Below are 576,716 nucleotides of genomic sequence, written 5' to 3'. Positions count from 1 at the left end.
ACACCCTAGCCGCTACACCACACTGCCTCAATGCCCCTGGAAAAGACGGTGGAATCTCCACTGAAATGTCCAGCCTTAATGGCTGTGAGGGAAGACGTCATTCTTTCTGCAATCCTGGAGACATTCATGGCATCAGTGGGGAAGTTATAACCTTGCCTGAGTGTTCAGAGCGCAAGTAGTGGATTCTGTGCAAGGAAATACTTCATAAAACTATATGCAATATAAAAGAAAACTTTGGAAGTGGTTTAAGTTGGTTCAGAATGCCAATCAAGTAAATATCCCTGCCCTCTTTTAGACATAAGTAATAATGATTTATAAACTGATAAAATAGGAGGTGGCGGCTTTTATTAAGGAAGGCTGGATGGAGTCAGCAGGAGCATTGCTCATGATCTCACAACCCTCTGGAAGGCGGTGACTGATAGGGAGGGTCATTCCTCACAAGAACTGGACTGCCGTGTTACACGAACAACGTGGGAGGACTTTGGGGGGCAACAGTCCAAGGATTTTGAACGGACTGACTTGCTCCCTCCGTTGCTGGCCAATGGCCGTTTGTGATAGCGGATGAAATTAAGTCACTCATTGTGCCAGTGAAAAGCAACGCAGCCCAGCATATCCCCCCACCCCATTAATTAAAGGTCATTGTTGAATGCTGGGCACCAGTATTGGTATCACACTCTATTTACACTGAAGTGTCCGTGAAAAGTCCCAACAGAGCGGAGGGGGCAATATTGGTCCCCATATATAAAATAGGGGGGAAAGAGAAAATCCAGCAGGCTATAGACCTAGTCTCCTGGATTGGTTGGAAACAGCTGATTCTGACAAGACTAATCCATCTGTCTTAAGACAGTGTAAGAGGTCTTATGATGAAATGCAAATGACAGGTGTTTAATGATAAATATGCAAAAAAGTAAAAAGTAGTAAAATTGTATGAAAAGGAAGATACAGGTTGACATTCAACCAGATTCCTGTTGCAAAGGTCTTGAGCCTCCTGAAAGAGTAACAAGTGTTGTATAGCATAAGAAACGTGGGCTTCTGGATGCACTTCATCAGCTGAATGAAGTGTCACCCTCAGATAGCAGTTCCTGGACTCGCTCATCAGGCAGCTGAATTCCATTCATTCAGGTCTGCATAGGGACTCCTGCAGATATTAACACCATCACCTTAGCAGTGCTGAATAAATGATCACCGATCACTGCTGTCGCAAACGGTTGCTGTGCTTGTGATGTTGGGGACTGCGTTGAATAATCAATGCAGCACCACTGCACAGGCACCAAGGGGCAAAGAAGACGTATAGACAGACCCCTAGTTTCCTTCTAGGGCACATATTGATTTAGACTTTTTTCCCTCTCCCTTATATTCATCTTGCTGCAATCTTGCCCCCACAATCTTGCTGCCATCTATCGCACGAAGATCAATTCTTTTGGTTATATTTCCTTCAACGTATAGTTCCCTGAAATTCTTAGAGAAGGATGAAAATTGCAGTATTAAGCCATTAGGCCAAACATTCCAATTAATCATGTCTGATATATCTTATAATAGAGACGAGGAATAATCAAAACAATACATTTAGGCAGAAAACCCATTGATCTCTAACAACAAGTGCTTTAAACCTTCCTTTCTATTGCAACTCAAAGGAATCCATGGCTAGGATTATGGCTCATGGGTCAGTGGGGGGTGAGGGTGGGGGTGAGGTGGGGTAGAAGGCCCCCTTCACCCCCCTGTGGTGGCCCATGGTGGTCACTGCCTACATCAAAATCCCATCCAGTCCAGAGCCGGATTCTCCACAATGCCAGAGTTCTAGCAGCCGTGGTGACGCAGGATTCCAACCCCGAGAGACCGTTGGAGACTTGAGAGCAGTGTGGCAGTGTGATTAGTGGCGGAGTGTGGTAGATTGGTGTGGGAGTGTGGCTGTTTATCATATTTAGTGCTACCAGCATTTATTGTTCATTTTTCTTTGTCATTCTAAAGTTAAATATTTTAATAGGTTATTAGTTACGAACTTAATAGTTTAATAGTTTAGCCTTCCCTTCCCTCCCCCCCTCCCCCCCATCCCAGAGAGCCGACCCCCTTCCCCCTCCCCACAACGTCTTCAACCCACAGCTGTTCACAATGAGCATCATCAACCCAACGTGGCGCAAGGTAAGAAGGGTCTCATCTTGGTGGTTTAAATTTTTTATTTTTTCCCAACAACATCTAAGCAAACATCACACATGGTACATACAAACAAGGGTATACATATAACAACTACACTAAAAACATTTAACGGTGAGGTTAAAGTATATTTTTCTTTTGCCCTCTTCATGCCCAAAATGCTGATTAATTTCTTCATCACCCTTTATATATCCAATTCAAATTTTTTTATGATCATATAATTTATCAAAATCTCCTACATTGGATTCACAGAGTTATGCTTCTTTCCTCCCTTTCCCCACCTTAATACTAAAATCCACAAACAAATACATCATTTCTCTCAGTCTCTTTCAAAGATTCTATCAAAGGTTTCCATTCCAACATAAACATAGCTGTTGACCTTTCTCTCATTATCGCTGTAAGTTTTTTCATCTCTGCAAGTTCCAACATCTTCAACATCCATTCAATCATTGTTGGTGTTATTTCATTTTTCCAGGTCTGTGCGAATAGCAATCTTGCTGCCGTCACCCTATACAAAAACAACATTTCCCCCTTCTCTTTTATTTGTTTGTCCATTACTGCAAGTAAGAAAGCTTCTGGTGTCATTTCTTTAATGTTTTTTGGATTAAGGAGGTATTTGAGTCCAAAAAGGTCTTGGCTTTTTTACAAGTCCATCAAAGACGATAAAAGGTTCCTTCTTCTTTTTTACATTTCCAACATTTACTTGAAGCCCCTTTAAACATTTTAGCTAATTTTACAGGTGACATATACTATCTGTACATCATCTTATAAAAATTCTCTTTAAGATTTGCACATTGTTTAAATTTTAAACCCCTTCCCCACATATTTTCCCATTCTTCCATTAAGATATTATGCCCAATAATTTGTGCCCGTTTTGTCATACAGTCTTTTACTTGTTCATCTTCTATCTCATATCGTAACAACAGTTTAGGGTCCCATCTTGGGAAGTGTCAGCTGGTGGCTCTGGAGAGAGAGGGCCAGTGGGGAATCGGGGGCTTTGCTTCTCCCACAGGCACTGGAGGAGATTTCATGGGTTAGGGGGTTCTGCCACAAGCGAAGACCTGGGGCAGGAGGGAAGAGCCCTGTTTCGATGACACCTCTTTCATGCCAGAAGTTAATCCCATGCACCTGGCCGCAGCTCTTTTGCCATCGCTCATATAAAATAACCAAACTCATCTTCGTTCTCTGCAGGAGAGAACGAAGAAATGTACTAAAAGGTGGGCTGTCAACTTATTAAAGATGACACCATTGAGTTGGGATATTTCCTTTCCCCCACAGCTGTACTAGGGACTCAACCACCTTTATTTCAGAGGTGTTTCACTAGACAGGAGTTATGGGATGCCCACTAATGAAATTAATCTGGGCTACAGAATATTATTATTATTATTATTATTATTATTATTATTATTATTATTATTTATTTATATAGCACCATCAATGTACATGGTGCTGTACAGAGTAAAACAGTAAATAGCAAGACCCTGCCGCATAGGCTTACATTCTAATAAAACCATGATAAAACAATAAGGAGGGGAAGAGAAAGCAAACAGGCACAGGGTAGGGTAAACAGGCACTGGGTAGGGTAAAACTAACAGTATAAAGTCAGAACAAAATCAAGTTTTAAAAGCTTTAGGAAAAAGAAAAGTTTTTAGCTGAGCTTTAAAAGCTTTAAAAGCTGCGGTTGAAATTGTAGTTCTCAAATGTTCTGGAAGAGCGTTCCAGGCATAAGGGGCAGCAGAAGAAGACTCAACACATGTAGCTAGGTCATAATGAACGATTCTTCAATTAAAAAGAGTAAATACAAGGCCTGCCTTATCTTTCATTCTGGCACCTGCGGCTGGAGATGTCCCAAACAGGGGTGGCCTCAATTCATTACTGTTTGGCCCCCTTTTGTGGTCGACTGACGTCTTGTCAAGTTAGAAATCCAGTGTGCATAATTCTGGACTTCCTTTTTCAAACCACGTGGATTCCATGGACTTTTTTTCTTTTTGTGGGGATTTGCACCAAATCACACTTGCACAAATAGGCATCACTAATGCACATTATTAGATCTATGCTAATGGGCATTAGTGCAAATGGGATGAAATTCTTGTACTTCCCTAAAAAAAAATATTGATTTTTTCAATGAGTGGATGATGGAACGAAAGACACCTGACAACACGCAAAACACAGGCAGAAAGACTGAACGAAATGCGTACACCCTGGGCCCAGCAAGTGCAGCCTGAATTACAGGAGTCAGAAGCGCTGCCAAGCTCTCTGTGGTCCACTGGGAACAGGCCAGTCTCCCCCAGGTAGACCACGCTCTGCCTCCCCCCCTGCCTTTTCTCAATGCCACAAGTGGGCTGACTTGCGTGATCCACGCTCTTTTCTTTTTAAAAAATAGAATTCCAGTTTCACAGAAGTGTGTTTTACACAGATAAAGCTGAAGGCATCTGCCTGATCTCTGAAGCGCTACCCTAATCTGTTAGGCGATGCTGAGTGTGTTGTCTCCCTTCTGCCCACCCTGGATCTCCCCTAAAACGTCGACACGTTCTCAGTCCTCCTGGACTGGATCCGCCAGTTGTTGACTTTTCTTACTGACCTTTCTCTTGCAGGGCCTGGGTGTGACCAGCTACGCGGCAAGGAGGCTGCTGTGGGACTACATGGAAGCCCAAGAACATCAGTTGGGTGTAAGTCTCCCAAAGCTCTGAACTTTCCTGTAGAGGTGGGAGGAAAAGTCAGGTAGGAAGTCCCAATTCCCAGACCTAGGAAGATGCCCTTCCCTTACATGCAACACGCCATAAAAACAACTAGTCGGTAGGTACATATTCAACATGAATCTCAGCGGCCCCCCTCAGGAATGGGACCCTCGATGCCTGGAGGAGCCAGGGGAGCAGCTCCAGCCCATTAACTGAACCCATGTCCATAGGTGAGATTCCCTTTTCAGTGCATTTACAAACTTATCCCACGACTGAAAATTCCAAATGTGGACAGATATAATCTAATGTTTCTGTATCTTCAATAGGTGCATCCCATAGTTGTGGGATAAGTTTGTAAATGCACCGAAAAGGGAATTTCACCAATGTATGGTAGCAAACATGTATTACCCCCAGCGCAACAGACAAAGGATAAATGAGGGTTGAGGGGAAAAGCATAACACAACATTTAGGAAAGGCCTACATTCCCCCACCCCCAACATCTGCAAAGAGCAACTGAGCATTCATTGACACAAAACAACAGTTTCAAAGTTCAACAACTTGGGAGACAGAGTGTGCGCCTCCTTAAGCACTATACACACACGCACACACACACACACACACACACACACACTTTTGAGAAAACACAGGCAAAAGCTGCAGCAAGAGAATTGTAGTTGTATTTAGTTACAAAATATCTTTGGGGGGGGGGGGGTTGATCCAGGCATGGTGAACACAGCTAGGGTGACCATATGAAAAGGAGGACAGGGCTCCTGCATCTCTAATAGTTGTATTGAAAAGGAAATTTCAGCACATGTCATTTGTATGCATGCAGCCACTGGTGGAATTCCCTCTTCATCACAACAGTTAAAGCTGCAGGAGCACTGTCCTCCTTTGTGTCTGGTCACTCTAGTATAGCTCCTGCAGCTTTAACTGTTGTGATGAAGAGGGAATTTCACCAGGTGCTGCATGCATACAAATGATGCCTGCTGAAACTCCCTTTTCTAGGCAACTGTTAAAGATACAGGAGCCCTGTCCTCCTTTCCATATGGTCACCCTAACATAGCGTTCAGAGTGGGAATTTGACTTGCCTTCTGGCGTGATTGCAAATGGTACGTCTATCGGCATTTTGTCCACTCACACCCCCTTTTTTGTTTGTCTTTGTGTTTCAGTGTTTGCAAATTGTAAGTGCTAATTGTTTTAGCATCTTAGTTCTCCAAAATCATGTTTCCAGTTTCCTTTTTCTTCCATTTAGAGGTATACTTTGCCTAGCCGTGGTGAAGAAATACTATTTGGTTATCTTTAAGATGACACCTTTGTTTGTTGCTTTTTATTAGATTGTATAAAGAAACAGTTTTCTAAGTGTCCACCCCCCACCCCTGCTTCTCGGGCGTGAAAAACGTGAGTAAGAAACTGTTAAAGGTACAGGAGCCCTGTCCTCCTTTTATATAGTCACCCTAGCCATATGGAAAGGAGGACAGCGCTCCTGTATCTTTAACAGTTGCATAGAAAAGGGAATTTCAGCAGGTGTCATTTGTTTATATGGAGAACCTGGTGAAATTCCCTCTTCATCACAACAGTTAAAGCTGCAGGAGCTATACTACAGTGACCACATTTAAAAGAGGGCAGGGCTCTGGTCATCCTTTACAAAAAGTCATGAAATTCAAAAAACAAAAACCTACAGTTTATAAAACAACGTTAAGTACGTACACTTTTCCATCAAAGCACCAAAAAGCGGGGAAATTGGGAGTTAAGGCTCACCAACCTTAACGCCACATCCTCCATAAGGAGGCAGAAAGTACCAGTGAAATTCTCATTCTGCCAAAGCAGATAAACCATGAGGACAGGATGGAGATTAGGATATGCAGAGGTGACTGTGGCGTTGTGGAAAACTGATGACGAACAGCTTAGAGCCACCTACTTCTTTATTTGTTTAGAGCAGCCCTTCCCCAACCTGGAACCTTCCAAAGGTGTAAGGTAAGAACCCCCCTCCCGCCTGGGCCCTCACCTGGACCCGCTGCCGCTGCTGTGCGAACTGCAGCGCTAGCTCCAGGCAAGCCCCCACCCCAGCCCACCCCACTTACCTGCTCCGTCGTCGCTGGGCCCGGGCTTGAATCGAGCGCCCTGGTCCGCCCGGAAGCAAGTCCGCACCTGCAGCCTTGCTTCTGCGTGGACTCGGGGGCTCGATTCAAGCACAGGCCAGGCCTTGACGGAGAAGGTAAGTGGTGGGGTGCGGGGGGGGGTTGCCTGGAGCTGCCACCTCAACAGTTCGTGCAGTGGCGGCTCCAGGTAAGGGGCCAGGCAGGAGGGGGGTTGCCTGGAGCTGCCACACTTTGTGCAGCGGTGGTGGCAGGTCCAGGTAAGGGGCCAGGTGGGGGAGGGGGGTTCTTACCTGCTCCGTCGTAGCCTGGCCCAGGCTTGAATAGAGCCCCTGGGTCCACCCAGAAGCAAAGCTGCAGGTGTGGCCTTGCTTCCGGGTGCACCAGGGAGCTCAGTTCAACCCCGGGCCCAGCGACGACAGAGCAGGTAAGTGGGGTGGGGTAGGGTGGGGGCTTGCCTGGAGTCACCTCCCTACGTTCCCCATCCTGCTGTCCCAGCATTCCTGACCATGGGACATACTGACTTGCAATGATGGATCGTTGTAGTCCAACACCTTTGGAGGGCACCAGATTGGGGAAGGGCTGCTCTAAACAAAAAAAGAAGTAGGTGGCTCTAAGTTGTTCGTCATCATAGAATCATAGAATCATAGAATAGCAGAGTTGGAAGGGGCCTACAAGGCCATCGAGTCCAACCCCCTGCTCAATGCAGGAATCCACCCTAAAGCATCCCTGACAGATGGTTGTGCAGCTGCCTCTTGAATGCCTCTAGTGTGGGAGAGCCCACAACCTCCCTAGGTAACTGATTCCACTGTCGCACTGCTCTAACAGTTAGGAAGTTTTTCCTGATGTCCAGCCGGAATCTGGCTTCCTTTAACTAGAGCCCGTTATTCCGTGTCCTGCACTCTGGGAGGATCGAGAAGAGATCCTGGCCCTCCTCTGTGTGACAATCTTTTAAGTATTTGAAGAGTGCTATCATGTCTCCCCTCAATCTTCTCTTCTACAGGCTAAATATGCCCAGTTCTTTCAGTCTCTCTTCATAGGGCTTTGTTTCTAGACCTCTGATCATCCTGGTTGCCCTCTTCTGAACACGCTCCAGCTTGTCTGCGTCTTTCTTGAATTGTGGAGCCCAGAACTGGACACAATACTCTAGATGAGGCCTAACCAGGGCTGAATGGGAACCAGTACCTCACGTGATTTGGAAGCTATACTTCTGTTAATGCAGCCCAAAATAGCATTTGCCTTTCTTGCAGCCATATCGCACTGTTGGCTCCTATTCAGCTTGCGATCAACAACAATTCCAAGATCTTTCTCGTTTGTAGTATTGCTGAGCCAAGTGTCCCCCATCTTGTAACTGTGCATTTGGTTTCTATTCCCTAAATGTAGAACTTGGCATTTATCCCTGTTAAATTTCATCCTGTTGTTTTCAGGCCAGCACTCCAGCCTATCAAGATCACTTTGAAGTTTGTTTCTGTCTTCCAGGGTATTAGCTATCCCCCCCCCAATTTGGTGTCATCTGCAAATTTGATCAGCGTTCCCTGCACCTCCTCATCCAAATCTTTAATAAAAATGTTGAAGAGCACTGGGCCCAGGACTGAGCCCTGCGACACCCCACTCGTTGCCTCTCCCCAGTTTGAGAAGGTTCCATTGATAAGTACTCTTTGAGTCCGATTCTGTAGCCAAGTGTGAATCCACCTAATAGTTGTTCCATCTAGCCCACTTTTAGCTAGTTTGTTAATCAGAATATCATGGGGCACTTTGTCAAAAGCTTTGCTGAAATCAAGATATATGACGTCCACAGCATTCCCACAGTCCACAAGGGAGGTTACCCGATCAAAAAATGAGATCAAATTAGTCTGACAGGATTTGTTCCTGACAAATCCATGTTGGCTTCTAGTAATCACTGCATTGATTTCAAGGTATTTACAGATTGACTTCTTTATAATCTGCTCCAGAATTTTCCCAGGGATGGACGTCAGACTGACTGGTCTATAGTTCCCAGGTTCCTCCTTTTTGCCCTTTTTGAGGATAGGGACAACGTTAGCCCTCCTCCAGTCGTCCGGCACCTCACCCGTCTTCCATGATTTTGCAAAGATAATAGACAAAGGTTCTGAGAGTTTTTCCACTAGCTCCTTCATTACTCTAGGATGCAGTTCATCGGGCCCTGGAGATTTAAACTCATTCAAGGAAATTAGGTGTTCTTTGACCATTTGTTTATCAATCTCAAACTGCAATCCTGCCCCCTCAACTTCTGCTTCACTTTTTCCAGGGGGGTCATAGACCCGCTTTTGGGAGAAGACCGAGGCAAAGTAGGAATTGCGCACTTCAGCCTTTTCTTTGTCGTCTGTTATCAATTTGCCATCCTCATTAAGCAGTTGAACCACCATTCCTTTCCTCTGTCTTTTACTACTCACGTATCTGAAGAAAGCCTTTTTATTGCTTTTAGCATCCCTCGCTAATCTCAGCTCATTCACAGCTTTAGCCTTCCTGACGCCATTTCAGCACTTCTGCGCTACTTGTCTGTACTCTTCTTTTGCAGCCTGGCCTTCCTTCCACTTCCTATATGTATCCCTTTTTGTTTTCAGGTCATCTCTAAGCTTTTTGTGGAGCCACTTTAGTTTCCTCTGTTGTCTTCTATCTTTTCTCCTTGTTGGAATTGTTTGTAACTGTGCCTTTAAAATTTCCTTTTTTAAATACTCCCACCCATCCTGCACTCCTTTTCTCATTAGGCTCCCTTGCCATGGGACCTTACTTATTATAGTTCTGAATTTATTAAAATCAGCTTTCCTAAAATCCAGAGTACGTGTATGGCTACGCTCGACTTTCGTCTCCTTCATAATCAAGAATTCAAGTATGACGTGGTCACTTTCCCCCAGAGTTCCCGTAACTGCCACGTTATCCACTAAGTCATCCCTATTGGTCAATATCAAGTCAAGGATTGCCAATCCTCTAGTTCCTTCCTCCACTTTCTGTAGGAGAAAGTTATCACCCATACATGTCAGGAATTTCTTGGAAGGGCTGCTTTTGGCAGTAATGGTCTCCCAACAGATATCAGGGTAATTGAAGTTCCCCATCACTACTACATCACACTTCCTTGAAACACTGGTAATTTGTTTCTCAAAAGTTTCATCCTCGTCTTCTCCTTGATTGGGTGGTCGGTAGTAGACTCCGGTTATCATATTCTTTTTATTCCTAGCCCCATTCATTTTAATCCAGACGCTCTCGACAGGGCTCCCAGTCTCATCCGCCTGTATTTCTGTGCAGGGATAGGTATTTTTTAACATATAGTGCAACTCCACCTCCCTTTCTATTTCTTCTGTTCTTTTTGAACAAGTTATATCCTTCAATTGCTATATTCCAGTCATGGGAGTCATCCCACCAAGTTTCAGTTATACCTATCAAGTCGTATTTGCCTTCATGTAATAAGAGTTCAAGTTCATTCTGTTTGTTTCCCATGCTCTGAGCATTAGTATATAGACATCGAAGACCATGTGTTTTATAGTCTGGCTTTGTTCCAACATTGTTGCAGACACTATTTTGGGACACTGTCGGAGCTGTTCTCTGTACTGTGGTGCATTGGCCTTCATCCATTGTTGCCTCAAAATTTACGTCTCCCACCCCCGTAAGATTCAATTTAAAGCCCTCCTGATGAAGTTCTTCATGCTGTGGCCGAACTCATTCTTTCCAGCCCTTGTGAGGTGCAACCCATCCCTTGCCAGCAGTCCATGTTCCAAGTAGCGTAGCCCGTGGTCCCAGAATCCAAAACTCTCACAACGGCACCACCTTCGAAGCCAGTCGTTCATCCGGAGTATTTTTCTTTCCCTTTCTAATCCTCTTCCAAGAACCGGGAGGAGGGATGAGAAAACTACCTGGGCCCCAAAGTTCTTCAGTTTCCTTCCCAGAACTTCAAAGTCTGAAATGATTTCTTCGTAGCTCTGCTTGGCGACATCATTTGTTCCCACATGGATGAGAAGAAAGGGGTATGTGTCCGTGGGCTTTATGAGCTTCAGTAACCCTTCAGTCACATCTCTAATCTGTGCTCCAGGGAGACAGCACACCTGGTGTGTGCTGTCACCTGGCGTGTGGATCAGTTTTCCACAACCCCACAGTCACAACCCCACTAACCTGTCACTTTTTGTTTGATTGGAGGTACCCCTCCTATTACTACTTGTGTGCTATCTATTGATGTGTTTCTATGTAAATGATTTTCTTTATATTATATTACTATGTGTATAACATTGTATTTTAAGGGTTTTTGATCTTTGTAAACCACCCAGAGAGCCTAGGCTATTGGGGCAGTACAGAAATGTAATGAGAGAATGGGTGAATCAATGGATATCAAGGGAGGGCCAAGTTAATCTCCTCACTCAGGGGAGAACCGAACTGGGCGACCACAGGCCAGGCTAAGCTCACTGACTTGGTTAGGCTCTCTCAGCATGACCTACATCACACAGTTGTAAGATATTCACACTTTTAATGATAAATTGTGGTGGGGAACAGAACCATGGAAGCCCTATTGATCCTCTTCAAGATAATGTGGGGTATCGGTAAATAAATGTCTGTGGTTTTGTCATCATTCTGAAGCAGTAGGCAGGTTAAATTCATTGTGGCTTTCTTTGCCAGGTACTCTTCTCCCTTTCCCTCAGACCCTGACATTGTTTGTGTGTTTTTGCTTCACAGAATCCCCATCAGGCCAAACATCGGCTACCCACTGCAGCAGGCAAGGTTAGTGCCTCTTCCGTCTTCCGTATTTTGCTGCCCGTGGCTGTTAATGGGAGGACGGCATGGGTTGAGTTTAAACTTCCTTGGGGACCAGTAAGAATGGAAAGAGAGAACTCCAGTGCTCTTCCTCCAAAGCCTTTTGTGTGGGTGATCAGGTTTCTTTGTGGGATTGAGAGCATTGCAACATGAGGCTTTTATTGTGCGCTCTCGATTGGTTACTCAGTTTCTTTGCACAACAGCTTCCTCCCACATGCCCGTTTCCCTTGAATTATCCCCACAGCGTAAAGCTGTCATTGTTGTTAGCTAAATCACACCCTGGGTGGCGCTCATAAGATCCTTTACATACCAGGAAAAGGTTTGTAAAAATCAGAAAAAATCAATGGATGACCCAATCCGATTCAAATTATTAAGCCCTCCTTAATATCTATTCCTCTGCCAATTTTGATGTCTTTGTTGCAGAGGTGAAAAGGGTTCGGAGAGTTTAGCCATTCATGAGAGAAATGTGGAAGACCAATAACTCTATTTTGAATAAATATTTGCAACACAGTCTATCCTGCATGTTGATCTAGGAGTCTTGCAAGGTACAAGGCTTCTGGGGCCCATATCTGTCACAATCCCCTCCCACTGTTGGGACCCGGGGGGTGGGGTGAGAAACCAGGAAGGTGGACATGGATAGCAAGGGGGGATCATGGCCCAAACTAAACTACCTCACATGGCCTAAACTAGCTGTCTCCCCTATTTAACCTACCTCACAGGGTTGTTACTTACTCACATGTTTTTAGGAGACAGAACCATGTAAGCTCTACTGAGCTTCTTCAAGAAACGGTGGGATATAAACAAATCTCATCTGAAAGAGATTTTATTTTATTTTTATTTATTATTTATTATTTATTTATTACATTTTTATACTGCCCAATAGCCGAAGCTCTCTGGGCGGTTCACAAAAATTAAAACCACAAAAAACATCCAACAGGTTAAAAACACAATTGAGGGTCTGGTTTCCACACTCCTGAGGGTGGCATTCAAAGTAAGTGTGGCGTCTCCCTGTTCCGTGTCTTGCTGTCCGTGGGCTTAGTGGGAAGACAGCATGGGGCTGTGGGTTTAGACTTTTGGGGGCACCAGTGAGGATGCGAAGAGATCACTCTGGGGCTCGTCCTCCAAAGCCAATTTGTGCCATGGCATCATCCAGGGGGATTTAGTGTCATCCCATCCTTCATTCAGAGAAATATGGCTACCCTGTTTGGCTTAGCTACATATGTGCCAGAAACCTTTCATAAGGAGCCATGGGTCACACACAGAAGTCTATTTGATGTGCACGTTTCCCCTAAATTTACCTCTTCCAAGACATTTTAAGTTAGGGATTTGTCATGGTTCTCATCAGGCCTTGCCCTTTTTTGTTTGTTTTTGCTTCACAGAAGGAATTTCTGGCAAAACATCGGCCAGCCCCTGTGGCAGTCAAAGTAAGTGTGGCGCCTCCCTGCTCTGTGTGTTGCTGCCCTGTGGGGATAGTGGGAAGACAGCGTGATGCACCCACTTTATACATTTACATAGTTATAGCTTTAAAAATTCTACATTTAACAGAAGAGGATGGTCCAATAAGCTTTGTCTCACCCTCCCCATTGATATCAGGTTTCAGTGGAACAATAAACATTGCCTCCTTCATCTTTCTCATTTGGGGGCTCCGTTCCACTGCTGATCTCTTTGGAAGATCTGGGTCAGTCACTACCTCTCAGCCTAACCTTCCTCACAGGATTGATGTGAGGGTAATGGGGAGGAAAGGCAGACGATCAATGTCATTGTGTGTGTGTGTGTGTGTGTATACACACACACACACACACATACACCAGAAAAGCAGAACGACATCAAGAATGTGTGATAGGTGCAACTGGCGCTCAATCAGTAAGTTCACCCTGAGGTTTGGCAGCACCGGTGGCCCTCAGGGCTGATGTTCCCTACCCTTGACATACAAACAAAGGGTGGGTTGAGAAGAAGACACTACCGGAAGAAATACGAGCAAAGCAGAGCCTCCCACTGACTGAACCTTTTTGTCGCCTGCTCAGGAACCAACGATGCCATCCAGAGCGTTGTCCCACCAAAGAGCAGCAGCTCTGGAAGCGTTAGAAGTAAGTCTTCTTCAGGTCTAACCTTCCTGATGGAGGGTGGAGCGAGGAGCCAGGGAGGGAACAAGGAACGAGGCCATGAATGTGGCCTCTGTTGTGCCAAGAGCATCCAAGAGATGCTTCATTTTCCTCAGGGGCATTTCCCAACGTGTGCAGCTGAATGCAAAGTGAATTCAGCGTAGATTTCATAAAAGTTTGATCTTCTGTCTCCCCTTCAGACACCCTTTTATGGCTCTTTTTGTTTCACAGAAACATTTGGTTTCGAGGTGGCAACGTCTGCTCGTGGCTGTGGGAAGTGAGGTCAGTGGCTGTTCTGTGTTGTCTGTTTTGCTGCCCGGTGGTGTTATTGGGAGGAGATGGTGAGCTGGGATTTAGACGTCACTGGGCCCCTGAACGGATACTGTTGGAAATTCGCAGCATGTTAGGCCTGGCGCTCTTCTTTCATTTTTGTGGCATATTTGTGAGATTAATCGGGGTCTTCGTTTAGTTTAGGAAAAAGATGAGTAAGGAGACACAAGATAGAGGTGTACAAAATCATGCACGGTGTGGAAAAAGAGGACATGGAGACATTTTTCTCCCTCTCTCATAATACTAGAACCCGGGGTCGTTTCATGAAGCTGATTGGTGAGAGATTCAGTAAACAAAAGGAACCCAAAAGGCGACCACCGTAGAAACAAAATAAACCCAATGAATTAAATCGTCATTCAAAAATTATACACACTTATTTATACCAGAATCACTATTTTCAGTCCATTGCTAATACAAGTCTACAACAATCAACTATCACATCAGTGTAGCATTTCATTACATATCAGGATAGCATTCAATTGTAGTTATCAATCATTTCAAACCAGATTTAAACAGTCATTGCATGGAAATCCAACCCATAGACATCAAACACTATCATATAATCCCATAAACAGTATATTAAGACCACATTTAGTCAACAAGGTTCATGTTATTCCTTGTTTCGAAGTATCTTCTTCAAAAATGTCGGTCTTAGTACTCTGTTAAAAATAACAATTCCAAAGTAAACACATTTGATTAGAGTTACTCCACAGTAACAACTCTCATTTACTTCTTATTTACTTCTTATTTTTTGGCTGGTTCACAAGATAAGAACACCGTGAATTGCTTTATTCAGACAACTTACCACCAACAGGCAGTCTGAATTAGTAACTCTAGTCAAATGTGTTTGCTTTGGAATTGTTATTTTTTACAGAGTACTAAGACGGACGTTTTTTGAAGACAGTACTTCGAAACAAGGAATAACATGAACCTTGTTGACTAAATTTGGTCTTAATATACTGTTTATGGGATTATATGATAGTGTTTGATGTCTATGGGTTGGATTTCCATGCAATGACTGTTTAAATCTGGTTTGAAATGATTGATAACTACAATTGAAGGCTATCCTGATATGTAATGAAATGCTACACTGATGTGATAGTTGATTGTGGTAGACTTGTGTTAGTATTGGATTGAAAATAGTGATTCTAGTATAAATAAGTGTGTATCGTTTTTGAATGACGATTTAATTCATTGGGTTTGTTTTGTTTCTACGGTGGTCGCCTTTTGGGTTCCTTTAGTTTACATTTTCACCGCCACTGCCTCCCTTACTAGAGTTACTCATTTTTCAGGTGGGAGATTCAGGGCAGATCAAAGGAAGTAGTTCTTCACACCGTGCATAGTTGAACGATGGGATTTACTACCACGAAATGGGATGATGGCCACCAATAGGCATGGCTTTCAAAGGAGGTTGGATATCTTCCTGGAGGAGAAGGCTGTCAGGGGCTGCTAGTCCTGAGGGCTTTAGGCTGCCTCCAGTATCAGAGGCAGTGAGCCTATGTACACCAGTCGCTGGGGGATTTGGGAGGGAGGGAGGGCGTTGCTGCATTCTTGTCCTGCTTGTGGGCTTCCCACGGGCCGCTGATTGGCTACTGTGTGAACAGAATGCCGGACTAGATGGACCCTGAGTCTCATCCAGCAGGGCTCTTCTTAGGCAAATACGTTTTCTTTCACTTTCACAAATAATACGCCATTTCCCCGGCTCTAACCGCCCCACCCCCAGGAAAGTGCTCTTAAAAATAAGAAGCGGCAGTGGAGGTTGATGACCACATCGTGAGTAAGAGGGATGGGTGAGCAGTCAGTGCCCTGTGTAGAAATGCTTCCCGCGTACACTTTGAGACCCTTTTGAACACACAGAATGAACACACAGGAAGGAGAAACACTGTGTATCGGCAGCTATTGCAGTCCCAAACTTCTTCAGGTCCACTGTTACTTCCGGAGGGGAGTGGGACTCTCCCCAAGGGCCAAAGGCCTGGGAGGGTTCTCAGCTCCCTCTGTCGTCACAGGAAAGGGCTCAGAACAACTCCAGGTCTCTGTTCTTGGAACTAGGAGGTCCAGCTCAGCAGAGGGGGAGGCTCAGGACTGTCCCCCCCTCCCTGCCCCCCCTCCGAGAAACCACCAAATCCCGACTAGAGTCTTTCAGTGCTTCTCCTCACGTGCGATGCAGCTTCCTCCAGGCGCCTGGGTCTTGCTGGGGGTTGTAATCCAGGACATCTGGAGGGCATCAGGTTGGGGAAGGTGAGTCAGAGGAGGGTTCCCTGCAGGTGACCGTACTCCATATTCTTCTCTTTCCTTCAGACACAACCATCAGTCTCCCCCGCTCCGCAGGAGCCGGGCTTGCTCAGCAGAAAGGCAACCTCCCAGGGAAACAGGGTAAGTGGCCATGCTAGGCTGGGTTTGCTGCAGGGTGGTGTTAAAGGGAGGAGGGGATGCATTTCTTTATGGATATTTATTACTCAGGTTTGTATACTGCTTTCCAGTAGAATTATCACAGCACTTAACAGAATAATAGTATTGCACTGGAATGCAATTTAAAAAATCACTGTTGATCACTAAAAGTATAACTGGCAAGTTTGCATGATGAATCAGGCTCTTTGGTCAGGAAATTTCATGCAGGATTGATCTGTTGACTGAATTGTTCCAGGAAACATCTGCACCCAGCAGGGCCTGGACAGAGGCCATTGGAGCGGCATTGAAAGCCCTGGAGGTAAGTCTTCTACAGGACTAACACTGCTGGTGGATGGTGGAGGGAGGGAGTCAGCGAAGGAGCAAGGCCGTGGTTGGGGACATTCTAGTGTAGGTTGTAACGGGTGTCCAACTGGGTCCGGGAGTCCAGAGGACTCTCCACTGACCCTCCCCCCACCGGGCCCAGCATCTTTGGGTGCAACCAGGTTACTAAGAAGCTCACGCAGAGGCACGACCAGGGGCGGGATTGGTGGTGGCAGGCAGCCGACTAAGGCAGAGGCGGGCAAGTCTCTCCTACTGTATTCTAGCGCCAGCAGCATCCAAGAGATCCTCCCCCCCCCCCAAGGGACTTTTCCTGAAGATCTACATCAAAATGGGTGGTGAATTCGTGGTGGTGAATCCAAAGGGATTTAGGATTTGTCCTAAATCCCTTTGGATTTAATTATTTCTCTTTTTTGCTTCACAGACTCGATGGACTTTGTTAGAAGACGCCTGGGCCACGGAGGGGAATAGTGAGGTCAGTGGCTCTTCTCTTCTGTCTTTTTTGCTAAAGACAGGAGACATTATATTAATGGGAGGAGGCGTTCCTTCAGACAGCTTGGACCCTAGCTGTTTAGGGCTATGAATGTTAATACCAGCACTTTGAATCGGGCCTGGACCTAGCAGCTGGGAAAGGACTGGCATGATGTGATCTTGTTGACCAGTGCCTGTTAGCAAACCTGCTGCTCTGTTTTGAACCAGCTGAAGTTTCTGGACACTTTTCAAAGGCAGCCCCTTGTATAGCACATCAGGCTATCTCTGTCAAGATGAGGACACAGTTGGTATATCAGCCTAAGCTGATAAAAGATGCTCCTTGCCACTGAGTTCACCTGTGCCTCAAGTGATATTTTTGGATCCAAGAGCACCCCCAAACTACGAACCCAATCCATTAGGGGGGAGTGCAACCCCCTCCACAACAGAGTGAACATCGCCTAGCCGAACAGGCGAACCACCCGCTAACAGTACCTCTGTCTTGTCTGGATTGAGTCTCAGTTTCTTGGCCCTCCTCCTGTCCATTACTGTTCTCAGGCACTGATTCAGAACAGCCACTTCCACCACCTTCTGGAATTGGCCCTCCAAGTAGGAGCAGGACCACTGCAACACAGTGCCTCCAACTCCCAACCCAGGCAACCAATCCAGAAGGATACCAAGGTCGATGGCATCAAAGGCCACTGAAAGGTCCAAGAGAATCAACAGGGTCGCACTCCCCCTGTCCCTCTCCCGGCAAAGGTCATCCCACAGGGCGATCAAGGCAGTTTCCGTTCCAAAATCATAACTGATTTTGCTAAGAAGCAGCGTGATCCTAACAGCCCATTGAATGGGTCTTGTGCATGTTGTTTACTTTCTCTTTTGGAAGAGGAAGTAATGGGGAACGAACATGTGGACGGAGAAGCGAGGGTAAGGAAACGCAACTTTCCCCCATGAGATGATGCCCTGTAACTGTTGCCATTTAGTGTTTAGCAGGAAGCAGCACTTTGCGAGGTGTTGTCTGCTTGGTTCCCTTCATTTTTGTGGCAAGTTTGCATGATAAATTAGGCTCTTTGGTCGGGATATTTAATGTGGGATTGAATTGTTCGCTGAATTGTTCCAGGAAACATCTGTTCCTTGGAATGCCTGGGCCCAGGCAGTCACAGGAGCCCTGATAACTTTGGAAGTAAGTCTTCTTCAGAGCTAACATTGCTGGTGGATGGTGGAGGGCGGGAGTCAGCGAAGGAGCAAGGCCATGAATGGGGCATTGTAGTGTAGGATGTTCTACTTCTTTGGATGCAACCAGGATCACTTCCTGACAATGTGGGATGAGGAAAAATGTACTCCTGCGTAAGCTACATGATATGTGGGTGTTTCCTTCCCTCTCCCTGGTCAAAATGGTTCAGAAAGAAGCTGAGGTAATCCAGGGGTAAATAATAGATTAATAAAAATAGCTTGAAGAATGTGTTGGCCAATCAGAATTCCCTGACTTTCCCAAGGGCAGCCCCTCAGGGCAGCCCTCAAGCCAAATGAACGTAAACGTAGTGGAGCTTGAGTGGTGAAAGTGGGAAGTTGTCAATTTCACTATAGCCCCAAATAGAGTTTATGTACTGGTATCTTCACAGGAGGCAGAACCACCATCCTCTCCGTCTCCATCACCATCTCCATCACCATCTCCTCCACCTCCTCCAGCAAGAACATCTGCTGCACCTCTTCCAACAACATCAGAACCTTCAATCCAAGGAATGGGGCAACCGTCTTCACAGGTAAGATCATTTCCCCTGCCATTTCTTTTTCCACCTCCCTCATCCACAGAGTCTTCAAATGAGAGGCAACCCTGGTTCTGCAGTCAACCCAGCCCATTTCCTCCATTTTTACTGGGAGGAGGGTAGGCCAAAAAGGCAAGTTTAGGAGACTTTACGTGAAGTAAAGGAGGTTGCATGGATCTGCAGACTGGTTATACCTGCATGTCCCCAGTGCTCATGAGTCCCTCTAACACCTACACTACAAGAGGGAAAGTAGTTCCCTGGACAGTAGAAAGGGAGGTACAAAGATGGGAAATAGCATGTAGGGATAGTCCAAGGGAATGCGGACCACCCGCCTGATGGCATTCTTTCCTTCTATTTAGGCCAAAGGGAACCTCCCCCCAATCAGGAAGCGGGCGTGGAGGAAAAGGAGTGGAGATCCTCTGAACGAGCCAGAGGAAGAGGTAAGGCAATCGATTACACGGCACTCTCTGCTCACAGAGCTATTTGGCTCTTCAAAAAGTCACCACATGAATGGGTGGAAGCCCCTGAGGACGACCCTGGGACCCCAGTGGAACTGGCTGCCATTTCAGGGGAGGGGGGAGGGAAACTCACAGTGTGGCGTCCTTCTGCGAGAGCTTGTGTTGGTCACTGCCTGGAGGACCACTGTGACAAAGTGCATCAAGGGGTATTGAAGGGACAAGATGCAATGCTGCTGCCCTTTTCAGCAGCCACCCAACTTCTCCCACAAAAGGGTTGGGGGATACATGGGGGCTGAAATTGTGTTGTCCCCTGGGAAGGGCAATCATTGGCCCCTCGGGCTCTCCTCCCACGGGGGTCCCTAAGAGTCAGAAAACTATGGAGGCCCCTCATCAGCCATTACAAACGTCTCTCTCTCTCTCTCACTTTCAGATTAGGAAGCCAAAAAATGAGGGGCCCGAAAGGAAAAGGTTTGGAATTTTCTTTTGCTTCGATGTTTCAGAAATGCTGGTGGGAAATGTAACATTGGGGATGGGGTTCTGTGGTGTGGCACCATGCCCTGGTCATGTATAGAGATGAGTAGGAACTAGGGCTGTGCTCCGTTCCAATTCAGATCGTGAATCCAGGGCGTAGCGACCCAATCCGTCTTCACCAAAGGCGGATTCGAATCGGGTCAGGGGGAGCTGTGGATTGAGGTGAAATGGTTCACCTCCATCTGGAGCTCCAAACGCAGGTAAGTAAGGGGGAGGGGGGCTCACCTGGCAGCGGCACCGCTGCCACACCCCATAGAAACCACTTGGACTCATTCCTCTAATGTCTCTGTTTTTGCAGGATGAGAATAAAAAGACCCTCATTCCAGTAGCGCTCCTGCCCCCTTTTCCTTCCTTCCTTCCTTTTCCTCTCTCTCTCTCTCTCTCTCTCTCTCTCTCTTTCATTTTTTCTTTCCTTCTTTTTCATCTCTCTCTTTCTCATTACTTTTTTCCTTTTTTTTCTTTTTTAGTGAAAAACATTTACAACCTATACAGCATGCATCGCCTGGGAGGGCTGAACCTACCAGAGCCCAGGGTCAGTGGGCACTCGTGTCCCCCCTGCTGCTGCTGTGATCGCCCACTCGCAAGCATGATCGTCCACTCCCTGACGTGGTCCAGGATACTCCGGTCCTTGGAGGGGTCCTCATGTGTTCCACGGGCACCACGCAGATGCCTGCTTCGGCTTTTGGGAGAAGCAGTGGGCTGTGGGGCGCCTGCAGAACACACGAGAACTCCTCCAGGAACTGGAGTGTCCTGGACCACGTCAGGGAGTGGGTGATCACGCTTGAGAGTGGGCGATTGCAGCGGCAGCAGGGAGGACGTGAGTGCCCACTGACCCTGGGCTCTGATAGGTTCAGCTCTCCCAGGCAATGCATGCTGGGAGTTTTATTTATTTATTTTATTTATTTATTTAATTTATTACATTTATATTATTATTATTATTTATTTATTTATTTATTTATTTATATAGCACCATCAATGTACATGGTGCTTTACAGAGTAAAACAGTAAATAGCAAGACTCTGCCGCATAGGCTTACAATCTAATAAAATCATAGTAAAACAATAAGGAGGGGAAGAGAATGCAAACAGGCATATATCCTGCCCCATAGCCGAAGCTCTCTGGGCGATATACAGTTGTAGGCTGTTTCTCCTTTACAGCCTAGGGCTGTGCATTAAAAAGGTGGTTCCAACATAAAATGGCAGGTCTCTTACGAAATGACCATCGTAATTTGGATTTCAAATTCTGAGGCCCGAGGCTCGCACAGACCTAGTTGTATCTAGGAGAGTGTCTCTTTTAAAATTTTGAGGTTTTGCCTCAAGACCGGCTCACATTTGTCAAGGCAGAAATTAAACTGAACCAAAGTACGCTCCTCTCCCTTTAGTTTCTACTGTCAGCATATAGACAAACAGAAAATGAAGATACAGAAAATCAATTGATATCTTGAGTATACTGAACTAGTTTCCAGATACATTGGTCTTAACCCACAAGGTCCTTTGTATTGACAAGTTCAGCCTCTCCCTGGCCTTGGGATGTCACTTTCAATGGCGCAGGGTAACTGCCCGTGCTCCCGGCTCACCCATGGGTGTCACTGGATGTTCTATCTCTGAAGTTACTTCATCAGGAGAGACGCCGAAAGCAGTGGCATGATCTGAAGCAGGGATTGTGGTCCTTTCAGTCTCTCCAGAATAACTGGCATTATTCATGTTTGCTCAGTTGAGGTTCAGCAGCCTTATCCAGTCCCGGCCCATTAGACTAGGTCCTTTCCTTTTCCCTACAACTAAGGGCAATTGTAAGGTCTCATTTGCATATATCACCTCTATTTACTTATTTATTACATTTGTATACTGCCCCACACCTGAAGCTGTCTGGGCGGTTCACAAAAGTTATAAACAGTAAGCACTAAAAAAGGATACAAAATTTAAAAATCATCAGAAACATAAAAACAGCAGTATAAAAACAACAGTATCCATTTAACATGGATACTGCCTCTCACTGGGGCATATTCAACAGTGTATGTGTGTATCGACATTTTCTCTAGCCGTGTCTCTAGCCGGAGTACACCACATCTCTGCTCTCAACATTCTCTCCTGCACCTGTAATATGGTGTATCTGCTTGCTGTTGTGAGCCTTCCTGGTCCTTTTTCTGTGTCCTTCTTGTACGAAACATTTTAGCTAAACGGCCTCGATTTAGGCACAACCAGCACTCACTATCCCTGTGGGGGCATGGGTGACCATCAGGTTTCCTTCCACATCGAAAACAGGGACTTAGGCTATCTTCGTGGATTCTGTCTTCCCCGGAGAGCCATTTTCAGCCAACTTCTGCACAGTAGCAGAGACTATCTGAGCATCTCTGGGGTTGTAGAGACCCTCTGCAAATCGAAAGCATTCTGAGTTGCCACCTCCACGGCTTGCACGATTTCCAGGGCTTTCTTGAAGTCTAAATTGGATTCTGCCAATAAACGCCTCTGCATCCTGTCCTCATTGATGCCACAGACTACCCGCTCCCTCCGCAGGGCATTCAAGGTATCTCCAAACTCACAAGGCTCTGACAGGCGACACAGGTCTGCCACATAGTCTGCCACAGACATCCCAGGGGAGCGTGAGGGACTGTTAAACTGAAATCGCTGCACAAGCTCTCTTTTTTTAATCATTTGTTATTATTATTTCATAAACACATGTAGCCTAAAAGTATTACATAAAGATATAAAAAAGGGAGAAGAAAAGGAGGGGAGAGAAAGAAAAAGAAAACACACATCAAGGATAAGGTATGTTTTCGGCTCTCTACACATCAAAAATGTGAATTATATTCTCTCCTTGTTCAATACATTTAACGTAATAATCAAATTCTTTTCTTTCTTCTAAGTTATCTAAATCTCATACATTGAATCCATAGACAAATCCATCGTTTTTCTATGTCTCTTGCAGAAATCCTATCAGTGCTTTCCATTCCATTCCATTTGTGAACCGCCCAGAGAGCTTCGGCTATTGGGCGGTATAAAAATAAATAAATAAATTCCGATCTAAATGTGGCTGTTGATTTATCCCTCATTATCGCTGTTAGTTTTGCCATTTCTGCCAACTCGAACGTCTTCAATGTGCGTTCTTGCATTGTTGGCGTTGTTTCGTCTTTCCACTTTTGTGCATATAATAATCTCCCTGCCGTTGTCCTATACAAAAGCAAAGTCCCCCCCTTCCCTTTCAGATGATTGTCCATTAGCCCCAGTAGAAAGGCTTCTGGTTTCATTTGTATATTAGTCTTTAATATTTTCTGAATTAAAAGGTGTATCTGCATCCAGAATGCCTTAGCTTTTTTGCAGGTCCACCAAAGGTGATGGAAGGTTCCTTCTTCCTCACATTTCCAACATTCACCCTTATACATTTTGGCCAACTTCTTAGGTAACGTACTGTATGCCATCAATACATCTTCTTATAAAGATTCTCTTTAACTCTTGAACATAATGTACATTTCAAACCCTTTCCCCACATATTCTCCCACTGTTCCACTCAAATGTTATATCCAAAATTTGAAGCCCATTTTATCATACAATCTTTTACCTGCTCATCCTCTGTTTCATACCTTAATAAAAGATTATCTACATCTTTGAAATCACATGCTCATCTTTTGTACACAGTGCCATTTCAAACTCTGATTTCGATTGCTCAAACCCACAATTCTTTTTATCTATTTTAAACCTTTCCCTAATTTGTACATACAAATCCATTGACATATATGACCTTGGTTTTTTGCTTGCCATCTAAATTTAGATACATATCTCTGCCACTGCTTAAATGGTACGTCCGAGGTTACAATGGGTATTGTTTGAAACAAAAATAACATTCTCGGCAAATTCATTTTAATTGTTGCAATTCTCCCCAGAAAAGACAGTTGGAGCTTTTCTCATCTTTTAAACTTCATTCCACACCTTAACATAGTTATTATGAAATAACATACAATTCATATTTGTTAGTACAATTCCGAAATAGTTTTCCTTCTTTTCAATTTGGAAGCCTGTCTTTTCTATCAATTCTGATTGTTCTTGGGAGCTCATATTCTTTGTTAACAACTTTGTCTTTTGTTTGTTAACTTTGAAACCTGCTACTGCCCCAAACTCTTTCAATTTTCTCACCAAGATTTCAATGCCCTTTAAAGGACCTTCCAAGGTAAAAACGAAATCATCCGCAAATGCCCTCAGCTTGTACGACTCTTTTTTCATCTTTATTCCTCTGATTCGCTCATCTTGTCTGAGATCTTGGTTCAGCAGTTCTAACACCAAAATAAAATAAATAAATAAATAAATAAAAATAAACCATAACGGTGATAGGGGACAACTTTGTCCTGTCCCCCTTTGCATTTCACAGGATTTGGTCACATTTCCATTGATAATTCCTTGCGCTTTCTGAGAGGTATAAATAGTTTACCCCCAAATCCAGTTCCTCTGGAGTTCTAAATAAAAAGGGGCAATTAAGATTATTAAACGCTTTCTCTGCATCGAGAAAAATCAAAGCAGCCTGTTTCTCTGGGTGTTTTTCCAAATATTCCACAGCATCTATGACCGTTCTTACATTGTCTCTCAACTTAGGTAAGAAGCCACTTTGATCCTCATGTATGAATTCTTGTAGGACTTCCTTAACTCTTTCTGCCAAAATTGCCATAAATAACTTAGTAATACTTAGTAATGATATCGGCCTATAATTCTTGGTCAAAGTCAAGTCCTGTCCTTCTTTCTGTATAAGTGTTCTATAAGCCATCTTCCAAGTATCAGGTATCTCCCCACTATTCAAAACAGAGTTCATTGTAGACTGTAGTGGTTGTAGGAGATCATCCTCAAGTATCTTGTAGTATCAACCTGACAGTCCATCCGGTCCTAGGGATTTCCCCAACTTAATCGTTCTTTTCACTGCCACCATCTCAGCTGTTGTTATAATGTTCATCATCAATAGTTCTTCCTTTGAAATTTGTGGTAATTTTTGTTTTTCAATGTATTTATCCATTAAATCTGTTGATATATCCTGTCCCTTATATAAATTCGAATAATATTGGTGAAAGACTCTTTGTATGGCCGTATCATCTCCTAATTCCGCTCCATTTTCTTTATTTTTAATATTGTTTTCTGTTCTCTTTCTTTCTTCAATTTATAAGCCAGGCATTTTCCTGGCTTGTTTGCTGATTCGAAACTTCCTTGTTTCATATAACTTAACTTTTTTTCCATATCCCATATTGTTAACATTGATAATTGTTGTGGAAGCATTTTAATTTGTTGAAGTGCACTTGTCTTTCCAGATGTTTTCTTTAATTCTTCTTCTCTTTTTTTGATCTCATTCAGAATATTTTGTCTTTTCTCTTCCCTTTTTTCCTTAAGTTGACTATTTTGTTGGTCAAAATGTCCTCTCCTATAGGCCTTACTTGCGTCCCAGACCATTTGGAGATCTGTTCCTTTGTTCAGATTCATTTCAAAATACTCTTTCAATTTTCTTTTACTGATGTCCATCATATCTTTATCTTGCAGCAAAGTTTCATTTAATCTCCATCTAAATGTTTTACCTTTTCTCCTATAGACCATAGATATAAGATTGTGATCTGAGAAAGATTTAGGTAAGATTTCTATTTTTGCCCACTTTTGTGAAAAATTCCTTAGTTTTCAAGGTCATATCTATTCTTGAGAAGGACTTGTGCCTTTCTGAAAAATAGGTATACTCCTTTGAGTTGCCATTTCTGTGTCTCCACAATCTCTGATGGCCTGGGGTTGCGATGATTTGAGACAATCCTAATCAATTCCTCAAATGATTTGTCACTGGGCTGATCAGGAGCTACTAAACCTCTTTTGAGTCCATATGTCTTTGCTCCACAAACAGTCAGTAAAAAGGCATGCTTCTGGCTATCATCATCAAGGCCATGAGCAATGAAATACTGGGAATGTCTCTCTGCATAGTGTACCCCCAGGCCTCCTGGTCAGGATCAAACTCCTTCATAAATCCATAAACAGCCATCTTCAGCCACACTGCTCCTCACAATGTGTGAAGAATCAAAGGAGTGATGTATCCTGTTTATCCTTGTCACCAGTGTAATAGAGGTAGATTACACCGGTAAAAAGAAAGAATAACTGGCTTACTTCTTCGTACATTGCCATTTGGAGTCCATCTCGAAATCAGGCCTGGAGGAAGCTCAGTTCCAACTACTCTAAGACAAACACTTTTGCTACGTTGCCCCTAGGTGCCAACACATAACATATATTACAGTTTCCTTTAAGGTGCAAAGACCAATCAAAGATAGAATTCAGGAACTGAGATGGCTCAGCTACTCCCTCCTTTCCCACCTCCTCCCTTGCTGTAAAGAAAACAGTGTGATTTTGGTTTGATTTGCCCATCCATTGCGGGGATAGTCTCTGGAGAAGGTGTAATTCCCAGGGTCCTATATCCCCTTCTGGAGAGCACCATTTCGTAAAGTCACTTCCAACGCCAGCGATTACAGATGAACGACACTTCTAGTCAGTACTCATGTCCTTGCAAGTTTATTCCCAACTCCCCATAGATTAATTAGGGTTGTACCTTCTTAGTTGTGACTTCTAGGCTACAAACAGCAACCACATTTTCTTTTCTTTTCCTCTCCCAGTCTCTTCTGTTGCTTTATTGATGACACTGTTTAATTTAAGAGTGTCATTTCCAAAGGACAGCGGAGTGTTGATCAGAATCCCACCAAGTCCCTTTCCAAGGGCCAGTAGAAGGAGAGCGCAGGTTAATGTGAGGTCCAGAAGGGAAGTTGCAGCTTCTCCTTCATCCGCTCCACATCTCAGGCAGCAGCGTCATTCACAGCAGCTGAGGCCTTAGCCTCGTTCTTCCTCTCCCTGTCTCTCTGCCTGTCCTGTCCTTTCCATTTACTACTTTTCCGAACAGCACAATAGCTGAAGCTGTTGAGCCATCAATAACAACAAAGTCCTCTATGGTGGGATTTCAGCAATCAAAGGGATGAACCGAGAATACAAACGGAGCCAACCAAATGCTCCCAACCTTTCTTGCATGGTAAACATCGGTCTCACGCCTCTGACAGAGCAAAAACTGAGGCTGCTGCTATGGTGAAAAGAGGTGCAAAGCATGTATATTCTACTGAATTGACTAACAGCCCATTGCACTGAACAAGCTGCAGAGCAACTTGAACCAAGGAGGACTCTTGCAAACTATTTTGAATCCGTGCACTGATCCTTTGGGCAGAAACCTTGGGATGGTGGAAGACCATGTGACATCCTCCCCTGCTTTGACTGTTACCAATTTAAAGAGAACGTTTTCCAGGTGCTGAGAAACTTTCGAGGGCTGTGCTATCATGACACCGAGGTGCAAGTCTCTCAGAGATCAGAGGGAGAATAACCCGGAGTCATCCCAGACGTTGCACAAGCTAAGAACTAAAGAAAGTAAATCATTAATAGAAGAGGTACACTTTGCATCCTTCTGGAAACCTGGAAGTGATTTCCCGAAATGAGAAAGGATTAGGCTCATTGAACTAAGCAAGCCAGAATAGGATCACTGCTGCCTTGAGAAAACCCCAAACCTTTCTATTCCTCCCAAGAAACACACGAGAGGCCCCCAGTGTGTCACATAATAAGCAGACAATGGATGTGCCCCCCCCCTCTACCGTGTAGCAGCATCTGGCTCCAAGAAAACAAGAGGGGTTTCTCTCATTCTGGCCAAGAGGTGCCCCTTCCCCCCTCTCCAAAGCCCACAGGCCCTCAAAAGGCAAATTTCTCTGCTCACTGGGGCACGTGGGAAGGATATAGTTCTTCTTTGCTCTCTCTACAGCCCAGACAAGGGCCAGTAGGACTTCCTGAGCAACGCCCTGAACAAGCGGGATAAACCTAGGCAGGGTGCAGGGCTCCTTGGAGGGGATTTAAACAGAGTTCTGGTCGAGAAGGAAGGCAGAGGGTCAGAGACTCTTCATTCTTCTCACCAAGTTAGAAGCTTCTCCATATATGGTGGAACTGCACCCAGAACAGGTTCCAGAATAGCAACATTCCTCTTCTTCTGGGCAACAGAGTCTAGCATCACCATCAGGTTTTTCTCCATCTCCCTCCTAAGCCCTTTCGTTGCATCTCATGGCTTGTTAGAGTGTATGCCTGAGGGCAGGGCCTGCCTTAATTTTAAGATCAGGAAGAGAGGTCCTTCTCATTTGCCCACCTGTGAGAGCAATGAGGTGGGTGTCTGGACTTCCACTCGAAAGACTAAGTCCCCAGCTGGCTTGGTTGAGGAGATGAACTGGATGGTCCTGCACTAGGAAGAGCACATATATGTGGGTGTGTGGCTGGGTGAGGCCATTATGCGTTTGATTCGGAGTTTCACTGTTGATGTTTTGAAGTATTTTAGTGTTATCAGCTAGCCTAGGATGAATGCCCTTAAAGTTGTATTCAGCTCCTTAATTAGGAGTGTTCTAATTGTTTTAAGAATTTAATGAGAGCCTTAAGCAGTTATAAGCTGTGCCAGGAGCTGGAAAGTTACTGTTCGGGCAGCATCCTGAGTTATTTTACTATTATTTGACATTTGTATGTGAGTGTGTCGTTTCATATATCTACATTCTTAGCATATTTTACTTTTTACAATTGGTATATTACCTGTTTTATCTATAGATCTGTTTATTTATTCACTTCTGGGACTACTGCAGTCCTTTGCCAAACGGAAAACAATCCTCCTTGGTGGAGCCGTTTATATACGTTTTATAAAATGTATAGTTCTGTAGGCTCCATGTATTACAGGAAGGATTGGCAAGAGCCTTGAATTGGGAAGTTGAAATTTAATTTATTTTAGAAAAACCTATTTTTGGATACCTTTTACTTGGATTTTAAGTAGGAATTTTTAATAAATAATATTTTTAAATAGAATACTGCCTTTGTATTTACAGGTCTTAACGCTGCAGTAGGGCCTAGTATTGCTACTTGTGTTGTCTGTATTGTTGATATATGTTTGTATAATTGTGAATGTTCATTTTACCACTGAAGAAGACCATAGGTCAAAACGCATTTGGTATTAGTAAAGGGTTTGTAGGTAAAGCGAGGTTTTAAATACTACAATATTGTGTTTTTATTGGCCTGATATATACCATGTATTTGTTTCCATGGACTTGCGACTGGATCAGCTCTGTTAACTTGGAACCCCCCAACCTAGAATCTTTTCCAAACCGGTGCCAAAGTTTTGTGCTAGTTTTGTGCCGTTTTGTGCCGCAAACCCTGAGTTTTGTGCCACCACCAACAGCTGTGTATTGATACATCAAGCGGAGGCTCGTAGTTAACACATCAAAAAATGAACTTTCTCATAGAACCTATTTATTTATTTCATTTCTACACAGCTCACTAGTCAAAGTTCTCTGGGTGGTTCACAAAAATTGCAAGCCACAAGTAAAGCATAAATAAAAATATACTATACAATCATTAATGGCTCTAAGAGAGCTAGAAAACAGTTACAATAAGATACCAGACCCAATAAAACAACTGACAAATGCTCCATCATATGTTATCAGTTGCCTGTGGAGTTTTTTTCTAATTCGATTAAGCTTCCATTCCCTAGTAATTATATCAATCAACCTTTTTTTTCCTTTTTCCTTTTTTTCTTTTTCTTTTGTATATTATACATATCCATATAATTGTTGGTTTGATATTTAGTGTTAGGGGATTGTTTGTATTCATTTTCTTTTCTGTAACACTTTAAATAAAATAAAAACCTTTTTTAAAAAAATCTGGTGTCTGGAGGCTATCTCGAAAGAAAGGGGGGCAGGGTTCCCATGCCTTTCCTTGCTGTGTAGAATTTTACACTCCAAATAGCCCTTCAGCATCACTGGGATAGAGACATCCAAGAGACTGAAACTGACTCGTGTGCTCAGCACATTGGCAATGTTATGCTCCTCTGCATGGAATCCTATCACAAGGAAACTTCTTTTTGTGGGGTGGGGGGAGACCTCCCCTTCTGGGCACTAATGTACAAAACATCCCTTTACTGTTGTCTAGTATAATCTAATTAGTACAACACTTCCCTAGATGTGCTCCGGAACTCACTAAGCCCTTCACTACCGCTTTTGGGGTGGTTTTTTTAATTATTATTTTATTTTACAAAGTATTTTGTTAAGGGCTGCGGTTTTTTGACTTTGGGACAGAAAATCTAAAGTACCTTCCTTGTTACTTTTCCAAAGGTCAGAGCTGAAGGAAGGGGCCCTTGGCAACAGGGCTCAGAAGCTCCCCTAGCAGCTGGACAGACTATGGTGTGTCAGGAGGTTCATCCTGACTGGTGGCAGTCTATCAGAAATTCTTTTCTGCTGGGGAACTTATGTAAAGAAGGGGTCCACTGGGGTGGGGGGAATCATCCCTCTCCCATCCAAACATACGAAGACCATCAGAGCTCAAGTAGACTGAGTAAAGCTCCACCAAGACCAAAGCCCTCTTATACTCCTTCCTGCCAAGGAGGAACCAATAGCAAACCTAAGAAGGCTTGGTCAATCCAGAGCCAGAAGGTTCTTCACCAGGATGCTGCAGTTATGTCGTTCACCACAAGCAAAAAATGGTCAGTACAGTTCCTGGAAACCCTCTGAGCATATTTTATGTTTTGGCATCTGCAAAAGAACCTCTCTGTGGCCATCACAGAATCCCTGAATGTTGTAGAGATTTCAGGGACATATTCTGGGTTACATTGTCCACATAGGTCAGCACCCTCTCTGAACTGAGAGATGTCAAAGAGCAATACATAAATTCTCTGTAGCTGTGCATTGTCAAGGACTTTTACTAGAGTCATCAAGCCACCTTTGAGGGTTCCAGAGTAAATAGTTCGGCTTTGGCAAGTCTCCAGAGTCGTCTCAAGTTTCACTGTTGTGCAACATCTACGACTGTGGGGCATGCATCTGTTTGGGTTTAGGAAACCGTAGAGGCAAGATTGTGGCAAGAAACCAGAATGATGCATGTATGAATTTCTCAATCCAGGCTAGAAAACCAGAGGGGGTGGGGAGATCTTGCTCTTCACAGTTGTAGCCTTCCTAAACCCTACTTGTACCTTCAGCTGAACTACAGATAATTCAGGAACGTAGCACCAGATAAGGCCAAAATATTCAGCATTGGGTTAAATTATGAATATCTCAAGCTGTATGATCTTTCTCCATAAACATGCAAACCTGTGCAAGTTTAGTTGTCAGTTGGTTCCATTGACTTCAGTAGGACTTAGCTATTCCGTCCATGTTCTGTAGGACCATATCTCTTGGGTGCTCTGAAAACATTTGTGAACATAACCTCCAGCTGTGCAATATGGAGGTGGTAGCCTGAAGTTAAATATTTTACACAAAGCTCCTGATGGGATAGAACACATCTGAGTCATGGCTCAGCTTCCAGGCCCATGCAATGGAGCATGTGAAGAATTCCTTTAAGCCTCTGCATTTCCACAACCATCATGGAACTCTAAACATCTGGAAAGAGTCATTAGGGCTTGCAGAAGAAATAATAATGACTTTCAGATAACCTTGAGCCTTGGCACCTCTCTGTTTGGAGTTTAGGCTTGCTTTATTGATTGATTGATTTCATTTTTATGCTATTGAGTTATGGTGGCAGAGGATTTAGTTATTGCCAGACTGGGCTTCTGGCCAGTAACTTTATAGCAGAGTATTTGCAACGGTTTCCAGCAAAGTCAGCAAAGACACAGATTTAAGACTGAGATTTTCAATAGGTTTAAACAAACCTTTACTGGCATATAAAAATATAATTTAGTTATGGCAATCACAAATAGAAATACTTACATACGGTCAGTCAATACAGCTCTGATACATCTCTTAGTGGTTCATTTTGAGTGAAAGATGGAGTGATACATGTACATGGGAATACATTTGCTTTTATAGGCTAACTGTACAGTGATGCAACTGTTTGCAATCCCTTAATTGAAACAATCAATTTACCAATTATTCAATTATGACATCAATGTCCAGGTGCAACGCTGACCTTTAAGTTTTCTGCTGAGTCTTCTGATTCCTCCAGTGTAGTGAATAACTGGCAAGGAGTCCAACTGCATGAAGGGGAGGCATCCCAAACAGGCGGCCCCGTCTTGGTTTTTATTAAGAACTAAGTGGTTACATTTCTTGTATACAAGCTATGATTGGTTGTTAAGTACAGCATGTTAAATGCATGATTACCTCGTGCACAGGGGGTGCACAAGAGGTGTTGGTTAGTGTGTGTTCAGCATGAATATACCATATAAGGGTTAAGGAAATACGTGATCACAGCATAGTGTCTTCAATACTGTATTGTATTCTGTGGCTCTTGAGTCAGTGCGTCAGCACATTCCAAGGCATTGGCCAGCAAGTACCAAGATGTTACTTAGCAAGGCTTTATCTTAAAAGTGTTATCCTGTGTTCTAGCACATCTCAGCATGGTATGCCAATACTGAAAGTGTGCCAAAGAGAGGGATAACAATTTCCCCTACATCTCCCCTTTTATTCTTTTAATTGTAAAGCCTTGTAAGCATAATAAATTTGGCGTTTGCTTGGTTTTGAAGCCTTGGGACGGCAAGAGGGAACACACCATGACAGTAATCCTGGGATACATTGTATGAAACAGCAGAAGGTGATTAATAAAAATACAATCAATACAGCATATTGAAATATAGTTTTGAACAATCCTGTTGGAAACCAGGACCACAAAAACTTCCACCATTCAGGTGCAATATCTTGTTTAACTGCATGTGCATATTTTTTAAGTAAGTCCAGTTGGTGTTGAATTTGGTTACTATTGTCTGTGAGATTGAAACAGCACATATTTTCCACAGCTTCGCAGCCAAGATGTCTTTGTAACAACAAAAAGTCTATTGCAGCTCGATTGTCCAGTATAGCATGGCGTAAATCTTGTTGTTCTTGAATCAAAAGTCCAATAGCAATAGAAGTACTATTAATTGTCTTTGCTAGTAAACATGCCAGATGCCCAAGTTGTTTGGCATTTCCCACAGCCAATCCAGGAACCCCGACAAGGCTCATAGCCAGGGAGATATATTCTGCTGGACTTAAAACAGTAACATTTCCATCACAAACTGCATTCATAGTCTCAGTCTCTCTTTTCTGTCGAGTGCTTTTAGTAGGCCGAGGTGGTAGAAACACTGTCAAGCGACTAAGACAACATTGTGTTAATGTTATATTAGCTGGTACATAATTATAAGTACGAGACCCACATGTGAAAAACCATCCAATTGGCAATATAATGTGTCCATAGTTACTTGTTACATTTTCTATCTTTGAACAATTCCACAAAGAAGGCCCTGGGGACAAACAACCTTTTAGTGGACGGTGAATAGAGCAATTTACCATTCTAGCACATGTGTTATTCTTGTGGTTTACTACATATGGGGTGTATAACTGTATAGCATCTTGGGGCAACTGGTATGTAGCAATTCCCCATTGGGCCATAGTATGATAATGAATTTCACTAAAGTTCAGAAATTTACTCAACCCAGTAACATTACCAAGAGAACCAGGAGCTTTGCATATGGGAATGAGACATGTACTAAGTAATCCATGCATATCTGGAGCATCAGTAAGACAGAAATCAGTGGTGTTTACTATTTTTGCTAACTTTATCCATACATTGTACTGCATTCTATCATGTAGTGGAGTGCTTATAACTGGACAAGTTATACAGCTAAATAACAGAATTATTGTCAGCAAAGAATTAGCATTTAAACAAGCAAATGTAGCAACTAGAAAATTCTCTGGAGTTGGATCAACGTGCTGTTGCTCCAATAATTTTTGAGCTTGGAAAGATAACGCCTTTATCTCTCCCCATGTTGGTTTATGTTTTTGGACGGGCACCCTGCCACGTGCTTTCAGGGGGTCCTCCTGAAGTTGTAGGGAGAATTCTGGAATCGGGTTGGTCAATCCTTGATGCCACGACATGCTCTTTCCAGGGTTTCACACACCGTGCTGGAACCCACACTGGTCCTGTTGGAGTAAGCACAGCAGCATAACCTCGACCCCAAGCGATCAAGGGGACAGGGCCGTGCCAGACAGGATTAGGTAGCTGCCGGTACGTGACCAGCGGCTGCGGCAGAGGGGTATGCATTTGGAAATGTTGTTGTAATCGGGTAGTATTAGTTGGTAGGAGAACATTCAAATGGTTAATAGTGAACAACACTTTTGCCAGCCATTCCTGGCGGGAGCCCAAACCAATGGGGATCCCTGCTTTTTGTTTTTGTTTGTGTAAATGCTCTTTCAAGGTGTGGTTGGTGCGTTCCACAATAGCTTGACCAGTGGAATTATATGGAATGCCAAAAGTATGTGTAACCTGCCAGGTTTCACAAAACTGTGCAAAAGAAGTACTGCAATAAGCAGGTCCATTATCTGTTTTTAAGGCAGAAGGTATTCCCATTACTGAAAAACTTCTAATGCAATGATTAATAACATGTTTTGTTTTTTCTCCTTTTTGACATGTGACCCAAATATATCCTGAGTAAGTGTCAACTGACACATGAAGGTATTTCCATGGAGTGAAAGGACTAAAATGCGTAACATCCATTTGCCATAGCTCATTGGCAACTGTGCCACGAGGATTGACACCTATATCAGGGGCTGAATGTACCCTTGTGCACTGTGGGCATGATTGGATAATGGCGCGTGCCTGATCTAATGGCAGCTGAAACTGTTTTGCTAAAGCTTTAGCATTTTGATGATGAAACGCATGGCTTTCCCATGGAGTTAGTTTTTGCACAGCTAGAGCTCGAAGGGATTGATCAGCCACTTGATTACCAATGGAGATCTCCCCAGGGAAGGGTTGATGACTACGGATGTGAGCAATAAAATATTCATTGGTGCGATGAGCCAACAGAGTCTGCAAGGTTATAAAGAGACCCAAAAGGTGCTTATCTATGACTGGGGTTACATAACTTCCTGGAAGTCCACGTACTACATTGTTAACATATAAACTGTCTGTTATTAGGTTTAGTGCTTGAGGAAATGTGCGGAAGGCCAAAATAACTGCAGCTAGTTCAGCTCTTTGAGGTGATTTCTGGGGCAGTGTGAACATGGTTCTCCACTGATCTTCCTGTTTCCAGGCTACTACTCCTCTCTTTGGGCTTCCATCAGTGTAAACAGTAAGGGCTTCCTTAATAGGGAAGTCATTTTGTAAAGGCTTGATTTTAACAGACAATTGACTTAAACATTGCAGTCGAGGATCAGAAGGAATATGATATGTAACTTGTCCTACAAAGCCTGCTAGGGCAGCTTGCAATTCTTCAGAAAATGACACTGATCGTTCCCACATCTGAAGAGGCATGGGAACTATCAGAGTTTCTGGATCTTGGGCTAAAAGTGCTCTTGTGCGCTCTCGAGCTTTAATAATCAGATTGGCATACATAATTGGTTTTGTAGAGATGGTACAGCTAGGGCTATGACTGAGATACAGCCATTCAAGTATGTGTGTGTGACGATTGCAGGTCTTAGTGTTGCAAGATCTACTCCTGAACTGAGTGTCACAGGTTTCAATGCGTGTCTGTGTAATAACTGCATATGGTTGACTTAACCCTGTAAGTATAAGAACTTGACAAGGTTGATCTAACACTTGGCGATCTACCCAAATTTCTTTTAAACGTTCATTTACTAAGGACAAAACTTGCAATTGATTTGTGGTTAAAGAAATTTTATCAGCTGGGTGTTTGCCTTGTTTTAGGGCGGCAAACAAAGGTGAAAGTTCATCAGTTGTGAGCTTGCAGTAAGGCCTGAGCCAATTAATAGCTCTTCATTGTCAATTTGTCTCTGTAAGGCTTCCTTTGATGGTAAGGCTCACTAGGTCCTTGGCGTGTGATAGTAAAGGATTTTGAGGGTTTTCCAGACACTGGCACCCTTTGAAATGCTTTTAGGATGCAGCGGTTAATGGCCTGAAAGGTAGGCATAGGTAGTTGCGCCTGCGCCTCTATCCCTGCAAACTGTCCACTGCCATACAACTGCTCTGCTGTTATCACTCCATTAGAGCTTAGGGCTATATGGAGCGACTCTTTTCTGTATTCACTGTCCCAAACTACATATTGGGCTGGACTTAGGATCATGCGAAATAAATCTTTCCAATCCTGAGGAAGCATAGTGTATCCATTGCCAATACTCTCCACCATGCCTTGGGCATAAGTAGAGCGTATGCCTGTCTCTTGAATAGCTTTATTCAATTCTCTAAGTACTGAATAAGGCAATGATGTCCAATTGACAACTACCTGTCCTTGGTCATTTTGATGTGAGGTTATAGGATAAGCTGAAGGAAAGTTGTTAAGACCTTCAAACAGCTCATCTGAGGTTAGCGTTCCTTTCCTCTTTTCCTCTTCAAAAGCCTCACGGACTTTGCTAAGTTTTGGCAACACTTCACTATTTGCTTCTTCTCCTCTCAGCTGTGAAGCTGATGCAGGAGGCACTAACTGGGGATATGGGAGTGATGTTTGAGAAATGGGAGCGATAAAAGATAATGAGCTGGAGGATGCCTCGGTTCCTACCTTCTCCAGCGCATCTTTGCATCGCTGCCACAGCAACAAGTGCTGTATGGGAGCTCGTGGTTCAGTGTATAGGTGTGTACCTATTTTCACCCAATCTGTGAGCTGAAGTGTCCCTGCCTCGGGATACCAAGGGCATTGCAACCCTATTTCATTTACTAGGTCACTTACATGACTGAGGGATACAGTTGTACAACCTTGCTCTTTTAAAATTTTATGTAGCTCTTGTGCATGAAGCTTCTGCGGAGCTGACAATTCCCCCCCCCCATACTCACGATAAGGGAGCGTTGTAACGCTGAGGTGCACCAAGGCTATTCCAGCCGATGAGCAGGGGGTTTCCTGGATCCGATCACGTCGGGGTCACCAGATGTAGTGAATAACTGGCAAGGAGTCCAACTGCATGAAGGGGAGGCATCCCAAACAGGCGGCCCCGTCTTGGTTTTTATTAAGAACTAAGTGGTTACATTTCTTGTATACAAGCTATGATTGGTTGTTAAGTACAGCATGTTAAATGCATGATTACCTCGTGCACAGGGGGTGCACAAGAGGTGTTGGTTAGTGTGTGTTCAGCATGAATATACCATATAAGGGTTAAGGAAATACGTGATCACAGCATAGTGTCTTCAATACTGTATTGTATTCTGTGGCTCTTGAGTCAGTGCGTCAGCACATTCCAAGGCATTGGCCAGCAAGTACCAAGATGTTACTTAGCAAGGCTTTATCTTAAAAGTGTTATCCTGTGTTCTAGCACATCTCAGCATGGTATGCCAATACTGAAAGTGTGCCAAAGAGAGGGATAACAATTTCCCCTACACTCCAGCTCCTCAGCAATTAGTAAATCCGTGGAAACATAACCTGAATCCTAATCCAGGATTCCAACATATACCGCCCAAAAGCCTAAGCTCTCTGGGAGGTTCACAAAAATTAAAACCATGAAGAGCATAAAAACAATCAACAAATTTAAAACACAAATACAAAATACAATATAAAAAGCACCACCAGAATAAAACCACACAGCAAAATTAATATAGGTTAAAATATGAGATTAAAACAGCAACGTTTAAATTTAAGTTAAATTAGGTGTAAAATACTGAGAAAATAAAAAGGTCTTCAGCTGGCGACGGAAGGAAAACAATGTAGGTGCCAAGCGAACCTCTCTGGGGAGCTCATTCCACAACCGGGGTGCCACAGCAGAGAAAGCCCTCTTCCTAGTAGCCACCTGCCTGGAATTTATACATATTTATACATAGAGAATATATACATATGCAAATATTTCTTGATGTGAAACCTCCGTAAAGACATATTTAGCAATATTAGTTTTTCAGCTTACAGTTTTAAAAGATATGAACCATGAAGGCTTACAGACTGGTAGCAATCCAGTATACAGTGATGCCTCTTTCAGCCTCCCCAAATCTGAAATTGCCATGATTCAACATTTGCATTTTAAAAACAGGCCAGAGTTGCCAACCTTCTAATCCAGCTGGACCAGAACATTGGTGTTTAAAAGAATAAACATGTGTTGGTTGATATAATGTAACAAACAGTAACTGAGAAGTAGTAATAAGTAATGGCTCTAAAACCCTAGATCTACACTACTGCTTTATAGGAGCATTGAAGTGGACTAATAACTGTTGGGGCAAAATCCACATTCCATAGACCGCTTTCTTAGTGTTATTTCCTGCTTTTCATTCCACATTCAAAAAGATTTGACACACGGTGTCAATCCAGCCACAGGAGTGCAGAACCCCTGGCCCATTGAGCCCCCTGGAGGGTCCCCCCTGTTATCTCCAGTCTGAGATCAGAGATAACAGCCAGGATTCCCTGGAATGCTGCTGGATGGATGGATAGACAGGCCATCAGAGTATGTGAAAAGTGCTTCTCCTTCAAGTAACCAGAGGGGTACAGCAACAAGAGGGCAAATAGGGGTGAGCCACTGATCGGAAGGCTTCCCTTCCCTCATCTTGTCTGCAGAGCCTCCCCCTGTTTTTCATAAGAACATAAGAACTTGCCTTATACTGAATCAGACCATTTGACCATCTAGCCCAGCATGGTTGACACTGGCTGGCAGCATCTCTCCAGGGTTTAAGGCATGAATTTCTCCTGCCCTTCCTAGAAATGACAGGAATTCAACCTGGATCCTTCTGCACGGGAAGCAGGTGCTCTACCCCTGAGCCACAGCCCCTCTTTAATGCCACTCCTCTGCTCTTCTTGCTGCTCTCACTCCCTCTTTATTAGTCCCGCTCTCAACCCACACACTATGGCTCCCTCCTCTCTCAAATTGATCTCAGTGCCCTCTGCCCATTGAAATGATATGACCTGTCAGACCAGTGCATCCCTGGGCACATAGGGGGCATATCTGGTCCCAAGGAGGAAGTTGAGGTGTGAACTGGGACTGACGTGTTGGGAGCCGTGCAGCTCGGCCTGGAACTTGGGGCCAAAGCCCTCCAGGCAGCAGACACAACCTTCATTCCATTCCTTTAGTCATGATGGTGCTTCGATTTAAGTGAGTTTATAATTATTAGCCAAGCTGCAGATAAAACCCTGTGAGGACAGCCCCAATAAGGAGCTTGAGGGCAAAGCCTGAGGTTAAGAAGAGGCCCTTTCAGCCCCAATGGGCGAGAGAGGAAGGAGAGGCGTGGGAAAATGCAGTTCCCCTGCTTCCTGAGATGGCACAGATTCCCCCGGCTATGCTAATGTTTATTAAATAGGGGTGTGTGTGTCTGAAATTATCCTTATATTATTGGAAAGAAAACTTAAATCATTTTACTATACGCTTTAAGCAGGCCTGGTCTAGGCAGGCAGCTGCTGCTGACTGTCCAGAGGCTCAGAAGGGCCAGTCCTTGACCCCAAGCCTGCTGTTGCAGCTGCTGCCATCTTCCTTCTCCTCCTCCACACCCACCTGGGCAGCCCTAGGGAGTCCCATGTGGCTCAACCTGCAGGCCCCATGGTACCACATTTTAAATGATTGTAAGACATTTTGAATAGCACTGATCTGAACCAATCAGACACTGCCTTTAGGGCAGACTTGTCCAATGAGGGTTCAGAGTGTTTGTTATATCATCCCTGTGCCCTAATTGGCTGAGTCATACCCAAAGGTGCATCTGATTGGTTCAGACCCTCACGATTACACAGAAAGCAACCTCTAAAATTCAAGAACCTATGAAAAATAAAATTACACCACTAATCGACGCATTACAAATCCGTTCTTTGACTGAGGCTATCCAAACCTTTACAATGGTTATGAATGAGGAATTTTCCAATGGGATTATAAATTTTGGCAGAATCTTTTCTATTTTTTTATTATTATTATTATTTTGCAAAAATGCTGACCGAGAGTCTACATATTCCACTGACAAGAGAGGACATGGAACATTTTTCTACATGTGTCGCTGGCTTTATCATATCTAGGAGGGGCCTGGATAATTGGTTAACTGAAAATGTTTGCTGAGTGAGTATTTTAAGATGCAGCGATGGTTATTTTAATATTGTATTGGTTTTATATTCTCTTTTAAGCAGTTGTTATGTATTATATTGCAGGAAAAAGGATTTGAAGACAGAAAACCTTGGTTATCCCTCTACACTTTGAAGACAAAGATAATAAATTCCTGCAATTATTATTTTTTGGTAAAATGGTTGCTGGTGCCTGTTTGAAAATAAATATTTTAAAATATTTCTGTTCCCTCTTCTCTTTTTACTATACTTAAGTCTCTTTTCCCAAAGTTAATGTAACCTAAAGGAAGTTACTAAAACTAAGAAAAACCCAGTTATATACCGCTGTATTAGATATGGTCAAGGTCTTGATTTAAAGGAGAAATTATAACCATAGAAAATTAGTAAAGGAAAAAAAACCCACCTTTACATTATGGAGGGAAAAGATGCCCTTTTGGGGGGGGGGTGTTACTGGATCCATCACTAGGACATTGAAAATGGTCCAATTACAGAATGTGGCTTTGCTCAACAATTAAACATTCTAAGGAACTGCAAAGGCAACAGCCCCCCCCCCCCGAAATCAAGTACAGTGTATTTTAAATCATATGAATTACACCCTAGTATAACCTTAGTTTTCTAACAAAGCCTCATCTTTTTCATCCTATTTTTGCCATTAAATAACCAGTGTTTGTGCCTATTTAAACATTTCAAAATAAAATAAATTAAGATGAAGAAATATAAAGAGCATTTCTCCCCAGTTGTAAATAGCTTTTAATTTACAGCACAAACCTAGCCATCTCTACTCAGAAGTAATACCCACTGAGTTTAACAGGTCTAATTTTCAGGGGGAAATGGGCATAGAACCGCAAACCGATCAGTTTTAGGACAGGAAAGAGAGAAAGAACAAAAGATCTGTTTTATATTACCCACACTTAAAGCATTTAACATTAAATAAAATACCTGCCCAATAAGACTCTATTGCCTGGGTTGTATCAATCCAAATTGGAAATATCAATCTAGGGGGGATTTCTGCACCCCTGAAAGGGTTAGGGCTCTAAAATCCCTTCCTATTGGTCGAGGGTGGGCTGACGCATCCGTAGAGAGGTCACATGACCCCGCTGGGTCATGTGATCCCTGTCAGGTGACCATACTTTCCAGAGGCGGGACTTCCGGAGGCGGGACTTCTGCCTAGGGTGGGACTTCTGGTCCAAAGGGGGAGGGGCACCTTTCAGTAGGCGTGGTTTAAGAGTTTGGTGGATGGTCATACTTATCCTACTGCCAGAGGCCTATTAATATACATTATAGTTTTGTTACTTTGTATGGAGCCTTAAACAGTTGTGGTTGCCTTGGTTATGGTGGCTTATGAATGGGAGCTTTAGGCTGTTTAAAAGGTTGAGGGTGAGATGTTACCTTTGTTTTGATTGGTCAGGTGGGTCAACAAAGATCATTGGCAGTTGGGAGTTCTGTGAGGTCAAGGAGAGTCAGTTAAGAAACCGTGGTGAGCGGGACAACAGAGTGGGTTGAGGTTGCAGGTGAAGGGACCAGTGCTTGGAGCTGGGAGAGAGGAAAGCCAGGCTGAGGGAGCTGCTCTGGAGGAAGACGTGGAATAGGAGCTGGTGGCTGTGAAGTGGCGATCTTTCAGGCAGGCAGCAGAGCCCAGCATCAGGCGTCAAAGGCCTGCCCAGAAGGAGTTTCAGTCAGGGATCCCAGTCAGGGATCATCATCCCAAAAGCCAGAGAGAACAGGAAGGACTGAAGGCAGAGGAGGGCTGCAGTGCTGTATCCATTCCTAGTTATGAGGCATTGGCTAGGATGGAATTTAGGGGAAACTGGATTGTTAAGGGGGGAGAGAGAGCTTATGAGCAGGGAAGACTCTCTTATTTAGTATTGTAGCCAATGATATTTAGTTTAAGTAAGTTTAAGAATTCCCATCCTATAATTTGAATAACACGCTATTCCCTTATTTACAAAATATGCCTTAGTAGTAAGTGTAAACTGACCTTAGTGTTGGTTCTCATCTCATGGCAAGGCCTCTTTTACCAAGTTGCCAGGAGGTTTTAAAGGATTCTAAGCGAATTGGTGGCAGCAGAAAAGGGTCAACTTGTGGACCTCTTAAGTTATAGTGGCAGGGAGTTCCTTAGGCCCTGAAATATAAGCATTAGAAGAAGCAGAAGCAGAAGCAGAAGCAGAAGCAGAAGAAGAAGAAGAAGAAGAAGAAGAAGAAGAAGAAGAAGAAGATCCATAGGTGGGATTGTTTCCTTACAGGGATACCCAAGTTAAGTGAAGGGTGAGCCTCCTCCCACAGATGGTGGTAGAGTGGGGATTAAATTCTCCATACAAGGTGGTAGAGTTGGGAGCAAATTCCCACAGCGATGAATAATTAAAAACAAAGATCCTATAGATTTGTAAAGAAACATAAAACTTGAGCAACATGCAAGAAGTCCTTGTGTGTTCTTGTGTAACTAAGCATTCAGATATGGCTAAATCCAATCCAAGAAGAAAAGAAAGCTACAGCCTTCAATAACTATTTCAAGACTCAAACATTCTAAGTCTCCTGTAGATGCAAAAAAGAAAAAAAAATGCTCCAAGAAAGTCCCAATAGGAGGCCTGTCTGGTAATTTGTTTCAGATGCCCCTATTAATGGGGGAAACTAATTTCTATCCCCAATAGCTGAAAATGAAAACCTAACACCAAGGTGACAAGACATATCCTCATTTACCACTAAGAAGACACAATAAAAAGGGATCCACAGTTCAGAATATTAGTGGTGATTTGAAAGAGCACATAAGAAATTTGTACCATATCATGAAAGATGGCTTGCAAAGGTACAGAATAGCAAGTTGGAAAACTGGATTTTAAAAAGGCATGAATATTTACTGTGGTCTCTGTACTATGCAAAATTAAATCTTTACAACCCCTCTAAATCACAACAGAATAAATACTTAAAAAGTACTAACAGCCTCAAGGATGATGAATATATCATCAAATATAGGAGTGTGTGTGTGTGTGTGAGAGAGAGAGAGAGAGAGAGAGAGAGAGATTCAATTTTGAATTAGTTAACTGAATGCTGTAGCCTTTTTCCTTCCTGGACTGGATTCTGTCATAACTGAATATATTTATACATCAATAAAAATTAAGGTAAAGATCTTTGCAGCCCTGTAGTATGAGAAGATACATATCCCATCCATTAACTTGAGTTTCTTATCCTGCAAACTATTTGTCTTTTACATTTAACAACAACAAAAAACCTTCCCCAAAGACTCAATGTATTTTGTTGAAATAATGTGATACATTAAATCCACCTGTCATTTAAGTAGGAAAAGTAACTAGTTAACATGTTTCTTCCAGTTGCTCTAGGGCAAGCTTCTCCAACCTGGTGCCCTCGAGATGCTTTAGACTGCAACTTCCATCAGCCCAACTTCCATCACCAAAGGTAAGGAATTATGGGAGTCCAAAAACATATTTATTTATTTATTTATTTATTGCATTTCTATACCGCCCAATAGCCGAAGCTCTCTGGGCGGTATACAAAATTAAGACAATCAGATGGCCTTCTTAGACGAGGGTTTAGCCCGGTACGAGGCCTGGGCTCCCTGCTGTGCATGCAGATGATGCAAGGGGATCCCAGGGTCGGCGGCTTTTCCCGGCTGCTCGCTTACTCCCAAGTAGCCGGGAGAAGTCGCGCACTGGGCACAGCCCTCTGTAGGAGTGCTGTGCCCATCGGGCCGGGGGCGAGGGAATTGTGGGTGGGGAGAGATGGGGGCCAGGGGGGAAAGAGCGGACCAGGCAGGAGAGATGGGGGGGAAGAGCGGAGCCAGGGTGGGGAGATTGTGGCTGTGCTGGTGGTGGAGGGGGCATCAAACATGGCAAGCGGGGGCGGTGAGCGGACGGGCGAGCAGGGGGGGCGAGCGAGTGGACAGATGGGAGGCGAGTAAGCGGGCAAGCGGGAGGGCAAGCGGGGGGCATCGGACATTGGGGGGAATCGGAGGCAGAGGGAAGCGGGGAATCCTTTTTTTAAAAAAAAGACCCATCTTTCCGTTGGTGCGCTCCTGCCCACATGGCCCCTTTAACTTTTTCAAAAAAAATGGAGGCTGCGACGGGGCTTTCCTTTCCCCATTGCGTCTGACGTCTGGATAGGCAGATTCAAAGGTAGGTCTAGCATGGCCCCAAGTATGAAACAACAGTATGAAACCATAATATAAAATACTTACATTTGAAACATTCTGTTGTTGCAACGTATGCTACTGGCAAACTCATGTTTTGTCCGAAATCGAGCATCCGCTTTACTAAGCCTAGAGGGCTGAAATGACCTGTGCTGTCTTAACAGGAACCTGGAAATATCTAAGGGTGCAAGCTTAGGAAATGAAGGCCCTACTGGCTTCATACCGGCATGTAAGCAACGTGGGCTGATTTGAGTTGTATGGGTCACATTTGAAAGCATGTAGAATTATGAGGTTTAGGTGATGAATATGGCGAATTATTTGCTTTGCTTAATTACAAGCACAATTCAACCCATATCTAGTACTTGCAATATTATTGGCAAACATATGTGGCTCAGAACAATGCTAAAAAAAAGCCCCCAATTATGCTGATTTTGGTAAATGTGGTTATGTGAACGGTGTTTTAATCCTATCCTCATATGTAACTCCTTCTGTGAAGCCTACTTTAGCAGGATTTGATCATGATTTAGCATGTTTTTATTGTATTGTATTTTGTATCATTATGAGCCACCGTATATGGATTATATCCAAAAAGGTGACCCCAAAATACTCTTATCTATAATAGTAAAAGAGGACATCTGTCAGTGCCAAAGCTCCAAGACCATAAACTTTGGCATCTGAAACCCAGCATATGCATGTATACTAAGGGGACCATAATGGCATACACCTCAAGGTTATTGGGTTGTTAAAATGAACCAATGAATTTGTGTCTCTGTGTTGACTAAACTGGGTTCAGTGAGAAGGCTGACATTCCTGGGATTACCCCCCAAGGCTTGACCTCAGCCATTCCTACAGTGATCTCCACCTGCATCAGACTAGCTGGAGGTCTGCAGACCAGTTCCAGCAATTACATCATAAACCACACCCACTCTGAGTCCAACATTCCATACTTACCAGACACACTAACAAGACAGATACAAGACCATCAATTGTGGGGTAATGCCCCATTATCCCCTAGTGTATGACACCAGCTGGATGTGTCTGACCAGTTGCTCCATTTTTCTCCAGCTACAGAGGGCCAGGATGCCACAGGCAGAGAGTCGGAGTGAGGTTTCAGTGGGGAGTGGTGCTGCCGAGGCCAGCTTTCCTGTGGCTACCCCCACCTGTTTGACTTTAGCCGGACGTCTGGTGAGCTGCCACTCCTTCTTGTCCCAGGTAAGAAAGGGCAGGGCCGGGAGCAGCAGAGCTTGGAGCTAGCATGAGGTGGAGGATACAGCTGTGGACACTGCCCTTCTTGATGTTATCCCTTTGTGTAAGACCCCACTGGGCATTTGCTGACCAGTTGCTCCATTTTTCTCCGCCTACAGAGGGCCAGGATGCCACAGGCAGAGAGTCGGAGTGAGGTTCCAGTGGGGAGGGGTGCTGCCGAGGCCAGCTTTCCTGTGGCTACCCCCTCCTGTTTGACATTAGTTGGACGTCTGGTGAACTGCCACGCCTCCTTCGTGGTCTCTGTGCGTCACACATTATTGGCTCTGTGCGTGCGTGGACCTTCTCTCGGAATTTTCCAAAACTAAGGATTGTTTTGGGTGGCAATCCTTCCCCCACCGTCTATTGCGCATGCATCGCTGGGTTCCTGCCTTTCCCTCAGTGCTCCTTTGACTGAGTAGTGGTTAGCTTCTCTGGATATTCCTTCCATCCTAGATAAGGAATTAGGAAGGATTGTTGAGATTTTTTCCCTTCATAACCGTTTGTTTACTGTTTATTGTTAAAAAAACATTTTTAAAAAAGTTACATAGAGTTAAGATTAGTTTGGTCCTTTGCCTCCATGGAGGCGCATGGCGCTCTGCGCTCCTTTCCCCAAGTGCCAACTAGGGATGTGCTCCGCTTCTAATCGGACCGGCGAATTAGAAGTGGAGTGGGGGGCTTCGCCTGCCCTTAAGGCGGAGGCGAAGAGGATTGGGGGGCCGGCGGAGCGTGGCGAAGAGGATCGAGGTGAAGGCGGATCCTTCGCCTTGATCCGGAGCTCCGCCGGAAAGGTAAGTGGAGTTTACCGGGACCTGCTGCTGTCGCTGTCACCCATGGAGCGACAGCGGCAGGGCCCGGTAACCCCCCACCCCGCCCTCCTCTCCCTTACCTGCGTCTGTCCGTGGTCCGTCAGGTTCTTCAGTTGAGCCCGGGGTTCAACCAGAACTTCCTGGTTGAACCGTGGGCTCAATTGAAAAAGCGGACAGACCACGGACGGACGCAGGTAAAGCCCCCTCCCCCTTGGTCCCTTACCGGGCTCTGCCGCCGTCCTCCTCTCCCTTACCTGCGTCCGTCCACGGTCCGTCAGGTTCTTCAATTGAGCCCGGGGTTCAACCAGGAAATTTGAGCCCTGCCACTCAGAGCCCCACTTTTCCTTACCTGGGGCAAGTAGGAGTGGGAGCTCACCAGACGTCTGGCTACAGTCAAACAGGTGGGGGCAGCCTCAGGAAACCTGTCCTCGGCATCAGCATTCCCCACTGGAATGTCACTGCAGAAAAGTGGCAGAACTGGTCAGCAGACCTCCAGGTTTGCGTCAAAGAGCGAAGAATTGAAGAAATTGAAGCATCTCAGCTTTCTGACTCACCTCATGCTAGCTCCAAGCCCTGCCACGAAGATGCCCACCTTCTCTTAACTGGGGCAAGTTGGAGTGGGAGCTCACCAGACGTCCAGCTAAAGTCAAACAGCCTCAGGAAACCTGTCCTCGGCATCACCACTCCCCACTGGAATCTCACTCCAACTCTCTGGCTGTGGCATTGTGGCCCTGTGTAGCTGCAGAAAAGTGGAGCAACTGGTCAGCAGACGTCCAGGTTTGTGTTACACGAGGAGAGAACTTTAGAAATGGAGGCATCACAGCTTTCTCCTCCATCTCATGCTAGCCCCAAGCCCTGCCACTCAGAGCCCCACTTTTCCTTACCTGGGGCAAGTAGGAGTAGCAGATCACCAGATGTCTGCCTACAGTCAAACAGGTGGGGGCAGCCTCAGGAAACCTGTCCTCGGCATCAGCACTCCCCACTGAAATGTCGCGCCAACTCTCTGGCTGTGGCATCGTGGCCCTCTGTAGCTGCAGAAAAGTGGAGCAACTGGTCAGCAGACGCCGAGGATTGTGTTACAGGAGGAGAGAACTTCAGAAATAGGGTCATCTGAGCTTTCTGCCCCACTTCGTGCTAGCTCCAAGCCCTGCCACTCAGAGCCCCAATTTTCGCTTACCTGGGTCAAGTAGGAGTGAGAGCATACCAGAAGTGCGGCTAACATCAAACTGGTGGGGGCTGTCCTCGGCATCAGCACTCCCCATTGAAATATCGCTCCAACTCTCTGGCTGTGGCATCGTGGCCCTCTGTAGCTACAGAAAAGAGGAGCAACTGGTCAGCAGATGTCCAGGATTGTGTTACAGGAGGAGAGAACTTCAGAAATGGGGTCATCTGAGCTTTCTGCCCCACGTCATGCTAGCTCCAAGCCCTGCCATTAAGAGCCCCACTTTCCTTCCTGAGGCTGTTTGACTTTAGCCGGACATCTGGTCAGCTCCCACTCCTACTTGCCCCAGATAAGAAAAGTGAGGTTCTGAGTGGCAAGGCTTGGAGCTAACATGAGGTGGGGCACTAACCTGAGAGGACCCCATTTCTGAAGTTCTCGCCTCGTGTAACACAAACCTGGACGGCTGCTGACCAGTTGGTCCACTTTTCTGCAGCTACAGAGGGCCATGATGCAACAGCCAGAGAGTTGGAGTGAGATTCCAGTGGGGAGTGGTGATGCTGAGGACAGGTTTCCTGAGGCTGCCTCCACCTGTTTGACTGCAGCCAGACGTCTGGTGAGCTCCCACTCCTACTTGCCCCAGGTAAGGAAAGTGGGGCTCTGAGTGGCAGGGCTTTGGGTTAGCATGAGGTAGAGCAGAAAGCTGTGATGCCTCCATCTCTCATGTAACACGAACCTGGATGTCTGCTGACCGGATGCTCCATTTTTCTGCAGCTAAAGAGGGCCACGATGCCACAGCCAGAGAGTTGGAGTGACATTTCAGTGGGGAGTGGTGATGCTGAGGACAGGTTTCCTGAGGTTGCCCCCTCCTGTTTGACTTTAGCCGCACGTCTGGTGAGCTCCCACTCCTACTTGCCCGAGGTAAGGAAAGTGGGGTTCTGAATGGCAGGGCTTGGAGCTATCATGAGGTGGAGAAGAAAGCTGAGATGACCCCATTTATGAAGTTCTCTCCTCGTATAACACAAACCTGGACGTCTGCTGACCACTTGCTCCACTTTTCTGCAGCTATAGAGGGCCACCATGCCACAGCCAGAGAGTTGGAGTGACATTTCAGTGGAGAGTGGTGATGCCGAGGACTGGTTTCCTGAGGCTGTTTCACTTTAGCCGGACGTCTGGTGAGCTCCCACTCCTACTTGGCCCAGGTAAAAGAAAGTGGGGCTCTGAGTGGCGGGGCTTGGGGCTAGCATGAGATGGAGAAGAAAGCTGAGATGACCCCATTTCTGAAGTTCTCTCCTCGTGTAACACAAACCTGGACGTATGCTGACCAATTGCTCCACTTTTCTGCAGCTACTGAGGACCACGATGCCACAGCCAGAGAGTTGGAGTGAGATTCCAGTGGGGAGTGGTGATGTTGAGGACAGGTTTCCTGAGGCTGCCTCCACCTGTTTGACTGCAGCCAGACGTCTGGTGAGCTCCCACTCCTACTTGCCCCAGGTAAGGAAAGTGGGGCACTGAGTGGCAGCGCTTTGGGTTAGCATGAGGTAGAGCAGAAAGCTGTGATGCCTCCATATCTTATATACTCCCCTCATGTAACACGAACCTGGATGTCTGTTGACCAGTTGCTCCATTTTTCTGCAGCTACAGAGGGCCACGATGCCACAGCCAGAGAGTTGGAGTGACATTTCAGTGGGGAGTGGTGATGCCGAGGACTGGTTTCCTGAGGCTGCACCCACCTATTTGACGTTAGCCGGACGTCTGGTGAGCTCCCACTCCTACTTGCCCGAGGTAAGGAAAGTGGGGTTCTGAGTGGCAGGGCTTCGAGCTAGCTTGAGGTGGGGCAGAAAGCTGAGAGGACCCATTTCTGAAGTTCTCTCCTCGTGTAACAAAAACATGGACTGCTGCTGACCGGATGCTCCACTTTTCTGCAGCTACTGAGGGCCACGATGCCACAGCCAGAGAGTTGGAGTGACATTTCAGTGGGGAGTGGTGATGCCGAGGACAGGTTTCCTGAGGCTGTTTGACTTTAGCCGGACGTCTGGTGAGCTCCGACTCCTACTTGGCCCAGGTAAGGAAAGTGGGGCACTGAGTGGCAGGGCTTTGGGTTAGCATGAGGAAGAGCAGAAAGCTGTGATGCCTCCATATCTTACATACTCCCCTCATGTAACACGAACCTGGATGTCTGTTGACCAGTTGCTCCACTTTTCTGCAGCTACAGAGGGCCACGATGCCACAGCCAGTGAGTTGGAGTGACATTTCAGTGGAGAGTGGTGATGCCGAGGACTGGTTTCCTGAGGCTGTTTGACTTTAGCCGGACGTCTGGTGAGCTCCCACTCCTACTTGCCCCAGGTAAGGAAAGTGAGGTTCTGAGTGGCAGGGCTTGGAGCTAGCAAGAGGTGGGGCAGAAAGCTGAGAGGACCCCTTTCTGAAGTTCTCTCCTCGCGTAACAAAAATCTGGACGGCTGTTGACCAGTTGCTCCATTTTTCTGCAGCTACAGAGGGCCACGATGCCACAGCCAGAGAGTTGGAGTGACATTTCAGTGGGGAGTGGTGATGCCGAGGACTGGTTTCCTGAGGCTGCCCCCACCTGTTTGACTTTAGCCGGACGTCTGGTGAGCTCCCACTCCTACTTGGCCCAGGTAAAAGAAAGTGGGGCTCTGAGTGGCATTGCTTGGGGCTAGCATGAGATGGAGAAGAAAGCTGAGATGACCCAACAAACTCAAACCTGGACGTTTGCTGACCAGTTGCTCAACTTTTCTGCATCTACACAGGGCCACGATGCCACCGGCAGACAGTTGGAGTGAGATTTCACTGGGGAGTGGTGATGCTGAGGATAGATTTCCTGAGGGTGCCCCCTCCAGTTTGACATTAGCCGGACGTCTGGTGAGCTCCCACTCCTACTTGGCCCAGGTAAAAGAAAGTGGGGCTCTAAGTGGTAGGGCTTGGGGCCAGCATGAGATGGAGAAGAAAGCTAAGATGACACCATTTATGAAGTTCTCTCCACGTGTAACAGAAACCTGGACGTCTGCTGACCGGTTGCTCCACTTTTCTGCAGCTACAGAGGGCCACGATGCCACAGCCAGAGAGTTGGAGTGACATTTCGGTGGGGAGTGGTGATGCCGAGGACTGGTTTCCTGAGGCTGTTTGACTTTAGCCGGACGTCTGGTGAGCTCCCACTCTTACTTGGCCCAGGTAAAAGAAAGTGGGGCTCTGAGCGGCAGGGCATGGGGCTAGCATGAGATGGAGAAGAAAGCTGAGATGACCCCATTTCTGAAGTTCTTTCCTTGTTTAACACAAACCTGGACGTATGCTGACCAATTGCTCCACTTTTCTGCAGCTACTGAGGGCCACGATGCCACAGCCAGAGAGTTGGAGTGAGATTCCAGTGGGGAGTGGTGATGCTGAGGTCAGGTTTCCTGAGGCTGCCTCCACCTGTTTGACTGCAGCCAGTCGTCTGGTGAGCTCCCACTCCTACTTGCCCCAGGTAAGGAAAGTGGGGCACTGAGTGGCAGGGCTTTGGGTTAGCATGAGGTAGAGCAGAAAGCTGGGATGCCTCCATATCTTATATACTCCCCTCATGTAACACGAACCTGGATGTCTGCTGACCGGATGCTCCACTTTTCTGCAGCTACAGAGGGCCACGATGCCACAGCCAGAGAGTTGGAGTGACATTTCAGTGGGGAGTGGTGATGTCGAGGACTGGTTTCCTGAGGCTGCACCCACATGCTTGACTTTAGCCGGACGTCTGGTGAGCTCCCACTCCTACTTGGCCCAGGTAAGGAAAGTGGGGTTCTGAGTGGCAGGGCTTGGAGCTAGCTTGAGGTGGGGCAGAAAGCACTGATGACCCTATTTCTGAAGTTCTCTCCTCCTGTAACACAAACCTGGACCTCTGCTGAACGGTTGACCACTTTTCTGCAGCTACAGAGGGCCACGATGCCACAGCCAGAGAGTTGGAGTGACATTTCATTGGAGCGTGGTGATGCCGAGGATTGGTTTCCTGAGGCTGTTTCACTTTAGCCGGACGTCTGGTGAGCTCCCACTCCTACTTGCCCCAGGTAAGGAAAGTGGGGCACTGAGTGGCAGGGCTTTGGGTTAGCATGAGGTAGAGCAGAACGCTGTGGTGCCTCCATATCTTATATACTCCCTTCATGTAACACGAACCTGGATGTCTGCTGACCGGATGCTCCACTTTTCTGCAGCTACAGAGGGCCACGATGCCACAGCCAGAGAGTTGGAGTGATATTTCAGTGGGGAGTGGTGATGTCGAGGACTGGTTTCCTGAGGCTGCACCCACCTGTATGACTTTAACCGGACGTCTGGTGAGCTCCCACTCCTACTTGCCCCAGGTAAGGAAAGTGGGGTTCTGAGTGGCACGGCTTGGAGCTAGCATGAGGTGGGGCAGAAAGCTCTGATGACCCCATTTCTGAAGTTCTCTCCTCGTATAACACAAATCTGGACGTATGCTGACCAATTGCTCCATTTTTCTGCAGCTACAGAGGGCCACGATGCCACAGCCAGAGAGTTGGAGTGACATTTCAGTGGGGAGTGGTGATGTCGAGGACTGGTTTCCTGAGGCTGCCCCCACATGCTTGACTTTAGCCGGACGTCTGGTGAGCTCCCACTCCTACTTGGCCCAGGTAAGGAAAGTGGGGTTCTGAGTGGCAGGGCTTGGAGCTAGCTTGAGGTGGGGCAGAAAGCACTGATGACCCTATTTCTGAAGTTCTCTCCTCCTGTAACACAAACCTGGACCTCTGCTGAACGGTTGCTCCACTTTTCTGCAGCTACAGAGGGCCACGATGCCACAGCCAGAGAGTTGGAGTGACATTTCAGTGGAGAGTGGTGATGCCGAGGACAGGTTTCCTGAGGCTGTTTGACTTTAGCCGGACGTCTGGTGAGGACCCACTCCTACTTGGCCCAGGTAAAAGGAAGTGGGGCTCTGAGTGGCATTGCTTGGGGCTAGCATGAGATGGAGAAGAAAGCTGAGATGACCCCACAAACTCAAACCTGGACGTTTGCTGACCAGTTGCTCAACTTTTCTGCATCTACACAGTGCCACAATGCCACCGGCAGACAGTTGGAGTGAGATTTCACTGGGGAGTGGTGATGCTGAGGATAGATTTCCTGAGGGTGCCCCCTCCAGTTTGACGTTAGCTGGACGTCTGGTGAGCTCCCACTCCTACTTGGCCCAGGTAAAAGAAAGTGGGGCTCTGAGTTGCAGGGCTTGGGGCCAGCATGAGATGGAGAAGAAAGCTGAGATGACCCCATTTCTGAAGTTCTCTCCTCGTGTAACACAAACCTGGACGTATGCTGACCAATTGCTCCACTTTTCTGCAGCTACTGAGGACCACGATGCCACAGCCAGAGAGTTGGAGTGAGATTCCAGTGGGGAGTGGTGATGTTGAGGACAGGTTTCCTGAGGCTGCCTCCACCTGTTTGACTGCAGCCAGACGTCTGGTGAGCTCCCACTCCTACTTGCCCCAGGTAAGGAAAGTGGGGCACTGAGTGGCAGCGCTTTGGGTTAGCATGAGGTAGAGCAGAAAGCTGTGATGCCTCCATATCTTATATACTCCCCTCATGTAACACGAACCTGGATGTCTGTTGACCAGTTGCTCCATTTTTCTGCAGCTACAGAGGGCCACGATGCCACAGCCAGAGAGTTGGAGTGACATTTCAGTGGGGAGTGGTGATGCCGAGGACTGGTTTCCTGAGGCTGCACCCACCTGTTTGACGTTAGCCGGACGTCTGGTGAGCTCCCACTCCTACTTGCCCGAGGTAAGGAAAGTGGGGTTCTGAGTGGCAGGGCTTCGAGCTAGCTTGAGGTGGGGCAGAAAGCTGAGAGGACCCATTTCTGAAGTTCTCTCCTCGTGTAACAAAAACATGGACTGCTGCTGACCGGATGCTCCACTTTTCTGCAGCTACTGAGGGCCACGATGCCACAGCCAGAGAGTTGGAGTGACATTTCAGTGGGGAGTGGTGATGCCGAGGACAGGTTTCCTGAGGCTGTTTGACTTTAGCCGGACGTCTGGTGAGCTCCGACTCCTACTTGGCCCAGGTAAGGAAAGTGGGGCACTGAGTGGCAGGGCTTTGGGTTAGCATGAGGAAGAGCAGAAAGCTGTGATGCCTCCATATCTTACATACTCCCCTCATGTAACACGAACCTGGATGTCTGTTGACCAGTTGCTCCACTTTTCTGCAGCTACAGAGGGCCACGATGCCACAGCCAGTGAGTTGGAGTGACATTTCAGTGGAGAGTGGTGATGCCGAGGACTGGTTTCCTGAGGCTGTTTGACTTTAGCCGGACGTCTGGTGAGCTCCCACTCCTACTTGCCCCAGGTAAGGAAAGTGAGGTTCTGAGTGGCAGGGCTTGGAGCTAGCAAGAGGTGGGGCAGAAAGCTGAGAGGACCCCTTTCTGAAGTTCTCTCCTCGCGTAACAAAAATCTGGACGGCTGTTGACCAGTTGCTCCATTTTTCTGCAGCTACAGAGGGCCACGATGCCACAGCCAGAGAGTTGGAGTGACATTTCAGTGGGGAGTGGTGATGCCGAGGACTGGTTTCCTGAGGCTGCCCCCACCTGTTTGACTTTAGCCGGACGTCTGGTGAGCTCCCACTCCTACTTGGCCCAGGTAAAAGAAAGTGGGGCTCTGAGTGGCATTGCTTGGGGCTAGCATGAGATGGAGAAGAAAGCTGAGATGACCCAACAAACTCAAACCTGGACGTTTGCTGACCAGTTGCTCAACTTTTCTGCATCTACACAGGGCCACGATGCCACCGGCAGACAGTTGGAGTGAGATTTCACTGGGGAGTGGTGATGCTGAGGATAGATTTCCTGAGGGTGCCCCCTCCTGTTTGACATTAGCCGGACGTCTGGTGAGCTCCCACTCCTACTTGGCCCAGGTAAAAGAAAGTGGGGCTCTAAGTGGTAGGGCTTGGGGCCAGCATGAGATGTAGAAGAAAGCTAAGATGACACCATTTATCAAGTTCTCTCCACGTGTAACAGAAACCTGGACGTCTGCTGACCGGTTGCTCCACTTTTCTGCAGCTACAGAGGGCCACGATGCCACAGCCAGAGAGTTGGAGTGACATTTCAGTGGGGAGTGGTGATGCCGAGGACTGGTTTCCTGAGGCTGTTTGACTTTAGCCGGACGTCTGGTGAGCTCCCACTCCTACTTGGCCCAGGTAAAAGAAAGTGGGGCTCTGAGCGGCAGGGCATGGGGCTAGCATGAGATGGAGAAGAAAGCTGAGATGACCCCATTTCTGAAGTTCTCTCCTTGTTTAACACAAACCTGGACGTATGCTGACCAATTGCTCCACTTTTCTGCAGCTACTGAGGGCCACGATGCCACAGCCAGAGAGTTGGAGTGAGATTCCAGTGGGGAGTGGTGATGCTGAGGTCAGGTTTCCTGAGGCTGCCTCCACCTGTTTGACTGCAGCCAGTCGTCTGGTGAGCTCCCACTCCTACTTGCCCCAGGTAAGGAAAGTGGGGCACTGAGTGGCAGGGCTTTGGGTTAGCATGAGGTAGAGCAGAAAGCTGTGGTGCCTCCATATCTTATATACTCCCCTCATGTAACACGAACCTGGATGTCTGCTGACCGGATGCTCCACTTTTCTGCAGCTACAGAGGGCCACGATGCCACAGCCAGAGAGTTGGAGTGACATTTCAGTGGGGAGTGGTGATGTCGAGGACTGGTTTCCTGAGGCTGCACCCACCTGTATGACTTTAACCGGACGTCTGGTGAGCTCCCACTCCTACTTGCCCCAGGTAAGGAAAGTGGGGTTCTGAGTGGCACGGCTTGGAGCTAGCATGAGGTGGGGCAGAAAGCTCTGATGACCCCATTTCTGAAGTTCTCTCCTCGTATAACACAAATCTGGACGTATGCTGACCAATTGCTCCATTTTTCTGCAGCTACAGAGGGCCACGATGCCACAGCCAGAGAGTTGGAGTGACATTTCAGTGGGGAGTGGTGATGTCGAGGACTGGTTTCCTGAGGCTGCCCCCACATGCTTGACTTTAGCCGGACGTCTGGTGAGCTCCCACTCCTACTTGGCCCAGGTAAGGAAAGTGGGGTTCTGAGTGGCAGGGCTTGGAGCTAGCTTGAGGTGGGGCAGAAAGCACTGATGACCCTATTTCTGAAGTTCTCTCCTCCTGTAACACAAACCTGGACCTCTGCTGAACGGTTGCTCCACTTTTCTGCAGCTACAGAGGGCCACGATGCCACAGCCAGAGAGTTGGAGTGACATTTCAGTGGAGAGTGGTGATGCCGAGGACAGGTTTCCTGAGGCTGTTTGACTTTTGCCGGACGTCTGGTGAGGACCCACTCCTACTTGGCCCAGGTAAAAGGAAGTGGGGCTCTGAGTGGCATTGCTTGGGGCTAGCATGAGATGGAGAAGAAAGCTGAGATGACCCCACAAACTCAACCCTGGACGTTTGCTGACCAGTTGCTCAACTTTTCTGCATCTACACAGTGCCACAATGCCACCGGCAGACAGTTGGAGTGAGATTTCACTGGGGAGTGGTGATGCTGAGGATAGATTTCCTGAGGGTGCCCCCTCCAGTTTGACGTTAGCTGGACGTCTGGTGAGCTCCCACTCCTACTTGGCCCAGGTAAAAGAAAGTGGGGCTCTGAGTTGCAGGGCTTGGGGCCAGCATGAGATGGAGAAGAAAGCTGAGATGACCCCATTTCTGAAGTTCTCTCCTCGTGTAACACAAACCTGGACGTATGCTGACCAATTGCTCCACTTTTCTGCAGCTACTGAGGACCACGATGCCACAGCCAGAGAGTTGGAGTGAGATTCCAGTGGGGAGTGGTGATGTTGAGGACAGGTTTCCTGAGGCTGCCTCCACCTGTTTGACTGCAGCCAGACGTCTGGTGAGCTCCCACTCCTACTTGCCCCAGGTAAGGAAAGTGGGGCACTGAGTGGCAGCGCTTTGGGTTAGCATGAGGTAGAGCAGAAAGCTGTGATGCCTCCATATCTTATATACTCCCCTCATGTAACACGAACCTGGATGTCTGTTGACCAGTTGCTCCATTTTTCTGCAGTTACAGAGGGCCACGATGCCACAGCCAGAGAGTTGGAGTGACATTTCAGTGGGGAGTGGTGATGCCGAGGACTGGTTTCCTGAGGCTGCACCCACCTGTTTGACGTTAGCCGGACGTCTGGTGAGCTCCCACTCCTACTTGCCCGAGGTAAGGAAAGTGGGGTTCTGAGTGGCAGGGCTTCGAGCTAGCTTGAGGTGGGGCAGAAAGCTGAGAGGACCCATTTCTGAAGTTCTCTCCTCGTGTAACAAAAACATGGACTGCTGCTGACCGGATGCTCCACTTTTCTGCAGCTACTGAGGGCCACGATGCCACAGCCAGAGAGTTGGAGTGACATTTCAGTGGGGAGTGGTGATGCCGAGGACAGGTTTCCTGAGGCTGTTTGACTTTAGCCGGACGTCTGGTGAGCTCCGACTCCTACTTGGCCCAGGTAAGGAAAGTGGGGCACTGAGTGGCAGGGCTTTGGGTTAGCATGAGGAAGAGCAGAAAGCTGTGATGCCTCCATATCTTACATACTCCCCTCATGTAACACGAACCTGGATGTCTGTTGACCAGTTGCTCCACTTTTCTGCAGCTACAGAGGGCCACGATGCCACAGCCAGTGAGTTGGAGTGACATTTCAGTGGAGAGTGGTGATGCCGAGGACTGGTTTCCTGAGGCTGTTTGACTTTAGCCGGACGTCTGGTGAGCTCCCACTCCTACTTGCCCCAGGTAAGGAAAGTGAGGTTCTGAGTGGCAGGGCTTGGAGCTAGCAAGAGGTGGGGCAGAAAGCTGAGAGGACCCCTTTCTGAAGTTCTCTCCTCGCGTAACAAAAATCTGGACGGCTGTTGACCAGTTGCTCCATTTTTCTGCAGCTACAGAGGGCCACGATGCCACAGCCAGAGAGTTGGAGTGACATTTCAGTGGGGAGTGGTGATGCCGAGGACTGGTTTCCTGAGGCTGCCCCCACCTGTTTGACTTTAGCCGGACGTCTGGTGAGCTCCCACTCCTACTTGGCCCAGGTAAAAGAAAGTGGGGCTCTGAGTGGCATTGCTTGGGGCTAGCATGAGATGGAGAAGAAAGCTGAGATGACCCAACAAACTCAAACCTGGACGTTTGCTGACCAGTTGCTCAACTTTTCTGCATCTACACAGGGCCACGATGCCACCGGCAGACAGTTGGAGTGAGATTTCACTGGGGAGTGGTGATGCTGAGGATAGATTTCCTGAGGGTGCCCCCTCCAGTTTGACATTAGCCGGACGTCTGGTGAGCTCCCACTCCTACTTGGCCCAGGTAAAAGAAAGTGGGGCTCTAAGTGGTAGGGCTTGGGGCCAGCATGAGATGGAGAAGAAAGCTAAGATGACACCATTTATGAAGTTCTCTCCACGTGTAACAGAAACCTGGACGTCTGCTGACCGGTTGCTCCACTTTTCTGCAGCTACAGAGGGCCACGATGCCACAGCCAGAGAGTTGGAGTGACATTTCAGTGGGGAGTGGTGATGCCGAGGACTGGTTTCCTGAGGCTGTTTGACTTTAGCCGGACGTCTGGTGAGCTCCCACTCCTACTTGGCCCAGGTAAAAGAAAGTGGGGCTCTGAGCGGCAGGGCATGGGGCTAGCATGAGATGGAGAAGAAAGCTGAGATGACCCCATTTCTGAAGTTCTCTCCTTGTTTAACACAAACCTGGACGTATGCTGACCAATTGCTCCACTTTTCTGCAGCTACTGAGGGCCACGATGCCACAGCCAGAGAGTTGGAGTGAGATTCCAGTGGGGAGTGGTGATGCTGAGGTCAGGTTTCCTGAGGCTGCCTCCACCTGTTTGACTGCAGCCAGTCGTCTGGTGAGCTCCCACTCCTACTTGCCCCAGGTAAGGAAAGTGGGGCACTGAGTGGCAGGGCTTTGGGTTAGCATGAGGTAGAGCAGAAAGCTGGGATGCCTCCATATCTTATATACTCCCCTCATGTAACACGAACCTGGATGTCTGCTGACCGGATGCTCCACTTTTCTGCAGCTACAGAGGGCCACGATGCCACAGCCAGAGAGTTGGAGTGACATTTCAGTGGGGAGTGGTGATGTCGAGGACTGGTTTCCTGAGGCTGCACCCACCTGTATGACTTTAACCGGACGTCTGGTGAGCTCCCACTCCTACTTGCCCCAGGTAAGGAAAGTGGGGTTCTGAGTGGCACGGCTTGGAGGTAGCATGAGGTGGGGCAGAAAGCTCTGATGACCCCATTTCTGAAGTTCTCTCCTCGTATAACACAAATCTGGACGTTTGCTGACCAATTGCTCCATTTTTCTGCAGCTACAGAGGGCCACGATGCCACAGCCAGAGAGTTGGAGTGACATTTCAGTGGGGAGTGGTGATGTCGAGGACTGGTTTCCTGAGGCTGCCCCCACATGCTTGACTTTAGCCGGACGTCTGGTGAGCTCCCACTCCTACTTGGCCCAGGTAAGGAAAGTGGGGTTCTGAGTGGCAGGGCTTGGAGCTAGCTTGAGGTGGGGCAGAAAGCACTGATGACCCTATTTCTGAAGTTCTCTCCTCCTGTAACACAAACCTGGACCTCTGCTGAACGGTTGACCACTTTTCTGCAGCTACAGAGGGCCACGATGCCACAGCCAGAGAGTTGGAGTGACATTTCATTGGAGCGTGGTGATGCCGAGGATTGGTTTCCTGAGGCTGTTTCACTTTAGCCGGACGTCTGGTGAGCTCCCACTCCTACTTGCCCCAGGTAAGGAAAGTGGGGCACTGAGTGGCAGGGCTTTGGGTTAGCATGAGGTAGAGCAGAAAGCTGTGGTGCCTCCATATCTTATATACTCCCCTCATGTAACACGAACCTGGATGTCTGCTGACCGGATGCTCCACTTTTCTGCAGCTACAGAGGGCCACGATGCCACAGCCAGAGAGTTGGAGTGACATTTCAGTGGGGAGTGGTGATGTCGAGGACTGGTTTCCTGAGGCTGCACCCACCTGTATGACTTTAACCGGACGTCTGGTGAGCTCCCACTCCTACTTGCCCCAGGTAAGGAAAGTGGGGTTCTGAGTGGCACGGCTTGGAGCTAGCATGAGGTGGGGCAGAAAGCTGTGATGCCTCCATATCTTATATACTCCCCTCATGTAACACGAACTTGGATGTCTGCTGACCGGATGCTCCACTTTTCTGCAGCTACAGAGGGCCACGATGCCACAGCCAGAGAGTTGGAGTGACATTTCAGTGGGGAGTGGTGATGTCGAGGACTGGTTTCCTGAGGCTGCACCCACCTGTATGATTTTAACCGGACGTCTGGTGAGCTCCCACTCCTACTTGCCCCAGGTAAGGAAAGTGGGGTTCTGAGTGGCACGGCTTGGAGCTAGCATGAGGTGGGGCAGAAAGCTCTGATGACCCCATTTCTGAAGTTCTCTCCTCGTATAACACAAACCTGGACGTATGCTGACCAATTGCTCCATTTTTCTGCAGCTACAGAGGGCCACGATGCCACAGCCAGGGAGTTGGAGTGAGATTCCAGTGGGGAGTGGTGATGCCGAGGACTGGTTTCCTGAGGCTGCCTCCACCTGTTTGACTTTAGCCGGACGTCTGGTGACCTCCCACTCCTACTTGCCCCAGGTAAGGAAAGTGGGGCACTGAGTGGCAGGGCTTTGGGTTAGCATGAGGTAGAGCAGAAAGCTGTGATGCCTCCATATCTTATATACTCCCCTCATGTAACACGAACCTGGATGTCTGTTGACCAGTTGCTCCATTTTTCTGCAGCTACAGAGGGCCACGATGCCACAGCCAGAGAGTTGGAGTGACATTTCAGTGGGGAGTGGTGATGCCGAGGACTGGTTTCCTGAGGCTGTTTGACTTTAGCCGGACGTCTGGTGAGCTCCCACTCCTACTTGCCCCAGGTAAGGAAAGTGGGGTCCTGAGTGGCAGGGCTTGGAGCTAGCTTGAGGTGGGGCAGAAAGCTCTGATGACCCCATTTCTGAAGTTCTCTCCTCGTTTAACACAAACCTGGACCTCTGCTGAACGGTTGCTCCACTTTTCAGCAGCTACAGAGGGCCACGATGCCACAGCCAGAGAGTTGGAGTGACATTTCAGTGGGGAGTGGTGATGCCGAGGACTGGTTTCCTGAGGCTGTTTGACGTTAGCCGCACGTCTGGTGAGCTCCCACTCCTACTTGCCCCAGGTAAGGAAAGTGGGATTCTTAGTGGCAGGGCTTGGAGCTAGCATGAGGTGGGGCAGAAAGCTCAAATAACCCCATTTCTGAAGTTCTCTCCTCGTATAACACAAACCTGGACGTCTGCTGACCGGTTGCTCCACTTTTCTTCAGCTACAGAGGGCCACGATGCCACAGCCAGAGAGTTGGAGTGACATTTCAGTGGGGAGTGGTGATGCCGAGGACTGGTTTCCTGAGGCTGCCCCCACATGCTTGACTTTAGCCGGACGTCTGGTGAGCTCCCACTCCTACCTGCCCCAGGTAAGGAAAGTGGGGCACTGAGTGGCAGGGCTTTGGGTTAGCATGAGGTAGAGCAGAAAGCTGTGATGCCTCCATATCTTATATACTCCCCTCATGTAACATGAACCTGGATGTCTGTTGACCAGTTGCTCCATTTTTCTGCAGCTACAGAGGGCCACGATGCCACAGCCAGAGAGTTGGAGTGACATTTCAGTGGGGAGTGGTGATGCCGAGGACTGGTTTCCTGAGGCTGCACCCACCTGCTTGACTTTAGCCGGACGTCTGGTGAGCTCCCACTCCTACCTGCCCCTGGTAAGGAAAGTGGGGTTCTGAGTGGAAGCTCTTGGAGCTAGCTTGAGGTGGGGCAGAAAGCACTGATGACCCCATTTCTGAAGTTCTCTCCTCCTGTAACACAAACCTGGACCTCTGCTGACCGATTGCTCCACTTTTCTGCAGCTACAGAGGGCCACGATGCCACAGCCAGAGAGTTGGAGTGACATTTCAGTGGAGAGTGGTGCTGCTGAGGACAGGTTTCCTGAGGCTGTTTGACTTTAGCCGGACGTCTGGTGAGCACCCACTCCTACTTGGCCCAGGTAAAAGGAAGTGGGGCTCTGAGTGGCATTGCTTGGGGCTAGCATGAGATGGAAAAGAAAGCTGAGAGGACCCCACAAACTCAAACCTGGACGTTTGCTGACCAGTTGCTCAACATTTCTGCATCTACACAGGGCCACGATGCCACCGGCAGACAGTTGGAGTGAGATTTCACTGGGGAGTGGTGATGCTGAGGATAGATTTCCTGAGGGTGCCCCCTCCAGTTTGACGTTAGCCGGACGTCTGGTGAGCTCCCACTCCTACTTGGCCCAGGTAAAAGAAAGTGGGGCTCTGAGTGGCAGGGCTTGGGGCCAGCATGAGATGGAGAAGAAAGCTGAGATGACCCCATTTCTGAAGTTCTCTCCATGTGTAACACAAACCTGGACGTCTGCTGACCGGTTGCTCCACTTTTCTGCAGCTACAGAGGGCCACGATGCCACAGCCAGAGAGTTGGAGTGACATTTCAGTGGGAGTGGTGATGTCGAGGACTGGTTTCCTGAGGCTGTTTGACTTTAGCCGGACGTCTGGTGAACTCCCACTCCTACTTGCCCCAGGTAAGGAAAGTGGGGTCCTGAGTGGCAGGGCTTGGAGCTAGCTTGAGGTGGGGCAGAAAGCTCTGATGACCCCATTTCTGAAGTTCTCTCCTTGTTTAACACAAACCTGGACGTCTGCTGACCAGTTGCTCCACTTTTCTGCAGCTACAGAGGGCCACGATGCCACAGCCAGAGAGTTGGAGTGCGATTCCAGTGGGGAGTGGTGATGCCGAGGACAGGTTTTCTGAGGCTGCCCCCAGCTGTTTGACTTTAGCCGGACGTCTGGTGAATTGCCCCTCCTTCTTTTCCCAGGTAAGAATGGGCGTGGTGAGAGTTCCAAATCTTCACTCTGTTTTTATTCCCACTTGACATCTGCTGATCATGTGCATGTCCTTTGCCAAGGTTCAGGAGTGGGCTCCCAGATGCAGAGGGGTGGAGTGTATTTTGGGCTGAGATTCAAACTGTGGAGGCGTGTTTTCGGCGACTACTCCAACGTCTTTGACATGAGCGATGCCTGTGCCAACTCATCTCTCCGTCTTTCCCCAGGTTGAAATGGGCCCGTTTCCCAGTGTCCTGGGTTTATTGGAGTCCCAGAGAGGAGCACATGCCAGCCCTGCCCTATGGCCTTTTGGGATATGTAGGATCAGCTCTACACAGCTACCTGCAGCTTTTTGCAGCAGCTGAGGGGAAAAGCTTCCTGTAGAAAAAGAACCGTTGCCTCTCTTCATCTCCTTTGAACTGCTGCTCTCTTCTGTGTTATTGTATGTTATTTGATTGTTTGGTATTTATAATATGTGCCCGGAGAACTACACGGGACAAGGGGGTGCCCTTGTGACTGTTGTCACATGGAGGGGTTGGTGTGGTGTTGGGGTATTTTCAGGTCAGCTGAGGGGAAGAGGGGCTGGATTCATGACAGCCATTCTCTTGTCTTGTCCTTTCCCCCAACCAGATGGATCCTGGGGGCCTTTCTAGTTTGCTGGTCCTGATTGCAAGGTCGGTCCAAACCAAAATCTCTCTCCTCCATGATTTTATTGTGGATGAGTGGGCCGACCTGGGGTGTGTCACTGAGACCTGGGTGGGTGAACTGGGAGGGGTTACTCTCTCCCAGTTGGGCCCTCCTGGGTGCTAGGTGCACACCAGCTCATACTCAGGGGTTGGGGAGGGGTTTGCCATGGTTTATAGGGATACGTTTCTCCTCTCTAGCCTCCCGGTTTGTTTGAGTGTGGGTCTTGCGTGCCTCTATCTAGCGCTGGGTACCCTGGGCAGATGAGGGATCCTGCTGGTGTAGCCCCCACCCCACCTTCTTCTCAGGCTCCCTGCCTGAGCTGACGGAAGTTGTCTCAGATTTCGTGTTGAGAACTCCCAGGATTATTGTTTCGGGGGGCTCTCAACTTCCATGCTGAGGCTGCTTTATTTGGGGGGGCTCAGATCTTCCTGGCTGCCATGATAACCATGGATCTGTCTCAAATGTCATCGGCCCAAACCATGCAAAAAGACACACGCCTGATCTGGTTTTCTTGACTGGGCAGGAGGAGAGTGATCTGTGTGTGGGGGAATTCACATCTATCAGTTACTCTCTAGTGAGGTTTAGACTTTCTGAAGGCTTTCCTCTTTTTATGGCGTGGGGACTACTCCTTTCACTTCCAATGGCACCAGAAGCCGCCAGAAGAAAGATGGCAACGGAGGCAGCAGGTAAGCACCCTTCCCCTTCCCCACTTATCTGTGTTCACCACTGCCGCCACTGGACTCAAGGCGACAGTGACGGATCCAGATAAGCCCCCATCCCCCTTATCTGGGTCCACCGCCGGCTTGCGTCCAGCAGCTTCCACTCAAGGACGCTGAAGCCAGAAAGTAGGCCACGGCCTACTTCCTGGCTTCAGCATCCTCAAAGTGGAACCCGCCAGACGTAAGCCAGCGGTGCCGGTGGACCCAGGTAAGCCCCCTCCCCCCTTTCCCACTTACCTGGGTCTGCCACCACTGCCGGCTTGTGTTCGGCGGCTTCCATTCTGATGACACTGAAGCCCAGAAGTGGAAGCTGCCAGACACAAGCCACCGGCAGCGGACAGCAGACGCAGGTAAGTGGGGAAGGCAACTTGCCTCCAGTGTCCGCAGCGGTGGATGGCAGAGGCACCAGGTAAGTGGGGAGAGTTTTCTGGGTAGCGGCTATAAACCTAGAGAGGTTCGCCTGACATCTACATTGTACTCCTTTCGGCGCCAGGTGAAGACCTTTTCTTATTTTCCCAGTATTTTAACATTTTAGCATTCTAGGCTTTTAGCTCTGCTGTTTTAAATCTGTATTTTAAATCTGTATTTTAAATCCACTGCTGCTCTGTTGTATTTTTATATTGTTGTTCTAAGCTTCCGTATTTTATATTGTATCTTATGGTTTAAATTTTTGTAAGAGCTTTGGCTATTGGGAGGTATAGAAATGAAATGAAACCATTGAAATATCTCAACAGCTCCACACCTACCATAGTCTTCCCATAGCTTGTAGAGACCACAGAACAGGCCCAATCTATTGTTTCAGCAGACCCCCCCTGACTCCTGCTCTGGAGAACTTCATTTGTTCCCATGGGCATCCACAGGAAAGGGGAAGGGGGTGCAGTTGCCCTCCCACACAATGAACCACAATCTCCAGATTCCCAGCTTTCACCTCAAAAAAGAGGCAAATCTCTGGCCAGTTTGGAACCTGAGTTACGAGGCAAAGTGTGCAGCCACTTTTCTGCCCATTTATTTCATGAGAAACCAGCCTGCTTCCACCTTTCTTTCTTCTCAGCCAATGAATGAAGTCACAGCAATAGTGAACACACCCATTGTCTTGGTGTATTATTAGCCCTTCTAAAAGCCTTTTTGGTCTCTCTCCTTTTAGGAAGTAATTGCAACCCATCGAAAAACTATTTAGAAATCCAGGGGTTTAGTGTAGCTGAGTTTGGACAGGAGTGTGTCTACCAAAATACAAAAAGTAGCAGCACAGACAGGAGTTCACGATCTTTCCAACTCAGGTCTTGTTAATAATTGTTAATCATTTATTTCCCTCAGTTTAGAAACATTTAAAGAATTACCTGGACAAAGTCTGCAGATAAAGTTCTTCATTATTATACATATATTGCTGGAGGCAGGGATGTAGCTGACAGTTGCCTGTGGGGTTTTTTTCTAATTCGATTAAGCTTCCTTTCCCTAGTAGTTTTATCAATCAACCTTTTTTCCCTTTTCCTTTTCTTTGTATATTATACATATCCATATAATTGTTGTTTTGATGTTAAGTGTTAGGGGATCGTTTGTATTCATTTTCTTTTCTGTAACACTTTAAATAAAATAAAAATGTTTTAATAAAAATCCAGTGTCTGGAGGCTATCTAGAAAGAAAGGGGGGCAGGGTTCCCATGCCTTTCATGCTGTGTAGAATTTTACACTCCAAATTGCCCTTCAGCATCACTGGGATAGAGACATCCAAGAGACCGAAACTGACTCGTGCGCTAAGCACATTGGCAATGTTATGCTCCTCTGCATGGAATCCTATCAGGAGGAAACTTTTTTGGGTGGCGAGAGACCTCCCCTTCTGGGCGCTAATGTACAAAACATCCCTTTCCTGTTGGCTCGTATAATCTAGTTCGTACAACACTTCCCTGGATGTCTTAATGTCTGGCTGTTTTCCTCTCCGCTCTGCTAAGCAAGAGCCTTCTAGCCAACAGCACTTCCCGGGGATCAAGCACTTGGCCGCTGTTATGGCAGAGCCACCTGCGTCTGCCAGACCTGGACTGATTTAGGTCATAACCGCAACATATGTCATCTTTTATCTCTGCTGATGCAGATATTCATAGCATTCGGGATTCCACTGTGGCGTTCACTTAATACCACACACCAGTTTTCAAATAATAATAAACCATCTCGTCAGCAGAAACAGCATGTATTGTGTGATAAAACACTTTCCTAGGGCACTTAGCTCTGGCATAACTTGAGTATTTAGAGCTTGAACTAAGTTGGTCTAGGAAGGGAAGGAAAGGAACCCCTCGTGCAAGCACTGAGTCATTACTGACTCTTGGAGGGATGCCAGCTTTCGCTGACGTTTACTTGGCAGGCCTTATAGCGGGGTGGTTTGCCGTTGCCTTCCCCGGCCCTTATTACCTTTCGTCCAGCTAACTGGGTACTCATTTTACCGACCTCGGGAGGATGGAAGGCTGAGTCGACCTGAGCCGGCTGCCTGCAACCAGCTTCCGCTGGGATCGAACTCGGGCCGTGGGGAGAGTTTCAGCTGCAGAAACTCCTGCTTTACCGCTCTGCGCCACACGAGGCTTAAGTTGGTCTAGACCAAGCAGGAAATTCCACCACGAAAGCAGTATATAAAAGGCAGGAGCCACACGACTGCTTTATAGCGGTACTGAAGTGCACGGACACAGACCATATACACTACTTTCATAGTGTTATATCCTGCTTGGTGTAGATGTGTCAATGCAGTTGTCAGTGAACTTCAGTACCCCTATAAAGCAGTCGTGTGGCTCCTGCCTTTTATATACCGCTTTCATCGTGGAATATCCTGCTTGGTGTAGATGAGCCCAGTGTCCAATCCAGTTTGAAACTCCACCAGTTAGTGTGAAATTATCATTATAAATGAATGATGCAAGTAATGAAACATTAGATGGTTTTATGTGCCAAATCAAGCTCTTGAATCTTTGTAATTAAAGCTTCATTGTATTTTGATCTGTGTTTGTTAATATAAAAAGGGGCAGAGATAAGGGCTGTGGCTAGACCAGGCCTACATCCTGGGATTGTCCCGGGATCATCCCTGTGCGTCCAAATGACACACAGGAGGTCCCAGGAGAAGGCAGGGATGATCCCTCCCTTTGCCTGGGAGAATCCTTAGGTCTAGCTAAGGTCTAAGATAGCTCTTATAGAAGCTTTAGCAGTATCCTGCATTGTTCTCCATGCCACCCCTTCAGTGCAGTTAACTGCAAAGTATTCTTGTGTCTTTGACCTGACACTACAGACAGCAGGATTATCCTTTAGTAAAACTGTATTGAGTCTCCAATTCTTTGATTTATACCTAGATTCATAGCGACCAAGAGTTAGATAAACTGGGGCATGAACTGAGACAGACTGAAAGCCAATACCGGTTTCTAATGTTTTTGATACTAGTGCTGGAGAAACAAAAAACATAAAAAACTAGTGCTGGAGAAACAAAAACCGGAAAATCTTAGTAATTACAGGCCGGTAGCAAATGTTCCATTCCTGGGCAAGGTCCTTGAGCGGGTGGTGGCGGGACAGCTCCAGACACTTTTGGATGAGACTGATGATCTGGATCCATTTCAATCGGGTTTCAGGCCTGGTTTGGCACGGAAACAGCCTTGGTCGCCCTGTATGATGACCAATGTCGGGAGAAAGACAGGGGGAGTGTGACTCTGTTGATTCTCCTTGATCTCTCAGCGGCTTTCGATACCATCGACCATGGTATCCTTCTGGAACGTCTGGCTGAGCTGGGAGTGGGGGGCACTGCATTGCAGTGGTTCCGCTCCTACTTAGCAGGACGGCTCCAGAAGGTGGTGCTTGGGGGACATTGCTCGGCCCCGTGGACTCTTCAGTATGGGGTTCCACAGGGGTTGGTCTTGTCCCCCATGCTGTTTAACATGTACATGAAACCGTTGGGTGCGGTCATCCGGAGTTTTGGAGTGCGCTGTCATCAGTACGCTGACGACACGCAGCTCTACTGCGCCTTTTCAACTTCATCAGGTGTGGCTGTGGATGTGCTGAACCAGTGCTTGGCTGCGACAATGGACTGGATGAGGGCTAATAAACTGAAGCTCAATCCAGACAAGACTGAGATGCTGCTGGTGGGTGGTTCCTCTGATCGGATGGGGGGTGTTCAACCGGTTCTGGATGGGGTTGCACTCCCCCTGAAGGAGCAGGTTCGTAGCTTGGGGGTTCTCCTAGAACCATCTTTGTCACTTGAGGCACAGGTGGCCTCAGTGGCACGGAGTGCCTTCTACCAACTTCGGTTGGTAGCCCAGCTACACCCCTATCTGGACAGGGATAACCTAGCTTCAGTTGTCCATACTCTGGTAACTTCCAAATTAGATTACTGCAATGCCCTCTACATGGGGCAGCCTTTGAAGACGGTCCGGAAACTGCAGCTTGTGCAAAATGCGGCGGCCAGATTGATAGCTGGAACAGGAAGATTTGAACATATAACACCGATTCTGGTCCGCTTGCATTGGCTGCCTATATGTTTCCGAGCCCAATTCAAGGTGCTGGTTTTAACCTATAAAGCCCTACATGGCTTGGGACCGCAATACCTGATGGAACGCCTCTCCCGACATGAACCTACCCGTACACTGCGCTCAACATCTAAGGTCCTCCTCCGAGTGCCTACTCCGAGGGAAGCTCAGAGGATGGCAACAAGGGAGAGGGCCTTCTCAGTGGTGGCCCCCCGACTGTGGAATGATCTTCCTGGTAAGGCTCGCCTGGCGCCAACGTTGTTATCTTTTCAGCGCCAGGTCAAGACCTTTCTCTTCTCCCAGGCATTTTAACAGCATTTAATAACATTAAGTTTGTTTTTAATGGACCCCAGAATTGTTGTTTTAAATGGATACTGTTGTTGTTTTTTATACTGTTTTTATGTTTTTTAAAATTTTTGTATACTTTTAATGTTTCCTATTTTTAATTGTTGTAAACCGCCCAGAGAGCTTCGGCTGGGGGGGGGCGGTATATAAATGTAATAAATAAATAAATAAATAAATAAATTCTAGAATAACTTTGAGTTGGAACTAGGGCTGTGCTCTGCTCCGTTTCGGATCAGAGAAGAGGTAGCGGATCGGGTGCTTCGCCTCCGTTTAAGGCAGAGGCGGAGCGGATCGGGGGCAGCGGAGCATCACGAGCGGATCAACTGTTACGCGGAGCTTTTTGTCTTTTGGGAGCTCCGTCCGCCATCTTGGATTTCCCCCCATAGGATTGCAATGGGTAAAAACACGCCTATAACTTCTTTGTTTTTTAAGCTACTTAAGAACAACTTACTGTGCTTAGAGAGCGATGATCGGGGGGTCATTTGTGTCAATTTTCAGAATGTTTCGTTGGGAGAAGGGAAGCTCTAACGTCTCTTTCTTTCTCTCACTGTGTGTGTGTGTGTGTGTGTGTGTGTGTGTGTGTGTGTGTGTTGGGGCTGTGGCTGGGTTCGCTGTGCACTGCTTGTTAAGTGCAAAAAGCAAATAAAGTTTGAGCATTCAAATAAAGTATGGGCAAAGCACAATACACACTTTCCCCATTTCCCCAAATAATAAATACATCTGTATGTAGAAAAATGACGGAGATATTGTCCTATAGATTGCAATGGGCAAGCGCTTTGCAATGGATCCCTATGGGCAAGTTTGTGTTCCCTACGGGCAAGTACTGTCCTTTGCTTTCTAATGCATTTCTGAAAATGGGGTGGGGTTTTTCAAAATTTCCCCCAAAATCACTGGAGGCTCAGATTTGCTTCAAACTGGACAAGAACATGGATACATGAATTAGCTCTCAGGTTGGTGATTTTGAGGTTTTTAACGTGAAAACTGATGCAGTCCTCGAAAGGGGAGTGAATGGGGGTTAGGGGGTGATGCTTAAAATGATTTTAAAAAATCACCAAAAATCAGAGCATGCTCAGATTTGCTTGAAACTTTCCACGAATGTGGATCTAGGTGGCATCTGTGAGGGTGCCCATTTGTAAGTTTGTGTCTGTAACAATGTTGGAGTAAATCCCGTTTCTGAAAATGGGGTGTAAGATTTTCAGAAATTCCCCAAAATCAGTGGAGGCTCAGATTTCCTTCAAACTGGGCATGAAGGTGGATACATGGATAAGGTCTCATGGTGCCAATTTTGAGGTTTCTAACATTAACAGAAAAAAAGTTATAGGCTTTTGAATTTCAATGTAAGGCTATGGGGGGAAAACACGGAGCAACGATCCGGATCCGGAGCTCTGCAGCAGAGCGGAGCGGACCATAGGCAGATTGACTCAGAGAGGAGCAGACCCTATCCAGAAGTTGCGGATCGGGATCCGGAGCAAATCGGGGGGTCCGTGCACAGCCCTAGTTGGAACGGAATAGGAAAAAGAAAAGAAAAAGAGTGTGGTTTTAAAATTAGAGTGACCAGATACAAAAGAGGGCAGGGCTCCTGCAGCTTTAACCGTTGTGATGAAGAGGGAATAAACAGCAGGTGCTGCATGCATACAAATGACGCCTGCTGAAATCTCCTTTTCTGTGCAACTGTTACAGATACAGGAGCCTTGTCCTCCTTTCCATATGGTCACCCTATTTAAAACTCGAGATGTCTATCAAATGTAAGGAGTGTATTCCTTTAAAAAAAATCTAGATGGAAGGATATTGGTAGATTCCTCTGACTTTCCCCCCACCCCCCTGTCTTGAGCCGCATTTACGACTGCATTGAAATCACCTCCAAAAATCACTTCACCTTCCACAAACTCTAAGATGATCTCCAAACCCTCATGATAGAATAAACCTTGCTTCTGATTCGGTGCATAGAAGTTCTTCAGTGTTGCCTTCTTATATACCTGCCTTCAACCGCTTTCTTTTGGTCGGTTGCTTCAAAAGAAATGTTAGATGTGATACGAATTGCCACTCCTTTCGTTTTCGTGGATGCACAGGCAGCATAAATGTTCCCAACACCTCATCGACCTAATATGACCAAAATGTTCTCGGCACCTCATTTTTAAGACAGTAGAAGAAACTCATATTAAGGCACAGCATGAAAAATATCTAGGTCAACTAGGCGGCGATACGATCTTTGCGGTCCCCGGCCAGCCCTTCCTTTTATTCGCCCATACGGCTCAAGTGTGGCTCTGTGGGTAAGCCTGCTCTGTTGCTTCAAATGCCTTTAAACTGTTCCTTACGGGGGGTTTTATTTACAGGTTTCGTGTGTGCGTGCGTGCGTGCGTTTGCATGTGCGCGTTTGGTGTAAATTGAGATTTTTAAAATCTATGTTGAGTCGAGTCCATTGTTCCCTCCCCATGATGCATCTGTAAGGATGAAAGACAGCCAAACAAGAGTTAATATTTAATAAATAATAATGATAATAATGATGATAACAATTGAGTTAATAGAAAGCCAGCAAATGAAAAGGCCTAAACTCAGTCTATGTCCTGCTTTAGGCCAGCAAGTGCCCCAGACTGGACTCAGGTAGTCCCAGGAGTCACACACACACAGAGAAACCAGGCCAGACCAGGGTCATACATGGGATCCCAAAGAGAGTTTGCAGGACAATGCAGAGGCGAGGTCAAAGCAGTCCTGAATTCAGTCCACAGGAGTCAGTCCTACTGAGCGTAACGGCCAGTCAGAGAGTGTCCAAGGGAGGAGTCCAGATGGGGAGCCAATGGTCTAAGAATCTGCAAAGGCCCAGAAGATCAAGGCAACGGGTGAGGGTCAATGTGCCTTTGTCTGCATCAGAAACCTCCCTTCGGCTGTGCTGATTTATAGCTGGTCGTTCATTGCTTGGAAGGGAGGCCCCACACTGTGGCTTTCTTCTGTTCTTTTGCCACTCGTGCCTGAGCCTACACCGCTCAGAGGGGTGAATGACGTCAGGCTCTGATTCTTGCATTTGGGGGAGTTCAGGATTGGCGATTGGAGGGGCCCGGTTGCTCTTCTGGTGTTTCCGGGGAGGGCTGCCAGCCGAAGCCTCTAGTTCCTCATTATGCTGGCTCTCCCAATCCTCTTCTTCATCAGAGGACTCTTCCTTCAGGTAGGGCATGACACCACTCATGCGTGGTGGGCCTGAATGGAGCAACCTTCCATCAGTGGTCTCCACAGGATGTGGTACATCCAGCAGGCATGTGAGGATTTGATGATGGCAGGCAAACCCGGCATCCATGGAGTTGCTGGAGGCCCCTGGGCCTGTAATGGCCCCTACCTGCAAAGTCCAGGATGACAGTCTAGGCAGACAGTCTATGCAAGCAGATCAGGAGGGCCCGGCAAGACCTATTTCTCCTCTTCTCCTCATGTTAGAGGCTGTGAAAGCTGAAGAGGATTTTTCATTGCAAGAGGAAAGCCAAGGTGAACCCGGGAGGAGGAGGAGGAAGCAGCGAGCAAGGGGGACCTGGTGCGGCTGATCCAAGGGGTGTTCGCAGGCGCTGGCGTTTCGGGCCGTGCTGGAGAGGAAGCAGCGTACGGCCCAGGCTGGAGGAGGAGGTTCAGGATGCACCATCACAGCTTCCCAAAAAGAAATGGTTCTTCCTCTGCAGAGGGGAAAAGTCTGTCGCGGTGGAAAATGAGCCAAAGACGAAACTCCAAGGAGAAAAAAAGAGAGAGTGGAAAAAGATAGAATGGAAAAGAAAGGATGAAAGAGAAAAAGGCAAAGAGAGAGAGAGAGAGAAAGAAAGAGAGAAGGAAGGAAGGAAGGAAGGAAGGAAGGAAGGAAGGAAGGAAGAAAAGATGTGCCAAGATGTTTCAGATCCTGTAAGAGTCAAGGACCCTGGAGCTGGCACTGGCTAGAGTGTCCCTTGCAGTGGCCAGCCCCCCTGGTGACAATCCCCCATGGCCTATCCATCCCCCCAAGGACCTAGGCATCTCCTCACCTCTGACGGCACATCCCAGAGAGGGTTTCTCCTTGGGCCCTTCTTCCACCGCAACAGTTTTTCTCCCTCTGCAGAGGAAAACCACCTTCTCTTGGGAAGCGGTGCTGGTGCCTCCCATCCCTCCTCCTCCGCCATGGGCCGTACTTAGGGTGGCCATATTTTGGAAACCAAAAAGGAGGACAACACAGTTCGCCCCGAAGGGGGCGTGTCCAGCACCAAGGGGGCGGGCCCACCCAAACATAGCCTTGGTCACATGTCTGATTTTACAGCACACATTTAAGACAAATCTGTTCTACATAACATCTTAATGTTAAAATCACTGAATTAAAGAACAAGTGAGACATTCAATGTATCTGAAATTAACTTCACTCACTCCTACTTTTGTAGCTTTTGCTGTACTTTGAAGCTTTTGCTATACAGTGTTACATTCTCCCCTTCCCTCAAATATCTTTTGTGACTGTATCTTCACTCATTGCAAGCTGCTGTTGTTGTTAACAGGGTTTGCTACTGGCCGATCGGATGGCTGCCTTTTTTAAATTTCATTTAAGCTTCTGTATAATTGTCACAAGTTTCTCTACTCTAACATTAGGGTGGGTGTTGTGGCAGTGAACACTGCTTTGCCCATTCACACGTCTCACTTATATACATTAGCTTCTCAAGGCTTGTGTGTTGGCAACACTTCGCACATCCAGACTTTGAACTCCTGTCTACTTCGTGCACAACCATGCGACTCTGAGACCCTCTTCCTAATACCCTACGTTTCATGCCAGCACCATGGGGCTAAGTTACAATAGATGTCTTTGGGTTGCCTGAACTTATCAGACTTGGGATAGCTAAAGTCCTTGTTAAGAGCAATCATGGTGCCAAGTTTCATCACTTTATCTTTAAAAATAACATTTTTAAAAAAAAAAATAATTTTAAATCCTCAAATTTTAAAAAATTCCTAAAAATCAATGGATGAACAAATCTGTTTAAAATTTGGTATGGCTAAAGCTCTACTTAAAACCTATCATGGTGCCAAGTTTCATATCTTTATCTTTATAAATGACAGAGTTATAAGCATTTTTGTTAATTCCCATTAGAGCTGCTCTTTGGCTGGGGAAGATGGGAAAAATCCAGATTTCCCCTTCCCCTCCCGGATTTGCCCGGAAAAATCCAGGCAAATCCAGTCATATGGTCACCCTTCTCTGATCCTCTTGCAGCAGGGCCCGAAGCGCCAGCACCTGCGATCAGCCTTGGCCACCTCCACCACCGCTCCAGTTGCTTCACTGCTTCCTTCCTCTCCCAGGTGCCCCTTGGCTCTCCTCTTGCAATGGAATAACCTCTTCAACTTGGACAGCCTAGAAGGGAGCGAGCAGAAGGCGAGGAACGGGGCTTGCCGGCTCCTCCTGGTCTGTGTGGGTTTAGGCCCGTTTCTTATTCTTTGTGAAGATGTCTCCCCTTCCACCGTCTCTGAAGGAGAGGAAGGAAGCCCAAGAAAGGCGCTGGATAATGGGCCAGCCAGAAACCAGAGCTGCGAAGGAATTCTACTTACACTCTCGTTTTCTCTCTCCCTCTAGCACAACAACGGAAACCACTCACTAGTCAGGTGACAGGATTTCTGCCCATCTGGCCCCTGAACCAGCTGTGCCATGGGTCACAGGTGTGTGTGTGTGTGTGTGTGTGTGTGTCACAATGACCTTAGCAACTGAGCAGCCAGGGGCATTGTTACTCTGAAGTGGCCTTATTCTGGGTTTGGCCTTTCATCCATCTCCAGCCCTTGGCTATTACATGCGTGTTTCTTTTTATTCGAGCTAGAGCAACACGTGTGCTTTCTAGGAATAGCCTGGTGTCTGTTTCTCTTACCATATTCATGGTTCCCCCAACACACTGCACATATGGGACACAGGTCCTGTCCCTCCTGCAATGCACACAGAGGTCCAGTGCATGCCAGAGAGCCCCCCTCCCCAAGGGCATGAAATGCACCTCTCACTGCTGCGACCTGGGCAGGTTCAGGGCACGCCATCACATCATTGTGTCCTGAATTCTGCCAAGTAGGGTCCCAAGTAAGGGCGTATCTCTCCACGTTGATGCCCTTCTCTCCACAACCCGTCTTTCCGGGGTCCCCGGCAGGGCTCTTTCCTCGGTGAGACCGGCAAGGATTCCGCCGTGGATGGTGTCCTCACAAGCGTCCCCTGGAGTTCCTCCTCTGGGGCATCAGCTTCACTTCCATCGATACGTCTCCTGTAGCAACATCCGGGCAGATCCAGAGACTGTGTAGCTCTGTCCCACTAACATTAAGCATTAACGCATTAAAGTATCCTTCTCCCTTGCAATATTCGTATATTAATAGGTTAGCCAGAATGACCAAGAGAGTCCGTTTTCCTTGACAGAGCTGCCTGCTGCTTCCCAGCAGAAAAGCGTCATTTTGCATAGAACCATCTTGTGCCAGTGCAAGAGAAGAGGGGCTTGTAGGCGAAGGATAATCTTCTCTTCCATGCAAGAAATCAACATCTCACCTGTGTTTTGAAATGTATTTCCCATCCGTGCCTCCTCCATGGCCTTGCACTTTTTCTACCGGAAGAGGAAGAAACGAGATGGATAATGACTGTCTGTCCCCCCTTGGCATTACATTTTAATTACCACCCAAAGAACACCATGCCAGCTAGTCAGATGGCTGCCAGGTAGCTAGTCCTGATTCACGGATAAACCTTTTACAATAGCCATTGGAGACAGGTAACAGCTGAAGCACAAAGTCGCTCTCCATGGCCAAATGTGAGTGTGCAATCGTCTGGCAACAGTTCAGCACTTCATCAAGATGGGAAGGAGGGATAGAAGTGGGTATCTTTTGCTGAACCCCAAATCTCTGACTTACTGGCCACAATGAGTCCATGTCGATGTTAAATAACGTTGGCCCTGGCAGGGAAGAGGAATCCCCATGTTATCTCTAATCTCCAATTGGAGATAACAAGGGGATTCCCCAACACACCATGTGCACTCCCAGCTTCAGAGGCCTTGCAGGACTAGGTCTGGCTGCCTTTTCCGGCTAACGCAGCTCTTCAAAGAGTGGCACTGGGGAAGGAGATGCAACCGCAAATGGGTGAATGGACGGGACTGAGTTGGGCGAGGAGGGGAAGGGGGGATGAGAGCCGTGGCAGGTGAGGGGTAGGAGGGAGGGAAGGAAGCAGGTGGTTGTGGGAGGGATGGGGGAGGGAAGGGGACAGAGGCCGTGGCATTGTCAACGGGTGATAGCGGTGGCGCATGTGTTCTCCTGCCTCAGGCGGGAAAGACGTTAAAACGGAGGGAAGTCTTTTGGTCTGATATGCTTAAAACGATGATGCCATTGGGTCTCAATGAGGGCAGCAATGGGCAGTGTGTATGCTAGAACGTGTTGATCTATCTCTAGGTGTGTTTCTGCAGGCTTAAATGGCTACTTTCCCTATTTTATGTTCATCGTGGTTTTATTTATGTCTTGTGCCTCTGAGGTCACAGGAAGGAACGTTTTCCCTTTGAAACGTTAGCCTTAAGGGGCCATAGCACAGGTGAATCGCCTCACCCTTTATCTCTTTATAAATAGCCCCACTCCAAACTGGCTTTCAAACGCTTGTTACGAACCTACGGGAGTTGGGGCAGTCAATGATTTAAGTAAGTAGATATCAGCAGTTAGAGTTTCAGTTTTAAGTTTGGCATTGTGCTTAACGATGAGACGCCTTCTGGGCTTTCTTGTTTTTTAAAATAAAAAATATTCCCTACAAACTTATTTCATTCCAGGAGGCACCACTCGCCGTGTTGTAGGGAGTGACAGACATCTTTATATATTCCCTGAATTGGGGATCAGCTGAGTCAGCCCGCATGTATTTTCTTTTTGGGGGGAAATTACCTGAACTGAAGTGTTTAACAAGCTAGGGTACGTTCCCTTGATTGTATGTATTTTCAAAACTGCTGAAATTATCAATCCCGTGGCTATCTCCGAGACACATGATTATTATTGTCTTGTGCATGTTTGCTTTATTTTCCAGTAGATGGCAGAAGAGCATTGCGGATATTTACTTAGATTTGCCCTGATCCAGTAAGGGGGAGAGGCAGGAAGAAGCAGGCTTTCCACATGTGGGCTGGCCCATGGTCATTGCAAAGTTGGAGCGAGGGGCTTTTCCCATCCCTGTGGTGTCGATGGGGGAAACATTCATGCTCAAGGAAAACAAAAAGCTATATGAACCCCGAGGGCTGCAACACGTGTCCACAGGGCTATGCCATCTGCCCCTCCTTCCTTCCTTCCTCCACAGATTATCTGACTTGGCTTTTTACACAAGTGGAACCTGAATTTTTCAGGCCACAACAGTTGAGTCACGTTGAGGCAGTTTGTGATGGCATCTAGAACTGCGGCTTTGCCTTGTGGGAAAGTCAGATATCTCGTCATTTTGCAACCAGCATGCTGCTACAACAACCATGAAACAGGGGCGGTGGGTGTGCAATTCCCCTGAGTTACGCCCATCGTGGTTCAGCGCAAGGCCAACCATTTCGACAAGGACAGCACAGCTCTAAAGAACCAAGCAGTGTCAAGGATGCTCCCCATGACGCATAATCAGCCCCACTAGCCCTACTTGGGAAGGGTTTTGCCTTTAGCCTGCGGAGTTGTGGGTTGCCTGGTCTTGGGGTCTGACCTGAACATTCGGGGCTTTAGCATTCTGCTCAAGATCTCCACACAACCCCGTCACCCCTAGTTCCACAGCTCCGTTCCCTCGGGATTAAGCTGCAACTTGAGAGAGATGGGGAGGAATGTAGGCCTGATTCTGGGATGCCATCACTGGGCTTCGGGCCTCTCCTGAACTTGTGCAGGCTCCTACCGCCTGTGCTATTTGTGGCAGCTGTACTGCCTGCTGGCCATTAATGACTCTGAATACTCTTTAGAACCCTGGACTGCATTGCAGGGTTGTTGTAAATCACCATTTCAGCCTCAGGCCAGATCTACACCGAGCAGGAAATGACACTTTGAAAGCGGTTTGAAAATGGTATATGGAGCGTGTCCTGGGCCCCATCAGTTGTCAATACCGTTTTAAACGGTTGCAAAGCAGTAGTGTAAGGGAACAATTCTATGCTCCCTAGACAGCATCTGGGGGGCCACAGGAGATTTAGGATTCCAGGATCATGGAAGGCAGCGCTCTGACCTCAGATCTGGGAATCAGTCCTCTTCCCCCCCCCCACCTCCCTCCTCCTTGCGGCCAACACAGAAACCATGACTGATGCCTCTCCGAGGTCAGGAACTCCACTGGGGGGGTGGTGGAGGGGAGGGGATTGGGGAGGTCAGGATGGGGGCTATCCTGAGGCTTTTCCAGCCTCCTTCCCACCCCTTCCAAAGCGTCCCAGCTAGACAGGCAAACAAGCCGATTTCATCAAAGGGCAGAGCGGGAGGAGAGGGAGGCGGAGATTGCTCCCACCGTGTCTCTGGCTCTCCATGGGATACTTGTGAGCTTCCACATTCAGAGGCTTCCGAACATCGAGGGTGGAACGGATAGGATGGTGTCTTAGCATGACTTTGGACTGCTGAACAAAGGCGTATAATTGAATCTGTTCAAACCAGGCAAAATTATTATTATTATTATTATTATTATTAATTTCACCTTTCTTCCTCTTGCAAAGAACCCAAAGCAGCTCACATAGTCCTCCTCCTCCTCTCCATTTTATCCTCACAACAACCCTGTGAGCATAGGCATGCGCAGCACATTTCATTAGGTGGTTCGGCCAGGGATATTGTTTTTAAGGTAAGCATTGATTGAATATACAGTAATAAAGGACTTTTTTTCATTCATCAAACAAAAGAAACAAATGAAAACTGAAGTAAACTGTATTTTTTAATTAAGAAGTCATCTGTACTTTAAAAATACACATTTTAAAACAGAGACTCTGAACACTTTTTTTTGTTTTTTGTTTTTTGTTTTTGCTGTAGTGATAACCAGGCATATATAAAGATACAGTCAATTTTCACCATCTTCAAATTTAATCAGATAATGACCTAATCCAAACTTACTAAAACAGATTCAGGTTTCTTGATCTTCCTGTCCTTAAGAAGGAGGCGTCGCTCACCAGGTGTCATGGACTTAAATTCTTCAATAACACCATTATAATTAACTGACAAAACCAATTCTTGTTCAGTGTACAAAATCATGAGTGAGTCGAGTCGCTGTTGGGACATTGTACGTCTTAGTTTGGTTTTTACATGTGTTACTTTCGAAAATGCTCTTTCGCATGAGCAGCTTGTAACAGGTAAGATTGCAAAACACTGAATACATTTGTAAAAGGCCTGGAACATGGAAGACCGATCCGATTCCTTTAGCCAATCAAGCCATTCTCTGGTGGTGTTTGTAGTGCTACCTTTAGGAACAGATCCTTCATAACCCCGAAGCAGTCCGACTTCAGCTTCCAACTCATCCAAGGACACTTTAAATTTTTTGGAAATTATTCTTATATCATCCCTGCCAATATCTAAGCTCAGCAGCTTTCCCACTGCAGTTGCAATTTCACAAGTCTCCTGTTCGAATCACTGGTCAATACAAGTAATCATTGAGTCTAGGAGTGGGTAAAATGAAGTTATTCTCTCCTGCTCCTCTTTTGTATCAAAGTGATGCTGGGGCTCAAACGGGTCATCAATCTGAGTGGATATTCTTCTCTTCTTAACTGGGGGAATAGATATACCATGCTCTTCACACATTTTCACACCGTCATTGAAAATAGATTTAAAATGTTTTGAGCAGGGGGTTGGAATCGGTGGTCCTATAGGCCCTTTCCAATTCTACGATTCTATGAGAACCATTCTGGGACAAGAGACTACATTACAATCAACCAGACATAACAGTCATAAACAAAAAAGAAACAAACATACTTACCTCATTGACATAGCAATAGCTAGTGACAAAAGAGTTGCACAAAAGGAAGAGAACAGAGAAGAAAATATACACCACTGGCTATGGAAGTTAAAGAACTATGGCAACAGGGGGAAATTACAATTATTCCATTAGTCAGTCCATTAGTCAGTTCCATTACAATTATTCCATTAGATCAGTCACCAGCATCACATCATTTTTAAATTTTATTTTCACAGAAAGCCTTCAGAAACGAGGCCTACCAAAATACATCCACACCAACATCCAGAAAACAGCCATAATTAAAACATGCTCAATTGTCAGGAAATTCCTGAATCTGTAGAAGACAGCATGACTTGGCAAAGCCTGTCATGTTCATCTAGAAAAACCACCATGAGCGAGAAAGAGATAAGCAAAGCTGTTGATTTTTTAAAAAGGTTTTTTTAAGAAGAATGAACGATTGTCACCAATTATTACAAAATATATGTCAGGCCAATTATATCAAACTAACTGGAGAGGAAGGTCTATGGGTCAAAAAGCATTATTAAAAAAACAAATTACTATCTTCCAGCACCAGCTAAAGACCCATTTCTTCCTTTGCACTGCAGAGCAAGTAGGCACAAATAACTCAAGCAAGCGAGCCAGACCACATACCACAGAGGATGGCTAAAAACAGCTGTTTATGTTGGGAAAGAATTTCCTTGAAGAGTCAAAATTCCTGATCCCAAAAAAGTATGATGACCCAGCAAAGATTTTAGGAAATCTCATTCCTATTGGCATAGGTTGAGATATTGTGCTGGTCAGAAGTTTTATCAGTAGGACTCCAATGGAAATACCTTAATGGGAGACATGCCAGTGAGATACTGTGGCAATCCCATACATGTCTACTCAGAAGCAACTGCATGGAGCTCAATTGGGCATACTTCAATTGGCTAGGGAACTTAGGACACAATCCTATGCATGCATGTTCAGACAGAAAAAAGTCATACGGCTTCCAGAATGTCATGCATATGTTGTGCTATTCTGAAGTCCTGTCTAAATGCTAAGGTTTTATTTTAAAAATCAGCTGCTTGCTTAAGTTGCTCAGTTTCACAGGCATTACACTGCACCAGCTGTGAACTTATACTTACCAAACCTTGGCTGAAGTTTTAGATATTTTAAAACATTTTCGATCTATTAAACAACTAAACATTGCATCCCTACTCATTCAAAAGAAATCAACCCATATTTCTTCATAGATTTCATGACAATAACAACAGCAGTTTGATGAAAACCCTTGGTAATATAAAAAATACACCCACTCCAGAACTTGGTGTATGCTCAGATGCTTACATGAAGCAACTATGCACATGGGGTCACTTCTCATTTCCATGAAGGGATCCAATTGTGGTCTTCAAAGGAATGCATATGTGGATCTAGTCCCTCCTTTGAAATGCATCAGTATGTTCTTGTAGTGAGGACCATTCTATGCCTATACTGGAGCACTTGGATCCATAAGCAAGCTGGAGTCTCAGGCCTCCTTACGTTCCTTCTCAGGAATGTAACTTTAAGAAAAACAGCTGTGCCTTTCCCCCTCATTGCCTCTACTCTGAATACAAGAGGACGGAGCTGGTCACTCGAAAGAGGGCAGGGCTCCTGCAGTAGAACACACTGGTAATGCAATCTTCAGATTCTTACATCCTCTGTGACTATAACGCATAAAAAAGAGCTTAAAGTGGAATAACAACTACATTTCATACAAATTATTTACTTCAAACTCTATATAAGTGAGAAAGGGGGGGGGATGTTGTGCCTTAGAAACAGCCTGCAAGGCCCAATGCTCCCTGCCTGGAAGGCTGCACTTGTGAGCACTTGAGGCCTTGCTGCTGCCACCAGCACAAATGCCTGCTTGCGGGGTGCAGGAGGGGCAGTCCATGGAGGGGTCATCTTCCCACCCCACATTTCCCGAGGACCCCACAGCTGCCTGCTTCTCCAGAGAGCTCTCCTAGGCCTCAGTAAATGCAGCCCTCCAAAGCAGTGCATGCTGGGAGTTGTAGGCTGTCCATTGCCTGCTTCCCTTGAAAGCTCTGTATGAACAGCCTACAACTCCCTGCATGCATGTCGTTGGAGCAGGGGAGAGAGGGCAGGACTGGGGAGGGGGGGGAGCTCTATTAGACATATAGTAATAATGATTTATAAATTGATAAAATATAAGGAGGAGGCTTTTATTAAGGAAGGCTGGTAGGGAGGTCATTCCTCACAAGAACTGGACTGCCGTGTTACACGAACAACGTGGGAGGATCTTGGGGGGAAGCAGTCCAGTGATTTTGAACGGACTGACTTGCTCCCTCCATTGCTGGCCAATGGCCGTCTGTGATGGCCGATGGAATTAAGTCACTCATTGTGCCAGTGAAAAGCAACGCAGCCCAGCGTATCCCCCCCCCCATTAATTAAAGGTCATTGTTTAATGGTGGGCACCAGTATTGGCATTACACTCTATTTACACTGAAGTGTCTGTGAAAAGTCCCAACAGAGCGGAGGGGGCAATATTGGTCCCCATATATAAAAAAGGGGGGAAAGAGAAAATCCAGCAGGCTATAGACCTAGTCTTCTGGATTGGTTGGAAACAGCTGATTCTGACAAGACTAATCCATCTGTCTTAAGACAGTGTAAGAGGTCTTATGATGAAATGCAAATGACAAGTGTTTAATGATAAATAACTCAGAATTTGAAAATGTAAATAAGTTAAAATTAGTAAAATTGTATGAAAGGGAAGGCACAGGTTGACGTTCAACCAGATTCCTGTCGCGAGGATTCTTGGGCCCCCTGAAAGAGTAACAAGTGTTGTATAGCATAAGAAACTTGGGCTTCCGGATGCACTTCATCCGCTGAATACAGTGTCACCTTCAGACAGCAATTCCTGGACTCACTCATCAGGCAGCTGAATTCCATTCATTCAGGTCTGCATAGGGACTCCTGCAGATATCAACACCATCACCTTAGCAGTATAGACAGCTAGGATTATGGCTCATGGGGGAGTGGGGTTGGGGTAGAGGGCCCCCTTCACCCCCATGTGGGTGCCCATGGTGGTCACTGCCTATATCAAAATCCCATCCAGTCCAGAGCCGGCTTCTCCACAATGCCGGAGTTCTAGCAGCCATGGTGACGCAGGATTCCAAACCAAGCCCCAAGAGTCCGTTGGTCTCTTGAGAGCAGCGTGTCGTGGTTGAGTGTGGTGGCTGAGTGTGCGAGTGTGGTGCGTTAGTGGTTGGGTGCTAGGAGTTTACAGGATTTGTGTTCATTTCATATTAATACTAAGTTTAATATTTTAATCTTTAAAAAGTTTTATAACTTCATAGTTTGGTTTTAGCCTTCCCTTCCCTCCCCTCCCCTCCCCTCCCCTCCCCCCCTCATCCCAGAGAGCCGACCCCCTCCCCCCTCTTCCACCCACCGGTGTCCATGATGAGCGACAACAACAACGACCCAACGCAGCGCAAGGTAAGAAGGGTCCCATCTTGGTGGTTTAAATTTTGTATTTTTCCCCAACAACATCTAAGCAAACATCACACATGGTACATACAAACAAGGGTATACACATAACAACTACAATTACACTAAAAACACTTAAGGGTGAGGTTAAAGTATATTTTTCTTTTGCTCTCTTCATGCCCAAAATTCTGATTAATTTCTTCACTACCTTTTATATATCCAATTCAATTTTTCTTATAGTCTTATAATTTATCTAAATCTCCTACATTGGATTCACTTTCCTCCCTTTCCCCACCTTAATACTAAAATCTACAAACAAATACATCATTTTTCTCAGTCTCTTTCAAATATTCTATCAAAGGATTCCATTCCAACATAAACATAGCTGTTGACCTCTCTCTCATGATCGCTGTAAGTTTTTCCATCTCTGCAAGTTCCAACATCTTCAACATCCATTCATTCATTGTTGGTGTTATTTCATTTTTTCCAGTTCTGTGCGAATAGCAATCTTTCTGCCGTCACCATATACAAAAACAACATTCCCCCCTTCTCTTGTATTTGTTAGAAAGCTTCTGGTTTCGTTTCTATGTATTATTATTATTATTTATTTATTTATTTATATAGCACCATCAATGTACATGGTGCTGTAAATAGCAAGACCCTGCCGCATAGGCTTACATTATGTTTGTCTTTGATATTTTTTGGATTAAGGAGTGTATTTGAGTCTCGGCTTTTTTACAAGTCCACCAAAGATGATAAAAGGTTCCTTCTTCTTTTTTACCTTTCCAACATTTACTTGAAGCCCCTTTAAACATTTTAGCTAATTTTACAGGTGACATATACCATCTGTACATCATCTTATAAACATTCTTTTTAAGTTTTGCACATTGTGTAAATTTTAAACCCTTTCCCCACATATTTTCCCATTCTTCCATTAAGTTATTATGCCCAATATTTTGTGCCCATTTTGTCATACAGTCTTTTCCTTGTTCATCTTCTGTCTCATATTGTAACAACAGTTTAGGGTCCCATCTTGGGAAGTGTCAGCTGGTGGCTCTGGAGAGAGAGGGCCAGCGGGGAATCGGGGGCTTTGCTTCCCCCACAGGCATTGGATTTTTATGTATTTTCCCAGTATATATATATAAACAAATGTTCATAAATAAATGAATGTGCATTATACAGTAACCTTTTTACCACCCAAAGTTATAAGTATAATTACTTTCCATTTCAGGTTTCATCTTTTAGCCCTTTTAGCACGTTCCCTCCCCCCAGCCTGGTACATTTCTCATAAATTGTTCCATTTCTTTTTCTGGGATGTTATATCACTTCTGTTTATCTCTTCCTTTATTGTATTGATAGTTATTTCCTAACATTACTTCTTTTCAGGAGTCACAGAGCGTCCTATAGGCCTCTGCCAGAGTTGTTCTGTTCATTTCTTTCTTCATATATTCTATATATTTCTGCCAATCTCTCTTAAAGTTATCTTTTTGTTTTATTCCTCTTTGTAAGGGTAATTTCTGTGTCAATTTTTCACTAACGCTATTTCCCAAATTTCCCTTTTCCATATATCTACTGTTAGTATCTTTGCTGTTTTCCAGTTACTTGCTCTTAATTGCCTTGCAGCTGTCAGCATACATCCAATAAATGGTTGTTCTTTTATCTCTTTATTTTCTTTGAAACAAAAAATCAATAATGCCAGTTCTGGATGTACACACACACACACACACACACACACACACACATATATATATATATATATATATATATATGCAGTATTTTTTTTCAATTTCTCTAAAGAACCTGTCCCAAAATTTCTTTATATTTATGTATTTATTTTTATTTATTACATTTTTATACCGCCCAATAGCCGAAGCTATTGGCAGAAACACAAACCGGCCCTGTGAGGCGGGAACAGCACAGAGAGATGCCTTTTCATCCCATAAATAATAGGAGGCTAGCAGGACAACAGTAAAGCCTTGTGCTCCTTGCTTCAGAGTTGATTGACTACACAGCCATTATCAAATAATAATAATAATAATAATAATAATAATAATAATAATAATAACAACAACAACAACAACAACAACTACTACTACTATTACAGTACAACAAAAAGGCTGTCTGACTTCATTGCCCAGTATGGGAGCGGACGTGCCCAGTGTCCTGGAGGAAACAGGGGCTGGTCCTGTCTAGGTGCCTGCCTTTGAGGAACCACATCACACATGAACTCGTGCAACTCATTGGTTTCCACTGCTTCCCCTTGGGAGGGTTCTGATGTTGCTCAAGGGCAGTGGGCACTGGGCACGTCCACGTGCTGTACAGGCCATCATCCATTTGCACCACTGCTATTCAGTTGTCCACCAAGGTTATTGTGGGTACCTTGCAGTGCTGTGTTGCCTATCTTTTGTTTTGCTTTGTATATTATTTAAAACACAGGTGTAGTTTCCTTTACTGGAGCAACGTAAGGTTGTGTGAGTTTGCTCAGGCTACTGCTTCACCAAGGCACTCAAAAAGTGACAAAAGTCCTACAAAAAACAAACAAAGAAAAGTTACTCAGTATCCCTTTTCGCTTATTTCCCCCCCCCCCCCAACATTGGGATTGGAGGATGCTACACATGGGCTGATAACTTATCACGATTGCAAGATGAACCTGTCTATTACTGCTGGAGGCAAATGGTTCCCCCCCCCCCCAGCTTTTACCCATTCAACAAAAAAAAATTGCAAGCAAAGCGCAAAATGAAAAATTCTGGAAATTGACACAAATGACCCCCCAATGATCAATTTCTAAGCTCAGTAAGTTTCGGAGATCTAGCTTTAAAAACAAAGAAGTTATAGGTGTTTCTTCAGCCAATGTAATCTTATGGGAAAATATGGCCAAAACAGCCTTCTCTTCAGGAAAGAATGAAGAAATGTATCAATGCAGGATTCCTGCATTGAGCAGGGGGTTGGACTCGATGGCCTTGTAGGCCCCTTCCAACTCGGCTATGCTATGATTCTATGAAAGGTGGGATGTCAACATATTAACAGTGCCATAATTGAGTTGGGATAGTCTCGCTATTTCATTTCCCCCACAGCTGTACTAGGGACACAGTCACCTTTATTTCATGGGTTGGTGAGGTCTGACTGGAAGGGAGTTATGGCATGCCCACTAAGGAACTTGCTCTTAGCCACAGAATCAATAGAGGAAGACCCCACACATGTAGCTGGGTTATAATTCACTATTGTTCGTTTCAAAAAGTAGAGCAGGACCTGGGTCACGTTTGATTCTGGTACCTGCAGATGGAGAAGTCCCAAGCAGGCGTGGCTTCCGTTCAATACTGTGTGGCTCCCTTTTGTGTTTTATTAGAAGCCCCGTGGTTGACTGACGTCTCGCCAATTTAGAAATCAAGTGTGCATAATTCAGGACCTTTTTAAAATTCAGCTGAAACTCACTGATGTGAACTGAGCCAAACTGTCCCCCTGGGCCACAGGAAGGCCCAGCTAGGAATGAAGGAGAACCAAATGAGTTGGGATTTCTATGAACCTGACCTGCGAATTCCACAGAGGACTAACTTTTTAAAACCACGTGGATTCCATGGACTTTTTTCTTTTTCACTTTTCAGGGGGATTGGCGCCAAACCACACTTCCACGAACGGGCCTCACTGATGCCCATTATTAGATCTATGCTAATGTGCATTAGTGCAAATGGGATGAAATTCTTGTCGTTCTTTCAGTGAGTGGATAACGGAACAAAAGACACCTGACCATCCACGAAACGCAGGTGGAAAGATTGGACAAAATCTGTTCATCCCTGGGCCCTGTGAATCCAGCCGGAATTGCAGGACTCAGAAGCACAGCCAGGCCCTAGGTGGTCCACTGGAAATGGGCCAGTCTCCCCCAGGTAGACCGTGATCTACCTCCCCCTCTCCCATTTCCCGGGGACACAAGTGGGCTGACTTGAGTAGTCCATTCTTGTTTTCAGCTGGAATTCCAGTTTTACAAACATGTAGCTGAAGAGTTGGCCATTTGATTAATAAGAGAAAGATGGCCAATGAATCCTCCAAATAGGGTTAAAAATGTCTGCATCTTATTTTCCACATTTATTTACTACATTCACACTCAGGCCTTAGCTAAACCTAAGGTTTATCCCAGGATCATCCCGGGGTCATCCCTGCCTGCTCCCGGGATCCCCTGTGCTTCATTGACATGAATAGGGATGACCCTGGGACGATCCCGGAATAAACCTTAGGTCTAGCTAAGGCCTTAGTCTTTCTTCCAAATACCTTGTAGGGGCATAGATGGTTCTCTCCATCCCCTCCCACTTCCTAATTGAGCCTCAGACCAGCCCCTGAAGTAGGTTAGGTGGACAGGGTGGATGACTGGCACCAGGTCAGGAGTGAAGACCAAAAAAGGCATTTTTTAAAAAAATTACATGAACTAAATAAGGTTGCATGGATCTTCAGACCGGTGTGTGTGTGTGGAGGGGGTTATAGAGATGGAGGAATGAAGACAGGAAATAGCATGAAGGGACAGTCGAGGGGAATGCAGATTGCCTGCCTGATATTATTATTTCCTTCTCTTTAGATTGAAGGGAACCTCCCTAAAATAAATACTAGGAGCTCACGAAAACGGACATTGAGCCCATTATGCCTTACAGATGAAGAGGTAAAGTGACCAATTATTTTATTTATTTATTTATTTATTCATTTAAGCATTTTTATGATGCCTTTCAGCCAAAAAAGGCTCTCATGGTGGCTTACAAAAGTATTTAAGAGAAATTGGCCAGTGCTCCCTCACTGGCCTCCCTTCTGCCCACCCGAATCTCCCCAAAAATGTTGACACGTTCTCAGTCATCCTGGATTTGATCTGCCAGTTGTTGACCTGTTGTTGAATCTTTCTATTGCAGGCCCTGGATTTCCCCATCTATCCAGCAAAACGAAGGCGTTTGGAGGAGAAAGACCCGCCAGAATATCATTTGCCTGTAAGTCTCCCCAAATTCTGGACTTTCCTGTAGAGGTGGGAGGAAAAATCAGGTAGGAAGTCCCAAATCCCAGAAGCCTGAAGCTGATTTTTAATCGGCCCTAAGAAGATGTCCTTACCTTACATGCAACATGCAATAAAAACAAGAAGTCAGTAGGTCCATATTCAGAATGATTCAAAGCGGCCACAGACTCCGATGCATGGCACTTGCAAGCATGGAGGTACCTGTGCTCTTTTGAGACAAGGGGCAAGAGGAACCCCCTCAGAGACAGAGGGCGCTTACAGGAGAGGCGTTTATTGTGCCATTGCACTGCCTTATTGTATGCCCATAGGAGTTTTAACATGGAACTACGTGCACTGCTTTCAGGAACAGCGTGAGCTCTTCCCATTTGCTTTTTCAGCTTCTTTCCCAATGCTCTGCATTTGTTATCAAACCATCATGACTTTAATAATAATAACAATAATAATAATAATAATAATAATAATTTATTACACGCTTCTCCCTCCGAATCGAGGCAGAGAACAACACCAGACACAAAATAATACATAAAATTAGTTAAAAGAGAATATAAAACCAATACAATATTTACTATTATTGTTGTTGTTGTTGTTGTTGTTGTTGTTACTACTATTTCTTACCCACCTCTCCTTTTGGATCGAGGCAGGGAACAACAACAGTACAGGAATCAACACATCTTAAAAAACTCTTGATTTTACATTTTCTGGTTAGGCCTGTTGGAAAAGGCTGCCTTAAAATCACAGATAAAATAAAAGGCTGCCTTAAAATCACAGAGAAAGTTAATTTTATGAATCTCGTCCGGCAGGCCGTTCCACAATCCAGGGGCCACAGTAGAAAAGGTCCTCTGGAAAACTGACGTCAGCCTAGTTTTGACTGACTGATGTAAGTTCTCCCCAGAGGACCTACGTGTGTGGGGCGCACTGTATGGGAGAAGGCGATCCCGTAGGTAACCTGGATCTGCAGACTGGTGGGTGGGGTACAGAGATGGAGGAATGAAGATAGGAAATAGCATGAAGGGACACTCCAAGGGAATGAGGACTGCCTGCCTGATCTCATTCTTTTCTTCTATTTAGACTGAAGGGAAGCTCCCTAAAATAAATACCAGGAGCTCAAGAAAACGAACATTAAGCCCATTATGCCTTACAGATGAAGAGGTAAAGTGACCAATTATTTTATTTATTTATTTATTCATTTAAGCATTTTTATGATGCCTTTCAGCCAAAAAAGGCTCTCATGGTGGCTTACAAAAGTATTTAAGAGAAATTGGCCAGTGCTCCCGCAGTGGCCTCCCTTCTGCCCACCCGAATCTCCCCAAAAACGTTGACACGTTCTCAGTCATCCTGGATTTGATCTGCCAGTTGTTGACCTGTTGTTGAATCTTTCTATTGCAGGCCCTGGATTTCCCCATCTATCCAGCAAAACGAAGGCGTTTGGAGGAGAAAGACCGGCCAGAACATCATTTGCCTGTAAGCCCTTGACAGCAAGCACCGCTGTTTTGTCTGGATTCAGCTTCAGTTTGTTTTTCCTCATCCAGCCCATGACTGCCTCCAAGCATTCATTCAGAGGAGACACACGATCCTTAGCCGATGCTCTTATTGAAGGCCTACAGAAATCTATTTGGGTGTCATCAGCATACTGATAGCACCCCACCCCATGCCTCCAGATGATCTCAGCCAGCAGTTTCACGTAGATGTTAAACAGCACTGAGGTTAGGATGGCACCTTGTGGTACGCCAGACAACAGCTCCTTTTTTTTAAAAAAAATAATTTTTTTATTGCTTTTCCACATAATTAAACATACACCATTACAATAAAGAAACAACAACAACAACATACTACATACATGTTGAGTAAATGTTGAATAGATATATATTGATTAGATATTGACTATAACATAACATAACAAAATCTCATACTGTCTTCTGCTGGTGGTTTTCCACTTCCCTTAGAAAACACAAATATTAGGAACTGTTTCCAAATTCCTTCAAACTCGTTTATTTTAGTTATACCTTTCCTCCACTTAATATTACAAGTATATTTATCATTCATAGCTATATCCCATACTTCTTTGTACCATTCTTCAATAGAATATTCCCCTTGAATCTTCCAGTTCCCTAAACCCCTCAGGCGTTCCATAGGGATAGCATGGTCAATGGTATTGAAAGCCACTGGAAGGTCCAAAAGTACCGGCAGGGTACTTGACTCCCCCTGTCAATACTCATGCGGAGATCATCCACTAAGGCGACCACAGCCGTCTCAACTCTGTATCCCACCCTAAAGCCGGTTTGAAATGGGTCTAGAAAATCTGTACCATCCAAAACTGCTTGGATTTGGAAGGCAAGTGCCCTCTCCATCACCTTGCCCAGAATTGAAGGTTTAATACCAGTCTGTAATTATTAAGGTCCAGTGGGTCCAGGGAGTGTGGGGTTTTTGGGAAGCGGCCGCACCACTGCCTCTTTTAAACATGGTGGAAAACTCCCCTCCCTGAGAGGTGCATTAATAACATGTTGCAGTTATAATCTAACTGCACCTCCTCCCTGGGCGACCAGCCCAAAAGGACAGGGATCGAGAGGACAAGTTGTCTTCCTTACTCGTCCAAGCAGCTTGTCCACATCCTCAGCACTCACCAACTGAAACTGATCCAGTGTAATCCTACTCACAGAGTTGCTGGACACTTCAGCTTCAGCTTCTGCTATAACGACGGCATCTAAATTGGCTCTTATCCGAGAGATTTTATCTGTGAAATGATATTAAAATAACACTCACAGTACTGCCTTTCTATTATTGAAACTTACACCAGTCGTTAAAATAAAAAGTCTAGTGTGGAACATATATCCTGATAGGCTTGCAATACAAAGTTCACGCCGGTGTCAGGGGTTAGGATAAATACCACCCAGGCATCTAGCTGTGGCAGAGTGATGGAATGCTGCATTCTGACCCCAGCACTGAATTTAGATTTAGGGGGTTGATGATTCAACGTCTTCCCCAGAATTCACATTTGTGCCTGAGTAGTGGAGCCGGGTGGCTAATTTGAGTGGTGAGGTTAGGACAGGTCAGCAGAGGCGGAGCCAAGGGGTCCTGGAGGCGGAACAATCTTTGAATCCCCAACAGCAAGCAATGCAGACCACAGAAAGGGAGAACTGAGGCACAGGAAGATTAAGCTTGCACGGGCAAAGGACGGTGTGGGGACATTGTAGCCTCACAAACGCCCTTCTCTGCACCCACATTCTCTTGTCCCAGGAACAACTTCCATTCCACAGAGAATCATGAGTGAACAGTGGGATGGGGTGTGCGTGTGCGCCACACACCACAAAATCATGATGCTTCCCCTGCTAATGAGGATATCCTCACAGCCACTCCGCAAAGCCAGCTGAAGGCCAGGCTAAGCCCCAAAGTAACGGTCGGTAGTGAGCCTCCTGCTCGGCCCCCAATACTGAACACGCACACATTACACACACACACACACACACAGAGAGAGAGAGAGAGAGAGAGTCAATGATATACGATAATAAGGCAAAAACATATTTCACCACATATTTGAGTGGAAATCGTCTTCTTTGCTTTCCTGCAATCAAAAGACCGAAATCTCTTCCATGGTAGAAAACTCAAGTACAAACACAACCTTCTCCTTTTGCAACATGCACTGCACAGACACAGAAAACATAAACACATATTCACACACACACACGAAAGAGACATAAACTGACTCTGTGCCTCTTTCAGAAGCAACAGCCCAACAGCAGACACTGGATGGGGTTGCACTCCCTCTGAGAGATCAGGCTCCGAGTTTGGGGGTTCTCTTATGCCCATCTCTGTCGCTGGAGGCTCAGAGTGCTTTTTACCAGCTTCAGCTGGATCGCCAGCTACAGCCTCTCCTGGACAGGGGTAGCTTGGCCATGGTGGTACAGGCACAGGTAGCCTCCAGACTGGATTACTGCAATGTGCTCTGTGTGGAGCTGCCCTTAGAGTTTCTCCGGAACTCAGCTCTTGTCCAGAGCTGATGCTTTCCAGCATGTAACTCCATGCTGAGGGAACTGCACTGGCTCCCTATTCAGGCCAGGTATAAGGTTTGTGTACTAGTGTACAAAGCCCTAAATAACTTGGGACCAAGATGCCTGAGAGAGCGCCTTCTCCCCATCAACCTGCCTGGTCACGGAGGTCATCCAAGGTCATGCGAGCCAGGCAAGGACAAGGCCACACAGTAAGGAGAAGCCCTGCGTATCAGCAGATGCCCCTAATGATGGAAGCTCTGCACGCAACTCTTCTTCAGGTCCAATGTAACTTCCGGAGGGGAGCGGGACTCTCCCCAAGGACCAAACGCCTGGGGGTGTTCTCAGCTCCCCCTGTCATCAGAGCAGAGCGCTCGGAACAACTCCAGGTCTCTGTTCTGGGAACCAGGAGGCCCAGCTCAGCAGAGGGGGAGGCTCAGGACTGTCCCTCCCTCTGAGAAACCACCAAATCCCGACTAGAGTCTTTCGGTGCTTCGCCTCATGTGCGATGCAGCTTTCTCCAGGCACCTGGGTCTTGCTGGGAGTTGTAATCCAGGACATTGGGAGGGCATCAGGTTGGGGAAGGTAAACCAGAGGAGGATTCACTGTAGCTTACTGTACTCCCTATTCTTCCCTTTCCTTCAGGCACAACCATCGGTCTCGTCTCCTCCACAGCAAGGAACCTGCGAGGGAAACAAGGTCAGTGGCCAGCGCAGGTTGTGTTTGCTGCAGGGTGGTGTTAAAGGGAGGGGGGATTCATTTCCTTATGGATATTTAGTGTGCAGATTTGTATTCCACTTTCCAATAGAATTATCAGGTCAGTCAACAGAGTAATAGTATTACTCTGGAATGCAATTTTAAAAATCACTGCTGATCACTAAAAGTATAATTTCATGCAGGGTTGATCTGTTTACTGACTTGTTCCAGGAAACATCTGTCCCTAGCAGTGGCCATACAGAGGCAATTGCAGCAGCCCTGAGTGCCTTGCAAGTAAGTCTTCTTCAGCTCTAACATTGCTGGTGGAGGGTGGAGGAGGGAGTCAGCGAAGGGCCAAGGAGCAAGGCCTTGAATGGGGGCGTTCTAGTGCAGGATGTGCCGGGTTCCGGACTGAGTCCGGGAGTCCAGAGGACTCTCCCCTGACATCCCTCCGCCACTGGGCCCAGCTCCTTTGGGTGCAACCAGGTCACGAAGAAGCTCGCGCAGTGCCACGAGCAGGGGTGGGGAGGGGAGGGGTGGCAGGCAGGCGACGAAGGCAGAGGCTGCAGAAGTGCCTCCTTCCATTTCTTAGTGCCAGCAGCAGCCAAGAGACCCCTTTTTCCCCAGGAGGGGCGGGGGGGCTTTTCCTGAAGATGCAAATCAAAAGGGGTGGTGAATTCACGGTGGATGTGAATGTAAACCCTTTGGATTTAATGGTTGCTCTTCTTTGCTTCACAGAACAAATGGACGTCATCCCAAGAAACGTGGGAGGTAGAAACTGAGGTCAGTGGCTCTTCTCTACTGGCTGTATGGCTAAAGAGAGGAGACAATATATAAATTTCTTAGTTATTATGCAGATCATAGAATCATAGAATAGTAGAGTTGGAAGGGGCCTATACGGCCATTGAGTCCAACCCCCTGCTCAAAGCAGGAATCCACCCTAAAGCATCCCTGACAGGTGGATCAATTATACTATAGACCAAAATAACGTTTCTGCACTGGTATGTTCACAGGACTCGGACTCATCGTCACCACCTCCTTCTCCAGGGCCGTCTCCTCCACCAGCTCCGGGAACGTCAGGAGGGACTCCTGGAGCACAATCATCGCAGGTAAGATCACCTTCCCTGCCACCTCCTTTCCCACCTCCCTCATCCCCAGAGTCATGAAATGAGAGGGAACACAGGATGTCCAGAGGGAGAGGAGACTCGGGGAAGCAGGGCCATTCCCCTCAGAGACAGAGGGTGCTTACAGGGGAGGCCTTTCTTGGGCCATCGCACTGCCTTATTCATCAAGAGAGGGCCAAGTTCATCTCCTCACTCAGGGGAGAACCGAACTGGGCGACCACAGGCCAGGCTAACTTGTCATGTCACACGAGCATGAATGCAGGAATGAAAGAGGATGTCCTTCTTTAGTGGGACACACTTACTTAGGTGTAAGCACCATTTTGTTATAGGAAAGGATAATATATTTTTAATTAAAATGTAAAAATAATTATCTGCCACCTGGTACAGTTTTCCTATGGAAAACCTGGCTGGTTCACTGCTGTAATTATTTGATTGGGACTGAAGTAGAGGGGCACTAATTTTACTGTACTTATTGTCTTTAAATATGGTTAAATATCCCACAGTTGCCTTGCTATTCTATTTCTACAATTCCTTTCCTCCCGTCTTTTCTTCACCCTCTCTTTGTTTTCAGGCTGAATCCGAACTAACCTCAGAGTTAGTTCTATTGATCTCAGTGGGGCTTACTTCTGAGTAGACATACGTGGGATTGTGCTGCAGCTCTGTTTTTATGGTGACACAAGATACACACAGACCATGTTTACCGAAAGAACGCTTGGAAAAAGGGGGTTGGACACCCTCAATAAGCAAGGGCAGATAGGAATTGTTTCCGCAAGCATTCAGAAAAAAGGTGCTGCTGAATCCACTTTAGCCAGGAAGGATCTGGGGAATTGCAATTCTCCCTCCCTCCTCCTTTTCTTTTCTCTCTCAATCCTGCTGTAGTCCAGATATTTCTGGGGGTGGGGTGGGGTGGGAGCACACACAGAGACACACAGCATCTCTCTCTCTCTCTCTCTCTCTCTCTCTTTCTCTCCAAACACCCCCCCCCCACGCCTCACAGTAGCTGCCAGGCTGATTAGAACAGGAGGGCAGCAGCTCGGAGGGGAGATGGCCCCAGTCCGCAACTCCTGATGGGGAAAGGGAGCCTGGTGATACCTTGCAGCAGCACAAGCAGTCCTGCTCCCTGCCCAGCTGGCCGCGTCCGGCCTCTGTCCTGGGCAGCCGTTCTGTAGCCTGCCCCCCTCCACGTGCTCCTTCCTCTCTGCTCGCGCCTTGTGCAGCAAGGATCGCGAGAGGTCTTCCGGGGCAGCTTGTAGGAGGGAGCAGCTCTGGCCGACGGAGGGACTGAGTGGGTGGCAGTGGCTCCAGCAGGGAAGGAGCCCTGGGCCCTCCTAGGCAGGAGAAGAGAGGGAGCAGAGCAGCTGAATTCGCCGCTCATTCCTGCTCTGCTGCCTCCTGTGGGCGCTTCCCCCACCCACCCCTACTTCTGGTGGGGCCGCTGTGGGCCTGAGAGAGGAGGAGGGAGCGGCTGCGTGAGTGGGAACCTCCTTCCTGAGCAGGAGCGGGGTGGGGGGAGCAGCTGAATGTGCCGCTCCAGTGCCCCCCTGCCGCCCCCTTGCCCCTTAACGCCCCCCTATGCAATCCCACCGCCCCCAAGGGGGCAATATCGCCCACTTTGGGAACCACTGAACGAGATGGTCCTTTGTGGTCCCTTCCAACCCCACAGTTCTGTGATTCTGGGACATTTGCATTCCAAGTTATAAGCCTAGGCTGCTTTGCTTAGCTACATATGTGCGTAAGACCTTTCGTAAGATGCAGAGAGAGGCACATGGAGGTGCAAACACACAACTCTGGTGCTCTTCCTCCAAAGCCTATTCCTTTGAGAGACAGGTATATCTAGCAAGGGGGACGCAGTGGCTTGGTTTGCATGACACGGCACAGTTCATGGTGGGTTAGTTCATTCACAGTTTGGCTCTTCCCAAACTCCCCCCATGAAGCGGTGGAAGCCTTTGAGGACGACCCTGGGCCCCCCTGGGCTGCCATTTACGGGGAGGGGGAGGGAAATCCACAGTGTGGCCCCCTTCTGCGAGAGCCTGTTTTCGTCACTGTCTGCAGCAGGATGGTGACAAAGTGTGTCCAGGGCTATTGAAGGAGCAAGATGCCATGCTGCTGCTATTTTCCACACACCCCAACTCCCTCCCACAACAGGGAGGCTGAAGCTGTGTCGGCCCCTGGGAAGGGGAATCGCTGGCCCCTTGGGCTCCCCTCCCAGGGGGGGTTCGAATAGACAGGAAACCACGGAGGCCCCTCAGCAGTCATTACTAACTTTCCTCTCTCACACTTTTACTTTCAGAAGAGGAAGCCAAAAAATAAGGAACCTGCAAAGAAAAGGTTTGGAATTTTCTTTTGCTTCTGCATTTCAGATGTGTTGAGGGAAAATGTCAGAGTGGGGATGGGGTTCTGTGGTGTGGCCCCCTGGCCTGGCCATGTCTAGAGAGAGGTAAGTGGCAGCTTGAAAGCCCGAACAAGACTCCTGTGGACTCTGATCCACCTCACGGGGCTGCTGTGAGAATCCTCGGAGAAGGGTGAATGAATACGGGCTCAGGGCATGGCCTGAAGGCACTTCATGAAGGCCGCCAGCTGAAGCTAAGCAGCCCTGGGTCAGGTCAGTGCCGGGACAGGAGACCCCCGTGGAAATCCAGAGCACACCTCCCCCAGCTCCAGGGCCTCGTTGTCAGTGGGGTGGCCCAAGACTGTGGCTGGGCCAAAGGACTTCCGGCTGCAGGTGAAGAGTCCTATGGCTGAATCCCCTGCATAGGGAGGACAAGCAGAGTGGGGAGAAATGGTTGGAATGGGGAGGAGCTCCAATGGAGCAAACCCCGTAGAAACCTCGTGGACTCACTCCTCCAATGTCTCTGTTTTTGCAGGAAGAGAAAGAAAAGATGCTAGTTCCTGCCCTCTTTTCCTCCCTTCCTTCTATTTCCTTTTCCACTCTCTCTCTCTTTTTCATTTCTTCTTTCCTTCTTTTTCATCTCTCTCTCTCTCTCTTTACTTTTTTCCCTTTTTTATTTTTTTCATGAAAAATAGATACAACACATACAGCATGCATTGCCTGGGAAAGTGGACACTCGTGTCCTTCCTGCTGCCACTGCCGTGATCGCCTGCTCACGGGCATAACGGCTCCCTCATTGCTGCAATCTGCCGCCCGCCACCATGGTCGCCCACTGCCAGAAGTGATCCAGCATACTCTGGTCCCTGGGGGAGTCCTCGTGTGTCCTGCAGGCGCCCCACAGCCGACTGCTTCTCCCAAAAGCCGAAGCAGGCGTCTGCGTGGTGCCTGCGGAACGCATGAGGACTCCTCCAGGGACCAGAGTACGCTGGATCACTTCGGGCAGTGGGCGACCATGGTGGCGGGTGGCAGATTGCAGCAACGAGTGAGCCACCACGCCCGTGAGCAGGCGATCACAGTAGTGGCAGTGGGAAGGATACGAGTGCCAACTGTCTCTGGCCTCTGGCAGGTTCAGCCCCCAGGCAATGCATGCTGGGAGTTGTATTTATTTATTTTATTTATTTATTTATTTATTTATTTATTTATTTAATTTATATACCGCCCCATAGCCGAAGCTCTCTGGGCGCTTTGTAGGCTGTTTCTCCTTTATTTATTTATTTATTACATTTTTATACCACCCAATAGCCGAAGCCCTCTGGGCGGTTCACTTTACGGAGGCCTAGGGCTGTGCATTAAAACGGTGGTTCCGCCTTAAAATGGCAGATCTGTCATGGAATGACCATCGTAATTTGGATTTCAAAATCTGTGGCCCGAGGCTTGCATAGGCCTAGTTGGAACTAGGAGAGTGTCTCTTACTAAAATCTTGAGCTTTTGGGCTTTTGCCTCAAGACCGGCTCACGCTTGTCAAAGCAGAAATTACACTGAACCCAAGTGCACACCTCCCCCCTTAGTTTCTGCTATCAGCATATGGAGAAACAGCAACTCTAAAGATGGTTCTTTCCAAAGGACAGCGGAGCGTTGATCAGACTCCCACCAAGTCCCTTTCCAAGGGCCAGTAGAAGGAGAGGGCCGCTTACTGTGGGGTCCAGAAGGGAAGTTGCAGCTTCTGCTTCATCCGCTCCACATCTCAGGCAGCAGCGTCATTCACAGCAGCTGAGGCCTCAGCCTCGTTCTTGCTCTCCCTGTCTCTCTGCCTGTCCTGTCCTGTCCTTTCCATTTACTACTTTTCCGAACAGCACAAGAGCCGAAGCTGTCGAGCCATCAATAACAACAAAGTCCTCTAGGGTGAGGATAGAGGATTTCAGCCATCAAAGGGATGAACCAAGAATGCAAACGGAGCCAACCAAATGCTCCCAACCTTGCTTGCGTGGTAAACATCGGTCTCACGCCTCTGACAGCGCAAACATTGAGACTGCTGCTATGGCGGAAGGAGGTGCAAAGCATGTCAACGCTACAGAATGGACTAATGACCCTTTGCTCTGAACAAGCTGCCAGAGCAAGTTGACCCAAGGAGGACTCTTGCAAATCTGTGCACCGATCCTTTGGGCAGAAACCTTGGGATGGTGGAAGACCATGTGACATCCTCCCCTGCTTTGACTGTTACCAATTTAAAGGGAAAGTTCTCCACGTGCTGAGAAACTCTCGAGGGCTGTGCTATCGTGACACCGAGGTGCAAATCTCTCAGAGATCAGAGGCAGGAAACTCAAAGGGAAAAACCTTTCCACGGGGAAGGGAGAATAACCCAGAGTCATCCCAGCCGTTGCACAAGCTCTCAGACTGAATTCTGTGCTGTAAAAGAGGCTCTCTGCTCATGGACCCCCGCGGCCATATTCTCTGCAATCTTGCAAGTATTAGTACCTGCTTATCTGGAAATAATGTTTCAACCTTGTCTTAAGCCAAAAGGGGAAGGGAGGGAGAGAGGGGCTAATGCATGATCTATTGATTCTCCATGTTCCTGGCCTCCGGGTGTGTCCCCCCCCTCGATGGCCATAAAAGAAGGGAAGATGTCCCCCTCTGCAGCTCCCATACAGGACAGCCACTGCCTGGGGCGGAGTCAACTCCCACCTTTACTTCCCAGTGATCCAAGTTGTTCATCCCTTACCACAGGGTATGAGTGTGCTAGCATCAGTGGTCTTGCAGTCCTTGAGGGAAGAACTAAAGAAAGTAAATCATTAATAAAAAGCAATGCATCCCACTGAACAAGTGGAAGTGATTTCCCGAAATAAGAAAGGATTAGGCACAGTGAACTAAGCAAGCCGGAATAGGATCACCGCTACCCTGGGAAAATCCCAACCTTTCTATTCCCCCCAAGAAACACACCAGAGGCCTCCAGTGTGTCACATAATAAACACGATGGCTGTGCCCCCCTCTCCCCCCCCCCCGGTGTAGCAGCGTTTGGCTCCATGAAAACAAGAGGGGTTTCTCTCATTCTGGCCAAGAGGTGCCCCTTCCCCCTCTTTCTCTGCTCACTGGGGCACGTGGGAAAAATATAAATACTCTTTGCTCTATCTACAGCCCGGACAAGGGCCAGTAGGACTTCCTGAGTAATACGCTGAGCAAGCAGGATAAACCTAGGCAGAGTGCAGGGCTCCTTGGAGGGGATTTAAACGGAGTTCTGGACAAGAAGGAAGACAGTCAGAGACTCTCCGTTCTTCCCACCAAGATAGAAGCGTCTTCATATGTGGTGGAACTGCATCCAGAACACATCCCAGAATAGTGACATTCCCCTCCTTCTGGGCAAGGGAGTCTAGCACCACCATCATGCTTTTCTCCTTCTCCTTCCCAAGCCCTTTTGTTGTGTCTCGTCTCTTTGTACAATGTATGCCCATGGGCAGGGCCTGCCCTAATTTTAGGATCCTTAAGATCAGGAAGAGAGGCCCTTCTCATTTGCCCACCTGTGAGAGCAATGGGGTGGGTCTCCACACGGCAGAGGGCCTTCTCTGGGGTGGCCCCAAACCTCTGGAACAAACTTCCATGAGAGGTCCACCATGCACCATCCTTGCAGGCCTTCAAGGAGGCCTGAAAAACATTTTAGTTTGCCATGGCCTTCCCATGATGAATACTGTTATTGCTGCTATTGTTGTTCCTGCTGGTTTTATTGTTGGTTTTATGGTTTTTCTTTTGCTATTTTATTATGATCATGTTTTTATTGCTTTTAATAGTTTATTGCTTTTAATATTGTATGTATTTTGTTGTTGTAAGCCTCCTTGTGAAGGCCTCTGCCCTGAAAGGCAGCCAAGAAATGTTTTAAATAAAGAAAATAAAGTATTGATTCTTTGAGAGCCTTTCTACTGAAGAGTGGTATAAAAATGCTGTGAATGAAAAAATGATGCATATTTCAAAGTTCTCAATATGGAGCTGACTTTTTCTAAAAAAGAAAATGGGAGATTGAAATTCCCTCTATAAGCAAAAATGCTTAGAACCAGAATCAAACTCCTTTTAAGTTCATAAGATGAACACGGTCAGAAGCTGTGCTTCTATGGTACAAGGTTGAAAGTACTGAAAAGTAGGACGTGTCTCAGCTGATCTCCAGAGGCAGGCAGGTCCACCTGGGAGGAAACAGCGTTTCAAGTACCTTCAGCCATTGAATTGCCTCCTTGCCACTGCAGTTGGTATAAAAACCTGGTCACATGATGTGAACCGCATCAAAATGTTCTGCACCAGCTGACGTTTCCAAGTGCTTTCCAAGGGCAGGCCCACATCAAACATGTTACAGTAGTCCAGTCATGATGTTCACCATGCACAAAGCACCATGGTGAGGTCCTACTGTTAAAATACCATTTTAATTATTTTATTGCAGGAAAAAGGATTTGTGGCTATATTTGAAGACAGAAAACCCTGGCTATTCTTCTACAATGTGACAAACACAATCATAGTTGCCTGCAAACATTATCCCCCCCCCCTCCAAAAATGTTGCTATTCCCTATATAGAGCTACCAGCAACAACTCTGTAGGAAAATACATATTTTAGGGTGACCATATGAAAAGGAGGACAGGGCTCCTGTATCTTTAAGAGTTGCATAGAAAAGGGAATTTCAGCAGGGGTCATTTTTATATATGGAGAACCTGGTGAAATTCCCTCTTCATCACACCAGTTAAAGCTGCAGGAGCTATACTAGAGTGACTAGATTTAAAAGACAGCAGAGCACCTGCAGCTTTAAATGTTGTGATGAAGAGGAAATTTCACCAGGTTCTCCATATATACAAATGACACCTGCTGAAATTCCCTTTTCTATGCAAGTGTTAAAGATACAGGAGCCCTGTCCTCCTTTTCATAGGGTCACCCTAGTTATGTAGTTAGCCTGATATCAGGGAATACAGAATCTGAATGTCAAAGAACCTTGGCTGGCCACCTGGAGGCAAAGTTAAGTCAGAAGGGTGATCCTATTTGGCATTGATATGAACCAAGTCTGCATGACAAAGGGTGTCTAAGATAAAGTTCAACAACAGTTTTTTAAAATGAACCATTTTTGTAAAGTAAAACAGATTGCAGCAGGGGTTATGTAGTTAGCCGCCAACATTCTGCCCCCACCCCAGGTTTTCAAAAGGAAACATTTTAGAATTTCTGCTTTAACACTATTGTATAGGTTCTTGAACAGTGATAGGATTAACCAAAATATCTCATAACATTTTTTTCAGGGTTATATTCATTGTATAGCCAGCCAGGTAGCAGGAGCTATACTAGAGTGACCAGATTTAAAAGAAGGCAGCTTTAACTGGTGTGATGAAGAGGGAATTTCACCAGGTTCCCCATATATACAAATGACACCTGCTGAAATTCCCTTTTCAATACCACTGTTAAAGGAACAGGAGCCCCTGGTCCTCCTTCCCATAGGGTCGCCCTAACACTATGCCACCATCTGATGGGAATGGTAAAAATATTCCCACAGGTCAGATCAACAGAACGAAAATACTTTGGGCACAAAACAGCCACAGTCTAGCACTTCTAGGCTCCACTGATTAAATCATGAGCTTAACTTGAAATCAATGGGATATAAAAGTACTTAAGGTTCGAGTTCTTATGCATGAACTATAAATTATGGGTTTTTTAGTTCTTATGGATTTTTATTTTTCCATCTACTAGAATGCAGTTTGGACTGTATATGAAGATGCAACTAAAGGATCTTGTCCGGGGATATGGCAGACACGCCGCCCCTTTTGCACATTCAGGGCCGGTGCTACCATAGAGGCCACTCAGGCGTCCGCCTAGAGCGCCAAGCTAAGAGGGGCGCCGGGCACAGCGCAGCACTCATGCGCGTTGGCTGTGAACCGGCCCGGCCCGAGGATTCAGCTTTGCCTGGGTGGGCGAGATGGTGCCCTGTGCCCGCCCAGCCGAAGCGAAGCCAAGGACGCTGGGGTGGGGGTGGCTCCACATTTGGACTTCCAGAACGCACCCAGAAAAGAGAGAGAGAGCGAGAGAGAGAGAGAGAATGTATGGGTGCAGGGGGTGCAGGGGGTCTTCGAGTGAATGTGTGTGTGTGTTTGGAGTGAGGGATGCTGAGTGTGTGTGTGTGTGTTGGGGGGTATGATTTGGAGGTGATATTCCTGTTAAATAATGCATTTTAGACCCATAGACGTTCCTTTCCAATTTGCTATAATTGGCATGACGTTTTCCTTGCACTTTAAAATAAATTTAGCAGTTTCAAGTTTTGTGCTTATTTTTTCCAGGAAACATCTGTTCTTAAAAATCAGAGTTGGCATTTTTGGGGGTGGGGGTGGTGCAAGTAGCTCCCCCTGCCTAGGGCACAAAATAGTCTGTCACCGGCCCTGTGCACATGGCTTTTCTGAGCCTGCCTCATTGCAGAAGGAACCCCTCTTTTGCCCAACGCTGCGCGTGGTGCGCTGCTCGCCCTTTGCCCACGAGAGGGCTCTAGCGAGCTGCTTTACGCGGCTCTCGGGCTGCGAGTCAGCAGTTGGGAGCCGGGCGCTGCAGAGGCAAGATGGCCACGTCGAGGCTGCTGGCGGGCCGAGCCCTGCGGCTGCTTTCCTCTTTCCTCCCGGGAGGGAGGGCGCCGGGCAGGTGAGTGCTGCCTTCTGGGTGCTCAGGTGGGGAAGGCGTGAGGGCGGACGGGGGGGTAGGCAGGCGGGAGCAGCCGGCAGCCCTCCTGGGCACTGCAGCGCTAACTCCGCGGCGTGGGAAAGGCGCGGTGCCTTCCTGTCCAGGCGAGGGGTGGGCGTGGGGTGGGTTCCCCCCAAAACAGCCAGCCCCCGAAGGCGCCCTCCGCCCCTCCAGTGGGTGCCGGCCAGGTCTGACACAACGTCCCTTCTAAGCTCTGGTACTGTGGGAGGGTCTCCTGCGCGGTTTCCCTCTGGATCCGCCTGGCGAAGTTCCACTTTAAACTTTCGAAAGCGCTTTGCAAAGGTTGAAAAATGCGCCAGGCTCGCTGGCAGGTGGGCAAAGCAAGTAGCTCCTCTGCATTGGACCTGGTGGTAGTGGTGAGGTGGTGGACAAAGAAAGGGCCCCGAGTCCCTGGACTCGGGGGTGCCCCTGGGGCCTGTTTCCGTCCTCCTCAGAAGTAGGGGCTTCGGGATGCTCCCATTCCCAGAGAGGGTGGCCGCGTTTAGTCCGTCGGAGCAGAACCCACTAAGATTCTTGACTGAGGTTTTCATCCTGCGCATGTGTATACCAAAAAAAGAAGACTTCTTCCTGCCTACGCATGCATGGGATTGCACCCTAACACATTTATTCTGGCATAAGCCTTTGTAGGTTCTAGTGCCCACTTAACTAGAAGGCTGGAGTATTACGGAACGCCCCATGCATGCGAAGGCATGGCCTGTAGCCCCCAAAAGTTTATGCCAGAATAAACGTGTTAGTCTTTACGGTGCCATGAGAGTCTTGGTGGCTTTTATATATATATGCTGCCACTGTCTGTAATAGAATTAGGGGATAGCCAGCCATTCCCATCATGTATTACCAGGAGGGGAGGGTTACTTCTTTCATTCTTTGTGGCACAGGTGCCCTGTGAAATGGTTGTTGGGCAAGACAGAAATGCAGCTAGGGTAGTTTGCCTGGAATTGAAGGTGTATTCAATTGTTAATTAATGTATTTAACTGTTTAATCCCTGTCTGCCTGTGGCAATGAGAGAGACACAAACCCAGCCCGAAAGTGGTGACCCTGATTACAGGAGGGGACAAATGGGTGCAAATGGAGTCTAATTGTAGTGTGCTTACAAATGGCCGTAAGTACTGGCTCTAAGAACTTGGGAAGAAGTTGCAGTGGGAAAACAAAGGCAGGCCCATCATGTGTCCTGATCTTCTGCCTGTGGTTAGAGATATCAAGCTCCTCACTTCATACAAGACTGGAAGAGCCAGTTGGGAACTCTGGTCTAGTTCCTGCCTGTCTGCTGCTTTTTAGAGGATGACTGTGACGTGACAGGGCTGCTATTGGAGCTAACCTTTGCTCTCTTTATCATCCAGCTACGATTAGGAGGTGACTAACCAAAGATGTTGCAAGGAACAACTACCTCCCAGCAGATTAAAGATATTAATAAACACAGCCACACATTCCAGGGAAACAAGTAGTCTTCTGTTTTTAAAAACTTTAGTTATAATAGTGGAGAGAAGCATTGCTGCTGTTCTACAACCCAGCAACTATGGCTTTCAGCAAGAGAATGCTAACTGCTGTAGAAACCATAACAGTGACATGGTGCATGGCCTAAGAATATTTAATAGTAGAAAATAGCTAGGAAGATAGTGGTGGTAGCAGCTGAGGGGAAAATAACCCAACCGTCCAGAGCAGATCTTGAGGGCATTACAGGAATCAAGTGGTTCCATCTGTAGGAGGGGCAAATTGGATACACACGATGGCCCTGTTCAGAAGGCACCTCAAAACCACAGCTTTAACAACGGTGAATAAGGCTTAAACCACGGTTAAAGCTGTGGTTTAAGGTGACTTTTGAACAGGGTCAGTATAAGAACATCAGAAGCGCCCTGATGCTGGATCAGACTCAGGGTCCATCTAGTCCAGCATTCTGTTCACACAGTGGCCAACCAGCCATCGGCCAGGGACCAAGAAAGCTGAACATGGTGCAACAGCACCTTCCCACCCATGTTCCCCAGTGACTGTTGCTCACAGGCCTACTGCCTCGAATATTGGAGATAGCACACAACCATCACGGCTAGTAGCTATTGATAGCCTTCACCTCCAGGAATTGATTCAACCCCCTTTTAAAGCCATCCAAATTGATGGCCATCGCTTTGCTATCATTGCTATCTATGCTTTGCTTTCAAAGGCTACCTGTTTTTGTCCATTGTAATGAGGTTGCATAATTCAAAGATGGGTAAGGATTAATTGCAGTTGAGATGCAGCTGATTGAAATATGTAAAAAAAAATGCCCTTACATCTATCAGTGTTCAGCTGTGATGAAAGTAGTTTACATGTTTTGCAAGAACTGTCATGACATGCTCTAATTACATCATTTGTCTTAGTGGATAATATATTGATATAGGGTTGCAAGATCATGGCCCAAAGATATGGCTTACATCTTTAATAAATCCTGCTCATTCCATCCCAGAACCTTCTGCCAGTCCTCCTCTACCACATGGACCAAGCAGGACCACAGTTTTGTCCTGCAGGATGGAGGGAGGCTGTGGAAAAAACAAGTCTGGGGATACAACGGCTGCACCATCTCTCACTTTTAAGATATTTGAAGCAGCTCTAGATTGCAGTCTGCTATCTTTTCAGCTGATCATTGATGAATAAGAATGAGAATAATGTGGCAAGATTCTAAAATATTTTGCTGGTACTTTATAAGGCTTATTCCTGCCTGCACAGTTGCTGTTACTACTCCCTTCTAAGATGGAGAGAATAGTAAAGATACCCACCATAGGAGGGAGAAGGAGAGAGAGGTCATATTACATTTACGTGCTCATGGATAACCACACTGCATTGAAACAAGGGTCTTGGTTAGCTGAATTTCTGCTCAGAAGCATGCAATAATAGGTCATCCAGTCTTGTCAACAGGAATTTGGATAGACTTTGACTTCTTCTATGCAGGCTTTCCAGATGCATTTTAAACTTGGTCATATGTATATTTTCCTGGGAATCATCCCAAATGGAAGGTTCCCCCTCTCCCTCCAAACTGGAACAGAAACACTAATAACATAAAATAAAATAAGGATACTTGCTCAAAATTAGGGTCAGATAGAAACAAAGACAAAAACATGGTGACATATCACAATGATCAAGATTGTTTAGGAAGAATTTTACACACTTTGGGTTTGTCTGTGCTTCTTGTACTTCAAGGTCTGGGAAGCAACAGGTTGTAAAGACGTTTGCTGCTTTAAGGGTTAGCTGAACAATTTCAAATACAGCTAGTCCCAAATGTAAAAATGCAATGGTTACACCCTAACTGTACAGTTCAGTTTTTATACGTATTGGTTGACACTAGAATTTAGTTCAGGTGGCATCACTAAGATTTCTATATTGGCCCACGGAGCAGAAATAGATGTCATAAACAGTGGTGTAGTGGTACATTTTGATGTGCAGGGAAGTAAAAAAATTCAGGCAGCTATGTTGACCCATAGCTACGAACCAGTTCTAGGGATTTTCATCTGCTGGGAGCAGATCTTTTGTAAATTTATTGGGTCTTAATTGCCTTTCAAGACCAAGCCACCCCCAAAATACCTTACATTACAACAGGGAACACTATATTGTTTCTGGGAAAATAATTTCCTGCCAGCTACTCTGAGGATTGCAGCTGAACTCAGAGGGAACAGGTAATCCTGCAGGTGGGATGGGATGAGGGTGGTAGATGACATCAGCATTCCTGCCAATAATTTAAGCAGTGTTGGCACTGTGTGAGCCCAGGTTCCACTACCCCACTGAAAATGCCAACTGTGTAGGCATCCTGGTATCCTCCAGATGATTTGAACTACAACTCCTGTCAGCCCCAGCCAGCATGGCTAATGGTAAGGAATTATGGGAGTTGCGGTCTGGAAAGCACTAGGCTGGCAATCCCTGAATGGATTAAGGCCATCGAGTCCAACTCCCCGTCTTCCCATCTCCACCCTCCCCGTAACTATTAGTAGAATGCTGAGTATTTCCCAGCCCCCACTGGCTAATGAAATTACAGCAGGAGATGAGCAAATGTAAATGTTGTGGAGGAGAAACTGGCAGTAGGAGTTTTACACATGGCTGCCATTTTCAGTGGCAGCTGTGTTCATATAACGTTGACTCTGCCAGCAAGTAGCTTGATTGTGACAGGTGGTTTTTGTTTTGTTTTTAGGCAGTGTAATGTGATATTTTTACTACAGGTATTCCATCTAATTGCATTTTTTAAGATGTTTTCAGACTGAAAATCATGACTTGGCCCGCCTTGAAACCTCCTCTGCTAAAACTTTAATGGACATCGGAACTCGGAGGATCTTCTCTTCAGATCATGATATCTTCCGGGAAAGTGTGAGAAAATTCTTCCAGGATGCCGTAGTTCCACATCATGGAGAGTAAGTTAAATACTGTAATTTCCCCTCCTCTTGTGAGAAGTGATGTTAAATGACATGCCTCTTCCTCCAACTGGTGCCAATGGAAGTTTTCTTCCTAGGGCTAAGAGCAGCTTTGCAAGAGCTGTTTTCTGGTTGTCTTTTGCCGGGACTACAGTGGGGTGTGTTGAGGGGGGGATTACTTCCCCCAACATGCACTGCATCCCCGATCGGGTTCCCTTTTAGCTGTTATTTTTGAATGTGAAAAAAGTTACATGCATTGCACATCATGTTTGGCCCTTAGCTTGATCATATAATGCAGGTTAACTAAGGCTGCCACCCTGTACCCACTTAGCTAAGAATAAGCCCTCCTGAACTCAGTAGGACTGAACACATTAGAACTTGCTCTTGAGTAAATGTTTATAGCAGCTGCTTGACTCCTCTGTGCGCAGTACTGGAAAAACACACAAATAGAATGGCTGATGAAGGTTTTGGAGTTGGCTAAACTTACGGCGCTAGTAAGAGAGAAATCAACAACCTTGTTTGTATTGGACTGGAAACCGCTGATAGAATATTTGCAAGAGTTGGGAAAAAATATTTTATATGTTTGTGGATTTCACATATAATCTGTGGTCTTAATACACAACACTGCGCTGGCCAGAGGGAAGTAATAGATAACCCTTCTGTCTGCCATGAAGAATGCCTTAAATGGAATATGGCCTTATATGTATGCTTTTATAAGTTGTGTTGTATTGTTTAAGTTTTGTTTCATCTTTTTTTGTAGAAAATAATAAGAAAAATAAGGACTTTCTTCTGAGTAGACATGTATAGGATTGCTCTGTTAATTTTTAAGTAATTTGCCCTACAGTTCAGTATATTTACTAAGGGTGAATCTACACAATTGCTTACAACTTCCCCCCACTCCCACTATTTCTAACGTTTCAGTTTGGGACGCTTTAAAACGTCACAGGTCACAATCAGCGAATGCAGCGTTACTTACCTTTCACTTTCCCAGTTATTCTGCGTTAAACCAGGACACACTTTTCGTTGCTCGGTACTGTGATCCACCCTCTTCCTGATCTCCTGCCTTCTCCCTCCCCCCCACAAGGTGAGCTGAGGAACACGAGGAGAAGAGGTTTTGCAATCCCCGAAGGAGCCTAGCTGCAGCGCCTGGGGCGGGTGGGTGTTTTTGCAACCCGGGAGTTCTTGCTCCTGCAAAAGGGAAGACCCTAGCAACGTTTCCAATTCATAAAATCATGAGAATTGGGGGTGGATCGGGGTGGGGAGGGAAGATTACAGTAACCGGCTGCAGACGAAAGGGCTGTATTTGAAATCTCAGAGAGACGAAGGAATAACGACGGAAGGGGACACAGGCCACCTCCTGCAATGCTTTTAAAACGTAAGAAAAGAAAATTTATACCGATAGAAAGAAGGAAAAAACAGCGATGAAAAACGTTAAAAATGAGCATCATGTGTCCCAATCAAGTTATCATAGCCGTTCCTTAAAGTTTTTTTCCATAAGTGTAGCTCCCACCCTTGACGCATACTTACTAGAATGTTTATAAATCCTGCGCTTCCTTACCTAGGAGCAAGGCCCACTGAACACATAAGAACTTGCTTTTGAGTAAATGTTTATAGCGTTGGCTGCGTGTCTGCTTTCCATCTAGTTTTCATGGCTGTGATGGAAAATTGTCTGTGTGCGCCTTATAGAAATGTCCGTTCCCAGGTAGAAGGTTGTGCTTCTAAATCGCCTTAAGTGCTCCCCTCCCCTCCCCTCCCTGTTCATCTCTCCTGAGCCACTGCTCATCTCTGCTGACAGTGCAGTCTGAATTATAAAAGAAAATTGACAAGACCAGATTGCATATAGGCTAGCTTGTGCACCATTTGACAGTGAGAAGTCAGGAAAATGGGTAAGATTGACCACTCACCAAGGGGATCCTTAGGGCTTTAAGTGTTGAACTGACAGTTGTGGGTGTCCTGCTTCCACTCCACGCACTTCCCCGAGTCTCCAGCAAGTCTTTTTAAGAGAGACCTAGGCGCGCTCTCTCTCTCTCTCTCTCCCCCCCCCCCCCCGTTTTTCATGCCTGCTCTGGAAGAATTGGGCAAGTGTGGAATGGAAGCAGGGCACCTGCCCTTGTGCAAAATTGACAAATAAATCAATGGATAAAATTATTAACCAACTTCCTGGGACTGAAAAAAACAAAATCACAACCCCATTTGTGCAATTGTTGGGGACTGATAAATTTTTTTTTTTTAAAGGGTTGGTGAACAAGTGACAGCCCTTCCACACTGCCATTTGGGCATTGATGGAGGGACTGTCACTGGTGAGGGAAGCTTGAGTGGGCCCGACTGGGAAGAGCAGCAGGGTTTCCCCCCACTCTTGCTAAGCCTCTCTGTACCTGATTGCCACAACCCACAGTGGTTTGGCGCTGCTGGGTTCAGATGTCATGCCAACTCATCGTGGGTAGAACAACCCCTAGAATAAGCCATGGGTTGTCAGGGTGTCTTGTTGGACAAAAATAAGCCACCCTGTGGGGAGCAATCCAATTCGGACAACATGACAATCCATTGTAGCTTTTTACCCATGATGGTTTGCTGTGTCATGTGAGCCCAGTTTTTCAGTGTGCATGCCTAAAACTCCATGTAATTGATTATTTAAACATTTGTTATATTGTCCCTTCTCCAGCACACAAATCAATAAATGAGTTCTGTTCCCCCCCTGCCCCCATATTCTCATTCAGTTGGTGTTTCTTACTTTTCATAAGTGTTTCATTTCTCCCCCTTTTGCCTAAGCTTTCTCCAATTGGTTGCATTTACAAATAACATTAAAAATGCTCATTTCTACTAGTTTAATATTCCATGCCGTAAAGGAGCTTAGCTTTAGGATATATTTTTCAGTTCAAGGCTGATGCTTCTTGGAAAGCCTTACATAGCACCAGCATTGCCATATCAGGCAGCTGCAGAGAGCTGCTTCTTTTGTACTACCGGCTGCTTAAATCATGCATCACAACCCTGAAATTATTTTTGTCTGACATCTGTAAATTGATACTCTTGAACTGGCGGTGTATTGACCTGATTCACACGTAATGAGGAGCCACTATTTGAATATTTGGGACACAGTAGGGGTGCACCATAGCTTCTCGTTCAAGTGAGGGTTGGTTTGGGGGGCGGTTCACAAGCCACCCACAACCCTAAAACAGCCCATGTGTTCTGGGTGCCTTTTCAACCACCCCAACAGCCCAGCTTCACTGGATTCACATGTAACGAGAAGCCACAGTGTGCCCCTGCCATAACCCAAATACTCAAAATGGTGGCCACTGGGACAAGAAGCCCCACAAGGAAATTCACCCATGGTGGCTTCTTGTTACATGCAAACTGGGCCTGTGTGTCCACATGTGCATATTTTCTTCCCACCCTCCCTTTCACATAAATAAAACCATATATCCTTGAGGTTACACAAGTCTTTGTTGCTAAAGTCTTTGTTGCTAAAAGTCTTTGTTTTCAAGCAATTAAGCTTGCATTTTTTCTGAGCAAATTATCAATTTTCCACCCAGTGCAAATGGAGTAAAAGGAATTCCACTGACTTCACTCAGTCTTGTTTTATTTGCAGATGGGAGAAAGCTGGACAGGTAAGCCGAGAACTCTGGGAAAAAGCTGGACAACAGGGATTGCTGGGTGTGAATATATCGGAAGAACATGGTGGCATTGGAGGGGATCTCTTTTCTACAGCAATCGTTTGGGAAGAGCAGTAAGTACCGCATGCACTGTGAAAGAGGTCTTCTGTAGACAAGGGCTTTTCTGCTCTTCAGTTCTGAGTTCAAATGATCTAGGGGGGAAACTGTGTTGGCTTCCCACCCACCCCAGTCCTATGCCCCGAGATACACCGATGGGAAGAATGTCAAAGTGGGAAAAATTAACATCGGCTACCAAACTCCAAAGCACATGATAGGGTAAACAACTTGGGACCAGGATACTTGAGAGAGTGCTTTCTTCTTATTCCACCTGCCTAGTCACTGAGGTAATCAGAAGCCATGCTCCTGGTGGTTCCACATGGCCCGATTGGAGTCTACCCGGAGCAGAGTTTCAGTGTGGTGGTCTCTTTTCTATGGAACTCTTTGCCTCTGGAAGTCAGGCAGGTGCCAACACTGAGTTTATGGTGCGTTCTGAAAGCATATTGTCTGTTTTTTATCAGAATTCTGGTTTTTCTAAAATAATAATTTTTAACATGGAGTTTCATTCTTTTCCCTTACTCTTAGATTTTTTTTTTTATTGTTCACCCCTCTGGAATCTGTCTAGTTGTGGAGTGATATATAAATGTTGTAAATAAACAGAGTTTTCAACAATGGATACATAGAGCTCAGTGGCTGGACCCAGGATGGGTTAAAGCCAAAGAAACAGTAGTTTGATTCTCATCACTGAATAGAAGGTGCACTGAATAGAAGGTCCTTACCTCCTGATTAGTTTTCTGTCGAGCGAGCTTGCTATACAGAGTAGACTAGGCCAATATTCAAAACAAAAGGGTGTTGTTAAGGGTACTCAGGTAGTGCTTGAGCTGACTGGGAAGGGGGATGCTTCAGGATTGGAACATTCTTTGTGCCAGGGCTTTTGATAGACCAATTTAAATGTACTCTTATGGCTGGATAGTACCGTAATTTGTTCGATTCTAAGACGCCATCGATTCTAAGACGCACCCCATTTTTAGAGATGTTTATTTGGGAAAAAGGGCATCTTAGAATCAAAGAAATACTACTTCCCTCACCGCTCAGCCAACCTCCCCCCCCCCCTCCGCGCTTTCTTCTAATGGTTGTGTCCTTTTCTTTTTTCCCTCTGTGCGAGAAGAAACCGCCGTTTGCGCGGGAAGAGGGGGGGGGCGTAGAAACAAAGAGTAAACAATATTTTCGGGCGGGGAGAGAGAGAAGAGGCGATTAAGGAGCTAAAACGCTTCTTTCTCCAGTCCCACGTCGGTTCGATTGGTTCCATTTAAGGCGCTCCAAATTCTCCATAGGATCCGGCTCTTTACTTGTCGGTGCACCAGGGGACAACGACACGCGAGTAAGTCCTGTGGAAATCGATGGGACTTCTGAATAAATTTAGGATTTCCAAAGCACCTTCAGGACTAACAAAAAACCAGGCGCTTACCCTCCCAGCTCCTCCTCGCTCGCATGGCTCGCGGCTGCTGCAGGAGCTTCCTCTTTTCCTCTTACCGTATTTCTTCGATTCTAAGATGCCATCGATTCTAAGACACACTCCATTTTTAGAGATGTTTATTTGGGGGGGAAAGTGCGTCTTAGAATCGAAGAAATACGGTATCATGGCAGTCAGGCATGTCCATGTTTTCTCCAGACTTAGGGAACCATCTTCTTCAATTTAACTGAAGGCGTCTGTGGCTCCTTTGCTTCTGTGGCTGTTCCAGAGCCTTAATGTTGTTCCTTGACATTCCCAGGCTACACCTTCTAGGACCACATGGATTATAGAGCCAATGTGCTAGGGTAACGTCAAGTCCGCAGCATAGGCGACACACGCTGGAGAGGCAGTGCAACTGCAACTCCTCTGTAACGTGGAATGGCGTGGGAAGGAGGCGTTGACCGTTCCTCTTTCCCAGTGCTGTTTCTCCAATCAAATTCGCAGCCCCTTGCAGCTGCATTGGAGTAAAGAACAGCTGTCAGAAGATCCAGTCTTGGGTCTCCTATATCATGTGCCCTGGCTATTACGTACTGCAGTGCTAGACCTATGTTTGGGCTGTACCACTTCAGACTGCGTTACTGCTCTGCTATATCCTTTCCTCGTAGTGATAGGCTAGTATCCATGTCCCTGACATGCTAGTTTTCTGTGTGGAGGGAATTCTTTTTTTGCATAGAGGAGCATTTGATCATGACCCCCCACCCCCCAGCGTGCAGTCTGAAGTGGTACCGCCTAAACACACGTTTACCCTCTCGGGGATAGTTACGCCCCACAACATCTTCTGCTCCTCTGTATCAGAGCCAAAGTATCCTGCCTTCCATGTGCTGACTGGCTGTGGCATGGCCGTATTTTAGTTTAACTGTCAGCAGTTGAAACTATTGTATGATTATTTTTTTAGCTTTTCCTTAAGCAATACTTTTGAACAAGTAACTCCAGCTGCTTGCTTCATTATCCCATTATTCATTATTCCATTTCAAGAATGTATGCAAAATTCAGCCTCAAAACACTGAAGTGCTCTTTAAACATTTCTTTTTCTTTTCTCTTTTTCTTTTCTTTTTCAGAATGTATGTTAACTGTACAGGGCCAGGCTTCAGCCTTCACTCAGATATTGTTATGCCCTACATAGCAAACTACGGTTCGAAGGAGCAGATTAAAAAGTTTATTCCAGAAATGGCAGCAGGCAGGTGTATCGGTGCTATAGCGATGACAGAGCCTGGGGCTGGAAGGTAAGCCAGAATGCTATTGCACAGCCCAAGGGTTGCAGCCCTACGCACAGCTACTTGGAATTCAAATCCCACAAAAGTATTTAAAGTGTGTGTGTACTCTTAACATACCAAATACTTTGGTCTTCCAATAGGTTAAACTAGCAGGCAAGTTGTCATGAATAAATCCTCTAACCTTGATTAATTAGCTCAGCGAACTAGCACACTGGTCAAAATATGAAGCTGCGGACTGGGAAGGAGCTGGTTTGAATCTCACCTCTGCCATGAATTTGCTAACTAGCCATTGGCAAATAATTGGCAAAGTAGCCACTGGCAAATAATCTATCGACCTTGGTCCATCATATGGGGATAATGTTGACCTGCCTTACAAGGCTGCTCTTACATATGCCTGAGAAGGTGGGTAGGAAGAGCTTTGAACCCTTTTAAAAGTGTTCTGTACATTCAGGGGTGAGCAAACATTTTGCCCCCAAGATCTGCATGTGACAAATGTGTGGTGGGCTATGGGGTGCATGCCGGTGCTGGAAGTGGCCAAAGGTAGCAGCCATCCCAGCCGCTACCCCCCTATCTCCCCCCCCCGCCCCAAGAGAGAGAGAGAGAGAGAGAACACACATTACCTCCCCCTTATCTCAGTGTCTGGCGATCAGAATGGTTTAAACCTCCAGTCTTCCATTCCCAGAAGTTTCCTCTTGTCTGGGAACTCTGCTGAGGGCACGTAACCCTGTGTCCTGTTGGTACAGAGCCAGACAAGCACAAGGTGAGCCTGATGTGAAGGTGGAGGGGGGGCAAGCTGGAGAATGAGGGGCGCACTCTCTTCACTGCTCCAGGGTGCGTGTGTGGATTCACAAAGCCAAAGCCAGTGCAGAGCATTTGGAGCTACTCCGGCCAAATACTTTAGAGCAGACTCAAGCTCTCTCCCTTTCTTTGCGTGTGCACTGCTGTTTTAGGTCTGGCGCTCAGGATCTGGATGCTCCGTCCATTTAAAGCATGATCCCCCTACCTACCCAAGAGCTGTTTAGGGGGCCAGAGGAGTGTGGTTGTGATGGTGAGAGGAACACGCAGGAAGGGTCACTCCCACATGCCTCCTGCCCCTCAGAATTCTGCTCTCCCCAGCTTGCTGAACATCCGAGCGTTGGGGTTGCAAGGGGAATTCATGCACTTTGGCAGCCGCAGCAGACCGTGCTGAAGGCCTCTGAGGGCTGCCTGCGACCCCACACATGTGCTATAAATGCTATTGCAAGAAATTATAGGGCAGTGATTCCAAGTGCCCAATGTAGTAAGCAGAAGGGAAAGGGTGAGTGTTAACTGGAAGCTATTATACCCAGGAGTAAATACAGTTAATGGAGAAAATAGAAGCAAAGCTATGGTCACTGAGAGAGAATTGGATGTAAATTCTCTGGAATGTTAACATACCCTTGAGTGTCTCCTTAATACTCCTTTGTAAACTGCTGTTGCTAGCTAAAAGCATAATCACAGTGTACATTGTGTACATGATCATAGCTCAGCAGTACATCCCACTACATTCAGTGAAGCCAATTCCTGAATTCCTATGCAGGCTTTACGTAACTGCCTGCTATATGATAAGAGCCAGTGTGGTGTAGTGGCTAAGGTGTTGGACTGGGAGTTGGGAGATCCGGGTTCTAGTCCCCACTCAGCCATGGAAACCCACTGGGTGACTTTGGGCCAGCCACAGACTCTTAGCCCAGCCTACCTCACAGGGTTGTTCTTGTGAGGATAAAATGGAGAGGAGGAGGATTATGTACACCACCACAGTGGGATATAAATGAAATAAATATTTATTTATTTTTTATTACATTTCTATACCGCCCAATAGCCAGAGCTCTCTAGGCGGTTCACAAAAATTAAAACCATTCAAAGTGTAAAACAGTATAAAACCATACTATAAAATACAATATAAAAGCTCAACCAGATAAAAACAGCAGCAATGCAAAATTACAAATTTAAAACACCAAGTTAAAATTTATTTATAGACTGTTAAAATGCTGGGAGAATAAAAAGGCCTTCACCTGGTGTCTAAAGACATATAATGTAGGTGCCAAGCGAACCTCCTTAGGGAGCTCATTCCACAGCCAGGGTGCCACAGCAGAGAAGGCCCTCCTCCTGGTAGCCACCTGCCTCACTTCCTTTGGCAGGGGTTCGCGGAGAAGGACCCCTGAGGATGACCTTAGAGTCCGGGCAGGTACATATGGTTGGAGCAGGGCCGGTGCCAGACTATATTGCGCCCTAGGCAGGCGCGTTCTGAAGCGCCCCCCCCCCCCCGGCTCGCTCGCCTGCCTGCCCGCTCCCGGCTTTGAAGCCAGGACATTGGGGTTGGGGGGCGGGGCAGAGGCTTTGAAGCGGGGCACCTGGGTCGCGGAGCCGGAGTACATCGCTGGCAAGAGCCGGGGCGAGGCGGCGACGACGACGCAGGGTGGGGCCGCCGCTGCCACGGACCGGCCCACCGGCCCCCTCACAGCCGCCTCCGGGACATGAGGAGCCGCTGCCACCGCTGCTGAGGGGCCGCCGAGGCCGCCCCTTGCCCGGCTGCCCCTGCTGCTCCCCCCCCCCGTGGGCCGGTCAGCTGGTTAAAAAAAGAAAAAAAAATGAAGCGGCGCGCCTGGAAGTACTGAAGCCTCCGCCTCCAACCCCAGCATCCTGGCTTCGAAGGAGCCAGGACGCTGGGGTTGGGCGGAGGCTGGGGCGGCAGCTTTGGAACAGCACACCTTGAAGCCGCTCTAGGAGAGCAGCTTCCGGGTACGCTGTTCGGCGCCCTCGGTTTGCTTGGCGCTCTAGGTGGCCGCCTGAGTTGCCTCTATGGCAGCACCGGGCCTGGGTTGGAGGTGTTCCTTCAGATAGCCTTTAAATAAGTAAATAGAAGTAGCACGTTTCTGAAGGGAGCACTTGCTTATTGCAAGGATCCATGTGGGGCCACCTACACACCCTTGCAGGATCCCTGCCATTGAGGGCTGCTCCAACCAACGTCAGGGGTGGAGGTCCGGTTTCGCCTTCAATGCAATACCGTCCCCAAATCTTTTTTACTTTTTCTTCCTGTAGGAGTGAACGGCAATGGGATACCATTAGTTGGGAATCAACTTCACGCCTATTTATACTTCGCTCCCACCTGGGTTCTGTTTGGGGGCTGTACTGCAGTCTGTCCATTTGGGGAACCTGCTCTTACATATAATTAATCCTCCATTGTCTGATCTCTCTGTTTGTGCTGAGGTTATTACAAAACACGGAATGCTCTTTAAGGTCAATTTTCCTCTTAGTGATTTGCAGGGCGTTCGAACGTTTGCAAAAAAAGATGGGAGCGACTGGATTCTAAATGGCAGTAAGGTACGTACAGGGAGGATGCAGTCTTGTGGATTCAGGACTGAACTCGCCCTGCAGCCCTTTGAGATCCTGGCGTCTCGGCTGGCAAGAAGGGCTTTGGCATTGCACAGCTTTTTAACTGAGCCAGTGCCAAGCCATCTCCGTCCGCCTTTTGTAGGATGACTCCTGCTGCTGCTGCTGCCAAAGTAACAGGGCTGCTGCTGTTGACAACTTTAAAAGTCATTTAACGAGGCAGGTGCTTCTCTGGGCTCCTTTTGTTTGGGAAAGCTATAAAGACCATCTAAAGAATTTGGCCTTTTTTTGCTCTAGCATAGTTGACCGGCACAGGGTAACCAATGCTCAAATATTTCACAGTTCAAAAGGGTTGGCAAGAGAATGGCCTCTCTGGTATGAAACTGGCTGGAGGGATCAAGGAGGCAAATAAAAACTTGACTCCGTCAATGTCAAAAAGGCTTTCCTTTCCTTATAAGTGCATTGTTTGGGATTCAGTGGAAATATCACGTTAGATGCATCCACATGCAGCCAGGTGGCTGTTGCTTTGTAGGGTTTCTAGTGGCTGTTTTAGTGGGAATGGCTTCTCTTCTTCCTTGATGTGATTATTATGGAGAGGACAGAGGAAAATACTGTTCTTAACCTATCTTACAGGCCTGTTGTGAGCATAAAATGGAGAACTCCCAAGTACGCTGCCCTGGGCTCCTTCGAGGAAGGGCAGAACACAAATCTAATAAATAAAAGTTTCATCAGGCAACACCGTGTTGGGTGGAGCTGCAAATGCTTTGGGGGCATCTAACAGTATATGGAGTGTTGCCATTGTGTTCTTCGTTATTCTGACTTGCTGAAAACCACCAGAGCAGGAAGGGGGAAACTCTGACCCATGGACCTAATCTGGCTCGCAGAGGTTCCCCCATCTGCTCTATGGAATCTCCTTGGCTTCCTCCAGGGGGGCAGGATGTGACCTCCAAACTTTGCCCCCCTGGAGGAATCTGGGCAGTTATCTTCATCTGTGATCAGAGAACAGCAATTGGGAGGGTGCTCGGGTGTGCAAGCAATGGGGGTCTCATCCAGTGTTGGGGGAGGAGGAGCTCCTCCCAATGCTGGCTGAGCCTGTTCACACACCGTTTGCACCCTTCCCCCCCAAAGCTGTGAACTCTGCTGGTGCTGGGAGAAGTTGCTGCTACCCACACTGGCCATGACCCTGTCTCCATGCTCCCTCAGCATGGAGAAAGGCAGAATGGGTGGGGCGAAGACACCAAGGGATGTGGTGGACACGCTCCCAGGTGCCCTCCAGCCTGTGGAGGGCCCAGTGGGGTCCATTTGGCCCTGCACCAAAAACATTTCTCCACCCTCGCTTCAGAGCAATCTGCTCGGTTAGCTTCTTTTGGTATGGCTGACATTCGGCACAATATCCCAGCACATAGTACAAGTCCCAGCAGCCTCCATGGGTCTTAACTCCCTCCTATGTATGTTTACTAGATGGCAACACTACTTTTGCTTCTGCTGTAGCTTATACCAGCATCCGGTTGAGTGACGCATTATTTTAAAAAGAGAGCTCAGAATTACTTTGGAGCGCTGTGAGCCTCTTTGGTGTGCATCTCTCTTGGTCTTTATGGTGTGGGTTAGTTGACAATGGGATAATCTAAAGGATCTTGCCTTAAGGCACAGGGTACGGTTTGATTCCCTTTGGGGGTGTTCTGGATCCTATTCTCCTATGAATAAGAATTCAAAGTGATCTCGATTAATCAGAACTAGCCTGAAAACAAGATAGCGTCCAGGAACAAAAGTTTGCACGGAGAGAATTCAAGCGTTACAAAATAGGGGATAGCTAGCTACGTGGTAGCGTGATTGTGATGGGTTCCACAGTTCACGGCTGTTTTGAAGCTCCTTAATGAAGCCGCTGCATCCAAGATAAAGCAATAGCAGTTGCCCACACACCTTTCATGCCCTCTGCTTCATTCCAGGTGTTCATTACTAATGGCTGGATGAGTGATGTAGTGATTGTTGTTGCTGTTACCGACCGCGAGGCCCGCTCTCCTGCTCATGGCATTAGCCTCTTCCTAGTAGAAAATGGAATGAAAGGATTCATCAAAGGGCGTAAGCTTGAGAAAATAGGACTTAAAGCACAGGTGAGTCCCAGGAGTGCCTAGCAGTCCAGGGCTGCCCAGCGTGGTGCCTGCAGGCACCATGGGGTCCGTGGGCACCTCCAGTGGCATCCGCAAAGCTCTTCATTCCCTGCCCTCTTCAAAAACACATTTTAATAACAAATTGAACAACAGTAAGGTGCCTTGTTCGTCTTCCTGTTTCTGAACCTGCCTGTTCAGTGGGCAGGAAGAGGAAGCAAGGCAAAAGGGGAGAGAAAGAGTGAGGCTAGAAGTGGGGAGAAACAGCAAAATAAAGGAATGTGAGGGATAGAAATATCAGGCTAGAGGCTGGGAGTGGAGAGAGGGGGAGAGAGAGCAAAGGGGCAAGGTCTCTGGATGGAAGAATATGAGGTGGGCCTGGAAGCCACTCTTTCCATTTCCCCTTCCTTCCTAGCCTCTAACTTTGCTATTTCTCTTGACTAGCCAGGCCTCCATGGCAGCCATGATGTGACTAGCCTCATCCTCTGTTGGAGCCATTTTGTGGTGGTGCCCACATCAGTTTCTCAAATTTCCAAATGTGCCCACAGGTCCGAAAAAGTTGGGGACCCCTGTAGTAGTCACTGGGGCTTGTTCAGACAACATGCTAAGCCATGGGTAGGCCACTACCCCTATTGTAGCAAATTGTTAGTGAGCATATGTAAACCATTGGTAATGTAGATGCCAAGGTTAGGAATGGTTCACACAATTATTTATTTATTTATTTATTACATTTTTATACCGCCCAATAGCCGAAGCTCTCTGGGCGGTTCACAAAATGCTAAGTCAGGGTTCACATGACACACTAAGCCATAATGTTTAAGTCAACATGCTTAAGCACCATGGCTTAGTGTGTCGTCTGAACAGGTTCACCGTAATGAATTTCGAGAGGGGTAGCCGTGTTAGTCTGTTGCAGAAAAAACAACAGCCTTGTGGCATCTTAAAGGACAAGTGTGATCTCTGAAAAGAGCCAACACAACTTGAGGAATATTTATTTCAGATCTTAATTTAATTTATGACTAAAATACCCAGCAAGCCGGGTTTACTTGGAAGATGCCTGCAAGTGCATGCATCACACAAACGAGCAGTTTGCCTTGTACAGTTTCCAAAGCTGTTTTTTTTCCTCACTCCTGGAAACTTTCCCTTGATGATGTTTCAGCGCACGGGTTGATATAGTGTGATCCCCCGTGCGTCTCTTTGATGTTAAAAGTCACACCCACCCCACTGCTCACCACATGTCAAGACAACATACAAACATGGTTCCTGCTGTTATGGCTCAATTTACTCCCTTAGAATTACTCCCCACCAGCAAAACCCCAGCACAGTGCATTGATCAGGCGTGTAAAAAGGGAAGGTCCATGGAACGAACAGAAATGGGGATGGGAAATGGTGGTGGCAAATACCTGACTTAGTTTTCTGCATGTTGTTTAAAATTAGGACACAGCAGAGCTGTTTTTTGAAGATGTCCGTCTGCCTGCCAGTGCCTTGCTTGGACAGGAGAACAAAGGCTTCTATTATCTAATGTCAGAGCTTCCTCAGGTAAGAGAGAGACAAAGCCACGCTGAGACATAAAGCCACACTGAAGGATTACACAAAGGCATTATTTGTTCGTTGCAGCAAACTGCCAGCTACAGATTATGCCGTGTGACATTTGATCTCTAACACAGGATGTTGACAGCCACCACCTGCTGATCTCAGTGTGGTGTTGTGCTTCTTAGCGCTAGGAATCTTACACTCAAAATTAGGTTGCAGTCTTGCTGTGTTACAGACCTGAGCTTTAAATGTAAGAAACTGCAGCTTATCGGGTAAAGGATGGCTCATGTTAGTACTGGTGTTACCGGTACCACTTATTATTAAAATAATTTTTTATTGATCATTTTTATCCTTTGGTTTGAAATTTGGATAGGATGTTGAGCAGCAGTGCTGTAGTATAGATCACAATGGCGCAACACAGTTTTTGCTTGGGGTGGGGGTGGTTTTTCAGCTGGAGGTGGGGAAGACTTTCTTTTCTCCCTATGCAGGGGCACGTCTATACGGCTTCTTTACCCCGACTTAAATGCACAGATTCGCGTTTCAGGACACATGACGCAGCCGCCCATTTGCCACAGTGCCGGGTTTTTAACCGGATAATGCGCAGATTCGTAGTTGCAATTTACCACAGATTTTGATCATTCTTTGACTTTGCACTGCATTATACGTATGTGTCGTTGGGGGAGTGAAATCGAATTTTGAGACGTGGGCATAGCTTTGAGGGCAGCACAAAGTGATTGGCTGATTTCCTGCCTGCCCACCCATCGCGTCACCCTCTGGCTGCCTTGTTCCTTCCCGCCAGTTTCATTTTTAATGATATGAATCTGTGGAGCTCTGTTTATAAAATTAAAACAAAAGAGGGGGGAACGGGAAGCCAGAGGGAGGAGACGTGTTTAGTCCCCCTTTTGCACCCTCCTCTGCTGCCTTGTTCCTTCCCACCCCTCCCATTTTTCTCTTATAAGAATCTGCGGAGCTCCGCAGATAAAACATTAGTGTTCCATAGCTGCGTACGTGCGCATTAATAACTACCCTCCCCACCCAAAAAAAGGTTCACGCCCAGCGGAGCAACTTTGCTCTGCAAGGGCTCTCCTATGACTGCATACTCTGAGCCAGTAAATTCAGGAGATAAATCGCTTTTGCTTCTGCAGTGTGACGCTCTTTGCCTAGATTTGAATCTACGAAAATTTGGGTTTATATTCAATGAGGAGCAATCTCGTTGTAGTATAGATGGGGGCCAGGTCAATGGAGACAGCACTATCTCCATTGACTTCCATAGGGGGGAAATAAAGACTAATGTGGTGGGAAAAACCTACCTCCCAAAGAGACAACCAAAGAGACAACATTCCCCTTGCTGAAGTAAGTTCCCGTGCATTTTTTTTATTTCTGCACGCACCTATAACGAACATAGCAGCAGAATGTTTCAGCAAGCAACAACCCTGCCTACCTCAACCGAATAGCTAGAAAGAAACCCCACCAATCACAGAGTCCTTAAAATTCACTTGAAATCAAACGTTCTTAACCAACTGTCAGAAAGCCAGGAAGGAAGAAGCAGCGGAATTTTTGCCTGGGATGATGTTTCAGTGTCTCGGCGTCTCCTTTGCTCTCACCCGCTGCATTTCGTACTGTGGGAGCACACAAAGAAAAGCCTCCAAGGAAGATCTTAAATTATATAGGCTCATATGGGAAAAGAGGCCCTTCATTATTATTATTTGTAACATTTATATACTGCTGAACATGATAGAATCTCTCAGTGATTCACAAGTTTAGATATCCTAGACCCAGATTGTTTAGGACTTTAAAAGTTAAAAGTTACTTTGAGTTGGATCTGGAAACCAACGATATCTCTGATATGGTAACTTTTTCTTTTCTGACATGGTGACATTTTCTCATATGTAAAAAGGCCTGATAAAGTTGCTATTCTTAAGAACTCAGTGTTAATATTAAGGTGGTGTTCCTTTGTCACAGGACCCATATTATAGAATCCCCTGCCTCAGAAGTTTTCCCTTCACTTCTGGTCTTTTACAATCAGGTGAAGACTTTTCTGCTTAGGCAAACATTTGTCTGGCCTTCCGCTTGTCCCTTCCTGCTTCGGAATATTTTTGGGTGTTTTTTGCTTTGTTGCTTGGTTCATTTTATTAGATTCTCATTGTTTTCCTCGTATTTTCTTGTATTTCTTGTTTGGAGTGAAAAATGGAATGAGCCCTGTAAAAAGGCTAACTGCTCGGAACGACTTATGCTGCTGAACAAATATTTAACACGGGTGGGCAAGGGGTGACCCCCGCTTCAGCCCCTGCCACCATTCAACATTATAAAAAAAATTGTCTGGAGGACAAAAATGGCCACTGGACCTCCCGAAGTTTTCCACCCCTGATTCAATGCGTAGGACACCAACCACTTCAACAGTTCGATATATAATGACACAATAGCATTGTGCAGGCAGTCTAATCCTATAGCCTGTACATGTGATTGTGTATGTGGGGGGGGGGGGATGACAGTCATGTTTATTGATCCCTCTCTACTGCTAAATCTCATAGCATTCTGCGTTTGGACTTACCTACACACTTAAACCCCATATGCATAAACTATCCCTTAATTTGTCTAGGGTATATATCACATATTTGGAGCCTGCATGCATGGTGATATATGTACATAGACCCTGGTGCAGACAAGACTTCAGACCTGAGGATTCAGAAGGGCAAGGCCACTGGGTGCCATCTGCACCTCCACTGCCATGTTTATAAACTCCATGATTTGACCATCTGCATAGAGATTAGGATGGTGTTGCAAGCCGTTACAATAGATATAATGATTTGCATCTGGGTGTAAAACTTATGTAGCTAAGTTGAACGATTTGGGGGCTCTTCTCCACCCCACCCCAGTCTAACATTGTAGACTCAAAGCTCAGCTGCAAAGCAAAAAGTAAAATAATTGCTGAAAAGATTAGCAGCTAATTCAGATTGATGCCCATTTTTAAAGACCGGACCAGTGAATGCCAGTGGTGCTGGGTCAGGGCAATACCTGATGAAGGAATGTGTACATGTAAAGAAATAATGAACGTATTTTTATTTGGTAATGAGTATATCTGAGAATGCTTTCCCCCATATCTCTCAAGGAACGGCTATTGATTGCTGATATGGCTATCGCCAGTTGTGAATTCATGTTTGAAGAAACTAGAAACTATGTTAAGCAAAGGAAAGCGTTTCGAAAAACAATTGCACATTTACAGGTGAGTATTAGGCCCTTTCTACCACCTAAGGATTATCCCAGGAAAACGGAGGGATCATCCCTTTGTGCTTCCGGGATCCCTTGCGTGTCATTTGGATGCACAGGGATGATCCCAGGATTTGGCATGGTGTACATATGCCATTCGGGATATTTGCTTGTCCTGCAAAGTATTTTAAGTTATAATCTATGGATCCTTTCCAGTCTGGGTTTCAGTTTATGGATGGAAACAGTCTCTTGGTAGAAAACCTGTACTGAGAACCAAACATGGGGAGGGTGTCCCTGTTGGTTCTGCTGGAACTCTGAAGCATTTGATACCATTGGCCATGGTACCCTTCTCAGGTGTTTGGTTAGCATGTGACTAGAGGGCACGGTCTTGTTCCTAGAAAGTGGTGCTGCTGTGGGGCTATTGCTCAGCCCCATGGTTGGTGATGTAGGGCAGCTTTCCCCAACCTGGGGCCCTCCAAATGTGTTGGACTACAACTGTCATCCAGACCCTATTACAGAATTGCAGCTCCCAGAATTCCCAGGGGGTGAGGGAGCAACTTTTAAAACTAGTTTGTCTGTAGTGCACAGTTCTGTGTGTGGAATTGAATTTTTCTCCAGTCTGCTGGCTCACAAAAGCGCAAGAAACCCATTTGCTGGAATTATGACTGATTTCCAGTGATCCCAAAGATATTCCTTGGAAAATGAACATAGCAGATGCCTGGAGCTTCACTGGCATGCCACTTTGAAATGTGTCCAGCGGCCTGGTAAAAAAGGTTTTGGAAAAAAATGGGAAAATGTTTTTTAAAACAAAATGGGGTGGGGATGTGGGGTGGGGGGGATGTGGGGTGGGGCTGCCTGATAAGCTTATTGGAGGGTGGAGAGTGATTGTGAGGGCAGATGGGCAGGGGGAGAAAGGTTTACATGGAATTCTGCTCCCCTCAAAACCACCATCAAATCACAGATTACAACTCTTGGCATGGACCGAACCATAAAAGCCATTCAGCACTTTCCATTGCTACCATGGTCCAAAAATACGGCTCAAAGGCACAAATTTTCATGACCATAGAAGATTCCCACAAAGCACCATCAAATCATAATTACAGCTCTGTGTCAACAGCTGTGTTCTGTGATTTAGTGGTGGTCTTGTGGGCATCTCATGTAAAAATCATGACGAAGCACAAGGATCTCAGTCAATGTTTTTGTGCCTTGTCAGCACTAGCAGGCACTTGTTCTTCGTCGTGGTCTCTGTGCATCAAAGATACGGGCTCTGTGCCTGCACGGAGCCTCGCTTCAGGCTAATGAAGCTTCTAGTCTATAGCTAATGGAAAGAAAGATAGTCAGGAACCCCTCCCCAGCCCAGGGACATGCTTGCTAGCACATGGGGGAGGGGTTCCTGCCTAATTTCTTTCCATTAGCTACGGACAGTTCCTGAAGTGAGGCTCTGTGCAGGCCCAGAGCCCGTATCTGTGAATGCACAGATGACAGTTCGAAGAACCACAGTTACAGGTAAGCAACTGGGTCCATCTCTGGTTTTCACTGTGTAGTTTATAGACAAGAGTGTAAGCTTTAATTTGATGGTGTTTGTTTTGGGGAATCCCATGTAAAAATGTAACTTCATGATTATCCATCTTTCATTTACTAGATCCTACTGGCTATGCCCTCCAACAGTCAGTTTAGGGTTGCGCCCACAACATTTGTCAGAGTTTCAAATGGGCCCCGAAAGGTTGGGGACCCCAACTACACTGAAGCCATGAAAACGACATAGCTTTGAGCCTAGAAACTTTATTGCGATTTAAAAAACAATTCTTGCTGACTTCAAACTGACAATAGATAGATCTTGGAAATTAAAGAGTGTGAGGCCTCTATGAAGATTGCTGTATTGTTCAGTCTGAGACAATGTTTGTCTATACAGTGCACCCTCCCCAACTTTCCAGTTTATTTATTTATTTCAACTTTGAGAACTACATATTTTAAAACTTCCATGAATGTAAATTTTGGCCCAGTTCTGATCTTCGATGGCAGTAGCACACATCTTAGTGCCCTAAAACAAATGCTTAACATCAAATAGGGCACAGTTTTGAGTGTTTCCTCAGCTATGCCTCCTATCTCTACTGGTTTAATTCTTTCGACCGCCTGGCATTTTTTCTTTGTCAACTCATTTCCTTTTGGTTTAGGGACCTTCCATTTGACACACGTGTCTGTACCTTTGGCACATGCCCATGTGTCTTGCTGCACTGGCTTTAGCAAATATTTTTCTAGAGTGCACATTGTAATCATATGTTTAAGGCCTGCATGGAAGTATGGGTCAGTTTGGCTGAACTCTGAGGGCGATGCTTTTTATGCACAGTGGGAGAACAGGACTGCACTTGTCTGCCCCGGTCCATCGCCACATCCTGCCTTATTGGATGTCTACATATCATTAACCCACATTAAGTCTAGGAAATAACCATTGGATCATTTCTGATCTAGGCTTGACTTTATTTTCATGCGTGTACAGCACAATCCTATGCATGTCTACTCAAGTCAGTCCCATTCAGTTGAATGGGACTTTCTCCTGGGCAAATGTGTATAGTATTGCAGTCTTGTATACTGACCTGGGATTAAGCCTCATGGAAGTCACATCTTTTAGTTGAAAGGAAATGGCTCTCTTCCGTTATCTTGCACTGACCACATTCACTCATGCGTTCACATAACATGAGGGAATGAGAGAAGCTCAGAGGTACTTCTAGTGTCCTGGGCAGGAATGTTTGGAAGGGAAAGGTGACTGGAATTCAAGCATGCATTGACACTCAATGTACTCCTGGAATTTTGGTTTCGGCTGGAGTATCTTTCGTGACATCAGAGAAGTAAAGCAGAAACCACCAAACATAAGCCTGTATATCTGAGTAATATAGTTAGGATGTAACAAAGTGCACACCCAGGACTAGGTCTGGAAAGAGGAGTGGGCGAGGTCCCTCTGCCCCCTCCGCACACCCCAATACAGGCAAGGAGCACTTTCTGTTTTTAAAACAGATTTTACTAGGACAGTAGGTGCACTGTGAAGTGAAGCACTGGCTGGCTGCAGCTGTCCACCGACTTCTGGGGAAATGAAGATGCCTGTTGGTTGCAGCCTCACCCTGCAGTTCGCTTTGCCGTGTGACTGCAGCCCTAGCAAAAGTGTTTAAAAATAAATAAAAGACTGGTAATCGGCTCTCTGGTACCTACGGGCCCCAACGTTTGCTCCACTGCAGTGCTGATGCTGAGTCTGTACATGTGTTATATATTGTGCATGTAATATTTATTATTTATTGTGCCAATAAACTGAGACTGAATCCTGGCAAGACGGAAGACCTGTGGGTGAGTGGTTCCCGAGTCCGGGAGACAGGCTCATTGCCTGTTCTGGATGGGGTTGCACTGCCTCTGAAAGAGCAGGTTCGTAGTTTGGGGGTACTCTTAGACCCATTTCTGTTGTTGGAGGTTCAAGTAGTCACCACGGCTCAGAGTGCCTTTTGCCAGCGTCGGTTGGTTCGCCAACTACGGCTTCTCCTGGACAGGGATAGCTTGGCCGTGGTGGTACAGGCATTGGTAACCTCAAAATTGGATTACTGCAACGCGCTCTATGTGGGGCTGCCCTTGAAGCTGCTCCGGAAGCTGGAGCTAGTGTAGACTGCTGCAGCTCGGCTGTTGTCTGGAGCTGCCCCTTTCCAGCATGTAACTCCTCAGCTGAGGGAACTGCACTGGCTGCCTATTTGCTACCGGGCCAGGTTGAAGGTTCTTGTACTTGTGTCCAAAGCCCTAAACAACTTGGGACCAGGATACCTGAGAGGATACCAAGATACCAACCTGCCCGGTCACTGAGGTCATCCGAGGGCCTGCTCCTGGTGGTTCCACATAGATCCATCCTCCGATTGGAGTCCACCAGGGGAAGAGCCTTCAGTGTGGTGGCTCCCCTCCTATGGAATTCGCTGCCTCTGGAAGTCAGGCAGGCTCCAACCTTGCACTCCTTTCGATGCCTCCTAAAAACATCTTTATTCCAGGAAGCTTTTCCTTAATATGCAGCCTTGAGTCTCTGTATTTGCTTCTTTTAAAATTAGTTTTAAGTGTTTTTATTCTGTTTTTATTTTCATTTTATCTTGTACACCGCTCCGAAATTTTTCAATGGGGAGCGGTATATAAATATTCTAAATAAATAAATAAATGATTAGATAAGCCTATGTTGCTGATGCATCACAGATACCTCTTTTGTGATAAGAGTTGGACTGTGTTTAACATACCTTGTGGCACATACTGTTTCTTCCCGCCCCATTAAGATGGGAAGATAATTTCTTATAAAAATGTTTTTCCTCTTTTTAAAAATGTGGTTTTTCTTTCCAAATTGAAAGACCGTGCAGCACAAGCTGGCAGAACTGAAAACGGAAATTTGTATAGGTCGGACATTTTTGGATAGCTGTCTCTATCTTCACTCAGGGAAACGCCTGGACTCAGCCACTGCTTCGATGGCCAAGTACTGGTATGTGTATTAAACACACCTTTATCTTTCTGTATATTAAGTCTAGATTGAACAGTCCTGTTGAACATAATCTGATGTGGTTGTCAAGAGTGAGGGAAGCCCGCCTTATGGGGTACAAGGAGTTACCTGGGGAAACTCAAAGGCCTCTTATCCTTTCTCCAGTTCACTCCTGTTCAGGTGTGCGTGTGTGTAAATGGGACTAGATGCAGACCAGAGCAGACTTTTAATAGGATTTTTAAAAATAGAAAAGTAAAGATTCGTAAAATTATTAGGAAAATGCAAGGGATAATAGTAGGCCTGCTTGTTAAACTACTTTTAAAAAAAAACCTAGCTCTGGGTAGAGATGACAGGGGAATTTGGGTGGGGGATCAAGCTTGATGAGCTTTCATCAGTTTAGTCCTGGACTCCGTTCAGTTTTCTTCCAGCTGGCCCGAGTCTGTGTGCAACGAATTTGGCCAGCTGGTAGAATTTGTGTAAATTATTGCTTGTTGCTTTAAAAAAGCATTTGCACAAATTATGGCTGCAGATTTGCACATTTTGCACATATTACAGTTGTGATTTGCGCAACTTGTGTGAATTTGCACAATTTACAACCAAATTTTGCATACATTAAGCAAATTATGACTGCAGTTTGCGCATATGGTGCCCGCAGGCACTTCGTTGGGGATCCTAGGGAAATGGTGATTTTAGAATAAACAACAGGTTAAGTGCCCAGATTTGGGGGGAAAGTTCATGGCGTGGAATGCAAATGCAAACTGAGCTGGGGGCTCCGGGGAAATCCAATGAGCCCCCAAAGGGCCGATGTTCCCATGACAGCTATCCCTAGCTCTGAGTGCTTTAGTGGTACAGTAGCAGTTAGGCCTTTCCCAACACCAGCCTTTCCCAACTTAGCACTCTCCAAATGCTTTGTACTACAACTCATCGCAGCCCCAGCCAGCATGACCAGTGGTCAGGGATGGTGAGAGTCATAGTCTGAATCATCTGGAGGGGTACCAGCTTGGAGAAGGCTGCAGCAGACACTCTTGATATCTGCACTGTCACATCCCATGTAGTAATACCCAAAGATGCTGCATTGGGGGAAGAATCCTGATATTATAGTGTGATTACTGAGAGAATGCGTCATCTCCAAAATAATACGGTATCATGTAAGGGAGTTGATACCAAATGAATAGTAATACTATAAACTAGTCTGGATGCTAGATAAATGGATGGATAGTTGGCAGTCCTCGAGCTGCTTCCTAAAGGTGATTTTACTATTCACTTTTTGAGGTGGGGAAGACAGTCACGTTGATCTGAATGTCTGCATGAGCCTTTCCAAAAAAAAAAAAGGGTGGTGGGAAGACTACAGTATTAAAATTTCAAGTTCCACAGTAATACTTAATTACAGAGCTGAAAGGCTTTAGAGAACCATAACATGATTTTACAAAAAAAAAAACCTGTTGAAGATTTATCAGACAAGTAGTTCTGTATAACTTACTGTTTAAATATAGGCTTCATATGTAACCCCAAACACTTTTTTCTGAAACTGAGTTTGGGATGGAAATGTTGCCCACTGCCATATTATACGAAACCCTGACCTGTGCTGCCTCTTATAGCTCTATTTTTCATTAGCCAGAAAAAGCCCCTGGGTTGTTATTGCTGTTACATATTAACTTATGTTTCACTGGACAAAGTTAGACAAGTAAAAACATCTAAGGTAATACTTTGTACTGATGCCAGATTAAATTAACTACATGGGTGAAGGAAATCAGATGTGAGATTAGAAAAAGAGCAGAATTACTATTTTTTTGAGTGGAGGAGACTATATACCAGCTTCTGACTTGTGAATACTATTGAAAGAGAAATGCAGACACAGATAACAGAATCCAGATTTGATTTCCAGTAAGGCACAAGAATTTTGGGTTGAATATCTGATAAGGAAACAACTGCATTTTGCCTTTAAGTAAAGGAAACTACCATTTGTCTGCTGAAGTACTGTGCACTTATTCAGTAGCCTTTCCTGGAATTTGCAGAATGTTAACTATTGATGTGGCCACATATTTTTGGTACTGCAACCCAAGAAGCCCATTTTATCCAATATAATTTTAAAAATGACTTTAAACAGGGTTGATTCTCTGTATGGTTCTGTTGAGCTTGGTATTGTCTATATTCATGTAGAGCTGTTCTGCTTTTACTGCTGAATGGAAAATGCTCCTAGTTCCAGAGAATTTGTGAATATTCTTAAACTGGTGTTGAAAACATTTTGATTTAAATGCTGATAAATACCAACCAAGCTGTGTTGCCTAGACAGTGCTTTGAGCACTAAGGGAAACCATTACATAAAATTGAGCTGATGTTGAATACTAAATGCTGTAGCAACCTGCATTTGAAACCAGTATGATTTTGAACATTACATGAGTTATTCAAAAATTGTGGAACACTTGGGCATTTTTGTTTTGTTTTGTATTACAACTTGACATATTAAAAAAATATAGCTTTTAGTGCATTGTTTTTTAAAATAATTTAGTGGAGAATACCATGTTTCCTTAAACAAAGCTGGTTCATTATAAAATCTAAATCAGATTGCCTTCTGGGCATAAAAGCTCAACTGCTTTGGAAACAAACTTTCCCCCTTCCATTTAAGGGCTTCTGATCTCCAAAACAACGTGGCTACTCAGTGCGTCCAGCTCCATGGAGGTTGGGGATATATGTGGGAGTATCCAATTGCAAAGTAAGTGACTGCTTTTTATCCTCACAATCATGCTATTTTTTTTAGAAAACGGATTGTCAGTACAGATGCTGCAACTGTCTTTTGCTTACAGCTTATTCTACAAGAGTGTTGAATATTCTTTAACTACAAAATGTTGATACAGAAGTTACAAACAGTGAAATGAAAGGACTATAACTTTGAGAGACTAAATTTCCTTTATGAGTAGTTTGGGAATGTTTCCTTGTTTATTTATTTATCTATTATATTTTTATGCTGCTTCTCATATTAATAAACAAGACAGTCCCTGCCTTCAGACTTACAATCTAAAAAAACACAACACCCAAGGAAAAAAGAAGAGGGAGGAAGAGGAAAATTGAAACAACTGAAAATTAAATACCACCCATTCAGAATAATTGAGAACTGAAACTTAAATACTCATGAGAGTTTTCAAACAGTTTTGGAGTGGTTTTTTTTGGTTTTGTTGTTGTAGTTGTACACATCTCGCATGTATCTACTTCTGCTCTCAGCTTTTGCTTTTTTCAATAAGCAAAGATGTTTATACTTATTAGTGTGAAAATAAACCAACGCGAGGCAGGAGTGATAAAAAGTCTTGTTGAGAAGTTAGCATTTCAGTGCCCTACACTGTAGGCCTACAGCGTAGAACTGCCTATTCATGACTGCCAGTCATGTTCCTACTAGACCGGTGCAACACTACTGCAGAAATTGGGCTTCTGTAGCAACCACATCAAACCCAGATTCTGCAACAAGAATAAATTATGCACTTTAGACAATTACAATTTGGACAAATGTAAGGTTTCTTTGAAAAAGCATCTAATGCAAGCAAACTGCTTAAACATGTTGCATGCTGGATCCTTCCCCATGGCTATCTAAACTTTGTGTTTTGTTATCATATACAGACTTCAGAATTTAGCACATTAGAAAATGCTGGAGCAATTTTTGTTTCTTGTGAGATGTTAAAAGCTGGCAGCAGATGCATACAACTGGTTGCTAAGCCACTGGCAAGGAACCAGTAGTGGCAGAATTTTAATGTGCTTTTCCCGATTCAGTTCTGACATCACAGCAAAGTTACAAACAGGCAAAACCTTGGCTGCTTCAGTTTTTCAATCACTGCCCCATTCTTAGGTGCAGTGGCCTTCAGAGGTTAAAAAAATAGATCATATGTGACAAGACAAAAATGCTGCCACACAGATTTTAGACCTCATGGTTAGTACAAGTAAAGGAAGACAGTGGGCTGGTTTAAATGCCACAATATGGTATGCTATGGTTTATCATGGCAGGAATAAACTGTAGTAAGGAAGAGCGCCTAGGATCCAAATAACAGGTAGTTTCAGGTCATTTTTTGGCATCCTTATTTACTTGACTTTGGGGTGCCCTTAGACATAATTGTTGGTGTTTATACAAAATACTGCATGGATCTGATATCTTTTGGAACGTTTGGATTCATGAGAGCTGGGGTGGGGAACCTGTGGCCCTTCAGTTATTGTTGGATTTGAATCCCCATAAGTCCTGCTAGCAAGGCAAATGGTCAGGCATGATGGGAGGTGGAGTCCAACAACGATTAGAAGGGTGCAGTTTCCCCATTCTTTCCTGAAAGTCTGTTTTTTTGTTTTGTTTTTTTAAGAATTATGAATATTGCCAATTTTTAGCATAGTGTAAACAGCTCTTATGAAACCATTATTCTGCAAAAACTAACTTGCTTTTTCAGAGTTGAGAACAAAATCTTTGTTTTCAGTCTAGGAAGCATGCTTTAAGCAGCAGATATATATTACATTTAAGAGCAGTTCTGTCAATAGGATCCCAAAATAAGCATATATCTCAGTGTTACATATGTTTGTACAGGTATGTTTTTACACTCTACTAACTGACATTTTTCTCTAGATCTTTTGTAGACTCTCGTGTTCAGCCAATCTATGGTGGTACCAATGAAATAATGAAAGAGCTCATTGCTAGAGATATTGTGAGTGACAAGTAGGCATAGAGTCATGCTGAAGGATATTTCCTGAATCCCATTACTGAGCTAACATGGAATTAATTGGTGCCCTGCCCCACAAAAATGGGGAAGACAGCATGAAGAAGAGCAAACACCATTTAAATGCTGTTAAAATATTAGTAATAAGGATTATATGTTTCTCTTATTGACCCCTAATGTTTAACCCAGAGTAACTGCTAATGTTGTCTTCATGTACTACGTAATACATATTTGGATAATGAATTCCAAATTCTTTGTCATCTAAAATTGATTCCTTTGACGCCTGATGTAATTTATTCTAGTGCTAAACAGTCAGAATTAAACACATCGCATACGTTTGTGTGTGTGGCTACAGTGGAATGTGAGCCTATTTCTGACACATTTCCCTTTTTCTTTAGTATAGCTGTTATAGCAATCCTCAGGGCTATATTTGTGTATAATTCCAGAAAGCATTAATCAAACATGACAGAAGTGGGCAGATATCTTCTAATGTTAAGCAATTGCACAAGGGTATTTTTAAAAGTTCACTTGAAACAAATGTTGGCTTATTTCAACTTGCACCTATTATGTATAGAACAATAAATGAAAATAAATAAATACCACAACAGTAACATGTAGTAGTATCTTTGATATCTCCTTGGCCTTAAATAATGACTTGAAACTGTGAAGATACTACTAGTATCTGAAATGCATTGTAAGATCTGGCACATTAGATGTGCAAAATGACACCTCCTGAATGTGGTAATCATGTTTGAATGACTTATTGATGGCTGGGTACCAGAACTGAGAATAAACACTATTTCAGTGAAGCATGAAGTAAGTTAGCCATATTTGTCTTTTGCAGCAAAAAAAAAGTTGTGGCATCTAAGTATTCTGGTATAAGCTTCTGCATCTGACCAAATCCACAAAGGCTGCCGTGATGCATGTTTTAAGTCTGTGAGGTGCCACAAGACTCTTTGTTGGGTTTTGTGGATCTATTTGCCAACTGCTTTGTTCTGAAAGGGTTTACATGGGAATCAGAACACTTTTAGTCGATCGCCTCTTAACCACGTCCAAAGCATTGCAAACATAGAGGCTGAGTTCGGACGACAGCCAATCAAGGCTTGTGTTTCCCATTACCGCCCCAGTTGATTAAGCGGGTCGTCCTGTCTCAGCCAGAGCGTGGGGCAGTTGTGTTTCTCAGCAAGCGACCGATGCAAAATAACGCCCTGCTGTGTTTTGTGACAGAGCTTGGATGCGGTTTTAGAAAGGGAGTTTAAAATCTGCCATTTCTATAACAAGGACAGGGTGGATGAAGTAGCATAAGCCGCTGATCCTTGCGTGCGGCAGGAGCCTGCCTGCCTGCCTCTTCAGCGTATCCAGATAATCCACGCGTGTGTTGCGTTCCTGTGGGGTGGGGGTGGGGAGCAAGCGGTTGGTGTCTGGGTTGTGTGGGGGGGGAGGCGTGAGTTCAGGAGACGCCGGGGCTCGAGTTCAAGAACTGCCACAAGTCTGGAATTCCGAAGCAGGGAAAGACGGCGCCGCCCCCGCCCCCGCGTGATTTGCATAGAACGGCTCCCTTCGCCTTCCGATTGGGCGGCCCCCCTCCCCGCGGAGGCCCCGCCCTCCCACCCGCTCCGCCTCAACTCCTGGCTTGTTTAGCTGCTGAGGGAGCCTCCTCGGCACGGAGCGGCTGTTGGGGGAGCAGCCGAGGGCGGCAGGGAGGAGAGGAGCCCGCGGAGGCGCCTCCGCTCTTGCTGCTCAGAAGTTAGCGGGGGGACGTGAGGTAGGGGGAGAAGGAGAGCGGGCAGCCGGAGGACGGACGGAGTTGGCAGGCAAGTCGGAGGCGAGGCGAGGCGAGGCGGGGGGTGGGTGGGCTGCTCCCCGGGAGGGCGCCCCTCAGGGGAGGAGAGAGGGGAGGCGGTTGGGTCCCCCTCAAGCAACGCCTTCCTTTCCCCTCCCCCCCGCCGGCCGCCTTTCTCCCTGGCGCGCGCGGGGAAGTGCAAACGACCGCCCTGGGAGAACCTTAAGCGTTCTTAACAGCGACTCAACGGCAGAGAAGCGCGAAAGGACGAGGGGAGGGAGGGGGGCGGGATTTGGGAAGAGGCCAGTGGAGGGGCGTGGCGGAGCCCTTGGAATGTGAGGGAGGGGCGGGGCCTGAGGTGGGGAGGGGGAGTTACGGCCGGGCGCGCAGGGCTCCGAGAGGGGCGGGGCGTGACGTAGACGGGGCGGGGGCGGGGGCTGAATCCCAGGGGCGCTTTTGCTGGGGAAAGGAGGGAGCAAGTTCCTAAAACAAGCTCCTAAAGAATAAGAGAGATGTTTTATATCGAGCATGATGCAGGAGGCCCCAAATGGTCAGCAGTGGGAACTTCTATACCATGTTTTCCTCCTTTTTTTAATTTAGAAGAATCTTTCTCTTTTTTTATTTTCTCACAAAATGCACTTCGTAAGTTTAAGGATTTGGGGGCGGACCCGACGGCTGCAGTCTGGGCGGTGGCAGATATCCAGTTGCTGGCTGGTTTAAAGTGCACAGGGGCAGGTGGGCTGCATGCACCCTTCCCCTGCCTGAGTTCCAGCTGTATTCACATCAAGTTTTAGCCTGAGATGGCAGTGTGGACAGTATTTATTTATTATTTGTTTAGAATATTTATATACCGCTCCCCATTGAAAAATTTCGGAGCGGTGTACAAGGTAAAATGAAAATGAAAACATAATAAAACAGTTAAAACAAAATTTAAAAGAAGCAAAAACAGAGATCCAAGGCTGCACATTAAGGAAAGCTTCTTGGAATAAAGATGTAGATACTTGACTGCCACTTGAGAATATAGGTGCCAATGCATCCACAAAGTGGAGCTTCTTTTCACAAAGTTGGGAATGAAGGGTTTTTTTTTAATGTATTTTATTTATTTAATACATTTTATACTACCCAACAGCCCAGGTTTGTGGCTCCAGATTTCAATATCCTGGTTCTTTTTGTCTGATTCACTCCATATTACCTTCAGAGTCTGCTCTTGTGTGAAGACAGAGGGTTGGAATGTGTATTTGTTAATATGTCTGAAATTGCGTATAGAATAAGGTCTCTCCAGAATTGATTCTGCTTCATACTTTTCAAATTTATTATTATTAATAATAATTTATTTATATAGCGCCATCAGCGTTCATGGTGCTGTACAGAACAAAATAAAACAATGTAATTCAGTATGTAATTTTGCCCTACTCTTGTATGTGTAAAGTCTGGTCGGTGACCGTAATAAAGTTGATGATGATGAATTTGCATAGGACAAAATGAAATTGTCAATACAAAATTGCTATGAAATTACAGATTTTCTAGGACATTGAAGGAAGGAAATAGAATTCTATATTGATATTTGCATCATACTTTAAAGTAAAAGTGTTGAGATGGCTTGATGGATGAGTCTCTATTGAAAGCTGTAATCTAATGATAGAAAAGATCATACAGGTTGATGTCTCCTAAGGCTTGTTCACTGTGACGTTTGTGGTAGCATTGATTTGGTTATTTTTTCCAAGAACAACCCATAGTTTCCTCAAGCATTGGTGTGATCTGTGTTTTGTAGTTCAAATCCTTTTGAGAATTGTGATGCAGATAGCTGGTATGCTAAAGGTTCTGTTGTTATTGTTATATTTGAATGGGTTTTGAGCAATATTTGTGCCATCTTTCTAATATTTGTGTCATCTGCTTTTTTAATAAATTGCTTGTGCCTATTCTTTCAAAGCCTAAACTTCTTCTAAATTGTTTAGGCTTCGCAGCCCAATCCAATGCAACCCATTTAAAATAATTCAGTAGTTTTGCACTTAGCTTCTTTCAAGTTACTGAAACAAAATGTACATTTATGTCAGCAAGGCATTGTGGTTCTTGGTTTTGATGATGAGAAGTGTTAAGTGTTTTTTACAATTCTGATTAGCAAATAGTGTTTGCACTGGGCCATGTCGGATGAAACAATGCAAGTCCAACCAGCACTCCTCGATACAATATGTTTCATTGGGGTACGTGTTTGGAAATAATATGGGCTGAGAGTATGCTAATGAGAGGAGAATGTTTTCTTTTGATCATTTACTCTAGTCTCTCTCTGCTCTCAACTAGCTTCTCTAGAATGAATAAGAAGGCAGTAGATAGGGGCAGTAGATAGGGAATGAATAAGAAGGCAGGAATAGGGACAACAGATTGCACCAGGAAGAGGATCGTTCCTCTTATTCCTCAGATTTCTCTGAACTGTTTCAGTCCATAAGGAAGGGAGGGACAAAGATGGCTTTGACACTTGGGGCAGGATGGGAGCAGAATCAGTGCACAGATCCCAGTTGCTGACCCTTAATTTATAACTTGTAGGGGCAGTGCAAATCTCACCTACCCCTCCCAGCACATTTTCCCTTGACTCCACCAACCTGTTCTATTCTTGTTCATAATGGGTCAATGGAAGGTTCTCCTATGCTCCCGATGGCTACATTTAAGTTACACTGTCACTGAATACCCAATGCTGGGGAAAAACAACGGCTGCCCCCGTGCCTTGCTTGTAAGCTTCCCAGAGGCAATCTGCTGGCTGGTGCTGGAAACAGTAGGCCACAAACTGATTCCTCGGTATGATGTTGTCCGAGCCCCAAAGATAAAACTTTCCAAATTGCTTCCTCTTCAAATAATTTCCCCTTCTGCTTCCTCAAAACCAAAGAAAAATATGTATAGTTTACATCAACTTATAACTGGAGCTGTTTGTCAGTGCAGCCCAATCATCTGTTCTCTACATTCAGCTTAATGAGTTGGACACAATAAAGAAGGCATGAAATTTAATGTAGGGAGGTTGCTAATTGGACAACAGCTGCCCATGTGCCGTTCAGTCCAGTCTGTCTCTACTACGTGCTTGTTTGTCTAACAACCATGTAGCTGTAGCAGAAGACAAGGCACTGATCCACCAGTTGGAGGACATTTTTTTTAATTTGTCCATTATAAAAAATGGAGGAAAACTCCCACAAAGGCTAAAGGTGAAACCCATTTCACACAAAGGCAAATGGGCAAGTTTCTTGATGGAGAGCATTATTGTAAGGGAGAGTTTGGCTCAGTTTAGACAACACGTTCGTCAACAATGGTTTTAGAACTCCATTGTGGAGTTGTTACACCACCATTTAGAAACGTGTTGTCTGGCGGGAAAACTCCTTTCAACAGTGAAGTGGGTTTTTTTTTTTTTTGGAAAACACTCCACACAGAATAGCCACACTGTGCAGAGGAGAGTTCCTGCACAACCATTATATTACGTGTTGTGTGGCAGGCTCTATGGAGTTTTTCATTGTGTTGAGTTGATTTTTCCCACTGGCTACAAAGTTCCCTTGTAAGAGCGGCAAAAGGAGCAAGTGCCCCTCTAGGAGAGCTGCTGGGATATATATATATATATATATATATATATATATATATATATATTTGGCAGCAATGGCTGATGGGATGACATCGGCAGGACCACGGGAGGAGAGAAGGCAGAGGAACTGTCAGGTAGATGTCGTGATGGATTTCACATAATTCCACGGTAGCCCACCGTCACACAACGGTGGAGTTAGAACATGTTGTGTGGGGAGTACCCCCTAAAAACTCAACCACTGAGTGGAGTTTTCACATTGTGTTGACTAACGTGTTGTCCAAACTGAGTCTTTGTGTCTGATCCTCTTAACACCCTTAAGTGCTCCTTTGAACTCGCATAGGGCAGCAAACCATTGCACATAAAAGGCAAAAGGAGCTTTGGAGGTGGAGTCTGACTCATAAAAAATACACAAAAGCAGTCCTTTGAATTCAACTTTGTCTGCTACATCAATAGCTGATTGCACAGAAAAGCCAAATTGAGGTGATAACATGAAGATCGTGTCTCCAAAGCAGAGGTTGGCAGGGGAACCACACATTGGTGTACAAAGAGCCAGTTCTCGTATAACGAGAAGCCATTGAGGGTGAATTTCCCTGCAGGATTTCTTGTTACAGCACTGGCCGCCATTTTGAAAATTTAAGCTGCTTGCCGTTATGTGTAAACCTGGCGGGGATGGGTTGTTGAAGTGGTTAATAAGCTACCTGCAACCCTAAAACATGTCATGGTTTCTGGGTTGCTTGTTAACCACCTCAATAACCCACCCTTACCAGGTTTGCATGGAACAATAAGCTGTGGCGCACCCCTGCAGCAGCTTGAATTTCCAAAAGCAAGCTCCGTGGGGAAATTCCCCCTTAGTGGCTTGCTGTTACATGCCAACCAGGTCACTGCCTTTTGAATCCATAGCTGCAACCCATGACTCTGAAAGGATAATCTGAGGCATGCAGGTTAACTGCTACATGCGTCCACCTCCCCTCTCTTATTAGTGTACAGTAAACTAAGGAGGCTGAGGTTCACTGCTCAGTGTGTGTCCAAATACTAAGTCAGTGATCAGTTGTTGCCTTCATCCATGATGTTCAGCAATTGGTACTGAGGCCTGATTGGCTTGTTGGAGGTGACACAACCATATTTGTGGTATACTAGTACTGTGTTGGTGCCGAGGAAGAGGAGATAGAGGAGCACATGCAGTGTGTGGCAGTAACAAAGAAGACTGTCAATCATGCTTTGAGCTATTCATATACACAAAGGAACGAAGTCCAACAGAAGAGGAGGTAGTGTGGTAGCGACAGCCTTAGTGGACTTGGTTGAGACTTGGTGGGTGATATAGAAAGTAGCACAGAGTCCATCTGGAAGATAGGGGGGCAAGGGGAAACTGGCATGAATGGCAGGGTGTGTGTGTCCTGCGTCCACACAAACTGATGGGTTGCCTCTGCCTGTTTTAAATGGAAGAAAAATAGAATATGAAAACTGAAGATAGTTTTTTGGGGGGATAAAATTGAGAATTGTGACAGGCTTACAGAGCATGTCACAAATATTTATCTGGCTGATACAGTGAGAATAATTCTCTGCATACAGCAGTGATCTTTTAAATTAAAACATAGTGATGAATTCAACATAGTACTGTTGACAGTGTTTCACTTTTTGAAAATTCTTATAACCAATTTTTATTTTATTTTTTTGCTTTTAATAGCATTTTCGTTGCATATTTTTCTGAAACATTTTGTAGTAAGTCATGGAAAAACTATTTTACAGCTCAATCCATGTTTCTTCAGAAGCAAATCTCACTTATTTACTAGGTCTTACTCAGAATACTAACCAAGGATCTCTGTTTTTGAATGATGGAAAGCAACACTTAATTTCTCGTTACACATCTGTGGCCTGCTAACAATACTCTATAAGGTACCAGAAGGAAATTGACCAAGCAAAGCAAACTTCAGGGTACAGCATGGAAAGGAAAGCGTATGAGAGAGAGTCAGTGTGATGTAATGATTAGAGTGTTGGACTGTGGCTTGGGAGATCTGGGTGCTAGAACTTGGCCATGAAGTTCACTGGGTGTCTTTGGTTCTGTTACTGACTCTCAGCCTAACTTCACGGGATTGTTGTGAGGATAAAATGGAGAGTAGGAGGATCTTGTAAGCCGCCTTGGGTTCCTTGCAAGAGGGAAAAAGGTGGGATTTAAATGTAATGAACAAAATATAATAAATACGGATTTGCTGCAGGAAAGGATCTATCTAATGGTTGATTGTTTTTCTGTTCACAATGAGAAGACAGTAGGGGGAGTCAGTGGAAAAGTATAGTTTTTGTTATGCTTTCATATAAACCCAGTTGAAATTAATGATGAATCTTGCATCATCCTTTTTGTGCGTATTAGCCTACTTGGCTGCTTTGGACAGAAATCACAAGTTTAGTTGTAGAGCTCTTAAGATGTATAAGGGCAGGTCACCTCTCTTACAGGTGAGAATAAGGCCACAGCTAGACCTAAAGTTTATCCTGGGATCATCCAGGGTTCAGCCCTGCCTGAGCACTGGATCCCCTGTGTGTCACCTAGATGAACAGGTTTGACCCCTGGATGATCCAGGGATAAACCTTAGGTCTAGCTATGGCCTAAGTCTCTAGTTAGGAATAGTGCTTGCTTAAGAGAAGTTGAGAAGTGAATATATAATGTATATATTCACATACGGATAAGGAAAAGGGGATTGTCTGAACCTAGCAATGCCTCCCTTCCTCTAATTGTGAGTCAAAACCATTCTTTGTAATCGATACCACTTACTTCTCAGTAGGTTTGCAATTCCATATATATATATATATATTTATAGATAGATAGATATAGATATATCCAGTAAGTCTTTGTTCTTAAGGGTACAGTGGCTTTCAGCAATGGGTGCCAAGATACTAGGAATGGGAAAACATTTACCCTGGCAAAAGTTCATTTCCAGATGTTCTGGGTGTCCTATACATCATGGAACTATTGATTGGGTGATTTTATGCTCTTAAGACAAATGGAAATACTATCTAGAATTATTTTCCGATTCCAATTTCATAGCAACAGAACTAAGAATTTTGCAACTAAGAATCTAGTGCCTGAATTTGCTTTTCTTCCCCTCCTCCACCCTCCCAATCCCCATTCCTTTTGTGTCATGTTTTTTAGATTGTAAGCCTGTGGGCAGGGACTGTCTTAAGAAATATTTTTGTAAGCTGCCTTGAGAGCCTTTTTGGTTAAAGGGTGGGATAAAAGTGCTTAAATAAATAAACAGAGACCAAAATATGAGAATTTTATTCAGCATTTGTTTCTCTTACAGGTTTGTTGTAAACTGCTTAAAACAGCTATGACACCTGCTCTCCAAGAGAAAACAATGAAAGGTCATGGTATCTACTTATCACCTTCCTTGTCTTCAAGAGCTATGGAGTCCAATGAAACACTAGGCATGGGAAATACCAGACCAGTAAAAGAGAAGATAGCAGATGATTCTGTAACAAAAATTACTTGCTCTGTGCTGGGGTTTCCCACACCTCAGACCAACCATAGCACTGATTGCTTTAATTTAAAGTATTTTGATTCTCAGTCCTCTAAGCATTATCCTTTATTAATGAGCAACAATTCAACTTTCAGTGTAAACAACAAAAATTGTATGCAGAGGAACTCAGAAGAGCATAATTGCTCCAAGATGAGAAATCCATTATGTAACAGCACTAATACACACTTCAGTCAAATGATTAATTCCGACTCTGGGGAGCAGATCAGAGGGGAAACTTTATCAGGGGCAACAAAGAGCTTTCCAGAAATGGGGAGACTACTGGATTCATGTTCAACTGAATCCAGTAATGCAGAAGAAAGACAGCTTCCTAACTGTAAACGGTATCGGAAGAATGGTTTATTTGGCAAGGCCTTATTTGTAAATCCTGGGACCAAAAAAGGAGAATTATTCCATCAAGAACACCGTGATGCCCCGGAAGCAACAATGAACTGCAGCCCCAAATGTAAAGAACAAGAATTGAATTTTCGTTTACTTCAATGTGTAAACAAGCAACAGGTTTTGCTCAGCCGAGCCAAAAGAACTCAGAAACATTTGCAAATTCTCTTGGCAAAGCATGTTGTCAAACACTGTGACCAACAGATGAAATGCTTTGTGAGACATCAGTTACAGAAAATGAAAGCTTTCCATGATCCAACCAGTGTTTTTGGTGGCAGTTATCATAGATGCACCTCAATTAAAACTGAAAACAACTATCTAGAGACGAATACGTATAAAGAATTGCTGCATGATTTTGGTATTGCACCTGGTGAAATCAAGGCATTTGCTCATTCAGCATCAGGAGTCTTGTCTCATGTGGAAGAGAGTTTGGATTCTGAGGCCACTTGTAGCAGCTCAAGTGAAGATGATGATGAGCAGATTTCTAGAAAAGTTGTGCCAGTGTAAGTATTAAAGCATTTCTGAACTTCTGTGCTACAGTCCTGCAGACTATTTTGTATACTTGAGTCTGGACTTACATACCTGGGAGACTGAAACACTGATATGTTAATGAAATAGGGCTAGAATTTGCAGACCTTCTAAGTCAATTTTACTAAATTGCTAAATTTACTAGTTGTACCCAGTGATTGTGCAAGTGGAAGGCAGTTTGCACAACCAGTCTTTCCCTTTTTCTTCCTCTCACTGCAACCCCCTGTATCCCCCAAAACTCTTTGCAGATGGCCATGGAAGAGGTGCTCCTGAACAGTGGGGACTATGTTGTACCAGGTTGCAGTGAGAGAGGGAATCATCTGAAATTGGGCAGTGGAATCTTGCACCTCTGTCTTACCTGGATTGAGCTTTGGCTTAGCAGACTTCATACAGTTCATTTCTGATCTTAGGCACCTATTGTGCATGCTTATGGTTGTCATGAAAACAAATTGGAGGATGCATACAAAGTACCAATAATTTACTGTTGTTCATCCCTTCCAAGAATGAAAGAAACAAACACTGTAGCGCTAACCAATTTCGTCTCCTACTTCCAGGTGATAGAAGAGTAGAAAAATTAGTGTCAGGTTTATTATACTGCCTTACTATGCTGTGACAGGGATGGGGACTCAGATACCTCTCAGGAAATAACTTGTAGTTTGGTAGGGAGAAAAGTGTGGTAACAAAGCAAAACTATTTTACTAATTCTCGCCATAGAGAATCGTTCACATAGTAGAAAACTAGCCTGTTCAGGGACTACTAGACAAACAAGTTTGTTTTACCTTCACGTTGTGTAAGGATGGATGGGACACTCAAACATTGCTATTTGAGGAATGATACGAAGGATGGCATCCAACTGAGATATAAACTTTGGCCATCTCTTAATTTTACCTGTGACCTTCATTGTTCTTGGCACCTGGAGAATATGTATTGTGTATTAAATCATGACTTAAAATTTGAGTAACACAATAAGTAGATGCTGATTCTCTAATTAATATTTTACGTAGCTACTGAAATGTTTTAATCTAAGAAAACATGCTTGGCATGTTGTTCTCTAGTTTTAAGATCTCTCTTCTCGATGGCTAAATTTGATATTCTCCAAAATATGCAAAAATCAGAAGTAACCATGTTGGTCCATTAGAAAAAAAAATCCAGGATACAGAGAGATTTAATATCGTGCTTTAAGGTTAAGTGAACCCTTTTTAAAGATAAATGCATAAATTAGATGTTAAAATAAGCATTGGTAGACTTGTAGTACGAACTATGGAAAACGTAGCAGCGCTGCCAGCCATTCCCTCAGCACCCATGGCAACTGCTTCAGCATGCACCAGTCACAGGGTAGCATGTCAAATATTCACCATGCATGATGGAGCTAATCCACACATTGTGGCAGGAAAACATTCCCATGATGTCACCGCACATAGGGATACTGCACTGCAGTGTCCTCCCCTTCATGGACCATTAACGCAGACAGCAAGAGTCCAGCAATTCAGGGCCTACAAGTTTCTTCTCATCTCCCTAGTGGTCCTTCAACTCATATGTCAAGGAGGCCTGTGCCTTTGTTTTTAAGGCCTTCCCCAAGAGAGTGATTGGAGTGGTTCTTCTACGTTGCCTATAATTCCTATGGACAATTTTGGCAGAATTGCCCCAAAGGAGGCTTGCATGCGGTACATGTAAAAGGCCCATCGGGATGCAAGAAGGAACCTTTTGCTACATCTAGAATGGGAGGAAACTGGGCAAACTACAGGGAAGCCAGATCTGTGTTACCCCAGGGAACCACCTCTTTTAGCTCACAGCAGATTGCTCTGATATGAGGAAACAGGTAAGGCAGCTTCAAGCCCCAGTGATCTAGAACTCTGTTGAACTATCTTGTAGGACCATATTCTGCAAATAAAAAACCTAGATCTGGCTGTTGGAGTACATTATGCGGCTCCCAAATATCATAGCCTAAATACCATAATCTGGTTGTACAAGGTTTTCTGAATGGGTTTTGTTTGGCTTTGTGTTTTTGGTCATGGACTGGAACTGATTAAACTTTGGAAGGCAATTGTGGGCAGGCAGAAACTTGGAGTTGCAGGGGAGGCATTGCGATTTGCAGCCTGTGATATGTTTGTTCGACTGGAAGCCGCATCCTGTCTTTTTGGCTATCTACATGTTTTTCAGGCTATCATCTAAGAAAGGATAATGTCATAGACTTTCTTTGCTTGCTTGTGTTAATGCAGATGCAAGCTTTCAGGAATGTGTGAGAGGCAGCAAATTCTCGGCTGGAGACCACATACATATTCTGCATTTTATGAGGTGCTTGTTTCTAGGCAGAGTTTTGGACTCCTTTGCCGGAGGCTAGTTTATTTTCCATATTTGTCAGATTATTTGTCTGCTAACTGCTCTATTAAATTCTCAGTTGTTGAATTTTGCTTGTAAGTTGTTTTTTGTGTCGCAGGATAAGTTCTCATTTGGGCATCGATCTTTTTCATTACAAAGATTTGCTAAATATGGGCTCCAAGTATTTTTAAAGTGATACTATCACGTCTTCTATCAAAGAATGGTTCACAATTTACCAGACATTTATCCATTGCATTTTCATTGCATCCAGTTATGGATACCTCTACTGATAATTCTATTCATAGGGCAAGTTTGAACAACACAAAAGTGAACCATGTGTTTATAGTCAACTCCACGGTTGACTATTTAGGGGGTACTCCACATGACATCGTAATAATCAACTATGAGTTGACTATTAACATATGGTTGCCTATTGTAGCTGATCCCTGCGCACCCCCACCCCTCTCTGCCATCCCACTGCATAGCACCATGTACACTGATGGTGCTATATAAATAATAATAATAATAATAATAATAATAATAATAATAATAATAGCAGCACTGATTTCTGAGATTCCCCCTTCATGCGGGATCCCCCTACTGTCAGCACCTGGCAGCGTGCCTGAGTCTGCATGGGGCTTTCCTGGTGAACTGGAGCTGCTCTCTGCTCCTACTGTTCCGTTGTGCGGCTGTGCTTCCCAGGACATGCATGTCCCGTCCCTGGGTGGGGCGCCGCAATTGGCAGCTCCCCACATACTTCACAAGATGTGCATGTGCTGTCCCTGGGTGGAACAGCAGCCCATTTATGGATGTTGGGGCGGGTGGAGGGCGCAGAAGGATTGCTCCCATGTCTTGACTTTTAAACATCCAGCCACAGGTGCAGTCCTTCTAGCCCCCTGCCCTGATATCCACTAATGGGCTGCCTTCCAAAGCCCACTTATGGGTATCAGGGGTTAGGGTTGCTCCCGCAGCTTCATGTTAAATGTTAAGCCACAGGAGAAATCCTATCCCACCCCGCACGTGTTCCCAGGGACGGCATGTGCACATCCCTGGGAACACATGGGCAGCCACCGATTGCGCCGCCCCACCCCAGGATGGGATGTGCACATCACCGGAGGCACAGCAGCACAACAGAGCAGGAGGAGCAGAGCGCGGCTTCAGCTCGTTGGGGGAGGCATGCCACCAGGTAATGACCCCCTTGTGCTGTCACATGCCTATGGAGCCTCGCTGGGCAAGAGCGGCAGGAGTTTCTGCTGCTCTTGCTTTGCGACTCTGCAGATATGTGAAATAGTCAACGGTTGACTATTTAAGCAACCATTGACTATCACGTCATTTGAACCCAGTCTTGATGAGATGGGCTAATTCTCTTTTCTTTTTCTTTGTGTTTTCTTTATGTTTCATTTAATTTTGTCTAATGGGTTTTCTTCTACCTTTCCTCAGACTATGTAATAGGAATTCTGTCTCTTAAACATCCAATAGCCATCTCTCATGTTGTACAAGAGGGCAATCTTTTTAAAGAGGCATTTAGAATTGTTCAATGTTACCGGTTGTTTTTCACACACACAAATAGAAGTGCTAGTGAGGAATATGAGTGTGCTAGAAATTGAAGAGTAACTGTTAATAAGACTGTTTAAGCATGTCTGTTTGTGCTGTTATAAACAAATTAACCTTCTGCAGCTATGAACTAATCTAATGATTGCCTTTTTGAAGACAAAAAGTGGAGGTCATTACAAATAGATGATGAATATGTGATTTTGGGGGGAAATGTATGGGCTTCATATTGCTGAGGTATTGACAAATTAGCAGAATGCCATCTTAAAATAACTAGGTACCCTTGGCTGCAATTGAGATGCTTTTTCAGTACAAGACAACTAGGATATTTAAATTCCAGGGCGGTAGCTATGTTAGTCTGTTGCAAGAAATGCACATGCACAAAAGAGTCTTGTAGCACCTTAAAGACCAATAGATTTATTGTGTCAGACGTTTTTGAGGACAAAAGCTTCTAGCACCATAAATTTGTTAGAGGATTGTAGCACCTTTTAAAGACTGTTTTGTGCAGGATATTTAAATTACCTTTCTACAATGGTGATTATCTTTTTTGTTGGCTAACTAATGTTCTGTGTTCTTCCCAGTAACTATAGATCTGACTGGAAATGGCTGGTAGACAGAGCCAAAATTGGCTGCCGCTGGACGTGGCTTCAAGCCCAGATTTCGGAGCTAGAATACAAAATCCAGCAACTCACTGACCTTCACAGGCAGATCCGTGCCACCAAGGTATTGTCAGTGAGGAGGAAAAAATTATTATTAAAATAATCAGTTTAAAGATTGATAAGTTCCATGAGTTCTGGTATGTAAACAAAAGTATTGTGTATAATCTGTAAAGGTAAATGAAAGACTAGTATGAAAACTAGAGGATTGGATTTGAATGTAGGAAACCTTGGTTCAAAATCCCTAAAGCGTACTAACAGCCTTGGGAGTCAGTCTCTCAGCTAAATTTACCATACTCTTCTGAGAAAGGGTGGAATCTCTATTTTTCTTTTGGTCATGAAGCTTCACCATGAAGAGCATGTGGATCATGGACTGGGAACAGTGACACTAGAGAGAGGTAGAGACAGGCACATGGAAGAGGAAGAAGGGGTGAAAGGAGGGAGATGATATTCTCTTACAGTCTGCTAATTGGGTAGCTTGAAAGCAGGAAGGTTGGGTGCATTGGAATGTACCAGCCAAAACATTAGGTACACGTTTATAAAGTGCAATGAGCAAGCAAATAAATAATTGAGCAGGGCTTCTCAACCTTGGTCATAATCAGCTTCCTAAAGTCAACTGAAAAGCTTTTTGTGTATCCTCAAATATAACTAAAACAGAAGAAACATGGGTAGTTTGGTTGATGGCAAGCACTGGGAATTGTGCAAAATGGTTGGGACTTGTGTTGTGGCTTAATTTTCCGAAGGGTAGACAACATAGACGAAAAATAACAATTTGAAAATAAAGAGTTGTCTGCTGATTTATTTATTTATTTATTTATTTAATTACATTTATATACCGCCCCACAGCCGAAGCTCTCTGGGTGGTTTACAACATTTAAAAATAGTAAACATTAAAAGTATACAATTTAAAAACACACACACACACACACACACACACACACATAAAAACAGTATAAAAACAACAGTTAACCTGAGTCAAGGGAACATTCATTTCTCCTTTTGCACTCAGCTAGAAGAGAGAAGGAACTTGCACTTATTATACATTGAGAATCATAAGCCTATGTTCAAGGGTGTTGACCTTGAGACGAGTTGAAACAATTATAACCTATTGCCCTGTGTCTTGTTCAAGAATAGTTCCCAGCCATAATGACCTGTTTTTTGCTACACAAAGTGTTAAATGCTTTGACCAAAACAATTCTCCCAAGGAACAGCTTGTTCTCCTTCATATAAATGAGAATAAAGTTTTATATCAGTGGTATTTATTTATTTAGTTATAAATAAATAAATATCAGTGGTACATGGATCCTCAAGCTGTAAATATGGAAACAGTTGTTGGAGATGTAGGCAAACAATAACAGAATGAAGTGAATTGCCTGGTGATTGCTCAATTTGGTTTCAAAATAGTTAATCTGAATGATGATTCAATTCTCTATACCATGTGATCCAATAATGATCCTGCTTGGACATCTAGAGGGACAAATGAAATCTATTTTAAAAACCCCACCTTGTTTGGAATTGCCTGGCTGCTGCAAAAATACTTGTAGCTAAGAAATAGTTACACTTTTCTACTTCTGCTTTAAAAGAATGGTTGTCTAAAATACAGAAGGTGGCCACAATGGCAAAATTGACAGATGACATTAAAAGATGGCCATTTGAAGATAGTAGATTGGACCCTAGATTGCTTTCCGTGAGTGGAAAGGCTTTTTCCATCCATGGAAAGCTTTTGCTCCACCAAAAGGATCCAGCTGGATGGGGGAAGATGACTTTTTCTGATTTGCCTCTCCCCCTGCAGCCATGAGGAACACCTCCCACACTGTTGCAAAGGGCCCTCGAACCCTTTGGAACAGATTTCCAGAGTGCAAGAGATTGCAGGGGAAAGAAAGGTAGAGCTCAGCCTGGCAGAGTGTATGCTCCATGTGTGTCACTGAACTTTAGCAAGATCCCAGGTACCTCTGGCATCAGAGGAGAAGGTGTATTCTACAGTATTGGGCTCTCAAGGATCCCTGGTTGATCTCTGAGAACTATGACACCGCTGTGATGGCATATGAGAAAACTAAGTGCCTGCTCAGCCCTCAAGCCTGTCGCTCCAGAAGGTGGAGGCAAAAGCTACCACATCGAGATGTCTCAAGAATCATGGTAGCCAGACTGCTCATAAGCTAAGGTCTGCTCAGAAGTAAAGGTACGCATGAGTAAGACTCCTACCAAAGTGTAGAGGGCTTGCAACTGAGCTTTTGGTGGGACTCTGGAAGCTCTGGCTGTTTGAGCTCTCAGTTGGATCTTAAGAGCTGCTGGAAACAATGTCTTAATACCATCTCCAGTGCCTCAATGATTGAACCTCTGTACTACTGACCTTTGGATATCCACTTTACTTTTCTTCTTAGAACTGTCTCTTGCCTGGCGATTGTGTGGCTTTGATCATTGCATGTTTACTGAATACTTCTGCTTTGAACTGACCTCTCACTGGACTACTACCTCTGCCCCTTAATTTTCTCTAATGCTGAGTCTGCTCCAGCCAATGCGGGACAGAAAGGGGAATTGCCAAAAATTACCTCTTCTCCCACCCCCCACCCCCCTTGCAGGAGTAATATCTGGATCCAGACAATAAGAAATTGTCCGGTTTATTAATTTTTCTGGAAGATACATACAACTAACACACATTTCTCCTCCTCCTTCAGTAGCTAGGTTTGCGTACTTGTAATGACTTTCCCTTGTTTAGCTTTCTTCTTTTCTTGTTATTTATAATTACCCATATTTGCTGTATGTTAGGTTCTGTTTGCATATTCTGTGTTTTTCTCTATGTTACATGTTTCTCTCTTCCTAGTTTTCCTGTTGTTTTAAGCAGGAAATGCAATGATTGGTGTTCTGTGCACCTGTTGTTCCACAATGCAAGCACGGAATCTGCCTTGGCATCCTGAGAAATTTGGCTTTTATTTCTGCAGAGTTTTGTGACTAAGCAGAAAAGATTGGAAATGTATTGGCTGTACCCGAGAGAGTCAGAGTTTAATTTGGCATATTGATTGGAGTGTTGGTGATTCACATAGGAACCAAAGTATTCTGTGAATTGTTGTAAAAAGGAAAGCAGTCATAGGGGATCCTCTAAACCAAGAGTGGAGAACCTTTCATCTGTGGAAGGCTGCACTTCCTCGGGAGTAATCTTTTGGGGGCGTCATATCAGTGATGATTGGGGCTGTCTCTTTTTCTTTCTTTCTGGCACCCCCTTCTCACGTTCTTTCTCCTTGCCCAGCAGGCTTCAATGGGAGGAAAAGATAATTCTTGCCTGAAGTCTGAACTGTTTGCTTACAAAGGACTTTTGAAATTAAGCCAAGAAATTTGGCTAAAGGCTACATGTAGAACTAGGGCTGCCCACCCCTACTCTATAAGACAAAGCAACTTGTTTCATCCATTTTAATGATTATGTAAGTTATTCATAAAGTTAAAGGTGAAATCAATTTGCTTTTATGCTTCAGCCTCTGTGTATATGATTTTGAAAAGGTTACAGGTGAATAATAGAGAGAGGGGCAGTATGAGTTTGTTTTACTTTCTCCCATGGTAATTATTTTATCACTGTATGGCCACACTGCAGCAATGATAATCTCTACAGTTGGACTATAAGCAGAAAAATATACGGTGGGGGGGGGGGGGGAAACCCTCTCCTCTTTTCCCCAAAGTCTAACATGGGAAATTGTAAAAATCTGTGACATACTTTCTCTCAAAATGAGTGAAATGTTTTTAAAGCATATTTTAACGTAATTTATTAGAGTCAGCGTTTCAATCTATATACCATTTCTGAACCAAGATAATAAACACTTACTTTTGGTTTACTACATTATAAACAACCTATTTTCCCTAACTGGCAAAACCTTAAGAATTACTCTTAAGTACCTTTTAGAATGGAATCCCATGCAAAATTACTTGGGAGTAAATCTCATTGAGCTCAGTGAGGTCTACATCTGAGTAATACGTATTGGAATAGGATTAATTGGTGCAGCAACTTGCAGATCTGTTTCTAAGACTAGGTACATTTATTGTCAGAATTAAACTAAAATATTTTATATTTTTAAATTGTTTACACATTTAATGAGCAATATAATCCTGTGGACTAAGCTATACGTGATCCATATTCTTAAAGTAGTAAATGTAAATGTAGGTTTGATAAGTAGGTAATTAGTTTTTCTCTCTCCAAATGTCCCAGGTTTTGTTTTGTTTCTTTGAAAAAAAAAGTGATTTTCCATCACTTCAACATTTCTGTCAACTTTGTATCTCTGTTCATGCAGTTGATCTTAAATGAAATAAGAGAATAGTGCATATTTGAGGCTGTCATTGCTAAATAAATACCAGGGAGAAGTTATTATTGAAATTAGCTGTACTGTACCTTAAATGAGTGGTTTCCCTTCTGTCTCTTACAGATATGAGAAAAAAAATTGAATTTTGTATATGTTGTAGTGTGGATGATAGATTATTGGAATGATCTGATGTAATAATTTTAAGGAAAGTGAAAATCTGATCTTTTACTCCTTTTAAAGAGAAAATAACATGTAAAAAAAACATGCAGGTGAAGGTGTCACAATACCTAAATGCTGACAACAATTGGGAGTGGGAGGCAAAATTGTGCAATTCCCTTCCATGCGCCAAACCTGGTTTCCAAAAAAGGGTTTAGGAACATCTTTAAACCTTCTTAGTAAGGGCAGACATCATTCTGAACCATAATTACAGGCTGCAAGGGAAATTTGAGTACAAGAAATGAGGGGTGACTATGGCTGGAGTGTGCAGTCCTAGGCCTGCTTCTGTTCGTTGACCCATAGTCCTCAGTATGTTCCTCTTATTTGGATGAAATTAGAAAATGATACAACACAGAGAGGACAGTCACTATAACGTTACCTTCTTGCAGAAATGAAAGTTGCAGCTGTACTGTAATGTGAGATTATTTACCCGCTGTCTGTATACAGCTCACAGACATGGAGCTCTAAATCACTTTCGGGGAGCTTAAACAGTATGTTTCGGGGATTACAGTCACCATACAATGATTTGGGCAAGTTAATTTGTTGTTGGCCAACTGTGTTCAATTACTGTTGTCTAGGGAATGGTGATCTTAGAAGAATTTTCAATTCCAAAGGATGTCTTGAAGAAGCGAACACAATTGACAGACCAAGAAGCTTTATTAAACACCACAGGGAATTCTCAAGCCCCACTTGAAAGGCAGGATGCTTGGCCGGAACATGATTTTGAAATGTCACCCAGCAGTCCAACTCTGCTTCTTCGTAACATAGAAAAACAGGTATTAAAGAGAGAATGAAATAGAATTAAGCTATTAGTAATTCATTAATATTCATAAAATTTCTTTGTATAACTGTATGCATGATACACATAGGCTGTGGGATTGGGAAAAGTTATGGTTCCATACCCTATGAAGGCAATAAAGTGTACTGTGTCTTTCCATCCTTCTTGGAGCTTGTGTGATCAGTAGATCAGCCTCTGTACCAGAGGACTGGAAGATGGCCAATGTAACATCCATTTTTAAAAAGGGGTCCAGGAGCGATCTGGGAAATGCTTGGTTGAAAGCATTATTAAAAATAAAATTAGTAAGCATATAGAAGGACTAACCCTGCTGGAAAAGAATCAACAAAGCTTCCACAAAGGTAAGTCCTCTCTCACTAGCTTTTTTTGAAAGGGTTAATAAACATGTAGACAGGGTGATCTGGTAGACATTGTTTACTTGAACTTCCAAAAGGCTTTGGAAGACTAAGCAAACTTAGCAGTCATGGAACAAGAGGAGAGGTCCTCTTATGGATCAGTAACTGGCTAAAGAACAGAAAGCAGGGAGTAGGAATAAATGGTCAATTCTCCTGATGGAGGGTAGTAAATAGTGGGTTCCCACAGGGATCGGTATTGGGACCAATTCTTTTCAGCCTGTTCATAAATGATCTGGACACAGGAGTGAGCAGTAAAGTGGCCAAGTTTGCCGATGGCACTAAATTATTTAGGGTGGATAAAAGGGATTGTGAGGAGCTCCAAAAGGATCTCTCCAAACTGAGAATGGGCATCTCAGTGGCAAATGCAGTTCAGTGTTAGCAAGTGTAAAGTGAAGCACATTGGGGCAAAACATCCCAGCTTCAAGTATAACCTGATGGGATCTGAGCTAGTAGTGACCAACTTACTGGAATGATTTCTGTACACCTGTGCAGCTCCAAAGTTGAGGGGCTGGCTGGCCGCCAGAGGCAGTGCCACGTTTGCCATGGTGAAGCTGGTGCTGTACTATGATTGGAATTAGTTTGGATCCTATGCGCCATTTAGGCAAGGTCAGAGATGTTCAGGGGGAGTGGGTTTTTTGCTCTCTATTTCATCTTTGTAAACTGCCCAGAGAGCTTCAGTTATGAGGCGGTATATAAATGTAAATAATAATAATTAATTAATAATAAATAAAAAAATATTGAGCTCAGAGGATAACTTTTGTGAAGGCAATATAATGTTACCCTGGCATTGGTGGCAGGATCAGGGTCTGAGGGAACATATATCTGTTCCTCTAGTGCCACATCTATATCTCTGCCGCAATTTGGCCCATCCACCAGTGTAGTTATTTGTATTTTTAGTAAAGAGAGCAAAATTGAGTTCTTTAGACTGATATAAACTGTGCATTAAATTGAAGGCTTTCTTTTTCTTTATCGTTCCTTGCAGAGTGCTCAGCTGAGTGAAATCATCAGCAGCCTGATTGCTCCCCTTAATCTGTCTCCCACATCCTCTCCTCTCTCCTCAAAGCCCTATAAGCAGAAAGAGCTGGTCAATGGAATCTCTTTAAGGTAGGCAGCACTCTCAGCTGACCCATGATCATTTTTCAGCTTTATCATTGGGGTGTATGTAACATAAAATGATAGCACTAATTTGATATTTGATATTTTTAAAACTTGTTTGCGGTAACTTAGTATTTTAAGCCTGGACCCCTATACCCACTTAATTGTAGGAAGTCCCATTGAACTCAGTGGTGTGGTTTTCACAGTCAAACAAGGCATGGTTGTTGTTTAAATTGGTGGTGCATGCAGGCCGCCATTGGCATAATTACTCACCCGGGAGCAGCTTGTTTTGTCGTGTGAACCCGGGCGGCATGGCTTAGTGCTGGGTTATTTGAGGCTTGTTTCCCCTTCAAACAAACAAAACAAAAAAAGGAAGAGATAGTCTCTAGTGTTAAAAAGTAGAAACGTTTTAATCTCTTTATACTGATATCTCAAACGTTTAAAAATGTATTGTTGTAACAAGACTTTTTGAATAAAAGCTCGACATTTCGGATCTGCCGATCTTTCTTCAGGAGCTGATATAACAGAATAACATGAACTACCAAAATGTCCAAATGAAGCAGTCAAAAGACTTCCTTGAATTCTTTTTGCCTGTTGTATCTGCAGCAAACTTCCTTTTTTTTTTTTTTACGTAGTGTTTTTCCCTCATCATTTTGACATGTCCCCCCTTCAAACAAGCCATATTGCCCCAGTTCAGATGACACACCAAGCTGCAGCCAGCTGATTAATTAGGCTAATGGCGCCTCCACATGCCAACATGTGCTTAAATAAGCTATGGTGGGTTGTTTTGAGTGTGTTGCTGGGTCAATGGGTCTTACTTCTGAGTAGACATATCGGATTTCAAAGAAAGGGTTTTTAAAAGTCCATGTTTGATAATAAATGCAGTTACAAAGAATTTGATCTTTGCCATACAATCAGTGAATAGCACAGAGCTTTTTTTAAAAAAAATTGGTTATTATTTAAATAGATTAGTTTCTACAGCAGACTTGTAATCACCGTGACATACAATGATATAAAAACACATTAGTATAATTAGGAAAAGAAAACACAAGCCTCCCACACCTCCAGCATTGGAAGCAGTGTGCCTCTCGTTACCATTTGCTGGGGATCGTGAGTGGGCGATGTTGTTGCTTCTGAAGGGACCTGCAACCAGTCTGAGAGAACTATATTGCCAAGTTTGTTTGGGTGTGATAGTGGTTTTGGTAAGATTTCTTTGCTTGTTTCAGTATTTAAAAATCGTAAATTACCTTAGGTCCTTGGTAGAAAGTTGTTCTAGGAATGTATTCGATCAATAGAAAATAAAATAAAGCAATTTCCTGCTTGCGGGCTTTGCATAGGCATCTGGTTTGCCACTGTAGAAACCGAACTCTGGACTAGATAGGCTTTGGTCTCAGGCATAGGTTTTCTGATGTTCTCATGAATTAAAACTAACCATGGAAATTAGAGATTAAGGGCTTTGCTCAGTATTATAAAATCAAAATGTCATTAATAATAATCAAAGAAGGGAATTAAATTTGTGGGGAAGGAATTCGATAAAGGTACCTTAACCCCTCCCACTTTCTTTCTTTTAAATGCAGCACAATTTCTTACAGGTTCAAAGGGATTATTTAGTGTGTTGGGCCTCAGACCCAACCTTTGCTTTGTACTCAGTGTTTTGGGCAGGTTACTTCCCATGCCTGTTATGGCCTTTATTTTGTGATGGTGTCTGGAGGATTTTCTCAACTTGCCGATGTGCACATGGCCCAGTAAGGTTGCCAATCCCTGCATGAGACAATGTGTATATTTAAACGTTTGTTGATCTTTAGAAACAACTATGGATCTGTTCACACTACTTTGCTACTGGGACTTCATGCTTTTCTGCTTGAGGTTATATATGTTAACTGATTGCTAAGAGAAAGTACCTCTATGAAAACTCTGAGAAAGATTATGAAACAATTTTTGAAAGGTTTAGAATTAGAGCTGAAAGGTTTATATGATCTAATTAAATTGATTGATTAATTAAAAGGGAGAATGTATGATCAAAAATTAAAATAAGTACATCTATACTGGTAAAATGTCCAGGTTCATGAAAATCCATCACAGTTGCTGATCTTGAGCTTGGTGTATGAAGTAGAGCTCATGTAAATATACAACATGGAGAGATTGCTGAGCATTTTTCACATACTCAGGTATTGTTTTGTGCATTTCAGAGATTCCGAGAACAATGAGGAAATTTCATCTTCCAACAGTTGGTTGGTTGACCAGCAACACCTGAAGAGAAGAAAGAAAGACAAGATGAAGCTGAGAACCTCACCTGTTGCCACAATGAGCACATCTGCTCGGACTAGACCACTTCAGAGTTTCCGGAGGAGAAAACTGTACAAAATGAGCACCGCTTTCAGTTCAAACCAACAGGTGCAAATGTTTGTCTATTTCTTTAAGAAATTATGTTAAGATTCCAATCACCATGTGTGTCAATTTGTATGGCAGTGGTTGGGTGTATGAGTATGAGTATGTATATACTACGTGTTCTCCAAGGTGTTCCTTGAATAAGCAGGTCAAACGTGAATGTGGTGCCACACAAGGCTTAAGGTGGATTATTTGCATTTCGCCTAGCTGGCCTTTGCTATCTCAATTTTTCTAACTTGGTGTTGGAAAAATGTTCTACATATTCTCTTCTTAAATATTAAAACAAAAAAGCAAGCCAAGATTAGGGGATTATAAATTATCTTATCTTTGTTATTAAAGTCCTCAGACTTAGAAAGAAATCTTTTAATAAGAAAGGAAGGAGTAGAAAAGAGAAGCAAATAAAGATACAATCCTATACATGTATAGACAGAAAAAAAGTTCTGCAGCTCCCAACATTCCCTAGCCAATGTGTCTGGCTGGGCAATATACTAGGAGCTGTAGGACTCTTTTCTTTTTAATCATGCATAGGATTGTGTCTTAAAAAAAAGAATGGGTTATAACGGAGTTTCATTAATGTGACTGGTTATTATTAATGTAATGTCACAACTGAAAGCATTTTTGCTATGGTTGGGTCATTGTTCAAACTATTTTCTGGATGACTGTCTTCTATGTATAGCGATGAGGACAGCTTTACTTGACCAAAAGGCTGGGCTAATGCAGGGGAGGGCAAAGTTACTCATCTATGGTATAAGACTTGAGTCTGCTTCATATGAGTTCATATAAGTTTTAACAAATTAGAAGTGTTACTGTTTAACACTTGAGTATTTAAATGTGGAAATATACCAGGAAAGCAACCTTGCTGTGCCATGTTGTGTGCTCCATTCAAATAACTGGTGCAGGATACATGAACTCAGAGCCAGGTTGAAGATACTAATGATGTAAAAAGCTTTTGCTGGTAGAGATGACACACCTCTTCAGATAAAAAAAATGTACTTTTACTCTGCATTCCATTGTGGTGATAGGATAGTGGCTTCATCTACCAGGTCTCTGTGGAAGCTAAAAGATGTTACTATGCATGTACATATAGAACATTGAAGTGTTTAGTATTATTTATTTATTTATTTATTATTTATTTATTACATTTTTATACCGCCCAATAGCCGAAGCTCTCTGGGCGGTTCACAAAAATTAAAATCATCATAAAACAACCAACAAGTTAAAAATACAAATACAAAATACAATATAAAAAGCACAACCAGGATAAAACCACGCAGCAAAATTGATATAAGGTTAAAATACAGAGTTAAAACAGTATAATTTAAATTTAAGTTAAAATTAAGTGTTAAAATACTGAGTGAATAAAAAGGTCTTCAGCTGGCGACGAAAGGAGTACAGTGTAGTACTAAATAATATATTGAAAAATGCTTCCATATGACCTTTGACATCAAACTTGGGACAAGAAATTGCATTTGAAGCAGCATTGGAGTTCACAGTTCCAAGTTAATGCATCCAACTGGACAAAATATGCAATAGAGAGCTAGTGTACTTTGCTAACTCACTATTCACCAACCTTCTGTTTAAAGGAATAGAAAATTTATCACCTCAAGCTTTTGAAGCACCTGCTTGACCTAGTTCTTCTTCATGGTCTCTGTGCATCACACATATGGGCTCTGCACCTGCATGGAGCCTAACTCCAGAACTTCTACAAGCTGAGAACAGTTTTGGTGGGAAAACCTCCCCCACTGTCCACAGCGCATGCTACTCGGTTCCCGCTCAGATCCTCAGTTCTCTTTCAACCGCCTGTTGGTTAACAACTCTTAAGAACTTCTCCGTTTCTAACGTTTGTTTGTTTGCTGAGGACTCTTTCTTATCTTTCTTCTCCTTTCCAGTTCTTAACGTTTGTTTCTTCTTCATTATCTTTCTTAAATAATATATAATTGTTCCTCTTTCCCTTTGTGATCTCGGATCACAAGTTTGTGGAAGCGGCCTTTGGCACAGAAGGCATTATTCAAGAAGTGTTCTAAGCGCGGCCACAAGATATCGTTGACAGACACTCTTTGCGACTCTTGTGTCTAGGAGAGGCACACATATTGGAAGCGTGCTCCTTTTACCTGAGCTTCTCTAAGCAGGCCTGGAGAAATCGGTCAGATTGCCTGAAGGCGATATTGTGGAAGAGAGCACTAGCGGCAATAGATCCACCAAAATCTTCCAAATCTCCTCTGACCTTGAGGGATATGGAGATGGCGCACCTGTCATCTCCGCAACCATTGGTGCAGACCACTCACCCTACTGACTCCTCAACTTCCAGCCGATCCATAGTCCCTTTTCACATCTAAATGGACAAGAGAGCAAAAAACAGGTGGAAAAAACCATAAAAAGAAAAAGAAATCGAAGGACTCTGGCAAACATGCCGAGATGAGTCAGATCCCATCACCGAGACTGGTGCTATCGTCTCCACTGCCTATACTGAAATCACTGATACCAACATTGGTTCAGTTACGGTACCGTTTAACGATCCAATACCAATAGCCTCCAGTTCGGAAGGAGAAATCAGGGACTCCCCATTGGAGGCACAGCTGGCAGCGTTTCACCCGCCTTCTCAAACAACTCGGGCCCGAGAATCAAGTCCGTGCCCATGACTCCGTGATGTCTCGCTGAGATCTATGGCATCGAGGGAATCTCGAGATAGATGCCCATCAGGGCACTGTAGAGATAGATCTCGCTCTCCCTCCAGAGAATGCGACTGATATTCAGAGTGGTCCTTCGCACCACATTGTCCATGCTTGTGAGATGCATGGTGATACCGTAGGGAACAAGATTATTTCTATGATAAATCAGTATACCTGGATTACCCACAGTATCGATAAGCACCAGCAGAAACAATTTCTCACCCACCACAGGAGGAAACACTTCCTCTCTTGCCGCCACCTTTACCACGAGCGGCTCCTCAACAAACCGCAGTCGCACCTTCGACATCAACAGAGGTGCAACCTCAAGCTACAATTCAGCCCTCTACCATTTCTTGGGATCGAGAGAGAGGCAGGGAAAGGAGATCCTCCCCCCTAGGAGGATCCTCCCCCCAGGACTATCAATCAGATTCTACTTCGGTATCATCTGCCCCCCCCCCATCCATCCCATCACCAAACGACTTGGTTTGCACACCAGATAGGGCATCGCCGCATGAGGACATGGCTCACTTTGCAGAGCAGGTTCAACAGATGGCACAATCTCTCAATATTGAGATGCTACAGCCTATGGAGAAACTAAATGACCCTGTTTTTGATGTGGCTTATTTGAAGGCATTGACACAAGTCGCAATACCATTCCTTCCCACCTTACTACAGACAGCCCAGCAGTCCTGGAAGTCACCCTCATCGATGCCACCAACTTCAAAAAGACTAGAATCGCTTTATCGGATTCAGGAAAAGGGTGCCTCTTTTTTGTTCACCTATCCCAAACCTAACTGCATAATTGTGGAAGTGTCACAAGATCGCTTGCAGAATAAACGTTCTGCACCAGTAGGCAAGGAGGGACATAGGTTTGATGGACTGGGCCGTAAGATCTGTTCATCAACTGCTCTTGCTCTTAAGGTGTCCAAGTATCAGGCTACTATGTCCCAATACCAATGATTTCTTTGGGAAAAAATGTCCTCCCTGACGAGCAGAGAGAGTTAGCCAACGTTTTCTACACAGAAGCGATAAAACTCGACAACAGATTAATACTGCACACCATGAAACCGATTGCGCATCGGAGGCCATGGTTGGAACGGTGGCCCTGAGAAGGCACGCCTGGTTGTGCTGAGCAGGCTTACCAGGAGGCACAGGCCAGAATAGAAGACCTCCCATTTGGCGGAGAGGGCTTTTTCAACTCATCTACGGATGATGCCATGGACAATATCCAAAAGGCAAAAAACCCAGCAAAAAATATGGGGATAGGTCAGCAACAACAACCTCCCTATCACGCTCGACAATGGTATTGAAATCAGTCTCAGTACTTCCCTAGGCAGCAACAACAGCAACAGGATCGATCCTTTAGATACCAACCCCCAGCTCAATATAAGAAGCAACAGTTCGCTAACCGCTTCAGGCAACCCAGACACAAACTGAACAACAATACCAAGTGTCAGCTTTGACTCCATAAATTCCTTGATGGTCCATCCAAGATTTGGAAACAGCCTCACCCCTTTTTTAAAGGCATGGACCTCCATCACTACCAATGTATGGGTGCTAAACATGATCTTCCATGGTTACAGGATAGACTTCGAAGCCCTCCCTCCCATCGGGACCGTGAAGATTACTCCATTTCCCCCTGTGCTTCAACAGGAGACAACCACGTTATTGAAGAAAGGGGCTATACAATGTGTCACTTCCTACAACATCAAAAAGGGTTTTTTCTCTCATTACTTCACGGTCCCGAAGTGGGACGAAGGCCTTCGACCTATCCTGGACTTCAGAGACCTCAATATGTATGTCAAGACCATAATATTTAGGATGACCACGATGACCACTATCCTTCCTCTTCTCGTCGAAGATGCTTAGTTCTCTGTGGTGGGCTTAAGAGATGCATACTTTCACATTAGCATCCATGCAGATCAGCAGCACTTCCTTTGTTTTGCGATAGGAGACTAGGTGTTCCAGTTCTGGGTACTCCCATTCATCTTGACTATGGCTCCCAGGGTTTTTACGAAGTGCATGGCAACAATATGTGCATACCTGAGAATTCTGGGGGTAGAAGTTTATCTGTACCTGGACAACTGGTTCCTTGTAGCCAAGATGAAGGGAGAAGCAATTCTAAACACCAATCTCACCGTCAGTCTCCCAAAATCATTAGGACTCTGCATCAACGAACAAAAAACCACTTTCAGACCCACACAAAGAATCAAATTCATATGGGCAATTCTGGATTCAACAATAAGCAGAGCTTTCCTACCAAAGGACAGGGCAGACACACTGTCCACTCTGGCTCATAATCTATGTCAACACAGAACAGTGTCTGTGTTCAAGGTACAGAAACTACTTGGATTCACAGCAGCAACGGTCAATGTTGTACCTTGGGCACGGCTCCACATGAGGCCCCTTCAGGTCTGGCTCCTGCAAAATTACGACAACAGCTCAGACGCTCATTGCCTAGTATTAACAGTCCCAACGACAGTAGCGAACTCACTTCGCTGGTGGACAGAAAAACCCAACATTCTTCAAGGTTTGGACTTTGTCCCCACAACACTATAAAAGACCCTAGTGACAGATGCCTCACAAGTGGGTTGGGAGGCTCATTGCAACCGATTAACAATTCAGGGTCACTGGAACAACGTAGACAGGTTCAAACACATAAATATGCTGGAATTGTTAGCAGTAAAGAAAGCTACTCTCACTTTCCAGAAAGCCCTGTCAGGCTACAACCTTCAAATACTTACAAACAATATGTCTGTGGTCTGGCATGTCTACAAACAGGGTGGCTCTACAGACCTTATTGCTTTGACTCTAGAACTTTTCTACTGGGCCATTGCTCACAATATTACCCTGTCGGCCCTGCATATTGCAGGACAAGAAAATTGCTTAGCAGATACCCTCAGTCGCCACTTCTAAGGCACGCATGATTGGTAGCTGTGGAAGTCAGCTCGCACCACAATATTCAGAACATGGGGTCAGCCAACAGTGGACCTTTTTGCATCACCACAGCACGCCATATGCTCTCGTTTCTGTACAAGAGCAGGGATAGGGACATCATCCATGGGGGATGCCTTCCAATGTGTGTGGGCAGGCTCCCTAGTCTACCTATTTCCACCAATTCCACTCTTAGCAAGAGTCATAGTCAAACTACGAAGAGACTGAACAGACGCAATTGCTCCATGGTGGCCGAGACAGGCATGGTTCACACCTCTACTCAAACTATCCTTGGTGGAATTCATCAGACTACCCATGAGGCATGACCTAATCTCCAGAGAACATGGTCGCATTCCACATCCCAACTTGCCCACTCTGAGATGGACAGGGTGGAGAATAAGGAACCCCAACTGAATGAGCAATAGCCACAGTCAATTTTAGATGTAATGCAAGCAGCCAGAAGACCAGCCACTGGAAAGTCTTATTCTAGGAAAAGGGAAGTTTTTGGCAAGTTTGCAATCAGTGAAGGCTTCAACCCAGTTATGGTGCCTATCAGAGTAATTCTCTTATGTCTTTACTCTCTATTTGAGAAAGGACTCAAATACTCCTCACTTAGAGTGTACCTGGCAGCTGTTTCAGCCTCACACCATATGATTCAAGGCTCAACAGTCTTCACACACCCACATGTTAAGTGCTTCATGAAAGGCATGAAGAACCTGGTTCCTCCATTGCGGTCTTTCTTGCCTCAGTGGAGCTTTTCTGTTGTTCAAAAAACATTGTCGGTCAAGCCCTTTGAGCCTCTAGCCACCACTGATGTTCGCTTGTTAACTTTTAAAGTTGTGTTTTTAGTTACAATCACTTCAGCCCAAAGAGCATCAGAGCTATGTGCATTACGTGTTGATCCTCCCTATCTCACTTTTCACAACGATAGGGTAGTTCTACGACCTGACCCTTTGTTTCTTCCCAAAGTAATCTCTTCCTTCCATCTGAACCAGGACATTGTGTTACAGTTTTCCTCCCGTCGCTGTTGTCTCCTTTGGAAACCACCCTACATACACTAGATGTCAGACAGGCTTTAGCTTTCTATACATCTAGAACAGCTGTTTTCCGTTGTCTGCTACGGTGGCCAGCAGAAAGGACTGCAGGTCTCAATACAGAGACTCTCATCTTGGATCGTGCAAACGATCAGGCTGGCATGACATTGCGGGCATCCCGTTAACAGGCTAACTCGACCAGAGGAATGGCTACCTCTTCAGCCTTCGAGAGAGGAGTTTTGATTCCAGCTCTGTGTAAAGCAGCGACAAGGTTGACTCCCCAGACATTCGCCAAGCATTATCATTTGGAACTCCGAGCCCAATGGGACTGCAGATTTTAACGAATGGTCCTCTTATCCATTTTATAAAAGCCTAGCTTGTTATTCACTCATATCTGTGATACACAGAGACCACGAAGAAGAAAGACAGGTTGCTTACCTGTAACTGTAGTTCTTCGAGTGGTCATCTGTGCATTCAAACAACCCACCCACCGTTGTCCCCACTACGGTGTCAAATTTAGAGTGCATAGTGGATCTTTCCTCAGAAGGGACTGCTCGGGCGGTCTCAAGGAACTGAGGATCAGAGTGGGAACCTGGTGACATGCTCTGTGGATGGTGGGGGAGGGGTTCCCGCCAAAGCTGTTCTCAGCTTGTAGAAGTTCCAGAATTAGGCTCCACACAGGAGCAGAGCCCATATGTGTGAATGTACAGATGACCACTCGAAGAACTACAGTTACAGGTAAGTGATATTTCTTTATTTTCTTAAAACTCTGATACTCTGTTACCTTTTTTTTCTTTTTTTTTTAAAGGACATTTGTAGACCTCATAGCAGAGAGGATGTGCCAGTAGTTGCTCCCAGATAGACTGTGTACTATTTTTAATCTTACAATTTCAAATATTATACAATGACTGAAGGTGGACTTTCACAGATCAGCTTTGAAAATGAGTTATTTATTTAATTCATATTTTCCATCCACTGTCCCTTTTATCTGGAAGTTCTTGGAAGTTCTAAAGGTGGAAGTGTTGAGCCACTCTAATTATGCACCCCTTTCTCATGCCTTATGCCAGGAGAGCACAGGTTATGCTTTAAAAAAGGCTGTAGATAGCACATGTTTTGAAAAATAGAACTTAATATGGAAGTAAACCCCTGTATTGAACTGACCCAGTTCGCCCATGATGGCAACATATCATGGGTTGGTTAACCTACAATTTGCTGGGTTGCATGCCACATGAGAACAACTTCTGCTTTGCATAATCAGTCCCCGATTGGCTGGATCGTCGGTTGCTGTGTGAACCAGACACTATGGATTGTTTGTTGGTTAAATAACCCAAAATTAACCTATGATTTGTTCTTAACCCATGGTTTTCTGCTGTTGTGAACAGGGCCACTGAATTTTTGGCTAAAACAGCAAGGGAAAGATCTATCTGGAAGTCACTAAGAACTGTTGTGAGCCTCTCAGAAACAGTTCTTCCGCTACTATTAGTCGCTTTTGTATTACAGAACTGAGAGGAAAGAGAGTGTGACCTAAGTCACTGATGACGATGAACAATTAAAGGGAGGACTCGGAGCCATAGTCAAGGGCACTAGTAATTAGGGAGATAATTTATTGATTATTTATGGAGTACTCTTTTTTGTTACTTTTTTTTAAAATGTAAAATTGTAACTGTTTAAGTAAGACATCCAAGCTCTTACATATGGTAAGATTTTAAAACCTTGACAACAAGTACACTCAAAACTTACACAAATGTTTTTGGAGACTTGGTACTACCCCAAGATGCATTTCAGTATACCTCAGAAAATTGTTGTGTGCGATTTCAGAAGAAGGGCAATTAAGTCTGCTTTGCTGGATCTGTTTTTGTTTGAAATGGGGCACTTTTACCCTGCACTTTCCATTGAGGACATGGTTTGCTACTGTGCAGGTGACATATGTTATGGTCTTCCTTTGTGTAAATTATGCCAGGAAGAGTGCACCCGGAGTAGGATTTGTTCTCACAATGATTTATATAAAATAACTTGACAATGTTTTCATTGGATCTAGAGTATTTCTTCATGTATGAGTTTATTGGGATTCAAAGGCCTAAAGCTAATAATACTTCAAGAACTCCTTTATCAAATTAATGCATTTGTTGCAGTGTTCTATTTACTTTCATTTAACAATCTGGGAAAGGAGATGGGAACATAAAGGTTTTTAATAGAACACTAGCCTTTGAGGAAACACGTTACCATATAAATCTACTGTCTGTTTGTTTTTGGAATATGTCTTTAACTGAAAAGCTTACACAGCTGGCCGTGCTCAGTTTAAAGGAAATTGAAAGGCTATTTTTTTAAAAAAAACACAAATGAACACAACACCCTCATTTTTGTGGTTCCAAGCTAGCTTCATAGTCTTAATATAGTGCCTTAAAGGTCGATCTGTGTTAAATTAAGATTCTTCTCAACATAAAACAGCTATAAAGTACCTAATCGAATTAAATATTTAAACATGGAAAAATGTTTTCTCCCCTGGTGTGGGTGCAAATAACATTAAATAAAAGCTTTTTAAAAAGCTTAGAATCTAATGCACATAGCCAAATGAATCAAAATCTTTACAAAATTATGGATGATACCTGTCCTTGATATAGATAAGAAGCAACTATAAGGGATTGGCTATTCTGGATAGATTCTAGGAGGGATCTGCAACTAATTAAGAACTCTAAATTCTCCTGGTGGTTCCCTCTTTTGAAAACAGAACGCTTCAGAGCCAGCTATTTGTCCAAACTGAGGCTTCTTTCCCTAAGAAATGCTATTATTGAACTGAGATTCCAAGTTATGCCAACTGCAGTTCTGGATGGACGCTACCACAAGGTGCCATTTGAATGCAGACTCTGCATCTGTGGCCAACATCAAGTGAAAGACATTGTTCACTACATATTAATTTTCCCTCTGTATAGGGACCCAAGAGAGATATTCCTGAAACCCTTGTTTAACACATGGATAAAGGAATGTCCTTGCAGAAACGGTTCTTTTTCTTCTGAATGATACCAACAGTCATGTGACACATAAAGTGGATTTGTTTGCTCTGGCAGCAAAAAAGATTAGGAAGAGAGAGCTAGACAAAATTGCCATAAACTGCCATAGAGATTCAGACTGCTGAGGGAAAGCTGAGTTTTAGTTATGGCAAATTCTAAGTTATCTGTATAATTTTCTACTGTTCGAAATGTTTATATTATTGTATATATGTATAAATATTTTATTTTGGTGTATTTGTCATGGCCTTTGGCTAGTACAACCACCCCAAAAAACATACTCAACACACTAAAAGTATATTCCCAATTTCAATAATGTGTCATTGGTCCAGTTTCCATTTGCCAAAATGATCATAATATATATAAAAAGAGCTTTCTTAGTAACAAAATACCCTAGGCCAGAGCTAAGCTTAGCCAGTTATTGAAGCTAAAAAATGTTATGTCCCTTCAAAGACATAACATTTGTCTTCATCTAAGGAAAGCAAAGTAATTTTCATCTGTTTAAAATGAACATTCTTGTATTGACTTCTTTGGTCCTATGGTAAGCAGAGGCAATCTATCCAGTGTTTACTTTATTTAACTGTATGTTACAGCTTGATTTAGTCATTACTTTTAAAGAGAATTTCCCCATTTATTTTAAAAGCAACGATATGCCAGTAAATTTTCCTCTTAACAAAAATTGAGTAAGATTGTATTTGGGGATTACTTTGCACTGCCATGACAAGTTTTTAAAATTGTTTTATTACAATGGACATGTATTTTGTTTAAATTATCTCAGAGTGTTTCTAATTTTACTTCTAGGTAGCATCTCCTAAAATACTCCTGAATGTATATTTTTTATACAAAATGCATATTCTTCTGAAGCTTAAAATATAATGTGTCTTGAAGTAGGGAGGAAATAGTGGAACAGAGTACTTGATAACATTTGAATGGGATTGTATCTGTTTTTGTTGGCACTTCAACAGTATGGATGTCTGCTGGATGTCTGGCTGTTGCACAGGATATACCGTATTTCTTCGATTGTCAGACGCCATCGATTGTAAGATGCACACTAATTTCAGTACCACCAACAGGAAAAAAAACCCTAAGACACACCCGCGATTCTAAGACGCACCCCATTTTTAGAGATGTTTATATGGGGAAAAAAGTGTGTCTTAGAAGAAATAGGGTAATAATTAGATACTTTGACCTGGTTTGCATGAGGATTGTTTAACTCTTGCATAGCACATGGTCTCCAGGTTTGTACAACATCACAAGCTGCAGCTGGGTGTTGAATATTCAAAATGGGCACTGGCGTGCACTGCAGTCCACCATGGCTTAAATTACTACAAGCAACCCTTGTTTTTTCATAATGTTTTTCTACTTTGTCCTCAGTTCAAACTCTTGTTCATTGGCAGAAGATTCGCCCTATATATCCAGAAAATGTTTCTTGTTCTTTTAAGATCTTATTTATTTTTTAAATGAATCTCAGGCATATTAGAAGCCATATTTTCTATAAAACACTCCCCCCCCCAAAAAAAACCCCCACACACAATCCAACTAGGAGCAAACCTTGTTTTCCAATAAGGTTCTTCTACTTTGCCCTCAATTCTCGGGAAGGAAAAAAAAAACGTAGCAAAGAAGACTTTCCAGATACACAAGCACATCCTTAGCTTGTACTAGTGAAAGTAATTATAGTAGCCTTACACACTGAGAAGCCAAATTTCATTTGTAATTAAGACAAATAAATAAAACACTGTGGGTTATGGCACGTGGCGGCTACAGTGGGCTGTTTGATCATGCAAACTAAGTCAAAATACCTGCTAAGATGCAACAAGCTGTGGCTGAGCATTGAATATGTAAATCCTGCCCACCGTGTGCTGCATCCCACCGTGGCTTTTTATTGTACAAACCAGGTCATAGATCTCCAGAGGGGTAGTAGCCATGTTAGTCTTTACCACGAAATCGACATAGAATCTTGTGGCATCTTAAAGACTAACATATTTATTTGTCATAAGCTTATAGGGAGGGAGAGACAATTTCCAGTTTCCCTTGCTAAAGCTCTCAAAACTAGCTCCGTGCAGGTATAGATTCCCATTAATGTAACTAAGCAGGTGACCACTTGAAAAACTTCAGTTATAAGTAAGCCACCAGTTCTTCATTAGCTGAAAATTCTCATCTCAAGAGTACAAAAGTATAAAATTCTTTGTGAAACATAGTGCAAAGTGAGATTATTTAAATCTTAAATTTTTCCCCAAAAGATGCTTGCTTAGCATATGGGACAAGTGGTTGCGTGAGACTTCTCTGTGCCACAAATTGGAAACCAAATGGTATACACTAGAACCATCAGTTCTGTAACAAATGGCAGCAGCTTATTTGTTCTGCTACCTACTGCTATAGTCTATGCATATCTATTTAGCCATTAGTTTTCTTACGGAGAGCTGTATTAATTTTCTCTATGTTCTGAAGTAAATTCTTTAAATCAACAATCTTGACTAATCCCTCCATAAAACCTGCCTTTTACATGAAGCCTTTGGCCCATTCCACTAGATCGCATGCAGGATTGCAGCTCAGTCAAGATATATCTAAACACACGTAATTGAAATAATTGCATTTTTTCTTTTCTGCCTCCACTAGTTTGCCCTATATCAATTTTTTCTCCACACCATACATCATTTTGTACATGGCTTTCAAATCTCATCTTACTTGCCCTTTTTCTAAGTCAAACAGTCCCAGATAGTGTAACCTTTCCTCAGAGGGGAGATGCTGCACCCCCTTGATCATTTCAGTCATCTTTTTCTGCACCTTTGCAGCCCTACAATATCCTTATTCAGATGCAATGACTGGAACTGTACCCACTATTCCAAGTGTGGTTGCACCAGACGTTCGTGTAGGGGCAGTATGATACTAGCAGTTTTATTTTCAGTTTCTTTTCCAACATGGAATTTGCCATTTTCACAGCAGCCACACACTGTATTGATTTTTTTATTGAGCTGTTCACCCCAACCCCAAGATAACTTTCTTGGTCAGTCACTGCTAGCTTGGATTTCATCATCATATATGTGAAGTTGGGGTTTTTTGACCCATTGCGCATCACTTTACAGTTGTTTACATTGAACCATATTTACCATTTTAATGCTCATTCTCCCAGTTTGGAAAGATCCTTTTGCAGAACTTTCCTGCATTTGGGGAAATCACAGGCATCAGCACACCTGGAGTACAATGGATGAACCTCAACCTGGGAAAACCACTTTCATGATCATGGTGTCTCCCCTGCCAGCTCTTATAATACCTTTTTATTTTAACCACCTTAAATAATTTAGTGTCATCAGCAAACTTGGCTACCTCATTGCTCACCTCTAATTCCAGATCGTTTATGAACACATTAAAAACCACTGATCCCAATTGGGCCTGGAAACTGATTGGGAGCCACTGTAATTGGTATAACCATGGAGTTATGTGGTCTAGAAATCAGATTATGGTCAGACTTCTCATTGCTGCATTCTGCAATAGCTGAAACTTCCAAACATTTTTCAAAGGCAGTCCAAATTGATGTAACTTGTGCATGTGTAACTGACACCAGATCTGCCATTTCCAGAAATGGGCATAGTTGGAACATCAAGCTAAGCCATGCAAACACACTGACCCTGTTCAGACGACATGCCAAGGCATGGTTAGGCCATTAACCCTTTTGCAGCAAATGATTAGTGACCGTGTTTAAACTATGGTTATATAGCCACTATGATTAGGAATGGTTCACACGATATGCTAAGTCATGTTTTACATGACACGCTAACCCATAATGTTTAGCTCAAAATGCTTAACCACCATAGCTTAGTGTGTCATCTGAAAAGGGACACTCCTAATCCTCAATCATTACTTGGCTATCCAGGAGTAAAGTTTGGTTTGGATGCACATCTAAACTGAGAAACAGATTTTTTCAAAAGGAACGCAAACCCATCTGAAACAGGCTGAATTTGTTGGCCTGATTTTGTTTAGAATTGAACCCGCTATAACACTTTAAATCTGTGTGTCATCTTACAGGCTATGCAACTGAAAGATCCCTTGTTTAACACCGAAGAGGTAGTTCCAGGTTCCACATGGAGTAGTTATGAGTTTAACACCCAATTCAGGTCACAAAGGCAATTCATGTTAGAACTGGACACTTCATTCCATCCTGTCTTATCATTTCCTTCAGGTAAGTGGCTTCTTGCTATCATATGTACAGCAGAGCAGGGTTGGTTTTTTCCTTGACTGTATGCTGTAGCATTGATAAATTTGAATCAATATTTTGAGAATCAGTGTTTTGAGAAATATTTTGACTGTATAGTGTAAAAATCCATTGCCAAAGAGCTGCAGAAGGGTTGCATTTTCCTAGACTCCACATATATTATCATAATCTCTTCAAACACCTGCGTCCATGTGCTGGGAAGTCCCAGCACAATCAGAATTCCCTAGTATCTCTACATGGTTGTGTAAACAAGTGAATGTGGCAATCTTACTTTATTTCTTTGCCAGTGGAAATGCAAGGGTAATGCAAGCAATCACATTTGCTAAGTAAGATGGTGAACCACTGTAGGAAGAGTTAGGAAGGAGCTCGTGCCGCCTCTGCCACACTGCTCAGACCTTTGGAAGAAGGGCAGTGTGGCCCTTCCACCCTGGAGTCTGAACATAGATCATTAATTAAATCTCCCATTAAAGTAGAAGATGTGATGGTCATACCTCCTCATAACTCTTTTTTCGTTCTTGCTGTTTCAAGGGATTTTAGAGGTTTGGCATGAGAGGGAGATTGTGAATTTTCCAGCCTTGTTAGTAAGCTTCACATGTGTGCGTGTGTGTGTGTGTGTATATACAAACACTACATTTATACCCTGCCTTTCCATAAAATATTCCCAAGGTGATTAACAATAATAAAATCTACAATTTAAAAAATAAATAATATTAAGCTATCTAAACATCAAATAGAAGTACATAAAATATTTTAAAACTAACCAGTTAAAACATCCATGAAATTAAAAATTGGATTAAGACATAAAGCAGCAGAGAAGACAAACCACTTCTGGAGGCCAAATGCTTGTTTCAGTAAGCAGGTTTTTCCATGCTGGTGGAAGACTATCAACAAGGAGGTTAGTTATAATAACAGGCACGTTCATACAGGAGAAGGTGACCCTTAATGTAACCTGGTCCTAAGCTGTTTAAGGCTTTATAGGACATAAACTAGCATTTTGAATTGTGCCCGGAAATGGAGCAGTAGCCAGTGTAACGTAACCCAGGAGTTACATGATCCCAATAACTGGTGTTGGTCAACAGCCCCACATAAAGGGCATTGCAGTACCCAAATGAAATGTAATTAAGGTGTGTGTCACCATCAAACGCATCCATGAATGAGTGATACTGGCACACAAGCCTCAGTTGAACAAACGAACTCCTGGCCACTGCCAAAACATGCACGTCTAAAAGAGAATCCATGGAATACCTCCAAACTACAATCCTGTCCCCGTCCCCCCACAACACCATTCCAAACAGGCTGAACCCTGATTCTTATCTGCCTTTCTGTGACCAGGCCACCTCTATCTGGCCTTGATTAAGTTTCAGTTTGTTTGCTTTCTTCCAGTACATTACTGATATAGAGACATTGATTGTGAATTTCCTTGGCTTGTGATGGTGTTATCCGTATATTGGTGGCACTGAACTCCAAAATCCAGATAACCTCTCCCAGTGGTTTCATGTAGTTGTTAAACAGCATGCAGGACAGAATAAAATCCTGTGGGACACCACAGGTCAATGGCCAACTCCACCAGCACCACCTACTGGAATTGTCCCTCCAAGAAGGGCTGAAACCATCGCAAAGCAGTGTCACCAGTCCCACCCCAATCAGAAGAATACCATGAGTGATGGTATTGAAAGCTGCTGAGAGGTCCAGATGAACCAACAGGGAAGCATTCCTCCTGTCCAGTTCCCAGCAAAAGTCACCTACCAAGATGATCAAAACAGTTTGTGACCAGATTAAAATTAATCTACTTAATGTGTATTATCTCCCCACCAACACCCCCCCTTGGTACTTCATATACCTGTTTTTTGTTCTTGGATGTAGTTATTTCTTTACCTATATCTATTTTTCAGATATTCCACTTCATATACATTTTAAAACATTGCTCAAGAAGTATGAGATCAAAGGCAATCCTTTTGAAACTTCTGCTATTGGTTTAGAGTTTAAAATGTCTCCATCAAATGGTATGCAATGCATTTTTTTAGCCTTCTACGTGGTTTTGTTGATTTCCCTCCATTATACATAACAGTTAATGGTGTCACCATAATTCAAAGTGTTAATGGTCAGCATACAGCTCTTATTTTGAAAAGGGAGGATTTTAGCTCTTGTAGACCTGTGCATAGACAGTGAGGGCAACAATTTGGGCTAAGTCAGTGGGAGAGACCCTTAAGTGTTTTGTTGTTGTTGATGTTGTTTCCCCAAACAATCATTATTCTTCATCAGGAAATCAACATTTTCAAGAGCTGTATGTTAAAGATTATTTTATTGTAAAATGTGTTGAAAAATATTAATTTATGCATCTAAATAAGCAAATTAACTTTTCAGGCTCATAATGTATTTCCAATGTGGACTCTATAATGGACCACTTGTTCTGCTCTGCCTAAAGACAAATTGTAGCCCTCTAGATATTTTGGCCTACAACTCCCATCATGCCTCATTATGCTGGCTAGGGCTGATGGAAGTTGTAGATCAAAACATCTGGAGGATCACAAGTTGTCCAAAGTAACTGTTGACTAAAGTAACTGTTGGGAATGTAAATATACTGTGTAACAGTGTGCCTGTGTATGTCTACTCAGAAGTAAGCCCCATGTATAGGTTTGCAGCCTCAGTCATAGAAAAATAGATGAAATTCATACACTTACCATTTGGTGTTTGGTATTGCTTATTTTAGATAGTTTGTAGTTCCATAAATGTGTATTACTAGAACTTATAAGGTTTCATTTTAAACAAGGAACAATAGTAAAATAATGCTTATTCTGTTGTAGAATATTGTCAGTATAAAGCTCCTTCTCGAGAGTGGAGCTGTGGATATACATCTAGTTCCAAACATCAAGCTATGGCAGAAATGCCTGAACAATTACCAGAAGGAAGAAAGAAAAGACATTTAGGTGAGACAGTGACTGGTAAGTTAGGTTAAAAATAAATTACTAGAAAAACATTCATGTCAATAAAAGTTGGTTGCACTTACTGGTAGGTTAAGACTCAAACTGTAACATTTATGGTGAAACAGTATTTCCTTTTCCAGTTAGGAAGCCCTACCTGCTCTTACATCAGGAATGGGCAACTGTGGCTTTCCAGATATTTTGGCCACAACTCCCATAATCAACTCCCAATGCTGGCAATGTTATAAACAGTTAACAATAAAACTGCCAGGACTTGGTAAAAAAAAGTAAAACAAAAAACACCTCATCATATGCCTGGGAGAAGAGGAAAGTCTTACCTTGGTGCTGAAAAGATGACAATGTTGGCGCCAGATGAACCTCAGTGGGGAGATCATTCTATAATCAGGGAACCATCATCAAGAAAGCCCTCTTCCTTGTTGCTATTCTCCAAATCTTCCTTGGAGGAGGACGAAGGGCCTCAGATGCTGATTGTAGTGTATGGGCAGGGTTATACCAGGAGAGGCACTCCATCAGACATTGCCGCCCCAATGCATGTAAAGCTTTATAGGTCAAAAGCAGCAGCCTGGATTGAGCTTGGAAACATGCAGGCAGCCAGTGCAGTTGAGGCAGAATCCGTGTTATATGTTCAAACCTGGTCTTCACTTTCAATCGGAATGCCACATTTTGCAGAAGTTGCAGCTCCCAAACTGTCTTCAAGGGCAGCCCCACATAGGCACATTCATAGTGTTGAAATTGGCCACTTAGGACAATGAGTCCCACCCCGTACTCAGTGCAGGAATCCTGTTTAAAGCACCCCTGACAGATGGTTGTCCAGCCTGTGCTTGAATACCTCCCGTGATAGAGAATCTCCTACCCAGGGTCTTGGTTCCATTGTCAGGTTTCCTCATATGCAACCAAAATCTGCCTTCCTGCAACTTAAGCCTATTATTTCATGTCTCACAGTCTTGGATGATAGAGAACAAATTGTGACTCTTCTGTGTAAATACCTTTTAGGTATTTGAAAAGTCCAATCATGTGCTCCCTCAGTCTTCTCTTCTCAAGGCTAAACATACTTAGTTTCTCCTATTTGTGCATTTTATTTGTTTTTCCTAAATGAAGAACTTTGCACTTGTCTCTGTTAAATTTTATACTGTTCTTTTCTGCTCATTTTTCAATGAGCAATCAAGATAATTTTGCATTTCCTTTCTATCTTCCAAGCTACCAGCTTTCCCACCCAATTTTGTGTCATGTGCAAATTTGAAATTAATAAATGTTTTGCATCAGGATATGCAATGATCCAGTATCTATAGCAAATGTCTTTGTAATTTCATCACAATTTAGTGTAGCATTTGTCTTCACTCCATTTTATTTCATTTTATTTGCCCTCAGAAAGATCACTGACCATCATCGTCATTGTCTTCTGCTGGGCTCACTGGTCACAGTTGGCTGAGCTTCTAGTTTTCTCCAAAGGCAATGATTTTTCTTTCTAAACTGAACTGCTATCCCAATCTCATATTCTCCATCCAAATCTACTTCATCCCTACAACTTTGTGCCTAGCGCCTACTCTTTCCTCCCCCAATCATTAGATGATAGTTTTCTGAAGATCCTGGTTGACATAAGCATACTACTTGAAAGTCTTATGCTGCCAAATGGAGATTTTATTCTTCTGGATTTTGAGCAAGATTCATGGCTTTGAACTGGCTCTGTTAAGTTTAGTTTTAAACTGTCTTGTCTCCCCTTGAGGATAGAAGTTCCCCCACTTTAATTTAATTCCCCCACTTTTAGATCACCATCCTCCTGTCTAGTTGGAAAAAAAACAAATCAAATGTGTGTCCTCCTATATGTGTTGGGCCAACATGTTGGGACATCCCCATAGGTATCATGGTGGCCTGAAGTCCTGAGCCGCCCTAGATCCGATAGTATTATCATGGAAGTTGAGATCCCCCAGAACCATCATTCTAGGGGTCCTCAACACCAAGTCAAAGACAACCTCCAGCAGCTCAGGCATGGAGACTGATGGGTAGTGATGTGGGCCAGCAGACTGCCTAATATGACCCAGGTCCTCAATGTAAGGTACAAACACTCAAGATTGGCGCTCAGACAGGAAGCCTAGCAAGGGAAAGAGAATTCCTGTAGACCACAGCAATCCCCCACTCCCTACCCTCAAGTCAGTGTTGATTTTGTACCTGATACCCAGGAGGGCACATCTGGGAGAGACTAATCCCTCCCAATCCCCCCACCCAAGTTGGCCCTTCCATCCACAATTAAATCATGGATGAGAGATATTTTATTTTGGACCGACCTGGCATTCAGCAACAGTACCACCAGACCTGATCAGACAACCAAAGACCATCTGATTGGGGAAACTTCCAGAAGAGGGGATAGGTGTAAGTTGTCTATTATGTTCACAGCCTAAGGTTTTCTGGTGGAGCTTTCTTTCGGTCCTTTCCTACTCAATGGTCCTTTTTCTTGCAAGGAGGAAGATCCACTTTCATTGTCTGTGATGCTAATGTCTCTGGGCTTGGTGAGACCTGTTAGTGAACTGACGACTCTTGAATGGATCTTCCTTGTCTTCAATTCTTTGTGGAAAAGGTGATTGTTGACTGAACTTCATTTTAGGGCCAAGATTCATTGCCTGCATCACATTTCATGAAATATTGAGCTTCTTGTCATCTTTCCCTTCTTGAAGTCTCCAGGGGTCTTTAGGTTTTTACTATGGCCTAGGTAAATCTAACTTGATCTGTTGTCTGTTGGTGCGGGGTTGACAAAGTTCACCTCATTTTAGTTCAGTGAATTCCTTATTCGATAGTAAGAGTCATCATCATCTTGTACCACTAACGCATTCAGAGGAAAGGCTGACCATGAACATTCTTTGCTTGCTCTACAAGAGCCACAGCTACCTCCACAGCCTACTGCTCTTTTGGTACTTCTATTGGCTACATTGCACATCAGCAATTTATACCATTGATGTTCCTGAAATGCAAACTTTGGGAAAGCTATCCTCAATGGTCTTTTGTGATAAATCTATCACTCCTGCCTTCTGGTAACTAACTGTACTTGCTAAACTCCCATTTGTGGGACTACATAGAGCCCATGAAGAAGAAAACAGTTGCCTACCTGTAACTGATATTCTTGAAGTGGATATTTTGTATAGTCACCTACCCTGCCCTCTACCCCAGTAGGAAACTGTGTGGAGTTCATGATCTCACCTTCTAAAGAGATTCTTCATAATGTTGCGCCCCCGTCTGCTGCTTCACCCCATTGGCCAAAAGGTGGGGTGGGGTGAGGGGACATCATTCCTAATCTTCCAATCTCCCCATTCTAGAATTGCATGGGTATATTTTGGGTTGAATTCCTATATGTGTGTAGCTGCACAGAAAACCTACTCAAAGAGCAGCAGTTACACTTAAGCAACTCTCTTATTAATTATTACATTTCTATATCTCCCTTTAGCCAAAGCTCTCTGGGCGGTTATTATTTTATTCTTTCCAATTTAAATGCAGCATATTCTACCATCCAGTGTCTGTTTTTTTACTTCATGTGTGGTAAATGCACAATGAATAAGTGTTTGGGTGTGTGTGTTTGGGTGTGCTTTAATAAGATAAGGATAAAATTTGGTTGGATGAAATCCTAGCAATTAAGATAGACCCATCCAGCTCTGCCCCCTGGTGGAACAACCTGTCCTTGATGAAAGTTACAAGTGTAGTTCATATGTAGATGTGTTCTTAGTTTATTATTATTATTATTTATTTATTTATTTATTTATTTATTTATATAGCACCATCAATGTACATGGTGCTGTACAGAGTAAAACAGTAAATAGCAAGGCCCTGCCGCATAGGCTTACATTCTAATAACTACAAGTTATTAAGAACTAACTACAAGTGAAGCAAATTTCAAACAAGGTGTACTAGGGAAGAAATTAAATAAGTGAAGCTCTAAAAAAATGCAGTACTATGGAAATAAATTTCTATCAGTATTTTTTTTTAATATAGAGATGATTGGAATGGTTTATGGATTTATATAAGTCAAATCTAGGTATAATGGCATATAGAGCATCAGAGTAATTAAACTAGGTGTTCAAATGTATGTGTTGAGTTCATTACATAGAAATGAATTTACTAATAGGTAAAAGAATCTTGTTTTTCTTTTCTGGCAGGAGAAAGTAACAATAGATGTGAAGCCTTTTCTTTTCAGCATGAAGAACAGGAATCCCATAGTCATTTTGCAGGAGCAGCCAATGGCGACACGATATCTAGATCAAGTCACAGTACCACATCACAGGTATACTAAAATGTATGCACTGAAAGATGATCAGCCTAGATCTACTGATATGCTTACGGTGATACGGCATCTAGAGCAGATTGCAACAGATAATGCTAGTCTTGACAGCAGAGAAGAACCAACCAGCTCTGCCCCACTGACAACTGAATCTCCAGTGTAGTTCCAGTGGTGTAGTTTACATGAAGTTCCTGAGTCACTAGCAGCACCGTCCTTTCCCTTGTAGTTGCAACGCCCCTCAAAGTAGTGCCAGTGAGGGCTGTACCAGAATTTGAGACATTTTTGTACTCCATTATATGGGATAAAAGCAGTGGTTTTGACAGAGTTAGGATCTTTGATCCAAATTGTAAGAGCTTAGGGTCTATTTGCTAAATTCAGTGGTAACAACAAAACTAGTCAAAAACAATCTGGTTTTACTAATAGTATATACGTTTATGTTTTCATAAATTAAAGACTGCATATTTAAGCTTTTAGTTTTTTTAAAAAAACAACAACACTAGAGCTTGTTTATGGAATTGGCATTTCTTTGTAAGGCTGATGCGTCAAAACATTTTCTAATCAGCGTTTTAAAATTCAAAACAGGAACTGAATTTTTGGATTTTATTTTATTGAAGTGTACACCATGCCATTGCTTCACTTCAGCCTATTTCTCAATTGTCCTTCCCTGTGAAAGACATCTTTGTATTTTACAACATTCCACTTGGGGTGACGTCAACCAGTTGATGGTCAAATATTATCAAAGACGCCATAAAATCAAGACTACCTTTGCTTAGGTGGCAAAGCTACCTTTTTATTACATCATGCTAGCAAGACAAGAGGGCTCTTTGCTCCCAAGCCCTTCATCATAGCTCATGGTATACAAGCACACTGAGCAGAAACCCTTGCTCTGCACAATAACCATAACCCCATTTTAAAACTGAACCTTTTTTTCATATTTTCAAGTTTTATTTAACAACTTTTTAAACAAATTGTGAAATGGTTTAAGCCGCCCTTCCCCAATCTGGTGCCCTCCAGATGACCATTGCCCATGCTGGCTGGGGCTGATGGGAGTTGAACTAAATATATGGAGGGTATCAGATTGAGAAAGTGTGATTTAGACTTCCCCCCCCCAGTGCTCTTCTTTGCAGTACAAATAATTATTGCTTCACACATATGACTGTGTGAAATGTTTAACTGGACAAATGACCAAACCCCATGTCCATTTTCCATTGTAGCATTTTGATGCCCTTATAGTTAGTTTATGTTACAAAGCCAGTAAAAAAGATTATCAGCTTGAAAAGGATAAGGAAATAGCATTTCAGTGATGTTCACCTTTAGTATTACAGCTGGTGCTCTTACTAGGTCTTTGCATTGAAGATTACTTTTGATTTTGTGTGGCAATTTAATGTCAACAAATATATAATATATTTTTTAATAGATCAATTTAAGACGGCGGCTGAGAAGTGAGAGCTCCTATGATATAGATAATATTGTTATCCCTATGTCGCTGGTTGCACCATCTAAGTTGGAAAAGCTACAGTATAAAGAAATTCTCACTCCAAGGTACATTTAATGTGTTCACTGTCCATTCATAAGATGGCATAACATTATATTTTAAAAGGGCATAATTAAAATAAAAGTAGAGGTGAGTCAAAGTCAAAAGAAATGGCTATTTTGCAAACATTTCTCATCTCTAGAAAAATGCTTGATATTTTTTATGGTGAAGAGCAGGTACAGAAAAAGGCAAGAAGGTATTTAAGAGAACCGTGTTCTCGTTGCTCAGCAACCAGCCCAGTGCTACCTATTTTGTCACATTATTCCACAACAATGGAACTGCCCCAAACCAGCGTGGCAAAACAGAACGCCAGCCAAGATGCATATTGAAATGCATATCTGAATTTATACGGTTTACAGCCTTAGTAAATTGAAGTCCAACCTGAAGATACTTGCATTACATGAAAGTTCTTTAATTTGCTACACTATTAGACAGCAAAGATAACTGAAACAGGATTGCTATACTGAATGTCCAGAATGTGATGCGCATTGTCATAATTCATATGTAAATGTCAATCCTAGATTGAGTTTGTCAATGCCTGAATATTTCCCCAATTCTCTGGCATATATCAGAGAATTTTGACTGTCCCATTTAGAACCATCCACGGTATCTGTTTTCAGACTTTCAAAACATTTGTTTGGGATTATTGACATTCACTGCAATTAAGTACGAACACATCTAGACTATCAAGGCTTTTGATAATCCTGCATTTTGAGACAGACAAAAACACCACCAACAACAAAATGAACATGGATGGGACCTTGCTGATTGATATAAGAACCCGGATGGGAGAACACTAGTGAAGGAAAACCTAATCTGTTAGCAAAACTAAAAACAACAGGAGAACAGAAAAAGGGGGGGGGCATGTTCTGGTCTCCCCTTGCACGGGCAACTAACGGTAGCTCAAATAGCCCATAACCAGGCAGCCTTGTAGCACATGGAGGAGGCAGACCAGCATTTTGCTTCTTTGCCCAATCACAGCATGGCTATGCTTGCACATAAGCAAATTACTGACTAGATAAATGTCCAATGAGAAGCTTGTCAACTTGCAGCTAATGTCTTTGAACTAGACATGCTTTACCTATGCAAAATATTTATTTAATTTACTTAATGAGTGCTTTTACAAGATTTATTGCACAGAATGATTTTTCATAGTGCAATAGAGATGAGTTTCTGATAACCTTGCACTGAGGAATTTTTTCTCATCAACAGCTGGAGAATTGTTAGCCTTGAGCCTTTGGGAAGTCTACATAAGGATGAAGAAAAGGTAGGCTGTATTCCCATTCATCTGATGACTCAAAACATTGCTTTTGAATCGTTTTGTTGTTTTAAAAGACTTGGGGCTCCTCAAAACGAGCTATATTGCATACTCGTGATTGACCACTCATAGAAGTATTTGGGTTGATTTCATGACATTGCCAACAACCAGGAGAACTCCTGCAGAATCCTGTAGAAATCCCAGGATAAAAAGAACCACTTTTAAAGTGGGAATAGCTGGGAAACAGCAGGCTCTTCCATCATAGAACTGAACAGTGGGGAAGTATTCAATTCATACCCCTGGTCGCCCCTCTTCTCCTGTGTAATGCAGCCCATAACAATCACACCCATCCATACTGCAGTGTTCTGGAGAAACAGGAAAGGGTTGTACTTATGTCTAATTATGAATGGATTGCATTGCCATCAAGTATATTGCATTTTAGGGTGTTGAAAATCAATGACATGATTTATTTTTAAACCACTCTTACACTTACTTACAATCTGGGCACTTCATTGTTTAGGCAGAAGACCTGTCCGATGATGTCTATGCTGCACGTCATGCAAATTATGAAGACAAAGAGCGAGCGCGATGGTCACTGTGGGAGCAATGCCGATGGCCCAGAAGGAACAGGCAGGTTGAAATTGAAGCTTGTATATGGGTTCATCTACACCAAGCAGCATATTCCGCTATGAAAATGGTATATAAAAGGCAAGAGGCACACCAAGAAGGATATAGTGGTATGAAAGTGGTATATAGTAGGTGTCAATGAGGCCCCAACAGTTGTCAGTGCACTTCAATACCACTATAAAGCAGTAGTGTGGCTCCTGACTGTTAGAGCAGTACGACAATGGAATCAGTTACCTAGGGAGGTTGTGGGCTCTCCCACACTAGAGGCATTCAAGAGGCAGCTGGACAACCATCTGTCAGGGATGCTTCAGGGTGGATTCCTGCATTGAGCGGTGGGTTGGACTCGATGGCCTTGTTGGAATACCAACTCTGCTATTCTGTGATTCTACGATCCTGCCCTTTATATACTGCTTTCATAGTGGACTATTGTGCTTGGTGTAGATGAGCCCTAAGAATCATTATTCGCTACCAGTGGTCTCTGGGTGTGTCACTTTTCTCAAGTTCTTGAAGTTACATGGAGCTTGTTCTCCCATTTTTCAGATATAAACTCAATTTGAAAGGTTCCTGTATATTTCAGTATTTGCACAGCATTCCTGCATGAGCAAGCTTTCCCATTGAATTCAAGAATCTTTTGCTCTTGCAAGTGTTTTTTATGTGTATTAGAGCTCCCTGTGTGTGTAATTTCTAATACAGGTTGTTTAAAGTTCAGTTAAAAACTTCCCTAATATTTGTGACTTACGTTTACTTCTATAAATGTCTTGGGGTGCAGGGTCCCCTAGTTCTTTATTTATTGCATTTCTATATCGCCCAATAGCCGAGGGCCATACCCCTCCCTCTCACTGGCCCCGCTCTGCACCCTCTACAATTATCTGTTGGATGTGTACTCAGATACTGTAGAAAATTCCCACCTGCTCTCTGAAGCAGATTTTGAGAGCACGCAGAGAGGGATGCAGCAGGAGAGGGAACCAGCCCTCCTCCATTCCACTGAGAGAAGGACTTTCCATCACTGAGAAGACTGAATCGGATAGCACTCTTCGATTCTTTTAATGGAAATGTTTTTGTAAACAGCATTATATTCCACATCCCATCATATCATATCTATATTTGGAGAGGGTGACTCATGTTTTCTCATTATAGTATAGAAAATTAAACCTAGTAGAATATTCCCCCCCCCCCCTCTAATATTTAGAATCCTGGTCAGAATCCAAAAGTACTGTAGAACTAGTTCTCAACCAATTTTCTCCAACAGGAACTTTTTTTCTTCAAGAGCAACTCCCCATTCCACATGGTTGGATGTTTGTTTTTTAACTGCAGGGTGGGGTTCAAAGGCATTTCGTGAGATGATGAGAGTCAGCTATTCAAAGGCAACAATATAATTGTCACTGGGCTAATGCGAACCTTTTGTGAGGCTAAACAACGTTTTGGATTCTGGCCTTTGAAAATAAATGTAGATGATCAAATGCGATCATTTGGTATTTCAAAATAAAAATAATAAACACTACCCTGTCAGACCCATTCTATTAATCAACACTTATGAATAAATACTCTAAAGAAAGAGACGTAATAATAATAATAATTAGAACATGGTTCTGCCCTTAGAATGAAAAGAGTACTTATCCGTTTAAGAGGACTGGAATGCCAGCCCCTGCTGTACTGAGTAGCACTGCAACTCCTCGCCGAGTGACTACATTTTCATGGCCAGTGCTGCTTGGCTCTTTTTCTTTTTTCACTGTTCTTTAACAGCTTCTTTCTATATTTGGGCTCCTTTTTAAGGGTGTGACTTCTCTGGGCCAAATTGCTTGCCTGCACAAATCTGAAGCTCCTCTAACATCAGGCTGTGTTCAAAATTTCAGGTGAATAGTCAGTTCACTTCCATTTATATTCAGTAAGTTGAAATGGGAACATGAAGATTGTCTCCTTGTTGACCCTTCATGGATGTGTGCTTATTCCTAAAATGCTTGTGGAGTGGCTGTTAACACAGATCAACTCTATAAATGAAGACATTTTCAGTTTCCTTTGGGAAGGGGGGTTGTTTCGTATCATTATCCACTATTCTTCCTCCCCTGCTGATGAAAGGAGGGCAACTAGGTTGGGGGGGGGGTCTGTCTTCCAGGGTCAGGAAGTCAGTATCTGGTGGAAGAGGGCCACAGCCTCAATCCCCAGACCACTTCTTGACTTCATCATATGCAGGCAGCATCTGATTGCAAGAGGGCATTTAGCTGTTGTTCTTCCACTTGGCAGTAACTACTGGACAGCAACAGAAGAGCACCAAGTCTACTGCTGCACTGGCACCTCTCTGGTGTTGAAGAGATTTAAATTGTATTAAATATATGCTGTATGTTTCACGCATAGATTTGAATAACTAAAGAGCCAGCTTTTTAAAAGCTTAAATGCCTTGTTTTTGGTTTGGCAATAAATTTGAAAAATGATGTGGTAGGGAAGATAGCATCACAGGAGGGCCTACACTTCATTACAAATGGTATTCCATGCTCTGACCAAGAATGGAGATGTTTTTATACACAATGGGATGGTTCATCTTGGTTTTTTAAAGACCCCCTTCAATACTTGAGTTTTCTTTTCAGAATTCTAAGAAATCTAATTCATCCATCTTAGAATATGGAAGCATTTTCCTCAGATGATTTTTATTTGGAAGTAACTGAAGGTTTATTCTATTTCATTATAGATCATATAGCAGAACTTCTGAAGGACAAGATCAAGCACTGAAAGAAAAGCTAGTCAACTCTGATTTAATAGCTCCCCATTTGTCTGAAAACACTGCTGACGTTACTTCAGAAATCTACAGTTCTCCGTACTTGGAACCATTGCAGTCTTTGGAAAGAATCCAAGAAGCAACGGTAAAAACATATTTAGTAACAGCTGGGACTTTTGATTTGTGGGCAGCTGAGGAATCCCTTTCACACTGGCAGAAAAAGGGAGCAAAGGCTGCTGATAAACATTTTTCAGAAATCTTGCTGAGATCTTTTGTATTGTATTTTACTTTGTAAAAGTAGTTTTGAGCTCCACACTGTGGTGGTTCTTAAAAAATAACCCCGAACTAAACCTTGCCTTAGACAAACTCACTAAGGGTGCAAACTTATACACATGTACCTGGGAGTTAGTTTCATTGAGCTCAGTGGGGCTTACTTCTGAATAGATATGATCATAGTGGAACATATTTCTGAATCAGCCTGGTCATCAGGGCGACCAAGACTGAATCGAGAGGGACAAGGGGAGTGCAACCCTGTTAATTCTGCTGGTCTTTCATCGGCTTTTGATATCCTCCTGGATCAACTCCGTGAAATGGGTATCAGAGGCACTGTGTTACACTGGTTCCGGACCTACCTACGGGGGCAATTTCAGAGTAAAATTGGGTGACTATTCTTCAGCAGTTGAGATATGGGGCTCCACAAGGTACCATCTTGTCCCCAATGTTGTTTAACACCTGCATGAAACCGTTGGGAGTAGTCATTAGGGAATTTGGAGCCAAATGCCATCAGTATGCTGATAACATGCAGCTCTATCTCCCTGTCACATCTGAATCAGGTGAGGCTGTGCAAGTCCTGGACCGGTGCCTGGACTCAGTAATGGGCTGGATGAGGACCAATAAACAAACTGAATCCTGGCAAGATAGAAGCCCTGTGGGTGAGAGATTCCAGAGTCTGGGAAATAGGCTTATTGCCTCTTCTGGATGGGGTTGCACTCCCTTTGAAAGATCAGGTTCGTAGTTTGGGGGGTACTCTTAGATCCATCTCTGTCGCTGGAGGCTCAAGTGGCCATGGCAGCTTGGAGTGTTTTTAACCAGCTTCAGCTGGATCGCCACCTACAGCCTCTCCTGAACAGGGATAGCTTGGTAACCTCAAGATTGGATTACTGCAAAGCTGGAGCTAGTGCAGAATGCAGCAGCTCAGCAGTAGACGGGAGCTGCCCCTTTACAGCATGTAACTCCTTTGCTGAGGGCACTGCACTGGCTGCTTAATCGCGACTGGACCAGGTTTAAAGTTCTAGTACTAGTGTACAAAGCCCTAAACAACTTGGGACCAGGATACCTGAGAGGGCACCTTCTCTCTCACCAACCTGCCCAGCTACTGACGTCATGTTCCTGGTGGGTCCACATAGACCTACCCTCTGATTGGAGTCTACCAGAAGAGCCTTCAGTGTAGTGGCCCCCTTCTTATGGAACTCCCTGCCATTGGAGGTCAGGCAGGCTGTATTGCTTTTGGCACCTCCTGAAAACATCATTGTTCCATGAAGCTTTCCCAGAATGACTGGCCATGGTTTAATCTGCACTTGTTCTTTTAAAGTGTAATTTTTAATGTTTTTATTCTTTTACCTCACTTGTTGAGTGCTCTGAAGTCCTTGGATAGAGAGCAATATAGAAATATTGTAAATAAATAAATTTCTGAGATGTGTTTTAGATTGCATTGTAAAAGTCCTTAGGCAAGCCACTTCACATTAGTTTCATCCATCCATCTGCCTGGACCAGAAATAATAGTGGTCTATTTTCTGGTGATTTAATAATTTCTGAAATGATATGTGAAGCACTCCAGAGCTTTAAGTATCAGCATTATTAATTGTTTCAAAGGTTTTGTACAAGGTATAAGATGCTGACAGTGTCTTCTCTGCCAAATTATTGCAGTAATGTAGGGATGGGCAATATTTTTTCTGCTGAGGGTTGAATTCCCTTGCGGGGGGTGGGGGCACATGGTGGTGAGCACAGCCAAAGCCAAGAGGAGGAGGCTCACCTCTTGCCTCGGATTTCCTCTTTCTTCCCACTCCGTGGGCTGCCGGAAGGATAGATCACTCTTGCCAGAGGTCTGAACTGATTGGATGCCATGGACTTTTGAAATTAGGCTAAGGGCTGCAGGCTGCCTGCTCTGTAAGGAGTGGCGCATGTTTATTGACAGGTATTTTCCAGTTGAACGTGCTGCTTATTCATTCTTTTATTCCTTTCAGTCTATTTTGTGGGAACTTCGGACTTTTCCACTGAAGGATAAAGAAGCAGAGGCTTTAATATGCCAGCATTCAATAACAGCTCAGCAAGAAAGTTCAAATGTGACCATTCTCAGTGACTCTGAATGTACCTCATATGCTGCCTTCAATTTTCCAAATAGTAATCAGCCACAAAAGAAAAGTTCTGCTGATGAGCTGGAAGAGTGCAATCAAGTTTACTTGGGAATTGGCAGCATGAGAAAACAGACGTGACGGAAAATAAGGGGGTTCACTAAGAAAGCTAACCAGGGTGAAGGAATGTATAAGGTAAAATATTGCCATGCTCATACAGTCAATAATAGCTTGACTCATATTTATATTTACAACACATATTCCCCCCCCCCCTTTATTTTATTTTTACAGGCAGGATAAGAATCCAAGAGCAGTTTCTTTTTATCCCAACTACAAGAAGAATGTTTTCAATCTAGATGCATACCAGAAGGGGATATTCTTAAACTGCAACCGCCATTTGGTGCCACATCTTGAAAAACTGGAAGGATAAATATTTTTAAGTGTATGTATGGTTGCAGTGCAGCAGAGTATGCTTTCCCCCCCTGCTGAGCAATGCAACAACCTCAGCTCAACACAGAAAAAGCAATCCAACCAGCCAGTTTGTGTGAGTGGTATAAGTATACAAGTATACTGTCCCCCTTTAAGGAAAACGTTTTGTCCAGTAAAGAATCAGCCATTTGTAAATTTGATGATGTGAATATATGGTTATTCAGTTCTCTCACTAGAGAGACACCAAAAACTGTACATGAGGTAAAGTCAATTTTAAATAATTGATTTTCTGTATTTCACAGTGGATCCCCGTTTCATTCTTGATCAGAAGGAATGGAAAGGATTGAGAAATCTGAATACTTCACTAGGGAAACTATTTACTATTTTTACCACAACATATTTAAAACCCTTTCTAGCCCTACAAAAACTGTGTACTCTTGTTATATTTGAGCAGGTTGTGAGGATCCATTCCATGCCTTGAGGCATTTTAAAAATATCCCCCCTAAAGTGCTTGTATAAATGTCAACATTACAAACAAGGCAGTAGTCATATTCTTGATACAGAGAGAAAACCAAGTTATTTTCATCTTCAAATTTTAAAATGCTGTGTTTGGAATGTTATCTGTATCGTCCCAGCGACGCCTGGTGTACAAAAGTAGTGTAGGATTGTCACCTGCTTTCAGTGATGCCAATAGTGTGTACTCTGTGAAGAAGATGGCTCTTCTTTGAGAAACTGTTGATCATTGTTAAGCAAAGTTTTATTCATTGTCATGTCCAAAGCTAAGCTATGATGGGTAGATGGCCCCATTTTTAGTATCCCTTCCCTTCCAAATGGACTGGAAGTACACTGGATATTGTAAAAATGTTCAGTTGCATTTCAACACTACAGCCTATGTTAGATTGTAGTTTATTGTAAATTTTGGTTTTAACTTTAAAAATATGTTTTATCCAGAGAATTAAATTTGAATCTTGCCTCTGATATAGCAATTTTCATTGCAAGGTTTTAAAATTAAAAGTTATTTCTGTATACCACAGTGTGATGTTGATGGATTGAGATTCCTAATGAAGAGATGAACCATGTAAAATGGCACCCCTTTAAAAGCTCAGATTTCGCATTTGAATAGCACAAATCATGATTATGGTACGATATTGTGTAAAATCCAACTTAAGTCCCATTCATTTCAATGGATCTACTCTAAGTAAGACTTATGTTGGATTTTATCCATTGTTGGTTTTGCAACGAATGTTTACATAATCAATAATGGGTTGTGAAATGGCCAATCATTTCCTCCAGTATATCGTCTGATATTCTTCCAGGGCCTGGATACTTTTAGTAGTGTGAGAAACTGTAACTCCATGATTAAAGAATGGCAGCTCCTTCCTGTGTGGTCCTTCAAAATATTTAAGCAATTTGATTTATGCAAGAGAACAGAAAATCCTTTGAGGGAAACCTGAGAATAAATCACCCAGTTTTGCTTTGTTCTTCCCAGCCCCAGACTTTTGGAGCATCTTTAGGTCCTATATACTTTGCATTCACAAACTTAAATCTGTTGTTCTGCTAGCCAACAACAGACTTGGCTTTTGCTGGCTTTCTCTAAGGCCTCCAGTTCGCTCATTACAACAATCCAGAGTAATGGCTGAGTATATGCTAAGGTTGAATCGTGGGTTGTTGTTACATGTGAACCCTGTACTATGGTTTAACTACAGGTTGTTAATTAAGAACTTAAGAGTTCACAACACAACAAACCATAGGTTCTCTTCCTGGGTTGTTTGTATTTAACAACACATATTTATTTATATTATATTTCTATCCCACCTTTTTTCCTGCTAGGAACCCAAGGCGGCTTACATAATCCTTCTCCATTTTATCCTCACAACACCCTGTGAGGTAGGTTAGGCTGAGTCAGTAACTGGCTCAAAGTTACCCAGTGAGCAGGTCTTCAGAGTATGACAGTCCATGATTCAATAACAACCTCATACTCTGGGTTATCACTATGTGCAAACCAGACATTGCAGAGCCATTTGCTCATGTTCCTCTTCTCAAGAAGGAGGGTGTAAGGCAGTGGATCGAGCCAATGTTATTCAGTTGAAAAACCAGTCTGATGAGGCTCTTATCCTAATGAAACAAGTTAGCTATCCTAATGAACGAACCTAGCATTAAGAGAGAAGACCTGCAATTCGTATGGCAAAATGTTTATTTTCATAATTATGTTTTCAGATCTCTTAATTGAGGTAGCATGTACTATTAAGATAGGACAAATTTTCTCCTGAGGGAAGAAGAGGATTGTTTTCCATTCAAAAGGCACTCTGCGTCTATCACCAACAGATTATAAAATAATATTTCTCAAGTTACTTGTATTATAAGAACCACATTTCTGAAACGGAACGTTGGTGAAAGTTAGTGATGCAATTCGTAATGTTTTTATACAAAGCACCTTCAACTTAACAGCAAGTAGTATTAAGCTTAAAGAGCAATAAACATTGCTCTAAAAAGTCTTGCTTATTTTTTTAAAAATCCCAGTATTTCCAAGATTTTCTATTTTCATATGGAGATTTTCAAACATTTCATCTCCCTCCCCATTCCATTCTTCATTTTGTATCATTGTTTGGACCTTAACAAGGTTTGGATCCAGTCCATTTTATCAAGTCCAGTCACTCTTAAAGACTTTCCATCTCAAGTTTTATTTTCAGGTGTTTAAAATGTTAAGGAATGGACACATTTGTGTTTAATGTAGAACAAAATTAATTTGTCTTCCATGGCAAACGGCTACAATAAGAATTCTCAAGCAAGCAGTGTCCGTATGTTGTAATGCGTATTAGAAAAGTTAAAGGATAGTAGTGGGCCAGTCCAGCTCCAAGCTGGCAAGGCAATTTTACTGTGTTGCTGCTTGTTTCTCTGCAAAGAAGGAATGAATCTTCAGTGTTGCAGTCTTGCTAGTTATCCCACCCACACATAGACAGGAAAGTAGCATTGAAAGCCTTTTGGTAGTAACCTGATTTCACCGGTCAAGAGAGCGTTTTTGAGCAGCTTCACAACACACGTTCCTCAGCAGGTTGATCACAGCTCTGGGGTCATCACTCTTCATTATAGCACTTCCAGACACAATCATATTTGCCCCTGCCTGGAAGCAGGATAAAGCCTGTTATATTGTATAAGGACTTTAGTGAACGTATTAAAGCAACTGTCAGTACGTCCCAATGAGAAACGCAACAAATGAGCGACTTGCCAAATGGCTTCTTCTTACTTCCCTTGCTGCTCATTAGCAGAGAAAGGTACATTGGGGCTTATCAAAAACACAAGTCTACTCAAATTCTCTTTCTGAAAGCAGTTAGTCAAAACAAAAAAAGAAAAGATTTATCAAGGTTCACATTACTATAGACATCCTTTGTATAGCATGAATAGTTAAAACTTGAGACTAGCCAGAGACAAGATGATCTCTGGAAGTGTTCTGAGTTAGTAAGCTTAGGTTCATATAGACTGCTTACCTCTGCACATTTATGAATGGTATCCGGCCCTACGCCACCATCCACTTCAATATCCAAGGAAGGAAACTGCGTTCTCAGCCAATGAACCTAGTTAGCAGCACAGAAAGAACAAAATTATCAAGACGTACCTAGGTTCTGTTTGTGAAAATATTCAGTATGACAATATTCCACAGTGAAAAGATTTAAAACAGTCCCCATTACCCTAACGCATAAATTTGGTGTATCTGGAAAAACAAATGTCAATTCTACCTTTGGCATCATATCTTCCATGAACTTCTGTCCACCAAATCCAGGTTCTACTGTCATAACTAAGGCCATATCTATTTGATTGGCCCATGGCGCTAAATATTCTACTGTAGTTCCAGGCTTGATAGCCAAACCAACCTGTCGAAAAGAAACACAATAAATGATTCCAACCTTCAACTTGGGCTTGCAGAGAACAAAATGACCTTCGTAGTGAATCTCATAATGGTCAACAGGAAGGACCACCAAGTGAACCTTTCCCCCTTAATAAGAGAGGGGATCGGTATCCAGTTCGACCACCACCAAACTGCTTATGAATTAGACTCTTCAAAAGCGTATGTAGCCACTGATTTTACATTTCCAATGATTAATCAATATTCAATGAGCTCTTACTAAAGTGTTCAGATTTCCGTCTCCAATTATATAATCCCAATAATACATAAAACATAATGCTTCTGCTGAAATTACACACCAAGATGATGAAGGTGATGATAAAAATATTTGTGAATTTTGCATTCTTCCGCATTATAATCTCAGATGAACCATGTGGACATTTTAGGATGAATACACCTGTTTTCCAGTCGTATTCCACCTATTCCTTTGTTTTTGATTATACACAAGGTCACTCTGTAGGAACATAAACTACAATCTTTTGTTTACTCCTTATGGTAGCAATTCATAAACTGCTTCAAGAACTCCTACTGTACTACAAGAAAAATAATTAAAGGTTCTTGTCAGCCCAAAGCATTCAGCCACAGAAGAGGCTGCATCCTGCAGTGTTCTGCCAAGCCTCCCCTCAAACACAGGCTTCACTGATAGGTAATTCTGCCCAATGTCCACATCAGGTTCGAATGGAGCACTCAAATCACTCCCAATACAGAAATGCTGGAGGCTGCCTGTCGTGTCTCTAAAAAAGTTACTGCTCTGACTTTGCCTCCTTCCAATTAGGAGAAATGCCCAGAACAGGAGTCACATAAACACAAGGGATGTGCTTTATTGAGTACAGGCGACTCTTGCTCCTTAAGAGCACAGTCTGATGGGATGTGCCCTGGATGTACTCAGAGGCTTATAAGTAACCTGTGCAGAGTGGGAGATGCCTCCCGTTCTGCATTTAAGCCTCTAGCAGAGACTTCAGGGAGAGAGGAGGTGGGCATAGGATTTGTCCTATGGCTGCTGCCTCAGTCCACACCCCAGGAACACACCCTTTCCCCCATCTCTGTGCTCTATTTTGTGAGCACAGAGAGGTAACCTGCATTGGGGGGGGGAGTGCAGTTTCCTGGCTCCCAGCTTGGAGCCCTGTCTACAAGCTCAGAGCCAGGAAACGGAACAATCCTATTCCCACACACACACACACACACACACACACACACACACACACACACCAGACATTGTCTAGGGGACATAGGATTGCTCCCTCCAATGCTACACACACAAAAAAGCCTTTCTGACGTAAGAGTGAAATGTGCATCCAGTTTTAATTCAGAAAAAAGTCCCTCAGCCTCCCACAGGTTTAGGAAACCATGTCCATGAAATAGCCCTATTAAATGGCACAAAAACTAGCGATTTACCTTACTGCAATTATGCCATTTCCCAACATTGCAGATTTTTGTAACAAACATTTGCCCTTAAGAAGCTGAAGCCTATGAACCCTCAGATAAGGGAATCACTGTGTACCCCACACAGGACCTACTAAATTCTTACGACATCAAACTTCTCACCTTCATCCCATTTTCTCTTATATCTTTAATGAGTGCCCCTGGATTTTCTGTAGCTTCTATGTGAAAGGTGTACTGGTTTCCACCTGCTACAGCCATGGGTTTCACCCACTGTTCTGGTTTAGCAACCATCATGTGCATATCTAGAAAGAACCAAATAGATCAGAAACATAAATCAATGACAGCACGTTTACCTTAAACCAGAATTCAAAATTCATACAACAAAACAGTTTGCAGATACTGTCTCCAAAACTTTTATGAAGATAGGACCGTTGTCTGGATGGGTTGTATGTTACTTCCTCTTTACAGATTATAACATGTGCTTTTAACATGTTGGTTGTTTTATTATGGTTTTAACTTTTGTGAACCGCCCAGAGAGCTTCGGCTATTGGGCGGTATAAAAATGTAATAAATAAATAAATAAATAAATAAACAAACAAACATTTCAATTAAACATTTAGAGCTTACCAAAGAAGGGCTGCTGACCCAGCTGCTTCCGAAGGCTCTCTACAACAGGATGGCCAAAAGTGATGTTTGGGACAAAATGCCTACCCAATGGGGAAGAAATTACATAAATATATTAAACTCCCTACTAAATGAATATTTGGAAGATTTTGGCACTATATGATTACACGTACTCAGCAACTTTGGTTGTGCTTTTGTGGTGCTATAGAGAAATCTTTTATGTCTCACAGTTCAGTATTAAAGATGAGCAAAATGCCTCTCATAATGAGTTTACCCTTACAATGAGGTATTGGCTGCATTCAGACATCATGATGGGTTAATAAGCTACAGTAGCTTACTTTTTTAAATAGCCCATGATCCCCTGCCACACGAGTGGGCTAATAAACTACTCTGAGTAGCTTATTAAGGTACTGTGTGTAATTTGATTGATCCCCGCCTGTCCTGCTGCAGGCCTCCGACCTGAGCAATGGCACTGTTTCACCTCTGAAGCATTGGAACTTCATACACAGCCTCCCCCAAATGAAGAGGCACCTGATCCACCATCAAACCACTGCAAAGATTATTTTTTTGGCCAAATACTTCATCATGGGTAAAAAAAAAAAGCTCCCACCAGATGACACAATAACCCACGATGGGTTAATTAAGCCATCGCAGCTTAATTAGCCCATCATGGATTATCATGACACCTGAACCTTAATCTAAGGAACCTCAAAGACGGAAAGTTTCCCATCTTCTCATCTACCCAGCATCTACTCCTGAATCTTATCACATAATATTTAAGAAGATCCAAGTGTTTAGCTACAATTCTACGCACCACTAGGCTGCTGCACGTATGATTGACCCATGCCTGTATGTTTATTAACTAGCTCAACTTAAATTCGGGCCCATACATTTATTAACTAATGCTTATTTGAGAATGATGGATATTTGTAGCCCTGTTCCCACCTTTTGTTCCATGCATTCAGTTAACATAAGACTGAGAAACAGGATCGTAGCTGTACCCTCTGCATATCTTCCGGCCCTGCCACCCTGACCTTGATGCATTCAGCAGAAAATGAGAATAGCAGGCACACACAGCTTTATGCATGTACTTTTCCACGTTGTGCAACCCAGTTATGTGCTTAGCCCCTTCCTCATTCTCCACTGAATGCACAGAGGTCAAATAAATGGAAGGGAACATTAAATTCACAACTCTTGTGTTGCATTTTCAGACAAAAAGTATATTTTGGAATATACAGGAAGAAAATGTCTTATTTTACTCTAGATATATGCATCAAGAAGTGCATCCAAAAAAGTGTATGCAGCATTTTCTTGTTGCTGCAAATTACTTTAATAACTAACACAAGTACTTTATAATAGTACTTACTACAAAAATAATAGGTTTTCTTAAAAGTAACGCCAAGAAGAAGGAACATGTCTACAAGTTTCTTACCAAGCTGTAACAGGCAAAATATATTCAGCCCATAATTCAGTCCAATATAGTTGCATGGGGCGGGATCCAGATATAGTCATTCTTAGAATAGACCCATTGCAAGTTACTCAAGTCCCATTGATTTCAATAGGTCTACCCTAGTTATGACTAAATCTGGATCCTACCCCAAACAGCAATACTGGTATTGCTGAAGTACAATTGAAAACTCATGTTGTGATGTATATGCCAAGTAGTAACATCAACTAAGGTGGGAGATAATATTTCTAGGCACCAACTAAAAGCTCCCTTCCTACAGAAAGAACCCAGGGGCCACTCCACCTGAGTTTTCCACAACTACACAGTTGGGAGTTGAATCCAGCACATATGACTGGAGGGACAAGTATAAGAAAATTAAATATGCTCACGTACTGTATTCTGCTTTGGTAATATAGATGGTATATAATTACTTGCTAAAAACACTAACACATTAAAACATATTCTGTATCCTATTTAATTAAGATAAGCTATGCAAGCCAGTACTTTCTTTACTCTGAATAATAATGAAGGATGTACTCAAGTCCTGTAAGAAATAGGGAAAGGGGCACGTGTGTTTGGGGAGGTGTTACTACCAAGACAAACATGTTTTCTGGAAATAGTCATTGCGACAACTTCCCTCTCAGTAGGAGGTGTGATGGGAAAGTGTTGGGCTGGATCCAAATCTACACTGGATCAACTGCACTGATGGATGTGGACTTCCTGGCCGCTTCCTGTGACAGTCCCGTCAGCCCCCTGAAAATGCTTCACAGAGTCAGGAGCCCCTGCAGAATGGTCATCCTGTGATGTGGAAGGGGCAAGGGATTCCCAAAAATCTGGTGGAGGGACCTTCCATGAGCAGAGCCTTTCTTCTGTGACCTCTCCACAGTGAACTTCACCCTTGCTGCAAAACTCAACAAAGAGTCTTGCAACATCTTAAAGACTACAAATGTATTGTGGCATAATCACGGACAGAGTTCCGTCACCAAGGGGCAGAATCCCAAAGCAGGCTGTGTTTGTTACTTCCATTCCAAACAGGAATGGACTTTTCATTTTAAGAAGGTAAGTATAGATCCAATATGGGGCTTCACCATTTCTCTTCTATGCCAAGGAGTGCAGAGGAGCAGCGAATAGCCCACACACAGGGGCTTTCACTTCCAGTTCAAAGTGTAGGCTGCCTGCCAGGGCCACTGCCGACTGTCTCCTCAAGTCACATGTGGAAGACCACAGGCTGCCTTGCTGCAAAGTCTGCCTCGCCTTGGTGCCCTCCAGGTGTGTCGAACTACAACTCCCATCAACCCCAGTCAGCGTGGCCAATGGGTCATGAACGTCAGGAACAATAGGGTGACCCTGTGCAAAGGAGGACAGGGCTCCTGTGCCTTTAACGACGGAGTAGAAAAGGGGATTTCGGCAGGGGTCCTTTGCCTGCCTGCCTGCCTGCAGCACCTGGTAAAATCCCCTCTTCATCATCACCAGTGAAAGCTGCAGGAGCTCTACTAGAGTGACCAGATACAAAGGAGGGCAGGGCTCCTGCAGCTTTCACTGTGGTGATGATGCAGAGGGGATTTCACCAGGTGCTGCCTGCTGAAATGTCCTTTTCCACTCAGTGGTCAAAGGCACAGGAGCCCTGTAATCCTTTGGACAGGGTCACCCTAGTACACAGCCTCTGGCGGGCGCCGGCGTGGGCGAAGAAGGCCTGCGGAGGGGCCTTGCGCTGGCCCCGCGGCAGAGACAAATCAAGCCCCCACCCCACCCCACCCCACCCCGGGCCTCCCCTTCCCCCCCTCCCGGGGCCCCAGCGCGCTCTGGTGAGTTACCCGTCCATTACATCCAGGTGCAGGTAGTCCGCTCCGCAATCCATCATGCGGCTGCATTCGGCGCCCAGCGCCGCCAAGTCGCTGTTAAGGATGGACGGACCTATCCGGCACCCGGCAGCCATGGCGCGCTCCAGCCGGCGGGCGGGCGGGCGAGCGAACGAGCGGACCCCCGTCAGTAAGCGGCCTCCCGCCTCCCTCCGCCGTCCCGGAGTCCACCGCGGCGTCTCTGACCGGGAAGGGACGAGGCGGCGTCCGCTGAGGGGAGGATCATGGGAAATGTAGTTCCCAAGCCCGCCCTCGGGCTTGTCGTAAAGCAGGCGGCCGCAGGCTTGTCAAAGAGCCGAGCCGAGGAGCGGGGCTGGCTCCCGCCTTCCTCTCCTTCTTCTCCGCCGTCGCCCCCTCGAGGGCCGCTCACAGAACGCCATGCAGGGCTTCAGACGGCGACGAGAGCGTTTCCCGCCCTTTCTAGCGGTGGGGGGGAGGGGCAAAAGGCGCAACGCGGCCGTGAGCGGAGCCAGCGGCTTCTCGGGCCCCCTGGGGGCCGTCGGCTTGGGCTGGGCGGGGCTCTGGAGCGCGCCCGGCCTTCGCTACGGCCTGAGGGGGATTTGGGGAGGGCGCGAGCTCCAAAGCCGCCTCGGCCTCGTCTCCGGCTTACGGAGCAAGCGCGGGCCCGAACTACGTGTGCCGCCGCCGCCCAATTTGCGCTTGCGGGGTGCGTTGGCTCAGGCAGGGCAAAGATACGTTTTAAAATACTCCCCCCCCCAAAAAAAAATTAAAAGCCCAGCCGAGCCCAGCTAAGACTTGGTTGTTTCTAACGTGTGGTGGAGAACCCAGAAGTGGGCTGTGCCTCTTGGCTTAGCTACACGCCCCACAAGGCGAGGCGGTGGGGCAGAGAGGGGGGGAGGGCCGAGCTTTGGTAACTGGCGTTACTGGCCCCAAGGTTTTTTCCCACTTAGCGGAGGCTGTTGATGGGACGGGACGAGTCCGTCAGCGCCGCCCTTCAGTCGCCTCATACGAGAGACGCTCAGCCAATAACGTCCAATACTAATTGTTCCCTCCCTCAACAAGCGAATAATTCCCCTCAGGGTCGCCTCCCCTTTGGAAGAGAGAAGCAGTGGCGCAACTCTCTGAGGTCATAAACCTGCGCCTCAGCTGTATCACTTCAGATGCTTCAGCCTATAAGTCCCATGAGCCCTAACTACCGCAGCCAAGGGTGAGGGATCATGGGAGTCGTAGGCCAAGTCTGGAGGGTCAGAGGCTGCCTACTCCTGCCCCCCTCCCCGCCCTTATACGTTAGCTTTCTAGGTGAACGTTTTTTTTGTTTTCGTATAGAGAAATGCTCTGCCAATGTGAGGTGGCCCCTGCATTCTGAAACGGTACAGCCGAGACTCAGGTTTACTGTCCCAGAGTTGGGATTCAGTAAACCATTACGCTGAACCTGCATTGCCTGCGGGTATTTGTGTTTTCAAAAGAATGGTGGTTTCTGGCACATGCAGGTGTTTAATATAGGGTGACCCTATGAAAAGGAGGACAGGGCTCCTGTATCTTTAACAGTTGTATTGAAAAGGGAATTTCAGCAGGTGTCATTTGTATATATGGAGAACCTGGTGAAATTCCCTCTTCATCACAGCAGTTAAAGCTGCAGGAGCCCTGCCCTCTTTTAAATCTGGTCACTCTAGTATAGCTCCTGCACCTTTAACTGTGGTGATGAAGAGGGAATTTCACCAGGTTCTCCATATATACAAATGACACCTGCTGAAATCCCCTTTTCTATGCAGCTGTTAAAGATACAGGAGCCCAGTCCTCTTTTTCATATGGTCACCCTATTTAATATTCAAAACTAAAAGATTAATGTGACATTTGCCTTCTAACATTAATTCTAGATCTATGGGCAGCGTGTCAAGGTTAGACTCAGAAGTGAGAGCAAGGCACTCCGTGCATGCGCAGCAGTACTTCTGAGAAAGCAGGGCTGAGGGGATTATAACGGGCATCTTGCCAGTAGGACACCAGCCTTGATTTACCAAGGGGCTCAGCCTATGCCATGTTGGCTCCACAGGTTTACTCAAGTTATTATTACCTTCTTGCCCTATTGTCATGGTGAGCACCAACACCACCCATTTTTATGTAAACTATTTGAGGCAAGCTCTACACAGAAGGAAGAAAGGGTAATTTGTTACGATTGTTATTGTGTTTTGCCATGTCTATGCCGGTCGGAAAAGCACTACTAATTGTAATGTTTCAAGAAGCCTAAACTGGGGGAAATGGACCTTTTAATCTAATATTTTACATTGTGTGAAGATTACATGACTGCAGCTAATGGGCTCAGTTTAGTTCCAATGTGCCCGTTCCCAGCATCTGAGGACTCAAATAAGAACTTAACTTAAGAAGTGCCCTGATGCTGGATCAGACTGAGGGTCCATCTAGTCCAGCACTCTGTTCACACAGTGGCCAACCAGCCATTGGCCAGGGATGAACAAGCAGGACATGGTGCAACAGCACCCTCCCACCCATGTTCCCCAGCAACTGCTGCACACAGGCTTACTGCCTCAAATACTGGAGGTAGCATATAACCATCAGGGCTAGTAGCCATTAACAGCCTTCTCCTCCAGGAATTTATCCAACCCCCTTTTAAAGCCATCCAAATGAGTGGTCATCAATACATCTTTTGGTAGTGAATTCCGTAATTTAACTAAGCACTGTGTGAAGTACTTCCTTTTATTTGTCCTGAATCTCCCACCAATCAGCTTTATGGGATGACCCCAGGTTCCAGGATTTTGAGAGTGGAAGAAAAATGTCTCCACATCATAAATGAGCTATTGGCTACAGATAACGTACTGCTGGTCGCCCAGGGAGGAGATGCAGTTAGACTACAATTACAACATATTATTAATGCATCTGTCAGGGAGGGGAGTTTTCCACCATGTTTAAAAGAAGTGGCGGTACAGCCGCTTGTAAAAAAAGCCCTTCCTGAACCCCCTGGACCTTAATGATTACAGACCAGTATCAAATCTTCCATTTTTGGGCAAGGTGATTGAGAGGGCAGTTGCCTTCCAACTCCAAGCAGTCTTGGATGATACAGATTTTCTAGACCCATTTCAAACCATCTTTAGGGCAGGATACGGAGTTGGCTGTGGTCGCCTTAGTGGATGATCTCCGCATGAGTATTGACAGGGGGATTATGTCCCTGATGGTACTTTTGGACCTTTCAGCGGCTTTCAATGCCATCGACCATGGTATCCTGGAACGCCTGGGTGGTTTGGGAATCAGGGGCACTGTGCTCCAGTGGTTCCACTCCTACCTGTCAGATAGTGATTCTTGAGGATAGTTGCTCCTCAAAAAAGGTGCTGTTGTATGGCGTACCACAATGCTCCATCCTATCCCCAATGCTGTTTAACATCTACTTGAAACCGCTGGGAGAGATCATCTGGAGGAATGGGGCGGGGTGCTATCAGTATGCTGATGACACCCAAATAGATTTCTGTATGCCTTCAATAACAGCATCAGCTAAGGATAGTGTGTCTCCTCTGAATGAATGCTTGGAGGCGGTCATGGGCTGGATGAGGAAAAACAAACTGAAGCTGAATCCAGACAAGGCAGAGGTGCTTGCTGTCAAGGGCTCTGACCTAGGTTTGGAGGTGTGTCAACCAGTTCTGGATGGGGATACACTCCCCCTGAAAGATTGTGTTTGCAGTTTGGGGGTGCTCCTGGATCCGTCACTCCAAATGACAGCCCAAATAGATGCGATGGCCAGGCGTGCCTACTATCAGCTTTGGCTGTTACGCCAGTTGCGCCCCTTCCTAGAGTCAGAAGACCTAAAGACGGTTGTGCACGTGCTGGTAACCTCAAGGCTTGACTTCTGCAATGCACTGTACAAAGGGCCATCATTGTACCTTCTTTGGAAACTTCAACTAGTTCAAAATATGGCAGCTAGGTTGGTCACCAGTACATCTAGAGGTGAGCATATTACCCCAACATTAAAATCACTCCAGTGGCTGCCAATTAGTTTCCGGGCAAAGTACAAAGTTTTGGTCATTACCTTTAAAGCCCTACATGGTTTGGGTCCAGGTTACCTGCAGGATCGCCTTCTCCCATACTGTCCGCCACGCACACTCAGGTCCTCTGGGGAGAACTTACGTCAGTCAGCCTAAACTAGGCTGACATCTGTTACCCAGAGGACCCTTTCTTCTGTCGTCCCCAAATTGTGGAACAGCCTGCCGGAGGAGATTTGTAAAATTAACTCTCTCTGTGATTTTAAGACAGCTTTGAAAACTAGCCTTTTCCAGCAGGCCTACCCAGTCCCAGATGAATGTGAAATCAAGTATTTTTAAGATGTGTTGATTCTTGTACTAATGTTGTTCCACGCCTCAATCCAAAGGGAGAGGCGGGTAATAAATATATATATAAATAAATAAATAATCACCTGTGTTAGTGTTCCAAGCATATTCTGTCAATGTTCTGTATAGATTCACTTATCACAAAAGTTAGTATGTTCACCCATAGAGTTAATCCAGCTAGCTTGTTAAATCTACACAGAAAGTGGCAAACTCACGTAGTAAGTGGCTTGTGTTCATCAGGATGATTCCCCATTTGTTAATGTCTATTTCCGAAGATCAGGACAAGTAGACTTGTGACCCCACCAAGACAAATGGAGCCCACCAGGGCTTAATGAACTTGAGACTGCACAAATGGGGGAGGGAAGGAGAGGGGGGATGATATCAAACCTCTAGCAGACACAATGCATGGGTGGTGGGTTATGTTTGGCTTGATGTAAAGGCCTGCATAGACATTAACACTGGAAAAGAATACAGTGAAATGACGCGAGTCCACATAAATGCTTACATAAGCATGGGTTCATTCCGCTTGTTGAATCACAATTGTACAGGCCTACCATAGCTTTTAATGGAATAAGTACTAAGTGATGTGCATATTGCAAATGCTCATTCTCTGGAAAAAAAATCTTAGTGACAGAACTTCCTCCAAACATAACAAAATATTTATAGACAAGTTTTATTATTTATGCATATTCAAACAGTAAATATTGTAATCTCTTTCATGAACGTAATTCATACATTTCTATAGTTTATTTTATCCTTCATCTTTGGTCATTTGGCACACATTTTTGTTCTATATCCTTTGAAACCATAGTTTTAAACGCTTATGTCTTCTTAGTGGGGTTTCATTTTTCAGTTAACTTAAAACATCAATCTTAATGGGTACAAATAGATAATTTGATATGTTTCATTTAATGGTTCATATAAACAAGTATTTTCATTAAAGCCCCTTGGTTTCAAATATTTAACATGGAACAAAAGTCCTTCCTTTACTTCCTATATGTAGCATATATTAGTGATAAGGTAACATTTTCCTGACTACCCTGAGATTATTTACCAATGTATAATTGCTGTTACTAATTGCTGAAGAGATTTGTACAGAAGTATTTTATTTTCCAATGATTTTTTTTTTACATAACTCTTTGGCAATGGAAGTGTCAAAATACACTGAAATCTTGACAGGGAATACCCTAGATTTAGAGAGAAATAGTTTACTTATATAGATAACTCTAGTTGAGTTGGACTTTTGATGCCAATTCTTCTTTTCTAAAATATATATTTCAAAAATTAAAACCAATTCAAGTCTTGACAACATTTCTTCAAAAGCTTGCAGCAACATTCTTGAAAAATACATCCCTTGACACTCCTATACACATACATGTACATACAAACACACATACAGATATTTCAACGTTCTGCACAACTACAGTCACATTAAAATAAGACACAAATGCACACATGATGATAATACCAGGGATTTCCAATACAATAATTCTCCCTTTCTATAGAACTGGACTGGGATTGGGCACTGCTTGAAAAGCTATCAGGAGGCACATGTTGAAGAGGAAATTTAACAATAAACTTTGTGAGCATGGCTGTGATCTCATAACTTGGTAGCACAGTCTTAGAAAGGGACACCATGTGTTTTTTAATAATAGCAACAGCAAGTTAATGTAAAAAAACTGAAAGAACAAAATTTACTGAACACTGACAGACTTTTTTTTTTTACAACACAGACATTTGTTGAACATTACGTGCACGTAAGGCCTCTAACACTAAGTAAGTAGCATCAGTTTTCTTCACAGCAGAAATATACTTGTCACATATCAATATACTGGAAGAAAGCACAAATTCCATTAGAGTACACTTATATGCACCGTTAATTAGTACAGTGCAGCCAAAATGAAATAAAAATACACAAGAAGAACAGACGTGCTCAGTATCTCAGTAGATTGCTTAAGCATCAACAGTCCTCTTTTGGCTGTCAGACTGAATTTATCTTTCTAAGATAACTTTTGTAAGTCACTAATATATGTTTTTAAATTGCAACTTTTAAAAGAAAACAAAAATATCACAACAGGCATATTTTTGAGTTCTCATTATGGCTTACTAAAATGGATCCAATACTTTACAATGGGTAATGATAAAGATACAAAATTTCATAAGAATTGACTTTGATATAGTGAATCACAGTATTTTCTGTTCTTAATGTGTGATTGGGTGAAGTATTTAGTGCACACAAAGATAAATGCTCTCTATCTAAACTAGACTGTCATTATTGAAAACATTTTTGTAAAAATCTGTAAATACAGGTATAGATATTCACCAGCATTTCCTTATCATACTCTCTCAGTATGCACCAATAAATCTGACCAAATCCCTAAACATTAACAAAGAAAATCTCAGCCTGAGACCAGATAAATTATAAGTTGTGCCCTTTAAAAAAATAAATGCTTTTTAATGAAAATAATTCATTTATAATTTGGATAATTACTTAAAGGAGAAGCGAATCCAACACATTTCTACTGCCAGGCACAATATACTGCTGCTTTGATTATGAGATAACAAAAAAAGTAGTAAAACCTATTTCAGTCTGCTATAAAGTCCGCACATTAAATCTTTTATTTTTATATCATAGTTTGTCTAATGCATTTAAGCATGTAGAGTATAAAAGAACTATATTGTTCGCCACCATGCCTTTATATGACTGTTCCCTGAGTAGAACGGTTATGAACTTGGAAACAGAATTATACTTTCTGAGCGATATCATTCCACTTTCTAACTGAATCCAATGAGAAAGCCACCCTAGGAATAAGCCAATTATCAGCTTAATTAAGAACATTTAAGAAGTAACATACAGTTACATTTTGTTTTTGTTTTGTTTTCAAAAAAACACCTCAGTGTGGTACAGAGGCTTGATTGGTTTAAAGTGACGGGAGTGATGCAAATTAGTTTCTTCTTTATGAAAACGGTAAAAATACACTTTGTGCCATACATTTTTGCTGCATAGCTTCAGAAATCATTCCGAGCTATTTATGATTCTGTAATTTAAATATAGCCTCGTAGAACAGGCTATTCTGGTAACCATACATATGACTGGCACAATAATCCGTTTTAGAATCCTTTAGACATGAACTAAACTAATATCAAGATAGTGATGTTAAACTAAAAAGGTTATTAGCTACTTGAAAATTAATGGTTACATTCATATTTCATTTAGCCTGGATTGCAAATCATCCATGATTTCAAAGAATTAAGCAGCACACAATAGAGGTATAATTCATAAATACTAAGCTTTTTCACAGAGTTTCACAAATACCTTCATTTTTTCATAAGTGAACATGGAAATAAACGTGTTCATATTACAGGCTCTCAGTGTATAGAAATAGTTATTCCCTACAAATCAACTCCTGGTTTAGTTGTAGGTAGATAATAGTAATAGAAAGTTATGGATAAATATATAATTGCAGATATGCACAAAACAGATATTGAAAGACCCCACATTAATCCTGCTGTTTTTAGGTTAAGGTTACTCAGTGTTTCAAAGCAGAATATTTAGCTGCATTTGCATCAATTGCAGAAGACTTGCCCAAACTCTGCATAGCATGATCAATTCAGTATAGTCTGCATTAATTTTTAGAGAAATGAAAACAATTTATAGGTTAAATCTCAGAGTGTGCAAGTGCAAACAAGGGCCAGAAATTACCCAAAATATTCCTCTGATCTTTGTCTGGCATTTGACATTCTGATGCTAATCGGAACACATACAGTCATAAAACATTCTGTAGCTCTATAGCTACAGTAATTATGTTTGTGATGAATATACTATGTACGTATATCTCCCTTCTGACATTACAAAAATAAACTTCAGGATACTATAGTAAGGTGGCCAACCTCTAGAAAGATTGTCCTCTTTTTCTGCCTAGCATTTATTAATGTAATTTATTTTATTGTAGAAGCTGAAGAGTGTAAAATACCATGATGTTGTGACTTAGTTCTGTGCCTAAGAATGTTCCAAGTTATTCCTCTATCTCATGGTGTGCCCTGAGTCCAACTAGATCTGTTGAAAGGTGTGGCTTTTTTAAAATATATTGGCCCACCTGTACCAAATAAGATACAGCATTTATAAAGTGCTCTCTTTCAATTACGTCCAGAGGGATGTGATGACTAGAGGGAGGTCTCTTCTTCATTTAATGAATTACAGTTTCCTTCCCAAGTCAAACATGAGACTCATCTAGGTCAACATCAGTTTGCCCCACCTCAACTTGTGTGAAGTTGAACTGGCTGGAAAGAAGGGGATTCTCCATCCCATTATCCTCACTTATGTGAAGGACAGTGTCTTCATGTTGCAATAAGCTGGTGGTCTCTAGTCCTGTAAAATCCTCAGTGTCGGAAAGCTGCGTGGGTGGAGGGGTACTGTGTGCTTGCACTGGCTTTTGCTCAGGGTCCTCCTCTTTTTTATCTTTTTCAGCAGGAAGTGTCTCAATCTGGAATGAAAAAAGGTTATTGCAGATCAACAGTAGATTGCAATTTCCTTTAAACCATCAGATATTAAGAGGCTAGAACATCTACACACATGTAAAAAAAAACCCCACAGGGATTCATTTCTCAATTTCAAACGCTACCCATCTCTCTCTCCCCACCACCCCCTCACCCCACAACCTCCTTTTCATCCTTCCTCTAATCAGCCACACCAGGGTAGAAGGTTTGCTCCAGTAAACCAACTCTATCAATGATCAGCCTAAGCAATTAATTCATAAAGGAAAAGAATGTTACGATCCAGTTTTTAATAAAATGGTAACTGCATTTTATTTGCACCTGAAAAACATTTAATAATTATGAGGAATGATGAAAAATACTGCATGCAATTAATACATCCTGGAATATAACATTATAGTATGCCATATTCAAAGATGTATTCCCCCTGTGGGAGCAAGTAAAAGAGGGTAGCATTTCACAAAAGGAATCCTAATTCATTAATGTAAGTTGCAGCTCTGCTGGCAAGACCGAGAGAAGTACTTCATTTGGTCTTTCAAAGGTCTCCCACGGTCGATGTTCTTCATGTAATCAAGAGGCAACTTGAATTAAGTAATAAAATATTAACTTTGGGGAATATTTTAGTTGATTAATTAGGAACATAGGAAGCTGCCTTGTATTAGGTCAGACTATCAAGCCCAGTATGGTCTACTCTTGACTGGTAATGGTGCACCAGGGCCTCACTCAAGCAGAGTTCTTCCCACCCAATCCAATCATCTGCCTTTGTTTTAATGTCTTTTCTGAAATGGATTTATATGTCCTTCCACACTGTCCTTTTTATATGGCACTGACATCGTTCATTCATTCATTCATTACTAAGAATCCAGATGACATTTCTCACAATCTGTTGCCCATTTCTCCAATGTCACCTCTATTTTTAAAATTGCTGGCCTGTAGAGATTTTTGAAGGGTTAATGAGTGAAATATATAGAATATTGTTGGAGAAAGGGTCGATGGATAGTTCAGGTAAAATGGTTTGGGAGACAGATTTAAATGTACAAATAGGACAACAGAGCTGGGAGGGACAATGGAAACAAAGAGCGTTGAGAAATATGTCAGTAAGAATAAAAGAGAATTATTTTAAAATTATATGGAGGTGGTACCTAACCCCGGTTAGATTAAATAAGATAAATAATCAGCACTCAGCAAATTGTTGGAGAGGATGTGGGGGAAAAGGAATGTATTTACATATGTGGTGGGAATGCAAATATGTTCAAAAATTGTGGAAGATGGTGTTTTTGGAGATTGAAGAAATTGTGGGAATGAAGATAGAACGAACACCAAAAGTTGCATTACTGTCACTATTTGAAGATTTAAAATGTAAAAAAGAAATTAAGGAATTGATAACGAATTTGCTGACTGCAGCAAGATTGATTGTAGTTAGGAACTGGAAGATTCAAGGGGATTATTGTATTGAAGAATGGTATAAAGAAGTATGGGACATAGCTATTTATGATAAATTGACTTGTAATATTAAATTCAGAAGAGGTATAGCTAAAACAAATGATTTTGAAGGAATCTGGAAACAGTTCCTAATATTTGTGTTTTCTAAAGGAAGTGGGAAACCACCAGCAGAAGAAAGTATGAGATTTTGGAATCAGGAATGAGATCCCGAGGTGGGGGGTGCACTTATATGTTAAGTTTGATCATGTTATATAGATATGATATTGATGTTATTCAACAACAACAACAACAACAACAAGATTTTTGAAGTTTCTATTACAACTATGTTTGAGGTGTGTGTGGCGTTATCCCACAATTGAGTATCTTGTATATGTCTAGATCAGTATGTCTGGTAAGTATGGAGTGTTAAGTATGGGTGTGTTTTATGATGTAATAGGTTGGGGGGAAGGAGTATATAAGGAGAGTGTTGAGAGTTTGGAGTTTGAGTTGTGTGTGAGTTTGAGTGCGTGTGAGGAGAGTAAGAAGAGTTTGGATTCTAGAGACTTAGGATTGGTGTGAAGAGAGTGAGGTAGCTGGTGTGTGGAGAGTTTAGGTCAGGCAGGATTGAAAGTATTATATTTTGATTTAAAGCTTTTAAACAACAATAAACTTATTACTTTGTTAGCTACCAAATACCACATGTCAGCTTGGCATTATTAACCTACCTTACAGTTATTAAACACCCACACCAGAGTATTCCCACAGTTTATTTTGAGAGATCCTATATTAAAGCTGTTTCCCTCATAGCTAGGGGAAAGGTTTTATTTAACCCTTCCTCAGGTTTTCAGGTGATGGTGCTTGTCCTGAGAAGGGTTTATGCGATGGGGCGTAGTGTAAGGGTCTGTTACGTCGCAGTGTGAACTGACACTGCACTATGTCTCACCCGATTTGGAGGAGTAAGTTTTTTGTGACAAAGTTATCCAACATCTAACCCCATTTCTCTCTATTGCTAGCATACAGCCCATTTCACCATGGGTGCTGGTAGTTCTGAGGGCGAAACACACTACAAATAGCAATTTTTGGGGTAGTGCTGGGTGAGAAGACAACGTCACCCTCTGGGAAGCCAGAGAGGAGTTGGATTTTTTAAGTCACTAAACCAGCAGGTGATGCGCTCCCAAACTCCACGGAAGAAGCGTTTCGGCTTAGTCTGGCCTGTTCTGCACCTGCTCTAGTCATCTTCCAAGTCAAGGCTGTGCACTTGCCTTCAGCAAGTAATAATTAAAATTAAGAAGAAGAATTATTATTATTATTATTATTATTTAAAAATTCTTTTAAACTGGCTGAATAGAAAACAGCATTGGAAATAGACACTTGGGGAAGGTAATTGTGAAAGCAGCAACAACGGGGTGCTGATGTGGGACCCAAGACCTGAACCCTAAAAAAGAAGGAGCAAAGGGGCAGAAAAAGACAGTTGGTTCTAGGTGCTGAGGGAAGAGGAGGCCCGTTCTTGAGGGGGGTCATTTAAAGATAGGACGATGAGATCAGGGACATTTGGGGATGGGGATGGTTATACATTCTGATGGGCATTGCCATTTACTTCTTTTTTCTCCTGATGGTGGGGTGATTTTGTTGTATTTATTAGTGAACCATATTCCCCCACCTTCACATTAATTTGGGGGGGGGGGGCAGAGGAGGGATTGCAGGGTTTCCATGGCAATTTGCAGGGCTTCTTCCCTCACCTCCGGGAGGCCGTATTTGCCATTATGGAAGTAAGGCAAAAGCTCTGCCACATAATTTGCCGACATTCTCTTGCCTTCTCCTTCCTGATTTTATTTTTAAATCAATAATGTTTTCCCTGATTAACTTACAGTTATGGAAAGACTTTTATGCGCACATGCAGCATCTAGAGTGCTTGAGGGGAGGATGGATAAATGCAGCAGTGGGTGCCATCTTTTCTGGCAGAGGCGCTGGTTTTCTTGAAGGTTCAATGACAGGTCATGCCATGTTTACTTCTTGCTGGGATGGGTTTTTGTTTTTAATTGAGGCAGGGATGGGAGAGAGAAACTGATCAGTGGGAGCCGCCACCTTTGTTTCTGGCATAGAGGCTTTACTTGATAACATGGCAACAGCAAGAAACACCATTTTTGCTTCTGGCAGAGAGACTGATTATTGTTAACATACTTTATGGCTATTAAAGCCTGAGCTTTGAACTTTGAAGTTTCAAAATTTCCTGCATGTCTACACTGCTCAAGCTTCAGTTTAAAACAAAAGTGAATAAAATCAGTCCGTTAGATCTCTAGTAATAACCCTTACACAACCGTATTCTTGTATAAGCTTTTTATTAAGATGGTGTGTCATTATCTTATCATTATCAGTCTATCAAATACTACCTGTTCTAGAATTAACCACCAAATGACCTACATATCCACCTTATTCAGTTCTGCCCAGTTTGTTTGTTTTTCTTTTCTGGTTTCAGGCAGCCGGCTCAGGTCAGCCTTCCATCCTCCCGAAGTTGGTAAAATGAGTACCCAGTTAGCTGGGGGAAAGGTAATAACGGCCGGGGAAGGCAACGGCAAACCACCCCGCTATAAGGCCTGCCAAGAAAACGTCAGTGAAAGCTGGCGTCCCTCCAAGAGTCAGTAATGACTCAGTGCTTGCACGAGAGGTTCCTTTCCTTTCCTTCTTTGGTGGGAAAAGGGGTCTAGTGTCCTCAGCAGTAGATTTCTAGTTAATGGGGGGAGGATCTCTCTCTCTCTCTCTCTCTCTATATATATATATATATGTGTGTGTGTGTGTGTGTGTGTGTGTGTGTGTGTGTGTTGCATACACACACATAGTGCACACCAGCACTGGTGCTTACATATGCATGACCTTTTGAAAGGGAAAAGCCCCCCCAAATATTCATTTCCCCAGAACAGTAGTAATGGCTGCAGTAGGAAAGAAATGGACAGTTGAAGCTACTTCTGCAATGATGGGGAAAAGTCCCTCTCTAACATTCAGCTGCTACATTCACTACGTATTGCAGTCAGAGTTGGCCCTGTGATTAGACAGCTGATTTTCAATGCCATGAAAGGGCAGAAAATTGATAGCGATTACATTTATTATTGTTGTTGTATTTTTACTGCCAGGGAGCAGGAGAGGTACTTTGGGGGGTTTCTTCCTCGGAACAAAATCACTTGACTGGCCTTGGATACTGTGCAACCTGACTGGCGGCAGGCAGGGGTACAAGGAATGGGACATTTGCTGCTTTGCTTCAGGCCAAAAATGTCTTGGGCTGCCCCTGATTGCAGCATAATAATATGTTGAGTTCTCCATGTCATTGCCCAGCAGACATAAGGAAATGTGCACTGTGATAATGCCGTGTTGTGAGGTGAATGATATACCTAAATGCTGAATAGGGTGCAGTGAGAAGATTTGCTGGATGTAACATCTTTCATTCTAAGTAAGCTTAAAATAGCTTCATTCAAAAGGACATTTAGTACTTTTGGTGTTTACAAAGTCTGATATATTTTAAAGAGAGAAATCTCAACATCAAGTTCATTAAGTGCTTCCTATAGTTTTCAGTAGGGGTGTGCATGGACCCCCCGCTCCGCTTCACTTAGAGATCCGCCATTTTCGGAGCGGCCCACTTCCGCTCCGCTCCGCTCGGAGCTCCGGATCCGGAGCTCCGTTTTTCCCCCCCATAGGGTTGCATTGAAAGCTAAAAAAGTATACAACTTTTTTTCTGTTCAAGTTAGAAACCTCACGTTTGGCACCATGACACCTCATGGACATATACACACGCACGCCAAGTTTCAAGCAAATCCCATCATCCCCTGATTTTTGGGGAATTTTTGAAAATCGGGCACCCCATTCACACCCCTTGGGATAGCTCTGTCAATTTGCATGTTAGAAACCTCAAACTCGGCACCATGAAAGCTTATCCAGGGATACACATGCACGCCAAGACTCAAGGCAATCCCATCATCCCCTGATTTTTGGCGTGGCTCTAACCTCTAACGCACCACCCATCACACCCCTTTCGATAGCTCCGTCAATTTGCACGTTAGAAACCTCAAACTCGGCACCATGATAGCTTATCCATGTGTCCACATGGACGCCAAGTTTCAAGGCAATCCCATCATCCCCTGATTTTTGGCGAATTTTTGAAAATCGGGCACCCCATTCACACCCCTTGGGATAGCTCCGTCAATTTGCATATTAGAAACCTCAAACTCGGCACCAGGACAGCTTATCCATGTGTCCACATGGACGCCCAGACTCAAGGCAGTCCCATCATCCCCTGATTTTTGGCGCGGCTCTAACCTCTAACGCACCAGCCATCACACCCCTTTCGATAGCTCCGTCAATTTGCACGTTAGAAACCTCAAACTCGGCACCATGATAGCTTATCCACGTGTCCACATGGACGCCAAGTTTCAAGCAAATCCCATCATCCCCTGATTTTTGGCGAATTTTTGAAAATCGGGCACCCCATTCACACCCCTTGGGATAGCTCCGTCAATTTGCATGTTAGAAACCTCAAACTCGGCACCAGGACAGCTTATCTATGTGTCCACATGGACACCCAGACTCAAGGCAATCCCATCATCCCCTGATTTTTGGCACCCCAAATCAAGTCCCATTCTACAACTACGTCAATTTGCACGTTAGAAACCTCAAACTCGGCACCAGGACAGCTTACCCATGTGTCCACATGGATGCCAAGTTTCAAGGCAATCCCATCATCCCCTGATGTTAGGGGAAGTTTTGAAAATCGGGCACTCCAGTATGTCAGGCAATGCAGACAGCTCAATGGGGCCAGTTCAAAGGAAATCCCAACATGCCATGAGATAACCCTAAATCTTCTTCCACACTTGAAAAATGGATTTTTGAACTTGATAAAGTCTAAGTGAGCGCAGGAAGGACTTCTCTCCTGAGTCAAAGCAAGACACATACACCATCCCTGCAAGGCGGGAAGGGGAGAAGGGAGGGAAGGCAGGCAGGCAGGCAGGCAGGCAGGCAGGCAGGCAGGCAGGCAGGCAGGCAGGCAGGCAGCATGCATTGTAGTGCTGCAAGGATGGCTTGAGCACTAACGCATAGCAAACCAACCCGTAAGCGGGTGCAAGGAGCAAGTGAGGCAAAGATGGCTGGTTGTTTCTTTCTAAGCCAGCAGTTACGCATTGAGGGGCACAGAGGAGGACGACTGGGAGCAAGCGTGCCGGAGGATGCTGGGCACGAACTGCAAAGCCCATCTCCCAGGCACCAGGCGGGCAGAGAGGCAGGCAGAGCAGGCGAGGAGTCAGTCCTGGCAGATGCCCCACCACAGCAGCACCCCGGGGGAGGCGGGCAGACAGGCAGGCAGGCAGGCAGGCAGCGGGCATTTCTGGGGGCACAAGGAAGTGAGGCCAGGATGGCTGGTTTCTAAGCCAGCACTGCAGTTAGTCACGCATTGCAAACGCAAACCATCCCAGCGAGTCGGTCACCGAGGAGGACAGGCTAGCAGAGGGGCAGGCAGAGTGACATGTCATCGATCTAGTATTGGGGAGGAGTCAGTCCTGGCAGATGCCCCACCACAATAGCACCCTGGGTGGGCGTTGGAAAACGCCATCTTGTGGGTCCATACTTCCCCCACCCCATGTCCTGCAGGGTTGCCTGCCTAACCCTTGTGGGGATGGGAGATGGAGAGCTTAGAGTGGCAGTGCCAGCAGCAGCCTTCGGCTTTCCCCTGGAACCAGTCGCCTTGCCCGCCTCTTTCCCCAGCAAGACCGACTGGTGCTTCCTCTGAAGATGCATCTTCATGCTGCTGGTTCCATAATGCCCTGTAGATGAACCCCTGCTTAGGCTGAGTTTGCAGTGGCGACAGACAGCAAAGCGGGGATCCGCTCCCAACTCAAAGTGGTCCCACACTATGCTTGTCTTTCGCTTCCGTGGTGACATCACCAATTGCCCGCCTGAGCTCTCTGGTGTTGCCACAGAAACAGGGGTGGCAGCGGAAGAGGGGTGGGATGAGACTGGGGAGAGAGCCTCGGCCTGCTACTGCTCCTCCTCAGCCCCCACATCCTGGAGGACCACCGCCTCCTCCTCCTCCCCCTCCACTGTGCTGAGGACCTCGTCTAGGTCCATCAGCGGGCTCATGGGCTCAAAGGATAATGAAGGAGATACTCCTCCTCCTCCTCTAATGGCACTGCTGCCACCTGCCTCTTGCAACCTGCCTCTTGCTGCCACCTGCCTCTTGCCACCTGCCTGCTTACTGGTGCCAGCCTGAGCCTTGCTGCTTTCAGCACGCCTGCTCCCTCTTCTCATGATGACTAATAAAATATTAATACTACTAATAATATGTATAAGGTACTACTAAGAATATGTATAAGAAGAATATAATATGTTTAAATGTAGGGAAATGGGACAAGAAGTGTGTATGCTGTATAAGAAGAATAAAATATCAATACTACTTATAATGTGTATGAGAATATACTAATATATATACTACTAAGAATATGTAAAAGAATATAATAATATGTTTAAGAATATTACTAATAAATGTAGGGAAATGGGACAAGAAGTGTGTGTATGCTTTCAAAAGAAAGCTTTCACAAAAGCAGAACAGTCAGGCTTTAATAGAGGGAAGGGGGGGGGCAACCAACCCAACCAACCAAACACACACTCCAAAATTTAAAAATAAAGTTTATATTAAATCAAAGTAAGGGAAAAACACAGGGCAAACTAAGCTATAAGTCAGAAAGAAGCAAACAAACACACACACACACACGCCAAACTAAATCTATCCTAATCTATCTCCAAAGTCCAAAGCAGGAGCACTAACTAACTAGGTGTTCCCTCCACGAACGCCAACCCACAAAGAGACACAAAGCAGAAAGCTCTCAGGGTGGGTCTGCCTTAGTCCCCCCTCCAACGCTGGGATTGGAGGATGATGGTTTATGAGGTGATCAATTCTCATCAGGATTGGGAGTTGAATGTGCCTGTCATCGCTTCAAAAAAAATTAAAAAAACCAAACCCCGATTTTTAAAAAAACATTGCACGTGAACCACAGGACGCAGAAAGTTGAGAGTAGTCTCAAAATGACCCCCATCCACGACTCTCTGAGCACAAGAATTTTCAGAACGATAGCTTAAAAACCAACCCAGTTATGCCCGAGTCTTTCCCGCAATGCAATCCTATGGGCGAAAAGCCGAAAAACGCCGTTTGAGCCGCGCGGTTGACCCGATTTTCAAAAAAATATAGCACGCGACCCGCACGACGCAGAGAGGTGAGAGTGGTCTCAAAATGACCCCCATCCACGACTCTCTGTGCACAAGAATTTCCAGAATGATAGCTTCAAAAAGAATGTAGTTATCCGCGATTATTTGCTGCAATGCAATCCTATGGCGAAATGTTTTCAAGATGGCGACCGGAGCGCTCCACCTGAACTAGGAACTCCGAAAAATGGTCGCTTGTCTTCGCCTTGCTTCTAGGGGTCTGCGGTCCGCTCCTACTCCGCCTCTGGGTAAGGCGGAGCAGGCCAATCCGCTACTGCTTCTACGCTCCTAATCGGAGCGGAGCACATGCCTAGTTTTCAGCAACATTTGCAGCTTAATCTTATTTAATTCCTGTGCTGCTTTTATTAATATCCTTTTTAACCTAAGCAACACAGTAATGTATCCTACTAGAGTTGCAAAGATCAGGGAACAAATATTTAATATGTTTCGATGCCCAACTGCAGCATTCCCCAACCTGGTGCCCTGCAGATGTTTTGGACTTCAACTCCCATCAGCCCCAGTTAGCATGGTCAATGGTCAGGAATGCTGAGAGTTATTATCCAAAACTTCTGGAGGGCACCAGGTTGGGGAGGCTGTCCCAGAGCGTTTTCAGACGGAGCAGAAATCCATTTTCCTACTGTCACTTTGCCTCCTGCTTCTGTCCCACAATAGGGACGAGCAGCTGCCTCTTTCTTCACACGGGGAAGGAAGAGGAGGCAAGTAGCGACCACGTGGCCCATTCAATGGGCATTTTTGTAGTGCAGCTTCACACAGCAGGAAATGGCGCCAATTATTGTTAGAGCCAAGAAAATATGGATTTTCTGGGTTGTATTTTGTAGCAGAAAAAACAACAGAAGAAGGAGGAAGTGCACAGGAGGATCACTGTGTCATCAAAATGACCCGCAGAGAACCGCAAGTGGCCATTCAAGAGCATGCAATAAAACACTCGTCTAAAGACACTCCCATTGCAACTGAGCCTGAACATGAAGTTGAAACAACTGCCTATTTGCTTCCTTGTTTGCCCCCGTCCCCATTTCCCACACCGTCTTCTGCTGTTCCCTTTGTTAGATTTCAGATTGTGGGGTCATTCAGAAGAGCAATTTTTTTGCGTGATCACCATGGTTTGGTCACCGTTTCCCCCGCCCACTTTACATGACGCTGCTGCCATGCAGTTGTTGTCCCAACTCCCCCCGCCCCCTTCACATGTTATTTTGCTACGAGCAAAATGCAGTACTTTTTGGCGGTCATGTGATGAAATTGCCACCGTCTCCCCATGTAATCTCCCCATCACACTATGCCCTGCTTGAGCAGGCAGGTGTTGGGCGGTGCAGTGGAGGAGGACATGAGCAACCCATTTCCATTTCCATTTCCCAGTGTACACTCAAATGAGAAAAGTTACTGATTGCTTTTACAGGGAGTTGCACGGGTGTTGGGAGGGGGGGAGAGGCAGGCTTCTGAAGACACAGACTTCTGAACTTGTGAAAAATCAGTGCTTAATGGTGGGACAGGATTTACTCTGCTCTACATGTGGAAGACTTTTAGCCCTTTCTATTCACTCTCCATTGGAGAGAAGATGCGTTCCATTTCACGCTGAGTGAGGGGAGGGACTATGCCAGAGTGGTGGATGTCCAATAACATCCTGCCAGACTCCTCCCGTGAAAATGGCATACAGTGTTATGCATAAAAAGAAAAATTGGCTGTATAACTTATTATTATATTTATTTGTATCCCGCCTTTTGCCCAATACTGGGCCTCATAAAGACCCCATTAAATCCTGAAAAGAATCCAGAACAGTAAGAAGCGGTAAATCACAGGAGAAAAGTTCTGTCTAAAGACACCCTGTAAGCTTCTCAGGCAGGGATCTTTCCGTTTGTACTCGGTAAAGCATCACACATTCTGATGATGCTATATAAATGGCACAACAACAGTAATAATAAAGTATCTCTGTTCATAGAAACATATTGGAATGTGCAAGAGAGAGAGAGAGAGAGAGAGAGAAGAGGGAGATAAAAAAAACATACTTTTTACCTTATCCACTAAGTTACCTGGCTGGAGGAGACTTGACTGTGGAGATCTGCCACAGTAACAGCAGGTGAGGAAGTCACCACAGCCTTATTTGTAACTTCTTGCTTGCCACCTTCTGCAGGGGTGTTCCTTTTGCTGCTTTGTTGCTGGGCTGCTGTAGGTGGTGGATCAGATTTTGAGGCTGATGCCTCGGACTGAGCCTCAGTGAAGGTTACAGATCGCTTTTGATCCACTGCAGGATTAGATCATAAGCAACAGTTGATGTACAAAGCACACCCATCCAAAACATGAATCTGAACATGTCTTACCAGTGTATATGCAAAATCAGTTTTCAGTCATGGGGCTACCAAGAGCTTTGTACATTTATTCTGGAATTATTTAATGGCCTAAAAGTTTGGCTATCTTCTACCACAGCCCAGCAAAAAAATTTACACACACTAATAGTGTGTGTGTGTGTGTGTGTATTGGCATCATACTTTGTTCTTTTCCCTATTGAAAATCCCCTTTATAGATTTAAAAGATGGATGAAAGGAAAAACAGCAAACACCTGTTCCTAAACATATGTACTTGAAGTAACTTACGTTACACCATTAACGTTAATAGTAGTAACCTTGAAAGCAGAGGAACCTATGCTGCAAGTGACTCCAGGTGAGTTGCAGAGAAGTATAACTGGTTCGCCTCCTATCTAGAGGGTCGCTCTTTCAGCGTGTCGGCTAACAGCAGCTCATCCTCCTCTTTTCCCCTTTCAGTAGGGGTTCCGCAAGGCTCGGTGCTTGGCCCGTTGTTGTTTTCTTTATACATGCTGCCCTTGGGTAATCTTATTCAATCTCATGGCCTCCAATATCACCTGTATGCCGATGATACACAATTATATCTCTCATCTCCGGAACTTTCTCCTGATGTTCACGATCGTATCTCGGCATGTCTTTCAGATATCTCAGCCTGGCTGCTTCATCGTCGTTTGAAATTTAATATGGCAAAAACTGAACTGCTTGTTTTTCCTCCTAAACCTTCTCCTCACCTCTCATTCTCTCTTACTGTCAACGATGTCACGCTTACTCCGGTCAAGGAAGCTCGTAGTCTTGGCTTTATATTTGATTCCTCGCTCTCCTTTATTCCTCATATTGAGGCAGTAGCTAAATCCTGTCGTTTCTTCCTGTATAATATTGCCAGGATTCGACCATTTTTGTCTGTCTCTTCTGCCAAGACTCTTGTTCACGCACTGGTTATCTCTCGGTTGGACTACTGCAACCTTCTTCTCTCTGGCCTTCCTTCGTCTCACATCAGTCCGCTGGTCTCTGTCCACCACTCTGCCGCCAAGATCATCTTCTTGGCCCGCCGCTCTGACCATGTTACTCCACTTCTAAAATCTCTTCATTGGTTTCCAATTCACTCCAGAATCCAATATAAACTTCTCCTGTGGACCTTCAAAGCTTTTCACGGTCTAGCTGCTGCCTATCTCTCCTCTCTCATCTCACACTATTGCCCCGCTCGTGCTCTTCGCTCCTCTGATACCATGCTTCTCGCCTGCCCAAGGGCCTCTACTTCCCTTACTCGGCTTCATCCTTTTTCTTCTGCTGCCCCTTACGCCTGGAACGCTCTTCCAGAACACTTGAGAACTACAAACTCAATCACAGCTTTTAAAACTCAGCTAAAAACTTTTCTTTTCCCTATAGCTTTTAAATATTGAGTTTGTTCTGACCCTATACTGTCAGCTTCACCCTACCCGGTGCCTGTTTACACTTCCCTGTGCCTGTTTGCATTCTCTTTCCCTCCTTATTGTTTACTACAACTTTATTAGATTGTAAGCCTATGCGGCAGGGTCTTGCTATTTACTGTGTAATCTGTACAGCACCATGTACATTGATGGTGCTATATAAATAAATAAATAATAATAATAATAAGTAATTTCCCTGTCTTTCCTTCAAAGTACTCTTGACAACGTACTTTATGTAACTTGATAGCTCTGTATTATACAGTGTGCTCAAATCATCCTTTTAAGGGGGAAAATAGCCAATCACCACACTTTTACCATTTAAATGGCAGTTTGGGTTTCTAAACCCATACCAGCTATGTCAGCCCATCTCAACAATGGACACAGCAAGAATCATTCCACTTCAGAGCACACTGTATGTTTCGTAGGACATGGTCCTGTGCTGTGTCCTATTCTGAAGCCACACATTTACTCTGGCAGCACTCTCACACATAGAAGAGGCAGGTTGCTTCTCTCTTATTCACAATACACTGAATTGCCACAGTAGAGAAGGGCCATCTTCATGTCACCACCAAACAAATCCGTAGGCTGTGGCATGGACAACAGGGCTTTTCTCTTGATGCTTGTAATGTCCTGGGAGGTTGTTACAGGACAAGGGCAGTAAAAGAGCTACATTAACCCTTCAAAGCAAGGTGCACGAAGAGCCCACACATTGTATTAAAGCAGAATTGCACTTAACAAGCCTGAGGGAAGCATAATTTTGCTTTAAAGGAAAGCACACACTCCCTGCATGCCTTGTTTTAAAACGAAAAACTAAGCTGCAACCTCAGTTTCAGCATCGGTGGGCTGTGGTGCCCCTGGTCGTACACCTACCCCTTCTGCCCCGCTGCTGAATTTTCTGGTGAAATTTGGTGGAGCAGCAACAGGGACAGAAAAGCCCTACTGAGGAAGCAGGAAGTGAGCAGACTGGGAGATGAAGGAGCAGTGGACTTCCTGCTCCTTCGTTAGGGCTTCAGCACTGCTGAGATGAGTGCAGAGGTAGGCAGTAGGGTTGTGTGTGTGTGTGTGGGATCCTGAGTAGGGATGGTGGGGAAAGTACACAGGGACTGAGGAAGGTGGATGGGGGGGAAGGCATACAGGGATGAGTGAGAGGGAGCACATGAGGTCTGGTGGGCAGCTTGGAGGTCTTAGTGCATGTTAGTAACCTCACAAGCACTACACCTCCAAGTCCTCTTGTAAATTATTTTGAGAGCTGAAAGGAGGTCTATCAATATAATTTATTTAAAACATAAATACAATAATAAAATAAAATGGCCATATGAATAGGCAACCACTGAACAGGATTTAAAGGAAGAGTAGAAGAAGGCAGCTGAGGCAAGGGTGCAGCGGGGGCATTAGATAGAGGCAAGGGTCCGAAAGTGAGAAGAAGCAGAAGTTGACGCAAGTTGCAGGGGGCGGGGCGGGACTGTTAGAGAAAGCCATCTGGGAAGGGAAGTTTGATCTTTTAAGACCACATTTCTATACACGTTTTAACCCTCTGGTAGACATCTCGCTTGTAGTTATATAACACAGAGAAATTTTGAGTTTTATTATCTCTTAAACAATTCAGTGCTTCACAAAATCTTATATGCTAATGACATAAATGCATGTTAATTGGAAGATGTGTAGTGACCACTGGGTACGCAACAATTGGTTAGTTGATTGATAAATTAAAGAAAACAGAAACCCAATGAAACACTAGCCTTGGATAAATGTTTCCTTACCAATTGGTTTTGCTTTTGGCTGTATGCTTCTACGTGTGGTAGAAAGTCGTGCTCCATGCCGGCTGCGAGGTTCAGTTTGTGTTTTCTGGCGTGATAAAAGAGGCCTCCTTAGCTAGAAAACATGTAATGAGCTGTTTTAGTTATTCGGATTCTGAAATATCTCTTGTTTACATATATCTGTATGTACTATAGCCCTCAGTCTTTTCAGTGGATAAACTTACTTATTTTAATTAATGGGACCATCTGTTTAATGTAATAAGACACTGGGACAAAATGGTGCTTTCTATTTGGAATCAACCACTGCAAAATAGAGTTGACATTATGCTAAATCTGCTTCTTTTTGGTTCAGCTGATTGGAAGAGTTCTACATGCCCCAGTTTGAAGCTTTATTACTGATGATGTATCAGCTATGTGACTAAATCATTTGTCTAATTGTAGAACTGGATGTTTCCTGATCTTGATACAGAATATAGCTGCTATAAGAAGCTATACACGATGATCCAGCCAGAAAATGATGATCCTTTCTCAGTTTTACTGTCTTCCAAGGAACTTGTTCAGACTACTTGGGAATTTTATAGTACGGTCTCCTAAATGTAACTATTTTGAGCAACTGTTGAGTTTACTGAGATGAGATCAATGGAAATGTGGATAGAATTTCTTTGCAACACTTTGCAACGAATTCAGATTTTGTTGGGACAACTTATCTCTTCTTGGATCTGATGGAATGAAGCATCAGGTTGTTGACCAGAATGCCCCACTGCTCCGCAGACAACCTGTTGATGTTACGACAATGTGGCTTTTTGTAACTATCAGAATTCTTTAGATAAGAAGAGGGTAACCTCTGTTCTTCTACATAAATTTAGAGTGAAGACAGGCATAATAATTTATATGTGGCAAAACATACATTCACTGCCCTGAATTTTTTTTAAAAAAAATTGTGACCAAATTACTTTAGTCTTACTTCACCATTAGTGTAGCTACTTAGCTCTCCTAAAAGCAGACCTATGTGGCAGCAATTAAGAGTTCTCACCAGCCTAGAGACCTGGTTACAAAGATGTAAGGGCTACCCTTATTTGTCCCTACTGGTAGCTAGTTTCTTGTGACTAATTTGTTGCACATGGGTGATTTTCATTATATTATTTATTGTTTTTGTTGCTTTTTATTTATATTTTCAGGTAGATATAGCAGATGTTGGTGTGGGTGTGTGCTGCTGCACAATGAATTTATCTAAGATAGTCTTACTCCTTGTTTTCATAGCCTGATTGCCAACTGCGATCCTATCAAATAAATGTGTTTCTGCTGATGTGTGATCAGCTTGTATTTCCCAACTATAATTCAGTAAAGTTATGTTGCTAAAAACTAACACCAGTACACCTTAACTTTAGTTCATATACTAATCCATTGATCTAGACCATACTGATGCCAAAATAAGTTGTATTCCTGTGCTTATTGTGTCTGGATAGCTTAGTAACTAGACTAGAATAGTCTTTAAGCAAGGTTTTGATTTGAGAATCCATTTGAAAACCATGAAAGCATTGTCTTCAGGGTAGCTAAGTAATATAGTCTTGTTATTGTTAGGATGGACCAGGTAATCTACCATAACGTCCTGAATCCACAATCACCATCCCTTTCTACAAAGGGAAGTGTCTGAGATTTTTACAGCACGTAATAAAAAGGAAAAAACAGTGATCAAACTGGGTACAAAAACATGTACTCTACAGACGGTGCCCTGCTTGCTCATGCCAGGCTGGAAGAAGTATCCTCTGCAGGAGGGCTGCAGAGCCTTAGGCCTAGGGGCCAACTCTGGCTCTGCTGGGCTTCCAAGCCAGGCCTCCAGGGTTCCCCAGATGACCACCCCTTCCCCTAGCCCCACCCCTTTCCCCTAGCCCCACCCCCTTCCCCTGAGCATGGTTTGATGGTTTCCTAGATGTTGTGCATTTTCCCGCATTCTAAAAGGCTGAAATGCTTCTCCTAAGGCTTAATTACTGGCAGTAAGAGCTCGAAGCTAAAACATGCTAATGTAGTTGGCCCTGACCCTTTTTGCCTTTTGTTCCACCTGCCACTAGAATAGGGTCCCTGAGAGCTTCTCCAAATTGAATTCAGCCTTCGGGCTGAAAGAGGTTCAACGCCCCTGGCTCTACCCAATCCCAGTGTGCAGACACAGAAGAAAATACACATAAAGACATATACGCATATCATAATCAGTTGCTAAATTCTACGCTGAAGAAAATATGATAGATCAAAGATTTCTTGTGCTCTGACTAACAAGTTACTCCTGTCCCTATATTGCATTACAATTACGGTCTACTTTTCATATCTAAGCAAATGCCAATAATCAAAATGTAATTATTATTTTTCATCAAATAAGTGCAAATACATTGTGAACTTACCTGCCTCAATCCTCGTTTTCTCCCTAATGGTTGCTGAAGAAGGAGATTGTGATGTCCAGGTTCACTCTGCACACTTGCTACCCTGTTAAGTGTCAAGAGCATTATCACTACTATAGAAGAAGGGTAGACTGGAGCGTTAGTTTCTTTGAAAACATTGCTAAACATTAATGGCACAGTCACTTCAAAGATCATACCATCTTTGAAGGCTAAGGGAGAATATCTGTTAGGTTTGAAACTGGGATAGAAGGAATAATGGCATTCAGGACTTAAGCCACATCCTGGTAGTATCAGACTGTCAAAACTGAGATTTCAGTTTTCATCCATGCAATGATGCATCCCATTCCACACTGGGCACTTTTCTCCCTTCTATGTCATAAAGGAGCAAGGCAGGACAATAATAAGGTTACTATTTAATAACCTTAGCATCAAACAGGCTTTTAAAAATTTTTTTGATAGACATTACAAAAGAGAAACATACATTTCCCTTGCAGCTAGATTTCAGAGATAACCATAGGTTTGCAAAATGTTAGTTCGTTTTAGTACAAGGTGAATAATGAACACAGTTGACAAAGGTTTAATTCACAACATGGGCACGAGACTTATGGAAAAGGTTACCACATTGAACACATGCTTGCAGCCTCAAGTATCTTTGTGGATAGCTATGAAAATAAGCACATCCTAGAAAAAGCATGACTGATTCTCAAAAAATGAATTAACGGACACTCAAAGGGGGGGGGGGAAATCTGAAGTAGGTACAAGCATACTTCCACAATTAAACAGGCACTAAGTCTCTACTACAGCACTCATTTCCAAATTTGAGGAAATTTAAAATCATTTCTCTCAACTGGTTTACATTATTTTATAGTATAAAGTTTTTACTATCCGATAAGAACTGTTCATATAACAGGGAACACCTGCCAGCATTCTAGTGGAAAGAACTGAGATGGGAAGATAATTACTTTAAGTTGTAATTGCTACCTCATTTATCAGCTTTTCAATTAGATAATGGCTAGGTTATGGTAAGTTTTAATCCCGTTTTTAGTATGCGTTGTTCAGTACTAGGCTTTACAATATATTCTGATATAGGCATGTGTTAACTCAGAAGGTACATCATCTTCTGGTAGACCTCTGAGAGATTTGCAATAGATCAGAAAGGATATCTGACTCCCAATGGTTTAGCAATAGTGAAACAAAAAGGTATTCCCATCTGCCAAATTAGACTCCTAAAATCAAGAAAGTTTGGGTGGGAGAAACAGGAATAGATTTACGTATGAAAGGATTTGTGTAGGAGCTCCAGTTCTAGTACTGAAAACAAATTTGTGAGCTGAGCAAGTACTCAGAGGCAGCTGGTTCTTCAGTTCTGTGTCTTACCTGAGCTATGTATTTTGTACTTAGCTCCAGTAAGTGGATCTCAGGATTCTAGAGAAAAACAAAGTAGATTCCACAAACCTAACACTGCCCACCCTGAAAAACGTTTTTTCTCTTCCCTAATTTTGATAGGTGCACTTGGATTCTTCTTGTTTATTGCAGCGTGAGAAAACTCAGCAAGTAACTTATAGACGTTACTTTATCAAAAACTAAAACATCTTGAAACACTTCAGAACATCAGTGCTAGCAAACAATAATGCTAGTAAGCTTATACCATAAGGAAAATCAATGTTTTGTATTAAACTGATTTGTTATTCTTTCCTTTGGTCTCTGTCTGACCATCCTAAAAGTGTTCAAAGCCCAGAGTTACTGTTTTCAGGATCTATCATGGCAATAAATTACAAAGGGATAATTCTTCTAGGTAGCACGGATGCTTTATATTTTTCTCAGGATACATAATCTGCTCACTTTAACTGCAGAGGCACAAAACATATTTAATTTAATCTGTCCATTTATAATACAGTGGTGTAAAAAAGATTGCTGAGACTGGTAATCATTCCCTACTTTACTCACCTTTGCCTTGCCCCCTCCTGCTTTTGGGACTACAAGTTAAACAAAAACCATTTCATGCTATTGACAGATGGTCGTTTATTCCGTACTTCCATGAAAATTAGGAAGAACAGAAAACATTATCATTTAGGGAGACTGCATCAATACGTGCTCCAGCAGCATTCTTTTGACACTCACTAGGTACCTAGGACAGGTGAGGTATTCTAAATCCTACTCTAAGGCAGATGACCTCTCCAAATTGACAGTGCTCATAGTAAACGTTAATCTCAGCTAAGTGTGAAGACCCTTTTATGCAGCAAATCCTATAACAAAATTCACTGATGACCATTCAGTGCAGAAAGTGGCAAACAGATTAATGTGGAAGGGAAACATGCACCAGAAGATGCAAGTAGATATTTTTTAAGCAACACTTCAGAGGTTTTGAAAACCATCTAGTAGCAGCCAGCTAAAAATATCTCCTGTACTACTGCAAATGTGACTAAAATGCATATTAGTAATACTGCAGATGCTGTTGGAAAAAATGGATTAACGTACAAGTATTAACATTATAGCAACGTTCTCTGGACTCGTCTGCTATAAATAAAATCTAAAGTCATGGAATTCATTGTGTAACGAACCGTTGCCTAATACTAAAATGTTCCTGACAGATATTTATCTATTTATCATATAAAAACCTCCAAGACAGGAAGTTCATTAGCTTCTGTTGTCACATTGCACAGTTGTTCTTAAAGGAGTTACATTTCCTGGCATTTTACCTAATTTTTTCGTACAGATTAAATTGATTGTGTTTGTCTTATCTGGTAAATAAGCAAGGTAAAAGAATAGTTGTTTCCATTTACTTAATGGCAGCCTTTACTTACTTAATGGCAGCCCTGGAAAATGTTAGGGTAGTCTTCATTCTCTCCCTTTCTAGCCTCTAATATTGGTCTTTCTCTCCCCTCTACCACAACGGGCCTGTCTTGACGAGGGGTTTGCCCAGGGTGGATCCGCAATGGCGGCAGGTCATCTATATGACACAGCTGCCATTGCAAAGCCATCCAGGGGCAAACTCCTGAGGCTCTGGTTTAAAAAAGTTGGGGACTTACCATGACTTTTTTATGCCATGGAAGCGCAGACCCGCATCTCCCATCTGTCACCACCCTCCGGCTTTGTGCCGGAGGTGTGTCCCCCACCAATGGTGAATCCTGATTGGTCGCCAGGCCAGGCAGGGGGAGGGGGTGGTACTGTGAGCTGAATGGCTGCTGGACCACCTCCGCACCTCCACGGACCTTGCGGAAATGACTGCAGGGCACCTCGGCACAGTGGGGAGGTGGCGGTCCATCTCCACGCCACCCTATAACTGCAACACTGCGCAGTTAGACGGAAAGAAAAAAATGAGTATGCTGTTCCTCCTGCAGAGCAGTCATATAGGGGACAGGAGGGGTGGCCGTCCACCTCCATGCTTCCCTGTGACACAGTTAAAGATGAAGGGGATGGTGGGGGTGTAAATTGAGCAACAGGTCCTCCTCCCCTGTAAACCCTGCATTAGCTCCTTCGCATGGGGTCAAAGCTTAGGAGCACAAACGTGGGGGTTTCAGGGCTCAAGGCACTGTCAAGACACCCCCTTTGTCTCACCGTTCCCCCTCCATCTTTAGTTTTGCTATTTCTCCATCCCCTCCCAGCCTCTAGCCTTGTTCTTGCTCTCCCTTCTACCCCTTTGTCTTGCTATTTCCTCCTCTTTCCCAGCCTCTAGCTTTACTATTTCTCTCCCCACTTCTTTAGCTCACTTTTGACTAACCAGGCCTTCATGGGAGCCATTACACGACTAGCCACATCCTCTGTGGGAGCCGTTTTCTGGTGGTGCCCACAGCAGTTTCTCAGGTTGGGTCTCCCTGCTTTAAAGCACTGACGATTGATATCGTAATCTCCTCTATTGGGCTTTTCTTTAGTTCCATTTAGTTAAAATGACAGTTACGAACATTCTATCAGTATTCATGTCTCTCTCTTGAATTTACAGTCCTTTGTCTCGTGGTCCAGTCCTAAGAATCACTGTACCAGTAATAAATATTTAGAAAGTGATCCAATAATTAACACTGTGCCATCACAGACTGTGTTACAGACTGTGTTACAAACTGTGTAAGGAGCTGACTCAAAATGAAATGGCAGCATGAATGGTCAATGCTAATCTAGGAAGGGACACCATTACGGAAGTAGTGTAATGGTATGACACAAAGCCCAGCACCTAACTGGAAAGGGATGAACTGTGAAGGGGACTGGATGAGGATTGAGATGCACCTAAACTGCCATGCAGCCAGATACATGGGTCAATCATATGCCAGATTTATGGCTCATGAGATGCTGCCATGTCAACATCAATGGTGGGTGCTATTGGATGAATATATGTTAACAGCTGGATTTAATAGTCCAGCGGTACATAGCAATTTTGCATGTGTTCATTCATACGTCTGTTCTATCCTTAAATTCACATAAAAAATAGTATTTATATACATATTTTTTTCTCACAAAATATGCATTTGTAAATATATTTTATCCAAAAATACACATTTTTACATTCATTTTGGTATTTTATTTTGAGCTGAGAACTGCATCACAACATTCAGAAAAGTGTGAAATCTGAAGGACATCCAAGTATCCAATATGCAACATTAGTCCAAGCAAGCACGGATCAGGTCAGTTCACATCAGAATTCTCAACACCTTTAGTATAAATGAGCCTCGTGTGGTGCCGTGTGGTAAGCGGCAGTTATTGCAGCCAAAACTCTCCCCACGGCCTGAGTTCGATCCCAGCGGAAGCTGGTTCTCAGGCAGCCGGCTCAGGTCGACTCAGCCTTCCATCCTTCCAAGGTCCGTAAAATGAGTACCCAGCTAGCTGGGGGAAAGGTAGCTGCGACTGGAGAAGGCAATGGCAAACCATCCCGCTACGAAGTCTGCCAAGAAAACGTCAGCGAAAGCAGGCGTCCCTCTAGGAGTCAGCAACGACTCAAGTGCTTGCACAAGAGGTTCCTTTCCTTTCCTTAGTAGAAATAATAAGTTTTTGTTCATTTCTGTTGCTAGTATTTTTTTTTTTATGAAATTCAAATATAAATGCCGAAAAGCAGTTGTTATTCTTTAAAGAAGGTTTTGAATTACATTAAACTGCCCCATTACTTTTGCTCGCAATTTTGGACTATGTTCTGTTTTTCTGTTCATTTCAAGTACAACACAAACCTAGCTACAAAAGGCAAGAATTTTGATCTTTTTACATGACATGGTTGTTTCTTTCCCAGGAGTTTTCTACAGATGTCGTGGCAACCATCTGCTTTCCTTTATTAGAAGTGACTGGGTTTTATACTGTTTTCATGTGTCCAGTTTCATTAATGTTAAAGGAAATTGGTTTATCAGCTCATTTGCTGAAGTGAATCAAAGATATGGTGAGCAAAAGCTCTGTAATGTTACTGTCTATAAACAAGTTTTATCCTCTGCTGTAGTAATCTGTTGTTTTTTTAGATTGCTACAGCATATTTTCTATTATTCTTCTCTTTGCAATAACAACTGAATTAACATAGCCCTAAAAAAGAATGCCTAACAGTGCATATTCCCCTTCTTTGACTTTCTATTTTCTTTTATTTTCTACTAGTGGTATATAACAGCAGGGGTGTTGAACCTCAGGCCTGGGAACCAAACCTGGCCAGCCTGGCGTCCCAATCTGGCTCTCTGGGGTTCTGCAGATGGCCACGCCCCCTTCCCCTGGCACAACCCCTTTCCCCTGACCAATCATTGGGTGTTTTCCTAGCTTTTGCATCCTCCCCCTCCGCCCATTCTAAAGTTTCTGGCAGTAAAATGCTGGAATGTTTGGCCCTGCCCCTTTTGCCTTTAACCCCACCTCTTTTGCCTTCAGACCCACCCACCACTGGAAAGCAGTCCTCAAGAGCTTCTCTGAAACTGAATTCAGCTCTCAGGCTGAAAGAGCAGGCCTATGTATAGCAAATGGTATGTTCTTTTGAATGCAAGAGGCAGGCCAAGGAGCAGAAAATCGTTGTGGCACTTCGACAGAAGAGCAGGAGGGTCCATAGGCGTTTCTATGACATGCATCCAGGCCTGAGAACCGGTTTGCCTCTTCTGCCTTGTCCTGCTGCCTGCTCCTGTTTCAATAGATTAGGAGCAAAACCACATCAAAGTACATGGTTGCATATTACTCTAGTGCACACTACCGCAGCACTTTTTCCATACTTTGACTTGACATATAACACACTTTCCAAAAAGGTTTGCCATCCCTACTTTAGAGCAAGCTACAAATAGCAATGTAAGACTGTGCAGTGCATAGATATCCAAATGCATACAAGGGGAAAGGGCAATGTCTGCCCTCCCTCCCTAATTCCTGGGCTGCCTGGGAGGGCGTGTATTCATATCCTCCTGGGTCATGACTTGTGGCCAATGAAATGTAAAGAAGGAAATGCATGGATCTGCTGAAGAGCACAGTTCTTTCCCCACACCAACAATGAACTTCCATGGAAGCTTGCTGACACTAGCAGAGGGGACAAAATTGCAGAAAAGCAGTTCTCACACTGCCCTAGTAAAGGGCTGAGGCTCCCCTGATATTTATCATTAGGTGGTCATCACCAGACAACTTTCACTGATTATTTTCCCTAGCTTCGAAGACTGCAGAAATACATCTAATTATATAACCTGTTGTCATTCATTAGAGAGCAACCACAAGGCTCAGTACCCCATTTCGGGAAATGCCACTCAATAGCAACTCCCATTGAGAGATGAGAGACACTGGTTAATAAATAGAGGTCCCCAGTTCAACTCTAATCCCCTCTTTATCACAACAGTTAAAGCTGCAGGAGGTATACTAGAGAGACCAGATACAAAAGAGGGCAGGGCTCCTGCAGCTTTAACTGTTGTGATGAATTTCACCAGGTGCTGCATGCATACATACAAATGATACCTGCTGAAATTCCCTTTTCTATACAACTTAAAGATGCAGGGGCCCTGTCATCCTTTTCATATGAACGCATGGCCTTTAGCAAGCAGCCACAGTTTCTTTGCTCTCTATTGGTGGTTTTTCAGCAGGTATCCTTTGTATGCATGCAGCACCTTCTTCATCAGAATGGTTAAAGCTGCTGGAGCCCTGTCCTCTTTTGTATCTGGTCACTCTAGTATAGTTCCTGCAGCTTTAACTGTTGTGATGAAGAGGAGATTTTACCAGGTGCTGAGTGCCTACAAAGGACACCTGCTTATATTTCCTTTTCTCTATGACTGTTAAAGATACAGGAGCCCTGTCCTCCTTTCCATATGGTCACCCTACCCTTGGCCATTTTATTTTTTTAAAGCCAAGGTAGGATACCAACATTTCAATAAACAAGCCAACAAACCATGGGACTTTTCCTGTATCAAGTGGACAATAATACTGGTGGGAAAGATTGACTAAGGCAATATAACGAAGTGTTTTCTCTCACTTATTTGTAAGTACTAAGCATCATAATATTTGGTCATCTATACAGTGTTTAATCATGTCTACATTTAGCAAGGTTTTCATCAAACTAATTAATTCTGTGGATGTAACCTTTCTTACAGTGCAATCCTATATATGTCTGCTCAGAAGTGAGTCCCATTAAGTTCAATGGGGCTTACTCCAGGTAAATGCATACGATTGCAGTCTTAATCTCATGTTTGCGCAAACACATCAGTAAGTTTTGTTTCCCGTTTTAAAGCTACGCTCTCCCCAAAAGAAAGTGCCTTTTCTATCCCACCAACCCTTTCACACCACTACCAATCAGAGACTGATCCATCTGCCAAGGCACAGAATGCAAACACAAAGGACTTTGTGAATCATGGGAATGATCAATATAGCACATCCACTGATACAAAATTTCCTGTTCTTAAAATCTAAAACAAAACAAAATGAAGACGTAATTCACAATAATTCCTCTCAACGTTTCCTCATCTTTATATAACAGCGCTAAAAGAAGCAGTAGTCTTACCATAGCTGAGATGTGAGGGCTATGTTTTCCTGAAATAAAGTAAGGACGTGGGGGATAATATGAGCCTTCCCAACTACTGAGGGGTCAGTTGAGAGGTATCGACACAACAGAACAGTAAGAATGATTAAAATGACTGAGCTGAGTGTTAAAGGTGCAGTCCTCCCTTTTATATTTTAAAATTAATATATTTTAATAACATAGCAATGTTACTGCTTATGTACAAGTTCTCCTGTTTTCTAAGCAAATAGTGTGAGATACCAAAGTTTAATACCAATTAATTTTGGTATCTGACACCCTGGAGATTGTTTTAGTTTCTTGAAAAGAAACAGGTTTTTTAAAAAAGAATTAGTGCTACAACTCGGCCACTTTACTTAGAAAAGAGGCTGGGATTATTCTAACTAGCAGAAGCAGCACTGTTAACTTTGACAATCTTCATGATTAATATATAGTAGCAGAACTAAAAAGTATTTTAAAAAATAATATCTCCCAATTATGCTACTGTAATATTAACAAACAAAAATAGAGGTTTCAGATTTAAAAGCCTTCAATCTGTACCTAAAATATTAATTTAATAATGTGTGATAATTCCTTATTCACATTCCTTGAATAAAAAAACTATGAAGGGAGAGGGGAGAACTCCCACAACCTGTAATCTAAGGGTTTGGTTTGCCAAGTTTTGTTCCACACTGAACATTTTGTTGCCAATACAGGTTGCTGACAACCAGAACTCACAACTGAACTATAGGGTTGCTACACCTTTGACTTGCAGGACTGATCATCAATGAAGTACAAGAAACAGGAATGGAGGGAAAGATAATCAAGGATGACGAGGGGGGAGAGAGAGAGAGAAAGAGAGAGACAGTGAATATAGGGAGCAGCTTGTTCCCAGCACAGACACTGACATACAGGTAGGGTAAACACTGTACCTAGAGAGGCTGCCCTCAGCGGCCAGGCCTTGGGAGTCATCGAGGACATTAGGTTCACTTCAGGTGGGGCAGGGAGGTGAAGCATTTAGGGAAGAAAATATGTTTTAAAGCATGCAATCGTCTCTGTGTTCAAAGAAAAGAAGTATCAGAAAAGGAAAAAAAGAGGACAAAACTAGCTCACTGAAGAGCAAGTACTGAAGCCTCCATGGAAGACTTCCTCTTTGATCTAAAGTGCTTCCTATAGATAGAAGTTGTGATGCATCGAAATCTCCAGATGTATTCAATACATCTCAATTAGGTAGTATTCTAGTGACAGGAAAGTAAGAAGTAGTGATCTTCAAACCCTCTTGCTCCTCTCTTTTTTTCTATTTACTGTCTGTTTCTTTTACAACACCTTTTTTACCCATATCCAGTCCCTTTATTGAACTCCTCATTGAAGAACATACTTCACAACGGCATTCCCTTGGATAGGCATGAGCAGAGAGGCCGCAGTGCTACTCACATGTTTTGAACTCAGCCCACTCTCCATTCTAAGCTTACTCTTACCTACCAGGTCCTCTCAGTCCAAGAATTATTATTTTTCCCACAAGTAAGTAACCAAAGAGCTTCACACGTAGCTGCATAGGTGCAATTTGCCCCTGCAGGCTAGGATCGATGGAATGGGGGCCCTATCCTAATATTGGGACTTGAAGAGGATTGCCTACAGCCCCTCTCCCTGTCCAGCCATGCACAGGGAAACATAATTAATGCAGCAGCAGCAGGAGGAACCGATGTGCCTCTGAGCTCCTTTTTTCCTCAGCTCAGGGCATAATGATGGGGCAATCAGCCATATAAATCCAGTGCGGATCAGTAACAGTCCTCTGCCAGGAGAACTCCAACTCATCTCGTTCTCCAAACAAGGCTTCACTGCTGCCTGCTTCTCCTTCCAGAGCCCAAGTTTCTCAGGGCTGTCTTATCTCTTTTAAGTGGAGGGAGTGCGGCCTGCAATTCCAAACCCTTGGCTTGAGGGGAAAGGAAGGTTCTGCTTGACTCTCAACCTTCTCCATCCTTGAAACTCTGTCCACACCAAGGGGGTGGGTGGGGGGTGATCTCCTTTTTCAGTCCACATGACAGTAACATGTCAGAACCAGCATAGCCTCAGAAATGAATCAGGGTGCCTTAACTCTTTCACCAATTAAACATTCAAAAAAAAAATTATTGATTAATCCACCAATTAAACTAATTGCAAACTTGCGATTCTACTAAAAATAAATGTCAAACATTACCCAGCAAATGTCATACCCTACAAGTACAATTTAAGGCAAAACAAGTGTTAAAAATTAGCATAATAATTGAACCTAATTTAGGCAAGTTCTTAGGAAAGGAAACATATCCCTGTTGATTAACCACAGCTGTTCTCTTTCATGATTAAAAGCATCAGTCAGGCATTGTTTCCAATGGCTGAACCAGGTGAGATGCAGGAGATCTGTGATTTTCTAACCCGTGTCATTTTCACAATGAAATTCATTTCCCCCCACAAATCTGCTATTTGCCCCATGAGAAAAAACATAGAGGTATCCATGTATATCAATCAGTCCCAAGAGTGAACTCAACCCAGTATGTATTTCCTGTGATGATCCCAGCATGGTTGTACAAAGTTTCCATCTCATTTTGTCTCATCCTGCCTTGCTTTTTCATCAGGTGTAAGTAGTTAAGGAAAGTCTGCCTAAGTACTGTTGCCATTAAGGCTGCTCCAGAAGCTGTTGTCTGGAGCTGCCCCTTTCCAGCATGTAACTCCTTTGCTGGGGGAACTGCACTGGCTGCCTATTTGCTACTGGGCCAGGTTTAAGGTTCTACTACTAGTGTACAAAGCCCTAAACAAGTTGGGACCAAGCTACCTGAGAGAGTGCCTTTTCCCTTACTAACCTGCCCAGTTACTGAGATCTTCAAAGGGGACCTATGGCCCAATTGGACTCCACCAGGGGAAGAGCCTTCAGTGTGGTTGCCCCCTTCCTATGGAATTCCCTGCGTTTGGAGATCAGGCAGGCATCAACATTGTGTTGCTTCTGGCACTTCCTGAAAACATTGTTATTTCAGGAAGCCTTCCTTAAGTGACCAGCCGTGGTTTTACCAGAACTCTACTTCTTTTAAATAATATTTAAATAGTAATAATACTAACAACAACAACAACAACAACAACAATGTAATCATCATCTTACTGCTCTGAAATCTTGAGTGTGGAGCAGTATACAAATATTGTAAATAAATAAACAAGCATGTACCATGAGCACAGCCAGGTTTTCTTACTACAGGACAGCTACAGAGCAGTTTGTGCTCACACATTCCTGCTATCCAAAGCTGTCAAGTAGTTCTCAGAGATAAATCTCACTTCACATTTTAAAGGCATCCCTATTTTCTCAAATGCCACAGTGGCTAAAGATCTGTGCAAATGCAGTTCAAGAAAAAACAGCTCAAAAAGCAGAGGCACTCAACTGTGAAATGTAGCTCGGCCATTCACAGGTCCCTTATCCAAGCTAGTTGTGCATACACTTTTATTTTAATGTTGCATTTACAAATATCTTCAGTCACAGAAGTGATTCAGCAGAATGTATTTGTATATTAACAAGAACAACTACCTTGATCCAAATCGCCTCTTACTCACTAATGTGAAGTACCAAAGAAAATGTAAAGAAACAAAGCTTCTGATATGCGAGATTACTACATTACTACTGCAGAGATTGTGCATTATACCTTTGTAATCTCTGTTCTTGTGAGAAATGTCAGGAAATGTGAAATAGCTCATTTTGTTACCTTTGGCTGGGTAACATGCCCACCTCAGGCTGCGGTGCAGACATGCTGGAGAGATGGCTGGAGAATCGCCTCCTCCCAATGGCACCCATAAGGTATGCTTCCTGTTCACTTACCACACTGGGCATGCTCACCGAGTCATCTAGAAGGAATTCAGAGGAGAGGACAAATAGTCTCACACATACATTTAAGCATTTCAAGTGAAGATAAATTACTTTGTGCATGCTCTTTTGGCTAAAACCCTTTTGGCTTATAGTTTCATGGTTGCCCAAAATGTGGACAAACCTGCTTGGTTTCAAAAGGTAAACCCTGTGACCTTCAATCTCTGCTCGACTCATTTGCTCCCGAGAGTTATCAACTAAAAGTTAAAACAATTAAAGCTTGCAGACCTAACTCTTACACCGGTAGTGGGGGTTACAGCAGCTCTAATGACATGAGGCTGTCCTTCCCAATATAATTGTAAAAATGCTAGCACCCCAGTAAAGTTATACAAATTCACCAAAAATGTAAAACCGATTAAAAAAATTACTAAAATGTTGTTTTAAAACTATCCCAAATATAAAAAGCACACACACACACACACACACATATATATATATATATATATATATATATATATATATATTGCATGCAAAGACAAACAATGATAGTACAGAAAGACTACCAACAATACTAAAAGCACAAATGGAATTTTGCTGAAGAATCTATGAAAGTTTCATTGCTTTTCTAGTCTGTATAATTTAAGTGAATAAAGCGATTCTACGTTTGACAGTCAATGGGGCCAAACTAAGCATTTAAATCTGTAACTTCCACAGTTATATACAAAACAGAGGGTTGAGGTCCAATTTAACGAACAAAAGGGATATGTGAGTGAGAAAGACTGCAGAACCCTCCCCAGTTCAGTGTCTTATTACCCTCCTTCCCAATTATGTTCTCCTAGCAAGACTCATTTCCAGTATCAGAGCCCTGCTGCGGAAAAAGTAACACCAGAAGACAGACTGCAGAGAAGGACAGAAAGGTAGATTGCAGGGATGGCTGCAGCAGAGGGGCCATGAGAGGCAGGGCCATGTGGCGTTACCCCACAATTGATCATCTGGATTAGTACGTCTGGTAAGTAGGGAATGTTAGAACTGAGTGGGTGTGGTTTGTGATGTAATAGGTAGGGGGAGGAGAGGAGTATATAAGGAGGGTGTTTTAGGTTTTGTTTTTTCTTGTGTTTTTTATTTGTAGAGAAAGAAGAGTTTAGATTCTAGGGATTTAGGATTGGTGTAAAGAGAGAGAGGTGGTTGGTGTGTGGAGAGTTTAGATTAGGCAGGATTGAAAGTATTATATTTTTATTTAAAGTTTTTAAATAACAATAAACTTTTTATTATTCTGTTAGCTACCAAATACCACGTGTCAGCTTGGCATTATTTACCTGCCTTACAGTTATCAAACACCCACCCCATATTATACCCACAGTATATTTAGAGCAGATCCTGTATAAAACCTGTTGCCCTCATAGCCAGGGGAAAGGTTTTAATTCACCCTCCCTCAGGTTTTCAAGTGTTGGCGTTTGGCCTGAGAAGGGTTTATGTGACGGGCCTAGTGTAAGGGTTTGTTACGTCGCAGGCCACTCCATCAGCAGTGCTGAAAAACCAGCTCCATCGGGCTCCTGTCACCTGCAACTATCACTTGACAGTAGCCATTCCATCAAGCTTTAACAGAGAGAGAGAGAGGGAGGTGGGAAGCAGGCTACTAAGTTGACTCTGCTGAGACAACATTTCCAGTTAGCGTCGCCTCTTCTTAAATCATTCCCATTATAGCTAGTCATGATAAAAACTACTATTTAAGTTTAAGAAGTGACGCATGATTTTGTTAGTTTTTTCTTCCTTCATCATCCCTTTTCTCTTTTGTGGGCAAGGACTGTCTGTCTTTATTGACCTTATCTAAGCTGTCCTGGGAGCCTTTACAGCGTAAGAGTAGGGTAAAAATGCAATAAATAAATAAATAAATAAATAAACAAATACTAAATCAATAAATAAGCAAGGGGGCAGGTTCTGCACCCCTCAACAATGCATGCCTTTTGCTTTTAAAATTGTATCCCCCTCCTCTTGCTCCACTCACTGCTTTTTGCATGACTGTGGTGTATCCAGATTTAAACAGGTGGATCTGCCAACCGTCAGGCCTATGGTGATGAGCACTTACTTTCTTCATCTTCTTCATCTGTCCGGCTTAAAGTATCCTGGGAAGCTTGTTGGGAAGGCTCGCTGTCCTGTTCCCAGACAGTTCCTGTGCCAGTGTTGGAGCGGGACATAGTGGCAAGGCTTAGCCGGTACGCAGAGGTGGATGTGCCCACAGTGCTGATAGAAGTCTTCCCTTGGTAGGCTGAAGAAATGGGGAGGAGCAGAAGGACATTTACAATAATGCAAGCAAATGAGATGGTGATCAAGAAACTATTGCTCTCTTTCAGACCAGGACTTTCAGAAAGAGCAAAGACAGGCGTGTGTGTGTGTGTGCTGTGGAGGATCAAACGCTTTGCATACAGAAGGCCCTAGGTCGAATCCCTGACAGTATCTCCAGTTAGGGCTGGAAAAATGCCTGCCTGAAATCCTGGAGAGCTTTTGCCAGTCAGTGTCAACAATATTGGACTAGATGGACTCAGTGTAAGGCCGCTTCCTATGTTCCTATGACCATGTGATTCTGAGCCATTAAGCAGTGTAGGTAAAGATTTCCTTTCGGGTGTACTAATTTTAACTCCATGATACAATGAAGTTACAAGAGTCATTTCACCATCCTGGGACTGTCAGGGTGTCTATGCCTACCAGTTTTTATAGGAGGATTAATTTAGTTCAATTGGAGAAAATCATAATTATGTTTTAGAGTACATAACCTGTGAATTGTCACACCACTACTCAAGTTGCAACTATTTTCTCACATGAGGATCAAGGGATGTCAATTTAGCATTTCACAAAAGCTCTAAAAGTAAAATCAGTTTTATCAATCAGTTTTAGTTTTATAATTTATATATAGTTAAAAATAGTCTTGTGTTGTCCATTAGATGCTGCCTTGTGACATATTCTTGGCTGACGAAGGCCATCCCGCTGCACGTGTGTGCGCGCACACACTTCTCAGCCTGCCTTCCTGGTGTGCTCACCTGACCCACTATGCACGGCCTCCTTGAGGATCTTTAGCTCATTGTTGAATTCTGCAATGAGGGAGCTCTTGCAGAGAGGGCGTGGGATGAAGCGCCGCTCTAGCTGGTCGGCGATGTGCTGTCGGGCAGTCAGCTCCTCGTGGTTCTCAGCTGGCTGGGCTAGCAACTGAACGGGAGGGTGGTGGAGAAGAGCCATGAAGAACAAAGGAACACCATAAAAGGAGGAGGACCAACAACTCAATGCCTTGAATACCTGCTTGACCTGTATGTGGTCTCAGGTCCAATCCCTGGCACCTGAATGGAAAAGACCTTAGGAAGCAGGATGGGGAAGCCCTCTGCATTAGATCTTGGAGACTCAGGACTTAGCTAGACCTAATGGAGGGGTCGTCCCTGCCGGCTCCCGGGATCCCCTGTGTGTCATTTGGATGCACAGGGATGATCCAGGGACATAAGCCTGGTCTAGCCATGGCCTCAGTGCCAATCAGAGCAGACAATGCTGGGTTAGATGGACCTATAGTCAGGCTCAGAAGAAGGCAACTTCATAACTCATTTGTTATGATTCTAATTGAATTGCTGCAGTGTCCCTGGCAGGCCTCTTACAGCTAGGATTGCCAAGGATTTTGTACAGTGCCAGCTCCAGCTTTTCGAAGGCCTTTGGGCAAGGCCCCCTCAGGGGCCCCCCTCCCTCAGTGAATCTACCTTCGCACCACCATTGTCACCAGCTGCCATTGCTCCTCATCCTCTCTCATATCATTGCTAGCCCTTGCTTGCTTGACAGGCAGCATGTAGGCATCTACTGTTCCTCCTTGTCACCATCGCTGTTGTTTGGGCCAGAGTGGGAGGCAGGTAAGAAAGCAAGGTGCAATGGCAAAGAGGAGGAGCAACACCAGGAGGCTGTTGTCAGTGGGGCCCTGCTGGGGTGTGAGCCCCCAGCAAGTACCTAATAATGCCTATGGTCGATAGCATAACGCGTTCCTTCCGAGGTGTCGTTTTCCACACACACAAGTAACTCCCATCTCTCTTTGAATCCCTCCTCCCTCTTCCGCTAGACACACGTCCGCTCAGGTTCCTGGCCTCCATTTCTAAGTTTGTGTCACTGATGCTTGTCCACACAATACAGTGCATGTTTAGGTTACTCTACATCTACCCCACCAACCCCTGACCACTTCCGTGAGTCCCATCCTTCCCATACCCCTGCCAAATCACATAACCGAATTTGGGAAACTATTCTAAGGAAACAGCACCTTTGAAATGTTTCCTGCTCTTCCTTTAAGACAAAGGATAGGTACTCAAGGCTATTTAGTATTCAAGAAATATGCTCTCACAGTGAAGACAGCTGTTGCTACAAAGCAATGTCACATTCTTCTTTTCCACCACAGGGTTTAATAATGTTGTTTCAAGAGGAAAAGGTAATTAACAGAAGTGGCTTTACCTTGCACTGAATGAAGGGTCGAAGAAGAACAAATATAGGAATTCGAGTGCGGACAATGAAATCCAGGAAATCCCACAGGGCCAGCCCTCCTACTTTTCGCAAAGCCATCTCTTTGACCTGCAGACTCAACCAATACCATTGGCTGCCAAGCTGTCGCTCAAAACAGACAAGGATCACCTTCAGAGCTAGAAGTGAGACAAAATGTCGGAAGAATTAAAGTCCTGCGTAGCGACGACAACCCATGCATGCTTGCATGCATTAGCCTTAGTACACTCTCAGTCTTTCTACACCAGCTTCTAGCTCTTTTCCAAGAAACAGACTGTCTTGTATTTAAGCAAAAGTGTATGTTCTGCTGTTCCTGATCCACAGATCAGTAAATAACTAGTGCCCTATGAACATTCTCTTCTATACCCTGCCTCTTGATCTTTAAGACGAACCAGCGACAATGCCTTCTCCGTATGATTCATAACACAAGATCTCACATGAAGGTATTTTCATCAGCTAGTCCACTGTTATGGAATTCCAATCTCTCCTTAACTCTTGGGGGCCTGGAGTAAGCTTGTTTGGGAGGGAGACAGGACAAAATAGCCTAATGCTGCAATCCTATGCACACTTACTTGGGAGTAAATCCCATGGCCAGGTGGAAACTCTCACTCACCCAAGTAGGCTGCCTGACTAGTGGATTCAGCTAGCCCTTCCTTACGCAGGTCCTTCCCTGCATCCCCTGGAGTGGAGCAGTGGGCGGGGGAGCTCTCCAGCATGAAATTCTTACTGCGGGAAGTGCTGATAATGCGAGGTGGCAGCAAAATATTAATGACAGTCTGGAGCAGCAGGAGGACTTCAGGCTGCTCCAGCCAAGGGCTGTCTGCATGATATCAAAGGGAAAAGACAACAGATCAGGCCCCAACTTACAGAAAAGATTCAGCACCATACCGAAATGTGAAATATGAACATTCTGCACACCCAATCTGTTCCCCTACTTTCTCCTCCTGTAAGCAAAAGGCAAAGTTATTCTAGCACAAACACAAAACACACAGTTCCTGATTTTAACCTGATGGCAATATGATCTCGCTTGCTATTTTTTCCCCCAGCCCCACATTGCTCTTTGCTTCTGACTCTTAAGGACTGGTCCACGCTGGGCTTGACCATGATCAGTAAAAAACCCATTCACTATATCCTGGCTAGGCTTGCTAGCCCCCAAGGCAAGCACATTGACACTTGATTAGCTAAGGTTGCCTTGCAGTTGCTCCCAAACCAAGAACATGCGGCAGAACCATTTGCTCAGGGTCAAGCCGCAAGTGTGAATGAGCCCTTCAGAAAAGAATCAGTCCTACTGCAGAAACTTTAGTGTCAATAGCAGACTTTGAACCACCCAGGCAGCATGGAACTGGTTGAAGAATAGCCTAGGTGGAAGCTGTGTGGTTTCCTTGATTGTTCCCATTTCTTTCTTACACACAGGTGAAGTTTTGCTTTGTCCGGCATGCTCGGTCATTCATTGTTTTGATTTCAAAAAGAGGAGCTCCTCTGTGAAAGAGTGAATTCAGAAAACACAGCTGAAATGAAAGAAGGACACCACAACACCTATTTCTTTGTGCATATCATCCCCAACCAGTCCTACTGACAACACACACCACTGAAAGGACGCTCATAGCAAAAGAAACACAGAGGTGGAAGGAAGCACAAACATTTGCTGTTTCGGAGAGGCAGCGGGGAGGGGGAAACAGAAGAATCTTTCTGTTAATCAGACCTTTGCTTCCTGATCCTACTGTGAGCACAAATGGAATCAGTAGGTTTAAAAGCATTCCTTCCCTTCTCTCCTGATTGGTGAATGGGGAGATCACGTGGCTTAAGGGGAAATCTTCTTTCAAAGCCTGTGCAGTGATAATAAAAAAGAATTAAATCATTTTACTAGCAGATTATAAGGGGTAAAGCGGCTGTAAAGAAAAGGGGATCCACAAACACTTTGTCTACACATCACCCAATAAGAACATCTTGTTTCCACATCTTGATGACTCGACGAGCTTGGATGACACCTAGGCAAAGGCACAAATTCTGGTTTCACCTCAATCAAGTGGCCAAAAATGGAAGATTTTGATCTCATTTACATCTTTTTAGATCCTAAATAACTTCTCAGCAGAGAGTACAGTGATAGCAATGTGAGTATGGCAATGTAAGTGAGGTCAAAGTCTGAAACTAAAAAAATCTGGGGGAAATAATAGAAAGAAAACTGCTTGAGGTTTTAAAATGCACTGCATTTCTCCTAACTTCAAAATCTGGAGGTTGCCCCTATTCTGCTAAATGCCAAAGATTCAGAGCAGGACTTGAAATCTGAAATATGTCCTGACACCTTGAATAGAAGTTTAGAACCAAGACAGAAAATAGATCAAGCTCCAAGGGAGCAATCATATGTGGCCCTTAGACAGCGCCTGGGGGCCCATAGGATGCTGTGGATGTCCTCCTCTGTACCTGTAGAGGATCTCTGAAGCCCACGTAGTTCCTTTTTGCATTTTAAATAAAGGAACAGAGGTGAACTTGCCACCATCGTCTTTGCATCCTGCCTGGTTCTTCCTGTCAGGGCATAAGACAGGTGAAGGGCTCCAAATTCAGAGCCCTTTGTCTATCAGCAGCACAACCCATAGGATGGCACCCTTAAGGACTGAAAATTGAACATGGAAGCTCGTCTTCAATACTTAGTCGTGAATTGTACTTATTCAGTATTTACATGTGAAATGAAATGAATCTTCAAACAGCCCTTAATCTGAAAATGTAGGATTTCAAACATTGCTGCAACTTAATGTTACAAGAAAAAAGGTACTAAACTGGGGTTGCTTTTAAAATGTAATGACTACATTATCTTAGAACTACAAAATTATTTGCTATGAGTATGCTGGTAAAAACAGGAACGAGGTGCAAAGGAGGTACAGATTTTTGTTGTTTGAGACTAACATGGTTACTTCTATTAAAGTGAAAGATATGGTGTTGACTTCTGTTTTCAAGCCCATTAAAGTAAGTGTGCGCATATGTATTTAGAACATTTTATGTCACTTTTCCAAAGCTCAATTCACTCTCAGTTGAAATATGCTGACAACTTTCTTGAATCACTCGGCTCTTGCCAACGTCGTTCAATCACACATACAAATTCCTCTAAAACTGTTCTTTGATTCTTTATTCCTTCCTGCCCCGTGTCACCGTAGCCTCTCTCACAGACCCGGAAAAGGCCCACACTGCGTCCTCACAGCTGGCCAATGCATCTTTCCACTTGCTAGACTACAGAAGGTCTGAGTCATTCCAGAGGTGCACTAATACACATGCACCATATTGTAACAATGCTGTTACAGTTAGGAGATTGGGTGGATTTGAAATTGGGGCAGAAAATATGCACCTGCATCTAGTAATTGCATACCTTTTGCTTCACCAACAAAGAAGTGCAAGTGATACAGAAGCCCAAAAGACCAAACTGCACAGCTTGCATTTTCCAAGACAGTAACAATATGATTTAGACCACAAACCATTCCACAGAATTACTATATTTCCACTATTCAGAATCATAAAGGACGGTATTTAACAATTAGTAGAAAAAACAACTAATCTGTGCATTTACACTTTATGTGGTCTCTTCACCCTATTATCTTTACCAGGGTTCAGCTGATGCTGATCCAAGTCCTACAGGAACAACAAAAATAGTTTTATATAGTGGGACAGTTAGAATTAACCTCGGGGGGGGGGGGAGGGGGGAAAGAATTTTAAAAAGAAAGGGATGCCTTCTGCTTGCTACTAAAAATCCTGAGTTATTAAATTGATAAGCTGTTTCTCACATAACTGTTTGTAAGGTGTCATGCAAAGTTTGACATTACGCAGAACTTGCCATCAGGCAGAATGAAAAAAATAGCTGTTCCTCAGATACACGGAAAGCAGCACAATGTAAATGGATTTAGTCTTTCCAGATACTGCAATAGTTTTGTGAAATTCTAACGCTTGCATACTCATGAGTTATGGGAGTCCTATTGCTTCACCTCTTTAGTTTCTCTTTTTCTAAAGTGTAGCAGCAACCATTAGCTATCTACCTACCTAGATTGTCTGAGAAGTACACCTGTCTTTTGTGTCAGCTCTTCGGTTGGTTTAAACCTGCATAGTCCCAATGTGACTTCAGGGGGGACTATGCTAAATTGACACCCACTGAAGATCTGGACAATTGCTAAATGCCGAGATTCCAGACTTGAGCATATTTGTGGGAAAGTTCACAGTTCACAGTTTTTGCCCAGCTTTCGCAGAAAACATAAGAGCACCAATGAGTTGGCGTCTCAACCACATGATAAGCAAAGCCTGTTTAACAGGCAAGGCAGTCACACCTGAATCTGCAATGCTACAAGCCGGACAACAGCTGTGCTGAAGGGTAGAGGTGGCGAGAGATAAGGGCTGAGATGAAGAAGGGGTAATCCATCGGCCACACTGGAAGGTCCTACTACTCCCATCACCTGCAATACAAACACAGCACATCACCTTGACCAACTATTGCAATTCCATCCATGCCATACCCTCCAAGGTTGATGAGGTACACACTTCAGGTAGCGCAAGACTGGAGTGCTCTGCAGTTCTGAGCCCTCCACAGTGCCTTGCGGTAGCTGGGGCCAGTAAGGGAAAGGAGTGGTTCTAGCAGGAAGTGGGTAGGGAGGAAAAGGGGCTGCTACAGGGTTAGCCAGAGGGGTTGGACAGAAGGGCACAGGGGGAAACCAGCACATTTAAGAATGTATCCAGTACTAGCCCTGAATAACCAGCACTGTACTGGCAGAATAGGTGGGGTTGGAGGGTATGCCATGTAGTTACTGTATTCAATGGAAAAATGTACTGAAAACACAGTGCTTCTAGTTGGCTTCAGTTGTTCCCTTCTTATGTCATGGTAATGTCCTGAGTCTGACCCAAACTGGGTAAGATAAAATGTTCAGACTCTCCTGTATGATTATTTTGAAGGTTAAATTTGGAGGCAGGTTGAAAGCATTCAGAGTGTTTTAATTCAGAATTAATAACGCTGTTAGCATGCTTTCGGGTTATTTAGATCTTGTTAGAAGTTTCCCAAGAAGTTTCTGACTAGTACAAGCAGCTTGCTATTGTGATGCTGGATTAATGCTGGTTGAAGGACTAGAAGTGGCTTTGCTCGTGTCTGCGTCCCAACATGCATATTGTAAGCAAACAGAAAATGCGAAAGGTAAAAAAAAAAAAAAGTCCCCAGTGCTTGTTTTCCACAAGGAAGCAACCGTAAAAGGATAGTTTAAGACTTCCTACCACTGGGGAGCCCCCTGGCTAATTAAATAAGCTCTGATAACTTTTAAGCAACTTAGAGCACAATGGAGGCCTTGCTGAATCAGACCAAGGGTCTACCTAGTCCAGCATCATTTTCAATAGCTGACCAGCCCGATGCCTCTGGAAACCTCACCAGCAGGGTGCTTCCCAGCAACTGACATTCAGAAGCACATTATGCCATTTATGACTAATATCCATTGATAAACTTGTCCTCCATGAATTTATCTAATTCTCTTTCAAACCTTCTGTCATTACATCTTGCACCTGTGACTTTTGTATGTCTGTCTTGTATTGTTTGTAAAAGGCAACTTAAATGCTAAATTCTTTGTAGTACCGGTTAAATGTTACTCTCCTAGAACCTTTTCTGTATATAAGTAACATGTTTCTAAGCTGTGGTACATGTCACTGACAGATGCCAGCAAATTCAGTACAGCATTGTGTGTAAATCTTTGTAAATGTCTAGTCCAAGGGTGGGGAACTTGTAGCCCTCCAGATGTTGTTGGACTCCAATTCCCAGCATCCCTGATCACTGACAGTGCCAGCTTGGGCTCATGGAAGTTGAAGGCCAACACAGTCTGGAGGGCTACAGATCCACCACTCCTGATTTGGAGGAATGATCTCAATTTATCAGTTTTTAAATTAAGCTTGCAAAAAATCTAATGATTTGCACAAATTTCTTCACTGAAATGAAATTGTATTAGATTAGACTGGATGCTATTAGGTTGTCTGATATTTTAAAACAGAACTATCACACCTCTATAGGAATGCTCTAAAACTGAAATCAAATTGACTTTCAAGGCGCACTCCACCATGTGGCTCTAGCACAGGGGTTCTTAACCGGTGGGGTACGCCTCCCCAGGGGAGGTTTGGACCGACTCCAGGGGAAGTATGAGTAGCCTCTCAACTATAAATTGTTTATTTTACAAGTACATAGCAGCGCAACTTGGTCCATCCTTATTTCTTTCTACTAATCTTGGGAGCTACGACGTAACTCATTTGTACACCACGTGCGTTATAGTAGTTATCGTTACCTGCAACACGTGCGTTAGCGTTTGTGAAGAACAATCAATCTTTCAAGGTACGTGACTGCTTTGTTCTAAGTCACTTTTTTCCAGTTTATTGCAAAAAGTAAAAAAAAAATTTTTTTGCAATTCTATACCACCCAATAGCTGAAGCTATTGTGGGTTCGAAATCCTTTCACATTTAATTTGGACTCTATAGATGATGCTGATATGCAAAAAGATGACCTTATTGAGTTGCAGAGCAAAGCCTTGGTCAAGCAAAATTCCTTCAATCAAAATCTTGATGAATTTTGGTGCTCTCGAATGGCTGCATATCCTGTTCTGGCAAAGAAAGCTATTTCATCATTAATTTCATTTCCAACCACCTATCTGTGTGAATCTGGATTTTCAACTCTTGCCAGCATAAAAAAACCAAAGCTAGAAATCGGTTGGATGCCAGAGACGATATGCGCCTAGCATTGTCTAACATTGTCTCTCGAATAACTACTCTTGCTGAGCACAAACAGCAACAGCGATCACATTGAAGTTATTTTGAAATTATCCTTTTATGTGTGTAGTTACTAGAAATACTTTCTTTAAATACAGGTTTTATTTCCGCAAAACTGTTCATTGCTTGTGTTCTTTTCATTGAATATGCATTTTTTTTAGTCCAGAGACAGAACTAAAAAATGCAAACTCGTCCTGCCTAGGCCTAAATTTTGGGCCGTTAACACATGGGAGGCGTGGGTCACAAGATTTTCCACAAGGGAGGTGTGACACCAAAAAGGTAAAGAACCACTGCTCTAGCACGTTTGTGTACGCCAACCGCATCACCAGGTGAAACTTTCTATTTAGAATATTCCTTAATGGAAATTAAACATACAATCCAAATAGGAATACCGTGCTCTTAGGGGACAGAAGGATCTGAACATTGTACAAAAGAACCCCTAAACTTTCTGTAGACTATGGACATTACAAATGGCAAAACAAATTTATGCCAGCAGTTCCCCAAGTTAGTCAATTGTTGATGCCCTTTTGCAGGGCAATAAAAATGGTTTTCTTTCCATAATTTGAGACTGAATTTGTCTCCAGCTTTCCCCACCTCCCTTCCAACTCCTCTACCAGGTGTGTGCAGTATCCACCACCCCACTCTCCAACTTGCAGCCCTCAACTCTCGGCAAAACATGCAGGAATGGATTTTCAAAGTGGTGTGTGGAAAGTAGCAAAAAACAGTCACTGGACTATGGGCTCCTTTCCCGTTCTCTCCCCATGCACCACTTTGAAAATGTAGTCCAATACTTCTAGTGTCACTTCAGGAGCTTATTTTTATGAACAGGACAAGGGACAGGAAACAGGAATTGGCTAAATATTCATTCCAAGGGAGTCTCTACTGCAGAAGGAAGCTTAGCAGATATGCAGGAGATTGCAATGTTGGCTACTCACCAGATTGACACAGACATTGATCAGTGACCTAAGATGAGGCAGGAAGGATATGATTGGCTGCCTCTGAAGTGTCAAACAAACCCCTTCAATCAAATTGCTGGCAGGCTCCCACTCAACCTGTCGCCTGGAACACAACAGTAGGTGGCATTAGGTGTTTGGCCCCACCAGGAACCCTGCAACAAGGTGACTGAGACAAAGGGACGCCGAGGAACATTTATGGAAACAATCCACATTTCAATATAGGCATTTTACGCATGCTATAAAGAAAGCAGAGAGACCCCAAAGGCACGAAGATTATAGATGAAACTGGAGCTACAGCAACGAGGTATTGCCATGATGCTCAACTAATAATACAAAAAGTACTCCGACCAAGCACAAAAAGAGAAATCGTGAGAAAGGTCAGCATGGTGTACATGAAGATATATGTTTCGGTTCATTAAAGTGGTTTTTGGAAAGAAGAGACCCACCCACTAAGGCACATTTCTACTCAAGCCTTTTCAGTGTAGTCTTTGGGAGTACTCTGCTATTTTCTAGAGCTGAACGTTCTGAGAAATGCACTCCCAGGTGGGCATGGCTCACCTGTATTTCTCTACCCCTCTCAGCAACCTCTCGGTTTAGGTTAATCTGCTGAACGTCAGAGACTCCCCTACTAAAAAGATCTGAGTCTGTGCAAAACTCAGGACAACCTTTTGCATTTGGCTATGGTAGGACAAAATTCTTCATATTTTGCTGAGCTACGTGCATTTGGATAGAATTTGTTATTGGGCAAAGCCATTATAAAGTCACTGATTCACAGTGGTTGGATGGTTGCACACACTAACGCAGTTGTCGGATCACTTCCATCACTGTAGCTCACCCAACAGTGCTCGGTGAAGTTCTTCAGTGTTTCCAGTCACCTCATCAAGTGCTGACAAGCAAGCTGGCTGAGTGATCCATGTTTGATTACTGTGTTGTTGCTTTTAACTTTCCTTATGAGACATTGTGACAAGTTTGCGGTGAAGCAGTTTGCCACACAAAGAAACAAATGAACGACGCAGTGTCCTTGAATTGGTCATAAGAGGCATGGTATATAGATAGTAATTATATGCTTCTCCTCCACTGATATCAAAGGATATTTTTCGTAAAACATAGATCTAAAACTGTAGGCCTATCGCAGCTTCAAATCTCTTTGGAAAAATTCACAGTGAATTTTGCCTATTCAGAGTAAGACATCAGATTTTCTCTGGAATTCTGGCATCCACACTGGCATCCAACAGAACCATTACTGAACAGACACATAACATTACATACAAATATTCCACATATTAGACAGCAGAATGGAATTTCCACTACTTAATGAATGCAAAAACACTAATTGCTATGAATATGTCTTTAATGATGTTCACAATGTTCCTATTCACAAAGGTCACAACGGGTGGGTTCACATGATCACAGATGCTTATTTTCCCTCTCCACATGTGAGCTGCCTAATTACCCTATCCAAACCCAGTGAGGATGGGTATCGGAGTGGGTTGTAAACCCTGAAACCCTAGAATAAGCCATGGGCTTCTGGGCGGTTTGTAAACCCACCCTTGCCAAGTTCGGACATCACAAGTGACATGAATAGAATGCTTTATCACCCTTTCAAAGTAGTTATATATTGAAGTCCTAGTCCTCATTCACCAGGAATCAGGTTCCTTCCCATGTGCATGCCTGGAAAAGAATGTCAGGAGATTTGGAGGACCAAGAAGTCTCCATATTTCTGTCAGAATTCAATCAAGTCAATGCCATTCCCACATCAAGATAGATACAGGAAATGAAGAACCCAAAGATTTGCCCGTGGACTTATCTGGAAAGGTAGAAAAATCTAAAATTCTCCAGAGATGAATATTTGGGTGCATCATGGAAACATTCATTTGGAATGAGACCATGGAGAACAACAGTGACGAGAAACTGTGATCAAACTCTGATCCCAGCCTTTTATCCCAGTTAGTTAACCAAGATGAAACCAGGGTTCTACAGTTTAGATATATCAGGGAACTCTGGCTTCATACAAGAAAGGAATGAAGAACTAAAGTTGGCATGAGAAGGAAGGGAGGAGCACTGGGCTCCGATGTTCACTTATGGTTTATGAAGCCAGGAAAGATAGTCCAAATTCAGTTTATGTCTCTGGGTCCTGACTCCTTTCCTAGGACAAGGAATTATAATCATTAGTGGACTTTCTAAAGTTGCAATTAGACACTTAACAGGTAGAAAGAGCTTGTCCTATTGACATATCATTCAGAAAAGGGAATGAGCCATTAAAGACCCTACAGTGCTTTTTAGAGTTTAGGAGATGAAGGTTGGAAACATGGGCAAGATTTGGAAAATAAAAGAATAGATCAGACAAAGCAGGCAGAAAGTTCCTATCGACAGCATCCTTTTGATGTTCAAAGAAGTTACAGGAAATAAGATGAGGGGAAAAGAGGATATTTACTTAATGTTATCTAATCAGGAAAGACAGAAGAGGGCAGTCTTGATATGGATATTTGCGCACACGCAATAACTTATTAAGAAACAATTACATGAAATGTATAGAGCATTATCCTCAACTCACAAGAATTGCTATGTTGTGATATAAAGTTTCGTGGGACAGACCTCACTTCATCAAATGCAACTTTTTTTTAAAGTCCCTAAGATTTTCCATGTCTCTTCTATACCATTTCTCAAAATATCCTTTATATATCCAAATATTCAGATAACTTGCATCAAGCTCCAGTGTGCTCACACAATTCAGTGATGAATCTGAGGCTGAAATGAGCTGTTGTGACAAAACCATGCTAGAAAACCATGCCTTTGTAATCACAGGTTAATGATGCAGAAAAACAGAACTGACTCAAGAACCATGAAATGACCACAGTTTTCTTTGGTTCTGTAAAACTAGACCAATGATATGGTTTTTCTAGTCTTCAGCAGGGTTAGGCTCCTGCATCTCTTATGCCTTCTTCTATGTTTAGGTGTCTATTAATACTTCTGTGGATGCAGACAGGCTTACAACAAAACATGCACATAACTCTACAGTTGTTTAATTCTTAAAAACTCTAATATGAACTGATTTTAAAAATTACAAAACCAACAAAAATCTGAGTCCTTGGTTTGAAGAGAATGCTACATTTGTATAATATGTGTTGCGGTTCTTCATGAAAAATGCATTTCCTCTATTGTTGTCTCAAAATACATTCATGTGAACATACACCAATAGAAGAAATCCATTTTTAATTTTTTGCTGTGAGAGTTCAGTGCAGCAAAACACTGTCAATAAAATGACATACCCTTCCTTCAAGGCTTGCAACATCAGAAACGGACCCCCATAGGTTTCCGTCCTACCTGCTCACCTCAAAGTAGGCATCTTGTGAATTTTATTGAACATACGATCCAATCTTTTTAAGATGAGGATAAGGGCAGGCCTCACTGCCTCGGCCGTCCAGTCAGTGATGGGCAGCATCTCCATGATGTATCGCCGGAGCCCACGGCTCTCCATCGTCTGGGTGTCGTAAGGCGCCAGCTTCAGAAGGGAATGTGCAATTTCTGCCAATCTAAAATTATTGCTCGTTAAGAGGGAAATCTGAGATTCTACAAAGTGAGCTCAAATTCTACAAAAGGAGCCCATCTGCAAAGAGCCACTGCCTAGTGGAAAAACACACCATTTAATAGAATGCTATGAACATAACCTCCAAGAACATAACTTCCAACGTATTCTCAGCATTGCTAACTCCTTCAGGGACATCTACTTAAAAATTGCCCTACAAACTATGAATGGCATACAATAATGATTCATATGCTTATTCAAAGACCTAAAGAAGAATCGAAGACAGGGCTGCTGCTATTTTTTTTTATATCCATGCTGTGTTGATAATAATATTGCAGCTGACGTAATTCACATATGAACCTGATTTATTTTTATTTTATATTTATTTATATTATGCCTACATTACATTTATATATTACATGCAATATACATCTAAAGTTTAAAGCCCGAGTATTGTTAATTTGTTCTTGTACTCCCCCGCCCATTCTTCCCATATTGCATCAAATCCCAGTTGCTTGTTCCCACGTGGTAAGAATGTAGGATCAGGCCACGGTGGGTGTATCCAGCCCAGCTACAACTCCCATACATACCCACACAGCAGACAACCAGGTGTTTCCGGGATGCGCACAAACAGGGCCCATAGCCCACTGCTGCTATTGCCCTCCAACAACCGGTACTACTTTAGGAATAACTAAGGGAGCAATCTTATGGCCCCTAGACTTTGTCTGAGGGTCCAGAGGATAGTGGAGATTCCTCCTCTGAGACAGCACTCTGGCCCTCCTCTCTCCAATCCCTTGCAGCTGGCGGGGAAATCCCGTGCCAGCTCTGAGATTGGAAAATCAACCTTTGAGAAGGGGGAAAGGGGGCGTTTCAGTGGGCGTGGAGGGGAGACTGGCGAGGCCAGGATATGAGCTATTCTGAACTTCTGCCACCCTTGTGCCCTCCCAATCCGAAGCACCGTCACTAGATGGACAGCAAAGCCCATTCAATGAAAACCCATTGTTCAGAGAATAAATTGCTATCCAGCACATCTACAATTAAAATTGAAGGAAGTGCAAGGTTATACTCTAGAAAACTGTAAGAAGCATTTAGTTTATCACAGCTAAAGAATCTGCCCAGCAACCTTTAACTGTGTAGAAAAAAAGGCAGTCTAAGTAGAACAGAAGGCAACCCACTGTGAAACATGCTGGAGTGACTATTTTTACATCACTAAGTTCCTTCTTCAACTATTTAGGCTCTGCTAGCTTTAAAGTTTAAAATCATAAAGTATTTCAGATTTTTGTAATTCTTCAAGAAAGTTATTCTGATAGAAATGAAAACTGAAACTGATCTATTAATTTTTTCAGTAACTCCAATTTGACAGTTAGCTTGTGTTCAGACCATATTGTATTTTTACACAAAGCAGCCACTATGAACTACTTGTTTATATTTTATACTACTTACAGAAATACTGTTCTCAGACTTCATATTTGTAAAATCCCAGATTTAATGTCTACACCAATTCTTCCCTGATTTAAGTTCCTAATCTAAAGAAAAACTCAAAGGAAAGAACATTAAAAGATATTTTCTGATCTTAAACCTATGCTCTTCAGCCTGATTCATGAGTTACACTGCCTGTATAGCCGCTTCTTTATAATGGAAATGTGAGTATCACTCTACATCGGAAATTATTTGTGTGAAATGGCTTCCCACCATAGTCCAATTGATTTCAGGCATGCCAACACAAACCCTTCTTTCCAGCTGCACCATCCCAAGGAACAGAACTACTAACATCACAATATAATTAATTCCACAAAAGTCATTCAAAGCCTCCAACTTGTATACTTTCTAGATTTTTCTTTTGTGCACCTACTTAGAAAGTGAAAAAGTTACTTATTTTTCATTATAGACATTTTTAGAGAGATACAATATGCACTTACTAAATGCATTCCGAGTTAATGGGATGCCACCCTGAATTTCACTTTGACACATTTGCCATGTCCTTGGCCGTGGCATGGCCACTGCAGCAATATCGTACATCCATAAGGATATCATTTCTACATTTCAAGATGCATTAACCACAGGGAGTTGCTCTAGAATATCCTTTATATTTCATACATGAATATATAAAGGGTATTCTAGAGCTCATAAGCAATGGTAACTGCTGGGTGTCTTTCTGGATCTATGAGCCCTAATCAGAAGATGTTAAATATATCAGACTGCCCTAGTTTACGTACTTAGCTTATTGTAAATCTAAAGGAAGAGGGACATAAGAGTGAATGGGGGTTTCCCTACCACATGCAAACTGAAGCTGTGGGGTCCCCAATCCAGATCAGGACCATAGCAAGGCAAAAGGTTAATGCCTCTTTCTGATCTAAAGTCAGGACTCACATGATAGCAATTTGTGGAAGAAAAACCTTCCACTCAAGGGCAAACAATGTGATTAATGTTATGTGTAGTTTGGTCTGTGTGCTTCACCAGCTTTGCCTTCTGCCAGACACTGTCTGGGGGGATCAGCAAGAAAATGATGTATGCCTCTATTCAGATTATTTAGCAACACAACATTTGAAACTGCCTCAAATCAGTGTTTGTTTTTGATAACTAGGTTGGCAAATGTTACCCAGAGGACCTTTTCTTCTGCTGCCCCCAGACTGTGGAACAGCGTGCCAGAGAAGATTCGTCTGAGTTTAAGACAGCCGTAAAGAGCAGGCCTACCCAGATTAATTTTAAACCTAAGAATTTTAAGATGCTGTGATTGCTATTTTAATATTGTCTTGGTTTTATATGATCCTTTAACACATGTTATGTATTATATTTTATTTAGTGTTGTTCCCCGCCTCGATCCAGAGGGAGAGACGGGTAATAAATATTAGATGATGATGATGATGATGATGATGATGATGATAGTATATGCCTGTACTAAAAACAATGTAGCTTTTAAAATGCATGGACCAAAATTGAGTATGTATTAGGCATTTTGTGAAATTAAATCCATGGAGAGAATCAGCTTTTTTGAATTCAACATGATTTATATGGGGAACTTTAACTACAACAGAACATAAGAAGTACCATGCTAGATCAGACCAAGGGTCCATCTAGTCCAGCACTCTGTTCACACAGTGGCCAAACAGTCATCAGCCAGGGACCAAGAAGCAGGACATGGTGCAACAGCACCCATGTTCCCTAGCAACTGGTGCACACAGGCTTACTGCCTCGAATTCTGGAGATAGCACACAACCATAGAATCATAGAATAGCAGAGTTGGAACGGGCCTACAAGGCCATCGAGTCCAACCCCCTGCTCAATGCAGGAATCCACCCTAAAGCATTCCTGACAGATGCTTGTCCAGCTGCCTCTTGAAGGCCTCTAGTGTGGGAGAAGAGCCCACAACCTCCCTAGGTAACTGATTCCATTGTCATACTGCTCTAACAATCAGGAAGTTTTTCCTGATGTCCAGCTGGAATCTGGCTTCCTTTAACTTGAACCCATTATTCCGTGTCCTACACTCTGGGAGGATCGAGAAGAGATCCTGGCCCTCCTCTGTGTGACAACCTTTTAAGTATTTGAAGAGTGCTCTCATGTTTTCCCTCAATCTTCTCTTCTCCAGGCTAAACATGCCCAGTTCTTTCAGTCTCTCTTCATAGGGCTTTGTTTCCAGACCCCTGATCATCCTGGTTGCCCTCCTCTAAACACGCTCCAGCTGGTCTGCGTCCTTCTTGAATTGTGGAGCCCAGAACTGGACGCAATACTCTAGATGAGGCCTAACCAGGGCTGAATAGAGAGGAACCAGTACCTCACGTGATTTGGAAGCTATACTTCTGATAGCCTTTGCCTCCAGGAATTTATCCAACCCCCTTTTAAAGCCATCCAAATTGGTGGTCATCACTACATCCTGTGGTAGTGAGTTCCATAATTTAACTATGCACTGTATGAAGAAGTACTTCCTTTTATTTGTCCTGGATCTCCCACCAATCAGCTTCATGGGATGACCCTGGGTTCTAGTATTTTGAGAGAGGGAGAAAAATGTCTCCCTATCCACGTTCTCCATACTATGCATAATTTTGTACACCTCTATCATGTCTCCCCTTAGCCTCCTTTTTCCAAGCAAAACAATCCCAGTTGACATAACCTTCCCTCATAGGGGAGATGCTCCAGCCCCTTAATCATTTTAGTTGCCCTTTTCTGCACTTTTTCCAGCTCCATAATATCCTTTTTTAGGTGTGATGAACAGAACTGTACACACTATTCTAAGTGTGGTCGCAATACATAAATTTGTATAAGGGCAGTATGATACTGGCCGTTTTATTCTCAATTTCTTTTCTTATAATGCCTAACATGGAGTTTGTCTTCTTTACAGCAGCTACACACTAGGTGGACATTTTCATCGTGCTGTCCACCACAATCCCAAGATCTCTTTCTTGTTACCGCCAGCCTAGATCCCATTAGGTTATATTTGAAGTTGGTTTCCCCCCCCCCAACGTGCATCACCTTACACAGAAGCAGCACTCTTTTCCATAGCCAAAGCAAGAGTTACGCTAAATCTACTGGAGACACATTTGCTGAACACAAATCAAATTAATTAATAAATGAAGGATAGCACATCCTGAGTAACAACATATCAGCAAATCATGAGGAAAGCGATAAATCTCTCTAAGAACTAAATTCACATGCTGCAATCATCTACTGTGGATTTTATTTATAATTTTTAACAGAAACATTAGTTCCAGCAGCAGTGAGAAGTAAACTGCTACACAAACTAGTAATTTACATGACTACACTCTACGCCGTTCTCTAGATGTAAAACCAGATCTCAAGCAACCACATGTAGGATTCAACAGTACTCAGAACAACTACCTAAGAGATCAGTCAAAGGCTATCTTTCTCCTGGAGATTACAAATAAATCCCCAAACAAAACAGGGATGGTAGATTTATGTAGATATATATAGACTTAACAATGAAAGTTGGTATGAACTAGGGTTGTGCACTGCCTCATCCCGAAACTGAGGAGAGGCGGGCTGATTCAGCCCACCTCGCCTCAGTTCCAAGTCGGTTCTGGAGTGGCCCAAGGCCGAAGTGGATTGTTACCGAAGCTTCGGGATGCCTCAGGCCACTTCGGACAGTGCTGGACTCAGTTCCCTCTCCCCGCTCACTTGCCACTACTGCTGCATCACTGCCGCCACCGCATCACTGCTGCAACCAGTAAAACGCAGCATCCTCCTGAGAGCCAGGCCACGATTTCAAGATATCATGGGGTCTCTGGGCCACAAACTACAGTGCTGTAAAGGAAAAATGGCCCTTTGTGGCCACTGTAGTTTGCAGGCTCAGATGTACTAAAACAGGAGGATGCTGCATTTCCTGGTCATGGCGTCGATGGGGGCGGTAGGTGAGCGGGTAAGTCTCAGTGGCAGCGGCTCTGTGTTGGGAGGGCAAGAGGGGGCAATGGAGGGAGCACGGAGTCGGGAGTCCAATGGACTCCTCCCCAGACTTGCTCCCAGCTTTCCTGGGTGCCAGCTGTGCGGCTGGCACCCAGGGACTTGCAAAGCCAAGTTGCCTCGGGGGTCCCAAATCTCACCTTGGCTTCGGTGCCAAGGCAAGGTAGGCAGCCCCCCAAGGTGAATTGGGGCCATTTCGGGGGCTCCGAAACAGCCTCCAAGGCGAATCAGGGGGACCATGCACAGCCCCACTATGAATTTTTCCATTGGTATCTTTATTTTGCTATTTCTTGATAAACACATCTTATTAATGCCACATGTTTATGTGGATGTATGTTTTATTTTCTGTAATAACTGGCAACCCTAGCTGAGTTGGTAACTTGAACAAAGTTCTTACTAAGTGTGTTATGGAAGACGTACCCACTAAGGGCTTGTGCCTATCGTAATGGGAATAAGTTTCCCCTTATAGCGCTCTGGTAGCATTAGTCCAGATTTTGCAACAGTAATGCATCAACTGTGCCAGTGAAATGGGTGTGGAGACTTGCTGCACTGGAGGAAAAGCCTTGCTATTGGTGGAAATCTCATTTATCCTTTAAAAAAATGAGCAAGACATACAGGCAAAGGCAAAACACTTATTTTTCCAAGACAAAAAAATGGCAAGGCACTGCTGAAATAAGGGAAACTATATTTTACTCTATTATTTTCTGATTTCTGAAATTAAACACAATACAAATATCTGTATATCTTCATTTAAAACAAAAACTACAAAAACTTTGTTGAGGGGCAGTTTATGTCTTTTGGTGCCAGAGATTCCACGGACACAGTCCAATAGATTATGATTCTCAAAAATCAGAATTTGCAGTTTAAAGACTAAAAAAGGCAATTTCCCCCAAATTGAGCTGCAATCTGAAAGTCTGACATGTATAATTCTTTCACTGTGAAGGTTAAAAGTATGATTTCCTGAAAATATAATTGGCTGTCCAAGTTTCAGCCAAAGTGATAGAGAGAGCTGTAGGCATTTGCAACTGAACAAAGAAAAATCAGGATTCAATAAGCAACTTGAATTATTCCACTAAACCACAAGTTAGACGATAGTTGTGATGTGATTTTGATTTCATGATGCCAGCCCAGGCTTTGGACTCTCAACTCTTGCAATAATGAAGGAACCAGGCGAGAATTTGGAATGGAAGGATCATGTTCTACTCACAGTCAAAGGATTTAGAATTCTGTTTAATGCATTATGATGACATTAAAAAAATCTCCTCGGCCTGGGATATATTTACCACATACATGTACATCTACAGTTTGATACACACACACACACACACACACACACACACACACACACACACACACATTCTCTCTCTCTCTCTCTCTCTCTTAAAAGATTAATATATTCTTAAAAAAAATACCTCATGTGCGACTTAACATCCAGCAGCTCTAAGGAAGTCACCCTGGGCTCTCCAGCTAGGTTCTGCAAAATCTTCAGTCGGGGGCCACAGTGTTTATAGAACTCAGTACATATATTCAACAGAGACTCACGGGGGCGCCTGAACTCCTCCCTAGCAATGCGTTCATCCAGCTCCTCCCGCTGGAGGCCTTGGCCTTCCTCCAGCAAGTGAAGGTTTTCCCTGAAGATGAAAAAGGGGAAAGATGCAGAATAGGAACGTGGAGGCAGAGAAAATGTGCTGATAAATGAAAAGGCTGTAATGAACCCCTCCGTTTGAACAGGCAGGGAGGTACCTGTGCAGGGACATCATAGCTTGACAGAAGTAATTTCTCCCATGAAAGAAATAAGCAGTTAGGGAGCTAAAAAGAAATATGTCGTTACCTGGGAAGCTCTGTTAAAATACCTTTTGCTGTTTTCCCCTGTTATGACATCCCTTGTATCAAATTGTTGTAAATGGAACCCAAGAAGAGAAAAAGCCACACTGGAGGAGTTCATCACACATGCTGAGGATAAAGGGGTGGCAATCTTACAATACCTGATAAAGTGCAGTTTGGCTCCTTGCTCTGGGTATCTAGAAATATAGAGGGAATGGTAAAAGAGTGATAAGAAAAAGTAATCTGGTACAAAAGTAATCTGGTACTTCAGCTGGTACAAAACAGGGCAGCCTGTTTACTAACAGGGACTGGCCGGCGAGATCATATTACGCCAGTCCTTTTACAACTCATTGGCTGCCAGCCCAGGTCCAGGCCCGATTCATAGTGCTGGTATTGACATTTAAAGCCCTAAACGGTTTGGGGACGGGTTATTTGAAGGAACGCCTCCTCCCATATGTACCTGCCTTAAGATCTTCTACAGGGGCCCCTCCTCCATGAGCCCCTGCCAAAGGAAGTGAGGCAGGTGGCTACTAGGAGGAAGGCTTTCTCCGCTGTGGCACCCCGGTTGTGGAATGAGCTCCCCAGAGAGGTCCGCCTGGCACCTACACTGTACTCCTTTCGTCGCCAGCTGAAGACCTTTTTATTCTCTCAGTATTTTAACACTTAATTTTAACTTAAATTTAAATTTTACTGTTTTAATTCTGTATTTTAATTTTATATCAATTTTGCTGCGTGGTTTTTATTCTGGTTGTGCTTTTTATATTGTATTGTGTATTTGTGCTTTTAACCTGTTGGTTGTCTTACTATGGTTTTAATTTTTGTGAACCGCCCAGAGAGCTTCGGCTATTGGGCGGTATAGAAATGTAATAAATAAATAAAATAATAAATAAATAATCTAGGACCAGTTTGGGCCAGTTCAGATGATACTCCCATGCCTCTCCTTCCCATCTTTTTGTCATACTTGTCTTGCTTCTGAGATTACCAGGAGACTATGCAGGTGTAACATTTGAACAGGATATTGTACATGAATGTAATCCAATGCACAGACATATTTAGGTGATTCCCAAATTTATTTGGGATTGTGCTTGCACGGTTTAGGCCTAAGCACATTGGATGTTATGCACATAGCCCTACCCATCTATACATGGATTTTTGGCAATACAGGCAGCACAGCTGGGCATGGCAGGAAACGCTGGTCTTGATTTGTAGGCAGACTGGTTTTCTGACAATGGACTTCAAGCATATAAGGATATGAGGAATTATTTCCTGTACAAAAACTAAAACTGCAATTAGGCACACTAAAATTATGCCAGGGACAAACATGCTTAAGATTGGGTCATAGAACTCAGTTAATTTTATTGCATCAGGTTTGTAAGAAGCAGTGCATACACACAGGATGTTGTGATGGGAACTACATAGCACAAGTATTTTGAAAGGGCAAGGAGAATTCGAAGAGGTTCTGTTATAGGATAAAATGGATGAATGAATGATTGAACGAATGAAAACAATATCATAAGGAACATTAGTAACTAGTGTCTTAAGCAAGTTGCAAGATAGCCCCAAATAATTACCTGGTATTTGTTCCAGATGACATAGTATGGTTAGCAGCAGTGGTTCCTTTATGGCCTTGATCACAGCGACTCATCTGAGGGGCAGTCATTGGCCTGTTTAAAAGAAGAAGAAAAACATATCAAAACACATATTCAGGTGGCAAACTTTAAATTTGCCATGGAAATGTGAATTTATATCACCCACATACTGTGATCAAAGTCCAGAATTTGCTTCTGATCGCAAGTTAAACAAATTTTGGGAATCAAATTTTGAAGAGGAAAAATAAAAACTATAAAATGTTTGAATTCCAATTTGAGGTTTGCTGATTTGAATTCTCGTTTGAAAATTCAAATTAATCCAGATTATACTTTTATAGGCAGCCTGTCAATTTTTACCATGGGCAGGAACGTGAGATAATGCCCTCATGTTCTTCAAGTCTTGTGTTCTCCAAGGTCACTGGCAGCAGAGTAGGGCACCTCACCTGGTAAGAACTTCCACACTGTACAAGAGGGCTTGCAAGGAAGTAGCAAGAGCAGCGGTAGCAGCAATCTCTTCTCGAGCAGCTGTCACCGTCTCCACTTGGGAGGTTTGCCTCTTAAGCCTCTGCAGGTAACAAGGAACCAGGGCTTCAAGGACCATCAGCATCTGAAGACTTAGGTAAAATGCATCATGTGAAAATGAAATCAACGTGAGGGTGTATCCACAAGTACAGAATTACAATGTTTGACCAGACATGCAATCTGCTCCCTGCAACTGAGCTCAGATGAAATCCATTCTTCTTGTTTGCAGCCAACAGGACTGGCTATGCCTTGTGAAAACTATGAAACCCCTTCATCCTGTGGGAGTGGTTTTCCAGCTTTAAAAAGCCTGACATCTAGCCCAATTCAAAGTGCTGGTTTTAACCTATAAAGCCTTGCATGGCTTGGAACCACAATACCTGAACCTCCTATCATGAACTTACCAGTACACTATGCTCAACATCTAAGGTCCTCCTCCAAGTGAAGTTTGGAGGATGGCAACAAGGGAGAGGGTCTTTTCAGTGGTGGCCCCCCAATTATGGAATGATGCCAGGTGAGCCCGATGAGGCTCACCTGGCGTCAACATTGTTATCTTTTCGGCGCCTCTTCTCCCAGGCAGTTAACAACACATGCCATGTTTTAAATGGATATTGTTGTTTTTATGCTTTTGTTGGTTTTAATTTTTTGTATATTTGTTTTTAATGCTCACTGTTTTTAACCTTTGTAAACTGGCCAGAGAGCTTTGGCTATGGGGTGGTATATAAATGAAATAAATAAATAAAATGCTGATCCAAGAAGAGGATACATGTGCACATCTAACCTGAAGTAGGAATGATGAATACAGGAGTTGGAGTGGCACATATTCAGCCCTGGTCATACATTTTTCAAAGTCACTGATTGTCTTTTGAGGGGCAAAACGGAAACTCCAGCTCATGAACTGGTCTTTCAGCCCCAGGAAAAAAATATATACCCATGGCACTTATTTGCACATGCACTTTACGTTGTTGGGAGTTGCATGGAATCCTTTACAATCGCATTAGTCATTGCATGAATTCATGAGGAAGGAAACATGCAAAAAGTCCTACTGACCTGAAGTCATTAAGGTTACAATCCTATGCATGTTTAGACAGAAAAAAAGTCCTACAATTCCCAGTGTGCCCCAGACAGCATGTAGCACGTTTTTCTATCTAACCATGCATAGGATTGTGCCTTAAAAATCAGATGAGAAGTCAGTGACTCTATAGATTATTTGGGGGGGGGGGGATACTGTCAAGTTGTGGGAATTTTTATTGAAGTAATGTTTAGGTTCTTCAAATTTCAATCAAAGTTCAGTTAATAAGAATCACTAAATAACACCATATCACTTGAAACAGTTTTTAAGAGGCATCTTTTGAAAAAGCATAAATCAGAAATAGGGCTCTAATTGTGCCCATATTAAATTGTTTTACTGGAGTTAAATCTATTCCTACATGTTACTCTTCCTATATGTTAGCCTAATTTTTTGCAAATGCAAAAACAACAACAACAAACAAACCAAAGATGGTACCTTCTGAATGACTCGGGGGCATATGCCACAACGGTCACACACAATTTGATGGCCTCACTGATTGAAAAGGTCAGGTCTTCATTACCATAGCAGAAATCTGAATAGGAAAAAAATGGGGAGAGGGAGGGACAGGTAACCAACTATGTGGAAATGGGGGGTGACCCCAGGGAGGTAAAATCTATTCAACAAACTTAGTAGGAAGTAAGCCCCATTTAACTTAGTGGGACTAATGTCCAGAAAAGATACCAAAGATTGCACTGTATATAAAGAACAAGAATATGGCTGTTATTTACATAGCCCAAAAGCCATGGACCAGGATAAACCATTTTCACCAGGTAAAAGCAACATATATTATGCCAAAACATGAACCAGTTTGAAATCAATTGTAGTACTTTGGTGTTTAGTATAAACAGAAAACAATCACTTTGTGAAATGATGGCTACTTTTTGTTGATCAGTGGCAAAGACAAGAACTGTATTTTGAACGTCCTCCATGTTTATAACCAAAATGGTGCGATCACATGGACTATTTGTATTAATTTTAAAATGATTTAAAAACAGCTGAAGCTTAAAAGTATTTTCAGGAATTACAGCAAGACATTTTTCTTTCATAGAAAAGGCTAATTAAACAAAACCTTGAAAGTACCTAATGATTTTAGAGGCTTTTCTGCTTTCACCAATTCTAGAATGTCCAGGTTATCTGGAGTCTCTCCTTCTAAGGACTGCAGCAGGTCAAATAGGCACTGGGACGATACTCCCTTACTGGGTCCATTGTGTGCAGCATCCTGCATTTAAAAATATATGTATCAAGTTACTCAGATTTTTCAAGTTCTATTTATGCTTACAGAGGTACCATGTTTAGAGATGTGAGCATTTTGCATGAATGCTGCTAACCTCAATCTAGTACATACATAGTGGCTGCATGACATATGCATGAAAATGACCTGGTTCAAACATAATGCTGGGCAATTCCTGGGTCATTTAATTCAGCAATTGCAGGAGGAACAGAATGCACTAACTGTGTGCAGGCCATTTCTGTTTTCAGTTAACAAACTAGGTGTAATAGCTGGGTTAACTTTGGGTTGTTTAAGCAGGAATAACCTAGCGTTTCTGGGTTTGGGTATCACAAAATACATGCCATTTCTGTTTTGATTGAAAACAGAAATGGCATGCATGTAGCTTGCAGTGCCCCAAGGTGGTCTAAATTTCTGAGAAAAAGACTTGGGTAAAATCAGGAAGTCAGAGTGACAGTGCGCCAAACTATATGATATGTGAAGCAACTGATTATATTTCACAAATCAGGACGGCAGCCATTGTTTAGGTGGTGTGGCTTCCTCTTGTTCTCTCCAGGCCAAGAGGGTGTCCCAGGTGGAATATGGCAACCCATGGTGGGTGGAGGGGGGGCTCCAAGTCTCAGGCAACTCAAACGGGTGGCCTTCTACCAGCCGGACTGTGAGGACTGGCGCACCCAGTGCTCCAAGCCCAGGCCAAGACCTTTCTTGCAGAAACAGGCCCCAGAAGACGCTCCTCCGTCCTGTCATCCTCCCTCCATTCCACACGTTCTCAACTCGAAGGGGAAATAGCTGTGGGGGAGGGGGGGTCATGTCCTCCCTCCGTCCTTTGTGGCTTCCTTTTCTAGACTTGAAGAATAACCAGACCTCTGAAGTTCAACTTCCTCTCTCTGCCGGGGCTCCGTCTTGGAATAGTGCAGAGGTGGGCAATGCCTGAGGGACGGCTTTCCTTCCCTGGAACCTGCTACAGGTGCTGCTTCCCAATCCTGCTACTTCAGTGGCCAGAATCGCAGGGTGAAACTGTGGGGCACGGGCTTTTGTTTCTTTTGTTTGTGAACCGCCCAGAGAGCTTCGGCTATTGGGCGGTATAAAAATGTAATAAATAAATAAATAAATAAATCTTTTTCTTTAAAATTTTGTGAATAACCCAATCAGTATTGAGATTGTCATATGTGGGGAGAGTGGTTAACCCTTCCACCACCAGCAGCCCCATGCTATCACAGTTCTAATGAAAATCATGCCCCATAAAGCTGCAATTTGCTGAAGAAGAGGAGCTGTGATTGGTGCTAACAGTTGTTTCCCTCCCACAGCAAATAGCAGCTTGAGAGGATGGTTTTCATTGGGACTGCATTAAGTTATAGCAATAGACCATTTGGTTTCTTACCTTAGTAAAAGGTATTTCTTTGGGCTTGATTGGATTCCATCAGTATGGGACTTGAGCACCACCTTTAAGAGACCTAGTTAAGCCTGAAGGCCCATTTTCTATTATGACAAGCCAAAGTAAACTATGAGGATTCCGTCAGTATGGGACGTACAAAAGCTGACCCATGTGGGGCGGACAGTACTCAAAAGAAAAACTCCGGGCTGCCTAAAGCTGAGTAAGGAACGTGCTGCAGCACATGCCTTCAAAATGATGCCTCAGCAGAAACATACAGGTCCACATTATAATGCCTGGTAAAGGTATTAGGAGTGGACCAAGTAGCTGCTCTGCAAATTTCCAAAAGAGCTGCATTCAGAGAAAATGCTTCTGAATTGGCCGCAGCTCTAGTAGACTGGGCATAATCTTCTTTGGGGGAGTAAGCTTCAAACAGAAGTAAGCCAGCATAATGCAATCTTTTGCCCATTTACTCAAGGTAGAAGAAGAAACCTTCTTCCCTAAAGAGGAAGGATTGAAGGAACCAAAAAAAGTGAGTCGCTTTGTCTAAAAGGCTTGGTCCTAGAAATGTACACCTTTGCCACCCTGTGAACATCTAGAGTGGCAGGCTTTCTCTGATGGGCGAACAGGAGAAAGACAGAAGGATGGAAGGACCAATTCTTGTTGACAATGAAAACTGAGACACAACCTTAGGACAGAACGAAGGGTTAGTATGTAAGTACTTTTGTCTTTATAGAAAACACAAAAGTACTTGGACACAGAAAGTGATTAATCCCTAACACCCTACGTGCAGAGGTTATGGCCACTAAGGAAAAAAGCACTTTTGAGAGATAAAAGTCCTAAGGAAGCTGATTTTAGATGCTCAAACGGAGGACATTGGAGAGCAGGTAACACTTTGTGAAGATCCCAGGATGGGAATCTGTGAGACTTAAGCTGAGCTCCATGAAGAAACTGTTTCAGGAAAGGTTGCAAGGACATAGGTCTGTCAGAAGTTTTGGAGACAATGGCAGAAAAGGTAGAGGCCTGCTGGAAGGAGAGAAAGTGGGGCAATCCAGCTTTCCTGGGTGTAACTTCCTTTCTAGAGCACCAAGAGGAGAACATTTTCCAGGTACTCTGATACAGTCTGATGAGATCACCTAGAAAAAAGCATGGTCTCAATTACAAGTTCTGGAAGACCTGCCTTAAGCAAATGTCTCCGTTCAATTTCCACGTATGAAGTTTTACCCAGGCTGGATCACGATAGTAGAGATGGCCCTGAGAAAGCAGATCTGTTCTCAATGGAAGAGGCCATGGGCAAGATGATACCATGTTGACTAGTTCGAAGAACCAAGGTCTTTGAGGCCATTGATCTTCTTGAGGACTCTTGACAGGAGAGGCAGAGGAGGGAAGGCATGCGGTATCCCTAGGGGTCAGGAGGAGGTTAGAACATCTACTGCTTCTGCCCACAGAGCTCGAAAACGGGAGAAGAATTGTGGTAGTATTCTGAAGTAAAGAGATCTACCTGGATTTTCCCAAGCTTTAAGGCGATCATTTTGAAGACTTCCATGTGCAACACCCAAACCCCATTCTGGATTCACACAGATTTTCTTCTGTTATGGATTCTAGATACTTTTCTGCCCAGAGAAGCAGAGATGAAGTTTCTGCCTGAAGAGATCGAGATCTGGTCCTGCCCTGTCTTCCTTCCTCTTGCTTAGCCTTTGCTTTATTTATTTATCCTTGGATTCTACCAGGACATCATGGAGAGCCTCATCTCCAAAAAGCTTACCGCCCACCATGAAAGGTTCTGTAGCTACATTGGAACATGATGTGGGGTCAGAGTCCCAGTAGAACAGCCACTACATCCATTTGGCAAAGACAGAGGCTGCTAGCGTACAAGAAGAAAACAGGCATCTGCAATAAAGGCAAGACCCCTGGAAATTTTCAAAAGGGTTTTTCTCAGTCTAGCTGGATCCTCTGGAGAATTGTTGAGCTGGTCTTCACTGGTGAAGCCCTCGCAAAGACAGAGGCTGGTGAGGAGATCAGAATGGAAAAAGCCGCGGCCTCATGAGCCCTGCAAGGCCAGACTCAAAGTTTTCCTTGAACTGTACTTGAGAGTCTTTAGGATGCAGAGCCCTGATGCACAATAGCAGGCTGCTACGACTCCCTTTTGGGAACTGAATTGTGCTCCCGGTTTTCCCTAGTCTGAAAAGATGGTATTTGGCATATTTGGGAAAGCACTGGAGAATGCAAAGCAGCTGCTACATGAGTAGGAGAAGAGGCAGCAGGAGCAGGGGGGCAAATTCCCTTGCCATTTCAGAGAATAAATATTCTTCCAATTCCTGCATCAGGACAAGAGGGAGCCCAGAACCAGTAGCAGATCCTACCAGGATACCCAAATTGGAGGACATATTAAGCCGCTGGAGCAGAGGTGGTTGGCAGATTATTTACTTGTTCCTGTGCAGACCCAAAGGCCCCAAACTCTTCACGTGAGGAATGAGCAGAAAAAATGTCTTAGGTCTTTTATGGAAGCTCTGCCTTCCTCCCCCGAAAAATCCCCTTTTCCTCTAATGAGTCTCCAGGTATGACGAGAAGCTGAGGAGATGGAAAACGCTGGGCTGCACCCCACCCACCCCACTACTGGGTCCTACTACAGAGGAGCCTTGAAGGTCAAAATTGAATGCGGCTGCAGTAACGGAGATGCCACAGGGAGCCCTAAGCCCTTCGGAAGTGAATGCACTGAGGTGTGGTGTGAACCGGGCCTTTGTGCGGCTGGGAGGTGGGGGTGGAAGACGAAGCTGCAGTTCAGGGAGTGGATATAGCGCTGGCTTCCGCTGAGGCAACTAATATATAAAAAAGCAGGATTTTCCTTCACAGGAGCCTCCGTACGGCCTTGCCAGGAGCTGTGGCCGGAGGAGTCCTTGCCGGCTTTGCGGAAAACGTCCGCCTTAAACTTGGCTTTCCCCACGGTGCTCGCTGTTGGCGAAGGCCAGCGAGTGCAGGGCAGGGGGAGGTGGGGAGGTTTAAAAGCCTGAGGGGAGAAGCTACAGAAGAGCCGGAAAAAGCCGGGAAAACACAGGCAGAGAGGCAAAGCCACATTTTTTTTTTCTTTTTAAAAAACGAAGTAGAAAGCAAGAGGAAATTATTAGACCATAAACAATACTCCCACACAAGTAGGACAACGACAATAAACCCGGGGTGGGGGTGGGGGAACCAGGCTTGAGTCAAAGGGGAACATAGAGAGACATAAGCCCACTTTGGTGCAAGGCAAATCCAGATCTGGGCTCTCAGGCTGAACTAGGCCTCTCAAAGGTTCTGTTGCAGCGATTTGCCTTAGACCACAAGGTGGCGCTCAAGTCCCACACTGGCAGAATCCTCCAGCACAGAGAAGCTACCAGGACCTTGAGCAGCAATTCTCAAAATGCTAGAAGCACACTTTAGAAAATCCTAACATTTCCTCTATTCGTATCAAAGCCAACCAAGTTCCTCCAGTGAATGACCAAATGTTACCACTATTTAAATCATCATCGTCATCATCATCATCATCATCATATATTTATTTGTTACCCGCCTCTCCCTCTGCATCAAGGCGGGGTACAACACAATGAAAAACAACATGAAGTACATAAAACTAATTCAAACATTTAAAAACCAGTGCATCGTTAAAAGCAGCACGCCATTAAAAAAAGCATCTTAAAATTCAGCTGGGAAGGCCTGCCGGAAGAGATTAGTCTTTATGGCTTTCTTAAATTCTGGAAGACTGTTAAGTTGACGAATCTCTCCCGGCAAGCCATTCCACAAACTGCAGAAGAAAAGGTCCTCTGGGTAATAGTTGTCAGCCTTGTTTTTGTTGGCTGGAGTAAATTCTTCCCAGAGGACCTGAGTGTGCGGGGCGGATTGTATGGGAGAAGGCGATCCCGCAGGTAGCCTGGACCCAAACCATGTAGGGCTTTAAAGGTGATAACCAACACTTTATACTTTGCCCGGAAACTAATTTATCAGTATAGGATTTATCATGGCTCTGCTGAATATGTGCAACGTACTCTTCATGACACAAGCATTTCCAACAGTAAATCTCAAAGGAGGGGAGTGCAATGGGCCAGCCTTGCTCGCCTACCCAACGCATCAGCCCCGTTTCCCAGGCCAGGAGCATAAGTCAAAATCAAACAATTACCAGATTTCCTCTCTCCCATGAGTGGGGGGGACGGGGACCCACTGTACAACTTTGGCCTATGCCCACTGGATTTTATTCAAATGTGTTGTCTCTATGTGGACATCCACACCTGGAGTACTGAATGGGCAGGAAGAGCAAGCACACTCACTCTCCTCTCCGTATGATGGGCCAGATTTTTGGGTGGGGTGGGGTAAGGTCATCCTATTTTAGCAGCAAAATTTGCCTCCTTAGCCATGTATGCCTATTGGAATGTAATGGTCCCTCACCATGCATGGAATGCAATTTAGTATGAACTGAATGAACAACTGAATGGACGGCAACAGTTGCACTGTGTCTCAGAGGAATAAGTGTGAACTATCACGTTTTGTGAGTTACTGCACTTAAAGCTGTCCTTGACTGTGTGGAGACCAGGCTATTCCATTGGCAGGGCAACACAAAATGTGCAACCATCAATCATCAATGCCCTTTTCAGCATGGACTAGCATATGACTGCAAGTCCAATATTCAACTATCACAACTGGCAAAAAATAAAACACATAAAATTGACGTAGGGAATCTCTTTGTACTCACAGGGAACTCCAGGAGGGGAGCCACACTGGCAAACAATTGAAGGACAAAGGGTTTACGATGCAGAATGTAAAATTGGCGGCAGGCAAACTCAATTGCCTGACGCAGCTGTGGGTTGCTTTCATAGTCAGCGTATACCTGGACAAAAAGAAAACACTTGAAAGTACTGTTTGATTGAAATATGGGATGACCTCTGCTGAACCAAGGTCACAAGATCCACATATCCCACGACTGTGTCACAGACATAATACACACGCAAGAGTGGGCATGGCTGGGCCCACAACTCAGCAGGGCCCCTCTGACAGGATCCCCCTGGACTAGCTCCTCCTCTTCATCACTGCAATCCCTGGCCTCACTCTGGCCCAACAACACTGGTGCTGGGAGGGAGGAGCAGCAGATCCCACTGCCTGTCTCCCTGTCAAGCAAGCAGGTGCTAGCAATGGCGAGCAAGAGGATGAGGAGCAATAATAGCAGCAGGTAACACTGTTGAGAAGGCAGACTCACCGAGGGAGGGGGGCATTGCGGGTGTCTTGCCCAAAGGCCCTCTAAAACCTGTAACCAGCACTGTACACAGACACACACAGAGACATTCTGTGTGTGTCTGTGTCTGACTTAGACACAAGTGTGTCTAAGTCAGCCTTGTTGATTTCTCTAACAAGAGTCTCACCTGCAGCATAGTGGGGAGGATCCACTGGTACCCGCTGAGAGAGAAGAGGTGGTTGAAGTGGACGGCTGTGTTGATTACGGTAGCAGCATATTGCCTCAAGAGGGCACTGTCCTCAGGGTGTAGGATCAGGGCTCCATTGAATACATTCAAGAACAGCATGATTTCATCTCCCCAGGGAAATTCACTGGGCATCCCCAGAAACATCTCCTCTAGTAGTTTAATCCACAGGCTTTTCTGAAGAGTGTCAAGGCCGAAGAGCTCTTTTCCGGCTAGTAAAGCAAAGAGACTAATGTCAGATTCAAGCGCTGCAGCTTCTTTCAAAGAAGAACGTTCTTACCTTCCAAAGAAAATCTCCACAATGATCAGTAGCCCCCAGAGGTGAATTTACAGGGGAAATTGGTGGTAGCTGCTTTGGTTACAGATCAAATATTCAAAAAGATCACTAGATCTTTTATTATTATTATTATACCTTTCTGATATGATAATAACTTCATTACACTTGTACTACTAAATTAATGGTATCAATGGACATATAATTGTATCCACACAGCAAAACAAAGCCTCCAGACGAGCTGAGCCATTGGAACCTCAGCTGAAAGTTTTTCTCTGTGGTACCTTGGGGATCATTGAAGAGTGAGAATTCTGCATCAATCGCACTGCGAGGGAAGGAGGGCAAGCGGAGAAGGTCCTCTTGCAGCAAAGACACATGAGACTGCTTGTGAGCAACAGGGATCTTCTGTGTCAGAGATATGAGGAACAGTACCCGGCCCACTTCTTCTAGCTTGCGCGTGAACACCTAATGAAACAGCCAGACAAATGGCCTGGAAATGTGCTTGCACACAAAAACACATTCACATACCCACAAACAACCCTAGTTAAAACATGCTATGCTTCACTTATTGCCTTGGGCTTAAGCACATGCTAATAGATGTCTCCAGAACGGATTTGCAAGGCTTCATCTTAGAAGTTAACCCTCCATTTCTCATGGTTTTCAAAACTCTTACAAATTACATTGATATGTTTCATCTAGCCACCTGAAAACTCCTACCTTCAATCCCAGTTTTCCAATCCAGATTATTTGTCACCCAATAGGTCCTTGCTTTGCATCTAGTTAATGAGTTAAACTTGTGTTGATGCCCATCTGCTAAGAGTAAAATCCTCACAAGGTGCAATTAATAAATACAATGTCCCCCCCCAAAAAAATGTAACACCCCCACCCCATAAATTAGTAATTAAAACTGCAGCAACTAAAACATGAAGCCATGTCAAATTCCCAATAAAAAGCTGAGCTGAATTTTAAAAAAATCTTTAAAATCCTCTTAAAAGCCATGGATGAAGGAGCCCTCCCAGGAGAGGGAATTCAAAGATGGGGGTTACCACCTATGAGCAGGCCTTTAGGGTCTCCTTTCCAGATCGCAAAGTCTAGGCAACAGTCATAATAATTCAAACCACACTTCCCATTGGACTTCCTGCTCGAAAAGCTCTAGTGACAGGTGGAATACCTGTTTCTGAATGAGTTCTTGCCCCTTTTCTGGGTGCATGTGTACCAGGTTCAACTGAGGAGATACTGATCTTCGGAAGGGGTAAATATCACGGACATAGGTCTGCAATGGAACAAAAAGACATGACAAATATTTTACAAGTGAAACAATGTATAGTTACAGTAGTAGTAGTTGCAGCTGCAGTTACAATAGTAGCAATTAAGGGTGCAATCCTATGCGTGTTTAGTCAGAAAAAAAGTCCCACAATTCCCAGCATTCCCTAGCCAGCTTGGTTGGGGAATACTGGGTTCTAAGACTTCTTGCTTTCTAAACATGCATAGGACTGCACCATAAAGCTCTTTAGTAGTAGCTAGGCATCATTGGTATAGTGGCAGGTGAGCGCAGGGCAGCCCAGCGCTGGGATGCTTTTCAGAGCAGGAGTGATGTCATCTGCTCATCCTTGTGTCAAGGTAAGAGTTTCCTTGCTCTTTCCAAATTTTCATGTTGTTGACACGCTTTTGAGACATGCATCATTTTGCGACACAGTAATTCAGTTTTACTAGCAAACCAAAGGTTAAACTAACCCTTTATAAGAGATACGGACACCAACATAAATTGTAATAACAAAATGTATGGGGACACAACATATCTCATGAAAACCTTTCATTTATATTTTTAAAAATATATGATTTGCAAGATAATAACATACATTTCCAAGACTTTTCACATTGAACCAATTTTGTCGAGCTGCGATTGAGCGGCGGTTGAGACAGTGTTCTATCAAAAAACTGGACCCATGGAATTTCTCGAATGCATCACTTCAGGTGCAGCCGCATCACTGGAAGTGACGCGGAATCAGCTGTTTCGACCCGATTATGCATACTGCGCATGAGCAATACCTGTATGATCCCTCGACCGTGGTGTGCATACACGGATACAACAGAAGGGGAATATACTAGTGCACCATACTAATTGGCACCTTTGCTGTGTAAAAATGCATGAAAGTTGGTATTGCTTATTTCACATAGACTCAGAGGTTTCTCGTTACGTTCGCGTGTTCGCGTAACACACCTACACACTGCAGCTGACACACTAACGTGTCGCGACACACAGTTTGGAAAGCTCTGCTCTAGAGAGTGAATGAGGTGATAATGAGGATGTCAAGTTTCACTGTGGTTTGTAACATACTGACATAGAGATAATCAGTGGCTAATCATATGGAGACTGGACACTTTCTGGGGTTCCCCATCTTAGCCTCTGCACATTAAAAAAAAAAAAAACTGTCTCAATGAATCTTATTTGCCGCTTCAACCAGATGAATGCTATGCAATTAAAGACCAAACATCAAGGACAAAGGATACCTTATTACAACTTTCTTCCAAGATGGGGCAATATGCAAATTATACAGGGTAACATATGAAGTTCTCAATAGTAATCAATGCATAAAATCAAAACACAAAAGTCTGCCTTACCTTATTATAATGTATAAGATTCCATCGTTTATCCATTAAAAAATAATTGGAAGATTGGGATTCCGGTATGTTAAAAAATTCCAGACACTCCTGTGATGGAAAATATATATATTTACATCAGCTTTTATCTATTGGTCAAGTTATATTACAGGTGTATATGACATTATTTCAGATCTCTTATTCAGGTAGATCCTTTGTTCAGGAATTAAATGTGTATTTTGCGTACAAAGTGTTCTATGTAAACCAAGTATTCATTCAACCCACTAATTCTGAAAATAACTTATTTTCCACAAAAGGATTAAAAAATCCTTCTTTTTCCCTTCCTTCTTATTTTCGCTTCACACTGTTGTCATTCCACCGGCAAGACCTGCTTCCATCAGTGAAACCAGGAGCAGATGATTCTCCCTCCCACACTCACTGCTCTGAAGGTTAGGTTAATTATAATTATAATCCCCAGTTGTTTTTATTTATTTATTTTTATTTTATTTATTTATTTAAGGATTTTTATGCCGCCATTCAGCCAAACAAGGCTCTCACGGCGGCTTACAAAAGTATTTCTTGACAGTCCCTGCCCACAGGCTTACAATCTAAAAGACATGACACAAAAGGAAAAGGGATTGGGAGGGAGGAGGAGGAGGGGGAAAAGGAAAGCAAATTCAAGCACTACAATCTTAGTTGCAAAGTTCAGCAGTTACAGTTGACAGCAGGAGGGAGGAGGCTCTGAGCTGGAGCTGGACCCAGGCACGGTGGAGAGGTGCCTGGCTGCTGCTTCCTCCCTCACTGGTGGCCTCTGCAGAGACAGTTGGTAGCAGGAGGGAGGGGGCTCTCAGCTGGAGCTGGACCCAGGCACGGTGGAGAGGTGCCTGGCTGCTGCTTCCTCCCTCACTGGTGGCCTCTGCAGAGACAGTTGGTAGCAGGAGGGAGGGGGCTCTCAGCTGGAGCTGGACCCAGGCACGGTGGAGAGGTGCCTGGCTGCTGCTTCCTTCCTCACTGGTGGCCTCTGCAGTGACAGGTGACAGCAGGAGGGAGGGGGCTCTCAGCTGGAGCTGGACCCAGGGACGGTGGAGAGGTGCCTGGCTGCTGCTTCCTCCCTCACTGATGGCCTCTGCAGTGACAGTTGACAGCAGGAGGGAGGGGGCTCTCAGCTGGAGCTGGCCCCAGGCACGGTGGAGAGGTGCCTGGCTGCTGCTTCCTCCCTCCCTGGCTGCTGCTTCCTCCCTCCTTTTAAGTGCAGGTGTCATCTTGAATTGGGTTCCCAAATCACAACTGGAATTAATGTCACAGGCCTACTGTAGACACTTATCTGACCAATGTTCCAATTCACATTGGGCCTGTTCAGACAACATACTAAGCCATGGTTAGGCTGCTAACCCTTTTGCAGCAAATGGTTAGTGAGCGTTTAAACCATAGTTACGTAGCCACCGTGGTTAGGAATGGGTCACACGACGAACTACGTCATGGTCCACGCAACATGCTAAGCTCAAAGTGCTTAGCATGTTGTCTGAACAGGGTCGTGGTGGATCAGCCATGTACCCCTCCTGTCAGTTGTAGAGCTGAAGGAACGTCTGAGGTGGCTGCTGCCTGAGGAGTCCTGCACGCATGATGGCCCTGTTCCCACAACGTTCCTCTCCCCGCGCCCCCACTTTTGAAACACATGAACTTGTCTGTCATATAGATGGATCTTCTTGTGGAGTACCACCTCACAGGTCCCGTGTGGTTGAAGGAAGTGGTTTTCACCAAATAAAACAAATCTAATTACTGTGGTTGTGCTGATGTGGATAATGAACCAAATCACTCCCTCTGAGAGAAAATGAAGGTTTATGAAGGTTCTGAAATACTGGTGGATTTGAAAACCTAGGCATCAAAATCTCTTGCAAAATTGCTTTAATAAAATAATAACCAGACCTTTAAAAGAGCTTCAAACTGGGTGTCTTCGTGGACTGGTAACTGGGTTGGGATATCACATTCATTTTGTCCATGAACTACCAGGGTCTTGGTGCCTTTAAAAAGCAATATAATATAATAATGTCCTAACAAAATTTGAGTCATACTATATTCAACTATAAAAGACCAACACTACTGGTAATAATAACCCTAGGGTATGTAGTTGTTAGGAAAAAAATGGTGAAGTACTATTTAGAATCCACTGTTCAGCATTTGCCAATAATAATAATAATAATAATAATAATAATAATAATAATTTATTTATTTATTTGTTAACTGCCTCTCCCTCTGGATCGAGGCAGGGTACAACACAAATAAAAACATCATAAAATACATACAACTAATTCAAACATTTAAAACCAGTGCATCATTAAATGATTATATTTATATCCTGTCTTCCCTGCAAGAAACTCAGGACAATATACATGATCTGACTCTGTGAAGTAGGTTCATGGCTCACTGGGAGTTGAACCTGGGGATCTCCAGTTCTAGTTCAACACTCTAACCACTACACCATGGTGCCTCTAATGAGTGAACAGCACTCTTTTATTCAGAAACACCATAGATAGGAAGGCAGACTAAGGCCTTAGCTAGATCTAAGGTTTATCCTGGGATCATCCTGGGGTCATCCCTATTCATGTAAATGACACACAGGGGATCCTGGGAGCAGGCAGGGACGACCCCGGGATAAACCTTAGGTCTAATCTACATCAAGGCCTAAGGCCTAATCTATATCAAGCAGTATATTGCACTATGAAAGCACTATGAAAGTGGTATATAAAAGGCAGGAGCCACACTACTGCTTTATAGCAGTATTTAAGTGCACTGACATCTGTTGGGGCCCATTGACACATACCATATACCGCTTTCATAGCACTTTCATAATGCTATATCCTGCTTGGTGTGGCGCCTGCCTTTTATATACTGCTTTCACAGTACTATATCCTGCTTGGTGTAGATGAGGCCTAATACTAGTTATTCTATCATTCCTAAACTTATAGAAGTGTTTGCAGTTATTCATATCTTATATGCATCCTCTAGGGGGGGGTTCTAGAAATAACTGTGGGGTTGATACAGAAAATAATTACATTTAAGGAAGCTGTATTTTTGTCAAAGATGACTATTGCTAGATCATTGTCACTGTGGTCTATGCTACAGCAGAGACAGTTCATACAGAACCTACAAGACATATTCTCAGTCCAGCACTCAAAGTATTGGCTTATTACAAAATTGCTTTTTTGGTCCATTCCTGAAGCTCTGGCCATTGGTGTCTCACTGTGGCTCAATGTATGGGATAATACAATATAATGTCACTTTTGCACATGGGTGCAGTTCTCCAAACATCATGGCTGATGCACCCTCTCTTTGCCCAGTGGAGCTGGAGGAACAAGAGAAGTGGCCCAATCAGCCAAAAAGATTTCCCATCACTAATGTACCAAGTTCTCTATAGAGATATATTTAGAGGTTTTTAAAAACATTATTATATTTTAAAACTGGGAATTCTTTAACCAAAGCCTGCAAAAAAAGAAAAGAAAGAAAAAATAGAAAGAAAAAATGGAGTAATGTAGCCCTGATTCAGCAGCAAAAGTCAATATAAAGAGTATATTCAGACGAAAAGCCCCATAGCGTGTAAAAATAGTGGATTCCATACCTGGCATTGAGGCAGTAACCAGCAGCTTTACTTCACATTGTTCCTTCTTCATAGTCTGTTTGAGATCCTTGAAGAAAAGTCCTTCTACATAGCCCACTACTTCCCAAAGGAAGGTCAAAGTTGCTGAAATGGCATCCATGCCCCATTCACATGGTGTGCGCACAAAATACATGATCAGTCCCACCTATGAGTCACAAAGGTACACATCGCACTCAGTTTAGTTTTGCAAAGAGCACAGTGGTCAGACATGTCAAGAGACCCTTCGTTTTTCAAAGGGTAACGTAAGCTCCCCTGACAGGGCGCATGCTGCAGCCAATGGAACTGTCACTGATTCTTCCCAGCCCAGTTTTTGAACCAGGAGACAGGGGGCCAAACTACTCCAACCTGGTGAGTGAAACACAGGCAGATCTATATAAAGGTTTTGTGCTGAATACCAATGGCAGTGACACAATTCTTTTGCAGACTTCTGAGTTCTTGGGGATTGATCCTCTCTCAAACTTTAAATCATATATTAGGTCCACACTGTTTTCATTCCTCTGTTTTCCTTTGGTAACCACAGGCCTATCAGCATCAGAACAAACATCGCTATGTGAACCACATTCACGTTGCATTTGTTACACTTTCAAACACTATTTTCATGGTTGTGGAAGGTTCACAATAGCTACGTTTTAGAACCTGTAGGGTAAGCAATTCTAAAAACTTGTCAATATCAATAATATAAATGCAGTACTATTATTATTGGGTGATCATTCAAAAGCACGGCTACAAGGCCACAGATGAGCACTGTAGCAGGGCACTCCTCCCTGACTGCTCTTCTTGTTATGTGCCGGCTTTGTTGTGGAGACCCCGGCTTGCATTAAATCTGAAGGGTGAATCCTATGCATGTTTGGACAGAAAGAAGTCCCAAAACTCCCAGTATTCTCCAGACAGCTCCCCACCTCTCCATGCTGTCTAGGGAATGCTGGGTGTTGTACAACTTTACTCTGTCAAAACATGTTTAAGATTGTGTCCTTCATGTTGATGAATAAACCAGGAAAATAAAGCAAGATCTGGTTGAATGCAACCCAAAGCCATTGTGCAATGGGAAGAGGGGAGGGAAGGAAACAGGCACAGCCACATGCTGACACACAGCTTCATAAAGTACAGATTCTGAAATTGTGGACAAACAAGCAAACATAGCCAATGTGAGCAGTATACTTAAAAAAAAAGAAGCTATTTGTCATCAAGCAATTTTATTAAGTGGGACCCTAATATTACTTCTTAGCTTTTGGCTAGTAGGCCTGTTAAAAGTTGATGTAGTATAATGGCTATGAGACTGAACTATCAATCAGGAAGTCCATGCTTTGAATTTTACCTTTGCCAGGACTCACTAGGTGGCAACTCTTTCAGCTCAGCCCTTTTATATCTGCAGTATGGGCATAAAAATACTGACCTACTTTAAGGGACTGTTGTAAGGATTACAACAAAATAGTACACGTGAAGCACTCTGAACATTCTAAAAGCACTATTATGCGAATTGTGATTATGAATATAATTGCTACTGCTACTACTACAATTGTAAGAGTTGAGCCAAGCTTTCCCTGGTCCATGCTTGTGTCCACTGGACTACAGTCCTCCAGGAAGAAAGTTCATAATAAACAAGAGGAGATTTTGTACAACTGAAGCCAAATAAACACTTAAAACACTGGCAGAAAGTGAGAGAGGAACTGCATAGAGGTACACTGCTTTCTTAAGTGTGACACTAAGGGCTCAATCCTATGCATGTTTAGACAGAAAAACATCCACCAACATCCTCCATGCTGGCAGGAGAATGCTAGGAGTTGTAGGACTTTTTTTTCTGTCTAAACATGCATAGGATTCCGCCCTAAATGTGGCAGTAGAATTTAAAAGTCACACCATGTTTATGTATTGGAGAGCCGTGTAGATAATGGTTTTGGTTCCCATTAGGACAGCTTACCAAGTAATTAAAGAGGATATGGGACGTCTGAGCAGGGAAGTCTCCAATGTTGAGCAGAAGTTTCCGCAGCATATACATCAACTCATCCTGGAATATGAGCAGAATCTCCTTTTCAATTTTTATTATAAAACACCTGAAGGCCTACTTCACATTCTTTAATTCACTCTCTCCATCAAATGAATTCACAAACACATATCAGTTTCAGTACTTCCACTAGGACCACTCAATGCTCTGAGCAGGAGGCAAGCAATTATATTTCTTAAAATAACAGCAATACAAGGAGGACAGCCTGCCCACTCATGATAAGAGCCTTTTCCTTTATAAGGACAGCTAAATCTGCAGTCCATAAAACCTGGACTCAAGGTCTAGATATGGACCCTAATCTGCTAAATGCCCAATCTTGTCTTTGAGTGTTTTGACTGGTTTTATGGTTTATCCTTACGTGAATGAGCCTTGGGCTGTTGCGCTCCCCAACTCTTCCTCTGGCATGGTGATGAAGAGACCAGAAGCTTTCACTTCTATCAATTAACTGCTATATCAGAACCCTAAAACGTGATTAACCTTTAAGTATTGAAACAAGATGTAAATATGAAGTTGGCTTATTTCAGTAAACCATAGTTAAGACTAACCACAGTTTGAATTTGGTCATAACGCTGAATTATAGTTAGTTAAAAACAGAAGCAAAAGCTTCCAAACACCTTTCAGCCACACTGGTGAAGGAGAAGGGAGGGAGAGCGCACGAGGCTAAGTTTATTGTTACATGGGAATGCAGGCTTTGACTGAGTACTTTTAAGTACATATGTTGGAAAGAAAGGCTTCTACCTGTCGATTGCTGATAGTTAGTTTCTCCAGGAAATGCCGGAGAACTGTAGAAGGATCTTCGATGAGACAGTTCCATAGGACTTGCTGGGCCACAGCGCTCACTGCATAAAAACAAAAGGAGAAAGCTAGTCTTGGCCTGAGCTCAAGGAAGAGTAAACTTTAAAGAAATGTTCACTGTCCTCTCTAAATGTAACATCCATTGAACTAGGCGGCTCTGTTCACTACAAACCCCACAGACTAGGATGTCCTCAAAATGTATTATTATTATTATTATTATTATTATTATTATTATTATTATTATTATTATTATTATTTATATAGCACCAACAATGTACTTGGTGCTATACAAAATATACAGATAAAACAGCGATACCCTGCCTAGAGGCTTACAATCTAAAATCACATTAAAACATATGAAGGAGTGGAAGGGGTTCACGAAGCAGAAATAAGAGAATAATCATAGTAATAAGAACAGTAAATCAAACTAAAATACCAAAAGCTATTGAAAACAAATGAGTTTTCAAACGCGTTTTAAAATCTACAGTGGAACTCATGGTATGTAGTTGCTCTGGAAGAGCATTCCAAGCAAATGGGGCAGCCAGAGAGAATGGGCGAAGCCGGGCAAGAGAGATAGAGACTCTTGGGCAGGAGAGCAATATAACATTTGAAGAACGGAGGGTACGAGGGGGATGGTAGAGTGAAATGAGAGAGGAGAGATTAGAAGGTGCAAGACCATGACACGCTTTGAATGTCAGCAAAATAAGCTTATACTGAATTCTATATGGGATCGGAAGCCAATGAAGAGATTTCATCAAAGGAGAAATGTATGCCAAAGTTTTGTGACAGTTTTGTGCCACAAATCCTGAGTGTTGTGCCAGCACCAAAAGCATGAAAATGATATACCCTCGCCCGTATATCATTTGAAAAACCCTACACCAGTTTGTGCTGGCACCTGGCAAAACTGTGCCAAAGTTTTGTGCCATTTTTGCAGAACCAATCCTGAGTTTTGTACCAGCACCAAAGCCATGAGAATGATATACCCTTAGGTGTGGCCTAGTGAATGGTAAAAATAAATAAATCACATTCTTATATCTCCTTCAAACGATGCCAACATTTTGTGCTTGTTTTATGCCATTTTGTGTCAAAAAAAAAATCTCAGGTTTTGTGCAGGGACCAAAAATGTAAAAATGACATCTTCTGGTAGCAAATTCCACAGTTTAATTATGTGGGGTGTGAAGAAGTGATTTGTTATATCTGCCCTGGATCTTCAGCTTCATGGGATGACTCTGCTAGGTTCCAGTTTTATGAGAGAGGGAGAGAAAACCTCCCCTGGCCATTTTCTCCACACCAGGCATTTTTAAAACACTGAAGAACACATGACAGAATACTGTGTCACTTGAGTTGCAGTTGCGCATTATGAAAGATGCCGCAGCATTTTGCTGTAATTTCAGGGATACGTTATGACCATAACAAAAGATCTCCCCTTTCCAGGTTAAGGTATTAAGAGAAGACTAACTTCCTTCTATGTAACCCTATTACTTCAAAATGCATATTTTCACATTCGCCTAAGGGTATACTGTTGTCAAGCTTTGGGCGGTGGCACAAAACTCAGGATTTGGGCACAACACTAGCACAAAGCTTTTGCACATGTTTTGAGGAGTTCCTAGTTTGGGCGGGGGTTGTAGTTAACAGAGCTCAAGGCCTGCCGCACTAATGGTCTCAGCTGGTTTAAGCTCTGGCCCAGGCTCCTGAGCCTAGAAAACAAATTGATTTTTGTGTTTACTCCCTTTTCATCCACATACTGTTTCCATGCGCATTGCCTACCTTACAATTATCAGCATAAATTGTACAAAACATAGGTTGGTTCCGTACTAAAGCCTTTTAAGCACTGCTAAGGCACTGCTTTTCCAAAATTAGCCTGAAATGGAATTAAAATGGAGGTTCCACAACTGAACCACAATCTCATCTATGTCCACTTGAAATTATGTCCCAGGTAAGTGTGCTCAGAATTGCTGCCTTACTGAAGCGCCACGTTATCTAGTGATGCCCTTTGCCATGGCAAAGATTCTTCCATATAATTTACTCACAAGTAAGATACATTCGGCAAAGGTCTTTTCCAATGTTAATTCAAAGCTTCCTCCTTGCAGGTTCAGCTCATTTTATTGCTTCTTGCTCGGTGCAGCTGGGGGATTAGTGATGAATTTCCCTTAATTGCTTATTTTATCAGCTTCTGATCTCTGCAGGAGGGAGGAAGTCAATTGTTGGTTTCCTTGTATTATAATTTTTTCTGCCCCCCCCCTTTTATAGTGAACCTGCAAACAGGAAGCTATTGAATAAAGGCACAATAACCCTTAAAAGTCTCAGGAGCACACTAAACAGGCTTGCACGGCAATTGCAGAAAACCTCACCACAAGTCAGGTCTGAAAGAATTCAGGAAGACAACCCAGAAATACACTGGAATTTAATGATCTGACAATGATGTCTGAGATCTCTGTAAAAAGTGAGTGAATAAATGATGGCAATTCCAAAGAAAAGGGCCACTCTGAAAGCAAGCTTAGTACCAAGGATGCAATCCCAAGCACACATACTGGGAAGTAAGGCTTAAACCGCAACGGGCAGCAGAAATACATTTGTCAGGGCTGGGTCATCACAGAATCCCTATAAAGTGCTAAAACCAGTGTAGCTGTTTTAAGAGTTTCATACTCTTTTTTTATTATTCCAGAAATCTTTCACACAAAACAACACCTGCTACTCCATCCTCCCGGACTTCTCCGTCTTCCATTAAGTGAACAATGGGGAGCACAGCTGCACAGATGCAGGCTGGGAAGACTGCCTGAGGGGGCTGGGGGACATGATGATTTGGGGTGTGCTCTGTTGTGTGTTCCTCATCTAGAAAAAGAAATAGATATAGTTTACTTAGTTATAGATCTCCATCCACAGCTGTTCACACTGAATCTTTGGATTAAACAGGAGAAAACATTGAGAATATAGGGGAACGTTCCCAGGTTGCACTCTAATCTGAGAGCTAATTCATCCATTGAAACGAGCAGGGAATTTCAAGACATGAATTTCTATTCTGAATCTTTCCTTCTGAGATCTGATTCATAGGATATGCCAAAGGTGTGGTTGCCACAGGAGCCACAAGTGTTCTGTGTGGTTAGCAGCTTCTGGAATGTGGTGCTTAAATGGGTTGCTAAAACAAACCTAACTACATGAGAGAAGTCAGCTAAAAACAGAAGACTTCAACCACCTGAGAAAATTTGACCCAACCAATATAAGCACTGTTTTACAGACAGTTAACTATACAGACCAGTGGCCTCATTGTTTGAATCTCCATAAACAACTACACTGTCAGAATAATGCATGAACTAGGTCTAAAATAACATCCACAAAGCAGATTCACAGACTTTCCTTGAGATGATCCTTTGGAGAACATACTAGGACCCACCCCCACCCCCACAATGTACATAATGAAACATAATTCAGGAATATCATTCTACTGAGAACCCTGATTCTTTTGAATGCCAGAATCAGTCCTAATGTTACACACAAATAATACAGGCCAGTTTCATCAGGCTCCTCCTCCAAGTTCCAGCTGGACATCAGGAAAAACTTCCTGACTGTTAGAGCAGTACGACAATTGAACCAGTTACCTAGGGAGGTGGTGGGCTCTCCCACACTAGAGGTCTTCAAGTGGCAGCTGGACAACCATCTGTCAGGGATGCTTTTGAGGTGGATTCCTGCATTGAGCAGGGGATTGGACTCGATGGCCTTGTAGGCCCCTTCCAACTCTGCTATTCTATGATTCCCTCAACCATCATAAAACAGCCACTCTACCTGAGTGCAAGAGAGAGAGATAGGAAGCAGAGCCACTCCACTGATTCTGATGGGAGACAAGACCCCCTGCAGGTTGCTCCCTCCCTCAGTTGTCACCATTTCATCAGGCTGCAGCAGACGGAGAGATGGGACTGTTGGGACACCAGCAAAACTTAGCTCCTGTCTGAACTATTTCTATTCCAGGTAGTTAGTATACAAGCTACAATGTAACTTTAAGAACTGGTGCCTGATTTTCCTTGTTCTCCTCTTCCCTGCCCATCACTTTTCTCCCCTTTGAATTGTGTTTTACATTGTTACCCTGAAAGCAAGGACTGGCTGTTTTTATTGACCTTAATTAAGTTGCTCTAGGAACCTTTTTGACTGAAGGCCACAGTATAATTAAATGAAAAAAGCAAGAGAATTTTGAGGAGACATTTAACAGGGCAATTAACACCCAATCCGTAGTTGTTATACCTTCGGCACTGACTGCTGAACGCACTGACCAAACTGAGCCACGACGAAAGGAGTAGTTCCTATGAGATGTGCTGGAAGTGCACGATGGACTCACAGAGAGACGGCGAGATGCCAGGTTTGAAACTTCTTCTACTGACAAAACAAATAGATGATGTGAATTTTTGATTATGAATTCTAGAAGCGATCTATCACTGATCTACTGCAATGGTACTGATCTACAACATTTGAGTAAAAACAGACGGATTTAAAAAAAACACCTATAGTTGGACCTAGGTTAGAGTACATATTTATGTGTGCTTTCTAAATAAATATGTAATAGATTCAATAATTTTCTTTAGAAGCAAAGAGATTGATACAATGCTGAAAGTCAACATTCTCTTATTTCTGAACAATGGATAGAAGGAATGCTAGAGCTCAGTATGGAAGGGGGAAAGTGCCTTATAAGGGCCAAAACAGACATAACATTATTCACAGCACTGGCAGTGAATGGATCCAGATTGAGATTGTGGTGAGGTGGAAAGAGGTGCTAACTCTTAGATCCTGCTGTGTTCCCAATGCAGATTGAGGTCCCTGAGGCTGCTATTGTTTTAACTTGGTTCATGGTTTAATTTGTTTTTAACTTTGTATATTTATTGTTTTCTACTGTATGCTTTTATCTGTACGCCGCTCTGAGATCTTAATGATATAGGGCGGGATATAAATGTTTTAAATAAATAAATAAAGAATAAAATATTGGATTAGGAGTGTAGTTCCCATGGATCTCGTGTTCGATACACACACACACACCATCTCTGGATAATGAATTTGAGCTTCTCATGTCCTCTATTGCGCTTGTGCAGCCTCCTCATGTGCCTACATGGCCAAGCTTCCTATACCACAGCTACTAACATATAAAGGGACCAATACCTTGCTGCAAGCCCTAAACTAACCTTCCTCCAATCTGGTGCTCTCCAGATATTTTGGACTTCAACTCCCATCCGCCTCAGCTAGCATGGCCATGTAGTCCAAAACATATCGAGGGCAAAGCTTCCCTAAACATTTATTGTCTCTTGTCCTATATTAGTCTAATTACTGACACACGGGTAATTTTCATCTAGCTTCAATCGGCATTTCAGACAGGTTTTATTGCCTACATTATATTAGACAAAAAATCAACCAAGAATATCTACAAAAACCCTACTGCAAATTTATAGAAACATCTACATAAAAATACAAGGAATGAAATGTAGTCTTGGACAGCTCTCATTCTTCCTTCATGGTGACTTGGATGGGGGAGAAGCCCAATGAATAATGTTTAGAGGGATCAGCTGCTGCTGCTAGTTATCCACTGAACCAACGTTCTTTCTCTTGCAACCATTTATTATCACCTCTATTTTAAATGAAACTCAGCATTCGTCATATTACATCCCCAGGACTGTTATTGCCTTATCAACTCTATTAGACCACTTCTGTGTCTAGAGCGCACCTTCCTCTTCCTGCTCTGAGTTTGGGGAACAGGTGGGCTCATAACAAGCCTCCTGGGTGATGGGAATGGCAGTGATCAGACTAGCTTCTCGGCCCAGACGTTTTTTCTCTTCTTCTTGCTGCAGGTTCTTCAGAATGTGCTCTGCTCGTTGATGAGAACGTGACACTGCCCGGGCAGAAAATGACTTCTGTAAGCAAAGGCATTAAAAAAAATAGTTTTAGCTTGGAGTTTTATTGAGCGCAACTGATTAAATTAGGTGCAAAATATTGCAGTTAGTGAAACAGACTGCTGAGTGCCCTGACAAGTTTGTAACCAATATCACTCAACCATCACACCTAGGGACCCTACTGAAACTATAATAGACACTGCCCAAATCTGACAGCCGACAGAAAGCTCTGACGTGGGCTGGTCCATGAAGTCACAAAGAGTTGGAAGCAACTGAACGAATAAACAACAACATCTGACATGCAACCAGTCCACACTATCACCATTTCAAATGATGAGTTAAAGCTGCAATCCTATGTACTTTTACTTGGTAGTAAACACCATTAAACCCGGTGAGCCTTACCTCCAAGTAAACATATATCAGATCGCTCTGTAAATCACAACATTTCTTGAATTCTATGTATTGGCATTGTATATTTTTATCTCTGGACTTGGTCTTTTGGTCTTGGATATTTTTTTTAATAGCTGTTATAATAGGAACTTATGGTTCTGTTTCTCACATGATGTGCCTAGAGCTATTTAAGATTAGGCAGATTATAGTTCTAATGAATATCAATACTGATAACATTAATACTTCTACTATTAACAAACATTAATCCCATGAAAGCACCATCAGCAGTGGCTCTATGAATTTCATTAACATTTATTTCTAAGTCATTTAATTGTTTTTATTGCTTTTAAATTTTCTACTGGTTTTACCTTGTTAACATTTAATGTGTTTTTAACTGTGTACATTATTTATCGTTTCATACTGTTTGGATTTATTTTGTACAAATGTTTTAATAAATAAATATTCCTTAAGACATCATGACGTTGCCTTTTATATCTTTTCTCATCAATTTCTCACTTTCCCCACAAGCAGCATCTCATTCCTAAAATTTATTTATTTATTATGGCATTTATATCCTGCCTCTAAGGAACCCAAGGGGGCGTACACAGTCCTCCTCCTCCGCTCCATTTTATCCTCACAACGACCACCCTGTGAGGTAGGTTGGGCTGAGAGTCAGTGACTGGCCCAAAGTCACCCAGTGAGTTTCCACGGCTGAGTGGGGACTAGAACCCGGGTCTCTCGGCTCCCAGTCCAACACTCAGCTCTTTTACTTACAGACTGATCTTCATTAATGGGATCCTGTACACTTCCACTGCACTGTGGGACCCATGGAGGGTCAAACATGGGGACAGATGGCATTCCCAGTACTGGAGATGGCAGGGTGAAGTTAATGCTCGGTGGAGGGATCTGGAAAAGCAGATCAAGACAGAAGAACACATCACCCTCTGTACTGAAGATCATCCCTTCAAGGAAGGCGAAACGTTCCGGAGTCCAAATACGGCAGAGCACATAATTCTATTCATGAAATAAAGATGGACTTAAGAGTATACAGGCTTCTTTTTATAACACTAGTAAAGGACCCAGCTTCGTATGGGCTGGAATAGCCCTTCGTTTGATAGAGCCATGACTTCAAGCAAACTTACACAGCTCTCAGAGTTGGACATATTGTGGCACAGCCTAAGAATTAACAAAGAAGTACAATGAACAACAAACAATAAGATACGGGGTTACATGATATTTCGTTCCAGTTATAAACCGCAGGTATTTTCCAGAAGTTCACTTGGGGAACTTAAGGGTCTGTAAGATCATATAAATACATCCTTTCACAGTGTTCCATGGATAATTGGTGGAATTCTGGTTTTGTCTTTTTGGTTTATTAAGTTAATAAAATCATACTATGTTTCAAAGAAATTGTCTGGTTCTTTTTGTATTTTTACTAACTACTCTCAATTGTTTAGTTAACTTCTCCACTAATACAAGGTTCCAAAGTTGGTTGTACCAATATCCAATTAAGAAAGTCCATCTCTGTCTCACGATGACAAATCTAAACATCAGTAGTTCTTTAGAGGAGATTTTAATAGATGGATTTCTTTACCGTGTTCTCTCTGATTTTGCCAAGATCAAACGAAAGCTGTTTTTTCACCCAGGTAGCTCTCCATGGATTTTGGCACTAATGGCACCATTCAGGATCAGGCAATATGGGCTACCTGCTATTTTCGGGCTACGACATCACTAGTCCCCAACTTCATTAATGTTTATTTTAAATGCTCTGATTAACAATGTGAACTGAGATGGTTTTCAAGGAGAAACTCTGTTTCCCTCAGTGTCATGTCACTTACTGCTGATAATGGCTAAATCTCCACTACTGCTTTATAGAGGTGTTGAAATGCACTGATCACTGTTGGGGCACAATCCACATTCCATATATTTTATTTATTGATTACATTTATATACCATCCCATAGCTGAAGCTCTCTGGGTGGTTTACAAAAGTTAAAAACAGTGAACATTAAAAAGTATACAAAATTTAAAACCATCAAAAATATACAAACAACAGTATAAAACAGTATCCATTTAAACAGCAACAGTTCTGGGGTCCATTAAAAAAACACAACTTAGCATATGTTGTTAAATGCTGTTAAATGCCTGGGAGAAGAGAAAGGTCTTGAACTGGCGGTGAAAAGATAACAATGTTTGTGCCAGGCAAGCCTCGTTGGGGAAATCATACCGTAATTGGGGGGCCACCACTGAAAAGGCCCCCTCCCTTGCTGCCATCCTCCAAGCTTCCCTTGGAGTAGGCAGTCAGAGGAGGACCTTAGATGTTGAGCGCAGTGTACCAGTAGGTATTGTGGTCCCAAGCCGTGTAAGGCTTTATAGGTTAAAACCAGCACCTTGAATTGGGCTTGGAAACGTATAGACAGCCAATGCAAGCGGTGTTATATGTTTGAACCTTCTGGTTCCAGTTATCAATCTGGCCTCTGCATTTTGCACAAGCTGTAGCTTTCGAACCATCTTCAAAGGCTGCCCCATGTAGAGGGTATTGCAGTAATCTAATTTGGAGGTTACCAGAGCATGGGCAACTGAAGCTAGGTTATCCCTGTCCAGATAGGGGTGTCGCTGGGCCACCAAACAGAGTTGGCTGAAGACACTCTGTGCCACCGAGGCCACCTGGGCCTCAAGTGACAGAGATGGTTCTACGAGAACCCCCAAGCTATGAACCTGCTCCTTTCATAGTGTTATTTTCTGCTTTTTGATTCCACATTTGCAACGATTTGACAAAAGGGTCTTCATCAGACAGAGGGAAAATCATGGTTCCCTGCCATGGCTTCTCTCCCCACCCGCCCTCCGCTTCATTCACACAATACTTCCTCTTTCTCATGGAGAAGAAAGAGGAAGCAAACAAAGACCATGGGGCTCATTCAGTGGGCATTTTTATTGTGCTGCTTTTCCTGCACACAGCAGGAGATTGCGGCAAGTTTCGCTTCTAAAAATAAGTCAGACTTACTGGTGTCTTATTTTGTGACGGGAAGGCCAGAAGGAGTGGGAGACGCATGGGAGGTGAACGTCGTCATCATCAAAAGGACCCACGAAAAGCCATGAGTGGGCAGTAATGAGTGTGCGATAAAACACTCATCTGATGACGTTTTAGGTGTAGATCTGGCCACAATCTTCTCTCTGGATAATTTTGTATTACCTCATACCCTCCTGATATTTGCCTCAGATATATACTGTTGCTTCCCCCAAAATAGATGCACTATGGGAAGTGGAATAATCTGATCCACAATAGGATTTTAACCCAATTCCAAATGATTACTGTAGGTTTCAGCCTTCTTAAAAATTGTTAATAGTGCTAATTGTAACTGTTGTTTAAAAGTTTACTTCTGGGTAAACATGCATCAGATTGCAATGATATTCTGGTGCCACAACCACAACTGTGAATGATCTCAGACAGTGTCACGATTTACCTTAAAGATCTGCTGAGCTCCTTCCTCCATCCGAGGCCAGACTTGATACCTGAATCTCCAGAGAGTATGGAACTTGAGAATGGCATTCAACCTTTGCACTGCCTCAGGGTGATGAAATTCAGACATCAGCATATCCGATACTGCCTCTGGCACTTTCACAGCACACAGAAGAAACATGGCAGCTGCAGGAAGCAAATATTTCAAGAACCAGTAGGTTTCACAACCTGGAAACATATTTTTCCCCCCTTTTCTTTCTTCTTTTGTTTTTTGTTTTCATTTTTACAGTTTAAAAATAGTGCTGGAGGATGTGGAGTGGAAATATGCTTTCAGTCGTTCGGTGATTTATTTATTTATTTCATTACATTTTTATACTGTCCAATAGCTGAGGCTCTCTGGGCAGTTCACAATTAAAACCCTAAAATACAACAGATCAAAACATATAAAGTTTTATGAGCAGAACTGGGACCAAGAGGGCCGCGACTGTGGGGCGCTCCATTTGTTACGGATTCCCACTGTGGATCTCCAATGCAGGCGTTGCCACCTTCTCTCCCTGCTGTTGACTCCATATGGTTTCCAATCTTTTTCTGACATGAAATACTTCCACTGTGGAAAGTACTTTCATGTCAGAAAAAGCATCACGTGGAAGAGGACGTGGCGATGTGTGCGTAGGCGGGACTCACAGGATACCCAGACAGAAAAAGGTCAAGATCAAAAACTGGGTGGGGCAACTGTGATACTCCTTATCCCCTCCAAGCACATGTCACCCATATTGCGCACCTGAGTGTGCCCCTGGGATGTGACCTTCTTACCTGCTGCTCCAGCCATGTGCTCATCCATACTGAGCAACAACTCCCATGCTGCAGGCTGGATGTCCCCATACATATCTTCTGTGAGGATGGGAGCGGCCTTGATTAACAGTGATAAAGGTGCTGGTGACAAACTCATCACCTGCAGAAAACAAAACCATGTAGTATGGAAGGGTCAATAAGCAATTAAAAGTAAGACTCCGGTAGCCGAATCGTAAACATGCTGACTCTGAAGTACTGCTGAGCTGAATCTGGCTTACATACTAGGAAGTTCAATCAGTGTCGCAGCCATACTTGGTCAGCCCTGCCTTTATGTCAGCCCTCTCTCACTTAATTGATTAAAATAAATGTTATAGGAAGCCAATACAGACCAGTCTGCAGTTATTCAGTGAACATTTTGTTGTTTATTCGTTCAGTCGTTTCCGACTCTTCGTGACTTCATGGACCAGCCCACGCCAGAGCTTTCTGTCGGCTGTCGCCACCCCTAGCTCCCCCAATGTCAAGTCTGTCACCTCCAGAATATCATCCATCCATCTTGTCCTTGGTCGGCCCCTCTTCCTTTTGCCTTCCACTTTCCCTAGCATCAGCCTCTTCTCCAGGGTGTCCTGTCTTCTCATTATGTGGCCAAAGTACTTCAGTTTTGCCTTTAAAACCATTCCTTCAAGTGAGCAGTCTGGCTTTATTTCCTGGAGTATGGACTGGTTTGATCTTCTTGCAGTCCACGGCACTCTCAGAATTTTCCTCCAACACCACAGTTCAAAAGCATCTATCTTCCTTCGCTCAGCCTTCCTTATGGTCCAGCTTTCGCTGCCATAGGTTACTACGGGGAATACCATTGCTTTAACTATGCGGACCTTTGTTGTCACTATATTAGATAGCATAGATACACTGGATATATTTCAACATCTGGGCCAAACAGTGGCTTCCTACTCTCTACAAATGGGAAGTCTCTACATAGGCAGACTTCCACAAAAGCAACACTGGACACAGCCAACATTTTTGTTTGGGTGGATAACCATCTAAAATCCAATATGTGAACCATAGGCATGTGCAGCATGTTTCATGAGGGTGTACACTCAGGGATTTTTTTTCTTTTTAAAGGCGAACATTTATTGAATACTCAATCATAGGGACATTATTTTTATTCATTCATTTATTAAACCCTGTAGACACTGATGAGCTACTCCGCATTCGGCTTGCTTGACCAGCATTGGTGGGGATCTGTGGTGACACCGGCTGGAGGAGGGGCTTATGAGGTGACATTAGCCTTCTGGGGCCCTCCTCCTGGCCTCTAGGCAGAGAGGCTCCCAGCAGGGCGATTCCTTTTCACTTCTGCTGCCCAGAGGGCAGTCGGAGGACCATTCCCACTGCATCTGGATCCCCTTCAGTGGCCCCCTCAATTCAGCACTTACTGCTTGAGACATTAGGGCATGCCTGGGCACACCCGGCACACCTCTTGCGCATGCCTATGGTGTGAACCAAGAAGTATATACTTCATTTGCAACACTGCCATTAACACACAAAGCCCTTTCACAAAACCTGATATATATCCGATTGAAGATCCGTATTTTTATTACTTTATTATGATCAAACTTAATTAATGATTGTACTAATTAGAATGATTTCAATCTTCACTTTTCTCAGAGTTAAGCAAATTGAACACAAATTATTAGCAAATAGCTTTCTGTAAATGAAACAATAGTAAGCCAATTCAGTTCTGAGCTATCTGCCAAAAGAATTAGCAACAAATCATGAATATGACATGAATTCTTTTTATCTTTTGAGAAATATGGGCATTTCTGGAATATCACTGAGAATCTCAGGCTTATCATTCCAAAGTTATTCAATAATTTTTTGCTTTATTTTTCAATGTTTTGCACTAAACCTCCCCATGTTCTACTGGCTCTGCCATGATTTTTGCCTAAATTCTCCATTTTGTCAATGCTCTGGTCTATGTCATGTTCATGCGAACTGAAAACATACCCTGGGGAAAACATACTGGGTTCAGACAACATAGCAACCTACCATGGCTGCTTGCCCATGGTGGGTTGTTGTGTCGTGCGAACTCAGTCAGTGTCTGATCATGGAGACAAGATAGTCAAATGGAAAGCTCATTACTCAACAACCATAATCTAAACTGACTGACCAGGTTCACATATAATGACACATTTAATTGCACATAGTACAAATAGCGGACACCACTACACCACCACATGTACAGTATTGCCTGATTTCACATGAAAGAACTGGCCCTTAATCTATAGAAGCCAGGGGTGTAATTCACAGGCTGAAGATTCCTGACACTGTTTCCCCACCTGGGTACATACATATTAAAGACTAAAAATAATAATGTTCCACTAGTGCAGCCTTCTCCAACCTGTTGCCCTCCAAGTATATTGAACTACATTTCCCAGAACAGGATTCTGGGAGTTGCAGTGCAACACATCTGGTAGACATCCGGTTAAGGAAGGCTGTACTAATGCATTTTTCCCCATAGGTGACAAACACACTCATTACCTGATGCCTGATGTATTTCAACATTCCAGAGTCTTTCTTTCCTTCAAGGTTGGAATCTAGTACTCTTTTTTTCAGGGAGGGTGTTCTCAGGCATGACTTGTCTGAACACTGGAAGAGAATTGGGTTTGGAAAAAAATGTTCAAAGTGTTTTCAGAGGTCAGCTTACTATGTGTCTAATATTCAAAACAATAATAGTCCATTAAGGTGCAATCCTAAGCATGATTAGACAGAAAAAGCATGCTGGGGAATGCTGGCTGGGGAATGTGGGGAGTTGTAGAACTTTTTTTCTGTCTAAACATGCATAGGATTGTGCTATGAAAGAGCTTTTCCCTAGGCTCTCAGAGTGTGATCAGGAACTGCTGAGTGAGATAAGCCTAAACACCTTCCTTTTCCAAATCACTGATGTCAGTTCCAAATACCACAGTGAAACAGGTTAGCCTGGACAGTGTGAGATGCTGGAAAAGGCTCTATGAATTACCCCTACACAAAGGCTTAATACATGTTAGGTAGCTGAGTTACCAGTCTCATTTAAATTACCTTCAATAGATGTAGACAAGAAGTGAGATTTCATTAGCTTGCTTACCTCTTTCTGCTTTTTGCCCCTTGCAACATTGTTTAGTAAGTTATTTTCTCTTAGTGAATCCACAGTGTCTCCATACAGGAGTTTGATGGCCCGGACAAGGCGCGCACAAGAGCGGCTGTGGTGGAGGTAACAGTGAGGGTGGCAGTAATCAATGTGGGTGCAAATGAAACTCTGCTGGTTGCACAGCAGGATCATCACCTGGAAATATAAAGTATGCCCAGGGGCTTCAGTAGAATTACAACCCAACATTTGTGCCAAGAGAAGACTGGAAATAAAACATTGTGCAACACCTTTATCTAAAAAACAATTTAGCAATGAACAGAAAAATAAACTCAGCCTAGATCCGTAAAATGGAAGCCTACTTTACTAATGTCCACTCCACAACAGAAGGTTACAGAAATCAACTCTTTTTATATAGCCAAAGTGGTGGATAGCAGCACCTTCGACATGCAATAAGATGAAATCCTGTCAAATGAATTCTCCTGCCTGCTTCCTCACTTCAGGCTATTCCAATAGATTTGTAGGTTGTAAGCCCCTTCTCTAGCTGTTAATCCCGTTAGCATCTTGAGTCCAAGGGAATGAGCTCAGCGCTGCATATATACCATTAGGCCAGGATAAGCCCCACAGTGGTTCTAGGACTGAGGGGGAGGATCAGGCTTTGAGGGCCCTCCCTTTGGTACCCGAAACCACCGCAGAGGCTGAATAGCCACCACTGCAGCCACTCAGCTCAATCTGGGAGGTGCCTGACTCAAGTACAGGAGCTCCTGTGGGCCTTTGCAGGCTGGGTTATAAAAAGCCAGCTCTGGGGATAGGCACCACTTGGGCCACCTCTCTGCCTGAGAGTTAAGACAGGCACTTTCTGGCTGGAGCACCAGAGTAGCTGGGGTGGCTGTCCTCTGTGTTGGTTCTGTTGAGCCCAGCCTTGGGAGACACGCAGCAATGGCCCTGCCTGAGCTGGGCGCTTCCCACTTCAAACAGGTTCTGCGGTGGCTGACCCCAGTGCCAGCTCCTTGAAGTCAGGAAGCATGCCTGGAGGGGTGCTGGACAGGGAGAAGGTAAAAGAAGCAGTGTGGGGGGCGGGGGGGGAATCTCATCCACTCTACACTGCCCTTCTTCTCTCACTGTCCTAATTTTCTGTGACGATCTCTGCTCGTTTCGCCTAGACTGGGGTAGGCAACTTGTGGCCCTCTAAATGTTTTGGCCAGCAACTCCCATCATCCCACACCACTGGCTACACTTGCTAGGGCTGATGGGAGTTGTAGGCCAGAACAAGTTTCCTACCTTGACCTAGACCTCACTACTGAATAACTGAAAGGAGGTGGCAGAAAAATGACCATAGAGTTCATTGCACTCTACGATAAATGATTACAAGTGTTTGTTTGGGCTTTCTTGTAGGAAGCTTCTACCATATAAGTTACCTAGGGAGGTTGTGGGCTCTCCCACACTAGAGGCCTTCAAGAGGCAGCTGGACAACCATCTGTCAGGGATGCTTTAGGGTGGATTCCTGCATTGAGCAGGGGGTTGGACTCGATGGCCTTGTAGGCCCCTTCCAACTCTGCTATTCTATGATTCTATGAAGTGCACTACTATACTACCCAGCACTACAGCCATAACTGGAGCCCAAGTATGTTAGACGCTACCTTCTAGTGACAAAACTGCATGGGGACCACAAAATGACAACTAACGAATAGCCACAACTAGACAGAATTCTGCTGTTCATTTTCTAATAAGTCTCCATTGTTGACATTTTTAAACATAACAACCCACAGTTTAAATGGGGGAAAGCAAGTAGAAATCTGATGTTTAGCTTGGTGGGATTTTTTAAAAATGTGCATCATTCCATTGTTTAAGCTAAATACTTCATTTTTACTAATAAACATGATATTGAAATATATATCTCCTTCCCCAAACCCCCCAAAATGAGTTTTTAAATGAGCCAATATTGTCAGTTATATGATGCAGCAGCAGCCACCTTGCAGCCATCGTCGGGATTTCCCGTGAAGCTGCGAATTTAAAAAGTCACGGTCTTACGCCAACTTTTTCACTGGAGTGAGGCAAGTACGGTGGAGGCGTTCTTGGGCAGACAGCAACCCCCAATTGGTTGCCATCTGCCCAGGCGAAGGACAGGGGGTGGGCCTGGCAAGCCGAACAGCCGCTGGAAAGCCCGTGCCCTCCCTCTGCGTCAGGATGAGCCACGGCGACCCTGCAGCAGAGGAGGCACGGGGTTTCCCTAAACGTGGTGGCAGCCCCAAAGACACGGGGGAAATCTACAGCACTGAGAGGTCACCTCATTCGTTCAAGTTGTAATGTTTAGCCATATGGCCATTACAATATAAACACGGGAAACATAATTGTAAAACACTGAACCATCAAAACACAGGGGCACGGGTAAGGCTGTAAAAATACAAGTAATACTGTTTTAAGCATTTGTTTGAATTAAAACAGAACTCCCCTTAGCTTTTGTCACTGGTGTAGGTCTGAGAGGTCAACTGCCTAGTGACTGTGTGAAATATAAGAATGAAGCAAGTAAATGAGCAACAAGCACTTATTAGAGGGCTGGGAAGTGAAGCTGTATGGGGGTTGGGAAGAACCTCTTTCAGCCCAAGGGCCAAATTCAATTTCAAAGCAGCTCTTGGGAGCTGCATTCCAGTGGTGGGCATGGCTGAAGTAAACGGGCGGGGGGGGGGGGCGGGGATACAAAGAACACCAGCCCCTTGTAGCTTACAGCTCCTACTGCCAGTAATGAAGTCTTAGCGGTGGCACAGCAACCTTTTAGAATGGGGGTTTGGGTTGGCGCCGGAGCCGCACGAAGCCAGGAAACCACCGAAGGATCAGGGGTTGGGGGAAAGGGGTGTGGTCATGTAGGGAACCAAGGAGGCCAGATTGGAACCCAGGCCTGAAGTTCCCCATCTCTGCTTTGTACATAGGCGGGGGGGGGGGTCCTCAAACACAGGCAGAGTTATGCACATGAGAGGCGATGGTCATGGTCATGCCCACAGGCTTATTCAATTACAGATGAGCTCTCAATATATTTAATGCAGACGTCATTTATGGGGCTTTGATTTGTTGGAGCAGAGACTTAAGTCTGGTCATGAGAAATAGCTTAATTTTGCCTTTTTTATTTTGTGGGTTTACATTTCCCTAATTATATGCCTTTACTGGCCTTAATAGAAGTTCTGGTGATTTTTTTCGGGGGTGGGTAGGTTGGGGGCCACTAAATACCTGAATAGCAGGAGTCCCACCATTCAGACAGAAATCTTGAATTCACTGTGCCCTGACAACCAGCTGTGCCTTCTGTGTGTAACAGGTGGGAATTCAAGGACATTTCTAATGATCTCTACTTACATGCAGCCAAGACATATTCCGGTGATAGTTCTCTTCGGTGCCGGTGCTGCTTAGCACTTCAGGTTCTATACTGGGTTCGCTTGTGCTCCAAGGGCTCCCTTCTTCAAAAGAAAAAGATACACCCAAAAGTAGTTGTCTTCTGAGGCTTCCTGCATATTTTTAAATCTAAGGTATATGCTTGTAAACCAGGCCAGTTTGTTGAAACAGATTAACGTTATTCCTTTAGTCCAGAAAATGGTATGCCCTAAGCACACCAGCCCAAGAGCCAATCCACTCAGGAAGGACCTTTGACTATGCTAAAAACATGTCAGATGGTTCCTCTCACTCCTATCCCAACCTACCCTTCCCCCTATGCCTCTGATGAACAGCTGGACTGGTAATTACAAGCATAATTTATAACCACCATTAACAGGACAACTAATCAGGGATAAACATCGCTCCCTTTTCTGGAAGAGGGGAGGGTAAGTGAGTGGAAGGAAAATTCCTGCATCATTAAGATGCTGCAAATTGTTGGTTTCAGTGATCTGCATTGACTGGGCTCTGTGGTCCAAAAAAGAAGAAGATCATGTGTGTCTAGTCCTGCAATGGCAGCGCTTTTGCTACAGCAACTGCTGCCACAAACAGGCCACATCCCTGTTAGGTCCCATCAGAGGATTCCAAAATGCCTGGGGATGAAAGGGGGAAAAATCCTGACAAACACTAGAGAGCAAAGGCAGGGGAGGGCTCGCTCTGGCCCCAGAGTTTCCTGCATGCATTTATTGCCAACGGGCCTTCAAACGTGACAGACCTTCAGCACAAAATTTGCCTACTGGAGACAGTAACGTTAAGGCTGCAATCTTATAGTCACTTACCTGGGAGCAAGCCCCACTGAACTCAATGGGACTTACTTCTGAGTAGACACATAAAGGATTGTGCTATAAGAAGCATGGCTGATTTTCCAATTAGTTCTTCCCCACCCTTTATTTTAAGTAATCATATACGGACCTGGTTAGACTCAAATTTCTCCTCAGAAGAGCAAGAGCACGGGCAATGCCACTGAGACCACAAGGGCGAAATAGGTTTGGTTTTAGGATTTATCTGTTCCTGACCTTTTCCTGAAAGAAAAACCTATGGGAACTAATATTTTGGAGATTCACGCGCACACATATATTTATATCTCATACAAAGCAAAATATATACACATTGTATATATAGCTATATGCACAGTACATAATATTGATATGAGATATGTATATATGTTATACCATATATATTATATATGCCAAAGTTATATAATATATGGTATTTTTATATATACCTTCCTAAGCATGGCATGCATTTGGTTGGCAGTCAGGAAAATGCCTGTATGTGGAGTCCGTGCACCAAACATTTGGGCTTTTAAAACTTAGCATCCTTTGAATGGAACAGATCTGACTACCTAACGTACCCATGGCAGGACTCAAGCTGTCTGTCCTCCTTGCCAGGTATTAAATCATGCAAAAAGCGCCAACTCCTTATTCCGGCTCGGACGCCTAGGCTGCCGGCCCTCTTCCTCCTTTCCTAGATCTGCTCGAGTTGCTACCAGGCTCAAGATGCTGCCTCATTATCCCGCTCCCTTTTTAGCCCGGCTCATCTATGTTACCTATGTCAGTGACAGTGTCCCTGCTGTGGGACAGCTGCAGCTCCTCATTCTCGGACTCTGAGTCCTGACGGGACAACTTGGTGCTCTTTAGGCTGCCGGCCCGGCGAATGCTGGACAGGGAACCCCCTTTCTTCACCCGGAAACTGCGGGTTCCTTTAATCTGGAGCAAGCGGGAGCCTCCTATCCTGATCTTCCTGCTGGGAACTGTATTAAAAGAATAAAAGAGGACTTTTCCCCCTTAATTTCCCCCATTTAAAAATATTATACTTATTTATATGATATATAAATATATAAATATATATATATATAGTCTCCCACCCACCCCATCCTGCATTGCAGCGCCTTCCCTTTTCTCAAGGAAGGCCAGCAAGAGGCTCCCTCCAAAGCCAACGCCAATGCAGCTCTATGCATCATCCGGCAAGGGATGCCTTAGAGGAGACTGTGTCACGTTTCTTGTCTGTTATTCAGACGCTTGTTACCCTTGATTTAGCCATCCATATCATGCAAATACTGTGTAAGAGACAGTTGGAAACCCCACGACTAAACAACGAGAGCTATAATGTGTGCCAAACAAGTTGCCCCCGTTCATTCAGGAGCGCGCTGAGAAAGGCGAATTGTTGTCTTTCCGTGTTTGCCAGTAAGGGTTTTGCCACTGCATTTACACCAGTGGCTGCTTACCAGGGACTGAGGTGCAAGTTACAGGCAAGGCCTCAGGGGCAAATCTATCCTCCTGCTAGCCCAAGGTTGTTCAAATCTTGTTATGGAATCACAGTGTTCAATCATGCAGCATTCATGATTGTAAGTAGGCAGCCTGCTTGCTTAAGCTAGGCGTCTACTTTGCTTATCCGGTTTGGATATTACCTTTGCATAAATCGTCGTCTTTGTACATTAAAACTTCACCAGAATTCTATAGAGAAAGCAACAACATGTGGTCCCACTCCTTCAGACAGATAGCAGCTTTCAGGCATTAAAGGCATCTGTGGATGCTGCGTCGTGTGGCATTTTTAATGAGCACGAAAATATGGAATGGTTTGAAGCACCAGTCACTGGCATGTTGCTCTCCACGCAGCTCTGAAGCAATACATGGCATAATGCAAGTCCAAATGTTGCAACACTTAGTTGTACGTCTACTGCAGAGGTGAAATGTGAATACATGATTGCTATCACTTTTAAGGGGGAGTAGGGAAAAGTGCAGTGGTCAGAAGAGCTATATCTAAATCCAATAAAATCTGGGCTTGAAAAGAACTCTGGGAGGATCCTTCTGGTTACGATAGGTTTACACTCTGCCATGTGAATGCACAATTCTGCTTAGAGGTGTTACATGAGTTTAGCATAATTTACCTTAATTATGAATTGCATTCAATTGGATTTGCATTTCAGAGCTCCCATAACTAGAGGAACATTGTTGAGTGGCTTGGAATTGAGTATTTCTGTGATAAGCTGCCAGAGGAGTATATGCATGTCAGTCGGTTGCAGCAAAAACAATGAAGAACCTCTGTGGGGTCTTAAAGGCTATCTGATCAATTGCAGAATAAGCTTTGGTGGACGAAAGCCCACTTCATCAGACGCGGGAATTGAGGATAAATTTTCATCCATCTGAGAGAAGGGCTCTCTAACCCATAAAAGCACCCATCATGATGAATCCGGTAGTCTTTAAGGTGCTTCAAGACAAGATTCTTTGTTATTTTGTGATGAACTGAAGGCTAAGCTGCCTACAGTGTGCTGGATGCACAGTACTGGCAAAGATCTGCTGTAATGAAAACCTATTTCTAAAACCTATTTTAATAATGATGATGATGATGATGATGACGACAACGACGAGAACAACACAAACATAACAGTAGCAGCAGCAGCAGCAGCAACAACATTAAGGCTGCAATTTTTCACACACAAATAGGAGCATGTCTCCTTGAACCAGTAAAACATATAGCCCAGTACTTTGTATTTTGACTTGGAAGTAAACTTTTCAAACTGCTTTACAATTTGTATTTCATTCATTGTAAAAATCTTCTGAAATATGTCATTACCATCCCTATTTATTCTGGGGAGAAATTGAGATTGAGAGCATGATCCATTCTCTCAATGGACACTACTATAATATTCATACCCATTTAACTGTCATGACTTCCTCCAAAGAATACCAGGCATTATACTTTGGTAACGGCGCTGAGCATTATCCACTATAATGCCTTCTGAATTACAGTTTCCTGGGAAGACAAAATGCCTATCAAACCCATTTAAATCTGTAGTGCAGATATGCCCTCATTTGAACTTGTATTTATCTTAGTACAGTCAACCATACTGGAGGTCCACTACATGTAAAGGCCACTACATGTAAACAATGTATTTTTGAGACTTAGCATTTTGGTTTATTTACACTAGGTTTGGTCCTACCTTTTAGTGATTGTACAATCTCATAGCTTTAGCATAGTTTTAAACAATCTTGATTAAAACATCTTTAATGTTTTAAAGACGTTTTAATCATGTATGGTATGTTTTAAATCAATTTTAATGTGTATTTTATATCATGTTTTTATACTGTTTGTTTTATACTTTGAATGGTTTTAATTTTTGTGAACTGCCCAGGGAACTTCGGCTGCTGGGCGGTATAAAAATGCAAATAATAATAATAATAATAATAATAATAATAATAATAATATAATTATCAAAATGACTGGAGTGAATGAGCGAACAGAAGAAACAGGTTAATATTTTTCTAAGTGATTTGAAGTTGCTGCAGATGAGAAAAATCAAATCACAGTTTTTAACTGAACAATAATGGGAGATGCATTTGCCAATATCTGCTAATATTGGTATCATTATATTACCCCCAATAACAAATTAAAAAGGAAAAAAACAGATGTAGAGCAAAGAATATTTAATTTAAACAAAGTTTCATTTGTTCATCACAATGCATTCCAAAGCGTCCCAAAGCAACTTATTAACCATGCATAGAGAAATCCCTTGTGCCCCTATGTAACATAAAATTAAATTCTGAGCAGAGACTGCATTGAAATACTTCTTGGCAACTTGTTAATGCTGCCATTATTGGGACTGTAATTGCATTGCATTTTAATGTCTTTTTAATATGGCTTTGACTGAACTGATCTATTGTATTGTATTGCACTGTTGACATTTTAAATGCTGTTATCTACATTTTTCTATTGCACACCTTCTTGGGTACCTTTAGTAGAAAAGCAGTTAATAAAAAGCAGTAGCTGTTTTTATTTTGTAATTTTTATGGTTTCATTGTATTTCAATGTGTTTTATTTTTTAAATCTACTTTAAATAGTTTTTGTAAGCCTCCTTGAGTGCCATTTCTTGGAAGAAAGGCATGGAATTAATCAAAGGCAGGCAATAAATTCTAACTAACAACTCAACTGTGTAAATAACTTATGTCCCCCATGCTATTTAACATATACATGAAACCGTTGGGAGAGGTTATCTGGAGTTGTGGAGTGCGGTTCTACCAGTACGCTGATGACACCCAACTCTACTACTCTTTTCCACCCAATTCCAAGGAAGCAGTTTCTGTGCTAAACCGGTGTCTGTTGACAGTAATGGATTGGATGAGGGCGAACAAATTGAAGCTTAATCTAGATAAGACAGAGGTGCTCCTGGTCAGTCGAAAGGCAGATCAGGGAATAGGGATTCAGCTTGTGTTGGATGGGGTTACACTCCCCCTGAAGACGCAGGTCTGCAGCTTGGGTGTACTTCTGGATTCAGCCCTGAGCCTGGATGCCCTGGTTTCGGTGGTGGCCAGGAGTGCATTTGCACAGTTAAAGCTAGTGCGCCAGCGTCACCCATTCCTAGAGATGTCGGACCTGGCCACGGTGACACATGCCTTAGTTATATCCCGATTGGATTACTGTAACACGCTCTACGTGGAGCTGCCTTTGAAGAGTGTTCGGAAACTCCAGCTTGTTCAAAGAGCTGCAGCCAGATTGTTGACCGGGTCTGGTTACAGGGAGCAGAAAACTCCCCTGTTAAAACAGCTCCACTGGCTTCCAGTCTGTTTCTGGGCACAATTCAAAGTGCTGGTTATGACCTATAAAGCCCTATATGGCTTGGGTCCAGGTTATTTGAAAGACTGTATTCTCCCTTATGAGCCTGCCTGTGCTTTAAGATCTTCTGGAGAAGCCCTTCTCTCAGTCCCACCATCTTTACAGGCGCGCTTGGTGGGAACATGGGAGAGGGCCTTCTCGGTGGCTGCTCCGGTGCTTTGGAACTCTCTTCCCGGGGAAGTTAGGCTGGCTCCCTCCTTGATGGGCTTTCGGAAGCAGGCTAAAACTTGTTTGTTCCAGCAGGCCTTTGGAGAGTAATTTGGTCCTCCATCTATGTTAATGACTTGTAATTTTGTTGTGTATTTTAATTTTTTTATTATTTTTTTACATTTCTTTCCCTAGGTTTTACAATGTATATTTCAAACTTTGTAAGACTGCCTTGAGGCCCGGTATTGGGCAAAAGGTGGGATACAAATAAATATAATAATAATAATAATAATAATAATAATAATAATAATAATAATAGGAACAGAAAAATGTAGCATCAAAATGAAGGGAAAAGTAAATTCTAGAAAACTATTTATTTATTTATCACATTTCTATACCGCCCAATAGCCAGAGCTCTCTGGGCAGTTCACAAACTAGCGGAGTCTTGTCTGCAGAATCACATACACAAAAAGAACTGTGGGACCTTTGAGCAAGCTAGAGAGCTTAAGCTATTTGGAAGTATAAAAATGAAAGAAATAAAATACATAAAATGTATTAAAATGTAAGAAATAAAGTAACAGACATGAGTAACAGGTGACTTCCTCCTGGCTCACATCAAGTTGGCTTAGAAATAAACTGAGTTACTTCCTCAAAAACAATGACGTATCTCAGTTTATTTACTAGTGACTTAGTTATCTATTATATTTACATACTTTATGACATTATATACAGTTGAGAGTGTCACAACATCGTTTAAAAGCATTGTAAAACAGTTTGGAAGACCTTTTTAGGACTGAAAGGCAGTCTAGAAATGTTCTTATAAATTAAAACAATATAATATACTGAAGGTTTCAGATTCAAGCACAGGTATTGCTAGCAAAATTGGAAACAGTAGGTCTGTGAAAGGCATCTGCCGGACTCCTCAGAGAGCCCCTAAAAGGTCTGACCCAGTACAAGTTATTCATGCATTACACACACACACACACTGCTACTCTTGGGATATGAACTTACATTTCATTATGTCCAAAACAATGGCTGTGCCTTGTGAGGTGAGTCTGTATTCAATACGTTCCCAGTAGATAATAATTTGCCTATTGAATCACTATCACCATCACTGTATAGCTCATATAAATGCCTGAAAGCCAATTCACACATAGCATCTTTGCAGGGACACTTATGAGAGCAACTGTTATGGATAAAAAAATATACGCAAATGGCTTCCTAACAGATACATTGTTCAGAGTCTATTGGAGAGCCAGTATACTACTCATTCATACAAGAAACCTTCCAGGCTGAGCAAACACGGAAGGGACTCATAAGAGTAATTTCAGCTCGGTAAACGAATGCAAAAAGCACAAAGACACCACATCTCTACTGCATCCTAATGAAGCTATATTTAAGAAATTTAATGATGTCTTTGAAGAAATTTGCATTAAGCAGGCTTTGAAGATTCTTTAATATATGCAAATAATATATACCCAAAAGCACCAAGGGTTCTTTCTCTTGCTTTAATTGGGGATCTCTAACCAAGATAGGATATCATCAGTATCTATTAAAATGGAACACAAAGATAAAACATGTAGAATGCAATTCTTCACAGAAATTGGAAAGCAATTTCTTATGTAAATCAGGAACCAATCTTATAGAACATGATTCTTGTAATCTAGTTACAAATGAACATATAGACAAGCAACACAAAACAAACAAATTAAAGGTGAGGCAAATTCATAGTCCACTGAAGGAACTCGTCAATTTCAATAAGCTATCTGCATAAACCCTTCCTTATTTATGGCTGCTTCAGAGATAACAAAACCAAAGACTCATCCCCACGGAGATGGTTGTGAGGAGGAAATCATGTCTGCTCCAGGATGATCATGTTTGTCAGGCCCTGTTTCCTCATGGTGATTTGCACAAATGCAGCAGGTAAAAAAGGGCTGCCATGTTCACACCAATCACTGCTGGGAAGTGGCACCTTGTCAGGATGGTAGTGCCCTTTTCCATCCAGCTGCCCCCATGCACACACTCAGCACAGAGAGATTATGGACCAAAGCAGACATTACTTTAAATCTGAGTCTAGTGGCTACATCTTTCTTTAATTTTAACTCTAATGTAGATACATGAGGCCTGATCCAGATCAGGACCCTAGCTTGGGAGGTAGGAGGGCTATTGAGATCTGAATTGGGTCCCTGTGCCTATTCGAGAGTAAAAATGAAAAACAAAATACATAGCTAGGCACAGAGTTAAAGTGGTGTCTATCTTGGCCTTTACAATGCTTGCGCTAACTCTGTTGATCTTTATTTAGACATGCATTTCATTTATTTAGATGTGTATTTCAATGCAACCAGTACTACCTACTTTCATATAAATGTGTTGAGAAGTGTGGTCCTGTGGGCAGACCTGTATAACTTGTGAGTCAACAAGATGAACACTCCTCACCAGCCTTGCAGGGCCAGCCCTACCGTTGGGCAGAATGAGGTAGCAGATTTGGGGTGTCATAAAAGGGCAGCAAATTGTTAGTTATTTACTTTGTTATTATTGTATTTTTACCGTCAGGGATGGGGAAAGGCACTTCTGGGATTTTTGCCTCATATGCCAAAATAACCTGGCAGACTCTGTGTACTATGCACTTTGGCTTAGGTGGTTGCTGCTCTGCCTGAGGCAGCAAAATGCCTTGGGCCAACCCTGCAGCTTTGCATGGAAGTTCTAAAAGGCTCGATAAACGTCCTGTGCCTGCAATCCCAGACAGGAGGCAAAAGCAGAGGTTTATCCAGGCCTCTGTGGTCCATCACGTGGACTGTGAGCTGCATTTGGATTCACGGATCTCAAGTTGTGAAGGCACGAGCTAATCACGTAGGTTTAAGGTCTGAGCTATGTGTGGAATCCTGACATCATGGCAGGTGCCTGGCCATCTTGTGCGCCCAGAGATCTAGCTTGAAAGTGTATGGAAGAGGCAGGATGTGATAACAGTAATGGTGTTCAAACAGATTCTAGCTAGGATGGATGATTTCCCAAGTAGTAGCCGAATCAGGAAAATAATAGAGTCCGTGTCTCTATTGATCAATTTGAAGTTCATTGTGGTATCATAAATCATAACCTACTATTCTTTTAACATCACTATTACATAATTGCAGAAGGAAAACAGTGAGTTTTGTCAATATTCTATGCAATTCCTTAGACTTTGGGCTATTCTTTTCTATTCATAAGAGTCATTTTTAAGTAAGCCTTGACTGCTTTGTATTGCAACACTTGAACCAGAAGACAGAATGAGGCTTTTGGTGGTGGTGGGGTTTTTCTGCATGAGATGGCATTACAATGATAGACACTCTGCTGCCTTTAGCAACCACAGTGAGCTATGCCTTGACAATTCACAATATTTTAGGATTCGCCATTGAGAGCCACATAGCAGATACGTTTTAAGCATGTGGTAGCAATACCCCCCCCCTCCCAATTTCAATAAACAAACTAATAATCTCTGTTAAGTATCATATAATTTATGTTTCTGATCTTTGGAAATGGAAAGCAAGACCTCATTTCTCTTCCACATCTGGCATTACACCGCATTAAAATATATCACTGTAATGCATACTGTACGTACTAAATTTGGCTGTAATCTGGTGCACACATAGATGATCTTAAGTGCCACTAAAACCAGTGGGATTTCAGCATCTGTAAATATACACCAGGTTGTTCCCTTTGGTGCAATTAGAAATAAGCAGTCCTTCAAAATGTATGGAAGTTGGTTGGATTTATTTTTTAAAAATGTCAATAGACATTTGTCTATTTTTGTGTAAATAAGCATCAAGTGATGTTTTGGTTTGGGAGATGAAGCCTAGGCACAATTCTTTGGAAGTAACCCCTCCTTTTGAATTTAGCACATCCAGCTATGGATAAAAAATAGAGATGGTTCAGCCGTGTGGCTCCATAGCTTCCTGCTTCTTTATTCAATTTTGAAACTTAGGACATAAAGTTTAATGCCAAATAATACACCTGGGAAAACTTGGAAGCTTTAGGAAGCTACAAACCTTTCTTCTCTTCGCAACCTGTGTCAGATTTCAAGGTATGGCTGCTGCTGTGCAAGGAATCCTTTGAATCTTCATTTTCATCCAGAACCCCAGCAAAGCTGATTTTCCTTTCATACCTGTGCCGGTCCATCTCAGGGTCCAAACGCAACCTGCAGCTCTCCAGATCCTATAACATCATCACATGAACCACAAAGGTGAATGAATAGCAGAGGTACTCAAACATTCTTCATAGAATCATAGAATAGCAGAGTTGGAAGGGGCCTACAAGGCCATCGAGTCCAGCCCCCATCTCAATGCAGGAATCCACCCTAAAGCATCCCTGACAGATGGTAGGAAAAGATTACTGTTCAGAGGAAATTTAAACTCAACGGGGAATTTAACTTTTTATACCAGTATCTGACCCTTCCAAAAAAAAAACCCCGAGAGGTCGGTACTGCTGAATGATAACTGATTTTATTGCTGACCCTCTATACATAATTTGATCTGATGCTGTTTTAGTTACGTGTTGTTTATCCAGCTTTTAATATGCCCTTAACATTTTTATTATAAGCTGCTTTGTAATAGCTCGCTCTAAACACCAGCGTAAAAACAAACATACAGACATACTTGCTGGCTGTGGCCCAGTGTCTGCCAGTGACTTTCTTAACTGAGCAGATCACTGAATCAGGTCTCTGCAACTCCAAGCCCAACATGCTGTCTATGACACCACACTAGGAGCTTCATCACACCAGCGTTATACTGTGCAATCACTGCAAATTGCGTGCAAAGGACTCCGAAGTTTTCCAGTTTATAATCTGCTTTGACTGTGAAGTACTCCCTTGCATCCTGCTTTAATTGTGCTATAAAGGGAAAAGACCCGACTTATTTTGGTGCTACTTTTGGAGCGAATCATTTGTTGTTTTTCGAGCGGCCACTGGGGGCGCAGGAGCAGGATTTGATATGTTTAAAGAAAAAGTAAACAAATGCTTACATTTGCGTAAGTTTTAAAGATAAAGACATCAAAACTGACACAGTACTAGATAATAAGGAGAGCTTTAAGCATTCCAAATTTTAATCAGATTGCGTCATCTGTTGATTTTTTTAATGATTTTTTTACATTTCTCCCCTTAAACCCATTTCCTGGTATGCAAAGGATCTTAGGAGCGCTGCCGCCCGGGGTGTGATTTAGCTCACAACAGCAACAACAAGGATAGCTAAATGCTGTAGGAGATAATTCAAGGGAACCAGGTACGTGGGATGAAGATATAGATCTTGTCTTAGCTACGGCAACTAGAGCTACATTTCCAGTTAAGAATGTAAGAAGAACCCTGCTAGAACAGGAAAAAGCCCTATTTAGTTCAGATGCCTCTGGGTAGCCCACAAGCAGGACATGAAGGCAATGGTCTTCTCCTACTATTGTTCCACAGCAACTGGTATTCAGAGGCAGGTTGCCAGAGGAAGCGCATAACTACCATGACTAGTATGGGCCTTTTCTTCATCCATCTTACCTAATTCACTTTTAAAGCTGTTTATCTTAATGGTCATCACTACACCTTGTAGTAGTGAATCCTATAGTTTAACTATGTGCTGTGTGAAGAAGTACTTCCTTTTGTCTGCCCTGAGTCTCCCACCATTCTGTGTCATTAAATGACCCTGGGTTCTAGGGTTACTGAGAGAGAAAGAGAGAAAGAGTGGAAGAGGCTGAGTTCAGACAACAAGATAGTCAACGGTGGGGTAATAATCAACTCGACAGTTATTTATCTAGGGGGTACTCCCCACGCAAAAGGATAATAATCAACTGTGGTACGGATTAGGATCAGCATTGAGTTGACTATTAGTCCACTTGAGTTGATTCACTCATCCCCCACTCTCTCCCCCCCTCAGCCCTCCCGCTAGTATCCCATCAGCCATTGCTGCCAAAAATCTATCCTGCCAGCTGAACTAGAGTGGCAGCCACTGCTTTGACTGCTCTTGCCTTGCGACTCTCTAGCTGATGAAATAACCAATGGTGGCTGAGGAAATAACCAAGGATACCTTCCACACAACATGATAACCAATGGTGGTTCAAATAGCCAACTCTGCACAGCATCAGTTATTTAGGCTGATTATTTCAGCCAAATAACCAACCGTGGTGTGAAAAAGTCCTGACAGACAACACAATAACCAACCTTTGACTATTTAACCCACCATTGGTTATTGTGTCATCCGAACCCAGTCTATGTAGTGGAAAGACAGGATATCAATTTAATAAAGAAAAAACAGTAAATAATATCTGGTTGTATTATAAAGTTTATAATTTCTTTAGAATTAGGTCTGTGAAAAGAAATGTTTACAAGGCTGAGATAGGTTTCAAAAATCACTTGTAAATAGCATATAATTCCCAATTAAAAAGTCCACTAGTTTTAAAGGAACCTGCCATAAACAGAGTGACTACATTCTAAGACTCACCAGGAGATCTATTGTGTTACACTCACTTTATGGATTCTCCTATAGTAAATGGCCTGTGAATATGAACTTAAAAGCATAAGGCCTATGGCTGATTGTGGGAAGGACTAACCTCCAGGTAGACTGGAAAATAAACTAGAAGTTCATCAGTTCTTTTGTTCCTTTCAAACCATTGATTGTATTTTCTGGCTTAACTTAAGGTATCCATAAGCAAAGGTGATTACTAAAATTGTTAAGCATTAATAACTTTTGTGCAATTTTGGAAGGCCATATCAGTACACTAATTCATCCTATGAATAAATCACCTGCCATTCCTGACACCATATTTATAAATTAACAAGCCAAATTAGCGGGTTTTTTCTAGTTCTATCTCCTGTTCTCCTATCTTAAGTTCATCAACATGTTCCTTCACCTACTCAATTAATTTTCTGAAGCTTCTACTTATTGACTTGGTTTGCACAACTGCGGGGTGGTTAATAAGCCGGCCATGTGTGGGGGGAGGGGGGAGGATTAGCATAATTATCCTTTGCAGCATGGCTTGTCGTGTCATGCAAACCCGACAACACCCAGAACTCTTAAGCAGCAAGGGTAACTCATCACCGCGGCTTATTTCCCCAGTGATTATCATAGAAATGAGGCCATTCTTTACCGTCCCTATTCCAATGATGGAATCACTAATGAAGAGTAAATTGATCAATTAAAAAAAACTACAGCCAGCTTAGGTAAGGTTAGGATAATATTGTCATGCTTTTGTTACTGTTATTATATGCATATTTGTGAATGTCTCCCAATCAAATTCCTGCCATTCACTCACCACAAGAGGTTCCGTACGTGGCCTGGGCATATAGGGAAAGGCTTCTCGAAGGAATGTGGTTATCTCTAGGAGAAGCTGACATGCTGCCATCTTCAGGGCAAAAGGACAACAACATTTCGTGGGGTTCACAGTACCTAAGAAGTGATCATATATGTGTGTTTTATTAAAAAAAAGAAAAAGAGCAGCAAGAGAAAAAAAATAGATTTAAGAAGAAATGGACAACACCCACATACGGTACATGATGCAAGCTGCATATGGAACATTATGGCCCCTTATGTTATTAATCTATTTCCCCCAGCACTGTCATTTGCACACTTATCTATTGTCACGTATTCTCTGTAGCATATGGCAGCTCTATAACAGGACGATTGCGGCAGGATCTACACTACTGCTTTAAAGCGCTTTATAACAGTTAAAAAGCACTTTAACTGCTTTAAAGCGCTATAAAACTGTTATAAAGCGCTTTAAAGCAGTAGTGTAGATCCGGCCTGCAAGGGTCTCAAATTCTAACTCTTCTCTGAAGTGCCACATATTAATGCAAATGTTAAAACCAACACCTTCACAGTTGGCTCATCTCAGCACCCTGTTGTGTGTATCTTTCCCCAGAGTTGTTGGTTTGGGTATTTTTTAAAAACCAAAAGTACCCTCTGGAGACGTTTGAAGGGAGGAATTTGAAGGGAGGAATTTGAAGGGAGGAATCGCAGAGAGGTGGAGCTGCTCAGCCCTTCACCTCCAGCCAGCCACTTTTCCCCATTCAGAATCACCCCTCCCCTGCTCACTGCTTTTTCCCTATAGAGGAAAAGATACAGAGATCCTTCCTGGTTTCCCTGAATGAAGAAAAGCAGTTTGGGGAAGATGCTATTGGTTTAAAAAAGAAGAAAAAAAAAAGGTGGAGAAAAGACTCAGGCACATGGGTGTCGTGCTCAGTTTAGGTCTCAGATATACATACTCTACAATAATGGAATTCTTAATGAAGAGTAAATTGATCAATACAAAAAAAACCTACAACCAGCTTAGGTAAGGTTAGGATCATATTGCCATACTTTTGCCATTGTTATTATACACATATTTGTGAATGTTTGCCAGTTAACACTGAGGGGAAGGGGGACCCTCTCACCACTGTCCCCAGTGAACTCCAAAAGACAACCAAACCTGGTTAAACACTGATTCTGGGGCTTCTCAACACTCAGGAAAACAAGGAGTGTATAGCAATATTTAAATGCTAACTATTGAAATCTGAAGACTGTGAAGTTGGAAGAAATCAATTCCAGTGTGGGGAACATACTAGGAAACTAAGAAGGACAAAACTCTGAGGCACTGAGTACCAGGATTAGCAGAGCTGATTTAGTTTATTTGTTTTTCCCCTTTCCTTCCTTAGGTATGTGCAACTGCACAGTGCCACTAACTTCTTTATGCCTTCTCCATGAAACAAGGAGAATGCAGGAAGGCATCCATAAGGGCTTAAAACACATTTGCTGCCCCATCTGCAAATTTGGATCCATAGGGAAAGACACGGGCATCAGGCCAATCCCATTCACTCCACACTTTGAAGACAAAACATCACAGAGGGCTCATCTACACCAAGCAGGATATTGCAGTATGAAAGTGGTATATAAAAGGCAGGAGCCACACTTCTGGTTTATAGTGGTATTGAAGTGCACTGACAACTGTTGGGGCCCACTGACACATACTATATACCACTTTCATACCGCTATATCCTGCTTGGTGTGGCTCCTGCCTTTTATAGACCACTTTCATAGTGCAATATCCTGCTTGGTGTAGATGAGCCCATTGCTTCTCAAAACTGCAGTTCTCCTGAAGAGTAATTCATACACATTAAATTAAGCGTGCGTAAATAATTTTGCTGAAATGGTCACTACCCAGCTAATAATTCCACGTGCATCGTTGTTATCCAGAAAGCTTAACAGAACATGAAGACACAGATCTACACAAAGATATAACACTTTGAAAACGTTTTGAAGACTGTATAGAGTGTGTGTCCTGGGCCTCAACAGTTATCACTACTGTTATAAACCGTTTTAAAGCAGTAGTGTAGATCCTGCCCGGGTAAATCCTCTACCCACTGATTTGGCTATCATCATGAAATCACAGAGGTGTTGAGGCCCTTGTGAAGGATAGAATTAAAAGACGCTGAGGAGGGCGTTGCACACCTCTCCCACTTACAAATCCTTTGTTCTCTATGTTCACTCCTTCAGATGCAGACAGACAGCCAGACCTACCCAACCCCCTTAAATTCACAGCTGACATTTTACTATATGAAGAGAGCAATGTTTGCAAGATGTGAATGAGGATAAGAGTCCATATATGTTTCATTGTGCTTTAAATTTCAAACTGTATCCGGTAAGGAAAGACAGCATATGGCCAATATTGGAACCATATGCAATTAGAAGGTCGGGATGACCAGATTCTTTTTTAACCCAAACATTTATACTAGCATTCCTCCATAGCTTTAATTTAATCTGGTCTAGAACTTTGTAGCAGCATAATGAATTGAACAAATGTACAAAAAAACACCCAACCATCTAATGGATTACATGCTTAGTGGAAAACAACAGTACGAACACACAGATAAATATATTGCCTTAGACACACATACATATATAGATGATGTTTGGAGAGGGTATTGTACTGAGCATTAGTGTAATCTGCACTCTATATTGGCATGAGATAATGATACCTTCTACAAATCCATGCTGAGTTTAAAAAATTGTGAAACTCTGGCCTTCTTGACTTCATAAATAATAGTCGGTATATTATTATTACTACTCCATCACATCTAGCATACTGTTTTCCATGTTAAAAAATTGAATATATAAAAATTTGACCACTAGTTTAAAACTAACTTAATTTCCATTTTACTTGGGCTCTGGTCTGTAAGGGAATGGAGTTGGATACTATCTTACAATATAATTTATTTATTTATTTATTTATTTATTACATTTCTATAGCGCCCAATAGCCGAAGCTCTCTGGGCGGTTCACAAAAAATAGAACCTTTCAGCAGTGTTATTTTATTCACGTGCATTAAGGTTCCACCCATAGTTTTTTAAAAATATGTCCTCTGTACTATGAATGACATTTATCACAGATTTGTTATAAAGACGACCAGGTTTATTACAGCCAGGCTTTTAAGGATGTGCTTGTAACAAACAAACAAGCATTGAGCAGGGGTTGGACTCGATGGCCTTGTAGGCCCTTCCAACTTTGCTATTCTATGATTCTATGATTCTAACTAATTAGTATACCCAAGAAGAAACTGACTGAAAACTCCATTAAGCTCCCTTGTGGATCATGGCTTTTGTGTGTAACTGATTAAATGCTTATTTGCTCACTATCACCACACATGGGGCAGTTTGCACAATCATCATAGCCCACCATGGCTTATGTAAGACACAGTAGACTGTGGCGGAGGGGGTTGCCATGATTTGTCATGTCATCTGAACCTGGGTGGTAGAAGGTGTTGAGGGTTAAACAACCCTCAAATAAGCCTACAACAGACCATGGTTTATGTGAGCTTTGATCAACCTTCAAACAACCCCTGTTGCCCAGGTTCAGACAAAATGACAATTTCTGGAAAACCCTCACTAGGTGTTGAATATTCAAAATGGCTGCTGGCATGAGCCACAAGCCACCATGGCTTAAGTAAGTCGCAGTGGGCTGTGGGATGGTGCAAACTCACTACATAAAACATGACCAGTGTTTTTAATAGAAGGAAGACAGCCTAACAAGGAATCCTCCCATAAGCAAAGACTTAAAGATGTCAATATTCACAATCAGAAGCCCCAATTCAGCAAGGGAGAACCACATCCAGAAGCACAGTCAGACATACAAAGCTGCCATGTATTCGGGACATTATTCCATCTAGATCCAGATCGTCTACTCTGACCTTTATCCGCATCCCAAGGTCTTGGGCAAAGAAAGGACTTTGCTAGCCCTCTCACTTGAGACCCTTTTATCGCATGACGTCAGGGACTGAACCTCAGACTTTTTTCATGTGTCCTACTGTGGATCCATAGCCTATGAGCCTTTGGATGCCTATCTGCACCTGCACCTGCATTGTCAGGCTCACTGTAACGCCCCACTGGGCTTAGTGGAAGTGACTTTTGGATGCAGCTGTTGCAGGTGACAAAACTTTCTGCAGAAACATACAAGCACATCTGCTTGGCCTGTGGATCCTATTCCTTTTTCACTGCCTCTACCACTACAGAATGCATTACAACTAGGCACAGATAGAAAGAGAGGAAAAAAGGAAGGCAGGTGTGGAATACAATCGGGTGGAAAGCAAATGAAAGAGAGAAAGTAATTTTTTTTAAAAAAAAGGATTAAGTGTTCCTAAAGCAGAGATTCTTACAAGCGGGGGTTCTTGTAGTAAAGGGAGTCTCCTTACTGTCATCTAAAAAGTCTTCTTCCTCATCCTCCTTTCTCAGCCTCCTCTTGGTCTCCTCGTCATAAATGAGGCCCAGCAGATTGGCTGGGCTCTCGCTCTCGCTGTGGCAGAGCTCGCTGAGACGGACTCCAATGACCTGCCAGCAGAAATAAGAGGTGGAGAAGAAGAAAACGTTACAAAGGGTCGCAAAAGCCACTGGGGTAGCAAAACGTTGCCAGACAGCCGGAGGTGTCAGATAAAGAATACCACCACTTTCGTATCCAGGGTGATAGTTGAAAGAGTTAATGACCAGCGTTCAAACTCTGTTTAAAACTTGAGCTTTCAAAAGGTCTGGAATGTTAAAAAATGGGAAAGAGGTGGAAGGATTATAATAAAACATAGTTTTATATAGCACTTTAAAGTGTGCGACGTGTTTCAAAATACACCATCATTCTTACAACAGTCCTGTAAGGTAGATAACAGAGCGTGTTTAGAGGAGGGCCACCAGGATGATCAGGGGTCTGGAAACAAAGCCCTACACAGAGAGACTGAAAGAACTGGGCATGTTTAGCCTGGAGAAGAGAAGATTGAGGGGAGACATGATAGCACTCTTCAAATACTTGAAAGGTTGTCACACAGAGGAGGGTCAGGATCTCTTCTCCATCCTCCCAGAGTGCAGGACACGGAATAACGGGCTCAAGTTAAAGGAAGCCAGATTCCAGCTGGACATCAGGAAAAACTTCCTGACTGTTAGAGCAGTACAACAATGGAACCAGTGACCTAGGGAGGTTGTGGGCTCTCCCACATTGGAGGCATTGAAGAGGCAGCTGGACAGCAATCTGCCAGGTATGCTTTAGGGTGGATTCCTGCAAATGAGCGGGGGGTTGGACTCGGTGGCCTTGTAGGCCCCTTCCAACTCTGCTATTCTACGATTGATTCTATGATTATCCCCATATTGAAAAGTGGGGGATGAGTCTGAGGGAGAGTGACTCACCTAAAGCAAAAACAATGATCAAACTGGGGACTTCCTGATTTGTAGCTCAGGTTGCAATCCCATATAGTTTGGCTTGTGAGTAAGCCTCACTGAAAACAATGGTGCTCTCAATGGGTAGCGACGATGTAGAGCAACATCTTATTTCTGCCCTGCTCTTCTATTAACATAGGCCGTAGCTAGACCAAAGGTTTATCCCAGGATCATCCCGGGTCCGTCCCTGCCTGAGCGCTGGATGCCCTGTGTGGCACTTAGATGAACAGGTTTGACCCCAGGACAATCCTGGGATAAACCTTAGGTCTAGCTACGGCCATACACAGAGTGGCTAACAGCTTAGATCAGAAGCAATAACCATAAATCCAATATCAGCAAGCAGTTAACAATGTAAAATAAGTAATACCTCTGTAATTATTTATTTTATATTGTTCTGTGTAATTGTGCACGTCTCTTTGAGTGACAAGTCTCTAAGAGCTTGGCAGAATTATGCAGCTTCATTTAGGGTGCTTTCAGACTGGGCCTCATTCACAGAATTGGGGGGGGGCGCAGGGGACAAAACTATTTTCAATTTTTGGTGACAGGGCAGCAACATCAAAAGGGGGACATTTTAAAGCAAAATATCCTCTTTTGTGCTGCAGCCGCTGCTGCACCACCAAAATTCAGAAGCAAACCACTGATTTTCTCTTTAAAAAGGGCGTTCCCCCCCCGCCCCTACTGTGCCACTAAAATTTGGTGATGCCACAACAGCAGGGCAAGCAGTGATACAACCTATGATATACAGTTTTAGAGCACTTTGATTGTAGAGATTTCTTTTTAAATGATGGCAAAGCCATGTATGATGAACAATGTGCCACACGTGAAATTAATAACTGTAATTCTGAATTCTGTCAAACAAGTAGAACCCCCTCCCCCAACTTGGTGCCCCCCAGAAGTTTTGAACTGCAAGTCCCAGCACTCCTGACCATAGACCATGCTGGTTGGGGCTGATGGGTGTTGAAGTCCAAAACATCTGGAGGGTATCAAGTTGGGGAAGGCTGAAGAAGAGGAACAAGACAGAGCTGTCTCTTATCTGCTTTACTTTTTCATTTGCTGTGTTGCACCTTTAGCAATCATGATTCATTCAGCGAATGTAAAATCAGGTATAGAAATTGGGCTAACTAATTTTAAAATTATTTTATATACACATATTAACTTTACTCTAACAAATCCCCTCATGTCTATTCCAGCACTTCTTAGATCTAAAGTAGATTTTGGAAATGTATCAGAATATAAAGTAAATGTACACAAAGTAGTATATATGTGACTTAAATCTTCCACTAGAAATCAGGAATACGATACCCACCAAACGTGGAAACAGGTGAACCAATAAGCCAGTGAAATATTTAGGTATTTGGCTAATTTATGAAACAGATAAATTACGTCAGCTCAATTGTTAACCTTGGTTTGATTCTGTTCTGGCAAATGTTAAAATAGTTCTCTATGGGAATCTCTTGGATGGGTAGAATTGCTTCCATGAAAATGAACGTCATACCGGGGATACTGTTTGTTTTTAAATATGCTGATACCAGTGTCATTAACAATACTAAAGAAACGGCAGCCTATATTATTAGGTTCTATGGAAATTAGGGAAGAACCTAAAGTTGCAGCAAACATTTTAGAAAAACTTTATGAGAAAGTTGTACATAATCTGATAGTATATGACTATGCAAGACATTTAAAGGCAATGGCACAATGGTTCTCTCCCCCTGCCCCTCCCCACGGAATGGCAGTGCCCCCATCAGGTAAGGGGGAACCAGTGCTACCATTCAGTGGGGAGGGCGGGGTGGGGGGAGAGCAATAGCCAACCCTGGCCTTACAGCCTGCTCAACGGAGGATTTATTTGCATGTCACTCAAGTGCGCCATGCAAATAGCCATCTGTGGAGTGGTCTCTGAGGGCAGGGTTGGCTAACGTGCCATCCAAAAGTGCCCTGAATGTCTTAGCACACTGCAAAGGTTCCACTTGCAATATTGCCAGGGTATAGTAAATAGAAATGCAGTGACTTACAGATGATAGTCAACTACAGTCCGTGCATTACTGCTCCCATGTTAGTTTGGGTTAGTTTTAAGAATATCTTTCCCCCCCAAAAAATTGATTTGCCTTTTGGCATTTATTTACAATGACAATGTCACATTGTTTGGTGGATTCTCAAACTGGATTAGAATAGATTCGTGAAATTGTGACAAATGAGACTTCTATTTTTTATATTAAATACACACACGCATGCACACGCACACACACACACGCACACACTGAAACAGTTTGGCTGCAATATAACTAATTAAGCTACTACATAAATCCTAGCATTGACAATACTGTGTTTAATTCAGATTTAACTACTTTTGAGCAATCAATTCACAAAGGGAAGAAGTGGAAAGGCTTGTTATCACAGATTTATCTGTTAATTATAGGTTGAATTAATCCATCTTTGTTCAAAACTAGATGGGTTAGAGTGATTGGCCGTTCAATTATATTGCAGGTATGGAAGAATATATTTTTATCAGACCAAGCATGTTCACCCTACATTAATATGAAAGAGAACCACTATATAAATACTATTTTAGACCTAATTGAATAAGAGAACAATCCTATGCCCCCTAGACAGTGTCTGGGGGGATTTAGGATTGTTTGGTTTCTGGGATTTGAGGTCAGATTCAGGGCTCTGACCTCGGAGCCTAGAAACCAGACTCCCCACCCCTTCCCCCGCTCTCTCATAGCTAGAGTGGTTCTCTCCACACCAGCTACATCTCAGCACTTGGAGATAGGAGTGAGGAGACAGGGAGGGGAAGAGGCCGCAGAAACTGATTTATGCCGCTTCCTATCGGGTCTCCAGGTTCCTTCCCTCCCCATCCCTGAAGCCACTGCTAGACTGGCGATGCTGCCCATTTAGGCGAAATGCAGGGCAGCCTGAGCACAAAGGAGAGGATCCCCTCTGTGCTCCAGCTGCCCTGCATAGAATAGTCGGCAACCTCTGATTTCGGAGGCTGGCATCTATCTGGATAGGACTGAACCCTAAACCACATTTATGGGAACAATGACAATATGTGTTGGTGGTGTGAAAACAACAACACTAATTTTATGCATTTTGTGTGTGTGGGAATGCCCTTTAATTAATTACTTTTAACAAGTTATTATTAACAACAACAACAACAACAACAATCCTATAACAACAGTCCTGCTTAGCTATATAGATGAACAGATAGATTCTATACACAAAGAAATAGTTCAGAATCTATTGATTGCTACTTGAATTTGGGTTGTCAGAAACTGGAGGAGAAATGCTATTTCCACTCTGAAAGAATGGTTGTGTAAAGTTTGGGAAGTTGTGGAGATGACTAAGCTAAGAGAGTATGTCTGTTTAAGAGATGGCAGGCAAAAGATGGCCTGTTTTTCTAATGTCTGGTGCCTTTTATTGACTTTATCAGGGCTAGCGACAACGTGGATATTAATGTATATCCAATTCTTTTCTTGTGAAATTTATCACCTTTTTACTAGTTTTATTTGTGTAATAAAATACTACCTAGCTGTTCTGGATGGTATTTTAAGGGCATGTTAGATCCTGTTTGTTTTTTTGTTTTGCACGAATGTTATATTGTTTATTATATTAGGTATTATATTTCCTTATGTATTATAATAAAATATTTTTTAAAAAAGATACTGACTAGTGAAATACTAGCAAAACTGATGTTCTGATTTCTAGCATGTAGCTGTTTCCTGACTAGGCTGCAGGTTGATCTAAAAGGCATCATAGAATTTTCAGAACTGCACACAAATGCTACTGAATAATGCTGGCAAACGAATAAAAGAACTGTAACTTACATCTCCCCACTGATAGAAAAGCTTGGCTGCATTCCACTGTAACTTTTGGTTCCTTTTGTTCCCCACTATTGGGGAGCGCCCACGGGAAAGCCCCTTTTTAGTGATGTTCACGTGGTGCCCCTTCATCCATTCCGGCCAGTTGCCACGGTTACAGCGATGAACAAAGCGAGCACATTCCAGGAAAAGGGATGCTCTTGCCACCACGGGGGCCTCCTAGAATACGTTATCAAAATGTCATTAACAATTTGAAAAACAAGCAATCCTAAAACAACATAATGCCAAAATAACATGTGTGTGACAGGACATTTTATGCAGGTCTGTATTTCTACATAGTGCGTACTTGGTTAATCCTGGCTAATGTATGATAGTTTGCTTCCACTTAGAGATAGTTTTAAATACAGACAGCAGTATATACATCTATTAAATAATTAAATAAATAAAAAAATGACAATTTTAGTGAGGAAGATATCACAGATCACACATGCTTATCATGTTGTTTTAGGCCACAGCTAGACCTAAGGTTTATCCTGGGATCATCCAGGGTTCGCCCCTGCCTGAGCACTGGATCCCCTGTGTGTTACCTAGATGAATAGGTTTGACCCCTGGATGATCCAGGGATAAACCTTAGGTCTAGCCTTATTGAGTTAACAAGGAGAGGCAGGTTAGGAGGTGTTAAGAATTTACCTATGATATTATATTGTGGTAATAGCTTTATCCAAACAAACAATATAATAATTGGAGTTGATCACATAACAAGCTGCTAAGCCTTTTTATTTCTTTGTTTAAAATGTAGAAAAGAATAAGTCTTATTACCTTTACTGACTTTATTCACTTAGGAACAAATACCTACTGAACTCACGGCTAGGTCCCTAATATTCCTAAATGAATCAATGGTGGCAGCTGCAAGCAAGGCTGGACACAAGCCATTTATGTTTTCTTTCATTCCTACTAATGCAGGCTTACTAAAAAAATCATTAAACTGAATGTCCCTCATTTTCAGGCAATGCAGTTTCTCTGAGTCTAGAATTTCTTGCAACAAGTCTTTCAAAAACAAATCACGTCTAACTTATTCAAAGTATTATAGACACTTGGGTCTGATATATTAAGCAATTTAAGGCACAGTCTTATGTACATTTAGACAGAAAAAGTCCTACAATTCCCAGCATGTCCTAGCCAACTCCTTGGTCATGAAAGATTGGGTCAGTTCACACACAACACCAATCCATGGTTTAGCATTACAGGAACAAGCCATGTGTCCATGCACTGTCTCCCCCTCTTCCTCTTTCTTCTGCACTCCATTAAATTAGTTAATTCTTGATTCATTGCAAACCATAGTTTACCAATACATCTGAACAGGCAAACAATGGTTTGCTTTTGTCCTCTACAGCAGGATTGCAAACTAGCTACAAACAGTGCCACAAACCACAGATTAACAATTACGTGGAGTACACGAGGGGAAGAAGGAGTGAGCAGCCTAAGGCTCAGTTATGTAATGCCAAACAATGGTCTAGTGCTACATGTGACCCTCCCACAGTTACAATAGTCAGTTGCTCTAATACAGACAAGAAGACACACACTTATACTCATATTTCATCCATGTACTCAAGGCAGCTGTACATTTTTCCATAGACTTCAATCAATGTATAGAATATCTGTAATATGCCATGTTATATCAACTAGTAAAGGCACGCATGTTGTCAGGAAATCAGTTTTTCTTCTCAGAGCAAGCTGGGTTAACTCTGAGAAGTTTTCAGTAATAGGAACTGAATAGGATTTTGTAGTTCAACCCTCTAGAGCCAGAAGTGATTAGCTTTCAGGGAGGGCGGCTGCTGTTTTTTAAAAAAAATAATACTCACTTTGCTTATTGTTCATCTTACTCCTTGTTATGGTGCAGCAAAGTCAAAGGCTGTTCTTAATTTAGTTTTGTGTTTACTGTTGTACTGTGTTCTTCAAATAGGGCAGAACACTATGCCAGAAAATCTATAGTTTGTGGCAAACGTACTACATGTGTATATAATAATCTCTACACAACTTCCCCAGTGGAACCTGCCACCTCCAATGAATGTATGATATATATGACACATCCACAAAATTCATCACTTTAAAATTAAGTGGTGGTAATATGTAGATATAACTGAGGGGCTGCTCCACGTATCTTGGCTCAATCAGCCTCTGATTACACAAGCTGTAATTCCATCTCCCGTGGACTCTGCCTAAGCCAATTGAAGGTGACACAAGTTTCTGTTTTTGGTTTTATTCAACTTGTCTGTTTGGTTATAAAGACGGAGTGTGGGCGTTAGCATGTGATATTAAAAGGAGGCTGGGAGGGATATAAAGTAAAACCTTGTCCTCTGCCTTACCTTACTGAACTTGGCTATTTTAAAATGTTTTCTCCCTCCTAGCTCACCTCCAGAAACAGAAAAAGAGCTTAACGCAGTGGGGTGTGGCAAGGAAAGGTGGGAAGGGGTTCGGGTTTTGCTTCCCCTCCCCTATGTGTTCTTTTCCGTTTACAAACCTAACCCCCACCCCAGTATTTAATCAAATGAGCAAACCTGTCACACACACACACACACACACACACACACATCATTTGGCCCTAGCGATTCCTCTGGGATCTCAACAAAGAAACGTGTGCGTGTGTGTAGCAGGGAGACCAACTAAAGGGGGTGCAAAGTTCCAGGGAGGGAGAGAATCTTTCAGTAGGAAGAGCAGAGGCCCTTTTCTCCTAGCTGCAGAGATTTAACACCACTCCCACCAGAAGTGTTATGCAAACATGGAAACTACAGAGAAGCAAGGAACATGTGAGAGTTGCTGACCATAGCTGCTCCTCTCTTTCCCACCTCCTCCTCTGGCTAGCTGGATTTAGGGAGACTGAGAGGCCCGGCTCTAAACCTCTCCTAATCTGTTGTGTGGGGATAGTACCCCAATCTATAGATCAATACTCACACAGCATTTGTTTGTGAACCTCCCAGAGAGCTCCGGCTATTGGGTGGTACAGAAATGTAATAAATAAATAAATACATAAATAAATATGTATTTATTTATTTATTATTGATGAAAATCAAAAAAATTATCCCGCCTTTCTGCCTTAGTATGAGGCACTCATGGCTGCTACCAATAAGATCCAATATAATAATAATAATAATAATGCATAAATCAATATGACACATTTATACTACTAATAAAAATAAAACGAGCAAATAATGCCAATCAAGTCACAAAAGAGAACAAGCAAAGGAAAAAAGACAAGTCAGATGAACAAAATTAGGTACCTAAAAGGCCAAAGGCCTGCCGGAACGAAACAATTTTTAGCCTGAAATGGAAAGTCATCAGGAAGGGCACCAAATGAATCTCCTAGGGCAGAGCCTTCTAAAGCCTGGACAAGGCAACAGAGAAGCCTTAGGACATGTTCCTATCCAAGATGCCTCAGACATACGCAGGACCTGCAGCAAGGCCTCTCAAGATAACCTCAGACAGTGGCCAAGCTCACATGGTAGAAGAACTGTGCATTCATGTGCTGGGTGGGGATTGGTTAGGAATGCAGGATAAGTTTAGAAGGGAGCCAAAAGGTTTAAGAAAAACTTGTATATCATCAGGGTCTATATTCTCGATTAGCAAATGTACCCAGTCATCTGCCATTAAAGGCCTAAGTTCTTAAAAACGGCCAGGCACCTTCAGGGGAAAATAGTGCCTTTGTGGAATGATTTTTGTGGCAAAAAAGGGGAAGGGGTTAAAACAACAACAACAACAACAGCACTATGGTCCCAGTCTGGATTGGAAGCTCGAAGGCTGCGTTTTCTAAAGAAAACAACATGGGCCATTCTAAGCACGTTAAGTTAGAACGCTTTGAACTGAAAGGTGTAGTTTGTCCATGAATTGCTGAAAAGGGGTTAGTTGCTTGGCAACATGAGCCCACTGTTCTTCACTGCATAATCAGTTTCAGCAAGATCGTATTCCTAAAGACTTGTCTCAGACTAGAGGGATTCATGATGTAAATTCCTATTGACCCATTCGAAATAAAAGGAAATGCTATAAACATTATATTTAGAGATAGCATACTGAATGTCAGAGCATTATGCAAATACCCTGCAATAGCTTACCTTATGCCCAGAGCAATCTGAAGAAGTAGCAAGAGAAAGATGAAGATGTGTGACAGAATGGATAAAGATGAATTCACATCACAGAGAAACACATCACAAATGAGGAGAAATGAATCAGCCAGGAGATGCATAGCTGAAAAGAACCACAGGTTACCACTTTCACCGTCAACAGAAAACAAAGCAAAACATGGCTGCAAAATTCTAACAAGATGGACACTTCCTTTGGAATGCTGCTTTCAAAATGGCCTCCACATTTCTTCTATTATAGTATTTTATGCCTTCCCAAGGGCGGCTAAAACTGGCTGCTGCCTAATAGAATTGACTTTAAAAAAAAGTCAAAAAGTGTCCAGAAGGAATCGAAGTGACATGACGAGGCTAGCGAGTTGTAAACATGTGAGCATATGTAGAAATGCCTATAATTACAAGCCATGCAACACAAAAGGACTCCTTTTGCATGGCAATCGCTGTAAAACCAACAACAGGCAAGGAGTGCTCGAGTGGTGGATGAAATGAGAGGAAAGCAAGAGGTATAAAGGAGCTCAAGCAACTGCACAGATTGGATCGGAATCTATGCTAGGCTTGGATCATCTAGGCCTTGGATCCACAAATCACCGTGCTATAAATAAACCATAAACCAAATGCTTTGAAGACTCCCTCCACTGCACCCCCAGTGAATAACTACTCTTCTGGTTTGCTTTCATTATTAATAGCATCGGCTGAATTTCTCCATGGAATTCCAGTAGTCAGAGCCATATCTGCCACTCTTATGTTTCTCAGACATTTACAAAGACTTCGTAAGTGGAGACGTGAAGTGTGGAGCCTTAAAGAAATGTAAATAATAAAAGAGCTGTTTTCATTAGGCGCAGCATAAATCTAGTAAATCAAATGTTCTATCCATATCTATAGTCAAAGACGGACCAAAACAACAACCGCCGTACCCCCTATTTGTTAATCATTGTGCTTAGCAATTCTATACTTTGTTGTTGTTTTCTCCTGCCCACACACCCCATCAGTCTACACCAGTTATGATGCCTTATGTCCTGGCTTGTGCATCATTGAATTATTGGTGGAAAACAGTGTACGTGAGCATTCACGCAGCGACTTACGAGATCAAGGGCAGCTGCCAAAATTGAAGCGTCAGGGATTGTTCCTGGTTCGCAACAGTTTAAGAGAAACTGAAAACGCTTCATGCCTTGTCGTATTGCTCCCAGGTTTACAACATTCTTGGATTTGCCTCCCTCTTGGTTGGAAGCCAGGTGGTCATCATAGGTCTGGCAACCTTAAAAGAGAATACAAAAGGGGTGGGGGGTGGGAGAGAGGGGAAAGAGAAGGGCCCCACAAGAGATTAAACATAAAATGGGCTCACAGGAATTCCTGGCACATGTGGCTCCTATTTATTTGCCCTGTGCATGATCACCAAGCCTAACGAAAGGATAGAGACATGCATGAGGATCTTCCATGAGTGCAATGATAACTGTGAACTCTGAGGAAATATTTCATCTCAGCTAGTAATGGAGAAAATGGGTGAGGGAGGATACATACTGACTTAACATTGCAAAGTGAGTGTTATCAGAGGGCATATCTAGACTAGGCAATATCCAGGGGATCACCCCCGGGGTCATCCCTGTATGTCCACATGACGCACAGGGGATTCCGGGGGCAGGGAGGGATGATTCCTCCCTTTCTCGGGATAGACGGGACAGCTTTAATCCTGACTTTTCAACAGACGTCCCCAGTGGGATATTTAAAAAACTTTAAATATCCCACTGGGGACACCGAATACCTTCAAAGGAATTAGGGCCAGAAAGAGCCCAACTATCACTTCTATTTAAATAGTATCAGATAGAAATAGTTATATGACTATTTGGTATAGCACCTCTCTTTGTATGGAAATGTATTGCATGATGGCGCAATGGCTAAAGGATTCATACATTGATGTAGTAATGTTACTTCCATGTTTGACACTGCACTATGTAATGTCAGATCTTGAAGAGTACTATGAAAAATACAAAGAGAACAAAATTCATTGAGATGGGATGCTGCATTCCTTTTTCAGTACAAAAATAGGAGAATGTCAAGATGCAAGGGTGTTTCCTTGGTAACAAGGAGCTCACATCTGCAACCGGATGGCTCTGAAGTATTTGAAAGCATATAATTCCTATCCCTGTTTTAATAGGAAAGAACATGCTTTCTTCTCAGATGCCGCTGTTTTAAAAATAACAAAACAATTAAACGTTTGTCTCACAGAACCATTCTTAATATTATTAATTATATCATTAAAGGGACAGCATCTTTCTAAGAAATGGTATGAAGACACAAGACAAGCGAACACAGAAGAAAAGAGATAATTAAAACACATTTTGTACAGGGTTTTCCATTTCATCAGTGCTGAATTTTACAGAAAATGGTAGATGATCAATAATGGGGAATAAAAGCTAGAGGGCAACATCCATCAAGGAGTGAAATTAAATATTAGCATAATATGTTTGAAACCAGATATCTGCTTTCAAATAATTTCACCTTTTTCACAAGTGGTGGGTTTTTATTTTTGGAAGTCCAAATGTTACTTTAGCTTAATTTATTGGCCCACATTTGCTTTTTCCTTCTTGACTAGAATTGCATTGAAATCAAAATGGCATAAGGAGAAAAGGAGAAAGAAATGGCTGCTAAGTGTGCAGAGCCAGAGAGAGAGAGAGAGAGAGAGAGGGAAACAGAATGGGCACAAAGTGATGTTTTTAAAGTGTAGAGGGTAAATTAAAGGAGGAAGGTAACCAAAAAAAAAGTTAAAAGCCGAACAAAGGGAGAGGAAAAATAAAAAGGACTGAAGAAACAGAACCCTGATTTCTAACCATCTTTTCCTTCTGTGTGATGAAGCTTGGATGGGTGTCTTCGGCAGGTGTGCCATTTACCAAGCCGCTTGAAGAAATTCTCCTCTTCGTCGCGCCCATTCTCCATGCCACTTCCTGGCCCTCCTTCTGACAGCTTCACTGCACTAGTAAATTTCACCTAAACAAAAGAGGGTGTGTCATTTCTTGTTAATATGCCCTCTTTCAAGCAACTACTTCTGATGTACCCAGTCTCCATTCTTGTAACTACAAAGATTTAAATGCACACTTCTATATAAAAGCAACCAAACTGGGAACATCAAGGCCAAAGAGGCAGAGAAGAAGAAGCTGCTGGCCAGCTTTCTTGTTCGTTTAACTGTGTTTAGCTTCCTCCTTATCTTCCTACTCCTCAGAAAAATTAGCCACTAAAGAGAGAGATAAGCACAGATAAACAGCAAACAAAGGAATCCAGTTAGTGGCTTCTCCTTCCGTGCCTGTTTGATTGCGATACTCTCCAGCTTGCTGAACCTGTTGCTTGGGGAACCTTGACAGGTCTCAGGCGTCAGGAAAAGGCGGACAGCATCCTTGTGGCGAGTGTAGCATGTGGTTCCAAAGTTTAGCTACTATGAAGGCTTCAAGAAAAGACAGGTGAAAGTTCCAAGGCTGCCCACCTGGCCTTCCCTACACAGTATCCCAAATGTGGGGAAGCAGACAAATTCACTCTGCAGGTTACAAAATCCTCAAAAGGGCCGGAGATACCCTAAACATATAAAAATAATGGAGGCAGAGCTATAGGATGCTGGCAGTCAACAGAACGAAGAAGCACAGATCGGTAAATAACTAGTGCCCCATGAACATTCTCTTCTATACCTGTCTCTTGATCTTTAAGATGAACCAATGACAATGTCTTCTCTATATGATCCCTGCATTGAGCAGGGGATTGGACTCGATGGCCTGATAGGCCCCTTCCAACTCTACTATTCTATGATTTTATGACAACCAAAACACAAGTCGAGTACTCACAGATCAAGCTACAACGATCACTAATGAGGTCCCCACCCCATCAGCAAAGTGGAATGCTCATCTCCCATTTGTACACACTCCCTGTTCAGCCTCATAACCATTTCCCAAAGAGGGAAGTGGTAGGACAGTAATTTATTTATTTATTAATAAATAAGGGCCTTCTCTGCTGTGGCACCCCGGCTGTGGAATGAGCTCCCTAAGGCGGTTCGCTTGGCACCTACATTATATGCTTTTAGATGCCAGGTGAAGACGTTTTTATTCTCCCAGCATTTTAACGGTCTATAAATAAATTTTAACTTGGTGTTTTAAATTTGTAATTTTGCACTGCTGCTGTTTTCATCTGGTTGAGCTTTTATATTGTATTTTATATTATGGTTTTATACTGTTGTTTTATACTTTGAATGTTTTTAATTTTTGTGAACCGCCCAGAGAGCTCCAGCTATTGGGCGGTATAGAAATGTAATAAATAAATACAAATAAATAAATAAATATTATATTTCTATACTCCCCTCCATTAGCCAAAGCTCTATGTGTGGTTCAAAAATGAACTTAAAAGTATAAAACAAGATAGCATAGTAAAACTTAATATAAAACCATAAGTTTAAAACAGAATAAAACCAAAGTAAGAACCAAGAAAAAAGCCAGCAGCAGTACAAAGACCTAAAACACAGTAACGGAAAATTAAAGGGCTAAAAGCGTGAGAGAAAAAGATCTTCACCTGGCGCCAGAGAAACCACAATGTAGGCACTGGGTGAGCCTCTCTGCGGAGGGCATTCCACAACCAGGGTGCCACCACCAAAAAGGCTCTCTTCCTTAGTAGCCACCCGCCTCGCCTCATGCAGCAGGAGCCTCTGAGGATGATCTTAGGGTCCAGGCAGATATATATATATGTCATTGATAAGGATCAGGAAGCAGGTTGGGTCAATAAGTCAGTTTTATATGGCCCCTGGCTCTACTCTCTGAGGTGGCAGTCTAGAGACAGGAGTGACAGGGATGCAAGGCATGACCAGCAATCTGAAACTGACTTATTCCTCTTTACCAGACAATTTCTATCTCACCTAGGAAGTCTAGATGATTGTGAGCAAGGCCAAGGTCCCCTTGCCCATAACATGCAAATTGGTTTCTGGGCTCAATTCAAGGTGTTGGTCTTAAACTACAAAGCACTAAACCACTTAGGAATTGGCTATCTAGCAGGCCATCTGTGATGTAATAATAATAATAATAATAATAATAATAATAATAATAATAATAATAATAATTGTTACCTGCCTCTCCCTCCGGATCAAGGCGGGGTACAACATAAATGCAAATGCCATAAAATACATATAATTAAAATATTTAAAGCGAATACATTATTAAAAGCAGCACATTATTAAAAGGTGTCTTAAAATTCAACTGGGTAGGCCTGCCGGAAGAGATCAGCCTTTATAGCTTTCTTAAAATCTGGAAGTCTGTTACGTTGACGAATCTCTCCCGGCAGGTCATTCCATAATCTGGGAGCGGCAGAGAAAAAGGTCCTCTGGGTAATAGTTGTCAGCCTTGTTTTTATTGACTGGAGTAAATTCTTCCCAGAGGACCTGAATGTGTGAGGCGCATTGTATGGGAGAAGGCGATCCTGCAGGTAGCCTGGACCCAAATCATGTAGGGCTTTAAAGGTGATAACCAACACTTTATACTTTGCCCAGAAACTAATTGGCAGCCAGTGAAGAAATTTTAAAACTGGTGTAATGTGGCCACCCCTAGGTGTACCCCTAGCCTGGCTGCCATATTTTGAACTAGTTGAAGTATCCGAACTAGGCACAAAGGTAGCCCTATGTAGAACGCATTGCAGAAGTCAAGCCTCGAAGTTACCAGCATGTGCACAACCACCTTTAGGTCTTCTAACTCTAGGAAGGAGCGCAGCTGGCATATTAGCCGAAGCTGATAATAGGCTCTCCTGGCTGTCCCATCTATCTGGGTTGCCTAGTTATTAAGAACTGCAAGATAGGCTGTTTTGAGGACACCATTACCCACGGAGGCCTATTGGTTGGACACACATGAAAGAGCCTTTCTCCTGTGTTACTCCAAACTATAGAATGCGCTCCTTCAAGAACTATGATTGGCCTTCATTCTCTTGTGCTTTAAAAAAAGTGTGAAGACCCATCTTTTTAATTTAGTCTTTCAAACTATGTAATTGATTTAATGCTTTACTGCATTTAATGCTCTTGGATATTTTTTTAATTGTGTTAAGGTTTTAGTGTTTTAATTTGTTGTTGAATCCAAGGAGCAAAAGACGCTATCACTTTTTGGCTTGAAACAACATCCATGAGGGCCTCTGTTTCATGGTCTAGCACAAGTGGGCAACTTGTGGCCCTCCAGATATTTTGGCCTGCAACTTTCCTCATCCCTCACCCATTGGCTATGCTGGTTAGGTCTGAAGGGAACTGTAGGCCAAAACATTTGGAGGACCACAAATTGCCTACCCTGTTCTAAAGGAACATATTTTGTAGTTTCTTCTTGTCAACAATAACCATTCAAGAAAGACATAATGAATCTTGACTCTGTGCAATATGGGGCGCGGGGGAGAACCTACCTCACAAATCTGAGGATAAATGAAATAAGAAAATTTTGCTACTCAACCTAAGCCTTCAGAATAGGACATAAATGATATAGTCATTTCCACAATTCTAACTTTGAACAACTGCAGGATTCCTTTCCAAAAGAGGCAATTTTGAGATCAGTTAAGTAAAATCTTCCAGTTTGATTGTTTCTGATCTTTAACATGAAGTATTACATATTAACAGACTGCAATCTATAAGTCTAAGTTCTATTTTTGGAATTTCACCCTCAGTCCTATTCAACTGCTATTGATGTTTTTTTATTTTCTACAGGAGTGAAACATGGATACTTTCATGACACTACATGCATCTCCCCACACGTCATCCCTTCGCCACCCTGAGGCAACTTAGCTACCTTTGAACTTTGCCTGATGAAAGAGAGACGGTCTACAGAGCTGATATCCAGAAGGTCTTCTACACCATCTGCCAGACCAGAAAGGGATGAGCGTTTCAGCCAATTCCCTGTTATACACAGAAGACATAAGTATGTCAGAATCTACCATCAATAAATGTGAATCCCTCACTAGTGCTGAGGAAGCTACGTACACAAGAGTACAAATCTGGAAATTGAAATTCTGGTGTACAAAAAAGAAAACACTGCATTTTAGATTGAAAAGGACACTAATCAATATGGAGGAAGACTGAATAATACTTATTCTTTTAGTACTGTTGAAATCTGAGCAGAAGATTTCTTTGAAGATCTTTGTCCACCGACTGACATATAAAAATTACGGAAATAGTAAAAGTTATAGAACAATATCAAGAAAGAGACACACATTCACCTAAGGGGAGTTTGAGTTTCTTTCGGAGCGAGATCCGTCTTGAGCGGGAGCGGGAGCGCCTCTCCGTGGTTGTCCCTGAGTGTGCAGTCGTGCACTCTGAGGTATCCGGCTCAGACTGGCTGCTTGTATCACTCGCTGCACTCTGTGATTTGAACATCTTTCGCCAGAAATCTTTCCGGCCTAAGGCTGCTCCTTGCATTTGTTCATCGCTGTGAGGAAACAATTACATGGTTTGTCACACTTAGCCGAATGTACCCAGGAGTGCAAAACACATGGCAGCACTTTATCTTTTTATGTTTTACCCTGTGCTCTTGTAATAAGAGCATTAAATGGCATTTGGTTTGCTTGCTTTGGCCTTCAGCTGGCTTGCCAATGTCTTTTGTATGCCGGTGGAAGGACAGCAGAAAGGGAGCCAACAGAGCCTTCCTCAGCAGGGAGTTCTACAGCCTGGAAGTGGCCACTAAGGAGACCCACTCTCATGTCACCGCCAAACACACCTCTGAATGTGGCAGTCTCAAAAGAAGGCCCCTCCAGAAGATCTTAAGACCTGAGCAGGCTCATATGGGAGAAGGCAGTCTTTCTAGTAGCCTGGTCCCAACTGTATAGGGCTCTATAAGAACATAACCAGTACTTTGAACTGTGCCCAGAAACAGACCAGTAGCCAGTGAAATGAGGGAGTTACATGCTCCCTGTAACTCACCCTGGACAACAGTCTGGCTGTAGCATTCTGGACCAGCTGAAGATTCCAAACAGTTTTCAAAAGTACCCCCATGTAGAGCAAATTGCAGTAACACAAATAGAATGTAACTAAGCCATGTGTGACCATGGGCAGATCAGGCATCTCCAAGAACATGTGCAGTTGATGCTCAGCTGTGAAAACACACTCCTGGCCACCACAAAACCTGGCATCCAAGTTCAAAGCAGAGTCCAGTAGTGCACCCAAACTGCAAGGCTGAGCCTAAAGGGGGCTGTAACCCCATCCAGCACAGGCTGAATCCTTATTAAGAATGTAAGAATATAAGAAGAACCATGCCGGATCAGACCAAGGGTTCATCTAGTCCAACACACTGTTCACACAGTGGCCAAAGAACTGTCGACCAGGAACCCACAAGCTGGGCAGGGGTGCAACAGCACCCTCCCGCCCATGTTCCTCAGCAACTGGTGTTTACAGGCTTACAGCTTCTGACACTGGAGGTAACACATAGCCATCAGGACTAGAAACCATTTATACCCTTCTCCTCCAGGAATTTACCCACCAGGTAAATTCTCGATGGGGGGGGGGGTATTTCAACCTTAAAATTAGATGCGAGCTTGAGAAAATATTCAAATTTGCATTAATTGCTTGAGCAGTATTGCATTGAAGATGAAACCTCATCAAACAAAATTGTCCAACTAAACAAACCAGACACAAATTCATTTACTCTACTACTTGTTCTGAGTAATTATTCTTAGCGTGTTTGCCAATTACAAAACACTGTTTTCTCCAAAAACCAGGTCTTGGGTCCCCACAATCCCTCTTCAATTTAACCCAATGTAATTATTTCTATGGCAACAGATAGTGTCTACTGCAACACAGAGAAGCTTATAGGGGAAGTGGGAATGTAATGGGAAGCCAGGTTGCAGGTCCTGGCAGAATGAAAGGAAGACATATTTTCAACTAGGGAAATGTCCCCTCCATTTACCCAGTTGTTTATTTACTGAAATCTATTTTTATATTTCCCCACCTCCACCCCTTAGAAATGTCACAGGATAATTTTCTTCATCATGAATCTAGCTATCTTAGTCATATGGGAGTTTCTTCCAGGTATGTGTGTTATAGGATTGCAATGAGGCAGAGCAATCCTACCAATGGATGGGTGGGAAATCTGAAGGCAGGGAAACTAACTAGCAAACACACTAAGAATAATTATCCAAAGGCAGGATAGAAAGGAGCTGGTCTTTTCCTCCCTCGCCCCCGTTTTCAGGGATCTCCCCCCCCCCACTTTACTGTCACGATTTCCTCTCACTGATTGCAATGTAAGGAAAATTATGTCTGCCCGCTCCAGGGCTGGCTTGCATTTCCCTATTTCTGGGAGCCTATTGGGGTAATGGGAGCACCATGGATCCTGAAGAGACTCGCTTCGAATATTATTGCAAAAACAAGACACCCAAATCAGGCCACCCCACATTCTATACACATAAAAACGCATGGTTTGAACAATTGTAGCAGCATGCCATTTGCGAGGCCTTGGCTAGTGTAAAATCATCAGCACAAGTTATGTTCATGTGGGTGTTTGTGGTTTATAACCTGTGGTGAGAAGTTGTGGTTCTCACCTGAAATCTGCTACTTCCCCTTTTAAGTGTGTTTGGCCAGTGTTTGACTCCCTCCTGTTTTCTGACCTGAGGCTGAAAGCCCATGTCCCCACAACAAGGATGGATGGGTCCCATGGAAAACCAAATCCAGGCCAGGCCAGGCCAGGCCCAACCCCAGAGTGGCAGAGGTGCAGGTTCAGTAAAAGCGGACAGCTTACAGGTTTATTTTGGTTTTTTTTTCATGTATGCCCTTGTTTTGCTCCCTTGGCCTATTTGTCTCGCTAATCTGTTGACTTTTTAAAATAAAGTTTGTTTCCAATTGGGTTTGGCCATGTAATTTGGAGGTTGTCTGTCCAGACCTCAGGAAGGGATTACCCTCCCACCACCACCAGGGAACACTACCTAACATGTAGAAGTGTGGTGAATAACAGGCCCCACCCCACCCCCTGAGAGAGGGAAAAAAGTGACATATCTATTAATGCCAGTGTATCGGAAGGTAACCAGAAGCTTTGCCTTTTTTGTTGTGTTTTAAGAACTCTGGGTATTATTATTATTATTATTATTTATTTATATAGCACCATCAATGTACATGGTGCTGTACAGAGTAAAACAGTAAATAGCAAGACTCTGCCGCATAGGCTTACAATCTAATAGACTTTAGAACTCTAAAGTATTTACTTACTGCTCTGGAGTCTGCATGGGGCGGCTTGAGATGTAACTACGGGATTCATCAGGAGCAGAAGATGCCTGTCCTTTGTCAATAACAACACTTCCCACTTCAGATCTATGCAGACAAAAAACATAATCAGGGGATTATTAATGAAGGATGGTGCTTGTCGGGGACCAGGTTCGCACGTAATGACAACCCGTGGTTTAAACAATCCATGGTCTGTGAACCACAAGCAGGAGAAAGCAAGTGAGCTGCCTCCTGCATGCCCCCCACTTATCCAACAAACTAGGTTGGTTTGTTGTTGGGTCAACCGCTAGGTTGTTTAGCCCCTAAATAATCCATTGTTACCGGTTTGTATGACACGCTCAGCAACCTACAAATGAGCCGACTGTAGGGTGTTGATTAAAAGCAAAAGTGGTTGGTGTGCAGCAGGCAGTGTGTCCACCCGCTCCTGCTCATCCCAAATGGCTCATGGCGTGTTTAACCCATAGGCTGTCATTATGTCCATACTGCCTGAGTGTCTCTGAACTCAGGGTTGCTTTTTGAAAGGAAAAAAAGACAGGTCAGCGTGTTCCCATTACAGCAATCTCCTCAACTGTATATGTTGTCATCACAAATCTGTTACAACAAGACTCAAGATGGCTCAAAATATGCTAATACTCAGGTTATTGAATATCCAGTTTCTAAGCGTCACAGTCACAGCTTGTTGTATACTCTGAAGAAAGTTTCACTATGTTTACTGAGATCTTAGGTATGAGAACAAGTATGCCTAGGATTGCAACATAAACATGGTTAGGGTCAGGCTATAATTTTCATATAGATTCTTTGAAAATAGCAAGAAACAAACATACAACAACAGGAACCTAAGTCTGGATCTCTCAGGTCCAAATTATGATCTGCTTTGACAAGTCTACCTAATCCACCTGCCTTGTGCATGTTCCATGTCTAGCAGGACAGCCTTTCAGACGAATAATGTAACATGAGTGCAACCGTTAAGTATGCTTCAGTGCCACATATCTAAAGACATCCATATCAACCATGTAAGCCTATTATTGGAGGAGCAAGGATTTTGTTATACGCATTTTAAGATAGAGCAAATATTGTCAATATTATTTATTTTCTTACCAAAGCTGGATCCTCTAGAGGGTGAGCTGCTTGATAGGGCACCCATCTGCATTCAGGGCAAGGTTGGCCTTGCCGCATCATTCACGTATCTCTGTGCCCTTTCCACTCCTGATACAAACCTTTTACTGCCTGATGGTTTGGGTTCCTGTTCAGTAGTTTCCTCTGCTTTTCTCCCTGGTGCCAACTTCTCAGCACTATCCAAAAGGGCACTAAGAGCTACTCTTCTAAAGACATTTCCATGAGCCTCCTTGATGAACTGAACCAGTTGTCGGATGTCACAGTACAATCCCTAAAGAATGCAGAGCGTGGCAAGCAAGAAATAAAGGAAGAACAAAAGGGCATTGTGTTATGATGTCAGCAACAGGAAGCATAAAAACAAACTTCAAAGTGGTCTTGATAGGCTGCAGTGCTGGGCTGAAAACAACAGAATGAAATTTAATAGGGATCAATGCCAAGTTCTACATCTAGGAAATCAAAACCAAATGCACAGTTACAAGATGGGGATACTTGGCTCAGCAATACTACAAACGAGAAGGATCTTTGAATTGTTGTAGATCACAAGCTGGATATGAGCCAACAGTGCAATATGGCTGCAAGAAAGGCCAATGCTATTTTGGGCTGCATTAATAGAAGTATAGTTTCCAAATCACGTGAGGTACTGGTTCCTCTCTATTCGGCCCTGGTTAGGCCTCATCTAGAGTATTGCGTCCAATTCTGGGCTCCACAATTCAAGAAGGACGCAGACAAGCTGGAGTGTGTTCAGAGGAGGGCAACCGGGATGATCAGGGGTCTGGAAACAAAGCCCTATGAAGAGAGACTGAAAGAACTGGGCATGTTTAGCCTGGAGAAGAGAAGATTGAGGGGAGACATGATAGCACTCTTCAAAGACTTAAAAGGTTGTCACACAGAGGAGGGCCAGGATCTCTTCTCGATTCTCCCAGAGTGCAGGACACGGAATAATGGGCTCAAGTTAAAGGAATCCAGATTCCAGCTGGACATCAGGAAAAACTTCCTGACTGTTAGAGCAGTACGACAATGGAATCACTTACCTAGGGAGGTTGTGGGCTCTCCCACACTAGAGGCCTTCAAGAGGCAGCTGGACAACCATCTGTCAGGGATGCTTTAGGGTGGATTCCTGCATTGAGCAGGGGGTTGGACTCGGTGGCCTTGTAGGCCCCTTCCAACTCTGCTATTCTATGATTCTATGATTCTATTGGCTTCTCTGCTCCTGTAAGCGAAGTCACCCCAAGTTTCAATCCTTTCATTTTTGAATTATTGGGGTCAGACAAAACTGGACAACATCCAAGTTACTAAATAGCAACAAGAGACATTAGCTCAGTTCAGATGACGCGTTAGTCAATAGTGGACTACTTAATCAGCCATTGCTTAAATAGTCCCTTGTTGATGAATAGTCCCTGTCATATGTCGGGCAACAACCATGCCATGATTGGTTATTTTTAAAAAAAACACCTCACTCTCAGCCTCAAAACTAAATGGGGACGACGGAAGAGGTGCTGCTGAGACAACTGATGCCCTCTCAGCGGAGAAGTTCTCTCAGCACCAATGCATCCTTCACCGACGGAAGCCTCTCATCGCATGACACATGAGGAGGCCACTCTGGAGCTTCCTCCTTCTGCAGCATGTGCATGTGGAGGAATGCACAAATGCACCTACCACAGAAGGAGGAAGTTCCGGCGTGGTCTCCTCACGTGTCACATGACCACAGGCTTCCGCCAGCGAAGAACGCATCAGTGAGAACCAGTGGGCACATCGCCTCCAATGGCAGGGGAGGTGGCACAGCCGTTGCCAGAGTAATGAGGAGAGATGGCTCTGTTGGTGCTTCTTTCTCCGGCGACAACCATGGCGCGTCTCCACGCAGTGCATCCCCCTCCGCTCCTTCCCATGGAAAGGCGGTGCCCTGAGAAGGTAAGCGGTAACCAGCTCCACCATTCAGAGGGGAGGGCTGGCGGGGTGGGTGGGGTGGAGACAAAACACTTCTGGGCCTCACACAAATAGTCATCCATGGGAGTGGACTATTCCCACTCCGTGAACTAAAGTGTCATCCAGACACGCCCAAAGTCTCAGGCTGTTGAAAATGTGTGTGTGTGTGTGTGTGTGTGTGTGTGTGTGTGTGTAAGTGTGTGTATAATTCCTTGAAGAGCTACTTCAGGGAATAAAATGTTATTTCTTCTCCAACAGCCTGAGACTTTTACCCTTTTTCTATAGGATTTTTAAATCACTGCCATTATTATTACCAAGACTCTTAGGCTATGGAGTGAATTTAACCAATAAAGTGGAGCTTGCTTTGAAAGGGAATTTCCATGAACTGCCATTTCATCTCACACAGACAAGGATGACTCCTTCACTTCAGGTCAATTCAGCAATTAGATACAAATTCAGATATGCTACATGAGATAATTTTGTTTCCAACACGATTTTCCACTAGGGAAAGTGGCACAGCTCAGGTTTATGAGAATTTAAATTCATGTTAATTTAAAATCTGTGTCAGCACTTGGAGGCAAAAACATGCATAGTTTCAATCCAAATGCACAGATCCAAATTTGCCTGATGAATCGATATCTAATAGATCTAATGCTTCCGAGGTCATGTCAGCAATAATATAAAAGCCCATGCCAACACAATAATGTTAATTGAAATTCATCATGCCAGGGTTTTAGGACATATCTGATATAAAACCTTAATAATTAAATGCAGATATTGTCCTTACCAGATTCTCGGGACTATGGAGCTCATGAGTTGTAGAAGCACAGCGGGTGATCAACGACTTGAACATGGCACTGACAATAATACCTTCCACGCTTTGGGCTGTAGACTTGTTGTCCACTGTGGCGAAGTTATTTCCAAAACCAGCCTTGTCTACAAAACGCAAGCATAAAATGATCAAATTGCAAAAAATGCCCCCATAAAAATGCCAACATACGAACCAATAACGACTCTGAAATTAGCAGCCCCTATACCCTGCAGCGGTGTACTTCCTGTAAAGGAATACGCATGACAGCCTATACTTACTGTCTGTGACCGGCTCCATGCAGAATCCTAGCAAAGCATGTAAAAAATCCACCACGTTGTTGAGTGAATCCTTGTTCACATAGTCCCTCATGGTTTGCCGGAACTGCATCTTATCCAGCTTGTACAACTTTGTGAGGCAGTTTTGAGCCTATGGAGAGATTTTAAGAACATCCGTCACACCCAGTCAGGTTCTGGTGACAACCGCATATTGCTTGAATTTGGGCAGAAAGAGAACTGCACAAAGCCGTTAAACTCGGGCTGGAACAACATGCTACGGCAGGTGCAAGGCTGCCACCAAAACCGGCAGCTACATGCACCCCCTTCTCTTTTCCCTGGTCATGTGTAGTAAAAAGGAACATAGAATTATAGACTCATAGAATAGCAGAATTATTAGAATGTAAGCCTATGCGGCAGGGTCTTGCTATTTACTATTTTACTCTGTACAGCACCATGTACATTGATGGTGCTATATAAATAAATAATAATAATAAATAACAGAGTTGGAAGGGGCCTTCAAGGCCATCGAGTCCAACCCCCTGCTCAATGCAGGAATACCCCCAGTAACAGGGGTAGGAGAGAACAGGATAACATCCTATCACACTATTTGTTTTTACTACACATTACCAAGGGAGAAAACGCGGAAGTTGTTTTCGGAGACAGTACACCTTAGCCCTCAGTTGAATTCCTACACTTTCGTTCACATGCAGTGTGAGCCAGGGAGTCTTGCACTATGGAAGCTGCAGTGTCTTGTGGATGACCTGATTATCTTTGATTGCATTTGGCCAACTTTTTTAACGCTCCAGGTGCTGTTTCATCCAGTCTCATCAGGAACAGATGATTCATTTGGTTATTAGGCTACTTTATTTCTCTCTCTCGTACACATACAGATACATACATGTTGCCATCAGGTCCTACAAGACATGTAGGCCCCAGAGAACCCAATATTAATGGGTTCGCTCCATGTTCTGTCCACCGGCCAGATGAGGGAGGTGCCTGTCTTCTCCCAAGCCTTTCTCCAAGTTCTAGACAGTGTAAGATACAGGAGAAGCCCCTAAGGCAATTCGTGCCTGCCAGACTAAGTGCATCAGAGCACAACCTAGCAGGCCTACAAGGCCTTCCTATCTCACTTCACTCACTAACCTTTTTGTTTTTACATTTAACAGTTTTATTGTTTTCTACAAAGGAAGAAAAAAAGGGGGGGAGAAAGAAAGCATAACAGAACATCACACAATTAACTAACAATACAACACAATACAACTAGTAAAAACACATATACAAAACATTTAAGGCCACCTCATTAAATTGTAAGTACCCCACCCATGTGAAAGCTCTCCTCTGCCATCCAAACATTCCAATTCCCTCCCAAACTTCAGAAAGGGTTTTGCACCCCACCTTGCCCTTTAAACCCACAGAACATTCAGATGGTAGAGGGGGGCGTGGCTCAGTGGCCGAGCACATGCTTTCCATGCAGAAGGGCCCACAATACTGAGGGCGACAGAAGGTCTTCCGGCAAGCCTATCCAGTGGAATTTTAAGAAGTTTTTAGAATGATTTTTAGGATGTTTTAAAAATGTATATTATGTTTTAATTCAGTTTTATGTGTTTTACCTTTTACTGTTGTTCCCCGCCTTGATCAAAATGGAGAGGCGGGTAAGAAATAAAATAATAATAATAATAATAATAATAATAATAATAATTATTATTATTATTATTATTATTATTATTATATCCCCAGGTAAGACTGAAAAAAATCCTTCCTGAAACCCTGGAGTGCCATTCCCAGTCAGTGTTGGCAGTACTGGGCTAAACGGACCAAGAGTCTGGCTCAGTATAAGGCAGTTTCCTACTTTCCTAACCTTCGGTCTAGCCATAAAGTTTCCCCCAAAACAATACAGGGTTGGAAATCCAGTAATAGTGTTGTAGGTAGTAGATAGACTGCTGGCCATTGGCAGTAAAGACCTTAGTTTGGATCCTTCTGAGCCGTGAAGCTCGTTCGGTGATCTTGGTTCAGCCACTTTCTGCCAGCTTAACCTACCCTGCAGGATTATTGTGAGTGTTAAATGGAATAACCTACAAGTTTCTCACCCTGAGTTCCATGGAAGAAGAGTAGGATACAAGTATGATAAATTAACTGCGACTCGAAGAACTTTTCATCTTTCCTTGCAACTCGTTTTATCAGCTGGAGCACACACATATTGCACAAAGCATCTTATTGACCCATGTCCTCTGCTTTGGTGCACTACTAAACTAGTCAACATCACGGACTCCACGGCCAGGAATGCTGGGTGTGGAAGGACTTGCCTTCAGTACAAAGAGTCAGACTTAGATGGACCTTGTGAGCCATCAACACCCTGGATTTAAGGAGACAGACATTTTGCAATCAACTTCCATTCATTGTTCTGCCTTGGCATACCTGATGTCTCAGGCGATCTCCAGAGAGACCTCGATGACCTTCTCCGCAGCCATATGCACAGCCCAAAGACTTCACGATTTTTATCAGCATTGTCAGGGCCAGCCTGTGAGTGCTGACTGGAGTACTTTCATCCTTAGGGCCACCCATTTTGACAAAGGGGAAAAGAGAAGATAAGGCAACTATTTCCCATGAAACAGACTTACAGCACTAATTTCTCTGCAAACTAGTTTGTCTTTCTGCACCCAAATGTCGGATGAATGTATTGTAAGCACCTTTATGGGGGGAAGTGGCATACACATGCCTGCAAGGATTTTCTGTCGTTCTTTAGCCTGATGGAGCAGGGTCTTCAGATTATCAATTTGGAAGTCTCATCTCAGAACCTCAACATCTTTGGTTTAGCAGCCATAGCCTTCAGAGGACGGCCATAGCTCAGCGGTAGGTCGCTGGCTTTGCATACATAAGGCCCCAGGTTCAGCCCCAGGCATCTCTCGGTAGGCCTGAAAAAATCCTGCCTGAAAGCCTGGAGAGCCATTGCGGCCAGCCAATGTTGACAACCCTGGGCTAGATGGACCAGCGCTCGGAGCTGCCTCTTTCCAGCATGTAACTCCTCTGCTGAGGGAACTGCACTGGCTGCCTGTTCGCTACCGGGCCAGGTTTAAGGTTCTTGTACTTGTGTCCAAAGCCCTAAACAACTTGGGACCAGGATACCTGAGAGAGCGCCTTCTCCCTTACCAACCGGCCCGGTCACTGAGGTCATCCGAGGGCCTGCTCCTGGTGGTTCCACATAGATCCATCCTCCGATTGGAGTCCACCAGGGGAAGAGCCTTCAGCGTGGTGGCTCCCCTCCTATGGAATTCCCTGCCTCTGGAAGTCAGGCAGGCTCCAACCTTGTACTCCTTTCGATGCCTCCTAAAAACATCTTTATTCCAGGAAGCTTTTCCTTAATATGCAGCCTTGAGTCTCTGTATTTGCTTCTTTTAAAATTTGTTTTAAGTGTTTTTATTCTGTTTTTATTTTCATTTTATCTTGTACACCACTCCGAAATTTTTCAATGGGGAGCGGTATATAAATATTCTAAATAAATAAATAAATGATTAGATAAGCCTATGTTGCTGATGCATCACAGATACCTCTTTTGTGATAAGAGTTGGACTGTGTTTAACATACCTTGTGGCACATACTGTTTCTTCCCACCCCATTAAGATGGGAAGATAATTTCTTATAAAAATGTTTTTCCTCTTTTTAAAAATGTGGTTTTTCTTTCCAAATTGGAAGACCGTGCAGAACTGAAAACGGAAATTTGTATAGGTCGGACATTTGTTCGCCTGGCAAACCAGGCCTGGCTGAGATAAGAGCAGCAGACAAACAGCTCTTTTTCGGGACATTCAGCATATCCGCCACTCATGTTCTTGTCCTAGGGGTTGTCCATGTGGTTTAAAAAGCCCTGCGGTGGCTGTGCAGTGGCACTGCGTCCGTTATATGACGCAGCAGTTACCTCGCAGCCAACGCAGAGCTTCCCTATTCAGCTGCGCATCGAAAAAGTTGGGGACTTAAAGCTTCATCACACCAAGTTAAATGTGTGGCTCCCATCGCTTCTCCTATCGCCACTCCCATGTCGCTTCCTGAAAACAGGAATTAGCCCCATTCAGTCCAGTAGGAGAGAGCAGCAACCGGACTTAATGAGGTTTTTTTTGCGGTGCAATAATGGCCAGAAGGGGCGGAAGTCACGAGAGAGGCAGACAACGTCATGTGAGTAATTCGTGGCTGCCCAGTAACGAGCGTGCAGTAAAACATTTGTCAGGTGGAGCTTGTTGCCTGACTTTTCCTGCCAGAGCAAGGTCATTACAGCTCCTCCACCATCTGACCTTGCTCCGGTGTCGTGTCTGGGGCATTCCTGGGCAGAAGGCAACCTCCAAAGCTGGGGGAGAGGCAGGGGGAGGCCCAGCCAGCCGAATGGCCACCAGAAAGCCCACACTGCCTCCTCAGTTAGGATAACTCGTCACCACCTTGCAGCAGCGATACTGCAGGGTTTGGCGGCAGAATGGTGTCAATGTGGTGCCATGAAGGCAGGGTCCTAGACTCACTGGCTGCACCAGGAACTGCCACGGCCCTACTCAAGTTAGTGCTGCATCGAACAAGAGAGATAATTCATGATACACATGTATAAAAGCATAGTTTGATACATGTTCAATGGCAAACCGTTTTTACGTAGGCAGCCTCAACATACCTTGTCTTCCTTTTTATCATTCTTTTCGTAAGGTCTTCCTCCACCTTCTCCTCCTCCTCCTCCTCCACCGCCACCTCCATCTCCATCTCCTCCACCGCTGCCACCACCTCCTCCTCCTTCTCCACCGCCATCTCCAGTTCCGCTGATTGGGGCAGCCCCAAACCCAGATGCTGAACTACTCAAAGCCCCCTTGAGTTGAAAAGAGGTCTCGCTTTGTCTCTTCTCAGTGGACTCGTTCTCTTTGTTCTCGCTTTTCCTTCTGATCTTCTCCACACAGGGCACCACACCAAGCTGAAGCAAGCACTCCACAATATTGAGGGCCACATCACAGATTCGGGAGCTGATGTCGTGATTCAGGACTAAGTAAACAGCCTTGAGAACCACCTTGGAGAATGAAAAGTAAGATGTGGCAGACAGTTTTATTTTAAACACAGCATGCAAAACCCTGACTGGCAGCCAAGACATGATGTTCACTAGAGGAACTTTTACATATATGGTATACCATATCAAGGTGACTTGAACAGTAGCATGATGTGCTGCGTACCAAGGGGTGTGTGTGGGTGTGCCATTTATGCAAGCCTTCCTAAGCATGCCATTGCCTTTATCTTTGGGCCAAGAGTGATCAAAGTCAGTTTTCTGATAGAATTGCCTTTTAGCCAACCCAGAACTAATTTGCCATAAGTAGTAATAGAGTAATGGGCTGCAGCAGTTACTGAAAGGACTCTGGGATCAAAAATTCAGAGTGCTTCCAGATGGAGGGCTCCTAGCCCTCACACTCAAAAGGCACCGTGTAACTATTCTATCTTTCCCTCTGTAACAATTGTTTATAGAAAGAAAAAAAATGGAAGAAACACTGGGAAAACACAGGAGCCCCCCCCCCCCGGGTAAAATCCCATGAATGAGGCAGGGCCATTACATGAGAAAAACCTCATCTGGAAACATCCTCAGATTACTTCATGGCTTGACAATCATCAATGTCTTTCTCCTAGCTTGAATTTCCTCTTTTATCCTTCCTGCACTATGCAGAAAGAAGAGGATCAAGCAGTGGTGCAGTGGTAAATTCGGAAGCGCAGGGGCTCATCATGACAGCCCCTAAAGCCAGCCCTGCATGGATAGGGGTGGAAAAGCAAACCGCTGTGTTGATCCATATCAACAAACCGGTTCTAGCAGTTTTCATCGCTGTCAGGAGCAGGTCTTCTGTAAAGGTAATGGGTCTTTTGCCCATTCAAGACCAAGCCATCCCATAATACTTTGCATTACAACGGGGGGGGGGGGGCAGCACACAACAATATATTGTGGCTATGACAGCTCAGGTTTCCCCCACCTGCTGGGAGAATTGTGCCTAAGCTCAGAGGGAACAGGGAATGCAGAGGCGATGGGCTGGGGCTGGAAGACGTCTCCGCATCTCCGCTAACCGAAAAAAGGCCAGCAGGGCAGCCCTGTAAGCCTCAGCTCCACTACACCACCGGAATCAAGATCCTCTACAATTAGCATTTTGTGGCTGGTGGGAAGAGGTGCGTTGAAACGGCCACACATTTTATATTCCTTCAAGGAACAAAAATTTCCTCTCTCACAAGAGTCTGATCTTTTAGCCCAGGGACTTCTGAACTTCATCATAGGAAGCCTCCCAACGAGGAGCAGCAGGCTGTTTGAGCCTCCTCCAACTATAATTAAGGGCTTCTTCAACTTAACACTGCCACATATCAATCACATATCCTACATTTTCAGGAGAACTGAGAAATAGGAGGAAGGATTTGGCTGGCATATTGATTGACTGAAGACTGACTTTTTAACCAGGCACAGCCTAAAAAGATAGAGGGCAGCGGGAAACCGAAACAGATCTTATGAAAACAAAAATAGCCATAGACTACAAAACAAAATATGCAACTTATATTTAGGGAAGGGAATGTTTTTCTGTATAATTAACATTCCAATTTTAGCCAAACTGCTCTAAGGGAACTCTGGTCTCAGTGCAAGGCTGTTGACTATTATACTTTAAACAATCACAAACGGACTGGAATGGTCTCTAAGAAGGGATAACAGAGGAGGTCTGGGAAATAACTGGGGGAGTTCTACCTCTGCCTTTCAGTTGCAAGCACAGAAGTGGAGATTTTTTCCTTTTGCTATTTACCGAAAGATCCAGCATGCCGTTCTTGTGGACAAAGTTGCTGGTCCCATCTATGTGGTCTGTGTCCTCCAGGCAGCTATAGTTGATGCAGGAATCTGTCAAACTGCGAGGAAGATTGGCACAGGCCAGGGGCTCGTGGGGCATCTCCGGTATAGGCACCTGGTTGCAGAGCTTGCGCATGTGCTCACTGAAGAAGTCTGCATAGCCTACGTTGAAAGAGGCCAGTGTGGTGTTGAAGGTTGCCACTGTGATGGTGGAAATTTGGGAACGCACTGTGCAAAAGTCCAACAGATAATGTTAAGTTTACCAGAGGATGAATGTGGAAGGAACTTATTTTCTTACTATTTTCAGTGTAGGGACTTTGCTTTGGAACATTACAGGCTTCCACTAGCAACATTGGTCCTTATGACTCATGCACCTGTTCACACAGAGGTATCTTAGGAATCACCTACCGGGGGTGGGAGGGATTCTACTGCTGTCCTCTTGTCAAATCTTTTAGGGTCTGGCAGAGTGCAGGGGAATTCTATCTGGTTACAAGAAACTGAATAGCTCAATAATCTATAATGTTTATTTAACCCCACATCCATCTACCGAAATATATTTCCCTGCTCCGTTCTGGTGTGCAAGCAAGGAAAGCAAACATTTAGCTTTATAGCTGATATCAGCACACAGTCTTGATGACGTTCCTGCGTAACTCAAAAGCTTGCACATTCCATATTATTAGATCTATTACCACCTCTTTTAAAAAAGGGCATATTAATTTAATGTTGTGGATTAAAATGAACAAGCCATCATCTCAGCTTCTTTATATTCTCCATGCTTGGGGCGGCGGCAGGTGGGGGACGGGGACGGGACTTTGTTCAGCTTCTTTAAATGTAATCTCACCATGACTGTTGGAATGGTCTGGCAGATCAGTCACAAGGGTATGATGAGAATGAGAATGCCTCGCACTCAGGCTCTCCATCTCTGTTGCGGTATCGGAGCTACCCCGCCTGGTAAACCTTCCTAGAGCAGGGGAAAGAAGTGTATCATTCTGATTGCAGTGCAAACAGTAGTAATAGCAGTAATAAGAGGACAAAGAGCTGGGATCCACATGAGCCCATGTCTCTGTGGAGTCTCACAATGCAGATTCCAAGTTGTGAACATTTTCCTAGCTGACTGACTATATTCACTCTGATGCCATAAGCTGATATACTGGCAGCCATCAGAACTGGCACACCAGGGATTGAATGAGGCACTGTTTTGAAGAGAGAGAAAAAATCAACTCCTGTAAATGTAATAAATTGTATTGATCAGGTTATATTAAGAGTCTATTGGCTGAAAAAGATGGGATAGAAATGTAAGTATTCCATATTTTCTGGGAACTGGGCAAAACAGGGGGACTTGTAGTTGATAAGGTCCAAAATATTAAGATAAGTGATTTTCATCACTTTCAGGAGCTGGCAAAGATGACCCACAAAGGTTTTCCCGATCTTTGGGACCTAGTACAAATTGTAATATTTTGGGTGGGGCGATAGAGACAATGCAGAAGCGGATTAACATGAGAGAGATGAGGCAGAAGTGGGTTACAATCTTCTTCATTGGAAATAGAGCAGCCCAATGGAATGACATTACATCATGAACCTTCCCCTGCTTTTGCAGGAGCTGTGCAAAAATGGGGGTGGTGGGTAGAGGATTTAGCATTACTTGTAAGGTGCAGCAATCCACAGATGGCGTAAGTGCTTTAGGATTTGGGCTATATCAGAGATAAGACCAATGAGCTTGGCTGAAAGCATTCTGCCCACAGCTAGTAGACACCAATTAATGCTAACAGAGCAATTCAGACCAAGCCGACGACAGAAATATAAGATTAAACCAAAAAAGTGGCACAAATAATAGCATAAATAACAATGCCACTTCTATATTATTAGTTTAACTGTTCGCATTCACCTAAGATAGTGGTTTGCCACCCTCCTCTCTCGATGCCACGTCTGTCCTCACCGATCCCAGAGAAGCTGCCGAAGGAGAAAGTGCTCCGAGTGGGAGACACATCCAAATGGTCTTCATGGAGCAGGAAGGGCACCCCCATCCTCCGCTGCCGCTTCTTCCCTGTGTGGTGGAAAGGAATGGAGCCCTTGCGCTCACGATCTTCTTTTCGGCTCTTGAACTGCAGGAAGAACGTAGGGGGGAAAATCTAGACAACAGAACCCATAAGGAAATTGCAGCATGGTTACAAGGGGCTCAGGTGTGAACTCTTCCCTGCGGCTCTGATTTGTGAATCAGGCGTAGAAACGGATCTGTCACCATTAACGTTACTTTCAGTCAGGTGGGCAAATGCAAGGGCAAAAGGAAAATCCCAGCAATTTGTGTACTTGGTAATAAATACACACGTTTATGTAATGAGAGCCAGTGGTGTAAATTATACAAACCTGGACAAGCCTGTCTAATTTGCATGTCCACATTCCTCTCACAAATTTTGGATTTTCAGCCAAAAATGAGAGATACCTCACTTAATACACAGAGCAAATGAAACTGGGAGGAAGGCCTGGAAAGGGATGGCAGGCACCTGGCATTTCCTTGTAACTAGTGCAAGCCCTGTCATATTTGTTTCTGTTGTTTAAGACCTTGGCAGGATCTATACTACTGCTTTATAGTGGTATTGAAGTGCATTGAGAACGGTTGGGCCCATGAAACATCTCCACCAAGCAGGATATAGCACTATGAAAGCGGTATATGGCGTGTGTCCATGGGCCCCAACAGTTGTCAGTGCATTTCAATACCACTTTAAAGCAGTAGTATAGATCCTGCCTCCATATTCCGCTTTCATACCACTTTCATAGTGCTATATCCTACTTGGTGTAGTTCTGGGCCTTATTAAGGAATCCTTGCTTCTGAAGCTGATGTTAGAAATCAAGAAGTTCCTATGCTTTATAGCATGGTGGGATCCATATAGGTGTCTATAAGCCTTGGGTGAAAGACTGAACAGGTGACGGCTCAACAAGAATCCTGACTTGTATTTCTCGGAAGACAGGTAATAGTTTGACAGCAGGGGAGGGCAACATCTATAATTCTATCAGCTCTAGCCAACATAGCCAATAGTAGACCAAAAACATCTGGAGGCCACAAGTTGTCCACACCTCCTTCATATAGAAGAGCACACCTTTCCCTTCCCAAGCCCCTGCTGTCTCAATTTTATTTATGATGTTCTATCAAAAGCACCAAGGAGAAAATGGTCTTCCTACGAGGCTTCCAGCAAAAAGCAACTGAGGTCAAAAGGTCTGCTGCTGTTTCTCTTATACTAATGTAAAGCCCGTGTTGCCATGGGAGCTACAAGTCTGAGAATGACTGGATAAAAATATGTTTGCCTGATTCCCTTGTTGTTTTTAAAAAGATTGTTTACCATTTCTTGAAGGTTGAGGTCGAAAACACGTGATGTGAGATTTTGCTCTTTCTTCTCCCTCTGGTGTCTTTTCAGCTCTTCTCCTCAGCTTCTCTTCCTCCTGTTCTAACTATCACCCACTGACTTTTCCTCAGACCCTTTCCCAACAGTCTGTGCCTGTCAGTGGCTCAGAGCTCACAGGAGTAAGCATTATTACACATGCGTGCACACGCACACACACACACACACACACACATACTGTGTCACACGTTACATTACAGCGCAAGCTTGGATTTTTTTTTGAAGTTTAAATTTTTTTATGCACATCTACACTGCTCAAGCTTCAGTTTAAAACAAAAACGAGCAAAATCGGTCTCATAGATCTCATGTAATAAGCCTTACACTACCTTACTACATAAGATTGTACTGACTAAGGCAATGATGGGTTCAGTCTCATCTAAGGAGCCTGAATGGTAAACCCTACTCTGGGCCTTTTGTGCTTCATCTGTGGAAATCCTACAAGTGCATGTTGGTCTGTACTTGGTATGATATCACTAGAAAAGATGGGATCCTAGCTGGATGGGTTGATGGAGACCGGATGCATTGAAAAATATCTAGTATTTTAATATTCTGTATGGTAGCATACAGAAGGGGCCCACTGCTTCATAGAACAGCTTGTGCCTCACCTGCACAAGGTCCTAGGTTCAATCTCTACCATCATCAGTTAAAAAGAACTTAGCCCAACTGGGAAAGGCCTTTATCAGAGTCCTTGGAGATCTCAGAAAAGACAACAGAAGGCTGGATGCACCAATAGGTTGACCCAGTATAAGACAGGTGTGTAAGTAGTAAAAAGGATGGAAAGAAATCTCCTGGTGGATGTGTGCATACTTATCTATCTTTCTATCTATCTACTGTCCACCACTGCATTTCAAACAGGACACTCTTGAACTTCCACTTTCAATCATGGACTCTTCACACTGGATGAGTTCACATGATCATTTTGAGCCTTAGTTGCTTAAATAAGCCATTGTGGTTTGCAGGTGCCTGTGAGTGCCCATTCCATAACCCGATCCCCCCCCTCCTAGGTTCTCTTGTTGCCCAAATCCAGCGAAGGTGGGATGCTGGCATGGTTAACAAACCACCCAGAACCCATGTGTTGTTTTAGGGTTGTGGGTGGTTTGTTAACCATGCCAACAACCCACCCTCACCAGGTTCAGATGAAACAACCATCTACAAGCAGGGGTTGGGTTACAGAACAGGTGCCTATGGGTATTTAAGCCACCAAGGCTCAAACTGATCATGTGAACTAGGTCACTGTCTAGCATCCACAGTTGTTAATGCTTTCCTTGCAGACCACTTTTCTGATAAACAGACCCTCCGCGAGCTGCTTTTCTCCTCAGCTACAAATAGGAAAGCTTGAGGAGGAGGATTTTGATCAGAAAAAAATGCCTGTCGGGAGAATGATATGTCCCACTTCCACTGTTCTTCTAATCAAATTCCCAGCCTCTCACAGCTGCTTTTTATTTAAAAAAAATCCATTGGGGGACTCTTATAAACATCTGCTGTATAACGTCTAGTTTGGCTTCAACCTGATCCAGCCAAGACGACCACCTTTGCTGAACATAGAAGCCTCCTACATATTTCCTCAATTTGGATTATATCAGGCTATAGGCCTTAATTGTAGCCCTGCTCAGTCTCCTCTAAGACTATCAGGAGCTGGTTGGCCAACACCCATTCAAGGACCTCGCTCAGGGATGGAACATTTGCCACCGGTCTAAAATTATTAGGATTTCCTGGGTCCAGTGAGGGTTTCTCCAGGAATGGTCTCACCACAGCCTCTTCCACAGGTGGCCCAGGATCACTCCCTCTTGCAGGGAGGCACTGATCACACGCCTGGCCCAGCTGGCTGTTCCCTCCCTGCCAATTCTTATAAGGTGAGAGGGGCAAGGATCCAGCATGGAAGTGGTGGCACGTACTCATCCAAAGTACCTTGTCAACGTCCTCGGGCTCTTAAGGTGAGTTGGCCTCCTTCCCCTAGTGACTGCATTCTAGTCCATGCAATCTGCAACTCTGACATTAAAGGCATTAATCCTATACCCATTTAGACCAAAAAAAAGGCCTACAGGTACCAGCATGCTGGGAGTTGTAGGACTTTTCCCCCTGAATAAACATGCATAAGATTACGCCCAAAGGACACTAAAGTAATTGGTCACAGGTGTAATCTAAAGCATGGTCATTTTACTTACCTTCTTAAAAATATTCATTCCCAAATCGGAAGAGAGGTCTGGAACTGCTGGTCTGCGTAGGTTGGTTAGTGACACTTTGGCAAAAGCTTCGGTGCTTAAAGATTTTTCCTCCTCATTGCACTTCATTGTGAGATCCTACACTCCCCCAGAAAGAACAACAACAAGCCGTGGCTGGATAAGCAGCGTCAGGATCCACTATTATTATACAGCTGCGTGCTCCCCTTTCCCAAGACAGGTCCAGGGGTAGCGCCATTGGGTTTTGTTCCCTTTGAATGAGGGGGAGTGTCAAAAATTAGTGGTGTCTTTGTAACATTTGTTTTATTCATATTCAAGTGGACCCTGCAACAAATCTTGTCGTGTGGAGTGCTCCCTTTTCAGGATTCCAGTCACTCCATTACATCCCCCCACTCATTCCTCATATTCAGGGTTTCTCTCTCTCTCTCTCTTTCAACTGTCAGCATTTTGTGGGCACTGAATACAGTCAGTCCTTGCGGGGCTGTTTTGAAGGTTCTGCCCTTCCCCCGGGGTATTTTTATTCCCCTAAATATTTCTTGTACTTCTGTAAACCTCAGGATACCCACAAGTCTGCTGATGATTCCATCTTGTGTGGGTGTTGCGTTTTGGCTACATATATGTGAATACTGATGCCAGCGTTAGTAAATAAATGATATACAACCAGAGCACCGGGTAAGTTAACAACTTTCCCCGCCCCGCCCCCGCTCTTTTTTTAACAATAGGGCAGCAGATCTGCTAACCAGGAGCAGCAGTTACTGCCCTACCCAAAGCTGCACCTTTGTTTAAGTAACAATGGCCAAATCTCTGTTGATTCACCCAACAAATTGGCTCCACACTGTTGCTCTGCCCCTTCCATTAGCTAGAAGGCATTATCTTCTCAAACTTTGATGGCAGCTATATTCTTAAAATTTTGAGAGCTGTTCTCAGGTATCAGCTAACATCCCCTTTGTGCTTCAACCTATGCTGGGTTGCAACCTGTCTGTTCATCCCCCACTTTGCAGAAAAAACAGCAGGAAGAAGAATGAACCTTCTACCTCTCCCCCCAAATGTACGGTGGGTGAGGTCTGGCCATGTGGACTTCCCTCATGCTGCCACGGAATGTTTTTGGCAGCAGAATTCAGCACTCAGGGGTAGGTTTAGTCCAGTTCTCTCCCCAAAAAACAGTATTTCAGGGCCAAAGGGAGGCTGGGTATATATATTTGTCTGCTCAGTCTCTTAGCCATTCTGTTATGTAAGCGCTACACTAGAGCCATGATGGTATTGTGGTTTGTGGGTGGCCAAAGAAATATATGCAACAAATTGACATATATGCAAGGAACGTATGAGGCCCTTCTTTTCTGTAGCTGTCTTAGTGGATCAGCTCCTCTTTGTCCCTGAAACAACAGGTGCAGAGGGAGACTTTCTTCTGAGAAAACTTCCCTTGTGGGCATGCCTCCCTGGTAACAGATTTCCTTACCTGTGTTTTGTGAGTGTTCACCAATGAAGGAGCAGCAGCCACCATGGAACTGCTCCGTGGCCTTGGCAATGGTGGGACTTCTGGCTCTGGTGGTCTCTCAGGCTTTTCCTCCAACATATGGCGCAGCCTCTGGAGGTAATACATCAGGGACCACTGAGTGCCTTCCTCGGACCAATGTGGCTGAAGCAGGCATCGTAATACTGCCACGTCGAAGTAGGTGGCATACCGAGACCTTTGGCATGGTGGGATCACCAAAGACACCCTGTCACAAAAGATAAAGGAGTGCTAGGAAAGACCAAGACCCTAAATACATATCTCTGTACATCTATCCAATCAGAAGATTAGGGCTCATCTACACCACACAGGATATTCCCCTATGGAAGTGGTATGAAAGCGGTATATAAAAGGCAGGAGCCACGCTACTGCTTTATAGCGGTATTGAAGTGCACTGACAACTGTTGGGGAAAGACTTTTTTCCTTTGCAACTTCGCTGGGGTGGGGGCATGGTGGCTGCTGCCATATAATCAGCACAGCACTGCTGCACACCCACCCCAGAGCTTTCTGTGCATTTAGACAGCCCCTGGGTCACACGGAGGGGAAGATACTGCTGTCTGTTTGTTACGCTTTTTTTAGGAGAAGTAATATCTAAATAGATTGTAAAAACCGTTTACAAACAGGCTTAAAACAGTTAGTTGCTGTTTTAATCTTGTTTGTAAACTGTTTTTACCATCTATTTTATGACCTTGTCTATTTCCTTGTGAATTTGTGTTGATAAAGTGGTATCTGACTTTTTTAAATAGATAAATAATCAACAAGGGTGCTGGAAGGCTCAGAATCTGAATGTTCAGCCTTTGTTGAAAAATGTATCTTGCTTTAAGATTCTAGCTTTTTCATTTCTTTTTTTTTACATGTAGAGTGGCGGGTCGGGCAGAGTATCTCTGAAACTTCCACTTTGGAAACTGCTACCTCGTAAGATTCCAGCCAATTTTGATGACCCCTTCTTTTGGATTTAGAACTGAGGACTCCATTAGAGGAAAATGGTAGTCTGTTATTTTATTTATTACATTTATATACCGCCCCATAGCCGAAGCTCTCTTATAAAAGAATGCCAAAACAAACTATTCAGCATAGCTACCAGAAAGCCAATCTGAGTGCCTTTTAAAAAACATCTACACAGTTCATATGACTGCTTGATTTTACTGTCAGTCCTAGCCTCACCCAGTCAACTATAGCACTCCCCAAAGACTGTGGGGTCTAAGATGTGGCCATTTGGTTTAATTTTGTCTTTGAGGACCAAAGAATCCCATGGAGCAGGTGGTTGGACTTGATGGCCTTGTAGGCCCCTTCCAACTCTGCTATTCAAACGTTGGTAACTGGCTCAAACAACGTTTAGTTCTTTCCTGCCTGTTGCTAGGCAACAGCCACCACCACCCCCTTTCCAGTTCAGTTTGGAACGATCAATGAGTTCAGCAAATGAGGAGAAATTAATGACGCAGGCTAGAGGACCTGCTTGCAGCTTCATTGCCATAGCAACCGCTCAGCTCAGTTTCAGATACTGATTGCCTCATTTTTGCTGTCTGAAAACCCGTTCTTTCCTCCTTTGGGCGCTTTGAACTTGCATGCTAAATAATAGGGGGGGAAAGAACAACCCAATAACTGCAGCACTTCAGGAAGAAAAATTTTGTTTTGTTTTTGAAATTGCATAAGCTGGGGCAAAGAGAGCCTGTATTTCCACTCCCCACCGGCCTGGGCCTGGTAAAGGGTGCTTTTTATACAGCAGATGTGTAGGAGGTGCTCTTCCATGGCTTCATCCCACAGCACTGCTATAACATTTTAAAGTCCTGGCACCATCTGGATGGGGCTAATCATGTGTATCCTCCATACAACACAATCATCAACTGGCTGAGATCAGGCCAGTATATGTGAGCAGTTAAATCCCTCCTTTAAAATATATATTTTTAAAAGGTATTTAATTATTTAAAATATTTTTCTGCAGAATAACATACCCTATTTGTTCGATTCTAAGACGCACTTTTTCCCCCATATAAACATCTCTAAAAACGGGGTGCGTCTTAGAATCGCGGGTGTGTCTTAGGGTGGTTTTTTCTTTTGGTGGTACTGAAATTAGTGTGCATCTTACAATCGATGGCGTCTTACAATCGAAGAAATACGGTATATGTGCCTGAGGTTCTTGCAAGAGAAACCGTTACCTTTATAAAATGTCTTGGGCAGAGCAATCCTATGCCCCCTATACAGCATCTGGGGAGCCACAGGATAGTTAGGAATCCTGGATCCAAGGTTGGAGTCAGTGACCCAGGAGCCCAAACTCCCCTCCCCCCTCGCAGCCAGCACAGAGAGAACTGTGTCACAGAGGAGGGAAAGGGGAGGGCTCTGGGGGAGGGGAGGGGAGGGGAGCCCCACTTCCCAGCTTCCTTCCCTGCCCCTCCACAGAGCCCTAAGTAGACGGGCAAAAACGCCCATCTAGCAAAACGCAGAGTGGGTGAAGCACAGAGACAAAGATCACCTCTGTGCTAATCCTGTTCTGCATAAGATGCTCATCAGCCTCCAAGTTCAGAGGCTGATGGGCATCCAGATAGGATTGTGCCCTGACTGTCTTAAACATTCAGGTTTATTCAGCTTGTTAACAGTTTAGCCTGAAAGCACTGCCTCCTTAAGTATTCTAACAGAGGCCTTAGCAAGACCTAAGGTTTATCCCGGGAGCATCCCAGGGTCGTCGCTGCCTGCTCCTGTGTGTTAATACATGAACAGGGATGATCCCGGGATAAACCTTAGGTCTAGCTAAGGCCAGAGAGCCTAGCAACCTGGGCACAAAATGAAAGCTGGCTCCTACCAGAAATATGTGATGGGAAAAACATCTCAGAGTATTAAAATCTTGATGGGCTTCTTTTACACAAAAGGTAGTAAACACATTTCCTCAATGCTTGAAGTTTTTAAAGCTAAAGAAGGAAAGGAAAGGAACCTCTCGTGCAAACACATGAGTCATTGCTGACTCCTAGAGGGACGCCTGCTTTCGCTGACGTTTTCTTGGCAAACTTTGTAGCGGGGTGGTATAGAAATGTAATAAATAAATAAATAAATAAATAAATAAACTTACTGACCTCGGAAGAATGGAAGGCTGAGTCAACTTGAGCCAGCTGCCTGAGAACCAGCTTCCGCTGGGATCAAACTCAGGCCGTGGGGAGAGTTTCGGCTGCAGTAACTGCCGCTTACCACTCTGCACCACACGAGGCATGTTTTAAAGCTAAATCTTTAGTTTAATTACTATATGGGTCTCAGATTTGGGTGGATGCTAATTCTAGACCAGTCAAAGTTATTCAGTCTAAGTTTTTAAGGCAAAGTTTCTCCGTTTCATGCTGTGTCCCAAATGCCTCCTTGTGTTTGGAGGCTAATCTTCCCTCTATTAGTTTACAGGCCTGGTGCAGGACACTTAATTATTGGCTTCAGCTGAATTTAACTCTTATAGGTTTGCTGCCCTTGGTTCTGCAAAATCACCGTGTGAGTGTTTGGATAAAGACCACCACTTTAAAGCTTTATTCTTTTCGCCTTCCACCACAAGAGTTATTAATTCCAGGGCTTAGTAAAGCAAAAGACCTAATTAGACAGTGACAGAATATTGAACGACAGAACAATTTGGCCATTATAAGAAAATTCTGTTCATTATATGATAACTTTCTACTCAGTATTTCTGACACACAGGCATCTTATTTGCAAAACTTTTTGTTTTATTATGTTCTTCATGGTTTTAATTTTTGTGAACCGCTATTGGGCGGTATAGAAATGAAATCAATCAATCAATCAAAAAAACTTAAACGTTTTGCAAATAAGCTTTTTCTTACGCAAGACTGAACATACTGCCATCAGCTGTACGCGAGGGCCGTTTTACAGGAACTGCATTGGAAAACTATATATGCCCATGTGGAGATGGCAGTATTGAAACAGTAACTTGTGTATTATTATTTTGTACTTTTTATAGAAATTTGAGGGATTTTATCCATTCCAGGGTGGTCAGTTGTTTCTGTGTCTTTTCTTCTCACAGATCAAAACAAGCTGGTAACAGCAAAGACTGCAATTTTTTTTAGCAGTTTTGCTATTAAAATAAGATCTACCTTTTTATTAGAGTCTTAATTTCACACAGTTCCTTCGACTGATCAGAAGTTTATTTGTTTATTTATTTATTTATCTATTTTTATGTAAAGGGACTGTGTATTAAACTTGGCATTTGTGCTGATGTAATTTTTTAGAATGCAACTTGGGTAACTTCAATCAATTATAATCTTGCTTTTATTCTTTGTACATTTTAATTTACAAGCAAAGACCTGTGGCTGATACAAATAAAGCGATTGGTAACAAAAGCTGGAAAAGAAGCAATACATATAGTGGTTACTTGCACAAATTATAACACCCTGGAAGGCTCTAGTGGGACAACTGGACAGGACCATTGAGGCAGTGCTGTGGGACAAAGGAATAGCTGTCATACACACCCGCCCCACCCCGCCCCACTTGCTGGAACATATATAGAAGCATCACTGTCAAAGCAGCAAAGTTCTTCTGTCCAAATCTATGTACCAAATTAAGTCCTAAGGTATTGAAGTGACACCAACAGAGAAAACTAAAAAAGTAACCTTTGTTAATATAATAATTTAGGGTGACCCTATGAAAAGGAGGACAGGGCTCCTGAATCTTTAACAGTTGTATTGAAAAGGAAATTTCAGCAGGTGTCATTTGTATATGTGGAGAACCTGGGGAAATTCCAGCTTCATCACAACAGTTAAAGCTGTAGGAGCTATACTAGAGTGAGCAGATTTAAAAGAGGACTGGGCACCTGCAGCTTTAACTGTTGTGATGAAGAGGAAATTTCACCAGGTTCCCCATATATACAAATGACACCTGCTGAAATTTCATTTTCAATATAACTGTTAAAAATACAGGAGCCCTGTCCTCCTTTTCATATGGTCACCTTATATGAAATATAGTACACGATTCATATTCCAAATGTATTTCAAAAGATATATTTTAAATTCAGCCAGACAATTAGGAGTTTCCCTTTGTAACATTTAGAACACAAATCTGTGTATTTAACTGTATGAACTAGGGCCAGATCTACACCAAGCAGGATATAGCACTATGAAAGTGGTATGAAATATATATATATACATTTTATACCGCCCAATAGCTGAAGCTCCCTGGGCGGTTCACAAAAATATGGAGGCAGGATCTACACTATTGCTTTATAGCAGTATTGAAGTGCCCTGACAACTGTTGGGGCCCATGACACATGCCATATACTGCTTTCATACCACTTTCATAGTGTTATATCCTGCTTGGTGTAGATGTGTCATGGGCCCCAACAGTTGTCAGTGCACTTCAATACCACTATAAAGCAATAGTGTAGATGCTGCCTAGGTGTCTCTGTCTGTGTGTGTGTGTGTGTGTGTGTGTGTGTGTGTGAGAGAGAGAGAGAGAGAGAGAGAGAGAGAGAGAGAGAGAGAGAGAGAGAGGGTTGAAAAAAGTCTGCCTTTTATGAAATGAATTTGTACCTAGGATATGGTGGTCCTTTCTCCTGGGATGCTTGGGATGACACACTTCCCTCAATGGAGTTTCCACGGTGACAGCCTGAAAACACAGGCCTCGAAGGCATGGAGTCTGGCTGGGCTGTTTCACACACTACGTGCAGTCCCTGTAGATTTTTATTTTTCACAGAAAAAAAATGTATAGTTTGCTCTCCTGACTAATATGAAATCAACATCATTGTTATTTTTAATTGGAGAAAGTGAATCTTCAGATGCCCTTCCTCCCGATAGCTTCACTATAGGAACAATTCTTGGAGTCTACACACTAAAGCAGCAGTCCTTTGAAATAGTTACTTAATGATAAGCCCTATTTAATGAAATTGGAGTTACTTCCATGTAAACATGCTTAGGAATCGGCTATAACGTTCTACTTCAATGGTACAGCGGTGAACTTAGGGAACTCAGCCTTGCATCCACCATGCTGGAAACTTGGCTTCTTTTTTCATTGCTTCACATCTCTGTTACATTCTTTGTAAAATGAAGAACTGGGAGGTGAAAATTCTCTACTCAAATAAAGCAAAACCCTAGTTAAAATTGGGGGGGGGGGCATTAGTCCATGATGACTGCACCGTTCAAACTCATGGCACACCCCATTCTTTGAAATGGCAGAGACTGCGGTAGCTATAAAGTAAATAACAAAAAAGGCACCAATGTTTCCTAGTCCAGTGGGGCTTTTGTTGTTGTTTTATGAAGGGTGCCTCTAGACGAGGGTTTTTATTATGCCATTGCCCTGTGGAATAGCTGCACAATGTCTTTCTGATTAGTAGTGCCAGGAACCCTCCAGCTGGAAACATCCTAAGTAACATTTTCCTAGTCCGGTTCTCTCAGCTCATCCCTCCCTCCTCATTGCTTCCCGTGAAATTGTCTAGCCTTAGTTATTACCTCTGTACGCCCAGCATCCAGATTGGGAGATTCACATGTCAGAGTCTGGTTTTTGATCGGAGAACTTCTCTTTGCTGGAAAATTAAATACCTTTTTAGTACTTAAGCTGTGCAAACTGTAGTGGCGTTGAAATGGTCTTTGGGCTAGAAAATGGCGCATACATTTTAATGTGAAAAACAAACAAACAAAACCCCTCTTAAAATCACACCTATGAAACTAGCTATCATCTTTAATTAATACACCTACGTGTTCTAGAGAAACCTCATTCACAGAATCTGAAGTCCAAATCACATGTTACGGTGGTAAACAATTCACAAAGTACTGTTGGTGAGTTGAGAGTTAAGGGCTTTCTCCCTCCTAATGAAGAAGTAGCCCTTTGTGGTGGCTGTTAATTTGGCTGTTGGCATTAGTGTAGTTGGAGCCTCTGAACCTCATTAGTGTTAAATCCAAAATAAAGAATTGGTTCCCTTCTTAAGATGCTAATATCTGTCCTTTGGTAAAAGCTAGACTGCAAGAGAATACCTCTGAAATTTTATTACAACATCAGCTGCTCTTCCACCAAAAATGCTTGCAGGATACAGTCATGGGTAGAGAATGACAGCATAGTTATGTCGTATTTCAGCATCACACGGCCAGCTCTATCTTTAGGCAGATTGAGGCAGCTGCCTCATGTGACAAGTGCTGGGGCAGCAGACATGAGGGCAGGCAGTGGGGTGAAGGAGTTGGGGGACAGAGCTGTGTGTTCTAAGCTAGCCTGCTGCCCTCTGGTGCAGTGGAGGTAGCTAGCATTGAAGTAAAATTCGACTGCCCACCCAGTTAGCTTCTGTATGTGGAATTAGAGGGTGGAGCATTTTGTAACTGCAGCAAAAATGTCTTCGCCTGGCCTTGCAGCATGAGAAGGCTTAACTGTACCAGCAATGTAGGATTTGCACCATGATCTACTTTCTTAAAAAGTTATTGGAGCAGCCATGTCACAGTGGCTCCCATACCATTGAGAGTCAAGTGATGCCACTGTCCTATCTAGTCCATCCCCCAACTGAATTATTTTTAGAATGTAATTTTTCACTCTATCAAAGTCTATAGTAATATTATATTCATGCCATCCAATCCAATCCAATCTTCATGCCAATCCAATATTAAATTCATGCCAATCCTTCTATCCCTGTTAAGCTCCAGGAATGAAACTCCACATCTGATGTGTAATGGCAGATAGTCATAGCCCTCCGTATAGTATCCAGTTATATATGCTGGTGATTTTTTAAATATGCAAATTTCTCCAATACATCCCTATAATCAGAATTCACTTCTCTCCTTGTTAACAGCCTCAGAAGATCAGGGATACAGCATCTCCTGGTGATGCAGTGGTGCAAAACCCAAATCCTTTATCTTGCATGTTTTATTACTGTACTCAGCACAAACAAACAAACAAAAACACCCATCTAGAGCCTATTTCCTCTCTGGGCATGTCTACACAAGGGGTTATCTCAGGGATTGCCCTGGGATCATCCCTGTGCGTCCACATGACACACAGGGAATCCCGGGGGCAGGGAGAGATGATCCCTCCCTTTCCCCAGGATAGCCGGGACAGCCTTAATCCCAACTTTTCCCGCAGTCAGCCACCCTGGTTTTGTCCCGGCTCCTCATGAGTAAACGTGAGGAGCTGGGACAAAACCAGGCATGGAGCTCCTCAGGCGCTCCGTACCCATTGGGGATGGGGAGCGGGAACAGTGGGGTTTTTTTACCTTTTTATTTTCGCTGGAGCGCTCCAGCTCTACTTTCTTTAAAAAAATGGCCACCGCGACAGGTGTGGTGCCCAGGATGTCGCACGGCCGCATGTGCACTGAGTGGTGGTGGATCTCGCAATCAGAAAATCATGAGATCCTCCCCCACCCCTCCCGGAACACCAGGAGGTCTAGACATAGCCTCTGTCTTGCTTCTCTGTCCTTCACTCATTTTTGGTGCCCCAAATGCTTTCAGGAAGTATGGGGACTTTTATATACTTCCTGAAACAGTTTCTGGAATTAGGTGGAGCAAGTGAAAGAAGCTCTCTCTTCTTATCTCATTCCTCTACCTCTCTTCTGCCAACCCCTCAAACAACCTGAAATGTCCATTGATCCAGCAATCATAACAGAAGGAACTCAAATGGCAATTTTACATGGAAGAAAAAGGTTTCCCCTTTTGCATTTATAGCACAATCACACACCTGTGATTATATTCCTGATGGGTTTAACCAGTGCAGTAAAGGCAGTAACTTCAGGTTGCCGGTGTTCCCACATTGGCTGCCAAATAACCAGGCCACTGGCCAGACGAAAAGTCAGATCTGATTCCTGAAAAGACATAAAGAGATGGCAACATATCTGGATTTGTTGGAATGGTCTAATGGAGGCGAGTGTTGACACTGATCTGGTTCACGCGACACGACAGCTCACCATGGCTTCATTTACCCATGAGGCTGTCATGTTGTGCCAGGCAGCCATAGATGCTATTTTTGCATGGTGCTTGCAGGCACCCAGCCTGCCACAGCTTTTCATGTTGTGTGAACCCAGACAGTAAGGGTTGTTTGAGGGTTAGACAACCCTCAAATGACCCATGGCTTGTTTTAGGGTTATTTGAGGGTTGTCTAACCCTCAAACAACCCCTGCCACTTGGGTTCACCTGACATGACAAGCCTGTGGGTACCATGCAAAAATGGTGCCCAGAGTTCTTTGTTCCCAAAGCTGATTCAGAATGTCCTTCTTCTGTACACTCTAGCTCCCTGGTTTTGTACCTGTAATCAGGTTAGGATCTCCACCATATCTATGTGTATGGGGTGGCGGGACGGGGGGATTCATCCTTTTACTGCTCTTCATCCAAACTCAAGTACAATGAGAGGGGTCAAAGGAGGCATAATTAATCTTGTTTTTGCATCCAGCCAAATTTAAACCAGAAGTTAGTGGACTGCAACTCCCAACATCCCCATCCAGCATAAACAGTGGTGAGGGATGATGGGAGTTGCACTTCAACAACATTTGGAAGGGCACATGTTACCCATCCCAGGATCTGAATTGAGTTTGTATGTCTATATGTGTGTAATACAGATGAACCTGAGGGGAAACTAAGCACAGCCAGGGTCATGAGTGAAGGGTAAAACCAGGGGTAGTAGTCACCACTGGGTTTTGGATGAATTTCAAGAAACAACACCAGTGGAAAATAAGACCACAGGCCCAAGATGGCTGCCGTCTTTTTTCTTGAAAGTGGTTTTGTGCATTTAACAGCTGCACAGCAGGCAGAAAATCAAGAGGACAAAGATAAAAGCTGTAGACTTTCTGCCTCTAAGGCAGCTGTTGAAAACAAACAAACCCTTTGAGGGGAAAAGTGGGCAACATTATTACCCAAGATATATTTAATTGTACAACTTTGGTCAACTGTGCTTAAATATTTTACATCAAAATGCAGCCCAATACAACCACCACCACCACAACATCCACACACACACAAGCTTCCTGATAAATGCAGTTGAGTTACACAAATGACGTGAAAAGAACAAGACTGAGATTTCCTTGCATGCCACATGCAAAATCTATTAAGCACTACTGTAACAATTTAGAAGATTCTGTAGGTCTTCTAAATTTAGAAGAGTCTGGTACCAAGGCATATCCTCCCCTTCACAACTTCTTCTCTACTTACTTTACTTGAAGCACTCACTTTAATCCTATGAACCAGAGGAGCAAACAAGAACACAAAGAGCTCCACAGTGGCCATGGAATTCTGAAAGAATTTCCTTCTGTTGTTCTCTTCTTCTTCATTGGTGCTGTCACGCCTTGGATGCCCTGGGGATCCCTGGTTTTCAATCTGGTGGATAAAAGCACTGCTGCTCCCCCTCCAGCTAGACCCCCTGTCTCCTCCTCCTCCTCCTCCTCCTCCTCCTCCTCCTCCTCCAAAGCGGTCATTACTGCAGTCTTGAGGAGCTTCCAGCAACATCCAGTGGAGAGTGTGAAGGAGCTTTGTTTCTGCAACTCCAAGTTTGTCCTGATGTCCTAGATGGAAAAAAATACAATAAAGCAGTATGGATCCTTGATCATATAGTACACCTTGAGATGTACACCTTTTCTCCTGTTAACCTTCAAAGCTTTTCACGGTCTAGCTCCTTCCTATCTCTCCTCTCTCATCTCACACTATTGCCCCGCTCGTGCTCTTCGCTCCTCTGATGCCATGTTTCTCGCCTGCCCAAAGGCCTCTACTTCCCTTGCTCGGCTTCGTCCATTCTCTTCTGCTGCCCCTTATGCCTGGAACGCTCTTCCAGAACATTTGAGAACTACAAGTTCAACCGCAGCTTTTAAAGCTCAACTAAAAACTTTTCTTTTTCCTAAAGCTTTTAAAACTTGATGTTGTGCAGACTTCTACTGTTACTTTCTACTGTTAGTTTTACCCTACCCTGTGCCTGCTTACCCTACCCTGTACCTGCTTGCAATCTCTTCCCCTCCTTATTGTTTTACTATGATTTTATTAGATTGTAAGCCTATGCGGCAGAGTCTTGCTATTTACTGTTTTACTCTGTACAGCACCATGTACACTGATGGTGCTATATAAATAAATATTATTATTATTAATATTAATATTATTATTAATAAAAATAATATCCTGCCTTTTGCCCAATATTGGGCCTCAAGGTGGCCTTACAAAATTTAAAACATAAAACCTATGAAAAGAAATATACAAAAATTTAAACTATATTAAATATATTACAATATTAAAACATTAAACATTTAAAATACATGACAATGTTAAAAGACCTTAGCAGAGACGGAGGCCCAGATTATTTGCCAAAGGCCTGCCGGAGCAAAGACATTTTTGCCTGCTTCTGAAAGCCCATCAAGGAGGGAGCCAGTCTAGCTTCCCCGGGAAGAGAGTTCCAGAGCACTGGAGCAGCCGCCAAGAAGGCCCTGTCCCATGTTCCCACCAAGCGCGCCTGTGAAGATGGTGGGACTGAAAGAAGGGCTTCCCCAGAAAATCTCAAAAGTACGGGCAGGCTCATAAGGGAGAATATGGTCTTTCAAATAACCTGGACCCGAGCCATATAGAGCTTTATAGGTCATAACCAGCACTTTGAATTGTGCCCGGAAACAGACTGGAAGCCAGTGGAGCTGTTTTAACAGCGGAGTTGTATGCTCCTTGTAACCAGCCCCAGTCAACAATCTGGCTGCAGCTCTTTGAACCAAGAGATGAAGACCCAGACAACTCGTAAACCACAAAGCCAAGCACAGACCATCAGACTAGTGGATATGAAATTCCCATATTTGCTGCCCACTTTGGGACTGTCTAGCACATGATGGAACACAAATGGATGGTGGGCTGCGTTTGGTTGATAATTTCATGAACCATCTTCATCATAGTCGCACATCGTTTCTAAGGGCATGACTCAAAAATAGGCATAATTAAATTAAAAGTTTAAACATTCTCCTCCAGGCTGAGGCAATGGACTTGTATGGTGTTCAGTTTGGTTAACCGTTGCTTCTTGTCGCTCAAGATTTGGTGACTTTTCTTCCTGCTTACAAGCTACTCCTCTGATTGGGGGTCAGTTGGATGGTCAACCTTAACTATCCCCACAACCAAACATAATAAAAATAGGATATGGTTCTTTATTCCTTGGCCCCTCTGATCACCCAAAGATGCTGTCCTTGTTGCAACCCTCCCGCTTTTTATTTTGTCTATTTTCAAGTGACCCACACCATTTTCCCTTCTCATCTCTTATTACATTTGTTTAATAAGTATCTTCTTTCAGGTTAGACCTGTGGTTTTAGTATGAGTGTCTGGAGATTCCTAGTCAGGCTTCTCTCTCCACCTGCCTAGTCGCTTAGGCCTATTTACCTGTGCTTACCTACTTGTGCTGATGGGGAAGTCAGGGGATAGCAGGTTGCCTGCCCATGGTGATGGGAAGCCACACCCGAGGCAGACATCTAACTTGTAGCTGGGTGGTGGTAGTTCCCTGTACCCAGGATTGAAGGGGAAAGAGGGTAATGGCAGCATCCTACTAACCCAGAAGTGTGTTGTGGCATGGCGAAACATTACAATCCCTTTCCTGAGAATTCTTTCCATCCTCTCAACATTCTTACCACGATCAACTGCTGCCTCATTTGAAATCTAACCGCATTACTAATGAAGTTGGAAGAAGTACATAACAAAATAATTATAAGCCTCTCTTTGTTTTGTCAGGCATTTGACATACTAATTTCTGTGCCTGACTGCATCCTTTGAAGATCCTGAACCTACTTGAATGTGGCACTCCATACTTGTTTTCAAGATGATAGACACATCCACATGCGAAGCTGCGTTACACTGAGTCAGACACCTGTTCCACCTAACCCAGTATTGTTGTCACTGACTGTGTAATCTGTACAGCACCATGTACATTGATGGTGCTAAATAAATAAATAAATAAATAAATAATAATAATAATAATGACTGGCAGTGGTTCTCCAGGCTTTCAGGCAGGAGACTTTCCTTAGCCCTACCTGGAGGTGCCTGGGATGAAACCTGGGGCCTTCTGCCTCCAATGCATGTGTGCTATCACACTGAAGTATGGCCCCTCCCAGGCAAGTTCATATGTCATAGGCCCTCTTTTCCCATTCTGTGCCTTCCATCCTGCTGTTCCTATGATAATTGACTCTCCTGCTATTCGTTTTTTTAATCTTTCCTTCATCATAATTAAGTACCGGTTCTTCCACAGAGGCTTTTCTAAACCACCACATTGCCCTCAAAGTCTGCTAGCCACATTTTCTCTTTACTATCCTGTATTCCTCATTATGCCCCATCCTTTCTTTTCTCCGGTGTCTGGTCCATCTTAGGATAATCACCTACTATCAAATAGCAGTAGTTTACTCCAGCAGCAGTCACTTTAGTAGTAAAAGTGCTTCACTTCTGTACTGACCACACCATGGTGAGTAAATTTAATAGTGTATAAACAGTGCAGAAGTTAAATGATTTCTTGCTGACCTTACTGCTGGAGTATACCACTGCCGTTTGAAAGTGTAAATGAAAACGCAGACTGGAAGGCCCCTGGATAAGGACCCCAGCATTTCTGTCTACAGTACCCAGTACAGCTGGATGCTAAACAAACTTTAAACAGTACTAAAAAAAGTTTAGTATTTCTTCTTTCTACATATATTCAGCAGCTGAAAATCACAGAGAGTTTACAGCTTGGTTAAAGCAAGTCTTTCTAATTAACATTCCCCTTCCTTCCTAATGGTGCTAATGGGAGCATCAGATAACAGAGACCAATAGTCACAGCTTTCATGTAGCAGCCTGTTTCGACATGCAGATCACATCAGCTGTCCAAATTGGGCAGTGAACATCAGTGGAGAGTGATGATCATGTCTCATAAAGTTATGATACAATAATGCCAAATGAATCAAACCCAATAATGCTAAATGAATCAACTAATACCTTTCCAGATGGGGAAGGGGGGAAGCCCACAGGGGAGGGAAAGGGCAGATGAAAGGTAAGGAAAGGTTCTGGGATCCCTTTTCTCACATCTCATTCCCACCCTGCTTCACCACTTGCAATTATCTATCTAGAAACAGCTTTTTCTCTTTCAATAAAAAGGGGGAATAAATGGGAGACTATTACAAACTTCTGCATATCCTCAAAGCACATAGCCCATGGCAGGAGCTTCAGAGACTGAGAAGAGGGTGTGTTCTGCTTTTTGGTCCAACCACAAGTTGAGCAGAAAAAGGGTAAGGGAGATTCCACACATCCACTAGCAACTGCTTGCACTACCTTAGGGGAGCTCAACGCACACTTTGGCTGAGTTCGGACAACACAATAGTCAATGGTGGTTTAATAATCAACCCCATGGTTGTTTATCGAGGGAGCGGTGTGGATTAAGGCCAGCGGCAAGTTGACTATTAGTCAATGGTGTGTTTGACTGATGCATCACCTGCCCTCTCTCCCCCAGTCCTCCCAATGGTATCCCTTCAGCCATTGCAAGTTCTGCTGGCTGGACTAGAGCAGCAGCTGCCACTTTGGTCACCCTTGCCAACCAACTGTGTGCAACGAAATACTCAACGGTGCCCGACACATAACACAATAACCAACAGTTGTTCAAATAATAAACTCTGCACAGTGTTGATGATTTGCATTGGTTATTTCAGCCGAATAACCCACCGTGGTGTGAAAAAGTCCCAGCAGATGACACAATAACCAACTGTTGACTATTTAACCCACCGTTGACTATTTAACCCAGCGCTGGTTATCGTGTCCTCTGAACCCAGTCTTTGAGAACCATAGATCATATTTGTAGCATAATGTCTATCAATACATTTTTTTTAAAAAAAAACCTAACATGCACACTAACCTAACTTGTTCCGATTTGACAGCAGAGTGGCCGTGCAGTGAAGTACATGTGGCAAGGCAGCTTGGACCAGTTCCCAGCGAGAAATGCTCTGGATGGCTTCAGAAAGGGCCGGTGAAAGACCATGAAGCTTGTTCTCGACCAACACTCTTTCAAATGACTAAAATGGAAAGGGGGGGGGCAGGAAATGAGCTTAGTACCTGCTCTTAAAAGTCTTAGTATATTCTGTTTTTGTGCACATTTCTGTTTTACAGGAGATATAGTTAATTAATGATAAACATATAATAAGTAATTTCCACTAAATACAACTCTACATTGCAAGTCTGATCAATACATTTTCCACTGGTGTTTTCTGCATCAAAGAGTGGTCAGCATGCACTTGTCTTTAAAAATTCATGTACATGTATCTAGGAACCCTACTTATTTATTTATTTGGACCATAGCTTTCTCAGACACACATGCACTGGTATTTAACACTTTCAATCCTATATCTACCTGCCTGGGAGTAAGCCCTATTGAACTCGATAGCATTTACTTCTGAGTGCTTTGCCTCCTGCTTCTCTCCCACAACAAGGACACGCAGCTTCCTCTGTCTTCATACAGGGAAGAAAGAGGAAGCAAGTAGCGACCACATGGCCCATTCAGTGGGCAATTTTATAGCACAGTTTCTTCTGCGCACAGCAGGAAATGACGCTAATTATCGTCAGAGCCAAGAAGAAACAGATTTTCTGGGTCTTATTTTGTAGCGTTGTCAGAAGAAAGCGGGAGACGCGCAGGAAGATTGATGCATCATCAAAATGACCCATGAAGTTCCATGAGTGACCAGACGTGAGCGTGCAATAAAACACTTGTCTGAAGACGCTCATTGTCTTAAAGGTATTTTCATGAAGGAAGAAACCACAAATTAATGGATAAGATTTCCATGGTGCTGCTGTCATGATGAACCCACAAAGCCATCTGGTGTTGTGTATGTTAATTTCCCCCCTGCTTTTTCTTTTCTTCCTTTTTTCCTTCCTTTAATTTTTCTTCTGTCCCACATTTCTGGTCCTTTTATTGTTTCTTTTGTTGTCTCCACACCACAAAAGTATGAGTGTGAGTGTTTTGGGAGTTGAATACATAGAAGTTCCCAACAAGATCCAATGACTGTGTTTTAATGATCGCAGCGGGAAAGTAGCCATCGTAGCTGCTCCTCCTGCACATGCCAGCCCCAGCCCCCATATGCACTATTCCCCACGCTGCAACATGGGTTAGCATGACATCTGAACCTGGCATATAGCATAGGGGGAGCATTATACCCACCCCACAATTCATGATGTGCTGTCAAGGTTGTAGGTTGGGTACGAAGCCTGCCCTGCCACTCTGTGTGCTGAGTTCAGATGACACATCAACCAACTCTACAGTGTGGGGAAATGCAAATGGCACTCATGTGTGGAGGCAGTGGGGAGCAGCCATGATTGGTTCTTCTCTTGCTGCAATCCTCTGAACACCCCCAATGTCCTTAACAGAGAAGAACTTAAACAGAAGGCTAGAAGTGCATCTTCAATGGGAGGTATTGGATGAAAAGACATTGACGTGAAATGGCTTCAAACAACAAAATCTTATGCCAGAATGAACATGCTGGTGTTAAGGTGCCACAAGACTCTTCGTTAATTTTGTTTATTGATTGCCATGTTTTCATTAAAACCAGAACAATCTAACTAAAAATGATGGTCATAAAACAATATACATGTTTTAAAATGTCTTAAGAGCCTCATGTGGCGCAGAGTGGTAAGCGGCAGTTCCTGCAGCCGAAACTCTCCCCACGGCCTGAGTTCGATCCCAGCGGAAGCTGGTTGTCAGGCAGCCGGCTCAGGTCGACTCAGCCTTCCATCCTCCCGAGGTCGGTAAAATGAGTACCCAGCTAGCTGGGGGAAAGGGAAACACGACTGGGGAAGGCAAGGGCAAACCACCCCGCTACAAAGTCTGCCAAGAAAACGTCAGCGAAAGCAGGCGTCCCTCTAGGAGTCAGTAATGACTCAAGTGCTTGCATGAGAGGTTCCTTTCCTTTCTTTTTTTCCTAAAGTGTCTTATCATTTTAAAACTGCAATACATTCTTCCTCAATATGTATTAATTTACACATGGTGTCCTTCTTTTATGGTTGTTATAAAATCATATAAGGCTGCCAGGCAACGTCATATATCTAGGCTGCGATTCATTTGGACTTGGCTCAGAGGGCATGGTTTATAGCTGAGGCTAATCATCTTTAAAGGGAAACGTTGCAAAGAAAATAATGCTTTTTGAGTTAGACATTTCTCTATAGATCTCTTTCCACATGCATGTTCATCATTTGGTGAGCATCATGTGATAGCTTGCTTGTCTGAATTGGCCTTCACAGATGCAATGTAACAGATAGCATATCTACAAAATGTGAGAGACATTTTCATATGTAATGGTTTTGCCCAGTATGGGCAAAGATTATTACAATAATTACTAATATGAGTGGGTGCATGCGCACTCCAAGATAACCCTCATTGGATGTTTTACTGACTCATTACATGGTACATTTAAAGCTTTAATTGAAGATCACGAACATTTTGGTTGCTAGGAATTGGGAGGAAAAACTCAAAACCTCCTTCAGTTACAGAATGGCATTATGGTGGTGAGGAAGGCATTGTGGGATAGCATAAATGGCTACATTAAATGAGTTAGTAACTATTAAGGAGAAGTTGGTTGCAATCTTTTTTTTCTTTTTTTCTTTTAGGAATAAGGCATAAACAAAGATATAATTGAAAAGAGCATGTTATGTGTTTTAAATTAGGCTATGGTTTAATATGAAGTGGAGGGAAAAAAGCTACTTGCATTACCTCATTATGTTCATCAGAAGTAGGCAACTTGGTGCCCTCTAGATATTTTGGATCATTGGCAAGGCTACCTGGGGCTTATGGTAGATGTAGTCCAAAACATCTGGAGGACACCAGGTTGCCTACTCTGGGGGGATGTCTGTACGCAGGGAAAGCCCCACAGTGGCTGTGGATTTGTGCTGCGTCAGTTATATGATGCAGATGTGGCTTCGCACCTACCCCGAGGGTTGCCAGCAAAGCTGCATGTTGAAAAGGTCGGGAACTTACCCCAACTTTTTCAATGGGAGCAAAGTCAGACCAATCCAGGGCCAATCTGGGGTACATCCCTGGTGGAAGGCGACCAGCAATTGTCACCTTCCACCGGGACCCAGATGGCCACCAGAAACCCCACACTTCCTCCTCGGAGTCAGGGTTACCTGATGCCACCCTGGGAGAGGAAAACCATGGGGTTTTGGAGGGAGGCAGTGCCAGCCCAGTGCTGTGAAGACAGCTCCTGGGTTTCCTTTTTAAATATGTGCTTCTACTGTGTTTTTATTGTTTTTATTCTATTTTATTTTGTCCACCACTCCGAAATTCTGGTACATAAATACTGTAAATAAATAAATAATACAGAAGTGGGCAACTTGTGGTTCTCCGGGTATTTTGGCCTAGAACTCCCATCAGCCGTAGCCAGCATAGGTATTGTAGCATATGGGAATTGTAGGCAAAAACATTTGGTGGGCCATAAGTTGGCCCTGCCATAGAGCAATTACAAAATATACATCTATGTATGAACAAGATACCTTGTTTCAAAGAGGTTGTACAGAATTCTTGGACAATAGTGAATAGAAAACAATACACTGAGAGATGGTTAAGAAATGCACAGGACATTTTAAAAATTAGAGCTATATATTGTCATAATAATATGTCTTTTAAATAACGTCTTTAAAGAATGTGAATACCACGTTTTGGGGTCAACAAAATGCTCTGATATTATACTGTTTGCATGCAGCTTACGGGTATACCTCTGGTGTCTCACCTCACACTGACTATGGATACGAGCTAGCCAAAATTAAAAGTGGTTGACCCACGTATTCCTGGTGAACAGAATTAAACATGTGCTTAGGACTCCTATTGATATCAGTGGAAGTGAATTTAACTTTGGGGGAGATTGTGTTATCTATTTTCATTCATCAATATGACAGCAACCCTTAACTCTATTCCCTTTGAAAGGGTCATTAAGTGCAGGGTGACCAATTCGCTGGTTTTCCTTGGAAATCTCTGGGTTTTCGAGCACTTGGGGGGAGCTCTGGGGGGAATTTTGAAATCTTAGGAAAATTTCTGGGGGGAGCAGGCTGCATGTTTTTCGGGCCTTGGAAATGTACACAGTTTGCCTATACCATTAGCATGGCTGGGACAATAACTGTGCATGCAAAGCTATCCTTCCAGCCATGCTAATGAGTGGCCGATTTGTGCAGTTTCCATAGGCTCGTAAGGCCTGCCCGGCTGGGCCCCCACCCACACCAATTGAGGATGAAAAGGTTTCTTAATGCTTGCATACTAGGTTACCAGCTTGTTCTACTAGATTTTTCTGCACTTGTCAGCTGCTTCATTTGTTCAGTGGTAGCAGTATGCTGAATCAGTGAGTATGGATATGAGAAAGGTGTTGGGAGAAAGGTGTTAAATGTTGGGAAAGGTGAGACTATGGTTATCCAGTGAAGGATTTGCAGTCAGAAAAGATATTTGACAGAAGGGAAGAATGTGGCCCTTTCTACACCTAAGGATTATCTCAGGCAAATGGAGGGATCGTCCCTGCCTGCCTGCTCCCAGGATCCCCTGTGTGTCATTTGAATACACAGGGATGATCCCGGGGGGAAAAGGCAGGTGTAGAAACAGCCTGTATCACACAGATATAGCAAAAGCTTCAAAGTACAGCAAAAGCTACAAAAGTAGCAGTGAGTGAAGTTAATTTCAGATATATTGAATGTCTCACTTGTTTTTTATTTCAGTGCTTTTAACATTAAGACGTTGTGTAGAACAGATCTGTCTTAATTGTGTACTGTAAAATCACACATGCGACCAAGTCTATGTTTGGGTGGGCACGCCCCCTTGGGGCTAGACACCCTCCTTGGGGGCTGGAAATGTTGGTGGGCACCCCCCCCCCCTTTTGGGCCAGCTATGTTGTCCTCCTTTTTGGTTTCCAAAATATGGTCACCCTAATTCAGCCTGAAAAAAGAGATGCTTGTTAAAAGCAGAGAGGCTCTAGGAAACAGTTCCACACCTTTCTACAAACATTAATCAACACCCTTTTTATTGGGATGAACATACAACTACAATGTGGACAACTAAGAGTTGGCGGTGTTAGTGGGCTGATGTCTTTATACCTGAGGCATCACATTGGCATGTGACTAGCAGAGAAATCCTGAACAGAAATGTATTATTTACTAACCAATCTTTTGCCATAGGCCCAGAAACCTTACATAGTTATTGAGGTAATTATTTTCTTCCCCGAAGGGTCAAGAACAGAATTTGTGATATCACCCACTGCAATAAATAACTCTAACCTTCTGGCAATTTACTCATTCACAAGTTGTTTAGCCAATCTGAATGTGTTAAATGAGATATATAAGACTGAGCAAATATGACCTAGAGGGAGTTTCAAATGCCATCCTTTTCCATTCTCAAAACTCATCATTTAGCGCCCTCTCTCTTTTCGCACCCACCCTCTGGTAAATAGTGCAACAAATCAGGAATGTGATTAGGGGGGAAAGCTAAATGTGACCTTATCAGGAGCTGGGAAGGAAATAGCTGTCCCTGGATTTTCTCTGCTTATCATTTTAAAACAATTGTCTTTTTTGCTCACATATTAAGGGCTTCTTAATACATAGGGGGCTGGATTTAATGGCTTTGGGGGCTTTACTAACTGTGTGAGTATAGAAATTAGAATCTATCTACATATACAGCAGAGTCATATGGTCCAGATTTTCTTGAAATGCACTGCATTAAACTGTAGCTGGCATTCACATATTTGGAGGCTTTCTCATGGGGTGGCGAAGGGACACTTTCCTATACACAGAAAAGTAGCATTTTGCACTGAAGACTAGAAATGTTCACCCCATCATGTTACTTCCCTATCCGCTGAGATATCCCCCCCCCCCCGTAATTGGGGCACCATTAAAATGTGTGATTCTCTGATCTGCAGGAGGAAATGTTATAAAAAGAACTGTAGTGAGTTGGCTGCACATCTAGATTGGTTCCAGTATAGAGACGTGTGCATGGAAACATCAAACAATTAACATTTCAATTTTTCCAGTAAAATCATTCAGTAAAACAGAATCCTGGAGTGAGTTATAGACACTCCCATTGGGAGGCATCTCTGGCCCAGGGTTCTATAGTTAATCCACCCCTAATATTATTACAATTTTCTAGAAGATTACAGACTAACAATCATTCCCTCCGCAAAGGAAAATAATTATTTAGTTCTGTGAAGCAGGGGTGGAGAGCTCTGGTAAGGGCTACAGATTTCTAACATAATTATTAGCATGTTACCACATTACAAATGCCCTGAATCTGTGAGGGCAAGCCATGCCAATTTAAATGGTATAACACAAATATAAATATATATTATAGCTAGAGACGCACAGAAAGTTCCCCAAGGCCACTTATTGAATCCATAGTCCTGGTTTGCACCAGCAGCGCCATTTAATGGCAACTGTGAGGACACACGCTGTGCAAGCCTTTCCTAACCTACAACTGCTCCATTCGCTGGTTGCATCCAAACCCAGACATGGTTTAAACAACCCCAAACCCACAAACAATCCCATTGACTGGTAGTTGATTTGCACCAACCATCAAACCGCATAAATGCTTTAATCTGTACTCTCAAAGAAACACAAAGGTAGATTGTAAGCCTATGCGGCAGGGTCTTGCTATTTACTGTTTTACTCTGTACAGCACCATGTACATTGATGGTGCTATATAAATAATAATAATAATAATAATAATAATAATAATAGCTGTGTTGATTGTAAGAAAAAATCCAAAATTAGTGTGATATTAGTGTAATATGATATTAGTTTAATATTCTTATTAGAACAATCAAAAGATCATCAAAATTGTGTAAGCTTGCAAAAATGTAGATCTTGAAAGCATGCACAATTTGTATGATCTTTTAGTTGATCTAATAAATGTACGACACTTTTGGAATTTATCTGTAGTGCATTTTTAAGCTATGAAGTTGATGATTTGTGTGAGCATTAAACAACATTATTGTAGAATCTTGGGCAATGCTCGCTTTATTCAGGTGTTATAGTTAGCTTTGTCTCCAGTGTCATGCATATCAAGCAGCCCCTTCCTAATTACATCAGGTTCCAGTTGCATGGAATCCCTCACATGCACAACTCAGAGTGAATGTCTCCTCGATGTACACAGTGTTGAAGTGGTGTTGCTCTGCTCTTTCGCTTACTAATACATATAACACCTGAACTGGGCTATTCTTTGATATGTGATATTGCTATATGTGGATAGTTAGTAGGTACTGAATACACTTATATAATAAGACGACATCTTGCGGATATAGCTACTGACCCAGAATATGCATTGATCATATTAATACCATTGGTAGCAGAGAGAGCACTGCTCCCACTTCACACGCACATTTATTGGACGTCATAAAGGGGCTGATCTCCAGGGAATGGGCTGAGCAGAGATTAACCCCTTTATATCATTCAGTAAATGTGCATGTGGGTGGGAGCAGTGCCCCCTCCCCACCTACATGAATTCGTTTTAAAATGTGAGGGGGAACCCCAGTGACAACACGTCAAGGTCAAAAGAAATAAAGCACACATGAGAGTTACATGTGAAAAGGAGGACAGGGCTCCTCTATCTTTAACAGTTGCATAGAAAAGGCAATTTCAGCCGGCGTCATTTGTATATAGGGGGAACCTGGTGAAATTCCCTCTTCATCACAACAGTTAAAGCTGCAGGGGCCCTGCCCTCTTTTAAATCGATCCTCCCAGAGTGCCGGACACAGAATAACGGGCTCAAGTTAAAGGAAGCCAGATTCCGGCTGGACATCAGGAAGAAATGCAGGTTGCTTACCTGTAACTGTAGTTCTTCGAGTGGTCATCTATGCATTCACACATATGGGCTTTGCGCCTGCGCAGAGACCAGACCGGAATCTCCAATAGCTTAGGGAAACGTTTTTGGGCGGGAACCCCTCCCCCGCGCTACCGCGCATGACCACGGGGTTCCCGCCCTTCCCTCAGTTTACAGGAGTCCGCATTGTGCCCCCATAAACATGAGTGTAATTCAATAAATAAGATAAAATATAATCCCTAGTCAATAATGTCATTATTAAATATCACACCACCAAGAGGGGATGGTGGGTGGGTTGTGTGAATGCATAGATGACCACTCGAAGAACTACAGTTACAGGTAAGCAACCTGCATTTCTTCATCGTGGTCTCTATGCATCACACATATGGGCGAGTAACAAGCTCACATACCTTTGGAGGTGGGTTGGTGTACTATTTCAACACTTCCGAGAGCACCGCCCTTCCAAACGAACAGTCATGTCTGGATCGAGTGTCCAAGCTATAATGCTTGACAAATGTAGAAGGGGTGGACCAAGTTGCAGCCTTACAAACGTCCTGAAGTGGAACACCCCTGCTGAAGGCCACCGACGTCGACATCGCTCTGGTTGAATGAGCTGTCACAGGTCGATGTATCTCTAGTTTAGAGATAGAGTAGGCAAGTTCAATTGTCTCTACTATCCAGCGTGACAATCGCTGGCATGACACCGGGAGTCCCTTATAAGGCTCACCATAACATACAAACAATTGTTTGGATTTTCTAAATCCTTCAGTCCTAGCTCTATAAAAAGAGAGAGCTCTTCTAACGTCCAACATGTGGAGAGCAGTGTCTGCAGGCGTTGTGGGGTTTGGAAAAAAGGCTGGCAAAATAATGTCCTGAGCCAGGTGAAAAGGCGTCACAACCTTTGGTAAAAAAGATGGGTCTGTACGCAACACAACCTTGTCATTGTGAAAAATTGTATAAGGAGCATCTATCCTTAGAGCTTTAAGCTCACCTGCACGCCTTGCTGAAGTTATGGCCACCAAGAACACAGTCTTGAGAGTTAAAAGTCTTAAGTTCGTTGTAGCCATAGGCTCGAAGGGTTTTCTTGTCAATGCATGGAGCACAACCGACAAGCTCCACGATGGTACGATATTTCTAGAGACTGGTATAGTGTTTCTCAAACCCCTTAAAAATTCCTTGGATGTAGGATGGGAGAAGGGGGAGAACCCTTCTACACCCTCATGAAAGGCAGTGATGGCAGCTAAATGAACCCTGATGGACGAAAGTCCTAAGCCTCCTTTGAACAGTGAGAGTAGGTATTCTAGAATCACAGAGACGGGACAAGTCTCAGCGATGTGATTCATTTGCAGTGCAAACTTAGAAAACCTCTGCCATTTAGCAGCATACGATTTCCTTGTCGAAGGTTTCCTCGACGCAGTCAAAATACTGTGTACCGTCAATTGTTCGATACCGGAGGTTATGGTACTATTCTCCATGCCGTCATCTTGAGAGTCGAGAGGTCTGGGTGTCGAACTCTGCCTTGGTGTCGAGACAGAAGGTTCGGTATCGATGGTAGCTCGATGTAGTCCCTTCTCGACAGTCGAAGAACATGGGGGAACCATGGTTGTCGAGGCCACCACGGCGCGATCAGAATACAGTTTGTGCCGTCTGTTCTTATCTTGGCCACGACTTTTGTTAGGAGTGGGAAAGGTGGGAAGATGTATAATAGTCCCCCCTTCCAAGTTCTTGCGAAAGCGTCTCCTAGCGAGTTCCTTCCGCTTCCTGCTCTGCTGCAGAAGTTGGTACAGACTGCGTTTTCTGCAGTGGCAAAGACATCGACGGCCGGATCGCCCCAATACCGAAAGAGGTTGTTTCTTACTTCGGTATCGAGCTCCCATTCGTGGTTGACATGGAAGGACCTGCTTAGGGAGTCCGCTACGATGTTCTCCTTCCCCGCTACGTGGATCGCAGTCAGGTAAGTCTGTCTCTTTATGCACCAGTTCCAAATCCTGAGTGCAGAACGGGTTAAGGGGTATGATCTCGTTCCCCCTTGCCTGTTTATGTAGCAGACAACAGTGGTATTGTCTGTTGCAATCAGAACGTCCTTGCCCTCGATGATCTGGGCAAACGCTTTCAAAGCATTTTCCACAGCCAAGAGTTCCAGATGATTGATATGATCCCCTTTCTGCCGAGGGGACCATCGACCTTGGACGGTAAGCGAATTGCAGTGAGCTCCCCATCCATCGAGAGAAGCATCTGTCGTGATGGTAAGCGATGGTGCTCCTTGCTGAAACGGAATCCCTTCCAGGAGGTTTTCCATCGAAAGCCACCATTTCAACGACGCCCGAACCTGACTCGGTATTGAAAGGTAAGTCCTGCGAGCGTTGCGTCGAAGATCGAAGGTCTTCAGGAACCACCCTTGAAGAATCCTCATTCGCAGTCTGGCGAATCTGATGACAGCGGTAGTCGCCGCCATCAAACCCAGCAACCGTTGGATTGTCCATGCCGAAGGTCTTGCTTGGGTTTCGACATCGAGAATTAGATCCCGAAGTGTCCTTGCCCTCGCTAACGGGAGGTAAGCTCTTCCATCTCGAGACGACAGAGTCACTCCTATGAAGTCTATCGTCCGCTGAGGAGTCAGTATAGATTTTTCCTGGTTGACCCACAGACCAAGGGATTCTAAAAGTTCTAAAGTCGTGGCTATATTCTCCTGGAGCGTGTGACTGTCCTCCGCTACCAGGAGCCAGTCGTCTATGTATGGATAAACATGTATTTCCTTTTTTCGCAGGTGGGCACACACAACAGCCATCACCTTCGTGAAGACCCTCGGCGCCGTCGCAAGGCCGAAAGGGAGGACGTTGAATTGGAACTGTTCGACGCCGATGGCGAACCGTAGGTAAGTTCGATGCGATTCCCTGATGGAGATGTGGAAATACGCATCCTTCAGGTCTACTACCGCGAACCAGACCCCTGTATGCAACAGTTGGAGGATTGAAGTAACTGTTGTCATACGAAACTTCTTTGGAGTGATGTATCTGTTCAGTTGTCTTAAGTCCATAATCGGACGAAGACCTCCATCTTTCTTCGGGACCGTGAAGTAACGGGAGAAAAATCCCTGGTTGAGTTCCTCCGCAGGTACGGGAGAGATGGCTCCCTTCGATAACAAGGTCTGTACCTCGAGCAGCAGAGGAGGGGATGGTGCTGTTATCTTCACTCCCGAAGAAAAAGGAAGGGCATCGAATTCGATGGCGTATCCCGTCTTGATGATAGTGAGCACCCAGGAGTCGGATGTTATGGACTCCCATTGATGGTACTTGGGTGCTAGACGGTTGGTAAATGGTAGTAGGCCTGGGACGGAGAAGTCAAAGCCGCTGTCTTTTAGAGAAATCAGGCTGGTGTCTGCTTTGCTGGTATCGGGCCTGATACGGCCTCTTTCTTTGAAGTTGTTGCTGCTTTGCAGGTTGTTTGTCGTATTGAGGGCGCTGCTGCATCTGTTGGTACGGTTGTCTAGTCCAGCGCCTTTGTTTAAATTGCGGTTGTGGTTGCGAGAAGCCCATCTTCTTGGCTGTTGTGCGAGCCTTATATATTGAATCTAAGGACTCGTCAGTTTTATTGTTAAATAGTCCTTCTCCATCAAATGGAAGACTTTCAATCCTAGTTTTTGTTTCGTTTGTCAGGTTGGCTGATCTTAACCAAGCATGACGACGTAGGGCTATGGAGCCCATCATTGATTTTGAATGTGAATCCGTCTGGTGTTTTGCTGAATTCAATTGGAGACGAGCTATTGATGTAGCTTCGGTCTGGAAAATCTTTGCCAACTCCTTTTTCTCCTCGGGTAGATGGTCACAGAGGGAGTTTAACTTGTCTAATAAGAATATCTGGTATCTGGCCATCGTAGCCTCATACGCTGCAGTTCTTATCCCTAGAGAAGAAGACGCATAAACCCTTCTGCCTAAATAGTCCAATTTTCTGCCCTCTCTATCAGTAGGGGCTGAATGTACTCTTTGGGATCTTCCTTGGGCAGATTCAACAACGATTGAATTAGGTTTAGGGTGTTGGAATAGAAAGTCTGCATCAGATTCTTTAATTTTGTACATCGACTCAAGTCTTTTAGACGTTGGTTGAGTTGCACAAGGAGTTTTCCACGAGGATTGTGCTGTCCTCCGCAAGGTAGGAGGGAACGGGATAGCGATAGTAGAAGTAGCTTCCGTTTGCATAACATCATATATTGGGTCATCATCGACCTCTGTCGGTTGGTCGACATCGAGACCCAACGTTCGTGCCATCCGCCTTACATGGTCGGTAAAGTTTCCCATGTCCTCCGATGTGGAAACGGGCTCTTGTGTGTTTACAACGTCATCGGGGGAAGGCATAGATGGGGCTACCGACACCACAGAGTCTGAATCAGATCTATAGTCCTCATCAGGAGAGTCTTGTGGTTGCAGTGTTTGACGCACTGGCTGCAAGGTCTGGCTTTGGTGAGGTGAAGAGACCTGTGTTGTCAGCCTCGGTATAGAACGCTGTTCAGCAGGGTCGACTCTGCTGTGCTGACTGCGAGGAGTGTGAGATTGAAGAGCAGGAGGGATTTGAATGACCCTTGCATTTGGAGGAGGATGAGCATAATGATCGTAATGCCTCCGTTCTGCTGGGTAAAATTCTTGGGGACGATAGTATTCCCAGTCATAAGAATAGTCTCTTTGAAAACCGGAGTACTGCGAAATGCGGTCAAAGTCAGGTCTAGGAGAATGCAATTGTCGATAAGAGGTAGACACAGCGAGACCAGTTGGTTCTTGTGGAGCAGTAGCGCACGGTACCGAAGGGTACGGTGCGGAGATAGCCGATGTGGAGTCACGAATCTCGCCCTCCGACATCGAACTCCTTGCAGTTGGTAACGGAGTCGGCATCGACGATTGCGTCGGTATCGAGGTCGCCGCTGGCAAACTAGGCTTAGCGGGCACCGTGGGTACGGTATCGACCCTAGGAGAGGAACGTTTATCAGCGTCCTTCCTCTTTTTCTTCTTCTTTTTTAAGTGTTCTGCCGACTTAGGGGTCCGGGCTTTCTTTGAAATCTTTCTTGCCGCAGACACCGCTAGAGATCGGCCTGGCGTCAGGGGTATGGCCCTGTTATCCGCCCTCATCTCCTCATCGATAACAATCGATTGAACTTCAGGGCTATGGGTCTCTTCCATTGCCCTTGAGGAGGATTTTTCCTTACGCTTTTGAGGCGTAGGCTCAGTAGCTCGTAGAGCTTTTTCCCAAAGTATAGACCGAAGTCTATCCGCTCTGTTCTTCCGCGTTTGTTTGGTGAACGCCATACAATGATGGCACTGCTGAACCTTGTGTCCCTCACCCAGGCAAAGCACACAGAGCGAGTGACCGTCCTTTGGTGGCAATTTAGAGCCACATTTTACGCACTTACGAAATGGGGCCCTAACGGCCATGCGCCTGAGGCGCCAACGCGATCGAAGGATCGCTAGAAAAAGAAAAGGAAACAGAAGAATAACTGGTTTTTTTTTTTTTTTTTTTTTAGGCAAAGTAGGAAAAGAGAATTGAAGAAGGATACGTGGAAAGAAGAATACGAGGAAAATTTAGTGGTAAGTATTAGGTTTAAAGATAACTGGAGAGAATACGGTTTCTAGGTCTGTGCACAATGCGGACGACGAAGAACTGAGGGAAGGGCGGGAACCCCGTGGTCATGCGCGGTAGCGCGGGGGAGGGGTTCCCGCCCAAAAACGTTTCCCTAAGCTATTGGAGATTCCGGTCTGGTCTCTGCGCAGGCGCAAAGCCCATATGTGTGATGCATAGAGACCACGATGAAGAACTTCCTGACTGTTAGAGCAGTACGGCAATGGAACCAGTTACCTAGGGAGGTTGTGGGCTCTCCCACACTAGAGGCCTTCAAGAGGCAGCTGGACAACCATCTGTCAGGGATGCTTTAGGGTGGATTTCTGCATTGAGCAGGGGGTTGGACTCGATGGCCTTGTAGGCCCCTTCCAACTCTGCTATTCTATGATTCTATGGTCACAGTATAGCTGCAGTATAGCTCCTGCAGCTTTAACCGTTGTGATGAAGTGGGAATAAACAGGAGGTGCTGCCTGCATACAAATGACACCTGCTGAAATCCCCTTTTCTATGCAACTGTTAAAGATACAGGAGCCCTGTCCTCCTTTTCATATGGTCACCCTAGAGCTGAGGAGAAGCTAAGTGCTACCCATTCATTTATTTAATTCAATTAAGGCATCATTTAATGGTTAAACGAGCAGCTAAAGCCAAGCAAGGGCACAGCAAAGCAAACATAATCCTTTAAAAATGTACATTTCAGAAGCTAAATTCCAGGAGAGAAAATCCTGCAGCAACTGTAAGTCCTTGCAGGCAGTCTCTGCTAGAGCCCAAGTGGCTGCAGAAAACCTCAACCAGATATTTAGATTCAAGTTTTGAAAAGAGCTAAAAAGCTCTTACATTGACTAGGGCCACAGTGCAGGCCTAGCTAGGGGGTATGTCTGCTCACAAACAAAAAGTGTAGGCTTAGTTTTCAGTTCCGGCTCAGTCTAGGCTGTTTGTTGGTCTTTAAGACTAGAATGTGCACATTGAGCCAGGCTCACAGTGTCTCAGCTTCTTGCATTCCCACAGGAACTCAAAACTATCTCTTCTCCTTAATCTCCTACCGATTGTCCACTTCCCTGATAAAATAAATACACCTCAATTTCTAAGGGGCTGAACTAGTTTTCCATTTACTGCAGGCTAGTGCTGCCTAGTATTGAGCCACACACCCCTTATTTTATAAACAAGACCTCCTGATATAGTTGGCTGCAGCAGCAGTTGGGGGAAGCTAGCAGGGCCGATAAAAGTAGGACTGGCTGCAAGGAGGAGCCGGTGACAAAGCACCAAGGTAAAAAAAAAAAGTGAAGCACCTACACAAGTTTAGCAACACATTGAGGAGGTTGGGAGAGTTCACTGCTCTGTGCTTTCTGGTAGGAGAGAACTTGGTTTTTCCTGTAAACCAACCCAAGAACATCAATTAAAACACCAACCGTGAAGGCAGAAAGCAAGCAGGGTGTGTGAGCTATACATATTGCACTGAGTGCCACATGCATGACCATATTCCTGTGGGGGGTGGGGAAGTCATGGGTGTGTGCAATGAGTTCCTGGCTCTCAGGGAACATGTTCAGGAAGATGAGTGTGTAATCAACCAAATCCCCGTAAGAAGACACACACATAACCTGAAATTCCACATGTACGTAGTGGGCCCTGACATAAGGGAATTATGGAGAAGAGTCAGGCAGTGCAGTCTGGGAAACACGGTGGTCCCTGTGGCGTTACACCCCACAAGTCAGTTCCCTAAAGTATGTCTAGGATTTGTAAGTCTATCGTGTTTAGAATGTTGCCCTGAGTGGGCGGAGATTCACTATTTTAGGGGGGGGGAGGATATATATAAGGGAATGACTGAGGTGATGGGGGGGTCTTTTTTAAGTTCTTTGGTAGGTGGGACAATTAGAGGATCAGGGTAAAGAGGGTTGTCTTTTGAGTGTAGTGTGCAGATAGTCAGTTGGTGTATATTAACCAATCCAGATAATAAAGTTCAAGAGTGAAGGTGTGAGAGAAAGGAAAGCATGTATGAGAAGAGAGAAAGGATTGGATGAGAGGTTTTAACAAGGGTCTGAAAAGTTTTATTATGAAACAGAGTTGGTGAACATTGAAATAAATTTTGATTCAGTTTGTTTTACTACCACAAAAATCCCACATGTCTCCTTGGCATTTATCATCTGCAGTTATATACATATAACACCCATTCTGACATTAATTCACCATCAGCACATATAATTCACAGCACATTATTTTATTCCTGAAATTATTCCTGTTTAACCCTTTTCTCCACAGAGTTTGTAGAAAGGTGGTGTTTGTCCTTCACCTCATGCTCATAAAGTGGTGGCGCTTAGCTTGAGCAGGGAGCGTCCGTGGACAGGCCTGCTGTAAAGAGCCTGTGTCGTGGCACAGTCCCTCCCCTTGGAATTTATTTTTATTGACGTTTATTTCATTTAAAATATTTATGAACCAAATCACAGGATGGCATACCAAATACTTTAAACTAAATATTAAAATAAAATGCAAAACTACAATCAAAACAAAAGCCTACCAAGGTAGGTATTAAAACCAGCAAATGCCTGAGTAAACAAAAGCAGTTTTAACAGGTGCAGAAACTCCATGAAGGTTGGTGCCTTTTGCACTGCAGTGGGGAGAGAATTCCGAAGGCTGGGTGCCACAACAGAAAAAGCCCTTCCTCTGGCTGCCATCAGATGTACATGCGTAAGTAATGGAAAAACCACGAGACCCTGATCTATAGATCTTAATGAACAGGAATGTTAGCAACTTGTACCTTGCTGTAGCCAACTGGTGATGCTCTCCGTATGAGGCAACTGCCTCACTGATTCCTCAGGAAATGTTCTCCATTCATGTCTACATGCAGATAGTGGGCAGAAATGGCTGGAGATGTGTTTTAGTAATGTGAGAACAGCAAGATAACACTCTTATGAACATGTCTGACAAAGCATCTTAGAGAGGGCCATGTCAGATGCCTGTCTGTGTTCTCCCAATAGGAAGATGTGTTTTTGCTTAGCTTAAGAAGTTAATTATAGGAAATTAAGAAGATCATTATGGGAATAAGCACAAGCTTTGTGTGAGAGAGTCTTAGCTCCTCTTTATGTTCTGTAAAATTCCATGCATATTGATGTTATAATTAACTCAATATTTATTTCCATTATTTTCATATTTAAGGCCACCAACCAATTAAATAATCTCTCACCAATATCTGCCTTTTAAAGCAATCTATTCAATAATAAATGCAATTCAAATATCACCAAAATCTCAATATAAGTGCCCTTTTGAAATACTGAAGGAATGTGAGATAACTCACAATTTAATGAACTAAACCTATCACTCTTGTCAGAAGTAAACTCTATATTTCCTTCTTTTTATAACTTTGTTATAGTAACACAACTGAATCAAAATAACATCAAAAACAAGCATGTACCTTTTAAAAAGTATTTATATAATAGGCCCACCTGTTAAAATTGGTCCTCACCAAAACTAAAGCTTTAGCTGATGAATCTGTTGATTAAACAGATTCTATGGTTGCACCTTGATTACACTGTTACCAGTATTGACTTATTATTATGGCTGGTTCCATTCTGGACACTGGCTTCTCTCACCAAGGAAGTACAGCTTTAAAAATGACCTCCCAAACCAGCAAAATATAGCCACAAATACAGCAAGTACAAAAGGGACATAGCTAAAAATAGTGCACCATCACACACTTTAATGGCTTCAGCTTGGCAACTCAAGTCCTAAAAATACTCAGGGCACTATTGATTTTTAGAAGACTATTATAATCTCAAATGACTGAGGAAAGAGGCTTTGTCTCGTGGACATCTGGGAAATTGCAAGAGAACAAAGGACTGGAGAGAAGGGCAGAAAGCACTGACAAAGCCTGAAGAGGATTTACGCAAGATGATCAACAGCGAAGAGCTCAAAGATTTAGCTTGGGGAGTAAGTTTAGGGTCTAGTCAGGTTTTCTTAGGCTGAATGAAAAGTCCCACTGATTTCAGTGAGATGGACATTTCCAGGGACAAGCTTTGCTAACAGAGGGCTTCTCTCTGACAGCAAAGCACTGGCACTCAGGAGCAAGAAATAATGCCCAATCCACCATGTACTTGAGGATGAGACATGGAAGAAGGTATACAGGTATGGATATGTAGTAACTGGTGTCTCTCACCAGCAGTCCTCTGGAGAGCTAGCATACATCCTTCTTCTCCTGGGTACTTGCTCTGCTCAGCACTCTAGAAATTCTATGACGCATTTGCTAGAAGTGACAGGGTGGAATAAAGGCCCAAGGGTTGGTGCCAGAACACTCATGCAAGCTTCACCTTCCCGCCCCACCCCCTGCATACTCAGTGGTATCTCCCACGGCAATATCAGCATAACGGAGGCCTCTATGTACAATACTGCCATTTCCCCACTCTCCTCACCAGTGCATAGGGATGCCAGAGGAATCCTCCATAGAGATGGATGAAAGTGGATTTCTGAGAATCTCACCTCAAGAATCAGCAGTGGACTGGCTCTCCCCGCCTGTGCAGCTTGTGGATTTCAGTATGTTTTCTTGAGATTTCAACATAGTTTTTTTTTATCTTTAGGCCACAATATACGCATAACTAAGCACTTTACAGGCTCAAATTGTGTAAAATACACTAAATATGGCTGTAATTTGCCCAAGACATGCAAATGGCAGATTCAATTTGCGCATCTTGCCATTTTTACTGAGAAGAAATTATGCTGATATCCACAAGCCGCACTAGGAGCTCCAGGAAATAATAATTTCCTCGTGATGGACATCCCCAAGACTGGATATTGATGGATTTGCACATCCCTACTGGCAGTTTATCAATGGTACTCTGAGTAGTGGGCTATAACTGAAGAAAGAAAGAAAGAAAGAAAGAAAGAAAGAAAGAAAGAAAGAAAGAAAGAAAGAAAGAAAGAAAGTCAATCTGGTCCCTAAAAGGAATTTATGATGGTATTCAATGTTGTTACGGATGCTTTGTTGTTTATTCGTTCAGTCGCTTCCGACTCTTCGTGACTTCATGGACCAGCCCACGCCAGAGCTTTCTGTCGGCTGTTGCCACCCCTAGCTCCCCCAAGGTCAAGTCTGTCGCCTCCAGAATATCATCCATCCATCTTGCCCTTGGTCGGTCCCTCTTCCTTTTGCCTTCCACTTTCCCTAGCATCAGCCTCTTCTCCAGGGTATCCTGTCTTCTCATTATGTGGCCAAAGTACTTCAGTTTTGCCTTTAGTATCATTCCCTCAAGTGAGCAGTCTGGCTTTATTTCCTGGAGTATGGACTGGTTTGATCTTCTTGCAGTCCACGGCACTCTCAGAATTTTCCTCCAACACCACAGTTCAAAAGCATCTATCTTCCTTCGCTCAGCTTTCCTTATGGTCCAGCTCTCGCAGCCATAGGTTACTATGGGGAATACCAGTGATATGCCTGAAACTCTAGAGTCTGTGTCCATAAGACTGAACTTAGGCCACAACTAGAGCTAAGGTTTATCCTGGGATCATCCAGGGTTTGCCCCTGCCTGAGCACTGGATCCCCTGTGTGTCACCTAGACGATCCAGGGATAAACCTTAGGTCTAGCTATGGCCTTAGACGGACCAACAATCTGAAAGCTCCACCACACGACGAGTGTTTTATTGCTGGCTCATTACTGGGAACTCATGGAGTTTGCTCAGGTCCCTCACATGACGTTGTCTGCCTCACGCGCTCCTTCCGCCCCTTCTGGCCTTCCTTGCGCGATAAAAAAAACCCTCGTTAAGTCTCCTGTGTTCAGGAGAAACAGCAGACTCCATGGGCCTCATGCTCGTTGGGTACTTCCTCTTTTGAAAGAAGAAGTAACTGAGGAATGAAAACACAAGATGAGAAGCGAAGGTAGGGATCGTGTTAACCTCCAGTGTGATGGGGCTTTGACTCAGTGTAAGGCAGCTTCCTGTGTTCTTATGTCCGTAGATGTAACATTTCTCCTTGTATGCATTAGAATTTAAGAACTTTGACAAACTGGGGAAAAGATACTTTTCTTTACATGAAATACAACATGAGCAGTAAAAGAGTGAATTTATTTGTCCTTTCATAAGGTGATCAAGTAAATCAAGATAACTTGCTGGAAGTTTGAAAAGAAACAGCTCCTGTTTTGTACAGGAAACATTTATAGATAAGGCAAATGTTATAAGAACATGGGAAGTCAGAACTCATGCATCAAGAGTAAATGAAGCCTGGTTTGTTTGAAGAGGTCCAGCACATGTAACAAAGAATCATCAGCACGTGATTGACATGTAGCAGTGGCATCATGTATTGGCCTCGAGTACCAGTGAGTTCATGATTCAAAACTCCACTTCAGACAAGATTTCACTGTTTGGCTCACTTTAGACAACAAATTCTGTGCTTGATACAATAACCTTATAAAAATGGGACGAATTTAGTGCTGAGTGCACCCAAAGGTCTGTAGCCAGAGGTTCTTTGAGGTAGGGGCCAAGAGATACACTGGGGTGAGAAGGGATGGGGGGAAGAAGGATCAATGCGGAACATCCAGAACCTAAACACAGTTAGGTAAAAATGTCTAGTCCAAAACTGGGTAGCAAGATTGTTAATAGGGATTGGCCAACGAGATCATATTATGGCACTACTTTCCCAGTTGCACTGTCTGCTAGTCCCTTTCCAGGCCCGATTCAATGTGCTGGTATTAACATTAAAAGCCCTAAACAGCTTGGAGCTAGGTTATCTATTATTGTTGTTGTTCTTGCTGTTATCTGAAGGATTTTATTTATTTATTTATTTATTTATTTATTTATTTATTTATTACATTTTTATACCTCCTTCTATATGTACCTGCCCAGACCCTACGGTCATCTTCAGGGCTCCTTCTCCAGAAGAAGTGAGGCAGGTGGCTACAAGGAAAACAGCCCTTTCTGCTGTAGCACCTTGGTTGCGGAATACCTTTCCTGAAGAGGGTTGCCTGATGCCTATATTGTGTTCATTCCCATGCCAAATGAAGACCTTTTTATTTTCCCAAGCATTTTTAGCATTTTAGCACGCCAGTTTTTACCTCTGCTGTTTTCAATCTGCTACTGCATTTTAAATCTCTGCACTGCTGCTAAGTTTTATTCTGGTTGCATTTGTATACTGTAGTTTTAAGCCATTATACTTTATATAGTATTTTATGCTGCATTTTGTGATTTTAATTTGTCTAGTGGGCAGTATAGAAATGTAATAAAGAAATAAACGTTAAACATACTGAGAAGTAAGTCCAACGGTGTTCAACCGGCCTTATTCCGTAGCAGGACTGAAGCCTTAATTGTATTAAATATTACTATTCTTAAATTCTAAGTGCCCACGCACCCATCAGTTATCCCACCGCCTCTGCACTCATTGGCCAGAATACTAGAAAGGACAACCAAGCTTACGACTCACTGAGAGCAGCCAGCACACTTTTGCTTACTTGCTTTTCCACATGTAAAGGACCTAGAGCAGCCTCCCCCAACCTGCCAGTGTGGTGTAGTAGTTAAGGTGTTGGACTAGGAGTCAGGAGATCCAGGTTCTAGTCCCCACTCAGCCATGGAAACCCACTGGGTGACTTTGGGCCAGTCATAGACTCTCAGCCCAACCTACCTCACAGGGTGGTTGTTGTGAGGATAACATGGAAAGGAGGAGGATTATGTAGGCCGCCTTGGGTTCCTTGGAGGAAAAAAGGCAGGATATAAATGTAATAAATAAATAAATAAATAAATAAATAAATTCCCATCACTCCCAGGTAACATAGCTATTGGCCATTCTGTCTGGGAATTATGGGAGTTGCAGCCTAATACATCTGAAGGGCAGGAGGTTGGGGAAGGCTGACCTGGAGGTTTACTTAAGTAGAAAGAGTTGAAAACTCGAGGAAGGGGCCTGGAATTCCCCTGGAGGTGCTCTCTGTGGCTAATGTCCTGCCCTTATTAAGTAAATGGATGCCTTTCAGTCCTCTGGGTGAGGGCAGGGGGGAAGTAAGGCTGTTGTTGCAGTGACTGACATGAGGCCCTGACATCATATATACCAGGACCTATTTTCCAGCCTTGATGGGGGTGGGAACAAGTGCTACTTACAGAGATTCTGCAAGGTGTGTGTGTGTGCGTGCGCATGTGTGTGCGTGCAATGCATCTCTGTGCATCTGATGTACAGAAGCACATACCCCCAACTCCCCATAATTGTACTGATTTCACTACAACATCATTGCATAAATTTCCTCTAACATGTTAATAATGGTGTAGTAGTGAAAGGATGAAAGAAAAACATGACATCCCCAAGCTCTGATCTGACAGTTCAGCCAACAAGGACGGCTGTTTTCTCCTTAGAAGGTTTATAAAGGGCTCTGTTGAGGCTGGGCTTTCAATTTTCCAATTACCAGCTAACCTGTCAAACTCCTATTGAAAACAGACCCTCGCAGACTGTGGCAGCTTGTCCTGTAATTGCTTGGCTGAGAGGAAGCTTCTTTTGGAGAGTTGGCTGTTATATAATGTTATATACAATGTATGGTTTTAAGAGCATCTCTCATGGATCTTAAAGTCAAGGTCAGGGGTATTTGCAATGATTAGTTGTGCTAATTTCAGCCTAAAGTCATGGGCCAGAATCCACCCTTCCCCCAAAAGCAGGAGGCATGTTCTATTGCAGTAGGAACTCTCTCCCCAGTGACCCAGGAGCTTCTGACATTTGCAAGGGGGCATAGGGGACGGTTGCTAGAAGGTGGAGCTGAAAAGCTTCCTGCGTGCCAGCAAAGGTTGCCTGAGACACTTCAGATGTCATCCTCTGTTTATTTTCAGCCACATTTTGAATTTAAATGTACACTTTCTCTTACAGTAGCATTGACACAGACCTTAAAGGATGAGGCTTATGGTGTTACAACAGAAGGTAACACCAGAAGCAAGAGTTTGCTTTCGGTGTATTTTGGAAGGCTTTGTAGTTTTAATTGCTATCACCTGTCTAGAGCCTGGGGGTTACTGGGGGTTTTAAAAATTACATGTATGTGTACCTCCTCTCTTTCAAAAGTACCGTGGAACCTTATGTAGCCAAAATAGCACACAAGAAGGAGGTTTGAGAAGGTTTGGGCAAATCCCAAGTTTTACAGAAATACAAAACCTTCGTGGAAAACCCCCTAAGTGGATGGGAAGCCCATAAACAGCCAGATGAGAACTGAGCATACTCAGAGAACGCAGAACGCTTACTAAATTTGGGGCAGGGGAAGACAGAAAACCAGATGAGAGGGGGACTGGGATGGAGTCTCCTGGAGGACAGCGTGGCTTATTGGCACTTAACACAAGCACACTACACTGCAACGTTTTGTTGCAAATCCCACTTTTGTGTGCATGTATGGATGTGTATGTGCCTTCCACTACGGTCATTGCTGCTTGAATGGAATTATTGCTGTTGAAGTCAAAACAACATTATGCTTCCCTGCTCCTTCCTGGCTAATTCCTCTCTGCTTGTGATTATATGGGCACATCCTAGCGTTTGCAGTATCAAGTGGTTGAGAATAAAGAGAGACTGGAGATAGAGGTGCACTGGAGACATGCAGATGGCAAGGCTGCTTCCCTGATGATCTGCTCCAGGTGAATGCCAGCTGACACCTTTAATGTAATCCATGTTCGAGAGGAGGCTGAGCTACATATTCCCTTAGCAAACACTGCTTCCCCAAGAAACTGCCTCAAAATGTGAATGCAGTTGTGGATGGGCATTGGTAATGGAGAGCAAGTGAGAGGGAGAAAGGGTTGTTCAACCCTTTTCACACCACCTGATTCATCCCGACAAATGAACCTCTCTCCATAGGATGCCAGGTTGGTTTGGGAGCTCAGCTGGGGGAAAGGCTGCCAAGGGCATTTGCAGGGGAGAACTGTTGTGAAGGGGGGGAAAACCACTTGTCAATTCTCCTCTGTAAGTGCCCTCCTTCTGCAGTCACATTTAGGCCTTTGCTAGACCTACGAGTAAATCCGTGACCAACGAGGGGAGACCCTGCGATGCAAGTATTGCGGGATGTTGCCCTCATTTATACGTAAGGCGAGGCGACCTAACGAAGAGAGCTGTCGTGGCTGCCATTTTTGTTTTTACTTTTAAAGGGGACTACGCGCACGAACGATCATGTGCAAAGGTGTTTGTTTGTTTGTTTTAAAAAGGGTTTCCCCGCTTCTCCGACCCTGCCCCCGATGGGCGCAGCTCCTGGCTCCGTGCAAGTAATTGTGCGGAGCTGGGAAAAGCTGCGAAAATGGGCCACAAAAGCAGGCCCAAAGGGGTAGGCTATATCCCGGGGCCAGGGAGGGTTGATCCCTGCCTGAGCCCGGATCCCCTGTGCGTCATCTGGACGCCAGGGACAATCTCAGATATCACCCCGGGATATAGGATGGTCTAGCAAAGGCCTAAGAGGCAAACACCAGGGGGTTGTTCAGCAATGAGATTAGCCAAAACAAAGGCAGGATTAGATGCGTGTGAAGCTACTATGGACTAAAAACTTGCAGAAGTTCATTTATTGGGGACATTTAGCTCCCAATGGAGAAAACCTGGTGAACAATTCTTATAAAAACCTGGCTGCTTGGAGTTAACCCCCCTTTATTCCAATAGAACGTGCTTTCAAATAACTGCTTAGGCTCATAGAGTAACTATTATTGTTTATGCTGGACAAAAGATAAACAATCCATTAATTTCATTGGGATTTATATTTAAGAACTTAAACCAGATTTTTTATCCAGATACTTTCTGCTATAACATTCAGTATAAGAAAATATCCAGCACTGCTTAAAGGAGGAGCTATGGGTCCTGTTGCAACATTGTATATAGCAATAGTGGTACACGTGAATCACATGTTTCGCTATTTTTATCACAGCAAAGCAAGTTCTGCATTTGGCCCATTCAGTTTAACAAATGTTTATTGGGTTTCCATATGAAAAACAAGCAATTCATGCAAATCAGTGATACAAGGACAATGAAAGTCACATACCACACATGAAGCTTCATATTGTTTTCCCAGTTTGGGCCTCAAAAACGCACTAAGGAAAGACACAAACATATGTTAAGAGAACAATTATAGGCATAGCACAAACTGAAACGTGTTGAATTGCAATGAAGGCTACATTGGCACTATTACTTATGACACTCAGGCTAAACAGGCCTGCATGTACAGGCCTGTTTAGAAGAAACATATACAAGAACCTAAGGAAACTCCATGCTACTGATATAAATAATAGTTAACTAATAGTTAATTGTTCTCTATCAGAAGACAAGCAGTGCGGCAAATATGCAGCCTAGGCACCTGGTCAGGAGAGAAGTAACTAGAAAATACCTAACCCAATCAGGCGCTGAGCACGTAAGCAACCAGCATGATTAGTTATAAGTTAACAGGTAGTCAAGGGGCAATGGCTGCAATGTTAGTCCATAGCAACTGTGGAAATTTACTAGCGCCTGCACACTGTGCCTATATGATGTAACTTGTTTGTCACACAGTATAAAAGTCCCGGACGAGAAGCGTTCGGGGCTGCTCCTGGATTTGAGGCAGGCAGACTTTTCGCTGCAGAAATAAAGCCAAGGCTTTGATCTTACCCCGTGTCTATTTGTTATTTGGTCCCGGCGGCTAGACACGTTCCTAGAGAGCGAGCCCACTTTGGGGGCTCTTACCACACTACAAAGCTGACAAATAACCCCATGTAGTTGCTTCAGAGAAGTAGCACTGATATCACATCCAGGACAGGGAGTTGGAAGGAATTTACTTCTCCTGCACTATATTGGCAAACATGGTACGTGTCAGAATGGGGATAAGTCTGAGGTTCTAGAAAAGTAAGGAAGGTCCATTCAACAATTGATGCTGTGATCTCATCGTTATGTACCAAATGTAGGTTGAGTGAACGGCAGCAGTAACTCACTGGTAACAAGTTTTTCAGGCCCATTCTGAGGCCTGGAAAAGAAAGGACCTTCAGTAGGGTCAAAGTATGAGGTGCAGCTCTAGCAATAAGGTCTGCATCAAGATATTTCTGTATCTACATCTGATGTTGCTTAGTTTTAATGTCTTTGTATTTAAACTTTATTTGTCTGTAAGTCTTAAGAAATGGAAACCTTCCATGCTTTATCATTAAATGTCTCCAGGCTTCTATTTTCTTGTAAGTTTGAATGACAAAGTAGTGAACAACGAAAGTATCATCAATAGGTATAATAAAAAATATTATATTGTAGGTAAAGCATCTAAGCCTGGTCCCTGATTTTAATCTTGCTTCATCTATGAACAGTGGCCTCAGGCTGTAATTACTGGTTGTGTTACTGAGATAATTATGTGAAGTGGTATTTTTAACACGTTAAGTAGATGGATGTAAACTTTTAGATTGTTGCATTTATGCAAATTGAGAGAGTCACTGGCAAATCACTTCCTAGAGGACAATATCTTAACCTACTCACCCTAAGATCATCTGTTGTGTTTTGTCATGGTCATAATCATTAATTTATTACTAGTAAATGTAGATTTTCATATTTACTAGTAATTTACTAGGGGTGCCGTTTGCATATGACAGGTAATTTGCCCTTGGATATCCCCCAAGGGCAAGGAACACATCAACAGAGTAAAAGCAAGCAAGCAAACAAAAACAGAACATGCTAGCTAGTTCCTTCTGCAGCATTGTGAAATAGTGGTTGTTCTCTCCATCTGCCTTTAATATATCAATTTTAAGGATGGGTTTTGGAGGAAGTAGCCCTGTCTCCATTTATCAGGGAGTATGTTCCATTGAATACACAGTGGGAGTTACTTCTGAATAAACATGTACAGGATTGCTCTGCCAGGCTGAGATACAATTTGCCAAAGGCCAGTAGGTGTTTTGATGGTGGGCAGGTTTATTTATTTATTATTTATTAATTATTGCATTTATAGCCTGCCTTTTTTCCTCCAAGAAAAGGCAGTGTACATAATTCTCCTCTCCATTTCATCCTCACGACGACAACCCTGTGAGGTGGGTTGGGCTGAGAGTCTGTGACTGGCTCAAAGTCACCCAGTGGGTTTCCATGGCCGAGTGGGGACTAGACCCCCCCCCCGGATCTCCCCATTCCCAGTCCAACACTTTAGCCATTACACCCCACTGGCTCCGCACACTTTGCAGCTAAACTCCACCTATTACCCAAGCAGGGCATTTGGGCACCCGTCAAAACATGGCCCTCTTGCTGCTGCCTATTGGCAATCTACCACCAATCTAGGACGGCAGGGCAAACTGCACCCACTTGTCAGGCCTGGCCGCTGGCCTCCATGTTTCTTCGTGTGGACGGGACCGCCCACAGGGGCACCTGCTGTTAACTCCTCCCCCACCCCCACGAGTGGTCATTCACCGGCGGGTAGACTTGCCGCTGTGCAGCTGCAGGCTGTGGGCGCAACGGACGGCGAGTACCCTCGGGGGCCTCCGACTGGAGACCTGCTGGGGAAGGGGGCGGCGTAGAGCGGAAACACGCGCGCCCCGGAGCTCTGAACGTGCGAAGCAGCCCTGCTTTCAGGACACGAGCGCGTCTCGGTGCTCGGACTTGACCGGGATCCCTTCCAAAGCAATGGCGTGGCGATGGCTCGCCCGCTCGCCCGCTCCTTCGCCCCCGCGCCGCCTTGCGGGCAGCGCCGCCTGCATCCTGGCTCACCTGGTTTGCCTCCATAGGAAGGTCTGGATAGGCAGCGGGACGCCTCGCCCGCTCTCCTGCTCCTGGCCTTCCGAGCTCTTCCGCTTCACCATGGCGCTGGCTGCCCGGCCGCAGCAGCTGCTAGCCCATCGCGCCGCCTCGCCTACAGCCTTCTCTGCCTCCGGCTCTGCTGGTGCAAAATGGCTGCAAAAGCAGCGGCGGCGGCAGCCAAGCGAGCAGGGGGGAATCAGCGCAGCTGAGCGGGCGGCGGCGGCGGCGGCGGCCGCCAAGGCCAGGCGGAGGTCCGCATCCCGCCCGCAGCTCTCCCTTCTTCCAGCACCTCCTTCCGTGGACAGCGGCGAGCGCGGAGGGACGCGCGCCGCGTGTGCCAAGGGGGCGCCGCCAGGCTGCGGCTGGGGGGCGGCGCGGCGTGGAGCGGCGCGGCAGCCAGGCGCCACCCACGAGTGTCACCCTCCCAGCGGCGTTCCACGCGCAGCATCCGGAAGAGAAAGTTTGGGGAAATGCCGGGATTTGCAGAACACGCACACGCGGTAGCTCATCCCGCAAAGAGACCCCGCGTCGTGGACCTGCGGATGGGCTCCCCACCACCCTTTTTTTTAAAAAAAAAAAAATCATCGAGTAATAATTCCCGGTCTTCGTCAATCGTGAACTCACAAACCAGATCATACGATTTATTTTTGAAAGGGGGAGGTTAAATAAATTAAATGCTGAAAGCGAAAGCAGTGAAGGAATCAAGAGGGGGGTTGGTTGGTTAGAAACTGAAGCGTAACCGTCTTCAGAATTACTTATTATTGAAACCGATTACTTATAGAATCATAGAATAGCAGAGTTGGAAGGGGCCTACAAGGCCATCGAGTCCAACCCCCTGCTCAATGCAGGAATCCACCCTAGAGCATCCCTGACACTTAATAAACAGGCTAGAAGAAACTGGGCTTTCAATGGAGGGTGAGGACATTCCCTTTCCCCGTTTCAAACCTTGTGTTATCATTTGTCAGGAGAATCTATCACTCTGGTTATTTTGTTTTTTAAAAGTAGACAGAACAAATATCTTTAAAATACAGTGGGCTGGATCTAGATTTAGTCGTTTTAGAAAAGAACGATTGGAATCCATGGGAAATAAGTTTGTCATGAGTAACAAGCCCCATTAATTCCAGTGGTTCTACTTTGGCTGTAGTGCTTGCTTGATGTCAAAGAGAGCCAACTCTTAATTAAATAAGGCTCTGCTAGGTTATATGCAAGTTTCAGTTTGGACATAGAATTGCTGGGACAAATAAATACACAATGGGATATCCAAGGGTAAATTACCTGTCATGTGCAAACAGCACCCCTAGTAAATTACTAGTAAATATGAAAATAAAAATAAAGGCGTTATCCAGATATGTCTCCAGCCTTAAATGAAAAGCACATTCCTTAATAGGTAAAGAACAGAAGTAAAGACTAACATGAGAGAAGCATATTAGCAAATTTAGAAAACAATTTTAGATGGTGTACTAGGTTGAAATAAGCCAATACAAGCCATATTAGTTTAACTATTACATTTATAACTTGCCTTTTTCCCTCTTGTAAGGAACCCAAGGCAGACTACATGGCCTTCCTCCTCCTCCTCCTCTCTATTTTGTCCTCACAACAACCCTGTGAAGTAGGTTAGGCTGAAAGTCAGTAAGTGGCTCAAAGTCATCCAGTGAGCTTCATGGTCGTGGAAAGTAGAAAATGGATCTCCTGAGACCCAGTCTAACACTCTAACTACTACACCACACTGGCTGTCTAGCACTACCTAGTGATTGGACTTTTCTTTCTTTTTTTGGTAGAAAGATGGGGTACAAATCAAATAAAATAAAGTAACCTTCAAAGAGTAAAGTTCCTCTTCAGGTGGTAGAAAATCATCTTCTTTTGATTTTACATCCTGCTCCTGAATGGCTAAATTTAGCACCCCCAAGATACACAAAAAACAAAGGAAATAATATTAGTGCCTTTCATAGTTACATGCAGGAAGGAAGTTTAGCAGGGGGCTTTTCTCACCCCTGAAGACAAGCAGCAGCTGCCAAAATTCCTACTTGTGCACAATGATTACAGATGCTGTCTTCCTCTGCATCCAGCCACTCTTCCCCTTTTTCTTTTTTACTTTCTCGGTGGTGGAGCTAATAGTGTGATACAAGTTACATCGGAATGTGCAGTAGTGGAGATACGTAACTCTAGATCCCGAATTTAATGGTACTATGGAGGCCCTCTTTAGAAGGCCATGTGTATTACTTCAGTTGTGAAGCACAAAAATTAACATTTCTCTTCTCTCCTCCCCACCGTTCTATGCTTCACAACTGGTTCTACTTTCCTGATATGTTATGAGCAAGAAATAGATAAAAACTAGGGAATAAAATGGACTTTGCTGCTGCTGCTGCTGCTTCTTCTTCTTCTCTGATTTAAATGAACACATTTACTTGGAAATAAACACCATTTTGTTATAGAAAAGGATAAGTAAAAATAATAAAATGAACATCTGTAACCATGTACACGTCCAGTTGGCTGCCCCCTCATTTTAAAATGATTTTTAAAATGAGAAGAAAGGCTGCCGTGGTGAACTGCACCAGGCCTGGCTCGGCCTGGCACGACCATGGTGGCCAAGGTGCTGAGAGAGGGTTCCTTTGCCCCATCACCTGCTGCTTGCTGGATGGTCATTGGAGCCCCCTGGGCTGTGGGGGCTCTGGACTTTAGCCCTAATGTCCAGCTCTAGCTACACCACAACCCAATTCTGGATTCTACCTTTCCCCCAGTCGAAGTCAAGTGCACTGGAGGAATAAACCAATTAAAGACCTTCATGCATGCATCTCACATTGATAGTTGGGGTGTTTAACATGAATATAACTCCCTAAACGACTGCATTCCTGCCTTTGCTGGGCTCAGTGGAAAATTCCCCACTGATTTTAATGGTGCTGGATTGCAAAAATTTTCAGAATTACCTTTGAAAACTGTCTGTCAACATGGCTCCTCAAAAGCTCCTTTTTAGATGGCAGCAGTGCACTTGACAACTCACCACAATGTGTTATCTTTGCTCCATATTGTTGACTACGTCTTCCCCATCCTCCAAACTGGCTCACAATAATGTTATGGAAGAAAATATAGTTGGCTCTAATTAAAGGAACCATTTTTGTTAATCTGTGCAATGGTTATAAAGGTATAATGGGAATTGCCTGATGGATGCTGGAGAGTCATATATTGTATGTTTCTTTGATGCATTTTTCCTTAATGAATCAGAAGTGGCCAACACCATAAGTTAAAACAATAACTCAATAAGCTTAAAAATAGTTTGACAGCAATGAATACAATGAAGTATTTATAAAGTACTAAAACAGCAGAGAGAAAAGGATAAAAATACTAACCACCATCCAAAAGTAATTTAACTACAGCAATGGAAACCACTACAAAAAAGGGAGCAACCATTTATTGCCCAAAAGTCTTTCTAAAAAGGAAAGGTTTGGCCATCCTATGGAAGGCCATTAGAGAACATGCAAGAAAAGCCTCCTGTAGGAAGGAATTCCAGACCCTAGACACGGTCACTGGAAAAGCCCTCTCCCTGCTTCCAGCTAGATGCATTTCTGGGGCTGGTGGAACACACAGGAGGGCTTCTGAAAATGATCTTAATAGGGGGAAAGCGCATGCAGAGGAAAGGCGTCCTTCAGATATCTTGTTCACAACCATAAACAGCTTTAAAGGTCATCACCAGCACTTTGAGTTGGGCCCGGGCAATAATAATAATAATAATAAAAGTTCTAAGTCTAACAGTACAATGGTCAAATTACTACAATGTTTAAGCGATGATGATGTGAGAATCTGTAAATATTTCTCTGAAATTACATTTCTGTGGGTTGTGCGAGAAGGGGGTTGGGTAAAGGATGCATATCACTCCATCTAATAGTAAGCTCAGATTGTTGAGCAGCAACAGAATTGGAGACAAAATGGAGCCACGGGGGAGGGGGGAGGGAATTGAGCCCCGAGATAAGTAGAAGAAAGCATGTTTTTAAAACCTCAAAGTGGTCACCCTCAAACAACTCCATGAGGACATGCTCAGTAACTGCTAGAAGCCATGGGATGTTGAGTATCGGGAAAAGAAAGTGAGAAAACTGGGGCTGGGGAGAATGAATTTGTCTTCTTGAGTCCCTTGGAATATAGTAGATGGAGGAAGGCATGGTTGTCTGGCTGGCATCCTGAAGAGAAGCACTCATGTATGGGGGATAAGGACAGACTGCAACATTTTGTTGCAGTCCCACATCTATGCAATTAACTTTGATTTTATGGTGTGAAATGCTGGCAGGCTTAAAAAACACTTCTTTTTAAAAAGACAGTTATTTTTTTATAAGACAAAAGAACTCCAAAGATAGAAGGACATGTTTTATTGTCCTCTTTGAAACAACATCATTATCAGCATGAAGAGATTTTTTAAGGGCAGATGATCCACCTACTTAGTTATACAAGAACCAGGAAGTAATGCCAAAGCAGTGCAGCAATGCAAGGAAGAACAGGTCTTCATTCCATAGCAACAGGACAAATCAGTATCTGGGATGGAGCAGTAGCAACTACCTAATAAGACAAATCAGTCACAGTTGTCTGTACTGCTGCCCTTTACCACACAGTTCAAAAGTAGGGAAACTTCTCCACATGAACCACCAAATATGTATTTAAATTAAGGAATTTGCTAAAATGAGATGTGATGATGGCCTCTAGATTAGTGGGCTTTACCTTCCTGGTGAGGCCTCTGGGTAGCCTTTTTGGTGGTCTGAGGCAAAGGGCACCATTTTGAGATGGGGCAAACAGATCTGTACACCAGGGCTATCTATAGATTAACTGCATAGGGACATAGTTTTTGTGGGTAGAAAAGCAGACTAAATGAACTTGAATAAAACACCTGTAGTCTATCACCCACTGAAAAATCTCCGTCTAATTTATTAAGAGGTTTCTGACATGCATACATTCATGGTGCTGAGTGCAACATAAAATGGTTCTGCTAAGCAAAACCCATGTACACACTTCTTCTTTTTAACTCTTGGTAGATCTCTCATTGCCTGTCTTAATGCACACTTATTACACATATTCTTCTTCTAGAAGCGCAGATCCTTTATATGGACCCTCTAAATAATAGATGGAATAGATGTTCTTTCCCAAACAAGTTACTATTGTTTACTTATGACTGCACTGTATTCCATCCCACCTGCATCTGTTGGCATCAGAATGATGAACTTAAATGCAGAATGCAACATCAGGTAGTCAGGCTCTGAAATATATTTTCTGTTAGGAGGACTTTGTGGATGAAAAGTTGTAAGCTAGAATAGATAATAGAATCATAGAATAGTAGAGTTGGAGGGGGCTACAAGGCTATTGAGTCCAACCCCCCGCTCAGTGCAGGGATCCACCCTAAAGCATCCCTGACAGATGGTTGTCCAGCGGCCTCTTGAAGGCCTCTAGTGTGGGAGAGCCTGTTTGGATCCAGAAGTCATTTCCCCTCTGATCCCCATGTTACGTTACCGCGAAACACCCTTGTCTTCCTCATAAGGATAGCGGTGAACAATGTGGAAACTACAGTCTTGACAAATCTTTAATGGAGAGGGACAGGATGGAAAATAAAGTGCATGGACCTCATTCAGATTATGTTAAGGTATGTCTTGCAGGTATTTGTCCCATGTTGAAGAAAAGCAGAAATAAAAGGACAGTTTTCACATTTCCCTATGGCCACACTGAAGGACCTCAAACCAAGGCATGTGCAAGATCACTAAAACTATTTGCTTTCCCCTTTTGCCATCACATTACTAGAATATACATTTTCTCACTAGAATGGAATCATCTATCACCTACCTATGTTTTTGGAACATAAAGTTATCTCTTTGACTGCCATCATGGCAATTACAATGGGAGAGAATGAGCATGCTCTGTTTTTACCAGCTCTACAGCTCTTCTGAGCCATTTCAGGGGGGGTTTCAAAACAATATTGCACAAGTTCTCTTTAAAGGCATTGCTCAATTACATGGTATCTGATCCTCTGTTCTAATTTAGATTGCACTTCTACACATTTTAAGTATGGTTAAATCTGATTCCAGTTGTAGGTAATAACAAGGCAGAGGGCTTCATTTGCTGCTATTGGGCAAGCTCCATTTCACTTCAGCATGTTCAGTACCATTAGTATACAAAACGTGTGTACACTTATAAGTGTTATAGTGGCAGGAGAATATTGGGACTACGTCTTTGATATTTGAACAGGCAACATTCCATGTGGCCCTCAAATTTCCACAGCCTTGTTCAGAATTCACAGGGAAAGGAAGCAACACTCCACTTGATTATCCAGCCCCCATAAATTCAGCCAAACCTGTGCTCAGAGGCTAAGTGGGTACAAATTGTACACCTGTAGGCTTTCTCAATGTGATCTGGTGCTCTACCAAATCCAGGGTCCAGACTGTGCAGACAGTGCCTACCTTAATTTGTACATGTGTAGGCTCTACAAAAAGATTCATCTGAACACGTGGAGGTCAATACCAGGATGGCACATTCCTACACTCCGCTCCCTGCATGCGTTCACTGAACACAAGTATGACTTCTGAACAGGACTTAGAGGAAATACAAATCATAGCACAGACCATATCACTTGAAGCATGTTCCATCTGTGAATAAGCATTTTATTTCGGTAATGCGTGCTTATGTGAGTTGTGTTTAGCAGTTTCCTAATATTGCAAATCCTCCTCCCATCCGAATTTTTAAGATTTGGGCTATGTTATTCAAAGAAAAGGTTTTCATTCAATTGTATCAGGAAGTATTTCATGCTCACAGGCCATGGAAGGGGAGCAGGCAGGCTAATGTTTCTCCTGGATCTAGCATGTTTGTTCATATTATAAAATACATTAGAACACTGGTGAAGGAGATTTTCCCTTTGAAGAATAGTTAAAGAGGGTAACATTTTTGCAACAGTGGGGGAGTAAATGTGCAGGTAAGTGCATGAAGGATTTGCGTCCATGTCAGTGGTGTTCACTGGTGGGGCTGGGGAAACTCAAACTGGCAATCCCTACTCAGTTAACTAATACATCCTTAGTAAAGTAGTAAAGTTGCCATGGCGATTCTAATCCCATGGCAACTATAGCATCTAGGTCAGCTGTTAATCGGAACTCTGGAGTTGCAGAAAAGAGAACACAACGATGAAGTAAGAGCTACCAACTGAGCACCCTCAAGGTAACATCAAGAAAATGGTATTGTTGGCTGTAAGAATTGATCCAGGTTCATGCCTACTGCTTGCTACACACCTGGACCCATTTTTCAGCAATCATTGCCTTTTTAATGTCCAAAAAACGAAAGGGTTTTTTAAGAAAAAAGATGGTTTCAACAAACCTCTTCACATGCTTGCTGATATTTCTCTCTGTTGCTACTTCAGGAATAAAATGCACAAGAGAATCAGAATGAAGTGACATGCAGTTGCTATGATACTATTTCATATTGTGTTTTATGACTGCTTCCTCACTCTGCAATAAATAAGGCCCAGGCTCCATAATTTATAGCACAACATAAATCCAGATATACAGAGTGCACAGAACATTAGAAAAGATACAGTAGAGGTGAAAAAGCATAACATACTGTGAAGATTATGTCACTACAACCTGTCACTAGCTCACAATTTCCCAGTTATCTATTGCCACAGCTGCCCTCAAAATCTTTCCAGATTTAACAAACACTTAAGGTAGTGTTTTCAAGAGAGATTAGTGTGAAATTGCCTTACTCTGCCCTTGCTGATCCAGAACATTCTGAGAACAACTGAGCTTATACTGATGCTTCTGGACACCCAGTTCCATTCCAGAAAAGGTTCAGCAGTCTTGGGTTTTCATTGTAGGTTTCATGTCAACTTTCTGCATTTGGAATGCATTTCACCTTTAAAAATGCTGGAACACGTCCTGGGAACAATATCTTATTGTATTTATATCGTGACATTCTTCCTTGGGGCCTGCAGAGGCATAAACAGGGTTCCCAAGTGACGTCTCATTTAGGCACTGGCCAGAACCATACCTCTTTTTTATTTTAGTAAGGTTATTGTGTCATGTGCACAGAACTGAAATCCAGGCATTAGCCATTTTAAGATCAGTTACAGTTAAAGTATAATTATGTTTGCTTGTTCCCATGGCAGCCTTTTATAAAGTGTTTAGTCACAAATATTACTCAGTGTCAGAAGTAAAAAAAATGAATTTGCTAAAGCCTCCAGGAAAGCATAAATCCCTGACTAGCAGCTAAGGAAAAAAAAACCGGAAACATGACAAGTTTAATAATTTCATTGGAAAGTGTTTAAAAAAATATAAGAGAACATTTTCTATTGATTACTGTCAAGTTATTTCAGAGAAGAGGCCAGGTCAAAATGGAGGCTGAACAGCACAACATTTTTATTTTTTATTTTCTCAGTATTTTAACACCTAATTTAACTTAAATTTAAACTTCGCTGTTTTAATCTCATATTTTAACCTATATGAATTTTTGCTGTGTGGTTTTATTCTGGTTGTGCTTTTTATATTGTATTTTGTATTTGTGTTTTAAATTTGTAGGTTGTTTTTATGCTCTTCATGGTTTTAATTTTTGTGAACCACCCAGAGAGCTTCGGCTATTGGGCAGTATAAAACTGCAATAAATAAATAAATAAATTGCTAATAACAGTTTAGAACAGCAGCATAGACAACCACCTCCATTCAGGACATAGCACCACCTGTGGTTGGAACAACAATATAGTAATTAAACTTTCTCATTGAGAGGCTCCACACAAAGGCTTTTTATCTCATGATTTTATCAGGACATCTGCTTTCATATTCTTTGTGGGATTAAGACTGACCCTTTACAAGCACTTCCCTTCTAACTTTTTTCCCTTTATCTGCGAGTTCTATAGTTTCATTATACAGCCACTAGATGGCGCTTTTGTTATAGTGCCAAAGACAAATTCAAACCAATTCAAACTGGATATTTTTATTACCGCAATATTTCCATTTCAAATTAATGGTCGGAAAGCACAGGAGAGGCCTTGGAGGCTGATGACATCATGTAAAGGACCCGCAACCTTCCGTTGAGTAAGCAATCTCAATCAAAGGATAAAAGCCCATAAGGAGAAGCTCTACATCTACCATATAAGAAATGTAAATTAGCAGGAAAAGAATGTTACCAACACTCCAGCAGTAAAAGCGTCTGTGCTGAAATATTATAGTGTGAAAGAATCAGTAACTGTCAGTAGCTGCCAGTTCCACAGGGTTATGTGCTGCACTGTGGCAGAAAGGTCACCCCATTATACATACTTCCAAAGAACCAACAGCACTACTACACTCAAGAAAAAAAAGAAATGTTGGCAATAGTGCACAATTCCACTAGTTCATCTATGTAAAAAATTATGACTCTGAAAACGGACTAGACCACTGGTGCCCATTTTCAGAAAGCTTGTATAATGCATCTCCAAGAATCAAAAGTTACTAGCAATAGAAACATCAACTAGAATTGCTGAGGCAGAACCCAGGGCATATATGGTAAAAGGAGTATTTTCTGAGAGCTCATGTTGCTTTGCTATGCTATACACAACTCATGATGTCTTATACAGCCAATCGCAGAACTAAAATGGAAAGAATTTCAAACAACTACTGCAGGTTATAGACTCTTGCAAATCTTTTTTTTTAATCCACATTTTTTTGCAGGGCTGGACAGACAGAAGTAGTAATAAACATAAAAATATAAGCCTAAGGAAAAATTACTGTGGGATGTGGTTCATTTGTTTTTTTATATATATATGCGCCACCCTTCAATGAAGCTGAAGTATATTAGCTGCTCTCTTAAATTTTGTTTCTGTACTATGGCTGTATTATCACTTCTATGATCACATTTGGAGTTTAACCAGTAAGTACTAATCTAAACTCTTGCCCCATTGTAATATTGGTTTCTTTTCCATGCACAGAAAGCTTGTCAACAGCATTCTTCTCTATGACCTTCACAGAGTTGGGTACAATGAAGAAATTCCTTCTGCCTACCCCAAACAAAATTAAGTAGTCACTTTCAAACTTCTCGTGTGTGTGTGTGTGTGTGTGTGTGTGTTTAGGGCATATAAACCAAGGGCTAACAAAACCAAAATATATGAAGCTGAGAGAACCAAATCAAAGGTACTTCTTCAGCAGTTCTCCTGCTCCTGTAGACGGATTCCATTATATTTTACTCATTTGCAGATACTTTAAGTCTAAATAGTTTTTCTTGTATGTTCTATTCTACATTCGAAGCAGAAGCCCAAGGAACAAAAGACTGAGGGGAGAACTACAAATTACAAATGCTTCTCATCCCCACAAATTCTGATTTCACTTATCTGTATTTACGTGATAATACTGACGAGGGTGGGTGGGTAAGGGGGTATTTGGAAGGAAGAACTGGCAGGCAGGATGGCTGATAAGAATCCCACTGATTCTCTCAACCAAATGTCCCCTAAGCTATTTTTAACTGAGTTTCCCTGACATGGTTCCAAGAGTGCAAATAAGCCCAGCAGTAAGGTGGGCGCCCCGCACCCCAGCTTGCTTGTTGGGTTTAAAACAATTCTGGACTTGTGGATTGCACTGTCTGAGTGGAAAAGGAAAGACCACATCTTTCATTCTCAATTTCCCATCTGCAAAATGAGATTTCTCTTTACAGGAAAAAGAAAGAAAGGTTGTAAAGAGGAATGAGGTAAGGATTTTGTGATCTTTTCTTTTATATTTTGTAAAACCAAACACATACCATACAATCTTGTCATAGGTCGAACCCAGAAATCAAATTAGAAAATAAAGGAGGTATTTTGAGATATTAAAAAGCGCTTGTTTAATTATGGTGGCAGTGCATAGTGTGGTCTAGTGTGGCTTTAAATGTAATGTACCTTTCCCCACCCCCGTTCGCTTTCATATGTTTTTATCTTGTTTTATCTAAATACTTAAAGCTCAACTAGGCAATTAGTTCAAAACAGCTGCATGGGATTGGTAACTGGACAGGGGAACCAGCATGTGGGAAGGTTGCTTTTAATTATTTTTTGTCTAGCAGTCTTTCCCTTGTCTAAATCAAGGCTCCTTCCTTCCGCCGCCCCACCCAAAACCTCACGTTAGCTCAGTCAGGAAATACAAAAATGCTCATAAACATAGGAGGAAAAGGTTAAACGCACCTCCCCACTTCAACCGACCCATCGCTACTTACCTGGGAACAAGCCCCACTGAACGCAATCAGACTGATGTCCGTGGGCTTGCGCTATTAAGCTTGGTCTTGAAGACAGCTTTCCTACATGGCCTCCATTTCCCTTAGACTAGGATTCTTTCAGCCCCTCAACTAGGCCGGAATTCCTTACCAGAGTCTTAGAGTCTCAGCCATTACCAAAGGCCCAGCGATCACTTCCCTTTTCCTGTTATCAGCTGAAGTAACCGAAACCAGGATCCTCTAGTACTTGACTGGCAGCAGGTGTGCTTGGCTAAGACTGTAGAGGCTCTACAACCGCAAGCAGGTTTATCAAGCTCCTGGGGTGGGCAACCGGACATGATGACTGGGTTCAGGCTTGAAGTCAGAAAGCCTGCCAGCCTGCCAAAGCAGAACTAGCTGCAGGTGCTGAGAAGTGTAATATAACCCATGCTGCCTCTGTGAAACCCTGGGGCCAGCCCAAGTCATTTTGCTGTCTGGAGTGAAGGACAAAATAATGCTCCATGCCATATACAGAAGTTGACCAGACTGGCTGCTGTGTCTTATTTCAACAAGGGGAGGCCTTCCACCCACCCCTGAGGGCAGAAGAAGCTTAGGATGGGCCGCCTGGCACAGAAAAGGCTACCTGGTACTCACAGCTCTGTCCTGCAATCCCTTCCCATCTCTCAGTCATCCACTGCCTGAAGCGGCCATGTCACTCTAAGGGCTGGCCCTGAATTATATAATCAGGAAGCCTTCATAAATGACAGAATCATACATCCTTCCCAGGCCAGGAAAAGGCCCCTGGTTTGTTATTTTGATTGAATCACCCTGGTATTGCCTGTGGCATGAAATAGTACCAGATAGAAGAGAACAAACAGCATAAAGAAAAAAGTCAGTGTGCAAGCAATTAGATGACAAGCGATTTTATTTTGCAAAACAATCACTATACAGCAACAAATACAATTGCAAGTTGGATTGAAAAACATGAACTACCTACCACCAGCCATTCAAGAAATGCCTCTTTTATGGTAACAGGCTCTAGAATTGTCAGGAAAAATAAATAACCCCAAAGGCTTTGTAACAGCATACTGTATTTCTTCTTTTTTAAAGAAAGGAAATGGGGGGCGTGTGGGGTGGATCCCAGCACACAGAAGATGATTTTAGATTTCTCTTTGCTAAAGTTGAAATGGCTGCTAGGCCTGAACTTAATGAATCTGCATCATCGTCATTGTCATCCTATTTATAAGGGAATTTGCTTGGTTACCCAGTTAGTTGTGAGCAAGCTCTAACACAATAACTGACTAGGAGTGCACGGGGTGTGACTCATCAAGCTGAACACAACCCACCAGTTATGCACAGTGCTTTTCCAGGGCCCAATGGCTGTCCTGTTTTTCAAGTTCTAGGGAGGCAACAAAACCAGAACGCTTATCAAGTTGCTTGTGGCCTATGTTCAGCCTGGCAGGCCAGAAATTGTAGGCCTGGCTGCTGCTTCATCATGTCTCGCAAAGGTGATTTGTACTTGTGCACTTGATGTCTTTTAGAAGGGATTCTGGAATCCAGTATGACAGAACAGACCCTTGTATGCTAACCATAACATGGTAGTCCACCTTTTGGATCCTTTTGAGGCACACACTAGGCAAACATATATATTTGCAAACAGCCATAATGAACAGAAAGGTTGCAGCTGTATATGAGCATACTGTTAGGTGTCTAATGCCATATGATCTGTATATAATATTCCAGTAGACAGGGACCACCTTCATAATTAGCAGCTTGAACTATTGTTGCTGGACAAAGTTCTGCCTATATTTTTCAGTCCCTTCATGCCTAGGATTACACAGAAGCAGATACTATGTAGGTAGAGAGAAACAGAGGGGTCCTACCTTCCAAAGGGACAGATTTATTCTTGCCTGAACGATCTGTGTTGGTCTTAAACATTTTTACTCGCCTTATCTGTGAATTTTATTTATTGTTTATTTTGCTTGAGCTTAGAGCTCGCTAGTCAAGGTTACTGTGCCAGGGCTCAATAAATCTGATAAAGACATGCTTTCCAGATACTTAAATGAGGTATAATCCAGCACAAGATTTTCCTGCTGAAATGAATAGCAGTAGAGCTCTTCCATTAATCATGTTCATTTCAATAGGGCTTGTGCAAGAGATCTACCCACTGAATGGTGCCATTGGGTTTTAAATCAAGCCTATGCTGGGGAAGTTAATTTTTTTGTTAACCTTTCCTGCCTCCCCCTCCTCCCCCCACCATCCCCAGTGAAAATCTAGAGTCCTGTAACATAGCGTGTGCATTTCTTATATTACAACATGGTGTCCTGCTGGCTTCTCAACTTGTATGACTTCATCAAACTTTGCAACTCTTTCTATGGAAGGACGATTATCGATTACAAGGACTTTGCTTTTAAAATGAGAAAGATAAATTTGCAGCATGAAATTAATGACTCGGCGGCTTCGGACACGTATATTCAATAAATAACTTCACCATCTAGAATGTGTTTATATCCCAAAAAAGCAGAATACAAAATAGTCACAGATTAAACACTGTTCTGACTGGCTGACACTCAGCATCAGTCCTCGTGAGGTCCAGTAGTACCTTGGGCGCTCTCTTGCTCTCAGATTGGAAAAAAGGCGTAAAAACATTGAGAGGCTAATCTGCAAGAACCAATAGCATAGAGCCAGAGTGACGTTTCATTAAGAATATGACTCTTTTGCCTTTTCATATTTTTTCCTGAATCAGTGGCAAGGAGCCCCAGTATATAGACCCTTGGTCTGAATTAGCAGGGCTCTTCTTATGTTCTTAAAATGTGTGTTTCTACATTGGATGATTATTCTAAGCAACATCACATCAATCAAAGGGTAGAACAGTCCTCCTGATGCACTTTAGATTCTAAGCTAACATTTTTCTTAACTATATGACTGCATTATAAATAGTATGGGGCATCTTATGAGTCAGCTTTTAAGATGCAATATGTTAAGAGTATTTAGGGTTTCGTTCATCCTCAAATCATTTGAACAAGCTCTAGTATAATACACTGTGAGGGGTATTTACCTGTTCCCATCCATTTACAAATGAGAGCCTATATAATTTAGGAAGCTTATGTTTCAATTAGGATCTAATTTAATTCTATGAAACTCCATACTGTTCTGGAAATGTTCTGGAAGAAATGTTCAGAGTTAGATCATTAGATTCTAATGAAAGCTTATGCCATGATAAATTTGCTAATCTTTACAGTGCCACAAGATACTTTGCTTGTTCATACCTTTGGTGTTTTCCTTCTTTAAACATTTATTTAAGCATCAATCTTGGATACACACCAGGTAAATTAAGATGTTTAAGAGGTAGCCCTTTTCAAACAGCTTCCATCGCACAAAGCCATCCTAATGAACCATTCATGTACAGAGGAACTTGAGAGCATGCAAAAGTTATATAGGAGTTTTCATAAGGGAAAGAGCAATCAATCTGCAGGTTGAAATAGGTAACTGAATTATCATCTAGTCAAAACTAGCATATATAACATGAGTAGACTATTGTCCACTAATGTGCCATATTACCATACCACCATACCACATGTCTGCATGTAGTAGTGGTGTAAATCCCATAGATTTCAGTTGTTTTAATATTTAGGTGTCCCTGCCTTATTTTTTTATTCTACACACTTGTCATATACTTTTTATATTCAATATATTCTTTCTGCAGATTTATCTATCAATTCTATCACCTTGGTGATGTTGTATGAGGAGCTTATTTAATTATGTTACCAGTCACCAACATGCGTTACATATGCATCTTCTTCTATCTGAGGCACCTGAGCATATCTATGCAAAGATGTCATTGAAGGAATGGAATGATTTCTATTAAAACTCCCCCTTTGTTTCTTGGAATTTCAACTTTAGCAAAAGAAAAAAATAAATAACTTTAAACTTCACTCTTACTGCAGGATTTTTTTTTTAAAAAAAGCAAGAACAAATACTTATTTTAAAGTTTGTTTTTAAACACAAAATCTTAAATCCCCAATCAAATTTTGGAAACCATTAAAAATAATAATCACAGACCCCATAAATTCAGCCATGATGAAGAAAAAGAGAATGAGGAAATGAGGAGAAAGAAGGGAGAGTATTTTTTTCTTCTAATATCACAGAACAGACTTGCATCTGGCACTAAAACAGGGTAACAGTTTTGAGATGTCACAGAAAGCAATTTCATGCTAAAAGTTCTTTGCCTTTTTTGTCTTTTTTAAAGTCAGAATAGGGAAATAAAAACCCTGCTAACATCTACTTTTACATACCTAAAATTGCAACACCAAAGGGTGCAAGAGACACAGATACTGTGAATAAAGTAGAATATTCAAATATGAGAGGGCGTATCACAAATGGTCACAGAGAAATATATATCTATAATAATACTGTATCAAACAGATGAAAAGGATGTGAAACCAGTAGTGTAGACACGAACCTAGCTGCTTAACCAACATTCTAATCAGACACAATTCCATTGCTTAGTTTCAGTAGCTGCTTTCAAAAAAAGAAAAATGCCACTTCCCCAATACAGTTCATATGATTTTTCTCCCCGACTACTTTCTTTAATTATTAGTTAAATAATTTATTGGAATCAGCTATACACTGACATAATTATCCAAGTTCAACAACATTAATAACTTAATTGACTCTTTCTTCTACCCATTTATATAAAATAACCCCACCCCACATAACCACTTCCGGAGCTTTGACATTTTTATTTGCCCTTCTGTCTGGTACACAGACTCTCCTGTTTAATTTAACCTGTTTATAAATTACAGTGGGAGATGTCCCTTAATTCCATCCATCAACAAAACAGTAAAATGAGCAACTCAAGGTATTTAACAAGGCTCTTCAAAAAGTGGTGGATGGCCTTCAGGCACATGAAAGGTAAAAATGCATTGTATCATAGTACAGTACTCCATGCAAGACAGAGCGGAGCAACAATAATTGTCCAATGTAATATACTGCAATTGTACCCACATAAAAGCCAGTGTCTTCCTGCTGTAAATGGAAATCAGGCCAATTTCTGCATCTATATATATCTTTTCCCCAGTTTTTATTTTATGGTTACTACAGTCTTGGGATGTGACTTAATTTTAGACATGGTAAAGAATGAATGTTAACACCTGCTCAGAGCCCATTCCTGGCAAGAGCTCATGCCTAAATATTATTACTTCAAACACTGCTAAACGAAGCAAATTCATAAGCCCTGTTTAGCTAGGGCTGCAGTGACGTCTTCAGCGAGGGTAGCAAGCTGAGGAGATTCAAGCAGGTTGATGCTGCCAGAGGATGAGACATTGCTGAGCCTCCTTGGGGAAGCCACGCTGGATCTGCCTGGTGACTGTGTGATGATCTCAGCTCCATGGTCCACACGGGCCTTAGCATGCTCTCGGAAATTTAGCTTCTGGCTGTCAATCTGTGCAAGGAAAGGAGACTTATAAAGAAAATACAGCAGCTAGGGATGTCTGAATCTCTGTTGAGGAATTGTGCCAATTTCATTGATATGCTGCCTTTAGAAGTGCTGCAGTTGTTTCCCGGAGTGGGACATCCTCCAAATTCACCTCAAATTTCTCTTCAGTCAAAATTCAAACGCAGACTGGAGATGTCCCTCCTCTATGAGACGTTATGCTAACTCTTGTCAAAATCATTTCCCCGAAACTTCTACAGATGTTTGTCTAAACAGGGCTCTTCAAATTCACCTCATATTTCTCTTCAGAGAATTTTATTGGGAAATTCATAGGGAACTCAGAGATGTGCAATTTAACCTCCTTCATATTTTATGTCTCATCACACCATTCCAATTTCACTGACCCCCCTTTTTTATTTAGATACCAAAAAGAACATTTCTATCTTTTAACAGAATTTTTACTAACAAATTGTATGTATTTAGTTAAAAACAAACATTAAAAAAAACTCTGTTAAAATAGCGGTTTGAAATTATTTGATCATGTGTTAACATTTTTGGGTACTTTTTGTCATAAAATGGATGAAAATCATTTATAGTAGTATTCCTATATTGTCCAATTATTGAATAGTAAGCTTGTAGAGATACAAAATAAATGAATAAACAAACAAACAAAATTGTTTTCTTTGGAAAGGTTTGGAAGAGTGAAAAGTGAGTTAAACAGTTAAGGGCACAATCCTATGCATGTTTGGACAGAACGAAGCCCCACAACTTCCAGCATGGCTGACTGGGGAATGTTGGGCGTTCCGGTAGTTTGTTCTGTCTAAATTTGCATAGGACTGCACCCATATTCTGTTTGAAAGTTTTTAGTAGTAACATTGTTCAAATAACAGACTATAGTAAGCTATTTTATGTCTAAAGGTTCTTCTGAGATGTCGTTCCTTGCTACAACTCAGAAATGGAACTGAGGCAAAATCTGGCAAGTATATTATGGAGTCTCGTGGGTCATGGGCAAAACCTGGTAAAATCTTATGGTACATTGGTATAATTGGCAGTTGCATAGATAAGATTAATAGCATTTAAATATATATGGGATAGCTCTGAAGGTTACTGGCGTTTGCTAGTTACCTGTCAAAATGCAGTTTTATTGGTTGAAGAAGTAAATGGCACCTCTTTTAAACAATTCAGATATGAATGTCCTTGATAGAGATGTGGCAGGATTTACTGCCCAGGGACAAGCCCAGACTGCACCAGGATTAAGGCTGGTTCATGTCATAATCACACTGAGAGCTAGCTTTTCAATCCATGCAGCGTTTTCTTTTGCATATGCTTAATATGCTTGGAGCAAAGTGGCCATATGCATTGGGCCCACACCACAAACAGTCCTGCAGAGTGCACACGCTTCCCCCTCCGGGCTTGAGGTATGAAGGCCTGGAGGCAGGGGGCGGGGAAGCAAATGGGACATTTTTGGAAAACTGGGTGGGTGGGATGAAGTGAGGCAGAGGAACTATTTCAGCATGTGTGAAATACTCTTTAATAGTAGGGGGTCCAAATACATTTTAACAGCCAATATATTACTGCTGCAAAGCATGTAGATCCAGGTTCCAGAGATAGTAATATTAGTGATCATACGCTTGGTACTTCATTTTTCTGGATTATTACACTCTCAGTATTTGATGCTGGAAAATTACTTTCAAAAGTAACAGCTATTTTGTGCAAACTGAGGCCTTAGCTAGACCTAAGGTTTATACCGGGGTCGTCCCTGCCTGCTCCCGGAATATCCTGTGTGTCATTTACATGAACAGGGATGACCCCGGTACGATCCCGGGATAAACCTTAGGTCTAGCTAAGGCCTGAGTGTTTGCCAAATGATTACTTCTGAAACTTAATGATAAGGTGTTTGTCCAATACAGCCCTCTTGGTTTTCCCTCCATCTTCTTTATCAAGTAGAAAATACATATATGCATATACGTATACATATATACATATATGTTTGAAAATACATATATGCAAACACGTTACAAACTATCCTATGAAAAAGTTAAGAAGTTGTTTGTAAACTACACAGGTGATCACTGCACCCGAAATTATAATCAATGCTCAAAATATTGCTGTCTTGTCCAAGCAAGTTCCCCTGAGTTGCTGGGTCTGCTCACTGTTGAGGCCAATCCCAGAATTTCCTGAGCTTGATGGACAAATGAGAGTAGCAGCTACTGGGTTACTCTGGCAACTGCTTTACCTTTGTGGATGTTGCTGCTACTTGCTTGTTCATCTCAGGAGTTTATTTATTACATTTATATCCCACCTTTCTTCCAATGTGGAACTCAAGGTGGCTAGCACTGACCAGCACCAGACCTACCTAACTTCAGCAATGTGGCTGCCTCATATGCCTTCAAACCTTGCCTTGGGACCTGAGTTCCTGAGCCAACTGGGCTGGTAGGAACAGCAGATCCTGAGTTTCTCTGCTAGCTACTTCCATAGACATGGCTAGCACAAGAAACCATCAGAACTGTTGCCTCAAGGCAGTCCAGATCCATTATCTTGGAACCCACTAGCTGCCACCATTAGATCTTTCTGCAATTGCCTGTAGGCAGTTAATAGAGGGAACTGTTGCCACTACAAATTTCCACTTATTTTACAAGTCTTTTAAGATTGACCACATAACACACATTGTGCTATTTATCTTTTCTGCCTCAATGATCATAGAAGTATTTCTATGCAGCTAATTTCATAGCCCCTCTTTCAGTAATTGCTTCGCGTATAATGGCAATATATGTTGAATATGGGTTGTTGACAGGATGGGCAGGTTCGCATGTCACTTTAACCCATTGGGGTTTAATAAGCTATGCACAGAAGCTTATTTTTCCTGCCTCTGGTTGGCCTGGTTTGGTGTAGGGGTGCCTTTTTCTGTCTCCTGTCTCTGCCGGTTCCCTGGCATTCTCTATGCAGAGTTGATCTTTAGCCATTTCCCTGCACCCCCATCACTTCCCCCTGCCCCACCCGCCAGTCATCCCGATTCTCAAAGACTCCCTTCCTGCTCCACAATCCCCTCCACCCTTTGCAGCTATGCCCCTCCATGGGGAATGTGCAGGGATTGTAGCGCAGGTGAAAGTCTTGGGCAGGAGGGCGGGTGAGCTGTAGCTGAGCCCTTCTCCAAAGGAGGGGGGGAAGGGCACAGTGAGCAGCACAATCTGCTGCTAGGCAGATCAGGGAAACAAAAATTGCTCTAGAGGAGCAGAGCAGTGGCAGTGCTTTTGACTGCTCTTGCCCAGTGATTCTGTAGGTGAGCAATTTAATCCATGCTGCGTATGCTAACCCACGACAGGTTAGAGCTCACAGATGACACGTTCACCCATCATAGGTTTAATAAACCACCAGGGTTTGTTTAACCCATTGTGGGATGGAAAAGAGCTCGCCACTGTGGTTTATTTAACCCATCGTGGGTTAACGTAACGTCCAAACCCAGTCGATGAGTATGGACTGTCACTGAATCGTGGGTTGTCGTTATGTGTAAACCCTGCACTATGGTTTAAGTATGGGTTGTGAACCATAAACAACGCAGGCAGAGAACCAGAACTCATGGTTTGTTGTTGGGTTGTGAATTCTGCATTGTTCATGGATAACAACCCATAGTTCAACCATAGTGTTGGGTTCACATGTAATGACAATCCACAATTCAATAACCCATGGTTCAATGGCAACCCATACTCATCCTGTGCTTTGGTTGTCATTATGTGTGAGCCAGGAACTTGCTATCCTTTCTTCGTGCAGTATCCATGAAATGAAGAATAATTTGAGGATAAGTTGTCCCATTGATTTCAATGGGACCAAAGTTCAGCTAACTTTATCTGAATACAATCCAAGGTATTCACAAGTTCATGGATAATACATAGAATGATTATGTCAATATGTAGACAGTCTAAATGTCTTACCTTAATGTTACCTCCTCCAGGTACATGGTGAGCATTGTCAAGTGAACCAACCTTGGCATGGGCCTTTTCTTTAAAATCCAGTCTCACACTCTCAATTTTCACTCGTCCCCCACCTGTATGTTATGGGCAGAAAATGAGACTGAAAAAGGCAAAACTCTCCTATGTCTTGAAAAATACTTTTATTTGGAGCAGATGTTAACAAAACAAGTAGGAGTACAATGGGTAAAGCATGTAGGAAGAGAGTGACCATAAAACATGCCCCACTTCAAGTAGCTTTTAAAAACACCCACTTAACCCACCTTGTCACATTTTGCCCTGTTTTAAAAAAATATTCAATAATTCCTTTGTCACAATTAGATCTCACACACCTCACTAAATGTGGGACAAAGGTGAGGGAGTATCTTAATTACTGAGCCATTGCAATATTTAAAGCTTTATCCAATTCTTATTGTAATAAAATAACTAGGAAATACTGAACGGGTCTAAACTTAAACCTCTATTGACAGGGGAGGGTAAAATGAATCTTAAAACTTCTGCATCAGTCCTCCAGAAGTCTATTTTCCAGATAGTATTCCACCATGATGAGGTAGGAACTGCAATGTGAAGTCTCAGGATCCATCTGCCCACCCCCAACTTTAGTGAAAGTTCAATGTTTTTATTCTTACAGCTTTTGGGGTCAATTCTACCCCCATTTGAAATGCCAGAGGTAAGTGAAAAACCACACATAGAAGGCACTAGGGTTCAAAATGACCCTGCCAGATGTTACTTAAACTTATTAGCTACTTGTCATGTCTGCAGATGCTTAGGCCAGAACTTGTTTTTGTTTCGTGTGAGAGAAACCTCCCCACAATATTTTGTCTACTTTCACAATAGTCAAATTAATGACTTTGAACAACATCACTACAAACGCTAATAGGGCTCAATAGTACTCCACAGGTTTACAAAACTCTTCTACAAACCTGCATTCTAAAACTTTATTCCTAGTTAGAATTTTTCTTGTCACCCAGCAAAACTGTTTTCTCATCAAAAATATTATTTTGCACAAAACCTACTAATCTGCCTTTTGTGGTCATTGCAACTACATCTGTAAATATTGGGAACCAGCCTGCACCCTCATCTGATCAGGTAGCTTCACAATACCAACTTTCACCCAAGGATTTTTAGATTACCACTTCTCTCTATTCACAGAAAGATATTTGCAAAATGTGTTGCTGAGGGCTGCCATCAGGTGTCTTTGCAACGTCAGAGCAGCTGAAAATTTAGGGCCAGATAGTGGCTCAGAAATGAACACCACACTTTAAAGTTCTAGATGGAATATAACTAATAACTTTTTCACCAGTGTGCCACTAGTGACAGGATTAGTCAACAGCAACATTTTTTGGTTTTCCAGAAGATGAGGCTTGTAAAGTTATGTGCCAAAGCAGGGAAGTCATGTACTCCTTTGTTCAGTACATAACAATGCAGCAATCTCAGAGCAGCATTCCAAGCCTGAGATCATTCTTTATTATAATAAAATGAAAAATGATGTGGCACCCTGAGACCAGATGGTCTCCAAATTTACTTCTAAATGCATGATCAAATGGTGGCCAAGGATGTGTGTGTATTTTTTCAAATATAGTGGACCCTGCCTTCTGAACAACTCATGATGGTGCGAACATCCCCAAACGCATATTTTCCTAGTAGGCCTAGGTCTGGATTAGAACAAAACTTGTGCTGAGTCTAGTTATATACCCAGCTTGTGTGGGACACTGAAAGAGGCAACCTTTGAACTGATATGGCCTGTCACTGCTGGCACCAAGAAAAACAGAAAGTGTCACCTCTCTGGGAAACACTATGACAGAAAATTGCAGCAATGATGAAACCATTTCGTCTGTTAAGAACATAAGACCATAAGAAATGCCCTGATGCTGGATCAGACCAAGGGCCCATCTAGTCCAGCACTCTGTTCACACAGTGGCCAACCAGCCATTGGCCAGGGATGAACAAGCAGGACATGGTGCAACAGCACCCTCCCGCCCATGTTCCCCAGCAACTGGTGCACACAGGCTCACTGCCTCGAATACTGGAGGTAGCACACAACCATCAGGGCTAGTAGCCATGGATCGCCTTCGGCTCCAGGAATTTATCCAGCCCCCTTTTGAAGCCATCCAGCTTTGTGGCCATCACTACTGTTCTACTCAAGAAGGTTTGAAATGAAATGTAGCCCATGTACCTATGACTGCAAGGTTTGTGAGATTTATTATTGTTGTTACACAACCCATAATTACTGCACTGTTGTGCTATGCAACTATAATAATCTTATATGTATAATAATAATGTCACAATACTGTTGTATATTTAAAAACTGTGTGGTCAGTAAGCCGCCACATGCTATTCTTGTAAACTTGTGTAGCTTTACATTGTGGGGTGTTTAACCCCAATGACTTATTTACAGCAACATTGTTTTGCTGGAAAAAGAACACCCGCAATTTAGACATGATTTTTTAAACATATAAATGGTGTCATACTTGATACCTTCCACCACATATGTTATTTGTGTGGCTTCCTTGGGGTTCATTTGACCCCCAAACCAGATTGATATAGGGCTTATTCAGACGACCACAGGGTGAGGATTGGTAGGGAATCTATGGAATGTGTGTGGGGGGGTGTAAGCTAACAATGGTGCCCTCTCCCCGTGACTGGGAACCATGCAAGGTTGCGTGGTTCACTTACCTCTCCCCGCTCCATGGGTAAGTTCATGTCCTCCCATTGTGGTGCCTGTGCATTCCAGTGGCTGCCACAGCAGGGATCACATTACATCACATTACATGTGATGGTGATCATAAAGACCAGCCACACTGCCTAGAGCATCACTGGAAGTTCTGGACACGCTAGGTGGCTGTCTCTATGGGCAGCCGCATTCATCAACAGAGCACGCGGATTTAACTATATTGCCCCACAGACGACATAGTAAGACACTCTGGGGGCCCTTCCCCAACCTGCAGAGGGTGGATACTCTACCAAGCATGGGTAGGCATTCCACTCCCCACATGACACTCTAAGCCACCATGGATCGTTCTCAAAAGTGGCCCATGGTGGCTTAGCATTACATCTGAACCCAGGTATAGTCAATTTTTCTATTGGTGGAGAGTTGTTGAACTTTTTCAGCTGTTACTAAATACTTAATTCAGGCATCCGCATCAATTTTCACATACTAAAGTAACTTTCCCAAGGGCTTGGTTGAACATCTAAAGGCATTTCGACGTAAGGTGGTGATGTGCTACTCTTTTGTTGCACAACAGACTGTTGTAGCAGTTAGAAGTGAATGATGGGCAAACTCTACCAGCTGATTTAAGTAATGGATTTGCAAAACAGAACTCTTTTCTCTCCACTCCAAAAAGAAAACAGAAAGAAAATAGTTCAGTTTTTTTCTGAGTCTAATTCTGACATCCAGATCACGTCACTTCAGAAATAAAGTGCAGAAGGTCAGAAGTCCTTCTGCAGACACCACCTTCCCTTCCTACTTACTTGGCCGTGCTGGTGGGCAGGTCTTGTTCTTGGAGGCTCCTTTTCCCCTTCTCCCTCCCTCCCATGCCAGGGATCTTAGGATATGCCGTTTTCCCATGGTCATTATGATGGACATCTGGCACACTGAAAACTATATGTACCTGGGGGACATTGCAGAATTCCATTTCCCCTCCAAACAATTCCAATATTACCTGGCCTATGACGAATATTCTTCAGTGAGCCACATTTGGAAGTCACATGACTCAAGTCTATCTTCTTGGTTACGATTTGAACCTGTTAAAAATTACAAAACATATCTCAGGAACAAGAAAACCAAAACCAGAAAGAAAATGTGCCCAGACTTTGAAAAGATACTGCAAGAAACGAGAGGATTAGAAGAATACAATCATGCCACAAAGGAGGGAAACACCCAGATTAATACAGCAAGTTTTTCCCATTTGGACAATAAACTTAGTAGGACCATGTTAGCCTTTCCATTAGTAAAGTGAAGATTGTAAATCAAGCCAAGATGAGTAAGGTTATTTTCTAAGATGTTTCACATCTTAGCTGGCCTCAGTGGTGTGTGCTGACATCTTTTCAATATTTTTCTATTTCCCTTTTATTTAAGATTTCCGGGATGTCCTGACTTCTACAGTTTATCTGGATTTTTGCCTCGCATATTTTCCTGTGGTCCTTTACTTAGATATAGGTAATTTAGTGGATGCGACTTTGTAAGGTCTAATTAGGCCTGGTAATTAATGTTTGTTTTTAATTAAAAGTTTTTGTTTTGCTTTTCTCTAAAAACAAAAATGGAAATTCTAACCTAATCTTGGGCTCTTGTTCTTACATTACTGAGAAGATAATACTTTTTGTATCCAGCACCTAGCAATGTATGCTAAGTAAATATTAAAACAGCTTTTTTTTTTTAAAAAAAAAAAGCACAAAATCCCTTTGCCTTCTAGGAGGTTACAAGAGTTGTAATTATGATAGATTAAAGAAGCACACTTGTGACCATTTTAGGCCCACCATAAAGTACTTCCATCAATTACTTTGGAGTAAGGTTGTCCAAATCTTCTAGTATATACTGGGACTATTGGCTCACAAATTGGCTGTGATTCTATACTGCTTCTGCTGTGAAGTGAAATCATATTAAAGTGGATCAATAGTTGTAGTAATGTATTCTCACTTTCAACAGTAATGACTGCTACCTGGTGAGGAAGTACTAGCAAATATAAGTGACCACTTTCCATCAAAGCGCATATTACCAGTCTCACCTCCAAGTCATTGAGAATGAATCTGGTAGTCTAATCAAGCTAGTGTAACTGTGTTGGTACCCTTAATATTTCCTCTAATTTCAGGCCTTGTATGGCTCTGGGTTGCTGTTGTTTTCTTTCAAGGCTTTGAATAATAGCGGATTTCATTAGAACCAACGGGAGTAATGCACTCCATTAGTGCCTTGAAGAATAGGGTACTTTGGTTGTGAGGATACATGTCTGCCTCCCTTCTGATTGAGATCAGGAAATTTGCTGTGGTCTGTGAGGAAGGATGGAGCTACCCACCACTCAACACACAATGCTGACACATCACTAGACCAAGGTGACATGTGAAACACGAGCAAAAAGGGAAGCAGTGCTCAGTAAGGAGACAAAGGGCTAGGCTGTGAGAGTGGGGTCACCATGGCCGGTTGGGGTACCTCGTAAGCTACTATCTCTACTTACATTTCCTCCCCCTGCAGAATGTTTGATGTTATCCTTGGAACCACATCTGGACTGAATATCGCTAAAATCAATCTTCTTGTTTAAAATCCTAACCTAAAAGGAACCGGAGGTTAACTTACTATAAAGAGTGTTCTTTTAGTCTACACAGTTCCCAACAGCCAGGGCCCTGCCTGCTGCAGCCAAGGGGGATGTTTGGTTTAAAAGTTATGCACTACTGAGTCAAAGGCCTTTCCGAACAGCCTCTTTCATGAAAAATGTCTTGCCCTTTCTTTTCCATCTCTCTCCAGCTGTCTGCTTGGGAAAGGAAAACAATCATTTCCAACAGCTGATGTGTCCAGGCTGGTGTTTATTATAAGTACTGAGTTAAGCGTTCCTCAGTAGGAAGATGGGAGGTCTCCAGCCTTTGGAAGGAGTAGGGTGGAGTCTGCAGTGGCTGCCTGGGACCTGGCCAGTGGAATCAGTGTACTTAAGGCCTGCTCTATGATTTCCAAGCTATTTAAATATAAGTAACCTACCATCTCTACTTACATTTCCTCCCCCTGCTGAATGTTTGTGTTATCCTTGGAACCACATCTGGATTGAATATCATTTGGGATCCCATTATCAGGTTCCCCTATTTTCAGTGGCATGTAACCTGCCACATGAATTGCAGATCATGACAGAAACAGTCAGTGGCTGGGTTCACACAACACACTAACCCACACTCACTGGTTGAGTGTGGGTTGTTGTTGAACCATGGGTGGTTGTTGTACCGTGGGTTATCGTGATGTCCAAATGCAGCATGTTTTCCGCAGGGTGACTTATTTTCCTTGAACAAGCCATCTTGAGAACATGTGGTTTGTTGTTGGTTTTTCAGGGTAGTTAACAAGCCATTCTGCGATAATCCACCCTGCGGAAAACGTGTTGCATTCAGACAATACAATAACCTATGGCTCAATAACAACTCATGATTCAACAACATTTCACACCCAACCACTGAGTGGGGTTAGCGTGTTGTGTGAACCAACAAATGGGTTGGTGAAAAAAGCAGACTTCCCTGAATTCCTTCTCCATGGCAGAAGTTCCAGACTTCTGAAAACACTACAGAGTGGCAGGGGACCCTGCTGAGTGATAAGCTGGGGTGGGTGTGGGTGGTAGGATTCTCAAAAATTGGGTGGAGGAAACTTCCATGAGTGGAGCTTTTCATTCATGGATCCAAACCATTGTTAATGCCTCTTAGGTGGCAGAGAGACCTACTTTACATACGTATTTCATCCTCTCTGCGAACTGTGGCCCACTGAAGGGGACTGAAAAGTATGAGTAATCCATTAATGAGTTGCATGGTTTGCATACCTGCATAAGTTTGCCTCAGGAATCCCACAACTGTTCTTTAGATCACCACAACATAACAAGACAGGGCAGTGCTGACCCCATAGTGTGGGTCCTTTATGGCTCTTCCAACCTCATGACCATCCCCCCTCCCCAAAACCCCACTTCCCACTTATTCTGTAGTTTCCCTCGTTCCACTCTTGGGTTTCTTCTCCCCTTTCCCCATTTCCTCCAGCTAACTTTACAGCCTCAAATGATCTGGTCTGTGAATGCATAATAGTTCCCCAATTATTCTTCTCCCACATCAACCTTCTTGCCCAATGAAGATTCCCCAGTGGAGGCATTAAAACAAAGGTCTAAGCATTTCGACAAACAAACAAACCTCTGCTGCCTTCTTAACTACTCCTTTCCCTGTTATCTCCTGTCTTCCTCCAACACTTGTATGCTCTAGATACTGGTACACTTCATATATTGAAGCTGCTGCATGGGGACTACCAAAAACTACTTCCACGGGGCACTGTTTCACAGGGGATTCTCTGTGATTGGGCCCACGCATGTGCTAAGAAGCTTACAAATGTTACGGCTTCCACGTGGAGAGTTGCCACGGAGAAGTAGTTTTTGGCAGCCTTCACAAAAGAGGCTGTAATGTATGATGTGGCCTTTGCTTGCTCCTTTCATTCAGTCTGCCACCTTTAAATTGTTTCCTGGACAAGCTCCCACCATCTGGTTTATAACATCCTTGATCCAACATTTATAGAAAGGAAAGCAAGTGGAGTGAGAATACCTCTAGCAAGTTAAAAACAACAACAACTGAGCTGATGGAAGAGGCCATGAAATCAGTATGGTGTAATACGAACAGTGCCACTTACTAACATTTCATACATATGCTTGAATTAAGTGCAAAACATCCGTTTGAGAAATAGTCTCCACTGAACCCACAAACTACTCTGAGAGCTTCAATGAATACAAAATGCAGTTGGAAGACTTAGTGTGAGAACTTTTCAAACTGGAGATTTTTTTTTTTTTTAAGAACTGCAAATATAAAAAAAACCCAAAAAATTAGGGGAGAGCAAGAAGAAGAGGAAGAGGAAGAGGAAGAAGAAGAAGAAGAAGAAAGGAAGAACATATTATATATCATAGTCATACACAATAATCATTTGCATCAACTTTAAAAGAAAAAAGTAGTTCACATATCTAAATAAGCATCCATATGAAATTGACGGCTGTAGGAAATATGTTCAAATGTAGCAAAAGCAGTAAGTGAATGGTGGGTTTTTTATCTTTCCTGGCCTGAAGTATAAGTCTCTTTTCAACTGTAAGGGCTCTCCTTGTACACGTTTACTATCCATCTGTTAATCTCCACACTGCAGGAATATCATTTAAAAGCACCTGAACATCTACAATTATCACAGAATTTTCAAAAACAAAATTTATACAAGCAATTGCTTCCAGCCCAACCCAACCCTTTATGGGCCATGCCCACATCATATGCCTTATTGAGGCATTGTCCCCCACTGCATCGCCACCATCTATCAGAGCTAGCCAAGTTCTTCTTAGCAAGGCTGTGTGTTGTCCAATATACACAAACATCTTTTTTTTGTTGAATCATCCTCAGTTTTAAATCTACAGAAATAGTATATATGGAAGCTAGGGCAACTTTCCATTGATTAGACTGTATACAGCATTCCAACTCCTTATTCTATTCCTCTTTGACATTCTGAACATCTACTTTACTATATTCCAAAAGACATTTATAAACAGCTGTAGGCTTAGGTTTCTGTCAAGAATGAATTAATTCCTCCTACAGTGTGGGAAGTAGGGCTGTGCACCGCCTTGAACCAAACGCCTGAATACGAGGCAGTACCGGGTCAGCCTGAGGCACCCCAAGGTGAAGCAAATTGGTTCTGAAGTGCCTCGAGGTGCGTCGGGCCGATTCACTGTGGAGGTGGGCTGCTCCCACCACCTGCACAGGAAAGTCAGTGAAAGGCCAACCATGAGTCCATGGAACACTCCTCCCTCCCTCCCTGCTCACCCCCCCCCCCAACCTGGAGCCGCCATCACTGCCTGCACAACTTACATTTGCTATCTGTCTTCATCCATTAGAGCTGTGATTTAAAGGTAAGATGGGGCTCTCTCATTTTCATAGATCTAGGGCCACAAACTATGGCAGCCATAAAAGGCCATTTCTGTAGTATGCAGCCCTAGATCTATGAACACGAGAGAGCCGCCACCTTACCTTTAAATGGTGGTTCTAATGGATGAAGACAGACAGCAAAGGTAAGTCCTGTGGGTGGCAGCAGCAGCTCAAGATTGGGGGGAGTGAGCAGGGGAGGAAAGAGGGGGCAAGTGAGTCCAATGGACTCCTTGTTGGCATTGTGCCTGGCCATGCAGCGGGCATCCAAGAACCTGCAAGGGCTGATCCACTCCAGGAGAGCCAAACCTTGCTTCAGCTTTAGTTCCAAAGCGAGGCAGCCTAACCCTGAAGCACGCTGAGTTGAATTGGGGCCATTTCAGGAACTCCAAAATGGCCTCTGAGGTGAGTCAGGGGCTCTGTACAGCCCTACTTGGAAATGCTGAAACACTCATCACTGATGTCCCAGATATAGACTCCAACAAATGCTTTAGCTGAATATACTGCCTACTAGCACTCAACAGTAAGTGATACCTAATCTGCAATACCGGAAATGATAAAAACTCATCATCCAATCCTAATAAATGATCTAAAGTATAAATTCCACAATCAGCCCAATTTCTCCATATAGAAGAAGGCCACCTTTCTAGTTTCAAGACTAACTTCTCCCATAGAGTTAATTTAGCATGAGAATTTGGATCAAACTGCAGCGGATGAAAAATTGCATGCCAAGTCTCTCTTGCTGCTAAAATTGCTACTGGAGTCATTTCTTTCTTTTTAATACACCTAGACCCTACTGCCATCCAGCCAGAAAGAGGTGTCAGATAAGTTGGCTCCAAAACGACCCACAGAGGATTTTGAAAAGAAAAAGTGGCTTTTCAACATTGGCATGAGTTAGCAAATAAGCCTTATTATATGAACTAAGACCTGGAAAATTAAATCCTCCCTTCTTGATTGGCAACTGCATCCCCTTCAGCGAAAAACAGGAAATATCACCAGTATAAACACAGGACACTGCCTCCTTCCCTGATTATATTCTTATATTGTAATAAATTTCTCTACATTTTATGGCTAAGATTATATTCTTTTCCCCATTTCTACAAGCTAACATTTTATTTGATAGAGATTGAGTTCTATTAGTAACTTTCCACTTATCAAGAAAAAACAAACTACTATCCTCTAAAGTTCATGTTGTCAACCAGGATGAAAGAACAGGAAAACAAAAAACACTAACAATGACCTGATGACTCTGGCCACAGGCAAGAACAAGAACTACCACTTCTACTATCAGGGAGAATGGTGCTTTACAGATTTTTTTTATTAAAAAAAAAATCACCATAGAAGAGGCAAAAAGGGAGGGGAGGAAGATGAAGATGACAGTAAACTGAGGAAGAGTATGACTTCAGCTCAGTGCCATGTACGTAGGCACAGGGCTTCTCTACATTCAGGAAAAGTCCTGCAGCCTTGCCAGGGCTTTGTTTTCAGGAGTCACCCCAGGAACAGCTGTGCGTCATTTGGATGCGCAGGGACGACCTCGTGACCACCCCGGGATCAATGACAGGATAAATGGCAATGGATATCAAGGGTTTCTGAGAGCAACACAGCTCTTTACCTTGACTAACTGTTGTAATGAGTTGTCATATTTGACCATTGTCTGTCATTGTCAAATGCCTCTTCTAAGGTTTGGAAATCTTTATTTTAGGAAGATCAAACTAAGCAGATGTTTACCAGCACGTCCAAGATGGTTGTCACAAGCACTTTATGTTTCTGATATGTTATTTTAGATGTTTTGATTATTTAAAAGATTGTGACATGAAAGTACTGAGCCTCAAACATGAAGACTGGATCTGACTCCCAGAAAAATCTAAGTTGGATGGAATAATATAAAGCCCTCACAACATTTCATTCCTGCCTGTCTTTCCCTAACAGGGAGAACTCAGCAACACCTCTGAGCAATGAACAAGGGTGGGGTGGGGGAACTCTCCACAAATTGTGCTTCAAGGGTAGGGTGACCATATTTTGGAAACCAAAAAGGAGGACAACATGGTCGCCCCCAAGGGGGCGTGTCCAGTACCAAGGGCCCACCCGAACATAGCCTTGGTCACATGTCTGATTTTACAGCACACATTTAAGACAAATCTGTTCTACATGGCATCTTAATGTTAAAATCACTGAAATAAAGAACTAGTGAGAAATTCAGTGTATCTGAAATTAACTTCACTCACTCCTACTTTTGTAGGTTTTGCTGTACTTTGAAGCTTTTGCTATACTCTGTGTGTTACATTCTCCTCTTCCCTCAAATATCTTTTCTGACTGTATCTTCACTCATTGCAAGCTGCTGCTGTTGTTAACAGGGTTTGCTACTGACCCCAGATCTGTTTCAAATTTGTTATGGCTAAAGCTCTACCTAAAAGCTATCATGGTGCCAACTTTCAGCTCTTTATCTTTAAAAATGACAGTTTAAATTTTTTTTTTTAAAAAAACTCATTTTAAAAAAAAATCCTAAAAAATTAATGGATGAACAGATCTGTTTCAAATTTGGTGTGGCTAAAGCTCTACCTAAATCCTTTCATGGTGCAAAGTTTCATCTCTTTATCTTTAAAAATTACGATTTAAAAAATAATAATTTTAAAACCTCAATTTTTAAAAAATTCCTTAAAAATCAATGGATGAACGGATCTGTTTCAAATTTGGTATGACTAAAGCCCTTCCTAAGAGCTACCATTGTGCCAAGTTTCATGTCTTTATCTTAAAAAATGATGGAGTTATAAGTATTTTTGTTAATTCCCATTAGAGCTGCTCTTTGGGGGGAAAAATCCGGATTTCCCCTCCCTCTCCCGGATTTGCCATCAAAATCCCAGACAAATCCGGGCAGATCCAGTCATATGGTCACCCTATTCAAGGGGCACAGCAAGTCCAGACTGCTGCAAGGCCTCCTGAAAGGCTGATTCAGAAATAAATTCCCCCTAGATTGATTCTGACACACACTGGGCAGTTCCTTGAACTCACATGACAGGGGGGAAATGTTCCTTTTCATGAGTTTGCATGAATCAACCTGCATGATTCAGGCTCTCATCTCCACTTTTTTCACCTGGGCCAAGATTTTGGCCTACTTTAAGCCCAATTACTGGCAAATGGCAATTGTTGGAGGATGGCACCTTTGCTCCTGGTTGCTGGTATGGCATGCAGAATGATGGGCTATTCAAATTATAGAAAGCTTTCTGCAAAAGACCAAAGGGCCTCTCTTAGAGCTGGGGTTGCATTGCTCGTTGTCTTAGGCCTCCTTCACCCTACTTTGTTTCTTCCCCATCTGGGCCTTCTATTTGCTGGTGTCTCCTTGTGTGCTCACTCCACACCTGAAGTTTGGAGTCTGCTCTCCCCACTTTGTTGCTCCCTTCTCCTGCCTTCTGCAGTTCTATCCTAGGGGTAGGCAAGTTGTGACCCACCAGATGTTGTTGGACTACAACACCCATCCTCTCCCACCAGGGTTAGGGCTAAGTCCAATAACATCTGGAGGGTGACATGCTCCCCAGCCCTGGTCTAACAGCTGACCTTTGGTTGCATATCCTGTCCGGTCCCCCATCTTGTCTTGAATGTTCTCTCCCAAGTCCTGATGCCAATGTGCTTGGGTTCCAGAAGCTGCTCTGAATTTCTTTCCTCCTGTATACTTCTTAAGCATTTGATTCCTGCCCTGCCATTTGAAAATTGTTTTCCTGAATGATTCAACTTTATAAAGAACTTGTTTAAAACCTTTCCAAAATTTGCATCTCAGCTGGCTTTTCAACAGGATTCTAAGGGCATTTCTTTGTCATCATTTCAATGTGTCACTCGAGAGAATACTGCTGAATTTTATTTATTTTTATTGTTGAGGGGAGTTAGCTGCGGCATGAAGATCCTATATTACAATACTGGGGAGAGAAAGGGACAGCGCAGTCCCGAAGCATAACTTGTATAACTCTTAAGGGCTACAAAATAACCCCCAGTGTCTTTCATTTATGAATGAGAAAACACACAGGGAGTTTCACATTAATGGAATTCTATGAGCAATCCAGACAACCTAATCTTTCATTTGTAACCATCCTGTGTTTCCCCACCATTTCATCTATCTTTTTTCTTACCACACACAAAAAAAAAATGTTGAGAAGGGAAAGATGAAATTACTCCACAATGCCTTTTGGTTGGTAGCACACAGAGCCATCCATCTGGAAACACCCACAGAAAGATACAGTAATAGGAAAAAGGGATGGTTTAACGGTTTTACTGTCACTTCCAAGAGATAACAGTTGCTCTGCTTAATTTGTAGACAAGGGAGTCTGATGCTCAAATCTTTCTGGGGTGTGTGTGCTTCCAGACAAGGTTTTTTTTAGGGTGCAATAGCCCTGCCTCATTCACAAAAGCTTACGGGCATCCAGACGTGGTCCTTGTCTACTTATAACCCTCCCGTGTTTACCCACCACTTCTTCCATCTTTTTCCTCATGTCAGAAAATCCATGAAGGGAGAAAAGATGAAAGAACTGTATAATGCTTCCTGGCTCCTAGCACTTTCCCCTGATGTGTGCAGTGATAGAAATGCACCAAGAGCACTTTATTTTTATTTCATGTTCCATGGTTAAGTGTTGGCCTTGAAATTTAAAAGATGCCAAGTTGGGGCTGTTTATTCCTGGAACAACTTAAGCTCTGAATAGTGTTTGTTTGTTTGTTTGTTTGTTTTGAGAAGCATCTGGTAGAAGCTTGTACACGTGTGTGCATTCCTTAAGGTCACAGGTTGGATGCCAAGTGGTAACGCTCTCTAAGGCATTCTTGCTATGTGTACTATCTCCCCTTATTATAATAGCTTAGCTCAAGGAGTTTGCAAGAAACTATTAGCCCCATTTCACAAATGACTGTAGCTAAGTGCTTACAGTTGACCACAGGAACTGCACACCAGCTCTTGTTCATTACACACACACACACACTAACCATCCAACCAACCCTGTACTCACAGGCCAATATCCAATGCTGCCTGTTCACTAGCAGAGCCCACCACTAGCACAACGGGAAGCTAGTGAATCCTTAAGCAAAAAGAAATGAGCCCAACAAAGAATGGATCTCTGCTGACCTGACCTGTTCCAGAAACAAGTGTTTCTGCTCATTTCCAGGTTTGCTTTAGGAAACACGAGCTTCCTGTAGCGGCGGGTCCAATTCGCACAACAGAAACAGCCGGAGCACAGGAGTAGTATAGGATATTGTCCATAAGAAGAAAACACTCTTGTTTATACTAAAATATATGTGTTTACAAAAGGAAAGAGAATTGCATGTTTACAAAAGGAAACATGCAATTCTCACATAAGCTAATATGCACTTTCTGCACAAGAAATATAAGATGGGGGAACCAATCATCACTCTACTTTAGACATTATTAACAGTCCCCATTTCTGTTTTAGTCTCCTTTTTGAAACCAATTTCAATTGTAAAATTATAATGTTAAAAGTTACCATTTCCTTTCAATACGTTACTTGCTTACTACTGCACTATCTTGTCGTCTTATGCAACTTGAGTTATGAGGCTCATATATGCAATCTGCAGAAAGGTTTATGAAAATTCATATACTCCTCAGGGGCTCTTCTTCGCCTCTGAATATGTGTGCAAAGCTTTCAATAATAAAACACTCCTTAGGGGACCAATTCTGCCATCCTGCTTGACTCCAAGTTGCCTTTGAAGTATACAGGACATGACGCAGTCAATGGGACTTAGATTTAGAATGCACAGAGACAGCGGGGTTTAGCCCACTCTTCCCATATGCCGTTTTATAAAGTGGAGCCATTCAAGAGAGGGCAGTCTGGTTGTAACCCCTAGGCATGAGCCCTACTAGTTGTTATCCTGATCCACTTTCTTTCTGAGCCTTGTCACACAGAGGAGGGCCAGGATCTCTTCTCGATCCTCCCAGAGTGCAGGACATGGAATAACGAGCTCAAGTTAAAGGAAGCCAGATTCCAGCTGGACATCAGGAAAAACTTCCTGACTGTTAGAGCAGTACGACAATGGAATCAGTTACCTAGGGAGGTGGTGGGCTCTCCCACACTAGAGGCCTTCAAGAGGCAGCTGGACAACCATCTGTCAGGGATGCTTTAGGGTGGATTCCTGCATTGAGCAGGGGGTTGGACTTGATGGCCTTGTAGGCCCCTTCCAACTGTGCTATTCTATGATTGGTTTCTGGAAGTCTTGGGGTTCAAGTCTGATTTGACCTAGCATAGTAAAGTGGCTAAGAGTGTGAGCTGGACAGCCCCCAGTTCAAATTACACCTCAGCTATAAACCAACCTTGAGGACTGTTAAAGATTGTTAAAATAATGTATATGAAATGCTTTAGGTAACTGTTAAATATTATTATTCCTAGATATAAATGGGAGGCCTGTTTCCAGCTCCATTCCATTTATAAGCTGGAAACTGATAGTGGAGGGACTGAGTGTCGTTCAGTGGCAAAGTACCTGCTATGCAAGGTACTAGGTTCAATCTGTGGCATCTCAAGTTAAAAGGACCAGGTAGCAGGTGATGTGAAAGACCTCTCCCTGGAAACCCTAGAGCAGGGGAGGGCAACCTCTGGCCCACAGTGGGGACCAGTTTGGCCTGGGCCCTGCACCCAAGCTCCCCCTCCCCAAGCTCCACCCTCTGGGCCGAGAGGAAGCCAATGGAGATAACCAAGGATTTCCCCTGTGTACTGCTCAGCCTTCATCATAGGGACCGGAGATAATAAGGGGATTCCCCCACACTACTCAGCTGTGGTTTGCAGGATCAGCTCCTGTATCGTCCTGCGCCAATTGGGATGTCAGTAGTGCCGGAAGAAAAAGCCCAATTCATCCAGGGCTTGCTGAAGCCAGAACAGGAGTGGCATGGCCCACATAGGAAGGAGTTGCTTTCTCCGTGCAGAAAGAGTCATGGAGCTCTTTTTATAAAGTGGGCAGGGTGGATGATGCCATGGGAGGGGGGCTTGGGGAGGGGAAGCTATTCCCTTGACATCATCCAGCATGCAAACGTGGTTCAGGGGTGTAATTTGGCCCCCAGACCAAAAGTAGTTGCCCTCCTCTGCCCTAGAGACCCAACGCTAGCCAGAGTAGACAATACTAGGGTCGTTGGCGAAACAGTCTGTCCCTGGGTTTGAAGCAATTGGTGAAAGGGAAATCAAAGCCAATAAGATGCAGTACTAACCACAACATTCCCTCACATAGCCTAATGTACTGCAGGGCCAACTAGATGTTATGTGAACCATGCTTTTGCCACAGAAATTGGCATCTATGCAACTACCTCCCTACTTAGTACAATTGACCTGTGTCCTGACATTCCGTATTTCCCGGCCTCCTCCTCACATCATCGGCAGCTCCTGAGGTGAGGCGTGCAGGAGTAGGAGGACCACAGAACATTGCAACATCAGGACACAGGTAAATTTTAGCCATTAAGGAAGGAGAAGAGAGAGCTAAATGCTCAACTGCTGTTATTACTGATTAATATATTTCCTAATCATTTTTCAAGACCACTGTCTTCCTGTAGTAGTTATCAGTAGTAACTACACATTTTGATTTTGAAAGTTGCAGGATGCGCAGTCATCGTGGCTGAACATCTGTGCATAGGTATTGTTAATATGAGTATCGAGGTCTGAGACAGACCCAAGACTGTAGAGCCACCGTGGACAATCTCAGCTGCATCGCAGAGAATCCTGTTTACACCGATTCTCAGTCACCGAGACCTTTATATCGCCACAGGCTAAGTGGTAATGGTGGTCATTCTATGTCTTTTAACTTTTACACTATAATGTGAAATAAAATATCCCAGTGACGGGCTACATTTTATTCTTTGCAGTTCAGAATGTTTTTACATACATCCCTTCATTTCCATAACCACCATTCAGAAAAACAATAATTGCCAAAAGAGAAAATAACACTTGGTATACGTGACTTGGTATACCAAGTGGCGTATACTTGGTATACGCCACGTCTGCCCGGCTGCTTCTGAACGCCCTTCCCTGCAGTGTTTCCCATTCCTGACAGATAGCATGTTAGATTCCATCTGAAGCCCGTCTGAAGCCATACCCAGGAGAAAACAGCCTTTACGTTTGGCCAAGAATGGGATTTTTTTTTAACCCAGCAATCCCTTCTGAAGAAAAACAGACAATTCTCTCCTGGTCAAGCACACCAGAATATACAACCTCCTTGGGTTTTAGTCGTATGTAAAACCAATTAAAACGGTCTTGAGGCACAAATGGCAAACATACCACATGAGGGACGTTCCCCTGGGGAGATGGGGGGAAGAGCAAGGTTCCCTTTGGACTCTCCTGCCCCATTTTTCTGCTGTGTACCAAGTCACAGGATTCACACTCAGCTGAATTGTGCGCTGCACCTTTTGCTAGGATGTACCATTAAAGACTGTTAAAAGTTATCGGCAGACAGATCATTGGCATCCGAGAGAGAACGCAAGGTTAGAACACTTCTCACTGACAATGCCAGCTGCCATGGGCACAGAATTGTTATGCTGGGGTCCATTTAAACATGCAATCTTCAACCTGTAGTCTCAAATAGTGTAATCCAAACTATGTGATTTGGCCCGTAATGTAACTTGGATCTGATCACCATGTTACACTGACAGCTTATCTCTTGCCTCTCTCCTCCCCACTTTGTAGGTTGGGGTGGGCAACTAGTGGCCCTCCAGATGTTTTGGCCTACAACTCCCATTAGTCCCAGCCAACATAGCTAATGTCAGCATAAACCCTCCTGCTGCCTGTGTCGAAAAAGCTCATGTGCTGCCCGCAGCCTACATTGCCACTGGCTGCCTTTGCTGTTGCCGCCGCCTCGCTCATTATCCCTGCCACGTCTTTCTCCTTCCTCCACCTGCCCTCCATATCTCCCTCTGCCCGCCCTGCCACTTGCTTACTGTGTCTTTCTCCCCATCCCCATGCACCTACATCTGTGCATGGCCCCCCTCACTACTGACGACATGGCCACCGCCACCCACTCTGCAGGGCAGTGAGCTCTCTGAAGAACTGCATTGGCTGGAAAAGCAGCCAGCACAGCTCTTCAGGAAAGTGGCCAGGCCCAAATGCCTGGCTCTGAGGCATCCTTCCTTGAAGAGTCAGGCATTGTGTAAGGAGGCGTGTCCCTGGAGATCGCCTGTACTGTGTATAATGGGTGGCAAGAACAGGATTGGGGGGGGGGAGGGAGGCACAGTGGAGGTGACAATGGCGGTAGGAGGAAAGGGGGCCCCTTCATCCTGGTTCATGAGAGGGCCAGGCTGGGCATAGCCAACACTGAGGGATCATTGGAGTTGTAGCCAAAACAAGGTCACAAGTTGCCCAGCCCTGGTTTAACTCACTCTGTAGGCAGGAATCCTTTTTCAGAGGTCTAACACACCATAAAGCAATCTAAGGTAGCCTTGGCTCATTTCTTCCTCCTGTGATTTACATGCTCGTACAAGTAGTGTATCTGCTTTCGTTTCATCACAACTTACAATGAGAGACATTAAGGAAGATCATTCCCACAAGGTCTGAGATCCCCTCTTTAAATGTGATCTAGTGCAAACAGTTTCAGAAATATGATTTTTGCCTTCACATGTTTATTTCCTGCTGATTAAAAATGCTGACAGACATGGGGGAGGAAGAGATTACTTTAAATTGATTTGTTAGCTGATTAGTTTCTAATGGGACCTATGCAACTGTGTATTTCTGTTTAGATTTATTTAACATTCAAACACCTCCTGCTGTTCTACGCAAGCACTTCCAGACGTTGGTGCTGTCACAATGCTCCTGTGTTCCCCAGGACAGCTGCAAGCTAAGAATGGACTTTGTGCTACTAGGTTAACGCATGCCTCCGGTAAAAAAAGAAGGTCTATCTCCTTATGACACTTTAGGGTGGCATATCTATACTCTTTTAGTAATTTTCCTGTCATAGTTGCTTACGTTCCTTGTTCTTGGTTTTCCACTCCTCTGTCCTTCGGCAGTTATTGCCCTCAGCATGGCATTTCAGCTCAGGCTATGAAACTCAGACTGCCTTCTATTTGCTTCCATAAATTGACTGTAGAAGCACACCACAGAAAGCAGTTCACTTCGACGGCTTGAAGAGCTATAGCCAGAAATGATACTGGAGAACAACACTGAGGTATTGTTACTCCATCTTTCTGGGCAGTGCATAGTTTCTAGGAAAGAGACAGTAGGGCTTAGGTCTCTCTTGACACGACGCAAAACAAAAACGTATGATCTGGAAGGCCTTTCTCCAAACCTCAGTAATGAGCCAGTGCTGACTTAGAATATGCATTTAGGGAGGTTGTTCCCATCCTCTGCTATTCTTCTACAGTTGTAGGAGGGCTCTACTATTGGTAGAAACTCTCTCCTTCCCCCTCCAGTCTTTCCATTCAAGCACCTGGGATTCCCAAACATGGACATCCTAGTTTAGAAATAGCTAGACATACATATCGTGCTACCATGTAAGTACGGGACTGTATGAAAGCTTCCTCAAGTGGCTGATTAAAACAGCATTGGTACAGTGATGTGGAAATGTTCCTGGCTAGTCTGTCTTATTTTGTCAACTGTCTCTCAACACAAATAATTCCATGTAACTGTATTTCCACATATGATTAAAATATAGAAGCATGATCTGTCAAAGAATTCAATATTTATGGAGTGATCCTAATCATGTTTACTCAAAAGAAAGTCCCATTGTGTTCAGGGGGGTTTACATACTACTAAGTACGTTTAAAATTGCAGACTGATTTTTTTAAAAATGGATTGTATGCATAGTACTTGCTGGATTGCGCATTACATTTGCAATATTTGAACGGATCATCCTACACACCTTTAATTAAAATAATATTATCTGCTTACTGTATTCACTCATTATAAGGCCCTCTGTATTGGTAAATGCATCAGGAACTTACTCCTCTTATCTGGTTTTAGCCTTACTGCAAAAAATATTTTGATGACATGTAAAATATATAACCTAGGAGTTTTCTATTTAAAAGCATTTCAACGACAACAAAACATAAATTGATATGAGATAAAGTGCATCACATACAAACAACAGATTTTAAAGTAAGACTTGCTTGTTTCAGTCTGTAAATATCAGCAATGTATTTAACAAAAACACTTCCCCACCTGCAAAAAAATCCCAAACAGCAAAAAAGAAAAGAAAAGAGCTTTATAGTGCAATTTTATACATGTCTACACAAAGGTAAATCTTATTGCATTCATAGGGCTTATTCTTTGATAAACAGTTGTGGGATTGAAGGCTACAGGCACGATCCTGTGCATATTTAGACAGAAAAACTCCCAAAATGGTTAAGGGCATTGCATTCCCTTAACCATTTTGTGGTTAAGCAGCATAGTTTAACATGTTGTCTGAACCAGGTCTTTGTCTTCCTAAACATACATAGGATTGCACCCTCAATTGCTAAAATCTCAGAACTGACAGCAAGTCTCCATGGGTCTTGGGAAGAAGGCTTGAAGGAAGGTATTCAGAAGGTATTGCTCTCTCTCTCTCTCTCTCTCTCTCTCTCTCTCTCTCTCACACACACACACACACACACACACACACACACAGTCTTCACCTTTGTCCATACACTGCATGCAGTGAGACCTTGGAGGATAGTTGTTATTTTTTTAAAAAAAATGGGGCCAATATTTTATACTGTTTCCAGTGTTAATCCTGCTGCCACCCATTTTACCCTGCACTCACAGCCATTGCTGCAGCATAGCCGTTTTTGGAGTTCTGTAAGTGTGAAGTAAGGCACTCAGGCAATAAGCAAAGACCACCTTTGGCAGTTGCTAGATAAATGCCCTGTCACCTTCCTCCACCCCCTGTCTAGAGATGGCCAATCTTGAAATTCCATCTTGAAACTCTTGCACAATATGCAGTCGCCCAAATAAAGGGGGCAGGTCCATATCCTGAAAGGGTCCTGCATCTTTGAACCATGTAGACAAGAAATTCCAGGAGGGCTACTTTGTCAAGAGAAACCATACTTGGTGAAATTCTCTTCACAAGTGGACTTTTAAAGGTATGGGGTAGAACCTCTTTCAGCCCAGGGACCAAATTCCACTGCGGAGAATCTCTTGGGCACCTCATTCTGGAGTGGGTGAAGCCAAGGCAAAAGGAGAAGGGCAAAATTTGCCAAAAATACAGACATATTTTAGTCTAAAGCTCTTAATGGCAGTAGCTTAGAGGCATTGCAATAATTGGGTTGTGGGGAGGACTGAAGGAACTCTGAGAAACCATCAAATAATCAGTGGCTGGAGAAAAGAACCCATGGGCATCTAGGGAAATTCTGAGGGTTGAACTAGGTCCCCAGATGGACCAGAGGTTCTGAACTCCAGGTATAGGAGATTTGTAATGGTCTCAGTATTATAATCCCATACCCATGCGCTGGTGCTAATCCTGATACAACAGTCCCAGTTATTATTAGAAATAAAGCCTTACCTGTCCCCCTTTAGGCTGATATCTGATGTTGTCCGTTGATCCAATTTTGGACCTGATGTTCTTGAGATCGGGCAGAGGCTGATTAATGAGCCGTAGTTGCTTAGGGGTGCCTGGAGATTTCGGAGGTGTGCGTATGATAGCGACTTTCTTCTCAGTGGGCACCAGAATACCAGATTTGGGAGTACCAGGTGTGTGAGGGGTTCTGGAATAGCTAGGGGTCCCAGGAGTGCCTGGAGTACGAGACGAATAGCTAGGTGGGGTCCCAGGAGTGATGGCGGTGGATCCTGGAGTAGTTGGGGTTGATGTGCCACTCTTTCCTGTCCGGCTCCGAATGGGCTCTGATCCTGTATTGATAAGGATAATGTTTAAGCCATGATGCTCATACCATTGTTTCATGGAGCAGTGGCATGTAACAGTTTATACGTTATAGAAAGATTATCCACTCCAAAACTTTCCAAAGACCATGGAGATGCTCAAAGCTGAGCAATAAAACTCCGTAAATGATCAGAATGTCACAACCTACAAATAGGTTAGGGTTTAAAGAAGCTTATTTATAACCAGTGAGATTGGTTTGTCAGTCAAAGTCTTAAGCAAAAATCAATGATAAAATCACAAGCAGTTGACTCAAGTACAGTCCCTGTGTGTGACTGTACCACACCTGGGCCTGCTCTTCTCTCCTAACGGCAGCTGGACCACTGAATTAATACTATTCTAAAATTGTAGAAGCAATTTTTTCAAGGAAATATACATTTTCATGCTTTAGGCTATGTGGGAAAAGTGCAGATTTGGGTGCACACTTTCAAAAAATGTGTTCTGAAATGCACAATTTCCCCATTCGACTAAAAGCAAAAACACGACATGACATATAAGGAACATGCAAGGATAAAAAAACATGGAAGAAAACAGGAGATGAGATGCTGGGCCAAGCCAGGTAGGGGGAGAGACAGAAATCACTTAGGAAGTCCACAAGAGAAAGTTGTGTTAAACTACCGTATTTCTTCGATTGTAAGATGCCATCGATTGTAAGACGCACACTAATTTCAGTACCACCAACAGAAAAAAAAAACCTAAGACACACCCGCGATTCTAAGACGCACCCCACTTTTAGAGATGTTTATATGGGGGGAAAAGTGCATCTTAGAATCGAAGAAATAGGGTAATCAGTCTTTGGAATGTGTCCCGGCTGCCGTCAATATTTTCTACTAACCCTGGCTCTTTTCCTGAAGTCAATTTATCCTCCTTTGCATTCTTTTGCCTCCTACATCCGTGCAGTCACAGAGCGCAGCAGAACTAATGAGAATTTCACATGCAGAGATATAAAATGCTTTATCTGACCTACAAAGATCTACAAGTGATTTAAAAGGAAGAAAAAGATCTGCTGGTAGTCTAATATTTAAGCGATTGTTTGGATAGTAGTATATAACATATCCCTGCTATAGTACAAGAAAAGCTTTGATTCCTGCACCACAGCGAGGCTGGTGGTCTATAGGGAAGCATGCAGACAATCTGATGCATCAAAGAGTGGCAATATTATTCAATGAACTTTCAGTTTTATGAATGTGGTTAAATAGTCCCAAAAAAGGAAAACAATGGTGAAAAACCTGACCTGCTTTAAGAATATATTGACTATAGTTCTATTATGAGAGTGCAAATGCAAATGAGCAAAGTGACACCAAATTCACTTTAATATCTAAGAATGGAATACAAATTAAACCATTCCAAGAGGTGCACCTGAATTCATAGAATCATGGAATAGTAGAGTTGGAAGGGGCCTATAAGGCCATCGAGTCCAACCCCCCGCTCAGTGCAGGAATCCACCCTAAAGCATCCCTGACAGATGGTTGTCCAGCTGCCTCTTGAAGGCCTCTAATGTGGGAGAGCCCACAACCTCCCTAGGTAACTGGTTCCATTGTCATACTGCTCTAACAGGAAGTTTTTCCTGATGTCCAGCCGGAATCTGGCTTCCTGTAACTTGAGCCCATTATTCCGTGTCCTGCACTCTGGGATGATCGAGAAGAGATCCTGGCCTTCCTCTGTGTGACAACCTTTCAAGTATTTGAAGAGTGCTATCATGTCTCCCCTCAATCTCCTCTTCTCCAGGCTAAACATGCCCAGTTCTTTCAGTCTCTCTTCATAGGGCTTTGTTTCCAGAACCCTGATCATCCTGGTTGCCCTCCTCTGAATAGCTCCAGCTTTTCTGCGTCCTTCTTGAAGTGTGGTGCCCAGAACTGAACGCAATGGAACTTACTTCCCTATTATTATTCACACTTCCCATGTATCGTATTGTACAGTTGCAATCCCAAGCACGTTTGCTTGGGGAAATCAATGGTATTTATTTATTTATTTATTTATAACATTTGTATCCACCCTATATCATTAAGATCTCAGGGTGGCATACAGATAAAAGCATACGGTATAAAAACAATAAATATACACAGCTAAAAACAAATTAAACCATGAACCAAGTTAAAACAATGTATAATTTAAAAGCCGTAAAAGCAGTTAAAACAGTTTAAACAATGTGCTTTCTTAGTGAATTTAACTATTAAAGACTTTGTTAAAAAGCCGTGTTTTCACTTGGCACTGGAATAAAATCAGCGTTGGCGCCAGTCGGGCCTCCAAGGGGAGGGCATTCCACAGTCGGGGTGCCACCACAGAGAAAGCCCTCTCCCTTGTCCCAACATAGCGTATGTGTTGCGCTGGTGGGATGCGGAGAAGGGCTCCTCCAACAGATCTCAAGTTTCGGGCAGGCATATATAAGGAGAGGCGCTCCCTCAAGTATCAAGGTCCCAAGCCGTTTAGGGCTTTAAATGTCATTACCAACACCTTGCAGTTCCTTTAAGACTGGTGTTATGTGGTCTCTGTGAGATGTACCCGCCAGCAGTCTAGTGACTCTGTCTCTGCTCTACCTCAACGGCTACATAGTAAATCAAGGTAAGCTGAAAGGCACTGAGTTCCTAAAGCTACCCAGTCATGTCTGCGTAGGGATTTGATTTCTGTATCCAAGCCCAGCAGCTGATCCATTCTATTACACTGCCATGCCATCTATGTCCAAGTAGAGTAGTGTTTGGGTATAAGAGTGTTTTCACATAAAGCTGCTACAGTCCAAATGAATCTCAGCTGGGTTAACGTGCAACATGAACGAAGTGGGGGAGAGCTGGGTACCCAAAGCAACTTGGTCATGTTCCTGCTGCACTTTATACAAGTAACCGGGTGGATAAGTTGTCCAGTAGTCGCCTAAGGATACGGTAAGTCCTATATTGCTGAGTGGGGAGGACATTCAAGATCAAGTGGGGAGGCTGTAGCTTAGGGAAAAAAGAATGGGGGCCAAGAGCTGGAGACAAAAGAGAGGGAGGGAGAGAGGGAGGGAGGGAGGGAGGCTGTCACTTGTATGGATGGATTGCAACTTCTCAGCCAAAACTTTGGCTGCAAAGCTACTAGCATATTACTTTGTTATTCTATACATATTACACTATAACATAATTTCTATTCAGACAGAGTCCAGCAAGATCATCCAGAGGTTTGCATAAAGCCCATCTCCAAATAAAACAAAACGTAGAGGCAGGAAGGATTAAGTGATAGTTATAGTGTAAAGAAACATACTAGTAGTCCGTCGTACTGACAGGGCAGTGCTGTTCAAGGAGAAAGAATTCTCGTCTCGTTCTCTGTCCGCTGAGATGCCCCTCCGGGTGGGTAGAATAGAAGAAGGTCTTGGTAAAGAGGAACGCTTTTCTGGACTCTTGGTTACTCCATCCTAATAGAAACAATAGCAGGTATTTGGGGCTTTAAACAAGATATGGTAAAATAAAGATCTCAAGATAATATTTCAGTTTACACCGGCAGTTTCCTTCCAGCATCAGCTTCAGAACTATCCCAGGGCAAGGAAGATCAGTTCACGCCTGAATAGTTTAATTTTCAGCAATCCAAGCATCAAGGGGTAAGATTTCCCCCCCTCAAAGGAATCTAACATTGACCTAAGTTTGCTTACAGCAAAGTCATTAATAAAAAGCATAATAACCGTGTCAAAGTGAGATGATATTGGCGAAAGAGACTACTTGGGGGTGGGACTGAGAAGGGAAGGAACTTTCACTTCAATTTGGCTATGATTGTGTCAGTATCAGCCTCAAGTATCAGTTTGAAGTGAAAAGTCCAAATGACACCTCCCTGCTTTGGGGTGAAGCTAATTTAAAACGCACACTCACATATCATGGACAAAGAGAATTCTTGTTCTACTGATACAATCTCATCCTATTGTATCCTAGGGCACAACGCTACTGTATGTCCAAGTACTGTGGCTTAACTTTGGTTGGAGCCAGACAACAGGTATTAGGAACGTTGAAAGTGGTATGATAGAGGCAGCATTGCCTTTTTCTGCACGCACGTTCCTTTTGACTTACTATCATCTACGGTCAAACAAGTTCTGCAGGCTTTTGAGAAATGATTGAAACTTGCAAGACCTAAGATAAGGGTTAGTTATTGGTCATGTGTTTCCTCTTTAACTCAATTTTTAGAAGAACTATAGGGATGGAGAGATAGATAGATACAGTAGATGCTTAAAAGGCTGGTTATCAGGTATTAAAGTTGTCTATTTTTATATACAACAAAAGTGCTACTTTGGTTAAAGTTTTCAACAAGTTCTTCACTCCTACATATCTGACTTGTTTCCATTGGTGGGTGGTTATTTTTGTTGTTTTAGTCTACCATTTTATTTACAGAGCCAGTAAACTGCAGATTCTGGGAGGTTCTGACCATCACCCACTATTTCTGTCTCAGAGATGTGCTTCATCCATAAAATCCTGCCCTGGCTCCTTCCCGAATCCTTTATGTGAAATGTTGAACTCCACCGCAAGACCTGTGGGATTCCATCTAGACTCCCCCTCTGACAGAAGGCTTTGTCTACTCTAGTTCTACCCTTGCATTTTTCCAAAACAAGAACAACATGAGCAGCAATGGGTTTTGCTGTTACTTAGGGGCTGGCAGGCTGGCAGGCTGCCATGGGAAAGGACCACGTCATTCACGTCTGTACACCACTGTGTTGGAAAGGGATCAGCTCAAAAGCCTGCAGCATTGCTGCTGCAAGGCTAAATTGATAAAACTAGATGGGGCTGGAGGGAGAGCGGGTTATCTGGCCAGAAAAAAACACCCCTCAGAGCCAGAGAGGTGGAACAGGGGTGCAGAGAAATTCTTACCTCACCTCCCCTGCTTGGGAGAAGAGGGGAATTTAGGAGAAGCACTTCTCAGCCTAGCTGCTTCCACAACATTTTCCCTCTCGGAGGCCACCTCCTCTTTCCCTCCCACTGGCTTCTCATAAGCTGCAACAGCAGCACCCTAACCCCTCGGGCAACCTCTTGCCCAAGCCCAGATGGAGCCTCCCAGTGGATGAAGTCCCTTTAACGTTCTTGGAGGAAACTGATTCTCTGGACCCATTTCAGTCTGGTTTCAGGCCAGGGCACGGCACTGAAACAGCCTTAGTGGCTCTGACTGACGGCCTATTCCAGGTGAAAGACAGAGGGAGTGCTATCCTGTTGATCTTCCTGGGTCTCTCAGTGGCTTTTGATACCATTGATCATGATATCTTACTCGATCAGATCTGCAAGATGGGAGTAGGAGGCACTGTGTTACAGTGGTTCCGCTCCTACTTGCAGGGCCGATTCCAGAGAGTGGTATTGGGGGATTCCTGTTCCACCCCATGGCTATTAAGCTGTAGGGAGCCACAGGGTTCTATCCTATCCCCCATGCTGTTCAACATGTATATGAAGCCGCTGCGTGAGGTCATTACGGGTTTGGGGGTTGGGTGTCATCAGTATGCTGATGATACTCAGCTCTACTTCTCCTTGTCATCGAAGTCAGCTGGGGCAGTGAAGGTGCTGGACCAGTGCTTGGAGGCTGTAATGGGCTGGATAAGGGCTAATAAACTAAAGCTGAATCCTGATGACAAAAGCTCTGTGGATTGGTGGTTCCCGAGTCTGAAAATTGGGTAAACAGCCTGTTCTGGATAGGGTTGCACTCCCTCTGAAGGAGCAGGTGCATATCTTGGGAGTACTCCTAGAGCTGTCCTTGTCACTAGAGGCCCAGGTGGACTCCGTGGCCCGGAATACTTGGGGTCAGCTTTGGCTGACCCGCCACCTATGGCCTTTCCTGGACAGGGATAACCTAGCCACAATAGTGTGTGCACTGGTAACTTCCCGATTAGACAACAGCAATGCACTCTGCATGAGGCTGCCCTTGAAGACAATTCGGACGTTGCAGCTAGTGCAAAATGCAGCAGCTAGATTGCTGACCATTACATCTTACAGAGACCACATAACACCGGTCTTAAAGGAATTCCACTGGCTTTCAGTTGGAATTCAAGGTGTTGCTAATGATGTTTAAAGCCCTAAACGGCTTGGGACCTTGATACTTGAGGGAGTGCCTCTCCCTATATATGCCTGCCTGAGATTTGAGATCTGTTGGAGGAGCCCTCCTCCATGTCCCGCCAATGCGAGACATATGCCATGGTGGGACGTGGGAGAGGGCTTTCTCTGTTGTGGCACCCCAACCGTGGCATGCCCTCCCCTTGGAGGCCCGACTGGAGCCGGCACTGGTTTCATTTCAGTTCCAAGTTAAGACATGGCTCTTTAACAAAGCCTTTGATGGCTAATTTCACCAAGCCTTAGTGTATATAGTTTAAATTGGTTTTACTGTTTTTAAATTCTATACTGGTTTTAGCTTATTAATGCTTTAATTTGTTTTTAGCTGTCTACATTTATTGTTTTATAGTTTATATGATTTTATTTGTATGCCACCCTGAGATCCTTGTGATGAAGGGCGGGATACAAATGTTTTAATAAATAAATAAATAAATAAATAAATAAATAAATAAATAAAATAACTTTGGCACAAGTTTCATGCCCAAGTTTCCAGACCTTTGCTCAACGGCCACGGGACAATCCAGAACAAAGGTAAGAGGTGCGGTAAAGCGGCACTTTGAAACTGTGCAGGTTGTTTTATTATGGTTTTAATTTTTGTGAACCGCCCAGAGAGCTTCGGCTATTGGGCGATATAAAAATGTAATAAATAAATAAATAAATAAAATTTGGGTGGGGGAATCCAGATTTTAATATGAGGTTAATAGAGCGTATAGACACCCCCAGTAGCTCATCAATTGGGTGTAAATTCCTCTGTTACCTTAATCCATTTTCTGACTTTAGCTATATAGATGTTTTGCTACTGGGTAAAGGAATGTTGGTGTGAAATACTCATATTCAGGGGAAGGGGAGGGAGAGAAAGAGAGAGAGAGAGAGAGAAGATACTGGAATTCACCTTTGCCCCTTCCTGAGCTACCACTGTACTAACTCCACTGCCTTACCTGAGCATCTGTTTTTGGATATGGCAAGCAGTCTCTTGGGCCCGCTGAAGAGGGCCGTATAATATAATTGTCTGAATCGAGCAAAGTAGCTTTTTTAGTAGTAGTTAGTGAGCAAGCTGAGCTGGGTCTTGGAGGAAGCAATGACTTTGCTCTAACTTTTGAGGCAGGAATCTTTGACAAAGAAGAAGTCTAGTCATGAGAAAACAAACAGAAGAAACACAATGTGAAGGTGAACACTGAGGCAAACGGAAAATGCATGCATTATGGAAAACAGAACACGGAACAAATGTCTTTAAAATTCATCATGTGTGCCATTGCTAAGACACACATGGAAGTAAGGCTGTTGTATATTGCTTAGAAAAGTAATGTGAAGAAAGCTCTAGTGCAGCTCTATGCAACACGGAACCCTCCAGATGCTTTGGATTACAATTCCCATTACCCCAGCTATTATGACCATGCTGGCTGGTGATGATAGTAATTGTAGTCCAAAGCACCAGGCACAAGGCAAATCAAGTGTTTCCAATTTTTATTGCCAAACTGGACTAAATTTTGAATATTCTGGCTTAACTCTATTATGGTTTGAACTTTGAATCTATATTTTGAAATCAAATATAAGCTGGTAAAATTTAAAAGAGAAAAATAATGAAATTATTATCTCTTTTTTAAAACAATATTTGATAATGATGGAACAAAATGCATAGGTTTCTGTAAAGGAAATGAGGAACAGGAAAGATTAATTCGTATTTTTGAAAACTTAGCAAAATTGCTATCTCCATTAGACCTTTCAGTGAGAATCCCACTAAAATCATTCAGCCACTTTAACCATACTACGTCTTTTTTTAAAACTCAAAACCCAGATCGATACCATCCATCTCTTTGCAGGTGATGGGAGAAGGGAACAGGGGAGGAAGGACCTAAGGCTTTCTGGAGTCCTTTGTGGTCACTTCCTGGGTGGGCAGCAGAATGCGCTCCTATTTCCCCCCCCAAAATTGATGGATTATATAATTTCAAAAGCTAGTAAATACTGTAAGGCATCCTGTTCTCTGAAAATGAAAAGGAAGTACTAGAGTAAGAACAATACATAGGGACCTGCCTTGTTTGGACTATTTGTCCATCTGGCCCAGGACTGTCTACTCAGCTCCTCAGGACCTTCAGTCAGAAGCCTTTCTTATCACCCAATCCCTTTAACTGGAGATGCTAAGAGCTGGACCTGGGACCTTTGACCTGCAAAGGATATGCTCTTCCATTAAGCTGTGGTATTTTATCGAGCTACTATTTCTTGTTAAACATCAGACATCTATCTAAGGAAATGGTTTATTACGTCCATCTCTCCAATACCATCTCTTGGTGCATAAGAAACCACTATTGAAACTTCAACAAATACTTATGCAGCCTGTGAAGCGGCAAAAGCAGTGCCTGTGGGTGGAAATCCCACCTACCCCACATATAAAGGAACTCCAACACACCCAGAATTTGTTTATCTAGGTCCCTGCTTTGGACAGAGATCAAGGAGCACAGAGCCTTCTAAGGGTTCATCTATACCAAGCAGATATTCCACTATGGAAGTGGTATGAAAGCGGTATAAAAAAGGCAGGAGCCCCACTACTGCTTTGCAGTGGTATTGAAGTGCACTGACAGTTGATGGGGCCCATTGACACATACCATATACCGCTTTCATAAGACTTTCATAGTGTTATATCCAGCTTGGTCTAGACATATCATGAGCCCCAACAGTTGCCAGTGCACTTCATTACCACTATAAAGCCGTAGTGTAGATCCTGCAGTGCACTTCAATATCACTATAAAGCAGTAGTGTGGCTCCTGCCTTTGATATACCACTTTCATACCACTTTCATAGTGCAATATCCTGCTTGGTGTAGATCAGCCCTAAGTCAGTGGCTATCACCTCATCTTGTGGCAAAAAATCTTTTTCCTTTGACTTTCCCCCATCCATGAACTGCCTTGAACAACTCTAATATTGAACTAGTCTAATATTGTACTATATTGTTTTATAGTGTTATTGTAAACTTATATGCCGCTTCTCATTTGCACAAATCCCAAAGAAGTTTACAATAACACTATAAAACAATATAGTACAATATTAGACTAGTTCAATTATTGGACTAGTTCAATAACTAGTTCAAGTTATTATTATTATTATTATTAATAATGCATTAATTGGCATCTTGGTAGATTCACTGATTTAAGGCCAATAATCTGTTTGATAGATATTATTATCAAATTGAAGACTGAAACATCAGTTCATGTCAGCCTTTTTAATGAGGGGAATATAAGGAATAATGAAATAACAAAAGTAATTCCTGAACCAGGGTCCTTGTGGTTGCTGGGCAATTTGTCCAATTCTGGTAAACTCAACCTATATTTCTAAGAGCTATTGTCTAGGTCTTGTCTATTGTCTATGTCTATGTCATTTTTAAGGGCTGCTAGATATAGGCCAACAAAATTCAGTTGTGGATGAGTTCACAATAAGATTCCTGGTGGGCAAGGATTACTTGACATCACCATTAACAATATCATGCAGGTATTGATTACAGCAGTAACATGTTAAGTACTGATATCTGCTTACTGCTGAAGAAACAGTGGTCTCTCCCTTAAGGAACATTGAGAGTAATTAATCGTAACAATACCAATTATGTGAACCTGAAGGTAATGTTAGCATTTTGGTTTATTACTTTCAAATTACAATACAAGTTATAAAAGATACAATGTGGCCTCAATTGACTTTTTTTTTTACCTAGTGCACCACCAAAATTAATTGTTGGCTTTGTTAATATAAGGATGATCATGTTTCTTTGCATTTCTGCTCTATGCCAACTTAGGAACCTGTGTGTTCCGCACAAGCCAAGAGGCAGATCTGAGTTATAGCTGGTCTTTGTGTTTTCAGAAATGGAGATCAGCCATTGTTTCACCATCTGAAAATGCATGGCTGAATGTAAACTGATACCTGCAACATCTACCACTGACAATTTCATTCAGATGCAAATCTCCACTTTGAGAATGAGTCTGTAGACCTCAGAGCTAATATATGGCCAACTTTTTGGCCTTTGCTGTTTCTTTCCCAATCCCCTGATTCTTTATTACCTAGCCCGATGATGAAGAGCTGAAAAAAAATCAAAAGCTTGCACATTTTTGTGAAATTTTAGTTGGTCCTAATAAAGCTATTCCCCAACTATGGATTTAAGGTAGAAAAGCCTTCCCCCTTTTTTAACACATTCTTGCTACAATTCACAAGAGGCCTCTTAGGGGACTATTCTATTTATACAGATGTTAGAATGTGAATGTTAGTGAAGTCTTACTAAGATACATTTATATTTGTGCAAATGTCAACGCACTCTGGGATTCTAGTTTTAAATAAGCAAAACAGAGCATTGCTATTGTTTCAACTTAATATATGTGTCCTTCTCAAATCAGAATACAAAGAAGGTTTGGAAATGGGGGGGAGGGGAGAGCAGAAAATAAAACACTGCAGAAGGATTATAAAAGAAAAGAACTTGGGCACCTGAAATACTGCAATGGGAATAAATTCCAGAAGAGTAGCCATGTTAGTCTGTAACAGCAAGAATAAGGACAAGGTTGGACAAGAGTAAGAGTCAAGGGAAGGCAGAGGATGGACACTGTTTACAAGCCAAGATCAAGATGATCAAGAACTTGTAGGTGATGGGAGAGTAGGTAGGGTATGAGAGCGGGGCTGAAGAAAACCTTTTAAGACGCGTCCTAATGCTATCCATATTTTCTCTAGGTAAGTCCTACAAGTTCATTGCCACCTGACAATAACAATAATTGCAAAAATCAGACGACAACCTGGCTTTGTGAAATAGTTACCACTGAGCATGAAGATTGCATTCTTATCACTGATGCCATATCTATTCATAGTAGGCAAGATTATCAGTGGGTAAGTTTTCAACTCGAAAACTATCACTTGAACTCAAGGTGTAAATTGGAAGCCTGGTAACAGGCTCTTATCTGCAAGACATGGTATCTTCATTTGCATTCTTTAACACGTTGTAGAAAGCTGTGATCTCCAAACAAGGAACAGGGAAAAATGTAATTCCATTGGGTGCTAGAAGTTTGGTTAAACACTCATATACACTCCTATTAGATGGAAGGCAGAGGGGCAGAACAGCCATATTTCTTCATTTATGTCTGAATGAATGAATGAATTTTATTTACGGTCACAAGACCAGCAAAATATTTATGTCTATTTGCCCCACCAACATATAAAGTGGAGAATGGGGGAGTCTAATTTTTTATAACAAAAAAAGAGTGTAGGAGACATGCTGAACTCCATCCTTTCTCCTACCTTACTTTGCAGTTTTCTGTCACTTTTTTCTCCAACTTGGCTCACTTCATGCCAAACCAAGAGAAAAGTTCCTGCAGTGATGGGGAGTGGGGGAAGGGCACGGTTCAGCTCTTGTCAACCTGCATGCACCATTTGTTCTAAAAACCACACCACCTGATTGCCACCTCCACACACTTTATATATGAACGGCTCTCACACGGAGACAAGTACGGCTTTCCAAACTACATCGTCGCGCAGTACATACATGCTATGTAGGGATGTGTGAGAAATTCACTCTGTAAAGACTCTACCCCCCCCCACCCCACCCGCTGCCAGATTTACCCAGTTCACATCTCTCAGACCCAAACACAGATCTGAACAGAATTTGTGGTCAGAAATCCATACATTTCTTAGCTCGCAATGCATTTCACAAAACAAATAGAAAATGTGCTTGACAACATGCACACATTTGATAAATGCACTTTAGTTAATGGGTGTGTGGATCCAAAATATGTACATTTAAAATGCAGTAATGCATATATTAGAAAAAATGCATATATATTTTTGTATGGATTTTTTTTTAAAAGCAAGCTCGTACAGAAATGGGATGAAACAAGCTTGACCTCAACACTCCCCCCACCCTGCAATCTTGGTGAGACCAAGACTGACATAACTCTGCATCCCTAATACTAGGGGTATGCTTCAGGTTCACCTGAGTCCAGAACTAAATCAGGCTGATTCAGGTAGATTTGGGAGGTATCTGAACTGAAGCAGGGTTCCCCTGAAGTGGATCGAATCTGAAGGTTCGGGATTCAGAGAAATACGATGTGTGTCTCCAAAAATGGATACATTTCTCCCCAAGCTCTCCATCAGTGGGGCTGTGCATCCATTCTGGGTTTCAGTCAGAACCAGCCAGAACTCTGAAGGATGCTCTCCAAGGTGCTGGACTTGGGTAGCTCCTTTAGAATACTGGCTGAAACCCAGAATGGATTCACAACCCCAATGACATTGGAGCCACCAGCCTCCACTGCCCTCCATATAAGGAAAACACCAGGGAGAAGAGGGGGGAGGGGTGCATTTTTGGAACAGGCAGCTCTAGCTTCTCATCACAGTGAATGGTTTTAACATGATCTCCAATCCTTGTGTTTGGGGGAGGAATGTTGAAGCAATATATCACAGGACCGTTCCATCCGATTTGCAAGTGCTCCCCCAGGACGAAGGACGATAGACGAGTTTAGGGAACAATGCTATGCCTGTTTAGACCAAAAGAAATGCTACAACTTCCTGTCATCCTGGCAGGGGAATACTGTGAGTTGTAGGACTTTGTCTGTTTTACATGCATAGTGGAGTTTGTGGGACTTTGGAGGGTGTAGCATTGGATGCCTGCTTGGAAAATGGTAGAGCACCTTTTCAGGTCCTTCTGCTTCATCCATTATCCACCCCTGCCCTATTCTACTTCCTGTGAGTTTGGTGCCCATTAAGCAGAAAACAAAAGACTTTAAAAGTGCAAGTTTAAGCAGGAAAAATATCCTACAATTCTCAGCATGCTCCAGCAAGCATAGCTAGTTGAAGGGATGCTGGAAGTTGCAGGAGGTTTTTTTCCCCCCTGTCTAAATGTGCATCCTGTTTTGGAAACCCCCAAACTGTAAAGGGTGCTTGTTCACAAAGCTCCCTGCAGCTATATGTTTGAAACTTTGCAGGCTTGATCCACGCAGAAGAAGCAGCTATCCCTTTAAATTTCATCCAATTCTGCTCAGAAATAATAATTTAAGAAGTTACTGGAAGTTACTGGCCCTTTAAAAAAATAATCAAAATTTAAAGTCACAACCCCCCCCCCTTGCACCTATTTAGTTGAATAGCGCTGTTTTCAAATTGCCAAATCAGGGATCAAACCGAATGTTGTGGTCAGTGTACACCTCCAGTTCATATACACACAGATTCCAGATGTGATTCTTTGACCCAAAGGGATTTTTTAAAGAAAATACTTCTAGGTCTGCAAATCTTCTTACACTGTTTGTTCTTGCCAGCATCCCACCCTTTATAGTTGAAATCAGCCAGAATTATCAACCTTTTAACTTTGGAATCCAGTGGAATTACTTCTTTGCTCACTGGTTTTGAGATGAAGAATGAAATGGCAGAGGGAACAACAAAGATGTTATGTTTAACCAATGGAATAGCAAGGTGTATATTTTAACAGTTCAGCGAAATGGCACATTGCAGGTCTCAATGGAGCTTTCGTTAATATAGGTCCACAGAGCCAGCAATTGATCACAAATGTGCGTCTGGCTCTAAACATTTAATAACATTAATGTTAAATGCTGTTCAGAAACACTGAAACAAAAGATATAAATGTCCCTATTGAAGTAGCAGTGTATATCCCATTTTTCAATAATGTTTTGCGTGCTGTTCTCCACCATGCAAAGAGATGAACAGGTTCTTCTGTATATTATACATATTCTCCTGTATAAACACATCAGCAAATATCTCTTTTTGCACATGCACATCTCTGCAAGGTACAGAACTCCACAAGAGAAACAAGGCCAAAACCACCTCTCAGTTAAACAGATGTACTTGGAATGAAGTTGATTTAGGGTAGAACTTTCCCTTCCTGCTCCCTAGGCATATTTCTAGAAAGAAAGAAAAAGCAGAATGATGAGGACTAATGAGGTAGAAAACATCAGGAAAGCCTGTTTTCTAGGAAGTAGCACACATACAAAAAGAAATTGGATGTGCAGATCATAAATGGCTCCATATGCCTCTAGTTATTTATTTATTTATTTTATTTAATTACATTTATATACCGCCCCACAGCCGAAGCTCTCTGGGCGGTTTAGGGCAGTTCCTCCGTCTCCCCTTCTTGCTGTGGCCAGATGTTTCAAACAACTGAGAGCTAGGGCAAGTGAGAAGGAAGGAGGGAATTTTCCTTTTTCCTTTTCACTCTTGCACAGCTGCTACATAATCATCTCTAGCTTTTCTACCTGAAACATTTATTTATTGGTGGTGGTGGTTGGGAAGCACAGAATGCCCCTCCAGACCCTAAATATTGGCTGGCTGATGCCTGGTTCTGAGACATACGTTTGTGTATGTTCCATATGAAATTGAGAGTTCCCTTCTCCGCATCCCACCAATGCAACATATATGTTATGATGGGAGAAGGCTTTCTCTGTGGAGGCACCCCAACTGTGGAATGCCCTCCCCTTGGAGGCCCGATTGGCGCCAACATTGATTGCATTTCGACGCCAAGTAAAAACATGGCTTTTTAACAAAGCCTTTGATGGTTAAACTCACTGGCACCTTGTTTTAACTGTTTTAACTGCATCTATTGCTTTTAAATTATATATTGTTTTAAATCCGATCATGGTTTAATTTGTTTTTAACTGTGTATATTTATTGTTTTATACTGTATGTTTTTATCTGTATGCCGCTCTGAGATCTTAGTGATATAGGGCGGGATATAAATATTTTAAATAAATAAATAAATAATAATAAATAATAGAATCCAACATGCTTTCAACTCCCTGGCCATCCAAGCATTCAGGAAACCTATTTTTGTGTGTGCAGCGTAAATCATCATCATCATCATCACAAATGAGAAAAGAAGGATTAATAATAATAATAATAATAATATAATAATAATAATAATAATAATAAATTGTCCTATAGCCGAAGCACTCATACCTAAGAACAAATGTAATAAAACCAATGATAAATACTGTAAAATAGTTTAAAAGTAGTAACGATAACTTAAGGCAGTTTTAAAGAGAGAAATAAATATCAAAGCAGCTATAAAACAAGGGATTTTCAAATGCAGCATTAAATCTATAATTAAAAATAAAACAAACAGCAGTGAACTTTTTTTAAAGGCCTGAGAAAATAAAAAGGTCTTCTTTGAGTGCCAAAATGTCAACAAATATATGCCCAGGGGGGTTATTCCACAATTTGCAGGCCATCACAAGTAGCCACCTACCAAATCTCAGTAAGTGGGGGATCTCAGAGCAGGGCCTCTGATGATAATCTCAGGGCCTTTGCAGGAACATATAGGAAGAGGTGGTCCCTCAGATATTATGGGCCTAAACTGTGAAGGAATTTATAGATTAACACTAACTTCTTGAATTCAGACCAGAAATTAACTGGGAGCCAGTAAAGATGGCACAACACTAGTGTAAGTGTTGTACCAATAATGCCCAGTTCCAGTCAGTACTTCAGCTGCCATATTTTGTACTAATAAGAGTTTCCTAACTGTCTTCAAGGGCAGTCCCACATGGAATGCATTCCAATAATCTAACATGGATCACTGAAGCCAGTCCGTCTTTGTCCAAGTAGATTTGTAGTTGGTGTACCGGCCTAAGCTGGTAAAAGGTGCTCCAAGCCATAGAAGATATTTATGTGTCTAGTGACAACCCTCCCCCAAGCTACGAACCTGATCCTTTAGAAGGACTGCAACCCCTTCCAGAACAGGTTGACCATGATGCAGCACCCACCAGCAGTCCCTCCATTGCTACATTGAGGTTGGACAGCTATCATGAGTGGATTGAAAGTAATCATTTTTTGAAACAGAAGTGGGTATGCAAAGACATAATTCAACTGAACTCACAGGACCTGGGAATCCCAAGACTATGACCCAAGGATCCCATGACTGTGGTCCAAGAGTAGTGATGGGAAACAAAGTATCGAGCATGATGAGGACCACCTATGGGGAAACAGCCTCCGGAAGCACCAGTCAGCAAATATGTATGTGCATTTGCAACCATTCACATCCTCCTTGTGTAGGGATGTCAAAGTTCTTAGGTATTGGTTTGCTGCACATGTCCCTGGCCATGTGCCCACCCATCAACTAGCACTTGTGACTCAGTTGGTCTGCCCTTGTATCATGTGTGTAAGTTGGTTTTCACGTTTACATCAGTGTTCAGTGCCAGCTTGAATGCTTCACAGGCAGAAGTTTGGAGCTGCCCTTTTATCCAGGCAGCCACAGATTTTTAAACACAGAGAACCTCTTGGTCCATAGATACAAAGACACTGGGCAAATGGATTTCTGGATCAGGATGAGTGGGAATAAATCAGCTTTAAATCCAAGTACTTCCATGGAAATGTGGTTTGGTCTCTTCGATACAGATGGATGGAAAATAATTGTTTTAGAACAGTGCCGTTGAGGTTACTGTGGTTACGCCAGATTAAGTGAGTCGAAAATCAAATGCATAGCTTAGTAGCTTCTTCATAAATTGACAATACATCAATTTTGCACGGTCCAACAACTAGGAAGTTTTAATATTTTATTACTAATTCTGAAGTGAAGCAAAAAAACTTGGCAAATAGTTTCTTTAAATTATTTACAAAATGACCATAAAACCACCTGGAACTAAAAAGATTAATAAGCGTGTATGACTAAGGAAGAAGGAAATTTTACTCACAGAAAGTTTTTCCTTTGCTTGCTTAAACACCCCAGGCGTCTGGTTTGTTTCACCACCACCAGCTATTAGATACATAGGACAAAAACAAAGAAACAAAAAACCCATTAATGCTTCAAACTAACCTTAAACATATTCAGTTTGAATAGCCATGCAATTTTAAAAACAAATGAATGAATTATTGACAATATCTAGTGCTAATTAAAGAACAAATTGTAACTAGCAAATCAGAAAATAATGGTCTTTGTTTTTCCCTGTCAAGAGTAAGGATAACTTGTGAGTTTGGAATGATTTGGTGTTCAAGCAATCTACAGTCATAATATCACACTATCACCCTATGTCCCTTTTTGTAAGATCAAGATGTAATATTTGGGCTGTGTGATAGCCTTTGACTTAAGGCAGGATCTGATATGCATTTCCAGATCTCCCAGCACTACCCACATCTCCCAGCTAAAGAAGCACATGACGGAACATGGAAACAAATAACACAACACTGACCCTGTTCAGACGACACACAGTGGTTAAGCACTGAGTTAAACATTATGGTTTAGCGTGTCCTGTGAACCATGACTTAGTGCGTTGTGTGAACCATTCCTAACCATGGTAGCTACATTACCACGGCTTAAACATGCTCATTAACCATTTGCTGTAAAATGGCTTAGTGTGTTGTCTGAACAGGCTCACTGAAAAGCTGCTTTTCATAGCTGTGTTATCACCAATGTGGTTTCACATAGAGAAAGAAAGCAGCACCTAGTGATTTGGGAACTGTATACATGGTACAATCCTTGTGTTCTGCCCTCCTCCAGACTGTACAGTATGGGATTTTCAAAATTCTATGAATTATGCAAACCTTTGATATAGTTTCCACCCTTTGGGAGAGACTGGTCAGAATGAAATTCTCATTTGTCTATATCCAGGCATTCAGCTTGCTCACGTTAGGGCTAAAAAGGCATGTCAAACGTCCCAGAATCTTCAACCTTCTCATGTTGGATTGGGAGGTCAGAAGAGGGGTTTCTAGTTTGTACAGAGGCATCCATTTGCATCCAAGTAAAAATTAGTAAGAGCCTCCTTAAACCCTCCCAACTCAAAATGGCAAGGGCAGGGCCTGAGCAGCCAGGGATGGAGCTGTTTTGGTCTGGGCTTGTATGTACACCCTCATCCCTATCCTCAAATGAGAAAGCTGAATGATTCTACAGGCTTTAATGTATATACTACTACGTTGACCATCAGCTAATAGATCTGTAGTGGAATCCAAAGAAGCATAACTGTTCATGTAGTAAGATTGTGCCAGCAGAGGCAACTTTTGGGAGCAAGAACTCTTACAGTCTTCCATTCATAAAATTAAATTTGAATTGAGAACAGCCACTGGACTATGCAGTGACCCACAATTAAATAACCTTCTGTCTCAAGTTAAGTAATTTGTGGTGGGGCGTACAAAAGGAGAACACAAAGGACAGGTTCAGTTATAAATGTCTTGCAGATTATGCCCACCACAAAGTGCCTGCATTATATGTTATCAATACTACCACTGTTGCCCCCTCCCCAAGTAATATAGTCTTCTCCTTGAAAGACACCAGTCATCCACTGCTATGAAATGAGGGGAAAACAACTTTATTGCTGACTTACCTGAAAGCATAACAATTCCTCCATCTGAACAATAAACCTGGATCATGGCTTCACCCTGTCCCTTGGAGCTTGACTAACAGTTTAATCATGCAAGAAACATGTTTGATTCTGGGGCACACACCATGAAATTTAAGATTAGGAAGACAAACCTAATGCATGTTTGTCCCAGTTCATAGCCTAAGCTGATGCTTCTGTTTGCCCTATATCAATCCTGTGATGTCACAAAGGAAGCATAGTCTGACATTTTCAACCAATCAAAGAGTGAAGTACAAATTAAGACAACATTCAGATGATAGTGATGACTTAAAATGCTTTCTTTAAACGTTGCCTTCTTTTTTTCTCCATTGTATCAAAAAAGAGGGAAACAACCCAGAATCAACATCTGGAACAACTGCAGGTATACTGAAATAACTTCTAAAAGCTTCCTTTTTCTAAAATGTAAGCTCTAGTATTACACTTCATACCCTCTAATGCTATGAATGTTTCCTGAGAAGAAAGTCCCATTGATGAATTCAGTAGAACCTATGTCCAGGTAATTATGCTTAAAATTGCAGCTATAAAACTATCTTAGGGGTTCTTAGTTTATGAATATGCAATTACTAGAGTTCCCACTACCAAAACAACCAAAATATGGGACACATTCTTTATAAAACTTCATTATTGCCCTCTTCAAAGTTCACAGTTTGAAAACCAGGGCATAAAAAGATAGACAGTTCATAGTCTTAGTATTTAAGCCACTATTCTATATTATATCTATTCCTGTTTGGAAACTAGGAACTGTAAGGGGTTAGGAGCCATGAGAGTCCAATGCAAGACTGGACTAACAGAGGCAAATAAAGATCTAGCTGCACTCTTTCCTTGACTTTACAGAAAGGTTTTGGGCTACTAGCTTCCTAAAGGCTCTTAGAGAGTGAAACATTCACATTTCCAAGGCCACAATTCCTTTTGCTCATAGGCCAGGCTCCGATAATAGGAAACCCATATGCACAAGCCACAGGTAGCCTCATGCTTACACACTCCCTACTTCTTTTTTTATGTTCCAGAGGAGTTACAAAGCTCCTGCTTCCAATTTTAAACTAACCACACACACACACACCAGTGACATCTGAACTAAGGGAACTATGGTTCATTTAAACTCTGTTTCAGCCTTCTCCAACATGGTGCCTTCCAGGTGTTTTGAACTATAATTCTCATCAGCCCCAGCCAGCATTGGATCCCATCAAGCATGATGGGAACAGTAGTCCAAAACATCTGAAGTGCACTGAGTTGGGGAAGGCTGCTCTTGTTAGTGAGATCAAGCCAGGATCAGAAAACACTTTTTAATCCTGGCTTTTTCACACAAACCATAGTTTAACCAGACTATGTTTCCTGAGGTCAGACATCACATAAAACTGTGGTTAGTTTAAAATCAAAAGTGGTTTCCACTTCTTTCTTTGGCACACAAAAGAGGGGAGGGAAGTGGGCAACCCTAAGGCTCACCATGACTTGGGCTTATAACGGGAAACCATGGTTTCCTGTTAGATCAGAACTAGGCCTTACGGATGTAAGATGTAATAGTATTCTGCCTAATTGCTCACTTCGAAGTAAATATGTTCTGGCCTTCTCGCATTTTGTGAAATGAGTGCAAAAAGGCACTGGGATGGTTGACAAGCAGTACACACTTATTTTTGAATGTTATAACATTGTATTTTATGGATATTTTACATAATTAGGTAAGTTTAAATACGTTCAGCTACCTGTAATTAGATTCTGGCTGTTCTGCAGTGGCCTACCCTCACACCCTCTTTTGTCATAAAATTTCTTGCTGTGAATCTGTTTTTCTCCAAGAGCTAGAATAACACACACACACCCTTCCAAATTTGGCATATGTATACAGCAATATTAGTATTAAGCGTAGGTGAGATTTTACAGAGGTAAAAGTGCCTCAAATGTAACCTGAATGGCTGTTTTGGCCACTTGATAACAGAGGAACGTTCTCTAGAATAGGACATCAAAAGTCAGCTACGGAATGTTCCCTTGTAGCTGCTAGTGCTGCTAGGTGGTCAATGAAAGCCTACCACTAAAGACAGAAATCTAGAAGGTGTATGTGACAATCCTAGATACTTATTTCTACCTTGCTCGTGTTTACTGAGTTTTTCTTGTAACAAGCATATCATTAAACTGCGGGATTAATTAAGATTATGGCTCATTTTTTTACAATGAAAAATAATTCAAAAACTACAAGCCTCATTCTTGCATGAGTTGTTGGAATTGATATTTGCCTCTTGCACTGAGGATGGAATTTTACATGTGAGACCATCACATTTTAGCTCTCGCATGCTTCTTATATTGACACCTGATCAGTGGTTATGTGGAACAAAAACTTGAGGAAAGGCTTTCCCAATGCAAGCGAGTATTTTTCGCCAGCATAGGCTTTATAGCCATATTACTAAACAAAGTGAAGCAAGTCCCATTTCATGCCTCATGTCTGAAATTGCCTGTAATGGGCCAAATTACACATTGCATAAAATGAAATGATTGTTTTTCTTTCTTACTTTAATGGTAATTTAATTTGAATTTCATGCAGGTAGATTTAGGTTGAGTGAAGGACCTGTGTAGTGTTTGTGGGGGGCTGTTTAACCTTTTCTCTGCCTGCCAATTTTCCATTCAAATAACCTCTCACCTATTTGCTTTCTTCCCTCAGAGGGCAATTTTGAGTGGCCAAATAGTTGACAGAAAAAATTAAATACTCCCTTGCCCCCCCAACCCCTATTTACTCAGCCTGTTTTCTATCATCATCGTCATCGTCATCATCATCATCATCATCATCATCATCATCACAGAAATGTGTAGCCCAGCCCTATGAGGCATTTCTAATAGGATGGAGATTGTAGTGACTCTCACAGCTGAATTCCCAAAGGATTGCTGCAGAGAACACTCAGCTTACTGTGTGGGAAAACGTTACAGTCCTTGAGCCGGCCATGTGGCAATTTTTTGTGATTCTATCTCAGATGACAGAAGAACAAAAGAAAAGGAGTCCTTACCCATTTCCAGAATGAGACCGGGATACCCTTAACAGGGGACTTCAAGAGGACGTTGATGAAAGGGTACTGTTGCAATATTTTTGGTCTGGATTTTTGTTTTAGTCTGGATTTTTTTAAAGTGTTGTGTTTTCACATTAGTTTTACAAATTATTATTTTTTAAAAAATTAACTCTAAAAGAAAAACCAAGTGTTAAGGTTGTTGTACTCTCTCTCTCTCTCTCTCTCTCTCTCCAAATTCTAATCCAGATAGCAGTTATATGACCATGCATGAATTGCAACATGTTCTGTAATGCAATCAATGATCACATATTTGTTAAATTTCCTTTTCTTTTTTTCTTTTCTTTTTATGGGATTGTGCATAAGAAAAACTCCATGGAGATATATATATATATATATATATATATATATATATATATATATATAAAATTACAGGCTTTTGCCAACAAAGGTAAACATAATTGAAGGGTCAGCTTTCTGTAAATGTAATTCAGGTAAACTTTTTTTTTTTTTTTAACAAAAAAAGCTTTATAACTTTAAGATGCTACTCAGCATTAAGTTGGAGATGCATCAATATAATCTATTACCAAGAATAATATTCTCATTTGTAAGCTAATAAATTACATAATCTTATACCTTAAGAAAATATTAAGGGAGGACATTTCTGAATTTGCCGGGGGGGGGGGGGGGAGGCCCTTTTCCTTGAATTAGCAAGTTATCTGATACAAGGAGGTAATTCTTTTAATAATATTATTCTAAAGGGAATAAGGATTGTGTTCATTCTCTTTCTCTTTGATGTGTAGGCAACAAAGACAGTGTGTTTGTGTGAGAGAGCTTGCACGAGTGAAAGAAAGAAAGAAAGATGGAGCATTTACACGTTCCACTTAATTCTTTCCAGATACACCCAACTAAAATTAGTTCCAGCTCCAGGTTTTGAAGATGTGAAGGCAAAACACCCCCAGGCGCCCCTCCCTCCATGAGTTTACCTACTTACCACTACTGTCACTAGCTGCTATGACAACTTATCCGCTTTCTCATCATTGATACCATTTGCTTGCTTGCTTGCTTGCTTGCTAGGCACAGAGCCAATGAGCAGTGGTTTCTACTGCTCCTCCTTCTCACTACCACTTGTTGGTCTCATCTACACCAAGCAGGATATTCCACTATGAAAGTGGTATATAAAAGGCAGGAGCCACACCAAGCACGATGCAGCGGTATATAGTATGTGTCAATGGGCCCCAACAGTGGTCAGTGCACTTCAATACCTCTACAAAGCAGTAGTGTGGCTCCTGCCATTTATATACCGCTTTCATAATGGAATATCCTGCTTGGTGTAGATGAGCCCCAAGTCTAGACTAGAGTGAGAGGCAGATGACTAAGCAGCTTGCAGTTCTGAAGAGAGAAGGAGCAACATGCTCATGTCAGAGGTCCTGGCTGGCGTGTGGATGCTTAGCATGTGCCCTACCATGCCTACCCTTGACATCAACTGTGACCAAAATCATTGATGGTTGTGCAAAAACAGTGCTCTTTCATGACTCGACAGGATACCCCGGGGCACAGTTCCTTGTGCATTTTATCCATTTTTCCATCTGTTCTTTGGCTACAAAGCACTTCACAGCCCAAGAGTCTCATATCTAAATGACAGAGATATGCACAAATTACAAGAATCCCCCCCCCCCATTTTCTCCCCCTATATTCTCCAGTTTCCTCATTGCAAACAAAGATTAATATTCAGGAAATTTTGTTCAAATATGTCCACTGTTCTGATTGCAGATTTCTTCTCTTTTGGCTTCGTGACAGAGCTCAATTCGCCCTGCAGGTCTTGTGCTTTAATATATAAAATGTTTAACACATAAAACAGTCATAGTTTTGAAGGAGCCAATGCACACAATATAAATACAAGCTAGAACAATGCTGAAATGCTTCTTATTATTATGCATGAGAGGAAAAAAAGGGAAATAGATGAACAAAAAAATGTAAACCACGGTTTAAAGCCATCAGCACTTTCCCACCAAAACAGCAAAAAGGAAAAGGAAAACAAAACAAAGCAAAATGGAGAGATTTCTACAACACCACTGTCAAAACACAATGCCAAGAAACAACTACATCATTTGGGAAGTCCAAGCATGAAGCATACATGATCATGGCCTCTGTTAAAAAAATAAAAATAAAGAGAAGAGCATGATACAAAAAAAAAACAGTATCATTCATGAGAGCAGAAAAAGTCTTAGAGGAAAAAAATAAAATCAAAACTAGAGCAGCCAGCTGAGCAATGAGATTACAAATAATAACAATAGTGATGTCTATGTTTGCCAGCCACGTTGCATAAATTCAAGACAGCACAGTCACCTGTCTGCTTCCGCTTAACACAGGAGAGATGAGTTGGTCTAGTATGTTTGATAGCAGGTTTTAAAATGATTTTCCTGGAGGGAGAGTGAGTCTGAACTTCAGCTTTTTTAGCAAGTTCAGCTTTCTTATAAACAGCTATAGATAAGAAAACAAGAGCATACAATCAGAAATAACAAAATTAGAAATGGAAATATATTTCAACATGACAACATATTGGCTGTTGGTACCCAGTTAGCCATTCCATTAGGACTTGCACCTACCAAGGCCAAGAGGTTCTGTAGCTGGCGTTACAGCTTCACATTATAGGGTGACGAACGCCATTCCACCTGCCACCATATCTATACTTTGCAAGCTAGGCACATTCTATTCAAGGGGCGTAGGATCATGCCAGAATGGCGGCATGGTGAAACATCCCTGCTCCAATCTGCACAAGATTGTCATGCCTTTATTTTGTGAAGGTGCAATCATATCTGTTTCATTGTCTGGACTTTTATGCGACTGCTTCCAGCCTCAATGTTGAGTAGCTTCCAGGGCTATCTCAGGAGAGTATACTGATTTACGCAGTTAAAAGCAATGGAATATTATTTTAGCTCAGTGACAGATTTGCAGGTTCTAGACCTAACTTTGGTTTATCGCTATGGTCCAGTTCAGAATGTTGGACACTGACTAGGGTTCAAATCCTTGTGAAGCCACATACCTCCTGTAGACCCATTGCTAAGTTTCTGCCTCCCATTCTCAGTTGCCCTTCTTGTACAATGGGAGTGATATGAGAGCTCACAGGGTCATTTTAGCAGTTCATGACATAGAAACATTGCCAGGTGGCTACCCAGAACAGTACTGATATAAATGACATGTGTGACTTTATGCTGGTGTTATTTTGGAGGATTAATGAATCCTAGTAGACAGAGATGAATTGCCTATAGAAGGTTTACCTGATCCATAGAAGAATACCACCAGCATAAAGCTGGAGTGATGGAGGCAGTATAGACTGTGTATGCCTTGCTGTTGACACAAATGAATATGTGTGATAATACTGCTAGAGTACTCTTCTTGAAAACAGTTGAACAACTCACAGTACGGCATGAAAGGGAAAAGAGTGAGTATTACATGAACCTTTTTTCCTTCTCACTTCATCTCTGGAGACTGTGCTAGGTTCCTTTTTAGCTATTTTTCTTTCAGGAGTAGAAATCCTGCCTCTCCCAGTTTTTAAAGGTCTCTCTTTTTTATGCTTATCAAGGGACGGTCTCCGCAATTCTCTGTCTGCCTTCTCCTCTTTAGGAACAGTCTCTAACTGTTCTGTCATGATGCTCCTATCATCATCTGCAGGATCAGAGCAAATGATAACAACAACAAAAATAGGATTAGTAAAAATATTAGTTGCGCTTTGGTGGGATTTCAATTTTATAAAAAAAATTCAGGTTTCTTCATATTGACATTATTTTAACAACATTCCTGAATTCACTAAGATTAATTATTATTGTTACATTATTAGGAAATTATTTTGGAAGAGAAAAAAAGAAAAAAGATAAGGCACACCTTGAGTATCCACCCATATGCTGTCGGTGTCTAGGATGGAGTCATCAATGGTGGTTTCATCTTTATAATCATCATACGTCTCTGTCTTGTAATCAGTTAATGGCATTTCTTCCCGTTCAGGTGAGCCAGGAGCTTCTAGAGAGCCTTCTTTCATCTCTGTTTCAATGTCAGCTACCTCCTCCACCTCCACCTCCACCTCCTCTTCAGGATGGAAACCTTCTTCCCCTGTATCAGCCTGTGGTGCTTCAGCAAAGCGCACACTATGGGAGCCTGTTTCTCCCTCATCTACTGTTGTCTGCACTATTGTGATGAAATCATCCTCAATTGTAACAACAGACTCTATGACTCCTTTCAGTTCAGGCATTTCACCAGAGACAGCTTTACACACCTCCTCCTCCTCCTCTGCTTCCCTAGGTTCCTCCACACCTCTTTCTGGGCTTGTTTGCCTTCTCTCCTCCTCTTCTTGTCTACTTTCTTCTTCTTGCCTAATCTTTTCCTCTTGATTAATCTCCTCCTCCTCTTCCTCCTTACTCTCTTCCTTTTGTTCTTCTTGCTTACTCTCCTTCTCGTGTTCTTTTTCTTGCTTACTCTCTTCCTCATGTTCTTCTTCTTGCGTACTCTCTTCCAGGTGTTTTTCTTCTATTTTACTCTCTTCCACATGTTTTACTTCTGCTATAATCTCTTCCTTGTGTTCTTCTGCTTCTTTAATCTCTTCCTCTTGTTTTTCTGCTTGCTTAACCTCTTCTTTTTGTTCTTCTGCTTGTTTAATCTCTTTCTCTTGTTTTTCTCCTTCCACTTCTCTGGTTACTGTCTCATGTTTTAATTTACATGGCAAATCCTCAGTTTTCACAGAGTCCGCTAACTCATCTTCCTTAGGCTGTGGTATGTTCTCCATTTGAATTTCAGTTGTTTGTTCTTGTGTAGTTTTAGATACATGTGTCACTGGTTGTTCTCTTAGCACTTGTGATGTGGCCTCCTCTTCCGATAGACATGGGCTTTCTTGTTCTCTTTTGACGTCATATAGCTTTGAAGTTTCTCCAGGCAAGCCCTCTTGCACTTGGTCATTATCTCCACTTGACTCATAAGATTCTTCTTTATCTACTGCTTCTTGATGCACCAGGTCAGGCTTAGGCCCTTTTTCCTTAACTTCTGCTTCAGACAGTTTGGTGGCATCTTTCACATGGCTGGGTTCTGCTTTTGCGATTGGTTCTTGGGACAATGTGGAGACAGTCTTTTCTTGATCCTCTGAGCTCTGCTCTGAAACAAGTTCAGTGGTAGGAACTCCCAACTTACTCTGGTATTCCTGCTCAACTTGCCGAGCAGCAGAATCCATATCATGCTTTATGGCATCGTAATCTGGTTTACAGGAGATTTCTGCCTTGCCTACCTCTGCAGCAACATGGATGACATCTTCCTCTTTCTCTGTTAATGAAGAAACTTTCTTTTCCAGACCAACTAGATTTTTATCATCTGCAGTTTCTAAAGCTGAATCAAGCTTTATATTTTCATGTTCAGTGTCCTCAGTAGGATAGCCTTCTTTAGAATCAGTGTGTTCCTCACTTTTTTCTAATACAGTATCTAGTTTATCAATAGCTTTTCTTTCCTGTTCAAAGTCCTTGCTCAAAATGGCTGAGTCAACAGAGACATCTTTTTCTTCTTTGGATCTCTCAGCTGCTGCCAACTTCACTTCTATTAATGAGAGGTCTGTAACTATACCTCTTCTAATTTTTTCATCAAAAGGGCAGCTTTCTCCTGTCAGATTTTCACTGTCCTGGACTGGAGATGGCATGGGCACTGTGTACTTATTGAAAACACAGTAACCTAAATCTTCTAGCTGACTGTCTGCTTTTAGAGTCATGTGGTTTTCATCAGCCATAAGGAGCTGTGTTGCACTGCTATCCTCTACAACGGCCTCTGAAGGAATGGACTTCCTTTGTGCTGCCTCAGCATCTGTACTCACAGATGCCAGCCTTGATCTTGTGCCAGCTAAGTCTAGCATTTCAGGTAAGTCCGGAGCCATTACAGTCCCATTTTTGTAATAATCTTTAGCCAGAAAGGGTGACTCACACAACGGCTCAACCTGGATCTCCCCCCCTTCTTTTAGTTTTGACTCCTCCATTTCTTCCTCCTCCTCCTCTTGTTCTTCTTCTTCTCTGCTCTCCGTTGGGAAAGAGGGTGCTTTTTCTACTGCTGGGGTGGTGGCTGGCAAGTAATCATCACCTTCATCCTCACTAGCATTATCCATAATATCTGAACCTAGAGGTGAAAGGTCATGTGTATGTCCAAAGTTAAACCCCAGGGCTATAGAGTCCAAGCAGGACATTGGTAGGTTAATGGACATACTCCTCTGCTCTATGGCAGACCTTCCACCAAGCCCCAAGCTCCTGCTTAGAGTTAAGTCATCTTTGTTTTTACTATGGAGTTCTCTCTTATCCCCATATACATTTGGGTCAATGGTGTACATTCTTTCTGTAGGAGACCTAGGTTCCTTGGGTTCATTTTTGGGGAAGCCTTGAGCAAGAGTACTATATCCTACTTCATGAGCAGGTAACCTGGGGTGTTGGTATGCCTCTTGCTGATATTCCTCGGTGTCTTTCTTAGATACAAGGAAATCTTTATGGTAAGGGTCGTAGGTCTGTTCTTTAGTATCACTCAGTTCATAATAATCATTGCCTTGCTTTAGCACGTCACTCTTGAGAGCTTCATCTTTAAGAGTGGAAGTTTCGAAGTATGTAGACATTCCTGATTTATCCTCTTCTATTTGCATTTTGTGAGTTTCTGAATCTGCAACTGAAAACATTTCCCCTTTCCCATCCTTTCCAGAATCTTTTCCTTGCAGAGATTCTTGACTTGGTTCAGGAGGGGTTTTCTCTAGTGTTTCAGACAATGTAACTTTATCTAAAGGCTCTTCAACTTTTTCAGGAAATAATTCTTGGCTGAATCTTTCTGTGAAGGTTTCAGTGCTGTGTTTTCCCTCTTTTTTAATATCTTGGGTTGTTGAATCTCTAGTTATCTCCAACTGTTGTTCTGCTTTGAGAGTATCAAGTATTTTTTTAGGATCAGTTTCTTTCCCCATTACTTCTTTATCCAAAACAGTTGTTTGTTGGTCATGAGCTGCAAAAAAATCATCATCTAATGCTCTGGACTTTTGTCCACTGGAAACAGAGTACCTCTCTTCATCACTTTCATCTTCTGTCATATCTTTCTCTTCTTCCCAAACAGGAACATTCTGTTGGGGTGTTTGCTCTGTAATTGGTTGTGAGGCAGGAGTTGTGACCATTGCAAGTTCTTCTTCCTGTTTTTTAATTTGTTCTTTGTCCATTTCTTTTGAAAAGTCTTTGGCAATCTCTTTAGTAGTAGACATTTGCATCATTTTGTCACTATCTTCTGGCTCATATCTATGCAGAACAGCTGGTAAAGTTTCAGAAGAAAGGGCACTTTTAACTTGGCCTGTTATGTCCACTGTAAATTCTGAAGGTGAGGAAGAACCTATGCTTTCAGGTGAGCTAAAGTCACTTTTTTTAATACTGACTTGGTCATCAGGTTTCTGGGCCTCTGAGGCCCTTTCATCTACTTTTCTTTCCTTGTACAATTGTGCTGACAAATCTTTTGGTTCTTGATGTAGACTACCCTCTCCAGTAGGATCAATATCCATTTTCACAGAGCTCCTGTCTTCTTTCTTTTGTGGACTTGCACCCAAAGTCTGTCCCAACAAAGATGGAAATGTCTTCTCTTCTCCTTTGCTCGGTAATTCTGTGGTTTCTATAGTCTCTGTTTTTGCTGGCTGTGGAACTAAGGCAGCGTGTATAGGTGGCTCATTAGTCTTACTTCCTTTCTCTGATTCCTTTGTGCCTAATGGCTCAGCTGCGAAAAGGCCTGTACCTTCCTGGGCATGGATTTCCATCTTCGAGGCTGCAAGTAAATCTGTAGTTGTTTGATTGGATTTTATAACAAATTACGTAAAGCATTTACAGGCAGCAGCAAGCTAGTTTACAGCATCATTTGACATGGCAAAGAGGCAAATATTTGGCCACATGCAACAAGCATACCTATTTAGAGATCTGTTTTTATTCTCCTTTAGAGGGACAAAACTTTTCAAATATATTAATAGTAATCTGTGCTATACACATAAACCTACCTCTACTTGAATAAGAAATTATTTTATTTTTCTATCACACACTAGTTCCTTCAAAATCTTTATACTAAAGATAAATTCCAACTTCATATTAGTATGCTTTAATGTGAAATGAAGTTGATATAAATTCTGGGTTATACAGTTACACAAGTATAATTGTATATAGGTTTGAAATATGCAGTATAAGTATTATATTTAATGTTAAAACTCCTAAATCCATTTAATAATTCCTTTTGTTTGCGTTGAACCAATTAATGGTAACATAGGAAGGTAAATACCCAGTTTCCACTTGTTACAGGAGAAGTAACATTTTCTGGTTTTCATATGATTATAAGTAACATTTACTGTTCTTTCAAAATGTGAGCTGAATCTTGAATTCTTCATACTTTGAAATACACATTTTTAAGGAAAAATGTGAACACCTACAGCTACTTCAAACAAAATCAATACAGCTGCAACTTTTCACACATTGTTGAAAAATCTAGGCCTTAGGTTTTCTGATTTTAAAATCATAGTCGAACATTTTTAATTTTTTTATGTTTTTGAGTTACATTTTACATAATAATGCCTTTCCTTATATATATATATATATATATATATATGGAGAACTCAATATAACTGCAATTCCTCAGTCAGTTATTGGGCCTGCACCGTCTAGTTTACCACATCACGTTACAATAAATGTCTATCCATTTATACTTGTCTGATAACATCGTCTAAGAACGTCTTGGGGAAATTCTGATTTTTTTTCAGTACATGTAAGTATTTCAACAGGAATCATTTTAGTTCAGCATTTAACAGGAGACCCCTTTCATTTGTTTAGAAAAAAATTAAAATGATGCATTATTAACACTACAATCCTGTGCACACTTATTTGAGAGTAAACTCTAGTTTTCCATGGGGTTTACTTCTGATTAATATGTAGAAGATTGTTCTGCAAAACATGTAAATATTGTTGTTAGAGACTTATAAACCTTGGAATAGGACACTGAAAAATAATTAATCATAACAAGAATGATGTTTCCATATGTCTACTGTAATATTTTGCATTCGATTTGTTTCCCACAAATGCTACATTTTGCAACATTGCCATTATTATTTTTAATGATCTCATAGCTTCATCAGACTTGGCAAGATGAAGAAGTCCAGTAATAAAACTGCTTTGTGAGAGCACTGAGATAAGGCAGTTAAAAACCATGGGCTGTGATCCAGAGAACCTGTTCCAAATGGGGAAACACGCTTCCTCGTGTAGAGCAGCTGTTGTGCAAGTAACACAAGCTGCTAGCGTAAGAACCTTGTGTCAGAAAAAGCTGATGCACCATATGTTGCACATTGATAATAAATGCCTTGCTGGAAAACACCTTCCAGTTCAGAATTCTGGCCACCAACAGTGTCCAGCCATGTGCCTCTGGAAATTCACAAATTGGGCATGATAAAAACAAAGGTATGCTGTCTTTCAATATGGGACTTTAATTTATCTATCATGACCAACAGTCATTGAGCAACCTATTCTCCCTGAATCTAATTCTTAAAAAATAAATAAAAAGCCATCTAAGACAGTGGCCATTTCTGTATTTTGTGAGAGCCAGTGGAGTGTGATGGTGTTGGACTGGAACTCAGGACACCCAGGTTCTAGTCCCAACTCAGCTAAAACTCACTGGGTGACTTTGGGCTTGTTAATGATTCTCAAACTAACCTACCTCACAAGTTTGTTGTGAGGATAAAATGGAGAGGAGGAGGATCATGTACACTACCTTGGGCTCCTTGGAGGAAAAGGCAGGATATATATGTAATAAACCAATAAATAATAACAAATTCTATAAATTATGTTTTGCGTGAAGAGTTATTCCTGCTTCTTTTCTCCTTAACTTCCTTGGATAACTTCATGTTTTAATGCCTTTGGAGGGAAGACCTCGTCTCAAACATTGTTCTTAATTCTGTAAATATTCGCCATGTTCCCCACAACCTCTTAAGGCTTTCTTTTTCATATAATAGGTACTCCAACTTTGTCATCCCAGTTATCATTTTCACTGTCACAGCATAATCAGATGACATTTTCCAAGCTGATTAGTAACTCTCTTCTAGGGAGGCTACAGCTAATTTAGACTGTATCAATGAATATAGAAAATTATTTTTGTCTCGAAGTGTGAATGTTTTTGTACAGTTTTGCTGAATTTCATCTGCCATTTTCATCAAGTTAGGAGACCCCCTTTTTGGAGTTCTTCAGAGTCTGCTTGGAATTTTACCATCTTCAATAATTTGGTGTCATCTCAAGGACAATTATGAAAAGGTTCAACTATACCAGTGGCAATGCAGATCCGTGTGAGTGCCTGTGTGTGTGTGCACTATTTACTTCCTTCTATTGCAAAATATGTCATTTTATTACTACTTTCTGCTACCTGTTTTTGAACAAGTTACTGATCAAAAAGAAAACCTATCCTCTTATTCTATGACTTACGTAGGGAGGCTATAGTGAAGGTTCAAGTATGTAATATATACCAGCTCATTAATAGGATATAATAGCAACCGTGGGAGGGGGGGATTACGACTACAGCACTGAAGGGGGTTAACCCTTCCCCCCATATCTTTCCCCTAATCAAAGTCAAATGCTCCCTTGGTAGATGCTATTTGCTCTGAAGGTTGGAGAGTAGGAATTTTAATCAGGAAAATGGCATGGGGGGTGGGGAAGGTTAACCCCCTCCAGTGCTTCAGTCCCAATCCAAATCCTTCACACATTGCTCCCACAGTATAAACATGAAGGGGATCCTATCTTGGGTCTCCCATGTCATGTCTAGCTTGGCTCTACATGTTTGTTGACATCCTCAGGGGGTTATAAAAGGTTAAGCAAGGCAGGAGCCGAGTTGATTCTTCTGCAGCAACTACACTTGTTCTGTATCGGCCTTTTCCCTCACCACCCAATCTGGTCACTGTGGCATTGTGGCTGCAGATGATGGGAAGGCCTGTGGCTCAGTGGTACAGTCCATGCTTTGGATGCAGAAAGCCTCAGGTTCAATCCCTGTCATCTCCAGGTAGGGCTAGAATAATCACTGCCTGAATCCCTGGAAATCTGCTGCCAGTCAGAGTTGACAATACTAGAGGCCAGATAGACCAATGGTCTGACTCAGTTTAAGGCAGCATCCTTTGTTCGTATGAGTTGTAGTCCAATACATCTGGAGGGCACAAGGTAAAGGAAGGCTGTTCTAAATATTAGCTATTTTAGCCTTAACCAATCTTTCCACAAATATTCTTAGCACAATTATTTGTGCAAGGGCTTGTGCAACTGCATGCAGAGAAATATGAGTAGTTGTTCATGCACACCTTTGGATCACAGCCTACTCTGGTTAATCAGGAGTAAACAATACAATTAGAAGACCAAATCCTGAAGCTCGTATTTAGTTCTTCTTCAACTAAAAGAGTTAGTATGATTTGCTTGAGTTGGTGACAGAGAATATCGTTGGGATCCATGTGAAGTTTCTCCCCACACTGGGTTTTCAACTTGGAAGGGTAAAGTAGATGAAAACTCAAAATTCTGGCAATGGCAAAGGAGGGTCACAGTGGGCTGCAATGAATGGCAGAGATATGACATAAGAAGCAACAGCCTTAGGAAAACTGAGCCAGAATGTACGGAAGCACAAGCAAAAATACATTGCACACTACAAACAAAAAGCATTTGTACAAATTCAGCCTCTTTATGTCATAGTCAGGGTTAATCAGTTTGTTTCTTGAAATGAAAAGCAGATGAACTCTGCACCAAAATTAAAAGAAAAATATATATACACAGATCAGCAATGTGACTGGCAAACACATCTGCAATGAGGAGGGAGGGAAGGCCTTATGGTATATCAGCTTGGCTGCATAGCATACTGTAACATGGGTAGAAAAAACAATGTTTTGAAAAGTCAGGAATCAGCTGCAGTGCTTGTAAACCATGTCATCACACAGCAATCGGCTTGCCTGTTATGCACTCTTCAAGCATAATAACAAGAGCATTGATCATGAGGATAATAAATGGGAGGAAGTGTAAATGGAGCAGAGTGGAGAAAGCTTGAGAACAGCTCATATGCAGCCAACACATGCAGGTCCCTAAGGAGGACACACCTTCCTCACCAGAGGAAGACAGTTTGGCTTTCAAGGGTTCCTCCTTGACTATGGTTACATTCTCCCCATTACGAGCCATTTGGTCTTCAGGAATGGAGTCCTGCTGGGCCTCCCTGAAACCCTCTGCTTGTTGCAAAGGCTCAGCTGGACCACTCGTTTTCTCACATTCCTCACCAAGGGGAACAGCAGGTCTGGGTTCGTCAGCCTCTGCACCTTTAACTGTTTCTTCTTCTTCTTCTTCTTCCTCTTCTTTGGGGGAGCAGGAGGGAGGGGGAAAGGATGGAAAAATAAGGCAACACCTTCAAGACTAACAGACAGGTCACACATGTTAACCAGACTGTCCATATGCAACATTTTCAGCTCTGCAAGGAAGTGCACATTTGTGTCACCTTAGCTGCTACCTCATTTCAAGCACTATGGAGTCAAGTAAGTTGCATTGGTTTTCTAAAAGGATGCATAATCACTATGGATAACAACACCATTCACAATGCTGATGGATTTCTTTTTTCTGTCTTGAAAACTGGTCTTGTTCTGATGTCATACTGCCTGATCACCAAACCCTGGCTTGGCAAATGGGAATGCCCTGTAGGCTGAACTAGGGTGACCATATGACTGGATTTGCCTGGTTTTTTGGGGACAAATCCGGGAGGGGAAATCCGGATTTTTCCAAAGAGCAGCTCTAATGGGAATTAACTAAAATGCTTATAACTCCATCATTTTTTAAGATAAAGACATGAAACTTGGCACGATGGTAGCTCTTAGGAAGGGCTTTAGTCATACCAAATTTGAAACAGATCCATTCATCCATTGATTTTTTAGGAATTTTTTAAAAATTGAGGTTTTAAAATTATTATTTTTAAATCGTCATTTTTAAAGATAAAGAGATGAAACTTTGCACCATGATAGGATTTACGTAGAGCTTTAGCCACACCAAATTTGAAACAGATCTGTTCATCCACTGATTTTTTAGGATTTTTTTTTAAATTGAGGTTTTTAAATTATTTTTTAAACCGTCATTTTTAAAGATAAAGAGCTGAAAGTTAGCACCATGATAGCTTTTAGGTAGAGATTTAGCCTTACCAAATTTGAAACAGATCTGTTCTTCCATTGATTTTTAGGAATTTTTTAAAATTTGAGGATTTAATTTTTTTAAAAAAAATATTATTTTTAAAGATAAAGAGATGAAACTTGGCACCATGATTGCTCTTAAAAAGGACTTCAGCTATGCCAAGTTTGAAACAGATCTGTCCATCTATTGAGTATTAGGATTTTTTTTTAAGTTTGAGGTTTTAAAATTATTTTTTTTAAATGACATTTTTAAAAGATAAAGGGCTGAAAGTTGGCAAAAGTTCTTAGTTTTAAAATTATTGTGTTTTAAAACTGCTGGAGCCATATCCTTCGAACTCAGGTTGTCAAACCTCCTCTTTGGGGTTTTGCATATTGAGCAGTTTCAGCCCTTGGCATTAAGGGGATCTCCAGTCTTTAGGTAAACTGCCACCCACCCTAATGTTAGAGTAGAGAAACTTGAGACAATTATACACAAGCTTTTTTAAAAAATTGAAATTTAAAAAAGCCAGCCATCCGGCCAGTAGCAAACCCTGTTAACAACAACAGCAGCTTGCAATGAGTGAAGATACAGTCAGAAAAGATATTTGAGGGAAGGGGAGACTGTATCACACAAAGCATAGCAAAAACTTCAAAGTACAGCAAAACCTACAAAAGTAGGAGTGAGTGAAGTTAATTTCAGATACATTGAATCTCTCACTTGTTCTTTATTTCAGTGATTTTAACATTAAGATGCTATGTAGAACAGATTTGTCTTAAATGTGTGCTGTAAACCATGTGACCAAGGCTATGTTCGGGTGGGCATGCCCCCTTGGGGGCTGGACACGCCCCCTTTGGGCCGACCATGTTGTCCTCCTTTTTGGTTTCCAAAATATGGTCACCCTAGCTGAACCAGTATAACCACAGTTGCGAATAACCAAAATTAGCTTTAGAACCAGAGGCTGAAAGCAATCTGTAATCCTGGTTTCAATCTCTGGTTTAGATGCTAACTATGATTAGCAATAACTATGGCTGTACTAGTTCAGACTCAATGCTGAACCATTCTCAACCCTAACCAGGGAAGGAGGCGGGCAGAAATGCATCAGCTCGAGGAGGAAGAAGAGCCTGTAAACCTGCAGGGTGGTCTCAATTTCCAAACTATGTTTTGGTGACCAGGCAACACGACGTCTGAACCACAACCTTGCTTTTGGTGCAAGATATATAATTAAAATACAATTATAGAGGAAAAGGCGAGCTGAAAATGTTTTCGTGTTCCCAAACTGGAAACTATGGTAGAACGGGTTTGGACTAAGTTACCTACGGAAATGGAAATATGAGGTGATGGTAGATGGTTTTAGAAAAGATGCATCAATATTCAAACAAAAGACATGGCATTTTTGTGTACTGTAATGTGCTTTACATAGGGCTGCCTTTGAAAACTCTCCAGAACTAGTTCAGAACGTGCCGGCCAGACTTTCAACTAGAAAAGGTTGCATGGAGCATATAACTGATTCTGCATCAACTTCCTTGGGTCATAGTTTTTTAAAGGCCCAATGTGAAGTTTTGACTTTTCTAAATGATCTTGGACCAGGATACCTGAGACTTCTTCTTCAACATGAGCCTATTCACGCACTCAGATCATCTTTGGGGGCCCTGTTCCATGTCCCCCCCCCCGTCACTTCATGCTGGATGGATTGGTGGCTATAGAAGACAGGGGTACCTCAGAAGTGGTGCCATGGCTCTAGAATATAGGTCTCCCTCCTGAGGAAAGATTACTTGGTTCCCTCACTGCTGGGATTTCATTGGCAAATGAAGAGTCTTGCTTTTTGGAGGGCATTTGAGGGTAACTGAGAATTTAACCTTTCTCCATTTAACATCTGCCTTATTTCTGCTTCTGCTGTGTCTTATTTATGCCGTTTTATTGCTGGTGTTTATATTTTGTTGCTTATTTCATATTGTCATTAAACTGCCTTGTGGATCTGGTAGATGGAAAGGGTGTTATGAATATTGAAAATTATTCAGGATAAACAAACATTCTCCCCACACAGGAAGTCCCCTCTGGTTAAAAAAATAAAAGCACACTGTCTTTGTTATATAGCAGTAAATAAATAACTGGAAATGCATTCTTATTTGTCACAATAGGCAGCAATGTGAACGGTTCTGGCTCTCTAGGGACTTATCACACCTTTAAAGTTGTGTAGAGGCTTTGCACATGCTGGCTTACCTTCAACTAAGCAATATACCATTTAAACCACAGATTTAAGACAAGGAATTAATGACGAACAAAAAAGGGATTTTTTTGTAACCACAGCAGGAACTGCTAAAAAGAAAATGAGTAATGCTGCTATAGGCTCATAAAGTAACATATATTTTCGGTCACCCTCTGCATCACAATAAATGCTAGCTGCATGCTAGAGTCTGCAACACTTATTCAGATTGATCAGACGAGCACACAAGATATATAACTATGAATTTTCTCCCCTCTGTGGGTCTCCACTCAGAGATGGAATATGGTGCTATTAAATGGAAATATAAGTGATAAAAATGAAGACAGACAGACAGATATGTCTTTTTGATCCTGGCTGGAGAGCTTGGCATGATAGCAAAGTGTGTTCTGAACAAAGAACTATCTGCAAAGTTCAGATGCAGCAACAAACTGTTTCTAATCAGAAATGGAAACTTTATAACTTCTTTGTATTTCCTCCCCTTCCATGTGAAGTGAAGTGGGGAGCACACGAAACCATGCACGTAACAATAATCTTTCGTTTGCTCATACTTATGTCTGAACTGGGCCATTATATAACATTGCAGATAAATTCTGGAACCTTGTCTTCCCAACTCGCTGTTGCAACAGGCACTATGAAACCAAATGGAATCGTTCTCATTCCTCTTTTATCTTCAGGAAGTAAAAAGTAAGTATACATGACAAAGTAAAGCTCCTTACTTCTGACACATTACAACATTTGTCAAATGTTGGCCACTGTGTGAACACAGAGCTGGACAAGATGGACCCTTGGTCTGATCCAGCAGGGCCCGTCTTATGTTCTAAGTTATTTTTTCAAATTTATGATGCAAGTCTATTTTAGCTGGACAAAACTATATTTTATTACTCCACTAAAGCAGAAACAAAAGCTCTCCCCAGAAATGAATTCGTAATTCATATAACTATTGCTTTGCAAGTGAAAATCAAGTCATGGCCACTAGCAGGGCTGACTCTCATCTCAGTCAGTTCAGTTTCAGTAATTCAGTCCAATCAATAACATTTTGCTGTGTTTGAAGGAAGTATGATATAACGAGAATTCATGTTTTGCAACCGCCCAAATTTCAGTGTGTGACATAGGTTAGGAAACAAAGAACAACACAACTAGTTCACAGTGCCTCCAACCCTTCCAACACAGCAAGTCATTTTTAAAAATAAGGGAAATATTTGTGAAGTGACATGGAGGCCTGCAATTCAAAGAATAAAATGTCAAAATTTCCCTGGACATGTCTAGAGTACATCTAAAGTATTTCTTTTGATCCTCACCACTAGCAATACAGGCCTTAGCTAGAGCTATCTTAAAATCCGTGCCTGACGAGGGGAGAGCCGGCGATGCAAATATCACGGGATCTCGCCCTCGTCTACACACGAGGCGTGACGGGCTAAAGGAAAGCCCTGTTGCGTCCACCATTTTAATTTTTTTTTAAAGGGGCCGGATGCGCACAAACGCTCATGCGCTCGGGTAAGTAATTTTTTTAAAAAAAAAATTCGTTCTCCCCGCTCCCCCCACCCTGCCCCCGATGGGCGCAGCTTCTCCCGGCTACGCGTGAGTAATCACGCGTAGCTGGGAAAAGTGGTGGAACGGGCTACATGCTTGCTGTCTCGGGCTCAGCCCAAGTCCACAGAAAAAATCAGGCCAAAAGTGGAGCCCATTATCCTGGGGCAAGGGAGGGTTGATCCCTGCCTGAGCCCGGGAACGCCCCTGTGCGTCATCTGGAGGCTTAGATGGCAGAGTCTGACAACTATTTCAAAATATGTCCTAGTGAGTTTCATGTTTCGAGACCCAACTCCTATCAAGCAAGTGAAAATCAAGTCAAGGTGGTGACTAGCAAATCAAGAGTGGAGCTCATTGGCATTTGGCAGGTCAAGTGAAGTGCCTCACTGTGCCTAGTAGAAGACTGATGGGCGTGGGTTTGTGGTGCAGATAATAAAAGGCCCTGAACCCTTCCCCTTGATTCTGGACCCTCAGCCATTTACTTCTCCCCCTGGAAACCCCGAGGAGGCGAAAACCCTGAAACGTCAGGTGTAACCCTGATCCCTGGTGACCCTGGACACAAATGATGATATGAATATAGTGTGGCAGGGTGGAGGAGAGGAGGAAGAGAGAGGGACCATGCTTTGTTCACCTTCTTTATGGCCTAACAAGGCCTCTGCACTCTGGGCTGTGGCACTGGGGCGTGTACTAGCGTCAGTCCATTCGGAGCTGAACCAAGGGTGCTCATAATACTCCTCGTCCGAATTGGAGGGCTCATCATCGGGCACGGACACTGAAATGGAGGGGGGGAGGAATGTATGCCTCTCCCCTGCAGAAGCTGGCCCGTGCCATGAACCGCTGTGTAGAGGTCCCACCTCATCCTCAGCTCCTTCATCTACAGACAGACACACAGGAAGAAACTGCAGGGAGAGCTTGGACAGACAGAAAGACACATAACACAAGACAGGAGGATGGGACCGTGCAGACTTATACCAGACACCAATGCAACATCATGAGATGAAACACACCAACCATGCTAAGCTCAATGTACTCTTGAAAGCACAATGTTTAATAAATTCTGGATTTTAATTCATTTATTATTATTAATTCTGCAGTGCCTATAGGAAAAGTAAAGGGATCTCATACATTTTCCCTTTTCTTAAAAGAAACGCCAATTTGCTTCATTTCAGAAAAAAGCTTTATAGTTTTTTGTTTTGAAACAAGGATTTGAAACCTCTGGATGTCTTTTCACCATCCTATCTGTAAACAAAATATAGACTAATCCCAAAGGATGATGAAGTTAATGGTATATGGCCAGAATCTGACAGAACATTGTTTACCTGCTCCTGGTAAAACTCTCCGTCTTACCACTTCTACTCAAGGCCAAACCAGAAGTGGTGGAGGTAATGACATATGTTTGTTCACAGGTCTGGCCTTGTTGATATGTGAGTTTGGCGGATGAGTGGGGCTTAATCTTTATATGAAATGCATGCGCGCACTGGTGATGGGAGTGGCAGGACACTGTCTTTACCTCAACCTTCTCCTCCGGCTTCTCTCCAGCCTGCTTGAATTGTGGTTCAGGTCTCATCACTCATGCATCCCTTTTAATTATGTAAAGAGTAGACCCCTCCCCAAATGTAGCTGCATCTGTCACATCTAGATTAGCAGCGTCTTTTTTTTAAAGAATCTCTTTTGGAATCAGATTCTGCTTCTTTTTTCTTCTTCTTCTGGGTGGTGATTGTCTGTACTACAAATATGTACAGGATTCCTACTTTTTTCTCTGGAACTCTGGACTCCTACAGTCCAAGATACGTCTCATCCACTGACAAAAATTAAGATGTAAAAAGGGTGGGATGGCTGATTTTTTTAATGACAAAAAGCACGCTTCAGCAAAGAGATTAAACTTCACAACCCTTCTTTACGGAACAGGGATGTAAACAAACCTCTTGGCCCAGCTCACATAAGATGGCAAGACAGATCTTTTTGAAAACTTTGGCATACTGTGGGCGTGCACAGTACCAGGGGGGGGAAACGGCTTACAACTCTGGCTTGTTGGGGGTGAGACAAGCCAGAGTTCTCAGTTTCAGGCGTCACATTAAACAAGCCCGGGACAGAGAGCTCCTGGCTTGTTCAGCCACTTCTGCTGTCATGAGGACCTGAGCAGGCGTGATCAAATTGCATGCTCTAGCATGCTGGCTCACTTAAGGGAAGTCAGAATTTTAATAAAAATTCTGGCTTACCGCAATATCCAAACACAGCCACTGACCTGGTTTGCACATAGCATTAACCCATGGTTTGTTAAGCAAATGGTTTGTTGCTGTACCCACGGTTTTTCTGGCAGACAATCGAACAAACTGGGGGTTGTATTCTCAGGGTTGTTTCCCTCCTCTTTTGCCAGCTCCCCCTCTGTATCCCAGTTGCCTCTATAGTGCTGTAGTACTGGCATGTAGAGCGGCTGTGTTGTTGTTGTTGTTACCTCTTTCTCGCTCATGGCGGTTTTTCTAGATGGACACGATGGGCATTGCCAAGTCATGCTGTCTTTTACAGATTCAGGAATTTCCTGACAACTGAGCATGTTTAAAGTATGTCTGCTTTCTGGATGTTGGTGTGGATGTATTTTGGTAGGCCCAGTTTCTGAAGGTTTTCTGTATAGTTTTTTGTTGTGATGTTGGTGACTGATGTGACTAACACAATAATTGTGACCTTTTCCTGTTGCTGTTGTTATTATTATTAGTAGTATTTGCACTAGCTTGCTGCCTCTGTAGCCTGGCAAAACAACCCAAGAACAACCCAAAGTTCTGGGTTTGTACATAATGACAACCCATGGTTTAAATAAGCAGTTTACAACCCAGCATCAAACCATGGGTTCTCTTTCTGCTTTGTTATTGAAGTTGGGTTTGCATATCACAACAACGCACAATTCAACAACCCATGTGTTAAATAATCCATGGGTTAGCATTATAAGCAAACAAGGACACTATGTAATATTTGCTTTGGAAAAGACTAGAAACAAAGTTAAAAACTTGTAACTTGGTACTGGTTGAATGCTATATTCGGTATAGGCCTTCTTCCCCTGATTTGTATAGCTTACTTTCCAGGGTTTCCTCCAGCTTAAAAACTTCAAAAATAGTTATTTTCCACATTATTTATTTATTTAATCTCATTTCATTTCTATACTGTCCAATAGCCGAAGTTCGCTGGGCTGTTCACAAAAATTAAGCTCCTTCCTTCCATTTATTGTTAAAGCAATACCCTATGCAAAAGCAATTCAGAAATGGTTAAGTCACTTACAAATATCAATCTTATAAACTGAAGATGGGCAGTGATCCAAAGACGCCATTGAAGCACCTAGAAGGGTTTGCATGAGAATGCCCATTTTTCTATTATTTACCCAGTATTTAAGGTCCACATTTCAAGTTCCCTGGTAGTGTTAAAGAAAGGCAGGCCTCAGAAGCCTTGTGTGCAAGCACTTCCCCATGCTTTATCACCCTTTTTTTGGAAGGGTGCCCGTGATATTCCCGAATGGGTTACATAAAGCCATTCTTGTTTCACTGAATAAAATCCCAGTTCTATCAATGCCTTTCAAGGTAACAGTTATGGTTATGACTTTCTCCACTCTCTCATCGATCCCCACGATTTTTTTTCAATTTTGAAATATATTATTGCACTTTAGGATGTCATTACCTTCATTGATCAATAGTTGTTGCTTTCACAAAGAGCAGTTGATACATGCTATTCCATTTGCTGTTTAACTAATGCTTATACCAAAATAAAAGGTGAAAACAGATGGTGTTGCACCACCTAGAACTGTTAGTCTTTTGCAATTATATACACAGCTCTCGAGCTACATACAGAATAAGATCTCTAGAATGACATTTCAATTCTATGGGTGTGTCAGCTTTCTTGCAGATGTAGCTTACTTCTCTAACAAAGTAAAAGCTGCATTTGCAGGAAGACTTTTTGCCAGATTCCTTACTGCAGGTGAAGTGCATGGAAAATCTAATTCCAAAAAGGCCTATGTATAAGTAGGGTGGCCATGTGTCGTCTTTTACAGAGGACAGTCCTCTATTTGAAGTGTCCTCTATTTGAAGGGCTGTCCAGTCCAAGTCCTGATTTTAAGATATCCACAAGAAGCCAGGAGAAGAGGCACCTTAAAGTTGCCAGTCAAAAGTTGCACATGGGCAGCAGATTGAGCAGGCACCCAGGTCATCTGGTCACAGTCTTCCCCACAATGGTGAGATGTATTGTATTTATATTTAAATTATAGTAATTCTTTCTAAATTTGCTTCTATACATCTAATTAGCATGAGTACCTTTTATGCAAACCTGTTTCTTCTTTTGTCCTCTCTTTTGGTGCTGCATTTCATCATTTTTAGTGATATGTAAGTGGCCACCCTATCCGAAAGCTCTAGGCCACTCTCAGCTATAGGAATGGAGCTGAAGATATGTGACTTCGTAAGCAGCTAACTAAACAAGGTACATTAGCCATGGGGTAACAATTTACCCCCAATTCTCTATGTGGCATAGAAAGAGCCCACAACTCAACAACAAACTATGGGTTCTCTTCCTGGATTGTTTGTGGTTAACAATCCATAGCTAAACTATAATGCGGGTACATGTTATAGAGCCCACATAACACCGGTCTTAAAGGAACTGCACTGGCTGCCTAGATGCTTCCGGTCAGAATTCAAGGTGCTGGTAATGACGTTTAAAGCCCTAAATGGCTTGGGACCTCGATACTTGAGAGAGCGCCTCTCCTTATATATGCCTGCCCGAGACCTTAGATCTGTTAGAGGAGCCCTTCTCGACATCCCATCAATGCAACATATATGCTATGATGGGACAAGGGAGAGGGCCTTCTCTGTGATGGCACCCTGACTGTGGAATGCCCTCCCCCTGGACACTCGATTGGCACCAACACTGATTTCATTTCGACGCCAAGTAAAATCATGGCTTTTTAACAAAGCCTTTGATGGTTAAACTCACTGGCACATTGTTTTAACTATTGCTTTTAAATAATATATTGTTTTAACTTGGATCATGGTTTAATTTGTTTTTAACTGTGTATATTTATTGTTTTATACTGTGTGTTTTTCTCTGTACGCCGTCCTGAGATCTTAGTGATATAGGGCAGGATATAAATATTTTAAATAAATAAATAAAATAAATGCAGGGTTTGCATTAGCAACAACCCACAATTCATCAAGAACTCATACTGATCCCAAACCCTGGGTTGTCATTACATGCAACACAGGAGTTTCAGCACCATATCTGTTGTATGTGTTACATGATTCTCCATAAGGACATACTGTATAAGGTCATTTGTTATATTTTCATAAAGACTGCCATACCTGGACAGTAAGCAAGGGGAGGGGAGGAGTGAGGTAGTGCAACCTACTCTATCCTCACTGCTTTCAATCCTACTTGACAGACACCCTGATTCCTAGATGCTGTTCCTCCCCAGGAGGTAACAAATAGCCCAGATCTCTTCATGCGCAAAGCTCATTCCTACTTGTGACATCAGTAATCCACACGAGTGGTGGTGTTCAATGAACGATGCATAAGTATAGGTTGCTATGGCATGGCCCAACACATTTGGCAGGATTGCACCCAATCAAATGAAATAGGCTTTAAATTATTCAGAATAACCACAAAATGGATTGATTTGAAAAGCAGCAAACTAATAACAGTAGCATGGAATACTAATCTGTGGCTTTGTGTTTGCTTTATTATGTGTTCCTGGTTCAATTGAAGCTTTTACGGTCATATGTTGTCATTTGCTAATGATTTTATTCATGAAGCATTTTTAGACCTCCATTGTATGACATAATTCTTGAAGAATAAAAGTGATACTAATATCTTTAAATGTGTGGTTTTTTAGCCTCTCAAACAGAAAATGCAATCTTTCTACAGTTGTTTAATCTACTGCAGTATGCTCTTTAATTAAAAGAAAGTGTATTAAAAGCAAAATATAAGCAGCCTGTTCCTAAAAAAAATTCTGCTGCAGAAATTGACACAAATTTGACGTAAATCAGGTCTGCCCTGGCACCACCCTAAGGATTATAACCTAACTCACAGGTAAATATTTTTACAGAAAATATTATTTCATTCTAGCTGTTGGATATCTGCTGAGGAGAAAGAAAGAAAGGAAGGAAGGAAGGAAGGAAGGAAGGAAGGAAGGAAGGAAGAAAGAAAGAAAGCTCCAAATCAGGGTCAAATCTTTTAGAAAATTAGTTCTTATTAATTTGCAGAGCGCTCACTGGTTCCAAAATCCTTTCTCAAAGCCATAAATGATAAATGAAACTACTGTACCTTGGGCCTTCTCTTTCCCCTTAGCATTTTTATTCTTGCTGTTGTGCATAAGGCAGGGTACTCTTCAAGCGTGTTCTCATGGAGCGCATAGAAGACAAAGAGGTGCATCGTCTCTATAAGGGAGCACCCATTCCCTTTGCCCAGTGCTGTTTGATTAAATGGATCAGGCACTGCTCAGGAATAACTCCACACCCTGAAAAATGAAATCCTGCCACAGTCTTCCCAATCTACAACATAATTCTAATAAAATCAAATTAGGAATCTTACCTCCTGCAGCAGTGCAAATAGACCAACTCATTCTTTTATGTCGGTGAAGCAAGTTATCAAAATAGAACAATGAAGCCTGCAGCAGCAACCCTTCCTTCCTCTGGAATAGATTTGACTTACAAACCTCTCTCTCCCTCTCCCTCTCTCTAATTTGTGTTTGCTGCATGGTTGGCCACATCCACCTTTGTCATGTCTACTACACAGTGATGTTCACAACAGGATGACTGAAGGAAATCACCCTCCTATTCTGGACTATGCAACCCTATGACAGGATTATCACACAGCCATAATGCTGTGGAGAAGACATGGACCATTAGTACTCTCTGAGCATATCATGCTCAGTCCAAATTCCAAGTTAAAGAAAAGCATGTGCTAATCTTTTCAACATTAAGAAATGTTGTTTATGTGCAGCCTTGCTGTATGTAAGTAGACGTTCCCTGACACAGAACAGAATGGGGCTACCTCTGCTAAGATGGTCTCTGTAAACTCAATGGAAGCCTGTGAACCTCTGTGGATCATGCACTTTTCATAGCTATAGCCAAAATTGTAAGGGATAGGAGTTACCTTTTTAATGAAATGAAAGCTGAGGTTCTCAGAACTTTAAACTCCATAAAATTCCATATTTGGCAAAACGTTATCATGGAAGCTGAATTACAATGAGAGAGAAAAAAAAAAAAAGCTAGAGCCACAGACTTGTAGCCAAGTATGTATGCTTAACTTCTACCAATTATAGTTGCACAATACCTAATCTGCAGGATTGTGCCGATAGGACAACGTCAGACACAATGTTTTGAATTTATTTCATTTATGTGTGTTCCACTCTGTGCAGGCAAGTGTACATCCATGAGCAACCTTCATAATTTTGGAACTACTAAGGTAAATGCTGTCCCCATTGGCCATCTATTGTGGTCTACCAAGTTAAAAATCCTATCCTACCCCATTTTGCAGGATAAAAAGGAAGCCCATTAAACCAGTGGACCACCACTCATGGCTTTGTTGGCTATGTTTGGTGGGTTGCAGGCTTGTTCAAAGATGTTTAAATATGCCCACTTCTGGATATCTTACAACTGAAAAGCAACTCTATGGCTGCACGTGAGGAACTCACCATAGTTTGCACATTGGTTCCTAACAATGCATTCTAGACAGCAAATAGAATATGCTAACATGGATTGACAGGTTAGAAAAATCTTTAAGCCAAGCTGGAGCTGTTCCCCAAACTTTGGGGACATTTGTTGCACATCTGTCAGTTTTTTGGAAGGTTCTGGCAAAAGAGGTAATGTAAATTCAAACAGTTCTGTTGAACCGAACAGACAGCCATCAAATATTGCCTCTCCTCCTCCTCCTGCACCTACACGCCCACAACAGAAAATAAGATTACAACTAACCCTGCAGCCAATCACAGCACACCAATGGCAATAACTCAGATCACAGGGTTCATGACATGAACTTTAGCTATAACTCCCTGGTCTTATTGTTGTGCACTTAGAGCACACATGGGGCAACGTTGGTGATAGGAACTGAGGTAAAAGGGCATTTTGCACAAATAATGAAGCCTGCTGAGGAAAATGAGGATGATGGAGATGTGGCTAGATAGAATGGGATGAATGACAAAAAAAAAAAAAAAAAAAAAAAATTAAAAATCAACATGTGTCATGTGAAAGCCAGACAGTTGGTTGATGACACATTCCTGTTATTTGGCTCTGGTACTATGCTCTCCCAGATGTGTCTCTGTGTAGAACTCCTCCCAGGCCTTAGCTAGACCTACCTGTTATTGTGCGATGGAGGGGTGAAGATCTCAAGATGTTTTTATCGCGAGATCCCCCCTCTGTTCACACGTGGTGCGCGACGCCCTCAGAGGGAGAGGTGTTGCGCCTGCCTTTTTTTTTTTAAAGAGGCAGCAGCGCACGAGCACTCGTGTGCAAAAGGTAGGTGTTTTTTTTAAAAAAAAATCCCCCGCTCCCACCACCCCACCCCTGATGGGCGCAGTGCTCCTGAGGAGCTCTGCACCCTGTGCGCGGGTCCCGACTTCTTGTGAGGAACCGTGAGGAGCTGGGACAAACCGCGGTGCCCGGCCACATATTCTGCAGTCTCGGGCTCAGCCTGAGACAGTGGAAAAACTGGGCCTAAAGTGCAGGGCGAGATCCCAGGGAAAGGGAGGGATCATCCCTCTCTGATCCTGGGATCCCCTGTGCGTCATGTGGACACACAGGGATGATCCTGGGGATCGCCCTGGGGTTTTGCCCTGTCTAGCTATGGCCCCAGATTTTTCTGGTGGAAGATCACATCCAGATTTGAATGTGGGATCTCCTGGGCATGAAACCAGTGCTGTTCAACAGGACGGTAGTTCCTTATACAACCCACTTGATCTTGGTGTACATAGTTGAGTTTTAGGATTGGTGTCTGGGGGAAGACAAATGCCATGATATATCTGACATAGCTGTTGTTGGCGGGCAGGTAGGCAAAAGGTGAGCCTGGCCTTAATTATATGACTACCCCCATCAGGGCTCAAATTTGTATTGCCTATTTCATACCCCAGCACTCCATCCAGGGAGCTAACAGGGTTTGCTCCTATAACAGTGTAGTTGTAGCTTCCCTTATAGTTTGTCCTTGTTCCACCCTTTCCTTTCCTGGTCAAGGCTCCTTCATCTCAGATGGGTATTATTTCTCTGGCAGGACTTGAAATCCTTGACCGGGGCAGCCTGTTGGTTTTGTTATGCATGCTTTCTCCCAAGTGTGCTACTTCTGTGTTTGGCTCAACTGATCATCCTTCCTGGTGTGTTGGTCAGTCAAAAGGGTGATTGTTTGTAGGCTGTATACGTAAATAGAAAAAGGGGATTTGAATCCCTGTCTGCAAGGATCCCTGGCACATCTAAGTTGCTAGGATCTGTTGTATCTGGAGAGATGTGTCTTGTATCTGTGGCAGGGTTGGGGTTAGGGCAGGGGTGGAATAGTGTCACTGGGATATTCCCGTGCTATTCTGTGTGGTCAGCATCAAGACTCAGCACCCTTGGGCAGATGCCCAGGGCTCAGCAACCTGGCAGGGCACACTGCTACGCCTGCCTTCGGCCCCTCTGAATTTCTTTTCTAATCCAGCATCTTTTTCAAACAGCATCAGGTACAGGGTCTAGCTGCCATTTTAATTTTAAATGCTACTCCCCACCAGCCACCTAGCACTATTTAGAATGCTGCTGCCACTTAGGCCTGCTATACAGGATACAGTACTCTGGCCAGATCCTATATGCACAGCTAATGAAGATACATTCTTAGCATGCTGTTCTGTGATAGGTGCGAGTCAGTAGTTCCCTATGGATACTGGGGAAATGTTTGTCGGAGTTGCTACGTTGTTTAAAGTACAATTGTTTTGTTCTTTCCTTTGCTCCTGAGAGGGTATAGGATCCCAACTAAGCTACACTGACACTAGGAGCCACTTGTGTAACTGGGACCATTGGACTTCTCTGTGTGGCTGGAATCCTAAACGCAACTACCAGAGAGGAGCAGGAGTAGTGATTTCCTCAAAAGCAAATCCCAACTGAGTTTAATGTAACTTGCTCCTGAGTGAACTTGCTTAAGATTGTTATGTACTGCCTTTGCTTAACGGTGCAATCCTATATATGCCTTCACAGAACTAGGTCACCTGCAGTTAAATGGGGCTTATGGGCATAGGATTGCAAACTAACTCTTCTATTGAAACAAATAGTATTTTAAATTGGTTAACATTGGCTAGATTGGTTCAATGTGTTTCTTATAAACTCCTATTTTGATGGGTTAATACAAAAAAAAGATTAAATTGGATGTTCAGCTGCAAAAGAGAATAAACATTTATATAATAACATTTTTTGTCAGCCTTGAAACAGAAAGCCTGAATATTGCAAAATACTGTACTGAATAACATATCTGCATCATAGTTTCACAGTCCTGCAAAAATACTGACCCTTTGGTTGATTTCTATAAATACTATTTTCTCTATTATACATATTTTAAAACATAGAAATACAGAGTTTGAGTTACAAGATGGATCACTGGGAACAACTTGATCTACTGAGTCACAATGACCTGGAGATGTTTCATCTCTTTGTAATACTAATACACAGAACACAAAGCTGGCAGTAAAATAAATTTGGCATTTGAGAGCCTTAACATTTCTGGAGATCAATCAAGTACAATTTTACGCAACATTAAAACCAACAGAAAAACAAGAGCATTAATGTTAATGACCACCAATTATATGTTGGTATCTTAAATTTTAATCTGAACATTGGATTGTTTCCAAAAACATTAAGTGTGCTTCTGAGACAGACAGGTAGCCCAACAGTCCCTTGAACATGGAGTGCTCAGTTTTCTCAAAGTCAGTACCTTAGGTCACATTGTCTCATCACAAAATGAGTTTAAATGAGGACAACAAAAGCAATGTATTGTTCAACTTCTAAAATATTCATTCAGCACACATAGTGGCATTAGGTAGGCATTAGCTACATTAATTTCCATGTAGATGTCTGATAAACAGGTTTAGCTAACTAACCATCATGTTATCTCCAGCTTGTACTGATTTAATGAACTCGCACAACATGACATTGTCTCCCAGGTTGGGACAGTTCCAGGAGTTGTAAGAAAGAGTTTTTTAGGATGCTGAAAATAACCCCAGTAGAGATTCATTCATTCTTGAATATAGTATTAACTTTACTCCTTTCAGTGGCTTTACCTGATTAACAAAGTACTCTGTTAATCATTATTCTGCATCACTAATGTCAATGTCATGATGGTATGAAAGAAACAATTTAAGGCCTCATTTACAAATTTTGAAGGATCATATAGTATAATTTCTGGGTCTCTATTCATTCAAGAGCAGGATCACAAGACTGAATGCTTCCCATATCAAAAACGACTTTCCTGTGGAAAGCTGGCCTGTCAGGGAGAAACTTCTTTCTTCTCCCTAGCTAAGATTTCACATAAAAAGAAGTTTGGGCTTTGTTTTTATACAGTTGGGCATTCAAACATACAATCTCCATTTCCATAAAGAAGTGGCATAGTCCCAGGAGGCCTATACACGTGCTTTGCTGAACATGAACCTCATCTCTAATCTTACATACTATCTTATACACACAAGAAGCATTAGTACAAAGCTCCTCCAAGGAGACACCTTTATAAAATAATAAAGATATAAATTGGCCCAGCAATGGTTGTGAAGTATAAAAGCAAGTATCCAGTCACAGGTTTTCATTAAAACACACACACACACACACACATACACACATACACGCCCCCCACTATGAGTTAGTCAAAATTAAGCATATTTTGGTCCCATTGATATCAATGTGAGGGATTCATATGATTAACTCTTCCACTGAAGAGACTTTAGTGATCAATTGGACGTTAAAGTGAATAGCTTGGGGCTGCATCATGTCTACAGCAGGGGTAGCCCTCAATGTGTTTTGGACTACAACTCCCATAATCCCATTGGTTATGGCAGCTGTGGTTTATGGGAGTTATATAATATCTGCAGGGCACTGAGTTGCCTATCTTTGGTCTATACTAATAAAACATGGATATAATACATACTAGTTACAGGGGAGCTCATGCGTTTGTACTACAATAATACATACATACATACAATAGAGCTGAAGGGTGGAAACCCCTTTCAGCTTTATTTAAACTGGCCATATTTCAAAGGACAAAAAGGACCATCCACAAAGTACCTGAAAAAAGCATGTATTAGAAAATATATTTTACATAATTCAGAAGGTTATAAAACCCAAAACATGTAAGTGTTAGAATTTCCTGAAGAAGAGCCTGTGGAGGTAGAAATGCACTGAATGTTTCAGATTATTTTGGGTCGGACATTCCATATTTAAATCACTATTTCCAAACACCTTTGGGCTGGTTCATTTCAGATTGCATAATATAATGGGGTAGCCCTCTTCTTTTCTGCATACGTAAAAACAACAGCACAGCATTTCTGTCTCTTTAATGGTTCTATGAGAGACCAATGTGTTTGGCACAGGGAAATTCAACTATAATCGAAATTCCATGGCGTTTAAGTGACACAGTCCCAGTTCGCAAGACTCTGACTGCTGCGTGATACGTGTGGCGGGGGGATTGGCATACTTACGTTTGATGGAGCAGCTTGTTGCGTGGCTTGTTGCTATGGGTAACAAGCCACCCAGAACAGTACAACAGGGCATGGGTTCAGGGTGGCTTGTTACCCACAGCAACAAGCCGCCCTGGCCAGGTTTGCATGACTTGATAAGCCATGCTGTGAGGGGTGATTATGCTATTCCCCCACCACCACATGTGACCAGCAGGGAGGGGAAATGTGCCACTGTGGCTTATTTCCCCTCTATCGTTGTGTGAACCCTTCCATGGTTTCAGTGTTAAACAATAAATAATGAGAAATGACAGAATACAACTTTAGAGACTCTTTAGCGTTTAATCTCTATTCAATCAAATTCTCAAGCATATACTTTGCTCCAGGCATGCATTTAAACTTTTTTTTTAACCTAAAAGCAGCCTTTTTTGTATAAAGCTCTCGATTTAATGTTCAAATTCCTTGATCAATTTGGGCTTTGGGTAGTGTTGTGGATGGAGGTTAATGGAGTTATTGAGTTGTACAGAACAGTGAGATCAAATTTCTGAAAGTTTAAATCTTATCAAATTAAAAGATAACTTAGTCCTGATGGACTTGAGCACAGAAATACATGAAAGAATACATAGAAAAAACAATGGTTTGCAGTATTATTATGGAAAAAAATGCTGATCCCAGGAGATATGGTTTTCTCTTCCCCTAAAGAAAATAGTTAGCATGTTACTCAGGTTTTTATCACCAGGTTGACCTTGCCAACTTTTTTTCCTTGTCACGCTTCTGTGACTAATAGTTTCAGAATAAGTAAAGCACAAATTCACTGGATATGTAAAAATGCAGGACAGCAAGTAGGATATTGAATGTTTTAAAGAGTCTTCATAATGTTCTTTCCATTTGTATTATGGTATATGATTCTACATTTATGTTGTTAAATTTTATGTCTATTGTGTATATTGCCTTTTGTGTCTACATTTGAAATAAAATATGTTTAAGGTTAGATGGAAAGAAATTCAGCAGCTGAACCCTTTTCCAAACATGGAAATATAGTGCTTGAAAAACCTTCACCTGCTGAACTTATCTGTTATTTTTGTGTTAAAAGTTGCAAGAAATCATTGGTATTTATATCTCTAGAAAATGAATTTGGAACCCGCTGCAGCTGGATATATTGGGTTGTAATGATGCTTGTTGGGCTCAGACCTTGAGAGAATTCCTATATATCCGGGCTAAAGAGCATTTGACCCTCCAGATGTTGTTGGACTGCAACTCCTACCAGCCCTAACCAATATCGCCATGATGGCAACTGCAATCTAACAACATCTGCAGGACCACATGTTCCCCATCCCCTATACATTAATAATAGCGTATAGGAGACCATTTTTCCAGTTGCAACTTTTCTCATCATAGAGTCAGTGATGAGAGGAGTTATAGCTGGTAGATTTCCCCTCTCTCTGCACCTTTTACATGCACCACAGCATTTTCAAGCCCAGTTGCATCAGTCCGCTGGTCTCTGTCCACCACTCTGCCGCTAAGATCATCTTCCTGGCCCGCCGCTCTGACCATGTCACTCCGCTTCTGAAATCTCTTCATTGGCTCCCAATTCACTCCAGAATCCAATATAAACTTCTCCTGTTGACCTTCAAAGCTTTTCACGGTCTAGCTCCTGCCTATCTCTCCTCTCTCATCTCACACTATTGCCCCGCTCGTGCTCTTCGCTCCTCTGATGCCATGCTTCTTGCCTGCCCAAGGGTCTCTACTTCCCTTGCTCGGCTTCGTCCATTTTCCTCTGCTGCCCCTCATGCCTGGAATGCTCTTCCAGAACACCTGAGAACTACCAACTCAATCACAGCTTTTAAAACACAGCTAAAAACTTTTCTTTTCCCTATAGCTTTTAAACTTTGAGTTTGTTCTGACTCTATACTGTTAGCTTCACCCTTCCCGGTGCCTGTTTACACTTCCCTGTGCCTGTTTGCATTCTCTTTCCCTCCTTATTGTTTACTACAACTTTATTAGATTGTAAGCCTATGCGGCAGGGTCTTGCTATTTACTGTGTTATCTGTACAGCACCATGTACATCGATGGTGCTATATAAATAAATAATAATAAAAAAATAATAATAACAGCAATAGAATATATATATATATATATATATATATATATATATATATATATAATTCATGTTAATATACACACTCAAATATCACATATACACACACACCCCACACATGCACACACAAAATATGCATTTTAGTACCGTTTGTGTCTTACAATCATGTGTAATTGATGACTTAATGTTTTTAAAGCTCATGCCTTTAAATTAAGGCTGACAGAATCCTCCTCCTACCTCTCTCACTAGGATTCCTGGATTTTTCTCCTTAAAGATGGACCCTGCAGTGCCCAAGGGAATTCTTACCTTCTTCCAATGTTCCAGTCTGCTCTGAAGCAGGTGATGGGGGTGGGGAAGGAGGCAGGTTAGCTGTCTCTTCAACTGCTAAAGATTGAATGGTAGAAATGAGACACAGTGATTAATTATTTTGAAACGAGGAAGTTCCAAATGGACAATCTGCATTATAACAATCTGGCACCATTTGATAAAATTTCACTTGAGCTCAATCTGAAACCTTAATATTGCATTACACCAACGACAGTAACCATTCATTTCAGATGATGCAGCACTATGCTCATAAGTCTACTCAAATGTCTCACAATATTTTTCCTTAATAAAAGTTATATCTAAACATTTAAGCATTTTTGTTTTTATTCATATCCCAGCTATTCGAACGGTTGACAATATAATTCTTACATGCCTTGAAGAAAAGCTCACTCACATGCCAAAAGCAAGACAAATATTCCAGCAAGAGATTTTTTTATATCATTCATGGAAAAAAAACAATAATCAGCATACAGAGGTGCCCGGCCACATGTTAAATTCACTTACATGTATTTGATTGCATGTAGTACTTTCATAATTTTTAAAAAATATCTGAAAAACATGTCTAGCACCAGCTTCTTTTCTTGTGTAAATATTTCAGGCCAAACCTTGATATATGCCATCTGGAGGCTGGCCCAGGGCCCTGGAAAGACTCACACTAACCTCCTTTTAAACATCCAACTACTGTACATGAGGTATGTAAACAGGACAGGGATAACACAGTGGCTTCAATGGGAGCAAGAGTGATACCCAAGTAACAGAATTTAAACTTTCCCCTGCGAGTATTGGGTGCCACCTAGCCAAAGTTAAGGTATCGCCGGATTCATTACGAACCTGCCCAGTTATTAAAATTTACAGGTTAGGCCCTCATGAGAGTAAAGTTACCCCACGGAGCCTGTTTGTCAGGCAGATGGGAAAGACTTTCTCCTGTGTCACTGCCAAACTGTAGAATGCGCTCCCTCAAGAATTACAATCGGCTTTTTACTCTCTTCGCTTTCGCCTCTTTAATTTAGCCTTTTTAAACCATACAATTGTTTTAATGTTTTAATAGCCTTGTGTTTTAGGGCTTAAAATTACTGTGCAGAGCCTTGATGACTTTTTTTTTTTTTTAGCAAACATGTATATAAAAGTTAATAATAAATCATACATAAAGTTAAGCACTTTTAAGTTCCATTTATTTCAGTGGGAAAATTCAGCACACACTTCAGTCTCTTCCACTGAACTCAGCAAGACCTAAGGATAATTTATTTCGGCTATATTTTGCCCATGTTTTTTAATAGATGAACCGGAGTTCAGAAAACAGTGCATTTTTCTACAGACTTCTATAGGCTATCAGCATTTTCCCCCACAGAACTGTGATGCCATGAAGCAGTTGCTGTAAAGCCTCTATTAATAGTACAAACCTTGATCTAAGCCAAAATGAATTTATTATACATAATAATATACATCATGATACATTATAAAACTTTGAATGTCCACATTAGCATCCTATAGCAATTTTTTTAAATTTTGCTATATTTGAGGTTGGTGTGCACAAAATGGCAGCTTTTATTATGTGAGCTCAGGGTTGTTGTTTTTTGGATGCAGCTAAGTACTTAAACATGTGGTCATGTTCGTTTAAACATTTGCTCCTCTGAATAAAAATAATGGCTTGAATTTAAAGGCGATTTTGTGTTAACAGAAAGCACTTTTGTTCACAAAACGTTGTGAGCCTGGTTTTCGCCAATCCTTCCATCTACTCTGGCCTTCCATGTCATATCCTGTACTATTATGGAAGGTCCCCAAACTCTCAGGGTATCAGGAGCACCTTCAGGAGCAGAAGTGTTTTCTGCTAGCACGAAGTCATGATTGGATATAATCCATTTTGTGTGTGTGTGTTACCAGATATCTTTGTCCTGTATATAATCAATAATTTAGCTACTCCCCACCCCGGCCTAATGAAGAATTCTCCCTGGAAGGTGGCCCCTTATCCATTTTGCATCTTTTAATAAAAATGTGAGCAAAATATATGGCTGAACGTGGCTGAGAGGCTCTCTGTACTTTAATACATTATGGTAATATTGTTTTTTAATTGTTGGGGAAAGGCAAATGTACATAAGAGACAAGCGTTAGAGCTTGAAATGTATACCTCATGTATTAATCAAGGGCCATCAAAAACTGGATCATGGAACGCTGCCATATTTCTTTAAATGCTGCATAACGTCGTTGGCAAGTCTTGTGACTTCCAGCAATAAGCACAACTGCAGTAAGTGATCATGTGGGTGGGACTCTTGGTCTCTTGGACAATGTGGATATGTCAGCATCTCAGCTCTTAATTCTTAAAATAAATGAATGAATAAAAAAATCTAGGCCACAGCTGCAGTGCAAAAGCTTAATGTTTATAACACAAAATACAGCTGAGATGACTCGCTTTACCTAAAGGTAATGGCGCTGGCTGACCTTTGGGCTGGGCTTCTTTTTCCTGTTCACCTTTTAGGACTGCCACAGCTTCAGCTGTTACTACTTGGACTATCCTTGCAGATACTTCTTCTGGGGTAGTAGTAGAATTAACAACAAGACAAACAAAAGCAAGTTAAAGTAAGAGATAGAGGGATTTATTTATTTTTTTAAAAGGGGGCCTTGTGTGAACAATGATTGTGCACTAATGTTGCAATTCTGAAACTGCGTCCTTTACATTTGCTCTATTGCACTAATTATGGTTTGCTCTAGAACATGCTTAGGACTGCTACTTTTTTCAGTAGACCTCCTAATATTTTTTTTGACAGGGTTGGACTCTCACACAACCAGAGTTACCAGCAATTTACCCCAAATTCCAGATGGTTATACTGCCTGGCACTATTTCTTCTAGTTATGCAGAGGATCCATTAGGGAAGGCGTGGGAGTGAGGTGGTGGTCAGGACGCTGCTATATGTGTTTTAAAACACATTTGATTATGCTTCGGGAGCACTTTTATTTCTAGCCAGCTCAGTGCTTCTGCGTGTATTGAAGGATGCTTCACACAATGGGCCTGTTCACAAAACACGCGAACCCACACTCAATGGTTAAGTGTGTTGTTGCTAAACCATGGGTTGTTTGTTGAACCCTGGGTTAGCTTATTGACTGAATCCAGGACATTGTCCACAGGGTGGCCTGTACAGTGTGGCTTGTTGACCATCCTGAACAACCCAGCAACAAACCATGGGTTCTCAAGGTGGCTTTGAAGAAAATAAGCCACCCTGCATGGTTAACAAGTCACCTTGCAGAAAACAACCTGGTTCAGACAACACAATAACCCATGGTTCAACAAACAACCCATGGTTCAACAACAACCTGCACTCAACCAATGAGTGTTGGTTAGTGTGTTATGTGAACCCAGCCATTATGAGGAAAGGGGACATCGTGCAATTACTGGGGAGTGAAGCTGTGCTCATGCTCCCCCCTTGCCCTGCTTGCTGGTGGCGCCACTTCCATTATGTTAATGTAGTTATCTGCAGTGAAGAAACCTTTGTTTCAGCAGTAGCTAACATACAGGCTTCCAGGCAATTGGGGGCACCTGGTCACGCCAGAGTCCTGATCACATGGGAGGCTACTGTTAGATAAGCTTCTTCACTTCAGGCTAGTGCATGGACATCTGGAGAAGGGGGCCAGCACTGCACACAATACTGGGGTCACCTGCTCTCCAGTAATCAAATGATTACTTCACATAAGTAACCCTTGAATGACTCTTCTATTAGACCATTTTGAGCCAAAATGCACATGTGCTGGGGGAGAAAGCTGATGTGAGACCAGTGAAACCGGGTCCCAGCCAAGGTAGTGGATGCAGCCCCTGGTTCCCAGGAAGAACATCATGGCAAACAGGAGAACATCAGCCAGAGAGGGAGCCGCTGAAGGGAGCTCACTTCACCCCTCCCTGCCAGAAGGAGCACACAGCTCCAACTGACCCTTCCCTGGACTGCAGGCTCAGGTCTCATCAATTGGCCAGAAAACTAAGGGCCACTGGAAGGATGCACCCGCTGCCTCCCAGGGTGAACATCATGGCAAGGGGGAGACCAACCCTTCTGCATACATTGGTCAGAGAAGGAGCAACTACAGAGAACTTATTTCTCCTTTCCTTGCCTGAAAGAATTCCTATAAAAGCTTTGAATCTTAGAACTGGTGCCTGAGTCATGCTTTCTTTCCTCTTCCCTCCCAATCCCTTTTCTTTTTGTGTCGTGTCTTTTAGATTGTAAGCCTGAGGGCAAGGAATGTCTTATTATTAATGTCACTTCTTTCTCCAACTCCATGGTGGATTGATTTTTGCACCTACTTTTCACTGTGCATGTATGGAGCAGTACAGCTGTGAACTAACACATGGTTTATTATTACATCTCCATTGCTGTGCACCATCAAAGGTGCATACGGAATCAGTTGACTAAAAAAAGGAGAGAAAAAGAAAACTGAAATGGCAGCACGTCCTCCCATTTCACCCATATCTGCAGCAGTATACTGAGGCCATAGCTAGACCTAAGGTTTATCCCTGGATCGTCCAGGGGTCAACCCTGTTCATCTAGGTGACACACAGGGGATCCAGTGCTCAAGCAGGGGCGAACCCTGGAGGATCCCAGGATAAACCTTAGGTCTAGCTGTGGCCTAAGGCTTGTAGCATGCACTTCTGCTATAAACATTATTGATAGAACACACAGGTGGCCTTTCAAACTCCTCCTACATAGGACACTATGCATTTGTGTGTGGCGCTCAGTCGCGTTATAAGCACTGTGGGGGTCGTACTGTATTCATTAGTGTGTGCTCCCAGGGCAATACTTCCATTTTGAAGAAAGACCAGTATGTGCTGCCTCATACATGAAAGGAGCTCTAGCGTAGATACTCCCCTAGTATCAGCTTCAACTCTCCTTTCTTCCCTGGCTAGTTACCACTCTGGAGCAGAAGAAAAAGATTCATCTGAGGAAGCAACAGGAGGCAACACTTACAGGGTTATACATAATTTTGTAATTATGCTGGATGTCTAGTATTTTCAAACTCTGCTCAAACCTTTTCATTTAAACGAGTTAAACAAAATTAAACACCTTCCAGTTTTCTCTGAAACTATTACTTTCCACATTACATATACATACGGACCTTGATTTGTATCATATAAAAGACACTTTCTGAAGCCCAAACCAAATGTGGCATTGCCAGATTTCTGTGTTTAAACCTGGATCTGCCACAATCACATAGACTGCAGGAGGCTTATATTCTTTCTAAGTATAAATACTTCCAGAGCGGCCTCTTGCGTGAGCACCGTATTATTCGGCCTAGTACTCAAACTTCCCTTCCCTTCCAAAATCCTGCGCCTACGCCTCATTCTGCTGCCCCTTACCTTCTTGCAGTTGTCATGGTCACCCTTCATCTGGGCCTGATAAGCCTTGCTCTTCCTATCCCCACCTTCAGACTGACTTCTGAGCTACAGGCCTTTGCTTGTTGTCTTCAACACCGTTCTGTATAAACACTCCAAAATGGATTCCATGGCTACTGATCCCATTTTGTTCCTGATTTTGTTTTCACTTTGCTGGAACTGACTCTGTGGCCATTAAACCACAATCTCCCAGACCTTATTCCAGCCTCAAGATCGTGCCGTTGGTTTTTGCAGCCATACACAGCTTTTAGTAACAGATAGAGACTTTCTATGACCCAGGACATGACGGTTGGGAGGGAGAAGCAGCTTTGCTGAGTAATGGAACATTTAATGTAAGGCATCCAAAACAACAACAGCAAATTACCGCTGGGGATTTTATCAAGTAAGGTTGAGTTCATAGCTCTCTTTTGATGGATATTTTTGGCGACACACAAGGAGCAGCCAATGCAGCAGAAACAGTCTTTCTACGGTTAATGACTACTACAAAAAACAACCCAGACATTTGGTACTAATGGGCCCTATAAATAGCAGATGCAATGGATAAGTCAAATCCTTGGAGGGTAGCTATTAAATGCTTCACAGTTGCCTTATGGTTCAGTTGAAGTTCAAGGGATTCTAATGATATTTAAAAAGAAAGAAAGAAAAGGAAATCCAGCCAAATTCAACGTGACACTGGATAAGCTCTCAAAAGCTCTGGTATTGGTAGTGTTTTCACACTGATTTACTTCTGCTGGGGTTGGGTTTTTTCTACTCTCAAATGATAGCAACAAAAGCTGAATTAAGCAAAAATAAAATTCTTGGCTTGGCTACTGATCCAGGCTTATTCAGAGTGCATTATGGCCACTGGATCACTTTGTTGTTCATGTTTGTAGTACTTTATTGGGAACAAGAAAAAAAAACTCTTTGTGTTTTCACTTGGTTAGCCGCTAGTTAATGTAGTGGCTAACCAAGTGCTTACAGGATTTTGGGTAGTATCCAATGTGGCACTACTGCTAATGCAGATTATATTGTGTCAGCGTAAACAATCTCTAGTGCAACACCAACAGCGCTCCCTGGCATAATAGGTTTCCTCAGAAAATCTGTTGTGCCAGCAGGTGCTGTTGGCCTTATGCTAGAGACTGTTAACACAACATAATTTACATTACTGGCTGTTTTGCATTGGATACTCCCCATTGATTCAAAATCTTTCTTTGTCAATTTGCTAAATATGTACATTGATCACAGAGTGATGGAAAATATAAGACAATTGCACTGTGGGAAAAGACTGCACTGAGATCAGCGATTGGTGGAGGTGTCTATTACTTTACAAAAGTAAATAATAACTGAAAAGAGGTTAAAAGGAGGACCCAAGAAATATATATATATATATATAGAGAGAGAGAGAGAGAGGCAGGGAGTTGGGCTGTATGGGCTCCCTTCCAAACCTTTGATTCTGTGGTCGTATGAGTGGCTTCTGCTAAATTGGTGAGACCAGTAGGACTGCAGGAGATTACCTTAATGGTCCCAGGAAGGACATCCCCTTTGTTACATAGAGCACAGGCAAATGGCTGGCAATGAGGAGGGAAAGGGCAGAGACTGCTCTGGGAAGGGGGTGTGTGCCTCTTCTCCCACCTCCCAGCTGGGGATAATGTAAACAGGGTGTTCATGTAAAGAACAATAGATTGGCAGTTTGAGTTTAGAGACTGGCTCAGCATGATAAATCCTAAATATTCAACTCCCAACCAAGAATTGTCATGTTGTGTGAAGCCAACCAGTGGGGGTTATCAGAGGGTTAAATAGGGCCTGTTCATAACCTCCACTGCCTGGGTTCACATGACACAGCAACCTATGCCCATGGGTTGAATATTCAGGATGGCGCTGTGGCTTAAATAAGCCGCAATGAGTGCAGCATGTCACACAAACAGCCTGGGACAGTTGAACTGCTCTCTGCAAGAATCTTATGGTGATGGCATCACCCTGTAGATCTGTTGTTCGAGCAACAGAATTTGGGGGGGTCTGCTGGAGCATTTAATACTGTACATCCACCCATGTTCCACCCACAAAATGACAGTAAGCCTCCAATAACCTCATTCCAAAGGAAATCAAACCCTGGGTAAGCACTGCACCTCTGGAAATTCTCAACATCTTTAATATACAGCTATGTCCATTTACAGCTATGTCCATCTTGGGGGTATGGGGATACCAAGTCATCTTGTCTGCCTCCTGAGGAATCTGTATAACGACCAAGGAGCAACGGTAAGAACAGACCACGGAACAACGGACTGGTTTACGATTAGGAAAGGAGTACGGCAGGGTTGTATACTCTCACCTTACCTATTCAACTCGTACGCAGAACACATCATGCAACATGCTGGGCTTGATGAATCCAAGGCTGGAGTTAAAATCAGGGAAGAAACATTAACAATCTCAGATATGCAGATGATACTACTTTGATGGCTGAAAGCGAGGAGGAGCTGAGGAGCCTTATGATGAAGGTGAAAGAAGAAAGTGCAAAAGTTGGGTTTCAGTTAAACCTCAAAAAAACCAAGATTATGACAACCAGCTTGATTGATAACTGGCAAATAGAGGGAGAAAACATGGAGGCAGTGACCAACTTTGTATTTCTGGGCGCAAAGATTACTGCAGACGCTGACTGCAGCCAGGAAATCAGAAGACGTTTACTTCTTGGGAGGAGAGCAATGACAAATCTTGATAAAATAGTTAAGAGCAGAGACACCACACTGACAACAAAGATCCGCATAGTTAAAGCAATGGTATTCCCCGTAGTAACCTATGGCTGCGAGAGCTGGACCATAAGGAAGGCTGAGCAAAGGAAGATAGATGCTTTTGAACTGTGGTGTTGGAGGAAAATTCTGAGAGTGCCTTGGACTGCAAGAAGATCAAACCAGGCCAGACTCCAGGAAATAAAGCCAGACTGCTCACTTGAGGGAATACTATTAAAGGCAAAACTGAAGTATTTTGGCCACATAATGAGAAGACAGGATACTCTGGAGAAGATGCTGATGCTAGGGAAAGTGGAAAGCAAAAGGAAGAGGGGCCGACCAAGGGCAAGAGGGATGGATGATATTCTGGAGGTGACAGACTTGACCTTGGGGGAGCTAGGGGTGGCGACGGCCGACAGAAAGTTCTGGCGTGGGCTGGTCCATGAAGTCACAAAGAGTCAGAAGCAACTGAACAAATAAACAACAAATGTCCATTTAGCATATTACAAGAACCAGGAAGGAATCAGAAGAAACATGTTACCAGGAAAGAATCAGGAGTCAGAAGAAAGAAAAGCTATTATTTGTACCAAACTAGACATGTCGAGCAACAGTGTGTTTCTTTTCCCTATTCACACTTGAAACAGGGATAGGCGGGAGTCTACTACTTATACAAAGAGGAACATATGGAAAAGGAGCATTTTTCTCCCTGCCCAGCTCATTTCTGGTATTGGAGCCAACATGGGGGAAACCCACTTCAGAGGAGTACATTGAGGTAAGGAAGCAGAGTTTTGCTCCTCTTCCCTGCTTGCTTCTTTTGTGCAAAGAGTAGACCACCACCACCATCTCTCATCCCCACTTTATATGTGAATGGGGCAGACAGATGCTTAACAAACAAACATGGCTAGTTTGGGCCTTTATTCTCTACACACTGAAAAAAACGGAACAGGGATCTGATGAAACATCCATCTGTCTCATTACCCCCAAAAAACAGAAGAGGTAGATTAAGGATGAGAATCACATTCCCCCTTTCACATGTTGAAACCTTCAAGACAGCAGCAAAAATACTGGAAAGACTCCCCCCTTCCAATTTAGCCACATTTGAAGCAAGAAACAAAAGGAGGTGATGATGAAGAAATGAGATACATTCACGGTTGTGATATCAGGAAATAAAAACAATTTCCGAAGGCTCTCTGGCAAACTTCACAGCAGGGCGCAGAGCAGTTTCCTGGGCAACAACATTAATAGCTGTCAAGGTAGATTTTAGACAATAAAAGGAATGAGTAATATCCAACTCTTAGTTAAGTGCATATGCTAAATATATTTTTAAAACAAGAAAAGAGGAGCTTTCATTACTTGCCACATAAAAACAACTTGGGGGGGGGAAATAATCTATGGTAGCCCCTTTCTATTTGCTTTTGTGTGCATGCCATAATAAAGGCTATACATAAAGCAACCCCACATGATGGGATTTTCACATGGGGCAGATGTAGATTCTGATGTGAAATCACTGTAATATTCAATGGGTGTTTTTATTAGGCAAGATGCCACCTAAACGCAACAGATTTCCAAGTTTAACGTAACTATCTCAGTTAAAGTGTAGGAAGGAACATAGTATCGCCTAAAGCATGAGGCTCTTTTCACATCAGTTCGTCTGCCAAGGACCCCTGAGCGTCTGCCATGCAACCGCTGCGCCTTGTATAATCTATGGTGTATAGTCTATGGAAGCACAACTAGTTGACCAGTGGCATAGGCCAGGTCTGTCGGGGTCACTGCCTACCTATGTGAACTAAGAGTGCACCCTAGAAGATATCTAGGGCCTTTGCTAGACGAGGGGTTAGCCCGATGCGAGGCCCAGGCTCGTCCCTGTGTGTCCAGATGATGCACAGGGGATCCCAGGCTCAGGCAGGGGTCAAACCTCCCTGGCCCTGGGGTAACCGGCACCGCTTGTGGCCCGGTATTTCCCGCGGTCTCAGTCTGAGCCCGAGACCGCGGGCATGTAGACCGGTCCGCCACTTTTCCCAGCTACAGCATTTACTGGTGAGTAGCTGGGAAAAGCGGCGGATGGCGCACAGCACTCCACAGGAATGCTGCGGCCATCAGGGTGGGGAGATTTGGGGGGGGGGGAAATCGGAGCCAGGGGGATGGGGAAAACAGAGCCAGGGGGGAGGGGGGATCGGAGATCACAGTTGGGGGGGAATCGGAGATCGCGGTTGGGGGGAATTGGAGATCGCAGGGGGGAATCGCAGCCAGGGTGGGGAAATCAGGGGCAGGGGGGAGCATGGAACCCCCTTTTTAAAACCTACTTCAGTCACTGGTGCACTCCTGCACACCTGGCCCCTTTAAGACATTAAACAAAATGGCTGACGTGACGGGGCTTTCCTTTACCCCGTCGCATCTGATGTGTGGAAAGGAGTGGCAGCCCACGCTACTTCTAGTGCGGTCTGGCCCCTCCTCACCACCGGATTTTAAGGTAGGTCTAGCAAAGGCCTAAAATAGTGCTGGGCCGAATCCTGCCCCCTGTCTTCGGGAACTTTCTCCCTGCAAAAGAGGCATTGTTTTTTTCTGCCTCATTCACAGGGGGGGGGGGGATTAAGAGAATTTTCACTTTGTGGAGGGAGACAGAGGTTCCACATACCTTATTTAAGTGTTAATGGGCTTATTTTTTTAGTTTTTCAGAAAAGCCAAACCAAACCAAAAAACATTCTCCCCCTTTGCTTAACTCAGCACTTGGAGGAGTCCAGCAGTTCTAAGTGAATGCTATTGTAGACCATGTGACCTCACCCTCTCCAATAAGCAGTCAACAACAACTCCTGGGTTCCTGCAAGTGCCATGGGTGGTGTAGCGGCTAAGGTGTTGGACTGGGAGTCGGGAGATCCGGGTTCTAGTCCCCACTCGGCCATGCAAACCCACTGGGTGACTTTGGGCCAGTCACAGACTCTCAGCCCATCTTACCTCACAAGGTTGTTGTTGTGAGGATAAAATGGAAAGGAGGATTATGTACCTAGGATTGGGTTCCTTGGAAGAAAAAGGTGGGATATAAATGCAATAAATAAATTATAATGAGGGCCTCCAGTAAGTGGGGGTCCAGGGCTTCATAAAAAAATTGACTTCTCTAAAGATGAGTGTTTAGAGTGGAATATCTGGAATATCCGGAGTTTGCATATTCCATCACCCAAAAAAGGTCATGCTAAGTCCTAAAAACAACATATCCATGCAAACCATGGATATCCTTACCTACACACTAAAATAATCAGTAGGAAACAGACTCATGCCAAGAACAGACAATGAAGAATTGTGATACAAAGCAAAAAAGCTGAATTAGGGCAGGCTGTATGCATGACAAACTGAGGACTATAAATCAGAAAGCTGAAACTTTATGGAAGAAAGGAAAGAGGATTACCACAGCAGGGATAGAATGAATTAACCGGGGAGAGAGCGAGAGCAGGTGGAGAAGAAATCTCTAAGAGAGTGAGGACATATATAGATAGGGGAAAGAGATAGTCATAACACTGAGGAATGAGACGAGGCACAGAAAATGCAAAGAAGGAAAAATAGGAAAAATCTGCAGCAAAGAAGCGCAAGCAATGAATGCTCTGAGATAAACATACACAGACAATCTGGGATATTGAAGAGACAGGAGGGGATTTGGCCAGGATGATTAAGCTTTTAATCACTGATCTAGGATTTTCAAGATCAGCAGAATGTCAGAGTCCTATAACTAGAGGCCCTAGCCACAGCATACAAACTTCATGTCATGCAGCATAATCGTGCCTATTGTGTGATGGTGTGAGCAGCAAAGAAGGCTTACTTTGCTGCCTCCATTGCATCCTCAAGTAGCCATCCAGCAGAGTTCTTTGAGTGGTCCGGGAGTTGTTAACACTCTCAATAGTGAATGGAGCCCTGGTTCCCTCAAGGACCCGCTGTGACCTTTTTGCATCTCACTTTGAGCACAAAATTACTTGTCTCTGCAGCAGAATTGATGCTGTTGTTATTGCAGTTCCAGTCAAGGTGTCTGATACTGCCATCTAACTGATTTTGTGTGATCAGTTTCAGGTGCTCTGGCCTGATGATGTTGACAAGGTACTTGCAGCATTGTGACCAACCACATACCCTCTCGAGCCTTGTTCCTCCTGGCTAATAAAAGCTAGCCAAGGGGGGTTGACTGGGTGGGTCCAGAGTGTGGTGAAAGAGGCGGCAGTGCAACCACTCCTGAAGAAGCCCACTCTGGATGCAATGATATTGGACAACTATCACCCAGTTGCAAATACCCCTTTCTTAGGGAAGGTATTGGAGGGGGCCATGGTGGAACAACTGCAAGCACTCTTGGAAGAGACTGATTATCTAGACCTATTTCAATCTGGGTTTCGAACTGGTTACGGGACTGAATCAGCCTTGGTCACCCTGATGGATGACCTTTATCGAGAGAGAAACAGGGGGAGTGCAACCCTGTTAATTCTGCTCAATCTCTCATCGGCTTTTGATACCATCGACCATGGTATCCTTCTCCATCAACTCCTTGAGATGGGCGTTGGAGAAACTGTGTTATGGTGGTTCCAGTTCTAACTGCAGGGTTGATTTCAGAGAGTAACATTGGGTGATCATTTCTCGGTTCCATGTGGACTTGTGGCCCGATTGGAATCCACCAGGAGAAGAGCCTTTAATGTAGTGGCCCCTTCTCTGTGGAACGCTCTGCCCCTGGAGGTCAGGCAAGCGCCAACACTAGGCTGCTTCCAGCACTTCCTGAAAACAACTCTCGAGAAGCCTTCCCCAACAGACTAGCCACTGTTTTTTCTGGCTCCTTTGTTTTCAAATTGAATAATTTTAATTTGCTTTTTTAATCTTCTTTTTACTGTTTGTATTTATGTTCACCGCTCTGGAATCTGTGTTAGATAATTGAGCGGAATATAAATGTTGTCAACAACAACAATAACAACGAGTAGAAATTGTACCGGTCGTAACAGATTGGCCTGTCATGGTGACTTCAAAAGTCAATGCAAAAGTCAATTCCTATCGGTTAAATGGTATAAATAGCTATCACATGAGGGTGAAAAATGTCCAAAGGTGAATTACTTTTTCTCACCTACAATTTAATTAACCACAAGCAATTTCCTTTGCTCTTTCCCAAGTAATCTAGCAGTTTTTCTGCATACATATCCTGTGTATGTTGCTTATTATTATTATTATTATTATTATTATTATTATTATTATTATTATTATCATTTATATACTGCCCTACAGCCAAAGCTCTCTGGGCAGTTTACAAAGATTAAAACACTGAACATTAAAAAACTGATATACAAAATTTAAAACCATAAAAAACAGATTACATACAGTATCCATTTAAAGCAACTATTCTGGGTCAGTTTAAAACTCAACATATGCTGTTAAATGCCTGAGAGAAGAGGAAAGTCTTGACCTGGCACTGAAAAGATAACAATGTTGGTGCCAAGCAACATTGGGGAGATCATTCCATAATTAGGGGGCCACCCCCGAAAAGGCCCCCTCTCCCTTGTTGCCATCCTCCAAGCTTCCCTTGGAGTAGGAACTCGGAGGAGGACCTTGGACGTTGAGCACAGTGTACAGGTAGGTTCATGTCAGGAGAGGCGTTCCGTCAGGTATTGTGCTCTGTACAGCACCATGTACATTGATGGTGCTATATAAATAAATAAATAAATAAATAAATAATAATAATAATAATAATAATAATAATAATAATAAAACCAGCACCTTGAATCAGGCTCAGAAACATACAGGCACCCAATGCAAGCGGACTAAAGTGGGTCTTATATGTTCAAACCTTCTGGTCCCTGTTATCACTCTGGATGCTGCATTTTGCACAAGCTGCAGCTTCTGAATCGTCTTCAAAAGCTGCCCCACGTAGAGGGCATTGCAGTAATCTAACTTGGAGGTTACCAGGGCATAGACAACTGAAGCCAGGTTATCCCTGTCCAGATAGGAGCGTAGCTGAGCCACCAACCAAAGCTGGTAGAAGGCACTCCGTGCCACCAAGGCCACCTGAGCCTCAAGTGACAGAGATTGTTCTAGGAGAACCCCCAAGCTACGAACCTGCTCCTTCAGGGGGAGTGCAACCCCATCCAGAACAGGTTGAATACCCTCCATCCGGTCAGACGAACCACCCACTAACAGCATCTCAGTCTTGTCTGGATTGAGCTTCAGTTTATTAGCCCTCATCCAGTCCATTGTCATAGCCAGGCACCGGTTCAGCACACCCACAGCCTCACCTGATGAAGATGAAAAGGAGAAATAGAGCTGTGTGTCATCAGCATACTGATGACAATGCGCTCCAAAACTCTGGATGATTGTACTCAACTGTTTCATGTAGGTGTTGAACAGCATGGGGAACAAGACTGACCCCTGCGGAACCCCATACTGGAGAATCCATGGTGCCAAGCAGTGTCTCCCATGCACCACCTTCTGGAGTCAACCTGTCAAGTAGGAGTGGAACCACTGCAATGCAGTACTTTTCACTCCTAATTCAGACAGTCGTCCCAGAAGGGTACCATGGTCGATGGTATCAAAAGCTTGATACCAAGCCAAGAGATCAAGGGGAATCAACACATTCCCCATATCTTTTTCCCAGCATAGGTCATCATACAGGGTGACCAAGGCTGTTTCTGTACCAAAACCAGGCCTGAAACCCGAGTGAAATGGATACAGATAATCGGTCACATCCAAGGGTGCCTGGAGCTGGCTCACAACTACCTGCTCAAGGACCTTGCCCAGGAATGGAACATTTGCTACTGGCCTATAGTTATTTAGATCAGGGTCCAAATAGGTTACAGCAGGCTCCAGAAGGCTAAAACACAAAGGGTTTGTGAAGAGTTCCAAAGGGATCTCTCCAAGCTGGGAGAGCAGGCATCCAAATGGCAAATATGGATCAATGTAAGCAAGTGTAAGCTGATGGACGTTGGGGCAAAAAAACCCAACTTCAAGTATAACCTGATGGGATCTGAGCTGGTGGTGACTGAACAAGAAAGAGATCTTCGGGTTGTGGTGGACAGCTAGATGAAAATGTCCACCCAGTGTGCTACCGCTGTAAAGAAGGCAAACTCCATATTAGGCAGAATAAGAAAAGGAATTGAGAATAAAACTGCTAGTATCATACTGCCTTTATATAAATCCATGGTGCGACCACACTTAGAATACTGTGTACAGTTCTAGTCACCACACCTAAAAAGGATATTATAGAGCTGGAAAAAGTGCAGAAAAGGGCAACTAAAATGATTAAGGGGCTGGAGCATCTCCCCTATGAGGGAAAGTTACACCAACTGGGTTTGTTTAACTTGGAGAAGGGGAGACATGATAGAAGTGTACAAAATTATGCATGGTATGGAGAATGTGGATAGGGAGACATTTTTCTCCCTCTCTTAAAATACTAGAACCCAGGGTCATCCCATGAATCTGATTGGTGGGAGGTTCAGGACAAATAAAAGGAAGTACTTCTTCACACAGCACATAGTTCAGTTATGGAATTCATTACCACAAGGTGTAGTGATGACCACCCATTTGGAAGGCTTTAAAAGGGGGTTGGATAAATTCCTGGAGGCGAAGGCTATCAATGGCTACTAGCCCTGATGGTTATGTGCTACCTCCAGTATCCAAGGCAGTAGGCCTGTGTGCGCCAGTTGCTGGGGAACATGGGTGGGAGGGTGCTGTTGCACTATGTCCTGTTTTGGTGGACCCTGGCCAACAGCTGGTTGGCCACTGTGTGAACAGAGCGCTGAACTAGATGGACCGTCGGTCTGATCCAGCATTGCACTGCTTATGTTCTTATGTTTAAGTCACTTGACACAGAAGAAGGGAGAATACAAATGCAAATATTAACAATATAGTGGGCCTGTTCGCAGGATCACAGTGGGGGAAATAATCCTAAAACAGCCCTTGGGTTCTGAGTAGCTTGTTAACCATGGCAACAAGCCATCCTGGCCAGGTTCACATGACACAGTAAGCTGCGGCGGGGAGGGTAATTGTGCAAATCCCTCCACTGGCACATGACCAAGATGTGTGGTGCAGAAAATAAGCTATTGTGGCTGTTAGTTGCTTTGGACCCATATAGAGGATGCTGACAGTCTACTGGGAAATTCAGTACGAAGTTACAGTCTGATTCCGAGCAATTTTTAGAAGGAATAAGAATTTCTGATGGTGACTGTTGAGGAGAGTTAATTGCCATTGGAGTTTAAGATCTCTTTAATTTAATTAGGAATGTTGAATCTGTTTAGTGTTAAATACTTGATGCAATTTTATCAACAAAAGCGACAGATACATTTATATAATAATATTAATGCTAGTAACAGCAGCAACAACAAGAAATGCTTAACACCAATGGAAACTAGGGCCTCCAGGACAGACATCTCCACGCAACTCCAGTGGAACTGCTGTCTGCCAATGGGGAGGGATCTCCAGTCCATCCCAGCATACTCCTCCTGGCCAGCTTATCTGGGTGTTAAGATTGATCTCCGAGTTGCAAAAAATAGAAACATAAGTTACTGATAAAGAGGCAGTCTAAAGTATTTCTTTCCCTCCTTTGGGGGCATTTATTTATCTCAGCTCCAAATAAGGGAAAATTCCAACTAGTTATATTTTACTTAAGCTCTCCAGTGGTATTAAATTATACTGTAAGAAAAACAGATTAAGATTATTATTTTTATACTGATGAAAATAACTACAACAGTAGCAAAGGAAATACTTCACTGTATTATGTAACCCAAGCATACCGCTATTTGCTTACTTTCAGAGAATAAATTAGTTGTTCAAACACAAATTTCTACCATGCTGATCAAGTGCTGACAATGGTGAAAAAAGCAATTCGTGGTTACGTCCTAAATAAAGTACAGTATTGGTGAATGAAACTAACTATACGTGAGGCACTAGGAATTAGTAATCTCAAAATAGCTAAATTAATATTTGAAGTAGAAGAAACAATACAAAAAAGCCAGAATGTCATTGAATTTCAGAATGGGAAAGAGTTCATTAAAGGGAGCACTTCTGAACTTAAAAGTATTCCCAAACTGCATGGACAATGCTGAATAATTATGCCATGAGAGAAACTGAGAATGAACAGTGCTTGGTGAATATGGGCTGCTGTTATTCCTTGGGCGGGGTAACTGGCAATCGTTTTCTGTCAATGCAGCATAATTCTGACACATCCCATTAGGAAGACAGTGACATGAAAACGCAGCAGCACGGGGCCCGTTCCCCCTTAAGGCTCTTACTGCCAGACAGACTCTGCTAAAGCCACTATCCCTGCAATGCAACACCAGCTGCACAGCTAATCTGCTCTGAGCATTAACTCCCAATCCACTATCTGGATGGCATGTTGCGTTAGACATTTTCCTCTTGCACACAGCCATGAAGTATGTTGCCTAATAATTTATAAAGGCACAGTTAAGATGGGGGCCCTTTGGACAGACAAATAAGTCTGCTTCTTAACAGTCCAAAGAATCATGGAGAAGAATTTCTGATGAGCAACAATTCATTTTTCTTTCTTAAAGCCAGCCTGTACATTGAACAGTTTATCAGTGCCAAAGACAGCTATATTTCTCCCAAATATAGTAATGACACTAGAACTGCATGCAAACTGCCACACTAGAGTATTGCAAATTTACTGTGACTTTAATTCAAGTTGCAGAAAATTGGTTGGTTCTCAAAAAGCATTAGAATAAAGTCGCATAGTCCTAATGACTGCAGATGTAAAAAAAATAATAAAAATTGAACCCTTAAGAATTAACAGCTCTTGCTTTGATGGCCTGAATAATTTTATTGTGGGACGGACGCAAGAAATAAGAGACGACACAAGTGCTGGAGTTAAACTGGGCCACTTTTATTCAAGATCTGCAAAGGGGGTTCTCCTCAGGCATCCAGCCAGGCCTGCGTGCAGGCCTTTCTAAGTGAACGGGCGAGCTTTCCTGGTCCAGCAGGTGGCGCTCGGTTTCGCCACCCTGCTGTCCATCCCCAACCAGGGGTAGGGAGACCTTCCCTTGTCACCCCCCAACCCCTGCCCCCACGGGCTCAAGGTGGGGTGAGCGAGGTCGGCCTCAAAGGTGGTCCTTATCCCCCGGCCTGGCCACAGGGCTCAACACCGGGAGCCCTCGGGAGTCACCAATCACTGAAACAGTGCCTTGGAATCTCGCCATTATATTCCCTCTGGATGCCTTCTCTACCTGCCTTGAAATAGGTGACCAAATCGCTAGCAGCCGAATTGACCTAGTTATACTCCCCCGATGTCTCACAGTGTGGAGTAGGCGAAACAACTCACGTCCAATTCAGGGCGGGAGCAAAAAATTCCTACTCGGCCCCCTAAAGGCGACCCAAAGAACACACTGTCAACAGGGAGGGAGGGAGGGAGCCGCGGAGCACGAGGGCAAGAGGGCCTGGAGGGGTCAGGCGTCCCCTGATAAAGGTGCCCAACCCCTCCCAGTTCCCAGAGGCCCTGCCAATGCAGGGTGGCAACGTCTCAGGCTTGCCCCGCCCACAAAACCCTCCCCATGCCCAGGCTTTGCCGGGCATGGCAGAATGTGCCTTTTGTCCATCAAACTCAGTGCAGCCCACTAAAAAAAAGCTCAATAAACCTCATTTCTTGTTGCTTATCCAGGAGTGCAAAATCAAGCATCTGACAGGTCATAAAATATGCTGGTGGGCTGCTTTGTGAAAAAGACCACTGCAAATATAGAAATGTTCTTTTCCCAACCAGGTGGTATCGACATAGGTTTCTTCAAACCCTCTATTGTTTATTGCCTATCCTAACCAAATATTTACATTCTCTAGATTTGTGGTACTGCAGCTGAGGTAGGTAGCTGCCACTTTCTTTAACCTGTTCTCATCTTTTGCACATACAATTACCAAGATTCCTGCATTCTCTTATTTTATCAGGCAGTCTCTTATTATGTTGGCATTGCCAACATAAACACATATGGTGGGATGGGGGAGAATTTAGAAGTGGTTCCCATATAGCATGTTTCAGCTGAAGATGAATCCCAGGTCTGAAAAGTTTAAAGATCATAGAGCCACGTGACTATAATTGGTTATTCAGCATTTGGACAGCACTGTGGTTTACCTGCACTCACAATGGATTTCATACTGATATTAATCTCAGATAAAGTTATCTCTTATTATCATTATTATTATTATTATTATTTTATAAAAAGTAATGGGGAACAGAAACAGGAAGCCAAGCAAATTCATGTGCTAATAAACATGATTTATTTTTAATAAACATGATTGATCATGTTGTTACCAGACAAGCCAATATTCTGCTGATTTTGCCATTGAGAGGAAGGTTTAATTCCAGCTTGGGAGCACATAGAAGTCTGCCACTCTAAAGCCAGGCTTGACACTCAAAGCAGAAAGGTGTGCATTATACAAAGCTATCGATCGTCCTTGGCATGACCAGGATTCTTCAGATTTGATCCCTTGACTCTTACTCTCCTTTGATCTTATTTTTAAGTTTACACTAAGGCTCCAAAATGTCAGCCCAAGAGAGTCACCAGGAAAATTCACTCATCAGGTGTTACCGTTAACCTCTTTGTTTGAGCTCAGAGGAAGGAAAGATGGAGTGTCTGATTCCTAGATAGCAACACCCTAGTCTTGATGAGCCAGCAGAGACAGGATTCTGACCATTGTTTACATTTTAACGATTAAACTCAATTTGTGGTGTCTGTGCATATTACCAGCCCCTGGACAACTCAATAATTAGGTATCTTTGACCCAAAAGAATTTTTACTCTCTCACACAAGAAGAATCTTGTGAAACTCCCCCATCTTCCTCCCTCTGCCTCTTTCTTTCTTTCTTTCTGTGCACCCCGCTGCCCCCAACATCATTGCACCCCAGACTGTGCAGGTATAGAAAGGTCACAAACCCCTGACTAGCTTCTTCCCTCTCATCTCTTCTGTTATTATCCCCACTTTGCTGAAGAACCTAATCAGCTTTCACTGCTTCTTTCTTCAGGGATAAGCAACTTGCTAGCTGCCTCCCTTTGTCATCAACTCTGTTGCCAGCCTCTACCCTGCCAGTCCTGGGATCCACCCCACCCCTGCCTTTATCTCATCACTGTCAAGACTTCTTTTCCCCTCCTTTGCTAGTCAGTTACACCAAATCATTGCTTTCAATGTGTCTGTCTTAGTACTGTATTTCTTCGATTCTAAGACGCACTTTTCCCCCATATAAACATCTCTAAAAATGGGGTGCGTCTTAGAATCGCAGGTCGTTTATTATTTCTTAGAATCAAAGCTTTTTTTCTGTTGGTGGTACTGAAATGAGTGTGCGTCTTACAATCGATGGCGTCTTAGAATCAAAGAAATACGGTAATTAGACTAGAATTCTGTAATCCTTTACAATGCCTATTGCCATGATCCGATCTCTTGAATGTATGTTTTTAGTTCTTTTCAATAAATTACTCCTGGGTTAAGCAATTGTGTCTTCAAACTCTAAAAATCCCCTTAACCCCTTAAGGTGCTAAGCTTTGGGACACTCAGTACTCAATGTTAAAAGATCCCTTCAAGAGTCAAGGTTGCATGTCTGAAAGTGCACTCAGGCATATGGACAGCAGGGACACTTGCTAACAAGGTGGAGTAGGCCACTGAGGGAACAGTTCTGGGGGGGCGGGGAAATGGCAGTTCATCTCAGCTGACCAAATGGAGATTATGAAGAGTCCTCTTCTCTTTGCTCTTCTTTAGATCGTAGAATCATAGAACAGTAGAGTTGGAAGGGGCCTACAAGGCCATCGAGTCCAACCCCCTGCTCAATGCAGGAATCCACCCGAAAGCATCCCTGACAGAGGGTTGTCCAGCTGCCTCTTGAAGGCCTCTAGTTTGGGAGAGCCCACAACCTTCCTAGGTAACTGGTTCCATTGTTGTACTGCCCTAACAGTCAGAAAGTTTTTCCAGATGTCCAGCCGGAATCTGGCTTCCTGTAACTTGAGCCCATTATTCTGTGTCCTGCACTCTGGGGTGATTGAGAAGAGATCATGGCCCTCCTCTGTGTGACAACAGTCAAACAGTCAAAAACAATATGCATCTACTGAAATAGATACCTTAACTATGTAAACTAACATGGCTAAAAACTGCTCTTTATTTTTCAAAGACCTTTGCTCTTCCTTAGGTATTTGGGGACCTTACAATTACCATGTAGATGGGTTCATAGCACTATTCCTTTATTTCTGTTTTAAAAACCAAAACAAACTCAGCCTGCCTTCATTTCAAAGGAGTCAATGTGAGCAGTCTGAAATGTTTTTAGTTATACATAGTAAGTTTTTTCTTGGTCAAGGGAAACAAATTATGATACTGGCTGGGAGCCCTATCTATTTACTTTATTCTCGTAATTTTGTGCAGTGACTACTGAGATTTTTGGGGGGTGGGGGTTGACCTTGTATCCATATGGCAGACTGAATTTTCCTCAGACTTTTCACAGACAGACTGTTCAGTTCGCTGTGGTTCTGCTCTTGAATGCTAAATAACCTCCCATCCTGCCTACTATCTCTCAGTGGAGCTTAACAGAAACCTCAGACAGTGCACTGAAATGTTGGCATGGCAACACTGGAGAGAAAAGCTGCAACCCTTGGCATTGGGCTGAAGAATAGTAGTAGCTTGTTTTTGTGGCTGGCTGTTTTGCAGAATGCAAGTGGTACCGCTGCTATTTGTCTAAGAACATATTAGTATCAATGAATTCATATTCTATGGATTGGTACATATGAACCCTCTGCCATTAGGTATCCTGTATCTGATATGTTGATGGGAAGGGGCAAATATGCAGCTGTTCGACAGGGCTGGTAATTGTGGATGACCTTCAAGGAATAGTGCTTGTGGAAAATACACATGGCTTAATTAAAAGCGAGCTTTTAAACGTAGTGACAAATTTTGGCAGAGAGCTGCAGTAGTATACCAACTTCCTCTGGGAACATGAACTTCATAACAGCCTAAGGCTGCCAGCAAAGGACAAGGGAACACTACAGTCAGTCAAGAAAAACACATATGAAATCTCTTGAGTCAAATTCATTCAAGGTAGGCAACAGAATTATTCAAGGAATGAATTTATTGACTTTGAACCAAGTTATGAATACAAATTGGCAGGAATTTCTCTCAGCTAGCTCTTCAAACCGTGATTCAGCACATACTAAAAAGCAGTGTCCCATATTTATCAAGTGACCTTCATGGAAAGCAAATCCACTTTCAACAAAAAGATTATTGTCAAAAAATTATGTTTTAGAGGTGTTTTAAAGTCTAGTTTTTACAACCTTTTTATTCTGAAAGCTGTAAAATCTGATTACATACTTTTTTTTTTTTGCCAATAGACTGTACCAACTTATTTGTGAGCAAGTCCACTGAACTCAATGGGGGTTATTTTTGAGTAGACTGCACTATTGTATATATTGGACTGCACTATTAGGTGCATTTAATTCCCACTGAAATCAATACAGCACACGTTGGTCTTGATATTAGGTCCCCCTGAAACTTTTCACACTGATTTCAGTGGGCCCTAAATGCACCTGAAGAGAGCGACCCTACAGTCCTTAGACAGTGTCTGAGGAGCTATTACCTTGGGAGAACTATGTCCTTGTGGGAGGGAAATGAAGCAGGGATTTCCCACACCTCCCAGCCATTCAGAAACCTCTGTGGCAGCTTCTCTCCTGAGATTAGTGTTGCAACCTCAGAAGAGGACAGGAAGGGAGGAAAGGAAGCATGCTGGTGAGCAGGAAGGTGAGAGGACAGGGACCTGCACAATCCAAAAGCCACTCAGTTCCTGTCCCCGGCCACAGCAAGGTGAGTTAGCTAGATGGGCTCAGAGGCAGAAACGGGGGATGGAGGGTCTTGTCAGCAAGGCTTAGGATAGACAAAGGGCTCTAAGACTGGAACCCTCTATCTAAGGAGCGCAAACCCTCTATCATGGTCAATGTTGAACTTGCACTCTAACTTGGTCAATATCCAATTGTGTCTAGCAAAAAGGGATTAACGATCACGTATTAACTGGACAAGGCTCATATTTCAAATCACATCTAGAAACTAGAATTTTCAGTTCTGAATTCATTAGAAGACTAAAAGCAAAATAGGTTTAAGGAAACTGGTAAAAACAATGTATCAAATTTTTGGTGTAACTATGCCTGTTAAAATAAAATCATGTGTTCGTAGAAAATATATTTAATCTTAAAACAAATATGTACACTGAAAATTTAAACAGAATGGTCCACGTACAACAAACATCAAACATAAATCCCAAACACGTTTTGACCATAAAGATCTCCAACAGTGGGGAAAGAATTAGATGCGGATTTTAAAGAACTTTTAATGCAAATTATAACGCAAATTATGGACCACCCGCTCCACCAGGGCTGAATATTCAAAATGGCTACTTACCATGCTGTAGCCCACCGTGGCTTCAATAAGCCACGGTGGGTTGCAGTGATTGTGTGAACTGGTGTCCTCATGTGTTTTGGATGAATATATAAATAGGGCTAGGGGGTAGAGGGTGCTGAATAGTGACCCTGAGAAGAGTTAGAGGACTGATCAAGGAAAGAGGCCACACTTAAGTGGCTTTGGAGTGTTAAATGCAACACATTTCTATACTTGTTGCTATAGCAACAGAATGAACTATGTTCACATAATATTTAGTTTTTTATACTTGTTCCTTTGTTGTGTTCAACATAAGGAAAACATGACATGAATATGATAAAACCACTGATTTTGAAATGCTGTATTTTTCTAAGAGTGGCCATATATTTGTGTGCTTATCACTTGGTAATTGCAATGTATGAAGCAGCTCTCACAGTTCAGAGAACAGAAAGCAATATTTTTCAGTAGAAACAGTTGTACACCAAGTCAGACTTTCAATGGACTGAGCAATGAGACATCTAGAAGTATGCATGCATATGTGAATCAGTGAATCAATGAGTTCGAGAACCAAAAAACTATTTCAGAACTCCCACTGATGAGGCTGAAATTATTCCTAGAAAAGCACAAATTACTTCTGTGGGACTTCACTGCAAGTAGTACATGCTCTGAGAACTGCAGCCCAAATTTATTCAGATGTCTCATTTCTTCATGTTCTCAGCAGGTGAGATTGGGAATCAAGGTAAACTCAATTTAAGGCTCTAATGGAGAACAGAATCTTTCTAGGGGACAGCGTGTGTGTGTGTGTGTTTGTGACTCTGCCTGTGGGAATATACTTTCTAAAGACTGTTAGTTTTATAGCCTCGTAGTAGGAAATGCAGACTACCATCAATAAACTGATGTAAGGAGATAAAAATGTAGCCACTCAATTTCTAAGGAGATAAAAATGTAGCCACTCAATTTCTATGGGAATTGGTTGCAAAATTATCATACAAAAATCAAAATGGATACAGAACCAACTTAGTATCACACATGGCAGTTTAAAATCGGCTTGCTACTAAAATTTTGCCTAAAGTAATTTGAAACAAATTTAGTTTCTTTCCAAGGCTAAACATATGAGCCATCTTGAGAGAAATTGTTGAATGCAAAAGCGCAGGTAAATGCTATGAAGAAAGTGCATGGGGATGTTTCTATGCCAGCTTCAGACATCTTATTTACCTCTGCAGGGAATACCCAAAATACATAATGAAGTAAAGGTCCAGTGGTGATTTAAGCTGTCTTGAGCACCAAAATGTGGGATAAACCATTTTAATAAATAAATATTTCATTTCCAAAATGTCACATTAGTATGACCTTAATAAAATAAGCATGAGCTTTCCATGATGCAATTCCATTAAGAAAACTGACTTCTATCCAAGTAGTGATGAATAACTAACACTGTTGTCAAGGAATCAAAAGGTTTTTGGGATTGAGTGTGTGTGTGTGTGTGTGTGTTGTTTCCTCATTGCTTATAGTGGTTTATTGTTTGTTTGAAATGCCTTAATGCAAAATTCAGTATCCATCCATTCAAAGACTGATGACCCCTCCTCCTAAGTAATTGAGGGCTGTGTGCATCCAACCAGGTATTTACTTTGGGGATAGTTACAGCCAAGTCATGATGATAGCTGAGAAACCTGCATTGTATTGGTCAGGTACTTATAGCAATTAGTAGTGTTCCAGGAGATGCAAGTATAGATCTTCTGTGAAGGGATCCCCTTCTGAATGAAGTATCAGTGGCAGGCAATAGAAAGGCTGAAACATGGGAGGCACCATATATGCCCTCTTGTTAATTTGGCTTTATACTGTAATTTTATTATATCTAAATAGCTTGGGCCATTTCCGAAATGAAATTTTAATGGTTGTAAAAAGGCTTGGGAGGGCTTCTGCCCTGAAAGTTGGCTAAGAAATGCTATAAATAAATAAATAAATAAATAAATAAATAAATAAATAAATAAATAAATTTAACAAATTATTCTTAACATAACAAGCTTATATTCATGCCAAGCAAGAATATAAGCTATACAATATGCTTGCCAGTCTCTAAACCAGTAAGCTATAGTATGGAATGTATAGTGTAATTATTAGCACCATTTCCTTGGCAAAAAGAAGAAAAATATAGTTAATTAACAGCTTATTCCCCAAGGGACTAATCAGCAACAGGATAAGTATCATACTTTGGGCTTTGACAGAATAATTACTGAGCAGAAATAAACATAGGAACGATGTGTGTTTGGTTATGGCCTGTTTTCTTCTGATACTACTTAGTTAGGAGCATCTATGCTTTGTAAAGTACCAACTGTAACAGAAAATCTATGCATGAAACTAAATTAAAGGTCTAGTGCTACTCCCTAAGTGCCAGACATTAAACTCTTTAGCCTAGAAATGTTGTTTAATTCTATTACGGCTCGTCAATTTCCTGGCGGCAAGGACAGTGCGCAGTATAAAGATGAGAAATGCTGCAATGCTGCAGTGAGAACAGGATGAAACACTGCCAAGATCAGCAGCACTTGCTACGTGAGAGTATGCCTGTGTGCCCGCATACACATACACACATACACACAGAGAATTTGAAATGGACTAGGATGGGGAGGGGGGGGATATGAACATTGATTTCCTGTCCAAAATAATTTTAGCAAAGGAGATCCATGCTTCTGAAAAGACAGCATCCCCTTCTTAGAGCCTTGAGAAATAACACTAGGCTTTGGAAGTGCATTTCTCACATTCCCCCACCATCAAGCAGGTAAATGTTGGATATATCTTACAAGAATGAGCCGTGCCTTTCAGCTTCACTGTGAATCAGTGGGAAGCTTCTCCCTGATTTGCAACAGTGCTAGGTAAGTCCCTTGCTGAAATTTAGGAGCAATTGGAAAAAGTATCTCTGAAAAACATGCATGCTGCAGAGTCAGCATATGTGGTCACAGGCAATCATTCTGCCTGGTTGAGGAACGTTTTTTCGCTATCTCTGAACATCGCCTGCAGGAAGATTAAACCGTCTACCCAAGGAAGGAGTGTGGACTAGGTATAGGGATGTAAAAATGCATAAAATGTCTTGCATGGTTTCAAACAATAATCTTCTGGACAAAAAAAGAAACAGCATTAAAGGACTTTTACATAAGATTAAGAAGGAAAAACAGCAACACCCACATTTCTACCCAGCGCCACACGTGGGATAGGGTAGATCAAGCACCAAAAATACTGTACCCATTAATTCATGTAAGAAAGTGGCTTACCATAAAGTGGATAGTCTTGTTTTTATTTCCTTACGGTACACCATTCTACTTACAATTTTCTCAATGATCTCCACATTTTCTTTGTTACTCATACACATACCTTGTGATGCTGCCTCTCTTGCTACGTACAATGTGGTTTAGCCCTTGCACTCATAAAATGGCCCAGAGCCTGCCTACCTATGCATCACATCTGCCCTACTCCCTTCTCTGAATTCATGCTTCCCGAGGAGGAGGAGGAGGAGGAGGAGGAGGAGGAGGAGGAGGCTACTGGGCTCCCAACATGGCCTATTGTCACACTTGAGCAGCCTCTACTTCAGCTGCACATTTTTAGAGGTGGGGACATCTAGCCCACTTGATAGAGGTCTCTGAGCTTGGAGCCCTCTGACTATACAAAGCCTGGCTGGGCTCTTGCTGGCAAGGTGGGAGGAGTAATGGAGTTTGTATTTGCCTCTCCATCCTCCATTTGAGCATTTATTTATTTATTGTTAGACAGGCCTCTGAGCTGGCCTCCAGTAGATCCACAGGCTCTCCCTTCCTCACGCACTGTTCAGCCCCTAACACATTCATTTCCTCCCTCCTAGAGGTTGGAGACCTGACCACGGAGTCCTGCCCTTGAGAGAGGGAGAGAGCCATCCCTAAGCTTTCCATAGTGGCTGAGAAGGGCTGTGGGTGGGTGGGGGGATAAGACTTCCTCCTTCAAGGTCAGAGCTCTCTTTCGCCTCAGAGGGGGAAATCTGCTACATCCTATGATCCCTCAGATGGTGTGAAGAGGGCTCTCTTTGTCTCATGTTCATATTTTAATTCAGGGCAGTTTCTCGAAGAGGTCAATACATTAATAATAATAATATATTTATTTGTTACCCGCCTCTCCTTCCAGATCGAGGCAAGGTACAACATAAGTGCAAATGCCATAAAATACATATAATTAAAACATTTAAAACTAATACATTATTAAAAGCAGCACATTATTAAAAAGTATCTTAAAATTCAACTGGGTAGGCCTGCCGGAAGAGATCAGCCTTTATAGCTTTCTTAAAATCCGGAAGTCTGTTACGTTGACGAATCTCTCCCGGCAGGTCATTCCATAATCTGGGAGTGGCAGAAGAAAAGGTCCTCTGGGTAATAGTTGTCAGCCTTGTTTTTGTTGACTGGAGTAAATTCTTCCCAGAGGACCTGAGTGTGCAGGGCGGATTGTATGGATTGTAGCCTGGACCCAAACCATGTAGGGCTTTAAAGGTGATAACCAACACTTTATGCTTTGCCCATAAACTAACTGGCAGCCAGTGAAGAGATTTTAAAACTGGGTCCATTGATTCTTATACAGTGGTGACTTCAAATTATATTGTGAATAAGCCACAATTATGCCAGATAATGTAATGCCATCTTGCCCCACACCTCAGGAGTTGCTTCTGTTGCTACTAGGAGCCAGGATTTTCTCCACTTTGGGCTTTCATATTTAGTTTTTCTAAAAGTAATTTTTTTAAAAAAACCAATGTATATAATAAAACAGGATAAATTACGTCAATCATGTAAAAACTAGAATACATCACTAGTTTTGTTTTGTTTTAAAATCATAGTGTAAAGCCATTTTAAAATCCACCATTCATTCATATTTATTTTAAATACTTTAAGGCCACCATTATGCATAAAAGCTCTCACAAAGTAGCTGGCTCCATCATCCAACTTGGAATGCTGTCCCAAATAAAAAGTTATTAACCTAATAATGGAAAGAGCAAGCAAATCAGCTAAGGTTGGGTAGTCTTCCCAAGGAAAAAACTTTAGCTAGGAAGTAAAGGACTACCCAAGGGATTTGGGCTTCTGTTTCTTAAGCAGCCTACAATGCTGTATGTCAAACACTTTTTTGGAGCTGAGAAAACTTCCCAAAGCAAACTGTAATATGCCACAGGTGTCTGCCATTTAAACCATTAGAAAAAAGTCAAAACGCCCACTGGGCATGCCTAAAGTAGCTCTTTGGATCATGGCCTTTATTTCCACATTGGGCAAATCACTTTCTCCAAGTCCATTTAGTAACTAGGCAGCAACTGCTATCCTTTCAAATTCATTTCTAGCAATGAAGCAATATTTGTGTGTGTGATCAAATTAGGAAGTGCAGTTGTGTAATCCCTTCCACATTGTTAGCCAGGCTCTTTCTGTCTCTGTATATAAGACACCTATATAACATGCAAGATGCAGCCATTAGATATGATCAAGGCTACCCTACACTAACTTATCCCAGTAGCAAGCCATTTCCACTTGGTGACCCTCTTAACTGCATTACTACTTCTAGGACAGTGAATAGCAAATGACAAATATAGTTGGGTATTATAAGTTTACGATGGCAGCTCATTTGAGGCAACACCAAAACCCAGAAGAGGGAGGGCTGGTGCTGGAAAGCAGTCATTTGTATTCAAAGTGGTGAACAAGCGGTATATTTTTGAGTGGACTCATGAAGACCACTTACCATGGAGGAAAACCTATGACCCAAACACACTGAGCATTCTTCATAAAACAAATGACTACTTCCCAGCGACAGCTTAAGACCCACCTCTTCCTTTGCTCATTTGCATATTGCTGACACCACACTCCAAATCTGTTGTATGAATTTTGAAACTTATTCGGTTAAAAGCGAGCCTAACACTTTCCTAAAACATCAGACCTTAATTCAGTTCAGTTCAGAGAACTGAACTTTCCCAACCCCTCCTCCCGCCAGCCATGCCGCTGAAAAGCCTCTCCGGAGGATCAGGGAACCCTCCTGAACAGGGTGAGCTGCAGTGCAGGCAGCTGAGGGAGAAGACTGCAGGGGCAGCTTCCAAATCCCCCTTCTTGGTACAGCCCCCCCACCCCCCGTGCCACATCACATACTGTTCCAGAGGGTCCCGCAAAGTTCAGGAGCAGGTTTCCAGAGGTACTCTGTGTGTGTATGTGTGTGTGTGTGTGTGTGTGTGTGTGCGCGCGCAAGTGCAGCAGAAAGGACGAGATGAGAATGTGTCATTCTGTGAATGAAAGAAACTTTGTTCTCAGAAGTTGGGATCCAAGCCAGTATCTTTTATCAACAAGATGGTAGAAATACATATTCAGACATATCAGCTTTCATACCTTATTTAAATGTTGCACATTTGTATACAGTAAAAGAATAGCAAGGATTTTAAAAAAGAACCTATTCAAAAATATTAGATCCAGCTCTCAGCTTAAAAAACCTTTTCCCGCTGACACACATGGCAAAAGGATCAAACTCTTAGCCTGACCCCCCCACTCCACACTCATCAGTAGAATTACCATCAGTTCCCGTTTTCCACCTTTCAAATGTGTATAAATGCCCCTGTGAGATCACTCAAAGCCAATGCAACGACCTGACCTAGAGGATTTTAGAAGTGAGGTCAGGATCTATAAACCGTGAGAGATGCTGAAAGCACAACGCAAGGGGAGGTTCAGCTGTGCAAATCTAAATATGCCACTTGCAGTGATGGATTATGTATGCGTTGGTGATTATAGCTATTAGGTTACAGTATTAACCCTGTGGATAGCTGTGCTAGGTTTTAAGTCCATGACAAACTATAACCCTAAACACCCCCACAGCCAGAAACTGAGGAATGAATCTCCTCTCTCTCTCTCTCTCTCTCTCTCTCTCTCTCTCTCTCTCTCTCTCTCTCTCTCCCACACACACACACACCCTGTTGTCTGGTGATGTACTAACATGGAATTAAAAACAGCTTCCCTGTCTGAAAAGGGCTTAAATCAGAAAAGAGAGATGATAGGCAAATGCAGGGGTACACATTATAAACATTGCCATACTTTAGATGGGCTGGATGATGCTGAGAGAAAAGTAAACACAGGAAATTAAATGGGGGCTGGGGGGAATTGAAAATAGCAGTTCAAGACAAACTACAAATCTTGGAAGAGAGCTGCATGAGATCTGTTACTGAATCTCTGATCTCCTTAATTATTTCCAAAAAGCACCTATCAGGGAGGATTTTATAGGCCCCTTCCAACTCTACTATTCTATTATTCTATAGGTATGCTTTAGGGTGGATTCCTACACGGAGCAGGGGGTTGGACTCGATGGCCTGATAGGCCCCTTCCAACTCTACTGTTATATGATTCTATGATTCTATCTCTTCCTTGCCCTCATAGCATTTTCCTGGATGCTTGCAAAAAGCTTCTAGTTATCCATTAACCAAATCAACCAGAGGCCTTAGCTAGACCTACTGGATAATCCTGAATGGAGGAGGGATGATCTCGAGTTGCGATTAATGCGAGATCTTGCCCTCGTTTACACATAAGGTGCAGCGACCTCCAGAAGAGAGGTGTTCGTGCCTGCCATTTTTTTATTTTAAAAGAAGATGGAGCGCATAAACGCTCGTGCGCAAAGGTAAGGCTTTTTTTAAAAAATAAAGTCATTACCCCGCTCCCCCCCACCCCCAATGGGCGCAGCGCCCGGCTCCGCGTGAGTAATCATGCGGAGCTGGGTAAACCCGCAGAAACGGGCCACATGCTCTGCGGTGACCGCGGAAAAACCGGGCCCAAAGATGATCCCTCCCTGATCCCAGGATCCCCTGTGCATCATGTGGATGCACAGGGACGATCCTGGGGTTCACCCCGGGTTAAACGCTGGTCTAGCTAAGGCCACATTCACCCAATGGTAGCTAAAAATATAAATTTCTTACATTTTTTCCAAAATGGAGAAGAGAAAACAACAACTCAACAGGAAGGTTGTTTCAAAACTATGGGGCTACTGCAGTGAAGTCCAGCTCTAAGAGTAGGTGTTCTAACTTCACATGTGGAGCTAGGCCTCATCTACCAAATATAAATAATATGTGGGCTGACAGAGGGGAAGATGGTCCCTAAGGTATGTGAATTTCATGCCATGGAGTTTTAAAGGTTAGAAAATTGGGCCCAAAAGCAGTCAGATGGCCAGTTCTACTGCTGAGCTGAATACGTTCCCACCTGCTAATTATGAAGCAATCCGTGGTATTTTGCACTAATAATGACTAGATCCTTTTTACATAAAGATGGATTAAAACAGATGGGACTCTATTGTACTCTACTAAGGCATTAACAATCCTAACCAGGATTTAACCAGGCATAACCTTCACAACCCCAAGTACTTTGTTAATATCTTCAAGGGAGATAGACTGGACCATTTGACACAACACACAAATTACTTCTCAGGGTCATTTTTGTTATTTTCTAAAGTATTTTGTTGGAATGTATTTTCCATGCAATTTGTTGAAAGTGAACCCTTACAGTGAGGGATCTAGAATCCATTTCATGAGATTGTCATGGAGTTTTGTGGTTGGAGCATTCCACATAAATGTTTGCATGGGAGTCATTCCAAAGATCATTCAATGAATTAAAACATTTTGTTGGAAGGGATTCCAATTCACTCTCAAAGTAGTATCTATCAAAGTGCACATACAAGTTGTAAGGGGATTTTAAAATGTCTGTGAAGTCATACAGACAGGTAATGTCTATATAGTACTACTGTGTTAATAATTGTGTCAGCTGCATTAATAATTGCGCTGCACAATCCTAAAAATATTTATATAGAAGCAAAACTGAGTACCACAGGAATAACTCCCTAAGAGATCCTGTTGCAAAAAATGACGTCTAGAAAATATACAATGGAACGAGTTAAGAGATTGATGCATTTATGTATTCTTTGTTCTTGTTTAAATGAGGGTAGAGATTAAATAAGGGTAAATGCAGATATAAGATTGGGCTCTTCAGCCCCAAAGTGATATCAATTTTGTAACTGTTTTATACACATATACCAGCAAGTCAAAAGCTGGTTCAACCATCAATGTTGGCCTTGCCCTCACGCTTCAGCTGGGCTGACAGGCTCATTATCAAAAACATTTTAGCACAAAATTGCAAACATTTTAACTAAAGTTTTAAAACTACTTGAAGGATTGGATTGGGGAGGTGCACTGGTGATGCCATAGGTGTCAGCTAAAAAGGCACAATCCACAGCTGTTCCCCCCCCCCCCCGGTTTAAACTGCACAATTCTGAAAACTTGCAGAATAGTTTATTTAGAGCTCGCTCCAGTCCAGAAAAGGATATGTTTGCATTAAACTTAAATCAGTCCTATTGCTCCTTATCTGACTTTACCCTCATACCAGGGCAGTACTCAGTTTCCAATTAAAACCACAACCCACTTAAATAGTTGAAAAAGTGCTCATTAAAGTGTCCTGAACAGGAGGACATTGTATCTCCACCCCCAGACTTCTATGCAACAACTTTTTGTTAAGATAGTTTCCCAAAAAACTATTTGCTATTTTTTTTTTAAATAGAGATAATTCCAGCACTGTCAATTTATGAAACAAATTTAGGATTTGGAGATGTAAAAGTGTCCAACTGCTGGAAAACTATGGCTAGCTTTTTCATAAAGCACTGTCAATGGCTGGTAAATGTGCTAAAATGATCCTCTTAGCATGCATGGCTGCACACACCAAGGGCAGTTGTTCATCTGAGAAAGATGAATTCCTACTGCTTAGCCAATGGAGTTTAAAAATGTGTTCTGCTAAAGGAAAATGCCAAAGAAATATGCATTTACTTCAGCAATAACCTTTCTTGAATGCCAAATTCTTTTTTATACAGTGATAATATTTTACATCAAGATAAACCTTAAAACCTTTCTTTTCGTAGGTCAAGTTAAATCTGGGGCAAGCTTCGGACTGCAAATGTGTGAATGATTCTCAGCTGGGTGACATATAACACCCCTGTTGAGCATAGGTGTTCAGAGGCTAGTCATAATTTTCGATACTGGCTTGGATCCAAAGGCACCCTTTTGCTGGTAGAAAGCCCCTTCCATTCACAGAAGGGTTGATTCAACCTTGCGGAAGAATGCTGGATGTGGAAAGATCTTGCACAAGAGCTTGAGCTCTTGTGCAAAACTTGCACATGCTCCTTTCAAGGCCTTTGGACTTTCCCCTAATGTTGTAATGCTGTAGCCTGTATTTCCTTCTTCACCATGTTTCTCTTACTGTAATGCAACCCCTGACACATTGTGGTAACACAGTGCAAAAAATATCTCCTGTTAGCCCTTAACTAAATAGCACACGTGCATTTTCTCCTTCTGCTCATGCTCTTTGTGCCAAACCACTGACAATACATACATAAATGCTAGCTACATAGACCTATGGCTTCTTTAGATTAAGTGGTCCCTTACCGGGACTTGGCTTCCTGTTTTTCTTGCACAATTATACTGGGCTGCATTACAGGAGCAAAGGGGGCGACCATATGGTCTATAATTGAAAACGTCCCCTCTTCTTGGTGCTCATAGGCTTGAATGGGATAGTGCCCTCTAGTAGGTGCTTTGTAGTGCAACTTCGGTGGCACACAGTAGGAAACCCCACAATATTTCAGAAGCATTGGAATATCCAGGGCTTTTTTTTTTTAACAGAATAACTGGGGAAAGGTGTGGGAGATGTGTAGGAGGTTGACATCATCATCAAAAGGACCCACGAATTTCCATGGGTGGCCAGTCATGAGTGTGCCTTATTTCACTCCTGTGAAGGGCCCCCTCTCCAGTGGTCCGGATGATTCATTCTTTATAATCCTTTCTGGCATGAAGACTAAAGTCCTGGTTGCCCAGCCCATTCCTTACCTATCCTCATTATTATTATTATTATTATTATTATTATTATCATCATCATCATCATCATCATCATCATCATTCATACACTGCCTCATAGCCGAAGTTTTCTGGGCAGTTTACAAAAGTTAAAAACAGTGAACATTAAAAACAAATATACAAAATTTAAAACCATGAAAAGCATAAAATACAAACAAAAACCCATGAATCACATTTGTTCTTCCCCTCAGCGGAAGCGCTGTTCTACAATTAAGACAAAGCACTTCACCGTGCACTGGGGGCTCTGCCTTGCATAAACTCTCATCCCTTGTGTCGATGATACAGAAAGTTTATACCTTAAATAAATCAAATGTGACAGATATATTAGATCAAATAAGCAAACCATGGTTCCATAATTTGTGTTATTGGCATAGTTTAATCCAATTACGATTAACTGTACTTAGTTTTATCCTGCAGCAAACTAAAATCCCTGTTTATAAACTGCCTCATGCCCACTCAAGTTGAAGCTCCATGCCTCATTAAAAACAACAAACAAATAAACAAATACTTCCACTGACTGAAATCAAGAGAATTGGTTTCTGTCTTGGGTAACCTGAGTCAATGCCATTGCCAGCAGACCCAGCAGCAAGAAGGTATGGTGCTGAACTGTCTAATAACTTTTGACATGTGGTTCTACAGCTAAGCACTGAACTCAGCAAAGCTGTAGTAACTATTTAGCACCTTGTGGCTATTTACACTGGGGAGAAACCAGAAAATGTTACCTATACAGCAGAATAACGGATTGCCTCGTCATTTAAATGACGCTCCTTATTCTGGTGTGTTCTCTCATCAGTCAAGGCCATCAGCAATATCAAATGGTCAACCTTTCCTTGAACTGTGTCATTTTGGACTACAAGTAGGAGAACTGCATGTTTGAATGGTCCACCTTTAAAAAAAACCCGTCTTTGCACATACAAAACTAGCATGTGAAAGGGAGTACTACTCCACACCTTTCTTCCTAATGTTAAACTTCCATAAGCAGGGAGGGGGATCTCTTAAAATTATTTTATTTTATTTATTACATTTCTAATCCGCCCAATAGCTAATGTTGCTTGGGTAGACTGAAAACAGTTCTCTGGGTAGATTATGGGGGAAGCATTCAAATATGTAAACCCCACCTCCTGCAACCTGAAATGTTCTTTCTTGTCCAGGAAAACAGCTACTGCTTCATTCTGCTGATTCTATAAAGTGAAAAACAGCTTGAGCTGTGAAGCCTGACTGCCTTTATGAGTGTGATATAAATTATTTGCTGCAAAAGGCAAGTTGGTTCAGGGGTACACAAACCTTTCCTGTTCCAGTCAAACAATATTACTATTTTAAGATTACTGTTTGCCCTCTTTGGCTTATTCTACACATGCGTCAAAAGAAGGTGATAAAAGTCTCACAGTGGTAGAATGGACTACCCTGGTCGGGATCACAATTTTTAAAGTTCCTTTGTGCTAATTTCCCCCAAGAAAACAGAAAAGCAGAATACCAGGTAAAGGACTGCACTAAAATATTTCCCCCTGATGTATTATTTTTATTTATAAAGAGGTTTTATGGGGAAAGGAGCTTTGAACGGTTGGAAGTGGTGCAGCCCATTCCCAAATCTCACACGATTGCGTGAGCAGACCCAGCCTGAAATCCTTACTGGTAGAACATTATACTACACTATCTACCAGGGGTGCAGGAATTCTTTCAGCCCAAGGGCACCATCCCATGTTGAAGAAGCTCTTGGGGACCACATTCTAGTGGTGGGTGGCAAAAGGGGCAGGATCAAAGGTAAAAGGGGCAGGGCCAAAAATACCAGCACATTGTAGCTTAAAATATCTTACTGCCAGAAACTAAGCCTTACACATCAGGCATTTCAACCTTTTAGAATGTTCGAAAACTGCACAAAAGCGAGGAAACCATCAAACAATCTGGTGGTGGTGGTGAAGTACGGCCTTCTGGACAACCCTAAGGATCTGAACTGCATGACTTTAAAACCACTTCACTGGCTGCCAATTAGTTTCCGGGCGAAGTATAAAGTGTTGGTTACTACTTTTAAAGTCCTACATGGTTTGGGACAGGGTTACCTGTGGGATCGCCTTCTCCCGTACAATCCACCCCGCACACTCAGGTCCTCTGGGAAGGGTTTACTCCAGTCAGCCACAACTAGGCTGGCAACTGTTACCCAGAGGACCTTTTCTTCTGCCTCCCCCAGACTGTGGAATGGCCGGCCGGAGGAGATTCGTCAGCTTAAAGCTCTCTCTGAGTTTAAGACAGCCGTGAAGACTAGTCTCTTCCGGCAGGCCTACCCAGATGAATTTTAAACCTAAGAATTTTAAGATGCTGTGACTGTTATTTTAATATTGTATTGGTTTTATATGCTCTTTTAACTAATTTTATGTATTATATTGTGTTTGGTGTTGTTCCTCACCTCGATCCAGAGAGAGAGGCGGGTAATAAAATATTATTATTATTATTATTATTATTATTATTTGGGATCTCCACAAGGCCAGATTTGGTCCCTGGACCTGAGGTTCCCCACATATATGTAATAAATGTGAGGTTGGGATAAGGAACTATTACAAGAAAATCAGTGGCCACAAACATGAACATTAAGAAGCTGCTCTGACTTTAATCACAGCAGGCCACAATGTTTGTCTCTTGATATTCCATTTAACTCTGTCTTAAATTCATCAAAGGTGCCTGTGATGTTAACAGTCACATAAATATATTATTATTATTATTATTATTATTATTATTATTATTATTGATTATATCAACCTCAATGCTGAATACTAAGCAACCCTTTCTCTTATCTCTCTGAATATATATATATATATATATATATATATATATATATATATTAGCAAGTCAGTAAATAAATCATTCATAATATCTTCGGCCCTTAGTTTTGCTCTTCTGACTCTATGAAAGGACATCTATGGAGCATAAAAGACTTACACCAAGTCAGGCTATGTCTCTGTCTAGCCCAATATTTCTGCTCTGGCTGGCCGGAGACTTTCAGTCCTTCTAGACTTTCAGTCCTTCTTTTCCAGAGCTATGAGCTGAAAACCTTCTGAACGGGAGATATCAAAGATATCAAAGACTGAACATGGGACCAACTGCATGCAAAGTACCACCGAGGTACTTCCCCTCCTGTGTGTTGTACTTCCTCCCACTACTTTTAGGGTTTGACCTTGGCGCAGGTGGAGTCGCTGTCTCCTCCACAGGAGATGCCTGACCCGTTTCCCAGAGACAGGACTGCACTGCTTGCCGTAACCTAATCTGATCTATAGGATTAGGGTGTCTATGTTTAGGAAAGAAATATTTCCCCTTTAAAACCAAGATTTCAAGCACAAAGGGGAGAGGGGTGGCCCATGGGCTTTTACCTGCAGTTTCTTTCTCTCCTGTAGCAAGTTCTCCATTGATCCCGTTCTCCTTGGTCCTAGAATAAGAGCTTTGCTGCCCACGTGCACCATATCCTCCATCTTCATCCTCTCTGTATGGAAATCCATTGGCACTTCTGACCAGTCCTTCACCTGTGCTGCTTTGCTCCTTGATCTCCGGAGAATGTGAGTGTGAAGAAGCCTCTGCTATCTGACTTGAGGTCCAGTGCGGTGCCTTAGCTTCATCCTTCCTATCGTCAGCCATGCTTCTTGTCCCGTACAATTTTCCCTGTAATTCAAAATGAAGGAAAGACCACAAGTGAATTGAATGGAAACTTCGTGAAGATACATACTTCTCCCAGCAGTGCAACCAGAATCCTTGAAAAATTATGAACAGATATGGAGACATACAATTTGTGAAGAAAGCAATGCCATATTCAGGGTACAAATGAAAAGCTAAAACCGTAGAAGTTTTGCAGTTGACCAGTATATCAATGTAACAAATATTTTACGCAATGTATTATTATTATGATTATGATGCATTTGTATCCCACTACATGCACTTCTGCCACTTTATTCTCACACAAACCTTTGAGGTAGTTTAGACTGGATCATATTACGAGAGTGTGACCGGCCCAACTTCACCAATGGAACTTTAAGGCTCACCATAAGGTTTTATCTTACGGCCTTCTTAGACAGTCTTTGGGCTCATAATAGCTACATAAAGCCCTACTGGGATTTGAACTGAGCATCCTAGTAGTTTCATTCTTCAGGCATAACCTGGCAAAAGATAACCTGCAGAGGTTTCTCAAGGTGGCTTTCTTTCCCCAGGTTTCATTTGCCTGTCTCATAATGAACTTTGTAGGAAGTTGCAACATTGCTAAAGAGCCCAATAGCTTGAGATGTGAAGGTGCCTGAGAGCCAAATCTGAAGTAGCCTCCCAATTGTCTCCCTCCATGCATTGACTAAAATAAATCTGGATCCCTGTACCCATTATCCACCAACAGGATCCCTATACCCATTATCCAGCATTATCCACTGTTATTTTAAGGGGACAAATTAATTATGACACCATACATGTGAATAGTTGACTATTTATTTATTTATTACATTTACATCCCGCCTCGCTTTTTCTGTATGTCATATAAATAAATAGGTCTATACTGTATTCCACCGGAATACTGAAGGCTTTTTTAAAAAACTTGCCTATCGTTATGTCTGTCAGTATTAGTTATTTACCCATATTTTTTATTCTTGCTAATTATGAGGAGGCCGTAGTTCAGTGGTAGAACACATGGGGCCTTGCTAGACCAGGCGTTAGCACGGTGTGAGGCCCGGTTTCCCTCCTGTGCATCCAGATGACGCACAGGGGAATCTGGGGTCAGGCCGTGCTAAAACCTGCCTTAAGCCGGCATAAGTGAATTCGCTTATGGCCCGGCTTTTCCTCAGGCCGGGGCTGCAGAACGTCTAGCAGGGTCCGTGGCTTTTTGCGGCTGCTCGCTTACTCACAAGTAGCCGGGAAAAGCCAGGGACACAGCGCTCATATGAGAGCTGTGCCCATCAGGCCGGGGGGGGATCCGGGGGGGAGAGAGGGGCAGGGGGGGAAGGCCGGACCCGGCAGGAGAGAGGGGGGGAAGGCCGGACCCGGCAGGAGAGAGGGGGGAGAAGGCCGGGCATCGGGGACGGGGGTGAGGGAAGGAGAGTGGGCATCGGGGGCGAGGGAAGGAGAGCCAGGGACAGGGCATCGGGGATGGGGGTGAGGGAAGGAGAGCGGGCATCGGGGGCGAGGGAAGGAGAGCCAGGGACAGGGCATCGGGGATGGGGGCGAGGGAAGGAGAGCTGGGGACAGGGCATCGGGGATGGGGGCGAGGGAAGGAGAGCCGGGGACAGGGCATCGGGGATGGCGCAGGGGGAAAGCCGGGCATCGGGGATGGCGCGGGGGGGAAAGCCGGGCATCGGCCATTGGGAATGCAGGGAGGACGGGCGAGCAAGGGGGGAGGGGGTCATCGGGCATTGGGGGGGAATCAGGGGCAGGGGGAGCGGGGGGGGCTTTATTGTTTTTTTAAAAAGCACTTACCTTCTCCGGCACACATGGCCCCTTTAAACAAACAACAACAACAAAACAACGGCCGACGTTACTACCCCATAGCATCTAGAAGCCGGCGACGACACGCTAACTCTAGCGTGCCGTCGCCCCTCCTCCCTGCCGGCTTATCCGGCAGGTCTAGCAAGGCCCATGGTCTGTGTGCAGGAAGTCCCACATTCAACTCCCAGCATCTCCAGTTTTTTAAAAAATGTCCAGAGTCCACAATACAGGACTGGATGGACACAGAATAAGGCAGGAAATGATTGCCCACCACACACAATTATTCCACATGTATTTATTGAGGACTCACTGCGTCAGGAAGGGAAATGATACTAAATATGTAAACTTACATACCCCAGTAAGTACAATCAAACACTCCCTTGCAAAACTTTCCTAAGCAAAAAATTCATTCTCAGCTCTGTTCCCTGGGCTCCTTTCACATGGGGATGATAGTGATTGAACCACGGACCTTGCTGTATGCACACAAAACAGGAGTTCTGGCAGAGGCATAAGTCTCCCGGTGTTACTGCTAACTCTGAAGCACATTAAGTATTTATTACCAGCATAACTCTTTTAACATTCTTTGTGTGCTTCCTGCTGTTCAACATTTTTGGTGAAATAATGCTCGCAGACTTGAGTGATTTAGAAGGGCCCACCTCCTTCATCACCTGTAATCCTGGATCAACGTAGTACTTGAATTACATGCCCTTAGTGCACAAATGCTCTATAAAAACAATGGACGTGTTCTCCCTTCAAATTATTTAATATTCTGTGAATCGTCAAATACAATACGGGAGCAGAAATTGGCTCGGTATGTTTAATAGAAGGTTATTGAGATGAATGTAGATGAATTCATTCTCACGTTATTCAAAAAAAACTTTTCCAGTTCAAAATGCCTGAAGTGAGTCACAATGCATCTCTCTCTCTCTCTCTTATGAGGAAATTACTACCTGCCCAGAATACTCCCCTGAATGCGGAACTGATATGCAAAGAATACATGGCAGGTCCAATCATTCCCAGATGTATTTGCAATCACTTGTGTATTTTCTAATACTATGTTACAAATAATTTCACTAAGCATTTGTTCTTTTAATTAACTGCACAGATAGTCAGCAGGCTACACTATTTTAAACAGTTAAAAAGAGCAAAAAACATGCATAGCAGGGGAAGAAAGGGGAGAAATCCAGCTGTGGACCATGTTTGCAAATTTTGGATTCAAAATATGTACCTAAAGTCTCCCTGTCCTTTCCAGTACAGCTGCATACTCTCCTTTTCCAAACTGCAGCTAGCACAATGTGAGGGATTGACAAAGACACCACTAGTGAAACAAATAGCTTAGCCAAGAGGAAATAAATAAACAAACACCTTTTTTTGTTTTATTTTTATGACGTTTTAAGTATTTTTCATATCTAAAGCAAAACTTTTATGACATGATGAATCCCACACTGTCAATGTTTTGCAATACAATCCTGCTTACCAACAATTACCTGGCCTGTATATTAGACAGGCCTCTCCAGCCCTTTTGGTAAAAGATCTAGGGCAGGAGCACAACTTCATAGCAATGGACAACCCATCCAACCCAGTCGAGCTGTCAAGTTGTGATGATTATTAGTGAACAGAACCCCCACAGACCTCATGTTAACCAAAGAAAGGGTTAAACTAGGGCAGGTGAAAAGCATTGCAGCCCACCACCACCTTGGATGGCATGAAAAAGTTCCTTCCTGATCCCCCAAATCAGCTTCTACCGAGTGTAAACCTGATATTGATAAGGGTGAGTGGGTTGCTTGTGCTGCTTGGCCAACAGAAAAGAGGCTGCAGGCTCAGCACAAGGCTTTATATAGGCTTTGCCTATGTCTTACCCGAAAATCTCACAACGGCTCAGAAATTCTGGTCCTGTGTGATCTCCCACCCACTAAGGCTTAAACCTTGCAAAGACCGGGAGCTCCCAGCTTTCACAAGGCTAGCCTCCAAGAATCACTTTTCCCAGCTGCCACAACTTCCCCCACCTGACAGGACAGGAGGGGGTCCCTTTCCCATTTACAATATCCCTTGGGAAGCCAAGATAATTTGCAACTTTTTGCTTGGATTACACTGAAATGATTTAAGGAGAATTAAATCGTTCTGCCTAGCATGTTTCTTCCTTGCACTATATAAGAAAAAGGTTTTTCTATTCTACATTAAAATCTTACTTAAATAACAAAATAGGTTTTTTAATGATTTGGTCCTTATTTGCATTTTTATCATCTGTCTGATTATAAATGTAATTAAAATCCCAACCCCCTACTATAGCGCACTTCTGCATAGGTGCGGAAACTAACAGAAAATCCTCTGTTCAGTCAAAAGATTTACCACATTCCAATAGAAAGTTCCAATTATCCCAGCATGAATAGGTGTTCATGTTGAATTTATCCTTGTTTTTATGTTGCCATTCCTCCAATAGTAATTAAAGCTTTGACAGGAACTCAAGGGTCACCCAGTTTCTCCATTGATAGCCATAATTCCTTAAACTAAGCTTGAAAACAGAGATATCATTATAAATCTCAGTAGGAAGTTAAAGAATATATTTCACTGTGTTTTTGATAGTGGGGGAAGGAGAGTGGCAACAAGGTGAAAAGGATGTTCTTGGATACATTCAAGATTAATTTATTTTTCAAAAGCTATGTATTTCAAGAGCATTATTAAAAGATATACCTCAGAATAACTGTGATCAAATGGGCTGTATGTGCCCATATTTATCTGTTGCAGAAACTTCCAGACAGGCTGAAATCACAAGTTTCTAGATCTCAAGTAGTAGAATTTCCCCCTTATTTCCCTGTCCTAGTTCTTCTACTGCTGAAACAAGCTATTTTCACTGCCGTCAACAGCAGGAAGGAGGAATTGCCAATAAATACTCATGTGCATTTAACTTTCACATAAGTCATGAGCAAAGGAAGGAAAACTGGATATAGTATTGTCTTCTCCCTAACCAAACACCAGCAGGTTGGGGACAACACAGTGGGCCTGCAGGCACCCAAAATTGTTTTTTTATTACTTGCATTATTATTATTTCCATTTTTGAAATATACATACATGAATACATATGAAAAGCATATACATTTCTAGCAGTTATACATGGGCTGCAACAAAAGTGGTCCAAAGTATCCATTTGAAGATGACATTTATATGCCACCCTTTAAAATACTGAAAGTGTTGTAAGTTCCTCTGTCTATTGCATTATAGGTGAGTGTTTATTCTTCCAATGTTCTAATATAGTTTTTTAGCTGTCAAAAGCGCACGAAGAATCCATATTTACGCTGACCTTTTCTTAATTTCCATGAAGCTGGTAAATAATTTAAAAGAGCAAGTACATTAGTGACTATTAAAGACTGTTCCAGTACAAAAAATTTCTGTGTAATTACCTCCCCACAAAAAGAAGCAACGACTGGACACTGCCAAAACATATTTTAAAAAGAAGCATTAACTGTATTTCATTGCCAGAAATTAGCTGAATTAGACAACCCCTTGTTAAAGAGACATTGAGGTGTCCAGTAGACACAAAGCAAAATGTTTTGCCAAAAAGAAGCAGCTGAAAATCCATAGATATGAAAGGGAGATGCCAAAGCAGCGACCTGCTGAGTAGCCATTTTGTGGTGGTGCCCACAGCAGTTTCAAATTCCCAAATGCACCCACAATTTCAAAAAGGGTGGGGACTCCTGTTGTAAAGGGTGGAGTAATTTATCCAAGGCCCTCAGCTATACGACCCCTGGATTGCATCTCATTATTTTTTAACCTGCATTTTCCATGATTCGCTTCTGCTCAGAGCGTCACACTGCAGCAGCCCGCCCTCGTCTCAGCCCCTCCACCCACGGCCTCCCCTGCCTGTTCCGAGGCATTTGTCTAAGTTACTCTGACACAGGGAGGAATAGATGCAGGCAGGGAGATGTGTTTACTCAGAAGTAAGTTCCCCCTGCGCACGGAGGGTCCATCTCCACTCCCTCCCACCCCTACTTCTGCAAGGCAAACGCGCTGCTCCTTGGGGGACGTGAATCTTTTTTTTAAAAGTATATATCCTTCTGCGCACCTCCGGATAGGTGGTCGTTTTATTAAAGGCACGGTAAATCACAAAAGTCGTGGCAAATCGGCACCTTCAAATATGCGCGTTTTAGGGGATTTAAACCAGCGGAGCGTCAAATGGACGGCTGTGTCATGTGACAAGCAACGCAGAAATGCACAGCTCAGGCGTGTTATGGAGCCCATATAGATGTAGCCCAGGTTACTAAGGATATTTTTCTTTTAGGTCATATTAAAGGTTAGGGGTTGTGTGTCATTAGCCACCTCCCATCATAAAACTCAGAAATCTCAATGCATCCTGAGTAATTTGGTTTCATACTGTTGTTTTTATGTTTTTGATGGTTTTTAAATTTTGTATACTTTTTAATGTTTACTGTTTTTAACCGTTGTAAACCGCCCAGAGAGCTTCGGCTGTGGGGCGGTATATAAATGCAATAAATAAATAAATAAATATAATTTCAGGAGTGTGTGTCCCAGAGTCCCTGTTCTGTGTCTTTGTTTTCTTAATAAAGGCTCTATCCTAGCTATGTTTCTTCTCTTGGACCAAACTATTTCTCTTACTTTCTGGTAAATTCTACTCTGAATGTTTCTGGCTGGACTTGGTCTTGGAATGAGAATGGCTTAGATATTTAAATATGGAGAGACTTCCTGTCTTTGCTCCTTACTTGAGGTCAATTGAAACTAACCTGGAATTTGGTGTTGTATAAAATAGCTCCAGAGCCCAGATAAGAAAAAGTTGCAAATAATAATGAGGGGGAAAATCCCCAATTATCTATATACAGTGACACATTTTACCACACTGCTTGCAGTGTTACCAACACAAGCCAAAAAGTTACGCTTTATTTTTTAAAACTGGGATGTCCGCTTTTGCCATATAAATCTAATATACATGCATATTTAATTGTTTATAAGAATTTTCTCTCAGTGTTTCAAAGCAGTGAGTTGACCAGAGATATAGGTGCTCCTGAGAGGGATAAATCACAAGTAGCCTGAAACACAGTGTGTGTGGCATGGGCAGAGGCCCCATTTCTCTAAAAGGGTTGTTGTTTTGTGGCACAGCAGATTTTATTAATTGTGAGCTGAGTTAGGAAAAAGAGGTGAGGGGGAAAACAGTAGGATGAAGAGGGGAGATACTGATTGCTTCCTTCACAAATGGCCACAAAAAGAGCAAGCTTCATTGACTGTGAAGAGAGAGGCAAAAAGCAGGGCTATAGAGACGTAAAATGGGTGCTTAAACAGGGAAGGGCTCTGTAGGTTTATGAGGAGGGAAAGGGCCCTAGTAGCAACCTCTCAGAAGTGATGGAGGCCCATAGTTGAAACTGTAGGGTCTGGCAACTGGGCATGCTGTCACGTGTGCTTCAGGAACAAGGGAACAGCAGTAAATGCTTGTGAGGCCTCTATCACATTTAAGAGCCAGGAGTGGAATCCCTGACTACTTGACAGGGTGGTGGTGGTGAGGAGAGGAAAATATATTTTGCTCTCGGTGAATCACTCTCCATATTGACGGACAAAAGGTGACCATCAGCAATTGTGTAAAATCACTATCCGCTGCGCACTAAACCCCCCTAAGAGGTTTTGTGCAGGAATGTATAGCAGATCGAGGGATTAATTAAAACCTTCAGAGCTTGAATCAGGGCTGCAGCAACTTTCTGTTTGCTCACTTGGCTAGAGTGTATTTTTAATGTTTCCCCCTTCACTGATTCTCCAAGAGCCACAGCTCATTTCCAAGTTATCTAATCCATCAAATTTCTTGAAAACCTGGTGCTTCTGTTCAACCTGAATGTGCATGCTATGCATTATTTAAACCATGCATTTATTTTCTTACTTAGTTTTCAAGATGGTATCCTAAAAGCCACTAAAGTTAGCCAATTCACAAAGGATTTTCTCCCCTAAATGTTAAGATTGGTAACTTGTAATATTACACGAGGCCAATCTACACAAAGTTTCCCCCTCATTATTTCAACATCTGGCTCACTCACACTGCACACAACATGCCCCACCAAACTTTACTCCTCATGTCATACAATTTCTGCTTCTATATTCTGGTATTTTGCAGACCTGTGTGATGGCTATAAGCATAACTCTAAGCCTATCTTGACGTAAGAGAAGCCATGTTTGCTCAATCTGATTAATAAAGGTCAGACATTGAACATTGCTAAATAGCTGAGCAACAGCTTTTACAAACTGTCTGTGTTTCACAAGACCACCCACCCACCCACACATCCACCTGTATCTCGCTTATGCAAACAGAGGCATTAGCTAGACCTAAGGTTTATCCCAGGATCGTCCCTGCCTGCTACCCGGGATCCCCTGTGTGTCATTTACATGAACAGGGAAGGCTCCGGGACGATCCCGGGATAAACCTTAGGTCTAGCTGTGGCCTGAGAGAGTCAGTGGGAAAGCTAGACTTCCCCTTTTTCCCTAGCTGCCGAGCCAGAGCCCATTTTCCCTATTCACCTTGGCAACAGGTCTGCTGCAGGAAAGTTGTGGTCAGCTAGACTTTCCGTTTTGGTAAACAAGCTTTCTGCTCATGCTCTAGTTGCTTCTGTGAAACAGGCTAATAAAACAGCTGACAAATCCAGCAAGCCTCAGAGAAGGGTGCTCCTTGGCAGAGGTACATCTTCTCTCCATTGCAATGTGAATGCCTTCCTATCAATAAAAGTGTGTTGGACCATAAGAAGCATCTTCGTAATGTCTGGGCCACAACACCTGTTCTATGGCACCTCTTACTGAGGTATTCCTGTGATTTCTGTGTGGATGCATGGCATGTTGTTCTGACTCATATCGATGGGAGTGGCTTCGGCTGCAGAACCAGTCTGGCTACCTTTCCCCCCCACCTTCACTTTCACCTCTGGCAGGAGCAGTGGCTCTGATGACTAGAAATATTGCTCTGTCCTCCATTTGCTGACTATCATCAATGAGGCCGGGTGATCATTCATTTAATTTTGGGTGGACACTACTTTTTAATACATATGTACACAGTTGTGCAACTGTGAATAACTGCATTTCATTTTTTTTTAAAAAAAAGCACCTGTGTGGCTGCACAGCTGTACATAACTCTGCTGTTATATCTGTAAGGTAGGTTTGGAAGTGACAAATCTAGCAGAATGAAATCAATGTTTCTTCCCCACCCCACCCTACATCTTTCTTTGAAGGAAACAAAGTTTGGTGTGTCTGCTCAAGCCTTCCCCCCCTTCCCCCCCTTTCATTTCCCTCCCACAGAAGTAAGTCCCATCGCCTTCCAGGTAAGTGGGACGGTTCCAAGCAAAGGAACGGGGAAAAGGTTTACTTGAGACATGACAACTGAGTCGCATGGGTAGCACGGAAAGGGCTTTCATGATGGTTGGGAGGAAGGTTGAAGAATGATTTCTGTGGTGAAGGGAGAGCATGAGGTAGACTCCGGGGGGGAAGGAGAGGGGGGAATCCCCAGGATGCGGCCAAAGCCAGCAAGATGCCTGGAAAGCAAAGTAGCTCAGAAGCTCTACGAGGAGGATGAGAAAGACCAAAGAGAGAAGCCACAGCAGCCAGAACACAGCAGCATTTCTGTAGTCCGATGCAAAAGACACACCGTTCTGCCATCAATGATCCACAGTGTCAAGACAAGGGGAGGATGCAGTAAGCGAGGTTCTCTATGCTGCACGGTATGTTCAGGAAGGGAAAGGGGATTTGAATGGCTGGTAAAAGCCGCCTAGTTCAGAAGGGCACAAAGGGATGCCATCCTGTGATACATTTTAAACACACCTGTTCCAGTAATTTCTATTGCATGCAGAATCACAGCCTATGAGTATATTGATGTAAAGACTACACCTCAGTAACAGATTTTCATCAGTACTGCATTGTCCAGTATTTCTGTTTGTGTAGCATTTCCTTTGTTTCTAAAATGGACAGCAAAAAAATGAAATGGAGAGTTAACTGTTCCAAAAATTATAAGTTGTTGGAAATCCTCTACCCTAAACAAGAACAAATTTAAATGGTAATATTTGGCTAAGAAGAAGTATGGGGACATTGGTCCTATTGAGAAGACACCTTAAACCCTGCTGGTTAAAGCTTTAAGCAGCATGGTTTAAGGCATCTTGTGAGATACATTTTGCTAAACCTCGCTCACTCACTAACCACAGTCAGATCATCTGCAGCAGGGTTAGCGGCTCTAACCATGGCTTGAAGTGTTGTGTGTGACAGCACGGCTTGTGGTAAGTGCTAAACCCAGAGAACCACGGTTTCGCTAACCACAGAGCCTGAAGTGTTGTCTGAACAGGCCCAATCAGAAGAAGTTCTAGTGAAGACTGGTCTAAGAGGTAATTAATTAATTAATTAAATAAATTTTGTGAGATCTGGGGGTACAGGCTGGGAAGAAAAGTTATATTAGAAGGTTGGGGGACAGCATCAAGTGAGAAACGTTTCAGTTTATGGGAAAGTATGTTACTGAAGTATTTATGTCTTTTTTTTATTAGTACATCATGTGTAAGGTTGGAATTGATGTCTGTGCAACTTTCTTCCAGTGAGCAAATCTGAGATTATGTCCCAGAGTAGGTTTAGAAATGAATACCTTTGTATGTTTAGCTAACAAATAATTTGCAATAATCACAGCACACTATAAATTACATTTAGAAATACTCACCCATAACTGATAAAATCTGAATCAAGAATTATTCTGAACTTTTAATAGCACCTCACCCTATATACACCCGCCCAAGATTTGAGATCTCTTGCAGGAGCTCTCCTCTACATCCCATCAACACAGGACATACATTATGGTGGGACATGGGAAAGGGCATTTTCTCTTGGGGCACCCTGGTTGTGCAATGCCCTCCTGCTGGAGGCCCAACTGGTGCCAATGCTGGCTTTTTATCAAAGGCTTTGAGGGCTAAATTTCCCTAAAAGTTGCGCATAGTTTTAATTGTTTTTATTGCTTTTAAATTTTCTAATGGTTTTAGCTTGCTAATGGTTTGATGCGTTTTTAGCTGTGTATTTTTTTTTACACGGTTTGATTTTATCTGTACACCTGCCCTGAGACCCAAATAACATAGGGCATGATACATTTTTTTTTAATAAAATAACAACAACAATTTCCCCAAATCTCATATTATTACTCTTTCCAAAATTACTATGTTAAATAAGAAGTCTGTTCATCTGCAATGGTTAACCAAGGGCAGGATACAAACGGACGCTTCGACCCCTGCTGTTTCTCTTCGGTCCTGCTGATTACGTTGCACACGTGGCCTCCACCATTTGTGCAACGGTGATTTATGCAGGACCCACCACTTGCGCAATGGAATTGGCAGAAGCGTAAGCACCCCCATTGGCTAGTGCCCCATTGATCTACAAAAACTTGTGGTTTGTATTGTGCATTTCCTTTCTTTATTCTAAGTCAATAACTTTCTCCATTTCTCCCATTTCCAGAACTTTCTTCAACCATTCTGTTTTTGTTGGGTCTTGTGTATTTTTGCAGATATCTTGCCAGAACAATTTTGGCACTAACCAAGAAGTTCATAAGAAATTCATAAGCAGTCCTCCTTGAAATAAGGCATGAAATACGTTCAAACGTATTATTACTAAATGGTCCAATTGTATCTGCCTATCAGTAAAATTGTATCTAAGCATTCTACTCAAAAACTTAGTTCCATGCAAAATGAAGAAAGACAGTTCTGTAACTGTCATCCTCCATCGTTTAGATATTATTTAATCTAGCTAGAGTAAAACAACAGAAATACATCACCTTGTATTGAGCTTCCCTTATAGCAGCTATACTGCACATAAACAAATTGCAAAGTTTTAATTATTCTGGAAATATTAGCAAATTGCCTTATGCCTTAGAATAACAAGCTTGCAAGAACTCAAATTTTGCTGCTTTTAAAGGTTCCCTGAAATTATAGTGGCCTATTTCTTTTTATTAAAATATGCATTAAAATTTTAATTGCAACTTTTATGCAATTGCTATGTTTATGAAAATGCAATGTATATACTGTAATTTTCCTTTTTTCACCAAATGGTACAGTCAAAGTGAATCCATGTTAGCAATGGGTGTGTGTTTCTCTACTAAGTTGCCTCAATGCAGATACAAAAAAATCCTCATATCAAAACGTGAAAGGACAGTTCAGTTCTGGCACTGAAAAATTGCCCTTGGCCTCTGTGGGAGTAGGATGTAGTTGGTATTCATTAACCTCTTTGCTCAGACTGCCAGGAAAAATAGCAGGGTGTCCTGCTAATGCCACACAAGGAACTAACATGTCTGACCCATTTCAGACAAAGACAGTGATTTACTAGATTGTGGCTGCATTTGATCAGTGAGAGCTCCAGCTGGATTTGAACTTGGAAAACACTTTGAACAAAAGTTAGCCATAAACCCCATGAAACTTACAGTAGCTGTGTTAAATGCTCCTTTCTACACGATTCTAAATTGGGAGATGAAGACTGAGCACAACATGGGCCATAGCTAGACCTAAGGTTTATCCCTGGATTGTCCAGGGGTCAAACCTGTTCATCTAGGTGACATACAGGGGATCCAGTGCTTAGGCAGGGGCGAACCCTGGATGATCCCAGGATAAATCATAGGTCTAGCTGTGGCCATGGTAACTGTAATGTGTGCATTTCTCAAAGGGGATGCCTTATCATCCCTGTCAGAGAAGACTCAAGGAGGGGGTAAAAGGTCCAGTACCAGAATGATGGGAACTGCAATCGTTAGGCTTTACAAGTGGGTTAGGCAATTACAGAATATAGAGAGGATGCAGGAGATCTCACTTAAGTGGCCAGGGATAAATATAATTTATTTATTTATTACATTTATATACCGCTCCATAGCTGAAGCTCTCTGGGCGGTTTACAATTGTGGGTATCCCTTGAGAGAAGGAAGGCTCCTGGGAGACTCAGACCACCGAAGTGAGGGATGATAACAACAAGAACAATATAATGGCATTTTACAGATAGAATACTGTCTAGGCTTTCTACTTCCTGCTTAGCGTTGGTTCTAAAACAAGGCCTTGCTCCTCTGGGTGAGCTCAACAACCTTATAACTTTACAGAAAATATGTTATGAGCAGGAGCTGAAGTGTGTATATGATGTTAATAAAGCCTTAATGTATGTTTAAAAAAGAAATAATTTCTGATGTGCAGTGGGTTCTCCCTAAACAGGTAAGTCCTGTCATAGTGGAACATGCTATCATATTCTAGAAGCAGTAGCAGTAGCAGTAGCCTAAAAGTCTTACTGTCTTACTGATGTATTATTTAAACAGGCTATTTTAAATGCATCAAATAGAAGGATTCTGAACATGTTCTCAAGTTGCCATGGCCAGAATCATTCAAGCATGTATCCGTGCTTCTCAGTTTCACAATTAGAAAACATGAAACGCAAGAAACAAGAGTTCCAGCTTTAGCATTCAACATTGTATTTGCCCTTATGACTACCTCACTGAAATCAGTCAAAAACAATACTATTTATTTATTTATTTATTTATTTATTATTTATTACATTTTTATACCGCCCAATAGCCGAAGCTCTCTGGGCGGTTCACAAAAATTAAAACCACAGTAAAACACCCAACAGTTTAAAACACAATTACGAAATACAGTATAAAAAGCGCAACCAGGATAAAACCACACAGCAAAGTTGATATAAGATTAAAATACAGAGTTAAAACAGTAAAATTTAAATTTAAGTTAAAATTAAGTGTTAAAATACTGAGTGAATAAAAAGGTCTTCAGCTGGCGACGAAAGCAGTACAGTGTAGGCGCCAGGCGGACCTCTCTGGGGAGCTCGTTCCACAACCGGGGTGCCACAGCGGAGAAAGCCCTCCTCCTAGTAGCCACCTGCCTCACTTCCTTTTACTAGTGGAAAACTGAACAGACTCTGCAAACAAACAATATTCTCTCTATATTTACAGTGCATTATAAGCTTTCCCCCATAAAATTCACAAGGAATAGCTACTAAAACTCACCTCTTCTGTGAAGTTAACCCCATAGTCCTCACCCTAAAATTGAAATAAAGTCTATTATGTGTAACTGCATTTGGTCACACCCCCAAGTCCGGTACTGTTTCTAAGGGGAGTTTGGATAGCATAGTTGGGATTGCAGATACTAGAAGCTCTACTAACTCCTGAAGCTCTACTAACAATGTAACACCTGAGAGCTCATTCTGAGTCAGGTCTAAGTTTTCTTTTGGAAAGCTAACTCATCAGGCCACAGTTTCATGTGTCAGCAATTTTATTTATTTATTTATTTATTTAAGGATTTTTATGCCGCCATTCAGCCAAAAAAGGCTCTCATGGCGGCTTACAAAAGTATTTCTTGACAATTTTACTGGGAATTCAGAAATAAATTCAGCTCTTGCATTAGCTTCTGCTCTGTAAATCAACCCTAAAATCATATATTTGTGGCTTAAGCCTAAAGAGATGGTTGGGACACTGGTTGCACTGACTGGGATGTGTTTAAGGAATTTCTTTTTATTAGTCTCCTTCAAAACCAGTCTTCAATGGGTTGCAGAGCTCCACAGATGAGAAGCTAGTAGTATCAAGGAGCATACAGTATTAATTGCATATTAGGATCTGGGGCAGTGCATTGAGTTAGCTGGAAACAATAACAACAATGGGGCGTAGGACAGGGACCAGCAAAGCAAGCCCATTGCTTCAAGTCTGAGGGCTTAAGTACTACTGCAAGGCCATGAGGGAGTGTTGAAATACTACTGCAGGGAGACATACCGTATTTCTTAAATTCTAAGACACACTTCCCCCCCCCCATATAAACATCTCTAAAAATGAGGTGCGTCTTAGAATCACGGGTGTGTCTTAGGGTTTTTTTTTTGTGTTGGTGGTACTGAAATTAGTGTGCGTCTTACAATCGATGGCGTCTTACAATCGAAGAAATACGGTATATTTTAAACCATGCCTCCCAAGAGACAAACAGTTCGGAGTTAAAAGTGGCAATATTCTGTTTTGAGTCACATGATCTGAGATGGCTGACATGTTTCCTGCTGTCTCTGGGAATGGTGTAGTAGTAAAGGTAGAATTTACAAAGCTGAGGAGTTTCTTGGGAGGAGACACTGGTATCAAAGAATTTTGGTAAGGAAACATTCCAAGGGGATAGAGGAAGCGCAATCTTTTGCAATTCTTGGTCCTATTCATTTATGGAAATCACTGTTTCCTGAGATCGAGAAGGCCTTGTACATCCTCAGAATCAGTGACGGCTTAGGACTCCTGGTCTGACACAGATGAGTCTGAGCCCCAAACTATTACATATATGAGCATTGGTGCAGTCTGGAATGACAGGAAGATTGTACAATAAGAATGGACAAGTGCAGATCATAGCAATTCATTCCTATTTACCACAGGAGTTGAAGTCTGTAAAATTTCTCTTGCATTTCTAAAAACAGTTTTAGGGCTTGACTCTGGTTATGATACAGCATCTGTTTTGTAAATAAGCCCTTCAAAAAGGCCATATAAGAGATGCAGGACTAGCAGAGCTTTGCTAGGACTTCTGCCTTTTAGTTATTCATTGTAGTACCAAAGATATAATCTTAGTTTGCAGCTCACTATAAGATTCTTTTTCCTGTTCGGTTTTATGCAGTTAAGTAGGCACTTGCTGATGTACATAATATTTTTCTTTCTGATCCAACTTCTAAATCCAACTTCTATTAAAATCCCTAAGAAAGTACTTATATTGAAGGTGCACAGGGCTCTTACTGTGAAGTCAGCTCCTACCAGCTCTGAGCTCAAAAGCAGCTTCCTGGTACACAGAGCATTACCAAATTATTGATGTCCACTTCACTCAAGTAGCATATGGGGGACAGCATTGTATAAACTAAAACGTACGACGAACACAGAAGGAGGGCTCTGTTAGCAGCAAAATATGCTGTAGAAAACTCTGCCCTTGTGGCTAATGAATCACATGCTGCACATTCGGAGAGATAATACAACATGAAAAGACTAGGCATATAAACAGAAAGACAGGGCATCTGGGAAAACTGTGGTTTTTGCCCAGAGAAAGGCAGAGACTAAGAAGTAATTTCAAAAGGCTTAGCTTATATATCCAGAGCTGCAACTTGGAAAAGCAGATCCCTAATGGGATGCTGTATACTAAGAATGTATGTTAGAAAACAGACACTGCAGGGCTTCGAATGAAATCTTCTGCATTTTCTTATTCACTGAAAGCAAGCAGTCTGCCCCATCAATGACCTCAGCTCTGACCCAAAGGGACTGTCTCTATTTGAGAGATGATTCATGCCCTCTGTGAGCTGAGTTGAATGAAAAAGTCCGTATTCAGACTTCAGAGCACTTATCAGTTGGGATTCCTTCACATTTTCAGTTTGACATGACTGGGTCAGTAACCATGCACTTGCTTTCCTATCTTTTTAGACAGCAAGGTCCTTTTGCTTTCTCAAGCAGTTCCTTGAAATTGGGTTCTTTTTTTTTTTATGGCTTGCTAATTATTACTGCTAGACTTCTGCTGGGCTGTAGGAACTGTTTACTGAAAGCCCTGAATATATAGAGTTAATCATCATCTATCTAGTTAATAACTCGCAACATAAATAGTCACTTAGAGATGGATGAAAGTATATTGTTAACCTTACTCATAGCAAATTAAAGCAGCCGTTCTTTTTTTTTAAAAAAAGTCCACAAACTAATACATTTCATAACGAACTAAAGTATAAAATAATAATTATAAAACTAACTGATGAAGGAAGCATATACGCACACTGTTAAAAGGACATTACAAATGAAATGTGCAGACACACAACAAATTCCATGAGTATTATAGATGGTAACATGTTTTGCCATATTGAAAATGAGACTACTTCATAGTAACTATGGCAACTGTTAGAACTGCACTCAAAGACACGTTGTAGTATAGGCCAAAGTCTGTAAGGATGTTTTAAAATGTAATGGATCAGCATAGCCCATTAGCCCTGAAATCAATTTAAGTTGGGCATATTTTGTTTGTTTGTTTGAATTTATTTACTTTCATGTTTGGGACCTGATTAATTACTCTGCAGAACAAGTTTCACATGCCACCCCCCTCCAAACCCAGGCGACATCATGAGAGTTTTAAAAATAAGTCTGAGAATGCATAGCAATTAACAGAGGCTGTCCTGCGCGGTTATTTTAAGTATATTAAGCCTAGCACTACTAGGAGTGAGCAGGGTGATATATATATATATATATATATCAGAATGGCAAGGTGATGTGCAAAATTCCTGGGCATGCCCAAATTCTTCAACAAAGTGTGCACTCATGTCCTTGACACTGAAGCTACTGCATTTATAGAGATCTATATTTACCACTTGAGTCTTTACCATGACATGCTTTTTTTAAATGTAGAAGTCTAATAGTGACATTACTTGGCTTTATCTGTGGGAATAATTACCTTATTATTCCATCAATCATTTAATTAACATTTAATAGAACGAGCAGCCAAGGGTACTTCCAGATGACAATTTTAAAAGTTTTGTTGTTTAAGCTAACAATTATTAGCTGAGAGAGACAACAGCCTGGCATGAAAGAGGACTGAAAGGTGTTTTTTTTGTTTGTTTGTTTAACCCAAGGGATCTATGGGGAAACAGCTGTCAGTACCTGGGGCAGTTGGTTACAAGTGGGATGTGTAGAAAGGGGTCACTCTGGCCGTAATCACCCTGCTGATCCTGCTACCCCCACCCACCCCGATTCCTTCTGCAGGTGCACACAGTAACCCTTTAAAAGAAACAATGTGCCAGTTTCAGTGGAGAGCAGAGTCTAGTGTGATTTCAGAAAAAACTGTTCCTTGTGCAGATTTACATGAGATATTCACATGCGATTACGTGGGATTTCAGAATGGTAAAAGATGCTTTAAAAAAATAAAAACAAAAACAAATCACAACAGTCCTTCAAATTCCAGAAACACAAGCTGGGAAAATGACAGAAAGTATTGATGCTGCACCACAACCAAGACAAGGTAAATTGGAACTGCTGAAAATGGGGGAGAATTTGGAAGCACAAACTGTTGTTCGAATAATACGTCTTCTTGTAGATTTTGATGCTTCTCTGTTTTCTGAATTTACTAACATGTAACATCCCATTTTGGCATTCTTCCTGGATTAAAGGACCTGCAATAACAAATAACCACTGCAGTTGTATTGATTTCGCACCCCCACCTCAAGCACATGAAAAAAGACCAATTTTCTGTTGATTCCAGCACTTTTAAATTGCTATGTTTGTTACCATGAGAACTTGATTAAAATACCGCCTACATGCTGGGTAGGGGGATGGTAATATCTTCTTTTAACCTTTCAGTAAAAGCTAGTTCTAGTACACACTTGGTGCATTGCAGTATTTTCACGATCACCATAACATTCTGCAGTAAAGGCAGGAGACGTGTCTTGACAGATTTTATTTTGCTGAATACTTTCTCCTGGAAAATATTTAGCTGTCAGAACAGCTTTCAGCCAGCACTGTCACACAATGAGTCTATGTATTCATGCGTCTTATTTTTCATAGTGATAAAAACACTATTACGTGAGGATCTGGTCCAAAGATTACAAATGGGATAATCAGCTTTCAAAGCAGTCAGAGTTCCAGTATTTTCTGTGCAGTATTTTCTTTTAGCTGTTTTTATGCATTCTGTTTTAGAAAATGAATTCATAGTATTGTAATGAACATGCAACAACAGAGTTGCAATAACAGGTTTGTCTTTTGATTCTGTCCCACCCCACAAGAATATGAATGGTCTTCTAAATTATTAAAGATTACTCCCAAAGGAAATGATAATTGGCAATGCCTCAACACCAGCTATTTACGACAGCCACAGATGGGAGTAATGGCACCCAAACCTGGTGTAAACAACACAATAAAATATACAGACTAATTATCAAAGCTATTATACAGCTATTCTCCTGAGGAATATTTTGAAAATAATGAAGAGCTTGTAATAAGACTATTACAAGAGAATTGTATTTCAAATAACCATCATAGAAAGGAACACAATATGCAATCATGTATGTAGTAGAGGTTTGGATCCTGATTTGGTGATTCTGAAAACAGACTGATTTCCATCAGACTGATTTGGAGGTCACTTGATTTGACTGGGCCCGAATCCAATCTCCCATTGAGTCTCACTGGAAATCAACAAACAACTATAACCTTTTTGCTATTTGACAGAATTGAATGAAATTTAAAGAACTAGAAGGCCCTTATGAGAGGATGAAACCTACCAAATTTCAGACAAATAGGTGAAGGGTTCTGTGATAGGTAAAAAACAAAAAAACAAAAACTGGGAATTACCAATAATTATTTATGTCTTGGCGGAACTGAATGAAATTTATATGCATAGATGCTCCTTCTGATGGAATCATGCCTGCCAAGTTTCAAATGTATAGGCACAATGGGTTTTGTGCAAGAACAGCCTTTACAATTTGGGGTTTCAAAATAAACAATGTGGTTTTCGTAACAATTCTCCTTGGGCCCTAGCTAAGAAACCTACAAAACGTTGGAAGGATAGGTGCAGAGGCTAGGGAGTTATGATGAATAAAACACAATTTAAGGCTTTTATTTTTTGCTCAGTTGAGACCAAGTCCTAATCTACACCAAGCAGGATATAACGCTATGAAAGTGGTATGAAAGCAGTATATGGTATGTGTCAATGGGGTCCCAACAGTTGTTAGTGCACTTCAATACTACTATAAAGCAGTAGTGTGGCTCCTGCCTTTTATATACTGCTTTCATACCACTTTCATAGTGAAATATCCTGCTTGGTGTAGATTAGGCCCTGGTCACAGGGCTGGATGATGAATCTGGATCATAGAGTGGGAAATGCAGAAGGACTTGAATATCCAGCATGCTACATTCACCCAGGTCCCACAGGCTCTCACTCCTGGGAGAGAGAACTAACAAGGATCATGGAACTGTGACATATTAGTTTAACTTCTGTCTCCCAAAGGACTGGGATTGGAGAGTCCTCGTCAAGCCATTCACTGTGATTAGAAGCTACAGTTGCCAGTCCCAAAGTTACATCCCTTTCTCTCCCTCTCCCTTCTCCCACCCTGTTCTTATTTATATGGAAAGCTTGGGGAGAGCTATACCAGAAGAATGTGAAACACACACACACACACACACACACACACACAGTATGGAAACATTTTTGTTCTCAAAAACCAACAACTTAAAAATAGCAATGAAACATAATCAGAAATTCCCAGAGTACAGAAAGAACAGTATTTATTTAGTACATTTCTATAAGTAGTTTTTACATTTATTACATTTCTTATTCAATTTCAGTAAACACCGTTATATGGTGGGAGCAACTCCTCCAGCTTCTCATGACAGTTCCAAACCATGAAACATGCCTTCCTGTATTAAAATATAAGAAGAGCCCTACTGGACCAGACCAAAGGCCTATTTAGTCCAGTATGATGTTCACACAATGGCCAACCAGCTGCCTGTGGAAAGCCCACAAGCAGGATATGAATGCCAAAGCAACATTCCACTCATGTTTCTGAGCAACTGGTATACTGACCTATATTGCCTCTGATATTGTAGGTAATATACATTTGGGTTTATTTGGAACACAGGTGGGAAGAATTGCTTCCATATATGCATGAGCCTATCATCTGCAAGAGTGATAATCTGACATATATCGTCAGAGCTATCTCCTTTACTACATGCACACTTTGTATAGAAATCTTTCCATCTAAGCTGTGACAAAAGCGGTTGCTGTACACTTTCATGGCCAAACTAGTCATTACAGAGCATCAATGTGTCTGCACCAATGGCGGATAAAGCAAGGGATTGGGGCTGGGGTCAGATTTTTCCATCAAAGGGTAATGTTGGAAAGGGGAACTGGGACCTTCTTCCATTCACCCTTTTTGCTCTATCACTTCAGTTACTTTTCAATGCAAATCAGCTAAGAGGTGGTGGGCTCTCCCACACTAGAGGCACTCAAGAGGCAGCTGGACAACCATCTGTCAGGGATGCTTTAGGATGGATTCTTGCATTGAGCAGGGGGTTGGACTCAATGGCCTTGTAGGCCCCTTCCAACTCTGCTATTCTATGATTCTATGATTCTTCCCAGATCATCTTGTTTCAGAGAGAGAAAAAAATACCTGCAGCAATCAGGTACAATTAAGGCAAGGGAGGGCCCCCTCTCCTGCGCTCCCCTTTTGTCACAAAAATGAATCAACCCCCTATTTGCTGCTCTATATGTGATTGGGGCAGACATGTGTACAGCAAATTTGGTTGCCTCTGTCATGTTAAGTTTAGTCCTCAGTAGCCAAGCATTCTTTTTTCCTTTCCAGACTCTATACGTGATACAAAAAAATATTGAAAAATAAAATAAAACCATGCCATCTTCTTAACTATGCCAAGAAAATAATTTCCAACACGTTCTACTGCACTTCGGTGCTAACTAAAGAGCCTATGGCAGCTGGTACCACCTCTGACTGTATAATCTCAGGCTAAACAGTCTGCGTCCCAATTTTAGACATGCCTGTACAACTGGATGAGTCAATCTATTAATTTACATCATCATTATCATCATTATCATCATAATCTCATGTCAATTAGTAGAAATAAAGCAGAAATAAGCCTCCATTAAGTAACTTCTCAATAATCGTGCCAAGGATTAACAAAGTAATTTAAACACCTCACCCCACTTATTCACTGTTTTATGTAAGCCACATAGATAAGATCAGTTAAGTTCCATTGCTTGCATGCTGTTGACTTGCTTGGCATGGCTGAGATATGGAAGCATGTTTTTATTACCTGTAGAAATCTGTTTGATTTGCATTGAATTATTGCTACAAGTTTCCATCTTGCCTGGTCATCTTGCCTTAGGACCAGAGGCTGAGGACATGACTACACCAGCCATTTATCCAGGGATCATCCTGGGATCATCCCTGTGCATCCAAATGACACACCGGGATCCCGGGAGCAGGCAGGGATGATCTTTCCATTTGCCTGGGATAACCTTAGGTGTAGAAAGGGCCTGAGTCCAGGTGGCTTATCCAAGATGTAAATCAAAAACACTTTACAACCGTTGGATCATTTCTCTTTGCTCAAAATGTCCTATCAGGTATAGGAAAGGAAAGGAACCTCTCGTGCAAGCACTGAGTCATTACTGACTCTTGGAGGGACGCCAACTTTCGCTGACATTTTCTTGGCAGGCCTTATAGCGGGGTGGTTTGCCGTTGCCTTCCCCGGCCATGATTACCTTTCCCCCAGCTAGCTGGGTACTCATTTTACCGACCTCGGGAGGATGGGAGGCTGAGTTGACCTGAGCCGGCTGCCTGAAACCAGCTTCTGCTGGGATCGAACTCAGGCCGTAGGAAGAGTTTCAGCTGCAGAAACTGCGGCTTTACCACTCTGCGCCACAGCCAAGCAAACATTTCATCCAGATCGGATTTCCTTATTTAAATTTCCTTACTCTTCCTAAACTATCTTCATAGAGATGACACCCATGGTTAACTGGGACACTTCAAAAGAATATCTGTAACTAACTGGCACGGTCTCAAGTGAAACTCTGGAATCACTCTGGATCAAGATATTTAACTCTACAAAATGGCTTTGTTTTCACGGGCGTGCATGGCTGTACTTGGGTGAAGTCAAAGAACAGACTTCACTCTTTCGAAACAACACACTAGGTTCATTCAGTGCTGCAACTCAAGTATCTTGTTCTGTCTTTTTTAAGTCTGCAAAATCTAAGGTAGCAGAGTACATTGGTAAAAATGCATTTAGATTTCTTATCATAACTTAATTTACGCTCTTATTCTGAATAAATCTTGTCCTTACCTAAGAACCTACATTTTTTTCTTTTCTTTTTTTTTTTGTGTGCTTTGGGGATTTAGAATGTTTTGCTTACACCCACATAAGCCTCAGTTTATTTAGTTCTATGCTATCCAGGTAAATATTCTTTAGGAGGGTGGGTGGTGGACAGCAAGGCTGGCAAGCACCCTGGCTTGATTTAAAAGCTGTGCATACACTTCACATCAGCTTGCCTGGTTCCTGATTTTATTAATGGAGCATCTTTACTTACCTGGATGTAAATACATGATAGAGTGGTAGCAGTTACTATGAGTGAGATGTCAGCATGAAAGCTGATTAGCCAACTCCTATTCTTGTTTGTTGCAACCCCTTAGTAGTGCACCATAACGTAGTATGTTGGCTCAAGTACTTGAGTCCCTGGTTTTGTGACCGATGAATTGGCAGTTCATGTGCAAATTGAGCAAAGAATAATTTAATGTTAGCATAAAGTAATGGTAATTTATGCTCTATTTCATTTTAACCTAACCCCAGTAAAATGTCTGCATTCATGCTATGGCAATGATGCTGAAGAAGACAACAAGCAATCCCACTTAGAAATGTGTCTATTTGTCTAAGAACAAAAACCTTTTATGAGATAGACTTCTGACTGGCCTAAATATATATCATCCAGTCAAAGCTGTCTAGTACTCAGTTTTAGAAAAAATCTGGAAATAATTTTCATCTAAAATGAAAGTTTCACAACTGTCTTCCAGCATTACTTTGTTCATGGGACTGGCATTCGTGCAAACTCAAAAGGGCTTCTTAGCGCAAAATAGTGTTTGTATGAAATAATTCTCCAGTGATTAATTAACATTGTCTCCTTTCCCATAAAGGAGTGGTGGAGGTGGTGAAGAAATACATATTCTCAGAAAGGAATTCACTGCTCATTTAAATATGTGCATTTATTTAAATATATGTACACATGTTTGACATTTTCTCTACAACTCAGCTACTACAAGCAGAAGAGCCCTGACTCCACATTTGGAAGACACTTAGGCCTTAGCTAGACCTAAGGATTATCCCAGGCAAATGGAGGGGTTGTCCCTGCCTGCCCCCAGGATCCCCCGTGTGTCATTTGGATGTACAGGGATGATCCTGGGATGATCCCGGGATATAGGCCTGGTCTAGCCATGGCCTTAGATGGCTCAATTAGGGTTGTTTTGCATTCATTTTTCACTAGCGTAATTCTAGTTTTATTCATCATATAAATATATGTTGACACTTCTCATTGCATTAGTTTAAGAATGAAATACAGTGTGAGTTGCAAGTATCCAGAGCCAGATCAAGGGTAGTATCCAACTGTTCCCCCCAGTGCTTATGCACTTGTGTAAATCAACATTTGCGTAACGTTAACTAGTGCTTGCTAGGGCCATGGGAGAAAGCAGCAAATACCGCTTTCCCCCCCCCGTTGCCCTAGCATAGTTTATGCTATCGCAAAGTCATTAGTGCTAGTGCTGGGGCACAGCTGGATACTACCTACCCTATCATTGGATTAGGAAGTTCGTAACAAATTTAAATAAAAAAATAACCCTGCTCCTTCTTGTATATTCATTAGCTTCCTTAAGAAGTACATTCAGCAGTGCTGTCGGCAGATCTCTCTGAGCTGCATGCAAGTTACAACCAAAGCAGAAGAAATTTGGACAAATAATAGGAATTCAAGTAAATTAGATATTCAGTGATCCTTTTCTCTCCTCTACAGCAAAACTAAAGTTCAGTTGACATATAGTTTATTAGAAGGACATTGATTTGGTTATAAAGCATGAAATCACGAACAATCCATTGCATCGTGGAACACATTGTTCAATGTTTAGCTAATTTTCGTGTCAATAGCATGCTTTATTTTTAGATCGAGTGTGTCTACCTTGATATCCATTAACTAAGTGGCAAAATCATACAATTTCCATCTATACTCCCCATCTAACGCTGCTAGAGGCTTAGCATCACTGATTTCCATATTTCTTTGTTCATACAAAATGGATTCCAAACTACTTCTGCTGCTGACTCCACCAATGGAGTCTAAGGGCTTTGCTAGACCTGCCGGCTTATCTCGGCAGGGAGGCGGGGCCAAGGCGCGCTAATGTTAGCGCGCGCCGCCTCAGCTTCCAGACGCCGGACGCGCAGGGACGACGCAAGCCCTGCAGCGTCCCCCATTTTTTTTTTTTTAGTTTAAAGGGGCCAGGTGCGGCCCGAAGACTCCGGAGAAGGTAAGGTTTTCTTTTATGTAAGCCCCCCCATCCGTCCTCCCTCGCCGTCTCCTGTTCGTCGCCCTCCGTCCCCCCTCGCGATCTCCTGTTCGTCGCCCCCCCGCCCTCCCTCACGATCTCCTGTTCGTCGCCCCCCCGCCCTCCCTCGCGATCTCCTGTTTGTCACCCCCCGCCCTCCCTCGCGATCTCCTGTTCGTCGCCCCCCGCCCTCCCTCGCGATCTCCTGTTCGTCGCCCCCCGCCCTCCCTCGCGATCTCCTGTTCGTCGCCCCCCGCCCTCCCTCGCGATCTCCTGTTCGTCGTCCCCCGCCCTCCCTCGCGATCTCCTGTTCGTCGCCCCCCACCCTCCCTCGCGATCTCCTGTTCGTCGTCCCCCGCCCTCCCTCGCGATCTCCTGTTCGTCGTCCCCCGCCCTCCCTCGCGATCTCCTGTTCGTCGTCCCCGCCCTCCCTCGCGATCTCCTGTTCGTCGCCCCCCACCCTCCCTCGCGATCTCCTGTTCGTCGTCCCCCGCCCTCCCTCGCGATCTCCTGTTCGTCGTCCCCCGCCCTCCCTCGCGATCTCCTGTTCGTCGTCCCCCGCCCTCCCTCGCGATCTCCTGTTCGTCGCCCCCCACCCTCCCTCGCGATCTCCTGTTCGTCGTCCCCGCCCTCCCTCGCGATCTCCTGTTCGTCGTCCCCACCCTCCCTCGCGATCTCCTGTTCGTCGCCCCCCACCCTCCCTCGCGATCTCCTGTTCGTCGTCCCCGCCCTCCCTCGCGATCTCCTGTTCGTCGCCCCCCCGCCCTCCCTCACGATCTCCTGTTCGTCGCCCCCCGCCCTCCCCTCTCCTGCCGGTCCGGCCTTTCCTCCCCCATCTCCCCCCCGGATCACACCCCCCAGCACGATGGGCACAGCGCTCGTATGAGCGCTGTGCCAGGTCCGCGACTACTCGCGAGTAAGCGAGTAGCCACAAAAAGCCACGGAAGTAGCTAGACGTTTCGCAGCTCCAGCCTGAGGCCAGGGCTGCGAAAAAGGCGCGCCATAAGCGACTTTGCTTATGGCGCGTTAGAGGAGGCCTCAGTGCGGCCTGGGCCTGGATTCCCCTGTGCGTCATCTGGACGCACAGCAGGGAAACCGGGTCTCAAGGCACGCTAAGGCCTCGTCTAGCAAGGCCCTAAGGCTGCCCAATGTCTGTTTCTGAAGGCAGAAGGGTGACGTAACATTTGAGAGGTGCAGTTTCTCTTGGCATAGCTGTACCAAGAAGGGAGGCGCGACATGTGTCAAACATTTCCCTATGGAACTGTTAAAACTTGCAGTTTATAGTATGTTTCTCAAATCCTAAACTGTGGTTAATCATGTCTACGGTTAGCGCCGTCCCAAACCTAGACCTAGGGCTTTGCTAGACCAGGGTTTAGCCCGGGCTGACACCCGAACTCACCCCTCCTGCTGCACGGATTAAGAGGTAGGTCTAGCAAAGGCCCTAGACCTCACTGAGGGGGATAAGCCTGTGTCTGGACTGTACCACTTCAGACTGCACGTGCGGGACATGATTGAAAGCTCTTCCAATACAAAAACGAAACAAAAAACCTGCAATTGGAATTGACATGTTTAGCCTTCTCCATAACTTCTTATGGAGAAGTTCTTATGAGAGAAACATTTGAATGTGGATGAGCATTCAGTCATGAGTGCCCTCACCTGCCTGTTTAGCTCATAGTGAACCTTGACTGTTGCATCTAGGTTGCACACGTGTGTTGGTAACATAACAGGTTCAGTGGAGGCTGGTAACTCCAATGTCAGTGGGGCAGCGAACCTGCTCCGGGTTTCAGTCAGAACTGGTTGGAACCCTAAAGGAGCTTCTCCCATTCTGGATGTCAGGAGGCAAAGCTGTTCTTCAGGGCAGCAGGGCACAGGTAATTCACTGTGCCTGAATCTAACCCACAGTCCAAGCACAGGCTTACTATCTCTTCACACTCGATTCAATACTAAACCAGCCCAGTGAGAACAGCTCATTTTTCAGCAGTCTAATTCAATCAGAAGCCCAAATTTGTATAACACAGTTGAACCAGAACAAAATCAGACTAAGGGAAGTGGGAATGAACACAGTATGCTGTTCCTTTATAACAAGAACATAGCTGCAGGTGCCAAATAGTTATCTGCATCCCCCCAAAATAAACATATTTACTGATGCAGGGCTGAGGACATGGCCACTTCACATTTACGTCCAACCTCCCTTAGGTCTGTCTTACGGTATCTTCAGGCATGCAGAGTGGGATGAAAAGTTCAGCTTATACAATAAACCACTCTTTCTGCTCCATTTTAGACTTCAGGAATGTTGGGCTTTTTATCAGATATTAGAATAGTCTTTTCCCCACAAAATAATATTTAACAATGAGGAAAATCAGTTGATTTTTTTTTTTTGGGGGGGTGAGCGGAAACTTCATTTATGAATTATTATTAAAATTACTAAGGAATCCCCTTCTATTAGAAATCATGCCCATGAAGATCATGACAATGCCCAACTGTCTAACAGAGGTCTCCTAACATCAAAGAATGAATAAAACCTGTTTCCTAGGACAGGAACCAAAGACTCTCACCTGGCTCTAATTTTTTTTTTACAACTGCTAAGAAAGGGTTGGGCGATGCATAAGGCATCATAGAATAGCAGAGTTGGAAGGGGCCTACAAGGCCATCGAGTCCAACCCCTGCTCAATGCAGGAATCCACCCTAAAGCATCCCTGACAGATGCTTGTCCAGCTGCCTCTTGAATGCCTCTAGTGTGGGAGAGCCCACAACCTCCCTAGGTAACTGATTCCGCTCCCCCACACACCAAAAAACATGCTTAACAAATCATGGGTTGTTTAATCATGTAAACAGAGTTAATCATAAAATCATAGAATAGCAGAGCTGGAAGGGGCCTACAAGGCCATCGAGTCCAACCCCCTGCTCAATGCAGGAATCCACCCTAAAGCATCCCTGACAGATGGTTGTCCAGCTGCCTCTTGAATGCCTCTAGTGTGGGAGAGCCCACAACCTCCCTAGGTAACTGATTCCGTTGTCACACTGCTCTAACAGTCAGGAAGTTTTTCCTGATGTCCAGCCGGAATCTGGCTTCCTTTAACTTGAGCCCGTTATTCCATGTCTTGCACTCTGGGAGGATCGAGAAGAGATCCTTGCCCTCCTCTGTGTGACAACCTTTTAAGTATTTGAAGAGTGCTATCATGTCTCCCCTCAATCTTCTCTTCTCCAGGCTAAACATGCCCAGTTCTTTCAGTCTCTCTTCATAGGGCTTTGTTTCCAGACCTCTGATCATCCTGGTTGCCCTCCTCTGAACACGCTCCAGCTTGTCTGTGTCCTTCTTGAATTGTGAAGCCCACAACTGGATGCAATACTCTAGATGAGGCCTAACCAGGGCCAAATAGAGAGGAACCAGTACCTCACGTGATTTGGAAGCTATACTTCTATTAATGCAGCCCAAAATAGCATTTGCCTTTCTTGCATCCATATTGCACTGTTGGCTCATATTTAGCTTGTGATCTACAACAATTCCAAGATCCTTCTCATTTGTAGTATTGCTGAGCCAAGTATCCCCCATCTTGTAACTGTGCATTTGGTTTCTATTTCCTAAATGTAGGCATTTATCCCTATTAAATTTCATCCTGTTGTTTTCAGCCCAGCACTTCAGCCTATCAAGATCATTTTTAAGTTTGTTTCTGAAGTTTGTTTGTTTGGGCAAGGAAGTATGAATGTGGGGGAAATGCAGCAATATGTGCTTTAAAGTTGGGAATGAGGATTAAGGAGTAGGTCAAAGAAACTAGAGAAAGTTGTGCTTTGAGGAGAGATTTGAAGGAACGGAGAAATGTGCCACCATGTACATGTGAGGAAGAATTCATCGGGCATTAAAAAAAAAAGTTAAGAGAAGGAGCACTCCAGCCCTGCTCTATGCTTGTTACTCTTTACTTGTGGACGGAGTGTGGATTTTCCAGCATTATGACCTACGTGGAGAAGCCCCCGTGGATGCAGGAGGCTGCCTGCTGCAGACAGTCACCCTCTACAAGTACAGCATGGCTATCATGATGGAGGAGAAGGTACGGGTCTTGAGAGCTCCTTCTCCTCACGTGTTGCTCTTAACTCTTTTCTGAACATCTGAACAGGGCTTGTGTGTGGTGGATTTGGAGAAACAGTAAATGCAAGCAGGGATGGAAACAAGGCCCCTGAAAGGCAGGGTAGGGGCAAGGTCGTGGGGAGTTTTAAAAGCATACAAATATGTCAGACATCATCATGCACAAATAACAGTGCATCTAATAACCGTGTGGCTCTAAAAACCCACTTAAAAAGCAAATATCTTGCCTGAAGAGCTTATAATCCAAGTTTAGACAGAACAGGTTGGGCAAATCTTCACTCAGTATAACTTTGGACATATCTGGCCCACATGCTGATTCTTATTCTCTAATTCCATCCTCTCCCCGCCCACTAAATACCTTTCCATCAATGCTCCTGCTCTGCAGAGACTTAAATCCTTTATCACAATATATGTGCAAGTTAAGCAATAAATAAATAAACCTAAAATACTCACCAGAAGATATTAAATGGGTCAAACTGCCAAACCATGAGAGGATGATAATATATTTCATCTTATTATCTGGAAAAGTTGTACCTGAAACTATGTACTTGTCCTAGATTTGGAGTTAACTGTTGCCATGTGAACATGTCCAATTTTGTAATGAGTAGAAAATTTTCAAAATTTGCATCATGCTTTATATACAATCTTTTCTAAGATTTACAAGCAAAACGGCTATAGTCCACAGTCTGACATCATTTTATCTTAATTAAACCACGTTCTTAAGCATATATGCATTCCCTACATAAATTGTTGCTCCTTTTGTGGTCTTTCCTCTACCTTCTTGAAATCACACTCTCAAGCCTTCCTCAGAAAATAAATAAATAAACACTATCTTCTATAACTTCTAACTTCTTTGAAGATCATTTCAACAAATTATGTATTATTGGTGGGAGGGTAGAATTATGGCTAACAGTCAATGATCATTTTGTATGATAACCTAAGTTATTTGTCTGCAAACATATCAAACCAGGCCGTAGCCAAGTAAATCAAAACATCTCTCTCAGCTTCAAATAAATTCCACAAATTTAGGGCACTTATCTATCTTCTTTTTTCACCCTGATAGGCCAAACTTACATGTGAAGGTAAATGTGTCATTTGAAATTATATTATGGTTCAAAATCCAAGTTCATGTTTTTTTTTTAGTGGAAGTAAGAAGGTGTGAAGGGGAGGGAAATCAGGATTGAGACCACTGTGTGAGAGGAGTGTTTATCCTTTTCTCCTCACAGCAGTCCTGACAAAAATACCCCCCACTAAAGTTATGAACAGCAGTGCAGGATGTGTGTGTTGCAATCCTAATAATAATCTCTTCCACACCTTCTATTTCTACTTAAAGCACATTAAAGAGACATGTTTAACATGATGTGTTCTTTGTCCCTCTGTAACACCATGCTAATCATTTGTGTAAATTAGCATTAGATTTCTGTTACAAAGACGTATACTTCTTACTTTAGTTTTTCTAACTGCAAGCTATTTCATGTGGGCATTCTTCTTTTGGAAATATACCCACATAAACGTCGTTCTTTCTCGTGCCTTTGTGGATAGTTTACATTGCATCAGATGCTGTACAAAGTCCTGGGGCAGAAGGATAACGCTTGGCCACCGTGTCTTTAAAAGTAAGAAACCCACCCCCACAAAAGTTATTAGAAATTCACCTCCAAAGAAAGATTAATCCAATTTTCCTCGGTGTGTGTGTGTGTGTGTGGGGGTGTTTCCCCACAAATACACACACTTAGGGAAATCATTAGATCAACATGCTTCATCACAGCACTAATCTGGGAACTCATACAGCGATCCATTTTACTGCACATTGTAACACACATCTGGACCTCATGTGTGGAAAAAAATCATCCTTACCACTTAGCAGGATGATATTGATAACCAATCAAGTTTGGGTTGAGCTCAGAGTGGGATGGGCTCAGAATGGACATGAGATTAATAATATTTATCCCTTACCCTTGAGATGCATTGCATATAGAAATGCCTTCTTTACAGCTATCTTCATAAGGCCTATCTCTATTGAACACTTGCAACTGTTTCATACTGGTTATGTTTTTTGCCAGAGCATCCTGGGAATTGTACTTTGGTGAGGCTTTGAAGAATTCTCTGTTGCAGAACCTGAACCCCCACTATAGAATACAAGTCCCAAGATTGCCTGGGGACAGGAAAAGACTGTTAAACCAGTTTAAGGTTGCACTGGGTTTTAGACATGTTACAGATTTTTTATCCATTTTGTGGCCTTGAACTGTTTGGCCTAGTTGTTGTTGTTGTTTCGTCAGCATAATTATGTTCCTAAGGTGTCTAACAATTTAGATAAAATGCAATTCAATAAAATAAAAACAAAGCATACAAGAGATTTTTTAAAATCTAAAGCCGCAACAGTCCATTTAGATAAACAATACCCCAAATTGCCTGAAGATTTAGAAGTACTGAAATGCTTAACAGTTCTTTAAAAACTGGAATGGAGGTGGGTCATTTTAGCCTGGTGCCTAAATGACAGTAATGTATATGCCAAGCCAGCTTCCCTGGGGAGGGCATTCTGAAGAAGCAAGCAAGCCGAACATACTGAGAACAGGGAACAAGATGCTCAAACTAGTGGTGTTCAAAGAAAATAAGAAAGTATTTTAAAATAAAACAAGATAGACAGACATTGACCTGGTTCACACATAACAACAATCCATAATAAGGCTTGTTGAATCATGGGTTGTTATACATGAACCTGGGACAATGCGTTTATTATGGGTTGTTAACCATGAACAACCCAAGAAGAGAACCCATGGTTTGTTGTTGGGTTGTGAACTGTGGGTTGTTTAAAAATGGTTTGTCATGTGCAAACCCAGAATTGTGGGTTATTTTGCCAGGCTACAGAGGCAGTGGAAAAGAGTAGTCAAAAAACCCAGCCTCATTACATGCCAGTACTGTAGTGCTGCAAAGGCATTTGGGATACTGGGAGGCAAAGGAGGAGGGAAACAAATAACCTAGGGACAGAAAAATAAACCATGGTTTGTTTGATCATCTGCCAGACAAACCCTGAATAGGGTAAGAAACGATGGTTTAAATAAACCATTTGTTTATGTTACCTATGAAGCAAGCCATTGAGATGGCAATGACAAAAAAATAATGCTTACAGGTAACTGAAATGTTCCCGACTATCACCACCTATCAAATCACCACCTATCAAATCAATTCTCTTTAAACTGTGTTACTTTAGAACAAACAGGGTCCCCCACAAATACTCTTTTAACAAGAGAAACTCTCTTACCTATTTATGTCGATAGTAACGATTAAAGGTTCTTATGCTCCGTCCTTTAGGCAATCAAGAAAAGTCTCAGACTCCTATGAAAAGCAAACACATTCCATTTTAGTTAAGAAGCCATTCATTTTCAAAATATTTGATGTTGTTAATCATCATCCTCATTCTGGACAATGCTTGCATATACAGCTCTAAGTGATTTAGGTTCTGGGGTCCAGTTTTTTTGTGGGGGGGGCGGCTTTGAAGTGCTTCTTCTGGTCTGACCATCTGGCTTCAGTCATCCAGGATTGTTTCATCAAACATACAACTTATCTGACAATATACAAGTTAGTATGTATTAGTAACTTGCGTTCTCTGTTTGCTGCACACTGTAGTCTGAATGGACTAATCTATTTAAAGTTGCATTAGGGCCAATTCTCACTTACACATGCAACTCACACTGTTGGGTTTTGCTAGAGGAAGCTCAAAAACCGGATTGTGGGGAAACCACTGTTTTTGGGAAACTGCGCTATTATTGTCAATGGGAATTAACAAAATATACATACATCTCCATTAAAGATGCCAAGATGAAACTTCGCACCATGATAGCTCTTAAGTAGGGCTTTAGGCATGCCAAGTTTGAACAAGATCCCTTCATGCGTTGATGCTTTACAAAAAAATTAATTACCCCCCAAACCATTCACTTGCACCTCTGATTCTGCTTTAATCCACCCCTGTGCATTTATGGGGGGAGCGTTTATCCTCCATAAATGTGCAGGGGTGGATTAACACAGAATCAGAGATGTGTGTCTCTGTGTGTTTATGTGGGCGAATGGTTTGAGGATTTTTTTAAAAAAAAAAATGTAAAAAATCAACCCATAAATGGATTTCATTCAAACTTGGCATGCCTAAAGCCCTACTTAAGAGCTATCATGGTGCCAAGTTTCATCTCAGCATCTTTAAAAATGAAAACTTTTTTTAAAAAAATTTAAACCTCAATTTTTTTTAAAAAAATCTAAAAATCAAGGGATGAACTGTGCTGATTTAAACTTGGCATGCCTAAAGCCCTACTTAAGAGCTATCACGGCAGCAAGTTTCATCTCTTTATCTTTAAAAATGACAGAGATGTAAGTATTTTTGTTAATTAAAGTCCATTCAACTGACTCAACACAAGCCTGTTTGTGCTGGAGAAGAAGATCCGCCCCACTCTCCTCATCTCTGTTCAAAGCACATGCCCGCAACAAAGGACATAGCAGTAGGACGGCAATACACGGGGGTGGAAGAGCACTTTAATCCTGCCTGGAGGAAATAAGCTGGACTTTCCCTGCTCTAGGAAAACACAAAAAATGGAGGGGAAGAGGTGGTATGACTGCAGGACAGGCATGTCGTGAGTGCAATAAAACGCTGGTGTGATGGAGCCCTTTCTATCCTCCTTCCTCTTAAGTCCTAATGCTCCATGAGAAAGGAATAAGTTCCAGAGCAAGGACAATTGGGAAACAAAGAAAAGCAGAGCAACACTGGAGCTCTGTCTCTCACACCCTGGGCATGTCTACACCAGCCATTTATCCCGGGATCATCCCGGGATCATCCCTGTGCATCCAAGTGACACACAGGGGATCCCGGGAGCAGGCAGGAACGATCCGTCAATTTTCCTGGGGTAATCCTTAGGTGTAGAAAGGACCTCTCTCTTCCTAACGCTCCATGAACTAGCAACGGAATGAGTTCCAGGGCAAGGACAAATGGGGTATATCATTTGCAATCCCTCCCCCTAAGCACTGTGATTGGAGGGGGGACAGGGAGGAGACTGTGGCTATTGGTTAGCCACAGATGCTAATCTCAAAACTACCCCCCCCCTTCACCCCTCGGCGTCTTCTTAATATGGAAGTGTGTTCAGTTAGCTGTCCTTCACATGTGAACGTGCCTTCACATCGCCTAAAAAGCCTTCGGACCTACGGATCCATTTGGGGCTCCGAATGATCTTCTAACTGCACTGTGGGTTTTTGACGGTTTTAAAACTGCCTCCTAACCACACCGCGATTTCAGAGGTCTATCAGAAGTCCGTTGAACCCCTGGACTTTCGGTTTGGAGTGCACACCCCTACCAGACATGTATATAGTGAGGAGAAGAGGGCAGTTATAGAATAGTCTCATAACAGCAAGCTAATGACAAAAGGCTGCCCTGCTTCTTGCAATTCTCCTACAAAGCCCCTTGGGAAAAGGCACCAGTCATCTCAATGCAGTAATTAGCTGTATTAAAATGAGCTTATTGGAATTGGGGCTCTAGCTCACATTGATTTGTAACAGTCATCCATGGGCTGCAGAGGAATTTTAAAACCAATTAATTAAGCTTCCTCTGGCTCAGCAGAATGATCAATATTGTGGAGACATCTGAGTGCCTTCAGCATTTGGCAGCCTTGCCATGCCGTCTGATATGCCACTGCAGCAAAAATAAGTCACCATTTATGTATTTATTTGATTTATATCCCGCCCTTCCTCACGAAGAGCCCAGGGCAGCTAACCAACTATATAAAACACAGCACACCACATAAACAACTTTAAGATCATGACTCTAAAATCACAAATATATAAGAAAATATAGTGAAACATCAGCACAGTCAATCAGTTCCTCAAGGGCACCACATGCAAAGCCTCCTGGCTGAATTTAAATCCCAGGATGGCCAGGATTAGGGAAGGCTGTCTTTTAAGTCCCTGGTTGAGCCATATAGGGCTTTGTATACTAGTACTAACACCATGAATTGGGCCGGGAAGCTCACTGGCAGCCAATGCAAAGATTTCAAAGCTGGTGTGATGTGCTCACCAGCTCATGACCTTTGTCAACACATGGGCAGCAACATTCTGCCCCAGTCGCAGCTGTTGGACCATCTTCAAGAAAAGCAGCACATAGAGAGCATTACAGCAGTCGCCTCTGGAAGTTGGACAACCATAGCTGGCGAACCAGCAGCAGTTGGCCATAAATACTACTCACCACTGAGGCTACCTACACCTCCAGTGACAGCTTTGTATCGAGGATTACTCCCAAGCTATGTACCTTCTTCAACCAAGAGAATGCGACCCCATCCAGGACAGGCTGTCTACCCGGGAATTGGCTACCCACAGAGCCTCTGTTTTATCAGGATTCAACTCCAGCTCATCATTGCTTCTAGGCACCATTCAAGTACATACACAGCCCTTCCTGATTCAGATGGAATGGAGAGGCAGAGCTGAGTGCCACCCACCCTCCAAATCCATGGATGATGCCACACAGAGGTTTCAGATAGATGTTAAATAGCATAGGAGACAAGGTGGAATTGTTATGGAGCTGAGGAGAGGTTTCCCAATGCTATTCTCTCCTAACAACTCTGTAGGTAGGAGCAGAATGACTGTAATTCAGTGCCTCCTATTCCCAATCCATTCAGCCATTCCTGGAGGATACCATGATCAACAGTAACAAAAGTTGCTAAGGAGAATCAACAGTCTAGCGCTCCTCCCATCTCTCTCCTGAAGAAAGTCATCAACAAGGGCATCAAGGCTGATTCAGTGCTATGTCCAGACCTGAAACCAGACTGGAATGGGTCTAGATCAGGGGTACCCAACCTTTTTGGACCCATGAACAGAATTCGGAAACTGTTGTGGGCACCAACATACAATGTCTTCAATTGAGGATGTGGCTAGTCACATAATGGCTGCCACTGGGACCTGGTGGGGTGGGGTGGGGTGGGGTGGGGTGAGAGAAACAGTGAGGCTAAGAGGCTGTGAGGGAGTAAAACTAACAAGCCAAGGGGTTCTTTGCACAAGGCTAAAATCTCACACCCTTACCACCACTTCTGCTTGCAGAATTAAGATCTGGACGTGTTTTTCTCCCAGAGATTTTCTTTCTGGGCAAGTTCTATGTGTCTCATTATACAGCCATTAGATGGCAATGTGGTATAGCTGCATATAGCAGAATTTTGGGAATTCACCAGCCATTGCAGCGCTTCAAAGCGTGATAAAAATTCTTATCACATTTTCTTTGTTGAGAATAAAGCCGCTATAATGTCCCAGAAAGCATGGGAGCTTGATGGTGCTGTGTGAAGGACCTGCAAAAAATGTCAGTGAACCACCATGAGTGCACATTAAAAGCCCAAAGGGATAAAGGGGAGAGAAAGAGTAAAGCTAGAGGCTAGAAGTGGGGGGAAACAGTGAGGTAAAGCGGTGGGGGGTGGGGTGGGGAGAGAAATACTGGAGAGAAGTGAGAGAAAGAAGGTGGCTAAGAGAAATAGCAAGGGAAGTGGTTAGGGTGGAGAGAAATGGCTAGGCGTGGAGAGACAGAGAGAGGGGTAGGGACGGAGGGAGCAAAGGTCTGTGTGGGTGGAAGAAGACTGGGTGGTCTTCTGTTCCAAATAGCCATCTTTACATCAAACCACTGCTCTTATAGCTATTTGTGCACATCCTGGTCAAGGTGATGGAGAGGTTAGTGTTCAACGACCTGCGGACATTCTGGGATGAAGTACATCATCTAGATCAGGGGTTCCCAATGTGGCATCTGCAGGGATCTCCAACAGGGCCTGCAAAACACTCCCCACTCCATGGCCCCTTCAAAAAACAAAAGTTTTTTTTAAAAAAAGAACAGACTTGAAAAACGTTAAGGGCACCAGGTTCTCCTTCCTTTTCCTGAACCTGCCACTGATCAGCTGTTCAGTGAGCAGGAGAACCTGGTGCCCTTAACGTTTATCAAGTCTGTTCTTTTTTTAAAAAAAATCTTTTGTTTTTTGAAGGGGCCATGGAGTGGGGAGAGCTTTGCAGGCCCTGTTGGAGATCCCTGCAGATGCCACATTGGGAACCCCTGATCTAGATGATGTACTTCATCCCAGAATGTCCGCAGGTCAGCATTCACCTGTTTTTTTTTTCTGTGAGGTGCTGTAGATGGCAAAATTTACAAAATGGTGGTTGGCTAATACTGCCCCACAACCACCTTTCCTCTTTAAGTAATCCATGATGTTTATGTCTTTATGCCATTGCGAACATTTTTTTCTAATGCCCTTTCAAATGCATATTCATCATTTGATAACTGCAACATTATGTAATCGCTTGCAATGGTGACTGAGCCATCATGGATATAATGTCTGAAATTTCATACAGCTTTAAATGCAATGCATTTTAATTGAGCCAGTTCACATAATCACAAGCCAAATATCTAGCAGTCAAGTGGAGAGAAATAAAGCAATATCCGTGTATGTGTGAATCAGCCCACACTCTGAGAATTTGCAATCCTTATTCGAGAGGCATGAAAGATGCTATCAAATGTGATCGAGTGAGACAGGAACCCACAAACTTCAGGGATATAGTTCAGGTGCCCTGACTGTCTCTACTAACGCAGAAAAGGGCTCTAATAAGGGAAATCTTAAACAACAACTTGTCTGTCACTCTGCCTGTCAGATGGGGCAGAGCTCCAAATGCCCCAGGTGGCGCGGCCAATGATCAGGAAGAATGGGGGTTGTAGTCCAAAACAACTGGGGGAGCACTAGGTTGGGGACGTCTGTTTAAATATTAGTCTTCCCCCACCCCACCTCTCACTCAAAGTCTGATGAACTGGCAGGATTTTGTTTCATTTTGGTTTTGATTCCTCACTGGAGTGCAACAGTGGAAAAACACTTTCAGGAGCGAAAATTTAAAACAACAACCAGGCTCTTCCTGGTTGTTGTTTTAAATTTATGCCACACAAGTATACACATACACACACACACACACACACACACACACACACTGCAGCATGGTCACAGCCGTATAGACTTTCCAAACCTCTGCAATGGCTGTTGCATAAATGATGCTTGTTCTTTGCAATTATTGCCCACATAATATAAATGAAGAGCTGAGGAAGACGTTACGCTTATAATTAATGCTGGGGCACTTACAAATGTTTTGCAGAGAACCACATGACAGAGTTGTCATTAAAATTACATCTCTTTGAAATAACAACACGTTTTGCTTTGTAGCCAGGCAGGGGCGAGTTTGAGGGTTGTTTTGCTGATCATGTCAAGAGGAATAATTTTAACACACTGCTTTAGCCACCTGCTATTTTGTTTTCTATAATTTACGATGCAACGAGTGCTTGTAAATTCCTACAACGATTTAAGAGTCCAATAAAATCAAGTGTCCATGAGTTTTACTGTTTTTGTTTGCCACATGCCTGAAAGCTTAAGCTACAATCTGAAATCTCCCTGAACGGTTTGAACATGCCACTGAGGTGAATAGGAACTACACAAACGTAAAAGGGTATCTGTTGCTAGTTTGCTGTTTCTTCACCCTTCCCCAACTGTAGTCTGCAGATAATGTAAGACAGAAATACTAAAATGAAAGCTTGATATCCTGGAAGAATGCATTAATTATTCCTTCTTCGAAACATCACTTAGCACACCAGCTCAATTCCAATATATACACACCAAACCATGGTCTGCAATAGACATAGCTGTGAACCCTAACTATTGTTTGAACATCTGGATGTATGGGGGAACCATTGTTTACAGTTGCCTTTGTTTCTTGTCATCTCAGCTCCCTCCTCTATTATGCAGGGCTTTAAGGAGGCAGAGCAATGATCCATTCAGAGATCATTCAAACCATGCCTTTTCACTTCTGGTTTGTTGCGTGATCACAAACCATGGTGTATCAACAATTTGGACATCATGCCAAACCACAGTTCTCCTTCAACTATGGGCTTTGCTAGACCTGCTGGGTTATCCCGGCAGGGAGGCGGGGCCGAGGCGCGCTAACATTAGCGCGCCTCGCCCAGGGTTCCAGACGTCGGACGCGCAGGGACGTCGGATCCCTGCGGCGTCCGCCATTTTTTTGGGTTTTTTAAAGGGGCCGGGTACGGCCCGAAGACGGCGGACTGGTAAGTCCTTTTTTGTGTGTTTTTTTTACCAGGGGGGGGAAGGATGGCAGGGGGGGGGTGGCAAGGGGGTGGCGGGTGAGATCGCGCCACGCGCCACCGCCGCCCGAGCAAGCAGGCGAGCGGCGCTTGCCCGGCATGGGGCGGCATTGCCCGGGCAAGCGCCGCTCGCCTGCTTGCTCGGGTGGCGGCGGCGCACGGCGCGATCTCACCTGCCCCCCCTTGCCACCCACCCTGCCATCCTTCCCCCTCCCCTCTCTTCCCCTCCCCCGGGCCGATGGGCACAACACTCGTATGAACGCTGTGCCAGGTCCGTGGCTTTTCGCGGCTACTCGCGAGTAAGCGAGTAGCCGCAAAAAGCCTCAGAAGTCACTACACTTCCCCCAGCCCTGGCCTGAGGCCGGAGCTGGGGAAAAGGCACGCCATAAGTGAATTCGCTTATGGCGCGTTAGACCAGGCCTCAGCGCGGTCTGCCGCCGGATTCCCCTGTGCGTCATGTGGACGCACAGGAGCGAAAACGGGTCTGAAGGCGCGCTAAGGCCTCGTCTAGGAAGGCCCTATGGCTTTGTGGGATTATGTCTTAATTGAGCCCTTGGGTGGAGTGGAAATTTTGTCTTACCTGCCTCTAACACACCTTGCATTACTGCTCTCATGAAATATTTGCCAACTGCATAGAAACCTTGTCCATTTACATATCCTGGGTTGCAACTGCACAACCATTTCTGTTGGCTGTACAGACAAACAAGAAATCAGTGGTCTGAAGCACCCTGTATATAAATTCTGTGTGAAGTTATAAGGTCTTAAGTGATGCATCTAATTTCCTAAAATAAGAGCCATGGGATGACATATTTTTTTGCTATTTGTTCTGTTAGTATTTTTGCCTTTTCTACTTTGAATTGTATGTCATTCTTGTATCAACAGAAATCTGAATGCCTAAGAAGGTAACACTTGCATATAGAGGACACCACAACAAATGTTACAGTCCCTTATTGTCAATTCTGAACAATGGCTGCTTATAACATGGCAATCTCTTTTTGCGACTCTCATGCCCTTTTTTTAAATTTAATTATCTATTGCAGGGGTGCAAAATCTCAGGCCTTGTGGCCAAATGCAACTGGCCCTCAGGCTGAAAGAGGCTCAACACCCTTGATCTATGGAGAAATTGTGGGAGGGGGGACACGACACTGTGGGGGCATCTATATGGTACCACCTTGCCTAATGATTCCCCCAAAATGAGAAGGATCTTGGAACTGTTGTAGATCACAAGCTGAATATGAGCCAACAGTGCGATATGGCTGCAAGAGAGGCAAATGCTATTTTGGGCTGCATTAATAGAAGTATAGCTTCCAAATCACATGAGGTACTGGTTACTCTCTATTCGGCCCTGGTTAGGCCTCATCTAGAGTATTGCGTCCAGTTCTGGGCTCCACAATTCAAGAAGGACGCAGACAAGCTGGAGCAGGTTCAGAGGAGGGCAACTAGGATGATCAGGGGTCTGGAAACAAAGCCCTATGAAGAGAGAATGAAAACTGGGCATGTTTAGCCTGGAGAAGAGAAGATTGAGGGGAGACACGATAGCACTCTTCAAATACTCAAAAGGTTGCCACACAGAGGAGGGCCAGGCTCTCTTCTCGATCCTCCCAGGGTGCAGGACACGGAATAACGGGCTCAAGTTAAAGGAAGCCAGATTCCAGTTGGTTGGACATCAGGAAAAACTTCCTGTCTGTTAGAGCAGTACAACAATGGAATCAGTTACCTAGGGAGGTTGTGGGTTCTCCCACACTAGAGTCCTTCAAGAGGCAGCTGGACAGCCATCTGTCAGGGATGCTTTAGGGTGGATTCCTGCATTGAGCAGGGGGTTGGACTCGATGGCCTTGTAGGCCCCTTCCAACTCTGCTAAATAAAAAAATTCTATGATTCTAGGAAAACCCTCAGCATCGTTGCTACAAAGTGGCATCGAAAGGGTTACATGGCAGGAGCAAGCGTGGGCAATCCCAGCCGGGAACATTTGCAGTGCTGTTGTCATACAGCGGTAATGGGCAACAAATGTCGAAGCCCAGGCCTCACTAGATGAGGGGGTTGGAGGGAGGCGATTTTATGATTTACGGTTTACACGCAGCATGCGACATCGCGGCCGCCATTTTTTCTTTTAAAGGAGACGGAGCGCACGAGCACACATGCACAAATCGTGTTTTTTTTAAAAAAAAGGATTTCCTCCCGCTTCCCCCACCCCACCCCTGATGGGCACAGAGCTCCTGAGCAGCTCTGTGGCCCATGCGCAGCTCCCAGCTCCTTGCAGTTACTCACGAGGAGCCAGTACAAACTGCAACGCCCAGCCACACGTTGCGCAGTCTTGGGATTGGTCCGAGACTGCGGAAAAACCGGGCTAGATGGGTAGGGAAAAATCCCGGGGAAATGGAGGGATCATCCCTCCCTGCCCCCGGGATCCCCTGTGCGTCATCTGGACACACAGTGATGATCCCGGGGCAATCCCCGTGATAAGCCCTCGTCTAGCCATGGCCCCACTCGCTAAATCTGAACTGAAGCCACCACTGACACATGCACAAGTAAATGTGGTGACATTGGAGCAAAGTAAAAAGTCACAGTAAAATGACATATCGAAAATGCAGAGCTTCATGGGGCTGTGAGCCGGCTGCATCATATAAACAACAGAGTGCAACTGGGCAGCCATGACGGAGAATGTACGGTGTATAGACAAGCCCTGTATGTTTCCTTGAGCTCCTAGGAGGAAGGATGGGACACAAATAAATACATGATGTTCAAATCTGAAAGCTTGAATGATGGAAACTACTTACTGATGGAAACCTGAAATTCTGTCGCAGGTAGGGTCTTATGAGACTGGCAAGCCCTGGCCTCAAAGTTCAATAACATGTTATCTTTGTTCACGTGAAGAAGTTCACAGAAGAGCACTATTCTTCTCAAAGCATGTCTCAGGTTGTCTCAAAACCCTCACCTGGCATTTGCTTTCGGGCAGAGAATTGGCTCCTTTTCATCCACTGTTGTTTTAGGGGCAGGCACACATGATAAATTTTCTTTAATTCTATTCTGTGCTGAATAGATTCCAAACTTATAGAAAATCAGTGTTTTCCAGTCATCCTCAGCCATATTAACATTTTGACAGATAGTCACAGGAACACCCACAAATCTAAAACACTTCATTCATCTAATGACATGGACAGTGTCTATGAAAATTTGTGCCAGAATAAATCCGTTTGTCTTTCAGATGCCACAAGCCTCTTTGTTGTTTTTGCTGCAACATGGACAGCCCTCTGGAAACCTAAAAACATGGCTCCTATTAACATCCATCCAATGCTTAGCTTGCACTAAAAATAAGGACCCGTTGCTGTTTTCTCTAAGGAGAGCTACATCAGACAGAGCTGAAACAGAGCCATTAAGCAGTATCTCACCACAGCCATGATGCCAATAGAATGTCAATTAGCAGCATTAGAATCTGCCAACTTTTAGCATCTGATTAACATCAGCCAAAAACTATTTTCATGCCAACTTGTTGCTATTTGAATATAAGTGATGTGGAATGGTACATATACGACTGTCTTTGTTACAGACATGGAATTCTTGTCAGAGGACTTCATGTGCAGAAAAAAACCCCTCTGAGGTAAAGATGTTAGTGACCTTGTGGATCACACGAACATGGTGTCAAAGAACCAGTAAGATAACTGTTCACAGCTGAAGTGAGGTAAAAGTAAATTTTAGTTTCAGAGACCTCTTCGGTAGGCAACATGCATTATCAAGATGGAAGATGGTGTTTTCAGAAATTGAAGAAATAGTGGGAATGAAAATAGAACAAACACCAAAGATTGCATTACTGTCACTATTTGAAGATATAAAGTGTGGAAAAGAAAATATAGAGCTGATATCGAGTTTGCTGGTTGCAGCACGATTGATGGTAGCTAGGAACTGGAAGATTCAAGGGGAATATTCGATTGAAGAATGGTATAATGAAGTATGGGATATAGCCATTAATGATAAACTGACATGTAATATTAAGTGGAGAAAAGGCGTAACTAAAATAAATGAGTTTGAAGGAATCTGGAAACAGTTCCTAATATTTGTGTTTACTAAGGGAAGTGGGAAACCGCCAGTGGAAGAAACGATAAGATTTTGGATTCAGGAATAGATCCCGAGGTGGGGGGTGCACTTGTATGTTAAGAATGATTATGTTGTAGTATGATAATGTATAGGTAATACTTATTCAACATATAAGTACTCAACATTTATTCAATATGTATGTAGCAGTTTTGATGTTTTTGTTTCATTATTATTATTCTTGTAATGTTGTATGTTTATATAGTGTAGAAAAATAAAAAAAATTATATAAAAAAAACATGCATAATCAAGGACAAAAAAGATGGAATAGGCTGTTAAATAAGAAGATGAAAAGATCAGTTCTTACAACAACCGGCATTTCAGTCTTATACAAAAGGTATTTTATTTGGCCATTCAAATAAGCACTTTGCTAATTACTGGATAAAGATGAAAGTTAGCAAAACTTGTACCTTCTGAGATTAATACCAACCACAAAATATGAGACTGTAACCCAAAGGCTCAGCACAAAAACCTGCTACTCACTAGAGAATGTGAGTGTATTTATTTTCAATTGTCTAGGGTACTTCATTCATTTAATTAAATTCCAAGACAGAGCACTGATGGTTTTCTTGGTATATTTCTTTTTGGAATTTCTTCTATCTGTCTTGATGCACCAGCCTAAAGGATCAGACAGGTTTACAAGACATTTACAAAATATCCCCTTGTTTACTAGAAGCACTATCCCTGAGACCCTAATTTTGCAACATGGGGTACAGAACGAAGCACTCACCTTTAGCAAAAATCTGCTTGTACTTGCTATTTTGTCTGTAGTAAAAGGCCAGAATAAAATTTAAAAGCCCACGTGAAAGTTGATTTTGCTTTTCTGAGCTCTCCCTACCATTATGCCTGATGAAAATGTTTGCGAGAGCTGAAAGATTTAACAAGTTAAAAATTGCTGGTTAAATGCCAGGGCTTGTTAAAGTTTGATGCCCTCCTTGCTTTCTTTCCCATCCTCACTACAGTTATGACCAAATGTCTCCTTATCGCAGATGGGTTCAGAGTAATAGGCAGCAATTTCAAGTCCTTTCCCCAAACTATCACGTTTCAACGCCTTTTTTAAAAAAATACACATCTTATCTATATATCATCTCTCCTTCAAGCAACTCAGAGCATCATCTGACGAGGTCTCACTGAGAGCTAAAGCCATACCTGAGCAAAGGTTTGAACCAAGATCTCCCTAGTCCAACACTCCAATGATTATTAGATCAGCAAGTCTCGGCAAGGTGTAAACCCGCAAACATTTTCAACAGCAACTTTAAAGAAAAAGGAACCCTGAGTACTTGACCATCTCACCATAAGCACATACTGCGTCAGGTGTTTGTTCTAGGGAAAGCTTCCATTAATCAGCAGTGCCTCTACCACAACAGAGCTAACTGCACAGAGATGCTCTTTCAGCTGCCAAGACCTACTCTGCGAAAGAGCAGCTGTGCTTTGCCTTGGTGAGCACTTGGATGAGCACCCTATCATTACTTGACAATGCCTGTCTGCTCTACTCTTGGGAAGGATTCCTGTTTATTTCAGCGAGCTCGTTTTCAAAGTAGCACAGCAGGCAGGCAGGCAGGCAGCGTGAGAGAATGAAGTGCCACCACATAAACCTACTGACCTGAATTTGCTGCTGGAGGATTGCTTGACAGAGAAATCAGAATCAGAGAACAGCTCATTTTCTTCTCTACCAGCACATCTAGGGCTCATCTACGCCAGCAGGATATTCCACTATGAATCATAGAATAGCAGAGTTGGAAGGGGCCTACAAGGCCATCGAGTCCAACCCCTTGCTCAATGCAGGAATCCACCTTAAAGCATCCCTGACAGATGCTTGTCCAGCTGCCTCTTGAAGGCCTCTAGTGTGGGAGAGCCCACAACCTCCCTAGGTAACTGATTCCATTGTCGTACTGCTCTAACAATCAGGAAGTTTTTCCTGATGTCCAGCTGGAATCTGGCTTCCTTTAACTTGAGCCCGTTATTCTGTGTCCTGCACTCTGGGAGGATCGAGAAGAGATCCTGGCCCTCCTCTGTGTGACAACCTTTTAAGTATTTGAAGAGTGCTATCATGTCTCCCCTCAATCTTCTCTTCTCCAGACTAAACATGCCCAGTTCTTTCATTCTCTCTTCATAGGGCTTTGTTTCCATACCCCTGATCATCCTGGTTGCCCTCCTCTGAACACGCTCCACCTTGTCTGCGGCCTTCTTGAATTGTGGAGCCCAGAACTGGATGCAATACTCTAGATGAGGCCTAACCAGGGCAGTATATAAAAGGCAGGAGCCACACGACTGCTTTATAGTGGTATTAAAGTGCACTACAGGATCTATGCTACTGCTTTATAGTGGTACTGAAGTGCACTGACAACTGTTGGGGCCCATGACACTTCCACACCAAGCAGGATATAACACTATGGAAGTGGTATGAAAGCGATATAGGGTATGTGTCAATGGGCCCCAACAGTTGTCAATGTACTTCAATACCGCTATAAAGCAGTTGTGTGGCTTCTGCCTTTTATATACTGCTTTCATAGTGCTTTCATAGTGCAATATCCTGCTTGGTGTAGATGAGTCCCTAGTGCCTTCTCTAGTCTCTAAAGGGTGATTTTATTATAATTATTTTTTTAAAATAACTTACTCTACCTTCTAAACAAGATTCTTGAGGATTTATTTACACAAATCTGTACCCTAGAAGTCTCCAAAGTTGTTAGCAGCACACACACACAAACACATGTAACGCTAAAAACTAGAAGATGGCTTTTGTTCTTATCCTAGTGGCTGAAAGCCTGATGACAAGGGCCACTGGAAAAGGGATCAGGAACATCTCTTTGAGTAAGTAATTCCATAAACAGGGGGCCACTACTGAAAAGACCTTTTTGATTGTGGATATCAACTTTATCTCCAATGGTAGTAGAACCTACAAAATGATTGACACATTGTCGGTATTTCCAAATGAAGCTTTTATTGTGCAATTACGCTGCCTCCTTCACATAAATTTGCGGGTGTCCAAGCAATGTCAATTTGTAACCCTCCTGTGTTTTCCTGTTGCTTCATCCATCTTTTTTCTTACCAGAAAAAAAATCTGTTAAGGAAAAAAAGGCAGAATAGGTGCGATGCCTTTTGACTCGTAGTAATAGGAGCCCTCTGTCTAGAAGCATCCTTTATCCAAGAACTAGCAAGATTGCTCAGAAGAGAAATTACAAGTTAAGCCACTTGATGCAAGAAATAAGAGTGATTCAGGGATTATTTGCATTACCATTTGAGCATGAGGCAGCTACATTTTTAAATTATTCTGCATTAACTAGCACCCCTCTGCCATGATTCAGTTAGTCATGTGACAGCCATCCACCTCATGCTAAAGGGAGCCCAGAGCAGCTTTTTGTACTGGATCCAGTGGCGTAGCGTGGGGGGCCCCTCAGGGGCGGTTGCCCTGGGTGCAAAATTCTTAGGGGCACAAAAATTTCAAAAAAAGAAAGAAAGTAGTAATAATAAATAAAAAAATAAAATCTGTGTATATCCAGCTGTGTAGCCGGGGCAAATAAACGTTGCCATGTAACATTTTACAGCATTTTTCTTGTTGTGCACAGGTCAGGAAGGCCTTGCAGGTTGCATTTCCTCCCAAACGGGCCTCTCTAGCACACGTGTTGCCACTCTGGCTACTTTCTAAGTAATCCAGAAGGAGGACAGAGCAGCGACGTGTGTGCTAGAGAGGCCCGTTTGGGAGGAAATGCAGCCTGCAAGGTGATCGGTTATCATATCAAGGTCATCATATCAGGAAGGAAAGGAAAGGAACCTCTCGTGCAAGCACTGAGTCATTACTGACTCTTGGAGGGCCGCCAGCTTTCGTCGACGTTTTCTTGGCAGGCCTTATAGTGGGGTGGTTTGCCATTGCCTTCCCCAGCCGTTATTACCTTTCCCCCAGCTAACTGGGTACTCATTTTACCGACCTCGGGAGGATGGAAGGCTGAGTCGACCCGAGCCGGCTGCCTGAAACCAGCTTCCGCTGGGATCAAACTCAGGCCATGGGGAGAGTTTCAGCTGCAGAAAGTGCTGCTTTAAAGAATCAGGTGCACAATGCAGGAAGAGGAGGAAGATAGAGCAGGAACAACAAGCTAAGCTAACTGGAAGCCTTGAAAGGTTTCTTGTGAACACTGCTGAAAGTACTGCTGTAGATTTCAATACTGTTATTGAAAAATTTGCACATATTAAAACCAGGTGATTTTAAATAAATGTAATACTAGTATTAAATTAATTTTACTTTAGATAGATCAGCATTTTCTTAAAATATAATACATGTGCTTGGGGGGGGCAAGGGGTTCAATACTGGAGTGGTGGAAGGGACTCGGGGAGTGCTAAAGGTCCATGGATCAGGGGCGCAATACTTGCCTTGCCCCGGGCACCAGCAACCCATGCTACACCACTGACTGGATCACAAACACTTGAAAAGTTAGCGGGGGTGACTAGAGTGACAAAAGATTATATGGGATCAGCTCAGGATGTGGCAGCAGCAGTCATGGGACTAGTTCAATCTATGTCAAGCTAGCATGCATTGATTTTTTTAAGTGTTTCCCAAGAGTATGTACTGAAGAGCTCCTAAGTGCTCTGTGCCAAAAGACTATAGCTGTCACAGTCAAATATTCCAGCAATTCAGCTTTTTAAAATCCCTTAACTGGGATTTATAAGTTACATCACAGAATTTCAAAAGCAGCAATTATACCACTTCAAATACATGTAGTCCTATTTAATATTTCCTTGTAGGCTTTTCATGATAAATTACAGTATATCCCTGTCCCTGATCTCACTCTTTCTCCGTAATTCTAATTCTTCACATCCTAACTTATTTCCCCCACCCCCTTTAAAATATTTTCTGAAGGAGCAGAACATACCCAGAGTTTTGTTTGTTATGGAGTAACCTTATACATATTTCTTCTTCTTTTTAGCCACTTTCTGGAGTATTTGGCTATCTCAGTAAAGCTATACATAAAACTGAGCTAGGCAAAAGTTTGGCAAGCCTGTGAATATATTCAAGTTTATTGCCACACTAACGAGTTAACCTCAGGGAATATTTAGGTTATATATTAGTAATTCCCCAGCAATCTGGGAAAATCTGGATGATGTGGATTATCTAGATCCAGGGGTTTCTGGTTCAGATGGATGATCTAGATCCATTTCAATATGACTTCAGGTCTGGTTAAGGGGCAGAGACAGTTTTGCTTGCCTTGGTGGATGATCTATGCCTGGGCCTGGACAGTGTGTCCCTCTTGGTTCTACTGAGCCTCTCCAAGACTTTCAATAGCATCAACATGATATCCTGCTGGAGTATCTGTCTGAGATATGATTGTGAGGCACTGTTATGGAGTGGATCCAGTTCATCTTGGGAGAGGCAATCTTAGAAGAAAGTGCTGGGGGATCCCTGTTCAATGCCATGATCATCGGCCTGTGGTGTCCCTCCGGGTTTCATCTTATCTCCCATAATATTTAACATATACATAAGACCTCTGGGAGAGACTGTTCAAAGTTTGGGGGTTTGGTGCCACCAGTGTGCTGATGATATCCAATCCTATCTCTCCTTTCCATCCAAATTCAAAGAAGCTGTTCTATTTCTAAACCAGTGTCTGATGTCAGTAATAGAATGACATCATAAGAGCCTGTCTTGGTCTTAAAATCTTCAGGAGAGGCTGTTCTTTCAAGACTGCCACCTTCAGAGGCATCTTTGGTGGAGACACGAAAGAGGGCCTTCTTGGTGGCCACTCCCAGGCTGTGGAACTCCCCGCCAAAGGAAGCTCTCTGCTGTCCTTTTGCCAGCAGGTAACGGCCCTTATTCAAGCAAGGGTAAGTAGGCCTGTTGGGTAGGATGCTGTTTTTATTGTTATTGTTGTGTTTTTTAATTGTATTGAATGAATTTGTTTTATTATTGTTTTAATCAAGTTTTATTTATGATTGTAAATCACTTTTGAGTGCCAAGTTTCTTGGTAGAAAGGCAGGGTACAAATAAAATAAAATAAAATAAAATAAAATGGATGTATTTATTGTATTACCATTCCCTTTTGCCCTCACTGCATTAATTTGGTCATCCAATAGATGCAATTTGGTCATGCATCTAGTTACATTAACTTTTTAGTCCACTTCATGCACCTGATGAACATATGACCCAATGCCCCAGACAGACTTAAAGGTGCATTCACCTCACTCGACTGATGTTTTACTATTAGGGGAGCACAAATAATAAATCAGTATCCTATAACAGATGAGCCAAGACAGTGGCAGACAGAACCGTAACAAGGTTCATCTTAGCCACAGTAACTTTCTTTAGGCCAGCATAGCTGACAACCGTATCCTCTGTTCATGTACCATCTATCATTATTTTGTTTAATCAGTCTAAGCTGGTTTAAAAGCATGCCAGATCAGTCACTAAGAAATAATAACATCACCTTTCCTTTATCCTTTTTGAAGAAGCTTTCATGTCTAGTCCTCATTAGAATACATTACGTTTTCTGAATGCACACTGGAAAATCCTAAAGTCTATCTCATACGACTATGAAAAACATGGCATAAGCACATGTCAGCCTTTAGGCACCTATATGATATGGGGAGCGATGGTCTGCTGCAAGAGAGGCAGCCTGCAGCTCTGAAGAGTGTGAACAAGGACAGCTTCTTTCATATGACTGACCAGCATGCCTGGTCACCATATGGCTAAACTTTGCTATTAAGTACAGAAAAAACAAAGGAGGCTGGACTTCTTCCTCTTTTGAAAGACTGGTCCATTTTTCTTTCGCATTGACTTCCTTTCATTTAAGTGAATTTAAGATTTAAATTATAATAAACCAGTCTACGAAAAGGATTTAGCAGGTGGTACCATCTTTGTAGGAGTGAGCGATTTCCCCCTCTAATAACGAAGGCATTTACAGAATTACATTTCCATCATGCCTTCCGTGCATTTGGGTGGAAGGAATGCAGATGTTCCCATATTTCTATTTCTTTGCATATGTGGGGCTCCACAAATGAAGGATATTATTCACTATGTTTTCTTCTGGGAATTGTATGCTGGTCCCAAAGGTTTCTTGCAACTTTGTTGGAACAAACGTCTGATAAAACTCTGGCTGATGAAATGTATAAATTACTTGTATTTATGGATCCTTATGTAACTAATCAAGTAGCTTTAAAAGATTAGATCAACGTCCTAAAAACTGTTGTTCTAGATGCTGCATGTGATTAATAAAGCAGGTGATGGGGAATGTCAATCAAGTTTCATGTACTGAATGTAACCAGAATAGGTTTCTTATTTCTTGTACTATCCAGACAAAACCGAAGCAGTTGTTGAACCATCACAAGTTTTATATATGTTGCCAGGAGAAGACAGCAGTGAGAAAATCCTGGACTTGCTTGAGGAGGGAGGAGCGAGAACAATCCAGTATTCTTACTGTGCAGGACGAATAAGAACAAGAGTATAAGAAGCGCCCAGTTGGGTCGGACCAAGGGTCCATCCCGTCCATGAGTGCAACAGCCCTCTCTTGCCATTGGCTCCAGCGAGCAGATGTTCAGCGGCAAACTGCCTCTGAATGTAGAGCTCCCATAGGCTCCAACTTTAAAAGGTGCCCAGGAAATATTTTAATTAAATAAATAAATAAATAATCATGGCTAGCAGCCACTGATCATCCTTGAACAATTTCTCTACTTCTCCTTTAAAACCACTTAAAACCACTATCACCACATCCTGTGGCAGCAAAAAACATGCATTAATTCCATACATTATTATGCATTTAGCAAAGTACTTTCTTTGCCTGCCCTGCATCTACTGCCAATCCATTTCATTGGGTGTCCCTGAGTTCTAGTGCCATAAGAGAGAAAGAAAGCATTTTCTCCAGTCCGCTGACTCCACGATCCGCTTTCCATAATTTTATATCATAAATTGTGACTCACCAAGCTGAATGTGGCCCACCAGGGCCCTGGTGCTTCCTGCCTGCCTGAGACTGCACAAACAGGGAAATTATCAAACACGAGTAGGGTGTTCGGCCACTTTCTTGGTGTGAATCAAAGCTCACACAGGCCTGTTCTAATCTGAGCTTTATCTACATTGCACTTGGAAACTGTCCAATGATTTTGTCATCCGACAAGTAAACTCTGATGTTCATATCTGAATAAAGCCCAAACGCCAACACAACATCTCACAAGTCTGAGCACTCAGGCTGTTGACTGATAGAGCCCTGTGGCTGAATAGTCACGTATGCATCCCAATGGGCACCTCCCCTTCGTCACTTGCCACACCTGTGCTGGTCTTTTTACCTAAGACACATTGTGGTTTAAAAGGGGGGCTGGAATTATGGTTGGAAAAAACAATTTCTCAGCTTTTGTGTGTTCAGTTCAACCAGAACTCACGAATCACCAAAAGGTTTGCTGTTTATTTATTTATTACATTTCTATACCACCCAATAGCTAACACTCTTATTATTATTATTATTATTTATTTATTTATTTATTTATTTATATAGCACCATCAATGTACATGGTGCTGTACAGAGTAAAACAGTAAATAGCAAGACCCTGCCGCATAGGCTTACATTCTAATAAAATCATAGTAAAACAATAAGGAGGGGAAGAGAATGCAAACAGGCACTGGGTAGGGTAAACAGGCACAGGGTAGGGTAAAACTAACAGTATAGAGTCCAAACAACATCAGGTTTTAAAAGCTTTAGGAAAAAGAAAAGTTTTTAGCTGAGCTTTAAAAGCTGCGATTGAACTTGTGGATCTCAGATGTTCTGGAAGAGCGTTCCAGGCGTAAGGGGCAGCAGAAGAAAATGGACGAAGCCGAGCAAGGGAAGTAGAGACCCTTGGGCAGGCGAGAAACATGGCATCAGAGGAATGAAGAGCACGAGCGGGGCAATAGTGTGAGATGAGAGAGGAGAGATAGGAAGGAGCTAGACCATGAAAAGCTTTGTAGGTCAACAGGAGAAGTTTATATTGGATTCTGAAGTGAATTGGAAGCCAATGAAGAGATTTCAGAAGTGGAGTAACATGGTCAGAGCGGCGAGCCAAGAAGATGATCTTAGCAGCAGAGTGGTGAACAGAAACCAGCGGACTGATGTGAGAAGAAGGGAGGCCAGTGAGAAGAAGGTTGCAGTAGTCCAACCGAGAGATAACCAGTGCGTGAACAAGAGTCTTGGCAGAAGTAGCTACTGCCTCAATATGAGGAATAAAGGAGAGCGAGGAATCAAATATAAAGCCAAGACTACGAGCTTCCTTGACCAGAGTAAGCGTAACATCATTGACAGTAAGAACATAAGAAGTGCCCTGATCAGACAGGGGGTCCATGTAGTCCAGCACTCTGTTCACACAGCGGCCTGGCAGCTGTCGGCCAGAGACCAACAAAGTGGGGCGCGGTGCAACAACGGAGGCAGAGAGCAAGAAGAGAAGAGACCCTGTGGCCCATTCAGTGTAGTGGGACAGCGACCTCTAGTGGGCATTTTATAGCAAAACGTCTCCTGCACACGGTAGGAAATAGCGACAAATGTTGCTATAGCTCAGAAGAGTTGTGTATAATGAAGATTATTTTATAACAAAAAAAAATGGTGGAAGGAGCAGGAGATGAGTGGGAGATGTGCAAGAGGAACACAGCATTGTCAAAATGACCCGCGGAGATCCATGAGTAGCCAGTCATGAGCATGCTTTAAAATGTTCACCTAAAGAAGCTCATACACTTTGTTGGAGGGGATCAATGAAAACATCGCTCACATCGGAAACAAAATATGAAGCTGGCACTGGGATGGAAACACTCGCACCCCAAAATAGCCTTTGGCCCAACCCAAATCACAAGTACCTTCTGTCAGTGTGCATGCATTCTGCGTGTTTGGCTGCATGAGGACCAGTCACAACAGGTGATGAAAACAAAAAGAGTCCAAGACAACAGAAGTGCTTTAGCCCTTCCCATATGTTCAAAGCAGCAGAGGTGATGTCTACAGCCTTTGCTTCACTCATCAGGTTGTATCCAAAACTGTCAAATCTGCAGCAGAACGGAAAGACTCCCCCAAACCCTCTGCACACACCCCCACATGCCTCCAAATCAGAGGGTTCGAGGGTGTGGCTATCCACAAAGGGAACATGAGCAAAACTGTGCAACAGGGTACCCTTTTTCACACTTCTCATATTTCTCGTTCAGTGCGAGCCCAGCAGCATTGGAAGGTCCTGGACAGACAAGCACAAAATACCTTATTTTTTAAAATGGTTTCCTATATTAAAGTGTTTGCCCATTATCCTTCTATTTCTGCATAAATGAAGAGAAGATGATGGCAAATGAAAAGCACGTCTATATTACAAATCTATAACTATTCTATAACCCCCAAAGAACTGTAGCGTGCTGAGGGTGCTGAGCAATCTGTTAGAAATCTCTAATCCCCTTCACAGACATATACTCCCCTGCAGAGAGGAAATTACTCTTAAACCAGTTTAAATGTGTAGTATAGACATGCTCTATCTCCCTTCAGGGCACGAGAGCTCAAAATTGCTTCTCATGTGTGCACAAATAATAGACTTCTAAAATTACTCCAAAAATGGAATCCTGTGGTGCAATTAGATAGCAAACCCTATTTCAGCACTTAGGATGAAGAACCACTTTTTGGGGTATGCAAGAAAACTAGTAAATCCAGGCACTCTAGCAACAATACTGAATAAAGAACAAACTATAAACCAAAGTGGCTTTCTTGACAATTTCAAGATACAAGATGTCCACAAGCAAGTTAATATAATGTTACTGTAGAAACTGGAGATTTAAGAACTGAAACATTATCACCTGTCAGTCGAATAGATTTCTCCCAGGTGAATCAAATACAGAATTATAATCACCTGGACAATTTTTGTTCTCAAGTTCTGACCAGCAATTTACTCTAATGCTGAATGCCAAATCATGTTTTGTTGAAACAGCAAAGCATTCCAATTTAATTATTTCTATTTACTCCCATGGCAACATATTCAAGTAGTTAAGCGTGGAACTTTCAACCCTTGAGCCA

The 576,716-nt window shown here is 43.1% G+C and overlaps 5 protein-coding genes across 8 annotated transcripts; 2 read left to right on the top strand and 3 right to left on the bottom strand.

Annotated features, from left to right (window-relative positions):
- Window positions 1–102,398: 102,398 nt before the first annotated feature.
- ACADL (acyl-CoA dehydrogenase long chain) lies at window positions 102,399–133,259 on the top strand. The gene is made up of 11 exons (XM_063116084.1): window positions 102,399–102,492; window positions 106,755–106,916; window positions 110,503–110,640; window positions 113,135–113,299; window positions 116,563–116,629; window positions 118,585–118,749; window positions 120,178–120,279; window positions 123,383–123,496; window positions 127,842–127,969; window positions 130,593–130,679; window positions 132,558–133,259. The coding sequence occupies exons 1-11, from the start codon at window positions 102,413–102,415 to the stop codon at window positions 132,649–132,651; spliced, it is 1,302 nt and encodes a 433-aa protein (XP_062972154.1). The 5' UTR covers window positions 102,399–102,412; the 3' UTR covers window positions 132,652–133,259.
- Window positions 133,260–134,340: 1,081 nt separating this feature from the next.
- KANSL1L (KAT8 regulatory NSL complex subunit 1 like) lies at window positions 134,341–187,109 on the top strand. 3 transcript variants are annotated; one of them, XM_063116077.1, is made up of 16 exons: window positions 134,341–134,462; window positions 141,281–142,395; window positions 146,872–147,013; window positions 152,024–152,221; window positions 153,619–153,740; window positions 155,921–156,125; window positions 169,785–169,938; window positions 171,864–171,974; window positions 172,776–172,898; window positions 177,053–177,177; window positions 178,592–178,716; window positions 179,921–179,975; window positions 180,487–180,596; window positions 183,277–183,448; window positions 185,547–185,849; window positions 185,946–187,109. In XM_063116077.1, exons 2-15 carry the CDS (start codon window positions 141,308–141,310, stop codon window positions 185,793–185,795), a joined length of 2,979 nt encoding a protein of 992 aa, XP_062972147.1. In that variant the 5' UTR covers window positions 134,341–134,462; window positions 141,281–141,307; the 3' UTR covers window positions 185,796–185,849; window positions 185,946–187,109. The 3 variants fall into 3 exon arrangements, with proteins under 3 accessions (XP_062972147.1, XP_062972146.1, XP_062972148.1); XM_063116076.1 differs by having other exon boundaries at window positions 172,776–172,913; XM_063116078.1 differs by lacking the exon at window positions 185,946–187,109 and adding an exon at window positions 184,137–184,310 and having other exon boundaries at window positions 172,776–172,913; window positions 185,547–185,622.
- A 1,150-nt stretch (window positions 187,110–188,259) lies between these two features.
- RPE (ribulose-5-phosphate-3-epimerase) lies at window positions 188,260–195,435 on the bottom strand. Of its 2 annotated transcripts, none has more exons than XM_063116074.1 (6): window positions 195,253–195,435; window positions 191,995–192,074; window positions 191,530–191,669; window positions 189,818–189,952; window positions 189,569–189,655; window positions 188,260–189,204 (listed from the first exon to the last, which is right to left on the bottom strand). In XM_063116074.1, the coding sequence occupies exons 1-6, from the start codon at window positions 195,372–195,374 to the stop codon at window positions 189,082–189,084; spliced, it is 687 nt and encodes a 228-aa protein (XP_062972144.1). In that variant the 5' UTR covers window positions 195,375–195,435; the 3' UTR covers window positions 188,260–189,081. The 2 variants fall into 2 exon arrangements, with proteins under 2 accessions (XP_062972144.1, XP_062972145.1); XM_063116075.1 differs by having other exon boundaries at window positions 195,264–195,349.
- Window positions 195,436–203,218: 7,783 nt separating this feature from the next.
- UNC80 (unc-80 homolog, NALCN channel complex subunit) lies at window positions 203,219–389,470 on the bottom strand. The gene is made up of 65 exons (XM_063116088.1): window positions 389,379–389,470; window positions 386,722–386,770; window positions 362,270–362,426; window positions 357,622–357,953; window positions 356,141–356,264; window positions 353,938–354,011; window positions 353,023–353,162; window positions 347,465–347,726; window positions 345,994–346,128; window positions 342,319–342,535; window positions 341,275–341,394; window positions 340,393–340,661; window positions 338,262–338,645; window positions 336,035–336,166; window positions 333,623–333,770; window positions 333,321–333,469; window positions 330,712–330,881; window positions 329,480–329,581; window positions 326,506–326,714; window positions 326,079–326,185; window positions 322,188–322,284; window positions 320,385–320,557; window positions 315,179–315,391; window positions 310,319–310,490; window positions 305,948–306,081; window positions 302,710–302,875; window positions 294,477–294,680; window positions 292,856–292,956; window positions 289,511–289,708; window positions 288,928–289,035; window positions 286,414–286,552; window positions 285,605–285,786; window positions 282,916–283,047; window positions 281,586–281,772; window positions 280,121–280,252; window positions 278,576–278,719; window positions 275,831–275,931; window positions 275,009–275,095; window positions 273,052–273,235; window positions 271,362–271,456; window positions 269,457–269,546; window positions 268,006–268,107; window positions 267,119–267,299; window positions 266,504–266,772; window positions 265,840–265,974; window positions 259,600–259,738; window positions 258,955–259,051; window positions 257,372–257,542; window positions 256,911–257,003; window positions 255,501–255,536; window positions 254,928–255,146; window positions 247,910–248,110; window positions 244,557–244,680; window positions 241,164–241,289; window positions 238,562–238,685; window positions 237,473–237,679; window positions 236,815–236,999; window positions 235,383–235,548; window positions 234,434–234,613; window positions 232,250–232,388; window positions 229,460–229,516; window positions 220,631–220,712; window positions 218,241–218,352; window positions 214,784–214,995; window positions 203,219–204,070 (listed from the first exon to the last, which is right to left on the bottom strand). The coding sequence occupies exons 1-65, from the start codon at window positions 389,468–389,470 to the stop codon at window positions 203,801–203,803; spliced, it is 10,038 nt and encodes a 3,345-aa protein (XP_062972158.1). The 3' UTR covers window positions 203,219–203,800.
- Window positions 389,471–404,666: 15,196 nt separating this feature from the next.
- MAP2 (microtubule associated protein 2) lies at window positions 404,667–554,811 on the bottom strand. Its single transcript, XM_063115869.1, has 14 exons — window positions 554,776–554,811; window positions 522,328–522,613; window positions 487,070–487,183; window positions 484,603–484,714; window positions 464,794–465,092; window positions 456,561–460,472; window positions 456,138–456,344; window positions 455,025–455,159; window positions 448,033–448,094; window positions 434,580–434,730; window positions 430,977–431,320; window positions 413,603–413,684; window positions 409,905–410,017; window positions 404,667–405,984 (listed from the first exon to the last, which is right to left on the bottom strand). The coding sequence occupies exons 2-14, from the start codon at window positions 522,587–522,589 to the stop codon at window positions 405,769–405,771; spliced, it is 6,009 nt and encodes a 2,002-aa protein (XP_062971939.1). The 5' UTR covers window positions 522,590–522,613; window positions 554,776–554,811; the 3' UTR covers window positions 404,667–405,768.
- Window positions 554,812–576,716: the final 21,905 nt, after the last annotated feature.

This window comes from Elgaria multicarinata, chromosome 2, assembly GCF_023053635.1.
Source record: "Elgaria multicarinata webbii isolate HBS135686 ecotype San Diego chromosome 2, rElgMul1.1.pri, whole genome shotgun sequence".
Taxonomy (NCBI): Eukaryota; Metazoa; Chordata; class Lepidosauria; order Squamata; family Anguidae; genus Elgaria; species Elgaria multicarinata.
The sequence above is the reverse complement of the archived record's forward strand: the minus strand, read 5'-3'. Positions and strand labels throughout refer to the sequence as shown.

Coding starts and splice junctions, on each gene's coding strand:
- ACADL (XM_063116084.1), top strand. CDS start 102,413: ATGGCCACGTCGAGGCTGCTGGCGGGCCGAGCCCTGCGGCTGCTTTCC. Junction 118,750..120,177: donor AAATAGGACTTAAAGCACAG/GTGAGTCCCAGG, acceptor GTTTAAAATTAG/GACACAGCAGAGCTGTTTTT. Junction 130,680..132,557: donor TGGGAGTATCCAATTGCAAA/GTAAGTGACTGC, acceptor ATTTTTCTCTAG/ATCTTTTGTAGACTCTCGTG.
- KANSL1L (XM_063116076.1), top strand. CDS start 141,308: ATGACACCTGCTCTCCAAGAGAAAACAATGAAAGGTCATGGTATCTAC. Junction 147,014..152,023: donor GGCAGATCCGTGCCACCAAG/GTATTGTCAGTG, acceptor ACTGTTGTCTAG/GGAATGGTGATCTTAGAAGA. Junction 171,975..172,775: donor TAAAATGTCTCCATCAAATG/GTATGCAATGCA, acceptor ATTCTGTTGTAG/AATATTGTCAGTATAAAGCT.
- RPE (XM_063116074.1), bottom strand. CDS start 195,374: ATGGCTGCCGGGTGCCGGATAGGTCCGTCCATCCTTAACAGCGACTTG. Junction 191,670..191,994: donor GGGTCAGCAGCCCTTCTTTG/GTAAGCTCTAAA, acceptor GGTTCTTTCTAG/ATATGCACATGATGGTTGCT. Junction 189,953..191,529: donor TAAGAGAAAATGGGATGAAG/GTGAGAAGTTTG, acceptor TCTTTTCGACAG/GTTGGTTTGGCTATCAAGCC.
- UNC80 (XM_063116088.1), bottom strand. CDS start 389,470: ATGGTGAAGCGGAAGAGCTCGGAAGGCCAGGAGCAGGAGAGCGGGCGA. Junction 285,787..286,413: donor GCACATGGCTGGAGCAGCAG/GTAAGAAGGTCA, acceptor TGCTTCCTGCAG/CTGCCATGTTTCTTCTGTGT. Junction 281,773..282,915: donor CCATTAATGAAGATCAGTCT/GTAAGTAAAAGA, acceptor CTTTGCTTACAG/AAGTCATTTTCTGCCCGGGC.
- MAP2 (XM_063115869.1), bottom strand. CDS start 522,589: ATGGCTGACGATAGGAAGGATGAAGCTAAGGCACCGCACTGGACCTCA. Junction 484,715..487,069: donor GCCAGCGCCATTACCTTTAG/GTAAAGCGAGTC, acceptor TTCAATCTTTAG/CAGTTGAAGAGACAGCTAAC. Junction 465,093..484,602: donor GGGCACTGCAGGGTCCATCT/TTAAGGAGAAAA, acceptor TTAGTCTTGAAG/GTGTTGCCTTATTTTTCCAT.